The sequence below is a fragment of the Molothrus ater genome, chromosome 4, assembly GCF_012460135.2.
Source record: "Molothrus ater isolate BHLD 08-10-18 breed brown headed cowbird chromosome 4, BPBGC_Mater_1.1, whole genome shotgun sequence".
Lineage (NCBI taxonomy): Eukaryota > Metazoa > Chordata > Aves > Passeriformes > Icteridae > Molothrus > Molothrus ater.
Genome location: NC_050481.2, coordinates 54,521,153 through 55,097,868, shown reverse-complemented (window position 1 = coordinate 55,097,868; position 576,716 = coordinate 54,521,153). Strand labels below are relative to the sequence as shown.

The following is a 576,716-nucleotide window of genomic DNA, read 5'->3' as shown; positions in this document are numbered from 1 at the left end:
AACAATCAAAAAGGCTAGCAGCTAAAATACACATTCAGACTGGTCTAGGCAAAATGGCATCTGCAAAAAATCCCATCCCAAAAACAACCCCCCAAACTCCCACCTAAACCTCAGAAGAGTGCTCTTAATCCAGCTGCCTACATCCAGGGTCTTGAATAATGATAAATGTGAGTTCCTTCACACAGTAACTTTCAAGTCCAAAATGACCCCTGCTTTCTAAGTCTATATCAAATGGAATAAAGGACATCTTATACTTGAGTAGAAATTAAATAAGTTCTCTCTTGCCTTATACTTCAAGTTGTTATCACATAATAATTTTTTACTTCCTGGGGCTGCTAGTGGCTAATTCAAATTTCTTTTTCCATCTTTGTCTTTTTTCCTCTTTGCTCCAAGGGGCTCATTCCCCACAGGCAATGCCAGTATTGAGTCAAAGTGTCATTCAAGCTCACAAAGTCACACATTTTCAGCTGGGAGGTGGGTGTGATTATCCAATTACCTTTTGACATTTCCATCATCTCCTTTGGCACCTAGGTACAATAAGTTGAGCATTTCAATATCTGTCCACCCTCACTTTAAACCTGTTTTGAAAATACAAAAGAACCTTAAGTGATCTGTCCACAGCATTGAAATACCAACTTTAGTGGACACTTTGAAAACTCAAAGGCTTTATAAGATGAATAGCAAACTGAGGATGACAGCTCCTGTGGAGCCATTATTGAATTGCAGCAGTGACGACTGCATTGCTTTGGATTTAGATAAAAGAGTCCATGCAAGACAAATGGTAGGAGGACATCAAACAAGACTGTGTCCATGCAGTGACAGAAGCAATCCAATTGAAGAAGCTGTTGATTTCCACAAGGTAACTTACTATTTCCTCTTAAGTAATCTATATTAGGGACCAAAAATTGTATATTCATCTTCCATTTATGCTTTTCTCTAAAAATACTGCTTCTAGTTGTCAAATATAATTTTTGCTGAAACTATTTGCCAGAAAGGAAATACCAGTATCAGATGTTGTTAATTATTTCTGCATTTGTGTTTTATTTAACCATAATGTCACTGTGCCTAAAGGTTATAGATTGAGAGTTACAATCAATACTGATCAGGTGAAGAGATTAGTCAGCAAATGAATAACACAGATACCAGCAGGAAGCACTGTGCACTCAAGACAACAATGAATACAAAGGGTACAGATAAACATCACCACCTTCATTTAGATGAAAGCTGATTCTAGAGCATTTCCACTATCTCATTAATAATACACTAACCTTTTGGAACCTATGCTACACAAGCATAATGTAGATCTTGAACAAGTGTCAAGATGTGACATGAAGTAGCTTTGTACAAAGCCATAGAATTTGGGGTTTACTGACAGCTGTACATGCTGCACCCTGGAAAGGATACAGATGTTTATTTAACCTCTTGTAGAAAGTCTACATTGGCATGTGAGTCTTGCCATTCCCACTTACTGTGCCTCACTGGTTTACAACATTCAGTGGATCTGGATCACTCAAGCCACCTTTATTCATAAGAAGCTAAAGAGGGAGGGAGATACACCCTGGAAGAACACACTGTGCACTCCAACTGGGAATGGCCATTCAGCCCACAGGGCAGGACTACAACCTCTCCAGGCGGATCTGACTGAAAGGTGTATAATGCTGTCAATGGGTCTTTAATGCACACTGGTTCACTCCACAGATTCACTTTTATTTGTCTGTCATAACAACTGACAGAGACAAAGAATTATTCTCTTAGAGCACATCCACAAATGAAGGTTAGCATTCAGTGTACTGTAGCTTCTTAAAAGTGTATTTTTGCAAAATGTGGGCATTTTATGGACATGAAGAGATTAAATACATTTACATATATAGAGTGGCATAGAAGCATGTAACATATCTGATAATCCAGATTTTTTTTCTATCTGCCTTTCTTGTATCCTATTTTGTATCACTTTGCAACTTGGTATGCTTCCTTTATATTTTGGATCAGGTCTAGTTGTCCACATATTTTCCACTGTTCTCCAATATGTCTCAGCATGTTTTTCTCTCTGCCTGTCTTCTCTTCTCCCTTTCTAATACCTTTTCTTTCCCAAGCTCTTCTTATTAAACCTAGAGTAGACTAAATTGATATTAAAAGAAATAACCTTCAAAGAATGTGTTCGTCTTTTCCTGGTCCTTCTGCTTCTCCCTCCCACACAAACTGCCTGACCGACAGACCATGGCCAGCTGTCATGAGAAATTTTACCTGGGTTCCCACCTTGCCAGAAGGCATGGTCCGAAATCCCTCCTCACCCTGATACAGCATTTTCTGGATGAAACTTTAATCTAAATGCCCAGGCATGTAATTTCCTAAAACCATACCCAGATTCAAATGACATTAGAGCAAAAGGAGTCTTTAGCCTATCATCCCCTCACAATTAGAAAAGGACTCCCAAAACGAAGAGTTTTGGGAAAAAAAACCCAAGCAGCAAATTTTTTGCATAATCAAGAAATAGATCCCCTCCACCCCACCTTCAAACTCCTAATTTAATGTGTGCATGTGAGTCTCTGAACTCCTTGCAATGATCTTGGTCTCGGGAGGAATTATCCGCATCTGCTCCTTTCCTTTCAGGATACTGCAAGCAGTATAGCAGAGAATCTAAAAGCTGAGTTTGTTCTGAGCAGATTCATTGAAAAGAACAGGTTTCAATAAGCTAAACTTAAAAATAGCTTCAATAGTGTCTAATCTGTGATTCCTGCTTGGCACTGATAATTAGGACAAAAAAAAAGGACAGAAACTAACATGATTGATCTCAGTGAAAACAGTTTTGTTTTGTTCTCTTGAAGCTACCCTTAGAATTCTACTTTGCATGATTACTTGCAGTATTTTTCCATCTTCGTTTTTACTTTCCAGAATTTTCTAGTTTGTCTGAGACCCAAATAACTATTGAATTCAATTGCCAGCCTAGGGATAAGCTTCAAATTAAATTTTTCTCACTTACTCTTTTTCACCCATGCCCTGATTGGAGCAAAGCTGCCATTCTCATTATAGAGCTGTTACTGTTAATTATCCTCATCCTCTGTCTGATACAGGCAGCACTTTAGCCCTGGCTGGGAGGGTGGAACACTTGGCACTTCTGTGGCAGTTCTCTTGGTGACCCAGTTGGAGAATGAAGAGACCAAGCCAGCTCTGTCTCCAAAAACACAGGGTTGGTGTGTACGGCTCCCCTGACTTCACCTGAATTTATGGCTGCTCAGCATCTCAAGAAAGCAGGCCACAACAGCTACCTTTATGTCTTGCTGCCAAAAACCAGAGACCTACAGGCTGAAGCTGTTTTCTCCCCTGTAGGAAATTATATGTGCAGAATGTCATCCATGGGCAACCACGTGGTTTTACTTAACATCCACGTGTTCACTGCTCCTTGAATATGATGAACTGTAAGAAGGATAAAGTCAGGTACCTCTTGAACTCTTTCTCAAATAATCATTTGGAAAACAGAAATTTGTTTTATTTTCTACTGCAGAGGAATCCACCTATTTGCCCTCGCCCTTTTATTGCTCATTTTATTGGCAACATTCCTTTTCCTTCTAAAGTAAATTTCTAATGTGGATTTTTTATTTTGGATTCATTCTTGAAGTTTTTTCTCTGGGAAACAATATTTTAAAAAAGAAAAATAAAAGAGAGAGAGAAAGATAGAGAGAGAGAGAGAGAGAGAGAGAAAGAAAGAAAGAAAGAAAGAAAGAAAGAAAGAAAGAAAGAAAGAAAGAAAGAAAGAAAGAAAGAAAGAAAGAAAGAAAGAAAGAAAGAAAGAAAGAAAGAAAATAATCAAATCAACATCGTGCCACCATCCCCAACTCCAAAAATAAAATAAAACTAAATGAAGTAAAACCAAATTAAATAGAATAAGAAGAAACAAACCACCTCAAAACCAGTGTCAAATGCAGGTATTGAAAGCATGTGTTGATTCCACAGTACAAAGTCACTTTAAATCTCCTAGTCCCTCATTTCCACTCCCCAGGAAGAATCAAACCAAACAGAGAACAGCTTACAATGCCAAAACCTGGGAATTTGTTGTAAGAATAACCAGTTCTTGACATTTGAAATTACTCTGGTTCAAACATTTTTTGATCTTTCTTATTAGCCCTGTGTCTTGAGAAATAAACGTATGATAATCAGAAAGTACATAATTGGGTTCAGGGTATTCTGTGGTCACCCTTCCTGGCTCTGGAGATAGAAGCACTTGGAACGATTATGCGTGGATATCTGGAATTTATTCTGCACAGTCTGTGAAATGACAGATCTCTTTTCTTAATTACACCAGCTATCAGTCTAACACCTGTAGTTAACCATTCAGTCCTAGGAATCTCTTCTGATAGCCTTTATTCTTCCACCAGGAGCACAGCAGGCAAATGGCAGGTGGATGCTGAGGCATTTACTGGCACAGACACGGAGGCTGCCCTGCATCCCCACAATGGCTCTTTTCCACTGCCACCTTCCCAACGCTCCCAGCTCAGAGGGGCCGTCTGCAGGAGGTGCCCCACACTTGGGAAGCATTATGGACTGACAGCTATAGTGTTACAAAGTGTTTGGAGAGAAATAAGTGTGCCATAGCCGACCCTCACAAGTTCTAATTAGCTGTTTTTGGGAGCAGCACTTGGTGGCTGGAGCAGCCCTGTGTGTCCCCAGGGTTGTCAGTGCCATGGGGTGCCAAGTCCCCATCCATGAGGCCCAGCCCAGCCACTGCTCTTCCTTAAACCTCCACCCAGACCCCTGCTGCAGCAATGAATCACATGCAGAGGATTTTCCACAAGCTGGGTTTATTGAGCTGTGTTACAGGAAAATACAGCTCAGACAGCCCCACTGCAGCCAAAACAATCTGTCATTTTTAATTCTTCCTGTCACCTCATTAGGTATATAGCTGGAGTGACAGTAAAAAAACCTAAACAACAAAAAACCACCAACAGCAAAACCCAGAATACATTTCCCCAACTCCTGCTCAGAGTTTAACATAAATATCAAGGCAGCAAAAGATTCATTGACCAAACATATGTGACTTGGTGCTATATATAACAAAGTGACATGCAGAATGGTCTCAATAGGCATATAAAGCAATTAAAATAACTGTGCTTCAAAGCATTGTACTATAACATAAAAGGTCATCCCTATAAACATGAAAAATATGACCATAGTTTGTTCCTGCATACAGACACACTAATACCTAGCTAGAGGTTCCATTCTAAAGGTAAACTTTAAAAATCTCTGAAAACACATCATGTCTTGTATCATTCTCCCTCAGACCATGTCTTTTCATCAATAGTTAATATTTTAAGTGAACACAATAGGAAACATTATTGAGGCCAACTATATGTCAGAAGAAAATATTGTACTAAGTACAAAATATTTGCCCTGTGCATGCACAGGATAGTGAAGGAAACCCCAGCTAACCTTCTGTGAAAATGAAAAGCCTTTCTTTTTCTTCTCCTAGAGCTTGCTTGTTCTCACATTAACGCATTAAAGTTGTATTCCAATGGAGACTGCAGAGAGTACATTTTGAGGACTCTGATAATTTTTGCAGTAACACTCTGAGTTTGTGATAATAATGTTTATGCACAGATGTAAAGAATGTGCTGACAGATTAAAAAGGAGTCAGCTGGTGTTTGCACAGCGTTCATTTTTATTTAAGGGGAGGAAAAAAAAAGAAAGGAAAAAAAAAAGGTACTACACCTGGCTGTGAACAAACAGCTTTTACAGAAGTGGAAGTAGTTTCGTGTATTGCAACTCCCTAAACCCTTCCTGCATTAATTCAAAACTTCAAGTTATGAGCACATCAGAGAATCACAAGCTTTCATTTTTACTGCAATTAGAGAATTCACTTTGACTGGTTTTCCTACCAATATTAAAAGGAATCTTAGTCCAGACAGCAGTATTAAGTAAGGAAGTGTTTAAAAAAAGAGTTCATTTGTTGCAGATATAATCCTCAATATGGAGACCCTTCTTCCTTACATATTTAGGCTATACACACATTCCAACTGCACTAGTAATGCTGTAATGCCCCCAGAGGTGTCTTGAAGGGTAGTGAAGGTGTAAAATGTAGCATATGGCAATAGGTATCTGCTATTTCTTAATATGCAATTATAGTATTTTGAAGCTAATTGATGTACTGAAACCTCATATTTTACAATTCTGTAGCATGGGAAAAGATGACAAGTAATGTCATTTTCTCTCCAGACGATCAGAGACATTGCCCTGATCAATACCTGCAGAAGTATGCAGCAGCTACCTCTGGAGGAAGCATACTGATTCAGGTAGAAAAAAAAGAAAACATGAAGAGAAAAGGAGAAGCAGCAAAAAATATTCAGTTGGAAGAAATACTCATTTGAAAAGCTGAATCATGCAGAAACCATCAACTTCACAACAGACTCCACAATTGCAATGGGTAACCTCAAGCCATACTTCCCTTTTCTGAAGGATTTGCCTTTCAACCTAATTAGAGCAGGAGCTGAGCTATCAGATGTCCCTTGCTCCTTTTGAAAAATGACTGGGAAAACTCCATGTAATCAGGAGGTATTTAGGATTTCCATTGACTTTCAATTTTCTTGGTTCATCTGTTCCCTTTCAGAACATTTGATGCTAGTCTGTTCTAAACTGTATGTTGAATTTGCTTTAATCAGATGTCTTTGTAGCAGGCATTAGGTCATTTACTGTTTGATTTTTTCCTGTGAAAATACAGGTTTTCTTAGTTTCAAAAGTGTCCTTTGAAGAAACCTGTCGTACTCCAGACAGAGGGGAAAAAAATAAAGAGAGAGAAAGAGAAGAGGGCGAGGGAGGGAAGTGAGGAGCAGTCCTGTATTTCTGTTCTTGCCCCACAGTGGTGGTGGGGAATTGTGGAATTGTGCAGTTGTGTCACCCTTTTGTACCCAACACTGCCCCCCCCAAGCTCCTTTCTCTGGTGATCTGGGCTCATGCACTGAAGCTGATTAGCATAAGCAGAGCTTAATATTCAAGTAGACAATTGCATACACTGAGTGCTAGGTCAGACAAATGCTCTTTCTGTTTTTACAGCTTCTGTCTGTGGAGCCTCCCACAGCTTTGCTGCCCTGGAGCTCTCAAGCCCCCTTCTTCCTGTTCCATACCTGTTCCTGTGTTTAGAGACTCAATGTCACTTTACTCCCATCCCCAGATTTTAGCTCCTCATCCAACCCCTCCTTTCTGCTGGCCATTGCAGCCACCTGAAACTCCAGCCTCTTGAACTGTCTCTGTCTGACTCTTGAGCCAAAAGTCCTGCTTCTCACAAGGATATTCTAAGTGACACATTCAATGAAAAACCACTTAATTAAGGCCTGTGGTGAGGAGCAGAGTCTCACACAAGTCAGTGAGTATAGGTTGGCTTAGGTGGGCTGAATTTCTATTCAGAATGGCAAGCCTGTCTCCAATGCCTGCAGAAAGAGCCCAGGGTAAATATGCTCCTTAGCTCCTAGCCTAGCAAGCCTCAATGAGGTGACTAAAGTCAAGTCTCAGTTTATTTGCCTTTAAAGTTTATCTTGAAAGAGTATGTTAAAGTAGAAAAAATTGCTGCAATACTTGGCAGTGAGAACTTCTATGAAAAGTCTCTGTCAAAGAAAAATATAGTCCCCTCTAAAAGATGTGTCTGCTTTTTAGAAGGAACTCTCTCTTATATTTAAAATTCAAAAATAGTAGTAGGTGCTGAACACCATCAAAAAACAAGCCATAAACCATCTTGAAAATCTATTTTAATTGTTCTAATACACATTTCTAAGATTAATATCTCCTTGCTTGGATTATGAAGCAGTAGGAGCTGTGGTACTGTTTGGGACATGGAAAGAATAAATTGTGTAATGCCAACAGAAAGGTGCTGAGGTAGCTGGTAATTGACAGAGTTAATGAAGTATGTTAAACAGGTACAATATAGATGAAGCTGTCCCCTGCAGGGTGATTGGCCACTGGGGAAATAATGTGACAGTTGTCTTTGTGTTAAAATAATGTGGTACTCCTTCTTTGCCAGATCCTATCTGCAATGAGAGATGAAAGAGGTCTTGCAAGGATACCCAGGTTCTCCTACAGCACATGCTGTGCTTGAATCTGGCAAGTGAAGAACAAGATAAGGAGTAGGTAAAGAGTGCGATGGCTGTCTGTAAGTAAAGCCATTAGGCTATTTCCTACAGCCCACACATGAATTATCCACTATTGAAAAGTAATAATTTGACACTGTTTCCTATAACCCTCCCTCATACACTACAATGCACTGGTGCTGTCTGGGGATGAATGGGAACTGAATTTGGCCTGCCAATTTTTGTGGAAGTTGATTATTTTTAGATATTGTTTTAATAATTAGCTAACTAGCTCTCAAAGACTACAATGGATTTAGACAGCAAAAGATGGTTTTGAGAGCAATATAGATTTTGTAATATTATCTCTTCCTATTGTATGTGGATATTATCATTGAAACAGTAGGGAAAATATCAAATGGAAATAGAGCTCAGCCTCTCAATTATACTAAGCTGTGTGGTCAGCACTGGTTCCAAAAGAGGCGTGTAGAGCATAGAGTAATGAAAAATCATTGATAGCATCAGTTTGGTGCCTAAATAATCTATTGTGCTATTCCAGCATTGTTCTTCCTAAAACCATCTCAGAAGATGAGCTAGCCTTCCTTGGCCATCAGTTCTCAAATGCATGAAGCTTTCTTGATTCCCTCAGGTGCTGACAGCATGCTCTGTCATGAACACATGAAAATTATACAGTATTTTATTTCCTGAAGTTGTAGCTGTTGACATTTTCATAGTTGATATTTATCTGCTCATAGTGAAAGTGAGTTAGGTGTTATTGGACCTTTAAGCTTTTCAATGTGGTTTTATTCTTGTCAACATATTCTAAATCCAGGAGTCCTTAGGTTTCTAAAGAGAGTGATATTTGAAAAGAGAAGTGAGTCTTAGCAAACCTCTGACTGAGAGCATAACCTAGAAAGAAAATATTTCTAGGCATCACATGGCAAACTATTTTCTAATTTTCAAAATGCAGTAAAGATTAAATGCAAACACTTGTTCATTGTAGGAGTTAGGTTTAAAATAGTCATAATCTCTTTGCCTGATCTTTCTTACAGCTCTAAGATTTGTACAGCCATTTGTTAGTATGTTATCCAGAACAACAACGTGGACATAAGAAAATTTTCAACAGAGCTTCTGACTATGGGAATTTGAAAAGCACTTCCTGAAAATTTATCACAGACGATAGTTTAAAATATTTTTGTGTCCAAAGAATCTCAGGTGATGCCATTAAGACAGCATAAAATATCACAAAATACCAGGAGAGCAAACTGACTAGCAATTATCTAATGCATTTTTCTGGTATCTAGATCTGCCTTTTGGGAGTGCTAACTCAATAAATAATCACTATACATAAACAAAGTATGGGCTATAACTCTGAAAAAACTTAGGATTGTCTTCAAGGTGCTTTGCTTTGCTTGACAAAATACTCTTTGGGGATGTACTAATGGACAAAGCTAAAGATCCAAAGAAAGGGAACTTGATCCATTTGAAAGAGAATAGAAGGCTGAAGCAAACAAATGCAAAAATATGCTGGTACTCACTCAAAAAGTGCTGACTTCCTGCTGCAGGTCACCTCACCCTCCCACCTTGTACCACAAAATAGGGTAATTAAAAAGTGCTGATTCTCTGTGCTAGCAAGACTTCTCTCTTTTCAACCCTTGTTTAGGTCTAACCAACAAGACAGAATATGTTATGTGTGGGGTAGAGAGTTTATCTTACAGACTGCCTTAAAAATAAGTGATACCACAGAACTACACAAAATCAGATCAACCCTTTGGTTGATCCCAATCTATTAGTAATAATTAACAAAGTCTGAACTTATATTTTTTATCTCAAAGCTTTGTGAATATATCCATCCACATGATACCACTGTAATTAACTACAACTGACACAGGTGCAAGCTGCATGTGCCTGTATGAGATATTCAGGTGTTCAGCCTCACAGTGTATCCTACACAATGCAATGCATGAAATTTTTAAGTATAATGACCATTTTACAAGCACTAGCCAAAGCAAGAGACTAGTCATCTCTCCCTCCCTTTCATCTCCTCACTAAATATACCACCTTTTCTAAATCTCTGTGCAAGTATTTGAAGTGCAGCAAGTCTGAGCCGGTTGTGAGGGATTAATTGAATTTACAAGGAGATTGTGCTGTATGCAACATCTCAATTAACTTACTTGTTAAATAGGTAATGGCACTTGACTGTTAAGTTGTGAAGGAACTTGTTAAATGGATATTCCTACTTATTTAAAGGATATGGTCTATGGTCTGGCTAAATAATTAGGACTCCAAAGTGTGTAGGAACCTAAACAGTATAATAGGCAAGGCTAGATGACAAAATGAGCCCTGCCTCCTCGTTCAGATGCTTTCATCTATTTCACAGTACTTACTTGAATGAGACAATATTTTTTCTCCACTGTTGCCCAAAGATATGCAGAGAAGGAACAAACCACATTCAGATGAAAATTGTCAGTTGTGATGTCCTATGAAATCTGTGGAAATTTGCTTTTGGTTTGAGATTTGTTTGTTTAGCTTTGGGGTGTGGCTTTGGGGTGGCCTTTTTGTGGGTTTTTTTCTTCCAGTTAAAAACTTTCCAGATCTCTGCTGAACCAAGCAAGAGCAGAGATAAGATATCGAATATATTTCTTGAAAAAATCAACAGCTTCATGCTCCTCCTAAAAGGTACTTTTTTATTTGTCCTTTCATTCCAAAAGTTTCCCTTACATCAGTAGCTTCCTTAACAATAGGGATAACTGAGCTTGAAAGGGTTTTACTCTGAAATGTCAATGTTGTTTACTTCCTCTGCTCTTCATTTCAGCATTTTGGCCTGAGTTTTCAGATCTTGGTCTGTGGGAATCATAAATCATGGGGAATAGATACATAGGAAATGAAATAGTATGGTCCATCTACTTAGTTTTCAAGGAACTCTGAGTCTATAGCTCCCCAGTTGTCAGCACCAAGTTTTTGTGCAATCAATTCTTTTATTTTTAAAGGAAGCTAGACCAAAAGAAAAAAAAAAAGAGAGAGAGAGAGAGAAAAATAAAAAAGTACTACTCCATTATCTGTTTTCCCCAAAGTTTCACAAGTATGTTTTGATCCAGAGTTCTGCTTAAGAATATGTCTAATTTTAATTAAAGCAAACTGTTACAGAATGTACTGGCTGCAAGTTTCAGTTTGATTCTCCCTTGGTACAGACCATCTTATAAATACAGTGGCATCTTTCTGAAAGTGAGACAGACTCTCTAACCTCTTGTAGAATGCATAAAATCCTGCACATATGTCATGTGGCTGCCACCTTGCCTTCTCATGGGACAGAAATTCCTGGCAACCACTTCAGAACTTCAAAGAATGTGGGGGTTTTATGAAGGTTTATCAAACAAAAACAAAGGTTTACATTGTTGAAAGCATCATCCAAGATTCTTCTTAAAGGATAAGTCCTTCCCTTAGTGCTTAGCTTATACTTCTCAGCTGGATACAGTGAAACTAAATGGAAGAAAAGGAAGTCTTTTCCCTGTAGATTGCAAGAAAGATAGTACTTCTGCTTAAGAAATGACATTGCTTTAGTAGTTTCCACTTACTCACTGCACATGAAAAAGATCAGTGAAGAGTTTGTTACTGGGGCAGTTGCAAAATTTTCTGCATCTGGAATTGGAAAATATCTTTGCAGAAGATGGAGGCTGCTTTTTGAAAGGCCATTTTCAACAGGTGATAGCTTGAGTAGCAGGAGCTCTGCATCCCCCAGCATGATTCTGTAAGCAGGGGTGGCCCTCGACACTGCATTGTTGGCTCTGAAGCCAAAGAAGCTGCACCTGAGGCCAGGAACTCCCACAGATGTGATTGCAGAACTGATGTTTGGCTGCTATTTTTGCAAGGGTCTGACATACTTGCCTGCGTGGGTTATGGTCATCTTTTATATTTCTGCATGTGCAATCAACACAAGGGGAGTAGAAGAAGAAAATTTCACTCTCACATGGAAACAGAGGCAAGCATTGAAAACACAGTGCATTTCAATAAGCTGTAATTACAAATAAAAATTCATCTACTAAACTTGGGCATGCAATTAGTAGACTAATTATGCTGTAATTGTAACTGAATACCAAAACAGATGACCGTGTGCCAGCCTCCATCCCACCCAGTTGTCTTTGTGTCCTCACTCCTACGCACAGTGGTGTCTCTGCTCTTGTGTATCTCCTGCTGAAAATAGCAATCCAGCTGATGGGTAAATGCTATCAGTTTCTCACTTAAGTCACCAATTCTTCCAATTCTATATTTACAATCAGCTTGCTTTCATAATAACTGTGTCTGAGACTCTGTTGGGATGTGTTGTCTCAGCAGAAAGTCAGAGATGGCCCCCAGCCCAAAAGCTTAGAGTCAAAGACAACCCACTTTGGAGAAGGGCTGCTGTCCTTGTTCTGTGTATCTATGGATAGATAAGAGGGATGCTGATCTCCGTGGGTATCGAGGTGCCTAATTCTCTCTTGCATTGACAAATTTTGCAATATCAGCCACCAATCATAGATTTCATCAAACTTGAGCTACTTGGTTGAAAGGACCATGTTGGTTGTACACTCCCAGAATAATCCATGTACTGAGTCACCTCCAACAGGTGGAGCAGAGCTGAGCAGAGAGGAGCCTGCCTTACTGTGCTGGTGTCAGCTGGGAAAGTCCAGGCCTAAATTAGTCCTCTAAGGACTTCGCCTAAGATCAGAAAAATAGTGTGTAGCAAAGAGAAGGAATCAGCCCTGAGCCTTTTTTTTCTTCACTTACAGCAAATTAACTCCTTGTTTTATATGGCTTTGTGTAAGCTTCTCTGAAGTTTTCTGGTTGTACTGATGAGCAATGTCTGAATGTCAGTGTTTTGTTTACTGTTAATATGCATAAGTTTCAATAAAATTAATTTAGCTAAGAATAAAAATACCTTTCATACAAGATCTCACAGGTTTTGGCAATGTATTGATTTAATGTACTTAGTTCAGTGAAAAATCTGTTGGTTTAAGCTATCTGCCATTAGTTTCAATTAAAATATATTGATCTGGGTAAATGTTGGTTAGTAAGTTTTGCCTGACTGTGAAAAAATATTTGCTTAAGCAAAAATTGTATGAGTATTTAGACATGTATTTTAGGTTGGGGACTCTCCTAGCACCAGTGGAACTGTTCAAGTATCAATAAATTTCTCTAAATATAAATGAAAATATTTTTTCTGAAGTGAAAAAAGCTGATTACAGTAATATTGGGACTGGTATGCATATTAATTCAAGTAAACTTGCTTTTGAAAGAGTAAGCATTCAGTCAAGGATACTGTAACATGAAAACACTGAAAACTCAAGCTCTCTGTGAGGAAACCAGGCTTTCACATGTAAAGCCAGGCTTCTTCTTTAACCACAAAGCCAAATAACCACAAAACAATAATAAAACAATTTTTGTAGGCAAAGGTAGTAGGAAAACATGGATGCAGGCTAGGAAATGCAGCTTTTTTAAAGTACTATGTGCACATAACTCATGGGATTAATTTTAATCCAAACCATCCAAAAACATACATAGAAATAAAAAGTGTACAAGCAATAAGGCTGATACACCAGTCCTTTATTAGTTCTATAAAGACTGGAAGCCTTTGGGACTCTGGTCTGCAAGCAGGAAAGTATCCTCACTTTGGGATAAAAGATGGACATGCCTGCCTGACTCTGTCCTCAGCTACCTGCACTCACACAGATGATAACTACCCAGCACTGCCAGCCAGAAAGCAGGTTAAATCTATCCCACAAGGTTTGCTCAGAGCCTTGCAGCAATTCAGCTCTAGGGTTCAGATTAAAAACTCAGGAGACCTGGAATGCTAGCTGCATGTTATTCTTCAGAGAATACATATGTGCTGCCTATTTGTTAGCTGCTTACACTAGGGCTGGTTATTTTAGAGATGTTCCTGGTTTTAATATCATCTATTCAAGTTAAAAAAAAAAAATAAATTCCTGGATAGAAAGTAGCAGTTTTTTATCTTTTTGGGTTTGTCTAGGAGAACAGTACTTCCAAGTTTACCTCTTTTTTCCTCGTATGGGTGTGTGCAGAGAAGAAATAATGTATTCATAGGTTTTTGTACCTACCACCCATCCTGTATTTCAATGTCACACTTTGTCTGGTAGATCTGCCTTGCCTGGGACAGTGTATCTGTGTATACACTCCTTTCACAAGCAGGAGACTGACAAAAGCACCAGCACCACTGTGAGGCACTCTCTGGATGGCAAGGTCAGTTGCCACTGCCACAACAGCACAAAGGAATGGCTCAGTGTTCAGGGGCATCACACTTCAGGTAGGCACACACTCTCCTTTCTTATTTTATCACTCTCATTTCCTCAGTCTTTTTTTTTTTTTGATCATTAATTGGAAGCTTGAAAATAAAAATCTCTTTAACTGTGTGGTTACAGTTGCTGGCCAGAGGCTCCTGTAGTTTTGGCTAGCTCTTTCCATAAAGTTGTGGTTTTAAATGAAAAATCCCTACTCATTGTCTTCTACATGTTGTTCTTTTTTAAAATCCTGTCATAACAATAGTTAAAGCCCACTACTATAGAAATTCATACCTGAAAATGTGATGCATATAACTTTCACATTGGGATAGACCTCTAGGACTGTAGGTCACATAGCAATTACAACAGCCATTACCCTGCAAAAGAAAAAAACTATGCAAGTGTGAAAATGAGAGATGAAATCTGTAGGGGGACAGAACATAAGAAAATAAAGGTAGTATAGAATGTAATCTTAGCCCATGAAGGAGTTGCAGCTGAGCCAATTATTAGAGATTGGGAGCAGGCCTGATTTTAACAGGCCACAGCTGGTAGCCAATGAGAAGAGTGTTATAAAAGAGTGGATTGGTTGATTGAGGGGGACTGGAGTAAGTTGGCTGCTGTGAGGATAAGGAAGAGTCAGTGCCCAGAGGAGCTGCCTACAAGAAACATCAAGGAGGAACAAAACTCTGGCAATATGGAACCCTTGCAATGTAATGGCGATAGAACTCTTGCAATATAATGATAATAGAAATTCAGGTACATTCCTACAATGAAATGTATGGCTCAGTAAACAAGTCTTGGGGAAAGACAGGGCAGGAAAATCAGCCATAACACTAAGCAGTCAGCATCAGGCACAATAATTGATTACCAGCTGTTAAATGAGAATAAGTTGAGAGCTTCATAAACAAAGCAAAATACAGATAAAAAGCTGTACCAAGGCACCCTATGATCACACAACTTTTCTAGGGCTGGGACACTAACAAAAACCTTTGTTGATTTCCTTCAACTCTAATTTTAATTCATCATCATAGAGTGGAAAAGAAGGAAGGATCATTTTCTTCCTTGATGTTCATGTTTGCTTTTATTTCTTAATGTTCTTAGACATTGCTAGTATTGCTGAACTGGCAGAGGGATTTGCATCAGAACAAATCTCAGCTGGCTTTTTAACCCAATAATGTTAAGAGATTGCTTCTTTCCCATTTATGTGCCTATTTACCCAGAGTGAGTTAACACTGCAAAACCAGCAATCTTTCGAACAGGCATTTCTGATTTAAAATATACAGGGACTGTCACTCTCCCTCCCCCATTCATCTCAGTGGGAGTTTCTGACTGAATAATTAAAGACAAAGTTATCTTCAGAGGTTGAAGAATTAAGTCTGCTCTTGAAAGAATGAGATAATGGGTACCCAAGAAGCAGAGAACAAAGTTGCTTACAGCATGATCCCAGTCACTTAGGGGGTAAGCCTCGGAGACACAGAAGCACTCTCAACCAAAGCCAGCCCCAGCATCCAAAATCCCAGCAAAACACAGATGACAGAGCAGAATACAGAAAAGCAAGGATACTTACATTATAGGATTTACTTTAATCCATATCAAAAAACTAGGTCAGATGACTATCTGAACAGGTAAGGATGAAATGAAGAACAATAAGTGCAATAAATAAGAAAGAAAAGTTAAGGTGGAAGAGCAAGGCAAAGAAAATACTGCACTAGGCCTAAACAGCAAAACATATCCACACTGCTGCTGGAAGTTTAATATGCAGTACTACATGTGAGCATAAAACTCAAGGAAGGTGTCCCATAAGGTAGTAGAGGTGGCATTTATGTGACAGATTTATTGTATTTATTTTTTTCACGCTCACAGTAATAATACTTTGATGCCATCTATACTAGTTTCAGACCAGGAATACTGTATTTCCTGACACTATTCCAAGTAATTAATGGATTGTGTTTTGCCCAGCCAGCTGAGGTGATGTAGAGGGTCCTATTTGCTGAGCCAAGGTTCAGGCACAGAAGTTCTGCAAGGTAAATCAGTGGTGGGATCATCCTGCCTGTGTCCATGAAGGGTATGCATTTTACGACAACTCCAGACTTTATTAATTTGCACACACTATTTTTTTTTTCCTAAAATTTCAAGTTCCAGGAAAGTTTTTACAAAAATTGAGAGAGCAAAGAGTGGGCAAACATTCATGAGAAAGGAAAAAAATTATATACAGCAAAGCTGAACTTTGCCAGATAAGTGACTACTCTAATAAATGTTTAACTTTTCTCACCCACTTTCTGGAGAGAGATTCAGGCTTAAGAAATAAAGTCTCTAAATTAAGAAGCTTAATAATTTGTGCATTTAAGATGACTTGGTGGCTTGTGGGAGTGCTTAAGGTTTATGCTAGAAATTCCCTTGCATCCCAGGGATCAAGAGGAGGAGCTGATAAGATAACTCGAGGCACAGGAGCAGCATGTCTCACTCCACTGGCTCTGTCTTCAGAGAACATTAGCAGCTGGCATAAGGATGAGTCTAGCTCTCTCTGAAAATCTTAAAAGAAAGCAGACAGCTACACTATACTGCCTCTAGTTACCACCACATGCTTCCCCTATGCACTGAAACTTATTTCCATTGCTCCAGTGGCTGGTTTCAGGATTTCTCATCATGGTAGATTCATTGTCAGACGAGGAAAAGGAAAAAAACTTTGTCCTAATTAGTATCGATCATCAAATAACAACATACCTGAGATGGAATCACAGATGCCACACTGGGAACTGGAAAAGCCCTGAAGGCCTTCTAGAGGGGGTATAAGTGTATTTGATCTTCCTGGCTTTCTATGCTCATTCCTGACAAGCAGTGACAAGTGACCAGGAGGCAGTAATTGGCTTCAAGACAGTTTCACTGTGACTGAGTAAGGAAGTGGGATCATATTTTTGCTGTGCAAACCCAACCTAAGGAGCAGCCCAACTGAAGAGACATTTTCTGAGGGCAAAATTCACCTGTTCTATAGATGATAGCTTGGTATGATATTCTAATAATATAACTACACTGACTTGTACTATTCTTTTCATCAATTTTAACCCCTAAGTCCTTTCTAAAAGGACAAGTAAACAAGAAACTCCCATACCATTATCCCTTCTGTTTTAGGATTTCTTTTTCAAAGATGGGAGAAGAGGGGACAGGAGATTTCAAAGGCTTCTTGCACCTGTTAGACCACACTGCATTGCACCTGTGAAGCTGCTTTTTTTTCTCTCTCCCCACCTGTGGAAGGAACATGCTAAGTGCAGCACAGCAATGTGTATTATACAGCTCAGTTACTTAGATACTGCGTTTAACTAGAGACACTTATTCCCATCAATTAATGGTTAGCCAGTGTGACTGAACACCGGAAAATGCTCTCTGTGAACATTTGTTTCAGTTCCTAGTGAAATTTGCCTGCAATCACATTCCTTCTGCCTACACTTCTCACAAATGAGCTATTCATTAGTTTTATGCTAGGCCAGGAATATGCACTGAAAGTGGAGCTACTCAAAACAATTTCCAGTTCAACATTGAAAAAAAAAGGAAAGGGTGGGTGGAAATTTAGTCTGTGTTCTCAGACGTGAAAGGGAGTGAGAAATAAAAATTGAAAGTGATTTTGAAATTTGTAACTAGGGCAATGGCAAGTTTCTAAATGGCACAGACTGTGAGCAAGTTACACTGTCCTTTGTGCTCCACTGAAGTAGGGGCATCATTGCTGGAATTAACAAACTGGCCCCAAAAGGTGTCTGAGGCCATCCAGGTGTTACAGGTTCAAGGCAATGGCTTGAAGTTATAAGGTGAACCACAGGCATGCCAAAAAGGAAATACAGAAGTTATGTTCCCTACTGTCTTCCATCCTCTTCTGCCTTCAGACTGTAAGTGCTTCAGGACATAACTGTACATATACATGTTCTCAGATAAAAGCAGCAGAGGCAGGCAAAAATTATAGTGTGGATGAAAATAGTTGATCAAAATGTTTGAACAAATACACTTACAAGAGTATCTTTATCTTCAAATTATTCATAAAATGTCTGGCAAGAAACTTCAAGTTCCTTTCAAGCGGTTTTGCAGCCAAAATTTACCTTGAGAGCTGGGAATAATGTGTCAAGAGGAAGAGGTGTAGGAGGAGCATGGTAGCAGACCAAGGGTTAAGACAGCTGCAAAAAAACATCCAGGAAGATGGTAACACAGCAAACACCTACTCAGCAGAGTGTTTAATGCCAAAGACCAAGTTATGGCATGTAGCTGGTGATATTGCTGAGGTCAAGAGGCTGCAAACTCTTTTATGATGTTTATCTCTATCTTTCAGCTTCCTATATTTTGACTTTATACTCCATTTTTCTTTCCCCAGGCCTCACAGTAAGTGCCTAGTTGATGGCTATTCTGCTTAGCCTTTAAGAAATAAGGGCCAGCATTTCTGTGGTTTCTGTTTCCTGTGTCAGCAAATAACTCTGAGTAACAATTCTTGAAAATCAGGGTCTGTTCATGGACAATTTGCAAACATAAGAAGACTCAAAAATTCAATTAATAACTGACTTGTTATGAACTATTATCTCCACCTCTTCTGTTTACTGCTCAGCAGCTGTGTGTGGCCAGTTAGGGCAACACATGCCCCCAAAAACATGAGACACATTACTTCTGACCTTGTTCCTCCTATGACCTTATGGCACTGGCTTGCAGAAAGAATATGTGTGTACAAATATCCTGGCGTAACTTCAAGAGCGGTTCAGTAAGTAGTTCACAACTGCTGACCATCTGGCTGTTAGATCTAAGAGGGATCTATTAATGTTAGAGCAAGAACAGTGCCAAGCTGCAGCAGAAACTGCATGCCCAAAGTGCATGCAGGCTGCCCCTGAAACCCTGACAGAAATCATTGCAATTGTTTTATCCACCCATTTACTCAAGTAATGTCACATTAGTGCTCATGCTGTCGTGTCCAGAAACACTTCACAGGAAGGAGCTCCATTATTTGATGGTGCAATAATAGGCAGCCTCTAACAGCTTTAAATCTGGCTTTATGTCTTCATGATATACTGGAAAAGACAAATTTTTGTGCATTCTCTTGCTCCTTCCTGCCCTCTGAGATGATCAAAAGCAATGGAATAGATAGACATAGGTGCTGTTAACACAGTGACAAGCCTCAGGTGGAGGCAACATAAATTAAACAGAGCTCTGCATTGTAGGATGGTTTTACTGTGCCCTTGCTCAGCTTTAAAGGCTGGTAGAATAAGTCTGTGTCATCCACCAGTTTTACTGCATTGGCAAAATATACAATAAGCAAAGAACAAAGGGTGGGGTGGGGTGTGGAGATACATGAATATATACAGTTTATGGGTGGATTTATGCATCATGAAAGCTGATGTACAAAATCTATACTCAGACATCTCTCCACACTTCTATTTTGCTGGTGTCACAAAAGAAATGATCCTGAGGGATTTGCCAGTGTCATCATGCACGTCAGTTTACAAAGGTCTTTTCATTTACTGGAAGCAACCAGAAGTAGAAGCTGTGAGGAGGTTAAAAAAAAGTATTGTATTGACATTGCTGCCAATTTTGCAAAACAGTAAGTAGTAATTTTGGAAACAATAAGATTTAATAATAAACTTTGCATTTTTTCTTTAAAGAATGTTTGGAAAACTGTCCAAACACACATTCTTTCTCTTATAGATACATTTAAATGTATTTGGAATGTGTATTGGGTCTCAGGGACAAGGCTAAATTTCATTTTCTAAAAGTTTTCTGTTTTTTATTAATGAGTTGATTGGTCTAGCTTAAAATATTACCTGTAGGTATTTTTCCCTCCTGTGTATGCTTCCAAAGAGCAGATCAGTCTATGAAATTTAGGAAGTTGATCTGAACTGAATCTGGTATAAAAACCTTTTGAAGTTTGCCCATCACTGCTTACAATGCTGTTTTGAAAAATAACCTCAAGGCTATTTAATTAATCGTTCATTCTTCTAGTCTTGCAGCCCAGGTAGATTAATACCTATGCTGCCCATGGATCAATGAGTTCTGGAGTTTCCTACAGATTAGCACATCTGTAGTTTAAAGCCATTTTGCCTTAGAAGGAAAGAAAGAAGCAAAGAAAGAAAGAACAAACATATTCCCATGAGGAACCTTTCAGGGATCAATTCATAAGCAAAGGAAAACATGCTATTCTCAGCAAGGAAACAATGTATTTTTTGTCTGCTACAGTGATTAATAACATTCCATAGCTAGAGCCTATTTAAAGGGCTCCATCAATCCATGTAGGCCAAAAGCTGACCCATTTTAAATCCTTAAAATGCAATGAGAGTTGCCCTCAACATTTTTTTAAAATTATAGGAGTAAGTGGAACCTATAGAATTGCCACCAATTTCCTTCATCAAGAAAGCTTAGTATCACTGTTGAGCGCATTCAGAAATAGTGGCAGAAATCCTAGAGCTCTAGGGAAGCAGCTTAAAAATCTCTAAATCTCAGGGTAGATAGGGACCACAAAGTATCATGCTATTGGGTTCTTTATGCATACAACAATTCAGAAGAAAGATTTTTTTTTTTCCCCAGTCCTAATTTCAAAATCCCCAACAAGGTTCTGCCTGTCTTCTGGCTTCTAGGTTCATAATCAGATAAAAAAGCAAAGTTATGTCTGCCTCTTTCTGTGTAGCAGAGGTGGTAATGTTTTTCTGAACTGATGAAATAAATTCAATATCTATAGGCATTTAGGAGCTCAGAGATTCCATCTTAGGTTTACAGTTAGAAGACTCAATCCTCAGCCTTAAGACTTCCCTCTTCCACATTAGCTGGAGATGAATATTTGCTGCTCTTTCCTGGGTCATGACTCTGAAAAGGACCAAATCCTTGCAGGTGACGTTTAGTCAGTAGCCCAGAGACTGCTTGATTGTCACAGATCAGACCCCTGAGCTCTCCTTCAGCAAGGTACACATTTAGCTTCTCAGATGGTGAGTAATCTTGCTGATATTAGTAGAACTACTCAATATGCAAAGTCACTTTGGGATTTTAGTGGGTAGGGGACCTTCCGAATAAATAAATTCATAAATCCTCAAAGAACAAGAAGGCTGAAAAAATAATTTTTAAAAAATCATCAAAATCTTCAGTCAAAATAGATAAGAATCTCATTTTTTGTATCTAGTGAAAAAGTGCATTTTACTGAAGACAAAAACTGAATTATTAATATACAGCCAATAGCCAAACATAAGATAGAGTGTATGCTAATTTCAGAGTTCAAATAGGCATTTATGATCCTAAATTTAGCCTCCCATTAAAAAAAGTACCTTGCCCAAGCTGTTTAAAAACACATCAAACCCTCTAAGAGTGAAGCAGAAAAAAATAGTGTAGTGTCTTCAGCCTCAGAAAGCCAGGCAGCAAAAGGGCAAGTGAGCAGTGCCTCCACCCTCAGCATTGCATGGGCAGCCTTGCAGCAGGAGCTGGGAACCACCCATCCCACCTGATGGGATGACTGACAAATAAAGCCAGCAGGGCTGATGACAAAACAAAATCCTTGGTATAATATGGAACAGATGAATAATGAGACAAATTCTTGGGGTCCAAAATCAGGCCAAAATATTCTGCCAGGAAAAAGGATGTGAACCAATGGGTGGGGAAGTGCAGCCCAGGTCTGCAGCCTGTGTGTGCATCTGGGCTCTTGCTGTCAGACTGGGGCTGAAGCAGGGGCAGCAAGCAAGGCAGCCAACAAGGGCTGCTTGTTCCTGTGCTCCAGCATGCATCAGGCTGGTCCCTTTGATTCATGAGTGCCTCAGATTTGTGTTTTCCACCCTCTTGGGAACAAAGGCTCCATGTTCCCTTTGCTCTCTTTTTCATGTGTAACTCATGTGGTGCTGTAGGACTCTGTCTTCAAAGGATTTACAGCATCTATATGTCAGGCCCACAGCACTTTGAAAATTGGGGAGCTTAGGCTTATATGGCTTTAATGTTCCCCCTAGATATGGTCCTACACTGGCAAAATGCACTGAGGTTGACATCAACTGCCTGTAGTACATAATGAAATTCATACTTGAATGGCAAGTACTTAAAGTGCTTTTTCTGTAGTATATCACCAATGAATTTCTCACTCTAGTTATTACTTATTTCTAAAACCTTCATTACAGAAGCAGTTAAAAAATAACTTTCTCCTTTTAAAATGTTGATTTGTTTTTCTTGCAGAGAATGTGTTGTAAAATGTCAAGGTAAGCATTAGTTAAAGGGCTACTACACCATGCCAGCAGGAGCAATTTGCTTCTTATGCATATATTCCTGAATATTATTTTGTTCCCTTTCTTGTTGTGAATGGGAACCACTTCCTTACAGCAGCCAGGGGCTTTCCTCCCCCTCTCCTGCCCTTTCTTCACCAGCTCAACAGCAGGGGCACAGTGAGGGCATGGGCAGTGGAGGCACTTGTAGCAGATCTGTACATTAAGATACAGTTGCTCTGAATAAATGCAGTCAGCAGGCATCATTTCAGTCTGAAAACTCAACATTTTCTGTGTGTTAAAACTATATTAAGCCATTTAATTGTTTTGTGATTACCAGAACACTTACCTTGTGAGGATATTAATTATCTGAGCATAAAAAGACCAAGTTTTTCTGTAAAGAGAAAGCCATTCTTTTTTCTTTTTTTTCTTTTTTTTTTTTTTAAGTTATTCAAGTTTATTCTACTCATTCCAGCTAAATAGATCTTGCCTGGGAAAGAGGAAAAAAAATGGGTCTAAATGCAAATTAACATTGCTGTTTAAATATCACAGACCATTTTCTCTGAGCCCAGTTACAATAACTAGTAATTATAAAAATTGCTTGCCTTGGGCTTCTGGCTAAGCCAATGCTAAACTTGTCCTTTTATTAGATCTGTCAGACTGAGTTAATTATCTTTATGATAATAGATGTGCCTTACCTCAAACAAAACAAATACCCTTATAATTAGCTTTTTAGTTAGAATTTTAATTTATTTATAAAGACTGTTTGTTTTGTTTCTTTTTTTCCTTTTACAAAGAAGTTTTGAGCTTTAACAGGTTACTAGTCAGCTTAGTAGTATTTAAGAAAAAACAAAATTACCAAAATGTTTTGGGGTTAACATTGTTCCCACCTAGCCACTGTGGAATCTGTTGGGTTATGTGAACATGCAGGTGTATATTTGTGCAGAAGACAAGGGAGAGAGGAAGAAACAAGGCATGTTCTTTTATTCCAGAGAAAGTTTTCTCTGAGCTGATTTTTGAAACAGCACATTAACCAAATTTAATAGTGAGGCAAGCTAGCAAACACTAATCCAGGCTGCATGTTTTCTTTTGAATCCTTTTTCTGAAGTCAGAGATGAACTTTTGTTAGACTACTGAAAATAGAAAGCACAGTCTGGTTTAATATATCTCTGTCTCCACAAAATCCCTTTCAATCTCTCTCTCTTTCTCTCTTCTTTTTTTCCTTCTTATCTTCCTCATATATTCTCTGAACTGATCCTGCAAGCCCTCCAAGCAGAACTCCTGGTAAGAATTGAGGGCTTGCAGAATGGCGTCTGTACTTTATTCAGCATTTCAGATGCATTTATTGCATTAAATAAAAAAATAAAAAGTGTTCCTTTTGCATCAGGGCTATCTATTTTCAAAAAAAAAAAAAAAAGAAAATATTTTGAATTCAGGATTAGTGGAAAATGCAGTCTACAGATTAATGAATTAAAGAACATGGTTAGGAAACAAGTGCCTTGTGTATTATTTTAGTTCTGTCACACTGATAGGATCCAGATTAGATTTGTCAGATGAAGCCTGTTTAAATCAGAGTCATAGTGTAACTTCTCTTGATCTGATTGTCCCCATGGGAGCAAGGCAGTCCTATCTGACAACATTGTCAAGGTCTCAGGTCATTAATATTTCTGTCAGAATTTGAGATCCAAGGATTAGTTGAGGTTAACCAATACTGTTTTATCATCTTATTCCCTCTCTATCGTATCTTGTTCCCTCTCTACTGAAGTAGCGGAACAGGCTTGATATGCAACAAATGTAAGGGGAATGTGGATAAAAATGGCAATTACAGTAGGAGGAGACATTGCCAATATTTACTAGTTTTTCAATTAATAAAGTAATTTGAAAAGTAAACAGCTTTGCAACCAAATGAACGCAAATGCAGCTGTTTGGTAATGAAAAAACCCAAACCATTACTATGCACCTTGTGTAAGCATGCAAAAGGAAAAAAGGACCCACTTGAAATCAACAGACATATCTTTCTTCTCTCTATAACTTCTATATAATATATTGTTTCTATATAACTAACTTATAAGCACCTCAGAATTACAGGAAATACTACTAAACAATGAAAATGTACTATTAAATAAAAAAATAGTGATAAGCTAGCATTAAAAGCAACCCAATATCAATATATTTCTGTTTGTGATTAAAAAAAAATTATTTTTTGGTAAGTTAAAGTTCTTTGCTGAAAACAAATATTTCAGTGGCTAATAATTAAAACTATTGTGACAGAAGGTTATGTTTTCCTAACTTTCTACAGTCTATTTGACTCTTCTAAATCACCATCAGGCTTATGTTTATTCTATATTGTTGAAAGATGGCAGGAGAAATGGGAAAAGGAGACAAGAAATCAAAATAGAAATGGAAATGTTTTAAATGTAAGAGTGGGTGAAATATAACCTCCCTCCAACAGGCACTGTCAGAAGTAAGGTCCTGTTGCCAGCCATGTTTGCTTGTACTTCTAGAAGAGGTGTAAAATCTACTGTTTAGGAAGACCAAGTTTATAATTTTTTGAGTCCTTCTTTAGTCTTTCACCAGGCCCCTTGCAATTTAGAGGGCTATGTGGCCACTTCTTCTTCTGGCCAAGGAGACAGGCAAGGAGAGACCCAGGTCAGCTTTCTGGAGAAGCCAGAGCCCCTGGAGCCAGGTCTGTGCTGATTTCCCTGGCTGGCTGACAGCACTGGGGCAGGGTTTCTGCACACAAAGTCCCAGTGATCCTCCTCAAAACCGAATATAATTTGTTTTTCAGCACTTGTACTGCAGCTAGAAAAAGGTATTAGAGCTATAGATAACCTCTCCTCCCAGCCCCCAGTCACACCCAAAGGCGTCATTGTGTTCTTGGCAATGGTGAAAAAGGATTCTGATTCGGTGCTTCTACTGGAGTCCCAGAAAACCCTTTGCTGCTGAAAATAAAAAGCTGATCTCTGTTTTTTTCTTAGGAAGTCAAAGTGCAGTACCACACCAACATTAGCAAAAGTAGGATGATGCTTCTTCAGTCACCCCTCATTCCCAGCTCAGTTTCCTGGTCCTTTGCAGCAGTCCTGGTGCCTGTCTGATCCTTTACTGAGATGGTTCACAGAGCTGAACTAGCAGTAACTTATTGTCTGATTTAGTCTTAATTTCTGATTTTTAGCAGTAGCATGTGTTTCTGATTTTCAGTGACTCTCTGACCCAGCTCCCAGTGGCATCAGGTGAGTGCTGGTTGCAGGACAGGTGGGACTATGAGGCTGGAGGCAAACTTTGAATCGCTGGTGCTCACAGGTCTGTGACGCCAGGCATTGCTGCCACAGCTATGCACCAGCTGGGGCTTTCAGTGATTGCTGGGATCCTCTTCACCCAAGCCTATATTTTATCTTTCCTGAGTAGTTTCTTAAGAAAATCATTTTGATCTATCTCTCTGTCAAGCAACATAACACAAAAAAATACCTCACATAACACAAAACACTCTAGATAGATCCCAGCTTTCTGTACATTTTCGGTAGTTTTTTGCTTTTGTTTCTTTTATTTCAGATGTCCTGGTTAGACTGGGAGAACACATTGTATGGAGATAAAGAAACTGGGGTTAAATTACACTGTTGGCACTATTGGTTTTGCTTGTACTAGAGCAAAATTCTCTATTTTCTGTGGCCATATTTGTTCTTTCTTGTACAAAAATTATAACAGCTTCTATTCAAGCAATGATATTTTTCAAGGAGATGCTATACTTCAGTACTATCTAAGATTTAGATATTCTATACATAACCCATAGTAATAATAGAGATTATAATATGCAGTCTTTTTCTAATAGTCCTAGGGGATTCCACATGAACAGAAAAATATGTTGTGAAATCTCTCAACATAAACAAATTCTTTTTTCTCTGCAAAATTTTCCAAAATTCTCATTAGTCATGATCACATTAGAAGATTCTGATTGAAATTGAAAGAATTTAATTTCCCTACAAACTAATGCACAATGCCCTAGAATCATCTGTTCTTACAATTATGTGATCAGTTATATAAAAACAGAAAGCTTCTTACCATTGAGCAGACATCTTCAGGAAAAGGCATAGCTGTACTTGAGTCTGCTCTGCTCTTTTGTGGGTCTGATGCTCTGTTACCATCCTGCAAGGACAAATACAGCTCAACATGGGCATGGCAGGGTTTGCTCTTAAAAATACTTTAGAATGGCACTTTAATATTTTAGTATTTTAAAGTGAACTTCCAAGTGGAATGCATTTGTTGCATATTTGCTTTACAACGGATGAATTAATCCCTCCAAATATGAGTGTTCACTAAAGCAACGGAAAAAGCATATTACTGAGTTTGCAAATTCAGGTCTTCCAATGTTAGGAAATGTCACAGTTAAGGCTGCAACTTCAACTCCACCCCCTTGGACAAATGCATCATGATACAAGTTTTAATTAGTTTCCAGTCTCTACTTTTCCACAGTACTACTGCTTTACTGGATGGAACACAGTATGCATCCCTTCTGGCTGCCCATAAAATATAAAATTATGAAAAACAGTGTTACACCGGCCAAATATTATTACTAAAACATCTCAGTGGAAGGTAACTGGTGTACATAAATTCTTTGCATTTGTATGTACTGTACATTATTGTGAAAGTTACTCTTCTCATGAGAATAATAGTGTCAATTAGGCTGTCAAGGATGAGCGAGCCCATCATGTGAGCTTTGACAGAATGCTTGGGTTGATTAGCTTCATGCAGTTATCATAGCTTAATATTTACATTTGAGTAGCTAAAATTTTACAAGGTCTCTCTGAATCTTTGCTGCTTACAGAACTGCATTCATAAATATTATTTGTCTTGAAAAAGAAACATCATCACATACTGTACATCACTTAAATATGTTCATTTAAATTGGTTGCAGGCATAGCTATCAAATCAAGATTAAAGCACCATTTTTCCTTATTATATGAACAGGCAAAAAATGAAGCAAGTCACACTGCTTAGGATTGTTGAACACAAGGCTGGATTTCTCATTCTGTGTTTAGTTTCTAGGACTTGTCAAAAATGAGTGATATTTACTGCTTACACCACTGGGAAAAGTAAAATCTACCTGTGGAAGGAAAAAAGGCAGATTAGACTAGTCCTGTAGGCTAGAGTGCATATCAGGCTCAGCACTTGGCTTAACCCTTACAAGAAAAGGAAGGATTTACTAACCCATCTCTTGGACACCATGTCTCTTTTCTTGGGGTACCCTTCCTTGCAAGCAGACATCTTTCAGCTGGGGAACTGGACTTGGGAACTGATCTTCCCCTTCATGTAGCAATAATGGAATAAGGTGGACACACAAGGAGGTGTGTTATATACAGAGCTGGCAGCATAGCTCCTGCTTTGCTCTGCAGTCCAAAGGCAGAGCAGAGACCAGCAGGATCTGGAGTGTGCTTTTTCCCAATTCATAAAAGAGATCTTAATTTTTTTAAATGATAATACAAGGTGCCAAAGACAGATTTCCTTCAGAATGTCATATATCGCTCTCAGCAGGGCTTTTAGTTTTCAGTGACTTCTGTTATATATGCCATCTGCTTTCAGTTGCAGCCTTACCAAATCTCCTCCTGGATGCTATTTCAGGGCTGCGTATCTTGGACATTGCAAGGTCAGAATTCTAGGCAATACTATCTCTGTGCCAAAAGATAAACACCTTCTCAATTTTCATTTGGTCTCTAGTCAAATTAACCTCTCATTGACTTCAACTCAGGACTCTGGAATTTCGCCCAAAATAATAGTTCTAATGAAATGAAAGAATATCCAGTATGAAAGATGATTCACAGATGGAAGCACAAAGGTATGCAATGTTTTAAAACATTGAATAAAACATATCTTGTCCCACGTGCCTCTTCCACATGGTGGCAAATGCACAGACTAGGTTTTCTATTTTGTATGAAGAGTTTTCTGAATTCTTTCTTCTGTTTGGGTCTTGTGTGTTCTCCATTGAGACTGTAGAGGATGGATGCTGAGCACCTAAGTGCCAGGCTGTTTTAATCTCAGTGTCAGCTTTAGTCTTTCCTTACCTGCGTTTGTCCATAGCATGAGTGAGGACTGCCAATGGACTAATCTAAAGCAAAGTAGTAAGTCATTCTCCCTCATACTGTGACATTGAGGGAGGTGTCATGGGCTCACTAACTGAAGGGTAGAGAAGGCTAGCAGCTCCTATGTTGGGTTTCCACCACGTGAAATCCTGCTGTATCAGGGATACTAGATCACTGTTATGGGAATTAGTAACTATGGGGAAAAAGACAGGAAGGAGAAGTGTATTTTAAAAGAAGGCTGAAAGAAACACCAAAAGAGCAAATGAATAAAACATGACAGAAGCAATCAGAGAAGTAAAGGAGTCAAAGGAAGCATTAAGGTGAAAATATTAAGTGAATGATAGGGAGGAAAAGATGCATGGAAAGTAAAAATGGAGATCTGGGATAAGGTTAGGTTGTTAGGGACTTGGCCTGTTCAAGTCACTAGCTTGAATTTCCACATTTCACATTTGCACTGCAGCCATGTCAGGAGCCCAGACAGCGAGCAGGAAGGTGGCACATGACAAAACACAGCATTTGGAAGTGAAAGAAAGAATAGACTTGTCTGGCACCTTTAGAAAAAACAGTCAGGAGAGTACTCTCTGATAAACTGTTCTTGAATATACTGCCAGAAATGTAAACATAGCAGAGATTGATCTGAACTCCTCATTTTTCACACAAAACCTCTTTCCACTTCTCAGTGATTAGGGTCACTAGAGAAATGGTGGAGGAGAGAGAGAAAGGCTGACATTAATTGCAGATTTACTATGTCAACTTCATTATAATATGAAAGAACAAAAGCCAGTGCTGTAAGACAAGTAGGGAAAGAACATATAAAAACTGGATAGGTCTGAGAAGGCACCTCTCAAACTCCACATCCCTTCCTGCTCCCTTCACCAAACAGTAACTAGGACAAAGCTCTTATTCCCTGTAGCTGGGAATAAGAAATTAGGGAATAGAGTTCTCTCTTCTCTTATTCAATATTGTGGACCATGCTAAAGTAGAAGATAACCAGAAGGGGATCATGGTAAAGAAAAATGACTGCATTAAACTCACCCATACCTTCCCAGGTCTGGCAATGTGACCAACCTGATATGGGTACAAGGGATATATTAGTGGATGTAAAGATATTGTAACTTAAGATCTCCTTGTTCAATTCCCAAGACAAAATTTACCTACAATTCACAAATTACTTGAGCCCATCTTTACAGATGAAGGATATTTTCCAGAGGGGGAAAAAAAAAAAAAGTCACTGGATTATAGTTATCACAAAGCCAGAGGGGAAAATTGCACAGTAAAGCAGTATATTTATATCTACAGAACTGTAGAGAGCAAGCAAAACAAAATAAAAATAAAATACTCCTAAGCAGCCTAAATAGCATTGCAAATAAAACTTTATATTAAGAGATACATTTGCATAGCAGAAAAATTAGATGTGAAACTTGCAGTAACCACAGATCAAACCATTAAAAGTAAAAAGGGGTCTGCAGAAATCTTGACGGGTGATGAATTAAAAAATAATTAAGGACTTCAAAATTTGACCTAATAATAGGATTTGCATGTCCAGTTTTAAAATGAAACCCCATGGAAGCCATTTTCCCCTTGATACATAGGCATATTTTAGTTTAACGGTAAAGGAAGAAATGTGAACACATTAAGGATGGAGTATACCATGTTAGAATCCCAGAAGGACTTAACTGAGTTTAATTTAGATTAATAGGATACTATATAAATACTTCTTGCCTGTTAAGTACTTTTTATTAAAATATAACCAATTTCTAATAATTTTCCATCATTCACACTCCAAAAGCATAAAGAGAATAACAATTTCAAAAGTAATGAAATTCTGTTTTCAAAAAACCAAGACATTCAAAGCTGGGCTTGTTTTTAAGAGTGTAGAAATGTCATTCATTCCTAATTTTAGTTCCTGAAAGGAAAGTTTAATCTTGTAGTTCAATCTAGCCTTAACTAGATGTCTGTGTTTCCTCTGCAGTCAGTGAAGAGCAACAAATACCTCCAACAAACAGTTCGTCCATTGTAGAAGAGGAGACTGGAGTAAGTGGATTATGTCACTCTCTGATGGTGTTTATGAATTTCTCCTCATTAACACTGATGCCATCCTGATGAAAATCTGTAACCAGGCTTGTACATTTACACACCTTAAAGGAAGTTAGGTGATCCTCAGCTCACAGTGGAGTTTTCAAAATCTCCAATCTCACATTACCAATTATTTCAAAATTGTAGGCACATATGCCTTCAAGCACTTTTGGATGGGACATTGGTTCTCTTAAGCCATCTAATTGGTTTAGATTGTGTATTTTCTACTGTTTAGAATAACTATTAAATCAGCATGAGGACTGGAGGATATTTGGGAAAGAAAATCAGGCCCTAACTTATCACTGTTTCATGTTAAAAGTAATAGCAGACTCCGTTTTGCCAATTATTGTGACAAGATATATGTGATTATTACTCTAGAGAAAGAGTACACTCTTCTTCTTTACCCTCAGCTGTGAGCAGTACTCATCACTGCCCTTTGAAAATAGTGAAAGCTACACATAGTGGGATCCAAGTTCATATTGTATCTCATGGATATTCAGGAAATAGCAACTATGAACTACAGCAGACAGATGATAAAAGATAGAAGGAAAACCACAGATATTTAAGTACAGGGAGAAATGTAAAGGAACAGTGATCGCTAGTGGCAGAGAGAACTATTTGCATGTACATTTTCCCTTCAAAAACTTTTGTATCTGTACATTTTTTTCATAATTAAGTGGTATATCTTACACAGTATTCTGGGATGAGAACTATTATTTTCACAGTGAAAAGTGAGATTCAGAAAGATTAGAGACCTCAGCCAGAAAAACATTAATTAGTGTGCTAGACTTTACTGTCAATAGGAACCGTAAGCTTGACACATGCCTGGAGTTTTACTCAATCCAGACCATAATTCTCTTCTCAGTTCTTCAAGGTAGCTAGTAACTAAGATGGATAAAATTGTTATTTAACTGTGTACAAATTATAGCATTTCCATAGAACTAGATTTATTATGTATATAATCCTATTGATTTCATCTTTATTTAACTCCCCTAGAATGCTATTGATGCCAGTTTATTCTTGCATTTAAAATCCACACTGATTGTTTTTGACACTTATGTGTGATAAAGACTTTAAGATGCACCTTTTAATAGCTCCATAGTTACCTGTTGTCAGCTTGAACAGAAAGAACAGAAAACAAACCATCATCACAATATTTCTGACAAAGCAAAAAGTCAGTGAACTTTCACTCTTGTCCTTTTCCAAATCCCCTGCTCCCAAGACATAGCTTAGAAACTGCTAAAACATCTGTCAGATGACAGATATTTCCTATGCAACTGTGAAAAAAGTCTGGTTACCTAATTGGAAATATATGATGTTTATTTTTCCTGTTGTTACTGATCCATAAGTGAAGTATCCAATAAACCTGTTAGAGGGAAACATCATCAAACTACTTACAACCGCTGAGTCTCAGTAGCTAGCAAGTTCCAGTCTTGCCAAGTGTAAACATTTTTGGAAGAGGATCCACACATCTGGACGATTAAATAATTTAAACCTCACCTATTACTCATTTCTTATCTTTGTATTTCTTCTTCATTGTGTTGTTGGGGGCTTTTCTTGAAGCAATGAAAATTCTCAAGGCAAAAGGGGATCTTTCTAATTAGTAGGCTAAGAGTAAGCATTTCATTAAAAAAGGACACTTTATCTGAAATATAGAAATATGGGGTAAAATTCTGATTTCAGAAAGGGAAGTAGTGTATAACTACCCATGAGCCTGATGTAATCAGTGTGAACAAAATAAAATCTTCATTGTTTTGTACAGTTCCAAATACCATGGCTCCCCTTTTCACATGTATCCACCTATATTTAGGCACAACCCTCTTGCTTAATGTTAAGGGATTTTATCCGATGAGTTTTGGGGATCTCCCTCCAGTTGAGCAAATATCACTGATTACAGTAAACAGAATATGATGAAAGGTTTTTGCATCATTTGCAATCTTCAACAACAAAATATTGTTATCACTGTTTTTCCTAAGGCTCATTCTCCTGCTCAATATCTTAATGGCATGTGTTTTAATCCTAGCATTTTCAGTTTGTGACAGAGTTCAGCTAACCACAGTATCCTCAATTCAACACCACCCACGGTTTCTATCCATTTTGTACTGTCAGAAGCACATCAAGCAGCCTCTGAGAGTAATCACATCAAAATCGATTTTCATGGCTGAGAGAAAAATAATGGAAATTTCTCTAATGTAGAAAATGTATGTGTTCCTTTTGGTTAACCAAAATAGACTATGTATCAGGACTGTCAAAATTAAGTTTTCTTAATTCAATGCTCTTCTCCAGACTTGTGTACAAATTACAAGCCCTCACTACAGAATGTCTTTAAAATGATACTCTGTTGGACTGCCTCAATGTGGTTCCCACAAAATGAACAGTCTACCCAAGTGATGGACTACAGATCATTCTCCATAGTAGATCTACAAGCAAATTAATCAAGGGATTATAAAAAGAGCCCCTGAACCTATATGAAATGGCCAGCCAGGACTCTATACCTGCACAGAGCCTCGTGATGTTATCAACTGCTGCACAAAGCCAACAGCAGGGTATAGAGGCCACATATTACATCATGGGTCAGTTCTGTGCTTCTAAAACCCCCCAAGAAATGTGAGATTCAATGCACTATCATGCAAGCAAAGCTCAGTAAAATTTTCCAGAAGAATACTTCAACAAGGATGTTCTCTAAAGGAACAAGAACCTCTTAAATATAACAATCATTTTTAATTGTTTGACGGCATTGTTGGAAAATCATGTTCAAATGTTAGTTAGCAGTTCTGAATATGCTGCTTGTCTGTGACTGCTCTAAACAGTTGTGCAATATTATGTTCCAGAGTTAGGTTTGCTTACCTCCTTTAAGTGGATTTGAAATGTTGAAGTGGATGTTCATGAGCTTACTCGTAGAGATTCTGGTAGGAGCCATAAAGAGAGAAAAGGCTAAAATAGCTCGTGTTATTTCCTGAGGTTATCTTAGAACTAGGTGCTAGAGAAGAGACTGGCAGCAGTAATAGCCAGGCACATGTATTTGGGATCCAGCAAAGGCATTTTCTGTGGAAATGCATGGGAATTTTCTGAAGGTAATTACAGATTGCCATAAATATTTATTAAAATTTGAAAATGGATATGGTAGTGACCTACATTCTTAAAACAGGATTAGCTCATTAATCTGAAAAGTGTTTTTAGTGGTGCATATGGAAAAAAAATAGGAAGTGGCAAGCTCTGATTTAGAAAGGCTTTTGTTGCTTTGCTAAGGAGACACAGTCCAAATGAAACTATGATGTCATAAGTGAAAACTTGGGTTAAAGAACTTTATCCAGAAAGTAGTTCTCAGATGACATTCTGCAACACTCTATTCTGGATTTTGTCCATTGTCACTAACAAGTCAGACAATGGGATAAAAAACATGTTTATTAAATCTGCGGCTCATGTAAAGCTGGGAGGGATCACACACACATTTAAGGACAGAATTAGAAATCAAGATGGTTTTCATGAATTGAAGAAATAGTCTGAAAAATATATGGTGCTGTTTGGTAAGTGGGAAGGATTAATGACAAGTCAGAATGAGCAGCTGATCAGTTCAGGAACTGAGGTCATAGAGGGTTAAAGGGTGAACATGGATAGTAACACCAAGCTGGTGTGACAAAGGTTAATGTCACTTTAGGCACATAAACAAAAGTTTACCAGTAAGGCATATAGTGTGGTTCTTCCTGCACACCTCCTCCTAGTCAGGCTGAGTTAAAATAACACCTCCAAATCTGGGGGATGTGCTTCAGCAAGAAGAGAGACTTGGAGAGGTGTCCAGAGCAGAGCCATCAGAATGAGCAGAGCCCTAGGAAACATGATCTAACAGAAAAGATTGAAAGTCTGAGTTATTAAAGTTAAGAAAAACTGTCAGGAGACCTGACAGGGCTGTTGCACAGTGGAATGGAACAATAAATTCTCCATGATATCTCACAGGCTAAGAAGAGGCGATCGTAAATTACAACACTGAAGACTCAAGTTACAATTTAGAAGTGATTTTCTAAATATGAGGCAGTGAGGAGATGACTGAGCTTTCACTGTCAGGGACCTTTAAGAACAGGCTGAGCAAGAATGGCAGAGGTTTAACAGATCTCACCCATAACCAAAGGGGTGGACCAGAGGAAGCTATTTCCAGCTCTATTTTTATATGAGCTGATGACTGTGCACTTAAGCGTCTGTGCACAAGTACTTGGACAGGTCTAACCAATTAACTTGGTCATGATGGTATGCAGCATCTCTTAGTGACAGAAACACCTGAAAAAAACATCAGGTGGTGTTGTCAGCTCCTGCAGTCTTACATTGGCTCAGCTCCTGAACTCATATAATAACAAGAAAACCTTTCTTCTCACAGAGAGGAAAAAAAAAAGTAAATTTCTAATCTTGCCTTTGTGAAGAAGAACTTGAAAACTTGTCTCCAAATAGCTTAAAAAATCAGATGACAAAGAAAAAGGGACAACGTTTCTACACCATTAAATTCTCATGGTTTTGGGGGGGCCTGACTCGCTGTTTTTCAAAGGAGTTGGCATTAATGGTAATGGGCTAATTTGAATAGACAAATTTAGAAATTGATATTCCTGAACTTCCTATTATAGAGAAGGCAATACTGCCTGAACAGCAGGTCTATTTCAGGAAATTAAAACCTCCCCATATCCTTTCAGATGACTTGATCGTTTCTACATTTCAGTCAATGTTACACAGGGGACATTGCACAATGTTTAACATGGTGGCAGAAAATTCACCTAGCAGAGAATTGTGAAGGCACAGTCTGCTCAAAGACTCTCCAGCTGGGAACAGACATAACAGGGGCACAAGGAATTAATTTTCGGGCAATCTCTGTTTGGAAGTTGTTGTCTCATTAACAGTACTTCTTCTACAGGGTGGGTCTAGGTAGAAGCTGCATTCAGAGGAGCAGCTCTCTTTTGTACCAAGCAGGTCCAGACATCTGCATTCTCAAAAGACATATGAGTTAAAACATATTATAGGTGTCAAATGTGAGATTTGTTTAAGTGAGTGTTTAAGTGTTTCTTCCCCCAGAAACACAGAGCTCAGGATAATGTTTAAAAACCTAAATCAACCAACATTCAAGATCTTTTTCTCTTGAATAGTTGTGATCTTCATTATAGATTTTATTTTCTTTCTTCCACCATATATCCTTGCTGACTGTTTCTATTTCTACTTTCCTGGAAAATTGACAATTTCTGTCATCCCTTCCCCCCTCACAGGCAGAGAGAGGTGGGAAAACCAGTGCTGTGACAGATCCCTTTCACAGGATGAAAATAAAAATAGTAGAAAAGACCTTTCTGATTAAGTAGTCAATCTCTTGCAGCACTTCCTTCATTATGGCTTGGAATAAATGTCATGCATGTTCTACAAAGCTCTGATTATTTTGTTATCATGATTGGGGCATTTTAAAATGCTACTAAGGCTCCACTGGACTTGGTCAGTCCTTACATTATCAAAGCTATGGGATCTCCTCTTTCCACTTTCACAAACTTCTGTGAGGCTAAAGATGCAGACACACCACAGAGATGTCTTGACTGCTGCCAGCTTCTACCTCCTGAGAGTTGATTTTTTTCTGTACTTTTATCTCTACATTTAAAAGGTCTTCCTGTATCACATATCTTCCCCAGGCATTGCTAATCAACTTGTCCTTTGGCTTCTTCTCTGCTAAGATGAAAAAATGAGTGCTGCAATTCTCTATAAGTGAGCAGTATTTTTCACACTCTGAAGCATTTTCTGTAGCTCTTTTTTTGAATTCTCACCCAATTTTTATCATCCTTCTGAAAACTCAGACTTCTCAGGAGACTCCAGCTGAGACAGCCATTCCATTTTGCTCTTCTTTCTCCAACTACCATCAATAAGGCCAGAAGCCACTGAAACTCCCCTGACAAGCAATAGCTGTCCTGCTGCTTCCACTGCAATTTCTTGTTTCTTGAACTTTTCAGTTCACCAAAGAAAAGCAAGAGGATCTCTGGAGCATTCAGAAATGCAAAAAAAGTGAAAGAGAGATGTTCTTCCTTTGGTGGGTCAGGGAAGCTGTGTACACCCACATCATCTCTCAGCTTAGTATCTTCTTAGAAACAGCTGTGATCTGAAACCCTGACAGAGAAAGTACAACAGTGGGAATTTGGGCTCCACAACTGCAGGAGGGAGGAATTCTTCCTGGAAATCCTTGGAGCACAGCATTTTTCTCCCAGAGCTGGATTTACCCACTGAATGCAAATATGCCCTTAAGTTACATCTAAAAATGAGGATTCTCCTTGCAAATGTTAAGCACAGTTGTAATGATTCGTACATAAAGACTAGAGACCACAGAGAAACATCTATTATTGTTGCTGCAAAACACAGTAGCAACTCATGAGAGTTTTACTTTTATTATTCATGTTGCTATTAGGAGTTGCATTATTACTAGATCCTAGCTGGCACAGATGGCTGCTGTGCTTTGAGGTCTGCTTTAGTCATGTTTTTAGCCGCTTTTTTCTGCAGATTTTATAGGGTTTGGGCTGATTTTAGCTTCCTTCATTTGCTTGATAATTGTTTTGGGTTTTGTTTCAGTTTTTTTCTTAATTAGCAGGAATATGTTTATGTTTATAGTGTGCTTTATTCACTCTTTTTGAACTTGTGGTAACCAGAATCAGCGATGCAATTATACCTTCTGTTGTTTGTGTGGGACTGGCTCAGGCCAGATGCTTTGAGGGGGGCAGCAGTTTTCCTAGAAGGTCAGTATCAATTTGCTGGCACTGCTGGACTGGTGTTTCTCACTTGTTGGTAAATCTCCACCTTGTAAATCACCTTTCCCAGCATCACTTCTCTTTACTGCTAGAGCAGGAGGGAACCTCTCACCCAAATATTTCCACTCCCCTGGGACCTTCTGTCAAATCCCTACCTGAGCACTGGTGAGGTTTCACACTTGACTCAGCCATCACCTCCACTGCTGCTGTATTTTGCTTGCCTAACAGGTCATCTGCATGCAGCACCTTCTGGTTCCTCTTGCCTCCCAGCTGTTGCCTTAGGAATAAGGAGGAACATCAGGAGAGGGTTACTTGCTCTGCTGTACATGGTCAGCTCTCGTTGTGGGTGCCACTGAGCAGAACCTACTAGTAAATGTTTATGGTCTGTTAGGCAGAAATTCAGGCTCAGTCATAAACAGCTGTGCCTGCACTGCAGTTTGCTTTGGCTGCATCATCACAGCTCAGTGGTAAGAGATCTGTGTGCAAGTTCCATCATTCCTCTGAAAGGGAACACGTGAGCTAGGGAACGAGGTGCAGTGTGCTCCCATATGCCTCCTGCTCTGCAGGGTCAGTATGTGACCCTCAAAGTCAGACCCAGACTGACTTCTAGACCTGATGTTTAGTCATCATCATGTAACATTTCCACACACTTGCATGCCATACTGTAGTCTTCAATTATTTCCCATAGTCTTGTTCTTTAATTGCTAAATGTGTAAGGAGGATTCACAAAAAGCTTCAAATACTGTCCATGGTTGCACTACTTCTCTTGATTCCTCTGAAGGTCACCACCCCTTTTTGATAGGTAAAGAAAGGCTTTAAAATACAAAGTTTGGAAGTAAAATGTTTGATTTTTTTTGAAAAATGAGAGCTTTTCAGGAGTATGTGGTAAAAATTAGTTTTGAAAATCTGAGTGTCTCTCCAACTGCAGGAGGCAAGAAACTAATTACTAGTGTCATAGGATAGTTTTCAGTGTTATGACCAAAGGGAAAATAGCTCACTTAGGATGCACTAATTTACAGTAATTGGCTCCTCATCTTTTTCTATAGGATTTGAGTAACTCATCTTTAAAGTCCATGGCAGTGGTATGTATGCTGTGGCAGGGGGCTGGGTCTCTTAGCTTTTACCTGCTCTTCACACTAGCCTGACTAGAGTCTGTGAGCCAAAACTATAATCCCAGATCCAGATGCCCCCATAATTTGGATCTGGATAAGAATTTAGCAGATCGGGCCATCTCTAATTAGATCAGACAAATTATTGGATAATTTCTTCTGCTTTATCTTTGCAATTCACTGAGCAGTTAATTTCTCCAAAAGCAGGCACATCCTTTCTCATTAGGAATCCCTTTTTGGCCTTTTTCATGTGAGTTTCCTATATTAAAAAAAACCACATGCACGCACACACACACACACACACACACACAGTGTTTTGCTTTTATTATATTAATGTTACCTAAGAGAATATGACATGCTTAACAGAAAGTTGGCTTTAGGCATTAGGTAATCTGCCACTTCATAGAAGAGGAGAATTACATTAGTCCATATGTTTTCATAGGACAGAGCTGGTGGGCAGCAAGGAAGAGCTGGAAGAGGAGAGGACTGATGCCAACTGATTTGAGTATTCATTTTGTGGTGTCATGGACCACAAAGTTCTGGCTTCTGTTTTTGAAGTTTCCGTTTCTCTCTTGCCTATGATGGAAGTGAAACAATCATTGGTTTCTAACTCTGATATTTATATTACCTTCTCTTTCCCTTTTGTATATTTTTGTCCACTAAAGGTATACCCCAAGTCATTATTTTGAAGACCTTAGCTGAAACATATTTCAGCCATCCCTAAGGGCACCAAGAGATGCTTAAGATACAGAGGTCACAGTCTGATACAGACTAAACAAAAACAGAAGCAGGATGTTTGTGCCAGGTGGAAGTCCCAGGCTGTGGTTCTATGGTCACCCAGAGGCATGGTCAGACATAAAGCTCTGGATCCTTGCTTCTTTTCAGTGCTCTCTTGCTCTCTTTCCTCCTATCCCTATAAAAAAAATCTACTGGAAAAGAAATCATGTTTTCACAAAATATCCTGGAAAAAGAAACCTTAAATACTATTCTGCTTTGCTTTATTTATTGAATGAAAAATTGCATTTTTCATTTTGAAATGGGCAACCCCAGGGATTTAGTCTGAGACTTCTGGGAGACTAATAATGGCACCTATACATTTTGAAGCTGTTGATTGTGATTTTCTAGTTTCAAGTGTTAAATCAGCATTATTACTTAGGAAGTTCTGGCCTCTTGACTGAGCTGCAGAAATGTATGCCTCTCCGTTGCATAATATTTTGGAAATGCATGCTTCATTGAAGTGTCATTGATTTTCAACTTAAGTGAAAATACCCTCATTTAATGCTTTCTTAAGAGAATTACAAAGGAGGCTGGAGAGGGTTTGGACAAAGTCATTATTAATTGCACATCACAAAATTTGGATTTATGTATTTTTAATGCAGAAATTCTTCACAGCTCCTAAATCAAAATGCTGTTCTAAAATTATGTCTAATTTTATAAATGGAAAGACCCTATTTTGTTCAAGACTTTCAAATTCCTTTGCTTTGTTCAACAAACCCCTATACTTGCTGTGAGGGAATTGCTGATTGCTTTGTCAGCAAGACCAATGATATTCAATCTTTGATTTCTGATTCATTTGCTTCTTCCTTCCCTTTGATGATGAGAATAAACGTCTGGCTTTTCCTCTCCTTTCAAAAAAATTTCTCTCGCCTCTCACTTCCTTAGTAGTGAGAGCGTTTTATGTGAAGCATTCTGCCTGCCTTTTGGACTATCTCCTCCTCTTCACTGAGCTCAGAGCTGGGTAAGTACTTTACAGTCTTTCATTAGAGAAAACAGATTTTTTCCTTTTTCTGTCATTGGCTCTGATGTCAGGATGTCAGCTTTGCCTCTGACCACAATGCTCCCTGGCTTCCCTTTGGCTGTTTCCTTGAGCTCTTGCCTTGTCATTTCTCTCTGAGGTGTCCCAGTCCACTGCTGTTCTGGTAGGCAATGGGTAAGAAGTTCTGAAACAGGTTGAACGTGAAGGAGACTGTGAGATTATGGAGGGAATCTTGGAGCAGGGCCTAGCAGTTGCTGTAAATTACACCTGTTGACCTTGGTGTCGGCATATAAATTTCTGCTAGCTCCACAGGGCAAGGCCACAGCTTAGTTATGAGCACAGAGGAGCACCTTTAGTGTAAAGCTCACCAAACACTCTGGAAGTGGTGACAGCACCCTCAAGAGGGGTATGTGGTGAGCAAAAGCAGCAGTCTGTTGTCAGATGTGGCAGCAACTTGACAAAAGCCAAGCAACCAGCCAGGCTGGTTTCTACCTGCTACAATGAGTGTCAGCAGTCAGAGAGCCTGGGGATCCCCCAGCTTGGCCCTGGGAGCACCCACCATGTGTCCCCACCTCTACGCTGCCCTCCGTGGCTTTCCCCCCAGAGGAAGGTGGTCAAAGGGCTGGAGAACCTGCCCCGTGAGAAAGCACTGAGGGAGTCAGGTCCTTTCCCACTGTAAAAGAGAGAGATCATCACAATATTCATACAGTTCAAGGCCAGCTAAAAGGAGAGCAGAGGCTCCCTTTTCACAGGGTACAAAATGGAGAAGACAAGAGGCAATGGGTACAAATTGCACCAGGAGAGGATTTATCTTGACACAAGAAAGGAACTTTTTATGGTAAGAACAGCCCTTCACTGGAATGGCCTCCCCAGAGTTCTTGAAGGCTTCAAGATGTAATTAGACAGACTGTCAGACATAATCACCTAGGCTGCATTTCCCACAGGATGATTTTTTGAGCTCCTTTCCACCCTCTGCTATTCTATAGTTCTTTGTCATGGAAAAGTGACAAGGCACTGGCTCAGGGTGCCCAGAGAAGCTGTAGCATATTCTTCTCCATTCCTGGAAGAGTTTAAGATCAGATTTAAGGTGTCTTAAAGAAACTCTGTCTAACAGGAGGTCTCTCTGTCCATTGCAGAGGGAGATGATCTTTAAGGTGCTCTCCCACCAAACTATTCTATGAGTCTATGAATCTATGATAAGTGATTGATTACCTTTATCTGTCAATGAAGTGTTTTGGTGTCTCAGTCTGTGTAGTCTCCACTCTGTCATTTGGTCTTAACTCTGACTCAGGCTCCTGAAGTTATATCTTATTAACATTTGAGAAAACTCTAGAAACACCATCAAACTCAGTGCCAAACAAACACGTCAAAAGCCAGTTCTTGTCTTCCTGGCTATGATTTAAATCAAAACAACAGAGATACTAAATGGGGGAAATGCATTACCAGCATCTCTGATTAAAGGTAGAGAAGGGGGGCTCTGTGAAATCTTGGAATCATTTAGATTGGAAAAGACCTCTGATATCATCAAATCTAACCTTTGACTGATCACCACATTGCCAACTAGGCCATGGCTCAAAGTGTCAAGTCCAGCTGTTTCTTGAACACCTCCAGTAATGGTGCCTTCATCAATGTTTAACAATCCTTTCCATGAAGAAATTCCTGCTGATGTCCAGCTTGAACTTCCTCTGGAGTAGCATGTCCTCTCATCCTGTCAGTAATTGCTTCAGAGAAGAGGCCAAACCCCATCTTGCTACAATTTCCTTTCAGGCAGTTGTAGAGAGTGATAAGGTCCCCCTGAGCCTCCTTTTCTCCAGTATACACAGTCCCAGCTCCTTCAGTCTCTCCTCATATGGCTTCATCTTTAGAACCTTCACCACTTTCATTACTCTTGTCTGGACACACTCCAGCACCTCAATGTCTTTTTGAAGTGAAGGGCCCAAAACTGAACACAGGATTTGTGGTGCATCCTTGCCAGTTTGGGGAACAGAAGGCAAACTTTTCAAGGGCTAGGTAGCATGTCTGAGAAAAGAGTTAAAGCACAATGATGGGATAACAACCCTCTTATGATTTTAGAATTGTTAAAGCTTGTCATATTTGGCTAAAATGTTAAAAGCAGAGTTCACATGATGTGTAAAAATGTTACGCTATATTGTAGCTAATATGGATTATCAGATACTAATGGTTTAGCTAATAATAAGATCTTTGACCTGGGAAGTCTTGCCCACTATGCTTAATTGCTTTGAAAGCGTATGGGGTGCTTCCTCTGAAGCACTGAGTACAGCTATGCTCTACCCACCTCAGTAACTACTGCCTCAAACTGAAATAAAAACATGCCTCATTTCAGAGAGAACGTCTTGCCAGATTTGGATTTGCTCCATCTCTGGACAATGAAGAGGTGTGAAGGTTTCCTTTTTGTCATTCACCTCACTGGACAACACAAATAACAAGATTTAGGCACAATTCTTGCACCAGGATTCATTAGCTGTGCTCCTAGAAAACCTGCTGATTTCATTCAGTCTGTAGAAGTATGAATATGTACTCAGAGGTCTGCAGGTGAGGCCAAGATCAAGGGTGTATCATAACTGATATGTTTTATAAAAATCTCTGCAGTGTGAGGAAGAAAAATCTAATTATTGATTGTAAGGTTTGATCAGTTGAGCTTTTCAGAGGAAACTTCAATCTGATCTGTCATGATATTGATTTTTTTCTTGCTTTTTGAGTAATTATATTCAGTTATTCTTAGCTGATTGCCTCACATTGAACTAGTATCAGATATCAGATTTAGGGGATTTTATTTAAATGTGAGAAAATATTCAATTTAAGAAGGATTATAAAGTCAGATCTGAAAGTGAAAGCTTGTATGTGTCCTTCCAGGAAAAAAAGAAAACAGGAGCCACTTTCTGCTTTCCCGTATGGCAAGTAAGGCCATTCAAAAGTGTGGGAAAAGTTGAACACGTTTTATTGTGTTCAAAGGTGCAAGATAGCTTATCAAATCTGTAATTCATCCCACACTTTAAGTGCTATTTACCTAGAAATCATTTCCAAATATAGCCAGAACATTTGTAAATATGTAATGACATATCTTTATTGCAATAAGTATTCTGCATGATTCAGCAGGATATTGGGTAGAATATTCAAAGTTTGCAGCTATATCAGTAACAGTTGGTAAGTCTGGACAGATGACATTCTGCTCCTTACTATCTTCATATCCTGTTCTTTTTTTTTTTTCTTTTCTTCAAAGAGAGTGCATAAATTATCTTAAATGCCTCCTGAATCTTACCCTCTTAAAAAGAACTTGTTCTGAAATTTGTGTCTATTTCCTCTTGTGCCATACTACTCCTATGAGAAGAGCCTGGCTCCATCTTCTCTACAAGGCATGTAAGGCCAACAGAAAGGTGTCCCCTTGTCTTCACTTCTTAAGGCTGAACAGCCCAAGTTCCCAGTGTTTGCATCAAAACCCTCAGCTCTCTGAGTAATTTGACTTTAGAACTTCTCAGAGTTACAAGGACAAAATATGATAAATTTATTTTTCATGATGATATAACTAGGATTTCTTAAATGATGCTACAGAAACTGATAAACATGATTGTGTTAAGAGAATTGGAAAAAAAAAAACCCTTATATTATGCTCCTCTGATTAATTACAGAACTGAGAAAAATAGCATTTTAAAAAAGATTTAAGGTATTTGCTTGCAAAAGCATTACTCAGAGCCAGCTTTATTTTTTAAGTATGCAATTTTTCTGTCAGTCTATTATGTGGTACTGTGACTGGGTAATATATCTTGAGGCTTTAAAGACTCTTGGCATGACATACTCTTTGAGACAGTAGATCTTAATAGATCCTTCTGCATTAATCCTGACTAATGAAAAGATGAATAGTTAATTAAAAAAGCTTCACACAGACTTTGACACAATAGACCATTTCAGCTTCACTGTGTTTTTTGCTTTGTCATAGATGAACACAACCTAACTTTTATTTTTCCATTAGCTCACCATGGTTGAAAAAGTTCCATTACAGTTTACCAGATCACGGATCTATGAACTAAACAGTATTTAAATATTTCCAGATTTGATTTAATATGGTGTATGATCTCCTGTGCCTTCACTGAAACCATATAGTAAAAGAACCATTATGTGATATCTTCAGTCACTGATCTAGCAGATCATTAAGAAGTTTTTCCTTCTGTATGCATTAGGCTTTATGGGCTCGATTTTTTTTCTAGCATTCTGAGGGTGCTCTGCATGAGGGGAAGCACTTTGACATGGATGGTTCTTCAAGTGCAATATGTACGGCTTGAAACTATATGAGCAGCCCATTTTAAGTTAAAATAGGGTCTTTTCTGTCCAAAGAGAATCCCGGTTTTATCTCCTGAATTATGCAGCTTCTGATGACACTGCACATTTAAAAAGTACTGGCAGATGTAAAAGAAATTACAAGAGATTTGAGTCATGAGAATGTAGCCCTCCACTCCTTACTGAACTCTCTCTCAATAAGCTTCACTTGTGGGGCAAACTCCTGCTAATGACCCACAGAAAATCAGGAAATAACTTAAATAGCAAGGGTAATGTGACTGGTCTCAGACATCTACGGAATTTGGATTCAATCACATCAAGATCTCAGTCATTGTAAGACTAATTTTTTGCAACTTAGTATTTAAGACATTTGTATATGTGTGCAGAATTTCTGTGCACAAATTCTGCACACAAATACATATAAGCAAGCATTATTATTATTATTATTATTATTAAACTATCAATATTGTATTGCAAAAAATGCATCAAGCTACTATCCTTGGTCAAGTCAATCACTTGGGATAAGATCATTTGCCACAAGAATGCAAAATGCCATTTGCCAAAAGTAGTGACCAGTTTCAGTGTTCCTGGTTTTGAACAAAAATTCAACCAAACATTTTTCCCTTCAAAATTTTGTATGGCTAGAAAATTTACCAGGTTCTCAAAGGAAACTGTAGGAAATCACAAAGAGGTTAACTGAGGGAAAACATACCCATACTAAACAATTCTTTCTATAAAACATTGCTTAGATCAAATATGTAGTTAAGGGCCAAAATTTACTTCCTTTTTGGTTTAAAGATGTGTTCTATCTAGTATAACAGTAGTGTGTGGAATAGCTTTCTATACATCCAATGCTTCTCAGTGGAAACAAATGCCCAGGTTAGATTGGGTGAGAGTTTCTTGCAATATATTTGAGCAACTGTAAAAACATTCTAGACAGAATTACCAAACTGGTAGAAATTACAAAGAAATCAGTTGTGGTAATTCACTTCCTTCAGAACTCCTGTGTGTCAGAACCTAGATGTTACTCCTTCATAGATTTACCTCAGCTATAATATTCTACCTACGGCTGATAGAAACAAATGCTCTATTAGTAAAGCAGAACTTTTATAAATATGATAAAGATGATGCTCAAGAGAGCTGAACACCCACTAGGACTGATTGTTGTACTGCTTTGATCCCCAACTTTAAGGCTGCCTATACAGCTACATTTCACTTTATTTTGAAACTCATTAAGAAAAAGAAAAATGTCTTACCAGCAAGAGGTATTATTTTCCTTCCAGTAACGAAAAAATGCTACACTGGAAAACTACAGGGACACTGACCAATAAAGAAAGATCAGGAGAACTTCTGAAACATTAATGATGTCCTTCTGCCAAAGCTTGTAAAAATGTGCTAGAACTTTGAGTATTCATGAACATGGCAGCTTGAGATTTACCTCATCTCATCAACTCCCTGGGCTAAGTTTTCACTTACCCAATATTTTTCCCAGACAGGATCTCGGTAGGATTATGAGAGATAAGAGGGAAAGACAAGCATTCCTTAGCCAAGAGATAATTAAACAGAGTCATCAAGGCCAGACCTCTGACTGGGCTGTGAAATCTACTGCCAGATGTTGCAGATACATCTGTCTAAGTACTAACAGGATCCCTTTTATCACAATATCGAAACATTTCACGAATATTAATGGATTTTCTCTCTGGGAAAGGACTGTTTTTCACTACAAGCATAGGACAGGACAGAGATGAACAAATAACAGTCACAAAGTGGGTATTTTTTGAGTTTTGCATTTTGCTTTATAACTTTTTCTATTTTTTTATACATAAGGGAAAAAAACACCTCAAACTCTATGAAACTTGAAAATCTAGAGACACATAGTTGCTTTCACATAGCAGACTCTTTCCTCCATTATTCTTAGCTATTAAACAATAGAGCATTGGCAAATGGTGCACCATGTATTGATCATTCACTTCAATATACTTTCAGGTCTACAAGTCTTACATAGTGTAGTGGTAGATAGACATGGCCTAAAGACTGAAAAACTGAAAGAAAAATTTAAAGATCTTCTATACACACGTGCATACATACATACATACATATTTACAAGAATAAACAAAAAGATAGCAACTACAATTAAGGTGAGTATTAAAAATTAAATGCATATGCAAGTTTATGTTTTTGTATAATTTAAAATACGGCTGTATGTACTTATGATTACACACATAGGTACCTTTTATTCCATCTATTTCACAGCACATGGGAGTTGTCTCATATATTTTGAATAGCTTGGGTTTTCCAACCTGAACTTCCTGCACTACACTGAATATGATGTGTGAGAGAGAGAAACTTCTGCTTCTTACATTACTTCAGCTTTTATATATTGCTGTGGGTTATCATGTGCACAGGGACAAAGATAATAGGAAAGGAAAGGTAGGGAAATAGCTTTGTATCTTATACATTGTGTCAGAAAATTGTATTCTTCTCCACAAAGATCCAAGCGGGCTTTTCTTGCCTCCCAGACCAGTGGAGAACTTGTAAGCATATATGAAAGCAAAAATAGGACACTTCCATCAGGTTTGGCATTAAATAACCAATAACTGAAATAACACATGTAGGAGATCCATAAATATAAACAGCCAGGTTCTGCACCAAAATGTGAAATCATTTGTTTAAATGTTTGCAACACTGCATTTCAGTAAATAAGTACATCATAATTAGAGATTTTCACTGAGATTGTACCAAGAAATGTGCTAGTAAGTGGTCTCTGAAGTTCATTCTTGCTGACAGTGGAAGGTGTCCAGGTTGCACTAGTTGCTACTGTGAATAAAATGTGTGTGTTTTCTGTCACCTGGTGTCCACAAAGAAGTACATTTTATTGCATTTACAGAGTTAAATCCACTTTAGACTCCACTTCAGACATGGCAGCCTTCTCCAACAGCTAAAAAGAGAATCCAAATGATCATATAACAGGGCACAAGTTGTCTTTAAAAGCTAAAGAGGACAGGTAGGGAAACTTCCCTGATTCAATAAAATCTGAATTAAAAGCCCTTTGGGGAGAAGTCAGAGCAACTTTCTGCTCTCCTTGGGAGCAGGGGGAGTCTCTCTGTCCTTGGGTCTCCCATGAAGGTGCTGAGGTCATGTGTGTGATGGATGATTGGGACATCTCCCCACTGACAGCTGTGGCAGTTGTCTCTGCAGGGAGGGTCAGGTTACAGTGCATGAAGACTTGACTGAAGTATAGTAACCCATCCTGTGTTTTCTTAAGGATTGCATGCCACATTCAATGAAAGCATCACATGTGTCACACACAGGCAACTGCTACTGACTGAGTTGGCATTTCTACTACCAGCTAAAGGTGGAAGTTCACATCTTAATTAATGATGCAATCCTTGCTTCACAAATACTTTTGGTTTAATAAAATTGTTACAGCTGCATTCAGAATTAGGATAAAATTTTGAAGAATACTCTAGATAAAGGGTTTTATTAATAATTTGTTAGGTACACACTGTATATAACCGTATGCATAGTTATTATATTCCAGATGAGCTCTAGATTTTGCCACTCTGTTCTTATTAATAAAATAAACCATTTGCTTTTTTGATCTTGTACTAAGAGTTTGGTTAGACCCTCTTGGGACTTAGACTATTAAAATTAGGGGTTTCTTTGCACATTTGAGTACAAGTTTTACCTTATTTTTAAGTGCATTTTTAAAAAATTCACTTTAGAATATTAATTAGTTTCTGGCCAGTAAATACATTAACACTTGCTAAGCATTTCCCTAACAACTGGGAAAAAAACCCCTGCTTTGGGTCCATTTAGCTGTCAGTAAACTCAGATGCTGACATGAGAATAATAGTGATATACTTGTGATACTGATGCATTTGAAAAGTATATGTACTTTGGACCTTGTGGCTTTTTAAAATACACTTCCCAAGAGTAGCTAAGTGTTTCCTCTGATGATGTATAATAAAATTAATGTTTAAAACTACTTTACCAGGTCTTTTGGGCACTGCAAATACTTTTAGCACCAGTATTTTCTGACTGTGTGCTGCCTCTGTGCTCTCTAGTCTTTTCAAATCGGAAGAGGAAAAACAGCCCAAGAAGAGCTGCATGTGCTGGGAATTACATAAAAGCCATGCTCATTGTACTCTTGGAGGCAGAGGTAGAATATTGTTTAGTGTATGCAGACTAAGTTGTCAATTCTTTATTTAAAACTTTTAATTGGTGCCAGAGAGGTTGAAGGCCTTGGCTACATTCTTCAGCAAAGCAAACACATAAAACAAAATAAGTGTGGTTTGAAGAATATTCAGTGCTTTGCACAGAAATATGCCCTAGTTTAGTCCTGACCTTTGATTCCCAAAGCTGTCCAGTTCCAAGAGGATCAGAAGATTGCCCACATATCAGGCTGTTAACTATTCTTTAGGTTTTTATCCTATTTATTTCTCTATCTTTCCAGTTATTCACTGATTAAAGAATTCATACATTCCTCTTAAATGCAAATATTTTAAGACCTATGTTAGACCTAACCCTCCACTGTGTTCCCGTGGCTTTGACTTGTTAGAGGCCAAATCACATCAATTTGCTGGAGCAATGCACCAGAAGATCTGAATTGCTGTAAATATTTCTTTACCCAGATAAAGTGCTCCAAACTGAACAGTATAGATTAGTTTCCAAAAAATGCATGCAGTACTTACTTGTTCACTTCTTAACATTCTCTTCATTCTTGTGCAAAGATAACTCAGACAAATCAGAGGTTTCACTAATATTTTCTTCATTCAAAAAAATTCAAGATGGGATTTAAAAAGCATTTTATCAGCTAAATTAGACTTTGCCAGGGACAAATGACTTCCAGTCTTCTCTGCACAGTCAATAATGGGGCTTTTATTATGTTCCTTGGGAAAATTTGTAACAATTTTGTGTTTTATCACTAACAAACTTGTTGTTCTTGTCTAGATTATTTTTTCATTCAGTTACCCTTAGTTGTATCTTCCTACATTTTACTGAACACTTTTTTCTACCCTTTATAAATATTTCTAAAAATCACTTAGAAATATTTTTCAAAATAGTTTAAACATATTTTAAATAAAACAGATGGGTCTCAAGAAGTCATCTTTCACATCTCTTAGCCATATGTTTTCATAAAATTTTCTGTATTAAACAGATCTGCTACTCACCAAATATGCTCTGTTCTCCTTTTCAAATTGCTCCATCTTTGCAGACAGAAGATACATTAATTTCAGCTCAGAGTAGTCATCAATAAAAAGTCATTATTCTTATGAAGTTCCTTTTATCTGTGTACCCCAGAGTTTATGATAGATATTATACCATCAATTCCTCCTGTGCCTCACTGGCAAAGGTGTGTAGGCCCCACTGGTAAAGCTGGAAAACAAAGCATCCCTTAGGACTATAAAGTACTATTCTGACTTGAATTTGCTCAGTTTGAAAATCCTTGAAAACCAGGCCACATTGTTTTCAAGCAGGATATCAAAAATGCAGGTCAAGGAAAAGAAATTTACAGCTGGGCTGCATTCTTCTCTTATACTTCCAGATTTAAAATCAAGTAGGCCCATACTTGCACATAACAAAGTGTTCAAAACCCATGGTGTCAACAGGACACAAACACGTAAACACATTTATGAAGTAAAAGTACATTAGAGCCACAGATTGAATGGTTTGGAAAAGACCTCTAAGATCATGGAGTCCAGCCACTAACCCAGCACTGCCTAGCCCATGACTAAACTGTGCCCATAACTGCCACATCTACATGCCTTTTAAATACCACCAGAAATGGTGACTCAACCAATCCCTGCCTGCACAGGAATACTCACTGGGTACTTACTATACCAATTCACTCATTTTTGCCACAGGAATAAAATTATAACATTGTTTGTTCACAGAAATGTGAGTATCCCTTCATTTCTAGTTTTAGAGAGGAATTGAAAGGGATCAAGAACAATGGCCAGAAGACTCATTACAAATGGATTTTTCATTCATAATTTAAGTGAGCCAGAACTCTGAAAGCAAGCATTGAGAACAAAGTGGTCAAGGTTTCAAGGCTAACTACATTAATCCTTGGTGAATGACAAGCATAAATTCTCATCACTTCTAGCTGACAAACAAGAGAAATTAGGGTGATCCATCTCTTACTTTGAGCAAGCATTCCTCACCATCATAATTGATGTCCTGTGGTTATTATTGTACGTATTTTAAGAAATACCCCTTAATTAATTAAATTTTGCAGATGTTGCTTACTTTCACTGCAATAATTCATTCTCAAACAGGCTATGGATTTTTGACAATGTAAATCAAAAACCTAAAAACGACAATTCCCTTTCCTAGCTGTCCTGAAGAATTAAACAAAAAGAATTAAGCAAAATACAAAGTCCTGTCCTGAGCTCACAATTCCTGCAATTGCTTCCCCATTTAAGCAGAGGTCTGTTTGCAGGGGAGCAGGCTAGAAAGTCACAGTCACCTCCTGCCTGTTCATCCATTAGGTCACAGGCTTATATGTCTCATGATTTTGGACCATGGGCCATCCTTGAAGAGCCTTAGCTAGAGTGTGACAGTGAGCTGTTCTGAGAAACTACGGCATTTGTGAGAGAGACAGGGGCTTTACAAATGAGTTCATATAGCAGCAGTTATGCCATACATTTAAAACTACACTAAAAGACACTAAAATACATGTTTGCAGAAGTCGTATAGATATACTATCAGCTGCTATAGAAGTGGAAGAAGACAGTTTTGAGACACATTTCCAGAACTACATCTAGCATCTGGCACACTAAACTATTCATTATCTAAAGATTATTTTGTCCCATGGATTTATCATAGGCTGAAGACTGGCTTATAAACAGCTAATATAAACAGCTAATATAAATATAAATGTACCATATACATACCGAGCAGTCAGTGAGCATGTTCTTAAGCAGCATTTAAACATTATTTATGTGGTTTTAATTGACTGAATTGTAACTCTGTACATGGCTTTCAGCCATGACAGTGAACATTCCTTAAAAAAAACAAGATACAACCTAGCTGTCTCATAAAGATAGGGCTACCTGCTCCTTTATTCATTTCATGCCTCTGAAGATATTATTAGAAAAACATTATTCCTCCTTTTTGTAGACGTGCACAGCAGAAGTCAAACAACACCTAAGCTAACTTTTCATTTCTAAACCAACTGAAACAGAGAAACCAGCAGAATCTCTTCCAGGCTGGTATCACAAAATCTCCAATGTGACAGGACAAGATAAATAACAGGAGCCAAAGATGCCGTCTTGAGAAAACAGAGCACAAAGACTGTCTTTTAAATATATATGCCTTTATACTTCATTCAAATCATAGCTTTGTTTTTAACTGAATCATACTTACCATTTGTCTCTCATCTTATTTGTTTACTTCGCTTTTGTATTAGAGTTGTTAAAATGGTTCATTATTTTAATAGCCTGACCTTGCAGTGTCTAAACACATTAACAGATTACCTTATTTTCATAGTGTTATAATAGAAAGCAAAATTGCCCTTTCTGAGTAAAAATCTGCATGTACAATCTTGCCCACAATTCATTCACTTCTGCCATGCAGCAAAAGTTCTAATTAACCAGGCCTCTCAGGGGCCTGGTTAACTTCTACTTGCACAGCTATATTGCTGAAAACTGTAATATGGTCAACAACTCCCTAAAAAGAAGAGGCTTTGCACTTTCTGGAATGAGAGAAGAAATGGTTTTGCATGGATCAGTAAAGATAGCAATAATTGCCATAAGGCTTACTGCAATTTATGCAGAAGAAGTCTCTCAATTGTTCATAGTGGACTGTCAGATGTGAGACAGCATGCAAATGGAGCAGATCATAAAAATAATTTCTAGCTTGGATTCTTAGAACAAAACTCTTGAAACCTTCTTTTATTGCTAAGAAAAGTAGGAATAGAGGAAACAATGTGATTGCTGGAAACACAGCAGAAGTGCATATTTTATTATTCATACTTTTTTACAGAGCTACAACAAGCTAAATAATACAGTTTCCCAAGATTTATGCACAGCTATATCTTGGTAGAACAAAAGGTTCATAAATTGCCAGCACTGTATTATTCTTCTTTCAGTTTAGAAACAATTAAAATCTTTGTTGAAAGGTTATATATTTTTCTGTGTCCACTTGTGTTTAAAGACATGGAAATACAGAAAAGATTCTGCTCATTGTTGGATACTATATAGTTAAGTATCTTAATGACTTATTAGGGATTGTCTGTTTGATTAATTTCAAGACAGCAATGAAATTACCAATGACATTAGGAATATTTGGAAAAGTAAAAATTATACTGAAATAACAGAGTCTAAACTTTGGCAGTTATGGTAGTTATGCTATCGTACAATTTTTGCAAAGCAGGGAATACTTGCTCAAGTATTCTCTTGAGCAGCCAATTGTTACAGCTCTTTCACTGAGCACCTCAGCAGAGTATGGTACATATAATATTGAATATAGCGTTTCAAGCACTATCAGTCATTTTGTGTCACCTTCCCAATGGTATTCAGTTTTCCAAGACATAGGTCACTTAGGTAATTTTGAACATGTAGAAGTCCTGAAGCATATCCTCCCAAGATGGCTACCTCCTACCTGGAATCTGAAAATATCTTTAAGTATTTTTTTAGCTACCAGCGTTTATCTATATGCATTAGATGTAGGACTCATCTCACCGAAGTTTAATATTATGAAAACATACGATTTCTAATCTAGACTAGTTGCCTAATGCAAACGTCTTAGAAAATCATCATCTTCCATCTGTCAGAGAACAGTTTATTCCTCATGCTTAGAGTATCTAACATGGCTTTGAAGTGGAAAGAAAAACATGAAGGAACAAAGATTGTGTTAGCGTTCCTGACACTGATAGTTTTACAGCATCTCTGAACCTTTTCCTCAGCAGTTTATAGGCTTCTCAGAATCTTACTTCGCTCAAAGCAAGACCCTATTTTCTTTGTGAATGCAGCACAGGCTGCCTTCACAAGTTTCTAATCTCAGAATTTTGCTTAGGGACTTGGTATGTCCAAAACAGAAAGACAGACACCTCTGAATGGACTGACTTCTAAACATCCCTCATGAGCACCTCACTGAGACACCTAAACATGATGATAAAAGGCTGGTGTCTTCCATTGCCCATTTTCTTATAAAGGTCTGCAACTGAGAGTGAAGGAGAAGGCACTGTGCCTAAAAAGGAGGGCTCCAAAATGTACACCTGCCAGTGACCTATCTTTTTTTTTAACCTGTGTTACGGAGCTACAGTAGACATCCCTCTTTCTTTTTCTTTTAGGAAAATACTTCTGCTTCACCTGTTCCTCATCTTTTACTTTACTTATCTTTGGGAGGTATGCCTTGGAGGGATTTTCTGTGCTATTGAGTTCTTGACTACTGAAGATCAGCAGCTTTAACATTTGCCTGTCAATGGCAGTTTTTGTAATCTCATGTTCCATACTCCGAAGTGCTGGACATTACAGCCTTGACATTTGGCCTAAGATTGAGGACTTGCTATTAGTATTTCCCCAGGAAACTGACACTTGATGGACAGGTTACATAATCCATGCTTGGATACATTTCTTAGTGAATTGATCTCCATTTCAAATTGACATGGGCAAAGACACAAATGTAGTACATCACCATCTATTCCCCACCCATAGTGTATTTTAATAAAATGCAACATGCATCACAGCATAAGCTATGAAGCAAATAAATCTGTAACATGAAGTTTGAAACTTGCTTACAAAATACCATAAATGCCTTCCACATTTCCCTTGTGTTTGTTTACTTATGCAGGAAGTCTAGAAAAATATTTTGATGTATTGCATGCCATAATTTTTAACATTACTCAAAATGTTCCCGAAGACTTTTAGTGAAAGTTAACCCACATCAATCATGACCTTGACATGAAAAATTACTGCCAACCTTTAAATAAAAGAAGAAGGAACAAGCACTCTAATACTCCTGGCTGATGCTGAACTGTTGAAAACATTTAAAGTGTTATGCACATTTTCTGTCTACAGTGGAACAATATAAAAGGGAGCCAATCATTTATTACCTTGGCAAACATAATTAAAGATCTTTTATCTTCTCAACTTATATGATCCCAGAATGTGCACTTTATATAGTGAGAATTATATTTAGTAACTATTGTATTAGTAACTATAGTAACTCTTTCTACTTTAGATTAACATAGATTCCAATGAATTCCCTGGGAGCTTTTCAAAGTTAGTAAAAATGTGCATTCAGGCCATGACTTTGTCTCATACGTTGCACCTTCCCTATTGTATTTCCCCAGCTGAAGTTATCCAAACAAAAGGTGATACTAGACTAAGGAGGTTGACCTGATTTTCTGGTATTCCAATTTATGAGGGAGCAACAAGGAATACACGCCAAGATCTGGTTGTCTCACTGGATCTGAATACAGAGATCTTTTTATCCACGGAAAGCACAAACAGCATGGTCTCCATCTCTGTGCCAAAAATTCAATAATGTGCCTACCAAGGTGGCATATGTCCTGTAGATCCTCCAAGAAAAGTGAGCTTTATCAGAAGTCTGAGACTTACATCATCGTGTCAAATTCCCGGTATCTCTGGAGAGTTTGGGTCAATCTGATATCTTTGGACACAGAATTACATATTATTCAAATGAGGAAATGTTTCTTTCCTCTGTTATTATGGAAAACTTCAGCCTTGAGATATTTTAGCTGTACATTCCTCTAGACTGTATTCTTTATAAAACCTTGTTATTACAAATCCAGCTTATTTCAAAGCCTTGATTCGCAAAGCCTCTTTATATACAGATTCTGGTGGTTTTTTGAAGCACATCTAAATCATATCATCTAATTTATTCAAAGTTCTGACTGTGGTTTTCAGTCTCTTGCAGCATTTCAACAAGTTTTGCAAACTATGACATTTTATGAAAATATGGCATTTACCTGAGGATATGAAAACTGCTCTGCTGCTTCATCTGACTTGTTATTCTACTCTTGCAGTGGTCAGATTCACCTATAAACGTTCTATCACACTTTTAAATCATGCAGTTCTATATCTCTTAGGGAAATACATGAAGGCAATTTCCTTCTGCTCACAGTGGTAGCTTTACAGGCTTAGCTTGGACTCTTACTGTCAATGAACTAAAGGCATTTTAACTGAGCTAGTAAAAAGACAAACTGAAAATTCCCAGGATTTTTGAAATAGCTACCCCACAGTAGGAATCAATTGTATTGTTAATTTGAGAAAATCAGTTTCCAGAAAGTATGAACAATGGTCACAAATAAGAAAATAAATGTAACCAAAAGCAGATGAAATTAATCAAGGAGTTCTTTTCTGGGATGTCTTCTTACTGTCTGAGACATAAATGTAAATTTAGTATATGTCAGCTGTGTAAATTAAAAGCACAAGGGTGAGTTTGTAACTATGAAACTTCAATGCAATTAGCAAATTGAAAATGTTAAAGGAAAAACCTTATGAAGGAGAAGATGAGATCTGTGTAAGCATATTTCTCTTTATCTTATTTCTCACCAGCAGTTGCTAGTTCAACCAGAAAGCTACTGCTTGCCAGCATCTTAAAGAATTGGTCAGCCTTACAGCTCAGTTTTTCAAAGGTAAGCACAGATACTAACCATTTTCAATCACTCTTAGAGTTGATCAGCTTTGTTTTAAAGAACTTCAAAGTCTCTAAAGAGTTTTAGTTTTTTAATTTGTCTTCTTTTGTGGAAGATGCTTGTGCTGGTTTTGACTGGGATAGGTAATTTTTTTCATAGTAGCTGGTATGAGGATATATTTTGGATTTGGGCTGAAAAGTATTGATAGTGTAGAGGTGTTTTTGTTACTGCTCAGCAGTGCTGACACAGAGTTAAGGTCTATTCTGACTCTCCCCACCACCACCACCAGTGAGGAAGCTGAGGGTGCACAAGGAGTTTGACGGGGGGACACAGCCTGGATAGTGGACCCCAACTGACCCTGGGATATTCCATATCCCACTGCACCATGCTCAGCACATACAGCTGGAGGAAGAGGGAAGAAAGGGGAAATGTTTCAAGTGGTGACATTTCTCTTCCCAAAACACTGTTACGTGTGGCAGGGCCCTGCTCTCCTGGAGATGGCTGCAGCCCTGCCTGCCCATGGAAAGGGGTGAATGGCTACCTTGTTTTGCTTTCCTTGTGTGAGCAGCTTTTGCTTTACCTGTTAAACTGTCTATCCTCAACCACACTTTCTCCAGCTTTTTCTATTCCATTTCTTTCCCTCATCCCATTGTAGGGGGACTGAGAGAGAGAGTGTGGGACTTGGCTGCTGGCTGGGATTTAACAAAGACAATGCTGAAAGAATCTCTTCTGTCTTCTGCTTGTTTTCAGCAATTGCCTTGTAATGGCAAGGAGCACTTCAGGAGAATCTATTGGCCATGTTAGGTTATGTCTGACCACTAGACTGATGCTCTGAAGTCTATAACTCATGGGATTCTGTGCCATAATTTTTATTCCACTTCATTTACAATATTCCTATTTTTAGTATCAATGTGAGACAGACACAATTATACTTGAAGTTCAGCAGCATGTAATAGGTGTCTGAATTTGACTCTTGAATTATTCTAATCATCATTTTCACAATTTAACATAATTTACACAATGCTATTTGGTTTTAAACATCCTGGACTCGCAGTCCCATGTTTAAAATCAGGTATTTTGAAAAAAAAAACCCAACATAAATTACAAAGAAATGCATTATAGTCAAGTATATGTGATATGCTACGTTTAGCAAATACAGAGTAGCATGTGAGATTATATTTTTAGCAGCTGTATTTTCCATTAATATTTTTTTCTGAATGCTGAGAACAACTATCCAGAGTGAACTTGCACTCTTTATGGTTGTGGAAATTCAAAAAACCTGCTGTAAATTTGAGTTTTCCTTTCCTAGCTGTATTTTAACCCAATTTCTACCAGTGTTTCATCACATTTCTATTGGGTCCTGTCCTTTAAAAGCAATCTCTAGTCTCTCTGCAGCTGAGCTCCTCAACATTCCAACTGCAAACAGCTGGGGACCTGGAACCCTGAGTTTTTTCTGACAAGTTCTTTCATGATAACTAGCAGCAGTGAGTTTGAATTATTACAGAATTATTTTGCAGACACTATCTGTCTGAAACTCAGTCTTCTAAGTATAGGTCTTCCAATTTTTGTCTGGGATTTACTGCAGAGAAGAACCTTCGTGTGTGGTGAAGTTAATCAGATGCCACTATAAGATAACTTTGACCATTTGGGGACTGGTTGTATTTATTTTGTTGTATATGCATAAAACAGCTGTGCAGTGAAAAATACAGTGAGTCTCTCAGAAACCTCTGTGAAATTTGCAGACACCTGGTAACCCTATAGGCTGAGTGCTGTTATGCATATGGAGCTAGCCAGGCTAGAAGGTGTCAGCAAATCTCAGACATTCACTGCAGATATGTGCCTGGAGTTACAGGCATTCAACAGTCAGACTCAGGCTGCTACATATGTTCAGTAGCAAACTCACAATGGTGTGATAGCATAATGGGCAAAAAATATTCTATGAAAGCAAACAGGAACTCCTCAGATAGGTTTTCATCAGTTTAAATAAATAATAGACAAATTATAACACAAAGCACATCCAAAAAATCCTCACCAAAATACTGATACGTTCAATCAACTTTAGTTAGGCAAGCTACTGGGAGCAGGAGCAACCCAGAGGAGTGGAGATGGCCCCACCAAGTCATGCTTTGCATAAGATTTACAGGTAGCACATTTTACAAGAATTTCCATTCTAAAAGTATTTTTAGCTTAGAGCCTTCTAGACCCCTTTGGAGTGCAACTTTGGAGGTCTTAACTGAGTCATAACTAGAATTGTATCTAAAACATACTCCAAGAGACTAAAATGTCACTACTTCTTTCAAGTACAGATATGGAAAACATCACTACTATTATCCTCACAGAACCTCATGGTAAATTTTGACTTGCATATGTGTACCCAAGTACTGTATACATATATCCCATTGATGTCAGTAGCATAACACAGCTGAGACCTGCTGTGCATATCTGAGAGGAAATTTTTGTAACTGAAAAGATTTCTTAGTGCCTAAAAGATAAAAAATTGTGATGAGATTTGGTCATTGTTCCCAGAGCTGTATAATTAGGCTTAAATGTTCTAGTTACAGTCTTGCTGTGGATTTGCATGTGTAACTCCTGGTGATTAAAGCGAAACATGAAGAGCAGAACTAAGCTTTTGCTCTTTGGGATGCAATATATGAAACTTTGCCCACTGAAATCACTAGGAGTATTTTCTTTTCTTTGCTGGGTCAGGATTTTCTGCCATGTCTGGCTAAGTGCTCAATAGATTCATTTTCAGAGACTCTATTCCCTCTCCCTTTTCTCCTGGTTAGATAAGATAAAGTATTTTCAAGAAAAAAGTAAAAAGAGAACTAACCCAAATAAATGCATAACCTCGATATCCTACTTCTCCCTGGTATAAAAGGAGAAAAAGAGGGTTTATGTTCCTAATGTAGTTTTATTCTAAATCCAATGTAAATATAGAATGAAATGTAAATCCACTGGGTTTTTGTGTGGTGAATTTTACAACATTTTTAATATTGATTCAACTATATGCTGGAAAATGTCTTTCATTAAAAAATCCATAAGCATTTGAGGAAGGAGTTGAGGTGATGTCTTTGTGTCTGCTAAAGTTTAAGCCCCTCTTGTATATAGCCAGGTGAAATCCAGAAGTGGGCAAAATGACATAAACCATGTCCTTCTCTGATCTCCAAGATTTTATTACATGCTTGCCTTTACACTTGTAACTCCTTGGTTATAGTTCAATTGAGTTCTGCCTCACTGTGTCACTGACTTAAGTATTTTTCACTTTTCTAATGTCAATAGCTCTTCTGTTGAGAGGACACAACAGGAAGTGGATGCAGGCAGTTTGAGCTCTGATGAGATCCTTTAATCCACCCCTAATCCCCCTCAATTAAAACTCCATTGATGACAGAAAAATCATTAAGTGCTAAAGAACAGGAAAATGAGTGAAAACAACCCTGCATGAGAAATTAGATACACAGCTTTTAGTAGGGATGTCCTGCTCTTTTCCCAGCACACCTCCTTTCTGTGCCATCCCTGGCAAGCCAAGCTCTTAACTCCTACAGCTGAGCAGGTAAAAACCTTAAGGACTATACCCTGGCTGGCAGCTTAAGTAATGCAGCTCTCACTGTTCAGGCACAGTTATGCACAGAATACCCAACCACACATCCCACTGCTGGACAACTTCAGGGGTTCTTGAGGCTTAAGTGAAAGGTCCATTCAGTGACTCTTCTCTTCTCTAAACACATAGCTCTAGTAAACTGTGCATTCTACTGATGCTCTGCTGCTTACCTGAGTATTTCTGTAAATAATTTCTTGTGACGAAGTTTGCAGAGATAGAAGGAAAAGTACAAGTAAAAATATTTTTTAAAAAATCACTTTGTCTATAAGTAAGTTTTAATAGTATTCTTTCCTATTCTCTACTGTAAACTACAAAGGGGTTTTATTGCTTGATATTTTTACAATTAGTGTGTCCATTTTCTGGTTTACATATTTTCTAGTGAAGTGGGGGGAAATTAGGCCAAGAAAGCAATATTTAGTGTTAACTCTTCCCTTTGCACAACCCTCTCCTCCAAAACTTTCAGATGGTTTGTAGGTCATAGTGAAAGAGTTAGCATAGTAGAAGGTGTACAAAGAACTAACAAGCAGCAGGTCTGAATGATATTTTCCTCTGGGAAACCTGGGAACCATATGCTGTAAATGTTGAGTACAGTTAATGTGGCTTGAAGCAGCATTAAATCCATTTACCCTGCATGAGCCCCCCTCTCCCCAGAGTGCACACATGGGTCATGGAGCCAAAAGCAGTACAGAAACCAGCTGGACTTTGTTAAAGGTTCTGGTGGTAGCCAAAGGAAAGCTTTTGATAAAGGCTTTTTTGCAAGTCTATGTTGAGAATCTATAGCGTCGCAGTCTTGATTTCTCATGGATTCCTAGCCTTGATTTTCTTCCTTTCTTGGTTGGAAATTACCCTTTTTGGAATCTCAGATAACCTCAGAGACAGCAGAAGGGTATGAGGTAATTCATAGAAACTTAAGACCCAAACAACTGTGGTCTCCTTGGACTTATTTTGTTGCCCTGTGTGATTTTACACTGCAAGGGAGTATGTAAACTTCCATCTTTCTTCATCACTGCTTAAAAATGGAATGGCCTGGTACTTTTCCAGGCAATCTGTGTGTACCTATAAACTGAAATGCAGCTCATAAACATTAACCATGTTGAAACAATACATTCGCTGTTTGCAATCACATTATAAACAACTTAGATGTAAGACACAATTTGTAGGCATCTGTGATGTCCCAGCACATGGAAACCCAACCTCCACACCTAAACCACAGAGAAATTATCACATATATATTTTGCCCTGCACATAAACTTTCAACCAATATGTATATCATCCCTATGACATTGTTTTTAATAAGTACTTCTTTATGAAATATTTGTGGTATTAAACCTCTGACCACTTTTACACTCCTTTAATGCCTCTTCTCTCTATTTCCTTGGTACACACTTACTGCTGTCTACTTCAAACTGCAGATTTTCATAACATCTTTGCTACGTGTTTAAGTGCCTTGTATTCTAATTCCCATGTAGTGCCCCTAGGGGTTGCAGTAAAAACAATAATTCACAGGTCCTGATCCTTCAGATACTTTCTAGTACAAGTAATATCCACTAATGCTGGTAAGCATGTCCAAGAACAGGCTGATGATTTGTGCACTTGGCAAACAGAGGCTCAAGAGATTCTTTAGAGGTTTCACTTGATAAACAGGAGAATGTTGCCAGGCATGTATTCCCTGACATTTATTTTGATACAACAAAAAGCTTTTGAAAGATAGGCAGTTTCCAAGTATTGAAGTACCTTGCAAGTTGCTCCCTTGGACAGCTGGGAGTCATCCCACTTGCTCTGCAGCCACCAGAGTCAGCTGCCAGTCATCAGCTGCAGCTGGAAAATTATGGGATCTGCAAATCTTCCACAACTCCTCCAAGCTCTATTTATAGAAATTTACTGGGATCTACACTTAGTGGTTCTGGTGCCATTGATAATTTTAGAGGGGACTTGGCTGGTTTCTTCCACTTCTTATTTGGAACAATTTTGATACAAGTAAACATAAGGTCAGAGTCGAGACTGTGCAGACAAATTCTCTATTTTATTACACTGCAAATTTGTATGTTTTAGCACTTAGTGCTGTTGCACAGTAGTCCACTAGCAGACACTCTCTGTCAGTTTGTTTTTGCATAGTGAAATAAATAAAAAAGGCAACGCTGATGGTGTTTCGCAGGAGAAAATGCTACATAACTTGATTAATACTCTAGACTGATTTATTTTCTTTAAGTCAGACAGAGAATTTAGTTACACAGTCCTTCTCAGGAGTCAGAGAACACATATGGGGAATGTGATGCTCAAATGGGTGCCTGAGGTGTCAGTTCCTTTATCAGCTCTATTACAGATATCCTGCTTCGTCTCCTCTCAGTTTTCCAATCTGTTAGACATGGTTGAAGTTCCTGATCAGTTGTATGAAGACACTGAGGTCTATAGGTAGTCAGGCTACTTGCCCAGATAAATTATGGTCAGACTTCACCCTGCAAAAGATCCATTTGCCTGATGGCAAGAGGATATTAATCTTGACAGGTAGAATACCCACATAGTGTACATTTTCAATAATACAAATCTAAATAGTCTTAAAGAGTAAGCCTAGATCTCTAAAATGAGATGTGTTCATCTATTCAGCATCTGCTGTTCCTAGATACCAGGATCTTTTCACTGATTACAGCTGATTACAGGTTGGTGTCTTTCTTCCAACAGTTTTTGGGTTTTTTTGTGAAGAACAATTTTGCTAAAGTCAGCATTTCTAGCATCAGGCATTTGTGACCAGCCCGAACTAGGAAAGCATCTACACAATTCCTTGACTGTGAAAAACACTACTGAAGGGAGAAGGAAGAGGTGTGTACTTGAGAGACGGGCACTGTGACAGATCAGAAGGCTGTAGGAAAGCCAGAACAGCAGGCACAAAAATAAAACATCAATCAGAAAGTCAAAAAAGTTAAAATTCAGGTCCTGTCTAGTGTCTTCATGGAAGAAAACAGCACCTTTTCCAGAAACAGTTGATCAGGCACATTTGACTCTATTTTCTGAGCTCAGGAAGACAGCCCAGCACTCCTTGCTGATGGGCAGCACAGTGGCAGGCTACCAAAGTCCCAGGTGCTTTTCTCCCTGTCACTGTAGATGTAAGATTGGAAGTGATCTAGAAAAAATTTTGAGATACTACCATTCACACTTAATGAAATTAAAATGGTTTAAACTGTTCCTAAAATACATTCACTTGCTGAGAATAGAAACACTGGGTTACTTTTGCCTATGTTTTGTTCTCATTTCATGCAAAGTTAGCACTGCAAGCCTCACAGACCCTGTACTCATTGAGCTGTGAGGAAGCAAGACCACAGACTCAATCTAGCACCAACATCCTAAGTGAGATGTACTCCTTTATATCTACCTTGGTTTCCAAACCTTGTTTAACTCAGGTGAAATACAGAACTGTAACACTGCTCTACTTGTATTCACTGATTTCCAGCAAATTGGTCTTGTGAAATTTAGCTTGACCAGAGAGCAGAAGCTTTGGAGAAAGATCTTTCCCAGTACTTTGAGTTGAACCTTTCTTCAGGTCTACTTGATGAAATATAAATTCCACTGAAAATGTGAATCCTTCCAAGAACATCTTACATAGAAAAAAATTTAATTGATATCATTCAAGAGGTTGCTGCCAAATGTTACTTGTTACTGCAGAAACATCCAGAACAGTTACTTAGAGACTGCTACTGAGTTTTCATGCAAATTCCCAGCTCCAAGTTTTATAGAAAAAAAATCACTAAAAATAATTTTGCAGATTGTATGGTATCATTATTTTGAAAATATTCATTTTGTTTGGACTTGAAATATCAGAGTTGAGTGACATAAAAACAAAATACATCAAAGAGCTTTGGATACTCTCTTTGTATACTAATTTGGAAAAGTAATTTTCATATTTCTTTTTTCTTCTGGAACTCACATTCTTCTGAGAAAACTAATGTAAGTCAAAATTTTCTTGCCAAAAAATGTGGGGTTTTTTTAAGTATGCTCTTAGAAAATATTTTGTATTTTTTTCTGAAAAAATTTATTCACTGCCAATAACATTTAAATGGTGTCCAGCTATTAGGAAAGAAAATTATAAGCATCTTTCTAATATAAAGTCAGATACAAAGACTAAAGGGGAAAAAATCACAAAACCATACATATAAAAACAGCAATAAAAAAAAAATAATAGCTGCTTTATTTGTTCTTATGGATTGTGCAACTTGGCTCTTTATGAATTGTTGAATGACAACTTAATTTGCAAGTGGGAGAGCAAAGAGAATAATGTGATAATTTATCTCCAAATGAAGATAGAGCAGTAGCATATACAAAATGTATCAACCCCCTTCACAGACGTATTTTTTAAAGTCTCCCAGTAAAACGTATTTTAGCATTTTTTAAAAAAACAGTTGCATCCAACTGAAATGAATTTCACTTGTGCTTTTAAAAGCCTTTTACGTGGGAAACTAATGCACAACTTGCTACTTGGTAGGGCAGAGTATGGGTGTATTTAAGTTTGAGAGGAGAAGGGGGTGTTTTAATATGCAAGTCTAATAGTGCTATTGGGTTTTCAAGAATCAGAATGATCTAATTGCCTCCTAAAGCACATCTAAATATTCTGGTATTCAGAGACATGTTGTGTATTGTTAATTTTTTTCAGTAATATATAACAAGAACACAATAGCTTCAGTAAATCAAACTAAAATGAGTGATTAAGTACCTGATTTAATACTGTGCATTAATTTTAGTTCAGATGGTCCTTGCTTTGTTTTATAATACAATTGCATTCAAGACTACATCATTTGCATGCTACTGAAAGGTAAATTAAAAAATAATCTTAAATTATCAGGAATGAAAGTGAACAATTGTTAGGATACAGTGCCCATATATCAAAGACAAGTCTTTAATGAGCTTCTCAAATCTTATTTAAGAATGCGTACTTCATTGCCTTAGAATTCTTGTTTTTTCCTAAAATCCAGTCCAGTTGCTTCCCTTCAATTTTCTAGACTCTCAGCCATTACTGCTGCTACTGCAAACTCTCTGTAACCTCTTACTTAGCAAGTTTTAAATTCTCCTGCATCTATCTCAAAACTACAGGTGTACTGTATCATATCTTTCCAAAAGGTTCAGAGCCAAAAGGAGAATTTCATTCTAAATTACTTCTTTAAAGTTCTGTAGATCCACTCACCTATCTGCAAGGTCTTCTATCTCCATTCAAGTGATTATTCCACCTCTCAGGCTTTTATCTTGGCTCCTAGTTGTCCATTGCTCCATCTAAAACCCACAAGTGGCTTCAGAAGTAAGGCAAAGAGTTCAGAGGTAAACACATGGTGTATTAGTTATACTGGTTATAAAGAAAACAAAAACGGCCTATTAGAAAGAGGGGTGATGTAATCTTTCTGAGTGTTATGGCCATGTCTCCACAGGGAGTGTGTCTGTGGTCCTGCCTCCCTCTGGTCCTGCTGCTGCTGCTGTACATGGCTAACGTGAGCAGAATGTGACAGCAAGTGCACCATCCATCAAGAAGAGTTTCACCATTATTGAAAAGAACCTGACCTGTGTTTTCAATAAGCCATCTAAGGCCCTTTCACTGTGGATTTCTTGAGCTGCATTTAGTTTTTTTCCCAATGCTGGAAAAGGCAATAAAAGCCCCTTTTCATTGAGACAGTGGAAGGGCTCCTCCTGAAGCCTGAGGGTCCCTTCAGTGCCCCAAGGAATAACCACTCAGCTTGGTAAGAGCTGCTGGCCTCCACCTGCTGCTTCAGCATGATCCTTGAAATGCAGCAGAAAGACAAATGCATTGGACTGTTAAGCTGAGAAAAGAAGGGCCTTGTTGATCCAGTCTGAGTGCATGGGCCAGTAAGTCAGTACATATGTTCCTGTCTCTGTGTCGAGGAGAAAATTCTCAGTGAGTGCCAGTGATGGCTCTGGGGAGCAGCTGATTGCAGGGCAATCCATAATATGGTATAAAATGGAAACAATGCAGTCATGGGAGGTATATGAACCCTTAAAAATTTTGCAGAGAAAGATGTATAGAGATATATTGTTTGATGCTTATTAAGCTATATAAAAATTAACTACCTATTAACAGTTTTATTTAGAGTAGTACTGAGCAAACAGATTAGGAAAATATTCATATTCATCACAACTCATCATCCTCTGTGTATGGTCATCCCATTCTCCATCTTCTAGGTAAAAAATATTCCTAAAGCAAAGCAGAAAAGAGAACAGTCCAGCACTCACAGAAACATGCCTCATCACACTGGGGGAGAACACTGCTTCATGCATGGATCTACTTCCTATAAACACAAGGATATTAACACAAAAACACTGATGGCCTAGTTCTACTGTTGGCTGTATTATAATAGAGACAACAATCTATACTGATACACCAGATCAACAACTTCAGCTCTAAAACATGAGGCTTCCTTACCCTTGTAACTCTTTGGTAGTAAGGCAGCAAAACCTAAATGTTGTTCCTGTTCATATGGATCCCAAATGCCTTTTCAATCCTCCCAAGGGGTTTATTTCAGCCATGTCCATAGTGGTGTTTCTGCCACTGGCTGGTTACACAGTTCATACATACATCCTTCTGCCTGAGCTCAGCAGCAGTAGCAGTCACCTGGTACTCACCAGTTTCCAAATCAGAGGAGGAAGGTGTCTCCTTTGTGGAGATCTCCAGGTCCTACTGTGTTCAACTGGAGCCATGGGGTGCTGAGACTATTTCTAAGTCAGCCTCTAAGTGGAATGTCCATTGATTGATAAAATATTAAAAGCCTATATAATTAGTGCATAAATTTTAGGTATTTCCTGACAGTTCCTCCGGTCAAACAACATAAACTTTTGAAATTTATCCATAACTGTGGATATATATTTAGACATCCTTAGATGTTTCTTACACTTTATGTATCTATATTTGTGTAATGACAATTACTAAAGAAATAATATCTAGCAGTGGATACTATTGAGTCTGTTTCATAGAAGCAGCTACGTCCCTGTAAAGAAGCTGCCAATTTAGCTAATAGAAAGCTCTCTCATTAGCTTGTTTTCAGTACTTCTTGCTTGAGAAACTTCCTTTGTTCTCATCAATGTGACTTTGAAATGAGACTAAAGGGAAAAAAGCTGGCTGGAACAGAAAATTCTTACACTACTCTAAGCCTTCATAGAAGAATTTTTAAAGAAGACTGCAGTCTTAAAAATCACCAGTGTAGTTGAATGGTTTCCTAAAGATGCCAAGTGTCCAAAGTACCATAAATTTAAAGGTCATACCTTAAAAACATGCAAGCCTCTAACCTCCTTAAAACTGTGATGTACTTTACTTTAAATTAAGGATTTTCTTTTTTTTTTGTAAAACGTATCCCATATGACTTTTGCCAAGTCGAATCTTATTTTGCCACTCTTTAGCCTCTTGAGATTCCAATTCTCCTAATTTAATAAAACCTGTGAATGCAATCAGCAGGCTACTCTTCTGCTCCTACATCTCTAATAAAAGATGTTGTAGGAGTCTATATCCAGCAAAGATCCTTGTATCACACTTCTTGAGATCTCCTATACTGTTATCTTGCATAATGTGGCAACAAAAAAATGCTGCATACCTCTCTCTCCTGCACATGGAAAAACAAATTGGAGGTGCATATGTGTAAATTCCTTATCTGACCTATATTAGAGAGGGAAGTAACAAAAAAGCTGGAACTGGTTTCCCTCTTTTTCTTGCTGTTGTAAATAAGCCTGTTCTTATTTATGTGTGTTTTCCAGCACTCATTTTCCTGTACTCAGTTTCCAGTAAACCCACTAGAGATCCTCTAGCATCCATCTTTGTTTCTCTCATGTTTATATATTAATCATTTCATATGACACTGCAAAATATTTCAGCAACGATAAAAGCTGACTGGGAAGCAACTAGAGCAAGCATAAAGGACCAAATTCTAATCCAGTTATATTAATGAGCTGCATGCTCCTGTCCAGCAGGACTTCTCTTTTAGCTTGGTGTACTGCCTTATAGACTTTAGCAACAGAATAAATGGTGTGAAGTTTCTTCTTTGTTTATGTGAGCCTCTCTTAGTGCAAGTTCATGACATCTAGCAAGAAAGAAATATGCCAGAGCACCTTAAAAGTCTCGTAGCACCTCAAAAGTCTCATTTGAAGACTGCCTGCTGAAGGAGGGAACAGACTCCATATCCTATGGCAAAAGTCCTGAGAAATTAATGTCCCAAGCTAAAGCTGGCCTCTTTATCCAACCAATTCTCTAAGAAAAGCTGAAAGTAACATGACCTTCCTCTCCAAGGACATACCAGACCCTCTAGGGAGTCACAGATTTGTTTGGTGGAAGAAAGTCACACCCCAGCAAGGGGTCTGCATCCTCTCTGCTAAATGGTAAGTTAAAATCCATCAGTCATTTTAAATGTGTCATACACAGAACTCTACCCTACAGCATTAAAATAAACAGCATGATACTGGTTTTGTGTTATTTTTCTTTCATGTACTAAATAGTTTCTCTTAGGCACTCCTATACTACAGTAACGGGTTCTGCATAGTAACTTAAACTCAGTTAGACTTAAACCATATTGCAGTGCTTGTCCTTAAAATACCACAGCACCACGGCATTTTTCAGCAAAACACAAGGGAAAAAAAGTGAGAATGAAAAAATATGGTTGCATCATGTTAGGAAACAATAAGCTAAATGCCAATCTTCAGGCATTTCTAAGTGATATCCTTGTGTTTATACTATTAGTTCAACCAACATTACTGTGCTTCAAACTGAAATAATAACAAGAACAGAACCGTTTGTTCAGCCTGACTGCTGGAAAAGGAAAATGACGTTGTGTGTAGAACTGCAGGAAATTATGTTGACTGATAACAAATATAATTATTTCTGAATTATTATGATTGTGTCACAATCATTCCATGAATGCAAAAGATTTTTTTCTTCACTCCTCCTTTTCCCCCTACAGCACAACTCCTTATCTTCCCTCTTTGTTCCTACCTTCTGCAGCAGTTGCAACACTGGCACTGTGCCCCAGCACATGAAAGCTATAGTATTGTGGATTATCAGACTTTTTGCCTGGAATAAGATGGATGCAGAAACACTCAGTTTAATAAAGATCCCACGTTATCTTTGCCCAGGCTTCTTCCCCCTGCTCTTTGAAGCTTTACTTGAGTATATTGTGTCACAGGGCAGCATAAAGGGTAGCTGCTTCCTGAGATGGTTTACAGGCTGCAGAATTAGTTTGGTTTTAAGAAAACCAACCTTAAAACAATAATTCACAACAGTGTCATTGTAAAAAGGCTAGTGATTAGGGGCTGAGGTGTCAGTTGGCTGGATGTAAAGGTTCATTAAATGGATTCTAACAGGAAAAGAGTAGAATACGGAACAGATTGGAGAAAGTCCCCAAATTGGTAAGCTATTTTAGGAGACCATAGCTGGTGATGTACACTATAGCAACTGAAGAGAGAGGAGATAGATTGTGAAAAGTAGACCTCAATGAGAAGCAAAGAACTGAAAAAAATAGCAAACTATAACTGATTTACAACAGCCTGTTAAATAATTTTAGAAAATGTTACCCAAAATGGGGGAATACTTCAGATGCTGAATTCAGGTTTTGCATTAACTGAACCATGGGAAAATTTTTTGGATGAGCAGTTATCATGACCTGAGATCTATTCCAAATATACTGGTGGAAAAAAAAAAAAAATGTGACCGCTTCAGTTGTTAAAATCCACAGGCTATTGTAGAGAAAGTCTCAAACCCACTGCACAACAAGCTTTTAGCAGCACCTGGACTAAATACCAGAATCTAGAAAATACCCCAAAGTGAAAAAATATCCAAAAACACTGCTAAGCTTTTGATAGATTCATCTGCAGTGACTAAGCAGCAGCAAATAGGGCAGGTTTACAGTGAAAAATTGCAGCGTGTGTCAAAGCAGAGTACCAGCTTCTGTGTGAAAAAGACCATTAGTTGGTAGCAGAGTCCAATGTCCCACAACATGACGTGTTCTAGTAGTCCCCAGCCACCCTTTTGCTGTGCTGTGAGCTGTAGGAGCTGGAGGATAGGAGGCAGATTGGTTTATTCAATTGCTGAGCTGCAGAAGGCTGGCAGTGAGCTGCTGCACCGGGGGGTGGTCACTCAGAGCTGTGAAAAGTCTTTCTGAAAAAGGCAGTCACGAGTGTCTGCACCACACAATGTAACCAGTCACATCTCATCAGAGATGTCTGATGCCCTAATGATGTCTGCACTTCTTATTGACTGTGCACAAGAGAAAAAACTGCCTTAGACAAGGAGACTTTGTCCCAAGCACTAGCTCTGGACTGAGTCTACTTAAACAGGGTTTAAACAAACTCTTGTGAATTGTAGCTCTGCTGTTTTGAAAAGGGCTGTGTTTATCCTGGGCACTTGAGTGTCACATCTGTGTCTTTTCTTTGACTGCCAGGATCTGGAAGCTTGGGATCATAGCAGCAGCTCCTAATCAGGCTTTCAAACGTGGTGAATCTCTTTTTGAACTAACCCTGTTAAAGGAGGGTTTCAGATAAAGCATGAGGCACAAGTCCAGCCACCACCTTTGAGACCCTGTTTTTTGTGGAAAAATTAAAAATTTCTGCATTTGCCTGGGATATAGATCTGCTTTGTAATAACTATTTCAGAAGGGGATGTGCTACAAAACTCCCATGTTTGACCTCTCAGGTTGTCACACAGAAGGGGAGCAACCACAGTCTGATCATCCCTTTCATTCCACAGACTAGTGGAATAACACAGACATTTTACATGAATTTTACATGAATCCATTAGGTCTCTGACCAGGCTTCACATCCATTCCTCCATTGATAATGCTTCAGCTACAAATATCCTGGCAACATTCTGCTCTTCCTATCTTCATAAAGATACATGGCAAATCTACTTTTCTCTCTCTTGCCTCTGTAACAGAGTGAAGCCTACAGTAGTGTCCCCAAATTGCCTTGCTGCTTTGATTCCTTAGGCTACATTTTAGAATATAAATATCTTGCAGCTCACAAGATGAGCATGGGATTTCCAGTATGTATAAGCTATTAGAAGTGAAACAATATGAAACATTCTGAAACTCTTGCTCCAGAAAGTGATGTATTAAAACTATCTTAGCTGCAACTTGACAGTGTAGAAATTATCACAGGGCCTTATATAGGGAAACTGCTTGTAAGCAACATTAAGGGAGATGGGCCACTAACTCCTCAAATAACAATGTCTTAAAATAATGAAAGTGGAAAAGAAGAAACTTGAGGCATCCAAAACCTGCAAGCTTATCTTAGTAGATAAACTACTGTTACTAGCTACCTATTGAGCCAGCTAATGTTTAATTTCACTAACCTTGAGTGAAGGCCTGTGTAAGAGGCACAATCAGACAATAGGCGCAAAGGAAGAGATAAGGAAAAATGTAGAAAGATTAGCAAGGAGAAAGGCTAGTAGGGGATTTTGTCTGCTACAAAAAGAATTAGGTTCTTATTGGGGGGAATAAGACATAAAAGAAAGGACATTAGAACACACTAAAGACAAGAGATCTGAGCTTTACAAAGAGTACTCTGCAAAGAAGTCATTAATATATATTTAAATATAAATATATATACACATATATACATTTTGCAGAGATATGAAAAGCTTTATGGCTTGAATTGTGTTCCAGCCATACTTTCACTTTCTGAAATATGCATGTTTTGATGTTGGCAAGGGATAACACTATTTGTGTTCTATTTATCCATATGCATAAAACTGTGTAAGATATATATTATGCTACAGCCGAGGCTTTGATACACAGGAATATTCCCTCTTTTAAATTATTACCATTTCTTTATACCCATCAGGAGCTTCATCACAGCTACCTGCCTCGAAGAGACCACATTTATTCAAAACATCCTTATGCTTTATATTGATGTTCCAGGCAATTCAGAAGTGGGACATCTGTCTGTGAGCACCTGGCAATAGTTTGCTGACAAGAGTAAAGAACATAAAGGAACATTGTTCTAGACCCCATCAGAAGAGCCAAGTACAGAAGTGGAAAGAGACTGGTTCAGGCTTCCTTTCTCATCTGTAAAACACACAGAATAAGCAGTCACGGCTGCATTGCTGGCTAGTAATGAAAGCTTTGGGCTGCTACAGCAGGTTTTGATGTATCAGCCATCTCTGAAGCAGATCAGTAGCTCAGGCAATTTCTGGACTCTTTGAAGGAAGTCTAAAGTTAGAATTTCCGACTGCCTGGATATTTCTTAATACCTGAGGCTGGTTAGTGGAAAACACGAGGCATTTGGAGTTTACTGGAATTTTCAGCATCTGAATATGGTCCTATCTGATAAATCCTCAAAGTGCTGGAAGCATACAGAAGGAAAGACTTAAGACAGTGGACTTCTTTTTGTCCAAATTGCATCAGCCATTGCTGTGGCAGAGAGCAAAAGGAGCTATAGTGCCTAAGGAACGCTTCATTATATTGTGCACACTCCCATTTTGTCCTACATGTAAGGACCACAAGGCATGTTCTGATCCTAGTACATATATCTGTGTTTATATACTTCTCTATGTATGTAATATATTATTTGTATTTTATATAATGTTTTGAGTAAACTTGTGTACCACATAACAATTCTACTGCTGACATGCATGTATATACTAAAACAGAGATACAAGATAACGTTAATGTGTGTAATGACCAAGAACAGTAGTAGCAGTAGTAGAGTCAGTAGAGCTAGGGAATTTTTTATAAGTTTTAGACTAAAGGAGTATGTGAAGAAAAGGCAACAATGAAGTATTCTAAAGGAGCACACTGTATGTGGGACACTCAAGACAAGTATCATGAGTTTAACAATTGAAGCATTTAAAGTTGTTGGGTTGTTTGAGGATTTTACAGTCCAAGTGAGTTTCAACCTGGACTGATTCCTTCATCTGTTTGAAAATCTAGCATAGCACCTGTGCTGAAAGAGAAGGAAGAGCAGGCATGGGGTGGGAAAGAGCAGTCTAGGGAGGAGGAACTCCTTCTTCCAGCTCTGCTTTGAAGTTCCAGCCCTGGCAGCACCTGGGAGTTCTGTGCAGACAGATTATAAGAAATCACTTCTGTTGCTGCATACAACCAGAGCCATATGTGCATATCAGAGCATTATAAATAATGCATTCTTTGAATCTTGTTACCAAAACAAACAGACCATTGTTGAAACACCCTGCCAGCATCTATCTCTTGTTTCCACTAAAAATTTTCCTTGAACTTTCAACTTGTAACTGTCAGCCTTATAAAGAAAAAGGAAAAGGCAAAGGTCTCTGACAACTTGTTAAGGAAAAAACTTTAGTGGAATCTTCAGGGTAAAACATGTTTTAAAACCTCACCTGTTCAAATCATCCTTTTCTTGTATTTCAGGGTGTTTTACTATTAGCCCACTGGCTAATAATAACTTCCTGTGTGTTTATTGGAAGATGAATGTGTTTTATTTGCCTGTTTAAGTTCCAGAAATCTGCTCTATTTCAGCCACATATGAAGATAAAATATACTGGTTGGTGAGGTATGAGCAGGTATCAGCAAGGGCATAGTCTGCTGGGATGAGACATTCATTCTTCCCTTAAGGGGATATATCCAGTACCTTCCAAGTTTCCACAGGTGCTTATGTTGTAATGAAGACAGATATTTCAATTTATCCAAGTTTTAACGAGGGGAAAATAGAAGTATTATGGTTAAAGACCCTTTCTGAAATTTGTATATTAGTTTTGGGCAAAGCCTTTAAGTCTGAGCCTAAGGTTAAATCATCATAAATGGATATGCTCAGGGAGTGGAAAAAAAAAAAAGAAAAAAAAAAGCTGATTTAAAGAGAACACTGGTCATAGAGGACACAGAGGAAAAGCAGGAAGGTAAGAAGACTCATCACCCCTCTTTCACTTGAAGCACATGTTGTGAAGCCTTGTGGGCAGCCATCCAAATTACTACTGACAGTATCCACTCTTCCATAGAGAAGATCTGGGGGTGACAGAGGAGGAGTGTCCCCCTTTCTCATTGCCACTGCCACCTCTGCAGATGTACAAGGTTTTCTCCTCAGGTGTGCAGTGCTAGCTGCAATTTCAATATGGTCTTATGTTACTCCCAGGGCAGATAATATTCCCCAAACCAGTTATAGCTGCTTTGTTGCTTTTCGTTTATACTGCAGTATAAACAGTAGTGCCTCACTGTTGCAAGTATTTATATAGTCCCTATCATTGCTGAGCCCAAGTCCCTCCCAATGTTAAATGTGTTTATTCTCACAACAGCATTGTGAGGGCAGTGCTGTTAGCCCATCCAGGAGTAGGAATTCAGAACACAGGACAATCAAGGTCTGAACAAAAGCATGCAAACATCTGACTGCACTGATTCCAGTAGCATTTATACATCTAACCAGAACTTCATGTCCATGCCTATACAGTCAGCACACCATCCCTACACAGTCAGCACACCATCCCTTGACAAGTTATGGAGCAGGGAATTCAAGTCAGCTCCCACCACCTAGCAGATGTCGTTCTTTTCCACGAGGAATGTGTCTGGTGAAACACGGGAATAACACTGCATAACAAGGACACTGCCTGCCCTGAGGGGTAAATACTGTGGTCCCTTATTGCTGTGTAGATGATTTTCAGAGATGGAAGTGGAAGAACGCTAAGGTAATGTAAAAGAGAAGTCATTGTGGAGTGAAAAGTTAATCACTTCTTCCCACAGTCTCAGAAATATCTTTGTAAAGTTACACCTCCTAGAGGCAACTTTTCCCCTGGTAGGAATCCTGGTAGAGAGTTACAGATGAGTGATGGAGTTTTCCTGCTGTGCTGTGGGTTTTCTTGCTCTGGACAGTCTGTGGTTCTGAATTTTTCCTACCTAATGACTATAGGATTTGGTCTTTTAATTGGTTTCTGTGTATTAATTGCATATGAAAAGCTAAGGTATTTATCTTTGTAAAGCAGTCCTGAATGCTGAATAACCAACTATTTTTCACAAGGAGTTTTACTATGCAGCCTGAAAAGGAATGCAGATTTATACGATAAATACAACTGCTCCAAAAGAGATGAGATTTATCTTAGCAACTGGCTAAGTCTCTCTAGGATTCATCCCCAGCCACAGTCTATCAGTCAGTGTATCTCTCTTCTAAGATTTCAATGCAATAAACCATACTCTTTTATAAATGATAAAAGTTTATTTTTTCAGAGACATGAGGAATTCCTTCATATAAGAGTTCTTTATCCCTTAATGAATAACATTAATAGCAGTAATATTAATAATTTACTTTATATCCTAATCAAGATTATATCCAAATTATTAGGCACAGCCTTGAGCATAAATGAACTAGGGCAGGGGTAGTTTAGGGTTACAAGGCTAATATAGTCTCTAGATCCAAATAAATAAATAAAAATCTTACCAAGAAACAGCAGAATCTTAACAATTGCCGAGCCAGCAGGATGCTGGAATCTTTGCGAGTTCACCCTTTATGGCCCAGGAAAAATACATTGTTAAGCAATTTTGTTGTTCCTACCAGCAGACCTTGAAGTGGAAATTAACGAGTGGTGGTATTCTCTCACACCCAATCCCCTGTACATTTGCATTCATTTGCATATGAATGCCCAGCTAATTGTTTTGAAGTAACAATTAAGAGAACAATAGAGGAAAGAAAAGGGACTCCAGGCAGCAACTGACACCTGGGACTCTGTATTAAGAAAAGCTTTTACATATTTGAATTAAAAATAGACAAAGGAACAGAAACAGGCAGGCATAAAATTCATTACTGTAAGGAAAGTAGCACATCACATCCGAGCACGCTACCATGCTCCAGAATATGTTTCACACTCATCCAGCCAAGAGATGTACAGTATACTGGATGGTCGAGGAGGTTTTTCCTCCTGGTGTGCATTTTAGAAAAAAGTTGTTTTCTCACATTCCCCATATGCCTAAACCAAAGAGTTTGAGTTCAGAAGGAAAGGATTATTTTGCCAATTTGGCATCAATTTCAAAGTGGATTAACCTTTCCTGAGAAGTTCAGATGTGCATGGATTCAGCAGTACCTTCAAACCATTTGCCTGCAGTTAGAACTGGATCCATTGGAATATGATAATAGAGGTTTCATTTCTGTATTACACCACCAGTGCCATCTGAAATTATTACTCAGGCTGCATTTCCAGTAGGGATCCAATTATCCGATTGTTGGTGCAATGTGATTTGTTAGAGGCAGTCCTCCCTCCTGGAAATGATGATGTAGCTTTTTTTATCTGGAGCAATTGCTGTTGTTAACTGCATCACTGGCAAATGCTCAGGCTCTGCTGTCCCCTCCTGCAAAGAGAAGCTTGGGGTTGGGAAGTAGGCTAGGAATGGAGCTAGGCACAGTAATAACCCCTGCTACTAAAGAGGTTTATTGACTTCAAATTACTGATCACTAAAACCACTTTTGTACCCAGTAGGATCATCCAAGCCCTCCTGTAGAGAAAAATGCCAGCACACAGCAGAACAGAAGGAAGTTTGAGGCCACAAGAAAGGTCCACATCAGCTAAAGAAGTGGGGAGCAGTGGGGCTGGAGAATGGAATAAAGCTCTGGGTGAAGAATCTGCAGCAGTGGCTTCTCTTGGGGACATGAGCAAAATCCTGATAAGAGCTGCAGCCCAGGAATGGCTCACAGGACACTATTTTTAACCTAAAGCTCCTTTCAACAAATTTTCTTTTATGGAGCAAAGAGGAGATAAGTTATATATTGTTATAAATGATCAAATCGTGAGCCAAAGTTATAAGAAAATTTAGCAAAGGTTTATTAATTTGTCTGCGAGACCAAAGTTCGGTCGTCAAAACCACCACAGCCGAGGGTCAGGGATCGGCACTGGGTGAACACGGATCTGACCTCCGAATGTCAGTGTCCCCCTGTTCAGGAATGCTGCCTTGCGCAGTGAGTTCTTGTACGGTTTATTCTGCCCGAGGCAGAGATGATCAAATGTTCTTTGTGTCTCTTCACATGCACAACCGTGGCTTTACATGCGCAGAGGCAGACGAAGACTCAGTCCAGGTGTCCCGATGTTGTCAGAGAACTTCGGGGTAGTCAGCAGTCACATGCATCAGGGTGGTGCCATCGATCATCTCATCGTGGTAGATGTAATCATCGAGGCGAGAATCACTCTTGAGTGGTCCCTGCAACCCGGGGAAGCCAGCGATTATCGCCCTGGAAGCTTCTATTCTTACGTTAAAAACCCCTATGTTATCTCAATGAACTAAATGTATATGAATAAGACACTGCTCCTGGCCAGGGTGGTCAAAAGACACGGTTTGGATCTTACAATATTTTATACATTAATAGCATGAATTATCTCTATCATATACTACATATACTGTGTACATTTCAAGAAATTAAAACAAACAAACAAAAAATAAAAAACACAACCCCCCAAAAACATATAGATTAACTCAGAAAACCCAGGCTCATGACCAACTATTTCTGATCCAGGTAAGACCATAGTCTGCAAAGGATGTCTGGGAGACACTCTTAATGCAAAGGTGAAAATTGTAATCTGATCATAAAGTACATTTCTCGAAAAGCAAAATTACTTTGCCTCGAATAGTCGTGAGCTATTCTGCAGGTAATAGCATCTTGGTACTCTGGTGGTCATGGGTGGCAAAACTCACTAAATGCACCAGGCCTTTTTAAGTGAGAGGTCTTATTATCCAGAACAGTAAAAACTTCCTCATTTGCAATTAAATTATTAATTTTAAAAAGAAGATATGTACAATCACAGGAGCAAGTTATCTAGCTTTTTTATTGTCCTTCCTTAAATATCTGTAATTTCTGGTTTGTTTTGATAAAAATTATTGTGAGATAACACACATTATACAATTGTATATATCACACCACAGCTAAGGCATGTGAATGTACTGCATCATGTTTGAAGATGATCCTAATAATGAAATGAAATATTTATATCACATTCTTTAGTATTGTCATGTTCAAGTTGCCTGAATTGCTGGGAAATAAATGTCATACCTATATAGGACTACAATGGCTTTTCTCTTACTTGATCACAAAGATAAGTAAGATAGAGCCTTTGAAAGGCACATAGAACTTTCACTATAAGGGATTTGAAAAATATGGAATAATCCATCTCTACATTATTTTTTTAAATGCTCATCCTCTTTTAACTTTTCCTGTTTTCACTTTTCCTGTTTTCCCATTCTTTTCATGTACTTCTAATACATTAAATAGAATGTTATGGATTGAAAAATAAAGGTCTCTGTTAGGGATGAATTATTTTTTTCTATCAAGTCGTCTGAAGGTTAGACAGTCAACACCTACAAATTACACAGATGTGTCATATTCCTAAATGAATTGTATTATGCTGGCACACCTATGAATACTAAAAGAGATCTGCCACAAATCTCAGTATAAAATGCACCCCTCTAATTCATCTGGGAGTATACTGAATACAAGAATATTGTACCACTCTAAAAAGCAACAACGTGCTGTGGGTGATGTTCTTAGCAATTAGTTCTTCATCTCTTTGTTGGAATAACAGCTCTCTTTCCAAATTTGCAAACAAGGGAGTCACTATGAATTGGTGACATTGTTACACAGCTTTTATATTAAAAGCCATCCTCACGTGTGGTGTATGAAATAAGTGAGAAAGGGAGATACTAGCAAGAGGAGGGACAACTGCCTCAAAATGTAATGCTAGATGTTTATTTTCAAAAAGTCCTCCTTAAAATATGATCGAATCCCCTATCATTTCCTGTGAACAATGTGCTAGGAAGGAGAGAAAGAGTTGCCATTTTACAGCAGCAATAAATGATAACACCTTGTGCAAGGGAACCAACTCTGGGACTGTTGACTGAGGAGCCAAGATAAGTGGCAGTGTGTTGATCAGCCAAAACTACAATGGGAATGAAGGGAAGAGAGTAGCTCAGCAGCCTCAAAATTTTCCTTCAAGCCTGGTGAGAGCAGCAGTGGACAATGTTCCACCAAAACCAAGGACATTGGTTGATGGGATTGATTTAATGGAGGAACGATAGGGAATGCTGAGGTGTGTGAACTAGCAGGTCCAGAACCAGAACACTTCTTTTGACATTATGGGAAGATAAGGTGAAGAACAGATTGAAAATAATATTTTAGGAGTATTTACTGGAACAGGTGGGTAATGGAACACCTGGAGGTGGTGGAGTTTTAAGGGTGATTAGAAGGATTTTGGAAATTGATCAAGACTGGTGCTTAGGCAGGGCAGGAGAACATGATACCATTATGACTGGGGTTTTTTCTAAAACATAGTTATTTCAGAAGAGGATAGCTTAATCTCCTAATTTTATGCCATTTTAACTTGTTAATTTAGTATTCAGCATGCTATGAATTGACCTTCTATTTCATATTTATTGGTGAAGGCTAACCTAAATTGTCACAAGTTGTAATTTTGTGGTGGACCTAGTGAAAAGTAGATTCTATTTTCAACATTCAGCTCCAATGGCAGTACAGTAGTAAAATAATTAGAATGTATACATGAAAGCTGAAATAAAATTATACCCAGAGGGCCAGTGCTAATGCATATGGTACTATAGTAGAAATACGTAAAGAAAGATTATACACTAGGTAGTCCAAAGAGATTCTAGTCAATCTACCATGAACAAGAATCATAATTGCCATAAAGCACAGTAAAAAGTGCACCTAGTCAGAGGTCACTTTGTAGCATGAGGAGGACAAAGATAATGAAGTGTGGTCAAATAGTAGAATCCACCCTGCAGGGCTTTGATTAGGGCACTTGCTAATTCTTTAATCTTTAATTGTGCATGTGTAAGGTGTGTGCTCTGCCAAGACAATTCAAAGTTGCATTTTCTTCTGTGTGAATGTGTGAATCAATATTAGTGATTGAGTGAGACAAGCTCATCTGTTCACTCTGTCTTGAAACATGACTTATGTGGTGAGACTACATCTAGTGGGAGGGCAACTGAAATGCTTATAGCCAAATGAGTGAGAGCTTGCCAAACAGGTTTTCTGATCTGTAACAAAAGCATCTGGACAAGAGCTAGTGCTAAAATTGTCATTTAGTTTGGGATCAAAGAGGTCTGCATTTACCATAGCTTCTGCTATTTTTGTTGCCTCAACTGCCTTGTAAAGTGAAAATCAGCTGTGTCCATATGTCTTCCTGTTGTAGAGCCACGGAAGCAACAGTTTAATGTTTTAAATGTTTCTAGACACCTGTGGGTTGTTGCTTACACATTTCAAAGAGAAAAGCAGGTATAACACAAGACTTAAAGAGAGTAGTTTAGTACCCAAAGTTTATGAAGTTGGTATTTTCTATTCTTACTCAAACTGATTTCCAGCACTTCATATTCAACAGACATATATGCAGCTGTGCAGAGCAAATGCTTAGCCATCCTCTGGACAATCTTGCAACTATTCCAGATTCTCAGATTCTGAAGAAGAAGAATAATTATTTTCTGTTAGCTGATGCTTTGCTAAATTATGCCCTGATTTACAGAGAAGGAGCAGAGGCAATCCCCCCAAAACCAAAGACAAAGTCAAACTCAGAGGGTGTGTGGGTAAGAGGAGAACTACAAAAAGTCATTAAGTATGGTAGATTAAACGTTAACACAGCATATGAAACTCTCAGTCACTTTATATTAATTGACAGTTATTTGTCCATTTTATTTATGCCTGTAAGGCCATCCACTTGAATCATGGCATACAGAAAATCTGTTCTCTGAAGGCATGCTTTCTACTCCTGATGCTGCTGTGGTTTCTTTTTTTGCTTAGAAGAGAATACATGAGTGATGATTGTGAATTAAATGTAAGCCAGTGAGTTGTCAGTGACAAATATGAATTACGTGCACTAGTACTAGTCCAGATGTCATTGCTACACTCTACTATTTTTCCTTTAGCAGCTTACAGCCCATAATTAAGGTTTAACTCTCTTTTTAACACTTTCAGATCCCAAAGTCCCACATAATAAAGTGAGTTATTTGTACATTAAAGTTAATTATTGGAGAAGAAAGAGGATGTAAAGACACTAATAAGTATGCAATAATTTTGAAAAAAATACTATTTTTTTAATAAATGGAAACAGTAATTTTGATGAGTATAATAAAAAAGGAAAGGAATGCCACCTCTCAAGACATGACAGATTGTCCAGATTGTCATTTGTTTTCTTTTCAGAATGTTTATGGGGTGAAAATCTAAGGGTAATCTATAGCCACAAGCACTACTCTCTAGATGCATCCACTTCTGCTCTAGCAGCTTCTTTTTACCTATTTTTAAACCGAGTTTCTTGAATCTATAGTATTAACCCCTATGTTTCCCAAATTGCACACAGCACTCTAACAACATGACTCCCACTGACTTTAATGAATCTTACTGCTGAGGATTATGCAGTTGACTGATGGCTGCAGTCGCCATGTAGGGTATGCAGTCACAGATCATTACACTGCCTTGTCTCTCTTGCAAGCCATAAGCAGTAGCTATAGTCTCTAGGCAATCAGCTTAATTTGCAATGGGTTTAATACAAAATATCATGAAACTGGAAGGGAACATTATACTTCCCCACCCCATGCTGAAAGGAGAAGACCTGATTTCATATTATCTATCAGAATAAAGTTACCTTCCCTGAAGAAAAAAATAGCACTTGTTTGCTTTTGAGAAAAAGCTGAAATTTTAGCTAGCCCAGCTCCCTAGGGCTGTTCCTCTTTCTGTGTTCACATGTTTAATTTTTCAAGTGAAAAGTTTTCAATTCCAGTCTAATCCACTATGGAAGAGTAATGTATTAAGAGAAAATGTATCAGACTTGTATGGGTTCTCATATTTTCCTGTCAAAAATGGGTAGGAAAGGGGCAATTGGTGCCTGCCTGCCCCCACTGTCACCTTGGAGGAGGAAGGGGAAGCAGTGAGTACATCTGGAAAACAACCCCATGTTCTCAGACAGAAAGCCTAACACGTGGCTGTCCGGGGACTCTGTGAGACCACCAAACTAAAATGATGGTCCTTCCCTTTCTCTTTTCTTTTTTCATCCTAGTTTTTTTTCTGCCATGTCTTGAAAAGAAAGTCTGTCGGGCAGCAACACTCTTCTCTTCTTTGTTCTCTCTGTCAGGAGAGGAAAAGTATCAAGTAATGAATGAGGGCTGCAGTCATTTGTAGTTGGTGCATTAAATTCATAAAATGAATCCAGAACAAGTGTCCTGCTTGATCCTGACACTTTCACCTTGACATGGCTTAGTTGCTTCAGTAAAAGCACCTGAAGATTTGTATCTTCAGCGCAAGTCTGCGTTCTCATAGGGGGCTTTACCTTACCAAACATCTCCTGGAAATGCAATACAGCAGAGGAGAGTCTAGGAGGTTCTTGTGTGGCAGAGAACTTTCTGACAGAGCTGGTAGAGACCCAGCAAAGGGAGATGTCCTGCTGAGCTGCTGTTTGTGAGCAAAGAAGGACTGGTGGGTAATGTGGTGGCTGGAGGCCATCTGGAGCCTGGCAGTCATGAAATAATACAAGTTTTTGATTCTCTGAGAAGGAAGGGGTTCAGCAGAAACCTTTGGCCTGTTTAGGAGGCTGGTTCAGACTGTCCCTTCAGGAGGCAATCCTGAGGAGTCCAGGAAGGCTGGACATTGCTCGAGAAAGAAATACTGAAGGAACAGGAGCAGGCTATCCCAATGTGCTCTAAGATGAGCCAGATAGGAAGAAGATTTTTCTGGCTGAACAGAGAGATTTAACTAGAACCTGGGATAAAAAGTAGAGTTTATGACCTTCAGAAGAAGGGCAGGCAACTTAGGAGGATAAAAAGGATGTCATGAAATTGTGCAGAGAAAAACAGAAGGACCAGAGTCCGACTAGAACTTCATCTGGCTACTGTCATGAAAGAAAATACAAATTCCTTCTATAAATACATCAGCAACAAAAGGACCGTTAAGGAGAATCTCCAGCCTTTTATGGATGTGGGGAAACACGTGGTGATAAAGGATGAGGAAAAGACTGGAGTATTTAATGCCTTCTTTGCCTCTAATAGAAAGACCAGTTGCTCTCCAGGTACCCATGTCCTGAGCTGGAAGACAGGGATGGCGAGAAGAATGAGGCCTCCATAACCCAAGGGAAAATGGTAAGTGACCTGCTACACCACTTAGACACACACAAGTCTATGGGGATGTGCAGGAATACACAATGGTACTGAAGGAGCTTTCAGAAGTGCTCACTGAGCCACCTTCCATCATTTACCAGCAGTCCTGGTTATCTGGGGGGTCCCAGGTGACTGGAAGTTAGTAAATGTAACACCCATCTACAAGAAGGGATGGAAGGAGGATCCATGGAACTACAGGCATGTCAGCCTGACCTCAGTACCAGGGAAGGTTGGACTCCATGATCTCAAAGGACAACCTAATGGTTAGATGATTCTGTGTTTCTAAGCTGCTGTTAGATTTGAAAAGAGAATCAAAGTTTTTATTTCCCTTCTTTGTGTCTAACTCTTCTCAAATAATGAAACACCTTTCTTCAGATTGTAGTCTAAATCTCTTGCATTCTGGTCTCACATATAGGTTCACCAGCAGGAATAAAACAAGTGTAATAGGAGGCAGCAATATCCTTGTGCAGCAATATTAGCAATTTATTTAATTTTTAATTCAAAGTTGTAGAGAAATAGAAAAATCAATGTTATTATTGCTCCTAATGAATATGTGAGAAGTACAAGTTTCTGTTGTACAAAACAGAATGATCTTTAATTGGGATATCCTGTGAAAGCCTTGCAAGAAGGATGTAACTTTGGTTTCTGGCAATGAAATAGTACCAAATTGATCCAAAATATATTTAACATGAGTGTATGAGTTATTATTGGACATTATAGAAAAATTTGCAGAAAAGATCTGATAAATTAATAAAATTCTATGTGGTTTTTAATTTAAAAGGGCAGATAGGTGGTAAATACATACATATATGGTCATATCCCTCATGAACATAAAATGCTAATTCATGTGGTTTGTATATAAATAATGAGTAATGATTATAATAAGCTGCTAATGAGAATATGATTAAACTTTGCTCCTGCAAATAATATTATGTAATTAATTGGATGTTATTAAAGCATTAACGTCAAGACATATTCACACAAAAAAGTAAATGTCTGCAGGCATGTGTAGGCTTGGTGTGTATATGTCCAACCTTACCACATTTCAGAGCACTCTTGTAATTAGTGTGCACCAGACAGCACTGGGCTAGGTAAGTGCAATTACACACACACATAGACATGCTTTAAGAATTGGATATGGCTCACAGTGTGAGGAACTGGAATTCACACAGCAAGTCTGTGCTGGAACAGTGAATTAAAGGCAGCTCTCCTGGATCTCTGGCTGGAGCTCTAGCCTTGGTAAGATCCTTTCAGACCAGGAAACACCTAGAAATATTTATGAAATTATAGTAGTTATAAATCAACAAATTGATTTTGGATCTTGCACAGTATAATTTTTCCAGCTGTTATAAATATTGTCTTGTCTATAATGACTGAAGAAATGTAAGAAGAAAATACTGGCCAATAAGAGTAAGTAGCTGTTAAGATTGTTCATGAGATTATAAGGAATGGATTAGAAAATATGCAAGACTGTTTTATCCAATACTCTGTACAACACAGAGCTTCTCAGGATTGCATTTAGGAAAATGATGATGATGATTAGGAAGACAAAACCCTTGGCACTAGATTGTCAGGAAAATCCTTCTGTTCAGTTGGTTTAAATGTGTGCTTGGGTCAACTTGCTTGTCTCCTGCAGTCACTTTTCTGGACATCACATCTTCATGTTTTGCCTCTGGAGTCTTAGGGGTGTGCTCCTGTCATTTGGCAGCTTTCAGCACTGCCTTTCTATGGTGTCCTGTTGTACTTAGGCAGAATTCTCCCTTGCACTCAAAAAACTGTTTTAAGGCAGGAAGTTAACCCAGCACTTCCTTTTAAATCTGATGTATCATTTCCCTGTGTCTGTCAGGGCTCTGTTACCGTGGGCTTTGCAAAAAGCCCCTTTGGCTTCTCCTGAGGTATCATGCACCTCCAGCTGTTGCATAAATAACTTAGCACCTTAAAGCCTGTGCTTGCTTATAGATTTATTTATTCTTTCAACTCACTTGAGATTCTCCTGCAAGTCCCATGCTGCATCACTGAGGTCTGTTTTAAGGTTTCAGAAGTATCTCAAGGCAGAAGGCAAAAAATTACTGAACGTTTTGCAATTTTTCCTTCATGTCTGCCAGCCTGGGCAGTAAGTGGCAATAGATACTGAGTTCTTTAAAGTGCTCTGCTCAATGATTTCAGCTCAGAGCAGATCCTGGGTTTGCCTGAAGACTCTCTGACTACTTTTCAGCTGCTGATTTACTCTGTCTTAGTTTCAATGAGCATAATAACACCTCTTGTTTGCAGCCTTGTCAGCTTTTTCTTCACCAGCCTCATCACAGCTAATGGCACTTTGCATTTCAGTAGTTCTACCTTGACTTTGCCCTCAGAGTGTTCTAAAATACGTCCTTAGGTTTCAGTTCTTCATAGACCCTGAGATGAATGCTCTGTTTTTCTCTATATGTTATAAGTCTGTACTCTTATGAGGCTACTGTCTATTGCCCAGAGGGGTGATAGATGTGCCACCCCTGGAAACATTCCAGATCAGGCTGGATGGGGCTCTGAGAAACCTGATATGGTTGAAGATGTCTCTGCTCATTGCAGGGGGGTTGAACTAGATGATCTTTAAAGGTCCCTTCCAATCCAAACTATTCTGTGAGTCTATGATATTATGACTCTATGAGTTGCTCTGCCTTGTTGCTCAAGAAGCCACTGATATCCTTTTTTGTCAACAGCTATATACTCCAAGTAATAGCATGGCCTGCATCAGGATTTTTCTTATTGACAGCCTGCATGCCTCTAGTGCCTTAGGAAGCTCCTACTAAATATAATCAGTCCTTTGTCACATTCCTTAAGTCTGATATTAGCACTCAGATGCAATGCTGGAGCTGTGCTGCAGTTGGCTCCACAATTCAGCTGGACTATTGAACAGCAATAGGTTGCTGATTATTTAGTAACCCAATCAATACGGCAGCTTTCAGTTGGCAGCCTTCTTCTGCTGTGTGTTTATATATTTGAATCAGCACATAACTTTGAATTTGCCAAAGTCACTTTGCAGATGGTCTTCTCTGTATTGGAAATCAGTGTTCTCAGTCACTGCATGCACTGCCATTTTCATTTTCTCTGGTAACAGTGAGATTAGGACTTTTTTTTCCCCACTTCTCTTGAGTGAATTCTTAGAAGGCTGAGCATTTTTATTTGTGTATTTGTACCCACTTTACAGAAAAATTATGCTGTTTCTAGACCATTGCACTCAAAATCCTTTCTCTTTTTTCTTTTAAGGTTATTTGAAGCAATATGCTTGTTCTGTGCAACCAGCTATCACTGTTTTGACACTAGGCATTTCAACAGTCCATGTTTTTTGGAGAAAGTCCTCTAGGATTCAGAACTTATTCCACCACTGTCTCCCAGCGTCTCAGCCTGCCACAGGAGAACCTTTTTTTCTTCCAGAGACAAGAGTAACTCAGCCACAGAACAAGAGTTCCCAGCTCTGCTATTAAAATGTTTATCTTCCTTGAGATTTCTCAGATTCAGGTAAAGAACTTACTCTGTCACTCCATACAGGAAATATATTACCTACCAAAACTCACCACTGATTCATGTTTAATGTATTTTTCCATCGTGACAGTGTGATTACAACATGCTGACATCTGGGTAGAGACTCAATTCCCACTTCCAGTATTTTCATTCTTGTGTAAAGACATTGTAGAAAGCAGCAATTTTATGGGAGGATGTTTCTGGTGCTAGTGTCATGCTGCCTCTTTGGTTTTGTTTTCATCCCATGTTTGCCTGCACACCAGACAGTTTGTTGCTGTGAGACTCTGTGGCCTGACTGTTGCCAGCATGTCTCACACACTGCCTGCTGAGTCAAATCATGGAGCCTTCCAAGTTTCCTACCTCACCATGACAAGTCGTGTCCACAGAGATGCTACAAACACAGCCAGAACTTCAGGCTGGGCTTCCCTGAGACACTCCTAAAATTCCTCACACCAGCTGCTTAGAGTATTTCTTCTCAGGACCATGACATTTACCACAGGCAGATGCTGACAAGTAGATTTTTCTGTAATGCTACTCCAAATATAATTATCTTACTTGAGAGATGAGTAATACAGAGCTATTTGGTCAAAAAGATCCAGCAGCTCAAACCACAAGTACTGGAGTGGAGAGAGTTCAAATCTCTTTTACAATTTGAGCTTCTATAAAGTGAGATGAAAAGAGATTTCTTTTACTCAGACTCCCAAGGAGGTCAGAGAATGTGGATATTTGTGTCTATCAGTTTGTATCTCTCTGCTAATAACTTGTGACCTCATTAGTTAATTTCAGTCAAATTTGACTGAAGGGTACCTTTACCCTTCATTTTTGAAAATAATTAAATCTGCATTTTAAAATAATTAATTAATATAATTAGGTGATAATTAATGAAATAATAAATCTATATGTTTTATGAAATTGTGTAACCAGAAAGGGGAAAAAAGCACTCCAGCATTCTCCACGTGGGAAAGAATTCCCATGTGAGCATGAATATCTTTTGCAAGCTTTAGACTAACAAATCTGCAAATAAGAAGTACAGTTTATCAATTATAAGCATTTTAAAATATATATACAATTAAGGCAAGATAAAAACTGGTGGGAAAACGTTTCTTGACATGACTCACAATAGTATTGGTAAATATTGTCCTCTTCTTTTCAGCACTCTTTCCAGGTTTATCTACATGAGGGACTTGGGGACTGCTTGGACAAGTTAGCATATTAGTGACAGTATTCAGCTGCAAATGATGTAGAAAGTACAAGTGCAACCATTAGAGTACGAAAATCCTAATTGCAGCTGGAGGACTTCTGTGTTATGTCCTCAGTCTTCTGTCCATCTTAGAGCATCTGAAAAAGGATTCATTTTCTCATTTTTGCCTAATAGAGAGCAGATGCACTGGTATGGGATATCTTTTTCAGTGCTCTTATGCTCCATTCCCAGTGACCATTGACTAACTGACACAAAATCAAACGGGCTTTGTTTATGCCAAAGACTTTTTGTCTATTCAGGCTGTTAAACCATGCTTAATGTCAATGCAACTTCACTAATCTTTTAACATGATGCCATACACTAGAAAAGGCTGCTTTCCTAATAGTATTTACAATAGATAATAATTCTCAGTAATTCATCTCACATAAAACTGGGCTGTGAATGGAACATATTGAATACAGAAAAACCCCAAAAAACACCCATGTACCTCAAAGAATATTTGGTGATGAGATTCACACTGACTGTTTTGAAGAAGGAGACAGTCAAAACAGCAACAAATATAGACCACCTATTTCAAGTCTGCAGAGCTGCTGAATCTGCTTTGATTTTCCATTTCTTGCCTCAGAATAACATACTGGAGTTTAACCTTCATTATATGATTATGTCTGTACTTCTCATGGTAATTAAGTGACCTTCCAGAACAGTGAACAAAACTTTCAGGCTGAGAGATTAATTCTGAGAGGTGTGAACTTTTCTGTTCATCCCAATCGATGTTAACTCTGGAGCCTTACAGATAGCTTACGTTTCAGTCTCATTAACTATTCCACTGCTGATCACTTTGCATGAAAGGCTCACTAATAAAATTGAGCCACAAAAGAAGCTTCTCCCAAACGACTGAGAACTCCAGACCCACCACATTCTCTTATCTGCAGCATATGCAACACCAGAAACTACTACCACCAGTAGTTTGGCACCAGAATGGGAATCTGCAGCATACTGAAGACCAAGACCAAAAAGGTGGTCTTCACCAAAATGGGAGGAAACAACAATAAATAAAATTTCATATTAAAATAAATAAAACAGGAGTCTCTGTCCTGAAATTATTATTCATGCTCATATTTAATTCAAGAAATACCTTTCTTAAATGTTAAGGAAGCTGTTGTAGAATTTCTAAGCTCGCTTTATGGGTATGCAAGAGAAGCCAAAAACACTGCAGCACAGCATGGGTCCAGCTGGAAAAAGCATACATTGAGCCCTGATCTTAGCTAAGCAGATTAGTACCAAGATAGAGCCAAATCACTTTTACATGTTATTCTGATTAGAAACTACTCAGAAAGTAAGAAGGTGACTTTGTTCCCCACATGAATTGGGTTGAGCATGTTTAACTCTTGGAACTACTCAGCACTTCATAGCAGTAGTCCCTCAGTTACTTTTGGTGCCTCATTTACTAGGGCTCGTCTCTGCTTTTAAGTTATGCCAGGGTGCAGTTGAAGAGGAATGTGAAGCATCTGAAACAGCTCTTCTGTAACCCCTCTTGGTCAGAAGCACTCTGGCACTGCAGATTAGACACCCCATGCCCCAGTGCCGAGGGCCGCGGGGCAGAGGTTTGGGACACTGGCTGAAGTGTTTGGAGGTGCCCAGCCCAACATCACCTCAGCCAGGAAACTGGTGGGGCTAACCACCCAAACATTCCTTCCAGCTTGAGAAGAGTGCAGGGTGCTCATGGCTGTGATAAGGTCAGGCTGAGCAGTTCTCAGGTGGAAAGAAGTGGACGTGCTGAAATCTACGCACGGGCTTATGAAATTTCTGTTGGTGCTGCTGGAGTTAGTCAGCGTTATATAGCCCCTGGATCATCAGGGACTTTATGACCTGTCTTAGTCTATTTGTGTGCTAACAATAACTTCAGCTGCTAGTTTCATGAGCTCTGCTCTTTGCAGGAAACAGTAAACTGTGCCTGAAAATCAGTATGTAAAATACATTGTAAGGGAAGGGAATAAAACAGGGCCACACACAAAAAACATGAAGTGACAAAAGGCTGTAGGAGATTAATAAAATTTAACTGGCTTACAAATAGAAAGAAATAGAATTGTTAAAATAAAACTTAACTGAAATGAGTTTTTAAAAATTTTCATATCTCAGATCTGCAAGGTTGTTTTTGCTGACAAGTCTGTAGCTTGTTATTTTTATACTTTCAGGTTTCCATCTCTTTATATCAATCTAGTGAAAGCTTATTAAACCCTTATTTGAATTTTTGTATCTTTTTCTGCCTAAACCTTTACAGTGACTCACATAAAAAAGCAATATTTTAAAAATCCATATATAAAAGCTAGAATAGTAACCCAAGTTTTAGGAATATATTTTGATTTTATCAGGCCTTGCTAAGCAAATGATTGGGAAATAAAGTGCTATTTCTCCTTGAATATTTAGACGAAGTGAATATATTTTGTGGCTTGTGTGGAGAAAAGAGGACTCTACTGACACTCCAGCCTGAGAAGTCTGCTTTGCACTTGGGTTCTTTTGGAGATAAGTTGTTCTAATTAACTGTTCCTGCATAACTCAGCTGCTTGTCAAATGTTGTTCTTTTGCAGTCTTCTTCATCAAATCTCAATGGAACAGATACTTCATCATTGTACATGTCCATATTTGTTGTTTTGTACTCACAGTGAGTAAATGTATTCAAAGGTTTTGTGAAATATTAGTCTATTCATTCTGTAACATCTGAATGAGGCACACCAGTTCAGCACAGGTAACTTGTTTTCACGTGCAGATTTTATAATGGGAAAGTGTTTGAGAAAATTTACCTTTTTCGCAGTTGTACGGTTGGCTTAGGCAAAGGTGTCTCATTTTTTTTTCCATTTTTTTTTCATCCATCTCATGATTTAATACTTCACCTGCTGATCATGGTCATGCTAAAATACTTGGGTGTTATTGAGATTAAGATTCCATGGGAATATTTCTCCATTAAAGAATGATTTCTATGTTTCTTAACTTTCTTTACTAAAATCTTACCAATGTCACACTCAGACTTTGTCATTTGTCTAGCAGCACTGGAATGACGTTGCAGTATAGAAAAATTCACTTTCTTTGGCTAATTCTAGAAATTCATGAAAAGTGATGTAAATTTCATTAGCTTAAAGCCAATTAGTTGGGATGGTAAAATGGGAGAAATGCCAATTATTTGGTGGTGGGATGGTAAAATGGGAGAAATGCCAATTATTTGGGGTGGTCACAGTGATATCCAGTGAATTTCCTGATTTCCAAGAGGCTAAAAAGTGTTCAGTGCTAATAAGATTCATACTATGGTCAAAAGGCCTATCTCTGCATTTCTTCACAGTTCTTCAAGAATTCTGCAGATTTATATTAAATTTTTCTTTGGCATTTGGGCTGCCATTCAAACAGGTTTATCAATTATTATTTGTGGTGTTTGACCATTATTTGAAATAGCCTTTTCTTGTTCCATATTAGCTTCATAGCATTTCAGCTCTGGACAGTCTGAAACATGACATGGCTGCCTTTATGTGTGACATTATCTGGTGTCTTCTACAAATTAGTTACAGTGTGCTTCAAAGGAAAATGGACTGTCCTTCCAAAAGGACATACATGAGCATCTGTTTTTGTGAATTTCTTACAAGTTGTCTAATATTTCATCATAGGTTCTTTTTAGCCTCTGCTCTTAAACTGGCATAGAGGTAACTTAGTTGATGCTGGCTGTCATTTCTAAATTGCTGTGAGGTCAAGATTCTCATGTTCTCTGTCCTGTCAGGCTGTTCCGGATAGAAAATTTACTAAGTACATATTGATCATTTTCTTGTAGTATTCATCTAAAATATAACACTGAAGCTTCAACAGAAAGCACCAGATATGTCAAAAAGCTGTTAACAGAATGGTGTAGAATGCTGTGCAGTGGGCATTTTCCATACTGGGTTTTCTAGCTTTGAAAAACAGATTAAAATTTTCCCCATTTAAGGGCAATTGGAAGTAATTCCTTTTCCTATCAAATACATTTGCATGGGTCTGCTATTTGGTATGACTGTCACAAATTTAGCTGATGACAATTTTTACCAGAATGCTTTGATTTTCAAAATATCCTGTGTGCACTTAAATTACCAGATAATACTGCTTCTTCAGGTTTCTTTAAGAGAGATTATTTAAAAAAAGGAAGTGGACATGAAGTTTTTAAATTACATTGCTACATTTTCCAGAAGTACTCAATATTGAATATGATTTAAAAAAATTACAGTTGGCTGAGATATGGGTTTTATTGGTAAACTGTCCTTTTGGATAAACATATTTTTCTGTAGTAGCATCACTGGTATATGATGCTACTACATTTTAGTGTTATATGCCTAAATATGTATTAATAATAATAATCATCAGCAGCATCATCATTTTTAATGTATTTGACACTACTGTGTTTTATTGTTATATGCCTAAGTATAATAATAATAATAATAATAATAATAATAATAATAATAATAATAATAATAATAATAATAATAATAATAATAATAATATACCTGTATTAATGAAGGAATTGAAGTACTTTTAAAATCCCAGTTATTTCTGTCTCACACTCTCATACAGAATTACACAGAATTACAGAAGGGTTGAGATGGGGAACTACCTCTAGAGATCTAGTCCAACTCCCTGCTCAAACTAAGGTCAAGTAGAGAAGGTTTATCAGGGCTGTGCCCAGTTGAGTTTCTAATATCTCCAGGAAAGTAGACTCCAAAGCCTCTCTGTGTAACTTCACTTGTTGTTTGACTATCCTTGTTAGAATATTATTAGAATTAGAATCATTATTCTTATTAGAATATCTTATATAGAAATATTTCTGTGTACCCCTCTGGGCCCATGAATGTGTATATGTACAGTTTCTTTGAATGTTCCCCAAACTGAGTCCCCTACAGTAAAGGTAAGTCTTCCTTGCTCCTGACCAGCTCTCCCTGGTGTCATGGACCTGGGATTGCTGAAGATCAGTTTTCCAGTTGGGACTGAGGGAAGGAGTGCCTCGTCCTCCCTCCTATCCCCTGGTACCCTGCCCTACTCAGCCAGCATGCTGAGCTACATGTTCCACTGTGTTCCTTTTGCAGCTGGTTGATCTGTGCAAACCCTTCTTGTTACTCTTTGTACCCCTTGCCAGATTCAGCTTTGAGTGTGCTTTTGTTTTTCTAACCCCATCCCTGTACACAGAGCCTCTCCAGTCAACTCCCTCAGGGCAGCTGCAGTACATGGGCTGCATATCTGTCCTTCTTTGTGAGACTTAAGCAGCCTTTTCAAGTCTGGTTTTCTTGATACACTCACCCCTTGAGAATCCCATGATATGTCGCTTCCAATTATAGAGGAGGAATACCATGATTTCTTTTCAAAGGATGAAACAGTATCTCTAACATATTTGAGGGAACTGGCCACCAGAGAAGTTAAGACATTCTGTGGAGTATAATGTGCCTTCCAATAGGGTTCAGGGAATTTCACATTTTCTGCTAAAAGCGATGAGTGCATGGAGAGGTTTGTTTTCTTGGAAAATATAATCACCTCATTCGTCAATGAAAAATGAGGGGTTTTGAAAAATTGCATTTATTGTGAATGCAATGCCCTGAAATTAAGAACACTAACTTCCAGCTTCAAGGGACTGGCAGCAAAGTGTGTTTCTTTCACAATGTAAAGTATAGCCCTTGGACAAGCTGCATTTCTACAGAATGTAAAACGAGCCTCCTACAGCACCTTGCTTCTGAGGTCACTTGTTCTTTTCACATGAAGATGCCACCCTGTAAGCTTGGGAAATCCTGTGTCACAAAATAGCTGTGGGCTGGCCAGAGACTATAAATTATGTTTTGGAATTTGGGGTGTTATCCAATATGAATGAGACCATTCCTTTTATATAAACAACTTTCTATTTTTTCCTGTCCATTATGCTGGAGCTAAATATAACATACTAATGGGCTCTGTAGGCTTGCAGTGGATTTCCTCTTGTGACTCAATACTTTTCTATTAATTTATTTTTTATGTGTTTCCACTCCTATTCCTAGCAGCACAGCACGTATCCTCACTCTAAGAAAGAGAGAAAGATAAAGGAAAAAAAAAAAGAAAAAGAGAAAAAGAGAAAAAGAAAAAGAGGAAAAAAAGAGGAAAAAAAGAAAAAGAAAAAAAGATAAAGAAAGATTGCAAACCATGATTTATCTTGTCTTTGAAAAAAACATCTGCAGAATAAAATGAGCCTCTTGATGCCGGAATTGTCATCAATGATGACTTTGACAAAATGAGCAATACATAATTTGCTAGCTCCCTTGCGAAGCTGAAACAGATTGTCGAATAAAACACTGGAGGAGATGCATATGGGGTGAGTAGACCAGCTTTGAATATGAACACATGCAGGTGGTCATTTAGCAGTGGTTCTAAGAGGCAGGACATCCCTAATTTGGAGGGTCATTTGCATTTGGAAATGCTCACTGATAAATAGTGATGTATTTCCCATAGTAAAGCAGGACTGATACTGCCAAAACTACAGCTATTTCTGTTCCAGTGTAACTTGAACAAACCAGATAGCCCAAGGCAAAGTAAAGAGTGGTTTACACTCCAGCAAACCTGCCATTAGCGGTGGGTTTGCAGAATACAGATAGTAAGATTTGAAAAATGCTCTCAAAAAAATAGAAAAATAGAACTTCACTCTCTGGTAAGAAATTATGGTTTTCTTGTAAGGCAAATAGAGCAGCTGTATTGACTGAAATGTTGTGTAAAATAGTCAACCTTCAAAAACGTTTTATCACAACCTCCAATTTTGCCACTACTCTGAATTCTCAAATTGCACACTCCACCGTCAGTCACTTGACAGAATATGTATGTTCCTGTATCTCTCTTACTCCTTTTCTTGACTATGTGCCTGTGTATACTGTTAGATCATGAAAGATACTATTTTAAGGTCATCTTTAAGAAATGTTGTGCTTACCATGTATAAACTTATGCTTGTTTGAATAAGGGTAGCATATGTTCATTTTGACTAACATTTCATTGCGTTCTTAGTACTTGCCTGTGTCAGCCAAATAAATCAAAATGTTCCATTAAGGAATTATTAATCTAAAAATCAAGAAAAGTTTCTCTGAGATGAACAGTTTTTGCTGTTCCTTCAAAAATCTTTCTTTGTTTGAAACCCCCCCCCAAGTTGTTCTGCTTGCCTTCAATCCCAAGGAGATTAAGTGACACTGTGAGATTTTCAGCATGGAGGACGTTCTTCCACTTTGGACAGAGGGTGATATCCAAAGGCCCTACTTCTGACTAGGACCTTCAGATATTAGTATGCTATAAATAACTAATGATGATGTCAGCTTGGGGACACTTAGCAATGTGTGAGAGCATGCTGCTCCTTCAGCAATAGTTCTGTAATCTCAGCCTTTTAGCATATTACCTCTAAAAGAACATAACTTCCTCTGGAACCTTCATTTCCATTTAACCAGCCTTGTCCTTTTCTTCAGATATACTCCCCTTGACATGTGTAAAAGAAATACCCGAATGAAAACTTGTTCAGAACTGTTAATTACTTTTGACCAGACTCCTTCCTCCGTACCTTGGTTAACAGTGTAGATTGGAAAAAATAATGGCCAGATCTGTTATCCCAGCAATTATTGAGAAACGAAAGTGACAATTTGCTTACTTGCCTGAAAGATCAAACAGTAAAACCCTAATTTCAGTCACTTGGCACTGGATTTTATATATTGAAACTGGCAGGCACACTTTATGCAATGTCCAAGCAGAAATGACCTCAGGCTTTTATGGACTACAGCACAATGTTCTCAGAATCACTGTGCCTACTGACTGCCTGGCTTTTAGGGAACTCCTTTCTGTTTTTTTCTTTTTTTTTCTTTTTTTTCTTTTTTTTTTTTGGTGTGGTTTTTTGGTTGTTTGGTTTTGTTTGTTGTTGTTGATGATGGTGTGATGGTGGTGGTGGTTATTTGTTTGGGGTTTTGTTTTGTTGTGTTTTCTGGGGGTTTTGGAGGGGTTTTGAGTGCATCTTAACCATACATATATATAATCAGAAATAAAATTTGAAAAAAAGTGACCTAATGAATCATACATCATACAAATACACTGTAGTGTGCCTTGACACTGAGTGTTTAATAACCCATCCTTAGAGACAGTGGAAAACTGCAGTAATTGAAGAAGGAAGAATATTTGACTCTTGAGTATGACTTTATGAACACTATAAAGTTCATAGTACACTAGGGATATTTTAAGTGCAGACCATTGGTGTACAGTAAGTTTACCTCTTTGACAAATGATTATTTTACCACATACTCATATAGGAATATTTTACTACTGCAGATGAATGAAGATAAAAAGCTGCAGAGCATTCTCATTCCCTTTTTTTTTTTTGTGTTTCCTTCTTTCTTAAATCTATTCTACATGATGTCCTTCAGGTCAGGAAAAAAAAAAGTTTCAGGACTAGTGTGAGTCATTTCAGTTTGCTAAAATCAGTATAATCAGATTTTCTTTGGTATAACATGGTGGTTGCTCTACACATACCTGCCTTTCCTCCACTGATCTGCACTCTGAAGTTGAAGAGCAGATCACTCACTAGTAAATTAACTAAAGACTTCACTAATCTTATCCTATAACTCCTACCTATGGGAGAGGTTCTTAGTTCATTGAACCTACATGAATATTGAACAATTTTTGGCTACAAACATCTGTGCACAGCTCTATATGGCTAGCTAAATGCTAAAATTAGAAATCTTTACCTCAGAAAGAAACAGAAATCTGAATGCATTAAAGAGTTCTTCTGCAGAAAAAATGGATCTGTACTTAAGCTTTGCACAACGCAGTCTCTTTTGAAGTCAAGTGATTCACAAGGCTATATATACACAACTAAAAAAGTTCTCTGCAGATTTTATCACATGGAAATCATAGTACAGTCCATTAATTGCCCTCTCTATTGAAAGGAAGGGTGAGATTTGTTATAGAATCAGACCACAAGATAGAGAGTCCCAGGCATCCATTATATAATTTAGTCCTGGCATAGCACATTAAATTCTGGGAAAGGAAGACCATTTTACTGTAAAGTCAGCAAAATGCCACCGAACTAAAACCCTGCTGCCTGCATACCACTAACCATATCTGCAGTGAATAACTACTCTAATGATCACATTGGTATTAATGCTGCAAGAATTTTACAGTGGTCTGTGCTTTCACTCCAGTCTCATAAAGGCATTTCTGTTGCTCCAGCAGACATTTTAAGCTTTGACATTTTGGTGAAATATTAAACCTCCTATTTACACCATCACGCCTTTTTAATCTGCAGCCTGGTACACCAAAGGCACACACACCTGTTGAATTAGCATGCCCTCCTGCTACCCTTTCCCAAATCTGTTTGCCAACCAGGGGAACAAACATACCAGGGCAGAATTTCCAGGAGCTGGCTAGTGGTGAGGCTGTGGCTTTGGGCTCAGCCCTGAGCTAACAGCCCTGCCTGGCCTGGGCTGGGCCACCAGTGGCCTGGGACACAGTGTCACTCACAGGTGTTGGAAGAGAGCAATTTCTAAAGCTCAGGACTGACCACATGCCTTCAGCCAGAAAACAAGGGGACAAAACCAAAGTCCTGTCTTTTCCTTGCCCCCAGACAGGAAAGAAAGGTGAAGTTGAGCCATCCCTAAATGCATGGCAGAGCAACATGAAATTCCATATTTTTTTACTGACTTCAGTGAGAAATTTAATACCTTTTTTGTTTTATCACCTGGTATCTAAGTCCTAGTGCTCAAAGATGGCATCACAGGAGATGAAGACATGCCCTGGCTCCTTTCACAGTCCAAATCAAGGTGTAGCCCAGAGTCAGAAAGTAGAACACTATTTGGTTTACTGTGTGCAATTAATTCATTTCTGCAGTGACGTCTAGAATGGATTTAATGATTTTTGCCATGTTAATAAACTGCCTGAGAACATGCTGGGTGCTTTGGTCACCCCTTGAGCTTTTGGACTCACAGCCTTTGCTATACTTAGGCTGTATTTTCCCCCTCACAGCTGGCTGCACAGTGTGGAGCAGCTCAAACAGACTGCATTCAGCTGGGTATTTACTTAATTTACTTTTTCATACAAGCTCTGATTTAAGTAAAATTATGAATAAATTAGAAAGCTACCACATGGCTTTCTCACCAGGACAGCCCACGTTCTGCTGCTATTTCAAAGCCAGTGATGAGTTTCTGTGCTAAGGTTCACAGGGAGGCATTGCTGTCTGACAACAGGTCAGCTCAAAGTTCAAAGATCAAAACGAGAGCGTGTGTGGGTCGGTTTGAGAACAAATGCAGTACAGTAATGGGGACAGTACATCCTAAGACAACAAAGAGAATATTTGTTTTCAGCATGCTATTTGCTGAGCAAGGTTTTATCCAAATCCATTAAAGAGCACAGCTAACAGCACTGCTGTGGCTGTGAACACCCTTATGTGAGTCCACTTCATTACGTGTTAGCCCTAAGAGGCCTCAGTAGACTAAACAAGTACAGCTATACTGGGGGATGAAAGGATCAGAGATCAATTTATAGGAAAAACAAACTCTCCCTGAGCCTTCTCGTTCTCAGAAGCCGGTGATTAGGCGCTGTGTAAGGCACTTCAGCAGTGATGCCAGCCAACATCAGCATCCTGTCCTAGTCCCCCTCCGTGCATCCCATCCTTCGGAATGGCAGCAACAGGAATCCATCATTTCCCAGCAGCAGATAAGGCTCCCCTTGTTTGTGACTAGTAGACTGGGGGCGTAAAAAGATGCTTCATAACAGTGTTATTTTTTCTGTATCACAAAAATTTGCATGATTTGCATGAACAAAACCCTCCTTAGCTCAAGCATCTACCCTGACAGCCTCCACATTATACATCTTTCTTCTTTTTTAGTAGGAAGAAAAGTCTGTAAGCTCGAGGTAATAGAGGAGCTGGATGTCTCAGAACAGACCTTTTTGTTCCCATACAAAAGCACACACCTTAAACCTGTGTCATGCATTTGGAGAGTTTCCTGCTTTTTAAAGTGTTCAGTTTCTCAATGTGTTTTTTCAACAGACTGTTTCCTTGTAGAGGTTTTCCTTGTTTTCTATCTGAGAAAGTTGATCTTTTCTGCTTCTACTAGATTTTTTTTTAATTAAAACATCAACCTTGTAAAAAAAAAAAAAAAGAGAAAAAGAGTGTCAGAAAAGAGAGATGCCAAATGCTTGTAAGTATCTAACTGCAGCACTCTCTGCCAATAATAAAGGTATATTTTCCTTAAGAGTTCTAGGAGAAAGTTATTTTTGAAATACCTTTTTACAACACAACCTGCAGTGAAAGCCTTGTGAATTTATCACCCAAATTTTTTTTTTTACAGGGCTGTGTCTAACCAAAATTCTTAAAAACATCTGAGTAACAAGCTATCAAGGTTGTTCATGTTAACAGCACACATAAAAATTCTTGACTGGATGCTTGCAAGAGATGTATTCGATTTAGTAGCTTATGCTCAGCATGGAAAAGGTAAGGTCTGTGTTACAAAGCAGAGTGTTGCTTGTGTCCTCTCCCCTTGGCTGCTACCTTGAGAAGAATACCCCATGAAAGTGTAAGGAAGGCATTTGTTATGCTCAGAAAAAATTGGTTTTTCCCATGGTAAAAATCAAGGTTGGTGAGGACAATATGTCCTATCATACTTTGGTTTCTGGAACTTACCCAAGAAAATAACCACATATATTGTCTCCAAATGCATTACACAAGGTTCAGGAAAGTCTTATCAAAACCAAGATGTTCTCATGAGGCTTAAAGTCTTAGTGCTAGTCCTATCTTGTGACAGAGTTGTCATTGCTTCATAGTGGAAATTGAAGTAAGCTTTGGGGCATCTCCCTTAGTCAGTGAATGTGAACAGATTCACAATAGCTGAGAGGCTGAAAAATCAGTGTTACTGGTGTATTCCATAAGCACCACACATAGTGGTGATTGACCTACTTCAGTGCTTCTGTGAATATGAATGAAGCATTCTCAAATCCTTAAAATGCTGCCAAATATATCTGTGACTGGGGTATATCCCTTTCATTCTGTGCCAGGATAGCAACCTTGATCCTTGGGACTTAAAAAATAACCTCCAGGATTTCTACATGCACTCCTATGAGTCAATTTTATCACAACCATCATGGTTATATCATTATTAATATATATTTTATTTTAAAATATTTTCATAACAGTAATTATTTAGGAGCTACAAGAAGTGGAGGGAATATTAGACAGGTTGTAGTGTTCACCTCTAAGTAAATATCCCTTTATAAATGAGTGTTAATACTCTAAAACATGACTACTCTCAAGCACACTATGAAAACATCTTAAAACCAACAGCTCTTCTTTCACCTATATCTCAGAGTTGCCCTTTGAAATCATCCCTCATGGGAAGCTATTATGCTGCAGAAACCTTCCTGAAAGCTGCTCCCACACAAGAGGAAAAGCTAAATACATTGTGTAAGACAACAGTGCAATTACACGAAAAGCAAACAGAGACTCTGGCACTCTCCTGCATGTTGCAGCCCCTGAGTGCTCTGTTCTGTGACGTGGGCACCTACCTGTTGCTGGCATGCCTTGACCCCTGCCTGTTTTCAGGGGAAATACAGTTGCTGAACCCACAAACAACCCTGCATGGCACAGCCCTGCGGGCAGGGTTCACCACAGCTTCTGCCAACATCAGTCATGTGGGCTATCCAGCCAGCAGTGCTCTGCCTCTGCCTTTGAACATCCAGTTTGATCCCAGAAGCAAAGCTACCTTTATGAAGCCACCATTTTGCCAGTTTTGTTGGAAAACCTTTGAGTGCAGCTTGTCAGACATTGGGAAAGGGGTCTTGATGTGGGGGATATTTCTCCCATCAGAATTCCTACACTAAAATACGTTAAAAGATTTTTCTAATCAATGACTTCTACCACGATTCAGTTTGGTTTGTTGTCTGCTGAAACACAAAAAGAAGAAATATATATTTTTAGTCAAAAAAGGAACTAATTGGCTGCTTTAATGCAAAATCAAACACCTTTTATAATTGCTTTATGTACACATAAAAGTTCCCTACTAGCTCTGCCAGTGAAGCCTGTATTTTATCTGCATCATCTGCTTCTTTTGAGATCAGAGGATTTCTGACTCAAACCACATACCCTCTTTCTCAGTATCTCTCTGTACATATATTACTATTTCCTCTTTCATATAATCTAACAATCCTCTGAAGATGTTATAATTGTACCTTAAGCATCTACATTATCTGAGTGGAAAAACCCTGTAAAAATGGGGGAGGGTGGAAACATTTCATTTCAAAACCATGTTCCACAAAGCTCGGTTAATTTATGTTTCTGAAGGTTTCTTCTTTCTCACCTTCATATATGGGCATCTTGGTCTATTTAGCCCTTCTGAAATAACACAGTGGGTTTCCATTATGGTAGCTTGCAAACACTTTAGACTCTTTGTTTATGCTTGAACACCATTAGGAGGAAAGAAAGCCTTACTCTGTCTGATGCATTACTCTGACTAACATCTGGAACGTGAATGCTGCATGTTTTGCCAGTCTCATTTGGTATAATCCTAGTTGTAAATATGCTAGATGTACACCTTTATATTTCCTTTCATGGAAATAGAAAACCTATCCTTGTTTCAGCTGAAGAACTAGGCATCATTTGGCCCAAACATCTGTGAAGAGCTGGCCACATTAAAGATACACAACAGTCATTCAGTACAGTTGTACTACTAATCCACTGTTTTCCAACTAGGGATTTTATGTTTATTATAAGGAAACAAAAACTATTTGCTCTGTCTCCTAGTTTCTAGGCTACCATAAGCAGTTAAAATGGGGTGTTCTGTAGAGGCAGCCACAGGGTGGCAGTGATCACAAGATGACAGCCATTAAACTGATGTATGGAGTGGCCAGAAATGACTGGAGTTGATCCTAGCAAATGGTACAAAGGAGGAAAAGAAGTGCAGTGCACAGCACTACATTTTATTGGCTTTACAAGTCCTAGGATCTATGTCACATGGAAGAAGGAGTGGGCAAGCCTGGTAGAGTATCAAGGCATTGTCCAAGCCTGCAGGGAAGCAATTAGGAAGGCCAAAGCTCAGCTGAAGTTGAAACTAGTAAGTGATCTGAAAGATGAGAAGGAAAGCTTCTACAGCACATTATCAGCAAAAGTAAAGCAAAGGAAAACAGGAGCAAGCTGTGGGGCTGGGGCCCTAGTGACAGGAGAAAAAAAAAAAAGACATAGTGCTTTCTCTGCCTCAGCTTTACTAATAAAATGTGCACATGCACAGCTTCTTAAGCCTTGTGTAAGACCTCAGCAGAGAGGCATGGCATGAAATACAGAGAGGTAATGACCACTTTAACAAATTGGATGGGAGGGGATACAGCAGGTGCCAGTGGTGCCATGGGAATTGGCCAATGTCATTGCAAGGTCACTCTGCCATCTTTGGAAGGTTATGGCACTCAGAGGAAGTTCCTGATGTCTGGAATAAGGCCAACACTGTACATCTATTTTACAAGGGCAAGGAGGAGACTCTGAGGAACAAGAGAATAGTCATCCTAACCTTGTGTAGCACAACAGGTTTTAGGAAAGTAGTGGGAGCAAATTGTCCTGGGAGCTATATCCAAACACACAGAGGACCACAAAGTGAGCGGGAAGAGCCAACATGGATTTACCAGGGGCAGAGCATGCCTGACCAACACCAGAAGGACTAATTGCAATGTTGCAGTGTTGCAGTGTTGTGCAGATGTGGTTATACTGCTGCATACCAGAGGGTTGAAGCACTTGACACCATTTCAGGTAAATGTGTACAGTGTGCTCCAGGGTACAGTGTGTATAAAACAGTGAGTGCCTTAGACTTCCCTGGTTTGTAGTCAGCTGGAACTGTGAAGGACAGTGATCTGTGCCTATGGGTACTTGTCTGGCAAACCCTATAAGACATGGTTTAGAAAACCCCAATTTTTCAAAATGGGACTGGTACGTGGTTGTGCTTAGTTTAGCTTCTTATGTTTTGTTTCAATAGAAGTTGTAAATCTATTCTGCATCTTTGCTAAATTTATTCCAGTTTTTTAATATGGTATGTCCAGGCAAAACAACAACATCTAAGTACTTCACATGTCCCTCTATACTCAATATGGTTTCCAGTTTTGGTTCCCTTACATTTTCAAATGCATGCAGTAGGGTTCATATCCACACCTGGATTAATTGTTGTGCAATGAAATTGAAGAGGCTAACCCCAGCCTTGCTATCTGGTGGTAGTGCCCAAAAAAAGAAGATGGAATTTTACACTTTTAAGCAAAACAAAAGGCAAAGGCCAGGCTGGCTGTTCCTTCCCTTGCAAAGACTTCCTTTGAAGGTCTCTTCAGCCTGGGTGTCTCCAGCTGGTTCACACATCTTACCAGCTACTCCCAGTTCCTCCTTCACACCCTATTGGTGTACCTGTGCCCTTACAGTCCCGGTCTTATAATTAAGTGCTCTGGGAAGATGTACGGTTGGACAGCTGCTGGAAAGCCTGGAAACAATGGCTGTTTTCCACTAGCCTTTGGAAATTTTTTCTTTATTTAGTGAAAGTTAATTACTTTGGCATTTTCAGATTTTTCTTCAATGTTTTGTAACTCTTCTTTTCTTATCAACAGTCACTTTCCAAATCTGTTATTACAAATTTGCAGACATTGGTTAATGAAAAATGCAGTTAGAAAAATCTTCAGACAGATCTTAAACAATTCCCAACTTATGAAATGGATTAACTCTATTACACAGTATGAAATCTAACACCTTTCTGGTTCTCCAAATGATGAAACAAGACTGTTATATTTAGTATATTCATATGGCTGTGCCCAAAATGTTTCTACAGAAATTAGGGAACGATTTGCAATAATATCAATACAGTAAATGCAATGATACATTATAATCTTCCGTTTCTAGATCTTCATTCCTGACCAGCATGCCACGGCAAATTACAATCGATACAGAGCTAAACTTAGCACTGTTGTGTCTGCCAAGTAGATGGCCAGATGCAGGGGCAGACCTTTCCAATTTAGGGACTCTCCATTCTAGAGATACAACTCTGTGTGTGTTCATCCTCTGCATTCCTGCAGGAGCAGCTCAAAACAGAGCTGTCAGCTGACTCAGCTTTGCTCTTCCTTGATGCCAAGGAGAGTCACTAATTTCAAAGAGGACATGTTTGAAGCTTAAATATGAGTGGGGAAAAAAATCAAGGTTGAATTTTCTGAGAAACAGCAGAGATAATTCTATTCTCAAAACACAAAGTCATAAGGTATGTAACTACAAATTCCTGAGGGGATGAAAAATAGGAGGGATCAGGCCCTCTCTGAAGAAATTCCTGTACCAGAATCCAATATGACTTATTTTGCTAGTGTCAAGATCTCAGAGATGTATATTTCAGGGTGACACAGAAAAACTGTCAGTTCATGACCCAAATTAATAAAACCCATTGAAATTTGCTGTTTTCTAATGGCTATGCCCTAGAGGCCTTGTCTAAACACTTAACTAGTGCAAGTCAGTATAATTTTTGAAGCCAATAAAGTCTATAATGATTTATACTAGTGAAAGATTAGGGTTATGATCATTAGTACTTAAAAGGCATTAGTTTTAAAAATGTCAAAAAAAGATTTAGTATTTTGAGTGGCTGAAGAGGCTTTTCCATTCTTATGCAAGAAACTTTAGAATAGGGAGAGAGTAACTGAAACCTTCATTGCCATATCTCTTATATGAGATTACAGTGTCTTCATCTATCAGAGGTGTCACTGCTACTCCACCAAAGAAATTCAGGATTCATTCACCTTCAAAAATAAGCCTTATCCAGCAGGATGCTTACATTACACAAAATGATAATGTCTTCTACTAACTGGGTCACTGTACAGGAGAAACCAATACAATGACTATAAAAAGGGGTCTTTGTGTACTGAGCAGAGCTAGCAAAGGTAAGAGACATGACAGCAGCATTCATAAATGTCTTAAGTCACTGAAGAGCTTTATCAGTGAAATCAGTTAACAAATGACATAGTACATAACTCCTGAAGATGTAAAGCATGCAGTTCCAAGTCGGCCTCATAAAACACGGAACTGCTCAGTGATATTTCTCCACTGGTTAAAGGACAATGGCACGGAGCTCTGCCATCCTGAGAAGCAAAATAAGAATACATGTGTGAGTAGAAAAGGAACAAAGCAGCTCTCCTGTGTGGTGGAGCATGCCCTGAGGCTATTGACACTACCAGCGGAATACTGAGCACCTGAGCTTCTGCAGGAAGGACAGAGAGGAAAGCTCTTTTTTTTTTTTTAATTCTGTAGAAAAAAAAAAAAATGAATTGGAACTTATCTTTCTCTGTCCTGACTTCACAGGTCCATTTATATGCAATGAGAGGGAAGAATGGGGACAAAGTGCCTAAATTCATTTAGCAGTATGTTGAACCATTTTTTATAGCTAGAAGTAATTTTACACAGTCCTATGCAATGGCAGCAAACCACTAGAGCAGGATCATGATTTCTTTGTTGGAAAGTGTTGGTTGCCTCCCCATTAACAGATTCAGCACCTTGCAATGTTCAGGTCCAGTGTTAACATGAATCGTGAATGAAAATATTGACTTAGCTCCAAAATGTTTCCAGTTGCATTGGAGAAGGATGTCTTACAGCTGCCAGAAGAAATCCTGTGAGAGCCAGGAAGGAGTTTTGATAAATTAGCAAAGTCAGTTTTTAGCATTTCTGTTTTAACTCGAAAAAGGTTTGCTGCCATATGCATTTGTACTTTGGCAATGCTTGCTGACAGAACAGAGGCTGTCTTGGCATATTACTTGTCAGAGCAAAATAGATTTGGCTGTCATTTCCATAATAAGTATAATTCATATTGCAGCATCTAAAAAACATATGGAAAGAGATGAATTTGCCTGAAAAGAGCTCGTAGGGGACTCACAATTAAACAGGTACAAGGCCAGATGAAGTTATAATATGAAAAACTCCTCCTCCCATCATAATTATATTTCTTTTGTTTTCATTTGATGAATGGGTTAGCTAAGTATGCTACTTCAAATACGTAGGGCCCAGTTTACCCATCCTTGCAAAGCTCATACTCCTGTCATGCAATTCACCTAAGCAACTCATATCAAAGACAGAGCTATAAAAATGAATAGCAGGGCCTTCTGTGCAGATAAGACATGATGTTTATTTATTCCTAGTGTGTGCATGCAGTATTTTGCCAGTGGTTTCAGCCAGTCTGTCCAGTAGCTATTGTTAGAAAAACACCAAAGCCAACTTTATACAGCCTACTTTTGACTAGAGGTGGGAAGCTGATACTTCATGCTATGCAACTCAAGTTTGTTCTTCTCCCACTTAAAATTGAGGAAGAATAAAGTGAACAATGTATGAAAGAGTTCTTACCTGACTACAAAGTACCTTGTAGACAACTTCTGATATAAGAAAGTATATGGTCCCTTTGTATATTTTATAGGGGCTTACAGATCTAAATCTCTTTTATATTTGTGTCAACAACTGGTGTTAATTGTTACACTGATACAAATAATTGCACTGATAAAAAAAGCCGAAAACCATAATCCCACAGCTGGCAGCGGCATCGGGCCAGGCTCACACAAGTTTTCAGTGACACAGAACTTATTGCAAAATGCTCTCGCACATAGTTGAGAGCCATATTTCTCTGCCACTATAAACAAAAGAGGGTACAAATGAGAACCAGGCCCACACACAGAGATACAAATTTACAATTTCTTCATCGTCTTTTGCTTCTTCTGCTCTTTAATCTAACTGGTTTTGCAATGTACAAGGATTTATAATACAAAGAAATGGGGACAGATGACATTCCATAGTGCTGATATCTGCTATACTAAGATTATGTATTTCAATAAAACGGAATAGCTGGTTTTCAAAAGGCACAGGTAGATAAATAAAATGTGATCCCTATATCCCAACTTCCAAACGTTAGAAACGTTATTCAGCTTTTACACAGAGGCTAGAAATCAAACAAGTTGGATTTGTGCTATAACTGTGCTATAAATTCTTTCATTTTTAAGTTTATACATAGACTATGATAAGTACAAGGGGCAGTTGAAGGAAAAAAATAAATCACATTTCAAAAGTGTGTGAATTAGAAAACTTGGGTCCACCTTCAGAAGGAATGAATCTCACCTACCTGCTGTGCAAGCTAATTATGTCTTTAAGAGTTTCCGTGATACCGTTTCCATTGCTAAAGATACAGAGGAGTACTTGGAAGAATTCTTAAAATGCCTCAGTATGAAAATCCCTTAACATTGTCAACATTTAAATCCCTTTAAAGATCTGCCCAAGTCACTTCAGAAGATGCAACAAACACCCAAATTATGTAGGACTTTTTCTATAACAGGTTTTGTAGCCTTTAGTTTTCAGCTGTTACTTCGAAGTTCCCTGTAAAACATAAAGGAATAAATGTTACACCAGCCTGCTCAGTTCCATCAGGCTGTCCAAACCATAGTTTATATCAAGGAAAAGTAAAATCTAAGGTCTAGCTGCCTGAGTACTTTGGTGTATGATTCTAGGATGATGGAAGTTGATGATCTCCACTTCAATCCTCAGGTATAGGCACCTTCATTGCATTAAATATCTAATTCCTCTCAGAGCAACTATTTCACAATTCCACTACAAGTGCATAGAGGCAACCTCACTGTTCCCTCACTGTCTTTCTCCCTCTCAATTAGCACACTGCACCTGAATGAAAGAATAATTAAGACACTTGCAAACAGAAATGAAGAATGTCAAGATAGCCTAACAAGGTAGAGATGAATAACATGAGAAGTTTTTCAATAGAGCATCATATTAGAAAAAGCAATTTTGTGAAATGCAAATTTTCATTCTAAAATGGAATTTAAATACTGTTCAAGTTGTTTATGTTTCTACACAGTGGAAACTGTAAGTTTTGATCAGGCTGTTAAGACCTTACTTTTAAGGTCTGTCCTCTAAAAGAACTCTTATATTTTGCAAAAGTATCATGTAGAAGGTGAATAAGAACCACTCATTGATTTTAAAAAGCCACATTCATCCTGCAACACCTTAATGGTGGTTGAAGGCTTCCGTGCAAGCTCTAAAGCAGTATAATCCTCATTAATATGTAAAAACTTTTCTTCCCAGAGATATATTATTTTAGGTCAGGAAAAAATAATTTAAAAATTCTACCAAACAAGAAAATCAGGCATCTAAAAATAGGTATCTAAAAAAACCCTGAAATCTGAAACTTTTCTTAAACTAAAAGTATTGAGGATAATGCTTTGCAGAGTGTAAGAGCAAATTAGCTTCCACTTTGCATAAAGATACAATGCATAAGTTTTATACTTGAGTTTGCAACATTCAGCAAAGGGACCACTTAGCCTAATTTTGACGTTCTATAGAATAACAGTGGCAAGAAGAAGTAACAAAAACTATCTGAAGGTTCCTGCAGGTGGATATCACTTCATAAATGCCACAAATAATAAAACCAGAAGTGCTTGCAGAACTTTCACACAGCCCTGAATCAGTGCTGTGAAAATTGATGCTCTCTTACTCTTCTGTTTTTGTTTACCTGCATTGTAAAGCAATGTTAACCACCATCCTGAGTGTACAGACTCCTTACTGAGTGGAAAAAGAGTATTAATTTGAGCTAGTTATACTACCTGTAGGAAGTTTGAAATTCACTGCTATCAAAATTTCAGCTTCAAAAAATGTAACTCTCATGCCTGTGTGTGAAATTAGCATAAATATCTAATTTTAGTAATTTTAAAACCTTAGTTACCTTTGATGAATGCAAAATAAATCAATATGATTTCCATAATTATGGGTGTGAGAAAAAGCAGTCTTCCTAGTCAATATATCTGACAAAACATGATCTCCTCTACAAGATATTGTTCTATGTCTAATGACTCTCAGTCTTAGGATTTGTTCAAAATCTGGAAAAGCCAGTTATCTACAACTTCACCAGTTCCCAGTGACCAGCAAGGGACTGCAAAGTCAGTTTTTCATCAACTTGCTCTACCTCAAATATTTCAAAGTGTTTGGCAGATATCTGTCTACTCCCATGCCAAAATTCCTGCTTTCAACACCAGGCCATTTTGTTCTTTCCCTCCCCTCTTTTCTAGTGCAAGAAGGAGGAATAAACCCAGAAGAGATGAGTTATCTGCAGACCAGTTCTTGTTAGACCTCTGCATTGCAAATTAATTGTTTTGGTGCAGCCATGCACTGTTAAATAGAACAGGACAGCAGCCTGAGGTCAATCTTCAAATTGAGGTCAATCGCACTCCTGTGGGGCAACCTGAGGTCAGTCTCAAAAGTGACTTTAAAATATCCATACTGGCTTACTCATGGTACAAGAAAAATTCTTTTTTTGCCTCCCAGCCATCCAGTTTATTTTACTTTAAAAAAATCAGATCTTTGATATTTCTTGGAATCAGTAATATTGTTTCACTGTCAGGACCAACATTAATGCTGAGAAAATAACTTAGATTAGAAACAAATCAATTACAGAAGAGTAAGTTTTAATATTGTCAGTCACAGCAGCCTTCTGGGGTTTTTCCTTAGTAAATTAAAAGGCTTTCCTTTTCCTCTAGAACCTTCTTATCACTCATTTCACTATCAGAAAACCACTCTGAAGATAATAGCAAGAGATTCTTTTAAAGGAAAATATATCTAGTTTAATTTCATCTCCATTTTAAGAGGGAGGATTGTTCTATATTATTAGTTATTTGGGTTCATGTCTCTCCATGCATACACAAGTGATAACAGCAACATTTATATAAGGTGAATTGCCTGAGAACTGTGATTTCACTTACTATGCTCAACTAAGACTGTCCCAAAGAAAGGACTATTCTTTACAGCTGTGCTTACATTGCTTGTGTTTTGTATGATGTTTGCTTGTAAACTGGCAATTCACTCCTGCCCTGTCTCGTAACTCTTTATTCCCAGGCTCTACCCTTTCTTCAGGATTTGGCAACGTTCATCATTTTGATTATGTCATCCATTTGCTCAGCAAGTAATTCACTATCTTCCTTTAAGAATCAGGATACCATTTCAGGGGTAACTTCTAACATTTAAGGCACTTAAGGTGCCAGGTCCAAATTACTTACTGCTAATGATTGATGTCTACTTTCTCTCTTGACTCAAGTCTGGACTCCTCTGTGTCTGTTCCCACTGTGCCTTGTGTGCAGTGTGGATGTGAGAATTTCCCAAATGCAGTAGTACCCCTAAACAGATCCCCAGCTTTCATTGTATTTCATTCAAACAGAGAAATTCAAAATGCTCTCATCAGCTCTATCATCTCTGTGTGGGTTTGATTTCTCAGCTTCAGCTCATTTCAAAATATAACGAGGCATTGATTTTGCAAGCCTGTTTTGTAACAGTCCCAAGATGCTGCAATCAGACGTTTTTCTATCCTATAATCAGAAGAGAGGATATAATCTAATTCACCTTCTTTGCCTTATAATACCTGACCACATACCTGTTGAGTCTTCACAGCAAGATAAGGCACCAGAGCAGGGGTGCAGCTGTGGAGCAGGGTCCTGCCAGCCTGGTTCCCTGCTTCCAGCTGAGGGTGCTGAGGGTGGAGGAACCCCAGGCAGGGTGTCATGCAGGGTGAGAACAGCCTGCCTCTCCCACAGCACTCACTCACCTCTGGAGTCCTCAGCAAGGGTCAATCCTACACCTGATGTAGCTTTTCTCTCACCCACAGCACAAGTCTCTTCCAAGTGCTTCCCCAATCTTCTCTTGAGGCTACTGAGGCACACAGCATTGTTCACTGAGGAGCTTTACAGGTCTGTTACCTACAGGTGAAAGCATGTCATGGTCCCTTGATCCCTGTACAGGAAGAGAGAGTGAGCACTCAATTCCTGCCTGTACCTTTCCTACAGCATTCATGAACTTTCAAGGTGCCTCTTTCCCCACATGTAGGTCCTCTCTTTTCAGTAAGAAGACCACTCTGTTTTACTTTTCCTGGTACAGACCCTGCCACACAACACTTGTCACTCATAATTCCCTTCTTCAGATTTTTCTCTGTCTCACCATACACTTCTGGAAGAAGAGGACAAGAACGATGCAGAGTACTCAGGGGGCAGTTGGACCATAGCCACAGAACTGTAGTGTTGTTTTCCTGTTTGCTTTTCATTCCTTTTCTAATTTCCCCTTGAAATCCATCCTTTTTCTCTGACAGTTGCTGAGCAGTGAGCTGGTGTTTTTCTGGAACTCTCTGTGACAAGACCCAAGGTCTCACTCTTTAGTAATAATAGGCATGTCAGAGGATATTATTTAGTATGCAAATTTAGGATTATTATTTTCTGTCTGCACCACTTTATCTGTATAGAATTTTTACTTCCATCTTGCTTTCTAGTCTCATAAGGCCATTCTGCAATTTTTTAGAGTCAGCCTGGACACTGACTCCCTCAGCTCAGCTATTTTTGTCACCTCTATGTTTGCTGTGCCAGGTCACTTACAGACATGTTGTAAAGCACAGCTCTTAGAAGAGCCCTCATTTCATTCCTGAAAACCAAAGATTTAGTCCTGCCTTCTGTTTATGTTTCTGTGATTAGTATCCGTCCAAGATAGGACACTGTCTCTTATACCATGGCAATTTCATTCTTTAAAATTCTATGGTGAGGGACTTCATCCAAAAATCTCCTTCGTCCAAAAATTCAGGGTCATCCTTAATGATTTGCTCATTGTCCTCTCAAGTGTTTTGCATTGTGTTTAAAGGCCAGGACTAGCCTTTATGGAAACTATACTCTTTCTTTCCAGTAAGTCACATTTATCCTGATTTCCACTAATTCCATCTTTGATCATGTCTTCTGCTAATTTATCAAGTGCAGACGTCAAGCTCACAGGGTTGGAGATCTTCCCTAGAAACCTCTTTAAAATTTTGTGCCACATTTACCACTCTCCCCATCTCAAAAATGAGTGAAACCTTAGGGTAAAGTTTACACACCACCATCAATAATACAACTATTTCATCCTTTAATTCTCTAAAGGCTCTTGGGGGAATATTGTACAGTCTCAGTGATTTCTTAGTGTTTATTCTAACTCTTTATTGAATTACTTATTCCACAGTTTCTTTTGTTTCAGGCAATCTCTTGCTGAGTCCTCTCAAAGGGTTTAGGGCTCCCCTCAGTCTTCCTACAGTGAGCATCAGAGCAAAACACTTATTTACCATCTCTGCCACAACCTTGTCCTTCTGAGCCCTCCTCAAATAATGCCATCACCAGCTGACCTGCAGAGCTGGCAGTGTTTCCTTCTGCTCTGCTGGGAGAAGGATTTAGACCTGCCTTGATGTAGAGAGAAGCATATTGCCTATAGATCCTATGCATATTTGCTCAAAAAAGTGGTTACTTGGGCAAGGATTTCAGGAAGAGAAAGGTGGTCTCCAGTTAAGACAATGGAAGAATGGTCTGGAAAGCTGGATTTATGTCACTGTCATATGAAGTGAGCAAGTGATTTATTCCAGCCCTCTGTTTGCGTTATTTGTGCGCTCCTGATTTCTCGAGTGACTGATTTGATAACTCTCGTACACAAGCAGTGCAGTGCAATTTAGAATGTATAAAGTGGCACACCAAAAATTCAGAACTCATAACCTCAAATCTTTGAGGACTGGGGGGATTATTTTCAACTCTCTGTGTCTCAGTTCAGCACACGCAAAATGGAATAATGCTACTCCTCACCTCAGAGGGGTTTTGTGCATATAAATTCATTAAAGTTTGTAAAATGTTCAGGTACTATAGCAACGGCACCATAATAAAACCTGGAAGGGACACAGTAATTATCTTCATAGCAAGGTTTGGATACTGTGCAGTAAATAAGGCATGGGGGACATATTGAGCAATAGGAAGAGAACTAAAATTGAATATTTGCTTTTCAGTTAAGCTCCTTCTGTCCTATGCACAGACTGAAGCACAAATAGTTTAGAACAAAATTCAAATGTGACTGTGTAATTAGACAATGTCATAATACTCACACCCACTGGGGCATATTTAGGGCCATCCAAGGCAATTCTTAGGGTTTGGCAAAGACACCAGCCATTAAAAATAGGGTTTTACATTAGACAAAAGGTCAGGAAACTGTAATGAAAGGCAGTCCAATTCTCTTCTGCTACTCCACTGAATTGCAATTTGGAGGGGTAATAAATATTGCATACAATTTTCAAAAGTACTTTAGAGATTTGAGAGCCTAAACTCTATGAGTGTCATCATAAACCTAAGCTGCTATTACTCCTGCTAGAGGAAGCTCTGCTCGTTCCAGAAATGGATGCATTAGGATGATATGTCAGCATGGCTCTCCATGTGGAGAGAAACACCATGAGAGGAAGCACATCGTAAATTGTCCTTAGCCAACGTGTTTGGGCTAGTACCCTTGCATACTGAGCAACTCAGTGTAAACAAGTAAGGTATTGACACAAATTTGATTAATACAATTGAGTTTGACAGAATTTGCTGCAGATTTACAGCCAATTTTTGCTAACTTTACTCAAACTGATTCTCAGATTACACCAACAGCTTTCCTGCTTAAATTGGTAAGGTTGCTAACAGTGAATAACATTCAGTGTAAGGGGTTCACACTCTCTACATTGCAGAGAGAGGGGAATAGAGAGGAGTGAGCATACAGGGGAATTACAAGGAATTACATTATTTAATTGTGCTATTTAACTAAGTTGAGCAAATTCCTTCTCAAAAAACTGAGCAACTGTTAAAACATTAAATTGCATACAGAAAAGTAAAATTTCTTTATTTTAAAGTCCTATATGAAATGTCTATTTATATGTATGATGCTGTGGTTGACAGTAAAGACTCCATCGATTACCACAGGGCCTAACTTTCACCCATAAACAGCTTAATCTACCTTGAAATTATGAACTCAGCTGACCCTGCCAAAATTTCATCATGGAGTTCAAGGAAGGCAGGCATTTTGAGAATGTAGGAGGCAGCAACTTTTGCTAGCAATCTAAGCAGGAGACATAATTTGTATTTTTAAGAATATTTGCTATAAATAATAGCAAAAGGTTTTTTATTTGTCAGAATGATCCTTATGATTTATTTATTTTTGTTATTGTGTTGTTAATTATTTAATGTTTAAGGCTTTAAAAACCTACAGCAAATAGAAAACAACTCACCATCCTAGTAAACCTCATTAGAGTTCTGGAATCCACTTTTTTTTTCCTATAGGACTGCATTTGTTCTACCAGCATGCACATATAGTTGATTTTTACGGCACAATCTGATTTGGGCATTTGTTATTGACACACACACAATCATTTTAAGTGCAGTTAAGTACACCATCTGCCTTTTCTTTCGGCCTGTGTCTGTGTAGCCATACACAGGGATCTGCTATTCCAGGAGTGTCTGGTGCCTGTTATACCTGCACCAGTTGCACTACAATCAGCTGAGTAGGCATTTCCCTTATGAACCCTCATTTTCAATGTTTAAAAACTAATTTGAAATTGCATAAAGCTCAAACATGGCATGCACATTTGCAAACCAGATGTGTTTCCGTTTATTCTTTTACTTTTAAATGCCAAAAATGGCAGAGTTTAAAGAGTCCATCCAAATAATGTAACATTTACAATCAGCAAAGCAGATCTGCTCTCAGTTTGGGGGATGTGGTTGAAAGATGTTTGGAAGGGGTCTTACTTAGCCTTTTGGTCATTATTTGTATCTCTCTTCCCTCAGCTAACTGCTACCAGTACACAGCATGAACTGCAAGCTACATTTAATGAAGGGGCTTAGGCAGGTCTGTGACAAACCACTGGCTTTTGGCAGAGAGGGAAATTGTTCTGATTTACCCAGCAGCTAGACAGGCTTGATTCTATTAATCCCAGGGTAGAAGTTAAAACAGTCTTTATGTTTCTCTCTGAATCTGAGAAACCTAAGGAGAGAGATAGAGAAACCCTCCAGAGACAAATTCTGTGAAAGAATTCAAATTCATAAGAAGATGTAAAAAGGAAAGAAGAAGAGGGGGGAATGAATTAAAAACGTTTTCATTTAAACAAAGTTTGCCAGTTTTTCTGACCATCTGAGCTTTATGTTGGGAAGATCCACTGCAACAACATCTTTAAATTAGGGGCTCTAAACCTACCAAAGGTCTACTGAAGAATTATCAGTCATATCCCCACTTCATCTGCAAGTTCCCAAGGCATTTCTTTTCCCAGGTTCTCTTGTAAGTGCTTGTCCTGGGGCAATGAATGCTTATCTCCTATCAAATACTCCACTGCAGTCCAAGGCACCAGCTATACCCACCTCTCCTTAGGAAGTCCTGTTTGCAAACCAGTCCACTGGTTAAAGCACTCAGCACTCAGCCAGGTTCCTGTGCACAGCACGGTGGGGAGGGCAGCCCACACCACCTTTGGTAAGTGTGATACAGAGTTTCAGCCAAACCCTGAAGTTCTAAAAGAATTTCAAGAAGCTTCTTTGCACATTCCCCACTAATTAGAGAGAGGTGTGTTTGAACCACTTCATGCTGAGGAAGGTATTGAGCCTGGGGATCTTGTTTCCTCAGAGAGTGCTCTGATCTTTAACAGGAATTGAGGAAACCACCTCTCCCTGCCTGAACATTAAGGGAAAGAGAGACCTGGGTCAATTCTTTGAAGAAATAGTTACAGAAGACTTCTGTCAGGAGAGGATTCCAGATTTGTGATCCCCAGTTCAAGAAGACACTTTCCCATTACTTGGAGTGAAGCTGTGGGTGCCAGAGGAGGGAAGTGGTCACACTCCCAGGTGTCACCTCCTACCTGCTTCAGCTTGGCTTAATCAAGAACAACAAGAAATTCAGATAAATGTGAGGGGTGGTTAGGCTCTGCTCGGATGTCAGGCATCATCTATAGATATTTTTATTACTGAAAATAGTCAGTTTTTCAGTTTTGTTCTATTTTCCCCTTCCTCTTCTGCTATTCCCTGGCTCCAGTGTGATGCTGCTGCATCTTCAGCCAAGGGCTGCCAATCCAGCTGTTGGCCTGGTTCCCACAAAGGTCAAATGCTGGGTGATTTTTGTGTGATTTGTGGGTCACAAGTGTTTACCCTGGTAAGCACTATTATAGGTCTCACATCTGAGGCAGTACCTTAATGTAAGGTGAAAAGTGTTCTAAGAACAATTTCCTGAAAATATATCTTCAGTAGGGGAGAATATAAGCACGTGATTAATCTTGAACACATTAGTAGGTCTAATGAAGTCAGTAGGGCTACTCATTGACATGAAATTAATACATAAAGTCTTCATAGGATGAGAGTATATATATGAAGAAAATTGCTTTCTCATCTCCTTTCACAGGCATCCAGGACCAGTTCTTGCTCTTGTGATGCCTTCTTCTCACATCAACTGCTCAGCCAACCTCTTACTTTCCAGCTGGTCTGCTTATACCCTTCTATAATCTCTTGTGCTCTCCCTCCACAAATGCCCAAGGTGCTAAAAGGGTCCTTTTTAATTTCTACATTGGTCACTTATTTCTTCTAAAAGATGTGGTCAGAGAGATTGTTAATAATTCTTGACATTGACATAAAAACATGAAGAAAAAGCAGCAACATGTTTAATTCATGTTAACTGAGGTCAGAAGTAAGAAAGGGACAGGTGAGTTCAGACTCCAGTGGGCCACTCTCCAGCCTTTTTGCTTTATGAGTCTGGACTCTTTTGATTTTATTTATGGACTAATCTTTATCAATATAATCAGTGTTGGCTCCTCAAGGACATACCTGTTACTCACATGAGACTTAACTACTGTTTAATAGAGTGTGGGGTGCTTAGGGGGAGAGATGTACAGGAATGTCTCCTCATTGTGTTACTCAGTACTGAGTATATAAAGCAGAGGCTTAAGGAAAACAAAGAATGTGGAAATGAGGAGAAATTAAGAAAGCGAGAGCAAACAAAAGCAGCTGAGATGCAGGAAATCTGGAAAAGGCACAGTATCATAAAAGATGGATGGAAAAATGACTTAATACTGTTGCTTGCCTTAAATCTTCCACTACCATGGTGATTGCCATAAATCCCATCCTTGGAGCCTAACTGCATTGTTTAGTCTATAAGGAACATCAATGCCTATTACCATGAATTCTGCTCCTTCATGCTGGAATTCTGGCTGTTGGACAACTAACCCTTGCACTTTGTCAAGTAGCCTGAGACTTTCTTAATACAGAGAAAAAATCGTGCTACAAATGACACAAGCATTGAAAAATTATCAGCATTGTTGGGAATGTTAGGACACTTCCTGCAATGAAAAATAAAATTGATATTCATATCCCAATCATTTAAGTGAGCAGTTTCGGCCATTTTTGACTGATATTGCAGAGAGAATTTAATTCTGAAGTGTATATATATATATATATAAATATAAATATATATATATATAGGATTTATATATAAAAATATCTATATCTTATAAATATATATAAGATTTTCATTCAGAAATTGATAATCTACTTAGAAACATTTTAAAAAAATATTTTGGAAAAGCAGTGTGAAAATTTAACAGTATTGTGAAAACTATGTCTGGAAAAGGTACATGTGGACTTTAAGTTACAATCTGATAAGTCAAGGTACATCCCAATTCCTTCTCCAGCAACTGTTCCTTAGGTAATTTTCAGAAGTCTTTGCCATACATAAAATTGTGTCTTATAAGTTCACATTTCTGGGCTGCAGCAACAGCCCTCCTTGAAAATTGCATTACTTATTCATGTCTATCTTTTCACAGTAAAAAAGGAAAACGTAGATGGCCATAACAATATAATTTAAAGAGAGGAATTATTTGTTCCTGTTATGGAAACTGTTTTCTTTTGAATTGGTTTGAGCTAAAGGCAGCAACAAGATTCCTTAGTATGGTAAAGCCTACCTATGTTTATTTTCTTTTCAAAACCCTTTATTCTTCAATTCTATGAACAGTTTAAAACTATTTTAGAACATAAGTTAACAATATTGGCAAATAAAATATCATTATGATGTACTCACCTACAAATCTCTCTTTATCAGTTTCTCTAATGACCCACATTCCAACCATTTCTTTGTAGGATTAGACTGCAAAATGGATATCATTCAAATATGTGAAGAGCATAAATGTTCTCAAGGAAAATATGGTTCTTGCTGTGCAAAGACTGCAATGTTTATATACTCCTTACATTAATGTGAATCATTTGGCCCCATTAAGTTGTACCTCTACTTCACAATTAGTGGAACAATAAAAAAAAAAAACTAAAGAGGACTCAAGCTGATAATGAAAAAAACCCGAATGTTTGGAGAAGTAACAAATAGAGCCAAATGTGCTGTCAGTGTTCCATATATTCCACGTACATGTTTCCTAAGACGTTGCCCACCTTGAGGAATGATAACAATTGCTGAAGCTCATTGTATCGCTGTCTCCAGATTTCAGCACTGTTCCCCTGAAAATGTTATTAGGTCTGAAAGTGCATAAGTGGACAAAAAAGGAGGAAATCAGTGTTTTTAAAACTAAATAAGAAAGTTTTATCATTATGGTGTGCAATAAATAAAGAACAAGATCCAGTTGTCACACATTCTACATCCATATACAACAAAACTCCATACTTTATTTACCAGAAGTTAGACCTCATATCTAATTCCCCACCAAAAAGGTTGTTTTCATTTTCAATTTAGTTTCAATCAGGTGAGAACATACACATTTTCTGTGAACATCAACTTGGATTTCATCACAGTGGTTTCACACATGTGCACAGGTTTTCAGTTGAGCTCACACAGGCACAGTAGAAGATAAGCTTAGCCCTGAGATCAACGAAAGAAAATTCATGTTGAATATTACAGGATAGCCAAAGGAAGCAGCTCTCAGATTTGTTAATATAACACTATGTATCAGAAATGGGATTCAAAGGGTGCTGTGTGTCCAGTCACTTCGGGAGCAGAACAGAATCCTCTGATTTCTGCGCTCAATTAGAAAAAGCTCATTTGTCAAATGAATTGCTTTTCCACAGTGTACTTGAGGACTGAGACAGAGGAAATGAAATATTCACAGAAATGCAGACAACTCATGAAAAGTCTTTTACTTTCGGATCCTGCAGTCCATTTTGAAAAGGAGCAAGAAATGTAAACCATGCTATTGTGTGGCTCCTGTGTAAATTAGCTCTATGGGAATCCAAAATAGAGCAGATTTATGCTAACAACAGGCTGAGGGAGATTACTTACAAACAACAAAGACAGCCTGGCCAGCAGTTTAGGCCTTCTCTTGTTAAGAAAATTTTCCCATCTGTAGCTAAATCAATTAGTTATACCAGTGCAAACCCCTGATAGAGACATGCTGCACCAGCATGAACTGGAGCTTAAAGCCATTTAGGTTAATTCAATAAATCCTTGTCAGCATTGCTTTGAAGCAAAGGATACCATAGAAGCAAAAGTTTGTTTGGGGTAAAGAGACTGAGTGACATGTAGGTAGGTATCAAGCTGTCATTCCTCTGGCTCCAAGCATGTGCAGCTGAGTGAATACATGTGGCAGGTTGGATTTGGATCTCATCTCAAGCCTATGTAATGAAGAATGACGCTTTTTCCCTTGCAGCCTTTTCTATTTAATAACTGGTCTTTAACTAGTTTTCAAATGCTTTAATCATGAGATGCAAGAAGACAATTACACACGCTGACCCTCAGCGCCCCACGCCTCCTGGAATAACACCAGACTGTCATCTTCCTCTCCAGCTCTCTCCTCCCAGCCCTCCCCATTTCCATGTGCCATGGTGGCCCAGTCTACCACTTTCTTTCTCATCTGCAGGAGCACAGTGTCTGAGGGAATTATCTGGGACTGCAATCCCCAGAAATGCTGCATGAGCTAATAGCTTGCATATTCAGAGGTGTGCTCTGGGGACGTCATCCACACTGCTGCAAGAGGAAAGAGCAGCTACAGCCAGGCATGCTGCAGTCTCCCCCTCATTAGTGCTGACACTGGTCACTGGCTGGGGCTGGGAGAGAGGCAGCAGGGTGTCAGAATCAGATCAAGAGATCTCATTTTCTCTAAGCTCTATTGTTCTTCCTTCCCAGCTGTAGAAGAGAGTTTGTTTAAATTGACTGCTTGTCCAGATTTCCTAAACACCTGATGTTGTAGGGAAAAAATAATTCAGAAGTGAATGGATTATAGAAAATTATAGCATCGATATTTACGTGTGTTACCTATAAACCATATATTAAACATTTCATCTGGTTCTCACAAAGTCAGTTCTTGTTCCCTGGACTTCATAAAACAATGTCTGCAGAAAAATGTATGTATTTGAAAGCAAAAAACTATTCTAAATTTTTAAAGCACAAATGCTCTTTTTAGGTACTTGTTACAGGTCAGTCCTCTGCATGTTGCCTACATCAGATACTTGCTGCTGCCCAGGAACATAAGACTGAAAGCCTCCTAAGACACAGTTCATGTCCCTGCTATTACAGGCTTCACAGCAAACAATTTTTCATAGCAAATCAATCTCCAGTCTGACAATAACAGATATTTTTTCCCATCAGACAGATGGTTCTGGAATAGAGCCCCCAACTTACTGACCTGGTACCTCTTCCACTTTGCATTAATCTTTCTCAAGCATGTTTTACCAGGGCTGTGCACACACCCGCCATGACATGGCCTCCATATATGCACTGACATTTTGCAATGACTTCACCTCAAACAGCTTCCAACTCTTTTCCTCACATACTTTTCAGAGTGTTCCTGTTGAGTGATCCTGCTGCATCACTACCAGAGAGAAAGCAGTAATCTGTGGTGTGGAGACAGGAATGTGTGCCTTGTGAGACATGGGAAAAGAGGGACAGAAAGAGGAATTACTGACAAACAAAACACAGAAGGAATTTCATTTTCCTACTCACCAGTAGCCAGAGAATAGCCCCAGTCTTTTCCTTCTCTTCAGTTGTTTCCAAAATATAGGCTGACAGTCCATGGCAGAAATTCCTGTTGAGCTGTGACTGCATGACCTTGAACTTTTTGCTATTAAATTTTTTCCATTTCTTTTTACTTCAGTCCTTAGTTATCCATCTCATTCACATGGTATTTTGATCCTCCTCTACACAGGCAGTGCCACCCAGCATTGTGTCACCAGCATAATTTTTAGTTCACTGCCACTTTTGATCCGCAATTTAGAAGTAAAAATACTAAACAAATACAGAGCCTTGTTTTTTTTAGCCACATAACCTTCCAGAAGTAACCTCACTCCTTCCTGCCGGTACCTCTTCAACACTCAGTAGGGACATATTCACTTCCGTCAGTTTTTACCTTTTGTGTAAACTCGGCTCCTTCCCCTAGTTTGACTGATCATTAGTCAGTGAGAATGCAGAAAAAAAAATTAGTTGGATAGCTACTAGCTGTTAGATGGGTCTTTACAATACACAGTTTTTGAACAACATTTAAAGTAAAAATAATTGATGGTGAGGAAATAAATATATTTATAAAGAGATTAAATGCATCTTCAGCCAAGGGAGATTCCTCCAAATTCATTTGACGCTGCTCTTCAGTGTAATTTTTTTTTTTCCAGGAAAAGAACCCCAAACAATCAACGTCATTGGCCTGGGCTTCAGTAACAGGACAGCTAGTGAAGACAACTTAGCCTGTGGAGTTTAGGCAGGGAAAGGGCAGAGAGAGTTAGCATAACTTCATACCAGTTAAAAATAACTGTTGGAACTGAGAGTGATTGCTTTGTTGAGTGATGCCATTTACCACAGCTTTAAATTACTGTGGAATGGTTTAGGCATTAGTTAACTGTCTGCCATGAATCCCATAATGGATCTCTTAAGTCAGGGTTAAGGAATGGTTAACCATAGCCTAGTTAATGTTTATACAAGCTGTTCTTCATGTCTGATTAGTTTTTTATCTTTCCATTATTGTAATTGTGTGATCATTAGTTTAATTAATTTACTTCCTTTTTTTTTATTTATGTATTTTGTGATTTTAGGACTAGCAGGGTTTTTTCTGGGAAAAACTCTTCTATTGCAGAGCATTCCACCATTTCAATCAATTGGCTGCTTCTGTAGAGCTTATATTCTCAAATTTTCAACCCAAAAATAATGTGTACTTAAACTTTTCCACTGGAATAAAGTACAATGACAGAATAGAGACAGTGCTTGATTGATTGGATTTACCAAGCAGCAATAAACAGTTAAAACAATATACTACTGAATGTTGATTTAAAAGAGAGGACCACAACTCCTTGAAAGATAATCATATTTACTGAGACATTAAGCATTAAAGAAGATTGTACGAGACAACTGGAAATATTGATAAACACAAATCAAACAACTGCTTGTAAAAGGTAAAGCTTTACAGATGGTATGGATGCTGTTTGGTATTTTGGTAATGTTTTGCACTGTCAAGCCTGCAGGGAACACCACGACCTTGTGCCATGCACCCTGCTCTTTTAATCACTTTCTTAGGAAATGGCAGAACATGACAACCCCACTGAGAAATATGAACACAGAAATCACGGACCAGCAGAAATCACAAACTACCACAGATCTGTGTTTTACTGCATGAACCCATGCACAAACTCTGAGTTTGTTTCTTGGAGAAAGAAGGAACAAAACCTGGAGAGGAAGATTGTGTTGAATAAATATCTTCATAGACTGAGATGTATTTCAGAACTGCCATAAAGAAAGACACAAAGTCAAAAATAGGAAACTTTTCATGGTTTAAAGTTGTTTCCTTATTTTATGCAAACTGTAATTCTGGAAAATTGTCACCCAGAAAGTGAGGTACATTTCAAGACACCCATGGTCAAGAAAATAAGGTTGTATAGCAACAGGTGCAGAAAAGAGTCACATCATCACATCAGGGGACTGGGATGATTCATTCTCATCGGTGTGCCAAAGTGAGTGCTTTATTTATTTATTTGTGGTAAAGCAACAACATATACTAAAAAATCACACAACATTATGAATTAAAAATGTAAATGAAACTTCCACTATATGTATACCCAAATGGCTGCACCAATCCATCAAAAAAGAAGTTAAAAGATTTTAAGGCATCTCTTATTGCATGAAAAGCATTTTCACCTCTTAGCAGGCGTCAGATTTACTATCACAGGAAAGTAGAAAGAGCAAGTCTGTGAACAGGAGCTGATACTCTTATTCATTTGGGGATTTTTATTGCAAAATTCAGATAAAAAATATTAATAAATACAAATTTCACCTGATATGCATTTATCCAGAGGTAAAATTTCATGGATAAGACTGTTCCTCTTCTGCCCGCTTAAAAAAGTTCCAACAGTGAGTCTTTAGTCTGGCAGATCTAATGAGCTCCTTCAGCTCATGGATTTGAGCAGCCATTTGAGTGCTTTATAACAAGCTGCCTGTAAGTGTTCTTAGCATGTGATGCTAAGCTATGTGGGTGCAGGAGCAGCATCAACTGTATCATCCAGCTTGCATGGCATGGTGATAATCCAACAGCCCTAGTGCTCCCCTGGGAAGCAATACCAACAAGCCACTACCACAAGCAGGCTATGAACTTTAACTATAATGTTGAGCAAGAAAATATTTCAAATAATCAGCACAGAAAATCACTGAGCCTCAATTCTGGTGCAGCATGTAGGGTAAATTGCAGGAGCTTTTGCTGTATTGCAAATTTTGCTATATTGATATATTGCTTTTGCTATATTGCAAATTACACAGGGTACAGCTCGTTGGAATAGTGTTAGACAGACTCTCAATGTATGACCAGCAGAAAGGGGAGATCCTCCCTAGACACACACACACCCCCCTTCTGTCTTGAGGCTCCTGGCTGTGTGTGGCCAGCATTTACCACCAGAGCTTGTCTGAACAGACTCAGCTCACTAAAAGACTAAGTAATGAGTTATATGCCTTACCTGTTAGTGGATGAATCCATCCACAGGAAAGACCAAAACCCACCTGACCCAGTGGAAGGGAGAGGTCAGGATGAATGCAGCTGGGTACAGAAGAGGGACAAGGAGACAAAAGAGAGAACGATCGAGAGCTCTTGTAGCCCTACATGGTTAGGCTCACATCTGTTGGCATCACTGTAAGCTAAAACCATAATAATTATTTACCTCAGATTACTAACACCAATATTGAAAGAAATGACTGGTTATATGAAAATCTACCATGGTATTAGGTGGAATTCAAACAATCTTTTGGTCATTGGTTGAACTTTCAAGACTATTTTAAGAGAGCCTATGAGTCTGTAAATGTCAAAAGCTCTGGTCTTCAAAACTCAGCAGATCTGAAAGCTGGACATCTGCAGTACAGTTTGTTGCCTTATACTACCAGGGGAGAAACAAGTTCTATTTTTAGTTCACCTTGTGCAAGAAGTGAAGTTATTACAAAGATGAAAGAATTGGTCTGTACTAAAAATAGTATGCAAATGAAGCAATGCTTCCTACTAGCTTATCTTTTCCTTTCACACTCGTAGCTGTGGTCAGTAGCAAACACTTTTCCTGAAAATAGCCATGGCATAGACACAAGTATTGTTAGTGTTCTCTGCACTCAAGAGGAGGAAAAAGGGAAAAAACCCAAAATGACAAAGCAGTGTGCAATGGAAAATACAAATTACATACATATTTATTTAAATGAAAGATAAAATACATCTGCAGCTTCAAATAGTCTCTTACTTTGTAGACCAAGGTCAAAATAAACATTCTGAAGAAAAATCATTCTTTCAGCCATGAGAAGGACTGCCTTGGTTTCCAGCATATTGTATCAAAACACGAGTTAAATACTTACATGGTCTCTTATGCTCTTTCTTGTCTCTTTCTACCTGAGGAGGAATAACCAGCAATATGGAATTTTCAACCTCAGTGCTTTTTAACCTATTGATTGTCCATCTTTTAAAAGAGATTGAGAAAAAAAGCATATTTTTAGAGAAAATTAGTGTCAGGATGGAGAATAATTGTATTTAGCTTCATCTTGATTATACAAATTAGACTGGTCTTGTTAAAAACATCTACTAATAAAACAGTGTTTGGCATAGAAATATTGACATACGCTTGACTATAGTTCTGCTGGCAGTGCCATTATAATAAAAGACTAGGATACAATGCAAAAATGGAAAAGAAAATTCAGCATAGGCAATTTCTGTTGTGTTGGTTGGCTGCTGAATAGCTGCTTCAGAGATTGACAGAACAAGATGGGGCTTTTAAATGGGACAAAGACTTAATTCAATAGAGAAGCAATACAATACAAAACAAAAAATGGAATTCTGTTCATTTACATGCAAGCTAGTAAGTGGATGAAATATTAATCTTCTTTCCTTAAATTTACAGCTTTACAGAGAAATTTTGGGTTTGCAGTGTTTTTTCAAGTTGCTATCATATTCTACTTTTTCTTTGAGATTCAGAATTTTGCCCACTTCATTTAGAGACCAAACAAACTGCCTGAAATTGTGAGCTGTTATGTGCCCAAGCTTTATCAATCCTCCTCCATTATTCTTTCTGAACTCAGCTGAGTCAAGAAATGAGTCATGGTTGTGTCATATGGCTCAGCTACTTCTGAGGACATCTCAGTTCCAGAAAGAAATACAAATTGCCCTTGACATTCACAAGCCAAAGAGAATACTGAAATGTGGAGAAACTCTTCATCCCACCAGTGTTTCACTGAGAACACTTCCTAGGAAATCAATATATACCTACACTGCAAAACTTCAGTTTTCTCCATAGTTATCTACTCTTCTTGGGACTTCCTTTTAAATTTGTAATCTGGCAGCTTGAATTATTTCTTCCAAAAGTTTGGCCATTCCTGTTCCCTGTTTTCTAACTTTAGTTATTTAGCAGATTCTGTGCACTAATGAAATAATTGAATTTTGTCTCTGATACCAACAGCAAAGGAGTCAGGCCTTCAGTGAAGTGAACCACTCTAAATTCACTTGCTTGAGTTGTCACCAGTGCTGATACATGTAATGCTGAGTTAGATTAGAAGAAGAGATTGAAGTAAGTAAGGGGAAAGAAATATACAGAAAATTATGTATTTCTAGGACTTGGAGCAGGCAATTTTCATTTTCAATGAGAACATCAGGAAAGAAATGGGTGTTGTCACTGTAATAAATGTAGCACATAGCCCATCACAAGGTTTCAGGTCTTTGTGAGACAGATCTGCATGATCAAATAGAGTGATTTTCCAGGTATAAACCTATGCCCTTCACACTTGCATTCAAGCTTACATCATTATCAAAAGAGATAAGGCAGCAGCAAAGGAAACAGGATTAACCATGAAAGTCATTAGGTTTTAAATTACTGAAGTAAATAAACTTCCCGCACTGTGACCCAGAATATCTAACTTTTCCTTAAAAACTGTTACCACAGAAAACTTATCAGTCATTTTAATACTTTCTTCCATCAGGCCTAGAGTAAACACCAAGTGTAACAGCCTGGTGCCTACAGCTGTGATTCAGAGACTCATTCACATATATATTTTATATATATATATATATATATATATATATATAAATCTGCACAGTTGTCACTGTGTCATTGCATTCAGTCTGGAAGAGAAGAGAAGTGGCCCATTCCATGGGAAAAAGGAGGACTGCATGCTGCAGTCAGTGACCAGAATGATCGTGGATGAATCTGCACCCTTGCCCTCATGCATTTCTCACCAGCAGCCCTACCCACCCCCAGTCCCTCATTGTGGGACAGGACACACAAGGACTCACATCCATCACACACATGACACACATGGCCCCCCTACCCCCCTCATGTCATATAGCCTGGTACATCCAAGTTGTTCTGCATTATCAAATAGCCCCGTGTCCTGGGATTCTAGTTCAGAGATATAAGAAGGCATAACGAGTGTGTCCAGCCTTTCCTTCATGTCCAGCATGTTCTTGTAGGTGGTCTCTGGTTTCTGAGTTCAGATGAGTCAATCTTTTCCTGCATCAGCGTTCCTTGAGTTCAAGAGCATAATATTCATTCTCTCACAGCCACTGCTACATTAGTACAATGCTGCTATATTTCCATTTTTATTTCTATCCCCTTTGGGCTTTCAGTTCCCTGCAAGCATATGAAAACATTAAGAATGATAAAGCTAGTTCTTATATATCATTTTCCATGTTTAAGCATAGAAACTAATGATGCCGTAAGTCCCTACAACAGTGCTTTTTAGAGAGTAGTAAGGCAAGAACACCTTATTGGAGAACCAAGAAGGTGTGAAATGACATTTAGTTAAGAGACTGTAGTGTAGATTAAAGAGACATTAAAGTGCTGGTTTTCAGCTAAGAGCAGAATCTAAATTAAAATCCCAAGTTTGCAGGGGAGAAAACAGCACTAATTTGATATATATAAATGTAACTATAAAACCAATCCACTAGGTACTTATAGCAGCACTGCAGTCAAGCCAGTAGTTGGAATGTGGCAGAAGGAATAAAAGACCTAGCATTTATATTGTTAAGAAATGAACTCAAATGTTTTTTTATGAAGCTCATCCAGTCACTTCATTGGATTCTACTGGTCTGCTACGATGTACCTCCAAGTTGGGTCTCTGGATTTGTAAGCTTTCCTTTGTGCCTGGATTGCCTCCAGCCATCATTTCTGGGTCTAATTCATTCTGTTAAATAGAATATTATGGGTTTCTTGCTTTACTTGAAAATAGGAGACAGTCTTACAAAAGAGACCTCCTAAACTGATTAAAAACCTCCCTTCCCATACCTTTGTTCTTGAAGGTCATTACACTTTTAGTCTAAAGACTTCAAGCTATTGGAAGCAAATAGACAGTACTCACCACATGATTTTTATGTATTTTACACAGACCAAGAGATGCATAGCTTTATGCAAAACATTCAACATCTCTACTCTCTTCCTCAGAATTCCAAAAATCTTACTTACCTTTGAGTTCCAGGTTTCTCTTGCTCGAATGCATTACTCAGAGCGAGTCTTTTAAATGCTGTGCTTTATTTCTTTCACTTTCTCCAGTGTTTCTGTTATCTTGGAAGTCCTTAACTAAATCTATTCCTGTGTGACTCCCTGCTTCTCAAGCCTTTTTTTTTTAACTTAACCTTGCCTTCAAATATTCTCTTTCTTTGTTTCAAGCTCCTTAAAACTCTAGATTGTCATCTGCAGACAACTAGAGAAAACCTGTTTTGCTGTGATGAACCCATGGCATGGTTTAGGTTGGAAAAGAGTAATTTTTAATGACGCTTTTAATGTTCATATTCAAACTCACTATCCTGCCTCCTTGATCCCAAGGAGGAAGAAGAAATGGTATTTTAAACAATGGTGCAAATATGTTGCGAGACCACAGACCAGGACAGGATTTATAAATGCAGAGACAAATTCCAAAATAAAAGTAATATTATTATTCACTGTGGTCATTCTGAAACAGGAGCTGCTCTGTAGTACTAGGTATTCAATTGTTTTCTTTCACTGGATTTTTGTTAATTGACAACAATGATGATTAATAACAGCCTGGCCAATAGTGTACTTACACTCCAGAAGATTAAGTGCCACAACATCTAGCAAAAGAGAACAAAACAAAAACACAGACATATGGGTTGTTAAAATGGTATTTTATTCAACAGTTCTGATACTTTAACAAGAAGTACATCCTCTGATTGTAATGGATAGTCAGATGGTTGAAACAATTAATCTGGGTTCCCTGTATCAAAATGAAAGAGCCTGATGCACCAGAAATCATTAGGATTTAAAGTAAGTAGAACCTTCTCTGTTTCAGATTTCAAAGGACGAGGTTGTTTTTCAAGCTGCTAAAATAGCATGGGTTGTTATTACTGCTAAAGACAGTCATCAGCCTTCTTGTTCCTTCTAAGCTAAAACACACATTTCCCGCTTCGTTTCAGACAAAGTTTCATGAGTTTCTATTTTTCTGGGAACTTAAGATAACTCTTCTGGAACTCAATTTAATTTTGACATCCTATTCATCTTCCCGCTTATTTCCCATCACTGACCCTGATCTTATTAAAAAACCTCAGAGAATGTCAGCAATTGCAGGGTGCGGTTTTTTGACAAGTTACTCTGGAATGTGTTTAATGCCTTAAAATTGTCATTGATTGAAACTAGCAATTCTAAATGAGCAATTGAAAACTAATTTCCCTCTATTATTTATTTCTGTTTCTCTCCAGCCATATATTTGGCACTCCTGGGATGATTTCAAGACGGACAGTCCAATGCCCATTAGGGACACATCTTTCTTTATCCTAGTGCCTGATTTAGCCTCTTTCAGCTTATAAGATCAGTGGATGCTTCCATGGCACAATGGACCAACTAGGGCCAACTGAAAAGACTGAGCACAGCTCCTGTTCCATGGAATAAGGGCACCACAAAGAAACACAGAGCTGATCACATCCTCTGCATATGTGTGTGCCCTGGGTGTAATATATAATATAAAACCTGGTGAGGAGTGTCAGGACAGGATAAGCTAAATACAAATATCTAGACAGTGGTGTTTCCCTGTGGTAAAGTCATTCACCTTCTAGTGACCTGCAGCTTGGACTTTTCAAGACTACTCTGGATGATTTCTTTCCATAAGTTTGTCAGATGCTTTCTGAATATATGCAAAATTTGGCAGTAACCACATGGACCACCTGTGACAATGAAGTCCATAGTTTGACTGTTCACAGCATCCCAACATTTCCTCTTTTTGTGTCTGAGACATCCTAGACAGTTAGATTTTATGTCCTTTATTTTGGTATTATATTACTCAGTGAATAATAATTTTCTACCTGTCTCTCTTTCCATTTATTTTTCTTCATATCCATCACATCTGTCCTCATTAGGTCTCCAGGCTAAACTGTTATTGCCAATTTTAGCCATTTTTCATGCAGACATTGGTTGTCCCATAATCTTTTCTTTTTCCATCCTTTTTAATATTTTCAAAACTGAGACCAGAGAACAGTGTGTAATATTAAAGCTGTGGTCACAGTAGTTTAAACAATGATATAAAGAAGTTTGCTGCTACTGTCTTCCTTTTAGTGCTTCCTGCCATCCATCTCATTTGTTCAACCAGCACAGAGAATTGAGCTAACATTATGAATATAATGTCTAGATATTTTTTGAAACACATGTCAAATTGCATTTATAAACTTCAAATATATCTGTAATTTTATTGCTGGGTGGAATTGACTCAGTAGAATCCCTTGGCAACAGTCTGCCATTATTCTGGTCTTCCTTAAACTGAATAGCTTAAAATCCTCAGCAAATTTAAGTTAATTTCTAGAGCTTTTTATGCCTATTAATCATAGGCAATTTTCCCTTTTTGACACAGATTCACTTGTGAACCCTGCTTTTTTCTTATTTCTCTTTGTTTCTCAGTCTATGGAAGGACTATGAAATGTCTGTGAGCATAAAGATGGTGTTAGGAAAGTCAAAGCTCACCTGGAGCCGATGCTTACAAGTGCAGCAAGAGTTCCTAATGCTGCATTCATGGTTAAAATAGGAAAAGGCTAAATGAGAAAAATGTGAGGTTTCCACTTTTTAAATATTCACTTTTAATATTCACTTTCTGTTGCATTTTGCAGTTCAAATGAGGTTTTTGAATATAGGTACATTAGAGGCTTCTGTGCTGGTTTACTGGTACCAAAATTTTGAACCAGATCTTCTGGTAGTACAGAGCTGCTTTTCTCCTCTGGGATGTCTGGCTTTCTCTCAACTAAACAATCATTCATTACATCAAAAAACTTAACCTTGGCATCATATTGTGTCTGTGACATCTTAATTTACATCCTAATTTACTACTGAAGTATCCTCTCATAATAGCCTCTTGGATCTTGCTGTTTGTCACAATGAGGTATTATAACTAACTTGAACAGGTGGCTGATGTCAACAGGCAGTGCAGGCATTTTTCTGTGTTGGTGCAGGGTAAATATCTGCACAGAATCCATACTATCTGTTGATAAGCTTAAATTAATCAAAAAATTTAACTCTTTTGAATGCTGTCACATGCTGTACCACTACTTGCTCTCCAGAAAATGCTTTATCTTTCCTGCAGACTTTGCCCCCTAACAATACATAGTTGGAGCACAAGTCTTATGAGGAGCAGCTGAGGGATTTGGGTTTGTTTAGGCTGGAGAAAAGGAGGCTCAGGGAAGACCTTATCACTCTCTACAACTACCTGAAGGGAGGTTTTAGCCAGGTGGGGGTGAGTCTCTGCTCCCAGGTAACAACAGGATGAGAGGAAATGGCCTCAGATTGCACCAGGGGAGGTTTAGATTGGACATCAGGCAAAATTGCTTCATGGAAAGGGTCAACAAACATTGGATCAGGCTGCCCAGGGAAGTGGTTGAGTCACCACTGCTAGAGATATTTAAAAGACATGTAGGTGTGGCACTTGGGGAAACATCTAGCAGTGGGCCTGGCAGTGTTGGGTTTACAGTTGGACTCAATGATGCTGAAAGTATTTTTCAATCTAAATGAGTCCATGATGCTAAAATTCTAATTATCTTCTATAAAGTTTATGATATGCCAAATTCATGTTTGAAGCAACAAACTCCTCTTTTTTGGCTTCTAGTATTTGTAAGGCAGTGACAGTCCTTAGTTCAGTTGCCACTTTTCTGGGATTTATTTAAGTAGGAAATAATTTGCTCATCTGACTTTACTATTAGCTAGTTTATTTTTTTTTTAGCTTTTAATATATCCTAGCTTTAAGATTACAGCATGTCTATGATTTCAACTGGAAGAACATGTCCAGAAACCTGTGATTTTCTACAACTTTTACAATTTTTTTGTCTTTATTTTAAAGACAAAAATAAAGTCATCTTTCTAATTTTAAATGCCATTTCACTGTTTCAATTTTACTTTTAATGAAGTGGTTATTGCTTCCAAAATCTTAGTTATTCAGTGGATATGTGCAGAATGATAATATTTTTTACCAGTGGTGAGCCCATATGCTTGCATGGTTCCCAATTAGAAAATAAAGAGCAGCTAACTTAGAAACACAGCTGCAGAGGAGTAGCCATGTAGTATCTGCTTTCCCTTATTCAAAGAATGACATGCTGCCAAAAGGAGACTGAGGACGATAAACATTCAAAATAATGGAGAGAAAAATTAAAAAAAAATAGCAAATTGAAATACTTACCTGTAAATTTCATACTGATACCTTGTGGCTTTTATGTAGTCAAAATCCTCAAAAAGACTTTTCTCTTTCAATAGCTTATTGAGTTTTCTGACAGGGCAGGAGGGTTTCATCTGAAGTGCTAGTAGAAATGTGAGTTCTACTACAGCAGTTTTATGGTTCTTTTGCCTTACAGAAACCCAGCCAAAATCAAGAAATGTGTCTAAATCATTCCCAAACTTCAATAAAGGTTTGTTTCCATTTTCCTTCTTACAATGTGCAAGAAATTCTTTTGTTTGGACTGCTTTTTCTATCCCGGATTTTCACTATATCTACCTTTGAACAGAATATTTTGGATCTGCATGAATTACTACATCCTCTTTATAATTTGTACAGACTTTTTTCATGGTATTAGGTAGCAAATGCAAAAGCATCAGAGAGAACATCTTATTAGGAGCTAAACTTTAATCCTCTGTAAATAGTTAACCGCAGAGCTGTGTGTATTATTTTGACAGATACATATACTAGGCCTCAAAGCCACCGTTAGTTGAAAAATAGCAACATAAATCCATCCCTCTGAATACTTCCCATATTATTTACAGCTTAATACAATACCCAAATGCATTCTGTGAAGTAGGTCCATGCTGTAGCTAAGGTTTATTGTTACAGATATACCACACAGGTATACCCCAGCTATCTTTCAGGTAGGGAAGATTCAGCAGAAAATATGTGGACAGGGGTTCAAGGAAACAAGTATCTGAGGATGTATTTTGTAAGTAAAATGGCATTGATGCAGCTGGACTGCTAGGCAGGCTCTGCAGTTAAAGGTAGACTGGGTAGGTTATATCTTAATGTCAGTGCAGATAAACACTAAGAAATGAAAATAAAAGGCAGGAAAAAGAAGGATTACCTAGTGTGGCAGCTCTTAGTATTTTTTTTTTCATTAGAGATGCATTGATATTCAGAAATATCTAAGGACTGGCTTACAGGCTGCTAGTGGCACCTGCCAACAAGCAATGACAAGAATTGCTTGTATGGACCACCAAGAGCTTACAGACCAGTAGCTAAATAGCAGTGAACACATGCTGAATCAGGAATAAGTCCAAGGTCTGGAGCTTCATCTTTAGCCAATGCTTTCTGTTCTTCATGTTCATATCTCCTTCAAAGCTGTTGAGGGAAGCTTTTCCAACCCTTTTATTTCCTCTTACTTTTTCCTCTTGAAATAAAAATATTGGTCCTTTCAGCATGGGCCACAGATTCTGTGTCCTTAAAATGACCCATTGCATCAGAAGCTCCCCCAGTAGTGCCACAGGATGCCAAAGATAAATAATTCTCAAAGATGCCAAAGATAAATAAATAAAGACAAACATAGCATATCACAACACGAGGAAAGGAGAGGCTGTGAAGGGACATTATCTGAAATACATTCAAGAATGTGTGCACATAGATGTTAAGAGGAAAAAGAGGGGCTTCCTCAGCTATCCTGTACCAGCCATTCTAATGATCCATTGTTCTGGCCTTTCCTTTAAACATTTAGTTAATTAACAGCTGAGTCCTTTGGTTGGTTTTTTGGGTTTTTGGATAGTCTTGTGTTGGGCAAACTCTAAATGTTGCAGCTAAAAATGTTGCATCATACAAAGACAGATGAGAGCAAGCTAGAGCAAAGCTGAAAGTACTGGGAAGATCAAAGGAAGTAATAAAATGGAATATTTATCTTTTTTTAAAATATTCACTTGGGGCCAAATAGAATGATATTCCACATACATAAATTCACTGTTGAATCAATGCCATGATGAAGCAAAACTGTCTGATGCTTGTATCTCTTCACAAGCTTGGTATATACCACACTGTCACTTGAAATGTTGACATCAAGGACTTTAAAGGTGGATTGATAGTCAAGATAGAGACTTCTCTAAAGATTAGTGACCTTTCCACCAAACCCTCCCTTTCACAATATGACCTAGAGCACTCATAAGAGCAGAACTCTGCTTTGTGCATGAAAATTTTATTAATCAGATCTAAACTAACTCCTACGTTCATTTGGAAGTAGCTACATAGCCAGTGCTATATGGCTGCCTCCAAGACTGAAATTCATGGATGGGAAAGAGTGCTGGTCAATAGCAAAATTCCTTAAAGGTCAGTTGAAATGTTATTATGTCATGCAGACCTGTGACAGAAGATGGCTGCTCTGATTTTGCAAGATTTTTCCAACTATGAATATTTATCACTAAAGGTTCTATTCTAAGCCCATAAGGTCTCTTAGGTCGTAAGCTGTGGCTTTCCCTTTGGCAGGGGGTAAGATAAAAGAGAAAAGAAATGCCTGAATGCATTATAGGAACATTAAAAGATGTATTTATGAGTTATAATTAATAATTATTATTTTAAGAGTTGGGAGTAAACACTCTTTTAAATGCCACTAAACCCACATTTGCAGGATGTAATTCTGGTCTGATTTGCACTATTCAACTTTAATTTAACAGAACAAAGTTACTGTCATGTACACAAGAGCAAAAGTGCAACTACCTCTTTATTCCTTAAAAAATCCTCCCTGCAGGGAGATAGTTTCACAATAAAGCAAATTGGTATGTCCATTTGTGTCTGTATCATAGGTGATCTGTTTATCAAAAAATGAAAGAACATTTCCTTCCAATTTCTGTTTTCCTTGTGATTGATATTAATTAGGTTTTCTGCAAAGCACAGCTTATCTTGAACTGAACCCAAAGTACATGAATATGTTTCTGTGCAGTAAGATTTTCTTTTCTTGAAATGAAGAATGGGATGAAGATGCTTATCTGAGATCAAACAGGCTTCAGGTAGAGTTTACATCAGCAGCACTTTGAAATTCATTGTTAGAGTATAGTTGGTATCAATAAGGAATGAGAATGGTATCCTGGATTGTGACTGCATTTATTAACTTATTTCCAGCAACTAAAAAGGGAAAACTGTCACGTACCTGCAGTCATAGTCTTTTCTTCATGAGATGAAAGAGGCAAGTATAGTTCATAATGAAAATTAATGGAATTCCTGAGAAAAAAAAATCACAGTTAAAAATAAAAGCTTGTGAATTTGAGGTCTAATGTTAGTAACAGAGTTGAACACAAGTTTGCAGTGTAAGGGCTGAGAGTTTACTCCACTGCCCTCTTTGCCTCCTGTCTGTATGCCATGGACAGCTGTTCTACAGGAATGCCCAGGAGATCACCCTGGCTGGACCACTCAGGTGCTGAATGCCATGCCTGTGCATCCCACTGCCAAGCTACCAAGTCCCATTTCTCAAAGTGGACCACCACACTTAAGACCTTTCCAGTACTTCATAGAGCCTGTTAATACCTAATATTATAGTAGAGTCTTACTCTGAGCCTCACGTTTTAGGAAGGTTCTAGGTACAGAAACTAAATCTCTCTTTTCCGTAGGACTTACTCACAATATCCTCTGATGGAGTATTGTGAAATAGATTCAGTGACTTAATTTAATCTCTCTTTACACCACCCTGATGTAGGTTCCTTTTTTCCCCTTCAGCTTCCCTCTAATCCCCTGTTTAGTGGTTCTGCATCTCCCTTCACCCCTCACTGAGCTCGTTGTGCCCACACAGCCCATCCAGCTATTCCCTCTCCTTCCCATGCTCCTGTGCAAGCCTTGGTATTCTCAAATCACTTCTCTGCTACAGCTTCACCACTCTACCACTGGCAAAATAGTTTACACTACTCTGTTGTGTACAAGTGAAGCTTATCCCAGTAGTGACAGGTTTAAATCCCAGGACAGTTAAATCCTTCAATAGTGTGGTCATGTATGACATGTAACTAGATGGATGCATTACCCAGCAAGCATTTCTCCTGCTCCAGGATTCAGAGAGAAAAGCTTTTGCCAGCTTCCAATATCATTGCTTTTCTCCTTTGACATATTTTTCCCCTTTCTCTTTTTAGCAGCATCCATTTGTTGCATGTACCAGTATTTTCACCATCACTCTGCCAGTTATGGTAGTTACTAATTTCTTAATAAAAGAGAATAGCTGCAAATTAGGGCTGCCATATGGCTTTTATTACTAGAGAATGAGTCTTTTCCTATCCCTTGTTTTTATTGTACTGAAGAAATGCTGAAAAAAAGAAACAATATGGTTTGTGTATTTTTTTGGTCGCAGAGTCCCAGAAAGGGCCACTCCACTTTACAGATGAAAGAAGTGATTTAGTTTCCATGCTAAATCACTCTTCAACTTCTCCTAAGCATAGACAGCCAATTGTGCCTAATCGTGTGTGGTAGTTCAGTGATATGGACTACTGTTCATTGGGGATTGAGCTGCTCATTTTAGTTAGGACCACAAATTGAACTCAAACCAAGGTCCCAAAGAATAAAGCATGTGTTTTATACATTAAGTCATTCCTCCTTTCTTACTTGGCCCGTGAAATGAATCAGGGAAAGATTATTTTCTGGGTAAATTGGTAGTAAAACCCTGATGCAGACAGTTCCACAATTTGATTGCAGCCTGACTTCCACTTATTGAATATCACATCAGGCAGTGGTTCAAGGGTTTCATATGACAGCTTTAAAATCTGCAAAGTTTTCAGAGGTACTTACTACATTGTGATCAGGTCACAGATCTAAATGTCAGTATTGTATGCCTGATTTGCACATTTCAAAACGATTTAGTAATTTTTTCATTTTATCTGCATGCATGAAGTGATTTGGAATACAGAAACAATTTGGAATCATATTTAGTTTGTAACAGTTCAATTAACGTAAGTGCTGAAACATGCTTCTTTCTTAGTAACTAGTTTAATTGGTTACTATTGCAAGAATAGGTTTTGAAAGAATGCCTAAAAGGCCAGGGGCAAAGTAAAGCCTACTCTAGAGAATCCATGTTCCTGCATAGGCATGTGTGAAAAAGAAATAGCAAACAGTCTTTGGGGCCACAGTGCAGTCTGTGATTGCCAGTGGGAAAAGGACACGTAGCCTGAGCAAGCAACTCTTTTTCTTTGACATAGTTACCAGCATAACCTCAGCTCCCTTTGGCTAATTTTATTACTGTTTAATAAGCAAGAATGGTAGAGCACAACAAGGTTACAAAATCTTAATGGTTCATTATATAAATCATATATTTAAACCTTGATCCAAGAAGTAAGTACAAAGATAAGGTAAAATAATAGAGTAGTGTGATTTATAGGACATTGCCATGTGCCAATGTCAGGAAGTGTTTGTCCAATTAATTTAAGGAAACATCTGCTTTTCTTTTGAAAGTCTGACTTTTATTTTGCTAGAGCCAGGGATCTATTTTTTTAAAGGATTTGCACTTTGAAGCTTTTTTTTGCTTAGGTTTAAAAATAAAAAGGACATGACTCTTCAGAGATAGTAAATCACTATGAACATTAATTCTCTTCTGTTACAGTTGAATAAGGAAAAGAAACTGCGTGGAAACCTCTCTATGACTGCAAAGGAGTGCTTGGGATTTTGGTGAGATTTTAAAACTTTCTTTCTTTCTCTCACAAACCTGCATCATAGCTCAGTGCAATGAAATAATGAATGTCTGTGCTGGATTCTGGGCAGAAGAGAGGACTTGGGGCTGCATTTCTGTATCTCAAACTCTTTCAGCCACAAGGTTTTTGCTGCAGTAATCCAGCTGCAGTTTGCTCAGAGCACTGACTGTGCCCACATTGCTACAAGGAAGAAGTGATGTCATTCCTCCCTGAGATCCTGGGAAGGAGGAAAAAGAATAATGTCCTTCTCTATGGGGTGGGAACTCTACAGATCAAAACTTCCCTTGCTACTTTAAAAATGGGCAAATTACTGAGTGCCATTTATTCAGCACACAGAGGACTCATACATATGTTTATTAAATAAATGAGCATGTGTTCTCCACTTTAGGTAATGACAAACACAGCTACTGCCAGGGGCTGAGGTGAGGTAAGATACACCACAGGAGCAGGTGCCATTACATCTGATTTCATCCATCCAAATTTTAGGTCTCTAAATCAGCCCCTGTCCTTCCTACATAATAATGAAATCAGTGCCTCAAGTGACAACCATTCCCCCCTAACCACTGTAAAACTGAATGGGCTGTGAGAGCTGGGAAATGGCACAGAAAGTCCCCTGGCTAGGGGCAAGTTTGGAACCCAGCTAGACTAGTTCTTGTACAGACTAGGTGAACTACAGCCAGTGTACAGCTATACATTCTGGAAGTGTATAGGCTATACACTCTGCAAGTATACAGCCAGTCATTCCTTTAAGTGAGAGGATATCTCGACAAAAAAAGGAACCAATATTGTTACTAAAAGTTAGGTATACTCTAGGCTTTCAGATAGTATGTTAATAGATGACAATGATGTAATGTTGTGAAGATGTAGTACAATAAATGATGCAGGATAAACTCAAATCTCTACTAAATAAGCTTGGAAAATGAGGATTATATAGTATGTATATTTAATTCACTACCAAGACTGATAAATTCAATAAATGTGTATTACAGTTTCTTATTTCAAGAAAATTAATTAAGCAACATTATTGTGAATAGGTATTAGCTGTAGGTTGCACCTACATCAGATGAATTTAACTAAAATAGTAGTAACATAATTTTGGATATTGTTTTATAGATTATTTCTCTTTTTATTCATTAAAGAAAAAGTTGAGATGACTCTCAAGGAAAGGATGAAAGTTTACTTTTTTTACATTTTTTCTTCTGTGGTAAGAGACAGGTTCAAGAAATCTGTTGGTAGGCTGCCTTTAGGTGATGGTTTAGACCATGAGACTGGAGAGAAGTGGGCTTCTGGTAACTGGAGCTGCAGGGCCGGGGAGGAGCAGAGATGGGGCCATGGGTCCATTAGCAATGATGGGAGCTTCTTCTTCTTCTTGGGGAGACTTTGCATAACTGTCAACACAGATATACCCAAATGCACAAGCTCACACTGAAAACTTTCTCCTATCAATGGTATCAGTTCAGTTCCTGGCTCAAGCACAAAATGAATCCAGAAGTCAACTAATCCAGGAGCAGTGACCTAACTTGGACCAGACTGAAAAATCTGTCAATTTTTCAAGAGAAGTAACCCCACCTGTTTCATCAGGAGCTGTATTACAAGATGGGTCAAAAGAGAACCATTAAATGAGAGCAACAAAGTGCCTGTAGATAAATCCAGGCAAATACCTGATGAATAAGAAGCTCTTGTGACTCCAAAGATGAAGACAGATGTCATACTGGAAACAAAAGACAAGGAGAAAGTGAGGAAGAAATGAACAGAGTTTTCTCAGCCTGTGGTCCTGGAGCCTCTCAAGTTACTTTCACCAGAACTCTGGGGGATAATTAAGGATATTAAGTATGCGTGTAGTGGGTTACATTTAGTTACAGAGGTGCCCACACCTCCACTGGAAAATTCTTAGGGACTGAAAGTCGGCAAAAGCTAAAAAAAATTGTTTTAATGAATTATGTTCCAGCAGCCTGCTTTCTCCCATAGCTGAACCCAAGTTTTGATTGTGCTCCTTGGCCTAATATTTGGCCTTTGTTTTCTTATGTAAATCAGGATGTTTAGTACAAATTAGCATTATTGAAAAACAATTGCCATCCAAATTAAAATTCTGCCTTTCATTTTGCACCAAACCTGCTGGGCTTTTTTAGATAAACCCTGCATCAACTTAGCTATAGTGTTTATGACTAAATGGATTCATTTTTTTGGCACAGTAGCCCTGTTTCTCCAATTGCATAATGCCATTCGCAATTCTTATCTATCAGACCATCCTGAAGGGTCATCTGGGGTTGTTCCTGTGAAAGGTAATAAGCAGCTCCTTTCAGAATTTGTTCTTCTTATTCAAGCTGGGAATATTTTCAATATTTACAAATATTTTCAATTTACAAATACCTGCACATATATTCAAACATATGCATGTGTTTATATATACCTATGTGAGTGTGTGTATATATTTACATACTGTTAGTATGTCCCACTAGACACTACTAGTTTTATTCTTATTTACTTTGTTAATTGCCTCCATTTATACATCTGCAATTTACCCAGATATCATTTGAAGTGAGCACTGCATAATAAGGAAAGTACAAAGAGAGGGAAAGTAAAAAAATGTATTGTTTTATAAACAATATAAACAATGTTATATAAAACAATACAAAAGGATGCCAAAAATAAATCCAGAAGAGGTTTTTAATTTCAGATATCCAGCCAAAATGGGCTGGCTGGAGACTGTGCTTTGCTCCAGTACATAATTTCTATGAAGTTCAATGAGGAGGCAGGAAAAGTCCTTTGTTACATATGCCCTAGGAAAGTATGTTTTAAAAAACTATATAAATTTTGTCTTTTCAAAGTAATATGATGAAAATTATGATATTGTAACTCTGAAGACTTCTGATGAACATTTTATCCTCAAAGAGCACTTAATTCACAAAGGAACATCTCTCTAGCAAAGTAACCCAAAGCCTTGAAAAACAATATGAGCATTTGCAAAGATTTTGTAGTATCATCAGAGAGGTCTAAATTTGTAGACTGCAAAGCATGAACATCTTTGGAACAAACTTGTCTTTGGGATCTCAGATAAAGCACTTTCCCAGAGCCTGTTTTTCAGCGATTTCATCAAGGAGGTGATTTCATCAAAAGCTGAAGGAAAGCTAGTGCAATGCTGAAGTAATAAAAATACAAGGAAGAAATTGTAAAGCCATTGAAGAGTGCAGCAGGGGTATCTTCAAATCTTTAAATACTTTCTTCCTTAATAATAGAAAATCAGTAGAACTGAGCAATTATCTCCCTTTACAGATCTGAATAAAAAGATTTCTTAAATGGAAGTAGATCGATCTTATTAAATAAATAGTATAGTGTCACATATTGTAAATGCAAAGTCAGACATCAACAGAAATGACATATGCTACTTACCCCTGAAGGGCCTGGTACTAACACCCAAAAATAAACAGGGAATTTTCAGTGCAGAGCCTGTATGCAACACAGTACAAACCTGGACTCTAGAGTAAGCGTTAGTAAGTGTTACTGTGGGTGTCCTGGGCACTCCTGCACGACCCAACGTGCTCCCACCATTTTCTCCAAAGCTGTAGTAATTTAAGGTGACCTAGGAAGGCTGTGCTGAGAACCCACCCAGTGTTGCTACATGTAACATGAACTATTTCAGTTTAGAGACACTATTGAAAACAAACAATCAAACAAATAAATACATTCTTAAATAAAGGAGATGAAAAAAAGTCTTAAAATGTCATCACTTTTAACTGAATGGGTTGAAGGAGACCATGTACTGGTTTAACACCAGGGACTGGAAATGGCATTTAAAATATTGCAGCCAGCTATAAATTTAATCACAAAGTGAACATGTGAAAATGGGGGGAAAAAAATCAACCCCATTTTCAGTTGTCAGATATGAATGGAGAAAGGGGTTCATAGCAATTTGTTAGTTAAAAGTTCCGCTTACCAGTTCACAAATCTTAGACTGGCTGATGCACCATCTTGGATTTAAGGAAATGACAATTTCCTTCATGTTGAAGTAGTCCCTGTTTATACCAGCATGTTGCCAAGCCTGGGACTTTTGGATCCCCAGGCCAGTTTCCATTCCTCAGAAGAAGCCAAGATGGTGTAGAAGTGCTTTGGACTCTACAGCCTTGGGGACTAAGGATATTTGCAGAGCAATTTCAGTGGATGCTAGTTCAGTGTGAGTGAAAACCAGGCACCGCTGCTTTCCATCTTTTAGCTGGCCATGGGTTCATTGGGTTAAACTCAGGGGGTCTCAGTCTGCCCATTACTCAAAGTACAAAGAACACACAAATCTGTTTCTAAATAGCATCTTAAAGAACAATTATTTCTTTTTCAGGCGGCCCTGAGTTCAGTTACTGTAACTGCAAAGCTACAGAAAACTGGCTTGAGACAAATGATTAGAAATGCTCAAATTACCCCGAGCTAAGTCAGTACTGTGTATTTCCTAGCAGTTTATGAACAATGGTGTGAACACAGTGAACAGCCATGACCACAGAGCCCAAGGCATTCCCTTTGGCTCCACTCATGATGGTAGCCCAGTCAGGAAGGCTTTTTGTAACACTCTCAGGCAGAGCACAAGTGAAATCAGAACTTCTCGCTGGCCTGCAGGAAGATTCTTCTGCAACATAAGGATGTAGATATAGCCTAGTCCTTGTTTGGAAAGAAAACTATTATTGCAGTCCATGCAGTCTATGTTTTATGCCTTGTAGGTGGCAAATCCCAGATGAGGGGGTCTACATGCATATATATATTTTATATATCAGGGTAATTATATGTATATGTGCATATATATAATCCTGCTTATTTGATATGTATGCAGGCATGTGCATATATTGGCTGAAGAGAAGGCATGACAGAAGGCTTCTGAAGATTAAACACACCTTAAAGGATTAAATGTTAAACAAGTCTTACAGTCCTTGTAAAGGAACCAAAGATCCATAAGACTTTCAGTTTGACCAAAGGAATATTTTCCTTGGCATTACCCCAACCTGTGTGAGCAAAATGGAACAATGAAAATATTGCTCAATGTTTCCCTCTGCACACAAGAAATAAATAGTTTCAAGGACTAGATACTGCCCTTGGCAGTATAATATAATAGAGGCAGATATAACCAGGAGAGAGAGAGAAAACATCTTCTGTTCCTCTGAGAAGAGCGACTTTAAGAGGACTTTACAATCCACTTTCCCACATTCAGAGGTGCTTGAATTGACAATATTACCTTTCTGTGGCAAAGGACATAAACTCTGGCACTGACCATCCTCCTCCTTCACTATGTCCTCATTATCATCAAAAGCTATGACTGATTCCTTTAGCTATTCCACTATCCAGCATAATAACAGATGCATTTCCATGTTCTCCATTACTCTGCATCTTTCAGAGATTCAGATTATTGCCTTGACCAGTTAAACCCAACTTTTTTTTTTTTTTCTCTATGATAAGCATTTTGGAGTGTTGAACATACTGATTTCCTGTCTTGTAGAACTGTCCCATGCACACTGTGTCAGAGAAAAAAACCCAACCCTAAATCTAAATAAGAATAATGAAATCCTTTAATTAACATTACTATTAGAGAATAAAAATAGCATCTGTGTTAGATACGATAAATGCAAATAAGTCAGAAGAATCTCCAGTCTCATATTAAGATGTAAATCATCTATTTATTACTTTGTGTATAAATGTTCCATTGCTATTTGCACAGTGATTAAGAGTAGTTTTCAGAAAATAAATCTTTTTCTTAATAGTGCAAAGAATGAGAAGAATGGAGAATAAATGGGAGTTTAAGGAGATGCTAAAGTTCTCCCATGAGCTTATGAGATTTATGTGTATTATGAATAAAAAATGTATAGGACAGCACAGGATTCACTTTATTGTTGGTTCCTATTCCATTTGTCTAGTCTAACTGTATTCTTTGCCTCCCAGACATATAGTGGGTCTGGCATTGTTGAGCAAGTGAGGGAATAAACTGCCAGTCCGCAGCTATTGGAGGCAGCTTAACCCCATGCAATCTCATCCGACAAGACCAGTGCCATGAGACCTGGAGTAAAAGCACAAATGCTACCTGCAAAGCTGTTTCTGCAAGGAAGAGGCATTCTAGGAGTCTCACTACTTTATTGAGCACTTTTTATTGGTATGCCTTTTCCATTTTAAATGAGTATGTAATTTCTTCAATTATATATCAGCTTCTGTACAATGTCAACAGCTAAGTACCAGAACAAGCAAGAGCCGATGGGATTGTGATGTCTGATATGGCTCTCCATGCAGTTTCAGAGCTGTGAGACTTCATGCTTGATGTCCATTCTCTATCTACTCTCATTAATGTTTCCACATAAATCTCTCTACAGTTGCCCAGCTGCAAATATGCAAAGGTCCAAATCTGAAACTACTGACACTGCATTTGTTCGACAAACAATATCTGAGGGCTAGGAAATAATACCAATCCTATTGAGCCATCATAGTGGAGGTTTTTTCTCTCATTTCCGGAGAGGATGGACACTCAGGTGCTTCTGCTTCCTGCCTGTGTTGTTTCCTCCTGGCCCCCATTCTCCAGTGTTGTCTGATCATGTTAACCCACTTAAAGCAAAGTTTGGTAGCAGGGTAGAAGACTTCAGCATAGACTGATCTAGCACAGCACATTTTATTTCAGGAAATCAAGGGAAGAGGCAGAGGCAGAAGCACTCTCCATTATTGCTGCTACAAAACCACCTCAGATTATTACAGAGCAGAGGATCCACACAGGATAGTGCTGCAGTAAATGAGCCTGCACATGATCTACTTTTCAAGGAACTACTTGTGGAAGAAAAATAGTATTTTTTAGCCACAGAATTATTTCAGCTGTTCATTGGGCATAGAACAGCCATTATTCCATGGTGTCCTCTATAGTTGTATGGCCACCCTCCTGCCAGGGTACTGGGCACACTCCACCAGGCCCCTGGAAACCCACAAGTGCTTCATGGTTGCCTTGTGCTCCCTGAAAAGAAAAATCTCATGGGCTGCTGCAGCCAGATTTGCCATGTTGTCGTGGCACAAAGATGCAAACCCAGGACTTTCTATCCTCTCTAGAGCAAGAAAAGGCCTATTGCCTACCCAACCCCATGTCACCCTAACCCTCTAGCACCTCAGATTTCCACAGCTTGGTTGATGAGCTTGATCAGCAGGGCCTTAGTATCACACAGACAAAAATAGTAGAGATCCTGCCTGGACAGTCAAATGACTCCATCAGAGACCAGGAAGGACTAGATGTCACTGCTCTGCCAGCTGTGGCCCCAAGAACCCTGGGACAGCTGTGGCCAAACACTGCTTCTTTTCCAGATAGCTGGAGCTGAGAAAACCTAGATATTTTTCTTTTCCCCCCTAGGATTCAGAAGAGCTGTGGCTCTAGGTTTTAGAACAGTACTTCTGAATGCTCTTCTTCCTTGGACCACACAAAGTATGGCAAAACTTTGATTCCGTGTGCACCCTTCCTAAGTGAGAGAGCTACAAACACAGGCAGGGATACTCACTCCATACAGCAAGTGAACTCCTCACCTTGCAGGGAGGAACCCAAGAGGGTGGACAGGTGTCAGCAAACAATCCCACTCCTACAGTCCACACACAGCGGGAGCCAAGTTCCTCACAGAGTTTGCCAGCAGGTTGTCACAAGACAACTCTGAAGTTGAGGCTGGAGGTTCCTGAAGAAGCCATCACACTATTTTCATCCAAAATGTCAGCACTGCAGAAGAGCAATGGCAGCACTTCAGCACTGCAGTGACGTTTTGTACCCTCTGGCACACAAGGTATGTAAATAAATGGGTTTCTGTCTAAATTCCATTGTGTGCAGATTTGTACCAAAGAATTGTTGTGATGTGCATCATTATGTCTCATTATGTGATTGCAAGTAACCTTTTGTATAGCAGACACAATCCACGTAACATGCTGTGTGACCAGTTTACAAAGCAGGGCTCCTTCAGAAGGGTGAGTAATTAATCATTATTCAGCAACAGCACTCACCACTCCACACTTGCTGGCAGGAGTGTATAACCCAGGGCATGCTTAGCTATGACAATAAATTATTCATGCAATAGAAAACGAGTTAGCTGTGGTATTGTTCCAGTAAATGGTTAAAACAAGAAAGCACTCTGTTAGTTTTCAAGTGTGGGGCTGATTTTTTTTTAAATAAATTTACTGCAAACACATTGCATAAACAAGCATAGGCCTGAGTTGCAAATGCAGTAGGAAAGAATTAGTATAAAACACCAATGTGTGTTTTTCACAATGCCAAAGTCAATAATCTGAGGATGAGAAGATCTCTTGAAGGTATAGTGCAGTAACTTTATGGCTGTAATAATTTTATTACTTTATCAAGTACTAATTTAGTAGAGAATGAAGCACAGATTGTCAAAAATAAACTGCAGCAAATATTTTATTTGATGAAAAGTCTTAAGAGAAATTTGCATATTCTGCTCTTTAGGACATGTTTTACTTCATACTTAGCTTTGGCTTTCATTTACATTACACCTGGCGGACAATCTACCATGACGCAAATAAGGCACATGAGATTATTTACCTTCGATCACTGCCCACTATTTACATAAGCCAGGGTTAATGCAAAAGGCTGATGAGGGTTAGAGTTTAATCACTGATTTTGGAGAGACTGGATAGTACCTGTTTTCTCTTCTGTTGCCTTTTCTCAGGGCAGCTCAGTTCCTTTCTACTAGCAAATAGCAGAAGTCAGTATGAAAGCAAAAATCCTTCTATCCTCCTGTACTTCAACATGCACGCCTACCAAAGGTGCATTTCATCTCAGATCTCACTGTTTACCAAACCTGTGAGTATAATTTTTTCAACTGAACCATTGGTAATTTTTTACAAAAATATTCCCCTTTATATGAGAGTGTTTTTCTCCCAATCAATTCCATTTGAATTAGGAAGAGCTTAATTCACCAGGTCCAGTCACATCATAAAGATTATAGACCTTTTTATTAAAAAGAATCAGAAATGCCTTTGCAAAATTATTATTCCAGAAGACTCTTGAAAGGAAGCTGCAATAATTCAAAGGAATCTCAAAATCTAAACATGTTTTGAGGAATATGTTTCCAGCTGCAGAATAAGTATGTGTAACTTCAAAATTTGTCATTGAAGAAAACAACCTTTCACTTTGCTTTGTGTTCATAGGCTGCTAAGATTTTGGGTTGAGGTTGTTTGACAATAAGAGCATCATTTGAGGAATGAACACCAATCAAGAGCAACATTTAAGATTTATATATGTATTCCAGCTGGTTTCCATAATTGCATTGCACAGACACCAGCCGTTCAGCAGAGCACATCATGTAGCAAAGGATGAGTTGGCTTTCTCTTTTTCCCAGCAGAGCCATGTGAGGGGAGCAAGCGATGGGAAGCAGGGGACAGACTCACTTCCTCTCATGGAGGATTTCATTTTCTTCTTTGCTGAGAAGACTAGTCTCCTTTGCCCTGAACAAATATACCAGCTCCCAATGAAGACAGGCTGCCCTATATCTATCAATAGAATCTATATAGAATCTTTTCCCTTAGGGATTAATTCAACTTTTGATTCAATCTTTCTGAGCTTTAAATTATGATGTTACAAACCTCCAAGGAACTACTGTACTATTTGTGACCTTCTTTATTACTTTCTGCTGTTTGATAAAGTAGAGAAAATTGATTTATAGATTAGTTTGCTTGTGAACATTGAATATCAATGGTGAGAACGTGATTCGCAGAAAAGCAGGAGAAGTTGGCATTGGTTAAAGTTTAATATAGCAATTTATTAATTAATGGTGAAGGACAATAGAATAACTGCACATTAATCTTCAAAGAGATCCTGGAAGCGCAATGTGAAATAATAGCTATGAATCAAGGCATCTTGCAAGAGTTGAATTTAAAGTTTTCAAAACATTTTCCTCAAGGAATAATTTTGTCCATTGCTTCCACTTCTCTCCCCTAAACCTCTCTCTCTTCCCCTTAAGACCTGATGGCCGTTTTTTGTGTTTTCTGTAAGCATTAAAGGTTAAAGGTGTAGGAGAGGCAGTTTTCCAAATGGAGCCTAAAATTAGGTGTTAGTTTCTGTATTTGGAATCTTAGGCCCCAATCCAAGAGTCTATTTTTATTCAAAGCAGCCGAGCACTTGACTTCAATGGATCTAAAAACACTCATGCTTATGTGCTTTGCTGAATCAGGACAGACTTAAGCACAAATGTAAACGCTGTGCTGAATTGGGGCTCTATATATGTGGCTTGATTTTTAAAAGTGCTGAGAGACAGCAGGTCTAATTGAAGTCGATGGGAGCTGCAAGATGCTCAGCGTTTCTGAAAATCAGGCCACTCATTGAGGTGCCTGAATCTGATTTCAGGTGCTCAGCTTGCAATATTCACTGTGGGGAAAAATGGTGACCCAGGATAACAGGCAATGGAAAGCCCTGATTTTATGCAATAGACTTTAATAATGTAAAAAGAGATGGGAGGCAATAGTTTCCTGGAAATCTAATATGGAGTGCTTTTTTTGGCAAGCGTCAAAAGTGCTATGCAAAAATATGAAATGAATAAACAAATGAAATTAGAAAGCCTAGTAACTGGAGAAATACTGGGCTAAATTCATTCCTTGAGGAACAGCAGCAAGACTGATGAAATACATCAGGAATGATTTGGCCTACTACGTTTTGAGCATTAATTTGATCAGAGAGTCAACAACGCAAATCCCGCAGGGTGAGGAACTTCACTCTACCACCCTTGCGAGAGCCAAGCAGAACAGTTTGGATTAGCAAATGGTAAAAATGCAAAAGCTAAACATTTTTGCAAGTTACAGAGCATAAATTAAATAGCAATGCTAGGAAGAGAGATGAGGTGGAGGCTGGTTGTTTTCAGAAAAGCAATTTTTTCAAGTGAATTCAGTAGTCATCTCCTTAAAAAGCACAGCCAGGCTGTCCAGCAGCTGCTCCTTACACGGCAGCTGGGTCCCTGCTGAGGTGACATTCGATGAGAAGACTCAGCCCCAGGTGCTGTGCTGTGTGCCCCCAGAGAAGGATGCTGTCGCAGCAGAACTGCCTGCAGCTGTAAAATGGCTACCTGTGAATGAGCCCTGGGCAAACCAAACAAAAGCCATTCTTCCCCTATTTCTGTGCATGTAAAGGAGAGGGGTATGAATATCCTCTGCCATCCTTGGGCCTACCATTTGCCTGCCCAGTGGCAATGCTGCCGTGGAAACCCATATGGTGCACACTGTATCATCCTCAAAGGAGTCAGGACAGCCACACTTGTCACCTACCTGTCTGGTCCTCCTGATCTGTCTGCTGAGACAGGGGCCGGTGAAAAACTCTCCTGACAGGCTTATTCCCAGAACAGGTGTTTATCATCTCAGGATAGAAGATGCCAACCATTTTGCACTTCTCAGTCCCTACTACCTGCACTGGGATCCAGCATGGACAGACAGAAAAGTCCTTATATTCCCCACCCCCTTCTAACTCAAACCACAACTCTTAAACTCACTGAGAATGTTTTGAAAGTTTTCTTACATGGTTTATGGCACAGGTCTTCAATAGACTTGGGTACTCATGGCAGAAAGGTACCACTTTCTGCCATTAAATACATCAAAATGTGTGATGCTGTGCCCTGTACAAAGTGCAGTAATGCAGGCATGCTCTGGCCAATAATCTGAAGTCCACTAGAAAGAATAACAGAAAACCCACTACACAACCAATTGTGGGGGAAAAAAGCCTGTAATAAGAATGAGAAACAGAAATGGATTTGAAACATTCGTTTCCCTTTATTTTCTCAGTGAGGCTGATGTGTACTGCACATTAAAAAAAAAGAAAAAAAATCACAGGAATTTTCATACAATGAATTAAACCACAAAAGTACATGTAGAATCGGCAGGTGGAAAATAGCCCAGCTTGGGCTTAACTACTATCTCACTTCCCCTGTTCAGCATAGTCCAAGTCCAACCCACAACTTTACATGTTCACCTACTGTACAGATCTTACAGTAGCTCCATCAGGTCAGTGGTTCACATTATTGAAAATGTCTGTCACATAGGTACAAATTTAGAATCATCACATTATATTACATGGCTATTCTAGTTCATTTATAGATCAGATCTTATACTATAGTGATTGAAGTTCTCATTACAGCCATTAAGAAGGACACATAATCATTACCTACTCTAGGCTTACATCTAAAGGGATGAGAAGGAGGTGAGGTTGTGTTTGTTCTTTTTTTTTTCAACTGACCCAAGTATTATTACCCCAGAGGCACAAACTTTCCTCTCAGTGCTGCTCTTGGTGATGGCAGCCCAACTGCTTTCAGAGTAGTTTAGCACAGATGTCTTTCTTTAACTTTTGGTTCCCTCTGTTTGGATTAGTATTTAGATAATTTTCCATTCTGTAGGAATTACTGAGTTACAGCTCTAGGAAAGACCACAGTTCCTAAGTACCAGTTCTGTTACCTGTATTGTGGATGTGGTACTTACCACAGCATGAAAGCAACAGTACAGTCTTCTTATAAAAAACACACAGAGCTATACTGCAATTTGCCTCTGGTGACAATGTGGTACATGTGCTAATTTGAAATGTTCTAGGGGAAGAAAAAAACAAAAGTAAACACTGAGTTTATATTTTGATGGATTTCCTACTACAGTGTCTATGAAAGATCCAAATAGCTTTATTCAGCAATCCTAGCTCTATTAATTTCATATGTAATTTGTAAATCCACAGAGGAAAGCCATCTTCAAGATGAAAATGTTTGCCAGGCCAGTGAAAAAAAAAATGACTCACTTCATTATGCCTGCTTGGTGAAAAATAAATAATGCCCCCACACAAACCCCACACCAATTTCTTAATGTCAGCAATCTAGGGCAAAAGAGAACGTTTTAAAATTTAATGACAGAAATGTAAAGGCAAAATAGGTAATGCATCTGGTCCTTGAACACATAATATGATATACTAAATATTGATTTCTTAAAAATAATTTATTGCTTTTAATATTTTTCTTTACAACAGAAGATACTCAAAATCCAGAAAGGAAAATTGTAAACTTTTAGTTTGGCATTCACACAAAGTTAAAATACCTGCATTTTTAACCTACAGAGCAACAACAAGAATTATGCAGAGTAAAGGATGTTACATTTGTAACACAGAACTTCCAGAAAAGTTCTTTTCTCTTTTTTTTTTGTTTTATTGCTATCTATCTACTGAGAAATAAGAAGCCAAAAAATCAAGCAAGCATCCGACAGGACAGACAGTGGAATCTCTCAGAACACAATATGCTGGTGATAAAATGAATGCAGCCATCAGAATCAACTGCACTGGTATGGGGGTAGAATCAGTTTTCTAAGATTTGGAGTGGGAAGGTAGATTAAATAGTTAGGTGTGCCATACCTTTAAGAGGAGTCATGAATGCCAAAGAGTAATAGAATAAGAAATCTATACATTCACAAGCAAATTCCAAACTTTGCTGATTCAGTAGAGACTCTGAGTTCAGATGAAATTCTGATGCTCAGAATAGCTGTAGTTTATACTCTTGTGGTTTTTTTCTTTCCTGAAATTTCTATTTAATTTAACAGAAGCAATGTCATTAGCAACGATGTCATGGACACATTTGAGGCCATGCTAGTGCATAGTAAAAAAAAAGGGAAAAAACCAAAACCAACCCACTGCTTCTGCAAAAGCGGAATTTCCAAACAAAGCACTTGCTTACTCCAAACTGACAACCATCATGCATCCTAGGTATAAAATTTCCACTGGCCTTTTAATTCTTTTAGTCATCTCATAATTTATAATAAATAGGATAATTATAACTGATAAATATGTCTCTTTAGTAAACAAAGGAATGAAGGATTGGTATTTATACAGGATGCATAACTGTAAAAAATATAGATAAATACCATCATTAAACTCTGCCAATGAAAATATTACTGGCTTCAAGAACAGTGTTTAGACACAGAATTACAGTAAAAATCATACTGTACTTAGTACCTCAGCATATTTTTATCAAACTAAAATCACAAAAATTAAAACAAAATAGTATTTTAAAAAGATTTTTGACCTCTAGTTCCAAAACTACTGTTGATACATAAAATAAAAACATTTCTTAATGATTATCCATTTGAGAGACTTTACATAAAATTATGATATTTTCTAGAAAAATTTAGATGAGAAAATTTCATTCCCCTAACAAATTCAGTGTATAAAACTGCAAAAGAAAATCAAGCAATGAGAAAAATGTGGAAAAATACTGCAGAAGGTGGTTAATATCTTTTGGGCTAGGATAATTCTTGACAAAATTCTTATATAAGCTCACCAAAGAAGGGATGAATGTGTATAATGCATTTTTGCACTCAGACACACATGCACACATATGCACACTCACACCCTCATCCACACGCTTTTCTCTTTTTTTTTACAATCAAATATATATAAGCGTAAGTTCAGCTTTCTACATATGTTAGTGTACAATAATTGTTTCACCTCATATAATTACATTTGAGTATTCTTGATTAAGAAAAATTCAGCAGTTTTTGAAAAGAAGGCTGCATTTACAGTGCATAGCTGTAACAAAAAAGAACATCGTCATACAGTATGTACACAAATAAAAATACTCCATTTAACATTTGTATATACTCAACTACTTTAGAGAATGTAGCAAATAAACTATCTGTGCACACACCCAGATAGTTATATCCAACTCTCATTAATAATGTAACACCACGTCCGCTCATTAGAATAAATCGCTGAACAAGCTGCACATTTGACCATTAACAAGGCTTTGAAAATTTTGCTGTGGAAGATCAATGTTGTAGACATTTACATGGGTGTCAGAATTAAAAGATGAAACTTCAAAATGTTAGGGAAGCTTGAGCCTTTTAATTTTCTTTTCTGCAAAAAAAAACCCACAAAAAAACCCAAAAAACAAACCAACCAAAAAAAGAACAATCTTAAAACAAAGCTAAGACAGATTGCAGGCTTCTGGGACCTGTGGTTTCTTCTGGATTGTCATATTATCACCATGAGAAGAAGCTTCTTTACAAAAAAAAAAAAAAATGCAGTGTCTGATCCCCAGACATCAGCAGCCATAGTTCTCACACTGGGGTTTTTTTCTCTGTTTGTTTTTGTTCTTTTTTTGTTAAAATGCACTATGTACAGATTTTGCAGTTCATCGTTGTACGTGTATCTCTGTGGAACTGCTGCCATGTCTCGTGATTTGCATTGAACTCGCCAGGAACGCCCGGCTCCCCCGCCACCGCTCGCCCACCAGAGCGCAGCTGACACCCATGGCCATGCGTGTGCTTGCTGGGCAGCACCCTGCCCCTCCACTCCTCGAGCAGCTGTGTTCATGTAAACCATGGTTTTGAACAGAGAGTGTAAAGTAGGAGAAATTCCTAAGTACGACTTTTCAGTTGTCCATTATTGAAGGACGTGATGTCCGTGAGGTATTCGCCATCCCTTTGTTTTCCTCGGATGACATGCTTGTTACCTACGCAGGCTCCGCTGTGCCTCTTTGAGTAAACTATCAAAATCCATGGAGTCATACTTGCTTTTAGTAGAAGCAGGATCAAAATCATCTGAGTTTGAATCTGAAACCCAAAAGATGCAAGTTTAGGTAAGAGGCAAGAACTACTTATTTTCTCTGTGTATCAGTGCAAACAAGATGCTGAAGAAACAATACACTTACAACCACAATTTTATGGGATGACAAAAGCATAGCAATGACCATCGCAGAAGCTTTAGGCATTCTGGTAAGAAGCAGCACCTAACAAAAGTGGTATACATCATCAGCAGTGGGGAAGAAGCACTAATTGCATATACATTTAGAGCAGGTTAACTCAAAACAGTTTCCTCAAGGACTTGAGCACCAAGACACTCATGTATATGTCTCAAAGTAGTCCAGATAATCTTGACAGATACCTTAACCAAAACTCCACCTTTGTCTTGCAACTGCAGCTTCATAACATGTCCAAGATCTGATTTTCCTTAAGAAAGGTTCTGAAGAATGCCAGAGCAGTCTGTGAGCAGCATACAGAGGACAGAGCCCACCTTGCCTTGGGGTCTTGTGGAATTCTTTACACCTGCCAGAATATCTGGGTTTGCTTCAATTTATCTTTTTGGGTTTGCTTGTTTAGAGTGTGAGCAATTCTGGGCAGGGCCTCTGCAAGGCTACATGAGCAGTCTCAGGGGGCTCCTCAGCTTTCTGCATCACATGTGATAAGCCACAGTCCCTGCAGCCTGAGATACCTGTTCCAGCCTTGTCAGCTGCTCAGGCACGGACATCAGTCTGTTCCCAGCACAGAGGAGGAATTGTACATTTGTGGCCACACAACTCAGTACAATTATTGACATGGCTGCAAGCAATGAATTTCCTTTTGGAGTCAACCCTGCTTAACACTGACTCTCACCAGTTCCGGTGTCACAGCTCCTTTATGTGAGTGCCCTTTTCTTGCCATTTCTTGTGTTGAATTAATCAGAACTCCCCATCTACCACTATAAGACACACTGCGCATTAAATGTTCATTACAAGTTCTGCTAAGACAATATCTTCTCACAGAGGAGAGGTGTTAAACTTCTGACTACTATTTCAAGTGTTTTCTTTCTTCTGTACTCAACCCAAAGCTGATTAATTCTCTCTGTCCTGGTACCAGCTCATGAATTTTAAAGTTCATCCTGCCATTTCCTTATGTTGCTCTATCAGATACTCTGCAAAATACAGGGAATGCAGTCTGAAGTACAGAAGCTCAAGCTGTCAGCAGGACGAAGTGAAAACACTCTGCTCACAGATACTCTGGGAATCCCTCTCACAATGGAGAGAGTTGACAGGGAATACTCCCAGAGATGAATAATGTTCAAGAGGGTTCCCTTCAGACAACGTACTTTAAACCCCAGATTTTCTGAGATACAGAGATGACCTTGGCTTCCATTGCTGAAGATAAGTCAAATCAAGGCAAGACTTTAATCTGGTTTTACTGTTTTTATCAGCCTACATTTCAACAAATGCCTTGCTACCTTTTATATTTTCTACATCAACCCTGTATCTCTTCAGCAGTCAATTGCCTTTTCTTAGCTTTACATTATCTGTTTAGCCACTGAAGTGAATTATAGCATATTCATTGTGAACAATGCATATAATCTTCATAATTTATTTTGAAAAGACATCAATTGCTTAGAAAAAATATATCTGTATTCACTTCCTGCATTGTACAAAGCTGAGAGCAGCACATACAAGATTTCATTAGCACTGTGTTACAGGGTTATGAGAGATTTTAATGACTGTGGTCATTTATTCATAAAAAAATCTACAATATCTGATTAATATAGATTCAACAGCAAAAATGTGCCTTGCTATGTAATTCAGAAAAGAGTATTTTCCATGCCTTTAGTCTATTTATACAGGCATTAGGAAAGGTTTAACATTAAATGAATACTTTACATTTTAAAAGGTAATTAAATAAGAGGTGAGTTTATCCTATATTGTAATATTACAGAGGCTGCTTTAGTTGTCTCTTTACACATATACTTAACATTAGTATTCCTACTGGAAGACTTTGAACTTCTCCAAAAATCCTTGCAAGGGGAAGCACCACACCCTGACTTGGAGCATAGGACAGAATCATAGACTTTCGCCCAGGCAAGACTCAGACAGACCCAAGTGTGTTGCCACAGCCAGCATGCACACTTGGGACTGGAGTAATCACAGCATACTGGGGGCTGGAGACTGCTATGCATAAAGCCCCACATCAGTGGAACTTCAAACACCAAGAGAATTGCTAAGCTTTCCACAGGCTGGAGCCTCTGACATCACAACTGGAAGGCCCTGCAAGGAGACACCTTCATACACATAGATGCTTATGCATAATTTTAGAATCACCAGTTGAGATCAGTGGTTTTTGCCACACTAAGGGGTCAGATTTGGCCACAAGCTCTTCTAGCTTTCAAACTTGAGCAACTATGAATTGTGTTTAATGAGTGCCCCTGGCAAACTCTGCCCATCTACAACAGAACTCATAGCAAAGTAAGAATCATAATGAAGTTTTTGGGTTGGGGCATCTACTTTGTCCTCTATTTATCTCTTATATACATAAGTGAGGTACTGGAATCAAACAGTTACAGCAATAAACAGTAAAGCATATGGGAGGTTTCTGTAGTGCTATCTTTTCAACTTAGAAGCGTATTATTGAATATTGGGCACTTATTTTTGATAATGATAGAAATGGGCTTTAAAAGAATATTCACAGTTTGGAATATTTGAAAGAAGCCAGCTCAGATTAGTAGACTTTTAAACTTCTTACAGCAGTTGAAAACCACTTTCTTCAACACCCCTCCAATCATTTAAAGGGTATCAGCAGTAAAGAAAAAAGAAGTAAACCCTAAATTCTCATGAGTTACAAGATTCCTGTTAAGTACTTCAATTCACATAGAGCAAAATACCTACCTAGGTCTGCATAGTTAGACTTGCAAAACTGCTTGCGTCCACAGAAGTACAGCTCAAAATCAGGCTCATTTGACCTGCGTAAAGTGTATCCATTCTCAAGAGCAGCGAAGGCGTCACAAGTATAGCGGTAGGTGATGAAACCGTAGCTGTCTCTGCCATTGAAAAATACAGTTGTGAACAGAAGCTGAGAAGAGTTAACACACATTAGTGTAACCCCTTCCTGAAAGCAAGAACTTGCCAGAGACCCAGCAGCCGAAATGCCAGAAGTACTGCATCCATTTATCAGCATGATTGTCCTGTCATGCAGCTAAATACTTATTTCTGGGACAGGAAATTTTAACTAGCAAGATTAATAAATAAGGATGAAAGAAAATAAGTAAGGTTTTGAACTCAGCATGTCATCTGTCACAGGACTTATACTGGTAACTCCCATACCAGTAATCTCACTGCCAAAATTTTTTACATATGGCAGCTCTCAAACAAGAAGTAATCTCAAAAGTTCCTACCCATCATCCTGCAAATTTACTGTGCACTCCTCAATTTCACCAAAAACTTCAAACCGGTCCCTCAGTTCAGTTCGGGTTGTGTCAGGTCTGATTTTACCCAGATAAATCACACGACGTTCTTCCTGTTGATAAAGAGCAACCGGGAAGGTGTTCTTTTAACAAATGTGTAATAGAGATGAACCTTTACATTCATGCATGCAAAGACACACAGAGATGTGCAGAGATGCATAAATATAGAAGCACTCTTTTGTGGAAGGCCTACTGCATCTTGCACGTACATGAAATAGTTCTCTGCTGGAAAGCATCTAAGGTATTTAAGTGACCCTACATTTGTCAGGTGGTGTGCTCCTGGAAGGGTTCACTGATTGCTGTTACTGTTCTGTACACTGACAGATGCTTCCCTTTGTATCCCTACTGCACCTTCTTCCCTCTCACCTTTTCTACCTGCTCCCCTCCAGGACTGCAAACTCTTCCAAACTAGGAACACCCTTTCTCTTGCCATGTACAGAATACCAAGCAAAACTCATCTTACTTGCAGAGTAGCATAAAGTAACACAATAATTGCATAAGTGTACCACAGACATAACAAAATGTATTTCAAGCATAACATTATAAACTCATATGCCTCAATAGCTGATTCATCCTGCAATCCTGTTTCACCATAATCCATACTTTTAAACAGAGGGAAAACTTTTTAAGATTGTCACCCCAGCCAAAAACTAAGTACTATGCAGACCCTAGCTCATTCCCTGCTCGTTGGTGGGATGGGGAGAAAAAATAGAAAAAGGTGAAACACCTGTATTAAGATCAGCTTAAAAAAAGAAACAAAGAAAGATATAATAATAGCAATAATTTTAATGACAGTGGTTGTAATGAAAAAGGGAGACAGAGGAATAAAACCCTAAAGAAACAAGTGCAGCACCTGCTGACCAACACCCAGCCTGTCCACGAGCAGTGCTCTGCCTCGCCCAGCCAACTCCTCCTGGTTTATATACTGGGCATGATGCCATATGGTATGGAATATCCCTTTGGCCACCTCAGGTCAGCTGTCCTGGCCATACTCCCTGTAAGCATCTCGTGCACCTGCTCCCCAGCAGAGCATGGGAAACTGGAAAGTCCTTCATCCAGAGTAAGCACTACTTAACAACAATTAAAACATCAATGTCTTATCAACATTAATACTAAATCCAAAACACTGTGCTGTACCTACTGTAGCTACGAAGAAGAAAATTAACTCTATGCCAGCAGAAACCAGGACTGGGTCCAAAATATGCCTTTTATTAAAATAAATATTTCAGGGGGAATGGCAGGAAGTAAAATATATCCCACAGTCACCACTGCCTTTTGGTTTAGTCAGAATAAAAACCACCTGACTGAAGACCCTAGGCTAGGGTCTCTTCTACATGTTCTTTCAGCACTTGGAGCAAAGCATCAGATATTTTTATAACAATCAAACCATGGTTGTATCATTCCCTCCTTAGTGCAAATGCTCAGCCGAATGAGGGAAGGACCAGAAAACCCTTTAAGAGTCACTTCATGAATTTTAGGATAAACACTTTTCTGAGGGCAGAGCCATTTAGTGAGCTGCAAGAAAAGAAAATGGAAAAGAAGATCTTTAAAACACTGACCTTAAGGTAACCAGGGCAAAGAAGCACCAGCTATACATGGCTTGGGTGCTCAGCCTTCCTGTCTCCAATTGCCTCTGGCCTGGCACTACTGGCCCTGCTGCTCATCCCTTCCACACCCACACAGCAGCCCCATAAATCCACCACCACCACATTCTCAGCTGGCGTAAATCTGTCAGTCAGCGCAGCAATGTCAGTTTAAACCATCAACTTTGGCACCTGAGACTTGTGCAGAATTTAGGTGCCGAATGCCGAAGGAGCTACACTGACTGCTGAGAATTCATGACTATCGTAACCTGGAGGTGCCTAAAGGCTAATGGCACCTCAACTGTGCAACGCAAAAGGCACTAGGGACCTAAATATAGACTCGCATTCCTGCTCAGAAACATTCTAGCCTGAAGAGACAGGTAGTTTATAGTGTTACAATTCAGATATAGCATGAAATGTATCTTTTCCATGAGTCCCTACAGAGGCATAAAGCACCACTCACTCTTGGACCATGGACAATACAACTGAGATCAGACCAAAACACAGTTAAACCAGAAATTATATTGATGTCGCTTCTTTACTTGTTTGAGTATTCATTTGAGATAAAGAGACCATCAGAATTCTTAGTTTGGGGTGTTGGAAATCTTGTCTTCCTGTTCCCAGGAGAGCACTTTGCTCTCAGGAACTATTTAATGCAAAATAAATAAACAATTCCTGCATCAGGAAGCCAACACTAAAATATCTGTCTCCCAACAGAAACTCTTACTAGCACATTCAGTAAACTATTTTCACTGACTCTTTTCCTGGCCTCACAAATCTCAGGGGCTAAGATCCAGTTAATCAAAGCTCCTGAGAAATGAAAGTTTAAAACTGCAGAAAACAGAGATTCAAGAATCAAACATTCCTACCCAAAAGCCCTACCAACTAAGGAATGGCACAAGAATTACTTGTGTCCCTAATAGGTCCCTGGTCAGCCCAGTGGAGTCCTTGGTTGCTCTACCAAAGTATGTATCAGCTCTCCTCAATCAGAGGGACCTGGTAAGGATCTAATTTAGACACTTGAAACTACTGCTTCTTTTGATTATGTAAGGAACCAAGGTGAGTGCCTTGATAGTCCTCTGTAACCATGGCTGGGACAGACACATCCACTTTTAAATGTCACACCTTCCAAAACACAGGGTCCAAAAGCTGCCCTTGTTCTCTGCCACAGCAGTGCAGTTTGGAGAAGCTGGCACGGCTAAAAGAAGCACTTGTGCTCATGGGCAGCCATACATTTAGGGCACAAGTGTACTTTCCAGACAGCTGCTGCTTTTTATCTCTGTCTCCACTGTGTCCCAGTCCACAGCCCTGACCTTCCTGACAGAGGAGTTTGGGCAGGGCTTCTGTGAACCAGGGACTGTAGAGTGCAAGCTACAGAAATCTGCATTTCTTCCATTTCCACATTCTAATTCTGCTTACTTTCACTATGGTTGGGTGCCATACACTTCAAAACCAGGAAAATCTGCATATGCAGAGTAATTACTTTTTCAGACTGTTTTACCAAATCAAGGATTTAACCGCGCTGAAACACTTGATAAGAAACAATTCCATTGATACTTGCTATTGAACCTAAATGACTGACCAGATGGAGCAGAACATAACACAGCAGACTGCCTAATATACTTTAGCTGAGATAATACATCTCAACTGAAAAAAACATAATGTTTCACTCACTGACATGGAGATTATTATATTACAGTGCGATGGAAATATCTATTGCACACTCTTCCATAAGTCTGTCTGCATGCCTGTGCAATTTTTCCTTCTTCTATCCCTCTAATAACCTTTATATCTCTAATATCCCTTTAAGACAACTGTAATAAACCAAAAGTGAACAATTAAAAAAAAAAACTGTTAAAGTACTGTTAAGGGAATAAGTTAAACCTGCAAAATCAAGGAAATTCAGATTTAAAGCTGAAATGCACCATATGTCCTCCAGTGTGCACATATGAGGAGATGGGTTCAAGTATTTTTTTAAGCAGAATGCCATGATGGAATAAGATACCCAAGAATACAGGATTCACACAGAATTGTCTTTGCCTTGGTTAACTTTGGATTATTTAAAGCAACTATGAATATTAATATTCACAGAGATGCCTTCCTTTTATTCCCATTAATAATAAGAGCTATAGAAGCCTAACAAGATTGCAACACACCCCTAAATGTTAAGGACCTTTTTTAATAATAAATTACATGTGTAACTCTATATGGGCATATTAAGTAAAATGTTTACTGCAGTTGTTAGAGGATATGATTGATGACTTGGAAACCTAGAGAAGGGCAGAGAAAAGCTTTTGTTTTCAATTTCATATGGGCAGAGGGGACCTGCAGGAAACACCAGAAGCTACTTCTTCATATTTCCCTCCCAAAAGTGCACATGATTTATTTTGTATCATAAGCATTAAGTGTGGCTCCTTGATCTGCCAGGTTGGGAAAAAGAAAATAGTCCAGCCAACTCCCTCAGGCCTAACATCTCTGTCTTCTTTCATAATCTTGCTCGTTCTTCATGGCAGCAAAAACATTTGAATAGAAAGCTGTGGCAGAAAATCTTTGACTGACAAGCAGTATTTTAAGTCTCAAATGAAAATCCTAAAGCATTAGAATAACAAAATATGAGAAAACAAGACTGGGATACACCTTACACATCTAAGGGTCGATAAAGGGACTGCTCATCCTCTAAATATTGACTGATGCTAAGGATCTTTTTGTCTGGCAAAGGATTCCTCCAAAACTTTATTTTCTTTGTGCTTCCTTATTCCTAAGTCTTTATTTCATAATTATTTCACTAAACACAGACCATTAGATGCATTACTTTTCCCTTGGGTTTTTTTGCTTCTTCCCCCAGCAGTTGTTATCTTTGCCTGCCTGTGGTGCTGCTGTTCCCATTTTTCCTACCACTTTTTGCCTGCATGTCTGTGGGGCACACCTAGTTCTCCAAGAGCCAGGTAATGCTTTATGTGAAGCTGAGAGAAGAAATCCAGGAGCATTTGAAAGCTGGGTTCTGTTATGGGCTTGTAAAGGCTCTGCTGCTCACTCCAGCACAGGTGTCTGGCTGGGTACACACTCCATGTCTGTGTTGCCTCCCATGCCAAATGACTTCTCTGCCAGTAGAGACTTTAAGCCATGAAGACTTTTATCCTTAGAGCTGAAGGCCAAATACCATTTTGAAAACATAATGGGATTGGTTGGACAGAGTTCCAAAACCAGAAATGTTATGGGTGGAGATAAGGCATTAAAGCCTAAGCTTCTGATGTAATAATAATGAGAAAAAAATTCTTTAGACTGAGTAAAGAAAAATTAGTATTGCCTGTGAGTAAGTATGAATGGCAAAAGTAAAAATCACAAAATCTGGGGAAAAAAACCCAAACAAGATTATTATCTTGTTCAGAACAGTTCAGAGAAACTCCATGGTGACTGCTAGAAAAATAATGATGGACCAGTAAAACTCAAACTTTAGGTAGAAACATATACAGTAAAATTAGAGTATCTGGGATCTAGGCCATCAAGATGAGCAACAACAAAAAAAATCCAAACTAAATATACAACATACATTGAATCCTTCATAAGTGGAAATGCATTCTATTACAGGCTAACTCTGGTTTTAGACTTTTGAGAAGGCAGGCATTCATTTATGAAACCACCTTTCTCCTGCCTTCCTGTTTTAGAGCAATTTATTTTCTTTGAAACCATGTGTTTCTTTCTGATACAGTGGCCTCACAGCACATTTATCTTTTTATGTCTGTAAGCTCCCTGGGACTGCGACTCTCGATACTTGTCTCATAAAGGCTGCCAGCATTTAGGAATGAAAATTGGTAATGTTAATTGTAATTTTCTACTTGAGTATAACCTGATTTTGCTCTACCTCTTGGCAGTAGCCAGTGCACACAGTAGATGAGCTCGTGAAGGATGTGACTGTAAGTCAGTATCATGAATAGAGTGGCAGAGTAGCAGAGAGCCACAACACCAAGCTGCTCATCAGACAGCTTAACCTCCAGCCCTGGTGCACCTTATCAATGAGGAATCACCAGCTAGTGACTCCAGAACTGGAATGTGCTAACTATTTCAGGTGGCATGCTTCAAAAAGTATTTGCCACATGATCTAATGAACTGCTGGAGTAAAAGCCCACACGACTCAGAAATTTCCTGGAGTGTATCAGAGGAAAAACAGGGTCCAGAGGCCTCTTAGCAAATCACTGTGGTCTGCCTTGGTTGGGGGTCAGATCCCAGTTTCTACAAAGCCCTAAGCAGACTCTGCTGTCCTGCAATGCTCCTGAAGTCATAGTCCATGTGTCTCCACTATGATCTGGCTCACATGGTTAAGCAAGTCTTGGTGGCAGACCATTCTTATGTTCAGTGAGGATCCATTCTAAAAAAACCCCCATGACCCAGTGAAATAAAACAAAAAAAGATCAAACTAAACTGTGCTAACATCTAGTCAGTTAGGAAAGGAATCACAATCAAAAGTATAAATCAGTCAATGAATGAATGACTGACAAAAATATTTTTTTTAACTCTCTAAGTACCTTGTGCACTCAGCCCATATTTTTCAGGCATGCCTGCTCAAAAATTAAGACCTCAATCCACAAAAAAGGCACTGAATCTCCAGTAACTGGAGGGGGGGGGGGGGGGGGGGAGAAGAAAAAGAAGACGAGAAGACTATCACAGCACCTTTTGAAGTCAAACCACCTGTACACAGTTTTAAGTCTGGACAGGAATTCAGGAATCTATACAGAAAAATACTATCCTAGGCTTCTAGCTCTGAATATTCTATGGCAAAGGTGGTGCATGCAAGATTGAAGGGGCAGTGTTCAAACATGCATGTGCCATACAGCATGAGCATAGGCTTCTAAAACCTAAGCCTGTGCTTCTAACCCTCCCCAGCATTCTGTCAATATGTCTTCACATCTGCCAAAATACAAGCTGCCTGCACAATCAGAGGGCACTGCTTCACATATGGTTTTGACAGATTAAAAGATGTTAAAATATTATTTTTATTTCTCTCATTTCTTTTTCGTAGGTTTCCCATTCCTGTTGTCCCACAGAGACTAATTCTAGATACTGCTTCCACAATACCTAATGACTTTTGGCTCTGTCACAACTTCTGCTCCTTTTTTACTGTGCATCCTTTCTACAACTAACTCTTGAGATCTCAGAGCAGTTCTTCTCATGAAGAAAGTCACCTGCCCTGTGTAATAACTGAGGCATTAGTAGTGCCCAATCTTTGGGCCACTCTTCTAACAGTATCTGCAAGTATGTGGCCATAAATCATATCTGGCAGCATGAGAATGGGCTAGAAAGAAAATAAAAAATTCCCCAATACAGAGAGCAAAGAAATCTAAATTTATGGGACTAGAAAGAGCTCAAGAAAAGAAAGAGAGGACATTCTTGTGGCTGAACAATAAATGAGTTGAGTCCCTCAAGACTGAACACAAAAGAGACCCATAAACCAAAAGGCATAAGAAAAAGAGCAGAGAATGCTAGAAATTATAGATACAAATTTTGTCACTGAATTCATGAGATCAGAGATCCCTTTCTCTGCTGTCTCCTAATCCTTACCTGTTTTCACAGGGTTTAAAATGGCACAATTCAATACAAACTTTTAAAGTATAAGTGCTGATAGACTTTGGATAAAGGAGTTAATAGGACTTAATCTACAATTCCTGCAGAACTCACACAGATGACTGGATTTTAGATTTTTTTGCCGTGTTCTCTTTATTGATATTTATTTTTAGTTTTGATTTATTTATGTCTATTAATAAATAATTCAATTAATTAAGTTAATTATAATCAAAATGATCACTTTAGAAAGAAAATAAATTCAACCTTGGTTTTGAATTGTCTAGAATTTTTAATGCAGCATGATGCAGCATATCTGGAGCTTTTTAAATTTCTTTTCTTTCCTTTTTCCTTTTCTCTTGATTAGCTACTTGCCAAATATTTGTTTGTTTTAAACTAAATCAAATTTTCTACCTCCTCAGCAGGATTCATGTTTATTTATATGGGTAAGGTACAGTAATTGAGAAGTAGCAAGATACACCCATGACAGAAGTCTTCTTGAATCTCTAATTTGTGGTAGCTCTAAGAGAGAACAGCAAGTGTAAGTTACGATTGCTGGAAGGTAGTGTTCATCTCTAAGCAGATGGAAGCCAGATATTTTAAAACTAACTGCAACAATTGACTTAAATATGGCCCTGTCTGAAGCCAAACAAAATTATTCCACTGCCATCACTGCATTTCACAGCAGAGCATGTTATAGCTCTAAATCTCGTGCTTTACAAAATACACTGATCACCCACACTTTGTAGATAGGACACCTGAAATGGAGAAAAGTGAAATGATTTGCTGAAGCTCACTAAGAACAACAGCAGCAGAGACATAAAGCAAACCATAAAGTTGTCTGTTCACTCCCGGAACTCCTCATTGCTGTAGACTATGCCAGTCTCTGTCAATCTCTACACACTCCTGGTTCTGTAGGTGCATTAGGAGAAATGCTGCCAAACGTGTGACAAATCACCTTTTGCTACAAAGTCCACTAATGTCACTGGGAAAAAGACCTATTAATTTTGGTGACCTCTGGACAGAGTACTAATGGAAAACCTGGGAACGAAGATGAAGTATCCTGGTCTGTACCAGGTCATGCAAGAGCCAGAGCACAGCCAGAAGAGCTGTGTAGGTACAACCCGATGGAAAGAGCAGGACACAGAAAATCAAAATGTTAAGGTGAGACACCAAATGGGCTTAGCAACTTTTACAGCAACAGATTTACAGCAGCTCCCAGTTTAATTTATCAAAATGCAGTTGCCACTGGGGAACTCAAAAGGGGAAAAAGCCACCCATCCATTTAACAGCCATTCTTCCTTCTGTTCTACTGCTACAGCAGCCAAGACAGTTGCTTATCCCCACATGGGTTATTTTCTTTGCTTCAGGTATTTTAGCTGTTTCATAGAGAACACTGATAAAATAATTAAATAATACATATTCATTACGAGAGGGCCAGTGCTAAGTGACATTTTTAAATTGCATCTTGTCTTCAGACTATTTTGCTAAAAATAACTTAAAAAATTAACAAAATCATAGACACTGAAAAAATTATAATTCAAGCCAAGTCTTTGGATCCCAGTTTTGAGTTCTGTTGCTGCACCCTCTGTATAGACAATTACAGCCACTCTGAGAGTTCAGCAATTGGTACATCACCTGACTCCTTATTTCGTGTATGTCTGGTAGGTGAAATACAGTACAAAAGGCAGGTTCACTCATATATCTGTATAAGAAATAGATTAGTTCTCTTCTATTAGTGTCCTGTCTGGGATGACCCCTTTGTCTAGTAAGTTCTCTTATCTGTTCAGCGTGAAAAACTTGGAGAGTTGCAATTTACAGAACCTGAAAAAATTAGTAGTGTGACACCAAAGCAGAAATTATTATGAAAATACATATTTGCTTAAAATGAAAAATATTAAGAAATACACGTAAGCAAATTTTTGTATTTTTATAAAAGAGAAATAAAGTCTGAATTCCAGCATTAGAATCCATGAAAAGAAACAGAGATCTATTTCAACATGAAAGTTATCTTTGCAGTGCTTACAATTGCTTTCTGCCTCTGTCTCTCCCTTTGCTTGGCCCTTTCAGATTCCCGTTTTTCATACTCTTTGCGGTATTCTTCCCTCTTCAGCCTTTCATGCTGATATTCCTCATAGCTGTCATATCTAGGAAACACAACTTAGTCATCAAATCAAGCACCTGTATTTGTGAATGTAAAATTAGAAATACAATTTCTGGAATGCTTTACTATTCGAGGCAGTTAGAGAAAGGACAAGAGGAAATGGCCTCAAACTCCACCAGAGGAAGTTCAGGTGGGACACCAGGAAGAATTTCTTCGCTGGGAGGGTTGTTAGGGATTGGAATGAGCTGCCCAGGGAAGTGGTGGAGTCACCATCCCTGGAAGTGATCAAGAAATGAGTGGATGTGCTACGGTTTAGGTGATGTGGTGGTGTTTAGCCAAAGGCTGGACTCAACAAACTCAGAGGTCTTTTCCAGCCTTAATGATTCTATGATTCTACAATTATCTCCTGAGGAGCAGCTGCAAAGCACACCAAATGCAGGCCGAAGGCACTACCTGGGTCTGCGACTGCACGGCGATCTGGACCGCGATCTTCCACCTAAGGGAGAACTTCTGTGTGCTTGGTGTCTACAGTGGCTGGACTCACAATAGCAACAAGATCTGCAGGAAGAAACACATTCACCTCTGTCATTCCATTTGAGTCTATTGACACCATTTCCTACCTCTTCCCTGAATTAACAATTTCTTCAAAGCTACCAGTGGGATTTTCCAGTGACAGTTTGCAATCTCCTAGTTAACTAAGGGGCCTCAAGTGATTTCTCCCCTCCTGGCCCTTCAGTAATTTTCCTTATTGAGGCTAACACAGAGCAGACAGTCAGCCATTGTCAAGTCCATCTGATAGAGGCTGTAGCAAGATTGGCACCAGGCAGCTCACAGATAATGGGGAAGGGTAGTTGTGTACATCTCTCACCAATTGCTCTGCCTCTGACCTGACTGCCTCCGCTCAGAAGGTGTAAACCTGGCAAATTCAACGGATATTGGAAAAAAGTGTTTCTGCATCAAACCTGTAACCTTCAGAGTTAATCAGCTCAGGAGCAATAGAATGAGTTGCACTGGATTAAGTTATTTCTTGCTTTTTTTTCTTTCTTTTTGGTAAGTTTCTTATTGTTTTTCCTGTTTGTCTTATTAGCTACAATGATCATACATGAATCTGCTGTACCATACCTTGAAGAGGATCTACTACAGGGTGACCTTGATCTCGATCGGGAATATGGAGAACGGGAACAAGACCTGCGTTGAGGAAAGGACCTTGATCTAGAGCGTGTCCTTTGGGATCTTTGAGAAAATAAGGATTTGGGTGGAGACACTGAATCTCTGCATGGAGAGTTAAAAGAAGAGCAAGAAGGTGATACATCAAATAATGAATAGGCTTGTGTCCCATCCCAAGGGTAGCATAGTTTATCACTTTCATCTTCACTGTCATCAAACAGACCATCCATTGCTAGTCCTGAATTTATAAACATAGGTAGTTTGGAGAATTGTTCATTACTGTAATCACTGTCCTTTAGTTCTCTGCTCTTATCTGCTTCTTCATCAAAAACAGCTTGGCTGGGGTGACCAAAATGTTTATTCAGTTCAGCCCGAATTTCCTGGTCTTGGAGCTGTTTTCTGTTATTACCATGGGATCCCTGCTTATTTGTCTGTAAAGTCTCTTTCTTGAAATACTGGTCTTGTTCTAAAGAAGAACAAATCTGACACTGCCACCCAGGTGAAGAATCCTTAAATTCTGGTTGTCTGGAGTCCTGAAGTTCCTGGGATATTTTAATGTGTATTTCCGACTTTGAATTCACAGATTGACAGTAGTCATGGTCACCAAACAGCCGCAAACTGGGCCGTTTTGTCTTTCTCTCCTCATGTCCACTGCACGGTACAGTAGTCTTGTTAAACTGTGTGTACAGCTCAGACTGGTCTGGACCCTTCTTGGTTGGGTTATTTCCTGGAGAACCGGAAGACTCACTACAGCGGGGCTTTTTTGAAGGTGGTACAACAGTCTTGCATGATGACTTCAGTTTAGGTGAAGTCCTAAAAGGATTATCTTGGTTGGCTTTATGAGGAGGGGTCGTAGGTGGAGTTAGGCCTACAGGGAGTAAAAGGAGGTACAGAATGATTTTAAGCACACATACAATGTTTATAAAGGTGGCTCATATGCTTCTTAAAATAGATACAAAGCAAGACCCATTTTATATCGCTTCAACACTGCCAGTACTGAGAATAAAACTACCAAAGGTCTGGTAACAACAATAGCAACAATACGAATGCATCGCCATCAGTCTTCAGCATAATTTCTGTCCCTCCCCTTCCTCTACGACATCCGCCCCTCTCTCTGTAGGTTTTGATAGAAAAGATCAAGAGATAAACTTCCAAAGATGCTTTTGTTAAATACAAAACAGATTTTGATGTAAAAATGAAAAGTCAAAAAGACTGTCACCATCAAAAACATAAAGAACCTAGCAAAGAAGAACCTGGATAAAAGCATAGCCAAGAGAAATAAATGATTGGTACCAAAGGATGCAGAACTTAAATGCAATGAAATAGAGCCATCCTAACTCAGTGGCAATGACTCTTTGTTTCCAGAGTTCATTAACCATTGAGAATGTATGTCTAACACACTCGTTGAGCGTAATTAATACATTTTGCCTGAAATGTGGTTCTGCAACTGAAACCCAACTGCACAATAATACAACCACAAGTGTACTGAACCTTCGCATTTAGAACTAAATCATAGTGAGAATCATGCAGTAGGGAGTCAAAATGAAACAGGTAAGTCTTGGTATTAGTTATTAGGTTAGTATTAGTATTAGATTAGTATTCAGGGACTAAATATTCTGCTAACAGGATTATTTATGTAACTGTTATAGATTGTATCACTGTGATGAGACAAAATTGCAGGAAGAACTACAGCACCGTTCCAGTAATGCCTGGGAACTGAAGCAGCATCTTCCCATTATTTTTATAAGGGTAGAATATAACTTTCAATATTTTCTATAGAAATCACAGAATTTCTTCAGACTTTACCAAAGGATAATCCCAGACATCAGGGCAGAGTAACAGCAAAAAGCAGACACTGTTCAGGAAATCATTTCTCCTCAGGAAGGTACTTAGTATGTTAGGTTTCAAAAATTTGCTTCTGTCCAATTGACACTAATATAATTTAGTAACATATGCTTAAAATGTAACAAAATAAACGGAGATTAGGGAGCTCTCCAAGGTAATCCAGACCATCCCTAAGCAATCCAGATGCTCATGCTGTCCAAGAATACTTTTAGCCCAAGCAATGAGCTTTCCATTAGTTCTTAAGCAAGAATGAGAAGAGAGGGCAGACAGAGTTACAGGAAATGTGTGTTTCAAACATGGTTATAGAGCTCTGGTTTGTATTTTTAAACATGCAACACAGCTCGGCAGATCAATGCAAATGGAGCATGTTTTATAGTGTTTTGCTGTAAAGAAGGAAAAGTGTCCATCAATGGACAGTGCTCCCTAAGGAGCATAAATGGAGACTGGGAGTCCCACTGCATTATTTGCAATGAATTTCTTCCAGAAAATAAGCAAATAGAAGTACCAAGGCATGAATACTTAATGTGAGAGACACACTTGATTTTGTCTGTTTGGAAAAAATGGTTATGAGCTACCCATGGCTATGCAAAGACTTTGCCTAATGCCACAAAATTCAAGGAAACTGAGGCAAAGTTTATGGCACCTAAAATATTAGTTACCCCAAATTTAAATTTAATACTAAAAAAAAATTGTGCAGTCATCACTGGTAAATTATTTCCTCTAAGTCCTCAATTTTTTTTTCTTCTTCCCAAAACTTCACTTGAGACAGCCCTAACTACTTCTTACCTTATGCACCTCCTCACTGACAAATATTTTTGACTACCAAGTGAATTTTTGCTAAAATTAAGAGAACAGTCCTATTCAAAAATCTGCAGTAATAATTTCAAAGTTAAAGCTTCAGGCTCAGATTGAACAAATACTTCAGTAAACAACTTTCTAGAAACAAAATTTTAAAATGACACTTTTACTTGTGAAATTATACAGTCTATAAGAAATTCTGGGGTTAGTTACTGGGTTTTTTGATGTAGTTTTAAAGAAAGAATTAAACAAAAATACAAACACTCCACAATGAACATGTATATTTAAGAATTTCAGGCAAAGAAACCTCAGAGATAATCCAATATTCAAAATAAAATCTTATTCAAATTCCACTTCTTTAAAGCTTGTCCTGGAAATAAGCAAGTGAAACATATAGTATAACATTTCCAGAAACCTGACAAAGAGCCCAATAAACTTCAGAAAAGGCGGGGGGGGGGGGGGGGGGAAGTACCAAAAAAACCCTCACGAAAGTACAGCCTGAGCTAAATTTACTGGCACTTCTCTTGCTGGCAGAACAGGGCTGGGACAGCCTAAGAAAGGGCTTCCTCATGGCATTCTGGCTTTTTTCCTGGGTTTCAGCAGAAGCAGGAAGTGCACAGGCAAGTAGAAACAGATAAAAGATGGAAAATGTTCATTTAACTTTTGAACAAACCTACACTGGGGGATGGAGGAGGGAGTGAAGTTTTGAATACACATCACCACTCCAAGTGCACCTCCAGAGTGCCCCCACCACTCCAAGTGCACCTCCAGAGTGCCCCTGACCCATCTCCAAATGGTGAATTCTGAGAAAACCAGCTGGCTGCACACTTGTTCATCTTCACCCTAATCTGTGGTAATCTTCACTGAGGGCCATGATCCCATATCAGTGGCATTACAATATTCTGTAACCACTGGATTATTTCACACGCACTGATTTCTCCCTGATGTGTACATTTAGGCACTGACAGTACAAGGTATATTCTGTACTCTCTCTTGAACTTAGCAGGTTTTGACAGATTTATGGAAGGACAGATGGCCATTACAGGCTGAAGGCTGACAAGAGGCAGTTCAGAGCATTGTTAACACACTTGCACAAACTCTCAGCAGTGCAGCACTGTGCAGAATGTAATTCAGACTATAGCTTTTTTATTGCTGCCTATTTTCTTTTGTCAAAAGAGCCTGCTGTGCACAGCAACAAATGGCTGCCATTACCCAGAATGTAATGGGTGTCAGACAAATCACGTAACACAAACAATCAAGAGTATGTAGGTCATATTTCAACAGAGCACAACCTTAGCAATATTTATGATTACTGCATTGAAATGTGCTCTATAATAAACAAGTACCTCTACATCACTCACACTTATGTACTTCTGCACAGCAAATCTGTTAGAAGTGGTACATACTCTACAATCATCCCCCTTAAACAGTCTTTTTTCTTTTTAAAGTAAAAGGCAAGTATTTTTTCATGACATGCTATAAAACCATTTTCTTTGTAGGGACTTTTCCTTAATTGAATAGCTTTGGTAAATGGTACATTTGCACTTTGCCTTGCTCTGTCTATATACTACGAACTCACTCCGTGATCTTGTGCTAGAAAACAGCATATATCAAATTGCCAGCACTGCTGCCAAAGCAGCACCATCCTCCCTGTGTCTGTGCAACAAAAGCTGTTTGCATATGTGCCAACTCTGCCACCTTGGCCAAGCAACTTCTTTCCAGAAAGTCTCTGGGAGGGTGAAACTACTTTCGATACATTCCAAAACTCCACTTTAAAGAAAACTTGTAAAAAAAAAGTGTTACTCATTTAGCTCAGCTAGGTTGATAAGCAGAAATTTGGGGGGGGGGGGGTGCCTTTGCATTAAAAGTGACATCTGGAATTCTTAGGACTGATTTTCACTACTGTTTTACATAGACATCGATATTTCTAAATCTCCACGGTATCTCAGCATTCCAATGTCTGATGATGTTTGCTGTGTTTTGAGGGGGCTGATAATTAATGTATTTTGGGGAAGACAGACCTGGAACCTTTCTACTGGGCACTGGGCTTTTGGGAGGCATTGAAAATTAATTCTTTCATACCTATGAGTTTGAAAATCGATTGTCGAGGGAAATATTATTTAAGGCCACTTTAAAAACTGACCACACAATAACAGCTCCATTCAGTAGAAGAGCGTTTGTATGGCACTAGATTGCAGAAGCTAGGAATATGTAATAAAATTAAACAGTCATCATATAATAAAAAACTACATGCTTGTTGAATATTCAGTTTAATCCTGCTGTCAGTGCTGGAGAGAATAAACACAGATACCTGAAGACATCAAATAATTCACTAGATTTTATTCTTCTGGACAACTCTCTCCATCTCACATCTCATTCTATCGGAAATCATTCTGAGGTCAAAGAAGTTCTTAGATGACAGATTTTTAAGTATTTTTTCTGACAAGTAAGAGGTAACACAAATCTAGAGGTGGGCAAATAGCAGGTTATCAGTATCCTCAATGATGGTCACAAATTCCAAATCACTCTTCAACTTGATTGTGCACATCAGCTTTTCTGATGAAAGAAAATATAGCTTTTTCTGCCATTTTTCAGAAAAATCAAGTTTTTCCCCCAAGACCAGTGAGCAGTTTTACACTACAATAAATTATAGGGATCTGTATCAAATTAGAGACTTTTCACCAAGAGGGTGGAAATAGCCCTCTAGTTACTGATTGAGCCATAAGCACTTAAACCAACTTCAGGTACTTAAATGGTGGCTTTGAGTATTTAGGTGTGAAAGTTTAAGACACAGGGAACAGAGAGAGATTAATTAGATGATAAACATGCTATCCAACATCTGGCATTCAGACGTTTGTCTAAGACAATCAAAAGTCTAAAACAATGAGGAGCCCTTGACTGCCAAGAGAAACACTGCCACCTCCAGAAGGTGAGTCATCCTGGTGAGTCTGTTTGCACAGTCCGTCCATCCCTGCCCCACCCTCCCCCCGATTCTGACTGCTAACAAAGAGGAAAGAGGTGACACAGAGCCATCCCAGATTTCTGGAAGACACTGGAGAGGTTCAAGCCCACAGCCTCTTTAAGCAGGGCACTGGCAATGCAGATGGCTGTGGAAACAGAGATGCGCCTCTTGCGAGTCCCTCACTCAGAAGACTCATCTAACACAGGAATTTCATTCACTGCATTATCATTTCTAGGACTCCCTCCATACCATGATGTTCTGGTCCAGCTTCCTCAGAATAACACTAGAATAATCAACTTCAAGAGATAGGACTTTATACAGCAATGGACTTCGGACACTTAGAGTGTATTGAAAGAATTCTTATGTGTGGCATGAAAACACTTCAAAGAATATTTGTTCCTTGTAATTTGACAAATCAATGTTTTGACAGTTTTAGGGAGGACAAAGTTACACTCATGACTACTAACAAATCTGTTGTAAAGCAAGATATAGCACTGGCAAGGGAATGGCTTCAGTTTGACTTTAGATACATGAATCCAAAATGTGTGTGTGACGAAGATTGATGGCTCATGTGGGAAATGTTTTTATTTATTTATTTTTCTGGTCTATAGTTAATTCATCAGTGAGGGAAGCAATGTTGTTTTCAGCAGAGAGATCAAGGGAGTTGCTATTTATATTAAAATACTTTGTGCTTCGATAGTGCAAGCAGCACTGCTAATGGTCTTTTCAATTCAGTAGTGAGATCAAGGTAACTCCTATTTAAATTATAATAAATAGTGCTTTTATGGTGCAAGCTGCCCTATATAAGGACAATGAGCAATGCGGTTATCTGGATATAATTTGGAGTTGCCAGGGCTCTCACTAAAGAACTTAAAGGTATTATTAATCACTACTGCCACTACTTTTTTCCTTATTTTATTTTTGGTTGTTTTTTAAACTGAAGTTTAAAAAATTGGGTCCCAATTCTGCCATGATTTACACACACATGCACACACACAATATGCTGTAAGTTCTTCAGTACTCCAGGCTGTTTCTATTATGTACTTTGCTTCCAGCACAAGCAGACTCAGGACACAAAACTACTGCAGTACAAATTACTTAAAAAGCAAGACATGCATATTTTTATAGGTTTACATACATACATGAATATAAAAATAAAAACTAATACACATAGGCAGAGATTAAAAGAGCTACTGCATGTTCTCCTGAAATCTTGTGAAGTGCAACATGAAGTCCAAGAGCCACCATTATGTACACTGCTTGGTAACACTGCCCAGCTCCCTGGCCACACAACACTCCAATTCTTATTATTCCTGAATATCATCAGGTTATTTCCTAGCTAACTTCTTTTACTTCTAGAGGGGAAAAGAAATCACAGAATCATAGTAGAGCATTCCTGTTTACATATGTGGCCAGTTGTGCTGTTTCCCAGCTTCTGCTGCTTTTTTTTAATGCACCAGTTCTCCTGATTATGTTTTCCAAGCACCTACAGAGCTGTTTTGTTTCCTTCTCTGTGCACGGCTGATGGAGCGGAATGAATCTGGTAATACCAAGACCATTCCTGTTGCCACTATGGACGAAATACCAGAGGACTATCCAGGGGTCAGACTGACTCCCAATTTCTGTCTAGTCAGCTGATGGAAAAGCAGGCTGCTGACTTTTTGGCTGGGAGAAAACACTGCTTCCTTCAGTGATTTCAACGGCTGCTTGTACCACTCTGCTGTAGTCACCTCATCTGCCCCTTTCTGTTGGCAGCACTAAGCACTGACTTATCCATGTGCTTACAAATGGGCACCCTCGTGCAGACTCCTTGTCCAGTAGTGATGGAAGAGGCTTCTCCATGCTTCACTTCGTTTCACTTCACTCCACTTCACTTATTGGCACTGAACAGGATTATCCTCCTGCATACAGTGAATTTTGCCATGTTTATGCTGGTCTTGCAAAATGAAGATGTATAGGAAGAACACTTCCTTTTGCTGTGAGAGGAATGACTAAGACTGCAGGCTTCCAGGAGACAGCAGGGAAAAGTGTTCATGTTTTAGTGCTGAACTAAAACACGAATGAAAAAATTACCGAAAAAGTACAATGATGGTTGTAGGAAGGTGATAGCCCAGTGTACCTACCCAAACCCAGGTTGGGCCTGCTGCCACACAATTCAGGAGCACCAAGCTAATCTGTGGTACCTGAAGACATTTTTTGCAATACACCCCTTCCCCCTCAATGCTAGAGATCAGATAGTTTACAACCTACTGCTATCCTGAGAGAAGCACATGCCAAGTACATCTCTTATTTTTCAATATTACACAACTGAGAAAGAAAATGGTCTTGGCAATAGCTCAGGTGGAGCTCAATGTGTTCTTTTGTGCTCAGCTCAGGACACTTGAAGAAAACAGAGGCAAAAAAGAGTTCAGAGGAATGCCATAAAACAGATCTGAGTCTGAAGGAATTGACTTCAGCAGAATGAAGAGCAGACGAATTAAATGAATGATTAAATGGGTGATGCACGAACTAAACCACTACATGATAAAAAAATCCTACAAATCTTCAAAAGGTACAAATCCAGGGATCAGAAAGGAGGAGGAAGATAAAGGGAGGTTGTGTGAAGTGTGTTAATGGAAGAAAAAGAAAAAGCAGGAATACAAAATGAATACCACTTTTAAAAATTACCTCTAAGCTATGGGACAATTAGTTGTTCAGTGGTAGAGGAGAAAGGTGTTATTTGTGATGTATTAATCTAGAAATGACAAAGCACTGAAACATGCAGTCATGTACAGCCCTAGACCAGCCTGGAGACAGACTGAATGACATAACTTTTACATCTGTAACATCTATTACACTGTGCTGTGGGGTTTGTCTTTGAAAGATGGTGCTCAGCAGTACACAAATCTATGGGGAAAAGGAGAAATATAACAGATAAATGGTTTCATTCATATTTTCTCAGAAATTATGCTCTCCTGTGTAGGTTTGGAACCATATTTTCAAACATGGTTCTTCTCAGGTAGCTGGATAAAAATGTAATGCTGAACTGCACTGAAGTGTATCTACTGGAGACTTCTGTGAGATCTCAGCATATCTGTGCTATATTAAAGTAAACAAACACACACAAGCCATGCTTTAAGGAAGAGCCATCATTTTGCATTTCTCACCTGCAGTTCCAGAGAGTTCCACACTTAAGGTTTGTTCAATAGTCTTGTTCTCAAATGGGGAACCCTTGGGATCACTGGAAGACAGGGCACATTTATAAAAACAAGCTGAAATGGAGTTGCTGTAGCCAAAATTTACTGAACCCCCCCTCCCTTTTATAAATGTTTGCACTTTTTAGTACTTACTTTGGTGACTCGGGTGTCAATGGAAGTGATAAACTTGTTGGTTTGGCTAAAGGAAAAAAGAAAACAATTATGCAATATTTAAACACTCTGTAAAGTATACTGCAAACATTTCTTTATACTTTGGCATTGGAATCGTGTGGTAGTCAGTTAGGGCCAAGCTCTAATAGTTCAATTGCCATTTCAGTGTATTTCAGATGGATAAATAAAGAGACTCATCCTGATTCCTTATTTACTAGCACCAAAAGGGCTCCTAAATTTCAACAATTATTTACATCAATTACTGTACCTCTGAAATACACTACACAACCCAAATGACAAGAACCTTTCAGAAGAAGAGTGGTACATGTTAAAAATCAATGAAGAACTCTACAGGATACACTGTGAAAATGTTACTTCTCTCAGTGTTAATTTAGACTACAGTTCACGTTTTATTTGGAAACAGGAGCAGCAGAATAACTACAAAGTAACAGAACGTTATGAATATTCAGTTAATTTTACTTCTACAAGATACAATTTTATATACAGCACTGAGAATAGGTTGTTTCTATGAGGCCAGAGTCCAACCAGTTATAGTCCAAATTTTTGCAAATTATGCTGCAAACTATGACAAACCATGGACATAGTCACAGATGGTAAAAATGGGGTTGAAGCTCTCAGCACTACAATCCCGACATACGCAAAAAACAAAGCTCTGGCTATAAAAATATAAGTCTTTGCAGCTTTTACTCATGCAAATTTGTATTTTCTCAGAGCAAGCCAAGAACCAGGATGTTGTAGTACAACTAAGATGCCTTTAAAATTAAAAATTATAGTACTTGCAAATTTTACTTTACAGAAGTTAGATTGATGTTTTAAACACAGAGAGCATTGTAGCAAGAACAACAGCAGGGGATCTCTTCTGCAGATTAATTACTTAAGACAAAATGTTCCCCTTGAACACTCCTGCACTGCAGATCTTTTGTCCAGAGTGTCACTACTGCATATTTCATATTCATTACAGGCTTGGAGCTCCCATCAACGTTAAGGGATTTTATATGCAAATTGATTACTTTTATATGCTCTAGAGCATTCCTGAAGTAATATAACATTTTAAAAAATTAATTCTGAAAAGCTGCATATTGTTTCTTCTCCTCCCCATATGAGAAAAGGAAGCTCAGGTGTTCACCTCAGGTTCACCTTCCTCAGAAGTCACTGCTGGAGTGAGGAGATGCACCTCAACGAGTTATTTGTCTGGTCCAGCACAGCCACTGATCTGTGCATTATACCAGGTGCAGTAAAACTGAATGTAACCTGACACATCTTTGTGTGCAATTTATATACATCTAGGAAAACTAATGTTTGCCTGTGGCTACCTAGAGGTAAAACTGGCTTAAAAAAAGCAGATCTTGCAGTAAGGCTCTGGAATAAAGTTTTATACAAAGGCTTTCCTTTTTTTTTTTTCTTTTTCATTTTTCTCTTTTTTTTTGAAATAAAAATCTGCACGCTCTTAACCAATTTAGCTAAGGAAGCTGAATGTGTAAGAGCTATTTACATCTCTAAAAAGTCTCCATCTAGCTCTTATTAGTCCCACATATTAAATTCTGAAGCACTGAGGCACAGTGCAAATCTGCCAGAGCTGGGCACAGAACCAAGGCATTGTCTCTCACTCCCATGTATTAATTTTAGGCAGATATCACTGAGCTCTCCCACTGAGAAGTTCGCATACCAAAACCCATCAGTTTTCTTATTGCTAGGCAAGAACTTGACCAAACACTCTTTCTGCAAAGGATTCATACTCACATATAGCTATTGATAGTGTAAATATTTAGCCAGGACACTGCATTTTACATGGTGCCTGTTTATTAGAGTTTCAAGGTCTACTGTAGTGTGGGTTTTTGTTTTTTTTTTTTTTTTGTTAAAAAGAGTTCACATCAAGTTGCTTGTCCCTGTAAATTGAAAACATTCAGGTTCAAAAGAACTACGTTTCCTCATGGGCAAATTTCAGTGCAAAACCACAGATGATCTTTGGCATGAATGCGTTTGTGGACATTCCCGTGGGTTTGCAATATGTTTGCAACAGTAACCCTAAAGGAAAATAACATTTGACTTATCCTTTGTGAGCTTTCCCTAACTCTGAAAGAAAATCTCAGACTGTGATAGTTTTTTAAAACAGAAGGAGCCAATTTTCTTGTACCTTTGATTAAATGTATGAACCAATGACTGCAGGTCTGCAAATATCAGTTAAATTTGCAAGGTTGATTCTGCATGAATTGACTGTCCAAGCTGAAAGCATTATATTCTTGTATTTGCATTATATGCAAATCCATTGATATTGAAGTTATATATTGGTGTATGAGGCAAATTTGCTGAAAAAACATTGCAGAAGCCTGTAAATTAAAGCACAGGAAAATTAAAGAAGGTAATTTCTCTGTGCCTGCAAATTCACCTTCAAGACCACTAAAACTACAGTCATCTGTTAAGCACAGTTGTTAGCTATATGTCCCTTTGGACTTTCCTAATCTCTCCTCTGTGCTGTTTCCACAGCTCAGTGTGCCCTGGCTCTTTGAACTGAATCTACACAATTGCTCAGCTGGGGGGAAGAAAACCAGCTCTGATCTGAATAAAAAGACTTTATAATCTGCATGTATGTTTGTGTGCACATACATCTCTGTATGGGTATAACATACATGTGCATAAAGCATGTTATATATGATGCACCTTATCACCTACCACCTTAACATCCAACAGTGTTAATAAAGCCCCCTGTAACTTCTGGCAATTCTGTTTTTCAGTACCATTTTAGTAACAGACCCAGGTTTGACATGTAGAGTTCAGTCTGGATTCTGCTGTGAAAGCAGACTGCTGAAGCCGTGCAGAAGAAGTGGCAGTTGGCATAAAGAAGCTGTAGGAGCAGTTGGATTTCCTTCATATGAGAAATGTTTCATTTCAAACATATGAAATTGTTCAGATAATTTGAGCCCATCATGGAGAAAACCCTTACTTAGGATGTCAGAATGTACAGCTGCAAGAACAATATTAAGTGACAGGAACGGAAGATTATTCTTATTAAGTTTGCTTATACTTTCTAGTGCAGAATGAGAAAACAGATTTGCTAGAGGCTGAAATGCAAGAAAAAGGGAGGGGAAAAGAGGAAAGAACATACAGTTTACAACTGTTGCTTTGAAAATACCAAACAACACATTTAGGTCACATCCTGATCTCTGTTGCAGACAAGTAACTTCCACTGACTTTAGTGGAGGTATCCAGGATTGGAACTGATGTGTCTGAGATAGGCACAAAGCCTTTCAGATGCCAGGCCAACATCAATACATAGATGTATTTTAAAGTAGCAATAATTTTTAAAAGCTCCCTTTGGGCTCGTAAGCTTTTACAGCTTTCCTTTATCATGGGAAAACAGACAGGGAAAGAGAGGGACAAAAAGTGAGAGAGTAGGCTTAAAGTTCTTGCATCTCTGTCACAGAAGCTACTTGTAATATAGGCCAGTTTTTTACTCATCAGGGGATACTAAAAGTCAATACAAGTGTTTAGTTTTGACCATAAAAAATCCAAAAACAAGAGAAAAAGATCAGAATAGCATCTAAACTTTCAACTATTTACAAAATAAAATTACAAACCAGCATTCCAGCTTTAACAGGAATGACACATTTATTGTTTTCTCTGTAGCAGTGAGAGCACTATTTATTGTCTCTTAAGGGCTATGTGGCAGGTTAACAATGCCCTCAGTTTTACTCCAGCAAAAGAGAAAGAAGCTCACTAATGAACTGGCCTGCCGAACTTGTTTAGGGGTATAATGATTTCTTAGTGCTACACTTCTCTGTGAATAAGTATCTCCAGCTAGCTTGGTATACTGCCATGTGGTATTTGTTAAACTTTTCCTGAGATCCTTTTCTGAGGCTTGGGGCAATAAACAAAATGATCAAATATGTCTAAAAGCTAAATCTAGCTAACTAATTCTAACTTCATTATAATGTTTACAAATTCTCTTTACACAGAAGTGATGCTGGATTTCTAATACTAATCCAAAGAACAGAAGAAGTGCTGAGGGTATTCCAAACCATGGTACTTCAGCTTCCCAGGGTTACTGCTGGTACCAAAGCTGTGCTCTGCAGTCCCACACCTACCCTGCAGATGATTTGTCTGAGACTGCAGATGGGGCTTCCTTTTGGAGGTGCATTTCTCTTTGCTGCTGTTCCTGTTCTCTGCTGGTTTGGTCTGAGGAGGATCATCATTCGTAGTCAGATATTTGAGAAGTTCAGAGCAGGGGCGTCTCTGAGGCTTTTGCTGTTGACAAATGCTCTTCGCTTTACTGCTCCATGAATTCTCAGTCTTAAAACAGGGTGAAATAAAATAAAATAATAAAATAAAATAAAATAAAGTAAAGCTAAAATTAGTGAGCTGAACCTTATCACAATGGATATAGGTTTTCTGAAGAGATGAGATTTTCAGTGAAGTGTTCAGCCTAAGTGTACTAGATCTATGAGCTGTGAATAACTGTTTGCAGAACAAGGAAAGAAAATTACATTTAAAATTCCTAAATGACATTTATGCAGCTTTTTATTTCATTTCTCCTACATTGCAATGTTCCTATTCAGCAACATGTAACTAACAAGACCCTACAGCGCCTTTAGTGTGAACAAAAAAATAAGCTGGTTTAAACCTTAATTTCCTGCTGATTGCTTGGGCCCAGTATTCACAACTCTCTTAAGTACTCCTAAATGGCCCGTTTTCAGTTACACTGAACGGCAAGACAAACATTGTTTAATACTGCCTGCTAACAGAATTATGTCCAAGCCCCCCGCCCCCGTTCCACCCAATCAATGTCTAATATACATCTTTTGCCAAGAATCCAGTGTCATTTGTCTTAGCTCAGACAGCTGGGAAAATGGCAGTCCCACATCCTGGAGTCACCCATAAACAACACCAGACCATCAGCAAATTTTATCACATCCCATCCTACTGACACTGTGTATCAGTAAAGTAGGTAAGGTAACTGACGGTGTGACTACAACTGAACTCTGCCAAGAGAAGGGACATAAATGAAATATTCAGAGCATAAAAGAGCTCAGATGATTTTCTGGAACCCAGTCTACAATTCACATTTTTAAAAATTAGTTAGAAGACAGTAAGCACATACAATACATTCAGATCTACTGCTTGCTTGATTGCTAAAAGCATAAAAGACCTTGTTACATTTTCTTTTTTTTCCCTTATTATAAAAATTAAGTTTGTACCTTAACAACCACAGGGCTTGTTCTGATCCTGTGATTAGTGTTTGCATGGTTTTGTGTGCTGAGACCACTGCATTCATTGTAATTTAGCTGAGTGTTGGCTGGAGCCAGCAAGAGCTTCTTAAGCTACAAACACATCAAGGAAAGGGAAGTGGAAGGAAAAGAGTAAAGTTACACATCTTTATCAATTAAAGTGTCTACATTTTTGCACAGTTACTTTAAGTTAGTTATATCAATTTCAGCAAGCAAAGTACAATAAAACAAAAAGCAGGACTTGATATTCCTCAGAGTAAACAGATTTCATTTCCTTCTGGTTTGGCAGCACATTTCTGCTCCCTTTACTGCAGTATACTGAGGGGCAAGCAGAACTGACAGGGATCTTGGGTCTCTGAATCCAGGGCAAAATGAAATTCTCAGCGATCTGTTTGACATGAAGAGGCCTCTGATCTATACAGAGACATAAACTTTAACAGAGTAATGGATATAGTGTCAAGATTCAGGTATCTGGCTCTGCTCCCACTGAAGCCAGTGATAAGAGGCTTTCAGCAGAAACAAAATCACATCACAGACCAGATTTACTAAGCAAAATGCATATAATGTTTCACCCACATCCTCATCCAAGATTCAGTTTTGCCCTGGTTAGCAGTAAGCTGGTGCTTACTGGTCAAATCAATGCTAAAGACACAAAATCAGCCCTGCACCCGAACAGACTCATTGGGCCTTTCTTCAGAGATCACCAAAAATGATGTCTAAACACACCCAACAAAAAGAGCCCCGAGAAATGAAATATGAGTTAAGAACCATTACCCCGACTTATCTGAACAGAATGATAAGCAAAAGTGTCAGCCCATTAGGTTAAGAGTTTCAATAACAACCTTTTCAACAACTTTTTAATAGACTGCCATATTAATCATCCTATGGCTATTTGGTGGTGGTGGGGGGGGGGTGTTTCCCCCGCTTAATTCTCAGTTCTTTACTTGATTTTCCTCTCCAGTCTAAATGAAAAGTCCAGACCTTACTGTGACTACATCATACCCATGCAGCGGGTGGCCAGAGGCACATCCAATTCCTGTTAAACAGTAGGAAGGGTTCTTACTAGAGACGGCTCTTCTGCCTCCTGGGTCGGAGGGGCGCCGTCGGGCACTGGGGAGGGGCTAGCGGCATTTTCGTTGGTCACATCTCCGTCTGTCAGTGCATCAAAGGAAGGCAATCCATCTTCATCCACAGGGATGCTGTCCAGTGTTTCTGTGAGAACAGCTAGCAAGTTTGCCTCGCTCTCTTCATCTAGTTTCTGTGGGAGAGGACGAAACAAAAAGAGGAACCAGGTGAGAAAAGGAACAAAACGATGCCTCTGTGTGTGAACAAGCAGACAACACGTAGTTAAACTGGCCCTTGGAACAGCAACCTGCAACAGAATCTCAGACAATGTAATTAGGTACAATAAAATGATCAATTTCTGTTCAAAAGAAATCTCTTCGCACCCGTGGGGTATTGCTAGTTTACTTTTCTTCCACAATTCTTTCTTTTGTCAGGTGTTAAGAATGATAAGTGATCACTCAGGGATTGTATTACGGGATGAGCCTAAGATGCTGACACCTAATGATGGTGTCAGCCCAGGCTGTCCCTTTCTTTTGCTCTTCAACACTGAACACCAGCTAATTGACGTGCCAAAATTACAGGAATCAGACAGCTAATCAGGACACCAGAAAAACGAATCACCAGAAAAATACTGAAAACTTCATTCACATAGATGGTCCAGTGTAAGCAAGAAAGGGTTTCCCTTCCACACTTCTGCAAATCCTTGCTCCAAAACAAAATAGCTTATTCCTGAGTATTCTGGTGTAAGAATAGCCAGCAGCACTCATATGGTAAATGACAGGTTGTTTGGGTTTCTTTTAAAGAAACATATTAGGCAGGTTGCCTTTGAAGTTGTCCTTTCAAATCGTGTCTTTTGAGTGCTCAATAAATACACTATTGTATGCATTTATCAAATTCTGACTGCAATTATAAAAAGTAGATTAATTTCTAATCAGAAGTGCCTGTAATGTTAATTTATATCTTATTTCAGCAGCAAGAGTTCTTTTTGTCAAATTGAGTAAATTTAAGTGCCTCCTGATTTTTAATGAAATATAGTCCCTACTGTATATTAAGATACAGATTTTTTGAGTGCTGAGAGTTAGAACTGAGAAATAGAACTGTAAAAATCATTATATTTATTTTTCAGAGAGATTGGAAATTGATCTTGACAGATCAATTATCTAGGACTCCTAGGCTGATCCTAGTGCTATTGAAGTAAATGAAAAGCCTTTCACTGATTCAAGTGATATCAAATTGGGAGTTTCTCCACCAGCTTCAGAGCAGCTCATCATGCTCCAGGTCCCCACTGTGAAAAAATTTCAGCTAAGTTCAAATCTCAAAGTAAAAAAGTGAACTAGCAGGACAAATAATACCAGCAAGACAAACAAACAAGCAAAAAAAAAAAGAAGTTAATAAAAGCAACAGCAAAACATTGCCAAGTTACACTTTGGAAAAAAAATAATCAAGTGAACCCGGGTATCCCCTTAGCATGACTTTTTTCAGTAATACTTTTATCTAGCAGACTCTGAACAGAGATGATCATAAACCACGCAGATAATTGCTCCTGCTAGGCTTCTCTGCCAAATCATACCTCACAGCTTCTAACATAAAAGCTGTCTTTGAGCTAGAAAGCTAAGGCAGACCACTGTTCTGGTGCTTATGGCATCATCTCCAAGAAACAAATAAATACTCAGCTAATGCTAAGGAGAAGCATTTACTTGAAAGGCCAAAAGGCACTTATCCACTGAGAAAAAGTATCCAAATTTTGGTATCAGGTGATTACCACCATACTAGGGAGACATATGCACACAGCTGTGATAATTCAGTGTGTAGAGAATGAAATTGGCAGAAGGGAGCCAAATGAAACCATGCTCTGAATTCAGCTTTTCACAGCCACTTTCTGAGAGGAAAAGAGAAAAATTACTGTGTCACTTGTAGAATAGTAAGAAAAGGCATATTGGTCAAGAAAGTGTGTACCAGTGTTTTTTCCCAATGGCATTTCAAGTCCCTCACAGGTGGTGGGATGAATGGTGTGAGAGCCAGCCCTCGAGCCTACGGTGCTGTCCATGGGCTGGTTTGGCTGCCTGACCCCAGCCCTACACCAGGAACGTTTTCAGCAAGTCCATCTGGTGGGGCACACTGCTGAGCCTTGCGGCTCATAAAGCTGACAATGAAGCTGGAAGTGTTGCTATTTCTAACAGGGAATGCCTCCTTTAATAATAGCATGCCAGAAGAAAACCTGATATTTGCTGTTAGCTGCTCCACTCTCATGCTTTAAACAGACATTCAAGTGCACTGACATTCAAGAACAGAAAGTTGAGCGGACACCGGTCCTCATCACAGCAATTTCAATTAGTTTTGTACAAGTTTCAACATTCAAACACCCCAGAGAAAGCAGAGGATGTGACAAAGAGGACTCTGTTAAACAATTAATGTCACTTTCCATTATTGCTTCAGTCCCAATTTACAGAGCAAATAAATCAAAGTCACCACAGATGAAGCACACTAGCTGGCTAACACATGTCTATTCACAAACGACATGGCAGCAGGAACACATTAGTCAAGAAAATGACATTGCTAGATAACCTCTTAAAGGTTTAAGTATGCTATTGCTAAATAATTGTCTTAAATCATTGTTTATAAAGAAACACAATTATTAGATACAGCAGAAATGGTGCTGAGGAGAGATGCAGAGGGAGAAATGGTTGGGTACATCAATGTCTGAACAATAATCACTGAAGGAGCAGCTTCCTCTTTTGCTGTTGCAGTCTGAGTCTTGGTGTTGACAGCACTGGGGAGAAGCAACACCATGGCCAAATGCAGGCTCTTTCACAGTTTCAGCAGTGTCACTTCAGAAGTTCACATTTCAGACTGGCATTCAACCTGCTCACCACATGGGCTCGGTGGAACAGGAGGAGCTGAGCACCCCCCACCTCTGCCAAGGCCTGAGGATGTGCTGTGTGCTCTCTGGAACTGACTCCACCATGTCCCTAACCTCAAGCAGGATCTTACACGAAGGATTTGCTTCTCTTTATAGGAGCAGATCCTAGGTATTTAGACCACCTAAATGAACTACAGTGTGTAAGAAGAAGAACCAGAGGATAATCTCAAGTGTAAAGCTGCATGGCAAATGCAATTATTAAACTTTTTTGAAAACAATTCATAATGACTCCATGTTGCTAACTTGCCTTTTAATGCAGAAGCAGCTATGCATCACTTCCAAATCATGCTGTTATGTTAGCATAATGACATTAGGGCCAGATATGTTTTGATCCCTGTAATTTTCACCCAGACGAAGGAGGTAAAGAACACAAGTATGCCAATGAATGCACGTACTTCTGTGTTTCTGACAACAGAAATTTCCAGCATATCCAGAATGCCATTAGCTCTGAAAGGAAATAAAATCTGGCATTTATGTCACTCTTTATGGGTGAATGCAACAGAGGTAAACTGCCAGAACATCAACCAATCCTCAAACATGAGTCCATCTAGGAGTCCAAAGACCATGGAAAGTTTTTAACTGTGCTCTTCTATGCTTTTACATCTTTTGCTCTAATACTTTAATACTTCTACAGCACTAAAAATAATTCTCTGTCTGAAAACACTGTAATAGTTGTGCAACATCTAATTGCATTTCTGCCTTCAGTAAAATGTCTCCAGAGATATTCTCTCTTTGGTCAGTGAAATGAGTTGATAATTTACCCACGCAAAGGTATTTAAATCCTCTGCCCCTGATGGTTCCTTCTCTTTTGCTTATTCTGACTATTGATGGAGCTGGGCTCACCCTGTGGTTAGCATTTTATGCCTGTAATACCTGTTACTTGTCAGCAATCCACAGAGGCCAAAGATTGAGCTGTAACAGAAGTTTGTCCATGCTGTCACTCACAGGCATCCCTTTAGGGTGTGTATAGGGAGCAACGCTGTAATTAATCCTTAAATTTTCTTCCTTTAAAAAAATCATGCAACATTTTAAAATCTCTGTCATTACCATCAGATTGGGTTAGAGAAAACCTAGGAAAACTTGAAATCCACAGGTCCATGGGCCCTGACAGAACACATCAATGAATGCTGGAGAGAGCTATGTCGTCTCAGTATGAGAGCATCATAGTAAGGCTGCTTCGTGGTCATATTTGAAAGGTCGTGGAGATCAGGAGAGGTGTCTGAGGGCTGCAAGAAAGCAAATGTCACCCCAGTCTTCAAAAATGGCAAGGAGTCATGAGTGGCATCATGAGTGGTGTTCCACAAGGTTCAATATGGGGCCCAGTATTGGCCCACTCAACAACAACAAGGGCAGTCAGCCTCACCTCGATCCCTAAAAAGGTGATGGAGCACCTCATTCTGGAGGCCACCTATATCCACATGGATGACACAAAGGCAATCAGAGGTAATCAAGCATGGTTTCACTAAATATAAGTAAATCGTGATTGACCAACCTGACTTCCTTCCATGATGGAAAATCTACCTGGATGGATAAGGGGAGAGCAGTGGATATTGTCTACCTTGACTTCAGCAAGGCTTTTGACACTGTCTCTCACAACATCCTCATAGGCAAACTTGGGAAGTGTGGGCTGGACGAGCGGACAACGAGGTGGACTGAGAACTGGCTGAACAGCGGAACCCAGAGGGTGGTAATCAGTGGCATGGGCTCTAGTTTGAGGCCTGTCACAAGTGGTGTCCCCCAAGGTTCAATACTGGGTCCAGTACTGTTTAATTTATTCATCAGTGACTTGGATGAATGTTCAGATGCCTCCTCAGCAAGTTCATGGATGACATAAAGTGGGTAGAAGCTTTGGACTGATCCCCCTGAGTGCTGTGCAGCCTTCCAGAAGGACCTGGGCAGATTTGGGAGATGGGCAGGAAGGGACCATTTGAAATTCAACAAAGGCAAATGCAGGATCCTGCACCTGGGGAAGAATAACCCCAGGGACCAGCACACGCTTGGGGCCAAACTGCTGGAAAGCAGCTCTGCAAAGAAGGACCTGGTGGACACCAAGTGTCCTTGAGCCAGCAGTGTCCCTTGTGGCCAGGAGGGCCAGCGGTACCCTGGGGTGCATTAGGGAGAGCATTGCCAACAGGCTGAGGGAGGTGATCCTGCCCCTCTACTCAGCCCTGGTGAAGCTCATCTGGAGTTCTGTGTCCAGTTCTGGGCTCCTCAGTACAAGAGAGACATGGAGCTCCTGGAACAGGCCCAGAGGAGGGTGACAAAGATGCTGAAGGGACTGGAACATTTCTGTTACGAGGACAGGCTGAGGGAGCTGGGCCTGTTCTGTTCAAGGCCTGTCTGGCCTTGAGAAGACACAACTGGGAGGGGAGCTTATCAATGTCTGTCAGTACCCCAAGGGAGGGTGGCAGGAGGATGGAGCCAGGCTCTGCTCCATGCTGCCAAGCAACAGAAGAAGAGACAGTGGGCAGAAACTGATGCCCAAAACTTTCTACCTGAACATGAGGAAGAACTTTACTCTGTGAAGGACAGAGTACTGGAACAGGTTGCCCAGAGAGGCTGTGTAGTTTAGTTTCTGTCACTGGAGACATTCAAGAACTGTCTGGACACAATCCTGTGCCACATGCTCCAGGATGGAGCAGGGAGATTGAGCAGGGAGATTGGTCCAGCTGACCCACTGTGGTCCCTTCCAACCCATCTATCTGTGTTTCTGTGATCCCTTCTTGAAAACCCTAAAGCCAGTGTGCAGATGTCCTGAGTCAGGATTATCCTGTAGCTCTTTTCATCAGCACAGATATGCTGATCCATTCCAGAAGAGGATCAAGCCCATCTTTTAGAAAATATTTTCAACATATTAATAGTATCTCCAACATCTTCCCTTTGGGTGACTTCTCCTCTCCCTTTCAATTGTGATTAGTGCATGCACAACTTTTGCTGACTTTATCTCAAGGAATGAAATCAGCTAATGAATGATGATGCTCTGAAGCTTCTTTACTGACAATTTGAATAGCACATGGGCCCACTGTGATTCATACCGAAAGATCAGGGTTGAAGCTGCATTATTAATCCACAGCCCCAAGGAGCTGGGAGCAGTGGCAGCTGGCCACATCTTTGTAAAAAGCCCAGGAAACTTTGGGACAGATCCACAGCTGGCAGAAGCTGTCACCACTCCAGCAGCCCAGCTTGGTAAGCAATTCAGACCAGCCAGGTGTACACCAGAACTCACAAGGGATCACCATTTCAACATATCGACTCATTTCTCCTCATCAGCCTAAGATCTATTCATAGCACAATTAACAAAGAAAATAAAATATTTTCCTCCAGCTGAAAATATGAGTGATCTAAAAATACTAATACATTATGGCTCTACCTTCAAACAAACAAAATTGACTTGTGAGCACATCAGGGACTTCCAACAGAACTTAATTCCTTAATTACAAATTTTGGAGTAAGGATGCCCTTAAGATTGTTTTTTCCTTAAGAAACGAGGGGTACAGATTCACCCTTTTTTGCACGTAAGGACGCAGAGGCACTGAAAAGCTCATTAACACCACTCAGGCCCTGAGCACCTCCCGTCAACAAACATGCAGGAGTAGGGGCAGATGCTGTCTCAGCCCCACAAACCAAGCTTTGCCACAAGAGGATAAGGAGCCACAGGCTGGACAGAAGCACTGGGACAGTAGGAGGTGTACAAGGATTAGGATGCAGGCTGGTTGGTATTCCTACTCCTGACAGAGAAAAATGAGAACTGAAGTCAAGGACCATGAAATGGAAGAACTACAGCCCAAGTTTCCCCTCTTCTGGTACAGAAGCAGTCAACCTGCCATGGCATGGCACAGACAGAGCTCTCATGTTGATTTTGCTGCCTTTTCCATGCGTTGTCCAAGGCAAGCACCTCCTTTCCCTCAACTTAGAGCCAGCTGTACCCATGGCCAAAGATGAATTAGCGGTCCAAGTGGTGAATCACTTGTTCCACCTTACCTGCTCACAATCAGTCCCATGCCCTTATATATTTGAAGAACTTTCTAAGCTTTTATTTTACTGTTCAATTGCTTTGCAAATCCTTAGGCATCCTGTATTGTCTTACAGTAAAAATTCACATGATGCATTTGCATTAGAACATTTTTCCAAGGTCTGTTAGTCTGGTCCCCAAGAGACACTCCCGTAATTGAAATGCTTAAGTCCAGAGCTATCAATTATCTTTAAAAACAAAATGGAGTCCCACTAGGAGAAAATTACAGCCAGATTTCTTTATATGAAGTAGAAATATGGGGATTAATTATCACCACCCCTGTGCGAATGCCTTTAGGGTATGGAAAGGAAACAAGATATTTTCTTTTCTTGAAGGAGACAGCTATATACATACTCCTCACATGCACCTGCAGGCAAAGACCACTTGAATCCAGAGCTTGCCTTCTGATTTCAGCAGCCCCACCACCCTTCATAAGGAATGTGGATATACCTCAATTGTAGGACCAACCATTTGCCCATATTTATGTAAAAGCTTCACTCCAGTTGGAGTTCTCCAGATACAGACTTGAAGTAATGTGCTGTACAACCCCAAATTGAATATTGTGATTCTAGGTATTATATATATATATATATATATATATATATATATATATATATATATATATATATATAAAATATTATGATTCTATGATTCAGGTACTGCAATGCCTAATTTCCAGAGCTAGGTCCCAGAGGGGCACAAACCCCCAGCATCACTCCCAGGAACATTAGGCCACCACTGGAGGGACCTGCTAAATGTCCACAGGCTGAAGGAGATGGGAGCACCAGCAGCATCCATTTTCCCGCTCCCCTCTTCAGGGTATAACAACATTAAAATAAAATTACATAAAATAACATAAAATAAATAAAATAAAATAAAATAAAATAAAATTAAATTAAATTAATTTTTATCATCATCATTATCAACATTTTGCTTATATCTCAGAAAGTTCTTATGTGCAACTAGGTAACTGAACTCAGATTGCTTTCTCTCTGTGAGATGCTCTCCTGACACTGTAAAACTGTGTCAAGCACTTGGTATTAAAGCATCACAACTCAAAACCACAGCACAGACCACTTGCAAATAGGCTTTTCTTTAAGATCATGCCCTTGGATCACTGGAAGTAATGCTGCCATAGCTCCTGTGAGATAACTACCTTTACAAGTGAAAAATCTAACCTTTCTGCTCTAACCTAAACATGTCAGTTTAAAAAAGCCTTCTGAATATTCCTCTACCACAATGTCACCTTTTTTTATTACTTGTAACAAGTTCTTGCAGTTCAGGAGTTTCCATTACAGCCTGGAAATTAAGTTTATAATAAATTGAAGAGCTACTAATTGACTTACTCATCTCATGAACTTGAGGATCAAGCTAGCAACCCATGCTTTACATCTTTTCACCAAAATCCATCCACATTTTGTAAGCCATTTCAATTTGATTTGTGTAAACTGCATCCTTCCCCTCCATCATAGTAATCTTTGATTCTGGAGAAAAGATAAAACAAAAGCAATCTGCAAGCACGCTGTTGTGCTATTGACTGTATTAAGGGGACCAATGACAAGATATTGTGCTGGATTCCATTTCAGTGGTATCCCAAATATCAAAAATGTATAGTAAGTGAAACCACAGAATCTTTGCAAACGCAGTCAATTTAATTCAGTATCAAAAGTTCACTCTATTCAATTTATACTTGATACTGAGCACAATATTGAGAAAACACTTGAAAACAAATAATCTTATCTTCAGTTTGGACCTCAACATTTGCTGACTATATAGACTAATTTGCTGATTACTAAATAAATGCTCTAACCATGTTTCTTACTGGGTTAGCTCATCAGGGGGGCTTTTTAACTTCTACAGGACTTGACACTGTAAAGGACCTGCATGTCTGTAGTACTGAGGCACACCATGGACTTACTATTGTGCTGCTTTGCCCAGTGCTAACAAAGTCCACCTGGTCTTCATGGGTGGGGAACTGCAGCAGGAGAACATCTGGCATGTCTTGTCCAGCCCTCAACAGGCTAGGTTTGGGCTGAGCTCCACCATGAAGCACAAAACTCTCTGTGTTTCTGGTGGGTAAACCAAGAGCAGGGAAAGTGCAGAAGTGCAAAGGAAAGAAAGCACCTGATGAAGAGCCACAATAAAAAGAAAAGCTGTAAGTTTTTCTTCACTGTGCAAGAGTGAAGCCAGGGAAGCTGGGCTGGAGGTGAAGTTTCCTGTCTGCCAGAACTGCTGGGGCAGCACGGGTGGGCAGAGGAGCAAGTGACCTGGATAAGGGGATGCAGGACAGGTAGCCTGACCTGCATGAGTAGCTCAGCCCAGCATGCAAGAGGTTGGGCAGGCTGTCTCTGAGCTCAGCACCCAGAAGCTTCGCTACTTGGAGCAGCAAATGGCACCTCTTACCCATCCTCCCTTCCTCACACGGAGACAGTGGCTCATGCTTGTAACAAGGTCCTGAGCAACAACCCAGACAGGGATTTTTAATTATTATTATGCACCTAAATAATATAGAGGAGGGTAGAGAGCTAAAGATCCTGGGGCCCCAGTCTGGACAAACTCTAATACAGAATGGGTACTGCAGAAAGAAGGAAGAAAGGGAAGGCAGGGTACAGCACAAGGTAGGGAAGGCATTTGGGACTCTCCTGTTGCAGAGCTTTCAACAACAGTGTCAGCAATATTTCAGTCCAAATAGTCAAGCACTGCTTGCTCAGATTTATTTATGTACTTGATTTATAATCCATGCCCACACTAATCTCTCTATGCACTGACATAAGATTTTTCAACATTCATATACCTTTGTAAGGCAACATAGCATATCCTGGAGGAAAAAAAAAGCTATATATATTTTGCAGTGATGATTTCACACATGTAATTGATGCAAAAACTTGTTTGTCCTCTTTATCATGACAAATATCTCTAAAAACTGCACTTGAGTGTCAGTTTGTACTCTGCCAACAAGAAGCACTATCTTGTTGCTTTTGTTTATTCTTTATCACAGTGTTGCATTTCCTTTAGTTTTAATTATATTGGATATGTCAGGATGTCTATTATCATCCCTACTTCTATCTTGAGATTTACGACTCTAAAGAGATACAAATTTAAAGGTAAAATTGTACATAATATAGCAGAGAAGAGTTTACACTCTTTAAGATTTTTAAATTCGTTAAAAACGAGATTTTTAAATTTCGTTCATTTATGGGGAGACTAGTTTTGTTCAAATGAAACGCACAGTCAAAAATTCATTTTTAAGCTACAAAATAAGACACTTCTATCTGATGCTTTTACTGTTAGAAAATTGGAATTTAATTTGACCAGGAAATTAGCATTTGTAAAGTATCAAATTCATTAAACGCTTTTTATGATGTTTTAATTTCTCAGCGTGTTCAGCTTCATCAAGCCTAACACATGCCCATTGAACAGGTATGATAAACACAAGTCACGTCTCACAGGAAGAAAAGCACTGATTTTCCTTACAGTTGAATCATGAGTGGATGAGTACATCACTAATACATCTGGACCGCCCATCATATTTTATTGGAATTTAACTGGATGGCAGCTATCTGGTTTGAGATGGTCAAAAGAGTTTACTCAGATACAACACAAAAACTTGTTTACAAGCCTAAAGATTAATTTTCTCTGTGTATTTTACCTGTGTAGCTCTACATTATTTTTAGGTGGCACAGCAATGTCCTTCAGTGTCCTCCTTGTTTGTATATACTAGCAGACACGTTGACTGACACACACACGGCATTTAGAGAGGTGGTTTAGATAGATAAAATAAACCTCAGGTACCTGTACTCTAAGTGTCCTAGGCTGAAAGCAATAAAGACTCCTTTATAATGAAACACCAAATGAGAATGTGCAGATCCCGCAGTAAGAAACACACTAGCAGGTATAGGGATAACAGCACAGACAACAGGTAACTTTTGTCAGGCTCTTCAGAGCGCTTTCACAGTCCCACAAAAATAAAAAGAAAGCCTCTCCCAGCAAGCAAATAAGTCCTCACCTCAAAAAGCAGTGATTGAACAGTGCAACCTGGTAAACCTCTACAACCACCAAAAATACCCTTCAGGATGAAGAGATGCATCTGAATTTTCCACTGGTTAAACACTTGGCTATGTTACATATCAGTTACATATCTCCTCAATTTTTCATTCAGTGCTAAGACTTTATTGTTCTTTTAACCCAATTTTGTATATGCAAATAGAATTGTAAAGTAGAGATGGATTTTAAAACAGAAAACATTAAAAAAAAAAATCACAGAAGAGCTATCTGTTGCAGTCTCCTCTAGGGCATGTCCACTGTTGGCTTATTTCTAAGTTTCCTGGACTAAGTTTCCTAAGTTTCCTGACTAGTCTTCACAGATCCTATTAATACAATGGGGTTGACAAATGTAAAACTAATTTGCTAGTTTACATTACCATTTCCCCCAGCCAGTCTGGCAGAGTTATGTAGTGCATGCATACTGTGGTGCATACTACAGTTCCCACTGCAGTTGCCTCTCCTCTATTTACTCCTTAGTCAATCCTGAATTTATTGCTCATTCTCTGCTGGTTTTTTAAAAGTCTGCATGTCCCTGATCATGAGCTCTCCACCTGTGTGATGTAAAAGACTGCAATTTTTTTTAAGTGAGGCACTCATGTTATCCAGTCCCTTTTCCACCAGAAATGGCAAAAATCAAACTGGGCATATTTTTTTTATCCTCTTAAAAGATGACACTTGGCAGTCAAGTTCAGATGTACTTACTTACCAATGCACTACATAGCATTATTAATTAGGCCGTAAGTTACTTTAGACAGGACTTTTTGTTATTTCTTCACACAACCTCTTTCATAACCATGTTCTGTTTTACCACTGGGCTTTGAGATGCTGCCACAGCACCTACAATAAATAATTTGGGGTACTTCTATTTAATCCTGCTGGTAACCAAAAGACAAAGAACTTAGACCCAGATGTTCAGCTGCAGTAAATTAAGGCCTCTCCACAGGTTTTAACAGAGCTATGCAGATTTATGCTAGCTAAGGACCTGGTCCTCTGCTCTTAGTGTATTTTGATGCTTAAGCTGCGAACAGCAGCTCCTACATAGTGTGTCTCCACCACCCTGTCCCAGGACTAAGAGCAGTCCAGCCACAGCCCAGCAAGGGCTAATTCTTCCTCCTTACCAAGTCAGTTTTGCAGCTGAACGTGACATTGCTACGACTAAGACACTGTTTAAAAGTGGCTTGGGCTCATCTTGCCTACAATGTGGTACATGCTGGCCTTGCATTCCCTACTGGAAATACACTGACATTATTTGTTTATGTCAAGGGTATCTTCAGTTTAAAAGTTATCCCTGCTGAAGTTAACACTTAAGTTATAACTTGAGCCTATGTAGTGGCTAGATGCACAGCCAAAATCCCACAGGATGTACCTAAAACAAGAATAATAAGAAAATTGAAACCATTTGAATACTAAACCAGAGATGGAACCCTGCAGATCACTGGGTTCAACACAGTCTACATTCTCCTGGCTGAGATAGCCTCCCTTTGTACTGAGATATTTTTCAGCACCCAAACTGATTTGGGAATAAAGAGGGGAAGGGAGCTGTGGATTGGAAAGAGGCCAAGATGAGAGTGTCTAAGCCTTGCTCAGCTGGCTGAGAGGAGCGGGTGGGACCACTCATGTTTAGGAAGCCATGAAATCCTGTTTTGTAAAGGTACATGAGGATTACACACACCACTGGGGGTAAGGAGGGGAAAGAAGGGGAGAGAGGAAGAGAAAACAGGGAGACAAGAAAGTAAACATGGTTGCACTTGATTCTACACATGAAGGAGTAGGGGAAAGAACACTCCACCACAAAGTATTTTAAGTACAAAAGAGCTAGCTACCTGTAAATGAGCAATACTGCCAAGTCTTATTCACCTGAAGCACCAAAACACCAGAGTGCAGTGAGCACTACAATGTTTGCAACTGCATCTGGCCTTGCCCTGTTTTGATGGCAAAGAGTGCCATAAATCCGAGTTCTGGGGGCACAGGGAGCACAACACCAACTCCAGCTTGGCTTCCCTTGGAATCGAGCAGCACAAACCAAGCATCACCTGGCAAAGCCGGTGGAGTTAAACAAGGACAGATTAAGTGTAAGTGAGAAGGAAATCAGGCTCTTTATTTCTGCCCCTCCTTCCTTGAGAAAAACTACATACATTCCTTTTTCTTCAGACGCGTCAATTGCAATAGCTTAAACTGCCCTAATCAGGTTTCACCATTGGCAATGCAGAAATGTTTATTTCCATTAGGCTGAGTCTATAAAATCTTCCTTTCATTCCTGCGCTTCTACCATTCCCAAACAGGAAAGCCTGACAATTTAAGTCTCTGACAAGCAAGCTTAATACTGAGACGTTTGGAAAAAAAAAAAAAATCCATACAAAGAAAGCTCTTAAGACAAGATAGGCTGAGCGTTTGCACCACAAATGGTTTGTTTCAGCTATCTCTTTGCCTCCTGTAAGGCGGAAATCAGACAGCTTACTGGCTTAGCTTGTTAGGCCAGGTTAAAGGGATGCAACGCTGAAAGGCTCTTACAGAAGCTTACCCTTGGACCAAAAATAGCAGGCACTAGAGAATTATCTTAAATACTACCAAACTTGTTCTGCACTGTGAATGCAGATAACTGTAATATGTTTCCATTTTTGGTAGTTTTAGAGCTTTTTTAAGTTATGCTCGCTTTAGCTGACTATTTAATTAGTTTCTGATTCTATTTGCTACTTTTTCTCTCAGAGATATAGCCTGAGGGGTACTTTGCCTATGAATCCTTTGTATTTAGCAGTGTTGCTATTGTTAACATCTAATGAGCTGTTGGATTTGCCAAACACCCAGTATAGGTACAAACGCTTCTTTGAAATATAAAAGTTTAACACATAGCAAATAGCAAATCAAAAGATACTCTAACGTAGCATCCTCGCTCTCTCATTGCGTGTCTCATCAAAAGAGAATAAAAATAAAAATCTCCTTTATTACATTTAATTCTGAAATTCAAAAATGCATATTTGAGTGAGACAGTTTTAGCTCCTTGTCCGTGACTTTAGAAGAAAACTAAATGATTTTTAGTACCATAAGAAGACTTGGGCATATGACTAAAGCTCCACAGTCTGACAGGGATCCCCACCAGCTGAACTGTGAAGTTAGCAGTATTTTCTTTGGAGTAAAACTGCAAGATCCTACAATTTTTAATGAAGCCACCTCATCTTTAAAACACAAAAATTGATATTTTGGTATGTTTTTTAGGCTACAAGCAGTTTCTTTTTAAGGTCTGTTAAGCATTCTGTCTGTTATTCATCTGCTCCTCACTGAAAACCATGACAACAATCAAAAAAAAAAAAGAAACTCCAAAGCAAAGCACAAATGTTCTCTGTCCTTACATACATCTCACTCGTGCTGCAGCCAGTCTGAAAGACATCACCACAGAAACCAGTCATGCGGTGTAACACCCCTGCTGCTGCTGTTGCCTCAACTTTGCACTTCTGCAGATAACACCATTGTGGGTACTCGCTGTACGAGCTCAGATCAGAACATCACAGGACTGAAGCAGCAAGGGCCTCTGCACACTGATTCCTGCCCACTGCCTTCCACATGATGCCCCCAGTACTATGCCAGTCTTGGCATCCAGATGATTGCTGTAACAGGAGCACCAAATGGAAACTGATTCAGACACACATTTTAGTATGTTTTCCAGTACTTCTTCCCTCCCTTACAGCTCTTTAGTACAAGTAATTTTTAACATAATTTAAAAATCTCAGCTTGAGTGAGGCCATCTTCTAGATAGAAACTCTGGGCATGGTCAGGCTAAAAGCCATCCATGCAGCTGAATAGAAGTGTCTTCCCTTACTGGGCAGACATCACATCTGACCAGCCTTGGAGCTGTAGAGCCTGTCCCCTCAGACACAATTTTTCTTTGACTTGCTTTTCAGGGTGAGGAATGTTTTTACTTTTAAATAGTGGTGGCATTCACAGATTCCCTCACCAGATATATGCCCTGTGTCTTTATAAGCTCACACATAGTGGCATAACCCAGCCACATGTCTTGCAACAGCCATTAAAACCCTCCATATGTCTGCATTTGAGAAGCAAGTTTTCTTTTTGAGTAAAGAGTTAAGCTCACAGCCTCTCTGTCGAATAAGCAACAAGTCTGTTGTCACCTGGCTACTGAGCAACTCCTGTCTTTGAAAGTATGCACTCGGTGATTTTAGAGATCTACCTCTCAGCCTTTCCTTCTGCCGTCATGCAGCAAAAACCATACTCCACCTTCATGATGATGATTAACACTACTATCCAGCTCCTGCAATTTGAATTTTTAAGTAGTAGTCTAGCACTACCAAGGAAACACCCCCATTGCACTGAATGATCGCCAGTCACATATCAAGGGAAAGTATCTGCAGAAAGTACTCACAGTTCAAACAGACAAGATCAAGAAAGGAGGATTATAACCCTTGCTTTATAGAAGGGGATTTGATGCTCACAGATTAGGCAACTTCTCCAGGCCACAGTGCCTGTAGGCCATAGTCATGGTGGGAGAGCAACACCACCACTCCCTTCCAAGCAGGGGACATTTCACCAACAACAGTGCACACATTCCCCATCCCTAAGTACTTTCAGCTGAACTTCTAGTTGTCAGAAGAAGACTGAAAAACTGGTTGTCAAGAGTGTTGGAGTCACAGCCCACAGCTAAGAAGAAGTTTATTTTGTACATTCACAGAACTTGGTGAGTTTGCCATTTTTTGTACAGAAAATGACACTATAATATTTGCTCACTTAACACTAGCATTCCAGAATGGAACTTTCCAGACAAAGTTGACACAGAGAGAGTAGTGACCAGACACACAGAACAAGGCTGGTGTGTAAGATATAACTCTGTTACCAGAAAGACAATGGTATCTCTGTGATGCAGTGGATGTGAGGGAGAACATCAGGGCTACAGCAAAAGAGTCAAGTTTGGACCACTGGAAAAGACACAGTCATGACTGAGCTCAAAAGTGAGCATGGAGGCCATCCATTTTAACATGAAGAGCCAGACCAATCCCCTAAAATGCAGGAGGAAGAGGTTATAATAGAACAGCAACTCAGTAGGTTTCTTGGAAAAACAAACGGCCCACAAAACATATTGCTTGAGTGGGGCCTTCTCTTTGCATAACTAACTTTGGAGATATAAAAACCAGAAAACATCCAAAGCCTGTAAGGTAAGTCTTTACCTGTAGAGATAATCACACAGACTTGTTTGTCCCAAGGAAAGATATGAAGGAGAAAGTGAACTGACGATTCGGCAGAGCTTTCATCTTGGAAGATTCTTAAATTACTACAGAGCTACGTAGGAAAATATTTTACTTTAGACTTGGATGGCCCTTGGAATCAAAAATAATCACAAAAGCAGTCCTTGTTGATCCCCACCAGGCTGCCATGATGGCAGTTGTACTGAATAAGGCTCCCAAGCTGCAGAGCCTACAGGAGGGCAGAGCATGGGGTGTCTGCAATGTGCCTGACAGAAAAAGAAAGAAAGAAAAAAGCTGTTGTGTTACTGCCTTGTTTTTTACTGTATACTCTTTCCATTCTTTTCTTTGCTAGTGAAGAGACTAGGCTTTCTTGCTACAGTAGTAGCTCAAGATCAGGGATCTGCTGCCAGGAACCTTCGGAGCTGACAGCCTGGGATGTGGCACTCCTTTACAGACTTTTGTATGTAAGCCTGTGTCATCTACCACAGCCTGCAAAAGGTCATTATGAAGTCCAAAGAAAGTCAAACAGCAGTGACAAAGGAAGAAAGTGTCTTTGGCACAGTATCAGGGATAAAATGCCTTTCTCAAAGGTATTTGTGGGATATCAGGCAGAGTGAATTGGAATTAGGATGAGGAATTGTGCCATTAACACCAGCAACAGATTAAACGGTGATGATTTTCCTTGTGTATAAGGTGTAAGAAGACAAGTTAGATACTGTGTGTTTATTGAAGCAAGAAGGTTAGAGATAAGATAGAATCTAACCAAATCATGGAATGCAATATGAGAAGATAGTCAAGAGTCCTCGAGTCTGAATCAGTGGGTTTGTCTAATATTTCTAGGTACAATTACCCCCGATGCAAAACAATTACTGGATTTCAGAGGAGAAGACCAAGTGAAGTGGCCCTGATCCTTCATTAGTTGAGTATCTTTAAAAACTGGAAAGGACACCTGCACATATCCAAAGCATTCAAGCAGCAGGAGGAAGACATCTCCAGGAATTTTGGAGTGTACAATTTGGGCACCAGGAATTGCATCTTCTTTGCACAGAAACAATTCAAATGGATTCAAACATTTAAATATTTTCTACGTTTCCATTCCAAGTCTATGAGCATTTTCACTCCTTTGCTATTTAAAAAAGCATGTTATTATACTACAGTACTGTCTGTGAAATGCAGAAGTTTGTAATGGAATCTGTTTTTCTCTTTAGAGGTCACTCACACTCAACTCTTATGAGTTGACTCTCTAGGGACAACAGTGGTGAAGACTAATGCGGACTACTTCCAAATCTCTACAACTTCGATTGTCACAAAGATTTAAATTTTTTTATTTATTTACTTTTTTTATTTGGAATACACCAGCATTGTTGAGGGCTGTCCTAAAGAAATAACAGCACATTATGAGCCTGAATCAGAAATGACGAGAGAATATAATGGAGTTCTGCACAATACATTTCAGGGATGGCTTTGTAAGAGTTCTTGTAAAGACAGATTTTGGGGAGGAATTGGGAAAACCTAGCCACTCTGTTGAAAGGGATAGAAGGGCAATGAATTCTACTGTAGGATCTCTTGCTGACTCAGAGAAGACACATTTGTCATTCAAAGACAAATTAGAAAAGGGCATGGATCGTGCTACATAGATGCTTCCTCTCAGTTATCAGCCATGTACAGGCAGCTTCCAACACATCTACCTCCAAGTGCATCTGAAAAAAAGCAATCTCTTCTGGTGGATGTGGACAGAACGCCTTTGTCAAAATATGAGTTTGAGCAAATACGGCAAAGCGGTTTAGCACAGGGAGGATTTGTCCCTGCAGAAATCGACACAAATTCCTTTAGGACAGGGGCAGCCACCCCGACCACATAGCTGGGATTGCCAGCAGATAGAATTAGGGAACTGGAAGGTAACACAGTGGCCTAATGTAAACTCTTAAATCTGCTGTAAACACAGCAGTAACATTGGCACACAATAAAACTGGGATCTGTCACTGCACTCCCAGAAGCAGATGTAGAGAAGGACAAGACACATGAGTGGATTTTTGCCATCTCTGTGAACGTGGTTTGAGGAAAAATCCAAGCTGACAGAAACTGTGGCAAACAGGTAGCATTCTAGTGATGGAGGGTAGCTGGAGTGATCATGCAGGAGAGAATAATGGGAGATCAAGAGGAAGGGTCCAGTTTGAAGTTCCTGCTATGTGTATAGTGCAACTTGGAGTAGCAGCCCTGAGAAGACAGCATTCCTGGATGTTTCAAGCTGGAAAGACCAATACCCACAAGAGCAATTTATTAGTAGGTTTCTGACATGCGTATCTTTAAGAACATGCATCTATCACTTTCAAAGAAATGGTTTAGGAAATGGGAGCTATTACAGGCTTAAGTTTAGGGGCATGTCTCTTTCCTTCTTTAGCTGTGGGTTTAAAAATCAAAGCTTCACAAGTCTAATCTTGTGAGAGATCCTGAAAGAGAAAACCTCTCTGCACATCATGGGGCTTCCCATAACAAACCCTCTTGGGTCTAGATGGAGCCCAGAAATGCAGCTCAAGTACATCTGGACAGTGTTCACAGAGCTGCACATGCCAGGAGCAGTTCTGTAAAGTGATGCTGATGGTCCAGCAGAGAATTAGCCCCCTGTGGTCCATTACCTTTGATCATACTGGACTTGAACTGACCAATGTGGAGACCCTGACATGATCCCAGTTACAGTGGAGTGCAGATTCCTGGAAATCATTTGTGTCTGTACAGGATATAGCCAAATAATCCTTCCAGCCCAGCTCTGAAAACACAATACAGAGATGCTAACTAACTCTGCAGGAATCTCTTTGGTACAGTACAGTCATCTTCAGCCAGAGCTCATAGCCCAGTACAATCCCAGCTCACTCTTCCAGATCTGCTCCAGTATCCCTTCATCACTTTCTCTGTGTGCCTGTGTTCCTCTGAGAGAGAGGTTTGCTCTCTCTCAGAAGAGAGCCTAGGAGGAACTTTAATATTGAGTGAAAGCTAATAAATCCCACCCCCCCACCCAGCAGCCACCAGCACAATGCAGAGGCATCCATACGGCCTTGCAAGAGCTCACCCTGATCTGGCTGAAGAGCACTCTATCAGAGCTAACACACCCTCTCAGACCAGTAACAAAGGGACTAGAGCATCTTCAAATGATAGCATTTCTTAGCTTCCTGGTCTTCTGTCTGGCTTTTGTCCAGTTGAGTTTTTTAAAATTTTTTAAATTTACTTTTCTTCTTCATCTCAGGTTTGGAGATGTCTCCATGTTGGGACATACTACTTAAGGAAGCTTCTCCTTGGGTTTGGTAGTTCCACATGACATTGGCACAACTGCAGCTCTGAATCTGTGTTGTTTCCTGGACTAGGCAAGCTCAGCAGGCTGTAGCTGCCTCCAGCTGCCTGGGAGGAAGAGGAGTCTGGTTAAAGAGCAGTGCTCACAGACCTCCAAAGGAAAAGTAAGTTGGGTTTATCTTCACTCGCAAACCCCAAGGACCAGCTCTTTTCTTCTTTCACTACCTTTGCTCCTTCCAAGGACTTCAAAGTGCACACCATAAAACTGGGATGGGCTGGCCACTAGCACACACAGACTCTCCCCCTACTGCAGGCTTTTTAGACATTATCACAAAACTAATAAATAAACACAGTGTTTAATAACTGAAGGGGAAAAAAAAAGAGTATGCCCCAGCATCACAACCAAGGAATTTCCCATGCCAGCTACTAAAAGGCCACATGGAAGTACTGAAATTACCCTTAATTCATGATATGAGACTTTCAGGAGGGTTAGGTATCCAGTGACAATGTTTAAAAAGTAAATGCACAAAGAAGTAATATGCCTCCAGAACTGTCACAAAAAGATTGCATAGAAAGTTATGCATTATGGATGATTTAGCAATATCATAGATAGCAAAGGCTCCAGCAGAAAGAGTGAAATCATCCCTATCTTTCCATTTGTCGGCAGAATTTTAACAAGGGGCTCCTGGGAGCTCTTGGGGGCTCCTCCATGGCTCAACAGACAAATTAACTCATCAAAGGGAAGGTAGGGATGATTAACTAACAAGAGCCCCCTCCAGCCCATCACTGGTACATGGTTATTTCACCCAGATGGTGTTCACCTACCTGAAACTGGTAATGACAGTCTCAGACCAGATTTACAGAAAAACATAGATAATAAGGTGCCGCAAGAGTGACACAATAGGAGTTATTGGTCTGTGATGCTCCAGACTGCGCCAGAGGCAGCAGAGCTGGTTTGCAATGTTAGTCTCTGTTTTGTAACATTATCCTCTCCACCCAAGAGATTACCTGCTGCAAATGGGAGACCTGGTCTTCAGAGAAGCATTTGACCTGACCCTTCCTATAGGAGAGCGGGATCAACAGCAAAGAAAATGACAAGATGCGGCAACACTCCCATCACATACAAGCAGAAGCACTTTGACACCCTTTCACTGGAAATGGATGAATGTTTCTGCAGTGCTAAGGGAAAAAATCCACAAGTTTTTTTGGCTTTTTCCCAGATGCAATTGATGTGACAATTGCCAATGTTTTGCCTGATGTCTTCATACTAATGTGAAGAGTGATTGTTGGGCTTTTAAGGACAGTCAATACAGCCAAGAAAATCCACACCAGTCCTGGTGAGAGAAAAAACAGCAAAGCAAACACAAAGCCAGAAAAAGAATTTCAAAAATGCATATGTTTCCCCCAGACAAGCGAAAATAAAAGCCTATTGCTCCTTTGTGTATGCCTGGAGGGTCAAATGCCTAACAGAGCACTTCCAAGCAGAGGTCAGGAAGCATGCACTTATGTTTTGTTTATGAAAATAATTGCATATGCATCCATTTCAACCTGACAACCTTACAGTTCCACTAGTCCAACAATAAGCCCATGAAGATGGACAAGCTCAGTACCTGTGGAAACTAAGATTAGGCCAAGTAGGTTTCCTTATATGAAAATTTGTCATGAAAACCAAGGCCAGACTTCAAACCTTTAACTGCCACCCATGTTCCTCTGAAAACTAGCATTTGGCAATAACAAGCTTCTAGCTATATAGAGGCATGTCTCAAAGAAATTCCATAGTTGCTTAGGACTACGAGCTAAGATTTTCAAAACGGGATCAGAAACTCCTTACCAGTACTAATAAAGTAATTTCAAGGAGGGAAGAAACAGCAGCAGAGGAACACAGAAATATTTCCTCAGCTTCTTGTTCCATGTTGCTCCTGAACAGGCTGGGTTGGGCCAAATGGCCTCAAGATCGCTTCCCACTTCATCCACTCTGATTCTGCAAAGCCCTCCCCTGCTCTAAGTTCATTCTTGATCCTTTACCACCTACAATGTCACCTGCACTACCTGGCTGCCTATGCCTCAACCAGAAGCCCTCTTAAAGTGGATACCAACAGACCAAAGATCCTGTTCATTGGTCTCAACACACACGGCCTGGTAGAGTGGAGAATAACACTACTAGATCTACCTAGCCAAGTGATACGTATTTACAAGCAAAATAACCCCAAAAAACAGCCCCTAATACTAGAAGAGTTCTAAAACTCTTGTAATACCTGTTTTTCACGTCTGATCACTGACTGCCCTGTGGAAATGTGAAAACCTGAAGCATTCTCACCAAAGCACAAATTCCAGTGAGATGTCTCACTTCCATAACATTTATTTCCTAAGGTCCCCGATGCACTTCCTGAGTCATTATGTCATTGCTTATACAGCAACATGGGAGAAGAAAAACTGGATTTTTGCAAAGGTTTTGGAGTACTTTGAGAAAGAATTTTCTGTCTCCAGGACAGAATACTTGTCTGTTCTCCAGGAGAAACTACCATTCTAGGAGAAAACTCCCATTGTTTCTTTTAGCAGCTTATGTGGAAGTTCCTCTGACCAACCCAATCCTCCAAATAGCCCTTACCACCACCTCCCTAACAAGAGGAGAGAAATTTTTTACCCAATTTCTCTATTTTTATTCAAGTCTATCTCCTGTAGGAGAGATCTGCAGTCCCTCACACTGTTTGATGGCGGCCCCTCCAAATCCTGATATGATTTTGTATCACTGAGCCTTCAAGGAGCAGATATGGCAACAGCCAGAAGCAGAAGTTCTCGCTGCCCATTTGACACCTCCAGCCCTATAATATGCCTGGAAGGGATGATCCTCCTAAACTCTGTGTGATAAGCTGGATGGCTACGAGCATTTCAGGCAACTAAAACCTGTCATAAATCAACAAGGCAACAACACTTGCCAGAGGCTGCCACCGTGGCTCCTCACTGAAAATACTCTTCTTCTGATTATCGTCTTAGTGATTAGAAGTACCCATTATGGACCAGCACCCCATTGTGTTACTCACAGTAAAGCACAAAAGCACAGATGTGTGTGAGGAAATGGAAGTATTATTCTAGTGCATCACACGGCTCACGCTTCATGACAACACCAAAATCTCAATAGGTTTTGGGTTTGTGCTTTCATAAACAAAACCCAGTGATTACTGCATGTGGTAAAAAGCAAACTCCAATCATGGCCCTTCAGACTCATCACCGCCACAAAGTGCTAATTAATTTCTCAATCATTACGAAGCAAGACTGTTGCTCCGTTGTGTCAGAACGGAAAATTCAGCCAGAGCAACCAGCTACGCGTTGCAAAGGGGATGATTTCCACCGAGACCTGAACCCATCCTCCACGGCTGAGTGTGCCTGCACACACAGTCAGAGCTCCATGCCTGCCAAGGCTGCAGCCCCACTTACAAAGGAACCAGGATCCTGTAAGCACCTGCACAAAGCTACCTAAATAAGAATTAGACACTGGAGAACAAGAGGCCTATAAAGCTGGCAGGGGGCACTCCTCCAGAAAGGCTGCAAATTTCCAGTGCATCTGAGGATTACCCACAGTAGTAGAACAAAAGCTACAAATAGGTAAGTTTTCACAGACACACATAAATTCTTCTTTGTATTTTTTTCCCTGTTCACAGGAAAAAAAACAGTTCATCATAATTCGATACCAAAACTTTCTCCCTGCACCAAATATGCTCTGTGCAATTTCCTCCTTGTGACCTACACATGCACAATAGGTTAGTGGCACTAAGGAAAAAGAATTCCTAAATGAAGACTTGTGATAATTTTATCCTTCTGTAATGGCATGGGCCAGAGTTAATATTAAGTGGGATGGGGCAGCAGGGAAAGAGCACGCCAGGGTTAAGATGGACCATTTAGTAGCAATTAGCAATGATGCATTGAGCAAAAATAGCAACAATGAAAAAAAAAGAAAAGAAGTTACACTAGAAACACAACCATTAACAGAAATAAATTTAATTTAACCAGTTAGCGTTTGTCTATGAAAGGCAAACTTTCTGTTGCTGTTGGTAAGCCAAGGGGGAATTAAAAAAACCAGAAGAATCTTATCAGAAATATTTACTTCCCACTAGCAATAAGTCTGAGATTGTTTTTCTAACAAAAGACAGAGCTACTGTCCCACATTTTCATGACCCTCTCTGCAGTTCCAGGGAGAAAATATTTAGTTCAACATTATCGTAAGCTAGAATATGGCTCTATTTATGTGACAAGTTGACAACATACAATTTCATGCTTGTTGAACTGATCTGTGTTATATATTCACTGTGAATATTATGAAGCCTCACCATTATAAATATGAAACAGTATACACTTATTCAAAATAACTCCAGCAGTAGCAATTTATAGCTCGGTTGTTTGTGCGCTTATGAAGTCCAAACGCCACCTTAAGAAGCTGCATCTCACTAAAACAGATGTGGAGTGTGACTGTGACCAAAGTGGATTTAAGATGACCTCTGTGAAAGGAGGCTATTACATTTTTGTTTGTATGGCAGCTGACACCAGTTCATATTTAGCTCTGTAGCCAGTGGGAACACAGTGTAACACAGTGTCCTCAAGGGCTGGTTTTAACACAGGCCAAGACATCCATCTAATGACCTAATTAGCTCACTACTGTTCTGGTGAGTGCTAGTCTTCCCTCGTAGAAAAGGCACAGGTGCTCTACAGAGCAGCAGCACAGTGAGCATCTCAAGCCATGGCTGCTCTACGTGAAATGTCTCCTTAATGGGACCATGAAGTGGATCAGTCACATTTTCTTGATTGCACGCCTGGGGAACAGCCTTGGTGGCCACACACATCATACAATAAACTCTCAGAGCAATTGGTTTTTTGCTCATTCGGGACTTTGTTCCTGCCTGAAGGTTTCAACCAACATGCCAGGTGGTTCTTGCATTAAAGCATTGTAGTTTGTCCAAGCAGGAAAGAAAAAAGGAGCAGCAGCACACCTTGGTAACACTAGATACAGAGAATTTGCATAAACTCTTTCCAATTACATAGCAGCTGGTTCGAGTAAAATAAATTCCACTTACTGCTTGAGCCTTATTAAATGTCAGCATAGCTAATCATAGATTATCGTTTACATACATCATCCCACATAGACAGGATGTTATTGTGCTGGTCTCCTCTTTAGCAGATGTAGAGCTCTGAGTCAGGGCACAGACACTGGTAAAGGTAATGCATTCAAACACACAAGAAATGTGACACTGCTCCATTAGGAATATAAAAAGTCCATCACTTTTGTCAAGTGTCTGCTATTTTCTTTCCCTGGAAATGAGGGTCGTGTTTCACAAGTAGGCTTTATGATACATTGTTACCTTTTATCATCCTTATAAAGTTCCCTAACCCAAATCTGCATCTTTTGCCTTTTATGTTTATCGTTGTATTAAACCTATGACGTTGTCTGTTTCACTACTAAATCTATCCCATAATCACATAGTGTACACTCATTTCTCCAGGACCTCAGTAGCTCTTATCTGTTCACTTTTATGATCTCTTATGAACTGTTAGGAATAGCAACTTGCAGGAATGTTTGTAAAGTCATCTCAGACTGAACTCAGCCTTCCCCCTTTTTTACCATACAATGATACTCTCTGCAATGAAATCCAATTTGCCATAAAAGCAGCTCATTACAGGTTGCATTTTAGAAGGACACAAGTTCCTAAATACCCAAATGCATGTGCTTATCATGTAAAACATTCAATCTGCATGAATCTGAATTTCAAAAAAGCCTATTTATTAGAGCAGGAAAGTACATGTTGATACGACTTGGTCTTGTGTTGCTTCCAGATTCACCAGTATGCTCTACACCACTGCCCAGAGCTATTTTGTTCATGCCCTCTGGGGCCTCAGACAGGCTGCTATGTGGTGCACACAATCACAGTCCTTTCAAGCACTTTGATAAGTTTTATTCTGCCATTATGCCATCTAGAACATTAAACACAATGTTTAAGTTCTATGTTAAATCATGATCAGCTCCTATTAACTGTTCCAAGCTCCTCATTTTTATCAACAGTTACTTTATTAAATCCTTAATAATATAGATGGAACAGTTAGTTAATTTGTGTGTTGAGCCATGGATGTTAATTTGTAAACATAATAACATACTGCAATCATTTGCATAATAGCATTTTAATCTTTTTAGTAAAAGCTGTAATTCCCTACAAAGTACGCTGCAGTAGAAACTAAGTGACTATTGGTAATAATAAAAAAGGCCTTAAAATTCTGATCCTATTATAGTGTTGGAACATACCCAAACTGCTACCATAATCTCTGAAATGTTACTGTTCTCTGATTTAGGTGTCTGTGTCAAGAATAAAAATGAAGTATAACTGGTAGCAGTAGACTATTTCCTAAATGTAATTTAGTATTCACTAAGCACCAGCACTTTGCAAATAGCTCTGAGGCTTTCCTTCAAAGTTCAGAGCTCTAGTTATGCATATTGTGTGAGGTACACCATGCAGCTCACCTCCAGCCTCTGTTGTGCTGAATAGATGGCTATGATAAATCATGCTGATTTGGCACTGAAGGGCATCAGCCATCAAGGATTTGACTACTACGTCTTTTTTTTCCCTGAGATTGTATCTCCTTGAACTGCCTGCCCTGGGCTACTAGTTTTGGAGAAAATTAAAAAGTGGAAAAAATGCTAGGGAAGGCTACTACAGAAAGTCTATATAGACTCAGTTCTCTGGAACCCATTAACACCAGTCACAAGACTGGCAAAGAAAACATTGGTGGTTGTTTAAAAGTCAGGCCAAGTCATTTTACGCAAGATCTGGTAATTCATTAATCAATCTGGCTGCAAACCTTGAATGAATAACCTGCAATGGTGAAAGAGACTGGCAGCACCACAGAACATGAGGGATTTTATAATCTGAACCAATGCAAATTACCTTGGTGATGTTTAAGCTTCCCTCAACACTCATCATCTCCCTGATACAACCTCTTCCAAATAAATAAGAAATCATTTATCTCCATGCATTCCCCTGCTGCCAGGGGAAAGACAGTCTGCATTTCATTGTGTATTTCTTTCTCTCCTCACATTCTCATTCCTTGTAATACAGCCCTCTTTGGCAGTCTACAATAAAATGTAGTTATCTTTTTAGGCTTTCCAAATTTGTGACACATAGAATGGCCTTGAGAAGTAATGTGGGATACACCTATATAAAACAATTAAAAAATAAGTCATCAAACACTGTAAGCATTGCTTTGGAACGTAGATTTATGTAAATAAATTAAATCTGCATTAGGGCAAGCAATGTGGGTTTTCTGAAGTCTTTTTGAAGGCTAAAAAAAGTGTTTTGACAAATACGAGATTTATGTTTTTACACAGGTTCATTGTAGTTTAACAGGTTATTGCCTATCTACAGGCTGAATTTTCTCTTACCATCAGCTGAGTTATTTGTAAAAAATACCGACAAAGAGAAACACCCACTGTAGATATCCTCCCTCTCCATAATGCTAGGCATGGATCATAAATAATTTTAAATATGACTCATCTTACATTATATGGTACAGTATGTTTCAAGAAGCCTCAAGGGACAACAGTTTTCATGAACAAAAAGCCTTCTCACTCATGACACATCAAGTTGTGCGTTTGTTCACAATTTCACATAGCATTGGCTTTGAGAATGAAAATTTAACCATTTTGATTTTCTGAAAGTAGCCAAATTAAATTTTTTGCAAACACAAATTTTTAAAGTGTAGTTCTTCACAGAAACAAATCATAAAAGTGAATGGTCCAGCAAACCATCTAAATAACTGGTCTTGGGTGACTTGTTAACTATTTACTTACATGAACTTGTGTCAATAGCAGCCTGAGGGGCAAAAACTTCTTCATTTTATCATTTCAAGCAACAAGCAAACAAAATTAGGTGAAAAACAGAAGTGATTGAGCTGCGAATACAAAAAAATCACCCAATTCATAATGTACCTAAGTACAAACACTGGTAAGGAGAGCCTCTGTGCTGGGGCAGTGCAGGCTTGACTGGGGACTCGTATCGGTGACACTGGCATGTGAGCAGAAGGATGCAGTGATGAATTAGGTGTGTCTGCAAAATATTGGTGTGTTCTAACCCTCCAGTGAAGGCCAGGATCTCATCACACCTAAGCGGATGAGAGCAGGGATTTATACTTAACACTTACATACTATCTGGACTAATTGGACCTTTATCTCACTTGGCTCCTGGTTGCTACCATAACTATTAATAATTTCTAGTCTGTGAGACTCCCAGTGCCACTAAGCTTGTGGGTGCTCAGCTCAAGTGAGCTTTCAGGAACATGATTTGCAGAAAGATTGAAAATTCACTTTATGAAATACAAACCTTTCTTAAAAAAAAGTACATCCCAGATACTCAGGAACTTTGTAAAGGGCTTTTGGACACTGTCCCTCACGTAGACAATGCCCCATGTACTGCATTAATACCTCAAAGGAGAGTGTGTTTCATTCAAGGCTAGATTTGGCGATGTACTGTACAGCTTGTGCAGGTAATGCTGCTCGTGTACTTCCCATCATTTGCTGGTCATTCTGGTTCCTTCCTTTCCACCCCAAATAGGCTGCATTTCTATTTTTGTATGACAATGCCTCATCTGGAAGCTTAAGTCAGATAAAACATACTACTCCCACAATGACAAGAGAGAAAAAAAAAAGTAAAAAAAAAAAAGGTAAAAAAAGACATTATTTTCTTTTTTATAAAGCTATTGGGGATCAATATGGAAAATTACAGTGATTACCAAATGAGAAACTGCAAAAACCTTCCATTCTCTCAGCTAAAACAAATAGTTCCTCACAGAGTATGTGAGATAGTCTCTGGAGGAAGAAGACATCTTCTTCTGATCTTGAGCACCCCCAGTTGTCACATTACTGAGCGGCAGAGGCAAGAAATAGTGCAAAGTATCCAGCTGCACAGTGGAAAATGGGGACAGGGTTAATGCACAGGAGGAGAAAATAACTGTTTCATTCCCATCTTCCTAGGCCAAGCAACCAAGAAATGTAAATACAACACTCTAAGAAGCTGAAAATAGTCTAATTTTGCACTGCAGTATTGTAAAATACCATTAGGGCACAATTTGTCCCTACAGGTAAGTATGGGCCAAGCTGTGATGAGACAGCAATGCAGCCTGCAGCTGAAGTCAATGAGTGTGAGGAGAGAAAACAACAGAATTTGTGTGTCAGGAAAGAAGCAGCATATTTCATTTCCAAACTATTATTTCTGACCTATTACTTGCTGTGTAGATTCATTCCCCCAGCAGCATTGCCCCTGTCTCTCCACACATATTCCCCTGTTTCTTCACACTCGGGCAGCTCATCCTCAGACAGACCCAAACTTGCCCATGAGATGTTGCTCCTGTCACCATCTCCCAGTGAGGTTAACTACCAGCCTATCTGGTCGTCCTGCAGTTTGCAACATGCTTCGATTTTCAGCACAGGAATTGTTTCCTACACAAGGTGTGTAGGGGAACAGTCTCTACCTATCTGGGACAACTTAATACTGAGCAGCTGTGGCCATCAGAGCAGACAGGCAGTAACACATGGGACAAGAAATGAAGCCAAGTTCCACTGGTTTTACTGGAATAATTTGTATGCTTACATTTGGTAAATACGTAATCGCATTACTTATCTGGAATCTGGAATTACTTACACTTTGAAAGTCTGCATCTTCAACTGACTTTTTCTAAAGGAAAATGCTTCTGCATTTGGTTTTTGATGAACGTGGAAAAAATATGCGTCCTCAGTTACAAAAAAAGCAAAACAAGTCTCCATCACAGTTGCTGCAAATGTGGACCCTGCCCCCCTACCGCCACCAACATGCCCTACCCTGCCTGAGGCAGTACAACTGCAATTCAAGAACCAGACAGGATTTGGAAACTTTGTAAAACAAAGTGTGGAACATTATACAACTAAAGAAAAAAAAGAGGTCCTGAGCACAAGGCTTTGCAGAGCTGATTGGATTAAAATAAAATTAATTCCAAATTTCTTGGATTTAAATTACAGAAACTAAACAGAGAAGACCAGTTTCTGCTACCAGTTACACTGGTTTAAATCCAGAGCAATTAATCTACATCATGGAGATCACTGAGTTTAGAGGTGTATATAAAAAAAGGAGAATTTTATTCAGGACATCATATCCCAGGTAAGCATTTTACCATACCATTTCAGTTAATTTTTTCCAGCCTTTAAAATTCTACCATGATAATCTGGGGCTTTCCGGAACCAGCGAGCTAGCTGTACTTCCTGGAGCTGTGCTACTTGGTGTGTGAGAAACAGCACCCATAGCTTGCTTTTGTACAAGGTCTTCCTGCCAGCTAATCAATTTACTGTTCAATTTCCCAGTCAGTGAACGATCTATGGCCTCTCCTATCAACAAGGAGGGAAGGAGGTTAGAGTTTAGGAGGGGCATGGCTGCCTGAAACCACAAGGTGGAGAATTATGAAGGCTTTACACAACAAAAGAAAGAAGACCCGAGACAAAGAGACAGTAACCCTCCTCTCGCACACCCTAACCCCCAATGCACAATTGGAAAAGAAAACAATTAAATCTCTCCTATCACCCTCTGACTTTTACTTTTAGATTGCTCTTCACCAGGAGATCTATGAAACATCAGAACCCTGAGCTGGTCCCTGAGCTACTGACAGCCCTCACTGCCTTCTCTGCCACACTCACCCTTCCTCTCCCCTGAACATAAACAAACTGCAGATCTCTCAATTTGTGTGCAAGTAACTTGCACAGTAAGGCTCTGAGTGGTAAAAATCTTTACTAGAAATGTTCCAGCTACTCATCAGCTAGCTGCTGTGCAGCACTCTGCTTCTTGCCGAGGAATTCAAGTGGAAGACAACAAACAAGCTTCAACTCCTGTTTTGCTCTGTAGCTGACAACAGTGCAACTCCTCATCATGACACCACAGGGCAGTGTGCCCTAGGTACTCTTTAGCTGTTTCCTCTCAAAGATCACAAGTTTCATTTAAATGCTTTTAAGGCTTTCCCCTACACACCCTTCAGATCGCAGGTCTGGTTTTGATCATGATGATTAATGGAACCAGTCAGAATCTGTAATACACCAGCAGTTTTCTTGTCTCTTAATGGTGGAAAAATAATAAACTGTTGTCCACCAGGCTAAGAAAAAAAAAAGAAAAAAAAAACCAAACCAGAAAAAAAAGCAAGCAAGGACTTTGCAACATGCACTTGCATCATCTTGCCTTACCTCGAATATATTGGCGGGTTCATTGCTGTACTGGTTGGAGATGATCTCTGACTGGTCGCTGTACCACTTGAGTCCCCCCAGAAAGCTGTCTGCATCCAGGTCATTCACATCTAGTTCAGAGAGGTCAAGTTCTGGGAGATCTGGGCAAAGAGGCTGGTCTTCACCAACCAGAGCAGCACACTGCAGGATACAGCAACACAGAAATAGTTTCATTAATTACCGGGAATCTATTAACTAATATCATGTGATAAGAATTAAGCCTCAATTAAGCTATGGCACAGGGTCACTAGGATTGACTTTGTTTTCTGAAAAAAGAAACACATAGTATTCGGTCACTGTTAGCTCTAACATAGGTATGTAAAGGGGCAGAAAAAAGGGCATAAGCAGGGCATAAGCTGCCTTCTCTATCGCATCTCTGTCCAGGAAAGATGACCTTCCTTCTCCCTATACCCTCCCATTTGATAATTATCATATTCAAAGCTTTAAATCCAATAGCAGAGGCCAAAGCATGGCCTTGTTCTCCTTTCAGAGTGAACCAGTGCAGGTAGAAGTTACAGATGAATACCTCTGGGCAAGGTCTGTCACGCATTTCCTGATACATTCAGGTTAAAAGAGGCACAGGCTGTTACAACCTTCAGCCCTGGAGGCTAGCTCAAGCTGGAGACAGTCACACTTTCACTTCTACAGAACCTTACTGTAATCCTTACAGCCACTCATGACAGTGGCTACCATATGGGCATAAAAAAGTATGGGTTAGTGATGCTGCTGTGCTCTTTTCCTGATGCACAAACCACAGCCACCCAGTTTTGCATTAGGTCCTGGCAACCAAAGTATGGCTTGAAATATCCCTATATTCTCCTCTCAGTGATGGGCATAGTTAGTTCATGCGGCCTTTCACCTGCTTGGTGTGAACACATCAATTATCCCGGCTGGATTCCTAAATATCCCCAGAAAGAAGCTGTACTCAGAGAACCAAATGGATTTTCCTCTTCTAGCAGCCTCTGATTCAGTAATCCTAAAAGAGGGTCTGTGAAACATTGGGGTTGAGGCCGTAAACAAAGTCTAGTCTGCAGGAATCCTCTCAGCAGTGCAAAATGTTTTTGTCTGCACAACTTAGGAAGAGAGTGAGGATAAATAAAAACAAACCTAGAGTAAGCATCCTTTTATATGCCAGTATGAAGCTAAGATAGGGTATTGACTGACCTACTAAGGAAGAAAAAATTAATAACATACATCCACTTCAACACAGCAATTGAAATGTTAAGAGTATCCACCAAAACCATTTCCTAATTATAGAAAACATGTAGTAACAGTTTGGCAAATAGCTGAGTCCCATATGTCAATGCTGCTCAATTAAGCAATTCCTACTGCACTGCTCGGTGGATCCTTGTAACTCATCCCCGAACATCTACGTCGATACGGGCACACTGCAAGGCACACGTGGAGCTGCAGAGGCACCTGAATGGTTAAAAGCCATCTAAAGTCAACTGAGTCTAAGGGCATCTACCGTATTTCTAGCACTGCGTTAAGGATGGCCAACAGCAGGATCCTGTCAGCTCCGCAGCTCCTGTCAGTGACTGGGTGGTTTGAATGATTTCCCAACTTCTGTTTGGACCGAAGTCAATGGAGAAAGCGCCGATTTCCGAAGGCAGAGGTCTGCAGGGCACTAACAGTGCCCATGGATGTGAGTCGCTCAATGCTGGTTATGTCACTCTCGCAAGGACCGCCCTGAACAACAATGCAAGCAAGAGCTGCTGAAGGTGCACTTCATTGATGGTTTTGTCCCTGGAATCTCCGTGTGTCTGCAGTGCACGGGCTGGATGCAGCAGCGCAGCCGTGAGCAAAGATTTTGTCTATTGGCACAAAGACTCGGTGCAGCTGGTGCGAGCTATAATTTATCAGACAACTTCTACGTCTACCAGGACACTACAAGATAATCATAGAGTAGGCCAAGGGGCAAGGAAGCTGAGAGGCTGCAAAACGAGGCTCTGAAACAGCAGTTGTTTTTCTTCCTATTATTTAAGGGGCCGTAGAACTATAAGAAGTCAAAATCCCACATAAGTAATGGTAACTTTTTTCTTTTAAATATGAATTTTTTTACCATTATTTTGAGTGTAAGACAAAAAAAAACCAACCAAAACTAGAGAGTTTCCTCTTCTTTAGTGCGAGACACAACCTTCTGGCAGCAATCTTATAATACGGAGATGACCTTTTTTGATGCTTGGCCGAAATCTCTGATCTCATTAAAGGATAATCTAGTTTTTGACTGAAAAGGTAGATTCTCAGCATCATTCTCAGGTTTGTGTTCTGGAGGTCAGTAGCTTATAACTGATGCCATAGACTTCTAAAGTATCCTGCTGATCTGTTACTGCTTTCATTTATAAAAATAGCTTCACCCTGTGAACCACCTACTTAAACATGTTTACTTTTGCTAATCTGCATTTTTAAGTTCCTACAGTGGGCTTTTGAAGCAACATAAACAATGGTATTAAAAGAAATCCTGCTTATCGCAGCCTCCATTTACCTATAGAGACTGCAATGTCACCTAAAAATGTAACTGCTGAAATGAAGTATATATGCCTTGCCAATGTTGACATGATAATAAAATCAATGTTTCTGAATATGACATTATGCTTCTGAGCACACAGAGCACATTAATCTGAGACACATTAGCAGCAAGTGCTCCTGTTATTAATTTATATTTGGCCTTTGGATGATGCCAGATTTAACACTCCCAAGTCCTAAAACTGTCCTCATCTGACACGCTGATATTTGCTGTTTGCCTATACATCTGTAACAGGTGCACCTGCATTGCTAGCACACATTTTACTGTCTTCCCACTGTTATTTGATATGATAGTTATTCCATAACTATAGCCCTAATTTTACAGTAACATTTAGGAGGATAAAGCAGTCACTAAACACAAAAGGCTAATTACTGTGTGTTATTTCACTCCAACAGACCTTTTTTCTCTTAGTTCAGACGCAAACAGTAAATTAGCTTAACTGCACTGATGGTAATGAATCATTATAATTAAGTATAATTCTCCATTAACCTTTTGGCTGTTTTTGTGCCTTTGAAGGTAAATTAAAAAAAAAAAAAAGAAGACGACTGGACTTATGCCATATTAATTATATTAATGAAAATATAATCTTTGTTTTATTTTTAACAAGTTTTTCCAAGTGTCAAGGGGATGAACTCAGGAAAGAGAGACTTGACAAAATGTGTGTCATGTGGGTTCTCTCTATCAATCTTCACAACCTTACTGTACATCACCTTCATTAAGCTGTGAAGCACTGGGGACGCTGATCAGCTACAGTGATGCAGGCCTTTATTAAACAACACGCCGTCCTGTCATTATGTGAGCGAGAATATAATACATTTAACATTGACAGCAAATATTAATGATTCAAAGAATGAAAGCTGCCTCCAGTGCTTGCTGCCTGCATTATTTTAGCTCAGTATAGGTGATCCCCTGAGCCAAAGCAGCACGCAGACGCTAGTGTTGCTACAGGAAGTGCAATGCAGGAGCACACTGGCAAAATCCTACCCACAGTTAATCTATCCACCACACAATTAACATTAAGATCAAACTCTTTTTTGTTTTTTTTTTTTTCTCTCCGCACTATGAAAAAGTCATTGACATAAATTATCTATTCTGTTACTAGCTTGAAATTACTGCAGGAACTAGCGATTAAAATAATTCTTCAGTATTTCCTTATAAGCTGGTTCCTCAATCAGTTCCTAGCAGCATTAAGAATAATACACGATGGAAAAATGAAGCTATGGCAGCTGAGACCCCATGCTACAAGCAAGACAACAACCCACAGGATACTCCAGCTACTCAGAAACAATTAGGACTTTGGAGCCAGAAAGTCATCCACTTACTGCCTTGACTCATAATAGCTACAGGACATATGAATTATCCATATCTATTCCACTTTACCAAGAAATCAAAACAAGATAAGACCAATTACAATATGCAAACACAAATCTGTGGATACAATGGCAAGCTGCAAATATTTAAAACATGACAAAATGACTTGAGAATCCACACACATGCTCTGCCAGATAGGAAAAATTTACTGGAGAACATGGAAACGGTTCACTTTAGACGGGTAGCTCAGCTCTCTACAGCATGAACATCTTATTTAAAAAGCATTGCCTGTAACCTGTTTTTCCCTCCCCCATTGCCCAAGGGAAGCATTTTAAGCACTTATTCCAAGCCTGAATCCAGAGGATTAGTTCCTTTGAGCAGGTCTGTATTTGGGATTCCTCTTCATGGGGTCCAAAGAAAGTTTGCCTCGCTTCGCAAGTTGCCCAAACTTTCAGGTAATGCTCCATTTTGCTGAATGCAAATATGCAGAAATCCTCAAACCTAACTTTATACTCCAGAGATTACCACGGGGCTGCTTGCCTTTTTTATTTTTTCCTTTATGAATTGTAGCCAGCAGAAGCTGTGGATTTGATGTATTGCCGTCTATTTTTACACAAGCAGCAGCAGCGGCGGCAGCAGCAGCAGTTCACAGTCCTGCATAAACTCTATTCTCATGGTTCATCCTGTTGTCTCTGCTGTACAGTGGGATTTAACCATTTCTTGGACTACTCAGATTGACTGCAAACCCTGCTCTACGGGGCATTAGCTACAGCGTCAGTATTCCAACACCACAAGTAGCAAGGAAACGTCTCCTTCCAGAAATCTCTTTTAAAAGCATCTAAAGCCAAACAACAGGGTATTCACTCCTGTGTGCATGTTTGCATTCTGCAGCTGATAAACAAGGAAAAAACCTTTGACAGAGCACAGTGAAACAAGGAATTAAAATATGAATCCATGAGTTAATTAAAACTTTTTTTTTTCTTTAAGAAATATTCATCTTATTCTAAATAAACATGGCATTTTTCCAACCAGGCCACTGAGCGCCAATGGAAACGCCACTCCAGACACCGATTCATATCAATATCTTAGAGCATAAATATTGCATATGACAGGAAAGCGAGCCAGAGGCACATGAAAATAGTTTCCAACTGCAGGAGATACTATACTGATGACAGGAGCTCAGCTTTGATTTGCTCAAGGCATCGCAGAGTAACCTTAAAATAGCAAACTTAGCGGAGTTAAGATAAGATAGGGACTTGTTTGCAAAGTGCGCTGCCTCGGCCGTCCTGCCGGTGCCCCGCCGAGCCCACGGCCCCGCCGGCTGCCGGCACCCACGGCCGCCCACGCCGCGCTCTGCTCACCTCGAGATCGCTCCATACAGAGTCCTGGTTGCACATGTCCCACGCCATCCAGCTGCGGAGCGACGGCAGGAAAGCTGGCAAACTACAGTCCAGAGGCAGGCAGGCAGGCAGCAGACACTCATGCAGGCAACGAGACCCTCTCTGAGAGTGAAGCGAAGGCACCTGTCTTACTACTGTTCCCCGTCACATGACAAAGCTATTAAAAAGTAGGCTGGGCTGTCACTCATCCAGCCTTCTGGAGCCGCTGCTCCAGCCCGTGACGTCAGCCAGGGGCAGACCCAGCCTGAAGTGAAGTAAATCTTCGCAAAACCCGCTCAGACCTCGGCGGCCGCGGCAACACGCTGCGATTCAAAGCAGATCTCCACGCCACACCCCCGGAACGCTGCTCCTGCCGTAGCACAGCTCCTATCCCTCCCCATCTCTTTTAATTTCTTAGCTTGCTTCCTTTGTCTTCGCCCCACAGCCCAGCACACAATAGGCAGAGCTGCGCTTATAAGAAGGAAAAAGTGAAGGGACTCCCAGCCGAGCCACAGCCTGCGTGCTCTGAGCAGCCCGAGCACCTCTCCCGAGCCTGCACCGCTCCCCCGCCTCTGTTGGGAGAGGCTGTCCCAGAGTTCGGCAAAAGTTACACCACCTCCCAACATTTTATTTTTTTGCACTCGAGGATTTTGCACCTCCCCGAGTATTTTGGTTAGCTTATGGTTTCTCATAGACAATTGCAACTCAAGTTAGTTTTTGCACGGTAAATATCTCGGCAACCCCGCCCCCCCCCCACACCCCCCAGCCCAGCATTTCTCTGACATGGACTCAGCATCTATAAAAAATGTGGCTACAGTTATCTCACCTGCTCCGAGGGGGAAGCCTGATCCTGTTCCCAGATGGATTACAGTACTTGGAGCTGCTCTTTAATCACTGCCCTGTCTCCGTGCATTCCCCACCAAACCATGGCTGTGACAAGGAGCTGCCTCCGTCCTGCCCACCGCCGCCGCGACCCCCGCCCGCCTCTGTGAGCTGCCTCGGGGCGCGCTGCTGCACCCGCCCGACCTGAACACAGTGTTTATTCACTGAAAAGAAATTCATTAAAAATCTCTTGTCGTGTGAAAATCCAGACGCACTGCTAACACCTGTCTCCCCGTCAGAGCCCTTCCCAGACAATAGGGGCTGCTGCAGGTGCAACTGGTTTACGATGCTCCTTTGCATTGCGTACACAACAAATTCCATGTATAAAGCTGAACTGTAAATTGTTGTCCAAAATAGGGAAAGAAAACCCAAAAATAAAGGTCTTGTTTAACTATCCCCACCTGCCTGCTTACTGTCTTAAGCTGCAGTTCTTTATATTATCTGGGTGCAAAAATTCTCGTGAAATGTAAATGCTGGCTTCCTTGTGCTGGGCTACCAGTGAAAGTTACAAAACTATAGCTTATCATCCTCCATGCCATGAAATATTCATTTTCATTGTTATTTGCAAACTTGAGTATTCTAAAGACTAAATGAATTCAATTATTATACAAGGCTATGGCAATTTTGCTGAGAGGAAAAAAATAAATAAGAAGTACAATTCTTGAAATAGCCTTTCCCCACAGACACTGGAACCTTCAGAAATGGTAGGAGGTCTCAGATATATTCTTAGCTTATTTATGCTTCCTTGTAATTCATTATTGCCAGTCCTGATAAAATGTACATTTTTCTGAGTTTGTGCTTAAGTTGCAAATCATATCACACTGTCATATTTTCACCAAGCACTGATGACAAAAATGGCATTGTTTTTACTTTACTTAATTAAAATAAAAAACACCAAAGCAAAATACCAAATAACTAAAGAAATCCTTTCCTACAAATAATTAAATTAACGGTATTGCTTTGCTCTTAAAACCAAACTAATTTCCTTCCCAATTATATGCTGATTTAATGATAAAACTGCAGTAAATTATTAAGATCTGTGGCAAAGGTGAGTACCTCTACCCCCTGAACAGTCAACTGTGAAATAATACTGGGCACCTGCCTGCCTGGAGTACAGTTGGTTCTTATTAATTATTATCTGTGGATCCATGGTTGGTGGAATCCTCTCCTTCAATACCTACTTATAATTGTGTTCATTGACTGTGCCGAATCCATCATCTGGGTTTGTTTTTTTTTTTAAGTTTCATTCACACCTTTTATAGAAATGTATTTACACTGGAACATTTCATATTGCTGTTTTGGATATTGTGACCTGCTCATGTTGTTTCTATTTTCTACATTTCCACTTGAATGCTTTCCCTTCAAATTAGCAAGTTAACTGATAAATATAAACTGTGACCTTAGTGGTGCTCTCACCATACAAGCTTTAGAGATTAAAGAACTTTTCTAGTGCACTATAGATGGAGCAACCAAAAGTAATAATTACAGAGCCCCAGAGCTTTTCTATGGCCCTGTCCACATTATAGCTTGAACTTTGCTGGCAGTTCCAGTGTTACCTGGAAGAGACACAAAGCAAAACTCCAACTTAAAAAGACTGAGATTTCAACAAGGGTTCCACATTGCTTGGGAAGAATTTTATTTATTTTTAACTGCAGTGTGTAACCCCAGCCATAGTATAAACTTACCCGCTAGGATCTTTTTTCCCCATGTTTTACTGTGGGTTTTGAGTACAGTGCCCCAAGGAGGAGAAAAGCAAGGAAGACAGCTGCAGTGGTGGTGTAGTTTGGAAGCACACAGCCTCCACATATGCAAATGAAGCCTGTGAAACCCAGCCAGCACCTAAGCTGCTTCCTCAAAGGAAACCTTGTCTTCTGAACATTCCCTAGAAGCTTTAGCAATGCTCTTCGCTCTGTTTTGACAACACTAAAGAATTGCACAAGCATCTTTTGTGGGGCAATATCTGAGCGCATACACACACGATATTTGGTTCCATAACAAACATACAAAGAAACCCTCCTTCAGCTGACAAAGTCTGCAGGTCTGTTGGACACAAACTGCCCTGGTGAAATGTCCTTTATCAGACCACCTCTTCACACACTGCATTTCCCCTGTTTTCAGGTTAGTCTTTACCAGGTCTCAGCAATCCCCAAATTTTGCCTTTTCTTCTTTAAGGGCCATGATTCAAGAAAGTTCTGGTAAGCCTTCCAACAACATTTGGGCACTAATTCCCAAATTCTGATACGTTTCTAACAGGACTGGAAGGTATGGCTGCCTGCAACAACAGGAAATACAAATCAAAGACCAAAACCTTCAAGCCCTCTGTCCTTGACTTTTTCCTAGATTCAGCAATCATTTTATCCTCCTCTTTCACCCACATTTTTTAGCTGTGGGTCAGGTTTTTATTCCCTGTAATTTAGGTTTCTCAAAGAAGTTACTGATTTTGGAGACCTTGTGACCAAAAATTAGTCCCTTAATTATGGCACTGAGGAAGAAATATTTTCTTTCCTTGCCCCCAAGACTATGGTATTCACTGATTTTTGGATAAGTTTACTACTTTCCTAGGGGAGTAAGGAAAAGCAAACTTGTACATAAAAATAGTCCTGGAGTTTCAGACAGATGAGGTTGGCAAATCAGTTCTCACACCAACTCAACCCTTTCTGCTCAACTCTCCAAGAGTTACAGCAAAAGTTCAGTCAATGCTGTATACAAAAGAGCAAATTGCACTCCAAAGATATGTTGGTGTGAATGGTGTTCTATATAAAGTATGTGTACTCTATTAATTTTTTATTAAAAATCTTCCTTCTGTGCATCTTTACTCTTATTTTTTGCGCAGTCCTGTATTTGTTCTCCAGTCCATTGTCTCTGTTCCACTTCTATCCTATTTATTTGGTCTTTTTTCCCTCCTTTCTTATCTTCTTTTCCTTATTTATCCAGTTCATCCTACCCAGAATACTCCCTCAATAGCATAAGCCAGTGAATCAAACTCCTTGAACTTCTGGGTTCATTGATGCAGTAATTCTACACTGGAATAAAGCCATCTGCCCTCTCTAGTTTTGTTAGGGCAGTTACGATCTGGGGGTTTTTTAACAGAGAAAACCAGGATAGGTCTCTGTACAAGCTCTCTGAAAAACTCAAGGGCCAAGTTAATTCCTGGCCCAGCTCTGGGTCATGGACTGCTGTCTGAGGAGCTGTATATTCGAGAGTCCAAAATAACTTTCTCCGAACAGCAATGCGTTACTGACATTACTGACACCAGGCTGAATTCTGCCACACCTGCCTCCACAGACTGAGGGCTCAAATAAAGAGCACTGAATGCCAGGGGAAATCACTTGCTTGTTCATGTGGCTGGACCTGACTATGACTATTTACTATCAGTGCAGATTACCTGATTATCAGCGTTAACCAGGCTTGCAGACATGCAGCTCTTTGTAACTGGGAGTTTGTACTGAAACCTTCCAGCAGTGTTCAAGTGAAGCAGGAGGATCACAGGCACCCAATACAAGAAAATTTATAATTCTTCTTATACCTCCCTGAACATCAGTCTCTTTATAAGCATGTTTCACTTACTCATTATAAACAAGAAAAACTAACCCGCTCCAGCTGATTACGTAAAAAATATATTTGTCACTTGTTTCCCTCCAACATTTGAAGCATTCTCCAGAACCCTCATTTGCTATGATTTGCAGGAAAATCCAGCTTGTCAGGCTTGCTAAAAGGAATATGAACAATGTCTTTCACTTGGGTGTTCCTGTTTTTCAGAAGGGCTGATCTGTAAAAGAGTATCTACCTTTAAATTTATGACCTCTATATGTTTGAGAAACGGAGCCATGTAAACACATCCGTTTCCTGGGGAGGCTGTGCTGCTGTCTGAGCACAGACACCCAGGCAAGCCAAGGAGACAGATTCCAGTTTTGCACTGTCTTGCAGGTTGGCAGAGCAGGCAGGACCACATCAAAATCGCAGACCGTTGCAGATCTTCATCATCTCTCCTTTACTCACCTCACTGCTGATATTTCCTTGGAACAAAAGAAGTCATAAAGTTCTTATTATTCCCTTATCCTTCCACACATTCAAGTCCCTGGGAAGTGACCAAAACCTGCTCATATCTGATATTATCAGACCAAAGAACTGGTTTTGGGCATTCCTGTTCAGGGCTCTGGAACATCTGCCCCCACTCAGAAGTTGTGCCCTTCCTCTCCTGCCTTGCAGGGATTCTCGTGCCCTTCCGACAACTGGCAATTTTCTTCCTCAGCTTCAGCCACACAGGGGAAGCTTCAGGAACACCCCTTGTATTTGGAACACTCTGCAGAGCTCTGGAACACCCCACCCAGACCTTTTTCATTACACATATTATCAGCCACCTGGCACCCTTTCCCCTGAGCACCAAGAGAATTACCCTGGAGCTCTTCTTCCCTGACTTGTTCATAGAATGCCAATCTAGTTTTTACTGACTTTTTCTGAGAGGGAGCTGGAGAGGATGATTCTATAAACAACCACCAAGGATTTGTTATCTTAGGGTACAGAAAAGATTCCTCGGTTCAACCAATAAGGAAGTTCATGGAAGCTACCAGCCTGCAAAACTACCAGCCTCCACTGAGGTGGCCACCCAGCTGTCACATTGCATTTGGGGTTTGCTTTGCCATCTGGCCACTTAGGCACCCAGACAGGGCCTCCCAGCCTGAAGGGGAGCTGTGATGCCCTGGCTGCCACAGCAGTGCAGAGAGGTTAGTGTGCTCTGCCACACTGAGACTCACAGTAGCTAGAGGAAGGAAAAAAATCTCTCATTTTCATAACATAGGCTATCTCCCCTCTAAAATGGCTGGTAAGGCAACTGCAGTGGAGCACACAAGGCTGCAGCACAACACTGGAGAGAACAGTAACCTTTAAATACTCTAAAATCAAATCTTGTTTTACACAAAACCGCTGTGGTAAAGTCGATGTGAATGAAGCACCTTTGAGTGAAGGAACAGAGGGAAAGGCAGTGGACAGTTTTAGTGCCTCCTAGCAATTCTTTTTAATAAACTAGAGATGACAGACAGCCTTACCAACACATCTCTCATCTTCAAATATGACTTTCTTCAGACAGAGCTCAGTGGAACTGAGTCAGCCTTTTTTCTTGGGCCTAGCTCTTGGCATTTTTCATATTAAAACAAAGTCTAATGCAGAAATAATTCTGGACTGTAGTAATCTGATGGGATTTCAGTAGTACAGGCCACAGATTTGCTCTGCAACAATTTTAGGCAAACAAAATAAAATTAAGATATCCCACAAAACACCTAGTGTGTGGGATTTTTTTAAATACACTTACAGATCAAGTTACCTGTTATAGGGTTATGCCTGCCTGTGGAAGAGTGTGAGCCTTTGTGGAAATTCCTATCAGTGGAGAGCATAGCTCTACTCATGCACCAGCCAGCACTTACTGCATGGCCTCTGAAGCTGCCAGGCTTCAGCCAAGGTCCCCTTCCCAGGTCCCCACAGCCCCTGCACCCCATTTTCCTCAGTCAGCCAAGGACAAGCCAAGCAGAGATCAGGCATCACCTCGTTGCAACACCCCACAGTCTCATGCAGACCAGGCTTCTGAAGGATCAGCTTTGCCTGACCTCTTAACTAGTAGTTCCTGCCAGCCAAAATTGAGCCCTGGAGTTATTTTTAGCCAGAACCCTTCATGAATTGCAGTTAACTTGCAATATGCAAACTAGTGACTACTGCTAGAGGAATCCCTATGGGTTTCATGGTTCCACTCACTTCTCAAAAGCCCAATTAATAATTTTTCTTGGAGCTGCAATATTAATCTAAAAAAGTTGCACAAATGGCAGGAGATGTCATCCTCCCTCCATCCCCAGTTCAGATAACTGAAATAAAGGAAGATAAGCATTTAGCCCAGGGCTTATTAGCTATTCAAAGTGCAGCTGTAAACCTTTAGAGGCTGACCCTCCTCCAGCGATGCTTTTGACAAGAAATTTGTCAGTACTTTCACCTCTGACTCAGGGCCAAACATGCCAGTGCAGAGATGGAATGAGAGAACTAGCCACAGAAAGGTATAGGTGAGTTACTATTTTATTTTAATTTAATTTTATTCTATCCAAATCACTTGCCTCAATACCTGTATGAGAAAATGCAGTAAAGTAAAAGGGGGGGTTAAAGTAGCTGGAAGGGGTGACTGCTCTAAATCCTTTGGAAGGGAATGGAAATCTTTAAATGGATTTAGGCAGGCTTTGAATCAGACCTTATCACAGATGGTGGGACCAAGACAGTTCAAAGAGGAAACTCCTCCACCTTTTTTTTTTTTTTAATTTTCATACTATTCAGGCTTCCCTAACTTTCCCCTGTGAATACAACAGGAATAAAGCACATAGATTGCATCAGCTATCACCATGTTAGACATCTTTGTTCCCAAGAAATTTAGTATTTGCTGAGCATCTTTGCCCTGGGACACTGATTATATATTATTTTGTGAGGGGGTACCAGGAAGATTCATGCTTCCTCCCCAAAAGAGCTATAACTGTACTTTCATTACTTCATGTCTATCAACAAATAAGGCAAGTTTGCTACTTCTATGTTTGTCACAAATGGATCTCTACCATTGTAAAACTCCCCAACAATCTGGCTCAATTAAACACTATTTGTTGTTTCTGCTCTTTTGAACTCCACATGTGGAAGTGCAAGTCAGGGCAATGCATTTAACCAAAAGCATTGAAAGGACTGTGTAGGATTCACACTGAAACAGAGACTTCATCAGAGTCCACCATTCCCTTCTGCCCACTGCAGCCTCCCCCTTCTCTCTGAGAAACAAAGAACCAAGTAAAAACAGGAAACTGTCAGAATGGAAGATTATTTTAATTTCTGTTGCAAGTTGTTATGTAAAAAAAGACTTCTGATAAAAGAGCAAACCCACACCAAAGAGCACTTCATCACAATATTATTACCAATTTATTAAACCAAGATTGCACAGACTGGAGAAATGAGTGCGACACATCCCCAGGGGTTTTCTGGAGGTAGACCTCCAGCTGTTTCATTCTCACATGAACTCTGGTTTACAGGGACATGGAAAAATATTTGCACTTCAGATCAATGCAGCACAATTTTATATTGTTTGCAGGTTTTCTTTAAGGAAGGGTAGAAGCATGCACAGCAAGCTGGAGATGTACACTTTGGGAGATAGGGCTAACCATCTTCCAGGGACAGTGGGGGAAAACACATGGTAGTTGTTAATTTATATCCTGGACAATGCTGTAAATCGAAGCATCGCTGACAATTCCTGCCCAGTAAACATGCTCAATTTCATCTCCCGTAAAAAGGCGAGCAGGCACTAAATAGCAACACATTTTGATTTTCATTTAGCCACTTTAATGATAGGTGATGTTAGTGGAAAAGATCATTTATCTTCAGATTTATTTTATATGAGATAAAAGGCCTTGCCAATTTTTTAAAATTCATTTACACAAGTGAATAAATCTTCCCAAACAATAAGTAGGAAAGTCATATTTCTTTAACTTTGCTAAAATCTGAAAATGCTGATCTTGGAGTGAAATAGACAGCACTGGCATTTTAATCAAGAACATAAAGACTCCTCTTCTAAACAAGAAGCACAGCTATACTTCAGAAAAAAATCTCTGATTCAGAGGACAGCCTTTTTTAATGCATTTTGTCAAAAATCTCTGATAAATCAGGAGAGTGCAATTTTTATGTCCTCTTCATTTTTAGATCAGTTCCAATGTGAAGGCTACCTAAAAATAGACAGAACCTAACCTTTCAAATATCTATACTGCTGCATACCACGAACACAAGCTTTCAGTGCCTCTCATGGCTTTCAGGAGCCTTGTGCTGTGCCTGTCTTCTCCTCTAGCACATTATCCCATGTTGCCTACTGCACCCAGGCATGAGACAAGCTGCAAGTTGCAATGTGCAGTGCACTGCAATATGTGGTATGCAACCATTTGAGACACACAAGCAGAAAGATCATGGAAACCAGCCTCCCCTTTTGGCTATTGGATTTTTGCCACAAAAAGGACACTGACAACATTGAACCTAGGAAGTGGGGATGTGAAAATGAAGCTGTGCCGGCTGCCCCGGCAGCTCTGTTCAGAAAGCACAGGCTGTCTGGTTTGCAGAACACCACTCTTAAAAATATGAAAGGGAACAATAAGCTCTTTTATTGTTTTCTACAGTGCTTGCAGACACAGTTCTACCCATCTAAAGAAGAGATTTTGCAACAGTGCACTGAAGTGAGTGACTGGTGTAGAATTACAAGAAAAAAGAATACTCGGTAACTATTTCTTTGCATTACACTTTCAAAACTGTGATTCTGCTTGGCCTTAACAGCATAGGTCAAATTCATCCCAAGCACAATCCCAGCAATTTCAGGTCAGTGGTACCTGAAAAATCAATAGCATTTAAGTTGATGAAGTTATATCAAGGGGAATTTTGGCCCAGGCTGTACAAATACTTACTTTTATTGTATATATTCTTCACTTGGTATTATGCTATATTTCACTGTTCTCTAATGGTAAACACTTTACTGAGCAGGTCCTAAAGCCACACTAGGAGCTGGAAAAGGAGAAAGCTGTACTAAAATCCAGTTGTGGGGCTGCCCTGGAGGCTTTGAGTGACTATGACTTTTGCTTACATGAAATAGAAAATCACCCTTGTACCAGTTGTTAGCTAGCTACTCCTAGCAGGAACGAGCTTGTAAGGACTTGCTTTTCTTTGTTTACTGTCATGCTCTGCCCTGATGGAGTCAGAAGTTTGTCAAGGCATTTTACTCTGTCAAAAAATGAATAAAATAACTTAGACTGATAAAATAATGAAATAAAGCAGCATCAGACTAAAGGAACTCCTTCAAAGAATTTTGGATGGAAAATGTCTTACCTGCTGACAGGAAGGCAAGAATAGCAAACAAAGGCATAGGAATAAAAGCTATTCAATAAAATATCGATTTCATTATCACCACCTATTCAACTTAATTTTCTTGGCATCCATATCCCTAATGCAGGTTTGTGATAGATCGTACAATCACTTTTTAATTAAGCCCTACTGTGCCTTGTATTAAGAACAAGACAGTATACATTATGGCACAATATATCTACCAAAATATTTAATGCTCATCCTTTTCATTTTGGTATTTAAAAGTTGTTCTCTTAGGAGGTGGTATCAGTATTTAACAACATTCTTGACAGTAAGTATAAAAACAAAAAGCTTCATACTTAATCTAGCCATGTCAAAACTGAAACTCCTTAAAATAATTGCTTTCTGAATATATAGTATTTCTATTGCATTATTTTATTATTTCTCAGCTTTCAACATCTTAAGATGCAAAACTTGTTCCTTCTACATACTGATGAGATGGGAAGTGGCACAAGGATAGAAAATTCACATTTGACCAGTTGAATGGTACATGAAACAGATGCTATAATATTACAAGAGATATTTAATGAGAAGCTGTAAAAGACTGGCAGCTTTCTGGGTTGGTAGTATTTTTTGTTTCAGGTCTCTTTTGGTGTATTGCAGTTCTGCTGCTTGTGATGGGGCAGATCCTCTGTAAGAAAAACACTCATCTTCCACTGGGGTACTGGCACTTTCCAGAGGGCAACATTCACTTAATTACTAAAATGTACCCACCTTCTTCCAAGTAAGAAGAAGCTGTTGTTGCATGTGGTTTTAGTTTTTAATGCCAAAAATGAATCAGTAAACATATTTACATTATGATATACTACTTCTTATTCTGTACCCATAGTAACCAAATTAATCTCAAGGCACTGCTGGCATTAATTCAATCTGAAGCTCATACTTGGGATTTCACATAGGTGCCTTCATCCTATTCTTCTTCTCAACTAATAAAATGTTAATATATGGCAATATATTTATTTCTGGTTCAGTTCAAGTTGAGGTGTGCAGTACTTTGCAGAAACCTAATTAATATGAATCATACATTAGAACACTCTGTTTAGTATACAAAAAAATAGTGCTAGCACATGAGGATGAAACAGAAGACCCAAGCATTCATTTCTAGCTGTAACTTCTCTGTCTCTAGCATAGGGAAGGCCAGTTTTCCTTACCCTTCAATCTCTATTAAAAAAAAAAAAAAATCCCTAACATACAGTGTAGTTCTTCACTGAAGAACTACACTAAACAAATCACAAATTATTAAAAATAAAAAAGCATTAAGGAGATCTTGGAAGATGAGATGCTGACATCTCCCCCTGTACCACCATGAGTTTGGTGCACACTAGCAATGAACTGGTTCCCACAGTAATCCAGAAGTACTGTCTTCAGCAACACCCACTGATACGAGTTTTCCCACTGGAACAGCCTTCAGCTGAAAATACCCATCCAGCTGATAGGGAAAACTATCTCCACACCCCGGGAATTGTGCCTGAACTGCTCAGGAGACATAAGCATCTCAACAGCTCTGGTGCTGTCTAGAACTTCTCTAGGCCTGAGCAAGAAGAAATCCACTTCTTTTGTCAGAACTTAATTTGGGTAGTCTGATACCCCAGGCATGCTACTATCCCAAAATCTGCTCTTTTACTTAGGTTTTGCAGCAACAGTTCACATTTCTTGGAGCCTTTTTTACCTAGCTGTTCCCAGCCCCATGAATTCCCAGGAGCCCTAGTGTCCCCAAGTATTTTAGTGTTTTCAAAATGCCCAACTAAGAGAAATTACTGCACTAAATGGTGCCCAACTTGATCCAACCACTGACAGAGCAACAGGACCACATTCTACCATCCTTATTCACCACATACAACAAGCAGTCCCATCAGAAGGGTGAGCTGATGTGAGGAGCTAAGGCAATGCTTATGGACGAGCAGAGGGAGTGTAGGCGAGCTGTGGCTCACCAGGTGCAGATCCCCACTCTGAAAAGAGTCACCATCATGCCAGTGCTGCTCTCCATGGAAGGTCAGCCCCACACCCACCACTGCAGGACACAGAAGACCCTGTGGGTCTCCACAACAGGCACATCACTCAAGGCTGTATGAAGAGAAGCCCAAGCCTGGTCTTTGCAGAAGGACCCACCTCAAACAAACCTCCACAACAGGACCACATTGAACGCTGGAGTTCAAAGAGCTCCCCTCATCATTTCAGGTTCTTGCCTTGGTAACTGAGCAGCAAAACTCTCAGGGGGGCCCTGGTGTGCCCCTGGGCACTCCCACAGGGCTCCCACTGGCCTTGAGCCCTGCCTGCATACTGCATCCAAGGGCACAATACAGCCCTTCACTTTTACCGACTGCTACAGAGTAAGAATTCCTAGAATGGCTCAAACACATAGCAGTTCAAATATGGGTACTTTCAGACTTCTTTTCTATTCCAAATTATGTGCTTTTCCAACTTCAAAAAAACAGATGGAAAATACGTCCCTAAATGTGCACCCTTGTGATCATTCCAAAAGGAAAGCAGCACCAAGTAGCTTAAAACGTTTGCTAGAAAAAATCTTTTCCATATCATGCAAATAGCAGACAAAAATAACTGCTAGGCAATTTATATACATACAAATATTGGTTATTTTAAACAGTAATTTGTTATTGAGGACATCTCACTGAAATATTATAATATTCAATTTCCTCTGCATTTGCATGGAAAAGGAGCTGGAGAGCACATGATCATTCATTTAACTATTACATAAATACGTCTATCATAAGATCACACGGATTTCAAGCCAGAGTTCAAATACATGTTTAATGCATGAGAGTATGATGAAGAAACTTGTGAACTCACAGGTCTCGTAGCACAATCTCAATCAGATACAAGCTTGGTGTAAATGTGTACAGTATCGTGTGCTTTCCAATAGCACCATGTCTCCAGGCAGCAGTCTGACATCAGCAAAGGAGACAGGTGGTTCCCTTTCCAACCCCGGAGGGGTGAAAAAAATGAGTTAAGACACTGTGTAAATATAGCAATATTTTTTCCTCAGTGTTTTGCTACAGTTTTCAACCCTTAATGAAACTGCAGTGCATGAACAATTCTCATAACATCTTTGCTACAAATCAGTGAGTGGATGTCATGTCCTAAGATATTTATAGCCTTAAAGGTAGTGGTAAGTGATACTGTTTGGCAGCCTTGGTTTAGAAGTGCTGAAGTTATTTGCCTTTTGGTTTCGTAAGAAAGGAGCTTGAAAAAGCCACAAAAACCCAGTTTCCTTGCTCTAAATGTATCCCTTTCCTATAGCAGATCACTGTTAATAATAATGCCTGTAAGAGTGACAAACAACAGTCAATCACAAGCACAGAGCAGATCACAACTGCTTTTAGCTAGCTCAACTTTGTAAACTCCAACAGAGTGAGATATGCTAAACCCTGCACAATCCCTAAACCCTCACATTACAAGAGTTTACACGTGTGGTAACCTGCATATAGAATAACCCAATTTGGCCCTTTTTTTCCTATCTGTACATAAATAGATACTTTTTTTTACACAGTGACAGCCTCTGCCTCTTAAACCATTTTCTTTTGTTGCATTTCCTTAGAAACACAAATCTTGTTCCTTGGCAGCAGTCGCTGTAAGTGCTGTACCACATGCCCAAACTAGTTCTCACTCACAGCTTTAATTCACAGTAAGTGGCATGAAAGGAGGTCAACACTTCTCAGAAACCACTTTCAGTTCTTTGCTGCTTCAGTATCTATTCTATAAAACCATCCGCCCTAACAGAAAGAAAGTTGTTTCTTTTATTGTGTCCCTTGCTTTTTTATTATTGTCATCTTTATGGAATGGGCTGCAGAATATATCTGATGGAATAAAAGAAGTTTATTCCTGAAACTACATTCCTTGTCTCCCTTTTGCAAGATCCTAAAAACATAAGTAAAAAAAAAACCAAACCAAAACAAAACTTTCTGCTGCAAAAACAAAATGGCCCTTTCTTTTTCTGTGCAAAAAGACACTAAACGAATGGCATCTTGCAATTCAGTGTCAATCACCAGGTCTTACTTTCAGTTCAATTTACTTGCTTACAGAATGATTATTTTTTTATCAATCCAACCAAGACATCATGGAGGTTGAAAATCAAACAGCCTTCTTTTTGCTATGATGCATCACTGGCAAGAGGAACGGCCTTGCTGACAATATTTTCCTGTCACATTTGCCTCTACAGCTTCACTGCCTTCTCTGTGATCAATGAAAACAGATTTTGACCTCATCTATTTCATTTCAGACCATATTCTGCCCTGAGGCACACGAGTACAACCTATCATAGTTATAGTGGCAATTGGGGCAGAATTTGTTCCTTTCCTGACAATTCAATATGTGATTCATGAACCAGAATTGAATCCAGTTCTCCTTTCCTAGAGCTCCTCTGGTTTTTGGCATCAGTAAAAAAAGCAGCAAAGATGAATTTATGTTGGTCATATCAGCAAAACTGGCTGGGTAGTCAATAATCTGACTGCACAGCAAGATGCTACCTGACCAAAAGTTTGTTACTGTATTTTATTTACACATTTTATTCTGTAGTCTGCTTGCTTGCTTCACTTCTCCCTCTGTTGTTTAACTAGTGGGATCATAAGATTTGGAGAAACACCTCCTAGTTTTGAACATTTCTGATTGGCTTAATAAAGCAAACCTAAAAAAAGATAATCCTCTCCACAACCATCACCTTAAAAAACACACCCCTGCCGCTAGACATGGAATACATGCTATATTCACAGGGTATGCAGTTGCAGGGAATAACTGGATGATCAAGTTTCTCATCAATCCCCAAGACCATGGACCACTTTTGAAATGACAGGCTCCATTTCTATTCACACATGACTCTATGTGCCAACACCTGCATGTGCTTTTTCACACAACACGCTGTACAGCTGAGGCGGGGACACTTCAGGGGACACAGTGTCACACAGACACACAGCAATGGCATCTGAGATGGGCAGCACCCCAGCACACCTCTGCTCTGGGGCACTCCCTCTGCACCACCCACACAGTAGGAGAGTCTGTTCTAGACCACTCTGGGAGTACTGGCACTCCAGAGCCAATACCAGGAGCTCTTTTTGAACCCTGGAAGTCCCCAGCATCTCAGTGTCTCACTCAGGACAACAGGCATTGCATGCATAGATTGTATAATGATTTTCTGTAGGACTCAGTTCTCAAGCAGAGGCAAGATTTACATCACTTTGAAAACCACATGCAAGACATCTAATGAATTGCATACAGGAGCCTAATCTGTAGTAAATTTGATGTACAGTAAAAATAAACTCCTTAATAGAACAAAAGCACTAATCAACATATCGCATATTAGGCCTGCAAAGCACCAATTATGTGATGAAGAGAAGTAATACATAGTTCCAGTTTCCTCAGTTATTTAACTATTTATGTTAATGGAAATCAAGGAAAACAATGCCTATGGAACCATACATGAAAACACACATGAAGGATTTCAGCCAACATTTCAGTTTAGATTTGAATGTAAGGAGAAAAAAAATATTCAACAACAAAACAACAAAAATATAGCTCAGGACCTCCAAGTCCTGCTGCATACTGCTCTTGTATTGGTTATGAGAAAACAATTTTTGGAAGCAAATTATTTTAATTTCCCTTACCATTTAAGAAAAATGCATTCAAAGCAAAACACAGAGCCTGATCCTGCCCTTCTGCAACTCCATCAATAGCAGCCTTACCACAAACTCCAGTGAAGCAGGATTTATCCTTTCCCATGGGCCATGCTCTGAGTCCTTTATTCAGCACCTTATTCACCAACTTGTTCCATGAGATTAGCTGTGGTTTCAAGTGTTGTTCATTCAGAGCAATGGGTCTACAAACACTCTCTTTCTCTGTATTGCCAAATTGAAGAAGATATGAACAATTTGGGGAACATTACCAAAGACTCAGAGAGAACGTCAGTATCTTCTGTGGGGTTTTCTTTGGAATGAGAGAGCTTCCCGAGTTTGAAAATCAGGCTTGTAATGAAATAAATAGAACTCCCTTCTCTTCCTCGTTTTTTTTAGGTAACATGACCTAAAAAAGGATTTGCAGATACACTGGGAGAGGAGAGAGCAATCTTGCAGTTATTGGACTTTTGTTTATTTTCTGCATTTATTTCAGAGAGTTTCTCAAAATTTTCAAACATCTGTCAATCTTATAAGGTTCACCTTTTCCAAGTGCAAAGTGTCTAGCTTAATTTTCTTTTATTTCTAAGCATATTTATTGCACTTACTAATAATTACCTGAATGCCCACACAGTGCTTTAAATGGGGCTGCAAATATCCCCTTGATCACAATCAGCAAAAAGCTTCTCCTCCTAGAGGGAAATAACACCCAGCACAACTTTTCGATCTGCTGTTTGCTGTTTTTTAAAACTGCAGGAAAACTTGTGCCTGCAGGGCTGAGCCCTGTTCCAGGGCAGCCAGGCAGACCAGGAGGGGTCTGTGTGCCGCACCGGAGTCACGCTCAGAGGCAGAGCACCAGCCTGCCAGAAGTGCTGATTCACTGCAGCCACTGAAGAGGTGGCTCAGTAGCTAAGCTGGGGGGGGGAGAAATATGGCACAGAGCAGGGGGGGCATCTCCATTGGTACAAAGAAATAAACAGGAGAGAATGCCAAAGCTGTTGCAGAGACTGGATTCCTTGAGATTTCTGCTTAATAGGCCCGTGTTAGTTCATTTATTGGAACAAAACCTGTTAATACAGCTCTAGCCATAGGGGGACAAAAATACTTGCAAATGCACAGAAGTCATGTAAATCAGAACTGCTGCTCTATTTTACAAGAAATTTTCTCCATTAATTAATTTCATGACTTAGAGCAAATGAGCATGGTTGGAAACAGGGGACCCTGCTGATACCAATCTCACAGCATAGGATACTTTCCTTTCCCTCTCTCAGATATATAGCAGATGTACACCCTGGCTCAGATCCAGGTGTGGCTGGGTACTTTTGTGCCTTAAACACCACCTTCTAATCTGGTTAAGTCTTACTAGTAACTTTTTCTGGTTTGGAGTTAGAAAATATCCCATAAATCCACCAGGATTTTAAAATCCAAATTCTCGGAGTTGTCACATTTATAATTAGAACGATCTGATATGACTGGCATTAGTGTGAGGTAGGAACATATCACAGAGGGCCAAGCAGACAAACTAAAATATTTCTCACCATTAAAAAGGGAATTCTTCCAAGTAGAAATGTCAGTTGAGTCACAAGGGCTCTGTGCAAAAGTAGCACCTCTTCATTCTCATACCTACTCTTAGAAAGTCCTGTACTGCTGCCTAACTTAGCCCAACAGACCACACCACCTACCAAAGCCCTGTCAACAGCTCTGGCTCCCTGTGCTAACCCCAGAAGAAGAAGATTCTTCCAAGAAGATTACTTTTCTGTAAGTGCAGGTTGTTTTGGAGCTACCTGTAACACCCTCAAGCCCTAAAGACAGCATCTCTTGATACTGCACACAAGAAGATATGCCTCCACACTGAAAAAAAATATGTTTGATAAAACACTTTGTCACAGTATTCCTGGATGCAGAACTTGTTGCAAGAGTAACCTTCCTGTGTGCTGATGAAAGTACTTTTCAAGTAGTTAACCCTCATACTGGAGAATGAGAAAAAGAAAGTAGGAAAGAAAGGGAAGAAAGGAGAGAAGGAGGAAAGGATGGAAAGTACACTGTTGTAGTTACTGAATCAGCAAACAAGCCAGCAACAGACAAAATGAGAACAGCTGTAAGGAACCTGGCAGCCACCAGCATTTTGAGGGAAACAATAAAGAGGAGCCTGGAAGACAAGAAAAAGCCTGGATGCAGATACTAACTTTTTCTTTTTTTTCCTGGAAGAGGATTTATGATGCTAGATTTTGGTTGACTCCTAATACCCACACCTGGATAAATACAAATGAAATTAATTTTACAGCTGCAATCTTTCCACATTTTGAACATGGTGATTTGCAGTACGAAACCCTATCATGAGGTGTCAAAAAGGAACATAAAACATAACATGCAATATTTTTTGAGAGACATCAGTTGTAATTACATGAAACCAAAGCAAGCTGCTCCAGGGAGAGGTGGAAGGAGTCACACAGCAGAGTGCCTGGCCTGTGGTGCAGATGGCAAAGCTCAGGCCAGGCAAATACAGTGGGAAGGCCACAGGAGCTCACATGTATCAAATAATAACAGGAATGTGTCTTCCTTCTGCCACCCGGTCACTGAAATCAGTGGGAAAGCAGAACAGAGATGAAAATGCTGTGGTCAGGTATTAGGTTAGACCTTCCTACATGACCTGAGATTACAACCATCATCCCTCATCCCTCTTACTTCCACATGACAACCCCCATCCCTCATCCCTCTTATATCCTAAACTAAGTCACTGGTCTCAAAAGTTTTACTAGCACAGTATGGCCAGTCTTCACTCTAATGTATTTAATTTTTTCTGAAAATCAGTAGTAACTGATCTGTAACACAGACTTGGCATTAAAACACCACTGATGTGTGAAGAGATGGTGATACTCCTCAAAGAAAATATGAAAAAAATTCAGAATACTATGTCTGAGAAACAAGGTGTGATACTTATTTCAGAATTAGGTCAGGAGCAGTTTATCTGCTCACAATCCTTCCTCTCTTACCCCATGACCAGCCTGGCATATTTTCCTGTTTCAGTGCTTGGGAGAACCTAAAATGTTGCTGTCCTTTAGTGTCTGTACCACACCTACAAAATACATCTCCAGGAACGTAATATTTTCCTTGTTGGCTTCTGCTGGTGAGGGTCATATTATTAATGTATTTGGCTGACCTTCCTGCAGCCAGACTTTCCCACAACAGGTGTGGAGACCTACAAACTGGTCACATTTGTACCAAAAAAGTATCAGGTCCTTTACAGCATGAAATCCATGATTTCATAAAATGGGTCAGTGCTGAAGAAAAGTCTCTTTTCTGGGAATTAAAATAGGCAATTTGCTTTCTGGTATTTCACCTGCCTCCCATATTATCACAAGCATGACAAATTAATGGATATAGCTATATTATAGCACCACTATGCTCTACACTGCCATGAACACTTGGAAGGATATTGCCCCTCTGAGAAGGCAAACCACTGCACCAGCTTTCCTGGATAAACTAGGGGTAAACAGATGCCTTTCAAACTACGAAGAATGACAACCAATTTTTACAAATACACTGAGGAAAACTCTTTGTAAGGTTTGGGTTTTTTCTTGCTGTGGTTTTCAGTGTTAACACTTTGGGCACCTGGTATTAATCCCTCCCATGTTTCTCAGCTCTGTGTAGAAAGCAGAGTGCAGTGCTACAGCTGCGGCATTTTGAAGTCTGCGCAACACGCTGTACATGCCATTGCTTGACATTTTATTGACAACAAAGGCCCGCAGCACAGCAGAGCTTTTGGAGATGGGATTAACATAATGAACTCCATCTTCATGGCTTTTTCATGGCATTTCTTTATGAGAAAGAGTGAAAAAAGACCCAAACCAGAAACAAACAATTTTTTAGTCTTTTAGGACACAGTCCGCTCTGAAATGATTGTATAGTCCTGAAGGACAGAAAAGTCTGCAAGTGAAGGAGCACATTTGTACTTGTAAAGAGAATGTAACTGCTGAAGAACTAGGGTGAAAAAAAGATACTGACCTTTCTATAGGTCTAGAAGAGCTCAAATGTGGGGCCTGGACTAGTACAACACCAAAGCTGATAGAGTAAGCCCCATCATGAGATAGTAGCATGAACAATTCTGAGCCTTCCACATGGGACCTTCTACTACTCAGGGGTGAGCTGAAAGGGTCTTTCAGCAATACAAACACCAAGATTTTAAAAGCCCTAAAAGTACATGTACAAACCCCAGCAGATAATGCTTATTTCAGTCTCAAGTCAAATGGTCCTCTCATGCATAGGTAGTCCAGACAAACACAGCCTCTGAACCCAGCCTATATTTACCAGATGTCCAGCCCATATTTGCAAGATGGCCCTAAATGCAGGAAAGAGAGTAGCACACTCTGAGCAGGAATCAGCAATTTTGTCTGCAAACTCTGATCTTCCTTTCTTAAAGCTTCAAGAAAACTCTTCAATGAAAAAGTGCTTGGCAGAGTTTCCATCTGTTCTTGGCTGGACTCGCTAGCCAAGTCTGAAGCACACAGAGCTTTGCTTTAATTTTTTCCTGGTATGTAAGTAAAACTCTACAATATTGCTTCTTTTTACAGAGTGAAGTAGAGCAATCACACAGCCCATCAGTCCAGCCTAACTGAAGCTGCTAAAAAATTAATTTAGACAATTAGGAATTATAGTTTCTGATTTTTGCAAATTTTCTTTCTCTCTTTTCTCTTTTCTTTATTTCTTTCTCTCCTTTCTTTCTTTCTCCCTTCTCTTTCTTTCTCTCCTTCTTTCTTCCTTTCTTTTTCTCCTTTCTCTCTCCCTCTCTTTCTTTCATTCTGTCTTTCCTTTTGGTCTGTTCCTTTTTTGAAGTGCTATATCCCAACCTTCCTTTTTGTAGCCTTCTACAAACACCTAAAAAACCTACCCAAGTATCTACATGAGTAACTTATTCAGAACCTTTTCCGGGCAACAACAAAAGAACACAGCAATTTGGTATGACCTCAAACAACAACTTAATCAATTTAATGTTCCAAAGGTACCTTAGCAAGAGATCAAAGAAAAAAAGATCACAATAGTCACCAAATAACCTGTCTGCAACTGAATTCTTGGCTTTAAGCTAACACATTATATCCACTCAGAAATTAAAAGCTGCAACCTCAACATGCCCAAAAATGAGGCAAATTACTCTGGTCACTGATGAAATAATGGGTATTGAGCACCTGCCCTAAAAGTTCTGTCAATTTGCAGAATCATAACTCAATTTCCCTAGGAAGTTCTGAGATGCTTTCTGAAAACCAAACTCCACCCTGGTTCACAACCTTTGTTTAAGGAAGACAAGTAATCTACATTGTGAAAAAAGGCTGTGTTCATTTTCCTGCTGTACTTTTCTGTGACCTGAACCCTCAGTTATGTAAGAGTGGGAAGCATGGACAATTCATTCTTAATGCTAGCTCAGTCCTGGCCTCTCCTGGGCACTGGCTGAAAAGAATACTAAACCCTGCTGAATCATTTACAGTAGCTTTATGATGTGGATTATCATTCAGCAAGGACTGACCTGACCCCATCACACTCATTTCATGCAGCAACACAGACTGGACTCCAGAATCTAACAAATGCCACCCACACTGGCACCAACACAAGTCATGCATTCATGCAGAAGGCTCACCCTAGAATAAAGTTGCTTTAAATTTATCCTGGTACTATGCCTTTAGTAATTGTCATATCCCTGCCTCTTCTGTCGGCATAGGCAGTGATTTAGAACTATAAGCTATCAGACATATATGCAGTTTTTTATTTCAAGCAGTTTCCCCATTCTTACTTTCAGAAAGGTAAAATGAGAAAATATAAGAAAAATAATGAGAAAATATTTTGTTAATCAATGATTCCAGCATTTACACAGATTTCTAATGCCTCTGCTAAAATAATGGTCCTTTATTCTGCTTCTTCCTCCAGACAGAGATTCTGGTCACAAGGCATGGGAACAATTTACCTTCTCTTGGACACACGAGATACTGGGCTACAGTGCAATGCAAAAATGTGAGCTCCTCAGTCATGCAGGACCTGGTCATATGGCTGCCCACTGAATTCCTTCTCTTGCCACCATCATAAAAGGGAGTACAAGATGCTGTTGCCATTTATATTCCACTGATTACACAAGCTATTTTCATGGCAGGACTCTGCTACTGCATTCCATCTCACAGGCTGAACAGATTGAGCTTTTTTAGTGGATTCTATTAAAATAGATGTTCATTCCAATAGGACAAATTCATCAGGTAGGGAGCTTTTACAATGAGTCATTTTAAGGTAATCTTTGTACACATCCTTTTCAAATAGCCTGAGCTCTTTGAATGATAAAAGTGCACAAAAACAATAGTGGCTGTGAGTGGAGAAGAAACGTTTTAAAAGCTGGGTTTGTTAAATGTTAACCCAGAAAACAAAACTCTGTCTGATTTTAGATTGGATCTTTCTATGTGTATTCCCATCCCTACTGTTTTCTTTCTACTTTTAAACTAAGGGAAACAAAGGGTTTAATTGCATTTTTACTCATAAACTGTCATTATCAATCATTTATGTTGTCTAGTGAACTTTTACACTAAATAAAAAGAGAATATAAGAATAAATCTTTTAAAAGGAATCAATTTTCTGCACATCAATCCCTGCAGGCCATGTGCTCATTAGTCAATAGTTTAAAATGAAAACATCTGATCAAGGTAATACACCTGTTAAAGGAGCATAAAATTCCAAACCCAGTGGTAAAATATAAAGATTATGAACCCTCTTAAAGGAGCCATCAAAGTAAACTATTACACAGATACATCTGCTTCATACCAGCACCCGTTCCATCAGTGCCAGTCACGATAAATGAGCATTAGGACAAACATTTCATAGAGCATCTGCAGAAAAATAGTTTTTTTCCAAAAGTGAGTAATTCAGCTCAAGAAAAGAAACAAATAATGATTTAGCCTTGTGTGCACTTTCTAATAGAGAATCTCCAAGCAATGCAAACTATTACTGATCCGAGCTCATCACAAATCTGCACATTAGCAATTTATCAATCATGTTTTACAGACCAAGCAACTCCCATACATGATAGGCAGGGTGAAGTGACCAGCATGCCTGAGTGTGTTCAGACATGGGCTCAAGCACTGACTAAAGCTCACAGGGAATCAGGACTGTCACTGCTACTATGATTATTATTGTTACACAGTTCAACCACTTGTTTCCTAACTCCGGTGGCTCTGTCTCTTGCAGCTTTGCTGGAAGAGAGAACAAAGGCCCTCATCAGCACAGGCATTCCTGCACTTTCACAGTGTGTCATTCTGCCTACCTCTCAAGCAATACAAATCCCACATGGATGCTCTCTGCCAACATACTCACTTATGCACGTGCTGTTGGTAGAGCCAAGGTGATTTTTTGTTTCTCTTTTATTTGCCTCTTTTTTTTTTTTCTTTCTTTTAGTTTTTAATTCAAAAAAAGGGTGCTCAGGGCCCCATCTAAAGGATTTTTTTTAACCCCCTTCCAAAAGCTTATAGGCCTTTTAAGTCTCAGTTGTAGTCTCCACCATGTTTGGTAGTGCTTGTGATCACACTTGGGTTTGGTGAAATGGAGGGAAGGGTTGCTACCTGATATTCCTGCTCCAGACTTTCTCCACCTTTTTCCCTTTTTTCTTCCCAAGGTTTTGCAGACAGGAGAGGAAGAGAAATATGGTTTCATGCACAGGGCCAGGGGAGCAGCATGATTTCTTCTTCACACAATACCTTTCTGTTGGCCTTCCTCCTGGCTCCCAACCAAACCAGCAGCCAAACTTCCTCTGGCTTCACAGCCCTGGGAAAGTCTTTCACAATGCTGAAATCACACACTGATTTCATAATCCCCCATCTTCCCTTTGTGCAAAAGAAAGCTGATACATTTATGCCACCCTGCTCATGAGTCCCGCTGGAGGGGCACAGGGTGGCTGCAGGCAGCCCCCAAAGGGGGACAGCGAGTGTCTCATGCCCAGCAGCACCTGGGCCCACGTGGGGAGGTCACTGTGAACCCCATCCCACCAGTGTTTCCCTTTTTACTCCAGAAGCTGCTGGTGTAATGTTACACTCTGTGTTACTGCATAAGTAATGCCACTCATTTGACCAGGATTTCCAGGTGTGGAATTTAAATTTTTCACACCTTTGATGTTACTTCATGAGGGGGAGACAGCAGGCCCCAGTCCCCACCAGGAGCCCAAGCTTTTTAACCCAGGATCCTCACAACACAGCTTTCAACACATCTCTGAAGTGGCTGATCAGTCAGGGCCAGTCATGCTTTATATAACACTACATTTTTTGCATTGTTTTTGAAATGCCTGGTGCAGGTGTCAGCCTGTTTAAAGGGTACAGTCTGTGTGCACACCTCACCTTCACCGCGAGCGCATGAATTGTTACCGCTCGAAACGCATTGCCTTGGCGCTGCTGACATTTATGTAGAACAGTGAGGTCTATTTTGCCAGCTATGACTTCAGCGTCATTCTTAATACCTTTAAAGATCAACCATAACAAAACAAAAAGGCTTCTGAATTTTACTGGCACGTGCTGACACAGGAAATATGAAATACAGGTACCTGTCATAACTGATCCTTCATATTCTGAAAAAAAAAAGGAGAAAAAACCAAACAAAATAAAATTTAAAAAAATATAATAAAAGAGCAACCGTAGAGAACTGCTCTGAACTGCAAGGCCACATTGAAATAGAGGAATGATTCAAAAATAGCCTTGTCTGAAATAGAGCACCCAAGGTAAGTGTGGCAAGGGAGCGCTCCCAGGCAGGGCAGGGCAGGTGCCTGCTGCAGGTGTCACTCACAGGGTGAGAGAGCTGCTCTGGAAAGAAGGGGTTAATATTAGCCATGTGTTATACTCAGCGATGCCTTAAATAATCATCACATGGCTCCTGTAATCTGTTCCATGCTGTCAGCACTGGGTTAGTCATAATAATATCAGATAAGAGCTGTTCAAAGTGACATACTAACCAACATGAGAGCCACATGACTTTCCAGCTACATGGCTGCCCTTCACCTGAACTTTGGCTCAGATAGTTTTATACCAGCACAAGGTGCGCTGGCATCAGAGCCCCTTCCCTGCACGGGCAGGGGAAACCACCTGCCCCCCAAGCACCCTACAGCCATCCCTGCAGAGGGGATGTTCTCCTGCTGGGACACCCTCTGGATATCCTCCTTCATTTTTTCTAAGCTGGCTGCAGAGTAAGAGAAGCACTTTTGGCACGGGGCATGCAGGGTGACTTTTCCTTTTTTTAACAGTACTTCCTGCCTCTCCCCTGCCTACTTTGTTGTAGGCAGCCAAGCAGAGGAGCAGAGAGGCACAGCAGCAGGAGGGACCTGAGCTGGGGAGGAGGAAGGAGGCAAGAGCAGGGGAGAGGAATATGGAGGGGTGCAGGTGGCACAAAGAAAAGCAGCAAGGCTGTAAGGCTCTGCAGCAGGGAGGGCAAAAGGGAGCAAACTGCAGCAGTCAAAAGAGGGAAAGAAAATATTAGAAGCAGAGAAATTGGTGTGAGAAATTGTCTTTAAAAAAAAAAAAACACCGACAGAATGACAGAACACAGAACTGGTTGCTGTATGCCTTTAAAGACATACCAAAAAAAAAAAGAAAAAGAAAATGCAAGAGCATTCCAGCACTGAAAAGGTGCCCACGGCCAGCCCCAGAGACAAGGAACAACTTCCTTTGTACCTTATGAACCAGCTCCTACTCATCACTTAGCTACCACGTCAGCCCAGGGGGAGTTAATGTGATCTCTCCAAATAGCTGTCTGCTGTTTTCTTTTTTAGGCAAGAGAGTTGCCTTTTTTGTTTGTGGGTGTAAAGTTTCCTGCACAATCATGCCTTGGTATTCCAGAAGGCTAAATAAGTACAAATAATTAACAGCAAGCCCAATCCAGCAGCAGGCTATAAACTGGTGCTGAGCAAACCAGGGAAATGGTTCAAATACCCTGTTTATAGAAGAGATGAAGGGAAATCCATTGCAGCATTACAAGAGATGTGAAAACATCTTTCTTGACAAGTATCACGTTATCCTGCCAGAGCTCCAGTGGCACAAGACTGCTCGTGTCCTACGGCTCCACTCTCAGGCTCTACTAGGGTGCATCTCAGTAAACAGCAAAGCTCCAGCAGCTGCCAGCCTGGCCACAGAGTGTGGAGCAGCTCTCTGGAGAAGGCAAGGGGGACAGCTGCACCACCAAGAAATGAGAGGAGCTGAGCAGGCAAGTGCAGAGGATCAGCCTGGGGAAAGGGCAATGGGAGGAAAAGAAAATGTAGAAAGGAACTGCTGTGTGAAGGAAGGGAATTCCGGGGAAAAAAGGTAAAATGAGTGAAAAAAACTGGGTGAAGAAAAAAAGAGAGGGAAGCACAGCGTTAGAGAGAGGCTAAAAGAAAAGGGAAAAACAGTGTCAAAATGTATTTTGCTTTATTTTCCTGAATTATCTCTTCCTTTATAAATTGCCACACACTCCACCTGTATGCCCTAAACCAGCAAGTTTTGCCCCCTGAGGAGGAGATCTGGATTTTGAATCTTACTGCCAAGTGTCCAATAAGTGTTCATCTCTAACATTAAACTGCCCTAAGCCCCCAACACACTCCCAATAAACCCATTTAAGCCAAAAAAGGATGGTGTCAAACAAGCTTGGTGAAGCTAGGGCATTCCAAACAGAAGAGAGAAAAAGGCAAGTGTTTGGTACCCATGTGCCTACAGTCAGCTCAGGCCAGCTGCAGAGGCTGCTCATACAGATCTTGTCCTGAAGACAAGGGGTGGCTGGATTAGGCCCTGGCTTGCCAAGAATGATGATCAGTCTCTCACCCATCCAGTGAGACACCTTCAGCAGAGAGAAAAACTGCATTACAGAAAGACATTCTTTCCCTGGCACTTGCAAATCTCTTGAGCATTACGTAAATACCTGCTCTCCTGGGTACTGGAGTTAAGGAAAAGGGGCATTCATATTAAGACTTACATACCGAGGCTGGGTTGCATACAGTCAGTGGACATAAACTGGCACCTCTTGGCTCAGTTAAAACTTGAATCACTTTATGGACATATCTGTCTTGTTCTCTTCTCTGCACAGGGAACAAAAACCAACTGTGCTCTTAAATCCTTAAAATAAATTGAACAAATCTAGGGCCATAAATTTGTTTCCTAAGGTTAGGTGGCCTTAGTTCCCGCATTGTTTTTGTGAACAGTCTCCTCTAGGATACAGTCTGGATACCATGGGGAGTCTTGCTGGTGTCATCTCCGAAGCCAACACTCTTTATTTTCCTAACTAATTGAAACCTGTATGTGTTTTCTCTTCTGCTAATGCAGGTCAAAACCACTGTTACACAACAGTGAAATGGCTGGAAACAGCTCCCTGCTTTAAGACCTCTAACCCTAGGCAGGGTGCTAGGATGCACTCACATCTCCCTCCATGAGAGGTAGAAGGTATGTTTGCCCACTTCTCTTACTGAGCTGTGCAGAATTTTGTTCCAAATGATGCCATTTATTATTCATTATTATTTAATGGGACCAAAGAATGCAATATGTGTAACCAAGAAATGTGCCAAGTAATGTTCTTTCTTTTAATGGCTAGATCAAAAGGAAGTTTATGAGGCTGGTGCTGTCTAAGACAGTAGTCGCATTTGCCCCTAGTCCTCTGCAGCACACCTTACTCAACCACACATTTTAAATCTTTAAAATCAGGGACCAAAAGGCGTGCTAGACATCTTAAGTTCACTTGCCTTTATTCCCTTTTTTCCCTTTTCAAATAAATGCTTTTGGAAGACATTTCTCTAAGCCAACTTGCAGTTGAGTGCTTAACATAGCATCTCGAGTACTCAAACAGTCCTTGGAGAACACTCTTCCTACTCTCACTCTAAATGCATGCAGTGGGTGATGGAAAGGCTCTTAGACATGCCAGAAAAGGGATGGTTTTCTGATTTTTCTCTTTTCTCCCTGAGTTACCAGCTGCATTGTCAACAACCAGATATCCCCCGCTCCCCTCCCTGCCTTGCCCCCAGTAAGATTTGTAAATGTCTCTAGAAAAGTTGTAAAACTAGCTCTAGCAGGATATGCATTCACACTAATGCTGAGGACTCTCAACTGTGATAATTTAGCAGATCATTAATCCCACTCTCTAAAGGAGGCTGTAAAGCAGAACTAAATATGCAAATCCTCTTGTGCTTTAAACCTGCATCTGTCTGTCCGTCCATCCAACTATCTATCTATTGTAGTGAATTCTCCTAAGATCACGCTGTATTCTAATCCATTAATGTAGCTCAACTGGAGCATACAAGATTAAATAATAATTTTTAAAAAAAGATATAAAAATAACAGAGAGGCCTCTGTACAGTGGGCAATCTCTCAGACTTTATGATCTCCACTGCACGTGCAGAAAGGGGGTGCACCCAGTGCTGGGGGTGAGTAAATTAGCCTTTTATCACCACCCACTGACATTCAAGCACCTATTACTGTAAGGCACAAGCGCAAATGAGGTGGGTGGCCTCTTTCTAGTCCACTTCACTGCACTGCAATGCAATCTGGCATGACCTCCAATTCCTATTCAGGACAGAGAAGGCTGTGGTATCAGGGGGTTTGGGTATTCTGGCATGACTGCAGGTGGTATGCTTGCACAGTAACTACCTGCACAGTGCCTGGGGCTAGACATTTTGCTCACATGAGCAATAAACTCTCTCAATCAAATGTAACTAAGTGTATAATTTACTATTTGCAGCTATTCTAGCATGGAACTATTCCTGCTTTAACTTAGATTCTTTTAGGTTTTTCTTCTGGCTTTAAATCAGAATCCTAAATGAACATTTAAAAATGTAGTGATCTTTGCTCCTTAAAAATTGCAGTATCAACGTCTATGGGGCACCTTCACAGTGAGCACTGCAGTGACTTTTAAGATGCAGCACAAATAAGACTGCTAAAAAATGCAAAGCAACATTGCAGGTGAGAACTCAACAAGCAGTCCTGGACCCTACCACACGTATGCCATGTCCAGGTGGTAAGAGCATCCCCCATCTCCTGAGCAGGTCTGCAGAGCAAAATACAGAGAAAAGAATACGCAAAGCTCACAGAACCTAACCCAGTGGAAAATACCAGTTCCTGCTTGAACCACAGGAGCTCTGGAAGGCAAGAGATGCCTTATTTGTGTTCAGGGGAAAAAGGGGCACTGTGCAGATGGGGAAGACCCAGCTTCAGCAGTTTGTGTCAGAGAATAACAGATTTATTCTTGGTTGGAAAGCCCTGTGGGGAGTAGCAGCAATCTTAAGGCTGGAACTAACACTATCTCTCCAACAGCCACAGGACTCCACTCCTGTCTGGAAGTGCAGCTGATGCTCCCATATGGGATTTAGCTGCTGGCAGAGAAACTCTCTGATTTGCTACAGAAATCTCCACTCTCCTCCCTCAGCCCCTTCAGTGAGGAGAGCTACTCATCTAGGGAGACCTAATGGACTGTATCTGCCTCTTACACCTTTATAACTCTCCAAATTCCCTCACTGAAAAGCTCATGTCTAGAATATTCCTGAGAGGCTTTTGGTCTAAGGAACTACTTGGGCCTACAGAAGGTCCACTTCTGGCTCCCCACTGCTCCAGCAGAATCTGGCACGGTGCTATACAGAGCTTGCCACTGGACTGGATACATCAGAATCCAACAGAATAATGGCTGAGAACTGTAGATATACCCTGATGTCTTGAACACAGAAGAAATTACCCACACATGCCGTGGGGCATTTGTGTGCATGTGGGCACACGAGAACTTCTGTATTTTCTTATATATACAATAAACCTGCAAGCACTCCAGAAACCAAGCAACATAATCTGAAATACCATCTAGACTTTTTTCCTTCTCTCCAGCCTGCTACAGGCAATTTCCTCTTCCCACTGTTCATACCAAGATCCCCTGGGTTCAGCTGAGCTATTTGAGCTAGACCAGGAGCACAATTTGCTGTGCCCACTGGATGGTCCAGTGACCACTAGGCAATGGAAGTAATGCAACACTTGAATCATTTCATGTCAGACAGAGAGGACAGCACAAGCAATTGCTTTACAGTGGCATATAAAGGTAAACAAACAAATGCAAATGGCTATTACTTTTGCTACTGAGACCACAGATTAAAGTAATACACAAATATGGGCCTTTGGCATATTGACACTTCTAACTAATGAAGCAGGACATGACTTTTGTTGGAAATGTTTGATAAGACAGGACAAGAAAAAAATGTATATAAATGTGTGTGTGTATATATATATAATCTAAAAATACACAAGACACAGCTAGATTCACAGGTAAGAAAAGGAATAGTAGAAGCAAGCACTATAATTAGTTTTGAAATTAATTTCAATACAGAATGACAATAATGCTAAACCAGCTCCTTAACCTCTGCTCCAAACAATGTGGCTATTGTCTCATGGTAATCCCATGGCTCAGGTCAGGAAGCACTGGGCTTTGTCAGCAGTGATGTATGAGCTCACATGGAGTTTTGTATCTTTGCACCTTGTATCTATATACACACAAAGCAAATAATATCATTTGTTTACTAAATGCTTCATACTGGGATGGAGATTGGTACTGGAGAGGGAGATAGAGAGGCAGAGGGGGAAGGGAAGGGAAGGGAAGGGAAGGGAAGGGAAGGGAAGGGAAGGGAAGGGAAGGGAAGGGAAGGGAAGGGAAGGGAAGGGAAGGGAAGGGAAGGGAAGGGAAGGGAAGGGAAGGGAAGGGAAAGGTCTGATACATATGTGTGCATATCTTTTCTCCTACCAACTAAAATCACAATAGAAATCCAACCAAAGCTGCAAATTTTCAATGTTTAAACATTATTGTTGTTTCCCATTGTGCCTGGGTCTATTCCAATATGAAACAGCTCAGAAATTAAAAATAGGAACAATGGGGACTTAAAAAATTAAATCCTCACTCACAATGCACACAAACACATTAAGCTATTTATTTTTATGATATGTGTCAGCTCTGCATTGAGATAATTTCACAAATAACTCTGAATGTGTCCCATGCTCTATTTCATGCATGGGGTATTCAGAAGAACAAGAGTTTACTAACCAGACACCATTATAACCACAAGAAATTATAGTGTGTTTTGGGGTTTTTTTCCTGCAATAGTTCAACATGATTTTAATTATATATGAAGTAAAATTTGAATAATTAGCTTTATAAAAAGCTGCCATTTACTTCAGTAAGTGTTTAGCTCTTTTCCTCAGAAAATGAATCACATCCATCCAAAATTCACACTCACAACAATGAGCTGCTCAAGAACACAATGCAACCTATTCTGAAAGCATCTTCTCATTGCTGAAGACAAGGAGTTTACAAAGGGGACAGTAGAAGTAAGCAAGCAGTCTTACTTGGTCTGCTATCTAAAGGATCAGCCCCAAATCCATCTACTTGGTGCTTGTGTGCCACAAGCATTATATTGAGGGGGCATTTTATAGATTACTACAACATACTGCAGAGAGCTGCATGCAGTATGGCTGAAAGCAAAGTAGAAGAGCTAATAATTCTGCTCTTATAACACCAGCATAAAATGTACCCCTGCAAAGGGAAAGATTAGCATTAATTGCCTGTTGTCAAATTTATCATTTCCCACAATTTATTAGAAGTTTTGTGCATTGCAGCACCACCAGAACAAGTTTGTGAGTACTGCAATACACCAATCTTTATTCTCCCTTTGGCAAATTAATGCAGATATTTTGCCTTATGATAATTCCTAATTAATAAGAGGTTTAGGAAAAAGTCCCACTCATTTGGAACTCCAGTGCTACTATCATTCATTTGAAATTCAACTCTTAAGTTAAAAAAAATAAAATATATGCAGCTCTCTTTACCACATCCCATTTATTGCAAGAATACTTAATATTAGTAAATTGGTCCCTTTGGGAATCTAAATGTAGGCACATATAATAATACAAGTTGAAAACCATAATTCTATCATAATCATTTCTCATTCTGCGTTGTTGGTTTTAGGTTTGGGGGGGAGGTTTTTTTGGAGGGGAAGAGTTGTTAATTCAAAAAGGAGACTTTTGCACTGAGGATGTACAGTAAGATTTGCCTATTTCCATAAACAGTTTAAGTTTGAAGTGCAAGCTCATTCATGCACAAATAACCCTTTCACATATGAAATTCTTACATGTAAAGCTAGAGAGTTAAAAAAATCTTCTGCACTACAGATTCAATTCAGGTAGTCTGTACAATTTTCTGCATAAAAGACCTTTAGGTCAGCCTGAAAACCACTTGTGAATGATTTAAAATATAGAAAAAATAACACAAGCCTGTAGATCAAAGCCCGGGGCTATATTTTCAAAGGGTGTTTAGTGTAGGTGACTCATGTGCACAGTATGTTCTTCCAGTAGTAAAAACAGGCAATTTTAACTCATTCTGAGTCTGCCACTTAAATGAAAAAAATTATGAGGTGGATTCCAGAGTCAGCTAAAGCTTCCCACGTAGCGCACTCCAGTGAGCAGGAGAGAAGGGGATGCGCAGAGGAACGACAACCGTGAAGAGGCTTAACCTGATTTCCTGGTTTGTATTTCCAGCCCTGCTGACGCACGCCCGAGAGGGCTGCTCGCAGGGATCTGCGAGGTGTCACTGCAGGGATCTGTCCCCTGCCACCCACTCCTGCACCCTCAGCAGCACAGGGAGCATCTCCAGCCTGTGGCCACCAACGGGGGCTGCAAACCACCGCTGAAACCAGAGCGCAGGGACGGCAGCTGGCCCGATGCGCTCCTCGCAGGCACTCGGCACTCACACTTTAAAATAGCCAGGTTTTCCACAGGAGGAAAGGAGGGGAGGAGAGAGTATTGTCTTTCTTTAAAAGGATAGTACATTAGTGACGATGTTTTTTTGTTAGATCCCGGTTTGTCTAGTTGGGGAATTTATGGACTTTTAAAAATAGATTTTGCCAAACAATTGTGTGGGCAACTGCTGACTTGCAGTCTGCAAGATATCTTTCCGTCAGCCTCAGGAAGATTAAAGCAGGTTCTATTTTCATCACAAGGGAGCTAAGGATGTAGGCACAAAGGAGAAATTCACTTTTTGTCCACATCAAGCTGAGCCTCTTGCCAGACGATGCAGCATTCACTGCAACAATTGCCAACATAATGTGTTGCCTTCTATAGCTCCTTCAGGTTGAAGAATAGCCTTGTACTGCTACATGTAGAGAGCAGGAGAATTTCCCAGTCCCTGGGTCTATAGTTTAACACCAGGACAATTTCTTTCCTAATTTTGCATGCCAAAAAGCTGACAGAAAAGTAACATTGGCTTACAAAGGAGGAACATCTCCCTGCATCACATGTGTGCAAGAAAGGAAATAGAGATGAGAATAAAACATCCTCTGAAAGATCACAGCATTATGTATTTTTGTATATTCATTCATTTAAGTCCTGATTCTAATCTCAGCACTATGATGCTCAGAGAGAAAAGCAAGACACAGCCTGGTATCTACCCCTCTTAGATGGAAGAGGGGGAAAGGAGCCCTGCCAGCATATCTGTACAAGACAAACCTTGCACTAAATAGGGCAACAGGGATTCAGGAATGAAAATGATCTTCTCAGTCATCAAATCCAGACCCCTGGTGTCACAGGCTACAATGTGATGCATTCCCTCTTGGAAAGCAATCACCAGCTTCCATAAAAAAAATCCCCTGCTACCATCAGCAGCAAGCTCTTCCAGAACTTCACTGTTCATGGTCTGAACTTTCTCCAATTTTCAACCTGCCTTTACTCATGGCTAGTTTATACCCTTTTATTCTTGTGGCAACATTGTTTTGTAGCTTGAACAGTCCTTTCCCTCCCTGGTGTTTATCCTTCTGAAGTATTTATGGTAAGCAATCAGATCCTCTCTCTGCCTTTGTTTTGCTAGGCTATCTGAGCCAAGCTCTTTAAGTCTCTTCTCACAAGACAGGCTCTCCATTCCTCTGATCTTCTTGGTACCCATTCTAAACCGAATTTATCATTTGTGCACAAAAAAGACCTGAATTGTACATAGTATTTTTGATGGGGTCACATCATGAAATAAGCCATGGAAATAGCATAAGAAGAGATATTGTACCAGATCTCTAGGATGTGTCCTGTTATTCTTGATTACATAGACTCATAAATGTATTTGGCATTTACTGCCTCAAAATCAAGACATAAATATATTAAAACACAAGTATTTAAACAAGCAAAACCAGGAAGATTTTCCTTTGCTTAGCAAGGAAAAAACCATTATTTTACCCTGAACCAAAATGAAATTTCAGAGAAAAAAAGTTTACTGTGCAGTCTACTGAACTTAAACCACAGCTGTGCACCCATGAAATATCATCCCCCTGTTTATAACAAAGTAAGGGCTCTGTGCCACAGTTCCTATTTCAAGCCCTGATATATTTTGCATGAAGTGCAAAATGTAAAAGCAAACTTGGGGAGAAGACCAGCATCTCTATGCCAGCAGCTGTATCTTTTTCAGTTTGATCTGACCTGTTCTGCTGCTGCAAGAGAAGCACAGAGACCAAAAAGCAGAGCAACTCGCCAAATTCCTGATGAGGCAACTGAACCTCCCTCACTTGCAAGAACATGAGAAACAGGTAAATTTAAGAGCCTATTACTAAGGGCCCCAAGCACAAAACTGAAGTAAAACCAGGCAGTACCATACAGGTGGGAATCAAGGTATGCCAAAAGTCAGCAGGATTTCAGTAACATCATACATATGGTTGCAAACACTCATGCCAGTTAATTAGCAGTGGCATTAAACGAGAAAATGGACACTGAGCAGGGCATTGGGGTTAACCTTACCCTATGTGATCTGTGCCATATGATCTTTTATTCCATCTGTTATCAACATACTTCAAGAGATTAATCCAATACTCATAATTTTGAATGAGCAGATACCATTTTGTTACTCCATATCATACTTCACAAGTCTCAAATATTCAGTGTCTGATTGACAGCTTGAAGAGGTGCCACAAGGTTAAATGACAGCCTATCAATTTTTCAAGGGCAAGAAACCCTTTATGAGACATTCAGAGGTTTTTCCTTCTAGCATTTTTCCATTGTTTGCCTAACCTAAACCTCAAGCGTACACCAGAGTTTAAGGACATGCTGCTGTAACGGAAACCATCAGTCAACAATAAAAAACCATCTCAGAAAGATATACCATGTGCCCATTCTGAAAACACACATCAATTATGGTAGTCATACGAGATCCCGTAGGCTCTGTTTCTGTGGCAGAGCCACTGCCATTAGTTACACCATGCCCAGTGTTGGCACCCTCTCCTGAACTCAAGCACAGCCCTCCCAGCACTTCTAGAGGGGACTTCCATGGGCACCACTCACCACAAAGGTTCCTTGCTGCTCTAACCCTGACAAAAAGCTTTACACCACACCAAGGACAGCCAAGAAAACTGATGGCTTTGCTGGCCACAACAATGCAAGGGGAAGATGACAACCCTATGACAACCCCTGTGCTCAAGGAGCCACTCTACTGGACTGTGAGCAAGGGGAGCCAGACAGAAACACACAGCCAGGCACGAGGCATTGCTACTTTTCCTTATAGGAGGAGACAAGTGATTTCCTGGCATATGTGCAAGTGCCTTGCAAAGTACCAGCAGGAATGTATGAACATGCCTGGTAGCTGGCAATGCCTGTGGGCATGGGACCCCACTGGAAGGGAAGCTGGATGGTGCCCCTTGTCCACCCAAGTGGGAGTCACTTCTGGCGTGCTGGGCACTGCTTCCTGCCTCCTCCTGCCTGGCACCCAGACCATATGGGACAGGAGCTGGGCAAACATCAACAGTAGCTTTTTATCAGCCACTGGAAATAGGGCCAGTTAGTATCAGCAAGTCATTAATCTGGTGTTATGTTGTAGGTCAAAATGTCCTTCTGTTTAGACCTTATTGTCAAAGTCTTCTGCTTCTTCAGCAGCATGATTTAGTGTTTGGAGCGATGTAACTTCATGTCACTGTCACTTTTGCTGCATGTGTTCTGCTCTTTGCCTCTGAGACATCTTGACACATTGATATACAAACCAGAATGCAAAGATGGTTGTAAATACTGCGCTAGGATCCATTCCTAGAAAGTTAAAGAGAATCTAACACAACTAATTGCACACGTACAAGGAAGAGATTGATGTGAGAAATTCATAAAGAAAAAATATTGCATTAATAAATTAAGAGCTGCAATGTGTCTAAAGTTCAGCTGTATTGACTGCTAGAACATCTGAATGATTGCTACCATTACTGTAGATACCAGTGCCACTTTGCAATATGGCCTCTCGTGTGTGCATTGTCTTTCCCATCTCTGCAGCAGCATTACAGCTTCAAATGCAACTGTTGCTGAATTGAAGCCAGAGTGCCTGGAAGGCAAGTGCTGTATTTTATACTGCTATGCTTCTGGTGCTTAATTGGGTCCTAAACTAAATATGCTGAATATATACTTAATTAAATGTGCTAAAGAAATATTCTAGGTGCATTTAGAAAAGATTTGTTTGGTCAACTAAGATGTTTTGCAACTGTAATTGCATTATTGTTATTGGCATTTCTAAATCACTCTCTGCATTTCCTTTGGAATAAATGTCTTAGTAGCTCAACAGTATAATGTATTGCTGTGCTACATAACTGGAGGAACACATTATATATTCATGTACACTTGGCTTTAACCACTTACAGTATAAAAATGAAGTAAAGATTATTATGCAGTAAGTTTGCTGAACCATCATCCTTTTAAACCATAAATATACTTGGCATATACCACAACATCCACCCAGTAAGAAATTGGGTAAACAGAACTCGCTTATATTTTGAAATTGAATGGACAGTTAAAACTGAATTAACTGGGCAAATAATAGCATTTCAAAAATATAAAGTATAGTTCACAAACTATGGTATAACACAGCCTATTTCTCTTGCAGCACAGGCAAGAGAGAGTTAGTATGATGTTAATACTACATGTTTCTTACACCTATACATTGATTCAAAACCAGGTTTTGATAGTGGACTTAAATAGCTAAAATTATAAAAATATATAAACTCCCTTTATATTAAATTTTCTGAAACATCATCAACATTGCAGCAGAGCAAGGAAAATCCAAATCCATTTTATCAGCTTCTAAATGTAACATATGTTATCTCTGTGATAATATCTTCTGTCAAACTGTATCCAGGACGTTTACCTCCTCAAAAACCACGATCAAAAACAAAACCAAGGAACACAGGGCATTAGAACAGAAAAGGGATGGCCTTTAGAACAAACTGACTGTACTTAATGCGGATGGGGGAAAAAAAAAGCATGTTTAAATTTGGCACTCTAGCAGCTTTCTAATGTACAGGGATTTTTCACTGTTTCTGTGTATTGCAGTCTTGGTAATAGGCAAATCCCAGGCATATGCTTGCATAACATAAAACATATTTGGTTTTAACATTAATAATTTCTTTAATTACTTTTCATCACTTGTATCATATTTGAATTTTTCCCTTATATCATTCACATTTTATACTTTTAATCTCTTGAGAACCTTCGCTTCAATATTTCGGGGTATTTCACATGACATGAAATACAAATAGCTACAATATCAATTAGCTGGCAAGATTCAAGTTCAGAAGACACAGGAAGCAATCCTGCTGGATGTGGTACATCTCTTGACAACTGATCTGATTTTGTATGGTGTCTGAGGGAGGGGGACAGGCCATGCCCCAGCCTAGCAAAGCTTTTAAGCACACACTTAACTTTGAGCATATGATTACTTTAAAGTACTTCAACAGGATTATTCACATACTTAAATGCTCTTCTAGATTTCAGACCTTATGCATGGCACACAGTCTGTCTCTGCAGGGGCTCCCAAAATCCAGAGGGTATGTGGGAGAGGAGGATGAGGCACCTGTAGGTATTTTCAGGACCTCATACAGCACTTAGGTGAGACAATGTAAAGATGTCTTTTAATATCAGTTGGAAGCTGCAGCTGCTTTCCATTGCCGTGATGGGTGCCTCCAGTGTGTTTTTTTTAAAGCCTATTAAAATGTATTCATAGAAAGTCATTCTTTTGTATAAATAGAGTTATTGATCAGAAATCTCTCTTTTCAACACACATTTTATCCAGACAAAACCTATTCTTCTTATGAAGCTACTCACTTCATTGTTTGGTACTGGATGCTTTTCAATAATTTTGTGATGGGGAGGCGGTACTTTGCCAAGAAAAGAAAAAAAAAGTCCATCAGCTGTAAAGAGGAAAACCTTGCCTGTGTTCTGATTTGCAGGACTTAAAAGCATTATAAAACAAAAGAAAAAGACTTTTTTTTTTTCTCTTTTGCTTAAAACAGGAATATCAACTCCATAATATTTCATGGCCAGCTTTTGATTCCTGATTGTTCACAGCTTCTCTGTTACATACCTGTGCAGACCTTAGCAGACCAAAGGCTGGCTGGATCTGGGAAAGGGAGCTGCCCTTTAAATAGACAGCACAACTGCATGTAGGTTGTCCAGGGATTTACTTAGCAACCCCTGTAACTATATTAATGGGAATTTAAGGTGTAAAGAGATACCAGCAATCCAAAGGGGGGGGAAAAATATCTTTGGTGTTTCCTCAGCATCAGGATCAACACAGAACAGCATGTACACAGTGGCTTTCACAAGTAGAATGAAATATAAAGTCCTTTTATCTTAATATACTTAATTTCTCCCAATGAGAACTACCATATTGAAGATGGTTCTAAAAAAACAAAGACATGTAGCCATTGTTGGTCAAGGTAGTTTAAAATTAGGCCTTATTTGTCTGTGTCAACGTTTTAAAGTAGAGTATGAAGGCATTTGTTAATTTTGTACTACTGAAGATTCCTGAAACCTGCAAGGATCTGTAAGTTCCTTCATTCTGTACAGAATGTGCCAAAAGACCACGTTGTATTCCCAACACTGAGACAGAATCCGAGTTTTGCTGCAGTCTTGGTACTTTCACTGTGTGTCACTGTGCATCAGCATTAGCTGGAGAACCGAGAGCAAGGATAACGGCAGAGAGAAAAGCAGAATCAGTGATTTTTTTTTCTGAAACATTACATCTCTTTTCCATATATTAGGAAAAGGTTATGCTCCTTTTGCTCGTAATTATAAAACAAGAATGTTAATACTACAAAGGTTCAGCATAAATCAATTTCAAACTGCTAAATTTATTAGGCAGTGCTTGTAATGAATTATATGAAATGGGTAACAAATCCAAGGCTAGGATTTTTTGCTGATGCTTTCTAATTGTATCAAAAACACTAGATAACATTTATGTTTCTGTTAAGAACTGCTAATTTTTTTGCACCTTACAACCCTTGGAAATACATTTTCTTATCTGAGTGAATGCTAAACAAGACTGATTTATACCACTAAAATTGTGTTTAAAATTAATAAAAATTACTTATGATGGCATAAAAATATCAAACTGCATTATATTTAGAATTTTTAAATGTTCAGAGGAGTTATTTTAAAGGCTATCCTAGATTAACAGTTGTTACTACTCCTGTTCTCATAATTATTGTTGCTATTAATATTAGTAGCATCATCATAATAATAAAAAGAAGGGCTAAAAAAAAAAAGAAAACAAACCCAGAAATCCTTGAAGTTTTCTTGTTTAGGGTCTAATTAATGCCTACTAAGGGGGTCTCAACAAATTAATTAATACATTATTAAGAATGAATCAAAAGATCGTGGTGATTTATTTTCTATAAATTATAAATTCTGTAAATACTATAAACTCTATAATGATATTTTAAAGAGTACTGATATACTTATATACAAATATATACATGTATGTATATATATATATATATGCATTTCTAGTTTAGAATTAACACTTGAATGCAGCAGTTCACAGAAAATCCCTTTAATTAACAGATAGTCCAGCATGCTGGTAGGCTTTCCCATCTGAAGCAGATGGGAAGGCAGTCCATTATAAGAAAGAAAGGAGGGGTAGGAAGAAAAATTTTCTATCTGATGTCATGTTTTACTGCAATACTTTCATTCATATGTGGCTATTTAAAATATATTTAAAAGATAGAGGATATTTCTGCTAAAATGCAAAGGTCTAGGTATTTTTAGCTTGACGCACAGGAGTTGTGCAGAAACCTCAGGAGCTCTAATGAGAAGATACCTAACCAGTTTGTTTCAGGGATGTATCCAAAACCCAAAACTGCTGTAGCTTGTGTCCCATTATTGGCAGTTATCTGTTGGGCAGACTGACAGGAAGAAAATATGCAATATGAAGAAGTCTTCCTTCTCTGTCTGATCAGAGAAGAAACGTAAATAAATGGCACCATGGTGATTGAAAGGGTGGTATCACACACCATGTGGTCACACAGAATGAATTCTGCAGAGTGTGAGAAGCTCCTCTTTTTTACAATGAACTAGGCAAGCAAATGATGGGACACCTGGTCATTTAAAATGCAGCAGGATTGGAATGTCAGGCCCATTCGCCAAATTGCTGCTGCAGCTTGGAGCCAGAAGAAGTAAAATGTGTTTCCCTTATGCATTTCAGCTGTTGTGCTGTATCAGAAGGCACTCTGGGCTGGAAAGTGAAAACAAAGCATTGCACTGGATTGTTTTCCCACAGTTCCTACCAGCTTTCACACTGCAAAAACCCATCTGACAAATACTGCCATTAGTGCATTACCTTTGAATTAGGACTAATAAAGTCCTGTCCCAGCTTGATATAAAACAACACATACTTTTTTTGTTATTGCATAAAGTACAGTGTTAATTCCAGCAATTGCAGGGGCAGATGACAGAATTGTGGGTCTGGTTAAGTACATCCAGCATGTTAAGTCCAGCATGTACTGGTAATGAAGAAAAGCTTGCAGTTTTTCTTTGTTTGCCCCAACTCACATCAGCAGTATGCATCACCCATACAAGTCACTTCCTGCCCTTTCTTTCAGCAATTATTTCAAGTCCTCAAAGCTGACCATATGAACAGTGCCTGACAGAGACCACTAGCACCTCACACAACCTTCTCATTACTCCTTATCCTCCAGTCAGACCCACTGCATGACATGCTGGTGCCCTTGGCATCTTCCACCCCACGCTTGATCTGTCTGGACTGCTCCCATCTCCTGCAGCACCTCTCACCTGGCCCTGTGGCATCATCCTGTGTACTCCTGGTGCCCCACTCAACTTACACTTCATATAGCTCTGCCATGTCTCACCAATACCTGGTTGCACTTAAGATCAGAAAGTACCAGTTAAGTCTCTTTCCATACACAGACACTGCTCACACACTTTTTGTAGAGAAAACCTCTTCACTATTCAGCTGCATGTTCTACAGGCGAATATCCAAATGCAGGGGCATTCATCAGAGGGAGTTACGGGAAACACTTGCACTAATTATGCTTCTGTCTAAATTAGTTACTAGTCTTAGATTATAGTTAAACTACCAGAAGGATTTCGAAAACAATAGATTTTTTTTGCTACTTAGTGGTTTTTATCAGACAGATAATGGGAGACAAGAAATAAATAAACTCGGGGAGGTACAATTACATCATCTTACTCTTTCAGCATGATAAAGAAAATGGTATTCACTTCCCTCCCCAGAGTGCTATGAGGCTTATTCCATTAAGGTTTGTCAAGTGCTTGGTTGGAAGGCCTTGTAAGTGCATGGTGTTATTAGTAAATATTAAACAGAAAACCAGATTCTAATTATCAGGATAAACAAGCTAAGTTCTGCTTGGCTAAATGCACTTGGGAGAGGAACCCAAGACCACCAGCATGCTGTAGTACTGTGCATCCTTATCAGATCCAACTCCTTTCAGCCTCCAAAGGATCAGGTTTGCTCAGGTGCAAACCCACCAGAACTAAAATTCATCATCCCTATCTCTCCCCAAACACTGAATAAAAATTTCACTCCCACTTCAGGGTGTATTATGAACGTTAGACTGATGTAATTTATTTTTCAGGCATCTCCATACCTGCTGATCACCCTGTACAGCTGGGACAGAAACAGAGCACATAGGTAAAGCACACAGGACTCTGCTCCTTCACATGGTGGGGATCTCTGCCTCTCTGAGTACAAGGTTCACAGTCTTATCTGTCACTAGGCTTGCCCCTTACATCCCAGCACCAGAAGCAAATTCCTGTTTTATGGTCTTTCTGTCTTTTGCCACATGAGAGAGAGAAAAAAAATATCACCCTGTAAACATTTCACTACAAATAAAAGAGACATATAAAGCATTTGTGTTACACTGCATGAATGAAGCATAATTAGAGATTAAAGTGCCCTCAATATCATGTGTGGGTAAAGGTCTAAAATATTTTTTGCATTGATCACTTATGATTAAAACTAATGTCATCTGGTAGCTTTGGCAGTGGGGTTTTTTTTAGCTTTGCTGTCAAGTCAAGCCTGTGCTGGGCACAGCCATCAGGGGTTTTACATCTTCCAGAGCATGCTATGCAGTCTGATGGCATCTCTTGCATAAAAGGCAAAGACTGACAGGGATTCAAAGAAGACAATTGCTGCTGTAAAGAAGCTTCTTTCACATCAGGGGGAAAAGGTGGGGATGGATAAAGCTCTGGAAAGTAACAGTTCTGGTGGACAGAATAGGAATCCTAGAAGGTTTTTCACAAATAGGGTCATCCAGATTTTGGGGAGTGATAATTTTGCCAGCTTTAAATGACCTTTAAAGGGAGCCAGACAACCTGTGCCTACAGAACTTCTCCCAAAGACTGCATACAATACAGAGCCCCCAAACTGCAGGTGAGGTGTATTAGCTAGTTCCTAGCCATGCATTTTGTCTGAAAGGAAAACTGCCTTCACTGTGCTCAACACTAACAATTTCACCACTGCAAAGGTAAAAAGTTTTTTCCTACCCACAGTAAGATCGGAGATATTTTGAAAATGTAACTTTTGTATTACAGTGGCCTCTCCGTCGAGGGGACTTCTTACTGAAAAGCAACATTTGCAAGACTGATGGTTTGGGCTTTCATACAAAAATTCCCTACTAGAAACTGGACTTGAAACACCAGCAAAACAACTGGAAACAACTGGAAGCACAAAACATTAAGCGTGATAGTTTGCAACCTTTCTACCTCTCTTCCCCCAAATCCATAACAACAGTCTGAATTCAAACAAACAAACAAACACTCTGTGAAGATGTAACATCAGACTGCATCAATAATCTGCACTGAGTAATTCTCAGAATGGAAGACTTTCAGCCTTCCCAAGTGAGATGGAGGGAGACTGGAAAGTCTGTTTCAGGCACACCCTGGTAGCCAAGCTGCATAGAGAGCTTTGTTTTAAGAGAGAAATTGCCCATTTATTATGTTCTCTATTCATATAGTAGCTATAGATTCACTACAGCCCTTGCAAGCGAGCCCTTGTTCTACAGCTACAACGTGGTTAGGCATGAGCTGAGGCATCCTGAAATGGTGGCACCATCTCCTGCTTTTCAGAAACCACCTTCCAACACTAAGCAGCCTGAATTGGGAGTATGGACTGAATTGGAACCATGCAATTTTTAATGCGTCTACTTATTGAATTTTTAATCTGCAGATTATTGACTGTATGGACTGTAATGGCTTTGAACAACAGGGTGAGTGTGTATGCCAGACATCTGAAGTAATTCTATGTGAAAAGAGATGGCAAATTGCTGGAGCCTTTAATTACACAATTATTTAATAGTATTAAGGGCGGGCCTGAAAAAACAGAATACTCTCCCCCTGCACATTTATCTACATCTCAATAAAATGAAATGCGATTTGTGTGAGGGGAAGGAGCAGTGGCTCTGAATATATATTCTGGTATGCAACATCTCGAATGGGTTGGTATGAAAAGATGCATCATTAAGAAGTGATGGTTTCAGTCCATAGGATTTTAACACTTTTTGCTTCTGTTCTCCTATAAACCCTCAAAATCAAGAAGCCATTAAATGAAAAGTGCTTAGTTTTCTGACCTGCCTTTTTCTACACATATGAGGATCATAAAAAGAATGATGCTGTCACTGATCCCCACATCTGTCTGCATATTGTGTGCTTTATAGGCATAGGGCCTGCTATCCCCGCAGAAATGGGAACTCCTAGGTTTTTTGGGCAGGCTCCTGACAGCACATTGAGCACACAAATCAGTTCTCAGCAAAGCAGCAGCAGCCATGGGCTGGCCTCTTCGCCACAGCCAGCCTGTGTCATGCCAGGCGCTCCTTCTCTCCCTGGCAGCAGGGCACTGCTCTTCTTTCCTTTCTTCGTGATTTTATTTGGAAACAAAAAGAAACAACATCCTGTCATCAAACATCAGTAAGCCATAATTATTTTACCTATGTTTAACTTACCACAGTGAATGTTATTACTATGTGAGGATCACAAATATCAAGGCTCCAGGAATGTCACATGAGAATGTCATAAGTAAGCCTATGTCTAAAATAAACACTCAGAAGAACCCTTCTCAAAATCAGTCTGTGTACATACATGCAAATGCATGTTACTAAGGGCTGTTCTTTACAAGATTAGAGAAATAACTTGTAGAAGAAGTCTTTTATTTCAAAGGTAAAAACAGCAACTGTGCAGAGCTAATATTTTATCATGACTTCTCTCACTCAGACTGGTGCTGTTGGAAGAAGCCCTGAATACCGGCAGGCTACAGCTCAGCTGAAAGCCACTGCAGCTGCTCAGGACGTGCTGCCACCAGAAACAGGGCTGAGGCCTGGCTCTTCTCTCTTTCATGCCACCGGCGACGAGCCTGACTCGTATTTCTGCTGCCCTTTGCCAACAGCCTCATCTCAGGCAGGGAACTCAAAGCTCCGTGATAAAAAGCACCTTTGCTAAAATTTAAATAAACTGTGCCCAGCAAATGAATTTAAAATGAGTGAGTGTCAGTGGCTGTTTTAGATAGACACATTTTTACTCACTGCTGACCAGCTCATGCATTTAGGTCCAGCAGTGTTGAAAGAAGACACAGGAATATATACCTCACTGGAAACAGAAATGGCACGCAGCAGGACAGGGCTTGTCACTGCCAGGATGAGCCAGGGAAGGGAATTTTACAAATTCCTTTCAATGTCAGGTCCTTAACTTTGCAGTGTCAGTTCTGTATGCTGAAGTTTTGTTTCATGCCCTATATATATTCCCCTTTCATAGAGAGAAGGCTGGTGACTGTGCTTACTATTCTTGGAGTGCTGTCGTGAATGGGTGGAATACTAAGAGAACCACATCTGAAAATGTACACTCACAACGTCTTATCAGTATTGGACATACATAATTTTTTTCTTGCAAAGTTTTTGCTATGAAATTGGTTGTCACACAAATTCATGTGCTTCTCCTTGCTGTTTTTTTTTTTTTTAAGCCTGCTACATTACTATATTTTTTGATGTCCATTTTAATGTTCCTTAAAGATAAAGCCAACCGTCTATACTAAAATTTCATGCACCCTTTTCTTTGGTTGAACAGAACTGCATTCTCACTACACAGTAGTATTTCACATACATTTCGATAACTGGGTACACTCCACACGGTTGAAAATATCTACCTGTAAGCATGCAATATTTCTGCCTTAATTGAATGTAAATGCAACCTTCCCCAACACTCCTTCTCTAGGTGAAAAGAAGTGTGTAAATGTAAATATAAAGCACCACTGTATAATTTGCTACCATGAGAAGTAAGGATGGTTTAGTCGAATAACTGAAACACTGGCCCTCACTTTGGTCTACCCTTGGAAAACTGAAATCTAAGAGTTTCTCTCAGTGAAAGTTATTGATGAATTGTAATTTATTGAGATAATAATAGCAGCATTTATCTATTTGATACAGAGACTTCATGGAATTGTTTACAGGAACAGAATGTACAGAAGTTTGAAGTGTTCATGGAGAAACACAACCTGGAAACTAGCACTGATGGCCCACAAACCATACTGTTCTTTTAGTGAACTCCATTTTTCAGCTGAAAATCACTACAGATTTTCAAGCCACTATAAGTGAGACAAAGGCCACATTAGTTTGCAGTTTTGTTTGAAGACATGAACTATTATCGATTACATGTAGAAATGCTGAACAATGAACCAATAACTTTGATCAATAACATTTTAATCTCTTGAGTTGAGCAAGGTGCTCAACCAAGCCTTTGCTTGCTCTTTGCAAGACTCACTTGGAAGCGACTGGCTCACAGGGCAAAGAGCTACAGCCCTCAGAGCTGAGATCTAGATAAGCAATGCAGAAGAAACCACCAAAAATATCCCTATTTAGTGTGCTGAGGGTCTGAAAATGAGGATTGTTTAGAGCATTGTGCATATTAAAGTTCTTTGTGGAGGCTGGCTGGGATCACACCAGCTTTGATAAAGCAGGGCTAAGAAAAGATGTACTTCAGTCAGGCTTCAGTCACAGAGGAGCAAAACACAGATGCCTTCCAGAAAAAATTTGAAGTAAACAACTTGGAGTAGAGCTGGCCACCACTAGGACCCAGAATGACAATGATGGTGATGATGATGACAAGGATGATACTAATAACAGTAGCATCACCACCTGCAAATTCTTTATTACAGAATAAATACTAAAGTAACTAAAGCCATCTAACATACAAGTGCAAGTTGTTTTCTTTAAAAGCAAAGAAGGGGAGAGCTACCTCTGCATCAAGATATAGCTACTCGGATTTCAGAAAATAGCTACATTGGACACAGCAGTCAGCAAAGCACCTGAGAGAAACCATGAGAAACCAAAGAATTAAGACAGCTGAAGCACAATGGAAAGATACAGTGCTCTATTAATAATGCTTACCCTTCAAAGAAGCATGATAGGACTGTGGCATTTAATATCAGTGCTTATCACAAGCATCTCAAGAGATTTCAGCTCTTTTAATGTATGTCTTACAAAAGAAACACAACTAAAGAGTGCTGACTTCAATGTTTTCCTACTGCTAACAACTGCCTTTCAGGCAAGATCCCATGAAGCTTTCCTCTTCCACATTTAACTGACTGTGGATTTCCACGTTTAATTGAATGGGATTCAATAGCAGGAGCAGAGAGAGTTCAAATTTTCCCTTTGGGGATTCGCTCAAGAGAAATTACTCATTCATGCCATGACATTTTGAGGGAATATCATAATGTCGTTTTGGATGCAATGTCATAACTTAGAAGAACAGAAGAATAAGATGGAAACATCAATTACAATAAAAGAAAGGGTCTAAAAATTCATGGTTTGCCTTGTGCCCCTGCTTCCACAGGGAAGTCCCAGTCTAAAAATGGCTGCTGTGCACTTGAAGTCACTACATGCATCCACTGGGTCAGCACCATCACCCGTGACAGGGTCACCCGCAGGCTGTACACTGCTGACTCCTGTTCCCGCCAGCCACTCCAAAATCCTGGGGGGCAGGACAGAGAGCAGCAGTGCTATGGAGACCAGTATGGCAGGAGACTGGTATTGGCCAGGTATAGCCCTTTTCCACAGCACATTGTAAAACAGAACTGATGTGGACATGGTGGGTAGAGAGGTATGATGCTATCATGAGGTGCAACTAGAATGCAAAACCTTTCTATACACAGAAACACGTGAATAAGTACATGTGTACATATACGTGTTTGTACACACAAAGGGCACAGACAGCTATTTTTCTGATTCTACGTCATGTGCTGATACTGCTGATACATTAGTAATACCATTCTACAGTATAACATTGCATCCTAAAAACACAAAATATAGATGTGAAAAATAAGGCAGATGCAGAGTTGTCATGGGAAGACTTGGAGTTTGAGGCCTTTAATACAGGGATACAACATCTTAGAGACAACCGACTAAGTCCTCTATGTCCTTTGTGAAGACAAAGGCTTGAAACCCCTTCCAGAAATACTCCTTGCATAGCTGATAAGCTGGGACATAAAAGGGCAGAGGAATGTCCTGTAGGTTATGCATGGCTTGATGAAAAAGTTGACTCAACACTAGCCTGAATGTAGAAGACTGTATCATAACCCTCTCTCTCTCTGTGTCTTTAACCTGCTATCTGACTTAAGTAAGTATAAATGCAAATAAGAATAAATTGTTTTCATCATGATTAAATATGTTAAAATGAATTCATCTGGTTATGTGGTAATCAAACTTCAAGGAACAAGAGTTTAAGTTTGTAAAAATTTAAACCAGTGCTAAGTGACGCCTTTACGTTTGGTGTCTGATTTTAAATTACTGATTCTTTTTTCATACATTATTTCACCTACCATGTAAATTTTCACTTTTCATGTACTACAGCTTCTATGCCAACATTAAAAAGGCACTAAGCATTTTGCCACAGTGCACTGAATGGCATCAATTAGAAAAATTTCAATGAATATTTGTAGAAAGGCTCTTTCCAGGTTGAATGGACTGCCCAGTCCCACAGCTACCTGTCCTGACTGCCCCACTGGCAAGCCAAGCAGTGGGAACTACCTGAGGAACAACATGCTCCTGACCTCCACAAGCAGCTCTTTGCAAAGAGCTTAACCAGGAAAGTAAACTTTCCCACTAGGATTTTGTCTTCAGGATATTATAATTATTCAGTTTTTCAGTTACTGCTGCCACTTCAATCTATTTAGCAGTAGGCTTTTTAGATTACAGTCCATTTATTATCAATGTGGTTTTTGCACAGAAGGTTACAGCAGTTTATTAATCCATCAATGGGCTCCCTAAAAATATGATCAATGATGCTGTATGAAATGCCATTCTTTATACACTTTAGGAGGTTTGGCAATTAGCACTTCAAAACATTTTGACTGTATTGAAGGTTTAAAAAATACTTGTGGAGGAAAAAACCCAGAATCATATCCCTGAAGAATTCTGCTGAATTAGAACAAAACATTGTAAATCTTACCACCTGACAGCACTACTTTTATGAAATTATTCAAAAATGCATGTTATTTGCAAAAGTTATAAAAAAAGCGTTAGAGTTAGGATTTGATTAATGAGAATGTGTCTAGAGCAACTCCATACTGCTGTGGCTTCTGAGAGTCATGTTTCAGACGTACCTAAATGCTGGGAAGCACTGCTATTTTCCAAAGCATCTTTTTAAAAGAAAACAATCTGACAGGGCTGCTTGCTCAATACAGTGTGGCTGTGAACTGGGAGAGGCTATGAAACACATTATGGTTCACTTTTCTTGGATGAAGAGAGGCTCTTCAATTATAGAAGTGTAAATGGGTGAAGATTGAATCATGGCGGTGAAAGTCCCATAAATACATGTCTCATCACTCACTGCACACACTGTGCAGATACAGCAGCAAGCAACACCTTGCTGCAAGGTGAGAGAGAGTTAATGTTATCCACCCTCCTGCACAGCATTCACGTTACATTCAAAGGACAGCACACTCCTCTGAGCCTTCTTTTAAGAATAACACTTACTGTAGCACCGTGCCAAATATTTTGGTTGATATTTAAATAATTCATGAATGCTAAACTCATCTCTTTTTTTTTAATAGAAGAATAAAACCGTCATATTCAGAAGCTGACCTTTTTACTCTGCTATATACACCCATTAACAATACAGAAAAACATGTCCCCAACATAAAAAGCTTTGAAATATCAATTTAAAGACTACTTTCTGCTATATCCTTTATTGTAAATGCTACCAAGAAAAAAGCAGAAACCAAAAATCAATTTTTAATATAATTCTTCCTACCACAGGGCATCGGAAATATTAATGGTTTCTATATCTACATGGCTACTCTTACAAGCTCTGCTCTTCCCACATTCACCTTTAAAACATGATTAATGTATGTTTGCATATATATTTGAAGTACTTCTGGATGTAAATTAATTAACAATAACACAATATAAACAAATTTCCCATTGTTTGATTACCCAGAATAAGAGTTTGATATTTATATAGCTGCTGCAACTTCGGCAAGAGAAAATGTTGCACATTTTTGATTAGCTAACTGGATTGCAAACAAACCAGGAATCCAGGCAGGAACCAGACTTTTGAAGCCACTGTTGTTCTGCAGAACTCAAGTACCTCTAGTACTACTTTTTGGGAAATTTTTCTGCCTTTAAACTTCCAATGGTCAAGGAACAACTCATTAAGCTGAAGAAGTTCCACTGAAAATATGCATCACAATAAAATTATCAAGCAGTAGCTAAACTGAAGGAGTGCATATGAGCAATGATTATGAACAGCCTTGTGCTGTTCATAAAAAAACTCCCTTTCTTTTTTCTAGTATTTCTGAAAAGCCTCCCCTTTCCATCATAAACCCATACACACAGACACATCTGCATAATTTTTATGTTCCATATTTTAAATCAAATTTCATTTCATTGCTCCTAGTTACTCCAGTTTCCAGGGTTTCTTCACCACTATTTCTCAACCCACTCCATCATGTTTTTGGAGATGAGGGTGGAAATTTTCTCTGTAATCAACAAAGAGAAGTAGATGCCTTTGAAAACCTTCACAGGGGGAGGCCTGGATTAGGAATCTAATTAATTAGGGATTAGGAACCTAAATTACATGGACTTCTATTCTGTTCATAATGCATGTATTTACTTCAGGAGGACTAGTTCACTGTGTGCTTAAATCATGAGGGCAAGATATAATCTAGATATTCTCCCTAGGTTCACATCATGTCCTCTATCACAGTTTTCATGAGACATTTTTCTTCCTCTTTTTCCAGATCAGCACTATGGTATATATGTGTGTGTTATTAAAATTATATCACATGCAAATCAGTAAAATCAACCTCAGCCTAGAAATAGCCCACTGGACTGAAAAGCAGAAAAGACAACTGGAGAACACTGAGGGGCTGTGAAACCATTGCAGAAAATCATTAACCCATGTTTGCTTGGGCTTTGGGTTTTTTCCTTTCCCCTTTTTTTGAAATAGCATCCACCTTTTCATATTGTCCCACACTCAGAAGTCTTGGTCAATCTACTTGGCTTGTGGGAAAGACCAACCCCAGTATTATTGGAAAGATCAATGTGAAAGTATCAGCATTTCATAAATATACCATGGTATTGTTACAGTAATACTGCAATATTACAGAAGCATTAGAGAAAATTCTCTTTTTGCCTGTAAACACATCATTTAAAATCCACATTGCAAAAGCCTCTTTTCCAATCAACTAGAACAGACTTGGCTCCACAAATGCAAACTGGATAACTATTACTCTTAACATATAAAAAAGAATCAATGACATAATGAATTTTTAATATCATATGAAAATCATGAAAGCATGTCATGTCATTTTAAAGTGATCTTTTCAGCTTTGAAACCAACAGCAGAAACCTACACAGCCATGAAAAGTGGTTTTGTTCCTTTTTAGAGATGGAAAAGAGTAATCCCAGGGATTTACAACTAATTGTATAGTTTCAGCACTGAATAATTGGAGTAAGTAAAAGTCTATTTGAACTATCTCACATTTGTCAGGTCAGTGCTGTCAGCTGCAAACTCCACTCACAGGGTATCACAGTTGCTTTCTAAATACTGCTGCATACTGCAAATACTATTGGAACACCTTGGTGCATCATGCTAAGTTAAGAACAGACTTGTCTCCAGTTTTAATGATAATCAAAATGTAGATTTTATTTTTGCCATGATTCCTGTCAAGCTGCAGGCATGGGAATATGCCTCTGGGAAATGCTACTGAGTCCCTGTAACAGAGACCTATCTCAGAGAGTAAGGGAGGGAGCAAAGTGTTCCTAAAACAATGTGGAAAATGTGAATTCTCTCAAGAGAAAAAAGATTTAATTCACTTTTTCATGTTAATCGTTGCTACCTATTGATGTCCTAAACCTGCTGCTGAATATTAGGGAATCAGACTAAAAAACCATAAGGTAAAGCTTTCACCAGCATGTATGTGAGCATTAATTGAAATGCCTTAAGGCAGAGGAAAACTGCTTCTGAAACATTTACATGAGATGAATAGAGCTTGGATAAGGGAAAAAAGGGGCATTCACAATAGTTTTCCTTATAGCTATCCCCATCAGTTAGTCTTTAAATACGATGACTTTTTTTTACTTAAATTCTCAGAACTAAAGCCCTTTGTAAAGAACCGCAAGATCTGAGAAAATATAGCTGGATGAAATACCCCAGAACTATTTTTAACAAAATAGTGCTTATAGGATTGGTCTTTTTAATGGCAGGGTTAAAAGGCACTGGTTTGGGTTTTTTTCTATTGGAGACTCTCACAGAGTGTTTGTCAGGGAGCCTTTGGGGATATGTAATTTAGGTACATCATCCTCTGTGTACAGTACACAACACCAAACATGCAATTATGACTGAATCTTAATCCTCCTTCCACTCTGTCTTCTGAATAATAACCTGTGTTATTATAGAAAACCATTTTTTACTGCAAATGAGGTCACATGCCAGGATAACCTCCCCTCATTCCATTTTGTCTGCAGTCCTGGTGAGCCACATCAAGCCCCAGGTGACATGGGAGACACAGCATGGGAAGCCTGCCCTCAGGTCCCCGTGGGGCACGGGGCAGATGCCTTGCTGCTCAGCAGGGAAGGGTGGTGAGGGACTGGCTGGAAAGCACTAACCCCCACCCCATCCAAGCAGTCTTTGGGGAGGAAATTCTAATTCTGGAGGAAATTCTAATTTTCTTTTTTTCAGAAGTGATGCGTCTGTCACTGAAGTGTAGTAACTGCTATCTGCTGGCCTCTGATAACAGGCAGATTTTGGGACTATTAAGCTTTGGGCAGCCTAACATAGGTTGGCCTCACCCATATGCTTTTTAAGTCTGCTTTTCTAGTTACTCCCTGTCACCTGTTGTGTCACTAGCATGTGCCACATATACCCCCATGTCCATGGCACAGCTGATGGGAATAGCATTGCCTGGGAGAGATTTGATGTGGCTGGAAGCTGCAAGGCCAAAGCTGATAAAACTTCTTGGGGGCAAACTTCTGATTACACAAAGCACAGGGAGACTTTCCATAGGTCCTGGCACCAGGATCCCAGCAGGGTCCTCTGCCCCCTGGGGAAACAAGGCTCTGAAGTTGTAATCTGACTAAAAAGCTCCCAGCAGGGAACTCATTCCTCTCCCAACCATTGCCCTCCCATTGTCACAGAAGTTGGGATCTGACTCCTGAGGGAGAGTGGCCAATTTCTCCTCTGAATTTGTTGGGATCAGTTTTTAACCCTGGCATCTCAGCTTGCCTTTTTCACCTCGATTAAGGAGCTATCCCTATCGAAGGCATCCTCGTCAGGTAATACCTTGTCGACCATCATCACACCATCTCACATCCTCCTCTTGGACAAAGTAAGTAGATTGAGCTTCTTAAGTCTGTAATTGTAGGACCTATTTTCCAGAGATTGAGTGAATTTGCTACCAACTTTAATGCTGTCAGGATTTACTCTCAGAGCCTCAGCTGGGGTAAGTTCTGTGCTCAGAGGTCAGAAGAAAATGTAGCTAAACCATTGCTGAGATTTTCTGATTCCAAATATCTCCTGCAAATCTCTCCCTGTACACTTACTATTTTGCAATCTGCTTTAATTAAGGCTTAGCAATCAGAAGGAAAAAATCTTTGAAGTTTAACAATTCAATAGTGTGTGAAAATGTTAAATGCTAAGCCCTTTTTTATAAGCCTTATTCTCTTCGTTAACAAATTTTCAATATATGAAACAGTTTGTTCAAAGCAAATAAAGAAAAAAAGACTGGTGGGGATAATACCTTGTGGCTAGCACACTTCTTAAATTCAGTTATTTACCAAATGTTATGTTGATGACAGTGAAGTGCCTGGCAAAAGCAGCAGAGTAAATCATATAAAATTATACTCCCATGCAACCTTAAATTTTGCATTTTAATTGTCTTTAAACAGATCCTGCCAGTGTTATAGCCTAAAATATGCAATATAGTTCTAGATAACAGGAAAACAAACAGAGATCAGAAAAGAGCAATAAGAATTATGGTAGGATTTGTTTCCTCCCAGGGCAGTGCATTTTATGCCTCTGAAATAGTGAGTGGGCAAAGTGGAGCCTCTCTGTACCTCCAGCTGGACTGGTCCCTAAGTACAATTCCTGTCTGGAGTGGCTCCTGGCAGGGAAGGACATGCAGGAGTCTATATAATGGATAACGTCATGGCTGAAGAACTCCAAGTTTTACAGGCATGTGACAAGGCAAACCAAAGATCTTAATATTTGAGAATATTTAAGGGGCTGCTTTATTTCCCCAAAAGTTGGGCATAGAGCTGTAACAATATAGTATACCTAAAGCATATGGAAGGAAGTACAATGCACTAACTGTGGGCTACATTTATAATGATATTTTGGGACTTAACTTTTTTTTTTTCATGTTTTGGTCTGGTTTTGTGGGTAAGAAGGTACTTGTGCAATCCTGCCTGGGTCCTCATGAAACATATGCTACCCAGTCTAGTTTTCTAGAGCACCTGAGTACTCTCACAACCAACTGAATTTGATACATTGGAAGAAAAAACTTCAATACAAATGCTATCTTGTGTATCCTAAAAGCTTTACTGCTGAGAGACAGGTGTTTGGTTTCATTGTTCATCAAATTTGTATTGATAACTATTTAAGTTTTACTAATGACTCCCACATATAACTTTCCTAATAATCTACAAAAAGGCATGAAATCTACTATTTGTGGTAGGACCCACCCATGAAATCAGGCATGAAATCCAGAATTTTTTAAGTAATACTATCATAAATATAATAGTAAAGTAGGCAATATAAATGCAATTGTACCATAATACTCACAGAGTATGTATTAATGCAACCACTAAACAGAATAGTACTGCCACAACATTAATACATTCTAGATGGTAGTAGCAGAATTAATACACATTAGGTTACAACATTTTCCTACAGTAATTACTGTAATACTACATTATCTATAAGAAACTGCCATCTGCCTTCGAGAACCCAATCTATCCACCCTTTCAGAGCAGCAGGAGCACAGCTGGCTTCTCTGGAGACAGAGCTCCAGCTGAGGAGCAACAATAGGCATTTCAAGAAGAGCCAGAGGTTCACAGGCCAGTGTTTTGGTGATCCTGACTCTTTGGAGCTGTGTAGGTACCACTGACATGGGAAGCTCTTTGGGAAATGTTTGCTGCTGAAGCAGTCTCTCCTGGGAGCTGTGGATGCCTGGGACTTTTATATTCTCTAAGTTCTGTTCTCAGCCAAAAAAGTCTGATGAAAATGCTGGAGGACAGGACAGGAGGAGTTTTGCTTTGTGATGGTGAGAGACTAAGGCGTTTTCAGATTAATTTACCTGATTAATGTTGATCCTGATCAATGAAGATGATGAAAGGCCATAAACTCCTTCGGAGATACTCAGGGCTTTTCAGCTAACAGAAAAAGCATAAATATTCATTTTCCTAATAATGTAAACTGAAAATCTTCATTTGACCAGTTTTAAGGGCTGCCCTAAGTCCTGGCCAGAAGCAACCCTCATTCCCTTCGAATTCCAGTTCTCAGGAAAAATGAAATGACCGCCTAATGGATCTGATGAATCAGCCCTTTTGGGACTGAACTGAACATCTCTTGCTGCCAAACAGAGGGTCTTTGTTTCTCACTGCATGAAATGGAGAATCTCAATCCCACAGAGAGTATGTTCACAATGGAATAGAACTGCTAATTAAATGGATTTCTGATTACCCCAACTGGAAAAGTAAAAAACATTTTTCACAAAACTACAGGAAAAATACCCTTTTCAATATAAAATACTTTCTACTTGCAGAAAGTGTGCAGAACATGAAGACACTGGGACAAGGCACACAAAAAATCTAGGAAGGTAAGAAATGTGTTACATGACCTGGAGAGACAGGTTCTCCATTCTAGCATGTCACATTCCCATGTGTGATTCCAGTTATTTTTATGTCCCTCATTTGTAACACATCCAAATCAGTAACTCAGGATTTTCTAGTGCCTGCAAAATCTTGTGTGATATTAAAATGCTAGACATGTGCAAATACCATTAATTACTAACTGAAGTAATTTTTCTTCTGGGTCTCTCAGAAAATCTTTCTACTTCTATTTTCTAGATGAGTACTTCTTAAATGGGCACTGCATTTCCAGAGCAGAAACGTGATGGGGCTGGGTCAGCTCAGGCATGGGCAGGGCTGTAGAGAAACCTTTATGATGGAGGACAAAGCTTTGCTACATCCCTGATTTACCCCTTGCACTGACATGTCCTTCTCCACTTCCAAAAGGACGCTGAAACACATCTCATTTCTTTCTCCTATGAAGAGGCAAGTGACAGAAGCAGCTGAGTTGAGGACGGAGATGAGGATAATATGAAGTCAGTTTGCCCTTTCCTTCTCTTCTCAGTGCTCCCTGCTAACTACTGTGGAGTGTTCACTGTGTCCCAGCCACATCCAAAGGATGCCTCTTGGCAGGGAAACTACTGAGAGAAAGTGCAAGCAGGTGAGCATTAGGAAGTGACTGAGTTAGGAATGAAGTTGCAAAGGCAACTAAGTCCCTCTGGACTCAGGTGGCACCTCTCCACTCCATCCCTGCTCCATATCCTACTGTAAAACTGGTTCTCAAAGGAGAGAAGCAGAGATAAGCATCAACTAAAGCAGCTCTGAACAGTATCTGCTCCAAGAGAATTCTGCCCCTAAAACTATCTCTGGCAAGCCTGTAAAGCATAAAAAAGTCCCAGGATGCAAACTGTGTCCTTTGTACCAAGGAACAACGTTGGCTGTTACTCAGTTGATAACAACACATCCCAATATGCAAGGAGAGCTCATACTCTGAAATAAAACGTGCACCTGAACTAGAGTAGCTCCCTACTATGGTACACAAACACTCAGGAAGGCTCAGGACACTTAAAACTGTACAGGATGCTGAGCTGCTCCAGGCAGCCAGTGGGACAATCCCACATACCTCATGCTGCAGAGCACTGCAAGGATGCCCATGTGGAGTGCCCCTGTACTATCCAAGTTTATCTTGTCCTTGGGAGATGAGGTGAAGCACACACCCATACCTAGCTCAGGAAGCTCCAAGTCACCCCTTGTTCTCCCCACTGCTTAAAGTGCTTATCAGAATCACAGAATATTCTGAGTTGGAAGGGACCCTCAACTCTTGGGCCTGCACAGGACAGCCTCAAAGATTATGCCATGTGCCTGACAGAGTTGTCAAACACTTATTGAACCCTGTCAGACTTCCCTTGGGAGACTGTTCCAGTGCCCCACTACTGTTTTTCTAATATGCAATCTAAACCTGCCCCTGAACAGCTCTGTCATTACCTCGGATCCTGTCAGTGGCCACCCCAGAGCAGAGATCAGTGCCTGCCCCTCCTCTTCCCCTCATGAGGAAGTTGTAACTACGCTGAGGTCTCCCTTCAGTCTCCTCTTCCTCAGGCTGAGCAAGCTGAGTGACCTCAGCCATTCCTCATACCACTTCCCCTCAAGGCTCTTCACCATCTTGTTGCTCTGCTTTGGACACTCTCTAAGAGCTTCCTATCTTTCTTATTTCACAGTGCCCAAAACTGCACACACAGGACTGGAGGTGAGGCCGCCCCAGCTCAGAGCAGAGCAGGACAATCCCCTCCCTTGCCCAGCTGGCCATGCTGTGCCTGATGCCCCCCAGGACAGGCACTGGCCCTCCTGGCTGCCAGGGCACTGCTGGCTCACGTCAACTTGCCATTGCCCAGGACCCTCACATCCCTTTCTGCTGCACTGTTTTCCAGCATCTCATTCCCCAGTCTGTACATAGATCCAGGGTCACCCCATGCCAGGTACAGAATCCAACGCTTTCACTTGATGAACTTTATGTGGTTGGTGATTGCTCAGCCCTTTGATTTGTTGAGGACTCTCTGTAGGACCTCCCTACCTTTGAGGGAGTCAATAGCTCCTCCCAGCTTTCCATCATTTGCAAACTTGCTTAGTATACCTCCCAGTCCTGCACTGAAGTCCTTTATGAAGATGTTGAAGAGCACAGGGCTGAGGATGGAGCAGGGATGTGGAGCCCCACTAGTGACAGGTCACCACTCTGATGTCACCCCATTCACTGTAACCCTTTGTCCCTGACCCATGACCCAGCTGCTCTCCCATCACACCATGATGTGTTTATCCACCTGTGCTGGACATTTTGTCCAGAAGGATCCTGTGAGCAACAGTATCAAAAGCTGTATTGAAATCCAAAAAGATTGCATCAACTGGCTTCCCTTGATCAGCTAGGTGGGTTACCTTGTCATAAAAGGAAATCAGATTTGACAGATTTGAAGATGAGAAGCTTCCAGGTGACCTACAGCCAGTCACATCCACAACACACAAAGACCTCACTTCACCAGCTCCTTCTGAAGAGAGAAAAAAAAATCAGAGGAGAGAGAAGGTGGGCCCATTTAACAGACAGATATAATTAACCATTTCAACAATTTATCAAGGTTTCTCAGGCATTTCCAACCATGGCAATTTTAAATCAAGGTTGAATGCTTTATTTCTGAAATAAATGCTCTTGTTCAAACAAGAATTATTTCAGGGAAGTTTGATAGTATATGTTGTAAGACGAGGTCAGGCTAGATTATCACAGTATTCCCTTCTGGCATTATAATCTATGAATCTATAAAAGAGAAAGGATTTAATTGATGAAGTTTAGCCCCATTAGCCCCTCATTACCAGATGACATTCTCATCATTACTCTCTGACTCCAAATGATTATAGATCCAAATTCAACCTTTTCTCTCCCATTTTATATACATTTTATATCTATGATATACACACATGGTTTCAAGGGATTATAAAATCCACCCTTTACCCATCCCCTGCATTAAGTATATGGAAAACATTACACATTTCAAAATTATCCTATTTGCAGGGCTCTGACACATTTCTTTTTCCTCAAAAGAAGGGGGTTTTGTTCAGTAGATTTCCAAAGCAAAGGGAAGGAAAATTGATTCAGACTGGACAAAGATATCCAGGAATTGCTGTAATCTGGGGGTTTATGGTAAATCAGGTGCAAATGCCATGCCCAGGTAGATGATATAAGTCACTTTTTTTTTTAGCTCAGTGATAACCTTAAGCAGACATCCTCATCTGGATATGGAGATGACCATAACACTGCTACAGGGAATAATGATTTACAAGTCATGGTTGAAGCCTGGCTTACATTGTTTGCATTTCATTGCTGAAGTCTGGTTTGGGATATCATGTAAATTCTCATCAACAACTTTCTTATATCCATTTTTAATCCCCTCTCCCCCTCCAAGTTCGCAAAAGAAACCAGGAATAATGGAAAGTCTTCAGACAGTCCATTAATTTTATACCCATTTGTATCAAGTAATTACAATTAATTTCTCTGGCATTTACATCACTTTTTAACTACTTCTTCCTTCCAAATTCCATCCTCAGGTAAGAAAGAGTACTTAAGAAACTGGAGGAGATTTGGTGGAGGAGATTTTCATCTGGCATCATTACAGGCAACAAAAGAAAACAATCTGTTGAGTTCACTTCTGTTTGGATTGGCCTGCTGCTGAATAACTACTGTAATTTAAGGATATCTGAGACACTGACTATTATAGATAAAGAAAATGCAGATGAAATATTGAGTTGACAGAAGTCAATGGCAAAGCTGTTAAAATTTATTTCATTCCAAGCACAGTCTTTAGCCCACCCCTTCTCTTTATTTCATAGTGCTATTTTTATTTTTAGTAAATAAGAATTATTAGGAGCAAGTGTGCAATATATATTTTTAAATGCTAAAACAAAGGTGTGTGGAGACAATTCCTTCAGGTACAGATGGAACTGTCTTCAACCTTTGGAAACAGAGGCTGAACCTTCCTGATGCTCAAGAGCAGTCAGCACTCGGTGCCTCATGCCCATGGCTGCCTGGGGGTTAAAAAGGCAAAAGGCAGCTCTACAACAGGATGCATTCACCAATTGGAGGGCACACACCAAAAGCCTTGTCTTTATTTTTCTCTTTTCCAAATTAGAAGTGTTTTTTCTCTCTTTCTCAAATGGGCAACTGAAGAATGAATCCATGCCCCATTTTCAACAGTTTGCTTCTCAGAAGAACAAAGTAAAGAAAGATATTTATAGCTCAAATCTAAAGTAAACCACACCTGAGAAGCCGGATTAGACAAAAAGTCCTTTTTTATCTGAGGTTTTTGCTACAGATTAGGGAGGATTAAGAAAGCATCCTGCTCTCACTGTCATGTGAATGACTGCAGCAAAGTGGAAGTTTTAGCAGGCTCCCATTAGCACTAAAGGCCAGCAATGCTTAACGGTACGAAAGAAGTTTTTCTACCAGGCTGTGTCACTTCCCAAGAGCTGACAACAGAGAGAGTTCAAAACAAGTAGTTTGGGTTAATAGTGTACTTGCATGTAAATACATAAAAGCTTCAGTGCCGTAAAGCTAATTTAAAAAAGGATATTTCTCTTTATAGTTCCCCTGAGTATAATAGAAGCTATGATATTCTTTCTACCATAATGTACATTTCATTAAAGAGCTGGAGCTATAATTGTCTACATCAGTACATGGCGGCAGACTGGATAAATTGTCCACATAAATTGCTTAATACAACTCTGAGCCCTGTTCCAGAGCACTGGTGGCTCCTACAACTGCATCAGAGAGTCCTACCTGAGGTTATGCCTCCTCTTGCATCTCCACAAGGCCTCAGGTGGACTGAGAACAGCCTCTAACCCCTAAAACCACCTGGTGCTGAACTCCACAAATAACACCACATTAAACATTAAAACTCACTCCCTATGTTCCACAATGGACATGACTGCATGCCAGCAATATTGCAGATTTATGTGACAATTATGTATATGAAGTGATATGCAGGCTATAATCATTCTTAATAAATCAATAAAGCCAACTGAAAAATTAAACTGAGCATGTGTGGGACATCTGACAGCAAATATATTTCAGTCTCTTAAGAGCTGTCATTTCCATTGCAATTTACTGCCTAACCTACAAGAGGGTTAAATCAGAAAAGTGAACAAAGCAAGAGAAGAGGTCCCAGAAAAGGAAGTACAGTCATTGAATTGCAATTCACCAGGAAATCAGCATGGGAGGAGGGAATTTTTTTCCTAACATGGCTGTTACTTTCTTTTAAAGCCAGTTTTGTCTTTAACTTGAAGCTAACATTCATTGATGGCAATTTTAGGACTGTATTAAAATATAAAACATACTACAATTGTAGACATGTAATTTCATTGGTTTAAGTTTTCTGTGCACTATTCCTCATAAAATATGAATGCATTCTACCCAGCTTAGTGGGTAGGATGCAAGGAATCTCATTTTAAAGCCAAAGAGAAAAGAGGGAAATCTTAGAGACAATGTGTAGACTCAGCACTATCATGACTGAGTTTTTTCATCTTAACCACATTTTGACATTTTACAGCATGTCTTTGCATAAAAGACCTAAGTTGTCCATTTTTCATCCTGAAGCAAAACCAAGAGTAGAATCATTTAGAATGCGTGGTCTTTCCAATCCTACACAAATGCAGCAATGAACAGTGGGTACACATACACAGTACTTACATAAACATATTTATAGGAATGCTACCTCAGATAAACACCTCTAGCGAATGTGTCAAAGTTTGCTGTTGTTAATTCACAGTGTTTTAGGCCAGAGAGCAGTAACAAAGTAGGCAGCATATGTACCACATTCACATCTACCAGGATATGAAATGCTGCTTCGGGAGCACCTTTACGAGCCTCTGTATTCCCTGCCCTCTTTTGTGGAAGTTATCGCTGTATTAGATGTTGTTGAACATATTTGATATGAAAGCATTGTCTGTTTGCTACCAGTATCTAACGAGTATCTCCCCTAGAGTTACCAGCAAGGTGCTGATTAATTAACTGAAGTAGTGAAGCTGAATCGTACAACAGCTGTTTGGAGAATTGTCATTACCTCGGTCTCTTTCCCCGTCTATTCATTCCCTTGTAGTGCTACTATGAAATTGTAAATTTGGGGAACTTTCTGTTGTTCCTACCTTCACTCGTCCACGCTCCATACCAAAGGGAGAGGCAGCTGGTCAAGGCTTATTTATAAAAAGAGAAGGGAAGAAAAAAAGAAGGGAAAAGAAGAAGATAAACTTCCTGTAAGTCACAGCTCTGCTGTCACTTGTCAATAGCAGCTGACAATAGATGGTCCTCCAGGCAGAATGTCAAAACAGGAATCACATATATCCTCTGCTGATTGAGAAGTTCAGTGATCTGACAGCCCTTCCCTGGGACTGCTGTGCGTCCCAGGGAGGCAGCTCAGCTCTCTGGGCCAGCAGTGGCTCAGATAAGGGTGGCTCAGTAGCCACAGCCCACTCCCATGGCGTAATGGCACTTGGCAGAGAATCCCAACCTGTGGACCTCAGCTGCCCCGCCGAATAAAGATGATTATTCAGGAGAGTATAAGCGGTATTAAGTGGCAGACGGAGGGGTGGGGGAAAGTGTTGATAAGACACACATTTCTTGTTGAAACACACAGGATAAGCTTTCTGCACTTGGAGCAGCTGCAGATTCCAAAGGAGAAGGTGTGATGACCATTTTTTTCATTATAGCCTGAGAGAAATTAATGCAAGGCAAGGTTTGGCACACTCTCCTTGGGCTGATCACCTGATCAAGCTTGGCTTATTCCACTTGACATGCTCAGCCGTGACATGCTAGAGATCGAAACGTTAACACCAGCTGCATCTCTAACTGCTACTCTCTGCAATTTAATTTAATATTATGCTTCTTTACATAGGCCTTGCTTTATTATGCTTGAGAATTATGAAGACTAGAAATTACACATGTGATTAAACACCATCTAATCACTCCGTGTACTAAATAAGCCAAACTGCATTGGAAAATACATCAGGTACAATTTTGGTGTGAAACAAATGAATGCAGGAATGTACTGCATTGATATAGATGGAGCATCTGCCTCGTGATAAAATTAAGTCTTGTGACAGAAATAAATCACTGTAGGGGAGAATGCAAACCATTATCCAATAGGATTTTCTCTTTTCTTCTTATGTGACGGGAGTTATTGGATTCCCCGATGTTAGACAGCCAAGTGCATCCATGATATGATGATAAATCACGAAGGCTACACAATTTGAAATTTAACAGCTACTTATTCTTGAGATGTTAAGATAAAGGAAAAAAAATACTTTGATTCCTGCAAGTAACTATTAAATTGGGAATCTCCTTTTCTGATAATCTGATACTCTGTTACTCTGTCATATCATCAAACAATGCCAGCAACCAACAGTGGGTAGAATAGATTTTGGACTAAGATGAATACAGGAACCACTTATCTTTCTTTTTTTTTCTTTTCCAGTATTCACAGTTTTATCTAAAGAACACCATTTAAAGGTTACTGTTGACATAAGAATGTACTGTTCTTATTACATTTTCATTTTTGCATGAATATGTACTTGAATGGGGGGGGGGAAGGGTTTTGTTGCTACTTTCCACATTTGAATGAAAAAATCCATACCCTATGTTAAAAATACAGAATAAATAATGGAACTTCAACATGTATAGTGGTTGATAAATGTGATTCACAAAACATACCTTCATGTTTTAATAGCTTTCCATTGTTAGAAGCACGCTATTAATTAGTGGAAAAATGGATTCATCTATCCAGGATGTACTTGTATTTCTTGCCTTTAACCCTTTTTTCACTGTCTTGACTTTAGGCTGTTATCACAAAACATTACCAAGTGCTGGAAGGGATGTGACTGAGGGAAAACAACTAAGAAGGATGCATTCTTAAGCAAACCTGTGGGGAATGCCACTTAAAACAAGGATCACAATTACATAAACCATGAGTTTATGATTACAATACAAATGAACAGATGAAGGTAAGGAGTATCAGTATGGCACTGCTAAGCAAAGTGCCAGTTCAGTTGCCTTAGATGGAAATACAGCGATAACCTAAACCCAATGGTCTCGCAGGTGGGCAGTTGTGTCACCCTTTGGGCACAGTGTCTGAGCTGAGCGTGGCTGTCACTGCACTTTCTTCAAGCAGCCTCTCTGCAGCCTGACCTGAGACAAGCCGTGCTGGGAGGGAGGGAGGGTGGAGGGGAGAAAGCACTCAATGTTGATCACTTGTAATTATGGTAATCTCCATCAGAAGCTTTAACTGCTCTAAACTCTGGCTGTCTTCAGACAGACCTAGCTCCATGAGACAACACCATAAAAGCCTTTACAGAAGTGCAAACTGCTCTGGTTTAATGAGCCTGTGGCACACAAACACGGGCACTTCAGGCCAGGGAAGGAGGTGCCATAACTCTACTATGAGCTGAGGGAAGTCAGACCATCAGCAGACCCCTTCCTGCCACAACACAGAGCGAGCCTCAAATCACAGGCTAACCTAGGGCATTTCCTCACAGAGGAAGCAAGGAAAAACCAAGATGTTTATAATTACCTGTCCCACACTGTCTGAGAAGCACCGTGATGCAGAAGTGAAAGCTACTTATTATTTGACATCCTTTGGCTGACAGGGACATGATAACTGGCACTTGCTGATGTACCTCTGGGCAGGGAAGGCATCAGAGCAGACAGTTAAGCATTCCTGCAACACTCTATGCTAAGAAACCCCAATACACACTGATTTCTGCAAGAGACATGGAGGAGGAAGACAGAAGCAAGAACACCAGCCATCCAAGGCTTAGTCTGGGCATGAGGAGTTTGCAGCCAGGAAGAGAGCTTTGCCCAATTTTCCAGCACACAAGCAAATTCAGAGTAAGGCAGTGAGCCCATGCTGTAAGGCTACCCTGCATCGAGCCTGACAGGACACAAATCTACTCTCTTGGTCAACAACTCCATACAGTATGTCGTTCCAGACACATGGCGTAGGCAAAAGCAGGTTGTTTAGATCAAGTACCATAGCTAAAAGCTGTGATTACTGTTTGCAAGAAGAAGTGGAATTGGAAGAACTGAAGAACTGGAAAGAAACTCCAGCCATGTCTGCAACCTTTTCTTTTACCTCTTTAGCAGGGAAGTTTGACAGTTGTGTTCAGAAAGAGTGGGTTTTAAAGTGACCAGAGTGCAGTAGATGATCCTATTTGTATCACTACAGGTGTAAACCTTCCAATAACCTCACAAGGTAACTTATTTTTAACCCTGAAATAATGGCATAGCCCTAAAAGCCAAGTTTCTTAGAGTTGCAACACCAAAGCCATCAAGAGTTTCAGACCTGACAGAGCAAGAGCAACGCCTGATGTAAGTGTAATTATCTGTCTAAAACACACACAACTCCCAAAAACGTTGTTTGTGTTGTTGTAGCACAAATATTGAAATCAAGCACTCAGAAAAGCAAGGAACACAAAGCTTGAATAGATTCTTCAACCTTACTTTTGTCTGTGCTTATGCCTTTTAATAATTTGTATTTCTTTAATTAAACTAATAAACACCATTAAGAAATCTCAACAGGAAATATCATAGGCTGACACAAGAACATTATTATCATGCAGGGTTTTGCACAGAAAGAAACCACAACAGAAAACACTGAGATTTTTAACTAATGTTTGCTGAGTATTATTCAATCTCTTGGGGGGTTTTGTGTGTTTTGATTGTGGTTCTTCAGCTCTCTGCACTGACTACCCCTTGCAGTCACCTCCCATGGCTGCACCACTATGAGCCCTGGTGAGTGCCCCAAATTAGCCAGGTGCAGAGAGATGGAATTGTGCTGCCATGGATGGAGTCATGCTGTGGTGGAGCCATGGCTGCAGTCACGCTGCCGTGGAGCCCTGGCCGCAGTCACGCTGCCGTGGAGCCCTGGCCGCAGTCACACTGCGGTGGAGCCCTGGCCGCAGTCACGCTGCGGTGGAGCCCTGGCCGCAGTCACGCTGCGGTGGAGCCCTGGCCGCAGTCACGCTGCAATGGAGCCCTGGCTGCAGTCACGCTGCAGTGGAGCCATGGCCTGCAGTCACGCTGCAATGGAGCCCTGGCTGCAGGCACGCTGCCACGGAGCCATGGCTGCAGTCACGCTGCAATGGAGCCCTGGCTGCAGTCACGCTGCAATGGAGCCATGGCCGCAGTCACGCTGCAGTGGAGCCCTGGCCGCAGTCACGCTGCAATGGAGCCATGGCTGCAGTCACGCTGCGGTGGAGCCATGGCTGCAGTCACGCTGCAATGGAGCCCTGGCTGCAGTCACGCTGCTGTGGAGCCCTGGCTGCAGTCATGCTGCTGTGGAGCCCTGGCTGCAGTCATGCTGCTGTGGAGCCCTGGCTGCAGTCATGCTGCTGTGGAGCCCTGGCTGCAGTCATGCTGCGATGTCATTTGGTCCCTGGGATCCCCCCCCACTCTGACTCCCCTTACCATGGGCGAATTTCCATGAATGCAAAGCCAGCTAAATTAGAGTCACCTCAAAGCTTAGTCCCACCTCAGAATGGGGGAAGTAGTGTCAACCACTGAAGTGTTTGGACTTCCAACATGACTCTAAAACCTGGGATAGCAGGATATTGTGTTCACAGGCAGCCTACAAACCCTATACCACTAAAGTAACTCAGTTCCAAGACCACTCTTACATCTACTAAATTTAGGCCACTAGCTCAGGAGCAAAGATGTGTTTTCTTGCAGATCCTTCATTTAGATAGCTTAGAGTAAGCTCAGCTGGAAGACTGGATGGTGAGATGGGCCATGGTGGAAATTGGTGTGAGATAACCTTTTTAATCTACTATAATCAATATATCAATGGAAAAATCTGAAGAGCAAGAGGAGAGAAGATGAATACATGCATAGCAAATTGCATTTGAAATTATTTCCACAGAAAGTTTAAGACTAAATTTGTTTTAACACCCATCTATAAAATCAGGGCATAAAGCAACCAGTATTTTATCACCAAGAGCATTCAAGTTTGGTTGCCCTTCAGAAATGAGGAAGATCAGACTATAATAGCTTTATATGTGAAAACAGTCTTTGATTGACAGAATCTAATCATTTGAAGGGCAGCAAACCCACATTAGGAAAGCAGAATTCTCTGTTCAAGTTCTGGCTTGCAACATCTATTAGCATCTTACCATTTGTCGGTATGAGTTTTTGCTAACTGAACATATTATTATTCCGTTACTGTGGTAGAAAAATAGCAACCTTTCTTTTCTATGATAAAAAATATGTGGGTACTTTTCCTGTAGTTTATATATCTTACACTATAGGTCATTTTTAAAGGGTTCTCTTTTTTAGGTCCACCATTTATCTTTCTATTCTGAGAAAAAGCTAGTTTGTTTAGCACAACAAGACCTTCACATAACTTTCTGGTATCAATTATTACAGCAACACAGCAACTCCCATGTGAAAGGTTTCCTGTAATGTGTCTTGTGCAGACAAATAAACACAGGGAAAAAAAAAAGACAAGGTACATATAACCTTCTTGCTGTCTATCTTATAAAAATACCTACAAGCAAAGAGAATTAACAGGAAGTTTGATCGTAGAAACAAAGCCTCGTAGTGGCAACCCAGCATTAACATTATAAAACTGCATACCAAAAAAATCTGAAACAAAAACCATGATGAAGCATGTTTTTCAAAAAAGGATTTTGGGTGTGGTGTAGGGGTTTTCTGCTAAATGTGTATAGGAATAATAAGAGTTGAAGGAGCCTACACAGAATCTTGTGTACATGAAGAGATGTTGAGACTGGGAAGAGGCTGTTTCTTGTGGTGTGTGTTTCTATTGTTGGCTTTCTGCTGGTGTCCCCCACAAACAAAGCAAAACCAAGCACAAGTGTCTCATTCTGGGAGGACAAAGGATTTAGGTTGACTGCATGGAGTAAGACTCTGTTTTAAATCTAGCAATTACCCCAGGATATGAGCCCCTCCAGGCTGACACATCGTCCATATATCAGGACCCATCAAGAGGAAACCAAAGAAAGGTGAGGGCATCTGCCACAGGCCAAGTTGGAAGAAGCACAGAGACTTCTAGCACAGGAGAATACAAGAAGACAATACATACTGGTTTTGTGAAATAGTACTGGGACACTGTGGGTTTGGGGCAACAGCTTGAAATTCCAGTATTGCTGAGCACACAGGTTACACAGGAACTTGGAGCCTGAGCAACTGGGCTGGCTTTGTGGCATACATTTCATGTGAAACACGCTGCAAACTCTACCTTTTAGAACAATTATTGCCTTTTTAAGGACAATTATGTATTATGTACGATGTATAATTTATTCCGGAGGTTACTGGTTTATAAAAGAGTTGTGGGCAAACTGCCAAGTTATCGTCTGAACTGTAGTTATGAGTAATAACAAGGGTTATAATTTACATTCCTACTCTGTTTTTAAGTTAATGAGCTATCCAGTATGAAACCCAGCACTTGGCTTTTTGTTTCTGTGCTTGCTTATATTCATGAATCCAGCTTAGTTTTATAATTTGCCTCTTAAATTTGTGGCATCCTAAATACCCTTGACTAAACTGTCAGGGGAGTGACCATTTCTGTGAACAGAGACACCACTGTGTGCTGACCCATGGCTCTTACACAAAGACCTCGACATTTGTACTTGCTCTGGTCAAAAACAAAATACTACCAAGACAACAGGAATATGCCGTCTTCTTTAGCATAAAAAAGTAAAAGTTCTTCTCTGGAATATTTCTACTTCCACTTGGCCGCTAGCCACCAGGACAAGGTGCTTCAATGCAGCATTTCATCCACAGTGCTGTTCCTCAAGTAGCCTGGCACTCAGCTGCAGCACTGGGGATGAGCCATGTCCTGGTACAGGGCTAATGGAAGTACAACCTTCTGGCCTAGGGGAAAGGATGCCAGTGACAGAGCCACATTGTCACTGGACTCAATTTTCCCAGCTGACCAGATAGCTCTTTTATATTAAAAACATGGAATACAGGTTTTCAACCTGCAATGAGAGACTGCAATAACACACCTGGTGCACCATCTTTTTCTTTCTGGCAATGGAGCAAAAAATAGAGTTGAACACCAAAGACAAGACTGAATTCAAGGAAATAACAAACTCACTGAACCCAGCTGAGAAAGAGCTACCAAGATGTCCTGGCAAAACATTAAGAGATGGAATTGATATGAAGGACAAGAACAGAAGGGCAGAAAATACATAAAGGCTTGTTGTTAACAGGGCCACTTATGTCTGTCACCAGAGAATAATATCTATAAATCCTGAGCCAGACTTTGTTGAATGTAAGCCTGGCAGGATCACCAAGCTAATTTGTCCTTCATACCCACGGCACTGCTAACAGTAGCCCAGTGGTACGTCTGCTTCCCATAAGAAACTCATAATCACTTCCTCTTCCCCTAGAAGAAGTAACAAATTATTAAGTCCTTGGCACATACAAAAGAAGGAGTAATTAGATGATGCCAGGCTAGACTTTTCATCAGTGATCTTCCAGTCATGGTTCTAAAGTGCTATTGCAGAGCCAAGTATTAATTATCTGAAAATTAGTGCTTGGTGATGGACCAAGTCTTTTCTCATCCTAACTCAGCACCACCAGTGTATGAAAGAAATGAGACCAAACACTAGTCAAGAAAAGGAGAGCAGTCAGTGGAAGTTGGTTCACTTGATTTTTGCCTATTCCTCTCTCTGAGGCTTTGCTTTATCCTCTCAATCCAAGGACTCAGCTGACCTACCTGAGTCAGGATGGGGGCAGCTGGAGGATCCCACTAAGTTAAGGAGAGCCAACTGCAGGGTGTGATTCTTTCCAACTGAAGACCTAAAGACAGCTCTGCAGGTGCCACATTCTTTCCACTGAATGGGACTTCCTTCCTACTCAGAGACTCAAAGACTGCTCTGTGGTGGGATGGACCCAGGTTTGCAGCCTTCCCTTTCAAACCTGTTGAAGCCATTGTCTCCAAGGTAGAGGTAAAAACTGTATCTCAGTCATTGCTGACACTAAAGCAAGAAAATAACTTCTTCAGGGGAAGAGACAGATGAATGTTAGAAGTGGAATTCACCTCTATAGCAAAACAGGCTTTCTTCTCCAGCTTTCCCAGTGCTGTGGTAGCCCTGTGGACCCATGGCAAGCCTGAAGGGCAAGCCTGGCCTCAATTCTCCTATTGTTTTACATTTTCACAACACAAGGTGAATGAAGGAAGCTGGATGCTTTCTTCTGCGAAATCTGTGTTCCAGATGTTACACAGTTAGTGGATTACCCACTGTCCTTTTTGTCATTTTGCTTTAAAAGATTTGCTAGTTGCTATTGCTGAATTTCCATGGGACAAAACCTTCTCTTTCTATGCAGCCTTTTGCAAGCAAAGCAGTCATTTTAGAGTCCTACAACTCAGGCACAAGAAAACAAGACAAAAGGATTTTCATGAAGAAATGAAGGATCACAAGCCTTCCAGAAGATGAGGTCAAGAGCTTTAGGTTTAAAGAACTCACTAAAAAAGTACCTAATCCAGAATATTTTTCTCTGCTTGCTAGGTTTTGAATAGAGACTCTAAGGCTTTGGAGGTTTCTCAAGAAATCTCCACACACAGTCAAACATCATTAAATACTCAATAGAAACCTGGAAAACCCTTCCAGACTGGAACCTCAACTCTTACACCATGCTTGTAAAATGGCACAGTGATGAGGAAGATCTACCACAAAAAGAAAGAGCTGCCACATCCTCTGGCTTCATCACCACCAAGGCAGATGCAGGAGCTGGTCAGCTGATGCTCCCTGAGGCTTTCAGCCTCCCAGCCCGGTCCTATTTGTTAGGTGCTCACTGTGGGTGCTGCTGTGGGCTCCTCCAGAGAGTCATTTACAAGAGGACACACTACACCTGGCAATAAGCATATGAAAGGCACAGTTGACACAGTCTGTATTAGGCTAACATCTCTGATGAACCCCAACTGCTTCAAGGGAAACAAGGACACTTTGACATGATGGAAAGATGGACGAAATACGGCAGCAGCAAGAGCAGGAAATCGTGGGAATGAGGGAGGAGAAGGGTGCCCCTGCATTTTGCAAACTGATGATGTCCACTAGGAGTGCAGCTGGCGGCTCCTTCATCAGAGAAACCCTGAAGCTACTATCATTTATTTGGTTTCCTAAGCAGTAATTGCTTGAGAAGCAAGTTGTCATAAATAGCTCCCTGATGGTCCTCCCACTTCGTGCTGGCTACTGCTGGAGCAACAGAGAATCCTGTCCTGTACTCCTGATGTTTACTTTTAAAAGGTAAGAGCAACAGAAGCACCCAAACCATTCATGTTGGCAAAAAAGGCTTACTAAAATGTTAATAGGTGCTTTTAAAACATAAATATAGAAATATTTATAGATTATAAAGATATAAATACAATCTATATTAAACTGAACTGCTTAGCTTTTGTTCCTCAGCACAAAAGAAGCCTGTATTCATACATACATGTGGCAATATATGATACTGAAAATTAAATTAAAAATATAAACTTAAATTCCTCCCATGATAATTGGATAGTACAGATGTATTAGAACCCATCTTATCCCCAGTCTGCTTAGCTATAAAAGCAATGCAGTTCATTAGTCACTCTTCTATGTTACTCAAATTACAATATGGGAATTTTTATGTCACTTATATCACTCCTCTTTAGATAGGTTTAGTAGGAGGCTGCCTAAATATTAATGTTCTCCACTGATGTCCTTTATTACCCTAAACCAGCTTCAGTGCCTGACTGCAACAATCACCCCCAAAAGCAGGACCAGCTGCAGAGTGATGCCACTCTTTTAGAAACTCATTTCAAACTACTACCAAACATTTTGCCACTTTTCAGCCTAGGCAACTACTTGGGATTTTGCTTTTCATTACCCAGGATGTCTAGATCAAGCCCTTTGTTAATGGTTTACACGACTAATTTAAGTTGGCTTGGGGGTCAAAGAAAGAAGATACTTGGAGACCAGCTGTAAAACCTAACAAGGAAGCAGATGGAGTTTCTGTAACTAGGAGTACCCTGATACTGCAGGTCAGACTTCACTGGAATAAAGAAACACAGTTAGGGGTAAATGCAGACTTTACATCCAGCTGTTGTGGCACAAGTAAGCAGGGGTAACTTTGGTAGCTTTATCACTCATATCATGGTACTGCCATTGCAGGGGTAGTGTCCCCACACTCTTAGAACAGACAAAGACATTAGTAAAGAAAACACAGGAAGGTGAATGCTTTCCAAGTGAAGGTAGTGGCACAGTGTCTCAGTGGTGCTCACTGAATGCCCTTTGCTGCTGCCAGTATTGCCCACTCATGCAGCCACTCCTGAACTTGTCCCTGGTGTGAGCCTGGCTGCCTGCTTACGTCTGGGACAAAGATAAAACATGCTGCCCTGGTCTGACAGAGTAGCAGCTTGTTAAGCAGTGCTCATGGACTATCCCAAATTTCCCTGACTTCAGTAATTCTGTGCAATTGTGTTTGAACTGCTGGGAAAAATATCTGAAATGAAACCATTTCAAGTTCTCTACCCCCACCCCCCTACCCCCCCCCCTCAGTAGTGCAGCTCCGTATCCATGCCTCTATAGATGTAGAACAAAACAAGATTCAGCAAAGTGTTTAAAATGTCACAGGTTACTTTTTTCATATTTCTACACAGATGTGAATGCTTTGCAAGATGTAACCAGGCTTCTCCTTCACCCCAATTTATGAAAACTTCAATTTAAAAAGAGGGGAAGGAAATCATGCCTTATGCTGCCCCTAAATGTCAGTCAACCTTAAGACTAGGGAACCGGTCTCTGCTTTTCAAATGTCAGTAAGACTTCTCATAAAAAAAACATGGTTGAGATGTCTGTATAGTTCACATGCTGTATGATCTCATTTTCAAATATTTCTGATCTTTCCATTCTTTCACGGTTTGGCTGTCAGAGTAAACCAATTCACAGTTCCCTCCCATCTGCAGTTCCATCATAGAAACAGTCATGTGCCCCCTGATTTCTCAATCTTCTAACACTGGCTTTTTTTTCCTCTCCCCTTTTCCCCCTGTTTTAAACAATACCCTAAATTTAGCTTTTACACCTCAAAAAGAATGCTATAAAAATAAACAAAAGATCCAGGACAAAAATTGAACATAAAAGTTGTTGAAGATATTGTTTCTTGACAAATAGCCTCTCTAAACATCGTAAATTGTCCAAAACATCTTAAACCTTTGCTCTATATCTTCCACATAGAACTGCAAATGAATACAGCCAAAGAACTTCAGGCTAATTGAAAAAATCATTCACTTGAGATACAGTAAGTATCACACCCCAGTTCTATGAAAGTATACAGAAACTTGACACAAGTGACATCCTCCATGAACTAAGCAACTGACTAATCAGCAAACTCAAAAGGAAAATAATCTGGTTTTTCCTCCTTTACATTGCTGAATTTGCATTTAATAATTCACATGAGATTAAAAACCAAAACCAAAAAAAGGTCAAGATATACTGATGTAAAGAGTGACACTGATTCCTTCTCTGCCTCCAAGACTGTTTCTTCTCAAAAAGAAAACTACAGTATTGACTGGTAAAGCTGGTATAAGGACCCAGGAGCTGCTATTTCTAAACCCCTATTATTCAAAGATTGTTATCACAGTTTTCCATTAGCAGAACTAAGTAAAAGCTTTGCTGTATAACTGACAATGTTATTTTGAGGGGAAGGGGAAAGAAGGTTCAGTATTGTACTGCAAGAGGTATCCTATAGATCTTGACTTTTTGTAAGATTTTTGGGCCTTTTTTCTTGAGGCCATTTAGCATTGACTTTGCCTATTACTAATTTTACAGCCAGTTGGAGCTTCTGGATTTTACAGGTTACTGTTATTTACATGATATTTTTAATATTATGCACTCTGTCCTCCCAGATCCCATTTAATAGATTTAGTATATCCTTCAAAAATGTCAGACACTCACATTTCAAGCCCTGTCCTTCCACTGCTTCATGATAGAGTGAAAACAGGCCACTATGCTGTGATTCCCAAAAGTCTGTTCTATGCTCTAACAGCATTTACTTTCAGACTCTCCTTTTATGCCTCAGTAACTGAATTTTTCACTGTCACTGGTTGCCTGATCCTTCTACTCCCTTTGAAGCAGTAGGTGAGTACACATATGCTTGGGCATGTTTTTCTCTGCCTCATATTGAGATACTATAAATGTAGTCATACAGAGAAGTACATCACACTGTCCATTTTGAAATCCCTAAGAAAATAATATCAGGGATACTGACATCATCTTCAGAAGATCCCTCCATTATCTCTTTTCGATGAACACAGCGTGGGTCATCCTCTCAGCACAGCAACAAGCTGCTAACGTGACAAGACAAAATATCTCATTTTTGAAGGTTTAGAATCAACTATTGATGAAGTAATTCCAGTTAAAGCTCAGTGTATCTTGTGTTTTGCACTTAAAAAATACATATAAAAATGTACATCAAAACTCTATTAAATAGCCAGTAAAAAAAATCTACTTGGACAACCTCCAGAAAAAGAATACTGAATACAGACATAGCTCAAGCAAACAAACAAAAGAAGGCTCAACAGAAAAATTCTATTCAAAGTACCAATTTATATAATGGAACATTATACCACTTTTTAGGTATAGCATGAGTCAGGAAAGGAGACGGATAAAAAAGGAAGCAGAGGGAAGAACTGGATGGATGAGGGATATGTAACACATGGTCCAGGAAGGGAGATGCCAGATCATGGTCACAAACAGACTGCAGGAACTTGGGAAGAGGATTGACTCCAGCTTGAAATCAACTCTTTCCAGATACATGGGAAAAAAAAGCCCCTGAACTTTCCACAGCATAAAGCAAGAAGGGCAGTCCTGCAGCTCCTGTAAGAAAATCCTTATGCAGCTCAGATGTATTTATTGTTTACTTAGGCAACCCGACATTTCCTCCCTGGAAACGTTTCTAGAGATTCGGCAGTTGCCAACTCTGTAATCAGGCAAGGCCCTTGAAACAGGGCTTTCCAAGCTCTGGTCCACAGATTCTTCAGCATCTCCATTTCTAAGGACTTTACGAATGATTATTACCAAAACTGAGACTACCAGCTGTGGTCTTAATGTTTCTATGCAGAGGTTAGTATGTCCAACAGAAGTATTTCAGAGGTATTCGTATCAAGGATGACCAAAGCCTATCAGGGTCTAGAATTCACAAATTTGTTTACTCATTCATTTTGCCTTGCAAAAATTTGTCCAAATACAGCACCTGAAATTATATTCTCATTTCACTGGAATATCAGTTGCTCAATCATTTCTTGCTTCTCTTTCTTCATTAGGTATATTTCTTCCCCCTTTTCAAGCCATGACCCTGCAACTATGCCTGTGAATTTGGTGCTCTTGGACTCCAAAGAATTTCTCATATATCACAAAGGTTTCACAGCACTGGCTCTGACATCCTGTGATTATTTTGCTGTGCCAAACACCAGAAAAAATGTTGGCTTAATAAAATAGCTATTTATTATTGTAACTGCTGAATGTTGAAACAACAGCAGCTGGGGTACATTTGGGCTTCTGAAAAAGTTTCAACAGATGTCAAAAACTGCACCTCCAAAAATACAGGCCATTTCTAAAATAATGAAGTCTAGCCTTCTGTGCACTGTTTTGCATAAGCTAGTAATACATAAACTTCTGTAAGGCATTTTGAAATTAATGAATGAAAAAAGAGACATAGTCCAAATTTTAAACTGTGTATTTCATGATGAGCAACCATCATCATCTTACTCAGGAGAAACCCTGAGAAACAAAACAAAGGGAAAAGACATCACGACCTCCAAGCCCTGTTCTAGCTTATCTGTGTCTCACTGCACCAATGCTCTCAGGATGCATCTTCCCAGCAGGAGACACCCAACTCCCAGGGAGCAACAGGAGAATCCATCCCTGCTGTCTCCAAGCTGACCAGTTTTCATACTCAGCTACTTAACAGACTGTATTTGTCCTTTTTTTTTTCTAATGTCATTAAAAATGAAGAAAAATCAATACAATTAAATACAAAAATACAGAGAAGGAAATTACAAAATATAATGCTAAATATTTAAATAGAGTTGACCGCTAAGATCTTGAAGGTTTTATTACTCCCAGCTGAGAGTGTAAATGGATCAGTTACTTGCACAAGATAAGTAACAAAATTGTCTTAACTTGGCAATGTAAACTGGTAAGTACAAACAAAACAACAACAGTAACTGAATCATATCCTAATTCATCCTTATGCTTCCTTCTGATTCACAGCTTTTCAGCTGCAGCAGTTTCCAGCCTGAATATTCGAATGGAAATAATACACCACAAATTGTGGTTTATTAAGATTCCATTTTGCTTGAGCCATCTCTTACCCCAGGTGACCTAAAGAAGTTAAACACGTGTGTCCCCGGCCTTCCCAGGCCTGTGCTGAAGTGGGCTACATGTAGCATAAACCAAGGACAGAGAAACACTGCCAAATATTTGTTATGCCTAATATTCACGTACATTTATCTAATCTCCTATATAATACAGGCCAACAGAACAAACAGGCCAGCTGAAGCTAATCTGTGTATGTTCTTAGTATATGTAAATAGTCTTTTTCTCAGTTTGTTTCCTTAAAGTATGGAGCCTGCAATTATCTCACACAGGGACAAAGGCGTAACATGTTACTTAGTACTTCTAATAATGACAAATTCAGTCCTGGTGACAAGGGAGTTTAAACCTGCCTGGCTATAAGCTGCAGAGTAGAATTTTCTAACAGACCCCAAGAGAAATCTTTTGTCCTATGGGCTCACTCATTTTAAACCTCTCTACTTGTTCTGTCCTGCCCCCCCTCAAAAACAGAATTCCTTCTGCAGTCATTCATTAAATCACTTTCTGAAGACTGTTCTTCAGGTATTAAATCAGATAAATTAATTCCACTATTAGAAACACTAAATGTGAAAACTGGGACTTGAGGAGAGAACAAAAACAAACCAAAATAAAAACCCAAAAACTAAACCAAGAACCTACAAGGCACATCTCTGCATTTCATTAACATTAAACTTCAAATAAACATCTGCGAAACTGTTGATACAGTCGATTGCACATCATCATCTTCATGTCATGGTTAAATCATTGTATTTTGAGAGTACAGCAGCTATCTAACTAGAATGGGAGATTCTGAGATTAAACAGCCTTTTTCTTCTACTCCTTCTCTAACAATTTTTCATGTTTTGACAAGAATAAAATGTCACCCAGATTTTCCTGGGACTTCTTTTTGTCTAATCTTCTCTGTTTAACTTAATTTGACATGCCTGTAATACCTATTTAAAACTGTCTCTCCCTCTGTCTAATACCTCAGCCTTTAACAGATGGATATTTTCTCCTGCACGTAGTTACAGGCAGAGCATCTAAGAAAAATACAGCGCATATGGTACAGGGTGAAGTAGTGGTCGAAGCAGTGGTTCAGCAAAATCAGAGAGCAAAACTAACTAGTCACAAAAATGCTTTAAAAATAAAAAAGGAAATGGGAAGGAAAACCTGGGATTAAGATGCTTCAGATGGCATGGAGAGCTTATTGGATTTATTAGCTATCTGGGCTATGTCTGTATGCTGAAGGTCAAACTGGGTGCTTGACAATCACGTCTGAGCTCCATAGCACAGCTCTAGCATGACCCCTCCAGCTGCAAGCTATTTTGATGTACTTTGATGCTCCAAACTTCTGCTCGTGGCTATATAGAAACACACCTCATTGTTTTTTGTGCCAAGACACAGCCAAGCTCTTTCCCCAGATGACTGTGTCCACCATGAAACAAATCGCATGTCCCCCAGGAAAATGGTGGCAGTAGATCTGGGGGCTTGTTAGTCCTCAAGGGATGTGGCTGGCGCTGCATGGCAAAGCAGGCAACTTCTGCTTAGAACCCAGCCCTCAGCTGGACATCTATCCCACATTTGCAGCTGGGCAGACCTTCTCCTGTGAGGGTGGAAAGACAGTATGTTTAAAAGCAGAACAGGAGTAAGGACTAACAAAGCAGGGTGAAGAACCAAGGGCTGTGTAATATTGGCATTCACCTAACCTAGCACAGCTAATTTGGCTTACAAGGGTAAGCCATTACTGGTGCAGTTGCAGTGCTGTGGAAATGCTGTGGTATGAGCAATACCTGTTAGAGTGTCAGCCTCTGAAGCTCTCTCATCTGTGGTCTGTCCTTTTAAATATTCATGGCTTGCTTGCTCCAAACATACATGCTAGTCCAAATAACATTCATGTGATTGATGTAATCTCCAAAATTAAAAGGCATCTATTCACCGTGGCATGTGCTGCATCTAACTTTTACCCAGGATGTGACTATTTGCTCTCACATGAATTTCAGCAGGAGATAAAACTGAAAGCAATAAATAGCTAGAGATGGAGCCCTGAAGAGCCCACGATTGGCAATGCAATGTCCTGCCAGGATATTGACCTTTTATTTTTTGTAATGAAAATAAAATAAAATGGCACTAAAAAAATGTGAAGCTGTCATTTTAAAAGCATTTAATGTCTCTAATCTCAATCTCTAGCTGTACCACCCAGTGTTTTGAAAATTTTTTGGCAATCATCCCCAGTGCCATTTCAACCCTTCCCATGAGGTCTCACAGCTTTCTGGCTCCCTGTGGGAATGGCAATCCTAGGTCTCACAACCAAATGTACCCAGGAAACCTATGCAAAACTAATCATTCCTCTCTCTGTGCCTGTGGACAATGTCCCCGCTGCAAGGGGGGAAGTTCAGCCACATCCCTGTTTCACACTAAACATCCCTTCAGAGGCTTCTGCTGAAGGCTCTTTTGTTAGTGCTACAAGCACAGGAGGAAATGGACTTCATATCACAACTTCATTGTATCCAAACTGCCACAAAGCCACTGGATCATGGAAACTTACCTTAAATTCAGCCAAGGAACGTCAGGCTGAAAGTTTGTGCAGCCCCTTGCTGCTCCCCATACCAACCCCAGCATTGCCTTTCGACACCCATATTTCTTGCACAGTGTTATTTGAATTTGTTCCTTTGTAAATCATCTGCTTTATGCTTACATAATCACAATAGCAGCACTATCATTATCAAGCTGAATTTCATGTGGTACGCAGGGAATTTTATGGCTGTTTTAATAAACATTATGCTGGTTGGAAATTCCATGAAGTAAACCATTTTTCAAGTTAAATACCCCTTTCTTAAGTGCCAGGCTGCTAAGAGGGGCAAGCACACAGAAGTCTCACTACAGATCTGATTGCCATGAAGGGTGCCTCACTACCCCCTGGAAAGGCAGGTGAGAATTAATTCAAGCTGCAGAGGAAGCACCAACATCCAGAGCTGTGCTACAGAGGAGCTCTGGGTCACTCTTTGTCCCTCCAAGGACCAGTACCTTTCCATGTGGGGTCCTTCTCTACCTCTGTCCCTGGCCAGTTTCCAGCATGGAGCAAGTGGTTCATTGCCTCACTAACAATTCCAGCAACAAAGCCAACTGGAAAGGGTCAGTCCTAAGGGAAATGCTGAAGCCATACTGCCTCTAAATCACACCAGCTAAATTTAGTTTGAATATTTGTTCTAATACAAAGATAAAGCAGCAAAGAATGTGATACCTTTCTGTTGTGAAGCTTTCCAGGCATGATTCATCATTAATTTCTGACAGCATTTAAATGTCCTTTCTTCTCCTGCTAAGTAATATTATATATAATGCTCATTTGATACTTAGAGATTTATAGGTTCATGCATAATGACATTTTTTCCAAAGTCTTACAAAGCCCTTAATTCTCTCTAGTCTTAACCAGGCCCTTCCCAATACAGCAAATTCAACCTACCTAACCCATTCTTCATGTTCTAGTCCAAAACTGACAAGACAAATGGAAAACAGAAGAAAGGACAGTGAAAAAGAGCCCTTCAGGATATCACTGGGAGCACCCCCTCCTGTAGTAAAGCAGAAGAAAGTGAGACAAGGCATGCAGCTTTTATTCACTCTTGCAGAAAACCCTGGCCCACAAGCAGACTGCCATTTAGCACTGGAAGCATTGTCTTCTGCTGAACAATTACTGGAGACAGAGCTGCCATGGATGATATTTCCCAAAAGACATATTAACCTGTAAAGCACAAGTGGAGCCAAAAAAACCAAATAATCCAGGTTCCATTTCTCCTCCTGAGATACTAATAGTTCATATTTACTTTAATAGAAAGTGAGATTAAAAATCAAGAGAGAGGTATTCATGTCAAGCAGGAAGTGAATCAGACCCTCAGATTATCCTATTAAACACAAAAAACCGGAAAATGCTGTCAGGAAACAGCATAATACAGGAGGTAAATATAGCATGTTGGGCTTGCATTGAAAGGGAGGCTTGTAAAATAAAACCAGCATTGCACAAAGATCTGATTAGTTCTCTAGCTTCTATTCTTAGACAATCAAGGCACAGATATGACCAAGGCAATGTGTTCTGTACAGTCTGAAGACGCCATCTTTCAAATATTCAACTTTACTATCATCATTCACTAAGGTGACTTTTTATGAATGACTAAAAAAAGCAGGTCCTACACACTTGGATAATTTGCATATGCTAATGTACTGTATTTAGAGAGGCTGCAGGAAATTTCAAAGAGTTGATGCAACGGTCAGAGTAAACACCTGAGCTACAGCTGCAGATTTGGCATCGTTATTGTGGGTCACAATGTTTCTCCTTGTTGGGGAGTTGACGCAGTTTTCCTGCACTGAGTGCTTCATGCTGGAGGATGCGTCAGCCCACCAGGAGAGCCAAGGCCATGGGCTCACCAGCGCCGGCACCAGGCCTACTGCTACCAACAGAGGGAGGGGGGATACAGCCCCACGGGCTCCCTGCTAAATCCCTCCTTTAGCCTTTCAGTGTATGGCACACAGAGAGCAGAATTCCTTTCTTTTATTAAATTAGGAGGTTTCAACTAGGTCAAGCCGGTTCCTGTGAGTTCTGGTATGTGGCACCCCAGGCTGCAAAGCCTCTGCCACCAAGAGTCACCAGCACCCACCACTGGGACCACCCACCCCTGCTGTCTGCCCCAGGGTCACCCTCCTCCTTTGCAGGCAAGGGAAAACTGGGTTTAAGGGAGATTAACCTTCCCACTACTGCCACTGAGCAGTTTGCCCACCTCTCACACACAGTGAGTCAAACAGGTGAGTCTGGTCACTTTTAACTCCCCCAGTACTCTATCCCCTTCCCAAACAGCTGGCGCAGGATACAGGGTCACATCTGGACATACTGACCAGACATTTTGCTGCCATTGCACGTGAGCAAAAAACACAGCCTTTCTCTGATATCAAATCCCAGTATTACTGAGGGAAAGTTTCCTGTGAATATTATTAAAAGTAGGGTCTTGCTTTTACAAAAAAGCAAATAAAACCCAGACATGAAGAATTATTCCATATTTTCTACAAAAAATGAGCAGTTAACTGCCCATTTTCCTGCTTTGTTTCCTATTTTACAATTTTCTTTACAATCTTTTTTTTGTTATGAGAGAGGAAGGGAAGGCAAAGCCCAAACAATAAAAGCCGAAATACTTTATTTGGGGTTGCCAATTCAAGGGACTTAATAGGTTAATATTTTCATGAAGTATTTTTTTTAATGAGGCATTAAAAATGTATTTATCAGAACTATCAATTTTCAGGCACAGAATATGACATGTGGTTTTCAACCTATGTAGTCATGACTCAGGGATTATCAATGGAAGACACTGTTAAACCATTGAGTCTTAAGTACAATTAATAACAAATGACCAAACTGTAACTAAAAAACTCCTCTATATTCTCTTTGTACAAGCATTACAGCTTCAGTTCAGCATAGACAAGGTTTCTGGTGGGTTCTTTTATTCCGTGGTCCCTCAGTAAAATTCAATCCTCACTTTACTGCATACCAGGCAAAATCTGTTTGCTGATCTTCAGGGTATTATGCAAAGCATTTGGAGAGAATGACAGGAGAGAGAGACTGAATTTTGAGGCATTTGTTTGATCTATTGCTTTGATGATTTAGGCTGATTTGTATGATGGGTTTGGGTTGCGTGCTATGGTTTGCATTTTACGCAGTCCTTTTCTACGGCTGGATTCTCAGTGATGTTCAGTGTCCTGTATCTCTTAGTATGACACACAGATTTCAAATGAATGAAAAATTCCAATATTTAGCACCTGCTCTCTGGCAACTCATACCAGAATTTAAATAAGAACTGAACTGGCTGCATTTGAGGGTACTGACCACTTCAAAATCTGGTCTTAAGCTCGGCTTTATGCGAATTTAAGCATCAAACCAACATTCTGAATCCCATCTGGGGAATCCAAAAGAAGACAGAGTAGTTTTCCATATGTGCCTGCTATGTGGTCTCAGGAATTGCTCTTCTATGAATAGAGAACGAAAAGTCTTGGCCTATCTATTTTAAACAGCTGATAAATAAAGAAGGGGCATAAAAAAATAGAAATGCTTTCAAGATTGATTCTCTGACTCTTGCAAAAAACCCTCGCTTCTTATTTTCCACATTTATTTTTTATAACAACTTCTTTTCTTCTTTGCCTTCTGTTCCATAATATTAAGTCAGAAGCAAAATGTTCTTTTGGTCAAAAGCTATTGTTAGCATGAATTCTACAAATCTAAACAGATGGGATGAAGGAGTCTTCTTTCTGGAGAACTGATTTACTGCTGGATCACTGAGAAGGAGCATCTCTATTCAAAGAGCTGCACTTCTAAGTCAATGCCAGGCTTCATTACTAAATTCCATGTTTAGCTTAAGAGGTTTCCACATAGTCATATCCCAGCAGAAGCACATCTCTCATGCTGCTAAAAGAAGCAAAATAGGAGAAAAATCTGCTAATCACCTGAAAATGAGAGACATCAATCTATGCAACTTAGTTTACAAGGCTTTTGCAAAGGAAAGCAGTCACCAGAGTAAACATCTGTGATCAAACACTAATTTAGCACCAACAGAAAATTGACTTCAAATCATCTCTTTGCCACTGTAATTGATTAAAAGTCAAATGAAAATTGATAACATGATTTTCTATTTGTGAGTGTGTATGTGGCACAAACTCTCAAGAGCTCTATTGGCTTCATATATTGACTTTTTTCCAAATAAAGCCTCTTAAGAGTACATTAGTCAGGCCACTACTAAACTTAAAACGCAGCCTAATTACAACAACACATGGCATTAAAACACTCTCGAGACTGTTGAACTCTGGTGTAAAAACTAAATTATGAGGAGAACTTTGAACTCAAGTAAAGCAACAAAATGCATGAACTATTCCATTCTTGCTGAGGTTTTTGATGATGAAGGAAGCTGAGTGTTTCACTCTTATTTTACTTTTCATGTAATACTTCCTTAACATTTTATTAATTCTTCTCCAGTCTGAGTGCCACATACTACTGCTCTTTCTTAGTGTAAAGGTGCTTTTTTTTTGCAGGTTACAGATATATGTATCTTTTTTTCTTTAACAGATTATTTTCTGCATCACAGAGCAAATGCCACTTTGTATCGACCCTTGAAGAGAATGTAGCTAACAGAGAACTAAAATGTTATTTCATCTACTCTATGGACAGTGATTTTTTTAATATCACATGTAAATCCAACAAAAAAAAAAAGTGTTCTGTCCCAGAAATATGTTTGCTTTATTATTGCATATTCCTAACTGGACTGAAAATGGGAGCAGAAATGTCTTGCGAAGAACATCAATTACATTAATTCAAATTTTCAATTTCTTCTCTATTGATGGGACTATGAATAGGTATGAGAAGCAGAGAAAAAAGCGTATCAGAGATGTGAAGAAAGAAAATTTGATCCCTAAGTAAGCCATAATACAAGAAAAACAAAACAAAGCAAACCATAGTAAATAAGCTCTTAAAAAAAAAAAAAAAATTTCAAGGCTTTCCAAATGCCTTTATTTTACAGTCCAGATCTGTTACACCACCACAGTCACGCCACTGGCCAGGGATCCACATGTAGGTCAAACAAACCTATGGCAGAGAGGTCCTCTGCCTTTGCCTCAGAAGATGAGGGAGGACAACAGGAGGACTAAAATCTCCAACTGCAGATTTGAATTTTGGCTGCTAGCACTGATCAGAAGAGAAATGGGGAATCCACAAAGAGATCCCATACCAGATGGCAGCAGTAAATCAGTAAATAGCTCAGAAAGAGCTGAAACAGGAGGAGGAGGCTTTGACAGCTTTTGAGGTGGACTGGCTAAACTTAGAAGAAACTTGAGGTTTGAAGAAAGAGCCAACATGGTGCTGCTGAGTGCAATGGTCAGCTACAGTCTGTGAATGATGCTGTCATTGCAGCAATTTTTACTTTAATCCTAAAAAGATGGAAAGAAATATGACCATTTGATAACAGAAAAAAAAAACCAAAAAACCCCTAAAAAACAAAAAAAAAACCCAAACCACCCAAAAAAACCCCCAAACAAAATCAAAACAAACAAACAAACAAAAACCAACCAAAAAAGAGCAAAAACTAAAACACTGAACAAAAAACCCCACAAAACCACAGCTCATCACTAATGTTGAGGAGTTTTGCACAGTTGCACAGTTAAAGTTCCAAAAAAAGCATCAATGGAGATTCAGTCAGCAATGAGTTCCATCACCACAGTACCACTTAAAACTCTTCATGAGTATGATGCCTACAAAAAACTGGCAGAGTTTAGCTGCTGGTGAACTGGTACTGTATCCATCATGCTTCCCAACATTTAGAGCTTCCTCGTACTTCCACCCTAACCTTCTCTGGGCTTGTCTCCTCTGGCTACCGAGGCAAAGGCTGTCCCCAGGGCCTATGGGCACAGAAAGGACCATAGAGGCATTCAGTCCCTGGGGTGCCTTGGCAGCCCCACTCTCCAACATGGGCTCAAAGAGAATCTCAAAGTGACTGAACAGAAGAGCAGATCTCCCCAGTCCCTGTGTCCAGCACTGAACCCCACAAACACCCTGGCTGCAGCAGCGAGGCTCTTTGATCACTATACCACAGCACTTGCAAAACTTGCAGAATTCAGGAGGGGCTCTATGAGAAATCACATGCAGGTTTTTCCAAAGTATCCACATATATTAGAAAAGCACAGGCTGGGCAATGGACAGCTGAATTCAACACTGATTTGGGCTGCATGGTTATTTTCAACAAAAACGTGCTGTGCCTAAACTGCAATGAGCCACCAAAACCTGTAGAATGTTTTGAAGGTTGGACAAACTGTTGTGAGTAGGATAGAGGTTTTGTATTCCATACAGGTAGAGCTTAAGGCAACGAAAATGTAATTAAGTGTCTTAAAGGTTGGAACTTCCATGGCTACAAGGCATATTCCATTAGTCCCAAGCAGGACCAGCAGGAATTTGAGTTTATAGCATGCCCTGGACCCTTCATTCCTCACCTCTGCAAGCAGCTGCCCTGCCCTCTGCTCCCACTACCTACACAGGCAAGTAAGCACATTAGCTGATAATTTCAGAGGTAAGAACAGAGTTTGCACATGCAAATGTTATCACCTGTCTATTCAAGTAGGGCAACTCACACAGACTTTAATGCCTGTGTCCACTTTCACATTTGCACCATCGTTTACCTTGGCTCTCAACAATTATTATTCAGCATTTCAAGTGCCATCTGTGCTGCTGGATAAGTTAATGCCTTCAAGTATATTGAAAACTGATTTTCTGAAGTTTTACCTTGTACCAGGCACAGTCAGAATCAGAAAGATGTTCTCTACAGATGCTGACATGTATTTAGCTATTTTTCCATAGGGATTGGTGTATTTAAATTTGAAATATGTATATCCAAGTTACCAAACAGCAAACAGGCACAGATAATGAAGGGAAATCACTGCATCACAAAAAGAACTTGTTCTCTGTGGATTAAATTCAAATCCACACACAAGGGAAACATTCACTTGCTCAAGGAGTAATTTAGTCTTATAATAGTTAACTGTATCTTGAGACAAAACCCTATTAAATAAGAGAAAATATCCCTAAGTCTAATGTGCAAATGCCTCAACACTTCTTGACATCTACATCAGTCATCATTAAAATGAAAATGTGAACTATAATGACTGATATCCGCAAGACACATGAAGCTGACTATTCTAAGATGCTTGGTGACAGTTTAAACTAGTCAAAGTGACACATGGGAACAGATCCAGACTAACAAGTCTCTGCCCAACGTCTTAGTGTAAATGTCAGCATGGAAGTAGAGTCTGCGAAAAAATATTTTTAAAAGACTTTTTTCTCTCCTTTAAAAATCAATCATTAACCACTGTTTGCTACTAAGTCATGTTTTCATCTAAAATCATAGCTGGTTGTATCTTAGGGAGATAAAGCCATACAAGCACATAAAAAAATGCCAAACCTAAGTTGCAAACATAGGTAAATACAATACAGCAAGTTTTCTAAACAAAAAAAAAAAAAAAAACTGAAGGGAAACCACAACACATGGACAGCTCTGAAGTATTTCAAGTCACTGAATAGATAGACCATGATAAAGCAACAAAGTGGGACTCCCCCCTTCAGTTTCCTCTCCTGATGCTGAACAGCATTCCTGTCCCTGACTGCAGTGACATTATTTCTATGACAGTCAGGCCTGACAATGCAAGGCACTGCCAAAGTCACTCGGACAAAGCCAGAAATCCATGGACTGGGCACCTGAAAGGTTTAGTGAATGAGAGAGGTGGGTTAATGCAGCCTCAGCACCAAAGCCAACAACACACGCTCTAGGACCTGGGCAGATCTGAGGCTGTCTGGAGCCTGTAAAAGACTTGAAGTAAGAAGTAAGTGAGAGAGAAACATTCCAACCCACCCCACATGGCAGGATGCCTTTCCCAGTGGAGATCCACCACTAGCACATCTCAGCAGCTGCTCTTCCCCAGGATGGAGGAGAGGAGCTGAGAGGCTGCAGGGAAGGCCCTACCATGTCCTCCATTGTCCTTCTTCTCCCCACTCACCTCGAGCCAGAGCTCTGCACAGTTTAATAACAAACCACACACATGTGCAATTCTATTAGCCAGCCTAAAGCACTGGCATTAGATAAGCTTGTGCTCTGAATCCAGTCACTAAGACACTGCCAACAAGCTCAGAGGTTCAGAGCCTCTTTTCTATGCAGGTCCATTTGGCCTGGAAATAGCATACATATACACTGACTTGAGCTTAACAAAGAATGTTAATTTGGGTCAGTGAACTACCACTAATTGAATTCTAATAGATGTCACCATAACTCAAGTGCTCCAGCTCTCTCAAGCAAAATGGCAGAAGACTGAAGCAGGCACTTCTGCAGCACCAGGGGAGAGAAAGTCTGTCCTTCAGCTGCTTGGTTTCTTCCCTTTCCAGTTTTAACTACTGCTCAGATGTAATAAAGAGTAAACGAGATGCTGGTTTGACAGCTCCCTCAAAAGATCTTCAAGAGCACATTTTAGGTTTTAAAGGTGATGCTTGTTCTTTCCAAAACTCAACAAATCTTGAGCTAGTCCATAGACAGACATAGCTGCAAGGATTTTGAATACACTTTAAAAGCATAACACACTAGTTACCAGACCCTCTTTCTCAAGATTACTTATTTGAAACCCACTGTTTTGAATTCTTTTTGCTCAAAGCCAGCATCCCTGCAGTGTGTAGGAGTAGTAACCCCAAAGCACAATTTTTCTAAGGCTTGTGGATCCTGGCAGTGTGGAGATGCTACTGGCCAAGCTGCACAGAGACGAACACCCAGCCACTAGGAGGGCTGTATTGAGAAGGAAAAAGGGAGCTTATTTTAGCTGAGGTAAGCTTAGTGTGATTCACAGTAGCTTAACCATGGCAATGCCCCTTCTTACAAGGCTCATCTAAAAGTAGGAGATTTACAGTCACCAGACTGTGAGGGTGCTGGTTTGTGCCTTGGTTAAGATAGAGCAGAGAACACAAGGTAAATTTTCCACTGGCTTGCATCCTCTATAGTCAGTCATCCCTGTGCAAAATGGATGTGAAACTGCTGCAGAAGGACAATGGTGGCAGTTTGCACAGCTACAAGTAGTGACACAAGAGGCAGGCTGGTGGAAAATCAGACCCTGTGAATTCTGTTCTCTGGGCGGGTCTTGGTAGCAGCTGGTCACACTAGTGATGCTCACCAAAAATATTAGGCAATGGCTGGACTCAAAATGTAAAAAATCTCCAAAACTGAAATGTCAATCTAAATTCACTTTGCATGGTCCTACAGGACAGGGAGTTACACCTCCAAACACTTAGCTGAACCTCAAGAGCGTAGGAGCCAAATGAGCACAGAAAATATTTGAGTGGGTGGGAGGGGAAGAAAAGAACTTCTATTTTATTTGCTGAGCAGAAAAGAAAAATCAGCAGATTAAAGATACACAGCTTCAAACAGGCACTGCAGAATCTTTTCAGAAAATCATCCTTTCTCATTCCTCTGCCCTTTAGCCACATGTTACCACATGGCATCACAGAGAGAAACAAAGCAGAGAGGCAAATCTGACAAATTAATTCTCAATTTGGAGCAGTAGGTAAAAGCACTAAACCTATATTCAGTGGGACATATGCATGCACACAAAGACCATTGCTATAAAAAAGGCTTCCAGGAAGGACAAAGTTGTATGGGGGGTGCATGACAAAGTTTTTGTAGCAAGGAGGGGCTACAGGGATGCCTGTTCTGAAATGCAGCCAGAAACTTCCCCCACATCAGACAAAGCCAGTGCCTGCTGGCTCCAGGAGAGACCCTCTGCTGACCAGAGACAAGCCTGGCAGCCACAGCTGTAGCATCTTTGGGATAACATAGTTAAGAAGGAGATAAAAACTGCTGTGCAGCAGCAATGGAAGAGAAGTGAGAATGCAGAATGAGAGAAAGAGTTCTGCAGACACCCAGGTCAGTGAAGGAGTGGGAGGAGGAGCTCCAGGTGCCAGAGAAGATTCTCCTGCAGCCCGTGGTGCAGCCCATGGTGAAGCAGCTGTGCCCTGGAGGCCCATTGAGATCTCCAGGGGTGCAGAGAGCAACCTGCAGTCCCTGGAGGAGCCCACAATGGAGAGGGTAGATGCCCAAAGGAGGCTGGAAACCTTTGGAAAGCCCACCCTGGAGCAGGTTCTGGCAGGACCTGTGGAAGAGTGGAGAGAGCAGCTCATGCTGGAGCAGGTTTGTGGGCAGGACTTGGGAGATCCCTGCAGGAGCAGCCTCTTCCTGAAGGACTGCACACCATGAAAGGGACCAAAGCTGAAACAATTTGTGAAGAACTGCAGCCCAGAATTTTAAGTAGTTAATGGAGGACTGTTTCCCATAAGAGGGACCTCAATTGGAGTAGGGTGGAGTGTGAGGAATCTTCCCTCTGAAGAGGAAAGAGCAGCAGAAAAATGTCTGATGAGCTCACCACAACCACAATTCCCTGCCCCCTGTGCTACTGTGGGGGTGAGGTAGACAATCTGGGACTGAATTTGGCCCCAGGAAGAAGTAAGGGATAGGGAAAAGTTGGTTTTAAGATTTGCTTTTACTTCACATTATCCTACTCTGAAAGATTTGGTAATAAATTGAGCTAATCTCCCCACTTTGAGTCTGTTTTGCCCTTGACAATAATTGGTGAGTGATTTCTACCTGTTCTTATCTTGACCCAGGAGTCTTTTGTTATATTCCTCTTCCCTGTCCAGCTGAGGAGGAAAGTGATACCTGGCATCCAGCCACAGCCAACCCTCAACAAACGTGATGCCTGGAACGGCTCTGCGTCATTCCCAATTAGAGAGCCATCCCTTGGTGGGACACATGCAACTGGCTGTCACCTAGGCAATGACCTGATTTTGCAGTTTGCATCAGGGGTATCAGACATGGACCCTGCAAAGATTTCTGGTTCCCCAGAGAGCAGGATGAGCACCCTGCACACAGGCCCCTCTAAGTCCTTAGTTCCTGTCTTTCCTTAGCATCTGGAGATCACCTTAGCACACGGGTGTTAGAGCTGGCAAGCACTGTGAGTGCAGGTCCCCCCATCCCACTGGGAGCACTGTGCCACCAGCCACTCTGTCATGGCATAGGACCATCAGAAAATAACACAACACTGGCTTCTGAGGACACGCAGCCTGCAGTGTGTCTCCACTGTAAGACATAAACGTAGCAAAGGCCAGTAAATGCAAACCCTGGGTCCACCTTTGTAATACTGCCTAGAGTTAGCAGGACAGAGACAGTATTCCTCCAAATTCTGCTTTGCCTTTCTGATATGCCACAATTTAAAGAATATTTACTGGAAAACATGCACATGGTAAGCAACACCAGAGCCATTACAGAAATTAACCCTGAACGCTCCCACACTGTTACCTTTCTTGTGTTATTAATCCCATACCATCCTGTTCTTCTACTCTGTTATCCCTTATATTTTCCATGCTACAGTTCCATATTTTCTTCTTCATGTCTCCCTTTTGGCCAGATCCCACAGCCATCAGTTCAAGTGTCTTCCCTTGCCATCACCCATTTCATACACCCTCCAGTTAAACTTCGCTACCCATGTGAAAATGAATAGCCCTCACCTAACTACAGATAATGTTCTTTAATGAACAGGTCATATAAATTTGTTTATTCCAGTAAAAAACTCATGGCTTTTCCCAACCGTCTCACACAATGAGCTCTTCTGCAGCCAGTGTCCACCAGCAGTCAGTGGGTTCATCTCTGCATTACTGCAGTAAAGACAGATGTAAAACTAAGATCTCAATCATCTGCAGCTTAAAAAAAAAAAAAAAGTTCTGGCAGTTTTCATCAGAAGAACAGTTTTAAGCAGCCCTGCTGCATAAATGCTGGCTTCCCTTAACTTTTACTGCCATTTCAAGGGGACCTGTAATATTTTGTCCTGAGCTGTTACACATCACTGCAGAGTTCAGCTGAATAGCTGTCATATTCTGCACCAACACAGGAGGTGTCTCCGTGGAGAATAAGATAATCCTTATGTGTCGTTTCTATATTAATTTATATAATTTGTAAAGCTCTTTGGGACTCTGTAAGATGAAAGAAGCTACATAAATGTAAAATATATCACCATTATTGCTGTTTTCCAACCAGCATCTCCCATTATATAGTTGGTATTTTTCTCCCATAGTGTATGACCTTGTATTTTATCTAAATTAAATCTCATCTTGTTAATTTTTGCACAGTTCTTTAAACTCTCAATATCCTTTTGTTATCTCTTTCTCTCTCTGTGCCTTCCACTGTGTTTATGATCCCTCTTAATTTGGCATCATCTGCAAATTGTATTGCTCTATATATTGTTTAGGAAAGTATTAAACAAATTGTGATCAGCACTGACCCTTGTGAAACCTCCCCTGATATTTTTCCTAAATTGACATTTTAACATTTATAATTAGGTACAAGAGGACACAAGAAGAAGTAACAAGCAGCAATTAAGGAAAGGAAACTACAAACTGTCACAAAAAAATTCTGACAGTGAAATCTGTCAGAATGTACAACAGCTTCACAAAGGAAGTGTTGAAAATCCCAATACTTACTAAAAATACATTAATAGTAAATAAAACACTAAATAATAAAAACACTTAGCACATGGTGTATATACTGCTTGTCAGGTTCAAGCCTATTCACCAAAAATAGCTATTTTGGGGAAATGGTGAAAATTCTAGAAGACAAAGCACCCAAGTATATTTTCTTTTCCTTTTTGCATATGTAACAGCCTCTCCCCAAGCAGCGTGACTCAGGGACAAAGCATTCCTGCAAATAAACCTGCACTACCAAGGGGATTCGCGTGTGCCTGAGAAGAGGACGGGATGACCTAGCACTTTTCATTTTCTCTGCTGCTGTACCCTACGCATCCCACTATACACACTCTATGGGATAAGCTCTCAGTCACCAAAACCCATCTTTACAAATCCCTGTTCTCTTGAATGTTTTTTATTCTTTTTCTTTCACTGAGTTGTTTTGGTTTTTTTTTTATACAATAAACATAGAGGGTAATTTCAATCTGCTGGCAAAAGATAGGACTAAATCCCTTGTGAAGTCAGCCTTGAGAATCGACATTTTGAGACTCAACAACTGCCAGGAAGACTCCTCTTAAAAGTGTTAGTTAATCCATTTATTCTCTCCAGCCAGCGAGGAAAGAATGAAAGCAGGGCAAGTCTCAAACCTGTGCCTGTATTCAGGAGAGATCTCAGGACCAAATCCACCGGGATGAGGGGAACTCTAAGCCTGCTAATGGATATACTACACCAACATCTGCCCCCCCTATCCTTTGACTGAAGCAATTAAGAGAGATCTTGGACCAAAGAACTGGGCACTGGGTAGCATAAAGATTTCTGCTACAGCATCTTCCAGGGGTGGATGAGTACTCCTCCATTTCAGCCCTCGCATCTTGGCCCTTTCACCTGGGATGATCACCTTGTTCTCAAGCAGCAGCAATCCCAGAAAGCACACCCACATAATCCAGCAGCCAGTCTGCATATACACTCAAGCAGAGACAACCAACCCTTCAAATTAAATTCTCACTCCCACATTCTACAAACAGCCAGAAACAGAAGTACTCCACCCCAACAAAAGTCTTTCGTTTAGTTAGACGATATTTCAGTTATCTCACTTCCTACTCCATTAGAGCTTTCCACCTGGGAGTGTAAGTAGCTCAGATGCTCCACCAAGACATGGGCAGTTTAGAATATGATGAAGTTAAGTGTATTACTAGTATAAACCATCTCCACTCAATTGCTAGCATACTTAAAATTAAGCATATGGCCCAGTGTTTGCCACTGCTCACTGAGCACTTAATCTCTTCAGAAGTTATGGCAACCACTTGGTGGCTTGATACCTACATTGCACCGTGTGGTATCAATGGAGTTTATTTCTGTGTTTACTAGAAAAATCTGTTCCACAAATAAGTAAAACTGTAGCAAAAAGTCTTATGCATTTCCAGTCCTTTCAAAGATTTAGTAATAAACATCTGTTGTTGTTCTTGAATTACAAAAGTTCCATACCTTCTTGGTGATGTCTCATGGGCAACTCCTCACAGCACTAATTCCTTCTTCACCGTACATACAACAAACTCCAACCCCCTTCACAGCACAACCAACAAACTTCAGCTCTCTCCTCAAGCAGCTAACCCACTCTTTTGTAGCACTCATTGGACACAGCTGTGGCCAATTAAGGGCAGGCCTGTTCCTAATATTTGGGGATTAGTACAGCTGCAACTCCTCAGGTGTGAGACTATCTTCTACACTATTTTTATTTTCTTACATTCTATCCTTCCACAATCTGTAAAGCAGGATTTATGTTCTAGGTGCACTTATGCAGATAGAGAAAAATAAGCAGGCTACAGGTGGGAACAAAGAAACCTAGAACCACAGCATATGAGGAGCAAAAAGGGAGAAAGAAAGGAGAGCCGAGCATGGGGAATAGCTACATGCCAGTATAGTCTGGATGATTAAAGAACAGAAAGAAGACTGAATACTCCAGGTACTACCCATCACACTTGAGAAAAAAAAAAAAAAAAAAAAAGAGAAGAGTCATGTTCCTACTCCTGCAACCAGGGAGAATTTCCATGAAGCTCTCAAAAAATGGACAAAAAAGGGGATGTAAAAATGGCTGGTCCAGGCATTCTGATGGAAGAATAAAGCTAGAAAATGATGGAACTAGAAGGCAGGGGCGAAAAGCTGAAAAATAGAAGTATTTTGAGATATGCCACCGACCTACTACACTGCTTGGCACTCCTTGTAAACTCTGTCTTTGCTAAAAAAGGGTTGGCAAACATACACTATTCTACCCTAGACCCTACAGGCACTCAAGTGAGAGCAGATGAATGCTTGTGCTTTCTGAAGCCATGTTATACTTTGATTTCCAGAGAATGAGCTAAGGGATGGAAGATTTCAGTGCTCTGGAAGACTGATCTGAACAGCCGCAGCCATGCAACCTCACTGACCTCTCCTGGAGTTCATGTGGGGTGAGAAATAGGTCCTGGTCACTGAGGAAAGAGGACAGTCATCATGGCATCTTGAAATCTTGCTGTCCTTGCAAGGCTGTAAGGCTGGGCTGGGCATAATGAATGGGTGCAATGCCTTTTCTGCTGCAGAAATCAAGTCAGCAAATTACAGGTCGTGGTTACACTTCCAGATCTTTTGCAATCCTTACAGTGCTGCCATCTTGTGTTTCCACCTGTGCCTCCCCACCTAAACCCCTGCTTTATTTAGTTCTGAATAGCTTTTCTACTCAGTGATGTAACAGGCACCACTAATGTTTCAGAAGCCACTTACTCTGCAAGTCTTTTTAAAAAGAAGATATTTTTTTCACTTCCATATATTACCTCAGGTTCCGTAGAAGTATATGTGATAAACGTGCTGAATTTAAGAACTAATGCCACATTAGAAGGCATTGATTTTCTTTACAGTAAGATGAGCATCTTTGGGAGCTGGATGGAGGTAGTGAACTGAGCAGACACAGCATGATTCTGGCAAGGCGGAGCATTTGGGGAATTGCTCCCACAATAGGAAAAATTTGTTTTAATTAGGTTGGTTGGTGGTTCCCAAAGCAACGTGCTGTGAGTGGGAAGGAGAAATGAGGATGGGACTGTAAACAGCTTGTTGTGCTCTCAGCATCTGAGTCACAGCACAGAGAGAGAACTTGTGCTCCTGGCTTGGAGGCCAGAATAGTCTTAGGAGTGTGAGGAGATACAAGGGAGGTGATGTGTAGAAGTCCTTTTCCTTTTACTTTACTCCTCAATTGCTTATAAAAGCAGATGAGGTTTTGTTTTCCTGGACAAGGGAAAAGATTCGAGGAAGAATATAATAACAAGCAATTAGGGCAGCAAAAATATCCAGGAACAAAACTGACCAAAAATAATAAAATTAAAAAGTGAGTGAGGGAGATTTTGTCATTCTGTCTTAAATTATGTTGAGGAGGCTGAACTCAATTTTATTGAGAAATCAATTCTAATTTGGCACTCCACATGCTATCTGGCAGAGGACGCAGGTAACATTCTCCATTGAAATCTGCCAGCTAATTTACTTCTGCTGACTTTACACTAGCAAACAGAAGCAGGAAAAAATCGTGTCGTAGAGATGACATTTCCCACTAAATATCCCATACTAATATGCATTCTGAGTCCTCCTACGCTTGCTTTAAAAACCCATCACCTTGCAATGGGAGACAACAAGCAATAAAAACCTCCCCTGGAGAAAATGGTCAGAGCACTTGGCTAAAGGTCCTGCACATATCCTGCCGACTGGGCTTGCATCTCATAAGTTTATCTGGAAGGAAGGGCTTGGGGACATATCAGCTGCTGCAGGAGATCAGCATCATCTGTCCTCCAATTAAACTGACCGTGGAAGTCCAGTACCAGCAACTTTTATAGACACTGTGTCCTGCTATTGATTGTCAAAAGGCAAAAAAAGCTTTTAAAGGATTGTGAATTATTGACAAAAATGTGTCCATAGGTATTTCAGAAATGTACTGCATAAAATTTATCATGGGTTGCGTGTCTGGGAACACAAAATGTGCTGTTTAATGCTATGCTTTACTGACCTTTAAGCAGTGGCAGCTATCCTAACTGTATTCACAGCTTCTGTGTATTCACTCAGCATTTATATAAAATATCATTTATTTTTACGAGGTTTATGTCACTGAAAATTTTACTTGCACTGAGAAAACTATTGCTGAGTGGATTGTTCATAGCATTGTTTCCAAACATCAATATAAGCAAGAGGTGTGATGTTCTCAACCTGCATGCTTAGTAGCACCTCCTTAGTTTATTTTCTGAAGTAGTTCTTACTTGTGAACAGAATTAAATGGAAGGGGAAAAGAAGGAAAAAAGAAAACATTTTTATTCTTTTGTTTGCTTATTGCTTTTAGTTTCATTTCTAATGAAACCCGAGCATTCCTACCTGCCCTGCACAATTGCATTTTCTTTTTCAGGAAAGGTTTCTGTCTTTAGTTAAGTAATATCCATACAAAAGTCCCAAATTTAGAAGTGCACAATGACTTACATTTCCTCACTCCATTTATAAACCAGGTTCAGTGCTCCATAAGGACCCAATTTCATCCCCTCCCTCTCAGTAACATTCTTTAAGTCTCTACAAAGATCCATTTTCCCTTTCTTATTCCCAGAAGCCTGTTAAAACTAGGGCAAGATGGCCTAAAATTACTATTTTCCTCAAAGTCCCAGAAAACCTAAGGCCACGGGCACCTCTCCTGTCCAGCAGAGCTGCAGCTGGGTGAGACACACAGGAGCGATGCTGGGAGCACTCAGGCACCCCCTCATCTCCACCTCTGGAGAACCTCTGCCTCATCCATTCAAGGACATGCTCCCACTTAGTCTCACCACCTGGTTCATCAGGAAGCTGTGGACTTTTGACCCAAGCAGGCATTTCATGCCTCCAGAACCTGATGCTGTTAAGACTGAACTTTGCCTCTGAGAAAAGAAATAGGGTAAAAAATGAATATAATGACATTGTTCTAAATAATTGATGTTGCAATCTCATGCTATTTCCTTTCATATCACTGCAATCTTCTTAAAAAGATATTCTCAAGCTGTTTATTATAGCAATAACTATAATTTTCCCTTCTCTTTTAGCAACAGTGCTTTACCCATGATGTCGCCTACTGATAATGTATTAAAGATATAAATAAAATAACACAGTATAGGTGGTACAGCAACATACAGGTCGTTAACCAGCCAAACAAAATGGTTTAGAGCTGGATTAGCTAGATCTGAATATTTGAGTGCTTGTTGTCTTTTGATTTATCCACTGTTGGCTTTCTGTCTATCTCTATCTGCATTTGCTCTGACATTGCAACAATGCTGTACATAAAACCTAAACAACATTCACACTTCTCTTTCATTCACCTCACCAGAAGGAAGAAAGGAGATGCAGCAAACAGCATTGAATGACCAGAATATAGAAATCCAGTCCCCAGATTTAAACACCCTCTTGTCTCCCAGTTTTTGTCACAGCTCGGAAGTTTTTCCAGAAAGCTGTAATTTCCTTAAATACAAAAATCCATTTTAAAAATTTCTCAGTCTCTTCTAGGGTGGACTAAAAATAACCCTGAGTGCAACTATTACCCTCTAACCCCTAGCTTTGGTTCAACTGCATATGCCACCTCAGGAAAATGGCCAGCAGCAATCAGCACTGTTATTTGTATTACAGCAGCATCTCTAAACCCTTGCCAAGAGTAAGTCCCAGTGAGATCATTTCTTACATGAATTTAATGCAACAGATAGGCCCCATCCCAAAGATTTTAAATGGAAAAAGAGATTTTCACGTGTTTATGCCCACATTTCCACCCAAGAAGGGAAGCACACCCAGCTGATTAGGATGAGACCATTCACATGAGTCCTCCACTCAGCCTAGGTGACCAGTTTGTATCAGCTCCCTAAAACTCTGCAAACAGCACCTCCTTCACATGGTGGTTGTGCAGGCTGCCTGGCAAGAGTCCCTACCTGGAGACACTATCCCCATTAAATTTCTGTATCTGCAATTCTGAAGTGTATTTTAAGACAAATGCTGTCCTAATTTGCTGTAGGCACTGAAGACCAACATGCATTTTAGTGGAGAAAGTTATATGTTTTAATTGCTTTATGAAGACAAAGCATATGCCATGACACAGTTAAATGATTAACAGATTCCTACGAATGCCTTTGGCATAGAATATCTATACATTCATTAGCTGGAACAATTCATCTTCTTGATAAAACTAAAATTAGTTATACAGCAGGTTTACTTTTATGATTAATAAATGATAAAAATCTAAATTATCCATTTGAAATTACTGTTTTCTTAGCTATTAATCTCACATTTATCAGCTCCTATAATTCATGTTACTAGTTGAAAAATCTATATCCAAAATATTTTTAATTTCCTACAAAAACCAAAATGTGGAATATGAAGTTTTACCTCTTTCATTATGTTATTTTGAAATGAATTCTACATTAGGTATAAAAAGATGTACTGTTTGATGACTTTATCATAAAAATCAAATCAAGAAAATATACAAGTGCACCTATACAGTGAACATACAAAAAAAAAAAAATTTGCTTGGTAATAATGTAGTTCTAACAAAAGATGTATCAGCTCATTTGGATTTTCCAGCTCTCTATAGTTATTTTTGCCAAGAAGCAAAATCCATCTCATTTTCCAGAAAACCAGCTTAGGGCAAAGCAGAGCGGATAATATGGTAAAAGTTCAAAAGTACAGCACTGTCTGTGTCCTGGAGACGGATTTGACACATCACAGGTTTAGCTAGAGGGAAGGGGTTGAGAACATATACTTCTGTCAGCTGTTTAAAATGTTGAAGACCTCCTGTCCTCCAATTAAAGTGATCAAGGAAGTCTGCAACAGCTTGTGTAGAACAACTGTGCAGCATTCCTATTGAAGACCAAGTTTAGTCATGTAATTTGTGGTGTCAAACAATGAGTGTTCCTAAGTCCAGTAATATTAGAAGAGAGGATTCTTCTCAGAATCAGAAAAGCTAAGTTTACCATTTTTTACTATCTGGCAGCAAGTGGGTGGAGAGAAAGAAGAGTGAAATGGAGGCATCTGGAGGAGTGCCCAGATAGGTATGGCCTTGTGTGGCACTGCCTTCCCACAGCCCCAGCCCGCTGGGGTGGGTGAGGGCTGGGAGTCAGCTGAGAGCAGTGTGCCAGGATCTGCTGGAAGGAGCAGCAGATGCCAATGATAACTTGCTGACCAACTGCCCTCCTTCCCAGCTCAGCTTGAGATTCAGGGCCTGTGAAAATCCCCCAGCAAAACAAAAATGATGAGCCAACAGCCACAGAAAGAGGAGTGCTGAATTCCATGCCACAATGTTGTGGGAGATAGGATTGAGAGAGATGTATGATTCATCAGTCAGAACTATGTAGGGGGGAAAAAACTCAACTGCAATTTTTTGTAAGGACATGCACAAATTCCAGAAGTTTCATGAACTCTGAACTGCACGTTGGCCACACATCCCCATCTGAAATACACTGGAACATATTTTAAAGACCAGTCACACAACCAAAAATGTTTTCTTTTCCTTTGAAGATAATTTGTTCACCTCTTTCAGGCATGCCTGGCAGTAATTTTCTATGCAAGTAAAAGACTAAATTAGCAAAGAAATGTAAACAGGTTAAACTCTGCCTGGGATAACCTGGAAGAGGGAGGTGAAAGTTTCTTCTAAGGCGCCAACTATCTGCCTCCAGAGCTGGCATATAATTGCCCTGAGTCTGACAAAAAGCAGACCAGCCACAGTGCAGAGCTCTCAGGGAACATTTAAAATGTGATAACACCAGAGAAGTGAGTACGTGATGGCAACTAGTGCTTTCTTATGAATTAAAATATAATTCATAGAAATTAAATATAGTTTATGTGTAAAATGGAAATAAATATGGTTTGTATGCCTGAGAAATACTTCTTTAATACAGATGTTTCCTTATAGATTTTGAGAGAATAATAAACAGAGAAGTTATTCATATAGCACAGTCAAAAATATTACTTGATTGTTTTTGTCAGTTGTCAAAAAGCCCCTTGCCAGGAATAAAAATTTTTAGAAGATCTGAGTAGGTACAGAACAAAACCTCCAGCACAGCATGAGCCAGGAAGCCCCCAGGTTTCTATCAGCAAACCAGCAGCTCATTGCTCTTTACAGCTTCCTGAAGAGGGGAGGTGAACAGAGCTGTGCTGATCTCTTCTCCCTGAGATCCAGGCCAGAACCTGAGGGATTGGTTCAAAGCTGTGGTAGGGGAAATTTTGACTGGACATTAAGAAGCATTTCTTTACCAAGAGGGTGGTCAAACACTGGAATAGTTTTCCTAGGGAGGTGGTTAATGCCCCAGGCCCAGCAGTGTTTGGGAGGCACTTGGACAATGCCCTTGGTAACACACTTTGAATTGTGCTCAGCCCTGAACTGGTCACGTAGCTCAACTAGATGGACATTGTAGGCCCCATCCAACTGAGTCTTTATTCTATTCTATTCTATTCTACTCTGCTCTATTCTATATTCTATTCATCCCATTCCACCCTGTATTTCTATCAAGCTAGAAAGTTAATAAAGGTTTTTCTTACACCCATGCTTAAGTGGTTCATTACACAGGGATGGATTTAATCCTGCCTCCCTCCAAGGCTTTGCAGAAACAGTGCCACCCATGTACAGATTTTTCTGAAACAACACTGGTATTAAAAGATGAAAGTATAAAAGGTGGCTCTGGATACTCATCCTAGTAGTTTAAGGGGAAAACACAAAGCCTGAATGATTCTAAGAACAAACCCAGTGAAAAAAGCTGGCAGTTTAATTAATGTTATTCTCAGACCCAGATGTCTGCCCATCAGCACACTTCACATTCATACCTCAGGATAGCACAGCCTTCTATTAGCATGTTTAAAAGAAGCTAAGTGGTGTCCTGGAAAACCAAAATGTAGAGTTTGTATCATTTACAGGAATACACACATGCACATTTTTAATAAAAATATGTCACAGAACAAATAATCTTCAAATGAAATGTTCAGTTTTACTATCAAATGTCTTTAATGTTAAAAAAACATAAACTAAGCTTATAAATAAAACTGCATAAATGCCTTGGTACCAGCAATAAATTGAGGATAATTGACCTTGTCCTATCAAAGGATGAGTGTATCTTTAGATCTTAAGTGCTGTGAATGGTTATGAACAGGCGTAAAGTACTGAGCAATGGCAAGCTAAGCACGACACACACAGTGCATTTCCCAGGGTATTAAATGGCCAAGGTTGGTAGAACCTCTCCCTTGGCTTAGTCTTAGGGTGTTTGATTTCTAAAACTACAGTCCATACAATATCACACATTAGTCCTATCTCTCTTTACACTAATTAGGTATTTTATTATCAAAAAGACACCTCGTACTATCCTGGTGCATATATGTCTCTTTTCTTATGGCTATGAGCCTGATCCCAGCTTTTAGAAGGACTGGCACTGTCTTGCCTCACGAGGAAATATTCCCCTTCTGCTCCACTTGGTGATGAGCACCAAGGACAGAACACTTCCTGTGGCGTGAGGAAAATAAGACAAATCATTTTGGCCTCATAGAAGCCCTATCCCTCATCCCTGCCAGCAGACTGGAGTGGGATCAGCCTGTCCACCACTGCCAAAGGCCAGTGGCTCATGGCAAACCAACATGGCCTGAGGAAGGTCAGAGGTTGCCCATGTAACATCACAGTCAGTCAAATACCAGCACCAGAGCCTAATGACCCCAAGACACAACTGCACTGCCAAGGACTAACAGCCTCCACCTTAGGTATAAGACTCATTTTCTCACAAATACTCCTAGATAACAGTTCCCTTCATCAGTATCACCCTTGAAGCATGATGTATATATTTTACATATATGAAACCAAATAAAGCAAATGCCAAAACAGCAACTGTGAGCAGAAATGATAAAGAATTTCCAGTTTATATGCTTCTGCTCAGTTGCCAATCATGTTGTGAAGCCTCCACAATATCTTTTGTCATGGTAACCCATGTGGATGGAGGGGTTGGAAGTCTATCCAGCCCACCCACCCCTGGACCCTGGAGCTTGCAGCCATGGACCTTAAGTATCACAACAGGCAATAAAATACACACACTTAATCCAGCAGTAGACCTTTTTACAATGATTGTCTTGTAAACTCAATATTCACCAGAACATTAAAAACTTAAGTTTCAGAATTTATTGGTTTAAGATAACTGGATCATGTCCATTCCTCATCTGTGCAAACCCAAAAGAGCCCAAACCAACCAAAAATAAACCCAAACAAAGCAAAACAACAACAAAAAAACACCAAACACATACACAAAAAAATTTAATCCACTTCACCATTTGAAGGTATTTAGTTTTCACAGCAAACATAGCACAATGGTGCTATTGGGTACACTACACCTGAATCTTGCATTCTTTGAGCAACCAAGATTGATTTTCCAGTACTTTCACATCCATTATCATGGAGGAACACAGGGAAGACTTGTGAAATAATACAAGAAGTAGCAGATTATATTCCATGCTAGAATCACCAGGTGTTTAATAGTGCTGCTTTGGCAGCAACAACTACCAACACAGAACAACAGTGCCACTGTGATCAGTAAAAATTAAAAAAAAAAAAAAAAGAAAGAATCTGCAGGTTCTTTTGCTTGTGTTTCTATCATCACAGAATGGCATTTATGTCCTCGTGAAACAAGGAAGAAGCAAAACACAAACATTTTGATAGCCTAACGTTCTGTATTATTTTAGTTGATCTGAGAGAGCAAATACTTATGAAACTATTGAATTAGGAACTGGAAATTTTACAAGGTTTAAGAAAGGCTACTCTAGAAAGAACAGGAAGTAATATGAAATTTTTACATATTACTTCACAGAGGGATTTCTAAATGTCCTTTTCCAAAACATTCACTCTTCAGCACTGCCATACCTTGAAGATGTGAACACACTACATGGACATGTCCATGCAGATGGACAGATGTACACCTGCACATATAATCCACACACATGTACAGCGATTACCCAGTATTCTTTTCCAATTAATATTAATTTTATGGGCCATACTGAAAAGGAGAAGAGAGGTTATTGTGTCTCTTGCACTTTATACCATGTGTTGCTCTGTTCCCAGCCTTCCGAAAGCCTGATAAGCTCTCATTTCATACAAATTACTCCTGCTCTCCACAAATGTTTATGAGAACTAAAAATTGAATGAAAATGGCAAGAGATGTCTGCTTTTATTATTCCATAGGAAACAATCATCAAACTGCTGAAGGCTCTGAAAAAATGCCTGTTTTCCATCAACTGCATGCCTATCCTGATGAAAGATCCCAAATTATTCTGGAATGACTTACATCTTTCTTTCTCTGTACCCCTCCTTCTGCAATACAGACAGCATATTTTAGACTATATAGTAACTCAGCACATCAAGGACAAAGCTTAATGTAAGCTTGAGACAGAGGCCATACTCTGATTGAGCCATCAATTAGGAAGAAAACTGTGGCTTTCAAGATCTCAGTATGTCAGCAGAAGGATTCGTGGCTCTGATAAGTTGCTGGGATTGGTGCACCGTTCCTTTCTCAGAACATTTGGATTACTGTTTGCTCTCCCTTGCAGAAGAAAAATTTGCTTTTAAACTAACTGGAGTTACTCTGTCATCTCAGAGAGCACAACTTTCCCTGGATGGGTAAATGTGAAGGAAAATCCATTTGTTTCTATAAATATGCAGGACTTTTTTCTTTAAATATTGACATCTAGACCCTTATAGATTTCTTAACCTTTAGTCTATCAGCACAGCTGCGGTCACCCAAATATGTGCCTGGTCTGTGGTAAAACTCTGCTAGCTTTGTGACAGCTATAGATCTGTCAGATGTCAGAAGCTGTTCCCAAGGAAACATCAGGAAAAGGGGTTATGGGAAGTGTTGAAAACCTGTTCTGAAGGTCTGCTAAGAGGAGCAAGAAAGCCCACCTCCCTCCATGAAAAAATCAAAAATAGATATAGACCACTATAGCAAAGTCCAAGATGATGAGAACAACAGAAGACAAAAATTAGAAGTTCAGTGATAAAAACAGAATTATCATTTTAGCAACGTTTGGTTTTTTTTTCACTTAAGAGAAAACTCTCTTTATGGAGAGAGAGAATGTGATCGATTTCCAAACTGTATATCCCCTTGAAAGAAAAACTGTAAGCTCCTTCCTTCTTTTACTAGTAAGCTGATGTTTATTCATGTGCATGGAGCTACTGCACAGACCTCTCACAGCATGACGAGTGTGCTGGCTGAAAGGTATGATAGATGACGACTATCACCAGAATTTTTAAAGCAGGATGCTCAAGCTTGGCTGCTTAACCTATATTTAGCCTGCTAAATAAGCGGCCTGATTTTTCAAAGTGCAAAGTGAGAATTGCCATGTCTGTCACTTCCAGAGGGAGACTGGCACAGTGGCCACTCCATGGTGCTTGCCATGTGACACCACAGCCTGCCTCTGACCCCAGGACCGTGCCGCAGGTACCCACCACCACACACTCTGACGCACAGGTCTCACATGCTGAAGCCCAAGAAAACTGAAATGTCTGTTGGCTTCCCAGGATACTCAGCACTTCAGAAAACCAGGACACTTATTTAGGAGACTAAATATGGATATAAGACCCTAGTGCTAAAAAAAATTGGCCCATTTAAGAAGAAAGGATGTACGCCATCACCTTGGAGCTCCCCAGCAGACAGGACTGAAGAGAAGCTCTGGCTCTTGCAGCACTCACTCTAAAATCAGCTCCTTTCAAGACTGATGCTCTGCCCTACCCTGGGACTTCTGAAGACCTTACAGCGTGAAGAAGTATGGGATGAGTTACAATCAGAGTGAGAATTGGATAACCCTTTCCCAGGGGCCTCTCTAACATCTCACTCAGGTGTATCAGAGTTGCAGTCCCTGAGCCAAACATCTACTACAGCTGCCATCCCTGTGCCCCTGCTGAAGGGAAGCTGATCAAATCAGCATTTCTGCCTGGAAGAGAGAGGGACATTTAAGCACCCATGCAGGGGTAGCAGGGCACATTGTCTCCTAAGAGATAAGGTTCCACTTTTGTCCATCTCACAGCTGTAGGTATGACACCTACAGCACACGAGTCCTTCCCTCACGTGCTGCCACCACAACAGGTGCTTCCTGACCCAAAAAGGAGGCAGAACCACCTGACTAGAAATTAATTCTCACCATGGCATGCTTGGTTTGTAGCCAGGTATCAGAGGAAAATTACTTCCATATTTTCCCAACTCACTCTTCACTCATCTGACCCAACAGAAACAGCACAAACCAGGGAAACAGGACAGATTTGCAGATCATTTAGAGGTGTACATAAGTTAGCTGCAGGTACCTCCAACACGTCAGATCTCTTCCTGCTTTCCCCTCATTGCCTGCAGGTCTTCCACTCCCTCACCCACTTGTGGAGCCCAATCCTTGGGGGCAGTGGCAGTCTCCCATGCTGTGCCCACACTGTGACCCTCTCCTCTCCTTTACCTCCACACACCTGCTTTCCCAGCTTTACAGAGAAAAGGGACCATTTGGCTTTGATATTCACAACATCCTGATTTTATACTTCATTTTGCCAGTGATGCAGAGAGATAATCAGAAAGGCACCATGACACAAGCCACAAGCAGCACTGCACAGAGTATACTCTCCTCTGAAAAGATATTTGTATTTCCTACTCTAGAACAAAGTCATAGGAAGGGGACCAAACTAAATCAGCTTTTCTTCCGGGGTAAGGAGCACACTTTGTAGCATTTAGACTGCTGCAGTAACTCTTACCAAGCTGAGACTCTTGCACAGCTTCACCTAATAAGAAAAGCTCAAAGCACCACTTTTTCTGAATTTGGTATGATCGCATAACCAAAACATAGTAATAAGTAACAACAACAACACCACATCTTTTAAAGCTCCTTGTAAGAAGCAGAAAGGGAAAAAAATCATTTGGTTACACAACTCTTGAATATTGTTGACTGACTAATTAAAATGCAATAGAGCAGAAAAAAGTGCACAGACGATGCTTAGGATGCAATGTAAAGAGCAATCACAACCACTCAGTGGGGCTTAGCAGGTCTGAAACAGTATCTAATTCTGCAAACTCCAGAAAGGTACATAATGTAAACCCTATTGCTCTGCACACTCTAATGAAAAATGCCTGCTTTTGGATTGAATTGCATAGACATCTATTGTTAGTCCAGCATGATAAAGAAAACAAGCATTGTGCACTTAAAGATGTTGCCTCATTAAAAGAAGCTGAAAGAAATCCATTGTTACAGGTTCTATGACAGAATTAAGAAACAGGGTGACAGGTGGCCTATTATTATTTTTAAATGGACTAAACTTGCATATATACAGACACAAGGCACATATTTCCTTTGATATTACAGTAGGCACCTGCAACTTGTTATTGCAAGGATCTTTATTAAGCAAATGTGCATTTAGTAATGCCTGCAGATTTATAAAACTATTTACTTGCCCTACAATTTGGAATACATAGCTTTGGAATCTTACAACTATTCTTTCTCAGAAAATAAGAAGATAAAGATAACTGGTAGGAATATGCTTTCAGGCATTGTTACAAATAAACATACACGTTTCACCTACGCTTACGTTAAAAAGTTCAGAGATTTTTAGTGCTGAGATTTAATCCACTTGCAAGCACACATCTTTGTATCACTAACCTGCCAGCTAGCTTCCCGTCGCAGCCCTTTTATCCAGCTTTCTTCTAAGTCCTTATTCTCTCTCGTGGACGTTTCATCCATAGCTGGTGGAGCTTGCACAAACTCGATTGGCCACTGGCTGTTACACTCTCTTTGTAAGCCTTTACCGAGGCAGCAGCAAGTGCAGTTCGGTGACAGACTGTCATGAAGAAAATGTCACACCACGGGTGGGGGGAAGCAAGGCGGGAGAGGGAATGGGAGGGGAGTGAAAGGGTCGACACGAAGGATCCACACGTGAAAGGATCTGGGGGAGTGTGGCCGCGGTCTGACACATCCCCGCCGGTCCGGCAAAGGCATCGCTGCAGCCAGGGAGTTCATAGGCTAATGACAGAGGGTTGGTGACATTGTGGAACAGCCCTAATTAGATGTAAAGTATAGCAGAACTGCTAATACTATCCAAAGCCTTTCCCAAAAGTGTCTTTTTTGCGTATTGCAATAATTGTCTCATTTGGTGTCACTATAATTAAGACTGCATTGGGGGGTGTGGATTCAGGCAAAGGAAATACAAATAGCTGCTGGGTCTGTTTAAAAGAAAATATTTCAGTGTGTCTGTTTGAAAAGTGCTTCCTGAACTGCTCTGCAGCCAATAAACATGAATAATAATACAGGCCATTTTGATAGAAATGGGTTCATTACCATACTGGCTGCTGAGCCCTTTCAGAGCGCAGGTTCAGCAATGCAGAAATGGGTTCAGCAGGACACAAGTATTTCAACCCCAAACCAGAAAAAATTAGTCCCAATGTAAGCTATTTAAAAAAACCTGCTTGCCCTTGCTCTCTGTGCATCACACCAAGAGATGCCTGCCACATACCCTGAACACAGCCAGGCTCTCCTTATGATGTTCTTTTTCAGTCCTTCACCAAGCACCCCCATCTTTCATCAAGAGACAGCTTAGTCTCCCCATCAACTCCTTAAAACATCCTCTAGGATTTTTTTACCAAACTAAAAAAACAAAAACAACAACAAAAAAACCCAGAGTTTTTTATTGCTACTTCATTATAGCATTATCACAGATTAACTGAAAACATTGAGCTCACTGCACATGAAAATCAAGGTTTCAGTCAGTGACAAGGAACAAACTCTTGTTTGGAAGTACTGCTTCGGTACAAAATCAAATATTAATTTTTAATTATGCTTTTAGCTGAAACAACTCTTTCCTGTAGAAAAAAATACACTGTGATAACTTTAAAATTCATAAAGCTTATGACTATTAGGATGAGATTTTCTCTTTAGAATGTTGACTCTCTGTCATTCACATTGTTTATTTACTAAGCAGACAAAAAAATTGATTAATTTTTAGATTCATATTTTCTCCTGGGGATTTTCATTTGCAGATCTCAGCCATCCTCCCTGGGCTGAGCCAGACCTTTGCACAGGGCTGCTGAAATACAAACAATAGCCCCTCCCTTTACACATTTCTTGTAGGCTGCTGGAAAACATTTCCATTTTTCTCAGGCTTCACATACACCACTTGTTCAAAATTTGGGGTCTTCCACAGCTTTACAATGTCTTTTCCATAAAACTAAGTGTGCCAAACAGTACTTAGCCTATGCTGCTCCATACTGTGGCAACGTCCCTGAGCCTTCTTCCTGTAGCTCCCAATTTCTCCTCTGTTGCTTTCTTTTTCCTCTCCTTTCTCCTGTTAGTTAAACATTCAGAGAAGCTTGGGCAGTGGGGGTTTCTGCTGCATTCAGTGTGACTTTTGGAATTGTGTTACCGGAAGTGTGCCTGGACACCAGCTCCTCTTACACATATGGATTTTATTTTTAGATCCAGCAGCACAAGGTAAAGCAGTGCAAACACCAGAAGGAGCCAGATGCTTGCACAGACACAGAGGTAGCATCAGGCTGGCAAGCAAAGAGATGCAAAGGGACTTTTCATTCATAAATTATTAGAAATGTGCTGTCTGGTGCAAAAAAACATTAATTTTACCTAATAAAACAGAGACACCAGGCAAAGAAAACCCAAAGCCACTGACCTGGCCCTGGTGGAACCCCGTGCCTAACACTAACCACCCTGTTCAGCAGCAAAAGAGTGCTTGATCCACATGAGCAGGGTGACAAAGGGCCTGCAGTACTGGCCATGCCAAAACCTTCCTCCCAGATGATAACAAAATAGAACAACACAGATAACAAATCCTTGAGATTTTTAAAGAGTGCTGGCATTTGTGAAAGGCAGCATCTAAGCAACAGCTGGTCTGATTTTGGAGAGGTACAATAAAAAAATTAAAAAACAAAGCAGGAGGAATTCTTGTCTTACTCTGCATATGGCACAGACAGATGCAAACCAACATACCGACATCCTCATACTGGGCCAGAAGCATAATTCTAAATCTAAGATGGATATGGCACAGAAAGGGCTTGGTGATAATTGTAAATATTAGCAGTGCTCCCAGTCTAAGCTCCTCTGGACTGCAATGAATTATTTCATGCTTTTCCCTTGTCTTTTTTACCACCATGTAATAGCCAAAATTGCACATGAGCTGCAAAAATAATGAAGACGTTTATTGATGGAAATCAAACTACCTTTTTCACCCACAGTGTCTTTGATATGTTAGAGCCTGAAGCAAAGAAAATATAATAAAAACAATATATAGATGAGAACTTCAATTTTTCGCTAAGTATGAATCTGTCACTTATTTGCTAGGAATCAAATCTAACTCCACACAGTTAAAGAAGCTCCATACATCATTCTCCATAATCCAGTACTCAGCTCAAATGTACCTTGCTTGAAGTTCATACAACACACTTGATTTTACACTAAACAAAACATCTCTGGATATTACAGCTTTGAGTCTAAAAGACTTTTGCTGCAATTCTATCTCCAATAGTAAGGAACAGTGTGAGAACAGATTTATCAGGACAAGATGACAGGAATGCTTCAGAAATCCATCCTAAGGATTGGGTTTGACTCTTAACAACAGGCTAATTTTTTTTTCAGATATCCCCAATTTATCACTGTGATACCACTATACAGCTGGCAGCTGCATGAAGAAACAAAAGTGAGAAAAACATGAAGGTGTTTTTGAATACTGAACTGCTACCCAAGCGTATCCCGTTTTTTCAAAACACTTGAACTGTGAAATGGGTGCTGCTTCTGGGCAAGGACTGGCTTCTCACCCTCACACAGCCCTTCCCTGCCTAGCCAGCCAAGCACAGTAGCACAACCTGTGTTGGATATAGTCAGGATGGTACATCTCCACCACACCAAGGTTGCCTGGAGATCTCCAATGGTATAATCAGGAATTAAGCAGGAAAGGATTTGGGCGCCTCCTGGTGATATCAGGGCTATGAAAGGTCTTTAGTGGAGAACTGAACTCCACTTTTAGGAGATGCAGCATCACGATGGATACCAGTAGACTAACTGATACAGTTATTGGAGGGATGCAAGGACAAACGCAAGCTCCTTCAAAAACTATGGTGGGTCATCTCAGACACAGCACAGAATGGGTTCACAACATTTCAACAGATTTCTTTAAAAGTATTATGTTCTCCTTACAGTCCTAAATATGCCCACCTTTCATTTCCTTCTCCCTAAGCAAACATTGTCCTCTGATCTCTGTTACCAGTTCCACATGAATTAAGCCCTGAATTTTACTACCTGGTATGCATGAAGATCTAGCTACAGTTTTGCTTTCCTGCCATGCATACCCATTGCAGCCTCGCAATAATCCTCATTTCTGAGTTTTCTCATCAGAGGATGATGGAATGAACTAGTGAACTTACTAAGGGATCCCTGGGATCCCTCATGCAGAACACCTCCATGCATTTCTGCCTCTTGGATCACAGGTTTTCAGCACAGAGCATGCTGTCAGTGCCAGACTCGAGGCTGGCACCTTAACTCATGGAGGCAGGAGATTTAAACTAAAGAAACCCCTCTAGCACTTTCTAGGAAACTGAGGAGGAAGAATTGATAAATGTCTTGAAGTATGACTCCAATCAAGGAGCAATGCATGGTAATATATGAAAGGGAAAAATCCTGAAGTACATCTTAACTTTTAACTATTAAGTGGTTTGTGAGGGTAAAATATAAGTTGTCCCTGAACTAAATCCAAGCCATAGCTACATAATTTCCTCTGCAGCCTGTATTAAAGCTACTCACACAGTGCTCTTACTCATCAGCCAGGCTACCCTTAAGATGTCGGCAGAACAGCCCAGAGACAGTAAAGAGCATTCCACGGGGAACTGTTGTGAAACTTGCAGTACTCAGAGGTTATGTCCCAAACAGAGCAGGGACAGTTTCTGAAAATGATATTCATCTCAACTGCATTGTGGAACATAAATGCCACCTGTCCATACCTGATTAAGGTCTCTTTACTAAAGGTGAGAGAACAAAGGCACCTATGGAGAGCAGGTCACCTGACTTTAGCTCAGGCTGACATAAACCATCCCCCCATGGACATGCCTTTGCCAACAGTGGGAGAAACTGAGGGGACTCCCAGACCTGCACACCTAATGCCCAAGTGGCCCAGTTGGTGCAGTAGAATCTCCAACTCTAGGCTCCATGCAGAACTGGTATCTTTGTGGATAGTTTACAGTCACCTTGTCTCTCTAAACACCATGCCCATGTACTGTGCAGTGCATATGGCCAAGACTGAGCCACACACACACACTTACAAAAGTGTGCAACACCTTTCTGGCTACCAATGCAAAGCACAGCATTGTGTGAGGGCTGCTATGGGACAATGAACTCCATCTCAGCCAGACTCAATTCAGAATCTCTTAGGTACTCAGAGCTCTACCATTCCCACTTTCCTCCTGGCCCCTGCTACAAAGGACTCAAGCTTCTTCTCCCACATATCTGAGATCACACAAAGCTCATATCTCACTCCCAAACTTAAAACTTAGCTTAGAAAGTGAAAAAGGAGACTTGATTCATTCCCCTTCAGTGAAACTTGGGCTCATGAAATCCCCATATCACTTCTAGAAGTATAGGTTAGACAATTACCCCCAGCAGAGGTTTCAGGTGCCAGTCGCTGAAGGCAACTCCCTCCTGATGGAGCCCTGCACGCTGCTGCAGCTGCAGAACTGCAGCACCTGGCACAATGATGGTGTGGCAGATCAGCACAGCTTAGACCTACCTGTTCTCACATTTATTGCTGCATGTGCTGCCTAATTTGATTACCTGTTGACAAGCTAAAAATAAAGTTGCCATCAGAGCACCACACTGTGTGGCATTCCACAGGCTGACAAAGAACTGCATTTTCCCTAACTTAACCTAAGTGTCCTTCGAGTGGAGGAGCTTGCTTTGTCTGCTAACCACTCAAGGAGGAGCTTCTTTCTCTGTCTTGCCTATCTTGCAACTTTCAAGCTCCTGCCTGAAAGAATTACTCATTTGTTAGTGCCAGACTGTCATCTCTTTGAAAGCAGAGCCATGAGATCTTAACAGACTGGATGTACATGGCTGTTAAATTTATTAGTTAAGAAAAACAGCAAATGACAAGTGAATAAAGCACTCCTTGGGACATTCGGACTACGGATTTTGTATAAATCAATACCAAGTGTTATAAAATGTCAGAAAATACCAAATGAGGAGAAAGGAATCAATAGATACCTTCTAGATTAAATGAGTGATGAATATTCTTTACCAACAAAAATAAATTAAACTACAAAAACCCCTATGCTAAAGCATTATCCAGCCTCTTATTTGAAACCCCAATGGAAGGTAATTCAGGGATAAGGCTGAAAACTGCCCTTAAACAGCACCACTGAGGGAAAGGGGGACAGAAAGAAGGAGGAGGAAGAGAACAACTAAATTGCTTTGACACAAGTTGAAAATGAAATATTGAGTCAAACATGTTCCTATTCATCCTGAATTCCCTTCATTTTGCTGGGCTCGAGTCACAAAGACAGTGGCCATCTCATTGTAATGTGTCTGTACTACGCTCTGACTCTGATTCCAATACCTGATTTCTGATGCCCATACAATATTATAGTCCTGAACAGTTTAATGATTTTTTTAGATATTTTGCCTTTGTGGTTCTGGATCCCACCTCTATAGCAGGCTCTGGAGCCCAGCTGCTGTAGCATCCTAGGCTAGGCACCCAATGGAAACCCTGCTGTACAGTCAGAATAGTAAAATAGAAAACAAAAGACTTGGGTTCACACACAAAGGTTTTTTTTTTTAGCAGCTGTGGGTCTGCCCTCAACACAGGGCATCACTTCATCAAGGTACAAATTTCTGCTTCTAACAGGCCCCTGTTTACAAAAGCCCCGTGTTGCACACAAATCATGACCTGCCATAAATGAATGCATTAACTTTTTCTTTTAATAGTGGAAGTAGAATGCACGCAGAAAAAATCTGGTATTACATATAATGGAAATACACTTATATATGTCTTCCAGAATCCTGCTGAAGACTATATTCCACATACTCCTCACTCCACTTTGCAGAAGTAGGTCGAAGAAGGTCAATGAAAATAGAACGTGGAAAATCCCTCCTATGAAAATTGTCAGAAAAGAAAATGTTGTTTTTTTCATTTCAGTTTCAGGAAGAAAAATGATTAGCACCCAACACGATACAATTTTCTAGAGAAGGGAATGGTAAAAGGAGCGGGTCCATTCTTTCTGATTGTCAAAAGAAGGCAAGGACATAGAACAAAAGCCAAAGGTGGCAGATTCAAATAAACAAAATCAAAGGGTTTTTTCAGAAATATCTAATTAAAGATTGGAACTCAATACTCAAAGTAGTGCCTGAGGGAAAGAATGTATCAACTTTCCACAAGTGTAAATGCAACTGTAATACTAAGCAATTCAAACAACACAGACACCACTAACAAAGCTATGTTCTTCACAGTACATGCCAACCTGGAAAGCTGGAGGTTCACATCAGGACCAATGCAGGATGACATGTCTGACCACCCTGATGATCACCCAACCCTTGTCCTTCCTTGGCTGAAAACAGCTGGTGCTGGCCCAAGCTCCATCTACTCCAGGTGTACTGGAGGGCTGAAGAGGTTTTGCAATCCCCATGGTCTTATGGATCAACCCTGGATCCTGTTGCTTTATGGGTAGGCAGCTATTGTATTGATGTAGGCTACCCTGGAGATGTCTGCTCAGGGTGTTCTCAGGGTTGACAGCTTTATCGAATTTGTAATCCTCAGTGCAAAGAGACCCAAAGGTAAACATCAGAAATCAATCTCATTTCTCTGTAGCCTTCTCACCTAAACAACTGTTCATTATCTGCCACTTAAATCTTTCCAACCTGCAAGCAAGACAGGTCCCAAAATCTCAGGTATGGTCAAAAGAAGCTGAACAAGTCCATGCAATTGCCTTCAAGCTTGTGATCCTGCTCTGGTAAGACTTGAAGGATTCTTTAAGGAACAGCAGAGCTAATGTGAGCTACTCTCCCACTCCAGGGAGCAGAAGGCAATGTTTTCAATTAGTAGAAAGAGGAACCCTTCATCATCTGAGGGGAACAGGAGCATGAGCATCTATCACACTGCAGTGGGCTTTGGGAGATCTGCCTTCCTTTGCCTGGGCAGATGGATCAAGCCAAAGATGCTGCCTCATTTCTCAGTAAATCAGAACCAGTAGAGAGAATACAAAAGAGGATGCTGGCACATATTTCTGCATTGAGAACGCTTATCAGCATTTCTCATAGAAGTCTAGCAAAGCAGATTTGTCATCAAGATTTAGGAGAGGCTGACCAAATGCAGGAGCATTCAACTCCCCATTCCTGCCATCCTAGCACAGCCACAGATTCCAGCTAATGCAGCAAAATGGCCTAAATTTCACTCTGCCCTTTCCTGACCTTTCTCAGGAGATCTCCTCTGCCACTGAAAGAATTTCTGGACAATGCTAATACTTCCCACTGCATGGGCTTTACGTGGCAAGGTTTTGGTTGTGGAGGGACAACAGGTGTGGCTGCTGTAAAAAGCAGACAGAAGCTTCCCCCGTGTCTGACAGAGCTAATGCAGCTGGCTCCAGGATGGACCTGCTGCTGGTCAAAGCCAAGCCCATCAGCAATGGTGGTACCACCTTTGGGATAACATGGTTAAGAAGGGGGCAAACACTCCTGTGCAATTGATGCCTAAGCTTTTAATATATTTTTCATATATTTGTAGCTTTGTGGATTTCTAAAACATGGATGTAACTCCCAATACTTTCCTACCCCTTTCCCCTACATTCCAGAAGAATAAGCTAGCCCTCTAACACATATTATGCTACATTTCTGAAATATTATTTAATCTTGCCTCTTTAGCCAAGGACATCTTATTTTCTTTTACCTTGTATCCTAGGCATAATAAATATGGGGCTAGAAACTCAGGGGGAGTGCCTCCAAATGGGGCAGAACCAAAAGGGGGGATTACTTAACTAAGTGCTCTTCTATTAGACACTATTGTCAAATATTATAATTTGTTAAGCTTATAAATTGTAGAAGTCATCTATCATGAGTGTATTTTGCCATATTTGCACCTGGAGGCCTCCAATTAAAGACCTGCTTTTACAATACTTCCTATATTAATATTGTGTCAAAAGAATCTTGTTTTGTTTCTAGATTTTGAAAGGCATCACAACAATGACCAGAAGAACCTATGGGAGGAACAGCCCTGCAGACACCCAGGTGACTGAAGAAGGAGGGCAGGGAGGCACCTGAGCAGAGATTCTCCTGCAGCCCATGGTCCAGAGCACAGTGAGAAAGGATGTGCCCCTGCAGGCCCATGGAGCTCCACAGTGGAGCAGAGATCCACCTGCAGCCCATGGAGCACCCCATGCCAGAGAAGGTGTAAGGAGTCTGTGATCCTGTGAAAAGCCCAGGATGGAGCAGGCTCCTGGCAGGACCTGTGGAACAGTAGAGAAGTTCACTCTGGAGCAAGTTTGCTGTAGGACCTTTTACCACTTGGCCATCCATGCAGGAGCAGCCTGTTCCTGAAGGATTGCACCCTGTGGAAGGAACCCACACTGGAGCAGTTAGTGTGAACTTGAAGCAGGTCACAGAAGACTGTTCCCCATGGGAGGGACCCCATGCTGGAGCAGGGGAAGAGCAAGAAAAGGAGGAAGCAGCAGAGCTGAAGTGTGATGGACTGACCACAACCATCCTCATACCCCATCTCCCTGTGACTCTGAGAGGAGAAGGGTTATATTTCCCCTCCTCCCAGTTCGGCTGAGGAGGGGGGTGATGGAGGAGCTTGGCAGGCACCTGGCATCCAGTCAACCCCCCAAGATTACAGCTGGCTTCACACACATGCTCTCTTAATCCCCTGTGACACTATTCTAGTGCTGCACATATAGTAGCCCAAATCCTTTGCTGAAGCCTCCTTATTCCTCCTAAAGCACCTACAGGGAGACTTTTGCAGATGATCCCTGAGCAGCTGGAATAAGAGACCTATTTTGTTCAAGCCCTACCTGTTGTTTGTTATTGCAATAAGCCTTCTCAGTGGAAGCTGAACTGAAAGCACGCCAGCTCACTGGTGCTGCTTGCTATTTCAGGCAGTGTCATGAGCCATACAGTCTGCTGGTATTTGTGCTTCAGTTTCACTGCATGACTCCAGCCACTCAGGATCTTTATGAAAGTAATACATTCCAGCCTAATCTACAACTAAATTAATGTCAGAAGTAAGACAGTGCCCAAGTGATCAATAAATGGAATTTTCCCTATAGAAATATTAGAAGCAACTCACATCAATAAGCCTCAAATTTATGGGGCAATTCAGCTCTTCCATTTACAGCTTGAATAACTGGCCTTTGTATAAGATATTACATTACTAAATAACGTGAGCTAAAAGGACCTTCTCTGGTGCAGTCCCTGCCCTGCAGCAGCCACAGATTTCAGGGGACATCAGCAGATGTAGTGAAGTGTCCACCTGAACCACACCCCCTTCAAAACCAGGACAAAGTTATTTCTAAATGCATTATAGGCAACTAAATGCATTATACTCAGATCCACTTCTGGATTTAAACAAAGAGTGTTGATGCTGAGACCTTTGAAAGACAAATGAATGACACTAACTTTGATCTTACAACCATCTATATGGTCATCTTTAAAATGATGTATCAGAGACAATATCCTCTTGAATATTCTTGTTCTTATCAAGAGAGTCATATAAAACTAATCTACAAGAAGAATGGTGTCTATGAGAAAAGAAGAATCCTTCACTAGAAGGACCAAGAGCATTCTATAATTTCTAATTTTTATGATTGATTTTGTACAAATTAGAAGACCTGATAGAAGACCTGAGTGCAAGAATCTGCTTGGCTAAAAGTAAGAAAGTACAGAAAAACCCTTCAGGGCTTTTCTCCCCATGATATAATTTTAGGTCATACAGCTACTGAGAAGAGAGAAAACAAGCTGAAAATGCTATGGCAAGCCATTCATTACAAACCCCCACACCCACATAAACAAAACTCCACATACAGTCCTCTAAACCCTTCTTATGCAGTCCCTGTTCCCTCTTGCAAACCTAACAAGCATGCTGCTCAGATTTAACAAGTAAATAATTACTGACTGTGGTGAAGGGAAGCATGGGTTGGTGTGCCTGGTGCTCAGTGGAAGCCCACTAGGCTGACACTGCCAGGGCAACAAGCAAACTCAACCCTTCCAAAGGAGGACAGCCCCTCCTCAACCACCCTGCAACTGCCATGGGATCCATGGGGAAAAGGGCTGGGAGTTTTCTAAAAAATGCTCTTCAATCTGTAAGCTTTATTTTCTTGGAGGCAAATACCAATTCATTATCACTAGCCAAGTATTCCAGCTTTATTTTGATCAGATCCACCTATTCTGTTTCATTGTCTGGGGTAGGTTCACCATTTTCTGCTACATCTCTCTGGAGATCATAAATCATAAATGGAGATTCTTGGGAATCACAGTACAGCTATTTTCTCCTTTTCCCCAAATAGATGGCTGAACTTAAGACTCCTCGTAAATTCTTTGAAAATTATTTTTCAAAATAAAAGTTAATAGTAACTAAGGAAGGTGTTTGACTACAACACAATGGCTTTCTGCTTAGGAAACTTGAGGAGCTCAGTAAGGTCACCAGTGGCTGTTTTTCATTTCCCATTTATTAAAGGGCAACAACTGCTGTGCCTTGCTCAAGGTAGAGATTTGTCTTTCACATGTTCTATTCTTCTCTCTCATTTAATATGCTGCTTTTATTTAGGCATTATAATAAAAAGCAGGCAGTCCTGCAAACTAATAATCTTCAGTTGCTCCACCTGATCAATGCTGATGTGGTGGAGAACTTCCAAGTGTCTTCAGATTAATTTCTCACACACCATCACGGACACTTGAGCAACAAATAGCCTGCTCTATTCTTGATAATAGAAGATTAGTAACACTAAAACACACAGAACAGAGGAAGGGAAAATGGTAGAAAATTTCCAAGTCCTAGCTTGGATCAAATCTTGAGGCAGGTTTCCTTGTGACAGGTGAAAGTTCCTGCAGCCTTTGTGTATGGCTGCAGGAGACACCCTCACTTTGTGAAAACGAAAGAGAACAAAAATCAAATTCTTTGTCATTTTCCTCTCATGTCCTCTTTAGAGAGGAACTGGAATGAAATTTGCCTGCTTTTCTCCCCTAAGTAGGCCTCTGTGCAAGCACTGCCAGCACATTTCCATGTGACACCAGCCCTCAATGTGATGACTATTGTGGCAGTGTCAGGGTCTGCAGGAATTTGGCTGCAATTGAAAATTACTCCTTTTTTACTTATTTGAGGATGCAAATGCTCCAAAAAACAAATAAAAAAGGAATCCTGACTTGTCCCTTTTCCACCAAAGGGTTATTGGGAAATCCAGCTAACAGTACACAAACTTTGACTGGTTTCTGTGGTTTCTTTGCCTCTCCTTTCACTGCAAGACATGTAAAAACAAGTGGCCATAACAGTAGTATTCATCTTAATCACATAAAGCTTTCCTCCTTTCCACATGAATGTGTCTGGAATCTTCAATCTTTAGTATACCCCAACCTTATATTGTAGTGCTATTAAGAACTATTAAAAAAGACAAGTTTTAAAATAACAGTTTTAATGATAGAAGGATGGACTAACAAGCCCCATGTCAAGAAAGTCACCAGGATTGTGCCAAATGACGGAGGATAAAAATTCTGAAGACAAAATGGTAAGACAAATGGATTTGAGTGAGATTACTTTGATTTCTTAATTCACCTAAATCAGATATGCTGCTTACTTACAGCTAGAGGTAACCCCTAAGGTGCTTCCCACCCTGTCTTTCCCCATTAGCCATCAGGTCTTCTCTTTCACCTTGCAAGGGGATGTCACTAAAACAAACTGTCTTCTACTTTAGGCATCAGGAGTCGCTCAGATCTTCTGCCTCACACAGAGTTTTGGTCTATAAAGGTTCTTATGGATATGAACCCCTTATGCTAAAACCTTTTTCAGGACTGTGCCTGGATTTGTTATAAAGCAATATTGTTTTTACATATATATACATATATATATATATATATATATATGAGAAATATATATGGTTATATATATATAAGCTCTTTCTAATATGCTTGCACATCTTCTGGAGATGCTTATCACCCTCTGTGGCTTCAGGAATGCTGGGAATCCATCAGAACAAGGGTCTGAAGGTAAGCACAACTCAAATATGGAGTAGCAGTGTCTTAAGCAAGGCTTCTTCATTTTTGTTTATCACAGAAGAGGCAGCACTGGTCAATGTAGATGGGAAGCCAAGTAAGCAGGCTGGCAAAGTGAAAAGATTAAGCATTTTTTATCACCAGTGCAACATGGAGAATTGCATGCACAGTGCAGAGAAGAGAGGATGAAACCGTGTCATAGCTCCCTCTTCACACAGCTGCATTTCAGATGGAAGAAAGAAGACTCAGATTGTTTATTCCACATGTTCCAGCAACCCTCAAACCCATGACTTTAATCTCCTTAAGGCATCAGTACAACATCCTCTTCCTTGTTCTCCTTCATCTATGTGAATCTGAGCAAATAGACACTTCTGAAAGAAAAGCCAGGGGATGCTCATCAATTCCTCACTTTTATCTGCTCCTCTCATTTCTTCCTTTATTTGAAATACTCAATTTTGCTTTGTCTGAGTGAAGTCAAATTGTCCTTACCTTCTAGGCCTGTTCCTTCTGTCCTGTTTTTTTTGGTACCTTTTCCTGCAAAGGCAGCAGGCATGCAGCTGAGAGCACACACACATGTGCACACTGACAGCAAAGTGGCCTCATTGAGTTGGGCAGCACTTTCTGATCCTGCTCCAGGAAAAGCATGTCAGCTGTACCTGGGCTTTTGGCACAATGACAGTATCAGACATCACCAGCCACCTCCTATGGCCTCACTGCAAACTCCCTTCACTGCTGACACTAACCCACTGAACCATTCCCTGAAGTCCATTTTCTTTATGCTTCTTTACTTCTATGTCCCTTTCAGCCTCCTCATCTCTCTTTATCCTTATAGCCACATATCCTCCCTCCCCCATCTTCTCCCCAAAACTTCTCAAAATAAAACAAGTAAAGAAGAAAACTAGCAAAAAATGTAGTAGTAGTTTTGATCTACTTTCTAAAGAACATCAATTTATTTGTTTTGCCTGCATGCCTTCCTGCCACCCCCTCCCAGTCTGCCCTGTCTGTTTAAACAGAATACTTTTTAGAAGAGATTACTTATGAATTCCTATCACTGCAAGGAATAATTCAGTAGGGTCATCATTTCAGACATGGTTTGTAGTTGCTTTTTGTAGTTGCTGCAGTTAGATGATACTATGTCCACTGCAACTATAAGGAGAAGATAAAAAGGCACAACTATAGCAAATGGGTGGAGAAAGGATGAGAAAAATGGATAGGCAGCATCTAGTTCAACTACTAGATTTTTATAAATCCTTTGAAAGTAAGTATTTGACCCACAGAAAATCCCTGGAATTATTCATTCATCACTTGATAAATAACTAGGATTATAATAATTATGTGACTATCATAAAGTTATCCTCAGCATCTAAGGGACTCTAAAGAACCCTCAGGTGGCATACTGGGGAAGAAAAACCTACAAAGAGAGCAGGTGTGCTGCTTTTGGGATTCACTGAACTGATCCAGCCTTCTTGGTAAGCTACTGTCCATGCCCAGCTTCTATCATGAACCACATAAAGCACATTCAAAAGTGCTAAGGTGCCAACAGAGATACCCCACCAGTGGAATGGCTGTACAAAGAACTATGAGCAGAAGGATGGATGTTTCATTACTGAAGAGCCCTGCAGGTACTCACACTTCAGCACCAGGCTGAGCACAGGATGCCTGGGTGGCGCAGCCCCAGTGCAGCTGTGTGCAGAGCTGCCTGTACAGACTGACAGCCCCAGTGCAGCCTGTACAGACTCACAGCCCCAGAGCTGCCTGTACAGACTCACAGCCCCAGTGCAGCTGTGTGCAGTGCTGCCTGTACAGACTGACAGCCCCAGAGCTGCCTGTACAGACTGACAGCCCCAGTGCAGCTGTGTGCAGTGCTGCCTGTACAGACTCACAGCCCCAGTGCAGCTGTGTGCAGTGCTGCCTGTACAGACTCACAGCCCCAGAGCTGCCTGTACAGACTCACAGCCCCAGTGCAGCCTGTACAGACTCACAGCCCCAGTGCAGCTGTGTGCAGTGCTGCCTGTACAGACTCACAGCCCCAGAGCTGCCTGTACAGACTCACAGCCCCAGTGCTGCCTGTACAGACTGACAGCCTCAGTGCAGCCTGTACAGACTGACAGCCCCAGTGCAGCCTGTACAGACTCACAGCCCCAGTGCTGCCTGTACAGACCCACAGCCCCAGTGCTGCCTGTACAGACTGACAGCCCCAGTGCTGCCTGTACAGACTGACAGCCCCAGTGCTGCCTGTACAGACTCACAGCCCCAGTGCAGCCTGTACAGACTGACAGCCCCAGTGCAGCTGTGTGCAGAGCTGCCTGTACAGACTGACAGCCCCAGAGCTGCCTGTACAGACTCACAGCCCCAGTGCTGCCTGTACAGACTGACAGCCCCAGTGCAGCCTGTACAGACTCACAGCCCGGCGTGTGCGTGGCCAGCAGGGACTGCGCCTCTGCCAGGGCACCCGGTGAGCACCAGCCCAAGGAACTTTGTCAGCTGTGCAGCAGCAGTGACAGGGCCCAGCAGCAGGAGGGGAACTGACTGCTGGCACCTGGTCTGTGTCAGCAGCAGGAGGGGAACAGGCTGGAGGGCAGCAGGAACTGGGGGATTTGATTTTATTCTGGGGCTGCTTGAGTGCCTGGGAGGGAACGGCAGCAGCGCCAGCCTGGGGAAGAATCCTGCCCCCACAGAGTGACTTTCTCCCGAGACTGACAATCCAGGGACTCTCCTTTTGTTCTCATTTACTTGCAAATAATGGTTTCCTTGCACGCCTACCAAACAATATTTACGCAGGACTGGATATATAGCTCTCATTAGAGCAAATGCTACTACCTAAATAGGGCTATTTGTGACTCTGCACCTCGAGTTTCACTCATCCCTGGTTTGAAGTGCACTAAAAGCACATTATTACTGCTTAAGATGCAAACTACTATGCTGAAAAATATCATGTTTTACCTTCAGTGAAGGAAGTTAAAAATTAATGGTTAGTTGAAACTAAAGTGAACAGTAAACAGAAACTCCTTGTGACCATGTGCAAGCTATTCCCAATCTATAATGAGGTTATACTTAATATATAGATTAATTGTTCTTTTTCTTCTATCTTAATTTATTTTATGCTTTAGGAAACCAACATGTCCACTAACCACTCTGTATGTGATAAAGAAACACAATAAAAGCAATTTCTCTCCTAACCCCCCCCAAAAAACCTTCTCAGTAATGCTTTTTTGAATCCACCATACCTTCTCCTAATGAGGTTTCAGTATGCCATAAATAACACTAATGAGACTTTGTCTTGCCCATGTAATATATTTCCTTAATATAGCTTTAGATTTTCTTATGTTACATGGAAAACTAACAGTCATGGAAAGAAATGTCCTCCAACAGCACATTAAAACCAAAAGTACAATTAAATATAAATGAATTCAGTAATTTAATTGCACTATTGTCATTTTTAAAAATTTACAAGAAAACTAATGGTTCAATTTTTTCTATTGGTAAATAATAAAAGTGCTGAGGGAATCGGATAATAATTAAATAAACATTATAGTGACTATACATGATACAAAGATACCTTTTATTGCCAGGTAAATTCTGGGCTAATGAAGATGGAGTTCAAAGAATTTAGCTTTGCAAGCTGAGGCACGAGTCCTGCAAGTGTTATGCAAGCAGTCCCAGGTAAAAGATATAAGACTTGACCCCAGTTTTACAGAGCTTATAGTCTAAGTGCCTATTTCCAGCCTCTAAAATGCAGATGCTTTAAATATCATCTGCAAAATTCAGCCTGCTAAGCAGAGGTTTACATTGAAACAATCTTTTAGGTTGATAAGCAGTATGTATTTATGCCATCTGCTGCTCCCATCATTCCCATACAAGCAGACCAACATTGTCTAGCTTGATTTTTTCTCCTCCAAAAATAACAGCTCACAGGGTTTTGCCCCTAAAAAAAGACAAAGTGTATTACTGCAGAAAAATTGAATTTTTATTTGGGGCAGTATAAATTTGAAGCCTATTCTGTTTTCAAATATAAACACATCTGTCACCTGTTTTCCCTCAGAAAGCATTACAGGACTTGTGCAAAATTTCAGTGGGAAAGAACTAGCATACCAAATTATAGACCAAGCATCTGAACAAATTATTAAACCAGGATGGAATTATATGGCTAAAGATTAGTGATAAAGTTACTTACATACTTCAGGAAGAGAAAGAGATTCATGCAAACATCAGCCTATTCATCTCATTTTACTAGCATGTAAGGCTTTAGAACAACTCTTTCAGAAAGAAATACCTGAAAGAAGTGTAAACAAATGGCAAATGGCATGAAAATCAAAGATTTATCAAGAGAAGACTAAACCTAACTAAAGCTTCATTTGGTGTGATTAATTCTCAAAAGAGTATAATGACCTTATCTCTCTGGACTCCAGAAAAGCGATTTTTATGTATATGGGAAATACTTAAAACAGAGAAGATGAATTTAAGACAGTAACTGTAAGGTAAACAAGAGCAAAAGGGAAGGGCAAGAAGACACACACACAGCTGGGGCAAGGCCTTCTCTGGGAGCCCAAGCACAGCTTCAACTTCTGGCTCCTGAGAGGGATACAAACCTCACTAGGTGCAGAAAAGGATTTTTCAGAGAATGCTAATATGCAGAAAATAAATGTTTTCTCAAATAAGGAAATGCTCCTAGACTGAGACACACTTAATGTGAGCTGATTCTTCTTTTCATATGCAAGAGAGTTTTTCTGCTTTTTCCTAGCTAAATCTGTTGATTGAACAAAAGAATATTAATCCTCCACACAAATGTTGCCTCATTTTTTTTAGCTTTTCCCAGTTTAGTCTGTGTTAAACAGCAAAACTCCAACTGTTTATGGCACACCTATGTGGTCTATTTTAATGGGAATGCATAAAAGACCCCCGCAAGGTCTTGCTTTTGCACATCTCCTAAAAATTCAGAAAGTTTTATGAAATCACAACAAAATGTTGGGACATCAAGCTCTGAAAGCTTCATGTTTCTTTCTAAACTTCTTTAGTGCCTGAGCTCACATTCCACAGTTTTGAACCAAGAGCCTTGCCGGATAAGTGTGTTTTTCCCATGTGTTTTTTCTGAAGAAGAAAAATTACTCCTGACAGATCCTCATGAATGCTTGCTCAAAATCACATATTATTTCTACAGGTACAGGCAAGAATCAGGCTATCAGAAAAATCCCACAAAATTGCAAAACACGGGTCAAAATAGAGCTATGCTGTTCTCAGAAGAACTTTTTACCCCCTTTAAGACCTTAAGCAGACAAAGCTATAACTATAATATGAACTACATTTTTTTCAAGACTCAGCAGTCTGGTGCCAGTGGGTGCTTCCAGCTAAGGAAGAGGGATTTTGTGATCATAAAGTCATAGTAAAATACTGAATTTACCCTGTAAGACCAAATTGCAATCCATGAAATCAAGTAAGAGAGAAAAGCCAACTCTAAGGGCAGCTAAGAGAAATGACAGAGGGAACAAGGCTGATCAATATTAGGATTTTGATTCTAGCTCTAGATTGATAGAGAGATCACTCCCCCTTGTCCCTTTCTGGCAGGCAATATTAGCAGAAGTGATGTCAAATATTGTCATTTCATATCCAGACAATTGGCATTACTACCTCATTCTCAAAGCATCATCTTGGAGAGGCATGCCTGGACATACATTGGACCACAAATCCAACAGGACTTCTCTGAACTGAGAGATGCAGCTGCACTTTGTCAAACTATTTTGACTCACTTCCAGTTGGAATCAGACTCAGGATAATGGTCCTTGTACTTCATCGAGATTATTTATGATGCATCTCTTTTCATTTTCCCCCACAAGATATTGTCTTTATTTTTTATTCTTGCATCACTGCTGTCTTTCAAAGAGCGACTTCTGAAAAAAGATTAATGAGCCTTACTACTCACTTTGCTGGAACTGGGCTACAGTTTAGCTACAGCCAGACTCAGGGCACCCCAATAACATCAGCAACCTGGAAGAAATTAGCCTCCACATGCATTTAACATGATGACAGTGACAGAAACCAGACAGTTTGATATTCCCGGTAAAAATACATCATCTCTTCTGCAAGGACTACACCAGTATAAAACGTCCATAAGGGACCCTCTTAACCCAGGGCTCTACACAGCAGAGAATCTTTTACCAATACACAAGGTTCAGATTGCAAAGGGGCACTGAAGACCACAGAAATCCAGAATAAGTGCTGTGTTTCATTGGTTGATGCTTACAATAGTCCAAGTGCTCAGAAGTTGAAGGTCCTCTTCACACTTTCAAGACTACACAGATTTTCAGCTGTGTTCACATCTCTGCCCTGTTAAATTCAAACCAAGCCAGCTCCAAACCATGCTGCTCCAGCAGTCTGTGCTGAAGACCCAACAGCAGACCAGCCTTCACCATCAGAACCCAACATCCACAGCACCTCAGGATTTTGACCCCATCTAGGACATGGCTTTCTGCTAAACCTGCACCTCCCAGGGTCAAGTGCCTTGGAGCTTGACCTGCCTTTGCACATTAACCCTAGACAAACCACTTATCTGAAAACTGGCCAAATTCTCTTTCCCAGGCCAGAGGCTGATACTGCTTCAGCAACCACTGACAAATATGGGGTATGTCAATAACAGAACTCTGACCCCACAAACACAGATAGTTTCATGTGGCAGATTAAATGGAAGTCCTGCCAACATAGTATGTTTTCATTCAGTTCTGTTTCCTAACATGCCAGGAATACTGGTTCCTAATATAAAAAATAGCCACTTGATGTACAAATATCCAGGATGAACAAGAAAGTCATATTTATCCTGCCCTTGGTAGAAGATATGTCCTGTGTAGCAGCAGTGATGGCCTATCAGGGGCAAAACCTTCTCTGGTCAGTGTGTGTCTCTGTCAGGCACTCGTTTATGAAGAATTTAATTGCATGCTGCTTCAACTTAAATAGATGCATACAGTACATATTTTAATTTAAGTGTCATAAAACCTTTTAGGCTGGCTTTAGTCTCATAACAGGATCATTAGATAATACTTTCTTCAGTAAAGATTATGGCAGATTTATTTCTGCAGCAGTATTTGTGGACCTGACCTCCCTATATTTTTGACCATCAGATATTCTTTTTCCTGAAAGAAAAAAATCTGTTGCAAAATGTTCTCAGAACCTTAGAAGTTCAGCATACCCCTTAGCTCATCACTGTAATATCTCCAATACAAATAAGACATTACCTATGACGCTGAACTTAATGCATCCACAAATGTGATAACATACTAACTTTCTTGTGCCAGACTCTGGGCATATTTAGGAGGAGTCCTGCAGATTCACTGAAAAAAGAACAGACAGTGCTGCACTTCCAGAATTTTAACAACCGGTTTATTCTTCTGCTTTTGCACTCAACCGTCTGTTATTTCAGACAAACATGAGGATCTAAAATTACTTACACCCTTAAAACAAAATGCTTTAGGAAGTTGAAGAAGAAACAACCATATTGAGAAGATAAATAACCATATTGAGAGAAGTGCAGAGAAGAGCAGCTCCAGAGTGCAGAACTCAGCTTGGGTTTGGTCACCAGTCACCACAGAATCCAAACACCATCTGAGAGTAGGAAACCCTCTGAATCCATGTAAACTTAAGGGAAATCTCCCGAGACTGTTCTCGTTCTAATGCTTACATTACTCTGCTTCCATTTTTCTCAGAAATGTCATGAATAAAGTCTTTTTCAAGGTGCTGAGTAACCCAAGGGTCACAACAGAAATCCTGACAAAGATATGAGGGTTAAAAGGGAACAAAACCAGGTATTTTAGAATTTTGCATGAAAGTTTAGAAAAGTCCTATCATCAAATTTTGCATACTCCTTTTTTTATTATTTATACAATTTCTTCATTTCCACCAATGGTTCCAGATAAGGCATTATACTGTAAATATACCAATACAGTCTTCAGTTTTTTGTCAGATCTCTCACAGCATTATGATTTTGGAGAAGATGAAAAATTTAGAATGTCCATCTCTCATTTAAGCAGTTTCATATAAGCATAATATATACATAATCCACCAAATTGATGGCAGGTTTTTTAAGGTCCAGATTTTGAGCCACATCTGCTATTCGCATCTTCAAGAAAATTTAAATCAGTGCATCTCTAGTATTTCTTCTGGGTGTGCTTGTGACACATTGCAAACATGCCCTTATCTGAATGTGAAATGCCTGTTATCTGGTAGACAACATGTATTTTATCATGTTGGATCAGAGCCTGCTCTGTGAAGTAGAACCCCCATTTTGTAAGAGCACATTTCTGCTTCCTACAGATAAGAGAGAAATCACGAATTATGTTTTTTCCTGTGCTCTGGCAAGTAGCTCCATTGCCTCTTAATGGTTCTCCACACAGAAACCAACAGGCAGGACTAATGCTTGGGATTTTTATTACCAAAGGCAAAAGAAGATGGAAAAATTGTAGAAGAGAATCAGGTTGTGGGGACAGGAAAGACTTATAACCAGAGGCCATTAACCTTCCAAAGGAGAGAAAAGGAAAGTCACGGATCCAAGACAAAGGAAGACTCATTACTCTCTAGGATCCTGTACCACTTGTATGCATTGGGTAAGAAATTACAGGGGCTTTTTTAATTTCCTTTTTGCTCCCGTTGTCCTTGAAGGAGACCACTGCTCTGCAGCTGAAGCAGACAGAGCTTGGGAGGTGGGGCACTGGGCACCCAGATTACAAGAGCTCTTTTGCTTAGGAAGGACACCAGTGTCCTTTGTCTATGATACACCCAAGAGACTTTCTGCTGGACAAAGTAACACAACAATGCACTGGGAATGCCAAATATACTAAAACTTTCTTCCTGAAATTACATTACGATATGAAATTCTTTATGTTCCTACCCTGAAAGAAATCCATCCTCTGGTTTTACTGAATCATTAAATTTTCCTTTGTCCTTGATGATACCAAAATTCTTCAGTCCTTCGGGATAATAGTTGTTAGTTATCCTAACAGGGAAGAACTTCCAGATCTCAAAACAGTTGTCTGTTTAGTGCCAATCAATCAACTACATATCCACAGGGCTCTACAACTAACATTTTACAAATTCAAGTTATTAGTACTTGCATTTAGCTTCAGTGTACTTAGAAATAATTAATCTTTTCAACAACACTTTGATTTAAGCATGTTGTATTATTCACCCTATTTTGCAGGGTGGAAATGAAAATGCTACAGTCTCCAAGGATGCCACAGGCAAAGCTGGGAATGAAGCTTGAGTAGCTACTCCTCACCCACCCACCATCTCACTTTTAAAAAAACAGAAACCTGACTGCCCACTCCCTTGAATCTTAAGTTGTGCACCCATCCTGCAAGCAACCATACATTATGCAAAGCAGGCAAGAACTCAGCTCTGGACTTTTAATTTTCCTCCATCTGGGGACCAGTCCTGCTTTTCTGCAATCTCAATGCAAATCAGAAGTGTATCCATTGGAGTCATTAGCATTGCATCAGTCAAATCACCGCCAGCAATATCAAAACTACAGTGTTTTATTTAAATAATGAGGAAATACAAGCATTTTGGAATAGGCTATCATATGCGAGCAATCAGAGGAAGACTTTCAAGGATTTTTAGTGGAGAAATGGGATCATCACTTATCAGTGCTAGAGTCAGCCTTTTTCTTCAAAAAAATCTAAGGGTGCAGAAATATAATCAATTCAAATTAGTATTGATTTCTAAATAATGTGGAATTAAGTTAGACATTTACAAACTGTAAATCACTGTTATTTAGTAAGAATCAGCAACATATGTTACATAGCAATAGACAGAACCACTGATAGATTGGAGACAGGAAATGTGCTTCCATAAACTTGGCTATGGCACTGACATTGTAACCAAGTTCATGTCTTACATTTGAAATAAAAGGATCTGAGAAGAAAGTGAGGTCTAAGCCAAAACTGACTGCTTCTCATAATCTTCTCTAAACAAAATTAGAACTATATCAAAAACCAAACAGAAAATCCAGACAAACTCCCGAGAGGTCAGGCAAAATACTGTGGATTTATTTCAGCTTAATTGAGAGCAAAATTTTGCATCATGCCTGTGATGTACTCATATGGGAGTCTCCAGGGAGATGAAGGGAATAATATCCAATCAGGAAATGGTGGTATAGAGGTGTAAATTGGTGACCTCTACAGGGCTACACAGCTTGACTGTTACTAAGCTGAAAGTAGAACACAAATCACTGGGACTTTTATTTTCAAGACAATGATGTCTCATGTATTCAGAGAAGGCCTCTTACAATAACTAAATCTAGAGGATTGCAACTATTGTCATTTTACACTTTTTATGTGCCTCTGTGATGTCTGCTTTCCAAAGCTGATTTCACTTCCTTTTAAAAATTTATGTTGAGAAATACCACTTATAGGTAGCTCCTGTGAAATTGTATAATGCGGTACAAAGCTTTGTCCAAATACTGAGGGTGATTTAAGGTTCCTCTTGGAACCATCCAAACAGCATGTAAAATCCAAGCCACTTCCAAAACATCTGTTTTTTTGTGGAAGAGGAATAACAGTCTTTTCGTTGAAATATGCAACTAAGAATCATGAAACAGAGGCTCTGAGTATGTTATCAGCAGTGCTGTAATACAGTGCTAGGTGCTACACTTTCCACAGAAAAAATACTGAGTATTTCTATGGGAAACTCATTCAAGGCAAGCTTTTCAGAAGCAACTGAAGAATGTGCCTCCAGTTTCCAAAACAGATGCAATTTTCCAAGAGTTTGTTGTTTATCTTTGGCTAAAACATGGAGAAAAGCGTTTGCAATCACCTGTGTGACAGCTTCTTCTGCCCTGGTTTTCCTGTCCCTGAACAAAAGCAGGATACCACTATATGGTCGTCAACACATTTCATTAATTCCTACCTAAAAAGGACTTTGGATTTAGGATGCTGGAGAACTACACAGAACCTTCATAAAGCAGGGGGTAAGTGAAGAAACAGAGCTGCTTATGTATTCATTTCACTGCTTGAAAACTACTGTTAAGGGACAACAGTCATGTCAAACACACATCAAGAGTTGTTATGAAACATCGGGAGGCAAAACTCCGCACTCACTGTGGGGATTTAGGTTTGTCCCAAATTCCAGCTCAGTGACAGTATCTGCAATCCCAGACTGTGTCACAGATCCTCCCCACTTCATAAACTCCTGCCGTACATATGCATGCAAACGTGTGCCTGCATATGAATTACGCACACAGTCCTGTGCTCAGTTTATATAAGTAAAAAGTGAGCTGAGAGCAGTTTGCAGGGGACAAACCTCCCTTCCCCTGCTGCCTCTTAGAGAGATTCTCACAGAGCAAGTGAGCACTAGGGAAACTAGTGCAAAATATGTTCTGCCTCTGAGCATTTGGCTACTCTCATCTCTTTCTGGAATTAGAGTTATGACCATCTCAAATATCCAGATGAGAGGCCACAGAAAATGTTTTAAAGAAACACAGAGTTATCACTACTTACACATTCCAGACTTCTGTTCAGCTGCAAATACATTAATGCAAGCAAGAAAAGAAGAGTGTGATGTGGGAATGGAGACTGTCTACAATTTATCACTGCTGTGCAGACATGCCCTAAGAAGAGAGCTGTGCTGAAAACCCAAATATAGGAACATCTATATTAGCAGCAGTTATTTCTGATTTGGTCTGAGGGACTTTCCAAACTCAAGGGGCTCACAATGAAGGACTGGCCAGCCATGAAGAGCCTGCAGTAAAGCTGAAAGGACATGTAAATTGCTCTGATATCCCAACAGACTTCTGCTGTTTCAGGGATGCTATTCTAATCCCAAGAAGCAAGGAGTCCCATTTTCTGCTTCGCTCATTATTGCAGCAGGTTCCTATTTGGGCTTTATCAGGGGATTTTTATCTGCCAAATTACAGCTGATAATTCAATTTGATGCAATTTCCTAAAAATGCTGAGTCTGAAATGGATCAGATTCTCAGCTGGGAAAAGTCACTACTTCTGAGTAAGATCCAAGCATGAAATGGGTTAAAATTCATAAAAAATAAGAGTATATTCTGTATTTTATTAGGGCATTAATAAAGAAAGGCATACAAAAATTATAGTTTTCTAAAAGGTCAAAAGACAGCTCTCTGCTCCTTAGAACATATTTTGCACAATATTGAAAAATGATGAATAACTTGGGGAAATAACTCAACCATATCTTCTTCGATGCCTAAAAGACTACCTTTGAGCTGTTTGGGAATTAAACATTTAACAGTAAAAAATGAAAAAGCCTGTCAATACTTTGTGAACCAGTCACATGAGCAAAAGCTGTCAAAACTGGCTCTCTGAAATTGCTCCCACTAAGTGTTTCACAATTTTCCTTCAAGGTTTTCTTATGTACAAGTAATTCAAAGCAGTTTTTCTAAAATCAGGTTCTGTCTTGCAATACTGTACTTATAAGTCTTTACTCTTAAGTAACTGTTTTATATTACATATATATATATATTTAAAAATTGTGGAGTTTTTCAAACTCTGTCTTTTCCTCTGCATTCAACTTTGGTCTCTTCTCTCTGCTTTACAGGACTTTTCTCCAGCTCTAAAACCAATGTATTTTTTCCCCATCTAGTCTCAGCATTTTTTTCCAGCCACAGAGTGTCTCTTCCCAACTGATCATAGGAGCAACTCCAGCCTAGTGCTCCAAGGGCCAACATTCAGCCTTAGAAGTGGAAAGAAAAAAGACATACACTTTCCACAAGTGAAAAAAAAAAAAAATCCAAAAGCAAGCTCTAATCTCACTATCTCCAGTTGTTCCCAGTCTGTAGTTTAATTTACTGCTGGGTTAGCAGGGTGTTCCACAATGCCTCTCATAATTACTTTCTCGAGGCTCTAATTCAGCTGCAATTACCCACTGCGGAAGTGAACAGAATTGGATCACAGCTCTGCTAAGATCCAACTAAACCACCTGAGCGAGCAGCTGGCCAGCCCCCAGAGCTTCTGCCCTCACTAAGGTGAATCCAGACCGTACTGATCCATGTGGGGGGACAATCTCCCAAGGGACTCTCCGCCTACCCATCCCAGACATCTTGCCTCCGAGTCCAAAGAATCATTTTTGCAAGAAAGGAAATATTTATGTATAGTTTTTAGTGTGGACTAAAGAGTTACACTAACAAAGCAATCCGGCAGAGCTTCCTTTCACACCCACAGCTGACCAGCTGGGTTCATGGCTCACAGCTGGCCAAATGATCTAGATAATTAAAGAAGAAAAAAAACCTCTCTTTGTTGTTCAGGGATTTCAAGTCTGTTTCATCAAGAACATTATGTCCTTGATCTATCTCTGCTCTTTTTTGACTTTTTTTTTTTTTTTAAACTGCCAGATTTAAAGGCCGCTATGACTCTATGGAAACTGCCTATCAGCCATCACGGGCCATACCTACATAAAAGAAATGTCAAGACAGGAGGCTCTCTAACGAATGCTCACTAGAGTTCCCTTTACAAAAGGCCATATACTGTATAGGGCAAACGTTTATGGGCAGCTCTGAAATGCCCACTATGGGAAAGGAGGGGTAACAAAGCAGCAAGTGCACTCTGCATTCAAATAGCTCATTGCTCTGCCCTGCTCCCCCTGCTCAACCTGAAGTATATGGATCACTGCATCCACACCACACCCTCTAATGTGCTTTCTGCACCACATGTGGGGGTCTGGCCATGCAGTCAGAGCCATCACAGTCTCCACGGATCCTATGGAATTCAGCAGTGTCAACACCAGTGTCTGCTGAAGCAGCTACTTGTCGGCAAAGGACTGAAAAAGGCAATGGTAAGGATTAATTTATCTCTGCAATCTGCTTTGACTGTCACTTTGCTTAATACCCAGAACCCCACACAACTTTCAGCACAGGCCCAGGCTTACTGCATTTCAGGAGGACACAAGCTTATGGCACAAAAATGTATTTACTAGATGATTTAGCAAAACCCTCTTCACACATTTTGACTGCAGAAGCAACGTCCAAAAATGTATGCTCTGCTGGCAAACAAGAGGAAACCTGCGCACATTAAAAAGATTTCAATTACAGAGCAATTGCAGGGGGAGGGGAGGAAGAAACTGACTTATGAATTTCAGTGTGAAAAATGGCTTGTAGCAGGATGACTTTGCCAGGACAACATTCCCTGTAGCATATCTCCATAGTTAAGTGGTGCAGAATTGTCAAGTAATACAGCGCCGCTAACAATGCTGTCATACAGACACTGTTTAGTCAGCAGCTGCACCTCTGTGACACTCCACACTTGGTGAATGCTTAGGTTCCCAAATGAAATGTGATCCCTTGCTAATGCAAAAGACAGCCTAAACCACATTACCCCCCACACACACCCTACTGACCTTAAATTCAGTGCCTTTCACGATTAACCTTCCTGCAATTGAAAGATTTACCATAATCCCACTTAGCTATTTTCAAAGTGTACAAACTCTCTGTGTCGGCGCTGTTACTGCAGCTGACTGCACAATTTCTTCCAGTTTTCAGAAAGCAAACAATACAGTTTCAGACGCACTTGGCTTCCATCTCCACCACTTGACCTCCCTAATTTAGAGCACAAGCCCCCAGTGTGGCAGTGGTGGTGTCTTTGTTGAGCTGCTGCTCTGTGATAGCTATATACATGCATACATTACTGCTGACATTTAAAAACATTCCAAACAGTTTGTGTGAGTACATGGTAAACAGATGCTATGGGACTTTTTACCCATTATCAGTCATCTCTGAAGACTGCAGTGAAGTGACAGGCTGTTTGAGACTCTTCGGTCTAACAGTGAAAGATTTATTTTTAATAGAATATTGATATTATGGCACAAAACACCAATTGGTGTTTACTTTTTTTCCCTCCTAGAGCTGCAGTTTATGGGTTTTTTAAGCTTTTGCAAGCCTCTGTTATATCTACTACTCTATTTTTAATGAAAAAAAGTTAGAGACTTTTATGAACTCTCTGATTAAAGTACCTCCATCTGAATGTAGATTAAAAGTTCCAACACCTGAGAGCATTAAAACCAATGAATATTTATACAGAAAAACAGCAGATGAATGCACTTTAAATCTTCAATGCAAGTCTAGTCATGGGGTTTATCTTATTTTAGGGCTTACTTTTTATTAAAATGAACTCTTGCATATTTACACTACAGAAATAAATTTTATTTGCAAGCACAATACAGTAAGAATCTTACAAATTGATGGCCTTGGTGAAAAGAAAATGTACTCCTCAAACTTATCAAGTATATATTTAAGAGGATTTTCATTGTATGCTGCTAACACAATTTAGTGCAGAGTAGGTGCGTTCATTGGATCTGGTTCTGATCTCACACTTGTTTAAGTCAAGCAGTGTCCATGGAGCTATATTAACCACATCAGTGTAACACAGTGCTCTTTTGACAATGACCATTGCATATTGTTATCCCTGGACTTCAATATTTGTGTTCTACCACATGCACTTGGGTGCTACAACTACAACCAACTCACGCTGTACCTTGAAGTTGCTGTCTTCCCTGACAGAAGACAACCGAAGTGAGTAGGAACCAATCACCAAACCAGTTTTTCCCAGCAATGGTATGAGACTGCAAGGTCATCCTAAACCCTACAGCCTCCATAAGCACTGACTCCAAACCTGCCTCACTCAGCACATGTAGTAAAAGTCAACATCATCACTGACCCAAGTCCCATGGCAAGCAAACTACCTACAGAAAGGGTGCAGTAGTGCAAATGAAGGTGAACAGAGACCTCTGCTCTGCACAGAAAGGAGCTCCTAGGCCCTCTGCATCCTTCTAGCCGCAAAAATCCCACTCACTTACTCAGAGATTTGTTCCTTATTTGAATGGGAAGAAATACATGGTTTCAGGGAGCTGCAGCACAACTGAAAATGAAATCTTGATGCAGCCCAAGTACCTTTTAGCAAACCCCTTTTCTCTTCAGATCTTGTGCTTTGTAAGAAGATTTGTTACACTGTCTCCAAGCCTATGTTATTCTATTTTGATTTTAAATGTAACCTTAGAAATAAATGTTTACAAATCAGCTCATTGTGTCTTTGTTTTGAAGCTTAAAGCTTCACTTTGATTGCTGCCTTTTTGACATTTTGCATAGGAAATATGTTTGCATGTTCACAGCACTATTGAAACAGCAATTAGATCACCATATTCCAGCTGTTACAAGGTTTTGTAATGCATTTTCCAATAAACATTTTGAAGAAAACAGAACTATTTTAGTATGTCAAGCAGATACGTTCAGGTTTTTTTGTTTAGCTTTCTTCTGTCTTATGTTTTTTGCATGTTACCATACTTTTTTACATTCTTCTATTTCACTTCCTTTAATTCACCCAAATAAGAAGGGTCAGGTTTTCAAGAGTGGTAGGTGGTTGGAGGAGTTCTGATTTTGGGGACCTGGGAAGCTGAGCCAAGAAAATTTTCAGAAAATCAATCTTTTTGTCTTATGCTACCAAGCACTCCAACTGGGACAGCTTTTAAAACACTTGCTATTAATTCTCTGATCTTCTTTAAGCATTTTTATCATTTCCAAGAACTGCCTACCTACCCAGTTTCCTTCCGTCCTTCCTCAATAATTTTTTTCACTTCAAAAAAGAAAAAAATACCCTTTTCTCCCCCTGCCTGTTAAAATGAAATGTCCAACTCCCATGCCACTGAAATGATTTCCAGCCATGCAAGAGAACATGTGCATTGCACAGCAAGGCAAACAGCATCCAGGCACAAGGGGCAAAGACAATGGGCCCTGAGCCGTGGTGGCCAAATAGATCAGACTGAGCCTCAGTTGTGAAAACCTTGGTCACCTTTTCTATCTCAGTTCATGCCAGTCAATAAACAAACTCATGATGTACACCAGGCAGCAGCAGTTACCTTGCTGAAAGGCAAACAAGATCTGCAACCTCTTGCTTTATGCTTAGGATCAGATAACAATTAAGGAATTTTTTTCTTCTTACCTGGTGTTTAATATTTAGTGGTATAGATGATTAAACCCAAGAAATTCTCATTTGCATTTTTTTTTCTGATTCCTGACCTCACATGTCACAATTTTTGCCTTCTCATTTTCTTACACAAGAATTGCTCTGAAAATTTTCATACTTATTGCTCCATGCAATAAAAAGAAAGTCTTGTTCTGTCTAAATTTAGTCAACTAATTGCAACAGAGATGGCTGATTTATCTTCTGTTGTTTTCAACTGATCACTCTGAATTTGACATACTCTAAGGAGATTGATACATTGATTACATTTTTGGGTGTTGTATATAGTTTTCAGGGTGTAACTGGACTCCCTTTCCTGATGGTAAAACTTCAGATAAGTATTGAGAGGAAGTCCCAAAAGACTTGCCAAAAGACTGTGCAGCTATGGTGGGAAAAAATCCTCCTCAATCAATTCCAGTATTTCAGAGCTGGTAGTCAACTATTTTTGTTGATGGCAGTTGTTACAAATGTAATAGAAGCATTAGGACAATGAAGACTTGCAAACCTCTTGGGAAGTTGACCTCCAGCTAACTTCCACACTTGCACAGATGCTGGCAGTGATTCCACCCACACAAGAGGCTGGTACATACAGCCCAAAAAGAGCAAAGCCTAGGTCTGCACAGGCCAGAGTTTATGCCTGCCCACTGCTTTGAGGGATTGCAATTGCTCCATCCTATTCTCTCAATTAGAAGTGCAAACATACGAGAGCTGCAGCAGAAGAGTTTAAGTTTCCCTCTCATCTTTGAGGAAAATGGGCGATTATAAATTCTGCAGCTGCCTGTCTATCACTGGTGGGACAGCACTGAGTTGGGACCATTTCAACCTCCCTCGGGTTTCAAAATAATTATGCATGATTTTGTCACATCAAGATGAGTTTATTTGCAATTCCCAAGTGTCATGCATGTCCAACGCAACCTTGCAGAGCACTCCAGTGCTGATAACCTAAAAGTACTCCTTATAAAAAGGGTTTGCTCTTCATATATTTCACCCAGTTTGAAACTAGTACCTTAGCTGCCAGTTAAACAAAAGTATTGATTTTTAAATTGCTCTTTTAACCTACAAGGTACTCCATGGCCTCTGTTCAGTGTCCCTTAACTTTATGTTCTTGGATGTACACTTGAATCTGCTGAGGGAAATCTATCACTTGTCCTAAGTCTCACTGGCAAGTGTTAGGAAGTAACAGCTTTTCCTTAGGAATTCTGTCCTGGAAATGTAACAGGTAACAGTAAAAAAAGTTAAAGCAGTCTAACAGTATGCGTTTTACAGTAGATTACAAGGCTCTTTTTATTGCTCTTACTGTCTAATGAACTCTGTGACAACTCCTATTTACAATAATGTTTTATTATCAATTAGTTATGTAAAATACTCAAAGACATGCAGAACAAATGACAATATAACCTAGCAAATGCATAGTAGTGAAGAGACTTTAACTCTTGCATCCCAATTAAGGGAATCAAAATGGTTTCTGTGGCTGACAGGTTCTCCAGGTTGTATTTTCAATAGCCTGACTATCAGAGTAAAGTGGGAAAAAGTCTGGAGGGAAAAAAAGCAAATCTGAAAGGTAACCCATGCACCATTTTAACCTCACAGGAACCAGTATCTTTCAGTTGAATAACACAGAAGAGTAGCTATTAAATTATTTAGGCCATCTTCTGGTCTAAAGGACTACTCTAGATCTACTGAAACAATTCTTTGTGTCATCTCAACAGTCTCTGAATGCTGGGACAGAGCAGAACATAGCGTTCTCTTGGTTAACAAAGGGATGAGAAACCTGAACTTGATTATGAAATCCAGACAAGAGGATCCATGTAATACAGTCAGTTCAATTCCTTCTCTTCCCATATCCTGCACCTGTACATACTCTTGCAATTTTACTTTTCTGAGCCTTAATATTTAATTAAAAAGAATTGGAGATAGACACCTATCAGGAAGATATCTGTAGAGAAGCTTAACAATCCCAGAAAAGGACCTGAACTCTGAGAGAAATTGTCAGGACCAGGCTCTAGCAAAATACTGCATCATTAGCCAGGACAGTCTATATAAATGATCAATAATATATTCACCCCTTTTACTTTCTGAAATTATTGAGAATGAAAACATGACCCCTGGAATTTGTACATCCCTAGTCATTGATGCACTGATTGTTGGAACAACAGTGACAAGGAAGCATCACCTGGTGACTAACACGTTCATCTGGAAAGAAAGCAAGCTGCTGCCATTTAACACTCAGAACAAGACAGGCTTTTGGTTTTTCTTTGGATGTGCCATTACAGGAACTAGAAAATGCTGAGCCAGGAAACTATGAGACAGCTCAAGAGAGAAAAGACATTAGAGGACCAGAGGAATTTGACAGAAAATGGGTCCCTTGCTCTTGTGTGCTACTACATGAACATTACACCAGCAGGGCAGCCTCTAAAAGGTGAACTATTTCCATTCAAAATATTTAAGATTAATACCAGTCTAGTGTAGAGGGATAAGTTGCATAAATGGAATTCAGGAACCTCCAAGGCAAGAATTGATGGGTAAAAAGGTATGAGAAAGGAGCAGATGGACCAATAGATGTGAAACTGAGTTAGTTACAAGCAAATACAAAACTGAAGTGTGTGAACATTTCCGAAGCCTTCAAATGGAGGAGGTGAATCACACAGACCTTAAAGCCATCATAACGAATTAGTCCGTCCCAAAAGTGAGGAAATTACTTGATAGCAAATTACCTGAAATAATGAAAAGGGATAAGAAGTGAAGTCACCTATGGGAACAAAACAAAAACCATTTCTAATATCCTTGACACTCCTCTCTTACTGAGATCTCGTCTCCACATCAGGTTCAAGCAATTCATCTTCACTTCAGAAGCTTTGCAGTTTTGACCCTGCCTGCATTTTGATGTCCTGATTGCTGGTCAGGACATCTTCCTGCTGCCTTGGCTAGCCCATGTTCTCTATCAATGTCCCTTCATGTCTCCCCCTCTTCCCCTCCTTCAGAAGCAGCACACCTTCCCCTCTTTTGTGCCACACTCCTCCTCAAAGCCATTCAACAAAACACAGTAGGAAGCTTTTTCATAACACACCAGAAGAAGACAAAAATCCAGAAAAAAACCTGAACTACCTTTAGACCAAATCTTTGTCTAATCAACTAACACCTTGTAAAGATACAGGACAACCTCCTGCTGTGGGGTATCAAGCTCAGTGCCTGCCAGGATTAGGTCCTTTAACTGAAATTTGTCATGTGCTCAGGGATGGGGAAAAGGAAGTTCTGAGCTCTGAGGGGCTCAGGAATCCATATGTCTCACTATTAATCTCTCAGTACACTTTCTATAAAAAACAAAAAAGCAAATACTCCAGCAAGATCCAAAACACTCCAAAGGAGAAAGTAATGGTTTAATTTAGTACTTTCCATTGTACAAAATGAAAAATTCCAATAGAACACTGCTACAAGAAAGCATTTGCTAATAATGCTTCTTACTCACTTGTTTAGAGAAAAAAATTGGCTGTTATTAGAAGAGTTTCAGAGACATGGAACTGCAGTCATATGAATGCAGAGGCTGGAACCTGGCATTAATTTCAGTTTGCTGGTTTACTGCATCTTGTAAGTATCTACATGAGAGCTGTATTTCTACACTCACTATTAGAAAACCTATTACAGAAAAGTCATTTAGGATGAACACCCCGCACTCATAGCCATAGGTGTCTTCTTCAGCTAAATTAAAAACCATAGTCTTTTCAGGTCATAAAAATCATCAAAATTTTAGTTACAAATTACACCATAGTAAGTGTCAGCATCTTTTCCACAGATTTAGCATTGTTTGAAGATAAACTGAAACAGATCAGTGCAATACTTAATTGAGCTCTCAACAGCATCATTGATAAAAGAGTATTAGTAGTCTTTGGCAGAGACTTTATTGATAGCTACTAAGATGCCATCCAGCAATGCTTCTAAACAGAGTGGATCAAATTTTCTCTGGTGCCCTAAGGCCTTTTCTATTGCTCTTGTGGCATAAAGAGGCTTAAAGACAGCAGACCTCAACCTCAGGGATATTTCCCACGTAACAAGATTTCTCAGGTAATAAATAGCTGCAACTACCTCTGTTCCTCAGCATATTAAATACATGAAAGAAGAATGATGCTCTACTCTGTGTCTCTCCTGCCAACAGCTCCTAAGGTAAGGGTTCAAGCAAAAGTCTTGGCCAAGCAGAGAAGCTACCCCAATCAAAAGAAAATCAGAAAAACACAGATAGGGGCATATTTGTTGCTGCTTCTTTTTGTGTACAAAGGGATGGACAAATCAAGTAGTGAAGCTGAAGTCACAACCTAAAGCTCTGCTGTGTCAAAACTGTGTTGCCTGGACAGATTAGGTTACTAGATACTACTTTGATCCTAAGCCCTCTTGAACACAGTAGGGCCAACAAGACCTGTTTAAGTTCCTAACAGAGGATGAAAATGACCCCAGTGATGTTACTGCTCTCAACAGAACAAGGGCTAAACAGGATGATGAATCCCTCATACCTTTTTTTTTTCCCATAAGATCTGGTATTTTGATTTTTGCAGGAAGTCTATTAAAGCCATACAATAGATGTAAAAGATGTTTATGCATTCAACAGAAACATACCTGCATCTGAATCTATTCCTGCATGTTTTAACAGAAAAATCTGATGGTACAATACTAGCATTCAGTTGTAATTCACCGATTCCCAGCAGGATGAATGAATATCTTTCAAGAAAGCCCTTGGAAATGCTGATGACTAGTGACTATTGGTACAAACCAGTTTTACAGATCATAGAAAATCAGTTACTCATAGAAAGCATGACAGATACAGAATATTCTTACTGTAGATGGGGAAAAAATTGTGCGCTATGATCCGTAAATCGATAAATATCCAACAAATCAGCAACACAAACAAGATGAGAGAACTTTATTTCATCTTCAATCAGAGAGTAAGATATATATATACACTGGGTGAGATAGCAATAAAATAGCTACCATGCTAATTTTCCACCCATCTAGTAATATAGATCCTTTACATTCCAATACATTTTTTTCTCTCCTTTGTGATCATATTTGCATCTGCAGAGCTTTCGAGCCCAGGACACAAGCTGTGCAATATGTTAAACTGGTGCTGGGTTTGTTTTTTAATAAAACAGAAAAATAACAATATAATGCTTTAAAAATCAATATGATCTTTTACATTTAAAGTACCTTAGGATAATATTTTAAAACCAAAATAACAGCAAAAAATGGGCTGGATTCAAGTGATAGAAAGCAAATGCAGAGGCATACTAAAGAAGCCTACACATACATACAGCCCTCTACCTAAAAGAAGGACATGGATAGGGTTTTATGCAGTAGGGATTTAAGCAGCACTTCTGCAAGAATTGGGCTTTTTTTTTCACATCCACAATTTAACCTTCATCTAAGAGCTGTCATGTGTCCCAGCTTCCCCAGGCATGACCTCTTTTTCCTGAAAGTTTATTTCCAAGTGACAAAAGAGGAATTTGGCCAGATGCCTTGGACATACAAATCTCTACAGACACAGATGCAGATGTCACAAGTCCCAAGCAAATGGTTTCAGAGCATGTGTAGGCCACCTGTATAGGCCCCTTACTCTATAGTGCCCATTACTCTATCCAAAAAATGATACATAAAACTAGGGTAAACCCTGCTCCCTTACTCCATAGGGAAAAAAAATACAAAAGCAAAACCTATTTGTATCTGGACCCACAGCAGCAAAATTCAAAACTTTTGTTGTGTGCCAGCCATATAAAAACGGAAGTTTGAGGGGAAGAGACAGAAATGCATGCATAATTTCCAGATCAAAAGGGGCAATATAGGAACCTTTAGTAGGCAGATGCAGGATGTCATTTATAGCTCTCCCCTATGACAGCAGACAGCACTGCTTTACTGTGTGAGAGTCTCTGGTGCCTCCTGCTTCAATGCTTCAATCACCCTTCTAGAGTATGTAATACACACATCTGGAGACTTAGAAACCCTCCTGCCCAGCCAGCAGCCATCTTCCAGCACTGGGATGGCTACAGATCAGCTATTCCAGTGGCAGAAACAATGAGAGCATTTTTATCTTCAGTACTTATTTTTAAATTACATTATTAACTTGTCTAGACATTATTACATTATTATCTGTGCCTTTGCCAAGACAAGTTGGAGAGCACAACATCTTTGAGGGCCCTTTCAACATGGTGTTCTACAGGCTACAGTTCTGTAATCTGTACAGCATCCTAAAAGTAGTGAAAAATCTCAAACTCTTTACAATTTGGAGCAACATAAAATGATTGACATGCTTATCAAAACAACCAGCTCAAGATTTTACATTTGTTTTCTAGTTGCTCAAGTATTTCTACAGACACTACTTAGGAAATAGCATATGTTTTGAGAAAGTCATTTTCCCACTGTATGCTAGCTTGCATGCATTACCATTTGTGCTTTTCTTTAAAAAGAAATGGGAGACTACTGAGATATTATTGTACTCCACATTTACCCAGTTACCCTTTTGTAACCAGACAAATTTGTCATTCTGTTGGAAAAATAAGTGTTTGATACTTATCATATGCTCGCAGACTTCAGCCACAGTTACTATTTAAAAATGCAGGGTAGCTGAAGAGCCCTTTATTATTTATGTTTGCTGTGTCTCCACTCATACTCTACTCCTTGCTAAGGGGATAAGACCAGTGGCAATAAGGGCCAAACTCTTAGACTGATAAACACAGTATTTTCCAAGCCTCTTGCATAGCTGACTGCTGAGCCTGCCTGTGTAACCACAGTGAACTCGTCATTTGTGAGCTGCTGGGAAAGCAGGACATTCCTGCTGGGACACCCAGAGCGCACTTCCCTCTGACATCCTGGCTCCATGCACAGCTGGGACCTACCCAGAGGATGGTGGTGGTACCTGTTCAATGTGGGAAGAGCCTGACACTGGTGCAACAGCCTGCAAGGAGCATTGCTTCACCTGACACAGCAAAAAAGCAGCCTGTGCTGGCATGGTGGCGGCTGCCTACAGCCCTGCTGAAACAGATCTTGATCCCCTCTCTCCCAGTGAGCCATGCAGTGGGCTGGGGGAGGAGCATGGGATAAGGAATTTTCAGTGCAAGGTTCTGATTTGGTCTATTCTTCAGTGTTATACAGAACAAACAGAAAAGGTTTATCTGTTTCTGTATCGATGCACCGGACTTCTGTTTCTGTATTTGATAAAGTTGACTAAGTTCTTGGTTATAAGTTTACATCAGAGGAAAGAAAAGTGCCAGGAGGCTATGTAGAAAGACTTAAAAAAGTATTAGACATCTCATAAAATAGGTCTGTTTCAGGAGAAAGATGCATCCATCATGTGTCTGCATATGGTGCTCAACACGAGAGCCTAGATCAACCAGAGCTGCCTGGTCCATGACAGCCCCCCACAATTCTTCCAACCTGATTCAAGAAGATCAAAATAGAAGTCCAGAGTGACATAGATCATGTAAAATTGCCTCAATATTTTTTAGATAAAGAGGAATGCTGGGGGGATCTAGATCTTCTGCCTTCAGCTAGCTGTAGCATGGGCTGACAGCTGTAAGCAGAAGATGAAGATTTTCTTTTGGGTGGTTGCCCAGCTGCAAACATTCACTGACAGAGGTGAAAGGCCCCTGACTCACATATTTCCAGGTCTTCAAAATAACCATTTGTCAAAAAGTGGCATATTAATTACCACGCTCCTTGTTCAAGGCAAACACTGCATTCCTTGTCCTCCAAAGTCCCTTCCAATCCCCACTTCCACAGCATCTCCCAGTGATTAAGTTGGGAAGTAGGGAAAGCACTCATGGTGCTACCAAACTTTCATTTGCTGCAGATAGAGCAAAGGGCAGACAAAACTTTCCTGCTGAACCATGCTCCCACAGAATCCACCCTCCCCTCTGCCTCCATACCATTCCAGCCATCCTAAACACACAATTTCTCTTCCAACTCTAGAGCAGGCAGCACATCTGCCCCCACCCAGCCTCCTCTGCATACTGCCTGCTCCTGCTTCTCCCAACAAGGGCAGCCCAGCCAACATGGATGTGCTGCTTCCTGCTGGGAGGAAAGGAGGTAACCCTGAGAAGTCCCTCGTGGCACCAGCATGTGCCATGTGCACTGCGGAGCTGGGTTATCTTATAGCTCATATCTCTTATATGGCTCCACCTGGAGCACCCCACAACTTCCTTATGCTTAGCCAGAAAATATCACTACTCTTTGTGACTCCCTACAGCTCTTCAGTCACATGCCAGGGAGAGCCTTATCCCTCCTTGCTCTGTTTTACTGCCCAGGGGCCTGCTATCTTCTGCTGTGGCTAACTCCACCAAGCTGCCAGCAAGGAAGGATCCCAAAAAACACTGCTTACCTCAACCTGCAAGCTCCCAAATGAACAACTTTTGCAGGGGCACTGCTAATGACCAGAACCAGCTCTATTGTGGCTGGCCTTGAATCAGTTTAGGAGAAAGGGCTCCTGAAAAACAGTATCCATCACTCCTGGAAACTGCCTGGCACAGTGTGATGAGTTCAACTGCAGACCACATGCATTTTCTGGCTTTGAACAAATAGCAAAAGTCAATTCTCTACAAATTCAAAATGCATATTAGAACAGGGAAACATATTTTAAGTGGGTTTCACATCCTTCCTCTCTTTTTCACCCTAACTACTGGAGATTAAGCCTGCCACTTCACTATTTCATTCTTTTGCCACATAACGAGACATGAAGAGAGTTCATTGCCTTTTGTCTCCCCTGAATCACCTGGATGTGACACGAGGAAAAAACCTGTGCCTGAGCTGGGATTTTGAGGACTAAGGGATGGCAGCAGGGGGAGGGCATATTGGGAAACAGCTTTTTAATTGCTCTTCCTGAAAAATGCTGCTGTAGAGAAAATGACTGGTGGAGAAAGTAAGACAGCCACCATACTGCAACCCACTCAGGGAGCTGAAGAAATAAGTGGCATTTTTGTACTCTGAGTGGCCTAAACAAATAAATTACAGTCTTGATAACCTTTTATTTCAGAGCTGTGCCATTTGTGCTACTCCAGTTGGATTGTGTCATTCCCAGGATAAATCCTCAATTGCAAGGGCTTTAAAATTGAGCTATAAAAATTTCCTCTGGGCAGAAATCTGGCAAAATGCAGCACAATGGAAAAAAGAAGCAAAGGGAATCAGTCTAAAAATAGAAGTGAGTAAAAGAACTTGGGAACCTTTAGGTGGACAACAATTTGTCAAACTTTTCTCCCTTGCACTCTGGTAAGCAAAAGAGAGGGTGGAGGCCACACTGAGAGACATGACAGTTTGCCTGCAGCTCCTGAGAGAAGCACTTTCACTGCCAAGGTTTGGGAAAACAGGACAGTGGCCAACATGTCCCTGTGCATGAAGGAGGTCTCAAACTAGGGAGGATAAGGCAGGCTGAAATATGCAACATAGGTGCTCAGCCCCAGGTGATTGCCCTACCCAAAAGCAACCCCAGAAGCTGAGTGACCCTCCTAAACTTAAACTCAGCCTGCCTAAATCTCACCTACATTCCTGTTGCTTCCTACTTGCTGCCTCCACATTTAAACCTTGCTGTGGCTCTCTCTATCCCTGCTGAGATGCCTTCAGAGACACCCTGCTTGGAAGCACTAGGCATGAGGCTGACTCTGTGCTTTATTACCTCATAAAAGCTTAGTTTCTCTCCATAGCTTAGTTTTTATGTGCAAATTAAAATAACTTTTGTTTAAGTTTGCTGCTACCAGAACAATACAGACATGGCTGGGAGAGCAGATTCACAACTAGGGGGAAGTAAGTCCACTGAGCGTTCACCCCATGACAGCACCCAGGGCAATGCCTAAATTATCTGTATTTACAAGAATAGAAATAATGCCTTAAATGTACCAGAATAGGTGGCAGCACCGAAGAAGGGTGGAAATTACAGTGAAAAGTGAAAACAAAAGAAAAGCCAAACCTATAAAAGCCTGTTCCTCCTGCAAAGCTGGGCAGACTGTCCTTGAAATGGAAGAGCTGCTTGGAAAACGTCACAGAGCCCCACAGCATCTCACATACCACAGCACCACACAGCCATGAGGGGGCTGAAGGTGACACTGTCAAGCCTTGCTGATATCCATCCTATTTTTAAAACTGCCAACAGAGCTCAAGTTGGCTTATGACCTCCAGTCCTCCCATGGCTCCCGAGGAACCATGCACACAGGAGGGACAGACACAGTGGCAATAGCTCTGCCTGCATGCAGAGGCAGCAAGGCACGGGCCAAACGTGGTGCTGTGTCTGTCCAGATGTGCTGTCACAGTGTTAGGCTCTGACTAATTTTCACAACAGCTTGTTAGTGTGCCCACAACCTGATGGAAATGCAATTACTGGTAATGCAACAAGAAGAGCTGCAGGAGCTTGCTTGACCATGCACACCACCTCTGAGCAGCGTTTCAGCTTCTTTTGGGGTATAACATGAAAAAAATTAGGAGCTAAGCTACAGTCAGTGTTTAAAAATAAACAAATTGCCAATGTCAAAGCCTCTGCAATACTGCAAGCCCAAGGTAATGTTTTTTATAAAGGGGAAAACAACATTCAGATTTAAAACACGTTTTGGTTCTAATAACTTAAGGTGTCATTATTAGCATATGCAAAGAATATGAAACAAACAAACATATTTTCTTATCTTCAAAGCATCCCTCTAATAATATAATGTTTCCTGCACGTGAGGAATAACACATTTAGGTGTTGGCCGCCAGAGTTAATGACATCAGGCACTGATGAAATGTCTCGGCGTGCCCCAAAGTTACGCAAAATAAAGAACTACTGATTTGAATTGCATCCAACTCTGCAACTCTCTATCTTCAGGGCAATCCAAAAGTAGATTTTCTTGAATGTTTTTCATTAAATGCCATCGTGCCATACTAGATAAGAGATTCTATTTGGACTAGCAGCTACTTCCAATTTTCGCCCCAAAATAAAAGAGGGTTTATCAATTCCAATCAGTTTTATCCAGAATTAGTTGTCAAGTTTCAATAGCTGGCATGCATCTGAAAACATAAATTCAGCACCAGTGTCAAATGACTAATGCAACATTATAGAAGAGGCCTGAATGCATAGTCCTGCTGGGATTGACCAACTGCATTTAAAATATCAGCACTTTTATGTTATAATAGCTCCTATTAACAACAGTTGGCTGACATTAGATATATTCAAGCTAAGCATCAATTAAAAAATTGCTTATCTGTTTGAAAATCTGGAAAGCGGGTATGGGCTCTCACATGGGCAGAAAGTAATACAAACGAAATAATTGCTGTGGTGTCCTGGGACTGCATCACTTTGACTAACAGACATTGCTATTTTTCTGCCCTCTTCAAGACAAGTTCTTACATGTATATCTGTGTCCCTGTCATGCTAAGCTGCATTTCTTAACCATCATCTTTCATTTTTAAAATAGCATCACTTAGAGGCCCTACAGAAAGCCAGGGGCAGAGGGTATTACACAAACAAAATGTACTAAAATGATTGTCCCATATAGTCAGTGCACACAGATATGAAAGGTATTCTGCAATCACCATCTTTATGGGAAACTGAGGCACCACTACACTCAGGGTATTGCCCAAGGTCACAAAACCAGCCACTCACCTCTCCTGAACCTAGGACCATAAAGCTACACTAGCAATAAGTGCTGATATCCAAGAGAACTCATTAGGGACTCATAAACGAGCTCAAATAAGTGCCAACCAGTTTAAATGTTAAATAGGTCATTGCTAACTCTGATCAAAATGCTTTATTCTTCATTGTATCTGAGAGTGATCTAAATTAGAAATACAGACATATTCCTGAGAGCAAGAACACATGGTTCCCTACCCAGCCGCCCTAATCACTGCCCGCCTTTACACTCCACTGGATGTCTGCCCAGCTCTGGCAAAGTTTTGGGCAGCACTTTAACTCAGAGAGGTGAGAAAGGTGTGGAAGATATCCTGCTCCCTCCCCACCTGCCCCCCAAAGCCAACCTTCAGCACACCACTGCAGCCACACTCCTGAGGGTGGGCATGCAGGTGGAAAACCACACAAGAAAAAAGACAAATCGAACCCTCAAACATCTCCATGGTCAATTTTTCTGACCAGTCAGCTACATTGTAGAAGTGGAGATGAGTTTTTTTCAGGTGTCCCTTAAAATTAAAAAAAGCCAGTCCCAGCTAATTTGTCCAAGGATATTGAGGAGGTTTTGAGGAGAGTGCAAAGGGCTCTCTCAAGTGGATCAAGCCACTTCCCTGCAATTATTCAGTAAATAGTCTGGAATGCAAAGTTAAGGAAATAATTATTCTTCTCTACATCTCATATTGGTTTCCACCTTCAAGCAAGACATCAGTCTTACAACACCAAGGCAATACCAAGGAAGTCCATATACCTGATAGACATCCCTAGGTTCAAATTTAGGGCCTTAGAGTTGGCCACACTGCCTCCTTAACCATTGTCAGCACACTGTAGTCAGTGGGAGCTAAGACTAACAAGGACCTGACACACTTTACCAGCAGTCTCTGGCAATTCCTAGGACAGTCCATGTAGAGCAAAATCCTCTCTCTGTCAGCCAGGAGAGGTGTCCAAAAATAGTAGTCAACCACTAGCCTCAGTTGCACCATTGTGTGTGAGGAGCCTAGTTTCTGGTTGTCTGGTCGAATCTCACATTGTTCAATCCATTGCACACATTTCTCATTCATTAATGTAAGAACAACAAGCTCACAGCAATAGCATCTTGCCACTAGAAGATGATTTCTTGCTTTCAAAAATAAATATCTCAGTTTCACCTTCACATTGTTTTTATAATACAGTAGGAGATCTTCATCCTGTCAAGGTTTATTTTCATCCTGCTGACATTATTTCTTAATTAAAAGAAAAGATAAGTAAATGGATTCAACCAGGTGCTATGACTGATATGAAGCACAGTTCCTCAGGAAAATAAAAGAAATCAAGTCAGAGAAGAAGGGAGTCTGCCTGGCAGTCATTTCATATAGCCAGCCATGAGCAGTGGTAGGTGGCCTTAACTGGCTCTCCTGGTTGTTTGTTCTGCAGTTTTTCAATGTCTTCCAGCTGTCTTTTCATTTTCTTTATTGTTGTATTTATTTTTTAATGATTCTTCACTGAGGAGTTTCAGCTAAGAGAACAGAGAACCAGCAGCAGCAAAGCATCATTTCCCTCCTCCTCGTGCGCGGGGCAAGTGAGGATTTTGCATTTCATACATCATTTACAACTTGTGGATGTGAGGCTGCCACCAAGCCCATCGTGGCACAGACAGCATTCCAGCACCAAAAACCTCAGCTGGCAGCCAGAATTTTACTGAAAAACACTGCGGGGAAAAGTACGTTATAAAGAACTGCTGCTTTCGTAAAGTCTCACTCATAGCAGAAATAAAACATTTTTAGTTTGTATGAATATTCTCTTTCATAACAAATCAGTGTATGCCAAAATGCTCTATGTCTTAAAGGAGATGTAAAATGCATAATGCTTTGCTCCTCCAGAAATAACTTACATTTTGAATGTGTTTGAAGTGTAACTCTTCCTCCTGGAGACCAATATAAGCACAGCATAGTACAGTACCATTTCAAAACAACTGAAGAAATATTATAAACATGCTGCTTAGTTGGACAGACAGAGGCCAGCAACAAAATCAACCAAAGAAGAATAAACTACAAAAGTGAAAAAGTTCTACATTTACAGAGTTTCCTCTAACAGAGAGACATTAATGAGCAGCTGAAGACTATAAACAGCACAGGGAGAAATTAACAGGTTTTGTTAATTGACTAAAAGAAGGAGGTTCTCTGGTTTCTGGGAGCCAGAGTTTGGGGCATAGACTCCTGGGTGCTCACAACAGTAGGCAGTGGAACAGTCAGCTGAAACTCTCATTGTGCTGGCATCACTAAGAAACCACATTGAAGGTGCACTCCAGGAAGAATAAAATGTGTCAAATAAGAGAGTTTAGGGGGAAAATCTACTCAGGGAACAATGTAAGGGAAGAAAAAAGCCTGTTAAGGAAACTACAAACTTTCATGGAGGTGGTGATTATTTTGCTTTAATTCAGGCCACAGAAATGTTTGATCCTCTATATAAATGTAAAGCCTTGAAACGATCTGTCCTGCAAGGCAAATCTACTAAATAATGCAGAGTTCCCAATGGAAAAGAAAACTTCTTCCATCTACAGAGGGATTTTTAAAGGGCCACATCAGAGATCTGAGCTTTTAATTGTATCTTGCATTTAAATTTAACAACAGACCTATTGTTTTCTTTCAATAGATTAAGAAAAAAGGCACAATGACTAACAGCATTCAAAATGAAGGCAGGATAACAAGGAAGTCAAAATTAGAGGCAAAAGCACTTTCAAACTGCATATCCTTAACTCTTCTTACTGTGCAGACAGGATCTCACCCTTAGATGCTGGGTCACTTATGGTCTTAGAAAGAGCAAGACCACTTAGGCTAATAGCTGAAAATGGAGCAGATCAGTGACTATGCAAGAAACCCAAGCATGTCAAAGACTTCTCTCAGTACAGCACAAAAGATACAACTCCTCCTGTTTCCTGGGGATAGCTGGAAACAAGGGATGCCACAATTCAGTGAGAGAACCACTCACAGGGAGAGCAAGGACAGGTTGGATGCTAGCTGGCACTTCTAGATGTGGGCAGGCAGACACCCAGGGGGTGCCCTGAGCAGAGAAGCAGGAAGCAGAGCTGCCCCATTGTCATCCCTTGGGCAATCAAAGCAGGCAGGCTGACCCTCTGAGTCTGCCCTGCCTGTTAGGGATCCCCAGAGCAGCAAGGGTGGCATTTGTGGAAGGCCAGTGGTGCCCAGCACTGCTGTTAGTCACACACTGCGTCCTACCAGGTGATGCACAAGCAGCCCCAGCAACTGCAGCAGCACAGACCTCTCCAGGCCCAGCAATTCACCACTCTGTCTCCTCTAACATCTGCTCATGGAAAGGAGAGAGGGAAGAAGCAGGATAAAATTATTTCACTTTTGCTTTCTCTCTTTTTCCTTCTATGATATGAATAGCAAGGCCATGGTTTGCAAAATTGTACATTATTTTGTCCTCCAGTTAACCTATATACCAGCAAGCGTGGGAAATCCATTATGAGAATTAAGGAGTTTAAAGAAATAAAATGAGAAATTTAAAAACAGTGTTGAAATATGTTTCCACACTCAGAGTTTGTGTTAGTATGTAATAAAATTTATTATATACTAAAATTTCGGCACAGAAGACTTTGCAGGATGAAAGGAACCTAGCATTCAAATAATTCATTTCATCTGATACTCATAGCTCTTTGATTAACATCACTTCAACTGGAAGAGAAAAATTCCATCTTCCTTTTTTCTTCTCTCTTTTTATAGTATTTTGCACTTCTTTTTATGCAACAAAGTCAGCTACCCTTTTATTTACAATCAGATCCACTTCCATGTTGAAAATCCTTTCTGTCTGAAACTGCATGTCTTTTAAGAATACAGGAGAAGCAGGGAGGAGGGACAGTTATGTTGGTTCTTCTGAAAAACATCCATAAAAGGATGTATTTGGCAGTCAGAAAAAGAGCTGTGGGGAAATCACTGCTGGGACATGGGAGCAAAAGGGGACACAAAGGCACTGGGGGCACTACTGGGGCAGGGAAGAGGAAACAGAGCTGGTGCCTGGCACATACTGATGGTGGGAGGACCTCTGACAGCTGTTGCTGGGGAACCCCATGGGCTGGGGCCATATTTTCTGTAGGGCTGTTCAGAGAGTCACTGTCCTGGTGCTTGACTGATTTTATATGGGAGCTCAACAATTAATTATAAGAAACAAAATTAAGTGAGAAGATAATTCGTCAAGGTTTCTGTTTGCTAGGTGCACCATAAGCACTAGACACAACAGGCTTCCCAAAATTGCTTCTTTCACATGGTTTTCTTCAGGCTGATATTGCTGGACTCAGGCTCCCCATCTGAGCCAGGCCAGCTCAGTCCTTCCCTTCCCAGAAGGCTTGGGAAGAGCTGTGTCCCCAGCCTCTGCCCAGAGAGGAAGGTGCCCATCACTCTGGCCACTGAACATGGCAGATGCACCAGACACTGCCCTGGGATGGCTGCCAGGATTCCAGTGAGTTCCTCAGGACTGTGAGTTACATCAGGGTGCTTTTGGCTCCCAGGATCCAGAGCACCTAAGAGGTGACTCAGTGCCACCTTCCTCTCCAAGCCATGTACAGAGATACAGGACAGAAGGAATGTTTTTTAATGAGCCAGTAATAGACTGGTCACAATTAAAAAGCAGCTTTGTTTGAGTTTGTGTGTACATATATATATATATACACACATATATACATACATAGAGACATACATACCTACATCTATCTGCAGAGGAACCCTTAACAAGATCAATACTCTTATTGAACGTATTTACCTCTGTGTGTGCTTAGCCTTTCCAATAAAAACATTCATATAAAACACATTGAGTTAAACTGTGCACTCAATACACTATTTTGGATAGTGTATTGAGTGCACAGCACCCCTTCAGACATCCTCCTCATACCTGAAAGGTCAGGCTACAGCATACTTCTTCATTTTCACATCTGAGTCACCAAATGAGAATCACCTCCTGTATGAGAAGATGTACATTTCAGGTTTGTCACCCTCCAGCTTACAGAAAATGGCTCCTTAAATGTAGCTGGCACAAGGCAATCTGTCACAAAATTCTTATGATATTTCCTTCCTCATTTTTATCTGCAGAAGTGATTAAATGCAAACTAAACTTTTTCTGGTAAATCTTATCCTTCCTACGAGTGGAACTCCTTTTCATTGGTTCTTCTTAGATTTGACTTAGGAAAATATCTGGGGGGTTTGTTTGTATAATCTTGCTCTTGTCAGACTAGGCCAGCCTGCCTGTGATACCAGAGCTCTTGTCTGTCTGCCACTCTCACTTCTCTTTCACAGACACTTCATCCCATTGGAATCAATAGGTAAGAATCAATAAAATGCAAATGCTGCACTTTATCCTGGCTGCTCCAGACTGTCTTCCTTCAGCCCTGGAAATGCTGTGGCTCTCCTTTCAGCCAACATAAGGCAGTGTAAGGGAAGAGGAAAGAAAGGTCCCAGGTAGCCCATGGGCAAGAAAAGCACCAAGGCTTGCTCAGCTCTCAGCCAGCATCAATTGGCACCCAGGTATCTTTTTTTGCTGGTACTCCACTGTTTCAGGAACCAGCTGTGCACTGCAATAGCCTCCCAGGGAGTGGCTTTGCCAGACATCAGCAAGAGCAAGGGCACTGGTGTACTTTCAGAAAAGCAAACCCTGGGAACTGCTTCTCTAAGCTCAGCAGACTTCAACCCTTGCCCAGGCCAGATGGTTTAAACCAGTCATTGCTTCACCACTGCCATGAGGCCAAAAGCTGTACTCATCCATCACCACATCCTTAACCCCAGCTCCCTCCTCAGTCTCTTTTTGACAGACTGCTGCCTCTGACAGCTTCACCTTCTGCAATTTTCAGGCCCCACAAATCACTACTGGCAGAGCAGAAGCTCAGTAAAACAACCCAGTTGTACAATTCCCTCTCTAAACTTGACACCAACTGTACGGACACCTAAATAAGCCAGTCCTTCAGCCTAGGATTTCTGGAGAGATCACCACCCACAAATCATGCAGGGCATGATGGACTGTGGCAGGGGGCTATGGCAAGGCTGTGGGCAGCATTTCTTGCCACAAGACAAATCGGTTTGAATACTCACTCCTATTATTCCAGTACTTGTTTACCATTAACTTATCCTGGTTTATTTCAAACAATAATATAATTTGTATGGGCATGGTGCATTTTACTTCACTGAGAAGTTAAGGTCTCCAGAGACTCCACTAAAATCATACTGATATTGTCAGCAATGTAATTGCCACATGGTCTCCACAGACTTCTATTGAAATTGCTTTCCTCTCCTAATCTCAAGCAGTAGGAACAACATCCCAACAGAGACTCCAAAGACTTGCAATGGAGTCATGTTCCATCATAAATGGTCTCATAATGATCCTCTTTAGACATCCTTTGAAACTGCCAGGAGATTGGTGCTGCACAGTATTTATTTTCCACGACGTTCTGGAAAGGACATTAATGTTCTCCCCCTTGAATCCTGGAACTCACGTCCTATTAAAAAACTTTATGAGCAGTAACTACTGCTTCACTGCAGTCCCCCACAGAGCCTTCAGTATATATATTATTATTTCACAAACTGCACTACTGAGTTGCAACTGAATTAGGAAACATACCCTTTACCCAACAGACTGGAACAGATCCCAAGGATTTGTTTTGCTCTACGAGGCAATGACAAGAGGAGGGGAGAAGGAAAAATATCTTCTTTCACCCAGAAAACAGACTATCTCCTTGAGAGACACATTGGCCCATGCGCAACAGCCCTAACAAAAGGGTTAGCAGCACACACAGTGATAAAAGTTGCTGGATTTGTACAGTGAAGGCTGCAAAGGTTATTTTCCCCCTTGTTTCCCTTGGTTATATAATACAGACAGCAGGCCAAACACACCTGAAGCACTGTGATGCTAAGAAAGGGGATTTAAACCCCCCAGGGTATAGGAGGAGACTAAAACTGCACGATGGAAGACGGATCCTAAATCTGGTCCACCTCTCTTTATCTTTGACACCTCTTCAACTCAGAGAATAAGTAATCAAAGTTTCTGAGCTTCTGGATAAAGTTCTTTTTCAACAGGAAAGCTGAACATATGCTCAGGTTGCAGCACACAGCAAATTCTGCAATTAGTTTTTGAAGTTCTTTGTCTCAACAGGTTTGGAGTGCGAGTATCAGCAAGGTTTTCAATGCTCTACTGGGGTATTTCATATTTTAGAGAAAGGAACACACAGAATCATTAAGTTGTAATAGAATCATTAAGTTGGAGAAGACCTTTAAGATCAACAGGTCCAACCATTATCCAGCACTGCCACTAAATCATCTCCTTACACACTACATCTTTTAAATTACTTCCAGGGATAGTGACTCAGCCACCTCCCTGAACAGCCTGTTCTAATGCTTGATAACCCTTTCATTGAACACTTTTTCGTAATATTCAATCTAAACCTCCCCTGGCACAACCTGAGGATGTTTCTCTCATCCTATGACTTGTTACCTGGCAATAAGGTGAGAGCAACCCTCACCTTACTACAACCTCCTTAGGTCATGGAGAAAGGAGGAGGACCAGGGATGAGGCTTAAGGGACAGAACACTTAGATTCCTTTCTTGTCTCTGCTTGTTCTAGGATTCATGTGGTGCTAGTACTTGATGGCTTTCAGAAAGCCATCTCAGGTGCCTCTGATTGCCCTTTTACAAAAGTATTCAAGGATAACCACCTGGCACATACGACACAGGAGATGAAGCTTTAATAACACAAAGGAAACTAAGAACACAGAACAAATTATTCTACCTTCTGGGATATCAAACTATTCCTATATAGCAGAAAATGGAAGAAAAATCCTTTAGTCAGTTTATACTTACCCCAGCTATTCTACTCTAGCAGTCATGTGCTGGAAATCTCATATAAATGTCATCTCTAGCCTTTGGCAGCATTTGCCATGATATTAGATGGTACAGAGGCATTTCATACTGAAAAAAAGATTTTTCTGAGTTAAAAATAAGGCTGATCAGGTCATTGTAAAAAAACCCACCATTATAAAATTCCATTGCATCCATGTCACAAACATGAGATACCCCCTGAGTCAAAGGATCTTCTGGGAGAGTAGCAAGGACAGGATTTTTTCCTTTGCTTGGTATGTAGCATAAGAAACTTATTAAAATATAGCTGCATGTAAATGTAAGATATAATTACTACTAATAACAATTATTCGAGCTCTGGGGAGAAATGGATCAATGGTCTTACCCTGGTCTTGTCAGCACCTGATCTTTACCATGAAAACTTATGAGGCAATCTACATTGTGAATTAACTGAGTCACAGCTTATATTCACTAGAGAAAGAGCCCTGATCTGCTGCCATTTCACAGTGCAGATCTTAAAATCAGCAAGCATTTTAGTTTTATGGCTGAATAAGATCTACTGCTCAGCACTATATGCTTGTATAATACTGAATATTGTAAACTATACTCTGGCTTACACTGGTCCACTGCAGGGTAAAAAAAATATTGGCTACACCTAAAATTTTACAGTCCTAAGGCTTTGGTACAAGCCATTTTGAAATAATACAATATTTTTGTCACAAAATAGTTTATTGTTTTATTTTTCATTCCTAGTCAAAATTGCATCTTTTCTAGCTGTTAATGAACCCTGCCTAAAGTAGACATTTACATTCAGCCTATTTACCTGATGCATAATGCTTTATGAAAAAATCAGCTCTAAATGATACAGCTAGAATTTTATTACAGACTTTTGGTGCAAATAATAAAGTTGTTCTACAGCTAATGAACTGCCCAACAAAGCAAGTCTGTTAGTTAGTAAAAATAAATGCTTTTAAAAACAATCAAGATATTAGAAAAATATGGGTTTCAAAGAAGACTTGTTTGTACATTTTATATTAATTGACATATATTACTTTCAGATTTTCTGCAATTCTAATAGCATGGAAATAAGCAGCAGGAATGATGACTTTCAGGATAACTAATTTACATTAAAAAAACAGTCACAGGGCTCAAACAAAGGCAGAGTTTGCCTTCCTGGGTTAAGGGTTTCCACCAGTAATTTATATTTGAAAATACAGCACAGTTTCTTCTCCTGTAATCTCCTGCACTCACTTAAGAAGCTCCCTGGTCTTTCCACTTCCTACTCTGCTAACAAGGATCATGCCAAGGAGGATTGCTCACATGCATGTGTGTGTCAAGCCAGGTATGATCCACAAGATTAAGCTTTTGGGGGTCATGGCCTCTCTGTAAGTACTTTAAGAGATGTATGCTTATAGACCAGTTAATAATAACATGAAGATTTAACTTTCTAATTATCTGTAAGAGAATAGTTTTCCTTGTTTCTAGACAGAACAGACCATGAGATTATGCTACGCAATTTCTGTTAACCACAGACTATCACATTTCACACAGATACTCTACATTCAACCCAAAATTTCAGGTAAATTACACTAGTTCAGCTCTCAGATGACCAGAATTTAACATTTGATAAACAGAAACTGAAGCTCAGTCAAATACCAAAGACCTTGTGCAAATAGGAGGAAATCAGGTTAGAGCCTGGGAGCAGAAAAAGAACTCAAGAAAGGTGACAACACATTCACATCTGTCTGATCTGACAGACTCCTTCCAGTCTTCCCATGATGATACACGTCAGTCCACGTCAGTCAAACACAAACAATGAGGCTTGGGAATGAATACTGCTACCTCCTGTTTCAAAGCCCCACCTTCAAGTGTGGACTACATCAGGCTTCAGAGATAGACAGTTATTAAAACATTAACAAATCAATTAATTGTGTGAGGAGGAAAAAAAAGTCCAGCTTCTTGCAGGGGACTGGCTGGAGTCCTGACGCACAAGACTTTATTATAACCACTTTCCCGAGTTGGGACTTCAAGGGTGATGGATGTGCTGAAAGCAGCGAAGGTGACCCATTTCTGCCCACAGCATCCAAAAGAAAAAGAGTAAGAAGTGCTCCCAGCACAGAGCTTAAGGAAAAAAACACCCATACCTCACCGTGGTTCCAAAGGACCGTAGGTACTCTACTCCAGAAGGAAATAACTTCTTGCAAAACGACATTCCAACTTCGTCTCAAAAAACACAAGTCATGGAAAGCCCTGCACCTCACAGCAAACTGCTCTCATCCCTCTCAATAAATGTGTATTATTCAAGGCTGAGCTAGTCATAGTTCAAATTTCAGGCCCTGGATTTCTTTGTGTTTTTGCAGGCAGACCGAAAAGTTGCTACCCCTGATTTCCAGCTGGTATTACTTTCCAGTGCATGCTTCCCCATTCTTTTTCCAGCTGTATGCAAGCTGCTCCTTATCCTTACTTGGAGATCAATTACATGCACAAACCTCAAAGTTATACACAGCTCACCCTGAAGAGACCTGGAGCTTTGCAGTCAAGGACTGCAAGTCCAGATGTGACTTAGATGAGACTTAAGGTGATTTGCAGGGCAAAATCCAGGGGACAACGACCACTGACTTCTGAAGGGCCAGGATTTATCAAGGCTAGTAGTCTTAATGGAAAATTTTCAAGAGTGGGTATTTCAACCAGCATCTTGGCAAATTTTCAGCTCAGGTAATTATGTTCTGCTCTCTTAAAACTCCTTTGAAGTTTCACTTGGTGACCTTAAACCTCCATGTCCTTTCCTGGACCTGCAAAGACATGAAACTATGAGGGCCTATCCCAGAAGCAGCAGCATCTCAGGGATGCACCAAGGGCTTCTCCCTGGGCCTATTTTGAGGCACTCTGAGATCAGAGGGAGGAAATGTTGGCTCAGAGACAGAGGAAACTGCAGAGATGTTCTTAAAAAGGAGACTACAATAAGCTTAACAAGAGATTTGTGAACAAAATACAGACAAGCAAAACCTAACTTCTTTCCCTGGAAAGACAAGTGTTAGCAGGTTTCCCTTCCCATTAACAAAGCAGAAGTCTTCAGGTTGTATTTGCACAGTAACCTTCAGAAATCTTCACAAAGAGCAGGAGATTAGCACCACTCACACACAGATTGCTCAGCTGTAAGATGGCAGCACCTTATGTCCTCGGCTGGGAAATTACGGCGCTCTGTGCGTACACAATTGATGCCTAAGTGCAGTTCTTTTTCAAGGGCAGTAAAACCTGAGAGTTGCACGATGAGCAAAATGAGAGATGCAGCAATGTAAAAACGTCCAAAGGCTTTGCATAGCTTTTTCAGAATTAATGTGTACAGTATAAATTTATTGATGCTTACTGCTGTTTTGAACTGATAAAACATTTCTTTAAGAGCTGTATATTTTCATTCTAAATATCTTTTCTCAGAGTAGTTAAAAGTATTCTGTAAGAAAATATACTCTTCAGTGCATAATCAATCACCTCATTTCATGCAATCATCAAGGAATGTCTCAATTATTATTAATAATACAGAACAGATTCTATTGTAATATTCATAAATGCAACACTTTTTGCTGGACCACCACTAAAAAGTTCAAGCAGAAAATGAGTTCATTTAAAAAAAATGAGGTATACTTTTATTTTATTCCTGGTGTTAAATTTATCTTAAAAAAAAAAAAGAAGTCACTTTAACTATCCTGTGTTCAAAACATCCTCAAAGTGCGTCTACAGAGAAAACTGTTTTTGCAGCACAGCAAAAAATCTCCTGAACACTTCTGGTGATTTTTTTCATGTATATCAGTTGTCACAGCCTCAGTTTGGCATCAAAGACTAGTGACAAGTATGTCCTGAAGACACCCCTCTCTCCTTCCCCAATGACATAGTGCCTAAACAGTTGGCTTATCACAAACAGCTGTCTCATAGATGGTTAAAGGCATGTGAAGTTAATGCTATCCTAAAAACTAAACTCCCTTCCCATGCTATGATTCGGAAAGAATAAACACTTCTTACTATTTACTGTTTATTACCTAGGAAAGCCCACCATAGTGTGTTTAAATTAAAAAAACCAAACCAACACACAAACCACGTAATTTGCAAATGAAGACTGCCTCAATTTCAACAGCTTTGGTCTGCACAGTTCCCTAGAGGTGTTTTTTTTTCCCAAAGCAGTAAAATATGCCCTTAAGCCAGTAAATGGTTCACTGCCTATCTGGGGAGAGAGATTTCATGTAGATTTGGGGTTGCAGCAAAATCAGATCCAAATGAAATGTTAACTTGGGCAGAACTCTGATATGCACTTCTGAGCTGCTTGTCCACCATCATTTTCATCCTCTGCAGCTGCTTGACTGTTCTGGGCTGAGATGACAGTAGGAACCCCAAATTCAGAGGGAGAGACAGGAATCACTTTTGGCATTCTATCCCTTTCCTCACCCTTTCTGCTGGGAAGCAAAAAAAAGGAAAAACCAAGTTGATATGAGAGTGAATTCTACTATTGTAGCCAGGATTCAGAATTCATATTCATCTCTGAAGCTTGATTCAAGAGGAAGTATCTTGAAGCAAGAAGCCTCCAGTGTACAAGTGTTTTAAAAGATGTGCTCAGTAGTTTTGTGTATTTTTTACTGCTGCCTCAGAAGAATCTCCTGCCAAGACAGTACACTTTTTAAGAAAATGCAATATCTTCCCTTAGTAACTCTCACTCCAGTGGTCTTCTGCTCTCACACCCAATCTCATCCTGCCAAAACATGAAAAGAGCACACAGGACATACAGTCCTTAAATAACAAAGATCATGAGCAACTCACAGTGTAAGTCCCATAGGGCAAATCCAGGTGGCATAAACATGGACATAAGTCATACATTTTGGGCCTCACATCCATTGCAGGGCCAGGAAGAAAAGCAAGTCACTTGAGGGACTGCCAAGTGCACACAAATGCTCCACATCCATTACGTGAATTTGCACACCCTGCTCCTTGCTGCACCTCCAGGCACTGTATGAAGACACAGCAGCACAGTAAGTCTTGCTCTCAGGAGATGATTGAGACAAAGGTCAGCAGCACTTCTGAGTCACACCTGTGGCCTGACCCATTCCAGCCCAATGCTTCCCACATCTCCAACTGCTGTTCACCTTTGCCTGCCATTATCACAGCCTATCTTAGCTGGGAAAAGGAGCAGGATCCTATTCTCTTAGCCTGCAGTAAGGGCCCCACTCCCCCTCTCCACCATGTAAAGAATGGTCAATAGGAATAAATCCTCCGCCAGAAATGAGACTGCCATCACGAATGAACCATATCTCTAACCAGATCCTCAAAAAATAAACTTAGAATCCCTTCAGTTCCTTTTACACAACTGAGCCATCTTCCTGGTTAGCAAATAAAGATTAAAAGCCTTCAGTTCTGCAGGGGTATGCACCAGGAGAAATAAATATGTTGCCACTAGAGAAACTCTGACCCTTTTGGAGCACTATTAGGCTCATTGCTAGCATCCATAATAAATACAGTGCTCCTAAATTTAAAAGGCCCATTTAAAATATTCCTAGACACAGTGACCATTTAACAAGTTTATACTGAATAGCGTAAGAGAAAACAGAACAATTTGGTTTTCAAACACCCAGCACTGATACTATTGACATTTAGCTCCCCCCCAGCCTTAACCTTATCTTCTTTGTCCTTGTCTCTCCCATTATTCTTCCTTTCTTTGTTTACTTGATCTTACTTTTCTCATCCTGTCATTTACACAGTAACATTATTTTAACGAGTACATTTGAACAGGAACTACACCAATTACTACATCATCCATTTTTGCTTAGCCTTTATAAAGAAAGGGAGAGGAAGGAAAGTAAAAAGATTAAACCGAATGCAATAGTTTCGAGTTCCTGGCAAAGTGCTACCGCATCTCAAGTTAAGCCTGCTCTGCAGTGAATGTATAAAATATATTCAGTGCTGTATAAGTAATGACATATCAATTAACTGTGTCACAAGGTCTAAAAATATGCAAATTACTGTACTTCAATTAGAAAAATCTACATCCTTGGAGAATATTGTAAATCAGGAAATTTGGGAGACATTAAGAGTAATCAGTGAAGGAAAGCATGCACTTTCCCCTGTATCCTATTTTTATACATACATAATGAAATAATTATAGCTACACTGTATTTATGCCTCTGCAAAAATATTAAAATCTTAAGATCTTTACAATGATAAATTTAATCCACATTACGTTTGCAGACAACATTAATTATATGAAAAAGAAATCTATTATCATTCAATATAACTAAGTTGAAACTAATTTGGACATGTAAATTAGACATACGATTTTTCCATAGTAGCAGTATATTAGAAAACAGACTTTTTAAAAAGAGATATATTAATTGAAGAGGTCACATGTGTGAAAAAGGCAAGTATGTTTCATTTGAATCTATGACAAAAAATACATATTGAGAAAGAAATGTTTATACTCATTTTGAGAAAAAGAAAGTTTTACTGTTCTAACAGCAGCTCTTCAATGACTATTTTTCTGTAAGGAATGCTACATCATACCCAAAGCCTATCAGTCTAGGGTGTGCACCTGCAAATGCGTATGGCAGTGTCAGTTTTCAAAGAATGGGTCGTTCACCACTGTAGCAGCTGTGGTGATATCTTTTGTTTGAAATTCAATTTGCATCTGTTTCAGAGATGCCATAAGAACGCTTATAAGGAGCAAGCACATGACCTGGATCTGCAGTGGCTCCATTCCCCACATACCACTGTAGTCTTCCAAGGACTGTACAGATGAGCAGGAGACAAATCCCAGGACTGCTGCAGCAGAGAAGGAAAGGGCTGTCCTTGCCTACATGTTGGAGAGCCTCTTGAGAAGGATATTCGTTCTCTCTTGTTCACCATGGAATTTCTCCATCTCCCAAAAGTGCTGATGGTGACCACCACATGATGAGGACCCTCTGAGGCATTCAGTGTCTTTTGGGACAATGCTGAAGTCCACCATGCCTGGGTCACCTCCCAGTGAAGGCTTGCTGCCCAGATGGCAAGTGTTGGGAGAGCAGGGTGGGAGCTGCCAGACGTGGCTGGGACACGTGCAAGGTGCAGCTACCCAAGCACATGGGCTTCTCTGTAGACACAATCACACAGGGAACAGGCACACAAAGGCAGCCAAATTCATGCATGTATCAATTGCAAAGATGAAGCAGTCCAATGTTCCAACACTGAAAGAGTGGGGTTTTAAACACCACAATTATGGTCTTGCATTTATCTGAGGAATAGGGGCACCCAGTGGCCAGTGCAATCAGTCAGAGGTAAACAGGCAAGATTGGGAAAGACCCAAGAACAGAACTGAGTCCTCTAACAACCTCTGACTTGAGAGCTGAGCCACCAAACCCTGACAAAAGGTGCTCAGAGTACTGTACTTTGTAAATGTCAGAGGACTACAGAGCTGCAGAAGGCTCAAGGCTATGTGGGATTATTCTGAGGTTCTCCACAAGTCACTCAGGAATCAATTCTCCTCTTAATGAAGGTGACATATTTCATCACTGACTTTGAAGAAAACAGGGACCAGCCCTCCAAGAAACCCATCTTAAACAGCAGCTACTGACCTGTGCACACCACCAATAATAAAATAGTATCACACACCTGTCTAGCTCTCATCAAAATCAGAGCTATAAATGGATCTTAAAAATGTATATAGGCCAGTTTTACTTAAGCAAAGGAGATTTCCGATAAACATGCAAATAAGAATTTAAACAGCAATTTAAAGACCACGAATTCAATTCTCATTACTTATGCAAACTATCATGGTCTTGTCATGCTTTATTTCTCTGCCTTATCATTTTATCCATGGTATTTCCCCTCTGTTGCTGTATTTTCTTTTTTTCCCTGTCATCTACATTTTCTGGATGCATTTTTAATGTCCTCACCTCCATATTTTAACCTTTCAGGTAATACAGGATTTACAGCAGCAGACAGGGTACAGGCATTCATATGTAGGGAACGGCACCTCCTGTAATTCCTTGATACATAATTGCAGGAAACAGAAAACTTAATGATATTATCGGACAAGTAGTTTATCATTTGAACCTAAGGGCATTTATAGGCTGCAAGCAGAAAACAGATAAGACAGATTTACAATTGCATTTCTACATCTTAAAACTTAAAAAAACTTTAGGTGGTTATTTATAGGGAATAGCTGTATCTCCTCTAAAAAAATATTTTATTTAGTTCAATCTGTGTTAGATTTATTTGCCATATTTCTGTTTGTCATTATAATTGAGGAAAATGCCAGAATAACCATCCTTCCTGAACTGTAGGACAGCTATCAGATAAGGATCAGAACAAATTCTAAAAAAAACCCCTCACGAGTTATGATTAACTCTATGTAAAAAGAGGACAGGCAAGGCGAAAAAAATACAAGGAAAAGAAAACCATAATCACCAACTACCATTCCTATGGGAAGGGAAGGGGAGGAAAAAACCAAAGAAAAAAAGCAGAACGAGCGAGAGACAGAAGTATATGCTGTAAATCTAGCACACATTTTATTACCACCTATGTGCTGCTACACCCCAAGACCTTGCAATTTAGTTGCCTATTATTTGCCTTTAAACATTAGCAGAAGAGATCTACCATTTTTGAAAGGTAATTATACTATAATGCAGATGGCAGTAAAACAATTACACAAGATAAGCCCTTGCAATGATCTTTACAAAGCAGACCAAAAGTAGCACTGAATCATAAAGGACCCAACGTGGAGAAGGCTGCATTGCAGCACTCCCGCTCTGCTACAGGCTCCCCTGCAAAAGTGGCAGTGCAATATTGCAAACAGCAGAAGGAGCAGACACAGTGAAGGTTAAGCACTTTGTAAGTTTAAAGGATTCTTAATCCCAGACTAATCCTTAACAGTCTCTATTTGGTGTAGATCCTAAAATACTCCAAGTGCTACAGAAACGCTTGTTTGGGTGGTTTTTTTCCTCCAGTATAGAGTTTAACTTTTACACCCTCCTGCTATCTACAAGCTCTGTTGGCACACTGTCTTTTTAACAGGATTTTTCCTGCCTTCTGAAAGTTGTTGAGAAACATGAGTGAATGCAACTGCTGAAGAATCATTAATTACTATTAATAGATGTCTCTGGAGATGAAACAAACTATAACAAGTAGTTTGTTTGACTGTCACATCAATGCACCTGGTATTTTTATGACTTGTTAGTGACTCAATAGAGATTTGAGATGGCAAAAGGTGTGCCTCATCAACCCATGTTGACTGAGATTGCCTACCAGTTCCAAACAGATCCTTCTTTTAAACTTTGACCAGCTACTCAACAGATCAGGGCACTCTCCAGTGATACATTACTGATAGATGCTAGATAGGAGCTAGCATCAGACATGCACAGAAAAGAGGACACAGAGGAGATAGGATCTGATCTTTGCTATTTTTCAGTGCATAAAATAACAGCCTATCATCTACCTTTTGCAGGTCATTTTTATCAAGTTGCAGGCCAAAATGAAATTTGACCTCCATTTTCCAGCTAGCCCAGAGATGATAAATGTAATGCAGACAGTGTAAATGAATGGGTCTCTACTAGGGAAAAGTTGGACTGGTAAGAATTATTAGTGGTGAAGTTTCTGCCCCTGTGCTTTCCATTTAATTTTTCTCCTACAGTTTTTGTCATCCTTTTCCTGTACTTTTCTTCCTCTTTCACCATGGTGTGACCCCTTTTCCATCAGGAAGGATAACATTTACTGCAGCCATGCTCTGGTCACTGCAACCATTCTTCTCCCTCTGGATAATTAAGAGTGCAGGGCAGCAAGGGGCTGAGTCTGCAACCTCACCCAAAGGAGTCAAAGGGACAACTTGTACGTTTCAAGAGAAGCTAAGCCAGGCTAAAGCCAGCAGATACTTACGTAGAGTTTTATAGCACCACCCTTTTATTATGTCTGTATTTCTTGAGGAAAAACACCAAAACAAAACATATGCAAAGTTATGCCCACTGAGGACAATCTCCTAAACCCACATGTATCTTTACTCACACACAGCATCAGGCCTTGGGCTATAACCTCTTCAGAGCAATCTACTTTCCATTACAGGTTAGTAGAGAAGAGGTCCCTGGCCAGAAGTGTTGGCTACAACCATGACTGCAAAATAAGCTTCATCAGTTTGTAACAGATTATTTTAAACCCTGACCTGCCTTCCAACAAAGGCTGTTCCACTTTGCTAGCTGAGTGTGAGTCTTTAGGCTGACAGTCCTCTCCCATTAATTGCTTTGATGAAGGAAAGAAATGTGAAGACTAATGGTGGACCTGGTGGACCCCTCCACGTGGCTGCAGTTTCCATGCACAGTCAGCTGTCCCAGAAAATCTTACTATTATCTTGGATATCCCTCTCCATGCTATTTGAAAATAGTGACTTACTGCCAATGTAAATCTGATATTCCCTTGCTTAAGAAAATGTGGTTTTATTATTAAAGCAAGATGCTTCACTGGAGAAAATTTAGCACCACAGAGAACAGCAATGGATATATTTCATTATTATTATTGTATACAGGGTGCACTGGTTGTAAGAGGAACATCTGTGCTCCTAATTTTATTATAACTTCCAGTATTTACGATATCCAGTGAGGCAAGCAGAACACACCATGTGTGCATCTAAAAGACAGAGACAATAATAGATACATGACAAACTCCTGAAACTCTGCACAGCTCTACCTTTTTCTCTGTGACACACAAGGAGTCACTACACACAATGGGGCCATAAAAACCTGAAGGAAACCACAGCTGAATTCACTGGGCCAAAGACCTTGCATTTCCAATGGTCTCCCCCTCTGGAATTCACCCTGAGTGAGGAGATGAGATTGAGCACAAATACTAAAACTACCAAGGCTGCAATTCAAAGCTGGCAGTGGATCTTCTACATCACTAAGTGCTGAACAGTAGAATGGCCCCAGGAGTGTAATCCTGAATTAAACTACACAAATTCAAGTACCCATAAGCAAAAGATGTATAACTGAAGCAGAGGGAATTAGAACTAGTTCTTTCTCTTGAAGGCACCAGATGCTTTACAGGGATATTGTAGTACCTCTCTACCATGGTGACAGATGCCTTTGTGATTCCTGTAACTGGTGGCAATGACAGTGATAAAGGTATGCTACTTTTATCCCACTGGACTGAAAAACACTATCTTTGAATCCTAAAGTCTGGAAAAAGGGGAGAAAGTTGGATACCGGTTCTGTGACAAGCAAACACGTAAAGTAAAACGCCATGGAAAAAGAACAACATATTAAAAAAAAATCCTTTCCCACTACTGCAGGAAAATGAGGAGTTATTGTGGGAGGGAGGGAAAAAATCCTGTAAATACAGTTTTAACAAGTCCTTGAGGTTGGCCTGTTTCTCCATGTCCTGTCCCAGAAATGTATCATACAGCTGTTTGCACACCCACTGATCTGAAGCATATTCCTCACCTCTCACATCCCAAAGGAGATAAGGCAGGTCAGAAAAGTGTACATTTTAAACAGCAGTTGGAAAATTTTTCCCACAAGTACACACTCCATTTATCTGCTACTGAATCCCACAGCCTGTGTGCTTCCCAGGCACATTCCTAGCTCCCTAATACTCATCCAAAGGATGCCTAGGAGCTGGGGTGGATAGAGAGGAGAAGAATGGTTGGCCAGGCTCCTATCCAAATCCTTGCAGTATCTCCTTTAGCCACGGTCAGAGGCAGTCTCTTGTGCTGGGCAGCCCACGTATCTGACCTGTAGAGCATTTCTTGTGCTCTTATGTAGTACACCAACCTCCCCAAGGAAATTCCCACTGGGTCTTCTAACACAAACACTACGCTCACAGGAATATCTTGCAGTCACATATTCGAGCTGCAACCTGATTTTCAAAGTGTAATTGTTTGCCCGAGAGCTTCTATACTGCAATTATTCAGATAGAACAGCAGCCAAAGAGAAAGTAGAGCCATATTAAAATATAACATTAGCTGAGGAAGTGGAGTTAAACTCCACCTAGGGAAAGGCATCAGGGCAGGTGAAAAGAGGGAGGAGGGCATCCAGGCAAGGACCAAGGCCAAGCCCTTGTCTGCTGCTGCACTGACACCTCTGTGGTGAGGTCCATGGGGTTACCCCATGCAGTCAGAGGGCGACTCTGACAGCAGCTGCTCATTCCTTTGGAAATGGAAAGGGAAAGAACACTGTACACTGGAAAAGAAAAACAGAAAATGAAAAAATTTAGAAGCAATGTCTATGAAAGGAGACAAGACTGTAATAAGTTGGGTGGCTCAAATTGTGCTCTGACTGTGCCTTTGGTGCCAGTGAAGGTCCCACGGTACCGGGATGAAGCAGGAACAAGGTCCCCTCGAGGCACACGGGGTCTCAGTGAGGTGAATGATCCCTGACCAGCATAGCTATGCAGGTAAGGGCAGCAGCACAGAGCACTGATGCTGCCAGAGGTGTGCTTCAGCTGCTGCTGCTCCTTCTGCAGGGACAGGCAGGCACTGCTGTAATAAGCTACCTTGTCAAAAAGCGCTGTTCTGCCAGGACAAGCTATTTCCAGCAGTCCACCCAGGGCTGCTTTGCTGTTGCAGTGTGTGGGTATAGCTGTATCAGCAGCCTGCTCCTAATGGATACAGAGCTTCAAGGCTGCTTTCCACATGGAAAAGGGCAGAACACGGGGCAGACATCTTGGCACTTCACCTCCTCCTAGTCCTACACCCCATAAAGCAAAGGAACCAGTTCCCAGTCATTTTCTGATATTTCTGGCAGAAACAGGTCATACCAGGCATATGGCTGTGAGACATATGGATCAGGATTTCAGGCGTTCTCTGACACAGAAAGAGAGAGCAGAAAGTGTCAGTGCAACATTTAATACATCCGTGGAACTGCCTGGTGCATGACATTGCTCAGGGAAAAAAAAGTGAGACGGAAAGCTGATGTCTTTCAATAAAGATTGATTTGAGGAGAATCACAGAGGGCACATCAAAACTGCAGAGTTGTTTTACAGCTGCAAAGAAAGACCAGGGATTTACAAAGCTGCTGGCCTTGACCATTGCTGGTTAAAATCCACCACTGCAGAGAAGGCAAGTGACTGTTCCTCTGTTTCCATTTGTGTATTTTTATTTTTTAAAAAAATGCATTCCAGGTATGTGTTGCACAATGCAAGCTTTACTAACACCAACTCCACAGATCCAAACAGCTGCATTCAACACATGGAAGTACAGTGTGTCCAACACCTTTTCTCTTGCAGGCTTGCCCCATCATCTGCCTAATATAGCCCTACAATCCAACTGCAACAAACAATATGAAGATAAAATTAGCTATGATCTCTGTATTGTATGATTCATCACAAGTCTGCTATCATCATAGAACAGCTGGAACAATTTGAAGCTAAGCACTTCAGCAACAGCCTACAGCCTTGCTTATATCAGGATTTTCCAATGAAGACTAGATCAAAACCTTCTGATCTGGCTATTTTAAAAATATTTCTGAACAGAAAAGTTGCAAACTTAGTTTCCTGCACACATGAAGAAAAGAAAATAAATACATTATTCCATGTCCTTTACATTCTACAAACTTTATGGAGAAATATCCTCAACAAGTTGAGACACATTCCTCTACAGGAGTATTTTGAGATAGGAACAGAAAGAAAAGCAGGTTAACCCCTCCCTTGGAAATTTTACAGATCATGCAGATGCTAATACCACACTTACAAGGTCCAAGCATTTCTAGTATTAAAAAAATACCATTTTTTTCACCTGGTGGTATTTTGCAAGTAAGAAAGGGCATCAGTGGAACCACTGCAAAACACTGCCCAAGTGGCACTGAACAGACTGAGCTGTTTCCTTTCAGGCTCAGATTGGCATTGCCCCTGAGCAGCTGTGATGCAGAGACTTCTGCTGCCCTCCCAGACAGCCCCCACACATTTCCTGTCCAGAACTGGTGAGTGTTAAAAAAAGACTCATCAGATCTGGCAAAATCCCGAGGAAATTTTGAGGCTGGCTCCTAAAAGGGCAATAAGACAACTTGGTGAGTGTAGAATTGAGTAAGATCAAGACTTGGAGAGAAACAGCAGGAAACAAGTGACTGATCCTGCTGGGGGCTAAAGTGCCCTCTAAACTTAACAACTTCCAAAGGATCGGCACGTTGTGAGAAGGGCGTCACTTCACAGATCAACCTCCTCGGCAGGATTTGTGGGTGCTACTATTCTTGGCACTCTCATGGCTTCATGTATAATTTTGTGTAAGTACATTAACCTTGTTGTGGCTGAATCCACCCTCTGTGCTTTTCCCTCCCTCTCCCTCAAAGAGCTTTCTGATCTTCGGAAAAGTCAATATGGGTTGTAAGATATCTCATTATCACTGGATGAAAAATGGAGGGCACGATTCTGCCATCCCTCCTCATTCAAACATCCCCAGTTCTTTCAGCTGTGTTAGTAAATGCTACTGGCCATGAATAAAATGCTACAAGGTAGGACCTTTAGCAGAGGGAAAAAAGGATACTAAATGTCAATGCTAGAAACTTCCCACATCTTAAAGAAGTGAGGAATATTTAGAAATGGAATTATGCATTGAGTATACAATTCTTAAAAATATCTAGAAGTCACATTCCCATTAAAATACTGCAACACACACAGAGAGACAAGAAAAAAATCGCTCTCTGTTAGAAAGAATGCTCTTCAGGCAATAAAATCAAGGCTCCAACATTAAGCAATGAAAGAATTATGGTTGCTGATGCAAACTTAATTTGGTATCCTTTGCGTATACATTATCATACACTCTAATTTTGTTAACATTTTTTTAAGTGCACTTCTCCTTCACAGCACAGGATGGATGGTGCTGAATTAATAAAGCAAGTATTCAATATTTTGTCTTATCATTGTTCAGGGTACGGCCTTATGGCTTGTTTCCTGCTAGCTATTCAAATAGTGCTCTGAAGACAAAATTATTAATTTCCTTATGGGCTTTTCTATAGCACTCATCACTAAAATAAGTGAGGGTTTCACAGCCACTTCACTAATCTTCACCAAATCCCTGAGAGTTGAAGGAACTATTATTCTGCTTTATACATTGGAAGCTTAGGCACAGATAAATTAAACCCAGACGTACCCACTAATTTAGGAAAGTCTGCCTTAAGATGTCCAGGCCATGATTTTTCAGAATCATTAACATTATGCAGTGCTTTGTATCTTCAAAGTGTGAGTCTCACTGCTTTCAGTCACAGCTTCGCTCTTCTGCAAACCAGGCCCTAGGGCTGAGGCTGGGCTTCCAGAAAAATGTGAAACATGCAATTAGTGATTGTCTTAAAAAGTCTGATTTATGGGGTTTAGCATCTCTGAGAAAGCTGTGATAGGAGAGACTACCCAGTTCCAACAGAACCCAGTTCCAGAGGCCCAGTAGCTGAACAGTAGGCAAACCAGCTCCCTGTTATCGCTGCCATTCACCACCAACTTCTTGCACCTAATTCAAGGGACAACAGTCCTGTTCACAGCAGTCCTGGCTTGTACACCTACCTTTATCTGCCCTGAACAATTAATGATGCTTAAACCATGGGGAAACAATGGGGAACCATGGGGAAACAATGTGTCATTATGGGAACATTATCATTACAATGTGTAAGGGGATAACAAGTATGGCATTAATAACTTTGGCTGATGCATTTCTTAATAATTCTAAAACTTATTGTTTTGTTCCAGATTGTAGATGCATTTTTCTTGTCCCCCAAAAAGCAGAAAACACCAGAACTGTAGCATCAAGTGGCTATCCTCCCACTTACTCAATTTGGGTTTTAAGTTTCAAGTTCTACCACTTGGATTTGTGCAGCCTCTAGAGTAACTGACAGCAATAATATATTATCCTCACTGATGTGGACAAACACTTGAAAATGGATGACAAATACTCTTACAAGGAGAATTTAGAAGTATTTGGGAACAGCAAAAGACAGATGAGCATGACCTTCCCAGTTTCCATTCCTTATGATTCTCAAAGAGATCCCAGACTCCTTCCTCGGACTAATCACTCTCTTTGTCATCACTTTCCAACCCATAATAGTTTTACATCCAGTTAACTGTCTCTTCCCTTTCCCCCTTACTCATCCTTTTTACCTCACCAGACCCTGCTGTGTCCTCCCAAGACACTGGCTCTCCTTTCTCCCTTTTAACACTTATCCCAGTCACAGAATCTCCCTGTTTCAGCCTCTCACACATTCCTCTCCCATGCTTTTTAACACATTAACACAACCTCCTTCCTTGCATCAGGCTCTAGTCCAAATGATCTCTTTACCTTCTCCAGTTTCCTTTTCCAGCCAGTTCCAGTCCTGCACAATCCTTTTAGAGAAAAGGTAGTTCCCCATTTATCCACACAGTGTTACTGGACTATCAATTTGAGTTTCAGGTGTAACTTTTTCTTTAGATACAGGATTTCCCATTCTTGCCCAACCCAACTATTAGTCTCTCTCTTCTAGTTGTTTTTTAGGGTCTTCATCAAGTCACTCCTCCAACTCCATACTACGTTTCTCTCTTTTTCTTCCAGCCCCATTCTGCCCAATTCCCTGGCCAGTTACCCTACCTTCCCATCCTCCACCCATTTACTGAGGTCTAGTTTTCCCCTCTTTAGCACTTCCTGTTTTATTTTCTGTATTACCTCACATAGCCAACTTGTCTTTTTTCAACTTTAAAGCCTGGGGACGGGTGCAGCCCTAACAGGTAATGTCCACCTGAGACACCCTTGTCCTCACCAGTTCCACATTCACAACACCTCATGGAGACACAATGGCTTTTACCAAGCCCAAGCACAGGCAGAGAGATTCAGCTGCAATGTAAAGAAAACCCTAACAGAATCTTCAAAGGATGTATTCCAGTCTTTTTCTTCTTTAGGATTAAAAAACTGATTAAAAATGGACCTGAATTCATGAGGACTAAAGGAATATCCTTGATAAAGGAGACTACCTCCCTGTCTGTTATCAAACCCCTGCTCTGGAGCACAAGCTGCTTGGAAAGTCCAAAGTGTTTCTTAAAAAGAGTAGAATAGCATGGTTTTCAGCACTTCAAAAAGTTGTTTACTTTATATAGTACTTGCAAGGAAATTTTGCCAGAAAGTGTTTTGGTAAAATGGTTGAAGTTCTAAGCAGTGGAAAAAGGGATCCTTAAGGACATAATACACAGCCTTAAAAACCACCTGTCCTGTCACATTTCTGCCCTCCTTAGAATAAATCCAATAACTTCTCATTTCAACCAAGGGAAGCAAAACTGGGAAAGAAGCCAGAGACATACTTTGATGCAAATAGGGTCAGGAGACCTTATTGGACAAAATCCTCTTTCTTCCATTTTCCTGAAGATGACCTGAAAGTCACCAATGCTAATTCTGCTCATTCTACCTACAGATGCAAGATGAAAGGCATCAGCATTTGTTGTTTTGACTAAAGCAATTAACTAATATTCAGGATTCGGCTGCAGCTTCCATTCAAAAATATATTGCTCAGGGAATTGTGTTTGGCTTGAAGGCAATTCTGTTTCATCAAGGGTACTGTACAAGATACTCCTTAGTAACAACAAGCAAGAATTAAATGTTTTCCTACTTCTGTAGCCCAGCACCTTCCTTTGGGCCTTCGATCATGCTAACAAGTGCTTTGTTTCTGTGGGCTGGAGTTTTTTTAAGCATTCCATCATAATTACATTCTAAATGGGGCTACTCCTGTTGCCCTTCCTTGTCACCAATGCCTTGTTATGCCTCAGGTGCTTTTGCTCATGTCAGCTCATGCACTTGTGAACACACAACACACACACTTCTGCCACACCAGACCAGCAAAACAGCACAGACCCAATTTCATTTGCACTTCACTACAAACACTGTGTATTTTTCAGGAGGTTCTGACTCAGACTATGATAAGAACCTTCTAAAAACTTTCTTTTCCTTGACTGAAAAAGGGTCACCACATCCACCAGCTCCCTCCCTCCAGGATTTATCACAAGCCTGGCATAAAATAACATCAGACTGGGCCCTGTTTAGCCATACAGAACACAGGTAATTCCAAAAAGGCTACAGGCAATGTGACTTACCCAAAACAGCCCAAGTTTCTCATCTGAGCCTCTACCCTAAAGATGCCCATGTTGTACTTACAGACATTTATATCACAGATATGCTGCTATGTGCTTCTTTTAGACACAGTAACACTGAAGACATGCACTCAGAGAAAAAAAAAAATCTGTTAAGTGACTATTCCCAGTATTTTTAAAGTCTTAAAAAAAAAACCCAAAAAACCAAACAAAAAACAAAAGCAAAGAAGAAAAGCTTTTAGTTCTATTTAAACATGTAGATGACAAATATGTTAAATAAAGAAATAAGGCCATGCTCTGAACAGACTCGCAGCCATTTGGCTGCAGTGATCTGTCTGTGGGTGCCAGCAGCACTCCGCCAGCCCCGGGCAGGAGCCTCAACTTTGCTGCAACCTCCAGCCTGGTGTGAGCTCCTTGCGTGACTCCAGCCTGCTTAAAACAAAGCTAGCAAGGATCAGAGGTGCAGCAGAAACTGCCCTGACACCGTGGCCTTTTCCTGATCGCCAGAAGCACAAAAAGGGTCGCATTTTGTCAGGCTGTGGTATGAGGCTGGGAGGTTAACAAGAGAAGCAGGGGAGGGACAGTGCAGGCACAGGTGGGCATGTGGATAGCACTGTGTGCTTCAGAGCTTCCTTAACTTAGCACCTCACAGCGAATTTTCATTTGAACAATTTAGTGAATTAGAAATTTGTCTTTCTTTAGAGTCTTTCTTTTTTTCTATGCCTCAGAGTATCCAGTAGCAGAGTGGAGAAAACACTGACATACAGCCTAGAAACTTCCTTTTAGTGGGTTTGATACGAAGAAAATACAAAATACAGACCTGCAGAGCTATGTGACTGAACATAAAAAGGAGCAGCTCACTGAGCACTGTAGCTATCTAGAAAACACACATAAAAATTCAGAGAAGAACCGAATGAGAAGCAATAGCACAATTTACTTACAATCTGGAATATCAGCAGGATTTTAGTTTGTTTTTTGTGGGTTGCTGGGGTATATGGTACATTACAGTAGAGCATCAGCACTAATTCTACATGGCAGCTCCTCAGAATACCATCTGCTTCCCCGGTAACTGTTAATATAGTTGTAATTATCTACTTCTAAGCACTTTATTGGGAATATCATTTGCAAATTAATCAACTACAGACCGGTAAAACAAATGACATGCTTGTCTGAAAACAACAGCATTATTTCAAATTATTTTCCTGAGGGTTGGGAAATACCAGCCATAGCCAAAACTGGAAACAGGGCAAGGAAAGGTCTATGTTCAGCTTAAAAACACTCATTCTAGCTACATTCACCATGAATTTGTGGGTATATGAACAGATGACTGGTTGTCAGGATCACCCCACTTCTGAGTCTCTTTCTCACTGCTTCATACAATCCAAGTTCTTCCAGGACTTTTCTTTCTCTGCCTTGGCATCTTTCCTTGATTCAGGCTACTCCAGCCTCTTTGCCCTTGATCTCTTCCCTTCTGCCACTTGTGCACAGCTCATACATCTTACTGCTGGCTTCTATATCATTGCTTGCTTTCTTCAGCAAGGAATTTTTAGCTCTGAGTACCCCATCATCCTAAGATAATGTCCAATCAAAGATCTGAGATACAAAGTCAGCATAGGGTTTGTTCCTCCAAATCCCAGTTACACACTCACCATATTGCAAAACTGAAGGCTGCCAAATGCCAGTAAATACCAGGCTGAGCTGCACCTTCCCATAGAATGAAGTAACCTTAATTATTTGAAAGATGTTTGTATGAGGTATTATTAGAATCACACAAAAGCACTGTCCCCACTGAAGTTTCCAATAAGCTATTAGGAAAATGAATTTAGAGGAACACAATAAGCAACCATGCTGCTATCAGTTTACTCATGCAGCTACCATAAATAGCCCTTTCATGATAATGCTGTTGAGCCAGAGATTTTTAAAATCACTTAACTTGTAATTCTTGAAATATTAGAAGCCTTGCAAAGTTAATGCAATATTCTAGCTCAATGAACAAGCAATACGTAAGGCATGTTTTTTGTGGCATCTGTTTGCAGTGTCCTTTGTTTGACAGGAGGTCTAAGTGAAGCACTGTCAAATGGCAGACAGTGGGGTAAGCTGATCGATAATTGTGGAGTGCCATTTCTACATTCATGGTTGAAAGCTCACAAATAAAAGCAAACAGGTTATCTGCTCTGTGATATAAGTGTCCTCAGATCACTGTATTCAGCATCTCAGCACTTTTCTTAGGCTTTTCCCATCAGTGCCTCTATCATCTATTAATGCAACAATCAAGGTTAAAAGCACAAAGAAAGTAGATTGTTTGGGGAGAAAAATTAAATTAATTTCTTTGGAGTGATAACTTCTGTGTATTGCTTCAGCATGCATAGAAACAGCTCCCCAAGCAAAAATCCTGGTTTTTGACTTAAGAAATATGGACCTATTTTATGTTTCTTCAGCTGTACACTATTCAAGGACACAAATGTAACTTTATTAAATAACAGTTCAAAGTAATAAGAGTTTATGTCTTAAAAAAATTGAAGTCCTTGAACAGAAACCCACTCAAGAATTGAAGGAGCAGACAAACAACACAGCTGGTAAAGCTCTGTAGCTAAAAGGGTTTCTGTTCCTCCTCATCACTGTTCAAGTGAGCAAGAGAGCTGTCACCGACCATCAAGGCTGAACAGCTACTGCTAACTGCTACTTTTGTGCATGATGAACCTTTTCTTAAGGGTTACAGATACTTGACTCCAACAGTAGGCATTTCATAGTAACTGTAATAAAATGGTATTCTACCTGTGGCAGTCCATTCATAATGAACTGGAACTTTGTGTATGATTCATCACCTCTGCTTTTATTATTTCATTTAACTTCATAAAATAGTCTGGAAAATTGGTGTGAAACTCCATCCAAACCTTTCAAATTTTTACATTGTTTTACAGACATACTTACAAAATGCATTCGATTTTATTCATAGAAGGCTACGTTCTTTAATGTATGATAAACACCTTGAGAAAACCTAACTTTTTTAACAAATCATGCAGCTCCTCTTGTAGATAGCAGGCTTCTGTGAATGTCAGCTAAAGCAAAATTTTTGGCCAGATCCATGAATAAATGGCTCAAAAGTTACCATCTGCAAAGAGCGCATAACTAAGATCTTTGTCTTTAGCAAAAATGGATGGTTAGAGTATGTGTTCCTTATAGTATATAAAATTTTACATTTTGGGAGGAACTCTCAGCACTCTATAGACTAAAACAGAACAAAGTCAGATCTTTATTATTTTCAAGGGCCTATGTCAGTAAAAATTAATTAATATTATATCAATGAACTGCTTTTCACATATTGTTGAGACTGAAGCTCTAGGTTTTGAGCACAGACTGCTGAAGAATAACATTTCTAAGTTAAAGACTTCTGTGCAGAAGTCTAAATCACATCTTATGTCACTTACATGTGAAATCTTCGCTCATTACATGTGAATTAGCAACCTCAATGATATCTCTATTTCTTGCATTAAATATGTCTTCCCAGCTATTGTGCATCACAACCTTCTTTTCTCTCATCCTAAATGAACTTTACTACTTATTACATCCTCACTTCTCTTCCTTTATTTAGTGCTGTGCTGAGGCATTAAACAGCACTGGATGCCAGCAAGCAATTCTTGACCTTCTTTCTCTTACGCAAAGTAGCACAGCGGTTAGGAAAACACCTCCCTAGGGAGTCAAAATTCCATACAAACTTAGCAATTCTTTTTCTGATATATTTATTCATAGGAAACAGGTCATTTAATAATATGAATGTGGTTCTCAAGCAACCCAACTTTGAAAATTCTAATTAAAATCTTCAACCTAAATGGGCATTGGAAAGAAAGGAAAGGGTGTCCCTATTTTCTTGTTATTTCTTAAGCATCAACAAAAATAAACAAGCAAAAGAAACTGGAAGAAATGTGAGAACACTGGAGATCTGACACCAGCCCAGCAGAACAATTCAGAGCTAAGATAAATGCTCTAACCTTAATGCACCTTCACGGTGCCTAGTCATCTGCAGAGATCTTTGAACAACGAGTGCTTCTGCATAACAAGCGAACAGAAATACCTTGAGTGGATGTAATAAGGCCAATCAAAGTTGCAAAGGCAGCTTGAGCTCGGAGTGCTTGGGGTTTTGGCCCGCGAACATTCAAGATCCCTTTCCTGTGCAGGGTTAATTTTGCAGGGGGATGCTGTGGGAGCATCCAGGGGCACAGCCCACAGAAGGAGCTGAGAGGACGGCAGCTTGCCCGGTCTGCTTGGCCGATCCATCCTGAGCCCATTTCCAAACCTTTTGCTTGTGAGAAGCACCAATGTGAATTGGGATTTGCCACACTGAGCTCACAGGAGTTGAGGTGGCAGAAAGAGGCACATTATTTCTAAGCTTAACTTGAATCAGTTCTGAAAAATCCTCCTAACTAGTTTTCTCTAATATTTCTTTGCTAGTAGCTGGGATTTTCTGCTGCACAGGACATCTCTTCTGTTCTCTTGTGCTTCTGCTCACGTTATAGCAATCCCTTGAAGGCTCCCTGAGGTTGCTCTTTGTGAGACTAGACATTCTGAGTGGGCACAGACATCTTTGCTAGGCTCTCACGCTGCATCTTACTCATTTCCTTGCTCCACTGTGGTTCTAACCTTCTTTCAGATTAAGTGCAATTTACATCTCTTTAACTAGACATATTGGTGTTATTACTATTGCAGTCCTATTGATTGCAATGCTACACTTAGCATCACTGTTCCAATTTTATCATCCTTAGTCATTCTTGCATGACTGTGTATTTATGTACGAGTTCTATTATTTAAATTAGTATATAACATTAGAAAGGAAGCATGACAGAATTAAAACAAACTGGAAAGCACAAAAGAATGATACCAACATGCCGAAAATAACACCCTCCTTTTCTTGGATATATCAGCACTCAGTTATTTGGATTTCTCTTTCAGGAAGAGAAATCTTTATTGGTTACTTTAAGATATTATAGCCATAAAACAAGGTAATCAACCTTGAAAACAGGGAAATGGTTATTTTTAAGTTTCATATTCTGTTCTACAGTACAAAAAGGCAAAGAAAATGTTCTGAGTAGATGTATCTTTAAAGTACTACAAAGATTTGTGACAGCCAGTGTTTACCAGTGACAGAGTAAAGCAAACACTGCTTAAAACAAAAAACATTGTTTCTGCCATTAACTAAGAAATCATGAACTTATAATCTGGAAAAATAGTCTAGAACTTCCATGGACTCTGCAAGATAGCAATAATGTGTCATGGCATCAATCAGACTCCATCACCCCATTAGGTATGTACAATACAGGGGAGCAAAGACAATCTTACTCTGAGCCAGAGGCCAGAGGTTTCATACAATTCCCGAAGCACAACAAAACAGATTTTTCTAAATTTGTGACGTGCCAGCTTAAGCCTGCTCCCACCTTTGCCTCAACTCTGTCTACACCATTCTCATTCCTCCTTTTACAATAAAATTCCAAAACTATATGTCACAAAACACTGACTGAACCTTTTCCAGGAACCCCAATCCTGACATGGTTGCTGACTACTTTTAATTGCCCTGCAAAGCTAAAGAAAAAGCTTATGACACACAGGTTTGTTGACCAGTTTTAATAACAGTACCTGTGTCCCTCACAGAATTCTCTCAGTAGAGCTCATGAAGAACCAAGCAGAGACTACTCTATTCCTGTAACCTAATACACTCATAATTCCTTTACTCCCTTGAAAATACATACCCAGCTTTCCACTGAGGCCCACAGGGACTTATCTTAAAACAGTGCCAGTCATTCAAAGAAGAAGCAGAAATACTTTGCCTTTTGGAATTTTTTTTTCATCAAATGGTCATTGAATATTTGATAGCCTAAATAAGAACATGCAGATATGGCAGACAAAAATTCAGTAACTGCTATAATCAATAAACAGGTCATTCAGCAAATCCACTCTCATTAATTAAGAGAAGGAACTGTTACTTCTTAAGACAGATGCAAAATTACAGTCACATGTACTTACTTCCTGTTGACATCTTGATCCAAGCTGCATAAAAATAGTATGTCTCATCTCTTTTAAACAAACATAAGCCCCACTTATGATCAGTAGGTGGTCTGACAGCATTTTAATTTTAATGAAAATTGTGCTTTCACAGCCAACAAGGCCAACCAAAGTCAGTCCATGAGTAGTCTCAAGACTGGCTTTTGCTTTAAAGCCCTGCCATTCATTTCAACGTGGACAGTTAGAAAGCTTATGCTCATTATTGCTTAATGCTCACAGTGGGGCTGGGGCCTAACAAATGCTTGGGATTTCCATTTACAGCCAGAAGGGAAACAACATATCAGCCTTTTTAAGCTGTAATAGGTGGTTTTGTAAGGCACCAACTGGAAAGAGAAACTGAGATGTCCAGAAGGTTAATTACCAGCTAGCTGCCTGTGTACTTAGAAGTTTTCACTCGCTAAGACCTGACAAACCACTACAAAAAGGAATAATGAATAGATGTATAACTACAGAAGTATAAGAGATCAGACCCTCCTCCTCATGTTGTCTATCGCTGTACTAATTTTCTGGTTCCAAAGCACATGTTTTTCACAGAACCATAAGGAACTACCACTTGAAAGCATCTTCACCAAGATACAATGAAAAGCCTAAACAATCATCCAATGACTTACTCAGCCTCTCCTAGCATCTACCACATCCTTGCACTGCTCTTCCTAGCAGTGGCTTGGGACATTTAACATCAGGCTCATCCAGATGGGGTGCACACCTCTGGAGAGGCAGTTCATAGCTGCCTCTTGGCATGAAGAGTTACGAGGTGCCCATGCACACCCCATCAACTCTTCCCAAGCTTGCCAGGACCATGAGTAGGACTGTGGGGAGCAAAAAGCGTCAGCTGCAACGAGTGGAAGAGACATTACAACACCTTATTCCACCACTGTCAGCTTTGAAAAGAAAGCCTTGCTCTGGAAAAGAGATAAAATGTTCTCAGAGAAACTTGTTTCAGTCCCTGATAATATTTGTAAACTTATCCTTTCAATTCCCTCTAGGCAAAACAAAACAAAGTAACTCCTAACTCCCCCAAAAAGAAAGGGAGTCATAATCCCATTTTTTAATAGCTCAACAGGCAGAGCCTTTCAAAATGGAGACACACTCAGGACATGAATTCAAACAGATCTAGCCTAGATGCCCATGACAGCCCAAAATCTGGCCTGACATAGGAATGATGTAGGTAGCATTTAATAGTTTGGTAAATCAGAAAGACAGCAAAGAGCCGATCCATCTAATCCAATGAATGTCAGGATCAGGATTTAAAACTCAGTCCAGCACATAAATAAAAGACAGTGTAATGACAGAAGTAGCAGAGGAGTATGTTCTCCACAAAGCTAGTACAGGTTAGCACCTTAGCTGTGCAATTATCCTCTAAGCTATTCACACTTTGAGAGATTCATCAAAAAAAAAAGCACATGAGAACTACAGAGGGTGTTCACTAGTTTAGGACATAAGCAGGATGAGAATCTGCAGGCACAATGCAGGACAACCTATCCAGGTCTTGATTTTAGAAAGACATTCATGTCTGCACAACAGACAGCAAGATTAGTTAATAAAAATATATCTCATCATACAGCAGGTCAAAATGACTGATGTATGACAAAACAGTTTTGATAAACAGAGTTAGTAATCTTCACAAAGTTAATTTGGCATTCATAACAACTCAGAATTTTTATTTGCACTACCTGATGGAGAGCAGTTTGTACTATTATTATTAACAAAATACCAACAACCAATTCAGCCTCCAAGTCAATTCTATTTACAGTTTGTCATTCCATTATAGCAAAGCAGCACTGGCAGAGACACAAGAAAAAGACTTCATAAAGACCATTTTTTACACACAAGCACAGACAGGCAAACACAAACACATTTTTTAATATACAAAGGAGGTACTACAAATTAAAGAAATATTGGACAGCTAAAATGGAGAATTATATAGTTTTACACTAATTCAAACAGGGCATCAAAGTGTGCACTGTAGAAGTACAGTCTAGACATTGAAGAAAATGGACTCCATGCCATTACAACCTCATCCAACACAGCAGACAGTCCCAATGAGGCAGTTTTCTGGGCTATCTGCAGACACCTAACAGCAGAGTAAGAGGTGAAGTATTTTCCTATAAAGGTAAGACATTGGATTTTCTATCCACAACCTTTTAACATGTTAATAAGACATCAGGTATTAAAGTAGGAGAAAATGTGCAGTGAGATCCAATTCCATAACCTTTCACTAGTTAGTCATATTGCATGCCATCCAGAATCTTCCCAGAGGAAGGTTAACACTCCAAGAGTCCAATTAGTTAAGGAAATATGCTTAAGTTGTGTTTTGCCACTGAAATACAGCTACTTTCATTGCACAGACAGTAGCTAGAAGGGTAGCACTTTTCTGCCATATGCATAGCATATGCCTCTGTTAAGACTCGGTGGAGCACTTGGGTTTGTCTTTTCTTTTACAAGAATCACAAACCAAAATCCACTAATAAAAGAGTAAAATTTAAGGTTTAGTATTAATCTTATTCAGAACTGTAACGTGGAGGCTCCAACAACTCTTCTTCAGCAGGGAATCAATTCAGGATTTACGCAAGCAACGGTTTTGGCAAAGCCTCACAGAGTACAGTGTACGGAAGGTACTCTTCACAGACTATCAGGAGATCATGATGCCCTTGGGAGTCTCTCTAATTAACAATAAACTGCTTTTACAATTGAAAATGCACCCTCAAAGCCTGGTGACACTATGGATACGTCAATTCCTGATCCACATGCTTCATTGTTTGCAACGTCTTTGGAAATCAAGGGCAACAACAACCTAGAAAATATTTTTCAACATTTGGACTGTTGCCACCAAATCAATAATGGTGGAACAAAATGAATTACAAGATTCCACAGCTTCAATCACAGAAGAAGTAGAGAGTAAGCCAAAAGGAGAAACCACAACTTGCATTGAGAGACTAGTTGGACAGAATTGTATGTAGACTTGGATCTAATTAAATGAGACTAAGGACAAAAGGGAGGCAAAATCATTTGATAGCCTGCATGGAATTGGTCAACACAAAAGAGTACTCAGCTCCTGAAATATATAAGTAATTTCTCTTGATCGAGCCAGAGGATTTACACAACCTCCATCCTGAAGGACAGACAATGAATGACACAAGGAGAGGAGAATGCTTAACTCTCAAGATTATTACAATTTTCTTGAAAAGCTTTTCCACAGAACTCGGGTTTTCAACACTCCAGGAACGCATATTCAAAATTATTTAGGGAAAATTTAAATTGGAGAAGGCTGTGAAATACGTATGTGAAACACAGCAGTTTTCTCCAAAAAGAAATGATGTGCACTGTTTTGATATGTCTGCACTAAACATTTCTGCCTTGTCAAGCCTCAGCTTCGTCAGCAGCCAGCTTCTCTTACTTGCTCTCCACTAGCTTGCCCCTGCAGCAACAACAAGCTCTGGAATAAGCAAGAATACCATATTGGACAGCAGCATGCTTGGCTCAGGTCAGAGGGGAGGAGCCCACATGCTGGAGATCCTGTGGGGTGCAAGAAACTTGTACAGATCACAGTGTTGTCTAGCAGAGAACTTGATAGCTTCCTCTGTTCACAGACACGGCCCTAAAAAAGATCAATGCAGCAAAATGGATTTACGAAATGCCTGGATTTGTTCCCCAAGTATCTTTAAGCCATCCCTAGAACTACATACTCTGACTTAAATTCTATGGTCAGCTTTAGCATCAGCTATGGCCTTAAAATACTGCATTTTTCCAGTGCTCTCTAAAACTTTTTAAGTGGTGGTGTTGAGGATAGAGTGCTCATTTTACTATTGATGCTGCTACTGTAACCAAACCTATGTCTGGAATAAGGAAGTCCAGCACCACTGCTGACCTGACCCTTGTGGGAATGATGACTTGTGCTTACACCTGTATAACTACCGGGTACACTGGAGAATGTTACATTAAACTTTCATGGCTGGTGCTCAGGGCAAAGAAACCACAGCAAGCTACAATACAATCTGCTGCTTTTTCATGAATGCAGGGGAGCCAGGCAAGCTCATTACCACTCACAAACACAGACAAAAAATTCTTATAAGTGATACTGGACCCTTTGAAACACACTTCCAACCACAACAGACAGGGACAGCAATTTTAACCTTGCATTACTGAGTTGTGATTTCCAAACATGATTTTCCATCTTCTGCTTCCATCTTTTCCCTACAAAAAGAATAAACTGTCCAAACAAGGTTGGCAGCTTTAAAATCAAAAGTAACAAGTAAAGTAGTACCTTATAGACCAAACTAAATCCATGACTCTCCAAATATCCTTTACTCTTTCCAGCTGCATTCATTGAAGGATACAGCTAGCTTTAATACAGGAAATTAAAGACCTCCTGTAAGAAATGTATGTCAGGTGCCAAAAGCATTTAAATTCTATCTTTTTCCAATTCATGAAGCTCACTGTAGCATTGTATTGTTGCATTATTAGATTTATGCATTTAGCAAGCAAGCATATTATAAGAGTGGCTGTAAGTAATTACTCTTTTCTAACAGCAGGAAACATAGTATTGTCCATGCTATGTCATTTTTATGAGAAAAATAGTCAGTTTTTAAAAAATACTTCAATGCATATAAAAACATTCAAACATCTCATTTATTAATAAAACATAGTCCTAACTTGTGGGAAGAGCAAGGCAGACAGACTGAAGGTAAGTGACATAACTCATTCATTACAGCATATTGATTGTCAGACGTCATCCAGAAAAGCTTATTTTTGTACTGATGTCACATTCATTTCGGGATTATGTCTTGTAGGACACATTTTTTAATGAGATTTTGTAAACTGGGACATTCAAAGATAATTTCTTATACTTTGTAACTTTTTGCTTTGCCCTCTTGAACTGGTCACCATATGTATGGTATGTTCTGTCAGGAAATTATGGTCACAGAAGATTTGATTAGTCTAATTGCTTAATGGTTGTACCAGTATGCTAAACTTTCCATGTGGAGTCTTGCAGAGAATGTTCTCAATCCCAAAATCCTTCTTTCAGGACATCTACCAAATGCTCCTTGTTGGAAGTGTCCCTGCACTGGGAGTGCTGGCACTCACTCTACAGAGCTCTGCACTCAGTAGGTGGCTCTGGTCTTTCTGCAGACAGCTTCATACAGATCAGAAAGAGCTTTGCATATGAAAGATGTTTGGGATAGAGCCTTACACGTACTATATGAACCTAAGTACCTAATCCATCTGCTTCTCACATTCATGACTCTCTGCAAACATTTTAAAGATGGTACCATCAACCTACGATGCTCTTTTTACTCACTGAACAAACAAAGCTAAATAAACTTTATGAGTTACCTGTATTTGGCATGGTGCAACTAGATCCCAGGGAAATTTTTATACATTTTCTAGTTTAAATACAAAGTTTAAACCCAGTTACTAATACAATGGCACTTGTGGCATTTGAAACACAGGAAGGGACTCCCTTCAATTTTAGACAAAATAATGTCTGAGTCTATTTAAATACTCAAACCCTTGCTCACTTTTCTCATGCAAGAACCTCGCTGGATGTAAGCAGGTTATGAAAGCATGTCAAGACTGAGTGTATCCAGGCTTGCCTCCCCAGGACATTAGACTTTATCAGCTTCATAACAACAGCTTAACACAAAATGGTGCAGAACTGCAGCCACATGCTGCTTATCTCTCAATGCTACAAATTCTGAACTCTACAAAAACTCTGGTGTGATTCCATCAGCTGATCTCTGAATCCAATGAGCAGATCCTTAAGTCTGTAAAGTCTACTGTGGTCTGCTGGAATGGAAGTCACCACCAACATATGGCATGATTATTAGTGTTTCACACAGAAAAAATTCCTCAGGAGACAACTGAGTAAATGTTTCTTTTTTCATTTAATTATCTGATCCTCATTTGATTCACTCTCCTGTCAGCAGTGAAGAGCAGCATGAAAGCATGACACCCCAGAAACACCCCATTGGCAAGGCTAAAGAGCAGCAAAAAGAGGACAGAAAGTTGTGTGTTATGACACTCTGCTTTTACAGATGCTGCTGAAATGCTATTGCTAAATACCTGGGCAGTTTATAAATAAACCCTTCCAAAAGCCTGTTTTACACAATCACAAAATAAATTAAACTACCCAAAATTCATGCTGCTAATTAAAATAGTCCCTGTAGGAGGCCAAAGTAGCTACAAGGCTGAGGTAAACATGATGCTTTTTTTATTGAACAGCAGTTGATTAATTTTATATCCTATTTACATATACTTGCTAGTGTCATCAAAATCTGGTAAAACCCACAATTTTGTACTCATCAGTTAAAGACCCCAAACAGATACTAGTCCATCTTTTAGGACACCAGCAAGCTCTCTTGCTTTTATAGAAAGCCAGTAGCACTACACTTCAATTCTATAAAAAATCTGCCAGTATAGGAAACTAGAAGTAAGACATATGCAGTCCTTTACATATCTGGACCAGAACATTTTATGCCAGTCATAAAATTGGAATTATAAGAGTTATGAGATACCTAGAAGGGCCTATAAAGGGTTAAATGGACATTATATTACATGGTCTCCTAATAGAAAAGTGGTATTCATGAGAGAAATAAACTGAGCACTTACCATGGTGCCAGGAGCAAGTCACTTAAAAGTCACTTTTATTCAGAAATGATCATTTAAATTTTAATAGGGGATAGAGTTTCATTTTAACCAGCTGTTGAAGATAAATTTTGCTCCTGACAATACAATTTAGAAAAAACTCAATACTTAACATCCAAGTCACCTAAAAAGTCAATCTAAATACACTTCCTGACAAGTGACAACCTTGTCATGGTTGGTTACACAGCTTGTATCACAACCTTCTGAGTTCATGGAAGTCCATGAACTGATTGAGCTTACCTGGCCTAAAAAATGAGCTATGGATACAGAGAACTCTTTTTTTGTGCCTTTATAACAAGAATCAGAGTGAAAAATTAAAATCTGGACCATGCAGACCTCCCCACCTTGCATTGGCAGTCAGCACGCAAGGCACTGGTGCATTTCAAGGTCTTGCAAGTACAAGGTCTCATTAGATACAACATCTTTAATAAAGTAGCAGCAAACCACTCTCAAGATTGTCTTTTACTCTATATTCCAAATAGCAACTGAAAGCAGTCACAATGCCCTTATTTCCTCTTGGGTGAGCAAAATGAATTGGACCCTGGGAAGATGTCTGCAGTGTAGACCCCTGACCACAAAATTTTTTACTGATACTTTTTTACTTTAACCTATGGTTCAGCTTTTCCACCATAACTTAATTATTTCATTTCCCTTTCTACTCTGGACAGAAGTATTTATCAGACTGACATCTGGCAGGGAGGTTGCATCTGCTCACTGGTCCTTTCTTTTTTTAAAGAGATGAATGAAGTGCACCAACACTTGGAGCAGTGCTGGCTGCTTAGTAAACACTAAAACAACTGTGCAGGAGAATCTCCCATTACTTTTTCATGCCTGCAATGTGTTGCAAAGATTTCACCATTCTTCTTTCCTTTTGCTCACTTACTGGCTTGTTTGCAGAAGTCAGTGGTTTCCTCTCCCTACCTCTGGGCTGCCCCTTCCCTTGGTTCCACTGGCTGATGGAGAACCTGAGGATGTACCTGGCATAATTTTATGAATACTTAGCTGCTGGAGTGATTACCACAGGTTCTGGTACACTGCCTGTCATGGGCAGTTTCAGTATCCAATATTTTCCTTAAGAGAGAGGCTCTAGCACAACGATGAACTGGTTCTGGTGAGCTCATGTAGTATGCAATGTTACGGATCAAAGCAGGTGGCCAACAGTGGTCCTTCCAGGCACTACCAGCACAGACATACATGCAAATTTTCCTCCAAAACTATGTGCTCTCACACTTCAAGGAGAGCAAGAATCAAATCTTCAAGAGATGACAGTGCCTGAAACCTGTAGCATTTTATCAACACAGATTTTGCCCTTATCCTTTGCTGAACTCCTTTAACAAGCAGAAATTCCTGTGGATGAGCAGTGGAGGTGAAGTGACTCCCTGACAAGAGGTCTGACAATGGGTCTTGTGCACTAAAACCCAGCACCAGGAACTCAGTAATGCTGAGCCAGCCCTCTCCACACCTCCAGCTTTCCACAGCCAGGTCCAGACTGTGCCTCACTTCCTGATATTCAGTTACATCCTGTCAGCTCTGGAGTGAGGCCAGGATTCTCCAAAAGAATAAAGAGCAACTGAAAGTTAGAAATAGAAAATGTATAAAGTTCAGCAGCTGGATCACATTACATATTAAGCAATCCCCAAGCCAGCACAAGAGGCTGCATCTAGTCAGCTTCCCATGGTCAGCTCACTCAGGTAAAGGTTTACTCCATTCAGGAGCAGGTAGTGAATGCACACCCAGGGGACCAAATGATGTTCCCCCCTGTGCTGCAATGGCAGTGCAACCGTCATGAATAAAGAAATTGCTCTCTTACTTCAGGGTAGATCACATAAAAAGGACTTGCATCATGTGAACAGAGACTGTGGCATTGCGTGACATGGAGACTACTAATTTCAGGAGCTTTTGGAATGTGACATTTCTCCACAGCACACTGAGTCCATATCGCCTCAACGCACATGATCTAACACCCTTTAGCTTTACCCCTCCATGGTTCAGCTGCCACAGTGGAACACATAGTAGGGCTGGATTTTAAATGATGTGAAGGCAGTCCTTATGCAAATTTTTCAGTGCATTTTCAGAAACTCTGTTTTTTACACCCCAGTTTTAACTGTGACCATCTATTCCAGTAGTGTGGACAGCACCGGCCGCAGCGGAGTGTGAGCCGAGGGTGCCCTGCTGCCCACCCCACTTGCACTGCTCAGCTCATGGAGGCCAGCCCTGAGGTGTCTGGAGAAACCTGCACAGCCAACTTCAGGGCATCAAAAGGTACTTGACAAACACAGGAAGAAATGTTTTAGGGGCAATGCTTGTCAACTCAAACTATGGCAGGCACTGCCTGGCCAGCAGGCCACAGGTGGTCAGCAGTTCACCACAAGGATACTCCAGGCACACAGACAGGTAGAAGCATGGCTGGGTCTCAGTCCTGAATGCTGTAAACCAGCCAACAGAACCTCCCTCAAATCAAAACACATGGTTACAGCAAATCTGAAAGGGACAGAAGCTTTAGCTCCCACCAATGTGATCACAGATTTTGCCTAGAAAAGCTTTGTGAACACTTTCTCAGCCAAAATCCCTCTAAAATCTTGTGGCCAGAAGGCAAGTGGTGAAGGTATGCTGAGTTACAAGACAAGCTTTTGGACAAGAGAGAGCATATGTGGAAGGCATGCATGGTCTCTCTTCCACTTTGGATTGCACTGCACTCACAGCAAACCATTTTAAGGAGGTGTCACTTTACTAGAAATCTATGGGATGGTGATTGCCCCAATTAATCTTCCTGACTCTAGCATAGATTAACTTTTAAGATCAGTTCTCAATATAGGCAATTACAGTTCACCAATTAGGCAGTAACACACAACAGTGCATTTCTGAGCAGTTAGAGCACAGACCAGTACTACAAAGTGCAGTCCTTCAGGACAACCAATTGTAACTGAACTATGAGCACAATTATCTTGATTCTTATCATAGCTGCTATTAAACAGAGTTTTTAAATACAAATAAAGAAGTCAGCTATACCCCTACATTGTTCAGACTTTGTGACTCATTCGAAGAAAAAAACCATCATAGCCTTACCAAAACTGCAATATTGCAAAGATTAAGAACCAGCATTTTGCCTGAAAAAAAGAACTATGACAGGAAGCATATTATTGGTAGACATAAGAACTACAACAAGAAGCATATTATTGGTAGACATATCCTATCACTGCCAGCCAAAAGGATAGCTCAAATAAATTTTGTGAATCCACTTCATAAAGACACCAAAAATACCCAGCTCATGTTCCCATACATGAAATACATTTAGCTTTACCTCTACAGACTATCACTGTACATCTAAACCCTGGTGCAAAAATTGGTTCCCAAAATACATCCCAATAGTGACCACTCAGATTTAAGTGCCCTTTAAGGAATTCACAGGACAAGATAATAGCTACATTTTCACTCTTCAGATATGACAGGAGGCAATCAGACAATCTCTCACTCCACATCCCCACCAAACCATACCAGCAGGACACAGCCAAGCCACCACACATTTTCTAATCTCTCTAAAGGCTTGACATTTCTGACACTGGACTTTGGAAAGCAACAGCTCAAAAAACATGTTAGAGGGATCTCCCTAATAAGAAGATGAGGGGAAAAAAAATGGAAAATATACAGGCATGCAAATTGCATTGCCTTCTTTACTTTTCTGCCTTTTTTTTCTTCAGCTGGTGCAGGAGTCTGCATAAACAAGAGCCAGTATACCATGATGCTCAGCAGCCTGATTATCATTACAAAACCTTCTCTCCTCTGTAGCACTGCATCCTCATATTAAAAATAATGTTCCTATGCTTAGACTTCTTATTTTTAGTGTACTAGAAACACATAATCTGTGAGCTGTATGTATATTCAATAGCACTGTCAAATAAATTATTATGGCATGTGTACTTTTCCCTCCTTTTCTGATTTATAATGGATTTTAGCATTGTTAAAACTGCAGTTAGTCTGTCTATAGTCTCATAATTCTTCTCTCAGTCAAATGAAACTACAGTCTTGCAATTTTTAAACCAAATTACTGCTAAAATGTGTAGAAATAGGAATTTTAATAAGACTTCTATGTTACCAACATTTTAGCTCAGAAATATTTGGAGTCAGTCTGTGAATAGGATTAGCTTCTGCATATTTTTCTTCTAATTTTACATATAAATGAAATACAGATCTCTCATCATAATTAAATTTGAACTATTCAAGATTATGACTGTGAAAGTACTCTACATGCACATCTACACAGATTATTCAAAAGTCAGTAGATTCTGTAGCCTACAAACAGAAGATGCCAATCTCAAAAGTCCACATTTCTTCAAACCCCGACTTCCAGAAAAACTAAAACACAAGCAAGGCAACTGCTGGGCTAGGGAGAAACTCAGAACACAAGCTTTTGCTTGGAGGCTTGGGATTGTGCACGTTGTGTGTCAGCAGGTAAACTAAAAAGTATGCTGGGTTTTGATGGATTTTCAGATCATTTCATTAATGATGATGATCTGATTGATTAGGATAAGCAAGACTTGGGATTTTTCCTGCATCACTAAGGTCAGTAATAGATCTGCCATTGATTTTAATGAGATGAGGTCTATGCCACTGATGAAGTGCAATAAATGAAGGCAAGCCCATCAGAGTGGAAAGACACAAGAGCAGAAGCTTGAGTGGAACAAAAGCATTGAAAGATAAATTGAGAGTAAAATCAGAAACAACATTACTTGTCACCAATGCCATTACTTGTCACCATCTGCTCTGCAATAAACCAAACAGTTCTTTATCTCAACATAGCACTTCATGTTGGCCTTCATGTTCATACAGTTAAACAGGAAAAGACACAGATTTTCATCATGATGGTACATACCTAATCACTGGGACACTCTGTTACAGCTAAGATGGCTTCATTTCATTCCTCCTAAATCTAATCCCTAGTCCTTCACTTTTTCACTAGGTATGTATCTTATACAAAACAGCCCCAAACAACCTAAAAGCCAGATAATTCCTTCTGTACTCATACATATAAATTTCAAAAATGCTTCACAGATTCAGGTTCTAGAAGCCTCAAGGACTTCATGTCCATGATTATCTTTCCTGATGACATTGCCCAGCACTGGATCCAGCTGTTTTTCCACTCTATCTGCTACTGTTTGCAGCTAACAAACCAGCCTTGTATAATGCAGAACATCACACAATGACTGCCCACATGGAAATATAGCAATAAAACTGGGATTACTACCACTGTCTCACATAGATAGTAGTCACCTGAACAGAGACTGTTGTATCTAAGTGTCTGTCTCTGTAGTACTAATTACTCAAGTTTCTGCTGTCATCAGCAATGGGAAATCAGGTTCTAAGAAAATTTCCACCCCTGAAAGTTACTCATTAGCTTGAATTTCAGCTTCTAGCAAGTTCTGGGCTTAGCAGAAGACAGATGGCATCTATCCAAACAAACAGCAGTGGGAGAAAGAATCTTTGTTTTAGCAAAGCAAAACATGGTTGTAAGATTCCTGCTCATCCAAAACGTGCATCTTAGGCCAACTCCTACAAAGCTTCCACTCCCTGCAGCAAGCCATTTTCACCGAGATTGGGAAGGGCCCCTGTAGGAGAATCCTGCCTGGGACGTGATACGTTTGTATCTAATCATAGTCCCAGTGCCAAACTGTGTGCTTCAAGCACAGCAACTCCCATTTTGTGACAAGGAAATAAAGTTCCCTATTATGGAAATCCTATATTGTATTTAATTATGTAATTATATTTTATTGTATTAGCGAGTGGTTGGGCACAAGAGCAACTGCTGGGATTCTTGCAAATTAGGAGCACAGAATTCATTCTTTCCAACAGCTGATTATTTTTTATGATTCTAAAGGGTTTTTTCCTAAGCTATGGAAATGTTTCTGGTTTTGGCTTATTTCTCTTAAACATTCCCCAGCAAGAGTGATCCCCACTCTTGATACCAAAACTCACAAGCACACAAAATTTCATCTTAGTAGAGTCACCAGGCCAAATTAAACCCTAGCATACACCCTAATAATTTATGCAAATGAAGGGTGGTGATGTTTACATCTAAGTTCCATTTGACCCCCACCAAAGTACCACACCTAGGGTTTTGTTTCATTTTTGCATCCAGTAAAGTGTCCACTGCACTGCAAAGTGCTTGAATTCAGTGCCTGCACTCAGAAGACAGTATAAAATTTCTAAGCATCAAACACAAACTCCTACTGAACAAAATGGTACTACATCTCCATGCCCTCATGGCTGGCAAGTAGCACTTGCCACCATCCTCCCTTTTAGCCTGGGGCAGGCTTTTCCTGACAGTCCCTGACTTGAGCTCACACCTGGCACTGAGATGGGAAGGGAATGCAGGCAGAGATGAACGGCACCTCCTTATTATCTTACCTGCTGCTTTCTCCTGTGGCCAGCACTGACATGCCAGAAATGGGGAATTAATTTCAGCCAGGAACTGTTTAATAGCAGGGCACATGGAAAAACAGACATGTTAAGGCTGCTTGAATTCAGGAAGGAAAATGGGAACTAGATCTGTGACGCACAACCTACAGTAAATATTCTCAGCCCCACTTTGTTCCACTTCCAGAAAAACTTCCTCTGACATCAGGAACACGCACATGCTTCAGGGCTACAGGAGAGCTACAGAAATATGATCTTACAATAAACAAAAGACATTTATATGCATACAAAACAAAATACTGACCTGATAAAACAAACAGTAAATAATCTTTTACTCATTCTCCTTTTTCATGACTTAGCATAAGTCTGTGTTACCATGAACTCTAAAAACAAAAAATGGAATGCATAATTGTTTGCAAGATAAAATATATAGAGTCCTTCCTTTTCCTGAAATTCTTCATGAATGTGAACACAAGTAGAGGGGTGCAGTGAAATAGGGCTTCATAGGAAAAGTCTATCTTCAGAATGAGAGATACTGACCAGCTAGAGAAGATCATGACCAACATTTTCAGCATGGAAATGAATGGGATGCTGCTATAGCTCAGAAGCTATGAAATCCTGGCAGCTAGTTATGTGCTTCAGTGTGGCTACTCCAACTTATTTCACTCATCCACCATCTTTACCTTAGAGACCTTCCAAACACACTGTGTTTGGCCCTGTGCTCATTTGCTACATGTATTTTTTAGCACTCCTGGTGAAAACATGGGTAAGATTCAAATGCTCTGTATTGTAATAATAAACACTACTTAACTGTCAAGTTAATTTCCACAAGAAATATAATATTATTAATTATCCTACTTCTCTCTCACCTCCTTTGTTCTGGAGCGAGCCTCACAATGAAATTCTTGACTTCTGTTCACCTTTTGACCACTGTCTGACTCACATTTACACTGCTTAAAGAGCTCATGTAAATCTGGACACACTCTGCCTATCAGGTGGGTATGCTTTTCATTATTACAGCCTAACAATCAATTAAAATCACAAAAATAGCAACTTCACTTTGCCTACCCTAACACAGATTTCCTACAGCCATAACACATTTGGCTAACATTTGACTTCAGCTTAGCATTCAGCAAGCAATTAATCTGCTGACTTTTTTTTGTTAAGCAATCTATCAGTGGGTGCCTGGAGTTGCTTTTCTTTATCTCCATGACATGATGGTATAGACAGAAATTACTGGATTAGGAAATATTTCATTCCTGAAATGAAGTTAGAGGGTCAGTGTCTAAAATTAGTCATTACAGATCTCTGCTAGGAGATTAAATATTATCAACCAACTGAAAACCATTGATATAAAATATGCAATTATTCTGCAGTATGTGATTACAGTATATTCTTCACATCACTTATTTTCACTCTGTAAGTGCTACCAACCTTTTTATAAACTGAAAACTAGCAGAAGAGGTACCTAAACTAGAAAATATGCCACAAGAAGAAAACTCACATTGGGATTACACTGGGGATTTTCCATCTAGAGGTTTCTGGTGTGAAAAAGGGGGAGCATGTAAGAATCTTATGTAAAACTCTATGATTAAAAGAAAGAGAAGAAAAGAGGAGAAGTAATCAAGATCTCTGTCTCCTTCAAAACCAAGCAGAAAGGCAGTTTCTCTATATAAAAAAATCAAAATTAATATACATTACCAGGAGGGGGAAAAATACTAAATGACATGTAACAAGCCTTGTCATAACCCTGTTTTGACATCAAAATTTCAATTAAATAGTCCCAATAACTCTAAAAAGCATGTTAAAATGTAATAGGGGGTACAATTTAACGTCAAGGAGATGAGAATCCTGATGGGAATGACATGGAGCCTGACTGCCTCTGAAGGCACTGGCTGTGGACAGGCACTACTGATATCATTGCAATGTTCAAAGCTCGAATGGCTTACTCTGTTATGTAATTAATAACATATGACAGACATGCAAAGAAAGATGTAAGATCAGCTGGTTTTATCTCATGTCTCAGGCACTTCACTCATATCTCTGAACAGATTTATTATTTACTTGCCTGTTAATAAAACTAGCAGCTCTACCAGTCAGTACTATTTTCCCCTAAGCTTTTGAACTCCACTGAGATTTGGAGGCAATTAACATTCACCAGTAACAGAGCAATCAACACAGGGATATCTAATGGGACTGGACAGAATCCAAAAACAGGTATTAGGATAATAGTGAGTCACTGACATAAGGTTATGATGTTAATTTTGGAGGGGAGAGCAAAAGTGGGTTTTCAATAGCAGTGTCTGTGATTGCTGTCACATTAACATAACATTCTTTTCTATATGGCTGTCTTCTGAATCTGAAACGTGTTTAAAACTGAAAGTAGCTGACAACACTGAGAATTAACTCTCTATTGCCTATTGTGAAAAAGCTTGCTCAACTAAATTACTTACACAACGGTTTCCAGATGCTTTTCTTCAATGTACAAATAAAAATAATAATTTTTAAAATGCCAAGAACTACCAGGGACTGTGCATGGTTCATGTATGACTGGTACATTCTGAGAGAGATTTAGTTAATCCAAGAATCTTTAGCTTAAAAAGCCTGGGATATTCCTGGAAACAGCATTAATTTGAGGTATGGCTGCTACCTCATCAGCTCTCAACAAAGCAGGTTTAAGATGGAGGTTGGATCCCATAAAAGGCTGGGCACCTACAACTAGGCTTTGCAAGGAATACATTCCTAGGAAGTTGGTCCCAAAAAGGAAACTTAAATACAGAGGTAGATACATTGACCCCAAAGGCATATAGGAGACATCCTCAAAAGAGCAGTAGAGTGTGAGAAACCTCAGAAGACTCATAGCAAGCACATGGCCATGTAACCAAAGAGGAAAACTTACTGCTGAGTACACTCAAAGCCTTATCCCCTCCCAGAACTCCCTGAAACAAGGCACCATGTGGCTACCTCCATCCACAGCCCAGAACCTTCTCCTGAGCACAGGCACCTACTCCTGTCCTCTGAATGGAACAGCAGCAGCAGCTGCACACAGGACTATCTAGCAGAGATGTCAGTAGCTCTGTTACACCATACACTGATGGGAATGGCAACAGAAAGGTGGGACACCTGGATCCAAATCTTTTCCCCAACTGAGAGCCCAGATTCAAGCATATGTCTGCTGGGACAGCATCATTGCAGGAGGCCACAGGTGACACTGTTGATGGATGAGTACCTTCCTTTGGCAGCTGGGGAGCTAGGCACCCAGGATTTGGAGTGTCAGGAGCCACAATATAAAGGACAATCTACTTTTGTAGCACCATGATTAGAGTAAGGGGCATTTCAGATGGGCACTGTTGGGATTAAGTGGCCTTGAAGAGGAGTGAGTGCAGACCCATGTGTCCAGATTCATTCTGGCTGCATATATTTCACACAAGTTAAAGGACAAAACCAAGAGGCCAAAACAAGCAGTATTAAACAGAATTCTTATTTTTCACAGATTAGCAGGTCTGAGAAAAAGGCACTGTGCAAATGTAGCCTCTTCTAGAAACATATGGCATTTGCTATCAGCACCATATGTAGCTTCTGTACTTAGAGAAAGAGCATCCATTCTCGTAACATCTCCGCTGTATTTATTAAGTTATGCTTTGCCTTCCATAAACATCCACTGTTTTTGCAATGTTATGTTCTCTATACAAAAGCCACTAGAATTTGCCAAGTAAAAGCTAATAAAAGAACAGAAAGGAACTCAGTGTTTGGCTTATAGGGTTCATTTCACTCCATCCTCCATCCAAATGCAGACATCAGGGTGGGATACATCAGACATTTCACTCAGCCAGCAAAGAGCAGCACACATAAACTAGCTAAAATGACAAAAATATTTAGCCTCTCACCATGAAAGGCTGGCACAATAGCATATAAAACATATGGATTACAGCTTTACTCTCCTAGTCTGAAGAATCATTTAAAAATTAAAGACATCTACATGGCATTAGACACACTTCCAATTGAAGCTGCCCATATTTTTCAAAAGCTGAATGTGCAGCCACTTCACTGAAGGACCAGACATCTAATTCTGAATGATAATGGGAATTAAGACAACTTCTGGTTTTGGGAGTTGTGCTTTTATGGTGGCCTAAGCCCCACCAAAGACAATAGCCACATGACTTTCCTGGCTGTTTGAGCCTTGTAGGGATTTCATTCCAATTCCCAAAAATCAGTGAATGCCACTGCTTCTTCTCTAGCCTAGCCACCCCAGCTTAAGCTGGGCAAGAGGTGAGGCTTTTGCTCTTGCTGAAGCCCAAGAAATTGCCAGCAAGAAGGGTTCTTTATGTGGAGCCATTTGCTCTTAATAAATACTCAACCTTAGAGGCAAGTTTTAGAGATTTCCTCAGTCTCACAGCAGCCTCCAGCTTCTTTCTTAGGAAACTGGGGGTAGCCTGATGTAAAAACACCAGAATAATTTAGGCACACAAAGCTGAAATTGTGTTGAGGAGACTTACATACTTGAGGACACCCTTCAGGTGCCACAGCATCCTGTATATCCTACTGGTCACACCTCTTAGGACAATTTTCACCACCTCACCCATATCTTATGTTCTTTACTAAATGTATCCTTTCTTGATTGAGACTTGAGCAAGAGAAATTGCTCAGATTCCCATTTATTTTTGTTGTTAATTCCTATCTCTTTATTGACCTGCATATAATCCAAAACTGGGGGTTAGTATTTCATACTTCTCTGTTACTCCTTTCTCCAAAAGCATATTTCTATGCTTGCAATTGTTTTTTAATAGCTCTGTCTGCAGCCTCTCTCATGCACAAAACAGAGCATTTAAACATAAATTATTCAAGAAGTGTCCAGAAAATACTGACTATTGTTGGCCTTGGGGAAAAAAAGTCACTTTAAATATACTCTGTCTTCATACCCCTCCACTGGCATCTTCTGCTGGTCTGAGACATGGTGCTAGGTTTCAGAGACCTTTGATTTGCAGTATTGGCTATTATGAGCTTAGATTAATTTCAACCACCAGTTTACCCAGTACTGTGTTTTGAGCAGGGGCTCAGGCTGCTCTGAGTCAGGCTATCGCACACAGGCTGCTTCCACAACTCTGGAGGGGAGAATATGCAATTTTTATTTTCTTCACATAGCAAAAGGTAAAATAACTGCTCACTACCTATTTCTCTGCTGCAACAGTTAAATATTTTTCTACAACAGCCACAGGACTAGAATATTAAAGGGCTAAGTGCAGTCATCCAATTCTTCAGCATGGTCCCGCCACACGTCTCAATCACTGGCTTCCCCCAAAGCCACAGTGGTAGAGATTAAAGTGCTTCTGGTCCATGGTAATCCAATCAGAGCTGGAAGGCCTTTAATCTCTGCCATTCTGGAGACAAACATTTTGGCAAAATGCCTTCCTTACAGTATTCCGAATTCCACCTGGGTTGCACTCTTGCTTTGACAGGATTGGGATCTGTAGGATTATCACCCCTACCCAGAAGGGTGAAAATTCCTGCCTCTTCCCTTGGATTAAAAAAGAAGACACCCAGCCACATATCCTACATGGACAATAAACAGTTCCCAAGTTGAATACTAGGAAGCAATGAAAATTCTCTGGACAAAGGAAGATTGAGAGAATGCACTTTCCAATATGAACTGGGGACAAAGGGGGTTTTACTGTTCACAGTCCCAAAGGATTCAGTGCTCAGGTCAATTGCCCCCTCCTGATATAAGGAAGGAAACCATTACAACACAGCTGTGTTGAGTGAGTCCATTTTTTAAAAATGAGGTGACAACCAATTGAAATTCTGGAGCAAAACCAAGTCTCTCCAGCCCAGGGAATTTGCATTATGCCCACAGGCTAGCACAAGACTGTTCAAATTCTGCCCTGTCATATAGATAGGATGTGGCATGATCTTCCTTGAAATGTTAGATTTATGTACATCTGTTTGTGTCAACCACATTACTTATAAGCAGTAGAGGAAATCTTAGCCAGAAAGGCTGACACAGTCATCCTAATAAAAAACAAAACCAAAACTTTTTATAAATAAAAAAGGCATTTTTTCACTGTGATGGAGTTCTGCAGTATTGACTGTTTCACACCTTTTTTTTTTTGGTGGAAATCACTGATGAGATAAAGGATTTTCACTACAATCTTAATGCTCACATATTATCACTACCTTCACATATCACTCCCTTGGACTTATCCCTGTACAGTGAGTAGGAAGGGATCATCATGCCTGCTTCTCACTACAGAAAGAGAGACACAGAATTAGCCTTTTTTCATTAAAGAGAAAGGGGGGAAATCTGGAAAGGGAATCAGTAGGGGGCAAGAAAAAAAGGCAAAAAAAGAAAAAAAGAGCAAAAGAGAGATGAAGCAATATTATTTTAAAGTCAATGTATAAATCTTTAGCTGTACAACTCCCACTTGCATTAAAGGGATTTGCACAGCTAAAACCTCATGCATCAAGTTGACAATACAGCCATAAAGATGTGAAATCTGAAGGGGGGGTTGTTATGGTTTGGGATTTATTAAATTTATTTATTTGGAAAATAGGTTTTTAAAGTTTTACAACAAAAAGTGAAAGCAGAACCAACAAGATGATTCCATTAAGCTCACACAGTTGGGACTTGGACACCTTAAAGGATTTTTTCCAGCTGGCAACTAAGTATGTGTCCCACCTGCTCTTTAACAATGAGTTATTTGCAACATGTGGGCTAAATCTATAGGATTAATCAAGGGTTAAAATGCCTTCATTGTCCCAAACCAACCCCTTCACAAGGAAGTTTGATGGCAGGGAGCCTGAGAGAAATTATCTAAGATGCCTTTGCCTTTTCCACCAACACTTTCCAGTGATTGTGCAACAGCTGGAAACTTCCATGCAGTCAACAGTCTTTACACAAGTTGTGCATCATCCTCACACCAACTGTCTAAATTTGAGAAGATAAATTTATGTCCCCCAAGCGCAGCTCTGGTGGTAGACAGAGCCTACCAAGGCAGGAAGACAATGCTGTTGTGCCTATGGGCAAGTGGAGCTATAGCTGGGCTATAGAAATCTGAACTGGGATGCTCAGTGTGGCTCCAGAAGAATGTGACAGCTGGGAAGCTTGTTCCCACTTTCCATCTGGCTGACAGTTGGTTCCCTGAACCTTGTGTCAAACTGCTGGCTACTGGCAGAGCGACACCATCGCAGCAGTAATTATTGAGTAAGACCAGGGAGAACTGGGTGTCATGTTCAACTACAGCACTGCTGCTTCACAAGGTGCACAGGAACACACTGTGCATAGGAACACAGGCACAGGGACCTTTTTTCTCTGCAGAAGTGGAAGGGGATATCTAGCTCAACACATTTACTGGGAGCACTGCTGCACCACAGGGTTAATATTAGTGACAGGTTGCAAGTAAAGAACAAAACCAAGCTCTGTACTCTCTGAGAAAGTGGACCCAGCCAAAAGTCTCTAGAAAGATTTTAAAACTGTGGCAGGTTATAATAATTTTCTGCTTTTGAGTCACTAAGTCAAGTTTTGTTAAGTACCAAAAAGGCAGAAATATTGGTCAGCATTATGCTGGTAAGATCATGTTAATGACCCACATACCATTCCCACTCTTCTCAACTGCTGTCTGGTTCTTGATTATCACTGCCATTACCCATCCCAAGCTGTGCATCAATGAACACATTCTTCCAATATGACTCAAGTGACAGACAGTATTTTCCTCATATCCAAGATCAGCAGATTTAGAAGTGAACAGGTCATGTCTTAATCCCACTGAAGCTGATGGAGTTACACCAGTTTTGAACAACAGAGTATCTTAAGTACTTAGACTACAGTGTAAGCCTGCTTCCAAAGCATAAAAGTCCCCCTGTACAATTTTCCTGTTGTCATCCAATGTCCTGATACAAGTCTTTCACTATGGCATAAAAAGCTACCAATCACAGAACATATATTGCTTGCCAAACTTTCAGCAATAATTTGTTCTAATCAATAATTTTCATGTAAAATTAATTGGCACTCTCTTTGACACTTTTATTTCCAAAACTTCCATTACGCAATTTGGCCTATGAATTTACTTAAAAAAGAATGATAACATTTACTATCATGATGAAGAGCTTATTGACAATGAGGATTTTTCACCCAAGTCAATAGAATGCAGATTACTGTTTAAAAATTAAAAGTTCAAAGGAATTGCTTAAGAAGCCAAAACTGTAATAGAAACTTATCAAAGCTAAATGAGAAATAAATAAGACAGTATGAAAACTGTCAGAGCAACTTAGCATCCCCATTCTATTTGTGCTTCATTTTATTAGCTAATCAAAGTGTCATATTATTTCTACTGGCATCTATTTACTGCCATGTAATTTTGATAAGGGCACCATCTGTATTTATAAAAGCATTATCTTAATAGCTGTCTAGCAATCTACAAACATAGGTGATATTTAACTTTTCTAAGGGGATCAATTTTAAACCAGGCAAAAGGACTGATATAAGTCAATAGGCTCTGCTAACACATGCAGGGTCCTGTCTGGATCTCCTGCTGCTGTGTGCCAATGCAGCAGCCTCACACTTACACCAAGGAGGTGAATTTGTTTGACACACTCTGCACTCTTCTTTGCTTTATTAAGATGTACAGCCATGAATTTTGTTTAGCAGGGCTTAGAGCTGCCCAGATTTTAAATCCCTGGCAAAAAAAAGGAATTGTCACAGAGAACTATCTTCGCCACAAAGAAAGTTTAAGTGATACTGCTAATTTAAATTCTCTGTGAATAAGGGGCTTTCCCCCTCTTTAAGGATTCAAGGGATAATTCAAGGATATCATTTTTTATCTGGTAATATGTTTATTTGTTCCCACCTTTTGCATTGCACTGGGCCTATCAGTGGAGTGAGGGCCTCACAAATGCGCCCCAGGTCAAGTCTCTCCCATCCCACAAGTGCCACAACCCCTCAGATTCCTGCTTTCTCCTGGCTCCCAACACTCACCCTTGACAGCGGGGCAGCCCAGCTCTACAAAGGAAGAAGTTAAGTAACTTGTAAGTAAACCCTGCACTTGGGTTCATTCCCAAGGGACAGGAGATACCATTCTGATTCCCTCCTTCCAGATGAGGAGCCAAATTCCACCTTCTAGTCAAGTTTGAACACAACAGGACCAATACAGCTTTAAAGATGCAATGCATAGGACTTTGTGCTTTGGGTGGTCTCAAGAGGAATATATGAGTCCTGATGGGGATCACTGTACACAGCTTTGGTACCCTCTTCACCCTGACTCTTTCTGCCATCACACAGGTGTTGTCATCTTATTGCAAAAGTTCCCATACCTCGCCGGTGATTTCTCTGGGGAGCTCTCACAGCACTGACTCCTTCTTCACAGTATAGACAACAAACTCCAACTCTCTTCACAGCACAATCAACAAACTCCAACTCCCTTCTCAACCAGCTAACCCACACCCTTTTGTAGCACTCATCTTATTGGACACAGCTGTGGCCTATTAAGGGCAGGCCTGTTCCTAATCTTTGGTGATTAGTACAGCTGCAACTCCTCAGGTATGAGACTACCTTCTGCACTATCTTTATTTTCTTACATTCTATCCTTCTACACACAAGGGCAATCCCTGGCAGCTCAGCTCTGCACAACAAGAGGTGATGCCAGCAGCAAGCCCATGGCTCCTTTCCCACCTTTCTGCTAAGGCACTGCCAGTCTTACAGCTCAAAATGCTCTCTGAACATCTCTTTTTAAAGAATTTGAGCAGAACTTAAACCATCTCATTTTTAAGCAGTCACTAAAGAAGGGACTTTCTAAAATGCTAAAGTAGAACAAGGCACCTAAACTCTGAAACCTCACACAAGAGTTAGCTACAGAAGACTCTGGATTTTGCTCGTTCATTCTAGCTTTAACCTATTGGTTAATTGGTGAAATAGGAACTTCTACAGGATTAAATCCTAGGGGATCTCAAACACATTGTCTAAAAGCATGGCTGGGGCAAAAGAGGAGGGAAATGCAGTCCATGCACTACATGACAAGTACACGTCAAATATTCTTAGACTGATTTTAGTACATTCATTTCTAACATATTTCAGTGTTAATTGCCATCTCCTATTTGACATAATAATTATACAAAACTGAATAACTATAAAATTGCTGCCTTATATTGCAAATTAGTAATTATAGTAGTAAACATTAACAACATGCCATATATAAAATAGTGATTTGTATATTGAAATGAATTAGAAATAATTGGAATATGTGATAATTAAAATTATGCAAACATTAGCTATCTAATTGTTAGGTCGATTTTTTTTTCATTTAGCTTCTCCTTTTAGAGGTTGATATCATTAGCCAAAAATTTTTAAATATGCAACTCAAAGGCTTTTTTTTAAAATCCAAGGGGGAATGAAGAAATGAAATATGCCCTGATTGAGCCCAAATGGGGATTTGAGGCAATACTCATGCATACAGCTATCCATGCAGGGCTATGAAGAGAAAACCTTCAAGAATATCTTCCCAAACAAAGAGGAATCCTTTTCTTGTCCAATCTGCAGAATGTGTCACAACCCTTACAGCTCAGAAACTTGTAACCAGAATCACTCACTGCGATGCGCAGTGACAGCATCCTCAAAGACATCTTCTTGCCACTGTGACCTCTCAGGACTTTAGTGCAGAAAGCTACATGAAAGCAGCTGTGGAATATGCACCTCAGGCTGCAGCTGGCTTTTTGTGGATCTGTCTTATCCTTTTCCTGTAGGAAGCACTTAGGTGAGCACTGATGGGTATCCACCTCAGACCCTCTCTTTACTACAGCAGTTCCGTACCTCTTTTCCTCCTGTTCTATGGTGTCTCCCTTGCTAAGCAAAGACCTCTTTCTCTCTGTTGGTCATGACAACATTTACAAACACAGGGTTAACTTCAGAGACAGGGCTTTGGAAACTCTTACCTTAGACTTCAGTTCAGGTGTATGTTTGTAAAATGTCAGAGCTGCAAACTGGAAAGGAACATACAAAAGTTGGGCCAAAGCTAAATTAATACCTAGCACAACCTTCAAATCATAATGGTAGTATCCAGTACTGATAGGCACTGAAGATCTGCAATACCTATCACCCACACTGGGAGTTTTAAGGACTGCTTAGATTCAAGCTTTGTCAGAAGGAAAATAGGAGGAACTTCTGTCCCGGCAAAAATTTCCAGCTACTTTCAACACCTTCCTTCATATTTTTGTATCCTGTATCTTTGTCCTCTTCTCCTCCTCTCTCTAATGCTCATCTTCCTCCTAACTTCATTTTTGCAGTGCTGTAGAAGCCCTCCTGGAGAGGAGGAGTTTGAGACAAGAAAGCTGCTGTAGTGTGCAAGCAAGGAACAAATTAGGTTGCTAAAATTATGTGGTAACTCTACATTTATCTGCTAAAGAACATCCTCAATACTAGTGTAAGACTGGAGAACTAACCAGAAAACAGTCGATGCTTTATCAGCAACTGAGCAGTGAGAGGAGACCGCCACTTTATGAAATTGTTTTCTTTGATAAAGGGAGTTTCTTAGTGCTGTAAATCTAACTCACATGAGTGATCATATAGCCACAAGTACAATGTTCATTATTAACTAAATAAAGAGTATGCACCAAATCAATTAAAAACAATCTTTAAAAGAAGGTACATAATTTAATTGTACCAACATCCAGCTCTGCTCTAATTTATCTTCTGGTCACTTGCAAGGGATTTTACTTAGATGTTTAATCTAACATTCATTGCAAAGGGTAATTCTCATGAAATTGCTATGGCATCTCCTGTATCACTTAATGCAAATGCTTCAGTGCCTCGGCAATGGAGAGGAGCTTTTTCAATAAAGACACACATCACAGTGCAGTATGAAGGGCTCTCTTTGTTCAAGTTGTTTTAAAAGCAGCAAAATGTTTCACAGTAACGAGACATTCAGATTCTAATACCAGCTACATTTAAATGACAAATCACATTCCAAATAGTGGATGTGCATCACATGTCCATCATGCAGCTAGAAATTTGGGCTCCAGACATGTTTTGCATATAAAAGCACACCCAGACTCATGAACTTGCACAGAAACACTAGACACTATCAACTGATGTGCGGCATTAAAATATGCTTCTGACATTAAAAAAATCAAACAAAAAACCCAAAACAACAACAACAAAACAAACCCAAAACACTTATTCCTGGCTCCTGAATCCAGATTTAAGACCCTTAAATAAGCAGCCCAGTCATTAAGGGTCATGTAGCTGTCAGCACCCATTAACTACACTATTTGTTTACATGTATAGAGTGAATTTCATCAGGTACTAAAGCAAAGACAGACCACATGTACCAAACGCAAACAGGAGCTAAGCTTTTTCAACCATCTATAAAAACACGGTGGTCATCCAATGGGAGGGGAATTGCTTCCTGGGGAAGGAAGATTGACACCAAAAGGGAAGGTGAGAGCTGCAGGAAAAGGCTTCACAGACTGGGATACCTGTAGGAGACAACAATAAGACATGCACATTTCTGGGCAGTGGGCAGATTAAATGTTAAGGACTTGTATAATAAAATGTCAAGCCTGAGCTCTCATTCCTTCTTCAAAAATGTTTCACATCAGAATTACTTGCAATTTAGATTGGCTTTGTTGCTTGGCACCACATACCCAGTTTGAGAATGCAGTGAGCTGGGGCTGGTATTTCCAAGGCCATGGGACATACAAACACAGCTACAGCTGGGGACAAAAAACATGCAGTTCCATGACCAACTCCTATTCCTGGGGAAGACAATATTTTGCACAAAGCAAAGATCTGGCTATTATAATCTGCTGTTCAAACATGTGTAGGAAAGAGGTTTTTTGAATAACATCCCACTTGACATGGACTTCTTTTTGGGCTGTTTAGCACGGGTTGGGAGGACACAAAAGAGAAGAGAGAATTGGAACAAACAAACACAAGCTTCAGCCCTGAGTACTGATTTGCCATCAGCATATTACCAAAACCCTGATGAAACAGCACCTCAGTGACAGGCAGCAGAGGGGGTTTCAAGGAAATCTTGCTGATAACTGCACATACATTTTCTCCATCTGCCAATTTTCTCTGGAGAAGGAGATAGCCTGTTCCCTTACTCCAGTACTCCTCATTATTAGAAGCAAACAGGTTGGGTTTTGTTTGCTTTGATTTTAATTAAGAACCCTACCAATAATGCTGTCCATCATCTCAGAAAACGGTTCAGGAGGACATCCACTTCCTTTCACAGTTATTTTTCACCTTTAATCTTTTGCTGAACGTATAAAACATCACAGTGGGTACAGATTCCCATATTTAAAGAATACCTATGTAAGCAGTTATAAATCTTTTTACTTAGAAGCTCTCTCTTCAGGTTACCATTACAATCCATCTGCCTAATAAATGTATTTATAAATGTGCATGTTTTCACACCTCTCTCACCAATATGGTGTCACTGTGCTTGCTAATCATGATACAATTATTCAAGACCAGCAATGTAAGTCTGTGCTTTCTTCCTTGATACAGAAAGCTCTGTACCTGTTAGCCAGCATGGGTTTTTTTATCAAAAAATCCTCTTAAATGTTTTCATTCTCCTGACATAAGCGAAATGGTTATGTTACAGGGAAGATTAAAATCTGTTACCCTGTTTGTAAAAAATAAACCCCATACACAAAATATAAATATTGCCCTGCTAGGGAAAATACATTTATGGTCATGTTTGCATAGTCCAAACACCAACTCATCAGTAATTTGAAATCATTACCAACCTTTAGTTTGTACAATGGAGTAAGTAAAAACGTTAATTTAAATATCTTTCCACACAGAAAAACTCTACTGACATCAGCATATTACCAAAACCAATTTTCCTACATCAACTCACATCTTCCCCTAATTCTGTAGCATAGCTCTTGGGAGTTGCTACAAGGTCTGTGTAAACTGAAAATCTAAATAACATTATGACGGCTGTTACAGAACTAATTTATAATCTAATACCCTAGTTGAATTTAATATCCTACTTATTTATTCAAGCAAAATATCTGGAAAAGATATGTCACATCATAATGCAGTTTTTATGAAAATGGAAAAAATAAAGAGGAACTTCAAGTATGCATAATAATAATCAGTAGGGACAGGTACAAGCAAGAACTGTTGCCTGCCCATCACATGCACAAAAGCTACAGTGCCTTAGTAATTGGACTGTTTGTTTCAGAATTCAATTATTACCAAATCTAGTATTTTACATTAGATGTGCAAGCTGAAAACGCTTCTTGTATTAATGCTATTAGTTCCACAGTACAGCAGCATGTAAGTGGTGGACAAACTGCTGCCTCCTCATCAGCCACCTTTAACAGCTCCTTTTTTTAACTGAATTGAAGAATTGAGCTTTATAGCAGTATTTCTAAACATACCATTTTATTATTAACACAGTCATACATGCATTGTAACTTTCAATTTAATAAAAATAGACTGTGTCAGTGAATATAAAATTTACCTCTTAATTTGCCTTTTCTAAGACCTTCCAAGTGAATACCTCTCTCAAATATAGTTTTGTAAAAATATTTAGGAACACAGCAGGACAGAAAACAAATAGGCTAAAATCATTCACAAAACATTTTGCTATTGAAGTGTCATTGCTGGATAAGCCCTGTTAGCTATTCTGGCAGAAACAGCAGTTTATAAAAACTTAGTAGACCTGAATAGCATATTTATATGGCAGAGCTGAATGCCCAGAAAAAGGACAGCATCCATTCTTAGCGAACTTAATACCCACCATGGAGGCCTGCATAAATCATATTACAACAAATGCATAACCTTGCTGCTTAACCTGAGCTGTGCTGCAGTCCAGGCTTTCAGTCTCCACCTGGCATTTAGCAGACCAGAGGCAGTCACTGACCACCGTGCTCTGGTGATTGCCAGGGGGCATCAGTAGCACACATTACAGCAACAACAAAAAAACAAACAAACAAACAAAAAAAACCAAACAAAAAATAAAGTAGAAGAAACCATATATATGTTGTTTTAACCCTCTCGAGTAGTTAAATTCCTTCATTTAAATACGCAATTCACTCAAGGTGAAAGGTTGTACTGAGGCTATTGTGAAAATGTCATTACCTTATCCACACAATTTGTTTCTGTGTGCTTATGTGCACCCAGTCACAGAGCAGGTGAAATTCACCTCTTTGGAAATCCAGGGCACAAAAACAGAAACTGCCCAACTCTGCTACCCTCGATGGTGTCACTGTGTCAGAGGACACAGGATATGCTGGTTGAGTTTAACAATCACATCTCTCTTGCAATAGTGTTTACTCTGAGTAAAAACTCTCAAAAGAAGATGAAAGGCTGCTGTCCAAGACAAGTCACAGAGTGACAATTAGATAATTCCTCTTCACTTTTCTCCAAAAACCTGCAGTTTCTTATCAGAAACACTTCACAGAACTACTGATTAGAGAGATGCTACATCCTACTCCCTATGAATATGTTCCTAAGATTTCTCTTAAAAACTATCTTATTGTTATCTTCCTTCAGGAGGTCAGAGGCTTGTCAAGTAATTGCCTTCCTACGATGTTCCCTCACATCCTCCACCAGCCCCTAAAGGCCACAGGATTGGCAGCCCTGGGCTGCTGCCTCCTTGAAGCCCCACAGTAGCCAGCCCCAATGGCAGTAGGAGCTCCCCTCTGCCACTCCTGTGCTCACATACCCTGTGGCAGGTTTGTTTTAGCTAAGAAAAGAAACAGGAGGCCAAAGAGCCTGGTCTGCAGGATCACAGCAATCACGCAATGGGCGCACGGGCAAGGGTGCAAAGAAGCACAAGAGCCACTGGCACTGCTCTTCTCAGAGGGCTCTTCCATGAGAAGAGTTGGACTCTGACAGTCCCATCCTCCTCCAACATCTTATACACTGCTTCAGAGACAGCAAGACAAGCAAAAAAGTTTGTCTAAACAGCCAGGAAAGTGGCAGAGTACTGACAAGGACAGGCTTTGCACTCCTATCTCTCAGTGAGGTGAGGTTGCAGCAGGAGCCATAAGTGGACTACCCAAAAATGTTTCTAGATATATCAATAGTTTATGTGCTTTATTTAGTTAAAAAAGATATATCTGAGGGGAAAAAACCCTGTAATATGAGATTAACTTCCCTTATACTTACTAAAAAACCCTGTAATATGAGATTAACTTCCCTTATACTTACTAAAATTGAAGTCCCCTCAAATGCAGGGACTTCATTTGAGTGCAGTTAGCTATAACACATTTGATGTAAAATCTTTTTCCATCAACTTTATAAAAATAATTCTCAGGTTATTAAGTTACTTGACATCCTAGAGAAATGCCAAACAAATCTGGAAAAATGGGGGTAAAAGTGGAGGGCAGGGGGAGCCTTTTTTTGTTTGTGTTTCTTTACCACATAGCTTCTCTTTGCATTTCTGAACTCTACCAGGTAGAAGTAGTCCCCAGAACACATTGAATAATTATATGGGGAATCTTCATAAGCTGTCTTTAGGCAACTTTAACTTCTTTTTTTCACCAAGGGTACAGCACAGGAGGGACTCATAAAATGGAAGATCCTCAGCTCTTGGTCCTTCAGGCAAGCAATAAACTTCCCCCGGCCATGCACAGCAAGAAGCTCCTCTTCTTTCTTTCAACAAAAGGCTAAAATCTGTCTGCATTTTTCTTCACTGATCCTTCACTAGGGGAAGTTATTTTGGAGAGCAGCATGGCCAGCTGCTCTTAATTATAAATCAGGTCTCCAGCATATGTGCACAGTACAGGGGGCCACTCCAACAGTCAGGGAGATAAAGGTGGACAGGTGAGCCAGCCCTCCCAGGAGCAAACACAGGCACAGGAGTTGAAGGGGTGCAGCTCTGAACCCACAAAGCCAATCCTCAATGAGTTCAGCTCCTGCATCATCATCAACCCTTCCCATGGGAAATGCTCACATATTTATTGCTGCTGGAGGCTCTAGAGTAGGGCTCAAAACCTTCACTGCCTTACCATTTCCTTGCCAACTTTTTCTCATTTGATTTTAAGACATTCATTAACAGCCAGATTTATGGGGGTTTTCTTTTAAGTAAAAACAAACAGGCAAATATGGCCTAAGGACCAAATGCATCCCATGAAGTTCTACACCATGGCCTGAGGCCACTCTCTCAACTCTTTCAAATATTTAAGGATTGCAGAAAGGCAGGAACCTCAGGAGAACATCTTGCCCAACATACCAATCACAGCATTATTTCAGCAGAGAAATATCTGGTAATAAGAGAGTCCAGGTTTTTCCTCAGTGGGTGCCTCAAGCACTAACACTCATGGTTCAGACTCCAATCAATCAGACTCATTTACACTAAGTGGTGCTGAGGGCCAAGGAACTCCCACCGAAGCAAACGGATTGCCTCAAAATCCTACCACATCTTTAGGTTTTTAGATGTGGACTTATGAAAGAATTTAGTCCATGAGTTTGAGTTCACAGCTTAAATCACATAGTTCTATTTTACTGGCTTTATGAAGGTTTTCACTCCTTTATCTTTTCTTTTCCCCTAAAGGCTGATGAGTTTAAAAGAGGAAGATTTTGATGCTCTCCACTGTACTCTGATACACCTGCATCCAAGTTCCAAATATTAGCAGGTATGCTTGTTATCCTTTTTATATCTTGAGGGTTTTTTTCATCCTTTAGCCTTAGAAGCAGACATGAATGAAAACTTGAGTCATGATCCTTTCTGTCAGCAACATGGCACCACGCAATCCCTACAGTCAAAAAATAATCATCCATTTAGTCAAGGAACAAAATAAAGGAGACTGCAGCAAAGAGTGTCAGACAGAAGAGAAAAAAGCCAAAGGGAAAAGGGCATTGAACAACACAGCATGGAGAAAGGATGCAATATTCTTAATACATAATAAGCATTCACAGTGAAATGGCAAGCAGAAAGCACTGGCTACTGCAGCTGAGGTTCTAGCTTGGTAAGCAGTGTGTTCGCTCCATATGTTCAGCAGGCACCAACCTAAGCCATCTGCTTCTTGTGTCTGTGGTAAAGGGAGCCAAAACATACCTGATTTCTGACACCTGCTCCAAATGGAAAACACCTACAAAGAAAATAAAGCGCTCCTCCTTGGTGGACACAAACCTCTGGAGAGTGTGTGTCTGTGCTTGTGTCTTGGGTGGGAGAGAAGAGTTCATCCCCCTGCATTGCATAACATGCCAGAAAAATGTATGACATCTTCTAATAACTACAGGGCAGATTTTTCAAGTCAGGCATGTGCAATTGGGCTAGCCTAACTTAGGCATGCAAATAGCAGATGTGCATGCACAGATATCTGACCTGCACACACACACACAGATAATTCATATTTCACAGCTATGACAGTACTGGGGCACGGGTTTATCTTCAAAAGTTGACTCTTACTTGTGGAATTTTGCATCCTGATAGCAAGGAAAATATGTTCACTTATGTTATTCAGCTATTATTCTGGTATTCACATGGAATTCAAAGCAGTCACGTAGAGCAAAAATGACCTAATGTTTCAGAAGAAGTAGGAGCAATGTATGGTAAGGAAAAGATTTAAATCAATCTCTACCCACTATATTAGCAGCACTGCTGTTTATATACCATTGTACCTAAAAACAGGCTCAAGAATTATTATTTTTAGTGTTTGAGAATTAGATCACGAGAGAGAACAATTTAAGTGGTGCAGTGAGTGTTTTATGAACATGCAGTGACAAGTAAGATTGCTGTACATGAGCAAATATGACAAGTGAAATGAAAGAGCCAGGAAATAACAGAACTGAGAAGCACAGCTGTTCAAGGGCTAGATGGATCTTACATCTTTTGTCCTGTGATGGTTTGGCTGCCATTGGCTGATCTCACCAGAAACTGAGGAAAGCAAATAATGAGAAAAAAAAAAAAAGTATCCTGAAAGCTGCTGAGAAAGGAGTAACAGATTCAGGCTCTGACCTGACAAAGTCATGGAGCCAACGTCCTTTTGAAAATCCTAATATAGAAACCTAAAGATGTGACCTGATTTCAAAAAGTACTGAGCACTCAGAAGATCCTATTGACTTCAGTATAAGTAACTGCAAGAGCATAGCATATCCTTTCAATTGCTAGTAATTCCATGAAACATGTTTGTCACCTACAAGATCAATGGGGTGGGTAAGTATCTCACAAGATCAAGCTAATCTGGCTGGGAAATAAACCAATTGCTACAGGATTTACCCTTTGTTTCTCAAATGTAGGTTCAAGACAAAACCAAAATTGCAAGTTCTGCTCAATAAATGGTACTGACTTGTGAAGCTTTAATGACACTTAATATATGAGTAATCAATACATTTACAGACATAAAATGCATCTCTTAAACTCTTCACAGTAAATTTAATTCATGCACTTCTATTGTTTGAACATTCTTCAAGATTTTCCTTCATTAATACTGTAGACTGTTCTGAATGTCAAGACTGCAGAGCTCAGGTCAAGAGTTTTGGAACAGATAAATGAATGAGCAAATCCAATTTGACTAAAAAAAAAAACAAGTTATTTTTTCCCCAAAGGACAACCAATGCAGGCTTCTCTCAGAACGACAAATAGTTTCTATAAGGATCCAAGTCCACTTTTACTTTTCTTTAATTTGTATATTTATATCTTCTAAAACAAACATGCTGGTATATGCATATTAACCAATGGTTGTTGCTCTTAAGGAGAAGAAATCCATTGTCAAAGTACTAACAATATATTGTAATACCAAAATTCAAGTCAGCTTTGAATGCTTAAATGGCCTGATACCATCTCACCACTACACAATCAGCCTTTTGCATTAAGCTGACATCAGAGTGTTACTGAACTGCCCTGTTCTAGAAAACTTTTTTTATTTCATAACCACTGATTTGCTACAGAAAAGACTCCTATCTTAACAAAGCCTTCTGGTGTCAGGCTTCAATTAAAACTTCATAATAAACATACTGCTTATTTTAAATGTTGCAAATACTTCATAAAAAAAAGTTAACAGCATTACATTATAATCTGGAACACTTTCTTCATAGTTATGCATTTACCAGCGTAATGCTGCACACTGCTACATGTACAGAAACACATATTCATGCACAGTAGAGCAAGCCAAAATTGAAAGGTAATCCCACAAGTTGTTCTGTGCAATCAAACCTCAATATAGGTCAGTTTTTTTTTTTTTTCCCCAATATTGGTTCTGAAAGCAGAATATGTTTCTGGGTTTGACTTTTTTTTCACTGCGGGGGGGGGGGGGGGGGGGGGAAGGGCACACAGTAACTTTTGCTTTAAAAACACCACTCTTACCTTAACAAACTGTACAATTAAGAGGGTCAGAAGAGATAGATTTACAACAGAGGCTCCTGAAAATCAGATTTTACATCAGCCAGTGATCCTCCTTGTACCACCTTGACCAGTTACATCAATTTCCTGTAAGCTATTCTTACTGGCTATGCACCTGTGCAACTACCTGAAGAATGCATAAGTAACCAAAAAGAGGACAAGGAACATAGGCAGCATCTGATCACCCCACTGGAGCCTGACCTCCACTGCAGGTCTGCCTTTTGGATCCCTAACTTTGGAGAAAGACAAGGGATGCAGCAAGGGATGAAATGAGAGAGTCAATGGAAACTGATGGTAAGGTGCTACCTGTAGAGGACCAAGGCAGACTGGGAGCAGAGACATTACATTGCTGATAGAAATGTAGTTCAGCTGCCTGTCAACATGATTTTTTTTTCTTCTGCCTGTCTCTCTAGATAAAAAGAGCAGTTATCATATCACAAATAACACTCTGCTACTGCAGTGATCTTAAAATGGAAGAGCCACGTCCCATTCATCAGCACATAGAAGCCAGAAAAAACAAATGGTGGATCTGAAGCTCCTAAACACTGACCCTTACCAGACTAAATTCTGATAGTCATACAAATTCAATTTTACTCAGCGAGAAAATACTACAGGGCTGCTACAGATGATTTTACAATCACCTGGCAGCAACATGACTGAGTGTCCATTTTGCATTAATCTCAAACAAGCACAGCTAGAATTGTTGCTTCAGCCAGGAATGTTGGATAGGAGACACATCCACTGTGATACATGGATGTAAAGGCAGATGTGGAGCTTCCTGGTGGCCATCGTCACCCTCCTGCATTACCAGGCTTCACTCCAGCCACTGCTACCAACATGGTCACTTTAAGATTACTGACCACTCTACTACTTTCAAAAGAACAATTCAGTCCTAATAACCTTTTATTTATTCTTTCAAATGCCAGCTTCTATAAATTTTAGTGCCTCTCCCTTATTTTTGGTCAATTCCTAGATACCAATATTTAACATTTTAACCTTAAAATAATTCTTACTGGAAAGAGCATCTACCATTCTTTTGCCATCCTTTCTAATCTACCAACACACAGGATATATATATTGCTGGCACAATCATCTCCATAATTTGTAAGAACGTGAGAGACATTAGCTCTGGAGACTGAATATTTGGCCATTTCTTAATATCAAGTCTTGAAGTACAAACACAACTACTGAATGTCAGCACAAAGCTTCTTTTCATTCAAACATGCAAATTTTGCCATTAATAATGTTTAGAAATAATTCCCATATTTTCAGAGAAACTTAATTAGTTAAGTTAAGGTAGTTCTGTTTGCCAGCATCAAACTGTGACACAGGTATTTATTTGAGAGCTGCCTCATGTACACTAATGTATGAAATCCCCTTCACCATTTTGTTTGGCTGTTATGTGTTTTCAAACAACAGATGCATTCGTAGCCAAATCCTCATCCTCAGCTCTTTGATACAAGCTACCCCTCACATAAACGTTGGCAAACTGACATATCTCCTGCAATTTTAAAACTCTGCCGTCACTTGCAGAAAAAGATTGAAAATTGTTCCTGTTGCACACTTTTCAAAGCAGCTGGTGAATGACATGCAGTGTACTCTCTCCTGCTACATGGAATCACAGAATTATGAGCATCACAATTAGCCAGAAACATATTCATTCTCATCTTCCGTTATTCTGTAAGCAGAATAGTGTCTCCAAAATTTTCTTTAGCATTATCAGTTGTAAATGAGGATACACTGTCAAAGTTTAAATCACATTATTCTAGTATGCTTTTTCTTTTTCCCAGTATTCTTTTCTTGTTTGTATTCCTGTAATGAAAAACAACTATATTAAATTATAGAGTAAAAAAGCTATCAGAAATGTTTTGCCATTTCCACAGTTTCAGGCAGCAGTGATGTCAAACAAAAATACATGCCTTCCACCAAATCTTTGCTTTCCCAACTGAAAGCAAAGTGATTGCTGGCAATACTTACAGCTTTTGTCCTACCAAGACATGTCACTGTAACTATAGGTGAGGTTTGGTAAATATGCTGTTATAATGGGAATTTTTACACACTTAAGCTAACTTCCCTGTACTTTAATTATCAGAGTTCCTCCTGGCATCACAACACATGCAGGAATGTATTTTAAAAATAAATATATCATCTTTTAAACAAAAATTATTAGACTCAGACACTACCCCTGCTCTACCAAACTCTGTGCTGAGCCAATAAAATCCATATTGTGCCTTGTATAATGTTAAGCTTACAGTAAATTCCTTAAACAAAGACTCTGAAATAACTATCAATCCTAGATGCAGTCTTTAGCAGTTTAAAGCTTTTACAGAAACACCCTCCAAATAAAAGATTTGGGATTTCAGTAGAAAATTAAAGACATTTTAGTACATATATTTCACATGGAAACTGGTAAAGAAAGTGTTTCAAAAGCACTGCAGACATGTAAAATAGGACTGTTGGGACTAAATGCATATCATTTGGTTTTTAAAACATCAGAAAGTTCACTGAAAGAAAAGACACTGAAAAAAAGGCTTGAAAGCAGTAGCTTACAATTCCATGCAATTACATTATTACCCCTAACACTTCCCCAACTTTATTTCCATTCCTCCAAATAAATTCTCTAGTTTTCAAAATTGTCTAGCTGGAGTACTCACAGTGATGTTCTCAACAGGCTTTTTGTTTGTGGTTTGCGTTGTGGGTTTTTTTGAAAAGAGTGTTCCACTCCCTTGTTCCTCATTTCTGCTCTGAAATTCTTGCTGATCTGGATCCAATACTTGCAGAGTATCAGTTTTACTTTCCAGTTTGAGCACAGTTAGGTGAAGTTTCCCTCCAGAAAAATCTTTGTAGCTCAGCACAGCACATCAAAACTGGAGCTGGAATCCACCACTTTTATGCTGCTGAGCTTATAGTAAAAATTTCAGAGAACAAAAGTAACGCATGTAGAAACTTCAGGCCCTGTCAGAAGATGGCTTACTACTTTGTTCCAAAGCAAAGCTGCACACAGTACTCACTGAAACCTCTGCAATAATATGCAATTATACGTACAAGCACTTAATACTAACAACGTGTGCAGTAAACCTTTCCACAAATTTTCCTGCATGTCATGCACATCCCTAGGTGCCTTACAAATGCAAGGGCAGTGGTTTTAATAGGCAAGATCTCAGACAGGAATCCCTATCACCAGTTTTTCCCAGCGTGTAAGTTAAGGCATTCCTAGGAAAACATAAAAGCACAACTTTTGAATGACTAGATGTTTATTCAGAAACTGACTCAACTCCCCTGCAATGAGCAGAGACATCTTCAACTAGATTAGGTTGTTCACAGCCCCAACCTGACCTAGAATATTTCCAGAGTTGGGATTATCCCTCTCAGTAAACTGTTCCAGTGCCTTGCCACCCTCCTTGTAAAAAATACCTTTCTTACATTTAATATACTCTCTTTTAATTTAAAATCATTACCCCCTGCCCTTTTGCAGGGGACGATGAGGAGGACAGCAGCCTCCTCTGTGGTAGACAGAGAACAGGAAGGAGAGGGCAGATCCATTCCAACCTCTGAATTTATTCCCCTTTGCTTCAGTTTCATTTTACCCTATGTGATTTGTGAGGTGGGTCAGGAGGGAGAAATAACATAGGAGACAGGCAAACAAGAGGACCACAAGAGCTGAGCCCCCCCCAGCAAACTGGGATATATCCCTGTCTGGGGGGTTGGCATCATCTCACATGAGCTCATCTGCAGCCCAGTTCATCTGACTCCTCCCTAACAACACTGGCACTGACAGCTGTTGATGGTAAAGAGGACTAAAGTGAAACAAATGGATATTTTAACTGGTGGGCCACATCTGCCTCTGCATCAGGAATACATGTGTAAAATGCAGCAGATCCCACATATCTGCTAGAAGGAATAATACACACAAGCCACCCCAATTGCATAGTCAAAAGGAGTCCCTCCACCTCTGATTTTACAGCCTACTCACAAGATTAAGCACAAAAATCCTGCTAAGGGATATCCTGTGGATTTGAACCATCTCTAGGAACAACATATCCACAGACCAACAAGCAGATCCATATGTAGGTTTTCTCCCATTATGGTGAATACACTATAGAGACCAGTCTCAATTTAGTATTGAAACCAGATATAATTTGAAACTTTATTGTCATTGAACCCATTTCACTGATTGAGCCAATTTCACCATGATTACTTCCCTGAAAACCCAGCACACAAGAGAACACCCAGGAGAGAGCCAGGAACACGTGCAACAAAAGGAGCTCAGCACTCTTCAGGAAGATCTTGAGCCCAACAAGTTTCCAGTGCTATCCATCCCACTGCAAGAACTCCTCAAAGAAGTCTGTGTACACCACATAACATCTCTCCAGCTAAGCAGAAATTGTTATAGTCAGGGAAACAGAGCCCTATGCCTTCATTGCTTGAGGTGCAAAACACACAGTCTATGTGCTAACTTTACCTCCTTTAGATATATTAAATTTTACTTGAAATGGATACATCTCAGATTAAAACCATACCAGCAGTGAGCATGTGGATTCATGAACAGGCTTCTGTTTCTGATGTCCTGCACAAGACACTGCCCTTTAAAACAGCAATAACTACAAGATGTCCCTCCTTGACAACTGCCATATAAAAATAAAACTATTAACACACTGACAAGTCAAATTGAACAGTGATGAATAAATACCTAGATAAATACATTAATTCCAGTAGGATGCTTGCCTCCTCTCACCATTCTGAGATGATGAATAAAGAGGTAAGTAAGGAATCTCCCCAGGCTTTTCTTGTACCATTACTTCCTACAGCTTCTACCATTAATCTCTGCTCAAAACTAAGTGATTCCAGCTTTTTATTTCTCTCTATTGGATGTTTTTCCACAGATCTAGTTACTTCTAAGACATATTTTCCTTTCTGCCACAAAGCTATGTTGAAGCGCACAAACTTCTGGTTTACACAATTATCAACAGAGACAGCTCAGTTCCTGCAGGAATGCACCAATTAAATATAAACAACAGACAAAACAGCATTTATACACCCTCTGTTTCCTTCTCACATTGGGTATTGCTGCGTATTTCACACAACATTTTCCACATAAAGCCTACTCAAATGCCACCCTTCCAGGAGAAGATTTCTTATTTCACAAAATGCTTTATAAATTACTTTGGAAGAGAATTTCTGCTGATTTTGTTAATAGCTGAAACATAAATCAGACTGGATAATCAGAATATGGCATGTAGGAGAGGTCAGTAATAGTCAGCATACAGTCACAATTTAGGGTTAAAAAAGAACAAATATGGAAAAACCTCGCTGCCACAGACTGCTGAGTATCTGCAGAACTGGAAAGGAAAGAAGAGACAGTCCTCTAAACCTTCAAAGTTTACAAATTCCATCTTGCATTAAATACAATGTTTTCAGTACAAAACAGTACTGAACATTAAGCTTTTGTGTCTGTTAAAAAGCTCTCACCCATATGGCAGCCACACTGTAGCACTGAAAATGTATGTGCTCATGAGTTAATTATCAACTCTACTTGATAACTAATTATAAAACAGATGCCCCGATTTATCTATATACACACATACATAAGTGTACCCCTGTATGCATACAGGTATTATGCATACATATGCATACATGCATATGTAAAGACCCATGGAAGTACCCACTGAAATCTCCACTCCAGGTGTCATTAAAATGTCTTGAAATGTTTAGCCATTACAAGCTTGGGTATCCTATCACTAAAAACTGCATATTTACACATTAAATAGTACAATTACAAATGGTTTATTAAGTAATTGTTCATTAGCAAGTCTTCAACCAGGAGACATCTGAAATTATAACTATTTTAAGCCAACCAATGGATGAAATCTGTGGTTTATGAGTACTGCAGAGCAGCTCAAGGCTGCTCTGAAAATATGACACATTTCATGCTTCTTAGTGAAATATCTTTTGTTCATATTCAATGCAGCAAGTCCTATGCTCAGATTAATTTGCTTTTTGTCAATTTAGGCTATCTTATGCACTGTTGTTATTTATGATTTCATCTATTTATTGAATAAATAAACTCAAGTTCTACGAAGCTCATATCAGAAATCACTGAGGTTTTAATGAAGTAAACTTTGAAAATATACACTCTTTTGTTTGAAACAAAATTTAAAAACCTAAAGGCAGGAGCTGTAGAACACACTGCTTCTCTATTTTTGGGAACTATTTCTGGATTTTCAAAAATCTGTACCCATTCTCTTTGGTTTTCATGCACACAGTCCCTTAGAATAATCCAAATGAAACAATTCTTCTTGATAACACTTACTGGTACACAGAAGCTCTACTCAGTTTCCATTTTAGAAACCACAGTACCACATTTCTATTTTCTCTTCCTGAATCAACTTAGGACTCAAGACTCATAAAAACCTGACTTCTTAATTTATTCATCAGCTCAAAGAAAAAAAGCTGGTGGTAAAATAATTAATAGTTGTTATAATCTGATCCACTATAAAAAGCTTGAATTCATGAGCACATAACAGTCGAATATACCAAAAATATGATCTGAATCATACCCCTTCCCAAATGCTGTAATAGGACAGGGCACAACTACTGTTTTAAAACTTACAAGTTTAAAATTGTGTACCAAAACTGGCAGTAGAAGCTCATAACCCAATGTGGGTGTTTATTATCCTGCTTCTGGCCCATCTGGAAAGCAGGTTGGGTGAACGGAGGCTGACAGCCACCCTCTTCTCTTGAAGAAGAACCACCTTGTACCATCTGGGATCAAACACTTGACTTTGTTCTTCTGCATTTATGAGAAAACAAGCTCCTCGACCATGTTTGGTCCTGCTATGTAACATTCATCTTACATTTCTTCATAAATACAGTAAGAACTGTGCAAGTTGCAAAGCAAGTGAATGGTGACCAGGCCTTAACAGCAAACATTTCATCATGACAAAGGAAAGTCAACTGCCTCTCCAAAAAATGTTACTCCAGAATTAGAAGAACCAGTAGAAACAGGTAGACATTGGCTTCAAAGGGAAATAACTTCCTTTGTGTGAAAAAGCTGCCTAATCATTTAGGGGTAAGCAGAACTCTAAATAAAAAGCAGCAGGGAGATTTGCAGCATAACGCATGTAATAATACAAGAACCAAGTTCTTATCTACTACTTTTAACATTAATGATGAAGCAATGGCTTTCATGGTATTGTAAGGTTGGAAAAGACCATCAGGAGTGGTTAAGGTTGGAAAAGATCATTAAGCCTGGTAGCCCAGCAACACTGTGTTCACCTCTATACAACATCCCCAAGTGCCACATTCATATACCTTTAGAACACTTCCAAAGAGATAGTGAATACACAACTTCCCTGGACATCCTGTTCCAATGCCTGACCATCCTTTCAGTGAAGAAACTATTCCTAATATCCAATCTTGGCTTCCTCTGGTGCAACTTCAGGGATTTTCTTCTTGTCCTAATTCTTGTTATCTGGGAGAAAAGACTGACCCTCTCCTCACTACCACCTCCTTTCAGGTCATAGAGAGCAATAAGGTGCCTCCCGAACCTCCTTTTCTCCAGGCTAAACAACGTCAGCTCCCTCAGCTGCTCCTTGTAGGGCTTGCACTCCAGACCCTTCACCAGCTTTGTTGCCCTCCTTCGGATTCCCTCCAGCACCTCAATGTCTTCCTTGCTGTGAGGGGCCCAGAACTGAACACAGGATTTGAGGTGTGGTCTTTACCAGTGCTGAGTACACTGGGATCTGACAAAACCAGAATTGTGTTAGGCCATCATGTTCCCATCATCTCAATAAGAGACAGAGCAAACTCAGATGAACTTACCACCATCAATTCATTCAGAGACAGAGAAAACCCAGATGAACTCACCACCACTCTCTGGACGCAGCCATCCAGGCCATTTTTACCAGCAAACAGTGCACCCATCTAAGCCATAAGGAGCTAATTCCCCAGGAGAATGTAGTGCAAAACTATGTGAAGACTTCAGTAAAGTCCAGCTAGACAACATCCACAGCCTTTCCCTTCCCATTAAGTGGGTCAGGCTGTAACAGAGGGAGACCAGGTTGGTCAAGCAGAACTTGCCTTTCATGAACTCACGCTGGCTAGCCCTGGTGACAGCACTTACCATACAAAGTGAGCAAGATACATATCATGAAAATAAATTGCTAAAGAAACATATGAAGAATATAATTGTCATGTTATGGCTAGGAACAGTGTTCTGGCTGAAAGGTAAAAAAGTTATTTTGAGGTGGGCAAGAAAAAGAAGGCATAGCTTATAGAAATTAGGTGCCGCAGAGTGTCTAAATGGAAGAATTATCAATCCAGATCATGATGTGGCAGTTTCTAATGAGAAAGGCAGGATGCAAAAATAACATCTCAGTACAACTATTAAGCTGGAATAGATGCTGTTTACTGTATTAATGTTGCCTTTACTGGTGTAAAAAAACAAAACCAGAATTGTAATAGGCCATCGTGCTCCCATCTTTTCAATTACAGAGATAGAACAATCTCAGATTCCAAAGCTAACTACAAATCAAAATTGTGTTATGTTATCTACTGAGACACAAATGGAAAATAAATACTGTTAACTGTCACTTTCCATTAGGTAACAGAAATTCAATTACATTTCAAACAAGCCTCCATGTCAACAGAATAAATCTGTTTCATAAATGAGCAGGTAACCATTTTTTATTCTAACTTCCCAAAGGGAAAAAATCAATTTTAATCACAATTGTTCATTTTTTCCCATATTAATGTTTTGAAGCAATGTACATCATCTGACCTAATAAATACCATTGTATAGCACTAAGGTTTAGGAAAAAGGGGCAAGAAAAGGAGTTATGAAGAATTCTTAAATTCATCTCCTGATACATTGTGCTGTTTTGGCAGTGAAGACTCATGTTGCCCAACTGACCTACAGACCACCAGCTTTCCTAGCCTGCTGATTGCACCAGAAGATCAGAAACCCAAGAAAGCATCAGTAACTACTGCAACAATCAAGACTTTATAACCATGTACCAGCCACCATAAAAAGCAATGCGTTTTATCAGGATGATTACACGTCAAGAAATTGAGGCAAGTAGTAAAGAAGCTGTTTGGAAAGAAAGGGCCTCACTCTCCTCTCAGATGTGAACAAAAATACATGTAGGTGGGATGAATTTCTTCAGAAATACAGGACTTTTGGGGATTCAAGAATATACTCTCATCCAAGACACCATCAGGGTGAGGATAAGACAATCAAGAAATTTGAAATTGGCACCTATATTTCAAATTCCTTTGTAAATCTTTATACCAGATCTTGGAAATATCCCATTTTACTGCATGAGAGCCCCAGCTAGTCAGAAGCCTGCCCTGAAGCAGAGTAGGAGGCAGATTTGTCATTGGAGTCTTGAGCACCAGACATTCTCTCTTTTGAAACACAAGAGGCTAAAAAAACTGGCTTGACATAAAGAGCAAGAGCACTGTGACTCCAAATTCACATCTTGTCCTCCTAATGTAGACAAGAAGAACAAAGCCCTCGTTGCCTGATGTGGGTAAATACTGGCCCTGCACCCCCCTTTGACTGGGAAGGGAATCCAGAACTGCAATTCAAATGTGTTTGGCAGCCATGGGTGCCCGCAAACAGCATCAGTTGCAACAGAGACAAGGAACATCCTCAGCTACACGACTGCCAACTGGCTAGGTGTCACATTAGGTTAAAGAAAGAATGAAAATACTCTCAATGCCATAAACTTATTTCTTTCTATGGAAACCCATTGTGGAGCTCACAGAAGTCATAAAATATGTGTTTCTTGTAACACAGTGGAACTTGTTCAGGAAGTAAGATTTAGCCATTAAGAAGCAGTGGTCAAAATGTAATTAAATTGGATCCCTCTCAGAGTCATCACATCAACAGACAGTGCATTAAACTTGAAGTATGAGAGGGGCCTTTTTCCTAAATGAGAAAATTAGGTAAAGCCAAAAGGGGAGAGTTAGGAAAGTAAAACCCATAGAAATCTACTAAAAAAGTATCTTATTAGAGTCACAGGAGGTTTGTTTGCTTTTTTTAAATATATATATATACGTAGAAATATATACATATATATAAGTAAAAAGTCAAGAACAAAATAGTATGGCTAAATAATAAAGCACCCCAAAAAAACCCAAACCAAACAAACAACAAACAATCAACAACAACAATTTTTAAAAAAACCAAAACCCCAAAAATTAACAAGAAGAAAAGCAACAGACAAACCCAAATATCACCATATTGAGTGTAAAAACAGATTACAAGGGTGAACAGAGTCCCCAAACCGTCAATTACATCATATCAGTAAGCTTCTGGAAGTACAGCTTTCAGCAGGACGCTGTTCCTATTAAGCTGTGCAGGTATCAACAGTTGGGTTAAACAAAGCAATTGGCCAGGAAGCTAAAATTTTCCTTGGAATCACTATCCATCACAATTAATAATACCTGGAATAGACAACTCTCCATCACACTGCTGTTGTCAGAGACAGGATGATTAAAGAGGGTGAAATTTGACAAATTCTACTGTCTACTCCTTTCAGGACCAAGAGCCTTCCTCAGTTTCAAATCTGTTTGGAAATTTGACCCCACTTATAGCCCATCTGTCATCATACGATTCTCACAGCAGAAAGAGAGACAGCATTTGAAGGTCAAGCAGAAGAAAAAGAGCCTATTTTGCATGTGCTCCACCAAACTGCATGAAGTTTGCAGTAGTATTTTTATCATTTTTAAGAATTTAAGAGCAGTTGAGCTGGTTCAGAACCAGGCTGAGCTCTCACCTGTTTTCGACTGTGTTCTCAGTGTCCAGTCTCTAAAGAAACCAGAAATGGGCATGAATATATACCACCTCCTTTTGAAGTCCTTGCCTCACCTTGGCTATTTCTAGCTGATGGAATGTTCTGTTCTTGATGTTTTTTGCCTATTTTGTTACTCTCTCCAGATCTCTCTTCCAATTACTTGCTCAGTATAACCTTGAACCATCATAAACCTTTTGTGCCCAAGAACTCATCAGGTTTTCACAGCACATGTTTCCTAAACAGCATCTTAAGCTTAGCAGTTTCCAGCCCCAAAGGTGGGCTGGGAAACACTGCACGAGTTCTGAAAGAAGCAAGGATCAAGAGAGTAGGGCTAACACAGCTGCATTATTTCCAGCCTTGAGGATGAAGTTGTGCTCAATCCACATTAATTAGAGGTACACAATTTTTACTCTTTAACCAGAAAGAGTATTGGTTATTACCTACCACAGAAGTTACGAGCCACAACACAGAGTGTAAGAGAATTCCTTATCCCACCAGGAGTGCCCTGAGAACCCATCTATAAGTCTGAGTGAAGAAAAGAGTGAGCTAAGGAATTAAACAGTCCCTCTAGAAGCTTCTTCATATTAATTTACTTTAAAAACCTGGAAATGCAGTCTTGAAAGTCAAATATTCTGGAGGGGTGGAGAAGGTCTCCAAGAGAATTCAGTCCACTAAGATTATGTTCTGGTCTCAAAGGCAACTTACCTCATTGAGGACACCTTGGAGACCAGCCCTGGTAGCTACTATGCATCTCTGTGAGTATTCAGCATGACCCAGTCATTTATAGGTGCATTCCTGCCACGCTTTGAAAGACCATCTAATGACTGGAAATAGGAACAAGGAGGAAAAAAAAACAGTGCATGAAGAAAGCATGTCCAAACGATCAATACTACGAAAGGCACAGTTATTCATATTTACTAATAACTGAAAGCTGACATGCTCTAAGTAATAAGAATGTGAAATCTGCTGACTACAGAGAACTATTTAGGGTAGTCAAGATTACAAAGGATTGTGAGGAACTCCAGAAGGACCTTTAAAAAACTAGGTAATTGGACAACCTGACAGCAGATGAAATTCACAGTGAAAAAAGTGCAGAGTAGGGTACACTAGAAGGAACAAATTTAAAGCCACTTGTACATACTGATGGGTTCTGAATTAGTTATAACCTCTCAGGAAAAAAGATGCAAGATTCATCACGGGCACTTCAATGAAGACATTTGCTCAATACACATGAGGGGTCAAAAAAAGTGAACAGGATGCCATGATGTATTGAGAAGGGAATACAGAATATGAAAAATATTAATATACTGCCATTTATATTGCCATCACTGCAAATTAATGACATATTCTCCCCTTGAATACATTACTTCTGTCAAGAAGGACATTAAAAAATAGTCCAAAGGACATCAAGGATAAACACCCTCCTGTATCACAGGAAAAGAGGGTTTCTAAAACAGCTGAAAGTTTCCTTGCAGACGGATTATTCCACTGTCATTTATATCAGCCTGGATCCTCTGAAAAAGCACACAATAGCTAACAACAGAAACAAGATACCAGGCTAGGAAGACCTTGACCTTCGTTCACAGAACAGTGCCCATGCTTTTAATTAGCATCTTTAAAATAATTACCTGTTTTTCAGAGAACACAGCAACAGAGGCAGGTGACTTAGTGACCATGCACACAGGTAAGGCTGAGGTAGTCCATGACTTCTTTGATCCAGTCTTCACCAAAAAGGCCCTCCAGGCCTCAGCACTGAGAGGCAGTGTTGGAGGAGGAGATGCCCAGCAGTGGAAGATGACTGACTCAGGTATCTCAGGAGAACTCAGCCCATAGGTGTTCACAGCACCTGGCAGGCTGCATCCAAGGCATCCATCACTCACAAGGGGCACCTTTGAAAGGAGAAAGACAGGCCCCCAAGAAGGCAAAGGCAAATCTGGCACCTGTCTTCAGACAGATATAGGAACCTCCTGAACAGAACAGAAGCCCTGTCCTGCACTTGGGAAAGAATATACAATACAGGCTGGGCTTTGCTGGGAAGCAGGCCAGTGGAAACTCTTGATGTGCATGGAGCTGAACGGGAGCCAGCAGCGTGCACTGGCAGCAAAGGCCAGCAGTTTCCTTGGCTGTGTGAGCAGGACTATGGCCAGCAGAGAGAAGGGACAATTCGTGCACAGTACTCATCAGACCACATCCAGAATACCACAAACCCCACCCACAAACACAAGAAACACATCAATGAACCAAAAAATTTCAGCAGAGGGTTTCAAGACTGCTTGGGGACTGGAGCACCAGACCTGTGGGAAGAGACTGAAGGAACAAGGCATGTTGTGCCTGGAAAACAGATGGCTTCAATGGCACCTACCAACAGTCCCCTAGCACCTGTGAGGAAGGTCACTGAAGGGATGAAGTTGGGGTTTTTATGGCAGAGCATGACAGCACAGAAGACAACGGGCCTAAGGTAAAATAAGAGAGGTTCAGATAGGATGTGGAGTAAAACCGTTCCCTGTAATGGCAGACCACCAATGGAATGAGCTGGCCTCAAAGGTTGTTCAGTTTGTTCAGAGACTTTCAAGATTCAACTGAGTCAGTACCTGAGCAACCTGGTCTGACCTGGCCACACTGTATGAGGTTGGACAAGAGATCTCCTGAAGACTCTTTCAGACCAATTTACCCTTTGATTCCCTAAGTATTACCACCTCTGGAGGTGCTCAGAAAGCACGTAGATGTGGCATTTGGGGGACTCGGTGCAGTGGTGAATAAGGCAGCACTGGATTAATGGTTGGATTCAATGATCCCAGAGGTCTTTTCCAACCTGAAATATTGAAGGATTCTAAGTAGTTATTTCTTCTGTCATAATTACAACATGGTGAAGGAGCTCATTTATAGTATCCAAGTACCTGGAAACCCAAGGAAATTACATTTCTACATAGCATCAAATCTTATGAATTTCAAACTACAGCAGCAAGCAGATCTCTGGACAGACTATTTCTCCTCAAGTTTCTATCTGTTCTCTTCCATCTACTTCAGTTTTATATGGCCCCCATTAACCACAGCATCTCAAAATCATCTTTTTTCACTGCATTTCAGAACCATAATTATCTTTACAATGAAGAAATTAGTAAATTCACTTCCATGTGTTATTGCTTGCTGTTTCTCACTTTTCTTGCTGTGGATCATTAAGTTTTCCATTGTCAAAAGCTTGTACCTTGTACATGTTGACAACAAAGGCTCGTTCATAAATTGGAAATTTTGATATATAGTCAAATAAGACTCTAAATTACAAGACAGAGTAGAAAAACCATGGAATCCAGAAAACTCAAAATCTCATTCACAGTTTTTCCTTATTTTATTTTACTCTGATGTACTAATTTGTATTAGTGATAGCTTAAAGATGAAATGTCACATTTAATTTTTGATTTCTTTAGCACTTTAATGGTTTTCAGGTTTTATGATGCAAATCATAACATCAAAAAAGAATGGTTTTTTAAACACATCCTCTTTTTTTAAAAATAGTATTACTAGAATTCAAACACTGTTTCACAGAGTACCTCAGCAGGAAACATTTTTCCCCTATTTTACCTTCATACCTATAATTCATCTACTTTCAAAATTCTGAACTTCCTACCTGTATCAAACAATTAAAATTTATGATATCGTATAAAAATGTGGATTTGCTTTGACCTGCAGAAGTAGTGACCCAGCAACAATGAAGCTGTGCAAGTGCTGTTTCCTAGAAAACAACACTTTATTGGCACTAAAACTGGTTTGTTCACCCACTCTCTTCTCTGCATTTCCTCCTCTATCAGAGTAATTCATAAATGAAAGAAAACATTTGGCTTACACACCTGCGCATGACCAGTTTGAGATGGGGTCCCAAATCCCCTTAGGCACAAGCCTTATTTTCAAAAGTATTCAGAACTTAACAGTTTTTATTCTTGAATGTTTCTGTTGCCTGTGCTTGACTCAAAAGTACTTGAGGATCTGCCTGAAAACAAGGGATGTCCTGCAGCACAACCTGTCCTGTCCTCACCCCCATTTCTGTTGCATCACTTCCTAAGAAATTGTCCTCCATTTTGAAAGGCTGAAATAATTACTTACACCCTTCTCTTTTTTATTCATTTTGTACATTTTCTTCTCTATGTTTCATTGCTCACTCTCTCTTCAAATTGATTTTTTTATTTACAATTCTCACTTTAAATTCTTTTCCAACTTCTCTTTCCTAAAAACATAGGCAGTAAGTAACATAATCAACAGTGACACACAAAGAATTATCACTCTTTTTCTGGAATTAATGTGCCAGCTGTCCTGGCAGGTAAAATTCCACAACATGGCAATTAGTTTACTTAACAAAGGTTTCCTCAACTGGCATGACATCTAAAAACTTTGTTTGCTTTAAGGGTTGGGTTTTTTAAAAAGAAATTAGATATTGAAAAATATTGCAAGGGCCAGGGAGTTCACTCTGCAGATCAATCTAGATTGGGAACCAAAATCTGACAGCAATTATGTAAAATTTCTCAATGTGAGAGGACACATATGAGGGAGGGATATATTCAGCTCACAGTCAGTAAAATGGTAACACTACTGACAAAACAAGAGGAAGAAAGACCAAAAGCAGTACCAAAGATGGGAACCAATGTAATCAAACAGGTATCATCAAAAACTTTGAGGAGCAAGACTTTTGAATCTGACAGCATTAGAAGTCACTTGAATTTTACTTGATTTGTCAAACTACTACTCCTTTTGAATCTGTTCCCCAATACACCACACCACTCTGCCATGATGAGCACAGCAATTCCTCAAGGATCTGACTGTTCTGATATGTCAAGCCCCAGGCTAATTTTCTATATGGGTGATACTGTTCTTTTCCCAGTGGAAATCAAGAGCTAATTTAAAACAAGGAATAATTTTTGTTAAGATTACTGAACCCATAGAATACCAAGCTTGAAGTTCTTAACAATCCTAGTAAAAATTGAAGTGCTGCTGAATGCATCAATTAAATGCACAAGCACACAAATATGCTAGATATACGCAGACATACACCTTTATGCATACTGATTGTGAGAGTGACACACCAAAACTGATTTCAAATTATTAAATCTAGAGTTCATGAAAGATCAAATTCAGATCCATTTATTTCTTTATTCAAGAATAGATAGTTTCCACAAAATTTTAAGTATTACAAAGTTAAACAACGGAGGTAGGCAAATAACAGATTTTCATTATGATAACAAAGGAGATTAGTAAAAAGGAGTATCTTCTTCAGCCATAAATTGTTTTTAGGTTAAATATGAAATATTATTTGAAAAATTCTGAGAATGAAAAAGCCAAAACATAACCTTAAATCTGAGGATGATACAATCTGTTTGGCCTCAAATACTATACTTCTATTTTAAGCAATTGTCAAAAACCCTGTAAGTAATCAAAACCAAGAAAACGCTCCAGCACCAAAAAGTTTTAGATACTTTATTTGGAAATCTTCTAAGCTAAGCATTTTATTATCCATCTAGAGTTCCAGATGAGCTAGGGAAGCTCTTCTGGAACCATAGATGGATAATAAAACCCTAGTATATGGCTTAGCCTTTCTGTGTCACCTAGTCAACCTCTTGATTAGAAGAAAAGCTGCATCAAAAAATGTCAGCAAGGGTTAACACCAAGAATCTAGTGGGATTTACTCATATAAAAAGATACTGACTTTTCTCCAGTTACAGCTGCGAAAAATAAAAATTTAAACCACAATTACTTCTGTCCATCGGGCTTAGTTAAGATATTTTGTTTCAACACTAAATGAGAGGACACAGAGCTAAAGGACACATTTACAGGGGGTTTTCTACTGATGAGTTGTTAAGGTTTGCTTAGGTCTGTACAGTTTTCTATCTTCAGGCCTGGACTCATTTCAGTTCTACATACTCAAGCAGACAGAGTAAAAGGGGAAACATGATCCATTTAAGCACCCACACACTGCATTTGGTCAGGTCCTGCAACTAGAACATAGAGGAGTGGTTTTGCATAGTACTAACACCACAAAAGTAAAAGAAGTATATTTTCCTCCAGTTAAAGTGGGGGAGAAAATTAATTAGAAAACACTTCAAGATAGTGCAACCTGGTTGATATTATAGTTATGACAAGTAGGCCTGAAATAGTCAAATCTCCCATCTTAAGGAAGCTCCTGATTAATTTGGGAAGAAGAACACTCACTCATGTCTCTTGCAAGTGATTTTGGCCATATTCATCAGTTATTTTTCTTTATTACACCTCAAAGATAAATATTCTGTGCATTTCTATCAACTACTATGATTCTGAAAGTTTTACTCTTTTTGATATATTAATTGGCCATCATGAAAAATGGAGCAGAAAATATTATTCATAGAAGTGCTACTCTGCTGTGCATTGCAACTTCAAAGCACTTCACAGGCTTTCCTCACCCTCCACAGCTTTCCTGTCAAGCAGATAAATACTAGTTGCCCCATTCTCAGGCAGAAGAGGAGGAACAAAAGAAATAAAAAGGCCTCAACTGCCAAAAGGTTTCATTAAATGAGGTGTTGCAGTGACCAGTTAACATAGTACCTTCCAGACAGAGATTTTAGATAGCTACACAAATCCATCCACTACTTTGACATCTAAGGCTATCTCTGCAGGTTAGCAAACCATTCCTGGCATCTTGGTTTAGGTCAGCTAACAGAATACAACAGTATTAAAACTTTAAGGCCATCTCATCCCTAATTCTGAGTAGCAGTCATTATGTCATTTGTTCTGTAGAGCAAAAGATACAAATGACCTCAGACATTCTAGTTAATTATTTATGCACAAGGAGTAGTATCATGATTGGAAATTATGCAGAACCGATTAAATGGACCACATTTTATTATGGAAGAAAATTACAAGCAAGATTTCCAAAACACAGTTATCTAAAAATAGTCTTCCAATTCCTTCATGAGACACTGGACTTTCCAAACTGCCAAGTATGCAGAGGTTTTCCAAATTAAACACCAAATAAAAAAATTCAGAACTTTTTTCTACGGGTCACTTCTATGAAAAACTGTCTTAAGTAATGCTGGTGAGGTAAGAAAAACTGGGTAATAAAAGCAAAGGATCTCAAAAAATAAGCACTGACGTGAACAATTAATCTGCCTTAAAAAACTTGACTATAAAGACATTGCTTATATAATTTAGGATGTTGGAAAACATGAATTTGTGTTGGGCCATGTGCTGTACAACATCATTTAATTTCTTCTGTCACAAAGAGTATCATTTACTTGAATTACAGTTGATGGCAGAAGATGCCAGTTCCCATTAACTACACAAAGAATTCAACAGCAGATATTACTTAATGCTCATGTATTTCTGTAGGAAAGCTCTTAGCCACCTGGTGCTAGGAGTCAGAATTTGTCAACCAAAGGTGTTCATGCAAAAATGTATTAGTGACTAATCACCTGAGACCAGCTAGGGTTAATTTAGCAGAACAACTTCTAATCTCCACTTCTTTCTTCTCTCAGTGGTAAATGGACCAGTAGAGACAGCATTGTAAAAACATGCTCCTGTTTCCTGAAAAAAGTATCCTTTTTTACTAGGTCCATCTATCACAACCTTTTACCTTCCAAGACCATTATGAACACCACATCAGTCAAGGAACCATCCTTTGAATGTAAGACAGCATTTCAGCCAAATGCAGCAAATTTCAGAGAGGCAAACAGTCAAGGAGGGGAATGGGAGATTTAGAGAGGAGGTAAAGCATACACACCCCCATAAAGTCTGACTTAATACCATAGAAATGGAGATACCAAATGCAATTTAATTTTTTGCAGACCATTGTAAAAAGGCAGATGTAACATTTACACTCCAGTATAGTAAAGCAATGTATACCCAATGCTATGAACAGTAAACAATAACTGTAATGCCTGGCCCCAATGTTACGTGCTGATACTTCGTTGCTTTTGGCACCTGCTTTGGTTCTTGGAAGTCCCCTTAAAGTATCACTGTACCTTTTCCAACCTTGTACACCTCTTCCAAGGGTACTGATGCTCCTATGCCCAACTTGACCCCTGAAGCTTCACCAAGACAGAAGCAGCTGTAATGGGACACAGGAAAAGGTGCTAGGACTCTCCTTGGAAGGGAGTGGTAGCTGCCTATCTCCTTGAAAATCACTCAGGATGTGGCTGAGCACTTTCAAACTGTGCCGTTCCCTCTCTTCTGGCAGGACAAGCAGAACAAAAGGCATTTCATATGATGAGTTACACAAACCCCTACTATTCCCACCCTGCATACTGTCTTGCACTACTTTTCAAATCAATATACTACTGCTACTACTCACTACCATGATACTTGGGTTTGTAACAGTACTATGGAACCCCAAAAAGTATTTTTTCTTCACTGTCACATGAAGTACAGCAGAGGCAGCATTCAGGTGATACACAGGCTCTGTTCAGGCTCCCTGAAAAAGAGGTATTTCCCCCATAGAAGACACATTTCCTTTAGGAGAATATTATGGAAAAGGTTCTAGTTTCTAAAATTTATTCTTATAAGAGTGAGTTATAAGAGTGAGAAGATAAGAAAGAAGTTTTACATTTCATTTACAAGTCAGTCTACAAGTCTCCACCCCAGAATGAGTTCAGGTCCTTCAATTCCACTGCAGAAACACAGCCCAAATCCTGTGCTCCCTTCCTTGGGAGACTGCTTCTGGAAGTTTGCTAGACATAGCCTTATTATAGCATCATACCTTTCGTGTGATAACTACCTGTACCTGACATTCACTGTGAAGATGAACTATCTAGTTTACAGGTGGCTTTATAGCAAATATTTTCTCTATTTTTCTCAAAGGCATGAAATCATGTGATAGCACTGCCAGGCTATGAATATGCAACACAATTTTACTTTTTTAATTTTGTATTTGCATGGCAGATCAATTCTGAATCACTTCCATTGTCTACTGGAAGTGTAAATACAGTTTAGGGCTAACAAGGCAGCATGAGTTGATTATTGTCCCAAAGCAGACAATCTAGTGCCAATGTAATGCCCAAACCTGCATGTTTGACATCTGCGTGTGCAAGTCATAGGATAGGACCATCCATCATCCAAAAGTATACGTGCAATTTTTGACATGACTTTACATGAAAAAGCTGGTCCCAGAATTCCCCAGAGAAATGCCCAAGATGGTGACTGCAAAGGTGTCTCATTGACAGATACTGTGGAGAAGCAGAGACAAGTGGTGCTGCATGACAAAAATCAAGGAATTGTTTTTACCTGGCCTTGCCAAGATGCCTCAGCTCTGAGCTAAAAAGGATGAGCATGTTCAGCCTTGGCTCTCTTCTGACAAGCTTGACAATTAGTGTCCTCTGATTAGGATGCAGGACATGTATTTACACTGATATCAAACTGACTATATTACTGTTACTTACAGGACACTTGAAAATATCATAATTTCTTCATCTATTTGAAAACAAATGAATGGTGTTTATCACAGAAGTGCAGTATCTAATATGTCAATCTGGAAGTTCTTCCCTCGTCAAGTCAGGAATGTGAAGTTAATGGGCAAAGGAATAGGTTTAGAGCAAAATTTACATATTCATCTGCATCCTGTTCACAGCAGCACCATAAGCAGGTTTGAGCAGCACTGAAAGAAACCTCCTCACACCCATTTACCCCAGCCTCTCCTCCCATATATGATTCTTTTACTTGAATTTAAACAAGATGAACACGGATCATACTGGCACCAGATCCATGGCTTGCTTTCCAGAAGATAAAAGACATGCAAAAAACAGCCAACCCAGTCCATTTGGGCTTGTAAACCTGCAACATGAACACAAGCACTCAAGAGCTCTACTCCCTAAAGGTTAATTTAATCATAAACCTAAGTAGTTTTCTAAATTGAGGCCTATGTTATTCCTTAAAAATCTGAGACATCCTAGGATCCTAAAACAAATGAGCATTTTTCACTTCAGTTGATTTCATGCTGCTAAAAATTCCCTTAACCACCAATGAACTAATGCAGTAGGATGTGTGCTGCCATACCGACAAAAATGCACCACCATTTCCTTTTTAATGGCATATCAAATATTTTGCTTTGTGTAGACATCAAGATTTACAAGGGGCTTTTTTTTACTTACATTAATAGTAATAGTGCTAAAATCTTAAGAACTAAGTAGCATTATATTTAATTATCCTTCCATAATTACACTGATTAAATACAGCGTAAGGGACCATAAAGATAGATAAAACATTATGGCTAAAAAACTTCTCAAAAATGACCATAAAATTATTATTAAGCCTGAGGTGAGAAAATTAATATCACAAGCATGATTTTATAGGGTTTTTTTTATATCACTTCCCCTTCTTAGAGTATCTCATCTGCAGTGGCAGCAGAATTTTCTCCCAGCAGTAATGGAAATGAGAACTAACTATAAAAAAATTTTGCAACTTGAAAAGGAGGTCAGTTTAGACCTCCATACCAAGGGAGAGTATTTGTGAACTTGATGCTTCAGGCAGATGCCAAAAGAAAACATATTAAAACGGCTCTGAGCTGCAAGCACACTGGCTTACACTTGGGTAATATTTGTTTTCCTCATTTTCTTTTCCTTTCTCATCTTTTACAAACACTCTGTATGTGCAAACAATCAGCACAATATAACAGTCACATCTATTTTCTAAGTAATGATCTAAAAAGATATTTTATAGGTTTTTTTATACTGGATGACCAATAATATTTTAAGGTTTAAAGAATCCCAAGAAAAATTCTGACCAAGAACTAATATTAAGGCAAAGAACTAATACTGGAAATCCGCAATGATTTCAAAAATAGAAAAGATCAAATTACAATGTTCACATTGAGCACAAGGAAAATAAAACAGATTTTTCTGACCTACGTATGGGATAAATCATTTCAAGTAATAATTTTCCTGATTCTTTGAATTATATGTTTAATTAATTTTATTACACATAATTACCAAAATGTATCATAATTATCTGACACATTTCAAGAAATATGGTCTCATTTTACTTAATTATATGATTAATTAACTATGGTAAGTAATTGCTGAACTTCAACAAAATTACATTTCTCCTTTTCTTTCAAAATTCAGAAATCATCCACAAGTGCTCCTGCCTGTGTCTGCTTCCCACAAACAGCTTTGTGGTCATCAAACATACATTTGTTCTGCAGGAATGAAGTGTGCAACCTCCTACTTCTGTGCCCTTTTACTGTGTTATATTCACTGACTCGCTCTCAGTTCTTAAAAATAGCTACAAATGTTTTTCCATAATGGTTGGCTTTGATACAGACACGCCTGGTTGTCTTAAGAACCATCACACTCTCTGGAAAGTCTGTTAGTACATTTCCCAGCCCTCTGCTTTGCTTCTGGTGCCTGCAGTGCATCCACACCACGCCCCTGAAGATACAGGACAGCACAGCCCCTGGCCTGGATCCCGGGTGAGCATCAGGAACAGCCCCAGTGCATCACTCTCCCATGCATGTGGGCTGGCAGAAAGCATCCGTATGAGGCCATAGAGCAGGAATGAGCTGAAGACAATCTGCAACCTCTCAAACTCATCCTAGGGGCCAAAGCAGGCAGCAGATGCGTCACAAAACTGGCACAGCAACATCTCTGCTGTGCATCACCACTCCTGCAGCTGCCCTTAGCTGCCAGGCATTGTATGAGCCAGGGTCCAACATTCTCTTCATGTGTCCATGAAGAGAGCTCAGAATTGCATCATAGAGAAAAAGTACTAAATCTTATTAATCCAAAAATCTAGATGAAAAAGGAGTAACAGCATATACTGTATCATGGGCCCTGATAGATATAAATATATATCTGGGGAGTTGTACATCCAAAACATAGCTAGCCAATCAAGAATAGCACAGAAGGAATTTATCATAATTCAAGAGCTAGCTAACAATATTCCACAGATAGGTAATTTGTAACACTAAAAAGAGCCTTAACTTGTGATATTTTAATACAAATTGATTGCCTGTACTTCTGATGTGTTAGGATAATTATTTTACAGAATCATTTCATCTCAACTGAAAATGCGTTAACACATCCAGACCTCAATCAACAAAATGTATTCCACATTTTGACAGAAGTAGCAAGTCAGTTATTAAACAGAGCTTTCCTATTTTTTACTAGTTTTATGCCACTATTTAATACCAGGCACACAATCTCTGGATTTGAGTTGCATGCTAGACACTCCTAATCCAACTAGTGCCGCCAAGAATCGAAGCAAAGACTGTCTAATGCAGCAGGATCTTATTATAAGTCAGTCCCAAATGACACTGAAAAAAAAAAAATCAATCTTTTTTATTTTAATCCCCATTTTCCCCTAAATAACAAACTCTGATTCTTTTACAAACTGATGAGCTACCTTTTCTGCAGGCTGTGGGCTGACTGGTGAGCAAAATAAGGAAATGTGTATGAGAAGCTCAAGTGGCTGGCTGGCTGTGAAGCAAAACAGAAACCAGAGGCTGTCCACATCAGTGCCTTGCCAGGTCAGTCACACAGACTGCTCTGTGTTTAATGTTTCCCTGTGCAAAACTGCCTATCAGCATCTTACTTGGATATCCAACACAAGTGTTTTAATGCATTCTTAGAATTAGGGACACATTTCCCAACTTCCTTGATGGATGATTTCTAATAAGGTTCTTAAGAAAAAAATACTTTGATGATAAAGGATAAATTATGGAAGCCAACGTAATTGTCAACCTTGTACCAGCCATGGCTAAATTTCAAAAAACTGGAAAACAATCAAATTCCCCATAGACCAAGTACAGAAACAGAGAGAGATTGTTTACACAGCATATAAATCAAGAGTTTTTCACTTATCCTCAAACTGGATTAACCTCCAGCATCCACAGACACCCATCCTTTCCCATACCTAGAACCCCCTACTCTCATGCTCAGGTATCAGGGAATGTTTTTCCTATTCCTCCTCCTTCAGAAGTATCAAATTCAGAAAAGCCATCACACGCAGTCCTCTGGAGATGGCTTCATACTGCAAAACTGATCTCTTTTTCCAAAATTCAGAGGTTGCAGAAGTGATTTAGAACTACATCTGCCTTGCCAAATGTGTGCTGTGGATCTTGAACAGCTCAAACGCTCTTGGGAAGGTGGAATGATTAACAGTTAACATCTCTCCCCATTTCAGTATAATTGTCTCTCAAATGCAGAATTCTTTCTCACTGCAGCATATCTGAATTAGTAGTAAACATCACAAACCTGTCCTTACACCTCTCCCCATTCAACCTGTGAAGTGAAAAGCAAACTAGTTATCAGGAACCTTCTCCTGTATGTATTAATTGGAGGTCTAATGGCTATCCTGCTCTTTGAGAATGTGGGAGATTTTAGGCACGTGCGGTGATACTGATGTCAATATACCAAAGGGTATTTATGAGCCCAGGAAAAAGGGGGACCCAATAATGGAGAAGGGGAAGGCTGCATTCATCTATACATTAGGACCTCAGTTCTATCATATATTCTCCAAACAGTTAGACTGTTTCTAAATCTTTTTTACAAGCCTGGACTGCAGAGTCTGCAATCAAGTTTATGATAGCACTGCTCCTATTTTAATGTTTATTCTTTACTTAATAAGTAAATAATACTACTGGATTTATTTCTGTTCTGTTTGGGAATTGTCATTTTTGGTACTTTGTTCCAGTATCTAGACATGTTCTGTCAGGCAGCATTTTCTGATAAACATATTGTAAGATATTACCCATTTGAAAATATGTGTACAAAACTAAGAGGGAGTGGTGAAGGCATGATTATACCCGAGTTCACATCAGTATTCACACACAGTATCATGATCTTCAGGAGTGCAAGAGGTACACATCCACCAATTTATCCTGTAGCTGAAGTTCCCATACCATCCTTCCCCAAAAGGGGAAAGGCCTTTCCTGGATTCTTGGGCTTATTTTCCTGAGAGCATTGCCAACAAAGATAACAGATGCTGGTGGACTGACCCCCTGCCATAGGCACCCACCCAGCTAAGGAAAAACATTTGGACAGGCAAACCTCAGAGTGTGCCCCATCCCTACCAACCCCACCCAGCACACCATGCAGGACAATGTGAGGGAAGGACATTCACCTTGAGTAGTAACTTGCCTTCTTTCAGTTTGGGTTGTTCACCAGACTTCTGGATGTCTGGCAGCTTGAGAAATCCTTGCCAAAGGGCTGCTGTCCCTGCATAGAGCAACCCTTCATCACAACAGATCAGCCCTTTCTCAGACAGGACAGCTGCTCAGCCTGACCATTTTCTCTAAACCCAGCACATCAGCCTGCACAAGCATCTGCAAACCAGACACAACAGGACAACTGCTAAAGGATGCATCTGACAATTGCATCAGCCTTGTTGACACTGGAAGGGCACCTAAATCTCTCCTTGGAATAACCAAGGTTGGATTGCAATTGGGGCAGACAAAATGTGAAAAACCCATGCCATCCCATAAGGTTTCAGCCTCTCCATTCTAGTACTAGGCCTCCTTAAGCAGTTATCATACCTCATTGACAGAGGCAAACCAAGCTCAAATCAAGATTTCTCTCCAAATTTAACAGACTTTCCAGACCTCTACTCTTACCTTCTCCCATCCTCTAAAACTAGAGAATTTGTTCATATTTTAATGCATTAAGGCAAGGGTTTGTGCCTAAATTTATCAAATTTATTACAAAGGGTCCTTGATTTTAACATTTTTTATTTTTTTAATGGAGGTCATTGGTTTGGGGGTTGCAGTTTTCAGTTTGATTTTTTTTTTAGAATCCTTCTTTCTTCAACTACTGCACAACTTTAGGGCATCTAATACTCTTTCCTAAAATATCACTTGACATCAATATTTCAAAACATATTGAGAAAAATGCATGTTTCATTACACTTAGACCACAATGGAACTTGTATAGAAGTATTCCTGATACAAAATGAACCTTTGTGATTAATGTTAACAAGACATTCCATATAATAGTAAGGTGCCATAATGGTTTCAATGTTATTTTAAAGTGTTACTAAACCATCAATTGCTCTAAAAACACAGTGAGGTCTTGCAGCAGAATTTAGATTTAAACACACACTTGTTATAACACTTAACATATTGCACTGTGTGAATCACAGTAAATAAGCCCAATGGGAATGTTTACTGAGACACAAAGAAAGAAGATCTGCATAAGGAACTAGTTTATCATAAACAATACAAATATTTACTCTGTTATTTAATGTGTGCCCAGCATGCCTATCCTTAATACAGCATTAGCTGACATCAGGCATATGCCATATGCACAAATAATTAATTCAAATTATGTTTTCTTCCAGTGTGTTGTCTCAGAAACGAGCTGAATTAATGCAAAGATATATTCAACAGCAAATACTGAGATGATCTCTCTATGTAACAATGCAGCCATGTCTGTCTTCATGATCACACAGTTTTTAATAGTTCACCCTCATTGTTATTCCCAGCCAAGGGCTGATGGCATATGAAATACTCCTGAAGTGTTCCTCATATAATCACAGGATGACTAATGCAGTGATTTTAAAAACTGACTTGGTTAAGCATTTTTTTATAAGTCTTCACAGAGCAAAGTCTTCAGAACACATCCACCTCCCTTTAACCCAAAAACCCCCTCAAGAATAAACGTCCAGTAGATTGTCTACAGTAGTTTTCCACAGTGCAGGGACAGGTAAGCTGTCCATATACACTCGGGTGGTGTCCAACAGAGAGACTAGCAGGGTATTTCTAACACAGACAAAATAAACTGTGAAGGCATTCCTGAAAGGGATCACTTGGCACCTTTCTGCAATATCCTGTCCTCATGCCATTTCAGATGCAATTTGCTTATGAAAAGTTACACTTAGGCCCAACGTGCTACATGAAAGAAGTATAAGCACTTAACTCGTCTTGAAAGGCACGTTTCTACATCATTCCTGTAAAATTTTATTCACATCTTCTGAGAGCTGCATGTTACCCCTGTGCTTTTCTGTGTGGTGCCAGTGCCAGCCCTCCACACCTACTAGCTCTCCTTTTCCCATCAGCTTTTCAGCTGATCATGGAAAAGAACTGACTGCTGAAAAAGGAATTTCTCCGTCCCAAAATTAGCTTGGAGAAATGCCATGTACAGCTGTTGGAAAACAGCTTGGCTTTATCACATGGGCAATCCAAGTAATACTGCAATTCAGTCCATTCAGAAAGATTCAAGGAAAGGAACCAGTAAGATTAGGTAAAGAGACAGTCTTGTTAAGCATTTGCAATGTCCCTAATGGAATGGACCCAATATGATGTTTTGTGTGTCCCTCAAATTAAGTTACTAATCATACTTCCTCAAGTTCAGTCCTGCTCATCTGGAAGCTGTTCACATTTCCCACACAAATGGAATCCCCAATTCACTCTACATTATTCATGCATTTAAACACACAAATTTATAACAACACACTAGTGAATCCCATAACTTTTCAGTTTCATGCAGAAACTGGTGAGAGGTTCACTCTGGCTCTGTCACATATCTAGATCTGATGTGGGACACGGAAGATCTGGAGACAGAATCTTACAGGTACTGTCTATTTAGGTATCTCAGGATCCTTTCTCTCAACTCCTGTGAGGTGGCCAGAAGTGTTTCTAGGTGCCTTACTCACACCTTTACAAATTTGGCCTTTCAAATTTGTCTGTTTCCAGGGACATGCTGGGCTTCTTGGCAACAACTCACAGCTCATCACTTTGGTGGGGCTCCCTGTGGCTGCCCAGGTACAGCCTGGACAAAGGAGGCCAGGATTAGTAACACACCTTTTGCTACAAGAGTAGAACAGACTGATGGCAGGGCACCAGAGGGATGGTGCAGGAAAGACCACATTTTACCCTTATTTTGGCATTACAGTATGACATACAAAAGAAAAAAAATCAAGAGTTGGTTGCATATAGTTCAGCCAGACAAGACCCAAAGCAGGCACTCTTAATGGTGTTAAGATGTCTACAAACACCTGAGTAGCATAAATAGCAATATTTGAAACATGTGATCATGCCTGAAACTAAATATAGAAACAAAAAGTAGAAATTACTTTCCTTATATTTAAAACTGCCTTACATTTTAACCTCCTGATCACAGCATGAAAAACTAAATCAAAGGAAAAGCTTGTATTTTATGACACGGCATGTTGAGAAACCAACACAATATCATGCTTAAATGAAAAGTGTATTAGAAACAAACACAGCAGCACACCAAGACCTAGACACTGTTTTTAGCACACAGTTCTAAAAAATAAATATTAACATAAAAATTTGAAGGTGTATCTAGTTCCCAGTTTTACCATGCTTAGCCCCAAAGAGACACACTTATCCATTTATTGTTTGAAAAAGCTGCCAAGACTAATACAGAAAATTTATTTTAGACTCAGCTTTATTTTACTCTCAAGACAGTAGAGTATAAACGACCTTTCACATGAAACCAAGGCACTGGAAGTACTTTCACATGCACTTGAGTTCTTGGAGCTACAAGCTGTTTCTTGGTTTTCTGTATTAATGTTTTGAACCATTAAAGTGTTTTACCAATCAAACATGGAATACAAAACAAGAATCCACAAGCACAAGAACCACTTTACAAAGCCCATCAGAGCATGAAACTGATTTTGACAGGTCAGACATGATCTATCCAGCTCCATGATTATAGCAGGACAAGGACTGTGTTTAACACCAATGGATACAACTAATGTTTCCAAGGGAGAGCCTTTCCAAAGGAAGCCTTTCCCAAAAACAGTACATGCTTAAGGTGACCAGCAGGTAGTTGTATCTGGTACATATGCAGTTCTAACATAAATTATATAAATATGTTAAAGCAAGCAAAATATTCTATTGTTTTACAGAAATATAGGTACTTTATGGTATGAAAAGCAACAATAACAATTTTCTTTCACACATAATCAAGCAAAAAGAAGAAATTAATACAGCAGCTTTCCTTATTCCAAGTACAAGGGGTTATCATAGACAACAGCAAAAAAAAGTCACGCTGAAACTATGAAAAATACCTTGCTAGTGTCCTTTTAAAGTCATAACTTATTATGGAAAATCAGCATTCACAAGCATAAATTTGTTTCTGTATAATTCACTGCCCAGTGACATTTGATTCCTTCCTAACAAACCTGTATTTAAGAGGAAAGTTATAAAGCTGAAAAAAACGGCAACGACTATTTCATGGCTTGGTGCTCTATTAGCAATTAATAAATTCACCTAGCAATATCCAGAACCTAGTCATCTGCCATTTTTTATTTATTTCATTTCATTTTCCATATGTTGCATGTACTCTGGGGCAGTCATACATAGTGCCTTTACCTTGCTTGCAGAACACTGATGATTCCTCATTGCACTTCAGCATTTCAGGCATCATCTTTACTGCATCATTAAATGCACACAAAATAAATACATCTTGTAATGTAGTGCAGAGTGTAGTACTTAACAAAGGCCCTCAACTGTTTCACAAATAGCTATCAAGTTCCTGATGTTCAATGTGTTCATCTATATTTCATTATCTAGGAAGGGATTTGATTTGCTTGGGAGTATTTTGGTCTTAAAATGCTCCAAAAATACGTTCAAACTCAAAGGGGAGCTTTTGAATTGTATTCATGGCAAGGAGATACATTATAAATGGATCCTGACAACTTCTCTCTCTTTTGCCACTTAATGAGTAACCATCTAAGTCAGGAAGAGCCCTGATGGAAGGCAAAAATATTCCAAAATAAAGAGACTCTTGAAGAGATCACTTTATCATTTGAACCTTTCCTACCCCCACAGCAAGTCAGACACCCAAGTGATCCAAACTGAAAGGCAGAGAGAGGAGGAAAGGCAATTTCTCAAAGCAGGCAGGTACTAAGTCACTTAGAGCTTTGCAAATTGCAGAAAACACACAACATTCTACCACTTCCTGCATTACACATTTCATACATTAATTCAACAACAAATTATAATCAGTCTCCAGCAATCAAGGCATTGATCCAGTAAGAACCATGCATCAGCAGCAGTGTCAGCCATTGTACATTATGGCCTTCCTTCCTTGCTTCCCCAGAGGTTCTAAGGAAGAATGAAGATACTCCAGCCAGTTTGCATTTCCTAGAATTTGAGGGAAAGAAGCAAGATTTTGTTCCTATTCCATTTCTATGCTTGCTCCTGTGAGAGAAGAAGCAAGAGTTCTGGATCCAAAAATGGGTGATGATCCCTATCTCCCTTCAGCTTTCTATGCAGTCTATGCTAATACATCTGATATTGCAGTTTACTGTTTCTTTTCTCTGTATGTCTTAATATTGACAGATATCATGGTGGTACACAGAACTCTAATAGCAAGTATATAGGTTCTGGAAGAGCAAGAGTTCAATATTCAAGCAAAAATAAAGAATGCTCAAATAAAACCAATGCTGGCATCTGGCTGTGCCCTGATATCCACTGGAATGCCCAAATAGAAGGAGCTCTCAACTCCCCTCTTATACATCAATGTCACTTCAGCAAAAACAGACTAATTTATCTATGCTGCCAAGTGCAGAATCCCCCACTCGGGTGTTGCAATTTGCCTGTTTTAGGACATTTTAAGCAACAGCATTGACAGCAGCACAATTTCCAGCCCAGGGGGCAGTTTTCAGGGGGTCAGAGATGGTGTTTGGTTGCAGCACGGTTTCACTCAGAAGGAGCAAGTCTGCCCCGTGGCACAGTGCTGTAACTCACAAAGAGAAGCAATTCCAGTCATTAATTGACTTGCACACAGGTGGCAGACTCCAGTTTAACAGCCAAGCCCTCCCTGGAACAACCCATCAGCTTCCTCCACTCTCCTGGAGTGGCACCATTCAGCTGTGTTGCTGCTGAGATGCAGTGGGAAGGTTAAGAGGTCCCTGGTACTTGAGGGGGTTATCCCAATTCACATGCTTAGCATTTCTTGAGAAATCTACAAACCCTTCAACCTTCTTGCAAAAGAGATCAATAATTCACTATACTGCAAAATTTAATTCAATTCATGTTGATAACAAGAAGATACAAGAGGGTAATATTTAATATTTTCTGTCACAATTTCTGGATTTTTTTATTTAAATATTCCTACTGGTACTACCTTATTTTGTTTTTTTTCTGGCCTTTGCAAAAAGATTTCTGGCAATATCTCTCAAGACAGGCACATACACCTGACAGTTTTAATAGGGCAACTGAAAGAAAGTTTCACCAATAGCACTCAGTACTAACCTAAAAATCTTTTTGCCTTCTTTCTTTCTTATCTTCATCACTGGAAGCATGCAAAGTGAAGTTTGATGCCAAGATTTTTATGCATGTTTTCTAAAAAGTTACCTTAAACATTATGAGAGAGGAAATAATTTTAATTAAAATTAAACAAGTGTCAGCCTGGAAACGGCACAAACACGTCTTTTTTAGTGCTTTCAGTTAACTTAAACTCAATTTGGTAGACAATGAAATTGTGGGTGTTAAAATATGTAACTGGCAATGGTATCACTGGGTCCAGTAAGGGTGCAAAACTGAATACAACTTTCAGACTTTTACTTTTGAATTCTAGCATAATGCAATTGAAGGGGTAGCAACAGAAGGTTAACAGCAGTTCATCAGTAACCTCAGGAAACTGCAGGCAAACTCAGAAGTTTGGGGGTTGTTTAATGGCTTGGGTTTTTATAACTCTTTCTTCCTCTCACCTCAGATTCCACATATAGTCTTTCAGTGTTAAAATGTTCATTCTTACTGGTTTGGTTTCTGCTGAGAAAATTAGTTTATTACCAGTCCTTCACAATAATTTTTCATGATACTCCTCTGCAGGAGGAGGATAACTTTTAATGTCAGTGTGAATATGATTCTGAATATCTGTAGCACTAAATTTATAGCACACATGTGGAAAATCTTGTAAACTGCCCTTCTCTTGATAGACTGTGCAGTAAACTGTACAGTGTTTTAATTAATTTCTTAATTACAAACCCAAAGTGTGGTAGTTGAAATCTCACATGCATGCAGAGTCGAGATTGTTGCTTTAGCCAGACTAACACAAGGCAGATCAAGGCAGAAATGCTCAAAATATGGAGAACCAGCTGGAAAGATAGATACTGGCTCTTGCCTGCTTTTACTCACTTCCTATTTTATTCCTTCTCTGATAATTACCAGATTACTTCTTCCAAGCCTTATGTTTTAACCTTCTAAAAGTCTCAGAAGCCTGAAATACCACAACAGAGGAATTAGTATCAAACCAGGGACATTCAGCTGACTGAGTTACTTAGCAGTTGTATTTAGTGATAAAAACATAATGGCTTGTGTATATTTGGTGTCACTGATTGATCCAGGTACCTGCTGTCACAGATGCACGTGAAGCAGGACATCCAGGTGCCGTGAGCAGTGAGTCATGCAGAAATTTCCATTTCTGTTACATGGCCGCAGAGCAAATACAATTTTCTCTCAGATTTTACTCATTTGAGTAAGGAGTTCCCATTGCTGATCTTTATTTTTGTTGAATAGGTTGAACACTATGGACTTATCAACTTAAACCATCTTACAGTGACAAGACTACATATAAGAATGGCACAGAAGACCAGCCTATCACTCCAAACCAAGTTTCTATCTCATGTTATTTTCAACAGTGGCCAGATGTGTAGGCCCTTTGGAAGAAAATATGGTCTTTGCTCCATTCCTCTGTGAGCTTGTGACAGTTGGAGGTAAAATGTTTCCTGAGCTCAAAGACATTGCTTTAATTATAAAATCCCCAAGCTCCCAATCTTCCTAAGTTCCCATCCAATTTTCTCCTGAAAGATAAGGTAGAAAATATGATTTGGAAGACATTCTTTCAAAATACTTAGGGTTCTTCCCTGACCTCTCATGTGCCTAACAGCTTGGACCTAGGCAAATCTCAGCCCAAGTATTTCAGAAGGACAAGAACAGTTCTTATGTCGGAGAGAAGAGCATTCATGTGAGTCACTACAGCAACAGTGGCTCCAAGTGCTGCATTTGCACATTCCCCAGGTACCCACACAGATTAGCTAAGCATGGCACCAGCATGGAGCTGAGTCCTCTGCAGCAAACAGAACTGATGGAGCCTGAAGAGCACAGGCTCTCTCAAACACTGTTACAAAGACAGATTTTAATATATAGCAATTAGACACGCCAACCACGACAATACTGAGGGCTATGGGAACAGGTGCCAGATGCAGAGCCACTCCTGCTTTTAATCCTGCAGAGGTAGGACTACGTGGGCAGCAGCACAGCCCTGCCTCTGGCTGCCCTGTTTGTGCCCTGCCTGCCCCTGTGCTACCCCCACCATCCTCACTGCCAGTCTTCAGCTGCTTTATATTCCCCAGCCACATTTAAAACATGCACCATGCCCTTCCAAGCAAGGCACACTACCTACACTCTGAAAAGATCTGTGACTAGCTTAATACTTCATTTTTGGATTGGCTAAAATTAGGCAAAAGTCTGCCACTCCCTTCTACTTCTTTTAAGCTTTAATACATTTTATTCTGCTCTTGTGCAAAATATGCCTGCTGTAACAGCTTGCAACCAAAGCAAAAGTGTAAGGCATCAAGATTTTGGAGAGAGGAGTTCTGTATGAGCTGAGGAAGAGTCAGACTCCTGTACAGCTGGGAGATGACACCAGGGAGGTGGCTGGGGCTGTTCCTCCAAGAGGCATGCAGCCACTCTGGGGCTTGGCCTTGGCTGCAGCAGCAGCAGCACACAGTGAGGATGTGCAGGTACCTAACACAGCACAACCACACCTGTTGTGCTGCATTCAGAGAATTCAGCATCCTCCCTTTACAGCAGGAGCATCCTGTGCAACTGCACAAACAGGTTACTGCCCACAGCACGTGGAGTTTTGTGGGGTTTTCTTTAAAGTATCCTTACTAGCCCCAGAGGGTCCCTCTGACTCCAGAATTGCTTTGCATTTGATGCAAAGTGTAGCACTGCTGGTTGATACTACAGTAGTACATGCCAGACATGTTGGGTTTTTAAAAAAATGTTTAAAAAAGAAGTAATAATGGTGTGGTCTCCTGAGAATACATTTATTTCTGCAGTATAAAATAAAATTAAATTCTTCAATCTCAAAAACTATTAAAAGGTTGTATTTAAAATGCATGAAGCATTAAAAAGACATCAAAATTAAAATAATCTCATAAATCTCTTCATTTAAAAGACTTATTAGAATACAGATAGAGGCAGAAAACAGCTGCCCTGCAGACTAAAGCAGTAAATTATTACTATTTTAACTTTTTTTTCATTTTCATCATTGAAATTTTCCTCACAGAATTACTGCAGTAGTATAAAAAGACCAACTGCCCCTATATTTAACATGTGAATAGTAAATTATTTTTCAGTGGACTTCACAACAGATAAGCTGTATATTCTTTCAAATGTCAGCAGACTATAGGATCGTTTCCAGACAAAGGAGGTGGGGAATGTTTTCAGAAATCACTATTGCATGCAAAACTATAGAATTAATCAGCAATTCATTCTCTTTGACACAACAGCAGCGGGAAACTGCAGCAATTGTGATCCAGCACTCCAAACTCCTCCCGCACTCTCTTGGCTATTAATTTTTAACAGAATTTCAAAGTTAGGTATATTTAAATGTTAGCAGGCTGACTTGTGAATTGCTAAGCATATAACAGCTCCAGGAAGTTTGCTTGTTTAGGGGCCTAATCATCATGTTAAGAATTTCCATTTAGTCAGGAATTAAGCTTCTCTTAAAAGCAAAGAGCCTTCATCTCATTGGGCAATACTGAGATTGGTACAAGAAGATTCAAGGGCAAAGGAGGAAGACAAGTGAGACAAGAAAATCAATCAGTAATATTCAACTTTTTAAAACTGACAGACAAATTAAATTTTTCAGCAAGTGCCCTCATTCCTCAGACCATCATTTGTCAGTCTTGATGATACCAGAGCATTCCTTGGAGTACAATTAAACATTAATGCTGATTGCTCCTCAAAGTAGCTCAATCCAGGGAGAAGGCAAAGAAAAAAACCCATGGGAAGGAGAGTTCACACCATTTATCCTCCATCTTATCAGCTTTCCAGTGGTATGATCTTGGAACATCCAGGCTGTTGATATCCAAGCAGATTACAGAAGGAAATGCTAAGGATGCAGAAAACTAGGGAAATGAACAACAAGCAACAACAAAGCTAGCAAGGGGGAATGGAGGAAAGAAGTTAAATCAAAAGGATAAAGAGTGCTCCCACACAGCAATTTGCTGGTTTTGCTTCACTGCAAATTATATCATATGATATTATAAACCACTTTTCCTGACAGCAGTGTGCATTACTGTGCACTGTAACTTCCTTCCTGCTTACAAGAGATAAGATTAGTAAATGTTTGCTTTATTAACAAGTTGAAATGCTATTAAACCAACTTAATTGATGGTACAGTTACACAGACTCTGCTTCTTGTTTATATTTTTTAAAACTTACACCTGCAACAGAGGTTGACTTCTCTCCAAGACAAAAAAAAAAAAAGACAACCCCATCCGCTGTTCTAATTTCTTCCAACACCAGCACCTGTTTGGATTGTGTAAAGATCCTTAGCTGTAACTCCAACAAGGATAACAGAAGTGCTGAAGGATAAAAACTCCATGTATTTTATTTACCTTTCTTATGCTAGACTACCATTATATTTGGTCAGTGAGTTTCATGTTTTGGGCTTCAAACAAAGCAAGTGGTCAACCAGGAGGCATAGTTTAAACCCAGTGGATTAGAGCATCATCAATAAAAAAAACACTTCTGCCCTTCTTTTACTTTAGCCTAAGGTTAGGTTCCCCATGAGTGGCTCTGGATGCTTCTGTAACCTTCCCTGCAAAATGCTTATGCAGAAGAACATTGTGTGTACAGCTGCTTCAGGAAACTGCTGATAATGCCAAGCTTAAATGTACATCACTAAGAACACACCAACTCTTCTGCAAACCCAGAGAAGAACTCTATGGGGAACAGAAAAACCCTTAATTTAACTGCCAATGTAAACTGTAAAAGATTATGGTGCTGCTCATCTGACAGGGTTCCTGTTCCACTTTGTTGGTCCCCTCATCCTACGCCTGAACCAAACTAATCATTGTTATTTACAGCAAATAACACACAATTTAAAAGTTAATCTATTTTCTAAAAGCTGCAAAGCAAGTCAATTATACAAACCTCTAAGTGTAATTCCCACTTAATATAAATATACCAGATAAATTACAAGCCAGATCTTATTTAGTTAGTAATACCTTGACAAGCAACATTATTAAACCTTTAATTTATTATGTCTTCAATTGATCAGTCTCTTACCTGATTGTTATAGGAACATAACGATCGGTACACAGTTGTCAAGACTGTCATGTACACAGGATAGTAAAAGCCCAAAAGAAATTCAGTCTTTTCTTCATAAAATCCATCAAAACCTATTTTTTATTTACAGACAATGATCATATGCAAGCTAACACGGTCGGAAGAAAGACAGTCAGTAATTATGCTTCCTTACAGCATTTTTTCTTTTAGCAACTTTGACATAATAAATTTTGATGTCTGTGGGAATCTTATCAAAATTACAGTCATAGGACTGCAGGCTCTATTATGTTAGTCCATATGATGGGAGGTGGGAAGCTGACTGGCTCACAAGAAATTTATTTTGATTACATGACATTATTTTACATTTCAATCACATGGTGACCTGGCTGGTATAGTGTCAGAGTGAAAGATGAGTTTGTATTCGGGGCTTCAAATGTTACAAGAAAAAAAAAATCCTAGCAGTATTTCTTATGACTTATGAGATGAAGCAGTAGAAATCACTTGATGTAGCAAATTGTAAGTTTGAAGGATTTACACAGCTAGATCCTCTGTAAACTCAGGATAGTCTCATTCACATCAACAAAAAATACTGCCTGAGAATCTGACGCTCCATCATCTCATACACTACCAAGGTTCTGCAGAAAGTAAACTTCAGTGTTAGCAAAATGCCTCCATCCTTCTTTATTATGAAGGAGAAAGCCAGAACTGAATACCGATGCCCAATCCTTAGCATACACTAAAAATGAAATACACTTTCCTTGTGGGCCTGTGAAATCACCTTTTCATCCACTTGTATACTCAGCTTCAGTGAATGGGAAACCCATCAGAGCTGGAAATGGTCACAGCAGTGAGGGTTCAGCCAGAGAATTCCTCGGCATAAGGAATTACTTTTTAAACTAAAATCTGAAATGCAACTGTACTATATAGTACTCTATGCATACACACAAAAAAAAATTTCTCTCTCTCTGTAGATACACACACAGCTACACACATGCACAATTTTATAAAGATCCAGTGAAGTGCAGCCTGTAAGACCAAATGATTGCAGTCCCCATTGTCAGGCTTCTGCTGCAGGAAAGCAGAAGCTGTCTGTAAAAGAGGTATTTGCTAACATTACACATCCTTTTTGTAAGGCATAACTGTGCAAACAGTTTAAGGTCTGCACACTGTTAAACCCTTATCCCTGAAGATGCTGTGAGAATTCCAATTAATTTTAGACTTCATTTAGCAACTTGAATACATTAGGAAAGCAATCATCACAACATCCTGCAGAGTACTTCACACAGCTCTGTATCATACGAAGTGAAGGCTCACCCTTAGGTAAAAGGTGCAACAACTACTCAAGGTAAACCAATCTCTCACTGGGAATTAGCAGGGTCTGGAGGTACACACCTAGGTTTGATGGTTTCACTCAGACTCTTGGGAGAAAATCAGAGAAGTGGGATCACAGGAACAGGTGTTCCTAGTCCAGGCCCACACTGGCTTCCACAGACTGATTCTTGTGACAGGGGGTCAGTCCCTGAGGCTGCTCAGATCAGCGTCTGCTCCTACACAGAGGCAGCAGCTCGGCCACAGTGGTCTCTGCAAGGCACCTGCAACCAGCCTTGCACACAGAGTCAACAGAACAGGTCATTCTGAAGGAAGCACCACGTATCAGCTATGATCTCTAGGGAATCTGCACTGGTTTGTACTTTATAGCATATTCTTCTTCTCAGTGGGGCTCTCTACTGCATTGCTTGAAACCCCAGCACACACAATCAGCATTTCACCTAACATACTACAACCACATACCCAGCCAGGCAGTTGGAGCACGATTTTTTACCTCCACTTTTCTGTCTAACAGGAGCTTATGTTGCCTGTTGGCTTGACTTTTCCAGTTTTTTTTATTTTTAGAAAGAATCATAATAGGAAAAAAACATAGTGGAGGGCCAATCTGGGAAGACAGGAAGATCCCAGATGGTGTTAGTTGTCATAGATTGACTACAGTGCCATGACAACTCACAGCAGCTGAGCTGAGGGCCTGCTCCACTCCATTCCATCACATTGAATATTATGTTACATTTTAATGCATATTTACTAGGTTCACATTTGTCCCCCTGCTTCAACAGTGAAGCTTTGATTCAGCTCAATGCATCTGTGAGGCTGAAATTCCTGGTTATCCAAACTCCTAATTGTCTTCTGGTTTAGGACACTCCCATGAGACCCTCAGATAACCATGTTTCCCATGTATAACACAGCAGTCCTATAACCACATTATAATGCAGTTTTGTCTCACCTATAAAGGTCAGGGCCATAACACAATTTAGCAGTGAGGGTAAAATATGATTTACTTCCATCCACAGGCAAGACCAAATCATGTTATAACACTGAGGGTAGGGGAAAAACTATCAGGTTACAGCACAATCCTCCAAAGTCATTTTGCCTGTTACAACCATAAACTCTGCGTTAGCACCTGATAGCAGAGGGAGCACAGTACTTAAGCAGGCTATCTCAGTTCCTGGGAAAAATATAACTCTGCATGCTGTTAAGGGAATCCATAATTTCGACTGCTGATAGTGCAGAGAGTGGCCAAGACCTCTACAAGCCCCATCTACTGAAATCAACAAAGCCAGAAGAGGCACCAAGGTCATCAATTAATTGTTTGTGTATAATATTTCATGATCTCATAACTAACATCAAATATTCATTTCACTCCTGACCCCTCCAACCAAAACCACTGAGACTTCCTGCATGTGCTAGAAGACTACAGTGGACCTTGCTGGAGCACTCAGCACTTCATCTGCTTTTAGCTGTAGGAGGCCCCACTGGGACAGATCAGCCTAAGTTACAGATGCCTACACTCCACCTTAGGATCAACTCAACAATGCAAAACATAGAAATCAATTCCCATGCAGCCTCTCAGCTTTGTCACACCAAGAAATTCGCAGTTGTGGTGGGCGTCTAACTGCCTTCTCATACCTACCATTTCTCTTCAAAGAGTTTTCAAAGGAACAAAGCAGCAAATTCTGAATCTGAAACTAAGCTAATCCACTTCTGACTGCTTTCACCCAGGTATGAGCCACCATCTTGCTTTCATGGACAATGTGTCAGGCCCCATTCTTGCTGCTCACCCTGCTTTTTCAGCTCTGCAGGAAATCTGGGACCTCAGCTCAGTTGCCTCTGCAGTGGCATCTATCTGAGAGCATCTCCACAAACCTGGATCCAACACGATATATTTGGAATGCCTGCACCTCTCTGGGCTAGCAAGTAGAGGCTTTAGCTATCTCAGTTCAGGCAACTGAATGATACCTTGATGATTTCTTCAAATATCTAGCTTGTCAAGTACAGTTTTAGAATTCTACAAGTCATTCTAGAGGTCTTAACAGAGGAGAGACATGACCTTAATACTTTCAAATGGCAGTCCACTGACCTGGGAACAAGGCTGAAGCAAAGACAAATCAAGCAGAATTTCAAACCTAGACTTCAAAACTGGAAGAAAATTTCATTCTCTACCCTAAGAACTCACTACAACATTTCCCTGGACCTTTAAAAAACAGCTTATATACAGACTCTAAGATAAACATAGCTAAGTGCAATAGTGGGTAAGTATATATATTAAAAATATCAGTCATAGATCCAGCAAAACTTCTCATGCTGTTGAACCTCAAAAATCTGTTTGAATGAGTGCTAAAGAACATAATGTGGGGAAGAGCCCAAGCACATGAGCAACCACATTCATTTCAGGAAACTGTAAGTCTACTCTGGTCTCAGTTTGTAACCCTAGGCAAGTTAATTAACTTATCTGTGCCTCAGTTTCCTCATCAGTAAATCACAACACCCACTCAGATTTGCACACTGGCTGGCTACATTACACTTTCAAACCACATGGACCCTTCCTACCAGGCCTGCCAAGGTCACAAGGACCACATTATTGAGTAGATGTAGATGTGTATGGGGCCACTTGAGCTCCTCAAGGTGTGCAGAAACAGTTCTTCATTTTTAGTTTGTTTTAAAATCTTGCTTGCTCCCTTACAATACTTCTTTGTAGCTGCTTAGTATTCATTCTAAAATACATAAAACAACAGAGTCAGAAAGATCTTAACAAAATTTACTTAAGATGTAATTCTAACAAAGTTCCTCCTCCATGCAAAGAAGTAACTGGCAGTGAATGTTTGGTAACTTTGACATGAAAAAAAGGAAAGAGATAAAATGCTTTTATGCAAATTTGATTTCCCTATAATAATCTAGAGCTATTCTGCTAGAAGGAATTATCTCCGCAGGCTGGCAGCTGCAGTAGGCAGTGAATTAAAAATGGCTCTGTATATGGGAAAATCTGTTCTATAATCAGTGCTATTCTTAGAGAGGACATCAATCTCAGCAGCTCCCACGATGCTCTCTTCATGTGAATGACATACCACTATGATGTAGAAACTCCCATTACATCACCAGCATTGATTTCCTGAGCACAAGGAATATGCCACTAACATGAAGGGAAATTTTTTCAGGAGTGACTGTATGGTTTTGTATTTTCCATTTAAAAATCTGTAGCAGTAAGTAACCTTATAAAAAAATTCAACAATAATTCATGCAACTGGACTTGACCTGCACATTCTCACTGCAAGGCTCCAGTTTCTGCTTGCTGTTCTCATACCATAAGCTTCATTCCCAGGTCACAAAACATGAAGATAGCAGATCTTGCACATCTTTTCTTTGAACATTAAAAAGGCATGTGCCAGGGGAAACTATCTTACAAAGTAAAGCTGCTGCAGTTCTATACATAAAACACCACTAAATGATGCAGCTGTGTGACCACCAAACAAAACCACAACATGCATCTATGCCTCACAGATCATATTTCAGCCTGAACTTGCGTGCTGGGTGTATCATCCAGTCTCCCTGTCAAATCAAAGGGAGTTATATGGTAAATAAATGACATCTCCTATGCACAAAACAATGATTCCCAGCTACATCTGACTCTAGTGTTTCCTCAGTAATCTTTGTCCTCATGCTTCACACGTACAGTAATCCTTCTTCTACTGTGTCACATGCACTGTAAACCATCGCAGCTTGAGTGATGGATTTGAAAATTAAACAACCTATGGGGGCTCACTGTTTTTAAAAATCATTTTATGTATCATTTTACAATAACTTTAGGTAACCTGACATGAATGCTAAGCCACTGGATCTATTAATTCAAGATTTACTCTCCTGTGTTACAGTCTTCCCTGACAAACTGACTTGCAGAAATGTACAAACTGCACTGAAAAAAGCTAAACACAAATATATTGAAAAAATGCCAAATAACCTCTCCAGCTCATGGGACTTCCTCCAATATTCACATCTTTGGTACTTTCATGAGGCACAAAAGTTTCCAAAACAGAAAGCATTTTTTCTTCAAAAGATTAAATCTCCTCAAACATTGAAGTGAGATAGTACACTTTAACCAGAGAAATGGAATTTGATGTTGCTAGTTGGCACTAGAAGTCCTTAAAAATCATGCCCCTCCTTTTCTTACATCATGAAACTGTTTGCATCACCTAAACACGTCACTCTTCTGTTGAATAAATATCCTGAGAGTTATTCCATTGCTTTCTTGTGGGGGTTTGTCATTATGACAGGCTGGGCACTCTGCCAATGCAGGCACATGTCCCTCCACCCCTTAACTCTCAGATGCCACAAAGAGGCAGGCTTTCCTGTTCTGTAGGGATATCATTGAACACTCTGCACTTCCCTGGGAACTCCAGGCCTGACAACTCTGTGGGGTTAATCTAAAAAACAGCTGCATCCATTTTGTTCATTTCTCTCTGTAGATAAACTGCAAATTGCATTTGAAAATAAAATAAGTAATTTCTAACCTTTCAGCTGGCAGCCAATATCTTGGTAAAAAAAGGACATAATTTATGACACTGATGATGTATGGCTGCTTTCCAAAGACTGTAAACCAGTTTCCAGCCTCCTTTAATGCTAATTTAACAATCAAAGAGTTTCACTATTTAAATAAATGTTCAATAAAATGCAAGTTTTTGAGTGAAGTTGGTCCCTGGATTGGCATCACAAACTCAGTGGTTCCCAGCCACTCTAGAAACATGTAAGTAGCAGCAGTATTTTATTCCCTATGCTTGGAACACTATGCTCCTCTTTCCTTCTGACCTGTAGGTCCCTGATTGGGGAAAAACCCTCTGTGCAAGACAGGAAGTGCCATGAGTCACATCTGAAGTCAGGTTAGTCAGGAAAGTGCGAGCAGGACGTGCTCATGTGGAAGAAGTGAGAGATTCTGAACCCAGAATTTGCTGATTCCAAAGGATCCATAGCAGGCTGGAGGAATCCAGATGTTCCTTTTCTACTTTTTCAAATTCAAGTCCCAAATGAAAACCTTTACAGGATCCATGCTCCTTTAACTACCCTACCCTGATGTACACTATTTAAAATACCTACATCAAATCTTCTCTATTTACAAACAGGGCAGAAAATTTTGACACCTCTGACCTATTAACTTGAAGTCTGCTCTTCACCAGACTTGGAAGTTGGGCCCAAAACTGAGGTCCAAAGCATAGAAAACTCATTGTTTGCTTACAGTATTGGCCCAAACCTACAGCTGCTATGGAGGGTTGAGACAGAGAATCAGGTCATTAAACTGCAACATCTTCCCAAAGGGTATAGGTGATGCCCTTTTCAGATAAGCTTCACAGTCATGCTTTATCTGTAGCTTCCAAGTTGCAGGACTGTGTCTCACCTGTGACTCTGGTACAGGGCTCTGTGTTCTGCAAGGGCCACTGAGCACCCAACACCCCTGGCTGTGGAAGGAAATAAGGCTGGGCAAGACCAGTGAGGCCAGTTTTGATGTTTCTGATGGTAGGCATCTTATGGATCCTGATCAGCCATGTGAAGATTGCAGTAGTGCAGCTCCCAGAATGGACATCCCCCTAAAGCAACTGGATTTACCATAGTGACATGGGTGGCCACACCACAACTCACCTCTGAGTTTAAACTACATCAATATGACAAAAGTTGTTTCTCCATACATCCTCTGAAAGGCAGCTCAACTAATTTCCAGCTTCTGTCATTGCAGCATTTCATTCCCATGTTCAATTCATTCTTACTCTAACAGGATTTTAGCCCCATGCATGACAACCCAACGTGCAGTGGGCAAGATTCAGTGGTGACAGATACGTCTATAAAATTTATAACTTAGTGAGACCTTAAATATTAAGGCTTAATTAAGAGAGGGTCTGTCAGAGCCTGATTTAATTGGATACAACTTCTAATTTTAATTTAAAAGTAATACTTTCATTTCCAAGTATGTCTAGGGGAAATGCAGCCCTCCTTTTAGGGGGGATCACTAAGATTCTGGTAGCAGTCTATTAGCTGTCAAATGGAGACCTGCTGAGCTGCCCATCCTGCACTTTTATTTAACTTACTTTTGTCACCTGCATCCTTACTGCTTGAAGATGCACCTCTACACATAAATAGCATTATTACATTCCAGTGACTATCCAGTCCTGTGATGTTGATGATAATATGCTTTTTTGCTCCTCAGCTCTAAAAAGCTTACCTAGCCAGGAAAATTCAATTTGTTGTACCTTTTAGGTCATCACCATGACGGAATTCTAAAACAAATCAGTTACCTCTATGCACGACCAAAATGGGTTGAATGGACCCATTTGCTCAACCATCTTACCAACTGGGACAAAACATTAGAAAGAACAAGCCCAAGGTCCATTTGCTAAATTCAAAAATAAAAAATATTCTTGTAATTGAAGTAGCTATTCTACACTACTCACTGGGACAATAAATAAGAAACACAGCTCTATTACATTACTTTTCTAAAGAGAAACAACACAAATATGATTGAAATTTAAGCCACATTAGATTCTCGGGCTTTTCCATTCTATGAGGATACTGCCTGAGATTTTCTACTCAGAAGCACAGGAAAAGCAGAGAGGTCACACACCAGCACACCACCTAAGATTACCTGGAGGTAAAGTCCTGATTCTGATACAAAGCTTTAGGTCTCACATAATAGAAAGTCCACAAAATTGACCTAGTAACTCAAACACAAAGCCTGTAATTCCTAAGCTACTTGCAGGGTATCTTTTAGAAAAATATTCTACCTTCATTAAAAGATGTCCACTGACACAGGAGTTGCTACATGATGAAGTAATTAGGTTTGATGATAAACTGAAATGTAAAAATACAGCACAAGTAGTTGCAGTTTTCTAATTTCCGCTACTGGACATTAAGAGCTACATGTTTATTTCAAGAATGAAAAATTTCCTGGCCAAAAAAATCTCCTTATGGAAGGAAGGGCAGACCTGAAGAAAATACCTTCTAAAAGGTATGGAGCTACATCCACACCAACACAGCTATTTTTAAGATTTTAATTTAATATATACACCTCAAATATCCAGCTTCTATACTCACTTTTGTCACTGGTACTTCTGAAATAAATTCTGGTCTAAACACAGACATAAAAGCCTATTGCAAGTGCTGGCCCTGTGTTTTCCCCTTTACTGCTCACCTTTGTCAGTGAAGAGAGCAAGCTTCAGTGAGTGAAGAGAGAATCCACAGGATGCACTACCTAACCAACCTTCATCTATGAAGTTCTAGTAAAGTTCTCATCCAGTTCTTCCAGGGAGTGGCTACAAATAAAGGCAGCCCTTTGCTGATAAATACCAAGATGAGTAACCTGCTTCCTCTCCTCTGTGTTAAGGCTTCAGTAGTTCAAAAACAGCAGACCACAGTTGGCTCACACCAATCCAGCTCAAAAAGGCTTGGTGGTGCCTCCATCTCAACTCCATACTCAATGATTAAATGACACAAGAAAACGCTTTGGGGTCCAGCTGCTCTTTGTCTCAAAGTTCATGACTGTATACTCTGAAGTGGCACTATGCAAACCAAATTTACAAACCTTTGCCACCTACAGCTCCTTTACACTCCCAGCCCAAAAAATGCCCAGGCGGCAGTTCCAGCGTGGAGGAACAGTGACACCTAGTGCCCGGTGCCGCTGCTCGCCAGCTGCGGGGACCCCGCACATCTGGCCACCAACCGCCTCTCCTCCAGCACCTCACCATTGCTCCGAGAAGCTTCCCACCGTGACTTCCTGCGTGCCTTTACACTCAGGTTGAAAGACAAAGGAAGGAGACATTATCTAGATGCAAGGATCGGCAGGAATCAGGAGGAAAGGACAGGCAACCTGACAGAAAAACAGGTCTTGGAACTCAGTGATTTATAGACCCCCATCTTTCAACAGTGTAGTGATATCTGGATAAAATATCATTAGAAACACAAAGGTTACAAAGGAACCGTGGTGTTTTATATTTGTATGAAGTGCTCAATCTATATTTCATGTTGGAAAAGTCACCAATTTTTGTGACTGAACTACACCCTTGGATTTTACGGAAGGCTGCGTATTGCACCACTGTGTGTATGCTCAGTTCTCTAAAATTACAAGGTGACAATGATTTGCTGAAAACCAGAAATCCTTTACATTAAAATAGAGTTTTTCAATAAAATAATATACCTTTGAATAGTATCTGTACCATAGTTAATTATGCTATATTTTAAAAAGGTTAAGATATGATATGCAGTCTTCTTAATTAAAGTTTAACATACATTAACATTTCTAGATGAAAACCTGCCATTCTGAGAACAGTTTTAAATTCTGCTTTGATTTTTTTTCCAGAGCACTGAAGCTATCATATAACTGAAAAAAGGACTAACAAAGTCAGATTCTTTGGTAATTAATTTTGTGTCCTACTGCAGACATATGAAATTCTATCAGCATTATCTTGACAGGCATGTCAACTCTTCTGAAAAATCCCTATCCATTATTTTATAGGCTTTATTACAATTTTGCATTTTTATTAGATATCCAATCTGTACAATACAAGTTGTACTTTATGAAATTAAGCATAATATAAAGTTAGTTATTAGTGCCAGGAAATAACAACAGCATTGCCAGTATAAAAGGAGCATAAACTGCAAGATAATTGGGTCAGATTTTGCACAGTATCTTTATTGCATCAGATCTACAACACTCTATTGCACAATTGCTACCTTCTTTGCAGCTTTGCAATTCATATTATATGAGTTGCAAGTGTCTGAGAGGTATCATAACTTCCATAATATTGCAAAAAATAATATTGGAAACCACAAAGAGCAAGAAAAAGAATGAAAACCTCTTAGCATTTGTAAATGATTAAGTAGGCATTCCTGCTATCCTAATACACAGTACCAGGTATTACAGCAATCTAATCAAAATTGGTCAGCAGGACTGTAAGTATCTTTAGCTTGATCATTACAGTAAGGAAAAAATGTAACTCCTGAAAACCCTGATCTGTTTTCTATATATTGCACTTTCTTCCCTTAAAATTGAACAGTCTTTCCCTCTTTTTAGTCTCACTAGTAACAGCAGAATTATCTCTTCTTCTCTTTTTTTTTTTTCCTCTTCTACACCAACAAAGACACTAGCAATTAGCAGAGAAGAGAAAGGGAGTAAAATCTTACAATTGCCAAACTAAAAGCCTATAGATGCACCAACTTGCTGAAACTGTCTGAACTCAATGGGAAACACTGTTTCTCTTACTAATCTCATATGTGAAAAAACAGCATTGGAAAAGGATCTGAATGACAAGCCGACTCCTATTCTCAGGTGGAACAGTGTGGATGAGGGAAAAACCCAGCCAAATACCTTTGAATGCTTCTCCTAGAATGATCTCCATGGCATTCTTCCCCATGCAACAACAAAGCACCTAAGCACATGCTTTAGCTTCACAGGTTCAAGGTGTTAAATGATTTTATTAGAGCCACCCCATTTTTAAATCTGTGCTGAATGGCCTTGCCAGAGGATTCCAGGATCATGACCAAGGAGAAGAAATAACACAAGGAATATCTGGATGTCTCTTGGATTCCTAAGTGGTACCAAAGCTATTTCTGTCCAAGCAAATTAAAAGGAAGCAGGGGCTGCATGTGACAAAATTGATGCTAGAAAAACAGATGGTTTGCACTGCCAGCAGGCAAAGACTACTTCACCCACTGAAACTACTCTCAAGGCAGAAAAGTACATCTGAAAATAAAAATCAAGACACAGTGTCAGTTTTAGCACCCAACCTCATCTCAGTATGTCACAAGCACAAGGGAGATTTGCCATAAAAACATAATTTGAGTATCATCTCTCATCATTCAATACGATTTTTCAACTCCTTCAAAATTGCATTGAAAAATCTATATAATGTGTGCTTAGATTAATGAACTGTTTGAATCTGGATCAATACCCACTCAAAGATTTGAACTGTTGACACCTGCTGAATACAGCTGTAAGAATGCTTCATTCAGCTTATAGCCAATCAGTACTTTGTAACTACAGGGGTTCCACTTAATAAACAAGCAATCTAATATATGACCTCTGTAGATTAATTTCCTGAGAGCAAGTAAATAATCTGGATTCAAAATTTCCATGATTATACACATAATTACAGTATCACTTACCAATTAACACATTGATTTAAACCTTCTTGGGATTATGTACTTAAGTATAAAATAGGTGATTCAACCATCACTCAAATACTAAGCATCTCTTTAAGATGGCAAAGTCATGAGCCACAGAACACTATGCATCTAATTTCTCTTGTGGAGGAAAAACATATTATGGTAATAGAGATTATGAGGTATATCATAATTATGTATACTATGGCTAGCTGGGGCTATTATGCAATAGCTGGACCATACCTATAAACAACATGAAACTGCTCTTCTTTTGTAGAAGGAGCAAAGCTTTTTATACAAAGTAGTTCATCTCAGTCTCCCACTGTTCTTTACTTAATAATAAAGCTGAGTTTGTGTTTGGACTTATGTTTTTTTATTTCATACACACACAGAGCAACCCTGCCATAGTTACCAGTTGTCTAACAGATATATAAACAAACAGATTCATCTATGATGGTTTATTACTACACTTTTAGCAAGGACAATAATTAATGCAGATTTAGATTATATAGTAGTTCTTGACAAAATTGCCTGTTTTAAACATTATTGTAGCTTTCTATACAGCACCACTGCAGTACATGAAGACAAATGAAAACCACTACACAACTCTTGCAGATCTTAAGTTAAAATATTAATTCAGGGGGCAAATGAAAGCAATGGTGAGTCTCCAAGAGACTATTCTTCTAAGGTATATTTCCTCTCCTATTTTGTTTTTAATATGAAGATCTTTTATCCACTGTTCAGTTGAGTATCTGTCATTCACATATATACCTTGAGGGGAAAAAGAATTCACATCTGGAAGCAAATCTTTATGTTCTTCCATTTTTTCCTTATCACTTTCTTGTGAGTAATCCTTTCACACAGAAAATCAGAATATATTATAAACAGCCACATTTCAATACATGATATTGCTTGCAGTTTCAAAACTGTACAACAGAGATAAGTAACCTCCAGAAACAAATTTTGAAAATCTGGTAAAATTAAATGTACAATACTTAAAGAAAAGAAGTAATAGAAATACAAAAATTCAATAGCAGTTTTTAAATGATTTTTACATCAATCTTTCAATACTATGCGTATTTCATAGAATATGCATATAAGAAAAGCACAGAATGGTTTGGGTTGAGAGGGACCTTACAGATCATCATAGGCAGGGATACCTTCCACTAGACCAGGTTGCTCAAAGCCCCATCCAACCTGGCCTTGAACACTGCTAAGGAATGTGCACCAACAACTTCTCTGGGCAGCCTGTTCTAGTGCCTCGCTATCCTCACAGTAAAGAATTTCTACCTAACATCTGTTCCAAACCTATTCTCTCTATGTTCAAAGCTATCACCCCTTGTCCTACCATAACATGTCCTTGAAAGAAGTCTCTCTGCAGATTTCTTATAGCATCTCTTAAAGTAGTAGGAGGCTGCTATAAGGTGTGCCCCAGAATATCTCAGCTCCAGGCTGAACAACGCCAATGATACATGACTATCGCTGAGAATCACAAATACCTGATAGTATAAAAAAAAACTTGAGATAGTTAAGCTCATCTTCTGATTTATTTCCAGGAAGTACATTAGTAGTAAGAGTTGTAGCATCATGCAGAATTTCCTATTATCCTTGAACTTTTTGGCAATACCCAGATAAATAATGTAGTAGGTGCATACCCCTAAAACATATATATATATATATACAACAAGCCATAAAATTATTCTCTGTCTCAACCACTGTAATCCAGCTTGAAGGGATTTGGGGTGTTGTCAGCAGCTATTAAGTAAAAAGGGAAACCAAAACCAGTAAAAAACCCATTCATAATAGCAATAATATATCATTTCCTCAGGTATTAACTATTGGATAATGACCAGTAGTGACTTTAAAATGTGTATCGTAGCTTAGGTATGGTGCGATGCTCACAGCAGTTTCATAGCTAGAAAGTAAGCAATGCAGTCTTGCCATAAACACACACTGCTACAAAGCTAGTTTGCACACATGGATTTCTCCCTCCCCAATGTTATCCCACTAGGCAGCTTTATAATGATCCAAAAAATACATGCCTTGACTAATAGTGCTACACTGGAAGAGAAAACACCAAGCCCAGTATGCTGAATCAATTTTTAGACAACGCATGTTGTAAAGATGTTGGAACATTCACCTCCTGTATCTCCTCATGAGAGACAATAGCTCTTATATTGTACACACTCTTTAATACATTTCACTGCATACCACTCTGAAAATTCCTCACTACTGCTTTCCCCAACTCTACTGCTATCTATAACTGCAGCCACTCAGAAAAAGCAGTTTATCTCAGTAAGAATCCAATCCACTTCCAGTAGGAACTGCGAGATGCTGAGTCTTTCTGCTGACTGTGAAGGTTAATAGATCAACACTGAAGTGCCTGGAAAGGCCCTAATTGGATGAACTCTGACCATGAATGTACCTCCTGGTTGCTATCACAGGAGCCAAAAGGCAATAAAGAAACAAAAAAGGAAAAAAATACATTAATCTGGACACTGGCCTGAAATCTAAGAGATTCAGACTGAATTCCTAGTTCTACCAGTCTTAGTTTTATGTCTGCAACACTGTGCCACCCTCTGCAGAGACAATCAGGCTAATTCTGAACTGTAAAATCCTATATATCCTCCTGTAGCAATCAGAACATTGACATAATTAAACTGCCTCCACAAGTGAGCACCAGCTCAGACGTGTCAGCCAGCACTTCACTGTGCTGTGCAGACATTCCCAGCTCAGGACATCAATCCATTTTGTCCACACCAACAAAGCAGACACATCATGAGTATACATGCAATGGTATTTGGGAGAGCCTCAGCTACCATGATTTTAAAATAGCTATGGAAGCTCAGGGGCACAAAATTTGAGTAAAGGCAAGGAAAATGCAAATTCCTAGAAAAACAAATTGTTCAGAGCAGAGATTCACAGAGCTTGTAAGCACATGGTGGACTTAAACAGCAAACTCCAATTTTGACAACTTGAAAGGTTTTTGTGGCTGTAACTGTCTGAATTCCCTCTCATTTTCAGCTGCATTCTCTAAACGGGGGAAAAGAACAACCACCAGCCATTTATCCTCTCCATTTACAAGATGCGGTTGCACAATTTTGGATTTCATTTCTACTGGCTCAGCAGTATGGCTTCATAAATGGCCCCATAAGGTTGTCTGCTCTATGAGTATTTTAATAGAGTGCTCCTGCAATGATCTGAGTCTTAATCACAAACAACTTGACAAATAATGGGCCACACTGTCAAAACAACTCATCTCCCATTTGAGTACATATGTGAGAATAAAAGTAGCTGCTGGATGCTAAACACTTTTGCAAATCCAGCCATTTAATTTAGGTACCCAAATGGGAGCTGAGCTCTTTAAAATCTGGCCAAATATATGCTTGAAAGGAAGAAATACAGTGAAGCTGTGTAAAGTTCATCCTTTCTTCCAGAAGAACAGGTCTGGCTTCTTCATGCCTATGAATTTATGAGGAAAAACCCTTTCTCACCATCTGTGATTACAGGTCATGAACATTTCTAAGCTCACGTTGATATTCTTAACTACCTCTTTGAAAGAATTATGAAATTACCTATTTAAACATAATCAAAGAGAATGGTACAGAGAGTCTACAAAGTGCATGTACAAATATACAATCCACATTTGCACTAGAACTTCTCTAAATGTTTCTCTCACCTGTTCTTAGGGTTTTTTACATCCCTCAGGCCTTCCACAAAACACAGCAATGATGAAAACTTTTTTCTACACCAGCTATCACAAACTAGTTCACAATGGTGAGCATGATAATATAAACAGAAAGAAAACAAGGAAGTTATGAACAGAGAAAAGCAAAATGGTTCAGTGATGAACTATGCAAGCAACTCAGTCATTGCTTCAGCTGCTGGCCCTCACAGCCTACTTCTCTGGAAGTGTAGCAATTAAATAGACTTTGGAAAGCTAACAAGCAGAACTCAGTGTGAATTTTTCCAAAATTTCTGTATACAAAAACCCTACTTTTCTGTTGCAGCTTCCCTTTGATACAAAGCATCATTAGTTCATACAACAACTCACATAAACTTTACCATTTTGTTCTCCTTCTGTTATGGGAAATCATGGGTTTTTTGCTTGTTCTGTGTGATTCCCATGAGTTGAATCTCTAAGAAACAATCAATTTCCCATTTAATTCTTCAAAATAAGACACCAAGTTTCAGGATGTCCTGGTATGATTTGTCACATAACACTGCTCTCTATAAACAGGAAGCAATTTCACCAAGCAGGATGACCTGCCTCTTCAAGAGTTGAGCAAGGCAGCGGGATACTTCACATGTAGCCAGAGTATGAAACAACTTATCAAAAAGTATAAAACAAGGTAAAGCTAAAAAGAATAACTATTCCAGTAGCAAAGCACATTCCCACGATTAAAATGGAGCAGACAGCCAACATGATCCCTAAAAAAAAGTCTGTGTATTGGAAGATGTTTACTCTCACAGCCTTCTTATAAATTATATTAAATTCTCTTACTAAATAAACTACAGCTCATGTCTACATCTGAGCACATGGCTAACACTTTAGATGATCCAATTTCTATTGCTGATAGTCAAGAAGCTGCTAATTCTTTTTGTCTGGCAAAGCCCCAGTTCCCAAATAGCTTACTACTGATTTTTTATAACACCTCTATTGACAAAATGATGCAGAAGCAAGTTAGATTGCATAATGACTCCCCAGCCCACCTAGTTAGCCAACCTATCCTCCAGCACAGACTTAATGCATAGCATGGGCGGTCACATGCCAATACCTTGGAACACTAGAAATGCTGAGTACATCTCTGCTGTCATTACAGTGCAAAGGTTCTATTGTCATTATACTGAAAAGGTTCCATATCGCCAGAGTTTCATACCTCCTTGATGTTTCTCACAGGCAGCTCCTCTAGGCACTGACTCTGTCTTCTTCTCACAGCAGCCAAGTGACTCCAGCTCCCCTCAACCAACCAATCCACTCTTTTATATCACTCTTCTGATTGGCTACAGCTGTGGCCTGTTAAAGTCACATCTGTTCCCGATCTCTAATAATTGGTTCAGCTGCAACCCCTTAAGGGGTAAGATTACTTTCTATACTATCTTTATTTTCTTATATTGTATCCCCCTACACATCTCTTCCACTCCAAGTGTTCCATCAGCCTCGTGGCATTGCTAATAACTCCAGGTATAGAAAAAATTTTAATGGCTTCATATATGCATGTGTGTATGAAAAAAAAAAAAGTTTAATTTAATGAGAAAACACACCTGAACCTCCGTCTCTTAGAATGGGTTTGCTTTTAGTGGTTTGCTTTTTATTTTGTATTAAAAGTTTGGCAATAACCTCAATATTAGGCATCTCCCAGTAGGGAGACATAAGATTTAACTGCTGTTCTGTTCCCATAGAATACATTTTCATAGGACTGTTCACTGCACAGTAGTTTCTCACCAAAAAATCATCCTGCAAGCCAGCCATTGCTACTAGTATCCATTGTTCCATCAATGGAACAGTGGAACACAGACAGCCTAAAGGACTATTAAGTTCTCTGACCTCCAGGCCAGTAGGTCAACAAGGCCAGGCAGCAAAACATCTTCTTTAAGCAGCTCTGATCTATCTTTCAGTCCTGGCTTTTTTTTCTGTAAAATGTGATTAGCATTTGGAAGAGAATGGAGGGAGATACCTCCTGTCTTTTGAAACAGAAAACCTACAGACTGAATTAATCAGTTCCCCCAGAGCAACTTAAAACAAGGAGTAACGATGGCGCTGCTCCTCCAGCAGGTGCTGCATGGACACAGACTTTCTCCTGTAGTTGGAATCATGGGAGGAAAAAAAATCTGTCTAAAGGATGACATACCACCAACTCCTGTAGCAGATTCAGAAGGTTCTCTTCTTCTTCTGGCCCCTAGTATAGAGCTTTTTTTCTTTATAGAGCTTTTGGCCAAAATTCTCTCAGATGCATAGAAGCTACGGAAGTGTGAATTAATGTAACCATTGCTTCTGCCAGGAGGCTGAACGACTAGAAAATGGCTTTATGCTGAAATTCTGGACTTGGCATTCAAATAAAGTGTGCATTAGAAGCATGTTTTCAACTAAATCACAAAACAAAACATTTTAAAATAAGCATCTGAAATTAATTGAGAGTCCCTACTGTCAACTCAGTCAATGCCCCAATATTTTGAGTGGTTTTTAAAGCCACAGCTTTGTGACAAAAGAAGTACACAATTCAGTTTCACAACTAGTTTTTCATTAGCCATAGTTTCTAATTGCCATTGAATTTGCAGTTTTTGAGTGCCCCTTACTGCCAACAATCTAATGACCTCTCTTTTTTGCAGCACAACCAAGAAAGGTTTTGTAGAAGGAAATGTGCTTCTCATACATTTGAGATCTCTGAAGAAATCACTGTGCATGCAGGCACGAGAGATCATTGTGAAAAAGTCTTCTTGAATTGCAGAAAATTCCCTCATCGACACTGCTCTGGATGTAGACTGGAAGTGACTCGGGTGGTAGGAGAGGTGGGTAGAAATAAGGTTAAAAAAAGGGAGAGGAGAGTTATTCAAAGGAGAGATTCAGTGAAGTCCTGCAGGGATCTATTCCAGATCCATAGCTGTTGCTGTCCAACATACTACCAAATAATCCAGAAAAAGCATGAAATGAATGTTATTTTGAATTCAAACATCAAGGTTTGTAGATGTTACTGTTACTCAAGAAATTAAACTACAGAAAATATTTGACAAGAGTTACCAATGACTAACAATACCATGATCAAATGACAAATGAAATCTATTCTTAATAACTGATTCAACAATCCTCCATGACTTAAATGTGGATGAGATCTGAAATAGCTGACACACCACATAACAAATTTTGGGGTTATAGTAGAAACCTTATGAAATCTAAGCCTGGTGCTCAGGGATAGTCAAACATGCAAATGAAACTTTAGAAATTTTTAGGACAGGAAAGAAAAAAGAATATTATGCCACAACCTAAACAAGAGGTTCATCTGTATCTTGAACACTGTGCACAGGTATGGCTGGCTCTTCTCAGAAAAGACATCAGAACCCAAACACAAGGAAGGATGACCAGCTTGATGAAAAGCGTGGAACAGCTGCAGTGTGAAGAATGACTAAAAAGAGAAGGGATTTTAAGCATGGGAAGAACTAACTGAACATTTATGAAAAATGCCATTTATGTCTACTAATTCACATGTGAAGGAAGTAAATAAAGAATGATTTTTCAGCATTTCCTTCAGAAGAAACAGGTCATCAAATTAAATTAGCAAGTGAAAGGCTCATGAATGAAGTGGTTTTCTTCCTACAAAATCTAGCCAAGTTGTGTCATCAATTGCCAGAGGATGAGGTTTATGCCAAAAATGTTCATAGGCTAAAAGTTCAGTTGGACCAATACATGGAGGTGGAAAAAAAAAGGCATGCAGAACCATTCAAATTTAAAACCTACAGCTAAGGAAGTCCCAGACAACTGGAAATCAGAATAGAAAGATGAAATTCCAAAATGGGTTTCCTGGTTCTTACTCCCCTTTCACCACTGACCTTTGCTACTGGTTATCAGCTGAAACAAGATACTGTAAGATCCTGGCTACAAAAAGCTCCAGTCAAAGCCATAAGGTCTTCCCTGAGTCCCTTACTGAAGAGAGATGTTTTACACAAATTAATGATCTCTTCCAAATTGTCACAATTCAGCCAGCACTCCATCCCTCATATCAGTACCATACCTGTTCTAGTTACTTCACCCTCTGATCAACATCATAGCTAAGTTCCTCTGAATAGCAAGAGCTGCTGAAAGACAAAGTTGAGAAGAAACATGAGAAATTTTATGCTTTCCTTACTGGCAGTACTACATCAACATAAAATAGCTGCTTCTCCTTCATTTTCCCACTCTACATCCTTTTGCTATGAAAACACTGCAAATAAGATTAAATTACTCTTTTACAGCAACAGTACATTTGCAGAAGTTAGGATATGACATGACAGAAATTAAGTCATTGTCAGATTTGGTGCAGGTGTCGTTTTTCTTTAGATTACATACAGTATTGCAGCTTTTTCCCTCAAAAACCTTACGGAGAGATTTTGAATAGACATCACGGGTTGCAAAAGCAGAACAAGCTTCTCATAAATTTCTACTACCCAGGCACTATAATAAGAGCTTTTTTTTGCCATCTACCTCATTTCTTTGCCAATGGAATGCAGAATCATCATTAGTCTTTCCAGCATGCAGCCAATTAAGTTCCAGTGAATTGTCTCTTCCAGTTTCAGGTGTGTGCAGATAAGCTGTTTTCCCTTGCAGCTCTCCTAAGGGGCATACTTACCTTTTACTGAACAACTACAATCGATGCAGATTTTAAGAACTTCTGCCAGAAGATGCACAATATTAGTGCCACTTTAAAAAATGCTATTTAATCACCAGATATCAGGGCAGTGCAGAGTGTGGTGCATAGGAATTACCTATTCAAAGACATGTTCTTGCACCAACATACTCTGATGTAGGCTGACTTTGTTATTTTCCTTGAATAGGAACTCAGCATCCAAAGGTGCTTTATATCACTGTAAGTTTAGATATTACTGTGGCATATAAGACATATCAGAAAGCTTTTGTTGTTCACAAGGCACAGGATATTCTCAGAGCACCTCACTAGACATGGAAGGATATGCTCAGAGCACCTGTTGACAAAAGAAATATCACTAATCACAGGAAGCAGAGAGGGTAATAAATACAGACTGGTAAATAAGATTACAAGATATTTATAAAAGGCTGTATAGACCTCTATTCTGACTCAACACAGCTGTTAGGCCCTTGTGACCAGGCACTTCAAAACTCAATACTCTTCCTTCTATGATGTGGAAGTTGAGAGTACATCATATTCCACCTGGCTCTGTACTGTCAGTGCACCTTCACCTTGCTTCCTTCAGCATCCTGTATGTGTAGCACACAGGCAACCCATGTATATATTTCCCAATATACTATAATTTCAGTGACAGTGAGCTTCTCCTAGTATGTCTGGGGTATGACTGGGGTTAAAGTTTTTAAAACCATAAGCAATTATTCAGGAAACTAAAAAGAGCCTTTCCAATAGTCCAATAATTAATTTCTAAGTCCAATAGACTTAGATTCCCAGAATCTTAATCCTCATAAGAAATAAAATAAGACAGGAGCATCCCAAAACTAGTCATTTTTGAAAATATGGCCATTTCTTCAGATAACAGCCTCTCTCTTCACTTTATTCATGTATTTTTCATCTGTTTGTTCTCCTATCTCTTCTGTCTTCTTTTTTAACCAACCTAATTATCCCTTTTCTTCATCCTTTTAAGAGAGATGCATCTCTTTACACATTTACGCTTTCCTCTATAACACCTGGAAGACTGTGCCTACATGAAAAAGAAGAGATGGTGGTTTAGATTCAAAGGCTTTTTTCCACTGCAGTAATGTTCTAGAAACCATTGTTACATTGGCTCCAGAGGAGTGAAGGATGAAGATTCATACAGTGATAATTGACACGGCCAGCTCATGAGCTGCACACTTATCTTGATCTCAATGCACTGATGGCACGGGAGACATGCTCCCTCTGCCTGAAAGCCCTGTGCACACATGGGATCCACCTCACAGACAGAATGCCAGCTGGAATGGCACAGTTATCCTTCCCCTTTCTCTGCAGTAGGACAGAGCATATTTAAGTTACTATGAAGAACTCTGAGGCTGCCAGTGAAGTACACTGGTCCAGCAGTATGGCATGCTGGACTGCACCCCACTTGCTTTAGATCTCCACAGAGATCCCAGGCTGGCTCCATTTCCACACTATTTCAAGAACTGTCACACTTTGCTCTCACTACACTTCAAATTTAAAGGGCAGCAGAACACTATAAAGTGCAAGGCTATTATCCCTGGGTCGTTGGAAAGCCCACCAATCTCCAAACAATCATGGGCTCAGGTAATAGAGAGCCCATTTCTGCAGGCTATTATAGTGTGAAGGAGGGGTCTCCTGAGCCAGCACACAACTCATGGCCAGTTGGCAAGCTCTCCTACTCACTGACAGATTCCTTCCCTGAGGCCAGCTGGCTCAGAAGGAGGCAACAACAGCGATGCTCTAGGGCTTCAACATGGACAATCATGTAAGAGAGAGACAGAGAAGACCTAGTAGGTCACAAAGTTCCTTTATCTGCCAGTGCACAGGAAGATTTATGTGCTAAGAGCACAACCAGTGCACCACCACTTGAAGACTTCTATTTTCATGTCAAACCTTTGTGATCAGTTCTTACACTTGGATAAGCACAGCACCTTGGCTACACTGATTCAGATCACCATGGTCTGATGCATCAGAATATGGAAATAATACCTCCAAATGAATACAGCAATTAGGCACTGCCAATATATCTTGCTTAGTTCAGGAAGAACTTAGTCTACAAAGCAGAAGATCTGTAAGAAACCTAAGTGAACCAATCTTTTTTCAATAAAACTATGTAACCAAAAGAGGACACACTCGGAAGCCTGTAGGTTAGTACACTGCTGCCACCACTACAAAGACTTGATGTTTATGTTCATAAAGTGTTACTGCCAAGCACCTGTTTGCTCAGATCACAAAGACCTCTACTTATGCTTTTTGTCTCTAATGCCTAAGAAAATGCTGGAACTGTTTTTACTGAAACAGTATTTGTTCCTCCTACAAAGAGACACAGGGTTCAGCCCTTCCTGGCCTAACTTGCTAGCTACTGCTCTGCTGGTTCAGTCATCTCTGGCATCAAGTAACACTGTTCATAACACTAACAAGGTGCCTCAGTTATACATATCCTGAAGTAATTCTTCTGCCAGTATCACAACTGATTTTAGGACTAGGGTTTATGTTAGAAAGCTTGGGGCTGCTCCCATATTAGGCCATGCCTGTAATGGGATATTGATTACTGAAAAGACAAAAATTCTGGTCCCCCAAACATGTCCAACTTCTTCACTTCTCAGCCTAAGAGGCCAAACTGTTCTTCCTCTTTCATGTGTCCTTGATCACCTCTTCTACTGAAAGTGGCTGCCCTACTGCTCCTCACAACTGCCCACTGACACATCTGTAATGCTGCCATAACAGGCATTCCTCTGAACTTGCATCCCTGTACTAAAAGAACAGCTTCTTCTCACAAGTCCATTGTACCTGAGGGGAAAAAAAAGAGATGTCAGATTCTTGAAAATGGTGTGTATTAGAAGTAACTCCTTGATTTTTGCAAAAGCATCAAAAGGACAACAGGGACACGGTAGTGTCAGATGTCACGATAAGCAAAAGCAAAAATGTCTAACACCGATCAAACACTGCTGCTCAAAGAAGAAACATCAGCTGGTTATAGAGAAGCATTACAAACCAACTGGATTATATATAAAATAAGCAAGCTTGCAATTCTGCCCTGTCCTACCTCCAGATTCTGTCGTTTTCAGCAGAAAGGCTGACACATCTGCAATGGGATGCAAAGGTAACACAGGGAACTGTTACGAATTCCTAAGTGTAGATTCTTTGAAGGAGCACAAGGTGTTCCCTGCAAACTACTGCATTTAACAACACAGCAAGAGAGATGTACACAGAACTGAGCTCTGGCAGTGTGCCTCCACCTTCAGGAACACTACCCACACCTGCCTTCAGCTCCTCCTGCAAAAGACACAGCAGCTATGGAGCTAATGGATTTGTAAAATAAGGAAATATTATAAAGATTCACTACCCATGTTACATTCCCTTCTACTGTTCATTGCATTCAGATCACAAGGAGGCTGTAAAACAAGTTCCTGTCACACTACGGTGACCTGTGCCCTTCCTGCCACTGGTATTGTTTGTTCACAGGGAACAACATGCTATCTGCACATGAAGCTTCCCCTTTTGAAAAGTAAAAGGATATGAAAAGACATGATAAACATATCCCTTCAGCAGTAAATGCTAGTGGGGAGAACAGAGCTAAACAGTAGCAATACCCCTTCTAAAACTACAAGCCTGACCTTAAAAAGAAAGTCCATTTGAATGCTTTTTTTAAAGTGATTTAGCACACACTTGCAAAAAAGTACAAGCCCTTTCATAGAGCCACTGATCCTTATATACAATAAAACAATATGTCATCTTTTCTCATATTGAAATTAAAAAACCCTTCACAAGTATTTCTTCACTATCAAGAGCTACCAGGTCTCTTCTAGGTTCAGTATAAACTGAGACAAACTTTAAGCCTTTAATGCTATACAGTGGAATCACTACACACATATAGATCTACAGACATGTAAAATTACAACATCTGATAGGGCACTGCCTTTCAACCTTTGCAATCTTCTACTTACCTGTTTTCCAGAAATTCCTGAACACTGCAAAGTGGGTTCTCCTACATCACCAAGATCATAAAGAAAGAGTGGTTCTCACCAAAACTTCTTAATTTCTTACACTAAACTCCTGATTAGTGTACATGACAAAAAAAATTTAAAAGCTGCACTTTGTAGAAGCTATTGTGCCTTCATCTACAGAAACAAGCTGTGCTCAAAAACTGCTTAGCTTACAGTATTTCCAAACCACCCACAAGCTCCATGGAATTTGATACAGCAGATATGCATAATACTTGCTGCACTTGAGACTACTATAGGAGATATGCCTGCTGAATCAGCCTTCAAAAGCCAGACTAATCATAAGCCGTGGATAGCACGAAACTGTTCTCATGAGGGCACAACAAATTAAGTGTGCACAAAAAGTCTGCTTCACTAATGGATCCAAGGTATAAGGCTTTGCAAATTCACCAGAAGATGATCACCCGAAGTGGAAGAACTTTGGGTAGGCAGGAAAGGCAAATCAACTGGCAGCAGAATAATCTTCTCAGCTGGGCAAGGCACAGGGAGCAGCTGCTCCATCAACCACCCCACTGAACTCATTTCCCAGCAGTGGTTAGAGAAGCAGTTCTGTGAGTCAGAATTTTATAGGCATCAGCAGCAGAAGAAATCTGGCTGTTCCTCTTTCAACAGCAAAACAGGCAGAAGGAAAATGGTACACATCTACATTACTGAAACCAAGAATTTGAAGACCTGTATACCTCAAATATTCCTTTTACCAACTTACAACAAACTACTTCACCTGTCCCTATGCAAGCCCAAATTCCAAATTACTTGGTATGGTAGGAAATGTTACCAAGTCAGACAACCAGTCTGTGATCATTAACAGACACCTCTATGTAGCTTCAGAGAGTACTTCTGCCAACAGTACTAGCATGGAGGCAAGAGTGGCAACATCAGCAATTACCTCTAAAATGCCCATTATAATGTGTCTGAAGGCAAACATGCTAAGAGCAGTGCTCAGTTCAGCTACTCACTGTGATGAAAGCATGTTGGCTGTGGTACCAGTAAAGGCATATTTTATGTCACCTTCACCCTTCTAGAAGTAATGCATTTTAACAAGTGCATTAAAATTCAACCACTGGCTGAGGGTCAGTCACCCTATGGACACATCTCTTTCTACTGAGGCTACTAAGGGAGCCCAAAGAACTGTGTATAGACTCCTGGTTAACATTGCCCAAGATGAATTCCACTAAGGCATGTACACTTCACCAAATCCAGCTGCCAGAAAAGCTCTCTGACACCACAGCAACCTTCTGCCTCCCAGGATATGTCTAACATGCACAGCCAAACCATATATAACACTTCCACAATGTTTTAGAGAAAACTAGGGACAGCTGCATGTGTGCTTATCAATGTGACATCAGGCTATAACAAAAGAAGTGAGGGTTCTATCTCCTTAACAATGTACTGATTCAATTGGTCCCAATGGAAATTAACCATTCAATACTTTGCATAAGACATGAGCACCCTCTGACACAGAAAATGAAAACCATTGGAGTTTCCTCCCCTTTGTGAGGCTGCTGCCCAGCATGCTGATGTCCCACTGCCACTGACAGGGAATGCACCAGCATGCTGCTGCAGGCAGGCAAAGGCCTCACTTCACAGACCATCTGCATACACCTCCATAGGCAGTCCATTCCCCAGGCTTCTGCTGGAGACCTGGAACATTCTACTACTTCACTGAGAAGGAAAAGAAAATTAGAGCACATTTTTTCATTTGTAAATTATTCTAACTGATTTAACACCATATTCCACCACTGTATTATTGGCAGTAACCATACAAGCTTTGTGGTCATGATGCAGAACCCAGATACAACTGTCACAGGTCCTGTGCAAGGAACAGTACACAGGTGCACTGCTCCAGGCACAGATTTGTTAAGATTCCAGTTCTTCCTTCCTCCAGGCAAAAGAAACACGGACTGATACAAGCAGCAACACTAAACACCCTCCCTTTATATTGGCAGATGCCAGAGCTGGGGAGTCCATTTTCCTAGGTACCCATATTTGCTTGAGATGGCAGAGTGCAGAGTGGCTACTCTCCATCCTGCTTCTCCATCCTGTCACATACACAGCTCAAGAAATCTTTTTATGCCTTCCCTCTCTTCTTGCAAAAAGCAAGTTACAAGAGTACTTTCATTTTTTGTCTCTTTACAGACACACTGAATAGATGGCTTCCCATCATGGCCCTGCATGTTTATTCTAGTAAATTATTCAACTTATTCTGTGTGGAGCAAATTAATTTCTACAGCAATTCAGCTGCTACTCCATCTACAGCATATATACTTGCTGAAACAGATTAATTCTGCCATGCAACATCATCTTTCGTTTTCTTCAGCATCTGCACAGACCTTTTATTCAGATAAAACTGTTCTTCTCCCCTTGACCCCCCCATTCCCTGCCACAACTGATGTTTCTTGGACATAATATAGTGCTTTTTCTTGAGAGTAAAAAAATATTTTCAAAAAGTTGATAAATTCTGTGAATCTAAAAACCATTTTACATTTTCTAAATCCTCTCCACTTGATTTGCTCATACCTAATTTTCACAGATATTCATTATTTAACTCCCAAACACATGGGTTGCAATATATCAAATCCTAAAAAAAAAGAAGGGATTTGAATGGAACTATTCTAAAAGCAGGAAATGAAAAATGAGGTCCAATCTGCAATGCTCTGTCACTGTCATTTAGCCACATGGGATCTTCTTACTTGTACGTGGAACCAACTGCTTAGCTGCTTGCACTGACCTCCTGAGTGGTAAACAAAGTTACCCAAATGTCACAAGATTATCTGCTGTCAAGCACACAATATTTGCATCCTTTTCCAGTATGGGAATATTCCAAAATTAACTTGGTTCTTTGTGTAACACTGCATTGTCAAGCTCATAATGCAGAGTTTACCTGCTATAAACATGAACAAAGTTGATATTTTTTTACCTAATCAAGCAAAATAGAAAAAGAGTACACATGCTGATTGGATTTTTTGTATACTATTAGATTATCAGACTGGGGTTGCACTTTATTTGTTTACAAAAGTCTGAAATTGAATCAAATAGATTCACTACTTTACCTTGTCACTTGTTCATATAAAAACTTTGGAAAAGTCAATGGTTTTAGGATTTGCACATAGTTTATGACCCAAGGTGACCTTCTCCTGTCTGATTTAATTGAGATTGCTTTCTCAGGGGCCAGACAGCATTTCTTCAGTACACAACTGTTGATATACATAAGATACCTGCTGTAAAGTTAGACACATTGTTTTAGAACAACACAGAAGTTCAAGTTGCAAAGGAATACACTACACTACACAGTGTTTGTGAAATGCTCTGATTCATTGCTCTGAAGTATATATAACCACAAACAAACTATTATTAGTCACTTCAATACTTCTCTGAGAGTATAGAGAGCTGCTATTTCACCTGTTGTCCTATGACATCTCTCCAACTTTGCTTGCCTTACTGAGGCATTTGTTATATTGACACAAGTCTTAGTCATACCATTGGTACAAGTATGTGCTGACTTAGTCTCAGGCGTCTGTCAAAGCTCTTTCTAAAAGAAGCTTGAGCTGCTCTGACACATTCCCCAAGCAACTCTACTTATGCCAAAGAGAAAACAACTGCTGTAAGCAGCACCAGGTCCTCAGGAACACAGGTCTCTGCACTGTGTTCACAGCAGGACCAATACAGTAGAGAGATTAGAAATGATTGTTTCAATGTCTCCTTGCACCCCCTACCTGCCTGCACTCACCTATCATATCTTCCAGGATATTTGCAGGCTGAGTTCTATCAGACAGTTACTATCTCTCATTTGACATTTGTGCCTGTCCCATTTTAAGAGGGTGCCCAAATATGCCTGCTACTTAAGAAAACAATACCACTAAGCAGAGCTGTGTTGATCCATGAAGGAAAAGACACTTTTTGCATTCTCCTACTTTAGGGACAACATCACTCTTACTTACTCTTTATCTATCAACAGCTCAAACACTTTGTGTCCCTTCCATTCCTTTTTATGCCCTTCTTCACACCATCTTAGTGCCTAACACAAAACAGTCCAACACACTCTCCTAATTTGCTCTAGGTTACATATCTGAACATGTTTGAAATGCAACAGTGCAGGCATTGTGTAAGATATATGTCAGTATTTTACAAACAACAACATAATTCACTGGTTTCCATATTTTTATTACGCTTCTCTCCACAGGGACAGCAGAACTCACTCTCCCAGTGGGAAAATCACTCCTGCTGTTGGACACCAGCAGCAGTTCTGGAATCTAACACTAACAGCATTATCAATTTATGAGTTTAGGAACACTACCAGAATCTAGTAGTAGTGCCTCTATTATTACAGATGGCCCATTTGTCCATTTTTTTCTGCATGGCTCTTCGTGTCTTTTCTTACATCCTTATTAGTGTTTCATGAGAGCACTTACCTTCTCTCACGTAGCACAGCTTTCAAAAGGCTCTATCCAGCTACAATTCCCACAGTGATCAAGCTGAAACCCACAAAGAGCCCCTGTTGTCTGCTCTTCCCCCATCACCCCCATGAAGACAGGCAGTCACCCCTCTCTGAAGAGGGGTCTGAGCTGAGCCACCCACCCTCTGCACCTCGGTGTGCAGGCTCTGCCGTGTGCCACACACGCCGTGCACACACCAGCCCCACTGCAGGCTCCTCTGGGCAGCCACTCTTCCTGCCTGCACTGTGACACAACAAGGGAGGATGAAAAGAGGAACATTATGAAGGATATAAAAAAATAAAAGCCTTCACATCTCAGAACGACCATGTCAGCAACAGCACAAGTGAGAAACCTGCGCTCTGTCTGCTTCCTAAGACAGGAGATGGAGCACAGGGATGAGGACAGCTCTGCTCCAGCCTCAGTGACCTGCAGTCACAGCTGCTGGCATTCCCTTGCAGCAACACCTCAGCAATCAAATATCCAGCTGTAGGATGAAGATAAGGAAGGTGGAAGCACCCCCCTTTCGGGTGAGAGGTCTTAAAGCACCCTTTAAAAACAGTGACAGCCAGGCAAATAAAAGCATTTGCTATTTGACCACATCTTGTAATAGATTTGGTGCAACCTCAAGCATCCTTACATCACTTCTCTCTCGTGTCCTTACACAAGAAAACACAGGCACCAGGATGAGGCAGGTAACTTCCAGTCTCAACAGATACTCCAACTAATAAGGGGCAGACTTCTATACAGAGTCTGAAAACATTTTTTAAAATTGCAGCATTTCATTGAAATAGCTCCACTACACACTGACAAGTGAAGGAAGTCTAATTTTCATACAGGCAGAGGGGTAGGTCCTCAGCAGAAGGCAGCCAACTCCACCTACATCAGCTGTACTCTGGCCTGATCACCAGATTTTAAACTCATTGCAACCATTTTATAGTTCTGCTAGCTTGAAACAAACTATTTTATTTTTAACTCTCTAAAAATGGCGACCTTTATTTTAAAATCTGTTACTGAATGAGAAACATTGTAACTATTCCTAATTTTACTCAAAATATTTAAAATTACTGCCATCCTTAATCATATTTAGTACAGCAAAAGGGAAAAAATATAAAACCAGTTACTCAGAAAAAGAAGTATATATATTCTGTAGATCGCTCAAGAGATTTAGTTCATGTGTGTTTTATGACTGCTTTTACTTCAAGATTTGTGTATATATATGGAAATTACTGATGAAAGAATTGCATTTATGTTGCACTCAGGTGAAAGTCATGCTGTGATAAAAATGTGTGTTTCTTTATACATCAGAGAACTAGAATAATAGGCTATTATATGGGCAATATTTGATTCATGATTTAAATTACATTTATGATTTTCTTATTTTTTAATTTACTTGTTTGGATTTTTTTAACATGAGTCCTTGACTTAAAATAGATTGTATTAGTAAGTACAATGCCTGGCAAAACAAGGGTCTAGATCTCACTAATATGCTTTAAAAACATCAAATTCCCTGAGCTAAGTGATCATGCTAAGTGTGTTTCAAGCAATTTTGGTTTAATTTCTGATTTCTACAGGTAAATGGTACCAACCTTTAGACACTTCAAAGAAGGTAGTTTAGACAATACCGGAGAGTTTCTCAACATCCCTAATGTTTCATATCTCTAATATTTTTTTCATACACAGAAAATGAAATTAAATACTCCCAACCACTTTAAATAAATAGCTACAACAGAACATGTTGACTGCTTGTGGCTGAAGTCACAGAGACAGCTTTGTCTCTCTGGAGACATGTAGTTCTGGTTTTGCCAACCAAATTTCCCGTGCCACCTTTTCTATCCATCATCCTAAATTTCCTCCTCAAGTATTCCAAAAGGGAAGAGATAGTGAGCAATGAAAGGAGAGGAGGAAAGGTAATCCTGCAAACCTGAAGGATCCTTTCAGTTTTGAAAAGGGTTATTAAGGCCCCGGAATTATCTTGGTGAGAGCACCGGGCTAATAAAGCCAAGGTCACAGGTTTGACCCCTGTGTGCGCCATTCTCTGAAGAGATGGACCTGATGATGCCTGCTGGCTCCTTCCAACTCAGAATATCCTGTGTTTCTGTAACACAGTGTTCTTCAGGTTCACAATAAAAACACTGTCCCACTTTCATATGTGCAGCAAATTTGCTGACAGAGAAACATGTCTGCTTTTTAAATAATGAAAACGTCTTCAACATGTTCCTGTCACTGGAAATCACTTCTTGTGGGAGCCATTGTCAAAATCTACCTACATGGAGACTGGATGTAGTAAGGCAGGGGTATGGGAGGAGAAAGATCATAAAAGCACTCATTAACCTAAAAGGAATAAATTGATATGTTTTAAGTCTTTTAAACTGAAACACTTTTACTTCTGTTAATCCAACATGTTCACTCAAGAAAAAAGAGAGAACACTGAAAAATATGGAAGCATGAGCTTTTTGGAATTAAAAATGAATTTTAATGTTAGCATCAGAAGCAAACTCTTGTCTGCCAGATTAAATCAGAAAACACTGCATATCTCCACAATATTCAATATATCTATACCCAGGTCTGCCCAAAAAAAATAAGTGTAGAAGTACAAAAATGTGCATGGAAAAAGTGGACAGACATAAAGCAGCTGAAGCTGAAAACATCAGCATCCCATACTGCTGATATAATAAACCAGCAGAGAAGATAGACAGAGCAAGGCTAAATTATGAAGGTGAAAATATGCATTTGCAAGCCAAAGTTTGAGAATGAGTGGGAAAAGGACCAGGTTTTGTGTTTGTCCAACTACAAAGGGGGAGGGTTCCCCAGTTGTACAGTGTATTTTGCACCACATCAGGTAGGTTCATGCAGAAGAAAATAAGCAATCTTGGTAAGAAAATATGACAGAACTAAAGCAAGTTAATTATTTGCCAAGGGCAGAGAACATATCAACTCCTATGATTTAGTAAGTCTCATTATGTTGGAGCCTGCCTTGATCCAGAAGCCAAGAAATTATGTGACTTGTCTTTTCTTATTTCAATTTCTAACATTCCTGATCACATAGAAAATTGAAAAGGCAAACCCAGCAGTTCAAAATCCTGAAAACAATATTAAAAAGTCCTCAAAAATCATTAGAGACATCATGATTTTAAACAAGCTGATTTTAGACTGCTGATTTATCAAAAGTGAACCATGGTTTTATCTGCTTTCTGAATGAATCATGGCTATTTATGAAGACACTGAAAGCTGTTCTGAGCAACAGGAAAAGGAGCCAACAGTGAGGCAGACACAAAAGACCCAACCACCAATGAATCATTTGAAGGTATCCCCAATGCACATAATTATCATACCCATTAAGCAACATTCACTGCAATTAAGTATTGTTTGGCTTAAATCAGTTACCTGGAATGTCTTCTGATCAGGCCTGTTCCAATTAAGTGGCACTTACTTATTACCCTAATCATGCAGTATCAGTTCAAAGCAGCATAGTGCAGCTTCACCTTGAAAACAATCAGCCTAACATTTGGCAACCAAAAGCAAGAGCCCTTGAGTTTCCAAATGACAGAAAACTTATATGTAAGTATAGAGCATCATTACATTGTCTTCTCTGATTTGTTTTTATTTCTAGAATTCTCCTCACATAATTCTTAGAGCTGCTACCAGTTGAAGAAGACCTGTTTAAAAACAAAAGAGAGATTAAACACAAACTAAATGCCACATATTGTGTTATTCCTGAAGTTGCTGGGGAGAATAAGAAATACAGAAACAGCAGGACAAGGCTTAAAACTCTCATAGAATCATTTAGGCTGGGAAAGACCATTAAGATCATCAAATCTAACTACTAACCTAGCACTGACTGCTAAGTCCACCAATAGATCATGTCCCTAAGCACCACATCTACAGATATTTTAAATATTTCTAGGGATAGTTACTCAAGCACTTCCCCTGGAAGCCTGCTCCAATGGTTAATAACCCTACCATTTCAGTTTAATTTATAAAAATGGAAATTTCTGCACTACCAGAGAACTGACTATACATGACTCTTTTAAACATGCTTTGCAACTCTTTAAGTTAACTCTGAGTTAGTTACTTTTATTATATATATATATATATCTTGTTTCAGAGAATTATGTATTTTTTGCTCATTTGAAACCTGTGTGCTTCACAGTACAAAAGTAGTCATCTCTCTTACATTAAGAACTTCATTAAGGCACCCATATGAAAGTTATTGTAGAAAATGTTGTAGATGGAATTTCTAATGCTTCACAGTAGAGCATTTAGGATTACTACACAGACAAATACATCTAAATTAACATAAATCAGGTATTTCAATGTCTATGTTTATTTTGGCTTTAAGCTAGATTAATAATTTTAAAATATTTTGAAAACCCTAGACCTGTTAACAACCCTTTTTCCTTCAGGTAATGTGAGTCCATGAGCCAGCCATGCCCCTGTGGCCAGGAGGGCCAATGGGATCCTCGGTGCATGGGGAAGAATGTGGCCCAAATTTCGAGGAAAGTGATCCTGCCCCTCCACCTGGCTCTATCCAGGCCACATCTGGAGTGCTGCCCCCAGTTCTGGGCTTCTCCAGACAAGGAAGACAAGGAGCTACTGGAGAGGATCCAGTGGAAGGCACAGAGATGATGAGGGGTCTGGAGCACCTCTCTTCTGAGAAGAGACTGCAGGAGCTGGGCCTGTTTTGTCTGGAGAAGAGAAGACTGAGAGGGGATCTCATCAATACATACAAGTATCCCCAAGGTGAGTGGTGCCAGAGGATGGCGCCAGACTCTTTTCTGTGGTTCCCAGCAGTGGGACAAGCAGCAACAGCCATAAACTAAACCACAAGTTCCACCTCAACATGAGGATGAACTCTTCAATGGATGAACCACTGAAGGTGCAGAACACTGGGAAAGGCTGCCCAGAAAAGCCAGGGAGTCTGTCTCTCTGGAGACATTCAAAACCCATTGGATGAGCTCCTGTGTCACCTGTCCTAGGTGACTCTGCCTTGGCAGGGGGTTGGACTGGATGGTCTCCAGAGGCCCATTCCAACCTAATGATGCTGTGCTCCTGTGATCTGGACAGTAGACAGGATGAAGGTACACTGACACACTTGCACACCTGTAGTCACTAATCCACTACAAGACTGAAGTGCTACCTATCTCTGTTGCCTTTGTTATTTGAGCTAGTTAATTTTAAACTATCTCAAATGTTCCTACACAGCACTACATATTTTAGGAGACTCTCACATCCATGCACCTTCAGAAAACAAGCCTTTGACAAATGTTACCCTAAATCCTCTGGGCTCAGCTCTAAATACAGTCATCATTGCCAAATCAAAACTCTTCATGGTGTGGTCACTGACAGCTTACAGGGAATTATTTCAGGCTGTTTTATCTCATGTATGTTTCACACAGATATCAGGACAGGCTGTTCAAGTGTTCAGTTTCAGCTTACAAAAATCTGCAAGCAAAATATATGCCATCAAATCAGATTGGGAAACAGAGCCCTGCACTGTGGAACTACATAAGAAGCTGACCGTGCTAGGTTTGTTTCCAAGAACTTATACAGCAGTCTGTGTAAGTTTTCAAAGTCCTGCCTGTGATTTACAGACAACATAAGCATACATCATTAAAAAGAGACATCAGTTGCAATAATCAATTTCTGTGACTACTGGTGATCCTCTGCGTAATCCAGCCTAGCAAGGGTCCCATCCAGCTTTCCCTGAAATGTGGTTGCAAGCTGTCTTCACACATTAAATATCAGAGGCATGCATGTCAAGAGACATAGATTCCTGTTGTTTAAGATTTGGTTGCTCAAAAAGCTCAAAAATTCAGTAAAAACTAAACAATTAGTTGTTGAAAGTGAACCCTATTTAAGATGTCTAAAGCTGAGCTTCAAAAATGTGATCACTCAAAATCATTGAGTGATCCTTGCAAATGGGCAGGGGAAAAAATAAAAATCACAACCCCAACACACATCTACAAAAAATTCATTCACTATCTATAGCTTTTCAGTGAGGAAAAATCCACATCTACTGAAAAAAGAAGCTCCCAATGTTTTCATCTCAAATCTTTCCCAGAAAAAGCTCTTCATTCTTATTTACATAGTACCTCTCCCAGTTTAGTGCTTTTATAGCAAACAGGCTGAATTCAGTGAGTCTCTGGAGGCTGCAGCTGACCCAGGCTACCACCCCTACAGACCTTTAGCTGCTCATCATCACTTCTTGATGGTCACCCAGCATGACAGCACATCACCACTCTACCCAAGCTCTTTCAAAATGAATGCAGGTTTGCTTGCTGTTGTAAAGATTCATAACCATAGAATTTTTTCATAGTTCTATTAGTTTAGGTCATTTTGAAAGAACCAGGTTAGGCAGCAAATGAGTGAGCAGTTAAGCTTGACAATTTGGGTGGAGAGCCTTCTGTCCCAAAGTCACACTAACACAATGGGGCAGCAAAGGTGAACAACTGGCATGGTAACTTCCTCAGCACACCTGACTGCAGATTACACCACACTGAAACCACTACAGGCAATCACTGATGGCAAAATACATGGATTTGACTCTTCCTTGATTGCTTGCTCTTGAGCCTGTTTGGATAAATAAAGTACTAAGTTGCAGATCAATTCACAGAAAATGTACCATATGTACAGGGTGGTAGACTGTGTCCTGGATAGTCACAACTCAGTTAACTCAGCAAGTATTGACAAACACAAGTTACTCAATGTGAGCCCTCATTGTGACACTGCAGCAAAAAATGAATTTAAACCTTGAACAAAACAAAGTGAAGCAGGTAAATTAATTCTTGCTGTAGCACTAACAGCATTGTAGAGACCAATACTGAAGTACCATCTTGTGCTTCTGACATCTGATTTTCCTGAAGGGAAATCAAAAAATTGGAAGGAAAACAGAGAAGTTATGCAAATGTACTTGAAGTCTGCAAAAAATGTCCTCTGGTAAGAGTCTTAAAGAGGTCACTTTGATGAGCTTAAAAAAAAAAATTACACACTGGTGTCTTGAGTTAAAGTACTTTTTGTAGGTAGAAACAAAAACATACTGAAGGGCTTCCCAACCGACCAGGTCAAGTCATAAAGAGAACTTTTGCCTAGAAAATTAATTCTGAGTAACTCTAATGAAAACCAAGACCTGCTAAAGACAGCAAACATTGAGAATGATCAACCAATACAGTAAGTAGCAAAAGCTTTACTGAATGCTCTCTGCCTTCTTTCAGATAAATACTTATATTTTGTAAAATATTTTGGTCAAATTAAATTCCAACACTAAGCATAATTTTCAATTCAATAGAGAGATAACTGAATAGTAAGTTGTGACTGAATCACCTGGTCAAACTCTGGCTAAATCTGTGGCTTTATGAAATCATATTATTCTCAAAACCAAATCTCCACCATTTCCTCTACACATGCAAATGTGAAACATGCAAATTACAACCATGATCAGTTCTTAAAACAATTCTTAAAAAGATATCTTTAATTTGCTGTATATTTTACTGCTGAGGACAAGACAGCTAAAGAATTTATCACCTTAGCTACCTTGGTTCTATCATTTCACTCCGACAGTGTTATCTCCTTGTCTCCCATACAAGAGTCATGCTGTTATCAAAGTCTTTCTCGCTAAACAATTATTTCCTTTTATGATTTCTTCTGGCTGGTCAAAGATAAGGGCTTACAGTGAGGTTGATTAGTGTTGCAAACAAATAGGAGTAATACTAGAGCAGATATAACTAAGCTGAAGTAATCAGCACTATTAATAACCTTTTGATTTCTAATCAAATACAGCTCTGACTTTTGCTGCCACTTTGCTTTACATCTTCTAAACAACAAAAGAATTAATATTTTATAAATATTCTCAATATGCCAGTCCTTTTATTCTCTTGTTTGCTTTTTGTCTTACACTTAATAATCTTCACTAAGAAAAAATAAAAATAACAAATCTTTTTTAAAAAGTTCCATGCTTTATACTGCCTTTCCTGGTAACAAGATTTAATTATATATTGCAGTATGAAATTCTGGATTTTTTTAAATCTAGTGACATTTCTGAAGAGAGTAAAATCACATTTCTTCATATTTGCATTAGAAAAGAACCCAACATAAACACACAAAACCAACCAAACAACTACCCTTGCTTGAGACATACAACTGGCAAAACCCAGTTCATACAGTTAACATATGGCAAAACTATATCCAAAAATAGGAACCCTACATGTCAGGCCTTAGAAACCTGCACTGCAGGTAGTGCTGCCACATCCTTTCATAATCCTGGGCAACTACTAATCCAACAGATACTCATTCTGCTCAAGGAATGGGCAATGTCCCTTACAGAAAACACCTAAAACCACTAGAAATACATCATCTCCTCATCCTCTGCAAATCCTGATGGGCAACATACTCTTCCAAACATGCAAAGCCTTTCACTGGGACTCTCTAAGAGGGATTCCATCCACAGCACCAAGTAAGCCCTGTGGTTCAATCTACTCATGGGAGAAGCTCAGTGGTTTCATGGACATAGATGTTTGTCATCTCCACAAGTATAATTGTTTTATAATGGTCTCTCCATGGTCTTTCCAAATATTCTTTTTTTCCCCGTGCGAAAAGAAAAAAAAAAAAAAGGCAGCAAAATATATGCATAACAATCTCTTTTTTTTCCCGCTTGCATTGCTATTTTACAGTTGCAATAGTCTTAGGAAAGTTGAATGCTGCTCAATGAGGTTATTGTTCATTCAGACATGAAGGTTTAGTGGCAATTCCAGAGACACTTCAGCACGCTTGGGGTGTCATTGCTCCATACATTGTGCAGCCCCAGTATGTGCACAGGGACAACATCCTTGCTTCAGGATGCTCTAATGAACAGATTTCCATTTCATATGACAATTATTTGCAACAAGAGTAACAGAAATTCAACAAGTTTGCTTGTTTAATTTTTGAGAGCAATTTTTGTAATTTATCAAATTTATTTTTTTTAATTAATTTTAACATCAATTGCTGCTGTTTGTTTTTTTCCATATTTTCTATTTATTTTATACAACAATCAAGAACAAGAAGAATTAGAAAGGAATCACAAGACTAAAACTTTCTTCATGTGAAAAACTCTCTTTTCCACAAAACTAGGTTGTCTACCAGCAGACTTAAAAATAGACAGACATCAATGTTAAAGGTACAAATGACTATAATAAACACAAAAGGGAAAGTAGTATCTGAAACATGGGAAATATTTTTCAGTCTTCACCTAAAGAATTCCTTTCAGAGATGAAAGTCAAAGATGAAGAAAACAAAAAATTTAGTGAGACATGTGTTAAAGGTTGGCCCATACAGATGTGAAAAGACTGTGGGCATCCTTACAAAATGGTAAGATAGCAATATTAATACACAATATGCACCATGATAAACCAGTCATTTTTATTTTCCATTTTTGCCTCATTGTATTGAGTAAGTATTTCTTCTTTTCATTTTTAACATTGTTTTTAAAGCTAATGTGCAATTGAAAGGTTCTTTTTATCGTGGATATACCCAAAATTTTCTTTATAATGTTGTTTGTTTGGATCTGTCCAAGTTCATGTTCATAAAAAGACCCAATTTGTTTTCTAAAGGTATCCTCTAACCTCACAGTAAATAAATTAAAAAATAAAGTATTAATTTAAAAAAAAGAACCAATTCATAAATGACCCCTAATTAACTTTACTTCCCAAAAAAGCCACACATCTGTTTTCACAGTTGGACATGATTCAACCACTGGTAACCAGAAAAAAGCCCCAGCGTGTTAAAATATTCTGGCCAAAAACTGACACTCCAGCAACGATGGCTACTCTGCCAGCACAATCTGAGCAGCTGTTAGGACAACCTTTATTTATACTGAAAGGGCATGAGACTTCCTGATGCTATTACTATTAAACCAGCAAATCTTATTGGAAAGACACCACTGGTTGAAAATGGACAATGCAAAAGCACAACATGCATTTTACCAATCAAGCAGATTATAATTATGTGAGAACAGTGATGTATAATAATCCACTCTCTACCCACTTTTCTACAACACAATCTGCAGGGCTCAGCTCCTAGAAAAAAATTGTTTTAAATTATTTTTAATACAGCTGTTATTATGAGCGTCAGAAAAATCAATTAACAATGCTGCCCTAACTCTTTGGGGAAAAAAAGGACTTAGATAAATAGAAAAAGATTATGCTATTTCTTTTACAGCATTATTCTTATTCTGTAAGTGACATCAAAGAGCCACAACCCCCTCCTGGTTTTTTCCCCCCTCTTTTGGCTTTGACATCCCACAAAGAGAAAAGTATTCCTTTCACTGTCTCTTGTATAGCTGGAGCATCCAAGCTCTGCATATTGTTACCACTTTCTATCCTTGAATATGAATTATTTTAATCCTCCAACAATTAAAGTCTTTTGGATGAAAATTAAAAAAACGATGGGAGTGCAACCTTACTTTTGTTTTGCTAATTTATTTGGTCAGTAGTTCATTCTGTCATTGTTTCAGTGTGTGCATGTCCTATTTAAATTTTTTTTTTTTACCATTACATGTTTACACCCATCTTTTTTTCCTTTTCTTTAAACCTGGAGTTTCCCACTCTCAAATGTATTTCATGGAAGGCTTTCTGTAGTAAGTTTGCATTTTAGAGCACAACCTATGCATTTAATCACACAGCTTTTTGGTTGGGAGAAAAGTAATCATCTTTTATTTGTAAAACCATTTTAAAAAGAAGGAGAATGAAATGCCACAGGAGAATTGACCAGGTCTCCTTGATCTCCTCACTGCTTTCTTGCTCCCACCACCACAATTACCATCAATACTTGTAATGTATTCAAAGCATGGCAAGTTCTTGACAAACAAGATGGAAGCAAAGTTCTCTGTCCTCAAGCTACAGCTGTTGAAGGCCCTAATCCAATACACCACACATCCATTTATAACCTGTAAGCAGTTCCCTTGACTTCCAAGGGTTTACTGTTGAGAAATTAAGTGGTCTGCTGGATCAAGGCCTAAGCAAACTGAGACATGTAGGTTGCAGGCAGATATAATAAGAAGTATCATGAATGACAAGTCAAAGTTGAGCAGATATATCAATTCACAATGTCCTGTTTAACTCAGAAAATATAATTTAAAAAAGAGACAGAAAAAGAAAGGAAATGGTTGAAGTAAATTAACTCATTGGAGTGAGTTTGTGAGTTTTACAATCCAAATAAACCTCTGACATTGTGAATTGCTCAGTCCAGGGAGCCTGTGACAACTGTGGATATGTTTTATGAAGCCAGGCCCACATTCCTGAAATGAACTTCCATCAACTCTTCAGGAATCATTACACCAGACATACATTCTAAGCTTCAAAAAAGTTCACTGCAAACCAAAGTATCATAAGATTGACCTGCTCTAGCCCAAGTCAGTTTGCTCTGAAAGACAAAAAAAAGGACCAAACAAATAAACAGACTTATAGTCAAAATGAGAAGGCAAGTGAATTTTTACAACCAACAGCTGCCTCAAAAATAAAATTAGGAAAAATCTCCATCTTAAACAATCAGCTCCATGGTTTCAAAAGAAGGCTAAAAGGCTGACTACAGGACCCTGAATTGCAAGCTATACTATTCCCATTCTGTCTTTTTTTTCCCCTTAATTACTTCAATGTTTGGTAGAGTGAAGCAAATTAGAAAATACACCATTAGTCTTTTTTTAATTATTAGAACAATAAAAAGCTATTGTTCATCTGATCTACAGACTGATCCAAGTATGGCAGCAGACACCAACCTAAAGAAATAAGCAACAGATGAATAGAGTGAAATGCAGCAGAGTGATGAATGGGGTTTGAGTCAGTTTGTTCCACAGTTTTCCAAGTGCAAAATAAGATTACACATTTTTAATAATTAGACAACAATGGCTTTCAAGAAACCAGGTAGATGAAAGCCTACATGATCCTCCTCAATGGGCTCATGACTTCAATGAGACAAAGGGGAAAGCATGAGATAGCAAAAAAGTTCTTGTTCAGGGAACCAACCCAGCAAGCATCAAATCCAGCATCAGTAATAAACAAAAAGAGGTGGTATTAATGGTAAACAAGGAAAAACTAAATTATGCAAAGGCTTTAAAATGACAAGAGGTGTAAAGTCTACAGTATTAAATGAAACAAAGCAAGGACTTCAATTTGTATTTTTAAGTAAGGGTAAGAGAGTAGGTAGGGGCAATCAAGACACTTTGTACCACCAGGGCTTATATTGTATACAGAATGGATGGATACATTGGGGTTACTGTGAGAAAAAGGCTGATTAATTCACAGTGACAGAAAATCATGTAGGTGGTGACTTTAGGGTCAAAGCTTTAGGGGATCAGAAATAAACAAATATGCAAGCCAGTATGTAGAAAATCATCAGAATTTAGAAATAGCCTCTTTGAAAGGAAGGGGTTGAAAATGACACTTGGATTACATCCTTTAGACATGAGGAAGGTCTCTGCAATGGGAAGAGACTGAGTGTGATTCTGGACTGTTTCTCATACTGATTTTGTCTGTGGATTGGTATTTTTCCAGGCTTGAATAACTCTGTATAATACAGAAGCAGATCACAGCAACTGACAGTGGAAAACTTCCTTTGTGAAATTCACACTAGGAAACTCATTAAAGTACAAGATATTACCTCCCCCTACAGTAGAGACTGACAGCATTCACTCATTCTAGCAACTGCAATAATGTCTCTTCTCTTCTTTATCCTTCTAATATCCAGAACATAGATCATGAGGTCAAAAGTGGCAGAAAAATTTACATCACCTTCAGCAGGCTTTGCATACAGCCTACAACACTTACTCTTAATTCTTCCCTCCTCCACAATTTCCGTCGTAATCTACTAATTCCAGAGTATTGTGAAACTCTCTAATCAGCAGCAGCAGCAGCATGATTTGTGGTTCAGTGCTACCCTTCTGGAACATTTGTACAGGTGAATATAACCATAAAAGTATGAGAAAAGCTTCATACAAGGACAACAGAGGGAATCTACAGTTTAAAAAATCCATATATTTTCTGGCATGTATTTTGTGAGGGGGATGATTAAATATTCTATAAGCAATTAGTAAATTGTCAATAGAATTCAATAAATGTTGTTTAAAAAAAAACTAATTATTTGTTACAATAACCACCAACTATTGCCATTTTGTTTGTGAAGGTTTGTAAACTACTTCCATTTGAGAAGTAATTGATTCCATTTTTATCATTTGCTCAAGTTTATGTGGTTGTTCACATCCAAAGAGATGATAACATCTATTTGCAGCAAATTATACATTAAATTCCTCATTCAAAGCTGTAATGGAAAACAAAATGCTAATTTGTGCTGTAAACGGAAGTACAGAATCATAATCACTCATTGTTAACATTAGGAACTAAATTGCTCTTGCAAATAATAAAATGGGTTAAAAATGTGGAGAGCTTTAGCAAGCCAAAGTACCAGGGCCTCTTATTCACTCGTGTTATATTACAAGTGATGAAATGAACCTTTCCTCTTCATGCCAGCACAAACTGCCCCTTTTTGAGGGAAAGAATAATGGCTTTATGATTGCAACATAAGGGTGCATGTCAGGTGATCTGTTCTATCCACAAGCCTCCAACCAGCTTCCCAAATACGGGCTTCCATGCACTCTCTGCTAGACAAACTCAGCTGGATGCAAGGACTGTCTACACAAGCAAGTACTGTAGAATTGTAAAACTGGAAAAGTCAGAGAGCTGGTGGAGGACCCGATGTCTACGCTCCATGCTCTGCACCACACACTTCAAGGTATGGTTTGATAATTTAACTCCACCCTAGATCTGATCTCCTCTCCTTAGCTGAATATAAATTTGTAGCTCAAATGTTCTAGGGGTACTCCTGTAACACATCTCTCAGTCCAGCTTTATCCAGAAGGAACTCTGATCAATAGCAATGAGACCAGCCTACGACACTAACCAAAGCACAGCAGCGTTGGGATGAGCACAGCACACTCCTGCCCTCAGGAAAAGTGCTAGCGTAGACACACCTCTCATCATTTTGGGTCACAGTGAGTTCACATGGAACTGCAAATACCCAATTTCTCCTTCCAAAATTAGCACCAGTGTCACAAGTGCTATAACCAGAGCAAGGGTCGCTCTCCTATTAATCTGTCTTCACCTTAATTTTACCTTTAGAGAGGAGACAGTAACACACAGTGATGTAGCAGAAGGAGAATCTTAACTGCCACTTGTAGAGAGCACAGAGCCTAAGACAAAAAATATCATAGAATTATTTGGCTTCTGTCCTTTTTAGCAGTTTTACAGCCCTATAAGTTTAAATGTACAAGGAATTTTGCTCACACAGCAGACAGACACATCATAGGAAATTAAAAATCCACCGACACATTAGGACTGTGCACCTGCTCTTCCACATTTCATTAAGCCTCCACACCTAAATGTACGTCAGGTTCTCTCCTCTGTGCATCCGTTGTGCTGGTATCCCTCAGTGATACCTTCTGGTCATGGCGAGACAAACTGGATCACAAGCATCCACACCGCCTCAGGAAAAAACATTAAAAAACCCATTAACTTTTGGTGAGTCAGATCAGATCATTAAAATCTAAATTATAAATGCCAGATAATATGTTAAAAAAAAAAGGTAAATGTTTGTAAATAAGCTGCTATTTGTTATCAAGGCTTTCCTAGCTTCTATTGTATAGCTCAAATCCATGTAAAATAGCTGATTTGCCAGCCTTTTCTGTTATTAGTATTAAAAAAATATAATTATGTTATCAAAAAATGAAAATTGCTTTTTAGGTGACCAAAAGAAAGTTCCACTTCTTCATGTAGTAAATCATTTTACTGCTGCACTTTTATATTTAATACCCTTCTGCAGTACCCATTTATCTCTACACTAGCAAAGTGTACACATTGATTTCCTATGGTCTCTCTGGAAGAAGGTTCTGCTTCCCTGATGATGAGTACAAAGGGTGGATGACCCCATTCTCATTCCAATGCAAACCCTGCACTTTTACATTTCTGCTTAGACCACATGAACATTTGACCAGCTAAGAACTCCCTGCCCTCTTCCTTCAGAACGCATTGCTAGAACTACTGACATTCTCTCCTGAACAAAACTGTATTTTTGAAAATCCCATCTCATGTATAAAGCACTGAACAGCATTAGTTCATCGCAGCCATAACTGTAACTCACAATCTGCACATGAGTTTTTCCTCTAAAATTAGATACAACAATAATACCTTGCCCATTTTCTGCATGGGCTTTAAAGTTGTGCTATTGTGCTCTACTGTGTAACTATTCAATTGCTGTTCTCTGGGGCATGAGGAAATGGTTCATTCCGAGTTTAAACTGTGCTTTTTTTGTGAGATGAACCTGCCATCAGAATACACTTTTCAAAGCTACTGTGTGGAATGAGCAATTTAGGCATTAATCACTGAAAGAAAGAGAATCATGTTTAACAACATTTTTAATAAAGTCCTGTTTTACCTGTTACCTGTTTTTAATAAACTACATCTTTCTCATTATCCTATCATTTATCATTTGCTGGGATGTCAAGAAAATAGGTGTCTTCAGTTTCACTTTCATTTCTACTGCTATTTTTTCAGCTTTGTGCACGAACACCCCTTGGAGTCAGGAAAACTTCAAATCCAGGATTCAGTCTTTTCTAAAATGACATAGTATTTTCTGTTAATACTAAACCAGGATTGCATTTTTTTCTTAACTTATTTAGTTTTGACAGCCTTCTTTTAACTTGCACAGATGTTACAGGCTCTATTAAAATGTAACTTCAGTTGAATGATTGTATTATTCCATTGGTTTTCACCATCAAATAATGTACAACTATTGACTGAGTCTTTTTCCATTTAAGAAAAACATCTTCAAAAACCATAAAGTGCACTGTCCAATCTTGTACAGATTGGTATCTCTCATACATAGACATACTCAATATATGCTCTACACATGCAGGGCATTAACACAAATTAATCTAGCATAATGCCAAACCTGCGTAGATTTTGTGGTTCTACTACTCAAATAACATTAAAGAAAAAAAAAAAAAAAAAAAAAACAGAAAAAATGGAAACAAAAATAAGTCAAAAAGTTGTTTTGGTCAATTGCCCCTGAGAAGTGGCCACTGGTCATACTCTTAAGTAAAAGAATTTTACTGAGAGTAAAATTCATAAAAGCAATATACTACACTCAGTTCAGCTCCTTAAAAATACTGGCAGAAAGCTACACGAGGGCACTTCTGTCCGTGCTCATGTAAAGACAAAGAGGCAACCCACATGGCTGGCTCTTAGCTTCATCTTTCACTGACTTACTAATACCCACAGAATACATTTTGCCCAAGTATGTTGTACAGTGCACTGCTATGTTTGAAAACACAGGACAAAGAAAATGGTGCCAGTTACTAAGTCCACGGCTGAGAGTTGCAGGGAAAAATCTCAGAAATAATGGCATCAATCAGGCAGCACACTCTTCATTTTACTTCCATACTGCAAGGATTTTGACATCAAATTAAAATAAGTATCCAAATTTATGTGTTAGTCATAGAATTTCATTCACAAAAACTACATTTCAAATTATTTTCAAGCACTACCCAACCACACAGATTAGTAACACAACAACGTATCCAATCCTTAACTGGAGAATGAAAAATAATTAATACAAATAATGCTGCTAGTTCAGCATAGACAGGTTATACCGAGAAATATTACTGCTCTTGCGAGGCTGAGTACCCCTTGCAGCACTTAGAAATAGCTGTTATTTACTCATGACTACTAATTAAGAAACAGATGTAAAGAAAATTTCCAGAAGACACATTCAGGAAGGTTCCAGCAAAAATAAAGAACCAGAAGTGACAGTCTAAAAATGAAGAACACAGAATAAATCAACAGGAAATCTGAAGGATATTCCTTCATCTCAGTTTTATACACACTGGCAAGACAACATAGGTAAGTTTATGCAACCACAGTTCAAAGTTCTCAGGATTTAAGTCTACAAGTTTGACTGCTCTGAAATTTAGCATAATGGTTAAGTCCCTGTACCACAATAACTCTAAAAAAAGACAGCAAGCTTCAGGAGAACACTCAATCTTTTTGAAGTTATCCTTAATAATGCGAAGTCTTATTTGTAACTAATATGGAACCTTATATTCGGGAAGACTATCTAAGAAATTGATTCAAAACAGACTTCATAAAGTTTCTAGACATGATTTCTCCATTACAAGCATTTTTGTGATGCACTTTGAAATTTAATATGCAATGGAAAAGCTCCTTCCAAGAATATTACCAACAAATCATGCATATAAGCTTGTGCTTAAAAATGAACTGCAATAATGCACCAAAATATAAAGGTTGAAACACATCTCTCAAACTCCCTGAATTATAAAACAAACATCAGAGCTCTCTTCTCACAGCTGCCAGACAGTATATTATGCTTCTAGAAGTCACTGTTCTGTTTAACCTGACTGGTTCCATTGTTGAGTTGTATTTTGATTACTTGTACTCTCATTAAAGCCTTGAGATGCCAGGAAAAGATCCTCTGAGAAAGCTATGGCTGAGCCGCGATTGATATTATACAAGGGATCCTTTTACCTCGTATAAGATGTTGAGAGTGCATCATATTGATTTGGAATAAAAAACTATTTTTCCAGTAGTCAACCCATCTTCTCATATCAGCACTTTTTTAAAAGTTTTTCTGTTTGCTGTTTTGTTTAAAACAAAAGAAATTCTATTTCGGCTATGTTGCTAAATTTAGCAAGAAGGTTTGAAAGCTTTTTTTTTTTTTAACTCAGTTCAGGTAAAAACAAACAAACACGAATATGGCTGACAGTCAAGTCTGAGCCAAGTCTGCCTTTTTAAGTGCTAAAACTTGTAAGGAAAATGTATTTGCAGCAAAATCCCATATTCATTTTGATTTCATATTCAGACTAACATCTACCGCTAATCCTCAGCTGATGAATTTGACTGATATAAATGGTAACGTAATACGCAAAAGATGAAAATAGAAAGGAGCCTTGAGCACCAGAAAGAATATGTGTCTTAAAAATTCCTCTCATCTTCACCCTGGAAGCTCTTGCAAGCTCATCTGTTCATCCGTTGTAATGCTATGTAATGATTACACCTTCTCCTTCGAAACACCTTTCCTAATCATGCATATTTAATTCAACTTTGTGTATATATCCTACAGTTTATATAGTCCTGCTATAAATAGACCTTCTGCATTCTGAATTATCTCCCGCGTTTTCCCTTAGATACAGTTCAACACTGGTATTTAGAACAGATCAACTCTGGATTTGCCCAGCAATTCTTCCTGCTTCCATTGTGATATGGCTTGCTCTCCTGAAAGGGGATGTAAGGGAACCTATCATTTCACCATGACATTCTTTCACCGAACTGTTTCGCTACAGAATGAAACTAACTTTAGATAAAGGAGCTGGTTTAAACCTGATTTTATTGTCTGCGTTCCTAAGCATTTTCCCCCTCTGATGGTTTCAAAGGAGTCTCCCCTGTAACTGCCTGCCTTTTATACCAGGCATGAGCCCTTCTTAAATCCCAGTGACTTGCATGGGCTCGCATTTAGCAGGACAATAACGCACGTTCTGTGCTCATATGGGCACACCGGCACCGGTGTGTGTCCTCGGTACGTGCGGAAGAGCCCACGCCCGAGCGGGCTCGGGAGCCCCGGCCACCCCGAGCCCCTGCGAGCGCCGAGCTCGGCGCCAACTCCCGCCTAGGCGGCCCCGGCCGCGCCGGGCCCGGAGTCCGGGCAGCCCCGCCGCGCTTCCGAGCGCCGGCTCCGGCCGCGCCCTCCCGGCCCCGCCACGGACCGGCCAAGCGCCGCTGTCCCCGCCGGCCGCGGGGCTGCCAGGGGGGCTCCGCCGAGCCAGAGGGGCTCCGGCGCGCCCGGAGACGGCGTTTCAGCGCCGGCTCTATGCCTGATGCGTGGCTGGTCCCCACACGAGTCCCCCTCTCCTCGGCGCACGCCAGCCTGACTTGCTCCCCGCCGGGAAGGCTCTGCCGGCCGGGGCGGCACACCCGGCAGGCGGCTGTCCCCGGCACGGAGCGGGCGCTGCCGCGATGGGCCCGGCGGGCTCCGCTCGCACCGGGACACAGCGATACGTCTTTATTTATTCGGCTGCCTCGGACGAGCAGGCTGTCAGGGCTTCGAGCCCCACCGCGCCCGGGCTCCCCGGCCGGCCGCTGCCCAAGGGCGGCCCCGCTCCTCGCCGCTCGCAACTCCTGGAGCAGGGAAGTGCGCGCGGCGTCTCCCTGCCTCGCCGTGAGGTGTAACCTCAGACTGCTCACTGCTAGTTTGGGGGTCTCAGTCGCCTGGAAATTGGGGTCGTAGGGCTGCACGTTTTCCCCTGAGCTCAGCGGGCTCTGTCCCCCGCAGGGGAAGCGGGGAGGTGACCCCCCTCGTCCCCCCGCGGGCACCACCGCCCGCACAGCCCGGGGCGCCTCTCGCTCGCTCCGCGGCCCGCTTCCATCCGCTGCCCAACTTTTCCTGTCACGCCAGCGCCAGAAAACCCCTTCCCCACGCACGCACGCACACACACACCGGTGTAGTTTATAAATGACAGTTGCCTGTAGACTTTCACCAGACAAGCAGCGGGGGCAGCAGACTACAACAGTTATTTAATTAAAGGCGCTTCGGAGGCTCCCAGAATAGCTCTCTACCTCTGAGGCGCGATTTCTGGTTTCCCCCCGCTCTCCCCCACCGCCTCGCCAGCCGCCCCCCGCCGCCCGAGCCCCGGCGCGGGCGGGAGGGACGGAGCCGGCCGGCGTTACCCGGCTGCGCGCTCCGCATTGCACAGTCATCAAAGTTAAGTGCGTGAAGGGGGATCGGGGGTGAATTACAGAGAGAGATGGGTGAGCCGAACTATTTCCACCTAGGCAGGATCCGAAATTACGGATCTGGACGCGTATGCAGCCATTTCTGCGGGAGGAGGCAGCGGGTGCGGGGAGTCCCTCTCGCACGCAGCCTGTCACTCGCACCCTGCTCCCCCCGCCCGGCTGCCTCAGCGCGGTCCCTCCGTGCAGCCGAGGGCAGGCTCGGGGCACTCCGATCGAGTTGCCCGGCTGAGCCCCGAGTTGCTCCCGGGCAACACAGAGCCCTCCGCGGGCTACGGCTCTCGTTCCTTAGTCCTCCTCACGCTCCTCTTCCTCACGGGAGGGGAGGGGGCAGAGGCAAGGGGGCTGAAAGGCACACGGGAAGAGGCTCTTTTCTCTCATTTCTTTCTTCGGCTGATTTAGCCCCCCCAACCCGCAACAAACATGCTGAACAGAAACACTTCCAGACCCTTCCTGCACACACTGGCACCACCTTCGTTTTCCCCCGAGGAGCCGGGCGGGCGCAGCGGCGGCGAGCGCGCAGCACCGGCCACCTCTTACCTGGTTGTAGGAGGTCTCCCAGGAGGAGGTGTAGTTGTAAAAGAAGGAGGAGAAGCAAGCGTCTTCCGACAGCCCGCAGCCAGCCATCCTCTGGGCGCAAAACCTCTTCGGATAGGCACGAGCAGCCCTCGCAAACTCTTGCCTCTTGCGCGGTCGCTGCCGCCGCCGGCGCTGCCCCCGCGGAGCGGTGCCGACAGCTTCGCGCTGGCGGCGGCCGGCGCGGTGCGTGCGGGGGAGCGGGGCTGGCTGGCCGGCTGGATAGATGGATGGATTGCTGGGTGGAGGGATGGAGGCACGGGTACCGCGTGTGTCTGAGCGTGTGAGCGCGGCCGTTCGCGGCGGCACCGAGGGGCCGGGGCCGGTCACGTGCGCGCGCTCACTCCGCCGCCGCCGCCGCCGCCGGGGACGGGCCGCGCTACAGAGCCCGGCACCGGATCACCAGCGCCGGGCGCCCTCGCCATCCCCGCCCGGCCCCGCTCGGCAGCGCGGCCCCTGCGCACGGGAACGAGGGGGCGCCTGCGGAACCTGCGGCCGCACCGCGGCGGGGAAGGAGCGGGCAAGTGGCGACGCGCGTCCTCCCCCGCCGCGCCGGGGCAGCGCCGCCGCGGGCGGGCCCGCCCTCCCGGCCGCGGCCCGGCCTCCCCGCCCCGCCCCGCGCCCGGCCCCGCCGAGCCGAGCCGAGCCGAGCCGAGCCGAGCCGTGCCGTGCGCGCAGCCCCGCGGCCCCGCGCCGCCAAAGTTGCGGCTCCGTCCGCAGCCGTGTGGGCACGGGCTCGACACCGGCGCCGCAGCCGGGCCGCTGGCGGCCGAGAAGAAGGGGGCGGGAAAACCGATGGGAAACTTCTCAAGAGCCGTCCAGGCAGGTGCGGCTTCCGCTGATTGCTCCTTTCGGGGGGTGTTCGCCTCAGCACCCGGCCAGCCCCGGGGCACGGGGGACCCTCCCGCCCTGAGCAAGGGTACCACTGACGGCCCGTAAGCCGTCGCTAAATTGCTCATCGGACACGGCGAGGTCATGCAAAATATCATGATCTTAAAGTGTTTTCCAGGAAATTAGCAGAAATAGATTGGATTACGTTGACTCCGCTCCTTGAGTATGCTTTATGCTGCTTGCAGACACAGTACCTCGAGCAAGTACCTCTGACAAGGGAACATTGTCCTCATCAGCTAACACTGATATCACAAAACTCAGCTAATTGTGAATGTAAAGCAAATAATACAGATGGTACTTTTTTTCCGAATAACTGTTTTGTTTCATATACAAATATATGGTTTTAACTCCTAAAAATTACTGTGTTTGCTTCCAAAGCTTAGCTGGGAGAGAGGGGAGTTTGGTGAGCACCACCCAGTAGTCATAACAGCCCACAGCCATCAGTAGAAAAGACTAGACACATTTTTGTGGCACAACTGATCAAAAGTCCACTGAAAGTCCTCACTTCCCCTCACCTGGCACTCCTAGGAAGAAAACACCATTTAGTAACACCCATGGAATCTTTTGGTCATTCCACTTGTTGAGAAAACAACTGTGGCATGAATATGGAAAGTATGGAATCCTGTGAAACACACTCGAGCATAGTAGAAACTCCCCTTTTTCACATGAGTTGACTTTGTCCAAAAGAAGGCTAGCCAAGAATTCATAATCCAGAGGAACACTTGTGACAGACAGCTCTGTCCCAAATGAGGTCAAAGAGCCTTTCATCCTGCCCTAAACCAGTTAAAAGTACATCATGAAGAGTCCCAGTAACAAAATGTAGAAAGCAGATCAGAAACAAGGTGTTCACTATGCTCACAATATTTCTCAGATTGCTCCAGTATTTGCTTTCAGAGACTTCATCCTGTTTAGGCTGCTCATCAGTGACCCACAAAACTCACATGGCCTAAGAATTTATTTCAGCTTTTCAGACAGCAACAGTTAAGGCATAAAATTCCTTGTCACTTCACCATCATTCTTGAATTTCTCATTGTCTGAGAGGTCAGTGTTCAAAGCATCTCGCTTCTAAAATTTTAAGCAATTTCACCTTGCACATTTCATCTTCATATCAAGTCTTAGTGCATTCTATTCTGACTATCTTTTTCCTTCAAACATGGTTCCTCATCCTGCTGATAACCATTTGGTCTAGCTCAAAATCTCTTCATTTGAATTTCAGAGAGTTCCTCTGGGGGACCATCACTGGTAGGAGGTTAAGCTTAATTGCACAGTGATCAGTTAGCAGTGGAGATCCTGGTGTAGTCCTTGCTGGTAGCTGTGAACTACTCCCAACCTTTTCAAGGCCTCGAAGAGTGCACTTCTGCTGGCAGCAAAACAAGACCTGAAAACTGACAGTCTTATGTGTTACTCCTGCAGACCACTTGTAGTGTTGTCAGTCAACCAGCCATTCCTGAAATGGACAGTAATCTCTTTGTCTGTTGTGTGAATTAGCTCACTAACATCATTGTCACCATCATGGTGGTCAAGTAAAAGAACTATATGCTACTTCTATTACTACAAGTGTGTAACCAAACATAATAAAATCCACAAATAGCTCTTGTCTATTATCCCATCCCAGTGCACTAACAGGTCCATGGAAAAGATGCTAAAAGTGTATTCAGTTCTGTAGACAGGAAGAAGTGAAGTGGAGATAAACTCTTGTAAAGAATTTAGGACAATGGATTGGTGAGGGCTGGAGGCAATAGCAAAAGCCATAAAATGTTTGAATAACAAAATTAATCTCAGGATAACCATTAATACTCCATTGATGCTGAGAAAAAAAAAGGCCTGGTGAAGATGTAACTGAGAAAAATCACTCAAATATCTTACCAGGTACTAGATAAAGACTGTCAAAGTACTAGAAAAGCATCTTATTAAATATAATCTAGAACTTAATTTTCTTTGCTCTTTGCTTCCATGTTTTCATCTTAAAAATTTCAAAGTCTAATAAGATAGAAACTTTTCTTGGAAGAGTAGGAGAGGGGTGGAATGTATTCCCAAAACAGACTTTGCAGGGAAAAAAAGAGAATCAGGATGAAACTTTTAAATCAGACTGGTCTTTCCTTCTCACAGACAGCAAGAGGCTGATGCACTGTGTTTGGTTTGGCTGGGATACAGTTAACTTTCTTTGCAGTAGCTGGTGTGGGGCTGTATTTTGGATTTGTGCTGAAAACTGTTGATAACATAGGGATGTTTTTGTTATTGCTGAGCAGAGCTGACATGGCATCAAGGTTTCCCTTCTGCTCCTCATCCCACCCCACCAGTGAGGCAGCTGGGGGTGCACAGTGAGCTGGGGGGACATAGCCAGCACAGCTGACCCCAACTGACCCAAGGGATATTCCACACCCTGTGGCATCATGGTCAGCATGTACAGCTGGGGGGAGAAAAAAGAGGACTTGTTTTGAGTGATGGTGTTTGTCTTCCCAAGTCACCCTTCTGCGTGATGGAGCCCTGCTCTCCTGGGGATGGCTGGACACCTGCCTGCCCATGGGAAGGGGTGAATTAATTCCTTGTTTTGCTTTGTCTGTACACATGGCTTTTTCTTTATCTGTTAAACTGTCTTTATCTTAGCACATGAGTTTTCTCACTTTTATGATTCTCTCCCCCATCCCACTGGAGGTGGGGAAGGAGCAAGTGGCTGTGTGGGCCTTTGTGGCTGGCTGGGGTCAGACCATGAAATGCAGCGAGACCACACTGGGCCAAGAACTGTTTGAGACAAGAAATAGATCTTGGTATCACCAAGTGCCAGAGACCTCCCAAAGAGGAAACTAGCATCACCTTGTTACAGGCAAAAGCCAGAGCATCTTCCTTTTCTTTATGCAGAGCGATCTCTTTAGAAATTTCTTGAATAGCAAGGAAGGCTTCTAGAGGTCTTTTGGTTTGAGAAGCACATGGAGAATTTGAGATAGAAAAGCCATTCCTGTGTAACTTATATGTTCCATGTAAGAAGACAGATTATCAGAACAATCCCAAGGAATCAGGGTTCAACTCAGCTGTAGCCACTAAACTAGGATTCTGTAACAGAAGATTCTGTAACTCCATGGCAGTACATTTTGTTTAGGTAGCTTAGTGTCCCTCCAGTAATGAGTGTAGTATCTAAGCTGACTGCTCTGTTCCCCATATTTTTAAAGCTTGTGATCATAAACACTCCAAAATGTTTTTGAGTACTATTATTGTATTCACTGCTGTCATTTGTGTTAGCAGATGTGTTAACTTTACTTCATTTCATTAGTTGAAAATCTCTTCTCAGAGGGGAAGTCTATAATATCAGAAATATTCTGAAATAAAGTTAGAAGCTGTCCATCTATCTTATTTGCACATAAAAGAAAAAGGGAAAAAAGAAACTACTTTCTTCATAGCCTATTCATAAGTTCATAAAAAGTCAATTAAGACAGTCCATAAAAATTGAAGAGGAAAGGCTTTAGAAGTCCACTGATAGGTTTTCTATTAGGCTAATATCTTAAAGCTTCCTTAGCACTTTCCAACAAATCACTTTATTTGGCTTTTTGAACACCTCTGGAGCTAGGGATTACATCTTTTTAATATTTGAGGAGATCAACAGTGTAAGTACCAGACCCTTGGAAAAGTCAAGCAACATTGTTAGACAATGTTTATACAAGCAATTAGCCCCAGAGGAGTAAAAGCCTACTTAAAACTGAAATAAGTGGAGATTTCAGAGTGTTTAGGTGTCTATTTAACTTTAAAGATAACTTGTGTCTGTAATACAAAAATGTAAGATTAGACATAATTAAGAATCAAACTACAAGTGGATGAAACACAGAAACCGTGGTCACCTCTAAAACATCTTTTCAGCGTTCTTTTTTTCCACTGGCTTTTTACTGCATTCTAAGTAAAATCCAAATAGCTTTTTTCACCTTAACATGGCCTACACAGCCCAGTTCCAAGCTGTCTGTGAGACCTGCAGTTCCCAGAACAGCTTCTGCACATTGGATTCAGCAGCCTCAGCCACAAGAGCCATGGGTGCAGAGTTTCCAATATTAGGATAACAGCTCAAGATTATTCAAAATACAGCTTTTCTAAAGTATCCTAGGACACCATTCCCAAACTTCAGCCACACAATACCATTAAAAAAATACTTGTGGTTACTGTGCAAAACAAGTGATACCCTTATTTCAGAAAGCTCAGTTACACCAAAGTCACTGGCACTGTCTCCAATCCCAGAGCTGAGTTCAGGCCTCAACTTTTGAAGAAAATCAAGGCCTGGAATGCAACTCAATTTTTTACATTTGCTAGATGGTGAAGATTGCATAAGCTGTTGTGCTTCATCCAAAAGCTAAAAAAATAATTGAAGCTGGACAACTGCTAAGATGGGATAGCAGCTCCAAGGAAAAAAAAGGACAGTAAAAAGCTATTTTTTTTTCAGTGCTGCTACATAAGGCCATCAGAAATGAGTAACAAGGTTCTCTAAAGCCATCTAGATGCAAAGACCAATTGAAAATACTCCACTGCCAAGAAAACGGTCCATTTCTCAAAATGTTTTGATCTCACCATCACTCTATTATTTGCTTTGCCTGAGTTTAGATTCAGTTGCTTGCTCTTCATCCATGAGCTAATTCCATCTAAGCATTGGGTCATCATGATAATTGAAGTTACATGAAAAAGGCAACTGAATGAAGTAAAGCTGATTATTCAAAAAAAAAAAAAAAAAGAAAAAAATGACAGGAGTTTTAAAGCTAGATTACATGAATTTTGCTCATCTCAAAAATGCAGGAAATTATTTTCCCTGAATTTTGCAAGATCAAGTGTGCCACTGATTAAAACTTTGTCTACTGAAGTGGAAGAGCAGAACACTGATGAGTTTGATTGTCCTGCAAGCAAGATATTTTCAATGAGACTGTTAACAAAATGAAGCCACTATGATAATTTAATTCCTAGTTCAGGCCTTCCAGCAGCTTTTCAACATGAGTAATCTCCATCAGTTCAATACCCCCAAAATTATAAATAACAACCAGTGAATACATGCCATTCAAATGTCAGCAGGCATGAACTTATGAGGTAGTTCATAACTTTTATAGCCTCATCACCAATTAACAATGTAAATAAATTGCTAAAACCCTATCAGATTATAATTTCCCCAAAATAACATTCCTGTGATTATGTTTGCATGATTATAGTTATGAAGTAACTAATCAGAGCTGGGGGGAGAACCCTAGAATAACCCAAATTAGCAGGAATCAAGATGGTTAGTTTGTCATGAGTCCCTGCCTCCAGTGTAAGTATCTTTACATCTGAGAACCACCCCCCAGCCATTCTGCCAGCTTCTGGGCACATTTGGCTCATTAGCAAAGTACTGAGTGATGAAAAAGGAGTGGACTCAGCATTATTTTATTGGCCACAGTAAAGATGTTGTCTAAGGAGGGATGTAGTGAAAGGTGTGAGGAGATCTCCTCAGCGCTCAGATAATAAAAAAGGCAGGAGGTTACAATCAATTCAGCACATTATTCAAAGTGAATTGATACAGCAGAAGCACCTTCCCATCACAAACTGTATTACAGATCCAAACAATATTTAGCTACTCCTTTGGCACTACATGCTGTATCACGTGGGAAGGAACGTGGAGGAGGGAGGAAAACAGACTCCCAGCCACACGTAGTAGAACTTGGGGAAATTGCATTTAACTGTCTTTTGCACAAACCCAAGAAAAGCTTTGATCAATAAAGAATTCCATTTTTACACAAGAAATGCCACAAAGAGGCAGCAAAGCCTCAGAAATAATTGATAGATGTTTCAAAGGGTTTTGACAGAACACTAAGTTTCGATTTCTTTAGTGACATCACATTTGAGCCAATTAAGAAAAACAAACCTTGTTAGGAGAAAACCTAGGAACACATTTGTACCAGAAATGGTTTTGCAGCTTGTATGCCCATGTCCTTTTCTTTACATATTGGCCAAAATCAAGGGAAAGAATAAACTGGGTTTTTTTAAGCAGGTTTTTAATGTTGAAGTTTTTTAAGTAGTAAGAACAAAGATTTGCTGTTGACTTTGTTCCTCATTTAGGAAGTTCTACTTTGAGTCTAGAAAACCCAGCATTTATAGAGTTGTTTTTATGATCAAATTACTTTGCTAAAAATAAAAGCAAATTAATTTCTGAGACCTCACTGTACCTAATGAGAGATCTAAACTTTAGTCTTACATCAAGACATTAGACTACAACATTTGGAAGCTTAAACATTACTTGCAAAAAGAATATCCATTAGAGACAATTATTTTGTGAAGAACAAATGTGATTGAGATCTCAAAGGAAGATTTTCCTATTCACTTTTCCTTCCATAAGTCTCCTCAGAAACAAGCAGGATTTCTGTAGGCTGCAGAAGAGTCAGAATGACAACATTACTGTTCAACTTTGTATTTGACAATGCTTGAGAATGTAGAGAACAGACATTTGAATAGTGTTTGGATTTACATAGCAGCAAGTCCAGCAAGGAGCCTGAGAGCAAAAACACGTTAACACTGGCTTGCTTACAAGGAGAAACTGTTCATTGCCCATAAATTTACAGAATATTAAATGTCAGTTTTCAACAAACAGGGTACATATTGTGAACATCAAGACTGGAATTTTAAATTCTTGCCAATTCTTGTATTTGACTTCTGCTCTTAATCAAAGTATGTGTTTAAAATATGTAGAAGTAGCAGTAATTTGAGTTTACTTCCATTATATTGTATCACCAGTAACACATTGGAACAAAGCTGTCAATGCCCTCTTGGACAGCTGCTTAGACAAACATGTTGTGACTCACACTGCTTCAAACCTGCTGCTGCTGCACAAATTGTAAGCCTTTCTGTACAAATTGTAAGCCTTTCAGGAAGGGTTCAAAGGGCATTTATTTCTTTAAAAGAACAATACTATCCATGTCACAGTAAAGGCTTATCAGTTACTTGTTATTCAACATGCAAAATGAAATAACCTCAAAGATACCATCCTAAGGTTTAAAAGGTCAAATTAAGTCTGTGAGTCTTTAAAGCAGTACACAAATTTTGATAGTAAACACTGGCATCTTTATAAAGCTGAAAAGGTTAATATTTTTGAGGTTAAAACTGGTTACTAATATAAGAAGTGGTTTGACTGCACAGCTGAATATTTAAATAGACAAAGCATTCAGGAAATACATCCACCAGTACACTCCACTCAATGGAGCCTGGTAAGAGCTGATGCTCTAAGTGTTTATTGTTTATGCTGCTGGAAGCAATGAGGCTGGGAACATTAATGGAATAGGCTCACAAAATAAACACTGAATTCAAATGGAAGGCAAGAGGCCTACTTTAGCTAAAGGAATAAGACCAACCCAAAATAACACATGTTTAAAGCCACAAGAAATATTTATTATCAGCATTAATTTGTGCTATGTTTTATTTTTCTATACAACAAAACTACTGCATAGCTTTCACAGCTGGAAGAACCACTCAGAGCTGAGATGTACACAAATGAAAATTATTTTATCGTCTGTCCAACATACATTCAGTGTTCCTGAGAAACCACTATATTCGAGTTGAAACTGCAAGATCAAACACCTACAATCAGCAAAACTAGTCTTGTTATCTACAGGAATGTTATTTTACTGCCGTTACCATATTTAGTTTAATCCCTTGATAGTGGAAGCTTGGATCTCCTTGATGCCAACCACTTATCTCAAACACATCAGTTCCAATTAAGAGGCAGCCCAAGCTTGTCATTTGTGAAAGGAAAAGAGAAGAGAGGGGCAAATGCACTCATAATGGTTTCATTCTGGTTTTAAAGCTGCCTGTTTGAAGCTTAAAAATATGAGACACTTGTATTACTGGGAACCAATGCTCAATTCTAGGAACAGTTCCAGGAAGCATACATACCCCAAAACAAAGCTACCAGTGTCAGAGGTACTAGTAGAAAAACGAACTAGGCTGACCATTTTTCCCTCTGCTTCACATAAATCTAATGTCACATACATAGTCATAAGGTTAAATAAATTTAGGTCAATAAACTACAAGTGTAAGTTAAATAATTTTGAAAGGTCAACAAACTACCAGAGTAAGATTATACTTCTAATAGTAAAATATGTTTATTATTAAAACCCTCAGCTGTTCTAAAACCAAGATAAATGTCTAATCTTCACAAACTACAGTAAGTGAATAAATTCGTGTACTTTACAATATAACCCTCTGCTTTCTACTGTTATGGTGTGCTATGGCTTTTTATTGCTATACATTATCAGCAATGAACTAGAGCAATCTGATTACAAATTAATAATTGTAGCTGGACTGGATGGCAGGAAAACTCTTTGCCTTTTGACTTCTGCTACGGTATCTTTTCAAATGAAACCAAATGGTGAAAGCTAATGTCAGCATTTTTGCTTTAAACTGCATTTCTTATGGCAAATAATGAGCAGTTTTCAGTATGCACCATGTAGCAGTGCAGGATGCAAGTTACATGTCACAAACCAATGCTGTGTCACAAGCCCTGATCCAAAAAGGGAGGTGGTGATCAGACAAAACTGACCAAAGTGATGCAGAACATACTAACCCAGGTTGGCCCACACCAGCTGCTCTCTACCTTCCATGAGTGGGCAGAGGTACAAAGAATGAAGACATTCCCATAAACCTCAAAGGAACGTCAGCACCTGTCTTTAGTACTGCAGTACCTACAGTTCTCCCAAAAGCAAGAGTTCAGGGGCTTTTATGGCATCAGAACATAGCAAAGCATGGACTCACCATTTATTCTGTTCCCTGACAAAAATTCTAATCTAAACACAGTATTAACTGGTCACTTCTTTGTATCTCCATAATGAAGGTATGTACCTAACCACGTGTACTTAGCCGTTAGTAACTACCTGTGTCTAACAAACCTAAACACAGCTGTTGTCTCACACTGATACTAGCCCTTTACTGCTCTGAGGTATTACACAGCAGCACAATTAAGACTGAAGACTTCCTCTTTTCAAAAAATATACTCCTTTCACTTAGTACTGTTTTCTTGTCATCTAATCCATATTCTGTATTTCCAAAAGTCCCACATTATAAACAGTTTATTATATACAAACCAAGTATTTTCAAAAAGCATCAGAATGTCTCTGACAAAAAGATCACTCTAAGTAAACAACACATCACTTTTCCTTTTAGATTGTTCCAAAGCAGATAACCAGTTAATCCTAAGGAGCAGTTCATCTCTACTCCAAAACACATGTACACCCCTGACTAGCAGTCTGAACACTCTAGAGTGGTGTCAGTAAGGCAGGGAACACAGCAGAACAGCAAATGTTGCAGCTGCTGGGGGCAGCTCTGCAGTTCATTTGGGAACCCTTGCTCCACAGATCAGCAAAAAGAGCCCCAGTTGTGGCTTTTCACAGAACAGAAGCTGAATTTCTATTTGACACCAGCAAACTCTTGATTTCCAACTTTTCCCCTTATTTACTGGCTGCATGCTGTGTAAGTAGGTAAGTATAAGCAGCCAGAGCTCTGACAATGGAGAGCTCTGAGTATTTCTAAATGTTTAAGAGGGGGGCAGTAACCTCCCTATGCTCATAGATAAAGCAGTCTAATTTCTATCCCTCCTTATTGGTCTCCTTTTGTTTCTCTGGGCAACCTTTTTTGACATTTTTCCCATCAGAAAAAAGGGAACAAGGCTTTATCTTTCAACACTGAACTTTAAAAAACCCAGAGCTACTCTCAAACCCAAATTCCTCTGCGTGCATCTGCTGTACCCCTGAGACAGCAGTACCTAAGGAGGTTGCTCCTGATAGTTCCCCTTTAGGAGTCAGGAAACATCTTACTTCAAGAAGCCCTGCTGTCCCTGTCACTACTCCTTCAGAGATAGGTAGTGACTCCTTAGACATCTGGCTCCCCTCCCACTGCTATATGGCTCTAAAATTACATCAAAAGTGAGATTTGCAGCAACTCTAAGATATCCACAGTGATTCAAGTGAGTCTGTGTTTCTGCCCTGAACCCCTGAATGGCCTCAGTTGAGATCAGTACTGCGCAGAGAACAGACTGCAACTCCAACCCTGGGGCCATTCTCCGCTACTCAATTCTTAGCAAAAGACTCCATACACAGCACACACAGTCCCCTGTAAGAAAATGCTTTAGTCCTAAACTCAAGTATTGCAAGTGCTTTGTGATTCAATACAGGGGTGTGTTTTTCAGGAATACACAAGTATCAAATGCAATAGGTACCCCAGGTGTCAAGGTTTCCATGTCATCCTGAAGCACTATCCCCCAGATTCCAACAGCATCCCAGCAGGAAAGATGTTTCCCATTGCTTGCAGGAGGGATGGGGGCACCCAGCCTGCTCTGTCTTCAGTGACAGCTGGGACACCACCAGCCTTCCAATTAAGCCCAGGTGTCACCAGCTTAATTGGAATGTGGCAAGGTTGCAGAGCTGTCAGAGGACGTGAATTTGGCCAGTAGTATTTGCATTCCTAGTAGCAGAGTGAAAGAGCCCAGGTCAGCTGTCACAGCCCAAGCTGAGCTTGTGGGTTTGACAATTTAAGGAAAAAGAAAACCACCAAAAACAAGCCAAAGTCTTTCCTGTGTCAAGTTCCACTCACAGCCATAGCCATCTGCTCCCCATCCCCAAGGACCTAAGCTAGAGCAGCTGATGCCAGCTGGTTCTGGGGTCCCTGAGGCGTTTCAAGCAGAGAACTGTCTGTGGCCCTTGCCAGACCTAGGCAAAGTCATGCAGAAGGTGGTTCTACACCGTTCAGCTGAAGGCTGCACACAAACACTAAAGCAATTCTTACCTGGGGAGCAGCCAGTTTTCAGCACTGCACAAAGCAGCCCCCTCTGCTCACCACACAGAGGATAAGCAAGTCATCAGGAAACCCCACATATCATAGGGGTTTCCTAATACCCAAGTCATCCTACTAGAGCAGCAATTTGCAAAACCAACATTTGCACGTTCAGGAATATTAGTTTGAAAAGCTGCTTAAGGAGTTCAGAATCCCTGTTTTAAATAAAACCTCTCCTAACTGCAGTCAGAAAACACAATCCAATTTGAAATTTTATGCAGAGTGAAGCTCCTTCCTTCCTACTGAAAATGGTTTGGTAGGGTAACAAAGTCCAGACTCATCCAACATTCCCTCTCACTTAGCAAACCCAAGACAGACTCCCAGGTCTCACTGGATTATAAATCCACTCAAATTTTAATCTTCTGACATCTTTATCTTCACTACTACTATTTTAGGTCCTAGAAAAGTTTTCAAAACTTCTCACAATCATATAAATTTAAAAAAAAGTTGGAACTGGAAGAAAATCCTCCAAGTATTCAAAGTAACTTTATAGTCCACTGCTGATTTAAATAGGACAGGATACCCCAAACATCAGTGCTTAAAATTAGTCTGAGGTTAGTTATCAGCTCTGCAAACGTAACCTATTTTTGCTTCAGCCTTAGAGCGGCACAGCTCTCTTCCTAAGGGAACCAGTTTCAGCAAAAGCTGATCCAGCTGCTCCTTGCCAGAAGGACCAAAGCTCAGTGTATTCCAGGGGGAGGGAAAAACAGAAATCTGATCAAATACATTAAACCACAGAATGGCTTGGGTTTAACCAGACCTTAAAGATGATCTAGTTCCAACACTCCTGCCATGGGCAAGGACACCTTCCACTAGACCAGGCTGCTCAAAGCCCCATCCCACTTGACCTGGAAAACTCTAGGGACTGAGCACCCACAACTTCCCTGGACAATCTGTTGCAGTGCCTCACCACCTTCACAGTGACAAATTTCTTCCTTATGTCCAATCTCAATCTACCCTCTACCAGAGTAAAACCCTTGCCCTTGTCCTGTTACTGGTAAAAGTTTTACCACAGGCCCTGGTAAAAATCCTCACTCATACTTCTAAAACCTCTGGAGGTATTTTAAAGGTCACAATAAGATCCCCTTCCTTTTTTTCTCCATGCTAAACAATACCAACTTTCTCAGCCTGTCCTCCTAAGAGAGGTGCTCCAGCCCTGAGATCAAATTTTACTATAAATTCTTCATGGGATTATGCTGTCAAATCATATTTCACAAAAAATCACTACAAAATTACAATGGTGCAGTGTGATTTGATCTACAGTGTCACTTATGCTATTGCTTGTGTTGATCCTAAACAGTACCTGAACACTTCCCAGCAGAGCAATTTCTACCTGGCCACACACACTTCACTTTATAGGACACGCTACTACAGTTCTGTCTGAGAAATACTTAGGGCTATGTTGGAAGAAAGCATTCTTTAACACATCTGCATGCATTCTGAGTTTTCCTAAATAATTTTAACAAGTTTGCAAGGGATGAACATTGTATGCATCATATTACATCATCATTGTGCTGCTTAAACATCTGTATTTTTAGTATTAAAATATTAAACTACTGCCATGTCAATCAAACAGCAGTTTAATGGGAGACTAAATGGGCTTCTCATATTACAATCAAAACAATAGAAATACTGACATACTGTGGCACAAAATTAGTATAAATAGACTTTATTGAAGTCAGTACCCTTGTACTGAAGCCAAAGATTGTGTCTACAGAAGCACAAGTTGTAACATTTCACAACTTCTAAAAGGAATGTCAACAATTACAACGATCATGCATACCATGGTCGATAATCACATTTTTAGAAGCATTTTCAACCATTTCTAAAGAAATGCTTATAACATTGTTATATATAGAACTACTTTCAATAAACTGCAAAACATTGATTAGCTTTTCCAGTATGAGCTACAGTGTCAACACAAAAGGGAGGCATAAATGTTTAATTTATGAAATCAGAATGGAATATTTACTGTAAAGAAAAATTAAAAAGCTTTCAAATAAAGGCCATTATTGAACCAAAGTGAAGAGCACAACTTGAACTTTGAATCCTTTCATCTCTTAAAGCTGTCCTCTGAATAACTTCAGTTCAAAGCATAAATTCAGTACTGTGAGTATTCCTTGGACTGAAGTTTGGCAATGATGCGATCCAACTGTCTCTTTGCTTCGCACTGTGGAAAATTGCTCATGTCATAATATTGAGGGGCAATTTTCACCAGCCTGTCAAAAAAGGAGAAGCTTGTTACTGATACTCAAACTTTAAAATAAATTTTACAGAAATTTTACAACTGTAAAGGAAGGAAACAAAAGTTATCCATTATTTTCAGCTCATTCTGCAATTCTAAGACTAACTGAAATTTACACACATGCACACATTTAAAATGGCAGTGCCACCCTGAGCAAGTGTCCAAGTTCAAAGCAAAAAGCATGCACATGAGTCTCACGAGATGCTCCTGTCTGGCCATGTGCCCCTTACAGACTCTTGCTGCTGCTTCAGTACCTGCCATGGCAACCCACACAGCCAGAGCCTCTGCTTACTGTCAGAGTCCCTCAGCCACAGAAGTGTACACAAACAACCACTTGTGTCAGAGTGCAGCTCTGTCTTAGCTGTTTTAAACTTAGAAGTACAACCAAGGCCACAGGATCCTGCTTTAGCTTAGTATTTGTTGAACCAAGATTTCTAAGCAGGGACTCAAACACATTTTCCACTAAGATACTACAGACAATGTAAATATATACGTTGTGTTTTCCAGCTTATGAATCTTTAAACTCTTCCTGTACAACAGTAAAATTACAGCAACTGAAGAACTTCCCGTGTCCCCAAAGCTTACTACAACCTGGTAAAAAAAGTACAACCTTAAAGACAGGCAAGATGCTTCAGATCTCTGCTTGTGTGCAGAGATTCAGGCTTCTGATTTCCTTGATATATTTAGCTGATGAATAAGTATCATAACATGGGAAGCTGTATCACTATTATCATCTCTTTCCTTAGAATTTTAAGAAAGCATGAAGTACTGTTCAGAGCCTTCTGAAAAAATCAGACAGAAGAAGTCTTAGATCTTGAGAACAGAAGCACTGATACTGAGTTATCTCTTAACTAACTCAGGTATGCAAGTGGGTGCTAGGACATACCCCCAAACCTCACAACTCCAGGCAGCTCCAGGCTTACTAAAGTAACTAGTTCTAAGTCAAGCTGTGCACTGTACACAGAGTCCAGGCATCAGAGGTCTAACACAAAACCAATGAAAAGGCACAAGTACCCATAAAGAAAAGCTTCAGTCATCTACAAAGTCTCAGTCCATACCATTGCCGTTCCTCAAACCATTTCTGTAAAACTAGCTTCAGGAAAAGTGAAAAGAATTACCTCAACTTAAAAAAAGGGAAAAAAAAAAACACCCCAAGAACTCTACAGTAGATCATAATTGTTGCAATACTTTGGCTTACCATTCTGGCTTGATGTCTGTACATGTCCGGATGTAATTCTTCGTTGTAAGGACAAACTCATTATACAGCACCCATTCTGGTTTGTGATCAAGAACAGTGGAGGGATGCAACTGCACCACCTGGTTATCTTTCACTGTTAAGTAATGCCCTGTTCGCTCCAAATGTGCCACCTAAATAAAAAGACATTTTTCCATTAACACAGGCAATTTTTAAATGAAGCAATTTCAAGCTGATTGTTAAGCGTTTTATACAAAACAAACAAACCCAACTTCCAAACCTCATCTAAATTTGGCACGTTACTTGACCACTTCAAGTATTCAAGGTTTTTTATAGACACAATCAAGATGCCAGATGTTTTCGCTATCTACCATGGTACGTGTATATTCTAATACACAATTCAAGCAACATACAAAAATAATTATCACCCAAAGAGAATAATCATTATTGCAACAGCAGCAATGAAAACACAAAGGAAGGGAATATATACTGGACAGGTTTGCAACATCACACAAAGTCAACTGTGGTCTACAAAAGACATCTGCTTCAAGCATTTCATTTGCAGTAGCCACTGTAGGGCCAGTAAGCCACAACATTATTCTTTTATGAAAGAGGTCTCACTACAGCATGAGCTTCAGAGCTGGAAAATGTAGGTTCAGCGACACACTTGTGCTGTGACCTTGGTGAAAATCAATTAACCTCCCTCTGACTAAGCTTCTTCCTCTATGAAAGGGAATAATGCCTGCCTTGCCAAGATGCTCCGATACCCAGCTCATTAAGATTTGGTAAAGCAGACAGTTATCCTTTCAATGATATCCTCTGTACCAACAGCTAATCTAACAGAACAAGTAACTAAAATTAACTCTTTGATACCAGTAGTTGAAAATAACCTCCTCTCACTATGTAAATATACACACACACACGGAGTAAAAAGATTAAATAGGTTGGGCAATGGCTGAAAGACATCAAAAAAGACATTTATAATAAGATCATTAGCTGTTTTCCTTATTAAAGGAAAACAGACTGTATACTTCCTTGTTTTCTTGAATTCCTAGGTATATTTCACCTTTTATTTTTGCCAAGTCAAGAGCAAATTCCACCTATTAGATTAAAACCCCAGGCCTTCTAAAACAATAGCTACCTCAAGTTTTAAGTCAGAATATCTCTTTACTAAGAAATTGCTTACTTTGAGTGTACTTCTCTTTAAAATGTTATGACATTAATATCCAGAACATGTTTTAGGAGTAGAACAAGATATTTCAATAGTTTGCAAATTTTGTCACACAAGATTTGAGAGGTAACAGTTTATTTCAAGTCTGGGAAACCAGAAGACATTCCTTTAAATGGAGATTAACAGCACACTGTAATGATTTAGGCCTAATTTTATTTAGCTCAATAAAACATCTGTAACATTAAATATCAGTATAGGTGCACACCAGACTAGACACTCATGTGTCACAGGCCTAGCACAAACACAGCACACCTTGCTGTAGGATTACAATTTTTTTCAAAGGAAGGTCTGTTTAAAAATCAATTTCATTTTTCAGATCAGAAGTACACAAGCATACAAAAGTATCTATTTTACCTGTTCTATTTCTTTCTAGAAAAGGACAGAACAATGCGTTATTTAGGTTTTATTCTAGAAAAGTGTCCTGTTAAAGTCAATACAATTTATCTTTGGCACCTCAGTCTCACTCATATGTATTAAAAAAGTAAAGTCTTATACTCTACCTTTCCCAAATACAATTTTCTTTTACATGTCATTTGTAATGGTAGAGTTATGTTTCTTATTGACTTTGCATAATTCTGAAGCATACTCAAAGAAAAATAAATGCTACAGAAATGTATCTCTTAATTAGCTCTTAATTTCCAGGGAAGGACAAGAATTAAAATAACCCCAATTACAAAGAAAATGTTTCCTTAGACCATTGATATCAGGGACAAGCCACCTTTAGGTGGTTATATATACTATTGTGACTGGCATCAATCCTGAGGTAACAGTGAGCTGCAGTATTTATCCTCTTTAGCTGTTTCTACAGAGCGTGCTTGCTGGCACACACCTTGGTAAAGAATTTCAGGGTCAGTGATGGCAACTCTGTGGGGAAATACACAGTGAAGCTATGGCTCCAAAGCAAGCCACAGTGATCTGCCAGCTGCTGCATTTTCCTGCTCATTCCTGGCCTGCACTGTTCCAGCACAGATGACTGAGCCCATCTTGCTTCTACTTTGTAAGTGGCCTGCGAGGTCACTGAGCTGAAAGAATTTAGAATGGGCTCAGGCAGGCACCAAGGTTGACATAAGAAAGCAAACAAGGACAAATGGGAGGCTTCCATTGCTTCTCTGAAAGCCTGGCTTGCAAGCATCATCAGTGCCTGTAGGAACAGGGGTGGTTGGACCAGGTGTCCTCCAGAGGGCCTTTTCACCTCATTCTGTGATGTTTGTCAGAGTATAAAGAGCATGAGTTTCCACAGAAACCACAGGATCATACAGAGTATGTCAGGGAAATGGGTTCATTTTTGATGAGAATTGGTAGCAAGGAAGAGACTACAGAACATACCTGAACCCTGAGATCCCCAAAGAATTAGGCTATTTGAACATGACTCTAAAAGAATGGGTAAGTGCCAAGCCAGCCCATGTATCTCTGCAAGAGATTACTCTGCAGCCCCTGAAAAGCCCACAAGGCTGATGATTTAGAGACAATTATAATCTTTCTATGAACGTGACAAACCTAAATAGAAACAGTGGCACATGCCACAAGAGGAAAAAAATGTTTCACTTCAAATTCTCACCACAGTTTTGTTAAGAATTACACACCCTCCTCTGAAATTTTAAGTATGCTTGTGCTTATTTCTTAGCTATCATGTCATGGAACCTAGAGGGTGAAGTCAGGGGTCTTCAATCAAACACTAACACTAAATCCAAATGCACTTGGAAGGTCAAAAGCAGGTACAGTATTACAAGTTCCAGCCCTTTCAGATTTAAGGCTATACATTGTGACTCGGTAGTCTTGACAGACAGTTTAGAGAAATGATTGGTCTTTGTTCTTTCTGATAAACCAATGCCAGCATGCACCAAAGGAACCTTGGCAGTTGCCTGGATTTCCAAAATTTCTGCTTGGAGCACACGCAAGAGTGTTTCTGAATCTATTAAAAAGTTTTACAGCACTCTTCTGCATTCCTAAAGAGCAAAATGAATACTATTAAATGCACCACTGACCACCTTTGTGTTGTAAGTTTATTTTATTAACATTCTATTATTGTAGGAGCCTGATTATGTAAAGACTTCAAAATATACATAATTCCATACAAGAAATAAGCACCAAAGACTGAGTAGCATCAGGAATGAGATTTTAATTAGAAGGCAAATCATCTGACATCTAACTTCCTGTACAGTATTGGTAATTTATCCTCTGTAGTGACCATGATGTATATAGCCTGTGTTTGACTATGCCACATCTCCCAAGAAAGATTCCAAGCTTGATCTGTATATCTTTCTAGCCAAGAGGGCCAATGGTATCCTGGGGTGAATCAGGGAGAGCACTGCCTGCAGCATGAGGGAGGTGACCCTGCCCCTCTACTCAGCCCTAGTGAAACTCATCTGGAATGCTGTGTCCAGTTCTGGGCTCCTCAATACAAGAGAGACATGGAACTCCTGGAGCAAGTCCACAGAAGGGCTATAAAGATGGAAAGACTGGAGCATCTCTGTTACAAGGAAAGGCTGAGGAAGCTGGGCCTGTTCAGCCTCGAGAAGAGGGACCCCATCAGTGCCTAATCAGTATCTGAAGAGAGGGTGGCAGGAGGAAGGAGCCAGGCTCTCTTCTGTGGTGCCAAGCAAGAGGACAAGAAGAAACAAACAGAAATGAAGTTCCATTTGAACATGAGGAAGAACTTCTTTACTCTGCAGTAGCAGAGCAATGGAAGAGACTGCCCAGAGAGTTTGTGGTTTCTCTCATAAACAAATATCTCTGGGAGATATTCCAGAACTCTCTGAACACAATCCTGTGCCATGTTCTCTAGGATGAGACTGTTTGAGCAGGGAGGCTAGACCAGATAATCCAACTGTAGTCCCTTCCAACCCAACCTATTCTTTGATTTGAGAACACAGGACTTGCTTCCACCTTTAAATTCTGATTTAAACTATCAACTATCAGTTCTTGTTCTGTCTTCAATACTAGATTGAAAATACAATGATAAAAACCTAGGTTGCTTTTGTCAACTGATAAAAAACAAAATCACTAAGAGGAAGATGACCCATCCTGAAGTCATTTGCCTTTTCCAATTCGTTTCCTTATCTTACTTTCTGTGGTATAACTATTTTTTGCTTAGTTTTAACCATGGTTACTTCAGCTACTATTAACAATTTAAAGATTCTAAGCTTAGTTTTGAATGGGTATCAGAGATAAGCCTCCATTAAGGGGTTACCTATTCTTGTGACTTATTTTGATCCCCACCTAACAGTAAGCTACAGTATTTATCCTATTTAGATTTTTCCACAAAGTATGCTTAACAGAAGTAGGAGAAATAATCTATACCTAGTTCCATAAATTTATTACCAAATTATAAATATATTACACAGTACAATATGCCAATTCCTCTCCCTTTGTAAGACAGACTATGTTTGGAACAAAGTAATTGAGAAATCAGTGCTTCTCTTTTTGCAAAGACCACCCTTGCTATATTTTACATATCCTTTGCATATTCTGATGTGTGATAGAGAAAGTTATTTTAAAAAGTTTTGCATTATAAGAACTAGAAGAAATCTGAGACACAGCACAAAAATTTTAAAAGACATTTAACTTGTCAATATCTATCTTTCCATAAGTTTTACTATATACAGAACTGTTGACAGTTTTAAATTATTTTACTATTCACTTTGCTTGTCTATGGTAGATTTACTGGAATTCAAATTTGCATTTAAATATGAAGGTAAAGAGATGATTCATCACCAGCAGAAATTCCACATTTATCTGTCTCTGACATGCAACTGAAGGCAGGTATACAGTACTTAGTACTGACTACATAACCAGTACAATTACAATAGTCAGTACAAGCCTATACTGTCTGACATAAACTACATATCTTGATTAGTACAGAAAATTCTACAGTGAATTTTTATGACTGGTTTTAGGACAGTAGGCAATTACCAAAGTCTAAACCATGCAGCAAATGAGAAGTATTTTGAGACAATGGCTACTACTGCGTTTTCTACTTCACACTGCCTTTTTAAATTTAGAAAGTTTGAAGAACCAGCTTCTGCTATGTGTTCTCCACACACCTCAGTACTTTACATGCAGAAGCTATCTAGAGTACATGCACACATTTCACAAGTGCCCACACTTGGAATTCCACCATGTTCTCTACTTAGAGGACAAAGGATGACGTATGCATTTCATTACTAAGGTTTTCTGAACAAGAGCCCCCAAATGCTACAGCCGGAATATTAGCTTGGAGAGGGTGTAATGTGTATACAGACTACAACTGTAAGTACTTCAGCTGCTGGTAAATAACATCTGAGTTTTTAAAATTTTTCTACTGAAGGTTTCTTAAAGAAACATGGAATTGACCATAAAAAGTTCAGAGCCAAGGTCAAATACATACCACACTATCGTGAAGGTTTAAAGAGCTGAAGAAACTCAAACTAAAATAGACCAACACTTGGAAGCAGAAGAGCAACAGCTGAAATGGCTTCCACTCCAAACAGCTCCAACAGGTCAGCTATACCTATATCCTGACACACCCAAAAACTTCTACTAGGCATTTTGTGTGAGGGAGGCAGTAAAGAACCTACTGACCATAGAAGCCCAAGCAGACTTCTTTGATTTTCATCTGCTTTAATTTTCATCTGCATGAGCCTACTTACTACTGTATTCACAGCAAAAATACTAAGTCAGATCTTTAAATCCTACAACACAGAGACTTGCACCAACACTGGTGCAGCTCCCCATGCATGGGAATAGGTGTTTTCTAATAGGAAAACACCAATTAGAGGAAGAGTTTTGCTCCAAGTAACATAAAACAGAGAGCACACCGACTTCCAAGTACATGGCCTCCCCACAGGTCCAACTAAGTGCAAGAACGCATTGGGTATACTGCCAAACAAAACTGCAGCTGTGACACTCAGACCTGCCTGGGGCCCAAAATGGAATGCTGGGCAGAAGTGTTCTTTGTCTTTCAAAACATTTACAGAATTAAATGTGGAGGTGGGAATGTATTCTGAAGCATTTGCCAAGAAATATGCAGAAAACATGTCCCAAATTCAAGGACTGAACACAGTTACAGCCTACTTGCCTGAAAGGTTACAGCAACTAAGGCTTTAGAACCATTTAATTATTTAAAAGCAGCCAACAGCCTTAATCTCGCATTTGCATTACACTGAAATGCAGTTGCTGACATTGATATTTCTGTATTCTGAAAACCCAGAACATGTTTTTGCTGCAGACTGGCTGGCTGAGCCCCAGAGACAACACTTGGCAAGGGCAGTTTAAGGACAGGGTGCCCAAGTCTGTGCCCCAGCTGGGGTGTGTAAGTGCAGTGCTTGTCAGGCCCATGCCATCTTCACCTGCACAGCACTGACCAGCAGGCAGTGTTTGTGTTTGAACACCACCAGAGTGCAGTCCAAGGGAAAAATCAGGAAATGCAATGGGCACTGGTCAGCCTCCTAAAGATAACAAGATTGTACTCTCCAGAAGTGAGGTTTTAGGCTCTAGCAGAGATGTTGCAGAGACGTGTCAAATGTTTTTTTGCTATGAAAAGCATTATCACAACAGTCCAAAATCAATGAGCATGGAGATTCACACTTTGTATCTGCAAGAGCCAGCAAAGACACTCTAGCAGTCTTAAGGATGAATGTTGAAGAGAAAAAACACAGCAAGATGGGACTAGGGGGGGAACCAAAAAAACCCCAAAACCAAACAAAAAATAGACAAAAACCCAAGCAGTCTGCATTCTAGACTGGGGCATTGCTTAACCTGAAATGCAAAGCATGCAGGTGGCAGCAGTGGAGACTGGCTTTCATAGCATCCTGGCTCAATTGGCAAAGGCATTTCAAACAGCATACATCTTGAGATTACAGAAGTGCTCCAGTATCTGACTCATGTAATTGAAAATTGAACTATAAATATGGAAAAATATACAAATGAAAATACTATCTTTCTGTAAGTATCATGTTTTCATATTTACGTATCACTTTACTTCCCCTTTTGGTATCAGATTACAAATAACTTTAGAACTACATATTCTGAAGTTACTTTGAAATATTTTATGTAGTCACTTCATGAATGCTCATAGCAGAAAGGAGATTTTGATACACTGATAAGACTGCCTTCAATTTTTCTTGCATTTGACTAAAGAATGTGCTACTTGAGTCATCACCTAGCAACTTGACAAAGACTACATAGTAACATAGCTAGCCACATGCAATTTAAGCAACATTTATTAAGCTTTAGCAAATTATAACAACAATACTAACATTATGAGCCACATAAACACTGAACTACTTTCTCTATGAGAATACACACATACCTGCATGAAATACCCAGTAACTAATGCCTTTCTTATGTTGATGTAATAGTCTCGACTGGTAAAATCTGTGCTTCTACGAGGCAAATTAAATCTATCCATGATTCGTGACAGCTGCTGGCGTACATTGTCTGCAGACATCAGGGACCTGTAGTTAATGAAGTTGTCGTAACACCACTGAACCGACTCATGATCTGCAACATTAGAAAATATGAATCAAAATTAGAACAAGTAAATGAAATAGCAACTAACCAATTCATCAGCCAGATGAACCAGAAAAAATATCCATAAACTTTTATAAATGGTAACAGCTCTTGGTTTATTCAGTTGATTTCCTGCACTAGGTAACTTGCCAAAACTTTTCTATCCAGGAAGCACGTGGTCAGGACAGAAGAAAAGCAGGGGTTTTCCCTCCCTCACCAATATAACATAAATACAATCACTGATGTTTTACTGAAATACCATACCACTAAATATTGGACACTTCAAAAATCCCACCCTGCAACTAGAAAAACCATCTTCCAAACTTGAAGTGTAAAACGTAACATGTCAGGACACTGCACAGCCTTTAACTGCAGCATGCAATGAACATACAAGATAACTGTACATAACTACGCTGTATCTGAGAAATGAAACTCTACTTCAATTAAACATTCAAAAGCTAAGAGCTATACAGTCTGTTCTCAAAGTGTGACACACCTCACAGTAGTTTCAGTAAATGTGACTGGTAAAATACAGCCACTGTAAGCGAACTCTGTACTCCAACTGCTGTTAGCTCTGTTCCTACTGCTGGTAGCTCTGAGAAATCTGATGAAACAGCAAGCCTCAGCCATTCTGCCAGCATCAATACCTGCATGTTTCACATCAAAAAACCTAGTTCTCCCAAGCTATTCTCTGACTTTTCAAGTAATGCTCTTCTAATCTTTGTCAGTTTAATAATCCAACAAAGCCAGTCTTAAGAATTAAAACTTAAGGTAACTCTTGGAAAGAAGAGACTCTTCTTAATTTGCACTGAAAAGAATGAAGGTTATGGAAGTCAAGGTAAGTCCAAGTGCTTTCTTGCACTTTACCTTACAGAATATATTTTAAATGAAGTATGAATAAAGCTGTTGAACAGTTATGATTCTACTGTACAGTACCATCGCATACTACTTGCTGAGCCAACTGAACTATGCATCATGGATAACCCATAAATGTTTTATATTGTTCTATATACAAACAGTAGAAGCATTTTGTCTTTTGATTCCAGAAGACCATTCACAATTTTACAAGATGATTCCTGAAATAGATGCATCCCTCAGTAACCTGAGTATTAAAGCAGTGGTTTCCAGAAACATGCACAAATTGTCTGCCAGATATTCTGCATCCTATTAATGAAAAAGCTAACAGGAAAAAAAAAGCAACACACGTTTTTATTTACAGATGTATCATAAAACTTTCTCAGCTGTTGTTTGTATTGTAAACTGAATGTATTTGTTGACTTTTGCACTTCTTTTAGATTGTCATATAATGACAGTGTTAGAAGGTTTCAATACAGAATTTCTAATTCGAACCTGTAACAGGAAGGGGCATTAAGCTGCATTTCTTTTTACTCAGGGTAAAAAGACTGCTTGTTTTTTGTTTGCTAACAGGAAAGTATAACTGGAGCACCTAAGTGCACATGGCTGGCAGTTTATAGCCATCTTTTTATTTGCCACCAATATAAGTCAGTTTAAAAAGTGGGTCACTTGCTCATTGTTGAAGAGAACTAGCTTAATCTCTTCATTCTTATCTTCTTTAAGCTGCTAAAATACACTTTGGCTATGTTGAAGAGGATCATATATTTTCTCTAAATTCCATCCACAGAAATTACATAATTGAAACATATGTATCATACAGTTCTATGTTACTTCTTGTTGATGCATCATGCCTTTGCCTCTCAATCTATTCCAAAGCCTTATTACAGAATTCCTAACTACATTAAGAAATCAGAATTAAAAAGGTTTTTTGTTCTAAGGCCATATCCTTCTCCAAATTCATGTTTTTTTCTGCACTGCTCTCCCTGAAAAAAAATCACTAAGCAATTATGCCTATTTTTTATAATTAATGTTAAATAAACTTCCAATATTTCTTAATTACAGGAACATTTGCTTCCTTCTGTCCAAGGTTACCGAGCATTGATTTAAAAGCCTGGCTTGTCTGCATGCTCATCAGTTTATTACAAGATTGCTTGGGTAGTTTTTTTGTTTTGTTTAACCCCCAAAGGAAAGTAGCACTTAAATAACAAAAACCAAGCCCTTCAAGTGTCCTTGGAACCCAGAAATGGAAGCTGGCAGCACAAAGCATAAATAAGTTTACTAAAACAGACACAGACTTACTTTGCTTGAAAGCATGGTAGACATTCAGCAACGTCAAATGATCTCCATCTATGTGGGCAAACCTCATCTTGGCTTCATCTGCTGCTTTCTTTGCTTCCGTGGGGCGAACAAAACACTGTGGGACTAAACAAGGTTGGTATGGGCCCAACACAAACGCCCATATCGATGAGTCACGCATTCACAGATAGAGGAACAAGGCCTAGCTAGGTCAGTGCACAGAGCATAGGGCAGGGCAGGATGGCCTCCAACTGCATCTTGGACTGTTTACTACCTTGATTTGGTACATCAACACCTAACCACATCTGTAAGACAAGAGGGTTTCAAAGCTACAGAGTACCTGATTATTTAAATAGAATTATATGTATGCATCAAAATCTCTAGTCTGAAGGCCATCAAGGTTACCTACACAGACTGGAAGGCTAAACAAATCTTAGTTCAAATCCAGTGCTGATAGCTCTACCAGGAGCTAGTACCCCATGGAATTAAATACTTTAATTACAAATCTGCTTTTTCAGAAAGCCCCTACAATGTAAATATTTCTGAAACTGTAGTGTACTAGCACAGTCTAAACCAACTTGAGGTTTGATTATCCCAAGTCTGTTACTAGACAGAACACACCAGTCAAGTCTCTTCCCACATGGTATTGCTATCAGCACTGGTATACAGAAACATGTGAATAATGAAGGTATTAATAAGTCTAAAGGCTGTGATGGTAGCGGTAGTGGTGGAAGGTTAAACCGTCCTTTGGCACTACTTCAAATAAAAAATATAGATCAAAAAATGCAACATGAACTTTATCATTAATATTCTCTTACATACATCTGACTGTTCTCACTTCCATCCAAAAATCATGTGTTACCATCTCTTTTCCAGCCACAAACTAGCAAAGACCACAAATAGTATTGCAGCCTACTTAATTCATGGTCTGTCAACATTCTACTAAGCTCTAAGATTGATATCAATCCACAAGATCTTGAAAGTAGTTATAAAGACATCTGCTGGAGCAGGGAGGTTGCACCAGGTCACCCACTGTGATTCCTTCCAACCTTACCCATTTTGTAATATACTTTATAGAGCTCCACACCAGAAAATAAATCAGTTTGGTTTTAAGTAAGTGTAATTTTTAAGAGGTTAAATTTCAATAACATTAATGATTAAATACTAAAAATCTTTTATCGTTTTCCAGCTGCTTGGGACTACATTAGTTTTCTCATTAACTGAAGCCCTGCAATTACATGAGAACACCTCTGCATATGACATATCCCTATCAAATGAGGGCTTTTTTATGCAGTGTTATGTAGTTTTTCTTTAGTCTTAAATTTGCATAGAAGCCCCAAAGCATGAGCTATTGTGAGCTGAATACCAGAGATGCAACTCGAGTAAAAAAATTCACACTGTAACAGTGAATCATGGTAACAAATCAACAAAGACCAATGCATTAAAGAAAATGGAAATGCAGGCATGAAATAAACACCCTGTATAATGGGTCCTGCATTTGAAAAAAAGAGATAACATCAAGAGTATTTTAATTTCTAATTCATACTATTAAAAGCAAAATCCAGATTATTCTATCACTGTCTTAAATCAGTCTTTTGAAAAGTAATAGTACTTTCCATGCCACAGCATGACACCATGGCTCTTATAAAATGTAGTATAATCATTTAATCTGCCCATTTTTAATTTTTCCTCTTTTCTGTCACCTAGTTTCCCATTCAGTCCAAACGAAATACATGGATTCCGATCAACAACCTGACAATCTTTATGTGCACTTAATGCACCAAAATACACTCTCTATTTATGCTGCTGGTTTAAAGTGCTTACTTTGGGAAACAGCCCTCACAAAGACCAGGACTATGGGTTTTTTTAAGAGTAATGTTTTAGTTATGACCCATACATTAACGAGCTTCAATCCATTTTTCATTTTTTCCCCCAAAACTTATTTATCATTATGTTAATTATGGTTTAAACCAAAGAAGATATCGTGGCCTGGGGAAAGGTAAATTGGAAAAGCAGTAAGGCAAATCAATTGAAGGCCACAGACAAAAATACTAAACTGACTTGTTCTATAGTAGATACTGGGTGGAGAAGGGGGAAGAGAAGAGAAAGACAGGCACCAACCTACCACCACCTCCGCAATTAAGGCTACCATTTATTTACCAATTAAAGAAAAATATTATGATTCTGCCCTGCCCATCTGCTCTGAGTCTGAACAATCATAACTCTGAAACAAACATTTTAACTTGTTCTTAAAAATGTTCATATAAATATACTATAAAACTAAACTGAAGCAACAGATTTTACACTTAGTCAAAACTTTTTTTTTTTCCTACCCAACCAATTAAAGCATGTCAGCAATACACCTGCACTGTGGAGAGCCCGGTAAGTTATCACATCCCAAAGATAAAAGTGTTCTTATGAACCTGAGCACCCCCATTTTCATAACAGATTAAAACTTGCTGCTTGTCCTATGACCTCTAGTCATAAAACAAAGTCACTTCTACACAATGGGGAAATTAAATACAGGGTTTGCTTGGTAACATTTTCCTCTTATTAAGCTCTCTCAGCAAGCAGCTCTGCTCCGACACAGAGCTATTCATGTAGCAGCAGCAAAGTACAACTGTACACCTCAGTTAATTCTTATAAAGACACAGCTTCCTTCCAAGTTTCTTTTTTCCCTTTCAAAGTACTGACTGTTCTCCAGTTTTGCCATTTAGTAACTGAAAAATGTATCATGTACAAGCTTATGATTTAACAGAAATTATACTCTAATCCCTTTGGGAAGACTGATTTATCAAAGTGCAGAAGAATGCACAGTACGAAAGAGATTTTACTGCCTGAACAAGTAGTGGTCGAGATGACATTGCTGGGCCTGACTATGAACCTAAATGGAAATTTCTCTTCCACTAGCCTGGTTTCCCATCCCCAACTAATCATATATATAGATTTTTTACTGATGTTAGGAGCAAACACTTAGATCATTTTATGCAGTAGTTTTCAACATTACTACTCACTAGCTTCAAGGTCTCTACATAAATCCATAATAACTGAACCCATATATGCAGTTTTAAAAAGCAAATCTAATTTTATTAAGAATGTATTTATGTTATTTTTCTGATGTGGGAAAATTAAATTTTCCCCAAACTGACCATCTGCAATTTGTTTAGTTTCTCTTTTCCTGCTATTACCTGACAACATGGCAGTAATAGATAGGACCTCATTAGAACAGTTGTAGTCACAGCTTGCAATAACCATTTTAGCCAGCTGTGGATCCAATGGAAATTCAGCCATCATGGATCCCAACTCAGTCAAGTCTCCATCATCATTTAAAGCAGCCAGATAATTTAAAAGCTCTAAGGCTCTCATCAGAGTTTCAGGAGCTGAAAGAAAAAAAATATGTAAATTCGCATATTACCCAAATGCTCTGAATCAGCAAAAACCAAGGAAGCACAGACTGTTACTAGGTATCTTTTTTTTTTTTTTGGTTTTCCATTCACTAGCGTCCAAATGCAAAACTGTTGCCAAATCCAGCAATACACGCCCAAGCATGAATGAATGGGGGCGGCAGGGAGGGAACACTTAGAAAAGCTTTAAAATTAATCACAAGCTTTGAATATTTGAAGATTACTGCTCTTCAAAATTCAGACAGCAGTGGCATTGTGAAATATTCAGTACCAGTAATATCACTTCTTCCTGCAGATACTTTTTCCCTTGTTCCATACTAAATAAATCAATAGTCCCAAAATTTCAGCCGTTAACCCTAGATACCTACAGCCTTTCAGAAAGCCACTAAGAATGTTCTCTTTATCTTGCATTCCTCACACAGCCAGTAGTAACCACAAAGAAAAATAAAATGAAATCCAAAAGTCTTTCTGCTAAGCTGTCATACATGTTACACAGAACAAAGACTTTAACTGTTCTGTAGAACTATTTTAAAACTTACATACTAGGTCAGATTTTTATTTAAGGGGAAAAAACAACTAATTCACCTATTTATATATGACAGATTTACTTTTCTGATTAGCAATACCACCCAATTATTTCTGAAGCATATATGAACATTTAAAACTTAGAAGAAAGATACATAAAAACTAGTTATAACCAAACCATGTATTGAGCTTTAAAAACACCACCCCATTTTATTTACAAACAGTTGTTACCTGATTGCACAATTAGAATGTGCAATCAAGGTGATAAATAAAAACCTCAAGTAACAGACTTTGTAATGCCAAGAATTTGCTCTTATTCTCTGAAGGCAAGGGGCTTTCAGTAGCTTCCTTGGTTCCACTAAAACCTCTTACACAGAGAGAAAAAGCTTGCTTGGATGTGACACAGAGCACTAAATTTCAGGATAAACAAATGACAATTCCTTACAGATTACAATTTAAAAAAACAGAAAAAAACAATGAGAAAATTTATTCCATGTTGTCATTATATAAAGTAGTCATAAAAACAAAGATTGTAAAGATGGAAAGAGATACCTGGAGGATCCATAAAATCAAAGTGCACCAAATCATCTATACCAAGCTTCTTGAGCTGTAATACTACAGATCCTAAGTTAGACCTCAAAATTTCAGGGTATGTGTTGTCCTGGGGGGGTGAGGGGGGAAGAAAAAAAGAAAATTTGTAACACTTCTTCAGACACTTTATACTATATAAGTATTCAAATTCTCGTTTTGTTTAAAACCACAACACTCAAAAACCTGAATCAGACATCCTTATAAACACAATGTAAAAACCACATCTTACCTGCATTTCAGTTTTGTAGGCTTTCTCTGTATAAAGCCTGAAGCACTTGCCTGGTCGAGTACGACCAGCACGGCCAGCTCGCTGCTGGGCAGACGCTTTACTGATGGCAGTCACCAACAGAGACTCCACTCTGATCCGAGGATTGTACACCTATTTCAAAGTGGAGGCAGAGCAGGACAGAAGGTTAAAGAATAAACAATGTTCATGGATAGGACAACTACCCAAACTGCTTTAAACTTATTTTTAAACACAGCTTCTGCACAAGTTGTATGTATCTGAAAATGAAAAAAAAAAAAAAAAACTGGCTACAAAAGACTGTGGAGAGCTTCAGATACAACTGCCTAGAGAACAGCATTTTTTATTCATCTGTTAACAGCAACTCCTGCCAGGCTCCCTGTTCTTAAATGTATTTTTAGATAGGATTTTCATGGCAAATGGAATGTGTCCAATTTGTTCTACAGAGTGCTAAGCACTCATGGTGCTTAAAAAATCCCATAAAAATGTTGTCTTGATATAACTACTGATGTCTTAAGTTTTAGCTTTCATATTTTCCAGATTCTGTACTGCATTAGTATATAACTCTGAACTTCATATAAAGTGTTAGCAAGTTCTCTTCACAGTTTAGTTAGGCAAAACAATCCTTTTCCAGCCTGAGAACCAAGGACACCATTACACCGTTACAGCTTCAGGCCCAAAAAGCGTAAACAATGACGAACTGAAGAAAGCAATTTGGGAGGATGGGACTTCATAACCTGAACATGTAATTGGACAACTAACCCCAATATGTAAATCGACCAAAACTTACAAAAGTGTGAAAACTCAGACCAGGCATCCATCTTGGGTGGAGGCACAGCCAGGCTCTTGTACTGCCCAAGGTGTATCCTTTGAAGGCCTTTTAATAAATACCTACTTTATTCCTTTAACTCTGCCTAGCCTCTGTTCTAGGTAGCCTCTCAAGGCTACAAAGTTGAATAATCATACTCAAGATCAGAGAAATCTAACATTAAGGTTTCATGCAACTGTAAAGATCAGACTGATGACAAAACTGTATTTCAAGGGTACATGCAGACTATGACAGTACAACATATCTGCTGGTATTTACTGTAAAACTTCCACTGCAGTCATATCTAAACAGCAGCACTGTCAACTCAACAGGGCTCATGGAAAGGAATACACTGAAAACAAAGGCAGTAGTCAAAAAGCAGTGTCAGCTGAAGACATTTTCAGCCCATGTTTTAAGACCTTTCTGGTATGATTCAGTATAAAATATGTACAGAAACCTTAGTTCTTATACTGGAAGAATGCAAAAAGAACTATTTGTGAAAAAAGTTCAGCCTTAATAGTGATTGAAATTTGTGCATAAAAATACACTGGCTGTACTCATGTTCTGCTGTGTGTTTGTCTCATTTTGCAAAAGTTAAAAAGGCTGAAAATGTGTACTACTATTAAAGGAAAAGACTAAGAAACCAAGTTATAAAGAAAGCTACATTTAGTGAAAAAAACAAATGAAGCCAGTGACATTCATATTTTATTTTATGTAGTTACTGGGTTGACTGTAGGAAAGCTACTTCAGTTCCTCTAAACTACGAAGTTCCAAGAACCACAATACAAGCTTGATTACAATCTTCAGGGCTGCAACAGTACATGATAAATACTGACATGAAACAGCAGGGATCATTTCTTCTCATTTTAGTGCTGGAGTTTTCTACAGTGACTTAAAAGAGAAGGCTTCTAGAACCACTTTTATTTACTTTCATACAATTTGTTTTACTTGAGCATCTTCAAGCATAGACTAACAGTACAAAACTGCCCTTCCTAAAGTATCTAGAAAAAACTATATTCCAAGTCAAACACCAAATTCTCACATTTCTTTCTTTTTTTTCAAAAAATTATTCTAGCTAAGGTTCGCAGACTAAGTGCAAGCCGTAAAAATTTTAAGTTAAAAAAAAAAAAATCCAAACCAACCAAATTCAAGATTTCAACTGTAAAAAGGTCTGTCAAGTGTTTGCAAAGAGAAGAGAAGCCTGAGCAAACCAGATTCCATCACCTTTCCTACTATAAAGAGAAAAAAAATGGTACTTACCTTCTGTTTTGCAAAGCCAGGATCAATCACAAACACCACGCCATCTATTGTCAATGATGTCTCAGCAATGTTAGTGGACACCACAACCTGTCAAAAAAAAAACCAACAAAACAAAACAACAAAACCCCAAACGACTAAATGAAACTACTTCATCCTAAAGATGAAGGGCTCCAATTCTGTCTCTGCACAAGTAACTTTCAGTAAACTTTCCATCACTTAATCAATCACTACCAGAGCTCCTCTCCAACACTTTCACAGGGTGATCTGAAATCAACCAGAGGAACTTCTAGTGAAAAGAAAGCAGTTTTCATCCACTGTTTTTTGCTCCCCTATGAGTATATTTAACATAACAAATGTTAGTTGAGAAAAAGAAGAACAAAAATTTAACCTGTGAAACCACTACTCAATTTTTTTTCACATATTGCTAGTACAAAACAGCAAGTTATACTGGAACTCTTTAACATCAAGAAGTAATTCTAGCTTTTTACCTTTTTCTGAAAGCCTGAACACGGTAAACTGGTTAAATAATATTAAATTGAATGTTATAACCAGAACAGGATTTTTTTAATTTGGTTTGAAATAAAGCTGTTACCAACACATTCCAGCTACAATTGTGAAAATATGTATTTAATTTCTACTGTCTTTTTCTATCACCAGATAGTCAAACACCTTTACAAATCTTTAATGTTACATTCTTAGCCTTTCAGAAGGTTAAGTCACATGCAAAAATTAAAGCAAAGGTGACTACCAGAGTTCCAAGGCTTGATTTGCCATCATTTAAACTTTTATGTCCAGAGATGCAGTGTAACAAGCTGCGGATACCATTAGCTCTCATCCCAACAGTGACCACACAATCAGGTTATTACATGCTATTATCTCAGAAAAGATCCAAAACCTGCTCAGGACTTCATCTTAAGTGCTCACCCTTCACTCCCTAACTCAGAGCATTCTGTCATTAGTGCTTTCAGTTTATCAATTAGAACTGGAGAGACCCCTAATACTTAGTTCAGAATTACAATGAGGCCAGTGACTGCTGATTTCCCTTCCTGCTTGCTGATCACTTTGCCAAGTCAGCTACTTATCACACTCAGCTTGCCTCTTCTTAAGGTCTAAGCTTGCCCAAATACTACAATATATTGAAAGCAGTATTTTAGGAAAAACACTGACAATTATTTTGGAATTACAGTGTTTCACCCTAAAATGACGTGCTACTTAGAATTCCTCAAACAAACAGAAAATAATGTGCACATCATTCACAGGTGACCTGCACAAATTAGTCAGGAGATAACAGCTACAAATATCAGTGCAAGTCAGTGCAAAAATCTCAATACATCTTCATTAGGAATTTGTAAGGCATTTAATATACAAATTAAACTCATACCCTCACATTAGAACTCTAGTCAATCCACATTTAGCTTGCTGCTATAGAGTATACCTCATTTAAGTTTTGTGTTTTTCTGTTTCTGCTAATGTACAGAACCATCCACACCCAGATTTTTGAGCAGAGACAAAAGGTTTTTATCCTGCTTTTAACCATTGATTTCTATTAGGACACTTCAATATCAGAAACTAAATACAGTTAGCGTGCTTAGTCCACAGTGGTACAACAATTTAATTTGTACCTGAATTCACTCAATCTATACAGAATTTTTCTAAGGTAGAAGGAAAAAAGCTATTTATACAGTGGATTCTATTGCACATACATGTATCATTTGTTAATGTCACATTGCTTAAAAAATGACAATGACTGTAAAAAAAGAAGAAACTTTAAAAAAGGCTGAAGAAATAATATCTTTCAAGTCTAAATCAAAGTACAAAGCTATTTGAACATCAAACAATTGAAATTAGCACTTAACTACATAAAATAATGATTTATAATTAACCTTCGGTATAGTTTTGCAGTTTCTGAGATTAATTTGAAAACTTTATTTTGAATATTAAAACATACATAGTATCTACATCTAAAAACATATCTGTACTGCATATGTATTAACTAGCAATGCTTAAGGCTGCTGAAACAGAAACTAGAATGCAGGTTGACAAGAAGGGATAGGATGACAAGGAGCCTTTAACATAGGACAATAGAAATGTTAAGTCATCTTTGTCTTTCTCAATTAAAAAAACATTCTTAGTAATTAATCAGAATATTTGTCTGTAATCTTAAACCTTCTCACAATAACAGCTGCTTTCTTAGCTCAAAGAGGAAAAAAATGTGCAAAGTTGTCAAGGTGCATCACTACCAGCTGTTACCACCACTACTACAGCAAAATGCCAGATTGCTTCCAGCGTCTCTCACTCCATGAAGTTAAAGCTCAGGAGATAGTTAGACAGTTACTGCAAGCACTTCACTTACACTTGTATGACCATTAGAGCCTTTGAAAGGATTCAGATCAGCTACTAGCTCCCTCCTCAGCAGTGCTAAAATCTAAGTTCAACTCCCACAAAGGACAGGATGAAAACAGACATTTTCTTAAATAGACAGGCACAGTACCACTTTACAGTTTCACTTTACAAACCTTGATCACTAAGACTAACTAAAACTAAACCAACATTAAAAAAAATTACAACACAGATGCACTTTCACTCGTAGTTAGATTTGTTATGGGGATAAAAAGTAAAATGTGGGAGCCAGAATATTTCAGCCAAACATGAAAACTAACATCATAGGTCTAAGTCTGTTGCCCACATGCTGTGCCTGCTTTTCCCTATAGCAGGCATCTTTTGGGAATAACAACTTTTCTTGTAGTAAAACAGCTGCTACACCAAGAGTGTCCTCCTCTCAGAGACTGGTACTGGCTCTGTCATTTCAATGTAACAAAAACTACACTCTGCACTTGTTATCCTCTTATGCAGAAAACCAAAACCTGCCTATTCTGAAGGGCATAGTTTTAAACATGAGTGAAAATTTAATTAAATACACAGCTATCACTTATTATTTAAAAGCAATTCCATTCATTTAAGTCATTTGCAAATACAATTTTGTTGCAGCATTAGTTTCATGATTTGAGACTGAATGCTTTCTGCAATCTACTTCTGCAGGAAGGGGAAGATAATTTCACTAAATTGAATAACTGATTTATTCTTCCAGAACACTAGAAAGTTGTCACTAGTATTATACATGCATTGTACTGCACAAAAAACAAAAATAATCAAGGAACAAACCCTGCCTAGAGCACATAGTATGATTCAGCTTTGACCTTCAAAATCTTAGCTTTGTGACTGCCAGTTCTGCAGAGCAGGAGTTTAGTTTTAGGAAGCTTTAATATGACTCCTTTCTAAAAAAACACATAGCTTCTACTGTGGATTACTGGAGCATTGACATTAGAGTTTTTCAGTTTCTCAATCCATTTTGCCTAATGAAAGAACCTTAATTCCTCATTTATTACTATCCAAAATACAAACCTTGAACTTCAACATACTTGTTTTAACTTGCACCTTGTCATAAACCTTAAGAAACAGATAAAACCTGCCTGACAATCTACCCGTAAGAGACAGCCCAAATTGTCTCAAAAAAAAGGAAGGAGAAAAAAGCACATCTAAAAATAATTACTTATGGAAAAAATCCCATCCTCCACATAAGTCATATTTCACATAAGAAACTTAAATGAATGCCATTTCTATTCAGTCAAATCAAACTGTTAGCACAATATCCTGGCCCTATACAGATGGATGACAGAACTTTGATCTGTACGGAGAGACAAATTTCAAGTTACCTAAAAACTGTAATGTGATAAAATACTGGATTTTTAAGGCTTCATTAAAAATACCCTTGTACTCGTTGCTGTAGAAATATATTTAAAGGAGCTGAAAGGCATATTTCATGACCCATGCAACTATGAGTAGCTACTTAGAGAACAGAATACTAACACAGCTTAATATTTACCTTTCTTCCTATTGCTCCATTTTGTTTTTTCGGTGGGGGAGGTTCAAATATTCTTTGCTGTTGCTGTGGAGGAAGGGTAGAATACAATGGAATGATTTTTATGTCACCAACTTCAGGACCTAAGTCATCAATTTCACGTTTTATCCTCTTGCAGGCTTCATCAATCTCCTGCAAAACAAAAATACTGGTTAGAAGAGAACTCCATGGAAGAGGAAGCATATTTAGAGCGCCTATGACAATCAGATTAAGTATACACCCTGAAGAACAATCACAATAACTTCTACTTTAAAAAATAAAAAATCAATCAAGGTGCTTACTGAATCTGCAATCAAATTTCCACAATACTTCAAGATGTTTCAGCTTCTATACTCTAATGAACAGCATAATTTGCATTCAACATCCTTTTTCTTTTAGTCATGTTTCCTAATTAAATCTCTACAAATTGTACTAAAATTGAAATCTCTCACCCTGGAATATTAAACTGCACTCATGACCTTTTCAATTTTCACAATCTGAAGGAAATTGATGTGCAAGATATTTTAAATAAGCCAATTAAGCTTTAATGTCACGTATCACTAATGCAATTATATGGAAGATTTGCTTCATTGTACCTAATGAGAACAAACACCTTTACAGTATAAACATGGAAACTCAAAACCAAACCTCTCAATCCTAGGCTTCAGATCTTACTTTAGAATTAAGTGAAATTCCATTTAAGCTTAAGAAAAGTCAGTGAAATTCTCTGAAGATGAAAGATGTTTTATGCTTTTTTCTACAATAGTATTTTCTAGCCTATTTTCTGCTTACCATACAAAACAGTTCACCACAGCCCAATTGTTCTAAGTTCATTTCATTTTCAAACTACTACATTTAAGCCAGCTAGGTGACCAATCGTTATGACAAGATCTAAGTAAAGTTGGATTGCACAGAAATTTAGGTTAATGAGTAACACCATTCATTACCTCTAACTTAAAAATCCCAACAGAGCCTTCACTAGAGTAACTAAGAGACACGCTGACCAACTCTGAACCACGGAGGGGAGAATAAAGTCATGACAAAAAGCAACGGTAGACAAAAGCAAAAAAATTTACTACAGCATTCTCTGAGAAAAGAGGAGAGACCTCCCTTACCACATTCACTAGCCTGAAGCTGAAGTGAAACTTTCGACCCTAAAGCAAATACACAGAACTGGTAATCTGAAGGTTCTGTAAAAGGACTGCTTTAAAAGTGATTTGAAAGGCAAAAGCAATCTCCATTTTAGAAATCATAAATTCAGGTAGATCTACACCAAATCTGGGTCGTTCACTTGTTTTTAAAGAGACATTTACACTCTCAGCACAAATGCATTGAGTATGTTTTAAAGAAGCACAGACAATACTTGTTCTGTATTGACCAGTATATACAATTTAATGTAAGCATGGCAAAAGCCAAATCAGCACTGGATAAGCACTGGCATACCAATTCAGGATTTTCTATGATTCTAACTGTACGCAGAACCACACACAGATGATAACCAAAACTGGTATCCCCAAGCACACAAGATAGAAGGATTATGTGAAGCAATAATAGTTTCAAAGAGTTAAGGATACCTTTGAGTGTTCAAGATTTGTTTGCATCACATGAAGATATCTAAACCCAGAAATATGACACATATAGTTGAAGGCACAATCCTATATTTAATCCTTTAAAGAGTCAGTAAGTCTAATTCAATCATCTCACTTTATTCAAGTATGAAAGGCTTCTTAAAAACAAACAAACCATACACTTTGAAATATTTGCAGACCATCTACTCCAAACAAATTCATTATAAAACCCCTTCCTGGAATAAAGATTATTGCAACAATCTGCACAGAAGAAGACACTTCTCAGGCAGAACAACAAGGTGGAGTGAACTTGGATTGTATTTGGATTATGTCTGAAAGAGTCCTCAAAGCCCTGAACTACCACACTGAGTACCTGAGATAGTGGGTAAGGGGGTACAGGAAGTAGGAACAGACACAGGATAAAAGGACCCATGATGCCCAGTGCATCAGCACCAAGGACCTGCTTGAGAGTTAAAGAGAACAGGCTTAACATACAAAAAGCATCAGACTATCAGCAATGCTGAAGTTACTAGATTGATCCTAGTTCTTCACAAACAAGGCTTCTTCAGACTAGTACTTGAGAAAACTTCTCAGTAAAATAATATTCAATGAACTTGTCCATTGATGCACATGCTAAAAAAAGGTGACTACCAAAAGGTAAAAAACAAGCAGGCCACAAAAAGAGGAAAGACTACACTAGCATTTGCCCATTTTTCTCAAGCTGCAAGTGTCACAACACATCTGTACTTCACAAAACCCAGTAATCAGACTTGTCCCAGACAGTCATCTCAAGTACTTTAAAGCTTCCAGAAACTTGCTCTCGATCCCATCAAAATAAATTTACAATACACAGGCAATAGTTCTAGTTACGCTGCAACACTATGGAAACTAGAATCAAGCAGCAGTTAAGAACCCCTCAGTACTACACTATGAACATTAACATGGAGTCCTCAACATTCTTCCACACCTTGGAAAAGCTTCCAAAACAACTACAATCAGTAAAGAGAATCTATTTCTTTTTATATGTACTAGTGACAAACAAGGTACTGGGGTGTTGAGTATTTTTCGACCAGGAGAAACAAAGCCACATCAACATCCAAGTGACAGTAAACAATTTTTATTTTGAACTTACAGCTAAGTAAAAATAGCTTAAAAAAGAAAAAAAAACCCAGCAATCTGGAAATAATTTTATCAAGATTATTATTATTAAATCAAATTTATGCTAATTGAAATGGTGTTCCTTCCAACAAATGTGCGTGATTAAGACTGATTCTAGACAAAAACCTGAGCAGGCGCTTTGTTTTCAAATAGCTGGTGGGCAACAGGCAATATTTAGAATATCTCTCAAATTAGGTGAATTTAATTCAGGAGTTTAAGTATCAGTAAGCAACTTTAAGACCCCAAAAAGCTTCAAGATTTCAATGTCAACTTCCATTTGTGCAAGACCTAAGTCCATATGAGAATCAATACTTAGCACTGTATTGTTTCGAAAACAAAGACCAGGGTGCACAGTTTCCCTTCAATTTATAAGTAACAGTAGTGCAGCCATCAATATTTTTACAGAACACTAAGTAGGTTACTTTATGCCTCCTGAATCTGATAGGAATTTTAGTCCATCTTGAATCACTTTTCCAAAAAAAAGACAGGTTAATGGCTAGTGCCTAAAAAAATCCCAAAACCACCTGGATTCACCAACTTTTACTCCTCTCACTGAAGCTGTGTTTTTTCTGAGCAGCTAGAAAAGGTCCACCAAAAAGGCAAAGGTCCATCAGCCCAGAAGCAAACTTTTGCATATGAAGCCTGTTAACAAAACAAATGACTCCTAAACTCTCAGAATGCCAGGACTGAAACCCGGACTACCCTAAGTTTTCCTGTGGCTTAACTTCAAGAGTACCACTTACAGGACTAATGGTTACATCTTCACCTCATCATCATCTTTGATGCATACTAGTAAATCCTTACCAGACTGAAAGCACAAACAGGACTTTGTTCATGTCCTGAACAAAGTATTACTAAGTAATATTCATCAATACTCACTTTTTTTCCCTAAAGAAAATACAACTTACAAAAGCTTTATTACTAAAAATCTTCCAGGTATGACTTTTAAAGCCTGTCTGTGCCAGTTCCTGGCTCCTCAGGCTCTGTGTCAAAACACATAGCAAAGAGAAACCTGGAAGTAATTGAACCACAAACCAATACCTTATCAGCTGCCTCCAATAACACATTTCCACTGCTCTGTATCATCTCACTACTTCAATACCTAACATACCCTGGCTCTGCATCAAAAACTAAGGATTTGAATGCATTATTAGCAGTTCATCTAAAAGGAGCTGTATAAAATTAATCACACAAGAGACTGATTTTGCCTATTATGCACATTACTTTTTTCTGCTGTTGAAAATGAAGTCTTTATTACATGTTCAAGCTGAATGCTCAGTAGAAATTCCCTTCCATTACTTTTCCTGATAGCATTTTTGCAGTCAAAAGTAAGGTGTTCATACTGGAGACCATGAAGAACAGAAAAATATTCTAGGAGCAGTTGCACATCTTACTGAGTTAGTGCACCATGTCTTTAAGAAGCAAGTTTGTGCTGAAAAAAATACGTGATTCTTACTAGCTCCATTACAAGCTCCATTCAATGGCAGGCAAAAAAAAAAAAAACAACCCCAAAACCCACAAACATTAAAAGAAACCCAGAATGACAAGCAGCAATGCAGTTCACAGAATCACAGAACAGGAGGCTGGAAGGAACCTAAAGGATCATCTAATTCAACCTGTCTTGTCAAAAACACAGTCTAGGAAAGACGGCCCAACACCCTATCCATCTGAATCCTACAAGTCCAATGTTGTGGAAGCCACCACTTCCCCTGGGACTTTATTCCAATGGTTGATTATTCCCACTGTGAAAAATTTTCCTCTTGTGTCTAACCACAATCTCATCAGGATTAACTTTTATCCATTACCCTCATCTTCTCATGTGGGTCCATGTAAAAAGGGAGTCTCCATGTATGTTGTAGCCACACTTTAAATACTGGCTCATGATGAGCCTTCTTTTCCTAAGGCTGAACAAACCCAGCCCCCTCAGCATTTGCCACTCCTTTGAAAATATTTGTGGCCTCAAGTTGCTGAGTTACATTGCTCTTGCAAATCCAGCCATCCTTGCCTTCGGTTTGTGTGCCAGACTCATCCGTGCTGCCATGGAGAAGGTACAGTGAAATTACACTGATAGTAAGCAGTAGTTACTGAATGAGGGACCATGAGTTACCCCAAACTAAAGTGATTCCACTGCCAGCATGCCCTCTAACTCACAGGCCAGAGTGGGCTATGCAAACAGCCAGCGAACCTGCTGGCCAGGCTCCATTCAATCATAAGGTCAAAGCTGTGTCCCATCTTTACATAAACCCTTTCTACAAAAAGATGGTGACTAGTGATGTCATTTAAGCACATTCAATGGGACAATTTGAGCATTTGGCATACAAAATAGCATTCAATGAATTTGTAAACATGGTCCTTGGGAACATTATTGCAAAATCCCTTTCTTCAGCTGACCTTGTAATTTGGTACACCCAAAGAATCTCACAGGATGACCAAAACACCTTCCTCCTTTCAGCATTTGAAGAAAATTAGTATTACTGCTCTTGTTTCAGTTCATGCTGCCCAACTCCCCAAATACTTCCTATTTGAATCTAAACAGGACAACTTGTGCTCACTCTTAGCACACAGTCGTCCTCTTTTAACCTCACCCAACCACTACCACTGACACCAAAGGAGTCGTCAATTTTTACTTCAATTAGCACATAAGAAAGTCTCTATTTTCTTGTAATTACAGAGTTCAACCAGTCTCACAGTGATGAAAATATTGTGCCTTTAAAATAAATCCTCATTTATTAAACTTTCTATCAAAAATGTTTTGTAACTCTTTTATAAACCACCAGTTTTACCAGTATCATTTTAAGCTTTTCTAGAATACTGAACTTCACAGCAACAATTTTAAGTATATTTATCAACAATCAAGAACACTCCTGATCTGTACTTCACATCTCCAAATGCAGCTTAGATACTCCCTCATAAATGTGTAACAATGCATTTGGCTTTATAAAAAAAAGGGTGACAGAGAATACAACTGGCATTTGTAAATGCCCATGTTACCAGAACAGGTAAGACAGTGGCTGTGTCATTATTTCTGTCTTTCCCACCCCACAAGTTTCATCTTTAGGTATGTTACACCTACTCTTGAATTACTGATCTTAATGGAGTGTAAAAATCTAATACTGTTTTAGGAGAACTCCAGTAGGAAATAAACCAGTTGCCTCTCAGATCTGCAAGCTTAACAAATGTGTATCTACACAACTAGACTACCAACCTTGTAATCCTAAAGACTGAGAACAAGTTTGACAACACCTATTGTCTAAGAAAGACATGTTGACTGAAATGTAATTATGCTTTTCTCTTGTGAAACAAAATGCCTCTCAGTTTCCAATTTCGCCTGTGACTGATGACAGGCAACCTAGCTTACAGCTATCCAGGTGTAGTGGGCTGATGCTGGCTGGATGCCAGACACCCACCCAAGCCTCTCTATCACTCCCCTCTGCAGCTGGACAGGGGAGAGAAAATACAAGGGTTCATGAACTGAGATAAAGACAGAGAGGTCACTCATCAAATACCACCACAGGCAGAGCAGGCTCAGATTAGAGATATTAACTGAATTTATTACTAACAACATCAGAGCATGATAATGAGAAGTAAAAGAAAACCCTCAAAACACCTTCCGCCCCCCCCCCCCCCCCCCAGCAGCACAGGGAGACAGGGAATCGGGGTTATGGTCAGCTTATCACAAGATATTTCTCTTGATTCTCAGGAAGAAGAGCCCTTCTGCTCCAACATGAAATCCCCTCACGGGAGACAGTTCTCCATTAACTTCTCTGACATGAGCCCATCTCGTGAGTAACAGATCTCTGCCAGCCGCTGCAGCATGGGTCACTCTCCACGGGTGAATGGCCAAGGACAGACTGCTCCAGAGGGGGCTCTGCTCTCCACAGGCCCTCACCTGGTCACAGCCTCCTGTCAGACATCCACCTGCTCCAGCATGGGTGTCTTCCATGAGCTGCAGGTGGATTCTGCATACTCATCATAGATCTCCATGGGCTGCAGGGACACACAGCTGCTTCACCACAAGCTCCAGGATAATCCCAGTTCTGGTGCCCAGAGTACCTCCTCCCCCTCCTTCTGCACTGACCGTGGTGTCTGCAGAGTTGTTCCTCTCACACGTTCTCAACTTACTCTTCTCTGGCTGCAATTACAACTGCTCAATACAGATGGGTATTTTTTTCCTTCTTAAACATGTTATCACAGAGACATTACCACCACTGGCTCAGCCTTGATCAGTGGCACATCCATCTTTGGAGCTGCCAGGGATTGACTCTGCTGGACATGGATGAAGCTTCTAGCTTCCAGCTCCTCAAAGAAGCCACCTGCTACCAAAGCTTGGCCATGAAAACCCAATATACCAGGTTGTATCTTTTTTGAACACTGGCATTAAACACTGAAATGTTCTTGATATAACAGAGGGCTTGTTTGTTTTAAAAATCTACAAATGAGCTTTCCTCCTTACAAAGCTTGTAGGACAAGTCCTGTTTCAAAATGTTCATTCCTAGTGTATTTTGCTTTTAAACATTCTCTTCTGTTATTAATGTCCAATAATAAAAGCAGTTCATACAATGTAATAACAGACTTTTGCTCCTTTCAGGATTCAAGAAGGAAATTTTTACTGAACACATGTTTCTACACCATTAACAACAATTTTATCATCATCCAGTAGCAGGCTAATACAATTAAGATTCCTTTAGTTTCCAAACACATTTAAGCTTCTTTTAATTTTCTGGGCATGACAACACTGAATCTTCCTCACTATCTCCAAGTTTCATCATCTTCTCTATGTCTTAACTAATCCGTACTAATTAACTGCTATCCATCTTAATTCCCATATGAAATTACTTCAAAATCATTTGGATGAGAAGACAGTAGCCAAAAAGGAACCCTATTCTATCACAAGCCACTGCAATTACACCTCATTTTCAGCATCTTAAACTCTCAACAAGTCACACTTGCAGCATTTCAGCTAAAGCATGTTCCTTTGCCATAATTTAATTTAGCTGTGTATATGCACCTTTCTGGCAAGTAAAACAAATAATCCTGCACTCTATTGATACTGTTTTGAAGCATCTAAAAGAACTATAAAGCATTTCTGCTTAGCATACATCAATTTTAGCCCAGCTACTAAGCCTAATGAACCTGAAGCACATAGTGGTAATAGTACCTAGAGCACACTTTCCCATTCTTGAGAGTACAGCACGTCACACCACGTTAGATTCAACAGTGATACACACAGAGACTCTATTATGATGCTCAGCAGAGGCCCCAAAATGTCATTAATCAAAAGGCCTAAAGTATTTCTAGGCTTCACTATAGAAGCTAAACCAGACTTGAATTTCATGCTGACCACCCAAACTAAGATTAGGTCCAGGCAGAGTCAACTCCAGTGCCCCTGGGCAGTACCATCAACTGACACATGGACAACTCTAGACTCCAGAGCACAGGATGCCAGCTTACCAAGGCATGTTTTAAAGTGATTTGGTAATACAGCATTAGATGCTTTTATGCTCAATTATATAAATACAGTTATGAGCATGTACTGTGTGCAGCATTTTATTCAGAATTTGCTTATAATACATGATGTCCTGCAAATCAACCCCATGAAAATCAAATAACCTGTTCATACAAAAGAACAGAGTACATCTCTAGCACTGGCAGGTCTGGAGTCTAGAGCCATTTGCCAAAGGAAGACACTCACCCTATGCCCTGCAGTTACATTGCTCTTGCAAATCCAGCCATCCTTGCCTTCTTTAACAGGTTACTTAGAGTAATACATAGCACATGATGTAACAAGCATGTAATTCATAAACCAGAAGGCCATGTATTTGTGCTTTGTGAAAGGCCGAAGACCAGCCTGATTTAGCATCTTGCTAGAAAAATAAAATCTGCTGAAATAGCAGGACAGTAGTGTTCCTTTCTCTTGCCACCAATTTTCACCCTTCTGCAACAGCTGTTTCACTAATTCACACATTGAAGTACCCAGCTAGTCTGAACTACAACTTCAAACTAAAACCAAGCAGGTAGGTTTCAAGGCCACTATCACAGAAAGTACTTCTTCCTACCTGTACTTGAACTTACAGCAATACTTCAATCAAAGAAGCACAAATGTAAAAGTCAGAATATTTGCTTTTATAGTGACAGTCATTGCTTTGGTTTTTTAAGGGAGCTGACCTGCCAGAAGACACTTTAATCAAATGTCTTATAACTCATGCAAGAGGCAACACATCTTTATGGCTGGAAAGTCTACTCAAGAAACCAGGGTACCTTTAGCATCACAAGTTACTTGTACCACATCCCCCCTTGGCATAGTTAAGGTTGGGTTTGCTTATAAGAAAGACACTGAGATGTTCCACATCCCTTGAAAAGTATTTCTTCAAGAGTACTAATTGAAAGAAGAATGAGTTGAAAAATGTTGTTGCTAGCTGCACTTCCCCTACTAAAAACACATTCAGGTTGACTGAGTCCAGCAAACTTGCAAAATGCCTACAGGTTTTTAACCTCTTCTCCATCTCAGTTCACCAATACGGACACTAAAAAGAGCTTCAAAGAAAGACCAGGACTAAAAAAAAAACCACCCCAGGTTTTTTCAAGTAAAGTATTTAAAATTTCCAGAAAATCCTCATTTCCTGATGCAGTTTAGCTTAAGCACTCCTATACAATCCTCCTTTGCAGGGCAGAGTCTATTTCTGAGACCTAACTCCCTGAACTTCAGGTACATAAAGTCTCCAGGCTAACACTGCAAGTTATTGATAAAAAACCAAAACCTGAACATTCTTATTAAAGCTACTACTGATAGCTAAGCAGCAGAACCAAATGGTTATTCTTCAGATAAGTTGTACAATACATGTACAGATGTGAACAGAATTATCTTTTCAATAAAAACCAAGGACGCTCTGAGGCACCCCAATCTTGGGAGTTCACATCAGGACAAACCTAGGGTTCATTCTCTGGGTTTCTGCTTTTGAAGTACTTGAGTTGATGAGCATTTTGATTTTAGAAACGCCTTGCATACCATTTACATTACAGAAATGTACAATGTCAAAGGACCTAAAGTGTATGGCAGGTAAACCTCAGGTTATCCAAACAATAAACTAGAAAAGGAAACTCTTTTAGTCTACACAAGTCACTTGAAGCAGTTTCTATATGGAACAATGAACAGTAAACAGAAGAAAATACCTCTTGTCCAGTAAGAAAGAGTAAGAGATCTCCTTCTTCTTCTTCACACATGTGGATTTGTATCACTGTTCGAATGGCAGCCTCAAGGTAGTCCCTTTCAGGTTCTGGAGTATAGAATATCTCCACAGGATGGGTGCGACCCGGGATAGTTAGAAGAGGACAGTTATCAAAATAGATCTGAAACTTGCCAGCATCTAAAGTAGCACTCATAACTATAACCTGCAGAGTTGGAGGACAAAAAGTTACTCAACATTTAGAACTTGTAACATGTTACGCATGCAACGTGTAATTTTAAGAAAGTAAACTGCTGACTGTGACATAAGAATGCTCTTATTACCTGAATACAGCACCCTTGTTATAAAGATTCAAAAAAATTCCAAGTCAAATACATAAGGTTAAGCTACAATTGTATTGTTTCTAGGAGCTTCCTCAATACAGAACAGGTTCAGAATTTCCTAGGGTTAGCCTTCCAACATACATTATCACAGATCAAAAAACAATGATAAAAATCAGCTAATGGTAAGCACACAGATACTTTATCCAGTAAGACTGCAACTAGAACAGAGATGCTTGTTGGACTTCATTGTTACTGACCTTCAGATCAGATCTTTGTCTTACAACTTCCTTCAGAACTCCCATCAAGATATCTGTAGCCAGTGTCCTCTCATGGGCCTCATCAAGAATAATAACACCATAGCGCTCCAGCAAAGGATCGTTCATTGCTTCACGAAGCAGCATACCATCAGTCATATACCTGAACAAACAGAAACCATTCCAACTCACACTCTGCTTATTAGGTTTGATGCAGAATCCTCTTCCATATTCACCAGGTTGCTTGAACTAAGCTTTTAATCAACTTTTTAAATGTACTAACACCAGCAAACTACTTCCAGCACTGTAACATGCCCATTTTAAGTTTTCAAATAGAAATAGAGTATAAGTAGAATCTGGGATTATGGGGGGAAACCTTAAAAAAAAAGGGGGGGGGAAGGGGAAACAAGGTTTAGTAACATTTACAATAGTTTGTAGAGTATTACTGGCAGACATCCACACCTGAGCTCAAGAAACAGGAAAAGAAAGGGGAAAACACCATCTAAAATCCAAGATACACTGTTTCTGCAATTGTTCTCCTTTTCTGTCTCCAGATCATCTGTTCACTTCTTGCTTTTCTGGTACTGTTACATTTTTTTCCACATTATCTTTATGCCCAGTCCTTCAATTACTTGTATTACCAAAGAGAAGTCATCTCTTGATAGAAAAGCATTGATCCTTGAACCACACTGTGATGTTTTTAACAGAGCACTCTGAATGTAATCTACAAATGATGTATTAAATGCACCTGGTTTCCCGGTAGCACAGGAATCTATAGCAGCTGACAAGTAAAACACTCCTGACTAATTGTCTCAGAGCCAGGTACAGGCCAGTTTTGAATCTTCGGAAAGTTCTCTTTACTGAAATAAACTACTGAACTTCACCAGAAGTAGAGCAGAAGACACCTGAGTGTCACCCTTGTTAGAAGATACCACACATAAACCATCAGCTGAATGTACAACAAAGAGAAACTGCATGCTGAAGGGCTTTATAATGAATAGCACCTTAATAATATTTATTCAGATCACCTCCTTCTTTATGGATCATTTAAAATTAATTTCTATAGGGTGCAGTGCCTTCTTGAGGAGTAGTGAATCATTTCCAACTCTATTCATGCCTCATACCTCTCATTTCTCTCAGTTCATGCTACAGCTCCCATGTCTTTCCCACTCAGACACAAAGCACCAATCCACAGAGTCACTCCCTTATTACTCCTTTCCTAACTTTGCTCTCATCCTTCATTACCCTGTCGTTCCCCCACCTCCAAGAATGCTGTTACACCTTGACAGCAGTCACACTTACTTCAGGATGGTTTTAGCACTGCTGCAATCCTCAAAGCGAATGGAGTAGCCAACCTCCTGGCCCAGCATGACGTCCATCTCATCAGCCACGCGCTGTGCCACGCTCATGGCGGCCACCCGCCGTGGCTGGGTACACGCCACTCCCCTCTTCGGGCCAGGCAACGAGCGCATGTAGTCAACACACCACTGAGGGATCTGGCAAGAACAAATTCAGAGATCAACGCACTTCAAATGGTCACACAGAATCTGTAACCTTTAGACTGAATCCCAAGTCAGAATTCCACAGAGACATCGACTGCAAACACAAAACCAGCCAAAGCAGGAGAGACTAGACTAGAGATACACTAGTTAGTTAGATTCAGTGCCACTAAATCAAGCACACTCTTGTTAATATGTACATAACTACCTTTGAAGTTATCAAGAAAATACATAAGTTCAAGGTACATTTTACCCATGTTAGCTCAACACCTTTTACAGGTACTTAGCAGCAGCCAACATGCTCCAGAGCAACCGAAATTAGCCCTAACATACACAAGATTTGAGATCAGCAGCACAATTAAAGTTCTACAGTAAGCAAAATTTATTTTGTGTCTTGAAAAAGTAATCCTTATTAATATGTTTTAAGCAAAAGTAATTATTTTAGTAATAAATAATTGTCTTAGCCAAGAAGTGCAACAAATAGAATGAACAGATAATTATGTTCATTAGGTTTATTACTGTTCTTTGGAAATTTCATCAACCAGATATAAAACCCCTATGTTTTCCTTCCTGTGTTAGCACTCCTTTTATTTGCCAGTCTGTAGTTTTCTGCTCCTATTAGGAATCTGGAAACAATAAGAATCATCCAAAATAAGATTTATTCAGAATTCCTATAGTCAGTAACAGTTTGAGGGAGATTATTCTCAACGTGTTCTCAGTGTGACACTTTATGAGGAGACATCTCCAGGCAAAACTAGTTGCAAGCCTACAGACCAAAAGACCAAAAAAACCCCACTTGTTCTTAGTAATTACTTTCCAAGTATTCTTAAAAGCACAAAGAGGAAAAGAAAACATACCCTTTATACATGGAATTCCAGTGAGGAATAAGAGAGAAAGCAGTATAATTTAAACCAGGAAAATGTCAGTTCTTCATTATTATATTTTCACAGCAAAATGGACATAAGTCAACAGTAAGACATAACCAGAAGCAGGTCAGTGTAATCTAAAGCATTTTTTAGTGAAGAATATACTTCCACTATAAATACAGGAATAAAGCAAACAGAATCAAAATATGACAGGAGCCTACTAAACTGCTGTGAAGAACCCAAACTTTTGAAAATCCTATTCAAAACTAGAACTAATAGCAGTTCTTGAACACTAACAGCAGCAACATGGAATCTATCTTGTAACATATACATGCCTCCCCTGCTTCCCAAGTCACCAGTAACAGCTCAACTAAGTATATTAGTGTATGTAAGTATATTAGGTGAAGCTTTTTGACTTAGAGCAAGTCCTGAAATAAATTTTGGACCAGCAAGTCTGCCAGGCCACTGCAGCATGAAATAAAACCAATTTAAAAGTGATTTTCCAGTAAGCAACAAAACCTTCAGTAGTGGTGTCAAATGAAAGAAAAGGGCACCACAAACTTCCCTATGCTAAGCTGATACAGAAAAGCACCCAAAGATTTTTCCTGTCCAGCTTTCAAAGACATACAAATACTGGGGAAAAGGGCTGTGCCATACTGCATTTTTACTTCACTCATGTCTGGGAATATACTCTCATTTGGTTATTATGAAACCTAGACTAAAGTTAATCTCACTGACAGAAAAAACCCCACCCTATACCATCATCAAAATCCCTGACTCCTTACAAAATGGTCATTTTATCAGTACCAAAAGCAGGAGGAATGGCTTTAGCACCATTTCATCTCAAGACTTTCTCAGAGATTTTCAAATATGACTTCCATAAACATGAGGAGATAGTGACTACACATACAGTGGCCTCTAAGATCAAGGATGAATGGACTAAGGACTGTTAAACAGTACTTCAAAGCCAAAGGAACATCATCATTCTAAGGAATGCACAGTAAGAGACAGAACAACACTGCCCTTTCTGGCTTTTTTGAGCCTCTCCAACATCTTGAAAACTTCCTCAGTTAAAAGTTACATGGTAGAATTCTCTGAATTTTCATTATTTGAGAACCTGTATCAGTTCTCCTGCACTCTAAAGGACAAGAATTAAGTTATATTCCACATCACCTTGTTTCTGGACTTGGCCAAGAAGCCCTGCTAAAGAAGTGGCATCACTTATGTTACACCAATACACAAAGGAGATGGCACTCTACCATACTCTTTACCAAAGTGAAATTATACCAGAACCACACACATGATCCCAGATTTAAAAGAGAGTGAATGCTGCAACTACAGTAAGTAATTACTCCTTCCTAAGAGAAATCTGGCACACCCATTCCACCACCAAGCCTGTTTCCAGTGTATTTAGAAAAACCACTTAACTGTGAAGGTTAAGTTTAAATTACAAATCAAAGCACTGCAAACACTACAGAACTGAAAATTAATGCCTTGGCTTCCAATATACTTCTTCAGTACTTTGGGATTTAAGCATATGTAAAACAAGTGAGAAAAGTTTAATCTTCTGTTTTTTCCATTGTCTGAGCCAAGCATTTCCAAGCCTGGGTGCTCTACAATACTAATGGGAAAAAACATGCACATAATCATAGAATCACAGAATCACAAAATGGTTTCAGGTGGAAGGAATCTTAAAGATCATCTGGTTTCAACCACCCTGCAATGGCCAGGGATGCCACCCACAAGACCAGCCTGCTACAAGCCCCATCCAACCTGGCTTTAAACACTTGCAGGGATGAGGCACTCCCCAACTTCTCCAGGAACCACATTAGCATTCTACCACTCTGACACTGAAACATTTTCTAACACCTACTCCAAATCTCCCCTCTCTCAGTTTAAAAGTAATTTCTCCTTGACCTATCCCTATCTGCCCATGTAAAAAGTCACTCTCCAGTTTTTTTTTAGTTCTCTTTAGGTACTGAAAGGCCACAATAAGGCCTCCCTGGAGCCTTCTCTTCTCCAGGCTGAACAATCCCAACTCTCTCAACCTGTCTAAATAGGAGAGGTGCAGATAATTAGCGAAGGGACTTGAAAGGCAGCAGCTCACTATCAAAAACATATCTACTACTGTATAGCCTTCTATTATCACAATGAAAGAATATATTAATTTTGGAAATATATTTTTCAAATGTTGCTTGCTTTTATTTGTATGAAGTTGACATTAATAGTTTATGTACACCTGCAGTTTGAGCATTAAAGGATTTCTTAACTGCAGAGAAGTATTCATCTTGCTCAGATTGATGAATTTAAGAAAAACAATCATCCCCAAACAGGTTTTAAGACAGCAATTGACCACAAAAATGATGTGACATTACCATATGCAAAATGAAGTTTTCATTAGGTGGCAGCAGGGCAATTTTTAGCGGTATGTCCCTAGGGAGATGCTGTCAATTGTTTTAAAATGTATCTGCAACTTCACAGAGCAAATTCAGAGGAAGCAGGGAAGCTTTCAAGACAGCTTACATGCTTCTGGTAGCTAAAATCCCATTTTTGGAAAGATGTGTAACACTAGTTAAACCCTTTCAGAAACTAAGGGTTAAAGTAGTAAGATAATGCAGGAAAAGCTTTATGCCTGAGGAATGACATTGATACAACCTTTAGATCTTCACATTTTCAGATCACACAACAAGTAATCTTGTTTTCATAAATGTAAGCACCATTTTTTTAACACAATATTCAGGCTACTGCACCTCCCAAATCACTACATAATCAAACCTTTCTGAAGAATTCTATACAGCCCTGGTCCTGGCTTATACAGTTAAAAAAAATACAGAAAATGTATTTTTCTGTACTGGTTCCTAGAATGTGCGGCAAGGTCCTGTAACTTTAGATATTTCAGGTACAGCTCTAAAAGATATTAAATATACGATGCCCTTCACATTTTCTCAACATCCAAATTTGTATGACCAAAAGTTTACTGCCTGTACGACTTAAAGCTAGCTATAATCCATTTTAAAAAGACTAAAATATTCTTCTGTTTTTATTTTCTGCCTAGATAAAAGGATTTTATCAGATTACAGAACAAAAAGCTCTTTTCCATTAGTTTTCAACACAGACTTTAAACAGCAAACTAGAGGATAGTTTTGAACAAGTTTGCCCTGCTATAAATACCCAGGTGTTCCTTGTATATTAGATATTCCCTGTTTACTGGTCCTCAAAATTTTTCTTAAGGCTAAGGAGGCTCTGCACATCTGTTATCACTGCTTTTGGTTCTGAGGAAGACTTTTAAAGCCATCAGTCTACCAAAAAAAAAAAAGTGATTTTCAACTGCAGCACTAAAAAGCTTTACAACCTCTGAGAGGTTTCAGCACCAAAGAAACACAAGACTCTACCTTTCAAGTTTGAGTATCACTAAAAGCTAATCAGATGTCAGAACCGTATCTGACATTTCGACTCCTTTTATCTGTAGCAGTACGTTTCATAAAACATGAACAAGTTCATACTTTGTAGCTGCCATCTACACAGACAGCTAAATAAATTATTTGGAACCACCACTTCAGTTTGTGGATTAGTACACATCTGTCCTCCCATTAAAGCTCTATCTTCCTCTACCAGAAACCTAGCAATTATAAGGTCAATGGAAGCTGGGGCCTGGAAACAGTACTGGATTTTTGAAGTGGAAGAAGCTGCAAAATTCTCTTCACATTTTGCACTCATTAAGCAAACATAATATTCATCACATTAGTTTTGCTGACAGTTTGTGAAGTATTCTTACACAATTTATTTCTCACACACAACCATGACCTTTAAAATAATGCAGTATCATATAGATATGAACTCACCTGTGTTGTTTTACCAGACCCAGTCTCTCCAACCAGCACAAATGACTGATGCCTAACCAAAATATCCGTAAATCTTTCCTTATATTCCCAGACAGGAAGTTGTAGCCTTTTTTTCAGGATATCATAATATCGTGGGGTATGTGGCAGATTTGTGAAAGGGTTAATACTGTGTGGAATCATTGCTGGCTTTATAGCTGGTAACCCAGCAGATGCATAATAAGTGGAGTTGGATGTAGGTCGCAGATCTTTCTCCTTGTCCCTCTCTCTGTCACGATCTCTATCTCTGTCACGGTCCCTGTCCCGATCCTTGGAACGGTCATCTCGGTCCCTGTCCCGGTCCCGATCTTTCCTAAAATGGGTTAAGAGACACAGGAGAAAATGAGACACTTGAATATTTAAATGCAGAGGAGGAATTTGAATACAAAGCAACCCTAAAGGTGCCCAACCCCAATCTTCAAAGTCTTGGAGGCAGCTACCTGGAAGGATAAGCACCAAGGAGTAACAACAGTACATATGATGCATACTCAGCACTAGATAGACATAGCTACACTTATTGTACCTAAACACAGCAATAGCTCCTCTCATTACAGGCAAGACTGAATAAAGCTATCACATGGAGAGATGAATGTTTTAACTCTCTTCATCTAATGATTATAAAGAATCAGCTGTGCAGCGTAGATATCTCACCTCTCCCCATCCTTACTTGCTGCTGCAGAAAAATAAGAGGACACTAGTGTTTTTGCCTACCTACCAAAGGAATTATACCCACTCAAAAAAACTAACTCAAGATAATAAGCCATGGAAGCAAAGTTTGATTTCATTATTCCACAATTACTCTGTAGCTTTATTTTTGTTTCAAGTCTTACACAAAATTCTGACTTCATCAACTTTGGTTGTTGAGTCTGAAACTTAAGACTGAAAACCAGCTACTACAGTTCACAGAATCAGAATAATCTAGGCTGGAAATGAGCCTTAAGATCATGGAGTTCAACTGTTAACCCAACACTATCAAGCTGCACAGTATCTTCTCCAGTATCACCTCCTACCACACGCCTGAACAGCATTTATGTATTTGCATTTGTTCCAAATATTAAGTAGAAAAATTCACTGCATGTGCAAAAGAAAAACAATATTCTCAAACTCTGACCTCAGTCTTTTCGAGAGTTTCTGATTCTGCAAGTACATGTACTTGTTCCTGCACATAATCCCACTCTTGCTACAAACAAACTTACAAAAGAATCCTTAGTTTGACCCAAAACTTACAGCTTTTTTTTAAAAATTCCCAATTCAGGACTTGGAAACAAGCCCTGCTTTACAAAAACAATCAATTTCATTTTAAACTAGATCCAGTTAAAAAGACTAATGGCATCTTTGCCTACAAAACTGAAGACATCCTCAGCTTTCTCTCTTTTTGTACATTAACTGAAATCCCATCAATAAGGCAAAACAAACTAAGTCAACACCAGTTTTATGGTAAATGTACACAAAGACATTTCTAGGATATATTAAGCAAAAAACCAAAACCTTGCCTCCTTCTTCACCAAGACTCAGGCAGGTCTAGAGACCATGTCCAAAGAAAACTCTTGCCAACACTCCTCTCCACAGCTTTTTTGTTTTAAACATGCATTTGGCACTCAAATGTAACTACTGAAATAATACCAAATTCTGACCTATAGAAGATGCAGTAATCAAGATTATATTAGCACTGATTCTATAAATTTTAATTTAAATGTGCTGTGCTTTGGAAACCATTACCACTACTCTTCCTGTATAAATGAATGTAATGTATGCAGCCTTTTTTTTTCTTCTCAGTACTCTAGCTTTAGCATTACTTCTAACACAGTCAAATATTGTACAAGCTGTAAAACGCCAGGCAGATAGTGCAGAACCCAATAGGTTCATATTCTCCATAAGGAAGTTACCCCAGGAACTAGGCTCCATTATGCTGCTCAGAAAGCTCTAAGAGTCTAATAGCATTTATCAGACAGCAACAAAGCTCTGGGCTTGGCTGATGAGCTGTTCACCTTCTACACAGCTAGAGGTACCAGGACATACAAGTGCATGGGCAGACAGTAACATCACTGGCAGGAAAAAGAAATAAAGGTATAAAAGCAATTCAAGAATGGTAAAGCCAGGGTAAAATTCAACAACACACTTCACTAAAGGCAGAATAAGTCACACTACTAATGTGCAGGTTGGGTTTTTTACAGTTTTCTTTTGTATATATATGTTTCTGAAGGAAACATATCCTTCACTGGTATCTCCAGTTAAAGTGCAAATAAACCACACCAACAAAATCTATTCCACAACCATTTACCTAAACAGTATCATGTCAGCAGCTTCTGCATTACAGACCATCAAGTGTACCTACCCACAAGCTTCAGCCCCCCTGAGGCAGCCCTAGAGCTAAAATGAACAGATCCCCACTGCTGCCTACCCTTCCCAGGTGTCAGCACAAGCATTTCACCAGCCTTGTGAAGAACCAACCTTCCCACCTGCAATAATTTTAACTTGGATCAGGATCTCTGATCTGGCCTCCTAAACACTCTCTTGTAGCACTTATTTTGTGTTGGTAGTTACTAGCACGGGCTTAAAACAAACAAAAATACCTCACAATCAAACAGTGAATTAAATGGACTACAAATACAATCCATCATGGGAAGTGCCATTAATCCTCCATTTCTCAGTTTCTTCATTCAACTCTTACAGCTTTTATACTGTACAAACAGAAGGGAAACCTACCAAGCTCTATGTACATTTCAGAAGTAAAAACTATTTATGTGTTAATGGAGTTGAGTCTATTTCTTTTTTCAAAAAGTAGAAGAGAAGTGGGGCAACCAGATCCTACCACAGAAACGACACAACATACAACTTGCCTTCAAACTTACTCTCTAACACTTACAATTACACAGCAGCACTTTCTTTCCCTGAAACTGTTTACCAATCTTCCATTATTACTGAAGCTTAGCAGACACACATCCCCTGGTCAACAAGGAAAAAGAACAAAGACAGCTATGCTGCCATATTAATTTCCTTAACTTTCTAAAAATGTGGCTTGGCAGTTCTTTACTTATAAACTGTCACATTTTAGCTGCTTTTTCATTATTGCACAGAGAAAACAGAACTCAAACACAAAAATTTACACTAAAGTAATAATTTAATCACATTTGTCTTACACCTGAAACCTGTAACAGCCTTTGTGATCAGAAGGGCTGGGATTTTTTGCTCTGCTTCTAAGTGCAAAAGTCTGGCCTGCTATTTGCTTTCACTTCCCTACATTCACACACATATGAACAACGTATATGAACATACACAGATGAACAAAAGAAGCTCTATAGCAATCACTAAATAAGCATGCTTTTTTTGATTAGAAATCATATAAAAAAGAAAAAAAAGGACTCAAGGTAAACACTGATCATCACAGTGAAAGTTTAAGCCCATCTAGGAGATCATTAGTATTCTTCTCCATTACTAAACACAGCAATATTTGATGCAAAAAAGGCAATACAGCTAAAGGAATTTCTGTTCTATAGAGAAGTCAACCAAATTCAATTAGTCTGAATTATCCATCCCACTAGACCACTAACTCTGACATTACACAACTCAAATATATTTGAAAAGAAATTAACGTATTTTAAAATAGTATGTATAGAATTCACAGAAACACTGTAACCAAAAACCTTCCCTACAACTTCTATTTTTCCAAAATGTTTTTTTACTTCACAGACAATACTCCAAGTCTAGAAGAAAACAGATGTCATGCAGATGTTTAAGGTTACACCAACAATTACAAACATGTTGGCCAAGTAGAGCTCATGTGGCACTGCTGCCATGTAGAGCTACTAACAGAGGCCTCCATTAAAGAGGAACTGAAAAATCCAGGTTCGCTTGAAGTAACTTCCATATTTGTCACGTAGTCCAGTTTGGACGCAAGCGCTGAATGTGAAGTGGTAACCATGCAAGGAGCTCATCCAGCTTAATCCAGCTCCACAACCACCCAAACTGCAGAAAGGCTCTCTCAGCACAGGAAAGCAGGTACACACACGCTTTTAACAAGACTCCACACATCCTCCTTGTGGCCTTGCATAAGCTGCAAAACCAAACTACTCTAAAATAAACCAACCATGTAGCATTAGTATGACTCGTGCTAAGTGAATTAAGATTGGAGGTCATCTGAGAAAAAGTCATGCTCAGTAATTATGCTTATAGTGAGTTTTTCTCAGTCCTATATCATTTAATGCTTTTACCAGCAGAGGAGGAAACAAAGAAGGGGCACAAGACCAACATTTCCACAGTCTTTAGGTGCCATAAAGGGCAATGTCTTCTAGTTTAACACCGGTGGGAATTCACTGCAGTACATACAAACTGGTAGGACTAAGAGCGCAGAATAACTTTCATGATAAGTAAAAACAATGACAAATAAAGCCACACCAAAACTATAAAACCCACCAACAAGGAACTACTGACCTGTGATTATCTTTACAACCAGTTGGAACAGTTTTACCACGTTTAAATAACGTCCCGTTTTGACATAACCACTTGATAATTTTACAGAAGCCTCTATGTACAGAAAAACTGTGTATGTACAGCATTTCTGTACACTCAGAGGAACTATTTCAATCGCTGGGAAATCCTACAAAAATGCATTAACTAACGCAAATAGCTCGATATATTTTTAGGAACGTGATTATGATGATCCTACAGACAGGAAGTAAGAGTTGAATAATAAACGCTTGTTTTGTTTAGCTGAGAAAAATGAATCAAACTCTACGGGCTAAAAACTGAAGCTGTATAAGCTTACCTTAAAAAGGCAAGTTTTGCAAAGGCTGTTTGTCAGTGAATATTAACTGCTATATTAGACTTAGAGTTATCATAACCTTTGAGACCTGAAGGATTTCTCTTAGATAAATAGTCCAAAACAACGCTGATGGACTTAAGCAATTGTTTAATTCACGGAAGTCTCCTGCGCTCCATAAAGAAGGCCAAATAAACACTGCATTTCTTTGTACTCCTTGAAACTTCAGAAATTTACTTTTAAGAGCTGCCTGCCTTTCCTCCCCCTCCTGCGCAACTAGAGAAGAAAAGATTATACGTAAAGAAAGCTCTAAAGCAACGCTGAATTTAAGAACAGCATCAGCGCATTGTCTGTGCTCCGGCAATTACATTAACCTCAACAAAAATATGCTGAAGCGTGTGCAGTACGGTCCTAAAACTTCAACCTTCGCAAAACTAAGAAAAAAATAAACACTCCCTTGCCCCCTACCTCAAAACCCACCTCACCATCGATTCTTACTCCAAGCCAAGCACACCACCGAGGGTGACTGGGTACAAGACGTTAACAAAGGAACAACGCTCCCACCAGTGCAGGCACTAACAACACGGGCTGCACAAACCTCGTGCTCACCTCTAGGCCCACCTTTGCCAGACCCTTCAAGCCAAAGAACAAGCAAACAAATACAAAGAAAGGTGGCAGAAGGAATGGGAAGGGTGAACCACAAATATGAAGGCGAAGCACCGCAAACAAAGCGTGGCGCGGGGCCGCGGGCCCAGCAGCGCGCCTCCCCCGCCACGGGCGCCCAGCCCAGCCCCGTGCCCAGGCGGCCGGGCCGGCGCCTTCCTCCCTCCCTGCCCCCTCCCGGCGCCGCCGCACGAGGCTCTCCCGCCCGCCCGCTCCGCCACCATCCGCCCCCCCGAGGGGCCCGCCCGCCGGGCCGCCCGATTCCGAGCCAGGCCCAGCGCTCCGGAGAGCCGCGACACCTCGGGGCCTGCTCGGCCGAAGCGGATCCGCTGCAGCCTCTCCCTGCCTCGCACGGCGGCCACCCCGCGCCCCGGCGAGTTCCAGCCCCGGAAGGGCGGCCGGAGCCGGGGATGGGGTGCGGATGGCGCGGGAGCCGCCGCGATCCCCCCCACCTGCCTCGCCGCGGCCCGCGCCGCCCCTCACCCGTCAGTGGTGCGTTTCTTGCTGGAGCTGTAATCGTCGCCCAGATCGAGGCGGTGGCGCTTGGACATGGCGATGGCGGTCGGTCGGTCTATCTGTCTGTCTGGCTAGCGGTCGGTCGGTCCGTCCGGGTGCGGCGGGCGCGCTGCGCTCCCTCCCCGAGCGGCGGCACGGCGAGGCACGGCCGACAAAATGGCGGCCGGAAGGAAGCGCCGGGAGCGCGCGAGGTGCTGGCGCGCGGGCCCGTTGGCCAAAGCCTCCCCTGGGCGCGAGCCCCGCCCGCCGCGCGCGCTCCCGCGGCGGCGCGAGGGGAGCGGGCTGAGGGCGCGCCGGGAGAGCCCCCATGGCGGGATCGGTGGATCGCAGCGTCACCGGGGTGGAAAGGAGCCCTGAGGTCATCCAGTGCAAGCGTCCAGCCAGCACTACCACCGTAACTACTCAGTCACATCACCTGGTGCCAGACCCAAACACCTCGAACGCCTCCGGGGATAGTGACTCCACCACCTCCATGGGCCGCTTATTCCAGTGCCTGAGCACCCTCACACTGGAAGATTTTTTTCTAATATCTAATCTGAATCTCCCTCGTCTCAGCTTGAGTCGATTTCCTCCGGCCGTCTCGCTGCAGGCCCTAGCAGAAGAGACCAGATGCCACCGGGCTGCAGCCTCCTGTAGGGAGCCATTGGGCTCCCCCTGAGGCTCCTCCAGGCAGAACAGCCCCAGCTCCCCGGGCCGTTCCTCACAAGACATGGCTTCCAGACCTTTCACAAGCTCTCTGCCCTTCTCTGATCACACTCCAGCGCCTCACACAGTGCTCGCTCCCTGTCCCTCTTCGGTCCTGCTCGAGGTTACACCCTTTGCTCAGCTGCTGGAATGAGCGCTGGCTCCTGCTGCCTGGCTCTCGGAGCAAGGGTGCTTCCACACAGCTAACAAACATGAAAATAGTCAGGAGACATCACCTAGCAGCAGTGACCTGTTCCACAAGTACAGCCAGCTCAGCAGGTGGGGCTTTGCCCATAGATTCCAGTTCCAAAGATTTGTTGGTATTACTTTAATACAGTTATTAAAGTATTTAATGTAGACAAATCCATAGGTTATTTTCTTTAATAGAAGAACATTTTTCTCCCTAGTTTTAAATAACATAACAAAATGGCACACACAGCTCTACTGGAGTTCTAGATGTTAGTGTAATAAAATAAGATTTTTCTGCTTAGAGTTATCAACCAAAATAAATATTCCTGGAAACTGGAGTTTGAACTTTTCCTGTGAAGCTGGAAGAAATTTTTAAAGTTATACTACAAAAAATATTGGAATATCTATGTCAGTGGTTTCCAGAGGATAAACACTACAGAGTAATTCTCTCTATCCTAAATATCAAGCTTACTTGTTATGCTGTGGTAGTCTACACAGACCTGCATTGGCTGAATGCAGCTAAGGGAAGACTTTCTACATATCTTTCCAAGTGAGTTTTAAATTATGTCTATCTTAAACAAAAGCAAGTGTACATTGAAATAGGGTACTTGAATAGGACACATTCAAGAGGGGAGAAAATAGTGGCTAGGTCTCCCTGGAAAGTGGCAAGAATGGGAAGAATATAAAAGCATTACATGCATTAGTTGGGATGAGAAGCTAGTGCTGGAGGTTCTGAGAAGGCTGCAGGGGTGCAACAATGGGAGCGTGGAGAACTCCCAGCTGTGTTTCAGATCTTTATTTCTCCTCCCTGTGCACACCAGCATAAATCTACTTATGGTCTTGCTTTAGGTTACCCTATGGCCAATATCAGGGAATTTTCTGCTTTAGGAGGTAAGAAAAAAGCAGGTGTCTCAGCTGGTATGAAATCTGAGGCTACAGCTCAGAAACAAATGCAGAAAAGAGGAGAAGATTTTGTGCTAGTTGGGGTGAACAAGCACTTGTGTGCTATGCCCCAGGCATATCCCACAAACCAGTTCACTCTGTTAACAATTGTTAACTTCACAAACTTCTGAACTCATCCTCCATGCAACTGTGCTTTGAGCTATCTGACTGCATAATAACTGATCTGGTCCCACCCCAAAGGGTTTACAACATAAGAGCTTCCTCCTGGAAGCACACACATGCCTTATTTTGCTAATGCAAATAATCCTTTTAACTTCAAAGGGATTAACAAGGAAGGAGTAGCAAAACTAAGCATGTAGGTAAGTGTTTGCAGGATCACTGCCTAAATATGAGACAAGAGAAAAGAAGAGTGGTAAGCACAGATTGACATAATGGCAAAGTGATAAACATTACGTCAAAAGCCTAAAGGATGAAAGGAATATGTAAAATAGGGCACATTTAAGCATATTTTCTGCCTTTTCAAAGGCATTTGTTAAGAAAGAGGTTTTTATTTCCCCCCCAAGGTCTTTAATATCCATGTACAAAAGTAAAAATCTTGGGTTACTGAAATAGAGCACATTTGTATGCGCTTCCATTTGACTATCCAGTCTTTTACCCTCTGTTTCTTACTGCAGCATGATGGGAGGTGCAGGTTGGAGACAGAGACGACACACACTCAATGGTCCTTGTGACAAACAGCCTCAAGTTTATTCCCACAGCTCCTTTAGAGGAGCTCCAATTTCCCTGGCTTACACGTGTCATTCAGTGAGGCCTTAGCACCCTCCAGCTCTCTGGCCAATGATACATCTGCATTTAGGGCTGAATGACTTTGGCTGAGCGTGTGTAGATTGGCTATCCCTGTGTAGATTTGAATCCAACCTATCCTTGCCCACCCAGGGACTGTAATGCTACATCTTACCCTAGTTTTAAAATCACTGGTATCAGAATCCTGTTAGCCAACTTGCAGTGAATATTTCTTTACATTTGGCACGGGCATATTTATTATGCTATTGGGGTTGAAAGGAGCATTAACACTTAAAACTGAAACAATGGCTTAGGGGAATAACATCATGTATATTTTTTTCCTGATTGTGCATTGCCTTCTCTCTTAAAGAATAAGCATGGGTCTCAGACCAGCTGTGATTCAGTGACCCTGGAACCCTCACCTGTGTGGTGTGAGGTTTCTGACAGAGAAGTCTGGTGTCACAGTGTTACAGTTTAGGTTATTATTGCCTGAGGCTAATTGCTTCACCCCTTTCTAGAGATTACAGAGTCTGTAAAGCACATGAGATCTATGCAGTCTAGCTTCTTAGGCAAAACTCACCTTCTTCACTGGCTTAAGCTCTAACAGGGGATGGTGAAGAGAAACCACAAACCTCTGTTGCAATGGAAACCATAATACTGAGTAGAGTGTTAAGACAGACAGCTAAGAAAGGTTAAATCTTCTAAAAGATGTGTGTTAGAGCCCTAAAACCTGTGTATTATGTATTTCTTTTATGATATGGCTGGTAGAGGACCCCAAGCTACAGCCTATGTATGCTCCCAATGCATGGACAGACTTGTGCTGCCATTTTTTTTTTATTTTTAATCATTTCCTTTCTAAAAACACATGTAACTCCTATTTTTAATAGATATACAAAACATTATATTTAAAAATTTCCTGAAATTAAATTAAAATATTAAAATTAAATTCTTATTATAATTATAATTGCAATTGCTGTTTAAATCGCTGTTTAAAAATGTGTAATAAAATGTGTATAAAAATGGGTAATACCCTTAGAAAATTATCAGGAGTCTTAAATGCAAATGTGACAAGCTCTCATTCTATTCTCCCCCACCAAGCCCATGTGAATAAATGGATATTATCCTCATGTTCTGTCATATCATCAGGGAAAGAATCCTTGAGACAAGAACCCACAATCAGAGCATGTTTAAAAAGTCAGACTTCCACATCGTTCAAATTAAAAATATGAAGATGAATGCATCAACTGATCTCAATTTCTGCAGTGAAGAAAAGAGGCAGCTTCTCTATAATTACAGAAGCTAAACTTTGCAACACTTCAAGTATATATAAATCAGGACTTTGAATTGCTCTGGGAAGTGTGCTGCAGGAAGACAGCATGGCAACAGCACTATTGCAGTGACAGCAAACTTTATCAGCCATACAGACACGCTTCTGAATTTTGTGAGTGATATTAAACATTATCCCATATAGAACACACCACTGTGACTGAATCTGCAGGTCAGAAAGGTCTGAATGACTTCAGTAAAGTTTCATAAAGAAGAAGAGAGAGGAAGAGAAATATTGCAGCTTTTGTATCTACTAGAACATTAACTAGAGTAAAAAATCACTTTTTAAAACAAGCTCCATTCTGTAGAAGGAAACATTGTAGACAACCAGCTGCTGTTCTAAGCCCCTCAGTCACCTGTTGAGGCCTTATGATCATCTTTAATCCCCTCAGAGAAACCCTGCAAGAGCAGGTATTCATTATGTGCTTTGAAGAGAAATCAAAGAAATAGTGAAAAAGCAAACCATCACCTCCAAGTAAATTATATTACATGTCTAATTTATATTTACACAGAATTCACACATTGTTCTCATAACTTCCAGGTCTTCATGGTTAAAGTGGCATTGTTTAATGACTTCTGCATTTGGAAACATCTGAAACTAAAGGTTAATATGTTGCATGTGAAGGCAGTTTATCTTTTAAATTCCTTAAAATCTATGCCAAGTCTGAAATCTTGTGAGAAGATCCCTAAATATAAGGTGTTTTTAGGAAGTAGTAGCTATTTCACAAAGAACTGTTTAAAGCCAGACAAGATCACAATTTCAAGCATGTTGCTTAATCTTGTGCTAGAATATTAAAAGAAAACCCAATGCAAGTTTTTCAGCTG

At 39.7% G+C, this 576,716-nt stretch overlaps 2 protein-coding genes across 3 annotated transcripts; both read right to left on the bottom strand.

Annotated features, from left to right (window-relative positions):
- Window positions 1-148,602: 148,602 nt before the first annotated feature.
- On the bottom strand, window positions 148,603-514,018 carry PPARGC1A (PPARG coactivator 1 alpha). Of its 2 annotated transcripts, none has more exons than XM_036381990.1 (13): window positions 513,559-514,018; window positions 212,211-212,390; window positions 181,523-181,717; window positions 180,430-180,552; window positions 179,320-179,524; window positions 175,199-175,244; window positions 175,016-175,089; window positions 166,220-167,132; window positions 165,551-165,655; window positions 165,020-165,140; window positions 155,786-155,907; window positions 155,280-155,431; window positions 148,603-152,430 (listed from the first exon to the last, which is right to left on the bottom strand). In XM_036381990.1, the coding sequence occupies exons 1-13, from the start codon at window positions 513,643-513,645 to the stop codon at window positions 152,327-152,329; spliced, it is 2,427 nt and encodes an 808-aa protein (XP_036237883.1). In that variant the 5' UTR covers window positions 513,646-514,018; the 3' UTR covers window positions 148,603-152,326. The 2 variants fall into 2 exon arrangements, with proteins under 2 accessions (XP_036237883.1, XP_036237884.1); XM_036381991.1 differs by lacking the exon at window positions 513,559-514,018 and adding an exon at window positions 217,449-217,600.
- A 7,822-nt stretch (window positions 514,019-521,840) lies between these two features.
- Window positions 521,841-572,162, bottom strand: DHX15 (DEAH-box helicase 15). The gene is made up of 14 exons (XM_036382763.2): window positions 571,974-572,162; window positions 566,033-566,381; window positions 561,128-561,321; window positions 559,829-559,988; window positions 559,235-559,453; window positions 549,324-549,491; window positions 545,441-545,527; window positions 543,358-543,507; window positions 543,090-543,198; window positions 541,797-541,988; window positions 538,612-538,734; window positions 536,258-536,448; window positions 528,741-528,910; window positions 521,841-527,516 (listed from the first exon to the last, which is right to left on the bottom strand). Exons 1-14 carry the CDS (start codon window positions 572,039-572,041, stop codon window positions 527,399-527,401), a joined length of 2,298 nt encoding a protein of 765 aa, XP_036238656.1. The 5' UTR covers window positions 572,042-572,162; the 3' UTR covers window positions 521,841-527,398.
- Window positions 572,163-576,716: the final 4,554 nt, after the last annotated feature.

Bases quoted from the DNA above. Each gene is read 5' to 3' on its own strand.
- PPARGC1A (XM_036381990.1), bottom strand. From the start codon at position 513,645: ATGGCTGGCTGCGGGCTGTCGGAAGACGCTTGCTTCTCCTCCTTCTTT. The intron at 175,245-179,319 runs GTAGGTGTGGGA...TTTTTCCTTTAG, and splicing joins TCAGACAAATCATCTGCAGG to CCAAACCAACAAGTTTATCA. The intron at 165,141-165,550 runs GTAGTGCCTTCG...TGTGTTTCCTAG, and splicing joins CCGTGCAGTCGCAGACCCAG to ATATGACAGCTATGAGGAAT.
- DHX15 (XM_036382763.2), bottom strand. From the start codon at position 572,041: ATGTCCAAGCGCCACCGCCTCGATCTGGGCGACGATTACAGCTCCAGC. The intron at 541,989-543,089 runs GTATCTCTTTCC...TTTTTCTTTCAG, and splicing joins TGATTTTATGGATCCTCCAG to CTCCTGAAACTCTGATGAGA. The intron at 536,449-538,611 runs GTAAGTCTGTGT...CTAATGTTGCAG, and splicing joins CTACCATGCTTTCAAGCAAA to ATCATGAGTCGGTTCAGTGG.